The sequence below is a fragment of the Malaclemys terrapin genome, chromosome 4, assembly GCF_027887155.1.
Source record: "Malaclemys terrapin pileata isolate rMalTer1 chromosome 4, rMalTer1.hap1, whole genome shotgun sequence".
Classification (NCBI taxonomy): domain Eukaryota; kingdom Metazoa; phylum Chordata; order Testudines; family Emydidae; genus Malaclemys; species Malaclemys terrapin.
The window spans coordinates 30922755-31499470 of record NC_071508.1 but is presented as its reverse complement, the minus strand read 5'-3'; the positions used below and the strand labels follow the sequence as shown (position 1 = coordinate 31499470).

The window sequence follows — 576716 nt, the reverse complement described above, 5'->3', positions numbered from 1 at the left end:
AAGTATCAGGGCTCTGCTCCCCTTCTCTGATTGCTTCTAATCTGCTAAGCATAAAGGAAATCGTTTCTAAAGATTAAGTCTCATGGGGCAGTCATATTTGAGAAAGTCTGGTGTATTTAGGTTGTATTTATTGTCTTGAAAATTAGCACCTTCTTAATAGTTTAATTTTTCCAAACATATTTCTGGAACACTTGGTTATGGATTTTGTTTCTGCCATGAAAGCTCCCATTACCAGAATATCTGGCTCTTGATACATATTCCTTAGATCCCAAAAATATATATCCTGTCGTATTTTTAAAATTAAGGTGGCAATAGGTTGTTTGTGTTTCTTACTACAAACCCATCGACTAGAAAGAGAGATTGAAAAAAATGCATTTCGACAAGGTGGGTGTGAGAGGAAATAATATACATGCATTAACATTGAATGGTAACTTTATTGTACTCACCCAAAGCATAAAGTTCCAAGAGAAGGAAAGGTGTTCTAAACAGAATAATTTATATAAATATTTATATAGTTAAATATACATATTGCCCCAATGTGTGTTAAGTATGATAATTAAAAATGTACATAATCCCAGAAGGAAAGAAATAAAGGAGCAGTGAGCAAGGGAAATGCAAAGGATAGAGATCATCCAATGGCTATAAGAGAAGGAAACAAGTGTGCATATTGCCACAGTGCGATAGAGCCAGCACTGTGCCCACTGTTTCACTTTGAGGTGGGCAGAGGAGAGCTGTCCCCAGGCTTCTGGTTTTCCATGAGGACTGGGTAGGGTTACCATTCGTCCTGATTCCCCCGGACATGTCCGGATTTTTGAACTAAAAATAGCGTCCGGGGGGAATTTGTTAATGTCCGGACTTCCTCCCCCCCCCCCCCCCATGCAGAGCACATGCGGCTAACAGGGCAGCCCGATGGTGCCACTTACATGGGGCTCCGACAGCGAGAGAGAGCCCCTCCCCCTGCAGCATAGCTCACTCACTCCCTCCCTCCCTGCATTCGCCTCCCGCAGTCTGGAGCTCCTCCCCCGCTGCTGTCCAGCGTGCGGGGAGAACGGCTCAGACTCAGCAAGCTCCCAGAGAGACCTTAGGTGAACCGAAGGCCAACGACAAGGGAGCCAGGGGGTTGGAGAAGGGGCAGGGAGGTTCTGGAGGGGGCAGTCAAGAGATTGGGGGGGGGGCTTTCTGGGAGGTGTGTGGATAAGGTTTTGGTCAGTCAGGGTACAGGTAGGGTCCTGGGGGGCAGTTTGGGGGGGGTCTTAGGAAGGGGCAGTTAGGGGATAAGGAACAGGGAGGCTTAGGTAGGGGGTGGGGTTGTGGAGGGCAGTTAGGAGCAGGGGTCCCAGGAGGGGGCAGTCAGGGGACAAGGAGCAGAGAGGGGGGTTGGGAGTTCTGGGGGGGGCTGTCAGGGGGTGGGGAGTGGTTGGATGGGGCATGGGAGTCCCAGGAGTCTGTCTGGGGGTGGGGGTGTGGATAAGGGTTGGAGCAGTCAGGGCACAGGTAGGGTCCTAGGTGGCCAGTTAGGATGGGGGGGGAGGGTCTCAGGAGGGGACAGTCAGGGGACAAGGAGCAGGGGGGAGGGTTGGGGATTCTGAGGGGGGCGGGAAGTGGGTGGGGCAGGGGCGGGGCTAGGGCAGGACAGGGGCGGGGCTCCTCCCATCCTATTTTTTGCTTGCTGAAATATGGTAACCCTAGGACTGGGAGGAAATCCCACCTCAACTCCCTGTTGCCTACTCTCATTGGTGGAGGGAAATGCCACTCTAGAGCAGAATTTCAGCCCTACCTAAGTGAGGACAGGGCATTGGTTAAAGGCCAATCATCTGGCACAGAGGTGGGGACACAGAGAGGAGCCACATAGTTTAGGCCTGAATTCATGTTGCTAGATGATAGGGGCCAAAATTCTGCCTGAAACAGGGGCTAGGGGATCAACCCAGAGAGCAGGCTGAGGCACATGGGTAGCCAGGCTGGGAGAGCAGACCAGACATAAGTGATGGGGTCTGAACAGAATGGGGATGGACACCAGGTAAGGCAATAGATACTGGGACTTGCCCACCAAGCTCTTGTTGCACCAGGCAGGTCCCTGCTTGAGGCTAAGGCCCAGATCTACAAAAGCTATTTAGCAGTCAGGAGCTGTAACAAGGCTTCTTCTCTGCCTTGGTGGGTCCTGTGCTTCCTTCTAGCAGTGGGTCAGGCTAGTGTCTCATCTCAGAATTTCCCCCCTTTATAATTGGCAGGGAAATTCTGTCTCCAAGCAGCCTTCCCGTTTCTGGGCCTGCTAGGCCCTCACTGCTTTACTGGGGCTTCTGGCCTCCTCAGTGGACATCCAGTGAGAGGAAAAGGGGGTGGAGGGTGGGCCCAATCTCACCCTCTACTCCAGGTCCCAACAAGTAGCAGCCTCACACTGTCAGATCCCAGGAAAGCTGCTAGCTTCCCTGGGTTACTTCTCCACACCCCTTGGCTTATTGTCTCCACTTTGCTTGGGTAAGGTTCCTCCCAACCCTCCTGCCAGAGAAGGGAGAACCCCTAGTCTCTGGTAGCCCTTCTGGGCATGGCAGTACCACAGCAAACACATGGCTCAGTTTGTTCCCTCTGAGAGGGTCCTTTTCTTTAGGTCTTTGGACCTGGAAGGGCCCTTAGCTCCTGGTTAAGGTAGGATTTCTCCCCAATCTCTATACCTGTGGGGTTCTCCCCTGGTCCTTGTCAGCTTCTGCACCACTGAGCTCTCCAACAGCTCACCTCCACTCTCACAACACTTATCATTCATCCTGACTGGCTGGGGGAAGGCTTTTAACCCATTCTGGCAGGTTCTTAATTGGCTCCAGGTGTCCTAATTAACCTGGAGTAATCCCTGCTCAGTTACAGGGGAAGAGGGACCTGCTTATCCTGAGGCTAATTTACCTTCTTTCCTGCACTCTTTTGTAGCCGTCTGGCCTGACCCTGTCACAGAGCCTCCATACCTTTGTGGATCTGGGCCTAAGATACTTGGGCAGGGGTACAGTTTATAAATGGGTAGACGTGAGTGATCTTAACTAAGTCCTATGAAACTGAAGAAAGTCTATACCTGAGGTACTTAAATCAAGCCTTTTGAGATTTACAAAACTGAAATAACAATGTTTCATATAAACTCATTGTGAGGGGGTGCCCACCCCACAAAAGACTGGAAGGGGTTAAGGTGGCCAGGTAGGTCAATTAACCAGCCAAGCTGCACCTGGAGGAGGAGCCAGGGAGCAGGGAATTGATTAGACAGGAGGCTCAGCAGGACAGGAACAAGAGTGGGCCTGTATAAAGCCCAGGAGCTGAGAGGAGAGTAGTCTACAGTCACTTCCTGGGTGAAGGGATGTGTTTTGGGGGCTATAGAGGCAAATATGCTACAGTTACTCCCTAGGCAGAGGGAGTTTGGGCTGGCAAATCCAGAGAAGGAGAAAGTCAGAAAGATAGGAAGGACTCAAGGGAAAAGCAGCAAGGGTGAGGATAGTGTAGACCTAGGTTGCTGATGAGAAGGCCGCTAGGTTGGAACCTGCAGTAGAGGGTGGGACCGGGTTCCCCTACCAGCCACTGGAGAAGTTGTGCAAACCAGACAGCGGAGAGTGGACTGCCTGGGACAGTTTGCCTTGGAAGACTTTGATATCGTGGAAGGGGAGGATCACAGTGACCTGGCCGGAGGGCCAAGGCACGAAGAGGAATCTGCAGCTCTGGGAACAAGAGGGGCCTGTGGGGTGAGACATGATGGGTGAAGAGACCACAAGGGGATACTGCAGCACCTGGAAAGAGCTAATCCCCAGAGGAGGTGCCCCTAGCGGTGAAGGACCCGCCGCAGAAGTGCCGCCAAAGACCCGGTAGGGAACCACGTGGTGAGTACAAGCCTCATGTGCCTGTCTCCCCCCACCACTCACCCATGTGACCCCAACCCACATCCTGCCCCCAACCCATCAATCCCCCCTCCTTGTCCCCTGACCACCCTCTCCCAAGACCCCCCACCCTAACTGCCCCCCAGGACCCCACCCCCTACCCAACTCACCCCACTCCCTGTTCCCTGACTGCCCCAATCCCATCCACCACTACCCTGACAGACCCCAACAGACAGTCTGTTGTTGCTCAGGAAAGTGTTCCTTTAGAGCGAGCCCTAGGTGAAGAGGGTAAGGGCAGAATTTCTGTGAGAGGTGAATTATTGCTTGAAGATTTTCCTGAGGAAAATAATCCACATGGAAGTTTTTGCAACCAGTTTGCTGTAACTAAAAGGTATGAAAGTGATTTAATCAAGGAAGTTTCAGTTCCTAACAGTCAGAAATTTTCTGTTTCGAATGGATCCACTGACTTTCCTTTTGAAAGATCCAGTGTGGATAGCTTTGAGAGGTCTCAGATGGAGTAAACGCTGTTAAGAAAGTTGAACAGCCCTATAACCAAGTGGCTGTGCTTGACCAGTTTGTTGAGGAGACAAGGTTGTTGAGAGAGATGTCTCTATGCTGATTCTTTAAGTGAGTAGTCTGTGCTTCAGGGTCTAAGGACAGATTTGGCTCTTGGTGTTGCAGAGCAGAACAGCTGTGAAGTTAATCTCTCAAAAATGCAGGGGATAGCAGGTATCCTCCCATCTCTAGACACTTGGGATATAACTTGTAGTCTCTTAGTGGACTTAACATCTAATTCCATGTGGAAGCAGAGGTTTGTAATGAAAGGACAACAGAACTTTGAGTCTAGCTGGCTAGTGAAAATGAATACTCTTTAAGACGGAGTCCAGCCTTGGAATTGATAGCAGTTAAGGATCTGAAAACTGGTGAACAGGCTCCTGTCTGTGTTGATGCAAATTACCTGGCTGACAGGAACAACAAGGAGTCTGGTGGCACCTTAAAGACTAACAGATTTATTTGGGCATAAGCTTTCGTGAGTTAAAACCTCACTTCTTCGGATGCATAGAGTGAAAGTTACAGATGCAGGCATTATATACTGACTGTGATCGGCGTTGGCCCACCTACCCGCAAGGGGGCGGTGGGGAGCTACGAGGTCACTGGCCGGCCTGGGTCACGCCTCCGTCAGCGGGGAATTAGCGGCGGGGCGGCCGCCAGCCAGAGTCAGTAGCGCGCCCCTCAGGCAGGGGAGCGCCGGCAAAGGTCAGTAGCGCGCCCCTCAGGCAGGGGAGCACCGGCAAAGGTCAGTAGCGCGCCCCTCAGGCAGGGGAGCGCCGGCAAAGGTCCCGGCGTGGCTCTGCCGGGTAGGGGAGCGCAGGCCCACCCTACACCACTGCACTCCAGCCCAGGGCCCTGACAGTGGCAGAACGAGGGTCCCACCACTGGGTCAGCGGGGTCGTCCCGCTACATAGACTCACCACTGTGCAGCTCTGTCCCTGGGCTACTTCCTACCCGATTGCTCGCCCGAATCCCTCTGGTCCCGTGAGTGCGTCGGGGTAGTCCGCTGCTGGCAGCTCCGGCTCCCCCTCAGGCTCCTCCAGCTCCTCTGGGTACTCGGCTGCTGGCAGCTCCCGCTCCCCCTCCGACTCCTCCAGTTCCTCTGGGTACTCGGCAGCGGGCAGTCCTGGCAGCCCCAGTCCGTCCTCCAGGTGAGGTCTCCACGGGTCCAGGGCCTCCCCTGTTGTGGCAGCAGGCTCTGAAGGGAGCAGCCCACGGTCTGTGTCTGCCGTGCTCCCCTAACTGAGCTAAGGGCCCCGCCCTTTATACTTCCTGTTCCACCCCTCCCCTTCCGGGGGGTGGAGCAAGCTTGGGCTGGCCCCGCCCACTCAGGCTGAGGGAAAGGCACTTTACCCTCAGGTTCGGAGGGAAGCCACCCTGGCTCCCTACAGCGGTGTGCTCCCTTCTCCCTCCCTCTCCTGCTGCTGCTGTTGCTGCTTTTGTTGCCGCTCCGTAAGTGAGTGAGTGCGGGGGGGGGGCCTTGCCGGCCTGCCCCCCCCTCGCCCTCGCCTCCGGAGGGAGAAGCATCGGCCCCCCTACACCAACACCGATACCATCTGGGGGCCCACCTGCCTGCTTGCTTGCCTGCCTGGCCGGTTGCCCGGCCGGCTGACTGCCGCTCGCTGCTGCTGATGTTCCTGTGTGGGAGCTGCTGCCTCCGTCGCGGAGTGCGAAGAGACTGCGTCCCTGGTTCGGGAGATTGTGGAGGGGGTTGTTTGAGGACTGTGTTTTGAGTGACTTTGCCATCTTTGCTCCTGGGGTGGTGGTGCCCCCAGTCGCGTTAGGAGTGTGGACGGTACTGAGCCTCTCGTTTGTAATACCTCGGACTGGAAGCCGTCGCTTGCCAGAAAGCTCCGAGGTCGACTTGGGATCCTGCTGTCCCGTCCCCCGTAGCGGACTGTTGAAGAGGGTGCGGGGGGGATGCGGTGCCCCCCCCCTTCGTCCATCTGCTCCCCCTCTACCACCACCCCCACCGCTGACAGCTGCCGACAACCCCTCCACTGCCCCGCGTGCCACCTGGACCTGCTTTTCACCCCTCGGCAGGGCTGTTTGCTCCCCCCGCCATTTCCATCGTCCGGGACTGTTTACTTGCAGCAGTGAACGGCGGAGCCTGCGCTTCGCGAGCGCTGTGGGTGCACCTTTTCCCTCGCCCTGGACTTCTCCTGCCCCCCAACTACGTTTCGCTGGTGGGGTCCCCTCCCTGTAACCCCCCTTTGTATTAGTTGGCCCTACCCTACCTCCCTCCTTTGAGCCCCTTCGGTTTATTTTTTTGGTGCCCATTCCCCCCCCCTCGGTTCCTAGCCTGCTGGCTGTGTTCCCGGCCCTGTCCTTGGGCTGCAGCTGGCTGGAGCTTTTCTTCCTACCCCTCCTTGTCCTTGGGCTGCAGCTGGCTGGACATTCCATTCTGTTTCTGAGCCGCTGCTCCGGTGCACCCCCCCGTTCACCCCCCCGCGCGCGCTTGTGCCCCCGTTTTGTTGCCCCCCCCTTTTTGCACTGTTCACCCCCCCTTTTACTGTTGTTGTAGTTCCCCCCCCCCCGCCCCAGTGTAGCCGGGGGAGCCGGCTTTCTTTTTTGGCACCTGTGCCCCACCCCTCTCTTTTCGCTCCTGTGTGCCCTCTCCATTGGCACCCTCCTCCCCAGCCTGCAGCCTAGCGGGGGGGAGTGGTTGCCTTTCCCTCGTTTTGTCTTTTGCCTAGAGGGGAGGAGAGGCTGCAGGTTGTAATGGCGGGGGACTCTGCCCCTGCCCCTGCCCTGTTGTCCCCGCCCACCCCAGTGGCCGGCCCCTCGGCTGGCCCTGTCCCGGATACCGCCGCTGCCACGGCTGCCCCCTCCACTGGCAGGAAGGGCCAAGGGAGGAAGAGGGGCAAGGGCCCCGCCCGTAGAGCCAGACCTCCTGCGGGCGGGGCTGCGGTCCCCGCTGCGGCCCCGACACCGGCCGCGGCCCCTCCCTCTCCTGCCGTCCCTTCCACCAGCTCTGGTGGCGCTCCACCTCCGGCCCCCAGAGCATACGCCCAGGTGGCCGCCGCCTCTTTGCGTGCCGCCGCGTCGTCCGCCCCGACCGCCGCCTCTGGGCCTGTCCCTGGTGACCACGGCCCCTTCCCCTCGCTGACTAGGAGGCATGGCGTCCGTTGTCATTTGGTGCCTGCCTCGCCCCACATTGAGACCTATGTGCGGGCGTTGGCGAGGGTGGTGGGGCCTACGGCCATCGTGGCGGCCTCCAAGATGTACGGGAAGGCCGTGTTCTTCCTGGCGTCGGTGGCCGCTGCGCAGGAGGCGGTGGAACGAGGCCTGGCGGTGGGAGGCGTGTTTGTGCCCTTGGAACCCTTGGAGGACCTGGGCGTACGGGTGCTCTTGACCTCCGTCCCGTCCTACCTCCCCAATGCCGCCCTGTTGCCGGCCCTCTCCACCCTGGGGAAGCCCATTTCCATTCTGAGCTCTCTCTCATTGGGTTGTAAGGACCCTGCCCTCCGGCACATCCTGTCTTTCCGCCGGCAGGTCCAGCTTCAGCTGCCACCGGCGGCGGGTGCCGGAGTGGCGCTCGAGGGGTCCTTCCTGGTGCCCTACCGGGGGGTCCATTATCGGGTCCACTATTCGACGGGGGAGGCCCGGTGCTTCCTCTGCCGGGCGCCGGGGCATGTCCGGAGGGACTGTCCCCTGGCCCGGCCTGGAGGGGCGTCCGAGACCCCCGGGACCCGGGAGGGTGCCGGCCCTGTCATCGCCGGCAACCCTGGCGGTTCGGACACTGCTGCTGCCGCCGCCCCTCCTCCTTCTGCCGCGGTTCCCGCTCTGGCCGCGGAGACGGCCGGGCGGGCGGGCCTTGCCGTCGCCGACCCTGGATCGGCGGGGCATGTGGAGGAGAGGGCGGGGCGGCTTCCGCCGGCCGCGGGGAAGGGCCCGCCCCAGGGGGAGGTTTCCCTCACCCCTGCTGTCCCTCCGACCCTGCCACCCCGAGCCCCGAAGCCATCGCCCTTGCCCTCTGGCCCTGCCCCTGCTGACCGGCCCTCCACCTCCTCTTCCACCTCGGGGGGCTGGGTGACCGTCCGGGGGAAGCGCGGCGCCCGCAGGTCGCGGGCTCTCTCCCTCCCCTCTGATGAGGAGGGAGAGCAGGCCCCCCGAAAGATGCCGCGGGGGGCCGACGTTGTTAGTTCTGTTTCCGCGCCCCCGGACGGTGCCCAGCAGGAGGTGCCGGCCATGGAGACCGTGGATGCCGTGGCAGTGGCTGGGGAAACTTCTGTCCCCTTTGTTGAGCCCACACCTGAGGAGGCTTCCGTAGCGGTTCTCCCGGCCCTTGCTCCGTCTGTGCCCCCCGCCGCCGCCGCCGATGCCGGGGCGGCCTTTGTCTCCGTGACTGGCGGGGAGGTCGCCGGGGCCGAGGGGACCGCTTTCGCCTCCATCTTCGATGAGATCGAGGCCCTGGGTCTGACCCCGGTTACCCAGGGGGAAGACGACCCTCTGCCAGCGGGCCCCGATCCGGGTGCTGGCTTAGTCCCGCCCCCTTCTCCTGCTCCCGGTTCCTCGCCCCACTCTGCCGCTCCCGACTTAGTCCTGGGAGAACCCTTAGCCCTACCTGCCAGCCCGGCCGCGACTACCATCTCGTGCACGGCCGCCGAGCCCCTCGGGGCGACGGCCGTTGCTGAGCGGCCGGTTCCTGCCCCCGATCCTGCCCCTTCCATCGTTCCTGCCCCTGAGGCTTCCCCTGTCCCTGCTGCCTCCGTCCCCTCGGATGCTGACCTTGGCCGAGGGGAGCCGCAGTCTAGCGGCTTGGCAGCGGGAGATGGGGAGCCCGTTCCCGTTCCCGTCCCTGATTCTGTCCCCTCTCCTGCCCAAGACCCTGTTCCCGCCTCGAGTCCCGCCCTTGCCCCAGATCCTGTCCCCGAGGTGTCTCCTTCTGCCACCTCTGGTGTTACTGCCGCCCCCGGGGTTGTCGCATTTCCGTTGCCTGCAGACAACCCTCAGGGGGCGGTTTTCGTGTCTCCCCTTCCTGCCACTGTTGGGGCTGCGTTGTTCCCTCAGCCGCTCTCTCCTTTGCCGGGGATGGGGACGGGCTGCCCAGCGCAGCAGCGCCGGAGCTCGGCCCCTTGTTTGTCCATCACCGTGGGCCGCGAGGACCCTTCAGGGGCCCCGCCGGAGGATGGCGGCGGCTTGGCCGCTGCCTCCCCCTCCGTGCTGCGGGATGAGCTGCGCCTCTTTCTATCGGATTCCCGTGGTTCCCAGGGTAAGGTGCAGCTCGCCCTTCAGCGCTGGGGGGACTTCCATCTCGTCCTCCGGGCCGTGAAGGCGCTTTTGGGGGAGGGGCGGGGGTCCGGTCGGCGGGACATCGCGGCCTATCGGCGGGCCCGCAGATTCCACGACTCCCTTTTGACCTTCGGAGTCGAAACCGGGATCTTGCGGGGCCCGCTGGGGGCCGATGATCCCTCCGCCCGTGAGGATCTGCCCCAGCCCTCCGTATGACAGCTACCACCTTTGCGTCGTTGAACGCCCGGGGCTGTAGGGTGGGTTTCCGCAGGAGCCAGGTGCTCTCCTTCCTTCGGGAGGGGGGGTACTCTGTGATTTTCCTGCAGGAGACCCACACGGCTCCGGCCGTCGAGGCTAGCTGGCGGCTGGAGTGGGGAGACGGGGTTTATTTTAGCCACCTCAGCGCCCATTCGGCTGGAGTGGCCACCCTGTTCTCCCCGGGGCTGCGGCCTGAGGTGCTGGGGGTTGCCGAGGTCGTGCCAGGCCGCCTGCTGCACGTCCGGGCCCGTGTGGAGGGGCTGGTTCTGAACTTGGTCAACGTCTATGCCCCGACCACGGGCTCGGAACGCGTGCCTTTCTATCAGCGGGCGGCGACCTTCCTCGGCACTCTGGATTCTCGCGAGTGCCTGGTCCTGGGCGGGGACTTTAACACCACCCTCGAGGACCGGGACCGCTCCGGGCTTGAGTCTTCCCAGGCAGCCGCGGGCGTCCTCAGGGAGATCGTAGACCATCACTCCCTGGTGGACGTCTGGCGCGAACACCACCCAGACGACGACACCACCTTTACCTATGTCCGGGTGGAGGACGACCGGTCGCGCCACTCCCGGTTGGACCGCATTTATCTGTCCCGTTTTCATCTGGCGCGGGCCCATGCCTCCAGCGTCCGGCCGGCCCCGTTCTCAGATCACCACCTGGTGACCGTGACGGCCTCTCTCAGTTCTGAGCGGCCGGGGCCGGCCTATTGGCATTTTAATAATAGTTTGCCGGAGGACGTGGGCTTCGTGGCATCCTTCCGGGAGTTCTGGCTGGCCTGGCGGGGGCAGCGGCGCGCCTTTCCCTCGGCGCGGCGGTGGTGGGATGTGGGGAAGGTCCGCGCGCGGCTCTTCTGCCGGAACTACACCCGGGGCGCCAGCCGGCGGCGGGATGCGTTGTTAGGGCAGTTGGAGCGGGAGGTTTTGGAGCTGGAGAGGCGTCTGGCCTCCGGCCCCGAGGATCCACCCCTCCGCGCGGCGTACCGGGAGAAGCGGGAGGAGCTCCGGGCCCTGGAAGACCACCGGGCCCGGGGCGCGTTTGTTCGATCCCGCATCCGTCTCCTTCGGGAGATGGATCGCGGCTCCCGCTTCTTCTACGCTCTGGAGAAACGGAGGGGGGCCAAACAGCATGTCACCTGCCTCCTGGCGGAGGACGGCGCCCCCCTCACGGATCTGGAGGAGATGCGTGGCAGGGCCAGGGCCTTCTACGCCGCTCTTTTCTCCCCAGATCCGACCGACGCCGAGGCCTGCAGGGTGCTCTGGACCGAGCTCCCGACGGTCAGCGCGGGCGGCCGAGACCGGCTGGAGCTGCCTCTTTCTCTGGCTGAGTTCTCGGCGGCCCTCCGGCTCATGCCCACTAATAAATCTCCAGGCATGGACGGGCTGACCGTGGAGTTTTACCGCGTGTTCTGGGACGTCCTCGGCCCAGACCTCGTCACCGTCTGGGCCGAGTCCTTGCAGAGCGGGGTCCTCCCTCTCTCGTGCAGGCGAGCAGTGCTCGCCCTGTTGCCGAAGAAGGGGGACCTTCGCGATTTACGAAACTGGCGTCCCATCTCGCTCCTCAGCACGGACTATAAGGTCGTAGCGAAGGCCATCTCGCTGCGGCTGGGGTCCGTGCTGGCGGACGTGGTCCACCCCGACCAGACCTGCGCCGTCCCGGGCCGGAGCATCTTTAACAACCTGTACTTGGTCCGGGACCTATTAGAGCTGGGACGTAGGGATGGTCTGTCGTTCGCCCTCCTGTCTCTGGACCAGGAGAAGGCGTTCGACAGGATGGACCATGGGTACCTCCTGGGCACTCTGCGGGCATTCGGCTTCGGGCCCCAGTTTGTGGGCTTTCTCCAGGTGCTGTACGCTGAGGCGGAGTGTCTGGTCAGGTTCAACTGGACCCTGACCGAGCCGGTCAGCTTTGGGCGGGGAGTACGGCAGGGGTGCCCCCTCTCGGGCCAGCTGTACGCTCTAGCGATCGAGCCCTTCCTCTGCCTCCTCCGCCGGAGGTTAGCAGGGTTGGTGCTCCGGGAGCCGGAGCTGCGGCTGGTCCTGTCGGCGTACGCCGACGACGTGCTCCTCGTGGTCCAGGACCCTGAGGATCTGGTGCAGGTGGAGGCCTGCCAGGCTGTTTATTCGACCGCCTCCTCCGCCCGGGTCAACTGGGCCAAGAGCTCTGGCCTGGTGGTCGGGGACGGTTGGCAGGCGGGCTCCCTCCCACCCGCGCTTCAAGCCATTCGGTGGAGCGCGGGTCCACTGCTCTATCTAGGCGTTTATCTTTCCGCCACGCATCCTTCTCCGCCGGAGAACTGGCTGGATTTGGAGGCCAGAGTGCGTGCGCGGTTGCGGAGATGGACGGGACTGCTCCGGTGTCTCTCCCTGCGGGGGAGGGCGCTGGTGCTGAACCAGCTCGTCCTGTCCATGCTCTGGCACCGGCTCAACACCCTGAGCCCAACCCCGGGACTCCTGGCCAGGCTCCAGAGGATAGCCCTGGAGTTCTTCTGGCCTGGGCTGCACTGGGTCTCTGCAGGGGTTTTGAGTCTTCCCCTGGAGGAGGGGGGACAGGGCCTGGTCTGCCTTCGTAGCCAGGTCCATGTCTTCCGCCTCCAGGCCCTGCAGAGGCTCCTTTATGGTGAAGGTAGTCCGGCATGGAGCACGTTAGCGCACGCCTTCCTCCGCCGCCTCCGAGGGCTCCGATACGACCGGCAGCTCCTTTTTCTTCATCCGAGAGGTCTTCCGCGAGACCTCTCGGAGCTGCCGGTGTTCTACCAGGACCTTCTCCGGACCTGGAAGCTTTTCTCGGCGACCAGGTCCATTGTGGCCACCGAGGGCGCGGATCTCCTCGCGGAGCCCCTGCTGCACAATCCCGATCTCCGTGTGCAGGTGGCGGAGTCACCCTCGGTGAGCCGGAGGTTGGTCCTGGCGGAAACCACCAGGGTCGGAGACCTCCTGGACTACACCAGAGGGGACTGGGTGGATCCCCGTGCGCTTGGTCGGCGCATGGGGCTCTCCACCCTCGCGACCCCTCTGCGTGTACTCCAGGAGGTGGGCGCTGCATTGTCACCTCCTGCTCTCGGCTTCCTGTGGCGGGCCCTGCGGGAGGGTGCTCCCCGCCCACCCCTCACCCCGGGCCCTCCGGACCTTTTTCTCGGGCCCCTGTTCCGTGAGCCCCCCCGGCTCCCCCGCTCCCATAATCCGAGCCGGCTGCGCGCTTTGCAGCCGGTCCAGTTTCGAACCGCGCCTAGGGACTATCTGTACACGCTCGTGTTTCACACGTTGCATCACCTCACCCTCGTGTCCCGCCCCGACACCAAGTGGAGGGACTATCTGTTACCTGTGGAGGGTGAGGAGCCCCGGTGGGCCAGCCTTTATTCCACCTTAGTTCCAAGGCCCGCCGGGGACATTGGTTGGCGGCTCCTTCATGGGGCCGTGAGCACGGGCGTGTACTTGGCGCGGTTCACCCCTATTCCTGAGGCCTGCCCATTTTGTGGCATTAGGGAGACCCTGGCGCACGCTTACCTTGAATGCGCCAGGCTGCAGCCCCTTTTCCGGCTTCTCCAGAACCTCTTGTTGAGGTTCTGGCTACACTTTTCCCCGCACTTGTTTATTTATGCACACCCTGTCCGTGGCCCCACTAAGTCGCGAGACCTCCTCGTCAACCTCTTCCTGGCCTTGGCCAAACTCACCATCTATAATACCAGGGAGAAGATGTTGGACGAGGGGGTGCTTTGCGACTGTGGGGCCTACTTTCACACCTCTTTGGTTTCACGTCTCCGTGCGGAGTTTCACTGGGCAGCGTCCGCTGGCTCCCTTGCCACCTTCGAGGAGCAGTGGGCGCTGTCCGGGGTTCTCTGCTCGGTGTCCCCATCTGGTTCCCTGATTTTGAACCTTTGACCGTCACCTCGCTCCCTGTTTTTTTATTAGTTGTCCCACGTAATCATTTGGTACTGGGTCCAGTGGTCCCTCCCGCTAGGCTGGGGGAGGGGCCTTTAGTAGTGGGCGGCTAAGCCCGCCCACTTCCCGGTTTGCCAATACGGCTCCCTACACTGACACATGGAGAGCAGGGAGTTACTTCACAAGTGGAGAACCAGTGTTGACAGGGCCAATTCAATCAGGGTGGATGTAGTCCACTCCCAATAATAGATGAGGAGGTGTCAATTCCAGGAGAGGAAAAGCTGCTTCTGTAGTGAACCAGCCACTCCCAGTCCCTATTCAAGCCCAGATTAATGGTGTTGAATTTGCAAATGAATTTTAGTTCTGCTGTTTCTCTTTGAAGTCTGTTTCTGAAGTTTTTTTGTTCAATGATAGTGACTTTTAAATCTGTAATAGAATGACCAGGGAGATTGAAGTGTTCACTTACTGGCTTGTGTATGTTACCATTCCTGATGTCTGATTTGTGTCCATTTATTCTTTTGCGGAGGGACTGTCCGGTTTGGCCAATGTACATGGCAGAGGGGCATTGCTGGCACATGATGGCATATATGACATTAGTAGATATGTATCATTTTGTAGATACAGACTAACACAGCTACCCCCTGATACTTGACACCATGCAAGGCACTAAATTTAGCCGTATGGAGTGGAAATCCATCAACCTCAACAAAAAACTTGCACAGATACAGACAGACATCATCTTCCTCTCCAAATGCAAACAGATGGACATCATACCAAAAGGACTGAAGGTAAAAAATCCATTGCAATCAACATACTACACTGAGTATGGTGAGAGACTGTGCCACACACTCTCAAAGAAACTGAGGAACCACCTGATCAGCATCCTGTACAGCAGACAGGAGAAGATCAAGAATGAGCTCTCAGAACTGGAGACTCTCATACAATACCAGCCTTCTACACAAACTTCCACGTGGCTGGACTTTACAAAAATGAGACAAGCCATTTACAATGCACACTTCACTTCTCTACAGAGGAAAAAGGACTGTAAGCTATCTAAACTAATACCTGCCACTGGGGGCTATAACAATGGTACCCTCAACTCATCTAACAACATTGTCAATCTTTCCAACCACACACTTAGCCCAGCAGAAGAGTCTGTCCTATCTCGGGGACTCTCTTTCTGTCCCACCATCCCCACGAATATGATACAGTTCTGCGGTGATCTGGAAGCCTACTTTCGTCGTCTCCGACTCAAGGAATATTTTCAACGCACCACTGAACAGTGCACTGACCCACAGGAACCCTCCTACCAACACTACAAGAAGAAGAACTCTGCGTGGACTCCTCCTGACGGTCGAAATGACAGACTGGACCTCTACATAGAGTGTTTCCGCAGACGTGCACAGGCTGAAATTGTGGACAAACAACATCACTTGTCCCATAACCTCAGCCGTACAGAACGCAATGCCATCCACAGCCTCAGAAACAACTCTGACATTATCATCAAAGGGGCTGACAAAGGAGGTGCTGTAGTCATAATGAACAGGTCAGATTATGAACAGGAGGCTGCCAGGCAACTCTCCAAGACCACATTCTACAGGCCACTATCCTCTGATCCCACTGAGGAATACCAAAAGAAACTACACCATCTGCTCAAGAAACTCCCAGCTACAGTACGGGAACAAATCTACATGGACACACCCCCAGAACCCCGACCAGGGGTATTCTATCTGTTACCCAAGATCCATAAACCCGGAAACCCTAGACGCCCCATCATCTCAGGCATTGGCACTCTGACAGCAGGATTATCTGGCTATTTGGACTCTCTCCTCAGGCCCTATGCTACCAGCACTCCCAGCTATCTTCGAGACACCACCGACTTCCTGAGGAAACTACAGTGCATTGATGTTCTTCCTGAAAACACCATCCTGGCCACCATGGATGTAGAAGCACTTTATACCAATATTCCACATGAGGATGGACTACAAGCTGTCAGGAACAGTATCCCTGATGAGGCCACAGCAACCCTGGTGGCTGAGCTTTGTGACTTTGTCCTCACCCACAACCACTTCAGATTTGGGGACAACTTATACCTTCAAGTCAGTGGCACTGCTATGGGTACCCGCATGGCCCCACAGTATGCCAACATTTTTATGGCTGACTTAGAACAACGCTTCCTCAGCTCTCGTCCCCTAGTGCCCCTCCTCTACTTGCGCTACATTGATGACATCTTCATCATATGGACCCACGGAAAGGAGGCCCTTGAAGAATTCCACCTGGACTTCAACAATTTCCACCCCGCCATCAACCTCAGCCTGGACCAGTCCACACAAGAGATCCACTTCCTGGACACTACAGTACAAATAAGTGATGGTCACATAAACACCACCCTATACCGGAAACCTACTGACCGCTATACGTACCTACATGCCTCCAGCTTCCATCCAAGACACATCACACGATCCATTGTCTACAGCCAAGCCCTAAGATACAACCGAATTTGCTCCAACCCCTCAGACAGAGACAAACACCTACAAGATCTTTATCAAGCATTCGTAAAACTACAATACCCACCTGGGGAAGTGAGGAAACAGATTGACAGAGCAAGACGGGTACCCAGAAATCACTTACTACAGGACAGGCCCAACAAGGACAATAACAGAACACCACTGGCCATCACATACAGCCCCCAGCTAAAACCTCTCCAGCGCATTATCCACGATCTACAACCTATCCTGGAAAATGATCCCTCACTCTCACAGACCTTGGGAGGCAGGCCAGTCCTCGCTTACAGACAACCCCCCAACCTGAAGCAAATACTCACCAGCAACTACACACCACACCACAGAAACACCAACCCAGGAACCTATCCCTGTAGCAAACCTCGTTGCCTACTCTGTCCCCATATCTACTCTGGCAACAGCATCAGAGGACCCAACCACATCAGCCACACCATCAGGGGCTCATTCACCTGCACATCCACTAATGTCATATATGCCATCATGTGCCAGCAATGCCCCTCTGCCATGTACATTGGCCAAACCGGACAGTCCCTCCGCAAAAGAATAAATGGACACAAATCAGACATCAGGAATGGTAACATACACAAGCCAGTAAGTGAACACTTCAATCTCCCTGGTCATTCTATTACAGATTTAAAAGTCACTATCATTGAACAAAAAAACTTCAGAAACAGACTTCAAAGAGAAACAGCAGAACTAAAATTCATTTGCAAATTCAACACCATTAATCTGGGCTTGAATAGGGACTGGGAGTGGCTGGCTCACTACAGAAGCAGCTTTTCCTCTCCTGGAATTGACACCTCCTCATCTATTATTGGGAGTGGACTACATCCACCCTGATTGAATTGGCCCTGTCAACACTGGTTCTCCACTTGTGAAGTAACTCCCTGCTCTCCATGTGTCAGTATATAATGCCTGCATCTGTAACTTTCACTCTATGCATCCGAAGAAGTGAGGTTTTAACTCATGAAAGCTTATGCCCAAATAAATCTGTTAGTCTTTAAGGTGCCACCAGACTCCTTGTTGTTTTTGTAGATACAGACTAACACGGCTACCCCCTGATACCTGGCTGACAGGGAGAAGAAAGACTTGCAAATAGCTGTTACCAAAGAGAGCACACCCAATCAATCAGTGAATTCTGTTAAACAAGAGAAATCAGGGTTTGATCCTTCAGGACAAGGAGGAAAGAAAGAACTTAATTTTGCAAAGGAAAGCCACAGGTTAACCCTAAAAAGCCAAAACACCAATGGTATTGGGCCAAAGGTGTGGCATAAGAAAAATAATCGTAGATGGACACTTGCAATGAATTTGTTATTGGTGATGATTTTTGTAACTAATGTGTTGCTATTACCAAGAACTGTAAAAATGTACTATGTGCCTAATCTTTTGGAAAATCCCTTGAACGTGTTAAGAATAATACATAAAAACACACTTTATGTTAAAAAACCTTGGGATACAGATGTTTCACAGTTAGTGCCTGTAAACAGTCTTGGAACTTTTCACAGGAGAAAAGACATTCCAGACCTGATGTGCTGTATGGGAAGAGGGAAACTGAGGCACACTACCATATTGCTTTCACGGCTAAATGCCAAAAGTCCTATACTATGGACAACAGTAATATCTACATTGGAACCCAATTAATATCAAGTCAAACATTTGCCAGAGCTTATATGAATAAAGTAGCTATGTTCTTTAGCTCTTGGCAAGATCATATGAGACTAGGGTGACCAGATCACCAAAGACAAATATCGGGACGCGGGGGGGGGGTGACGCGGGGGAGGGGGCATGGGGGGGGTGGGGGGGGGGGCCAAAAAAAAAAAAAAAAAACCTTCCTCCGCAAGCGCTGGAGGGAGGCCCGGGAGACTCAGGGGAAGCGCGGGGCCGGGGTGAGTGAGAGCCCGGCCTGGCCCCGAGCAGGCAGGACTCAGTTGGGTGGTAGGGAGAGGAGGGGGGCGGCCCGTGGGGCCAGGCGGCGGCTGTTCTCCTCCCCGGGCAGCGGGACTCGGGAGCAGCCGCTGCTGTAGCTCCCACTGCCGCGGGGGAGGAAGCGGCCATGGCGCTTGGCGGCTGCGGCTCTGGCGCCCCCGAACCCCACGAGCCGGGGCCTGCTGCGGGGACCCAGCAGCGCGTACGCTGGGCCCAGCCCCTGGCCAGTCATGTCTGGGCTGCTGCCCAGCTGGTGCTATCCCGCGGCGGCCCAGACAGGCAGTGGGAGCTGCAGCAGCAGCTGCTCCCGAGTCCCGCTGCCCGGGGGTGAGAACAGCCGCCGCCTGACCCCGCGGGCCGCCCCCCTCCTCGCCCTACCACCCAACTGCGTCCTGCCTGCTGGGGACCAGGCCGGACTCTTACTCACCCCGGCCCTGCGCTTCCCCTGAGTCTCCCGGGCCTCCCTCCAGCGCTTGCGGAGGGGGGAGGAAGGGTGAGCCCGGGGAAGAGGCGGGGAGGGAGCCAATCGGGGGAGGAGGGGGCGGAGTCAGGGCGGGGGGGGGGGGGTGCGAGCACTTCCGGGCTCTAGGCTCCGGGGCATTTCCTTGTTTGTCCGGTTGTCCCGACCGCATGTCGGTCGGGACGCGGGACAAACAAGGAAATATTGGGACGGTCCCGATAAAATCGGGACGTCTGGTCACCCTATATGAGACATACAGGAACCATGCTGCAAGACAAATCCAATCCACTATTGTTCTAACCAAATTTTACCTAGAGTTTGTAAAGAGATTCAATCATGTTATTGAACATGACTTTGATAAACCATTTCTGTTATACACTGATGTGGTTTCTAACCCAATACTAGCTGTAGTAAGCCAGTACCAAGGATGGAGAGCTCTTGGGATGCAGTCAGTGATGTTTGTGTCATCCCTTCCTGCATCAATTTTGGATTGGGGGTGTGACGTTATGGACATGATCTGTGACCGATCATTGTTGCAACCAAGGTCCTATAGTTGCACCAGATCTTGTACAAAGGAGGTCCAGTAAGATGTCTATAAAAATGTTGTAATTTGCTGGTTATAATTATGCTGTCTGAATGTGTGTATCATGTTTGTATCTGAAGTTACGAATATTGCCTATGTGCTTGTCTCTCAATGTGTTTGATTCTAAGTAGCACCAGCGAAGCATTTGGTCAGCTTATTGAGAAGGAACAGGAGTACTTGTGGCACCTTAGAGACTAACAAATTTATTAGAGCATAAGCTTTCGTGGGCTACAGCCCACTTCTTCGGATGCATATGCATATCCGAAGAAGTGGGCTGTAGCCCACGAAAGCTTATGCTCTAATAAATTTGTTAGTCTCTAAGGTGCCACAAGTACTCCTGTTCTTTTTGCGGATACAGACTAACACGGCTGCTACTCTGAAACTTATTGAGAAGGGACTCTTCAGATTAAGTGCCCAATCAAGAAACACTTAACTGACAATGGACCTTGGGAGACTCCAATCCACATATGAGGGCCCTCCCTGGGGACGTTCAAGGTAGCATGTGAGCAATGGCTGCTCTACCTGTAAAGAACTGAGTCATGCATGGACATGTGACTTCCCCATGTTGTTCCCTGGGGTTCTTGCAACCCAAAGCTCTTGGTAACTTTTACTCTGTGCGAGGAGGTGTGAGGAAATAAATCAGGGGAGACCTGGCCGTCCGACTGATAGATGGCTGGCATGAACAGGACAACACAAGAGTGCTTTCACTTAAAGCTACACTTTACTTAATCTCAAGCACTTACACAGGTCCGCAACAGGTTAGTAAAACACCCCCAACTCTCTATAATTACCGAAGCTGAGTGTGGCTCTCGAGTGGCACAGTGGCAGCCCATCTGCCGGTGGGGAACACAAGATGCATCCAGAGAGAGGCCAGTCCCGAAGGGTTCCCCCCCACCCATCTCAAGCTTTTTCCCCTTATTTATACATTAGTAATACAATGACATGTTCCTTAAAGAAAAGTTACGAAGCAAGCAGTTCCACTGGGCAAGCAAGAGGCTCCTTCTGATTATTGATTAACTAGGGTTACCATATTTCTACAAGCAAAAAAGAGGACAGTGGGGGGGAGGAGCCCCGTTCTAGCCCTGCCCCTGCCCCACCCCCATCCATTCCCTCCCATTTCCCACCCCCTGATTGCCCCCATCAGAACCCCCAACCCCCCCGCTCCTTGTCCCCTGACTGCCCCCTCCTGAGAATGCCCTACGACCCTACCTGTCCCCTGACTGCCCCGACCCTTATCCACACTCCCACCCCATATTCACACCCCTGCCCCCAGACAGACCCCCCGGGGACTCCCATGCCCTATCCAACTGCTCCCTGCCCCCGACAGGACCCCCAGAACTCCTGACCCATCCAACCCCCTCTGCTACCTGCCTGCCTCGACCCCTCTCCACACCCTTGCCCCCCTGACAGCCCCCCCCCCCAAAACTCCCGACCCATCCAACCCCCCTCCCTGTCCCCTGACCAGGGCCAGCTTTAAAAAGCCCAGGAATCGGGCTGTGCTCCGGCCGGCGCTGCTGGGGCCCGGGCCGCGTGCCCCTCCCCTGGCTCCAGCTTACCTGCTGCTGCCTCCTGCTTGCCCCTGCTTCTTTTCACACTTCCCGCAAAGATCTGATTCACGGGAAGCAGGGGAGGGGGAGGATCAGGGTGCGGAGCGTTCACGGGAGGGGAGGAGGGGGAAGACCGCTGCGGGGCCGGATGGCATGGTAAGGCTGCAGGGGATGGGGGGAGCTGGGAAGGGGCTTTGGCTGCCCAGCGGCGCTTGGCCGCTGCTTTTCTATCTATAAATAGCCGACCGGGGGGAAATCCCGGACATTTTTAGATTTTTAAAAATCCCCCCCGGACAGCTATTTATAGACCGAAAAGCCAGACATGTCCGGGGAAATCCGGATATATGGTAGCCCTAGATTAACCAGGTGTGGGTCTTTCCAGAGCCTGCAGCCTTAAGACCCCAATAGACATTACATGCATTTTAAAAGAGCAGGATCAGCAACTTCAACACAATTCTTATCAGGAAGGATGCGGGGTCAAGCTGCCCTTTCTGAGGCACCCTAAACCCCCTCCCATCCTGCCTTGGTCAAGCTGAGATTGCTGAATGGCCAATTTACAGCTTGCTGACTAGGTTGCTTTTTAACAATAAGCCATAGTGGTTTTAGGCACTCTACTGGTTTGCAAAGTCTCCCCGTACAAAGTGACTCCAAACTCCACCTTGCTGCTGTGATTTTCCACAGTAAGAACAAAGGAGTCCTTCCACATGGCAGAGGATATAAAAGGCCCTGGAAACCTCTCCATTTTGTCTTCAATCCTGCTTCTTACTCCTGGAGGAACTTTGCTACACTGAAGCTCTGAACAAAGGACTGAATGACCCATCCAAGCTGTGGATGTACTCCAGAGACTTGATTTGAGCCTGCAGTTAATTCCATCACTGCTACAAGCCTGAACTAAGAACTTTGCCATTACTGTATCTAATTGATTCCTTTAACCAGTTTTAGCTCTCGTCTTTCTTTTTATGAATAAACCTTTAGATTTTAGATTCTAAAGGATAGGCAACAGCGTGATTTGTGGGTAAGATCTGACTGGTATATTGACCCAGGTCTGGGGCTTGGGCCTTTGGGATCAGAAGAACCTTTTTTCTTTTACTGGGGTATTGGTTTTCATAACCATTCATCCCCATAAGGAGCGGTGCTGGTGGTGATGCAAGGGAACTGGAGTATCTGAGGGAATTGCTTGGATGACTTCTGGTTAACCAGTGGGGTAAAACCCAAGTCCTCTCTGTTTGGCTGGTTTGGTTTGCCTTAATTGTAAAGGAACTCCAGCTTTGGGCTGTAATTGCCCTGCTTTAAGCAATTTGTCCTGAACTGATACTCTCAGTAGTGTCCTGTCAGAGGCCACATCACAGAAACTCCCTCAAGACTGTCACTAGATGTGCTGGGATACCACTGAGAACAACCCCCCCTGCCAGAAGAGGCTAACCTTCACTCCTGTCTTGCTGAGTTAGACACTTCAGTCAGTTTCAGCACAGACCCAGGGGTTGGGCCACACCTCTCTGCAGTTCACTGAAACTGAGATCCACTCAGCTCAGGGGCTTTTTAGTAAACCGGGACTTTCCCAGCACCCAGTCTTTCTGGGAGCCTAAATCCCGAATAAATCGGTTTTACTTTGTATACAGCTTATACAGGGTAAACTCATAAATTGTCCGCCCTCTATAACACTGATAGAGAGAGATGCACAACTGTTTGCTCCCCCAGGTATTAATTACTTACTCTGGGTTAATTAATAAGCAAAAAGTGATTTTATTAAGTATAAAAAGTATGATTTAAGTGGTTCCAAGTAATAACCGGCAGAACAAAGTAAGTTACCAAGCAAAATAAAACAAAGCACGCAAATCTAAGGGCATGTCTACATTACAAAATTAGGTCGATTTTATAGAAGTTGATCTTTAATAACCAATTTTATACAGTCAATTATGCATGTCCCCACTAAGCACATAAGGTTGGCGGAGTGCATCCTCAATATCGTGGCAACCATTTACTCATGGAGTGGTGCACTGTGGGTAGCTATCCCACAGTTCCCGTTGTCCATTGGAATTCTGGGTTAAGCTCCCAATGCCTGATGGGGCAAAAACATTGTCGTGGATGGTTTTGGGTACATGTCATCAGTCTCTCCTCCCTCCCTTCTTCCCTCCTTGAAAGCAACGTCAAACAATTATATTTGACTTTTTTCCTGGGTTATCCATGCAGACGCCATAGCACGGCAAGCATGGAGCCCACTCAGCTGCACGCTGCTTTTGTGAGCATTGTAAACACCTCGTGTATTATCCTACAGTATGTGCAGAGCCTAGCTAGGAGCTGCCAGCATGAGGAAGATTGTGAGGAGGACATGTACACAGAGGTTCCTGAAAGCACAGGATGTGGCAATTGGGATAGCGTGACGCATTGGGGCATGTGGATACAGTGGAACGCCAATTCTGGGCCCAGCAAACAAGCACAGACTGGTGGGACCACATAGTGTTGCAGGTATGGGATGATTCCCAGTGGCTGCGAAACTTTCGCATGTGTAAGGCCACTTTCATGGAACTTTGTGAGTTGCTTTCCCTCTCCCTGAAGTGCAGGAATACCAAGACGAGAACTGCCCTGACAGTTGAGAAGCAAGTGGCCAGGGCCTGCTCCAGGCACCAGCTGAGCAAGCTGGTGCTTGGGGCGGCAGATTGTTTGAGGCAGCATTCCGCCCTATCCTAGGGCAGCACGGCTGCTTTTTTTTGTGTTCCGCTCTGGCCGCCCTGTAGGGGGCGGTGGCGCAGAGAACCAGAGCGCCCTGCAGGGCAGTCCTCTTCCTTCCCTCCCCGCTGACCAGAGTGGAGCCCTTGTGGCAGGAGGGGCTGCATGGGAGTGCCCCCACTGTAGCCCTGGCCGCCCCCTTCTCTTTCCCACCCGCTCCCTCCCCCGCCCCCAGCAGTCCCCCTGCACCCGCGCTCCGGCCACGCCGCAGGTGTTTTTTTGTTTGTTTGGTTGGTTGGTTGGTTTTTTTGCTTGGGGCGGCCAAAAAGCCAGAGCTGGCCCTGCAAGTGGCGATAGCCCTGTGGAAGCTTGCAATGCTTGACTGCTAACAGTCAGTTGAGAATCAATTTGGAGTGGGCAAATCTACCGTTGGGGCTAATATGATCCAAGTAGCCAGGGCAATCAATACCCTTCTGCTAAGAATGGTAGTGATTCTGGGAAATGTGCAGGTCATCGTGGATGGCTTTGCTGCAATGGGGTTCCCTAACTGTGGTGGGGTGATAGGGATATGCATTTCGTCTATCTTGGCACTGGGCCACCTTGCCAAACAGTACATAAATCGCAAGGGGTACTTCTCAATGGTGTTGCAACCACTGGCGGATCACAAGGGCCGTTTCACTGACATCATCGTGGGATGGTTGGGAAAGGTGCATGACGCTCGCATCTTTCGGAACTCCAGGCTGTTCGGAAAGTTGCAAGAAGGGACTTTCTTCCCAGACCAGAAAATTACCATTGGAGATGTTGAATTGCCAATAGTTATCCTGGGGGACCTAGCCTATCCCTTGCTCTCATGAAGCCATACACAGGCAGCCTGGAGAGCAGTAAGGAGCAGTCCAACTATAGACTGAGCAAATGCAGAATGGTGGTAGAATGTGCCTTTGGACATTTAAAAGGGTGCTGGCGCAGTTTGCTGAGTAGGTTAGACCTCAGCAAAAGCAATATTCCCACTGTTATTGCTACTTGCTGTGTGCTTCCATAATATCTGTCAGAATAAGGGGGAGACGTTTATGGTGGGGTGGGAGGTTGAGGCAGATCACCTGGCAGCCAATTTTGAACAGCCAGACACCAGGGCACTTAGAAGAGCACACCGAGGTGTACTGTGCATCAGAGAGGCTTTGAAAAACAGTTTAATGACTGACCAGGCTATGGTGTGACAGTTGTGTGTGTTTGTCCTTGATGCAAAGCCGTGAATGTACTTCCCTGTAAGCCAATTCCACTCCCCGCTTCAACCACAGCTGGCACAGGAAATAAAGTCCCTATTGTTCTCAATCCATTCATTCTTTATTTAAAAAAAGACTTGAGATCAATGACAATGCTGACTTGTAAAAGGAAGCCCAGGTGTACAAAGCATTTGATAACTGGGTGGGGTAGGGAAGGACAAGGCCACATTGCTTATTGTAGCCACACTACAAATCAAAGCTGTTTGAATGACAACCTTCTGTTGCTTGGGCCATTCCCTGGAGTTGAGTGGCAGGGTGCCTGGAGCCTCCCCTCGTCTTCCCCCCACATTCTTGGATGTCTCGGTGAGGAGGATATGGAACTTGGCAAGGAGGGCAGGTGGTTATACAAAGGATGCAGCAGCGGTCTGTACTCTAATTGCCTTTCCTGCAGCTCCACCAGATGCCTCATGTCCGTTTGCTCCCTCATTAGCCTCAGCATCTCCTCCTGCATGTTCTGAAGACTCTCACGGAATGCTTTCCTGGCCTCTGCCACCGAATGCCTCCATGCATTCAGATGAGCGAACTCTGCTCAAGCTACCATGCTACAACTAGCAGTGTGGCCAGGGCATTATGGGCAGTAGCTTGGGCTAGCTGCCTGAGCACAAGCCCATCTGACCCCCTGGGTACGTACTCAGGGGGCTGGGCTGAGCTGCCTCCCATACTGCCTGGGCCACATTGCTATTTTCAGTGTGCTAGCTCAAATAGCATCTGCCTATCCATGATGGGACCCACCCTCACAGCTGCTGTGTGTAGACATACCCAGTGAGACTAACGAAAGAGAAGAGTATGAACCTCTTTGAACTGAGATACCAATACCCTCATTTCAGTACTTTCACCTCAACTCTGCCTATCGATCTCATCTTTCACACAAGCAAACAGCAACAAGAACACACAGATCAAAGAAACCACAACCGGACAGCATGAAGAAGAAGCACCTTTCCAGTCCAGCTCTGCTCTTGCACAAGATGACATCTCCCAGACTTCAACATAAGGGATAAGATAATGTTTGCAGAAGCATTGTCAAGGGATTAGACTTCACTTATTCTTGTGATCCTTGTAATGGGAAATTAAAATGTAACTGTAATTTCAGCTATCATCAACTTCTCCTCTTAAATTCAAAGTTGTTTAGATTCCTGAGGAGGTGATGTAAGTAAACTTTAATAAACAGAGAGAAATAGCAAGATTTAAGGTGAATTGGAGATACATGATTTTCCTTACTTTGCCTGTTTCAGGAGTCCTCTTCATGCAGAAGCTAAGAAAGCAGAGGACGATCCCATTCCCCTACAGAGTGAAGCTCTTGATGGCTGCTACTGAATTGTCATTTGGGAATCCAGTCTTCTATTTTATCCCATAAGGTAGGCTGGACCCAGTCAAGTGCAAAGATGTTGTGCTCAGCTCTGTCATGCTGAAACTCTGCTCCACCAGCCTCTGTCTCTCATACACATGTTAGCAAAAAGGAGACAGAACCAACAATATTCTGCTTTCTTGATCACTTTAAGGTGGCCACCAAAGGGACAGAGCTGTCATATTTGGTGGCTGAGCAAGGTAGCCTGGGGCAGACTGTAGCAGCCATCTGTACAAGGCTATACCGCTCCCCAACCCCAACTGATGGGAGAGGAGAGAGAGACACAACCCTCAGCTCCCCATTCATCTGTGAAATCATGGTAGAGATGAAGTGCAGAAAGCATCACATGGCTAATAGCAGGACTGGTGTCATCCTGGGTTCTCCCACCTTCCCATAAGTCCCCTAGGAGTGGAGTGGGCTCTTTGAGGCAGCCAGGCTGGGGCAGATCTACTAGAGAAAGTTGTCTCCGCAATTCTGTAACTGGTGCTTTGGCAGGGCCCTTGCATTGCCTGGGATTCAAACTCCCTGCTTCCTGCCCATCTCACACTGGGGAGGGGAACACCAATCCAGAATGGAAGCTCAGCCCTGCACAGGTTGAAGGCCAATCAGCTGGCACAGGGCGGAGACACAGAGAGAAGACACCCATCTTAGGAGAGAGCAGGTTCTGGCGCTGTTAGTGCAGCTGGGTGGAGAGGGCCCAAATAGGATGACCAGACAGCAAGTGTGAAAAATCGGGACAGAGGTTGGGGGGTAATAGGAGCCTATATAAGAAAAAGACCCCAAAATCGGGATTGTCCCTATAAAATCGGGACATCTGGTCACCCTAGGCCCAAAACGTAGCCTGAAATAGGAGCTAGGGGATCAGCCCAGACAGCAGGGTAGGGCATGTCAGTAGCCAGGCTGGGAGAGTGGTCTCAGCGATTGGATCTGAACAGGATGGGGACAGACACCAAGCAATGCATCAGAAACTGGGACTCACCCTCCATGCATTCACTCCATAGAGCAGACAGTCCCTGTTTGACGCTAAGAGCCTGGGGGACAGTTTATAAATTGGCACAGGTGAGTGATCTTAACTAAGTCCTATGAAAAAAAAATGTTTAACTCAGTTACCTAAATGCAGCCATTCAGGAGTTACTCAGTCAAAATAACCATGTTTCTTAGGCCTGGTCTGCCCTAGAAAAGTAGGTCGGTTTAATTACACCCCTGCTTTATTTGTGTCCTTTTGGGATTATTTAAATCCAACCCCCTGAGCGGCATAGTTATGCCAACCTAAGTCCCCGAGTAGACAGGGCTAGGTTGAAGAAGTCTTCCGTTGACCTAATTACTGCCTCTCGAGGAGATGGATTATGTATGCCAACAGTAGAACCCCTCCCATCAGCCTAGGGAGTCTCTACATGTAAGCACTACAGCTGTGCAGCAGCATCTGTGCCACTGTAGTGTCTCAAATGTAAACAAGCCCGTGGAAACCCACAGCTCACTTTAAAGAGTTGTCTTGAGACAGGCAAATTAATGAAAATGAAGGACTGGGCTGAGAGGAGCTGGTGACTGCGTCCATCACAAACGTCTTGGCGACTGGGTGTGAACACACCCATCACTTAATGTAACTCTCAGGTAGGGGGCTTTTGAGGAACTCAGCCTAACACAAAAGGGAGTTGTGAACTCACCCAGGAGCTTTGGACTGTGTAGGCAGGATACTTTTGCTGGCTATTGGAGAGAGAGAGTGTGTGTGTGTGTGTGTGTGTGTGTGTGTGTGTGTGTGTGTGTCAAATTTGGGGTCATTTCTCCAAGGGGTTCCCAAGATTTATGCTAGTGTAACTCCGTCACCACTAGGGGGTTATACAGCATGATCTATACCAGTACAGTCAGAGCGGCACAGCTACAACTTGTCTGTGCAGCCAGTGCCTTACAGCACAGCTCAGCATGTAGCTGGGAAGTCTGGAAATGCCCCGGTTCACTGATGGAGGTGACCCGGACAGGCTGCCGCCACCGCCAGCTGCCAGGACAATCCTACCTGGGTGAGCTCCTGCCAGCTCCTTGGGGAGGGTGTTTGCTGGCGGCCTTAGCAGATCAGGTTCCCTGGGCAGGGAGAATGTCACAAGGCCGGGACTCTCCCCAGAGCGATTGCTTCTCCCTTTGCCAGCCAGGCTCCCACCATTCGTTGATTGGGGGGGGGGGGGAGTTTCCCTCCACTCCCAGAGGTTCCTGCCTGGCTTTGCTTACTCAGAGGGCTTACTCAGAGCACCTGGCAGGGGGGAGTGGGGCAGGGAGCTTGTGTCAAGGAGGGGCTGCTCTATGGTCCAGGGGTTTGACCCAGTGAGGGCTGAGGTTACCTTGGAAACAGAACAGGTGGGCAAAGTGAGACTGGTTCAGGATCCCATGTGGAGAGCAGTGTGAGGGGAAGGGGGTCTCTGGGTCAGGGATAGGGTCCCACAGGGAGAGCAATGTAAGGGTGGGGTCTCTGCAGCTGGGGCAGGGTCCCATGTGGAGAGCAGTGTGAGGGGAAGGAGATCTCTCCAGGTCATGGTCAAGGTCCCATGGTGGGGAGGAGTGTGAGGAATGGGGAGGTTCTCTGGGGCAGGGTTGGGGTCCCAGGGGCAGGGACTTAGAACTAGGGGCGCTGGGGATGTGGCAGCACCCCCAGCCTTGAAGTGGTTTCCATCATATACAGGGTTTACAGTTTTGTTCAATGGCTTTCAGCACCCCCACTATAAAAATTGTTCCAACATCAGTCCCCCTTCCTGAGCTCTGCCGGTGCTCCTCAGTTCTGACCCACAGCCATTCCAGCCCTGGGCTCCCCACACACAGCTCTGCCAGTTCTCCTCAATCCCAACCCACAGTCCCCCCCACAAACACACTATTCCAATCCTTGCCTCTGTATTTTTTTCCTTTTCCTCCACAGTGAAATAAACTAATCTGAAAAAGGCCACTGTTATTCCGAATAGGAATATCGACATGGGGAGTTATACTGGTCTGATTATAGCACTATAATTAACCTGGTATAGTAATGCTGGTAAGTTTTCTGTGTAGACAAGCCCTCTGACGCCAGTTGCTGCTGGAGGAAAGAGATCAGTCTGGACAGACTGACAGGCTCACAGCATTGATCAATGCTGCATGCTCCTGTGAAGCAATGGTTCCTCAGTATGTACTACCACCGCTTGGCCATTTCTTTTCATTCAGTTAATTGCTCATCACTCTCATGTTATTTACCTAATGTCCAAGCATCATGATTTTATCTGGAAAGCCATCACAAAAATCCAATGAGCTAGGCAAGGGGGGTGCTGGTGCATCAAGCCCCCCTCTCCCTATTCATATATCCTCTGTGGTGTGGATTGTTAAATCCTCCTCAGTTCTGACCCACACCAAACTGGGATTAAAGTAACAGTGTCCTGAAATCTCAAGGGAATCTGGGGATCCTGAAAGTTCCTGGCACAGAACCTTGGGAATAAGAAGCCTCTGAACCCCCCCTATTTCTGTGTCCTGGGAGGGAAGGGTGACTCTAAAATATCTGCTCAGAGAATCCCATTTGCTAGAACTCAGAAGCAGGGAGCTGCTCAAACCAGCAAACAGTCGTGTCTGTCATTTGGAAACAGGACACAAAACCCAGGAGCTGGGTGAAAAAAACAAAGGAAAAATACAAAGTCTGACATTTTTTAAATAAATTTTATTCTGTTCCTTTGCTGGTTGCTTCAAAATTTCCCCCTGCATCTTGTATTGAAGGTTCATTGGTCTGTTGAAATCGGTAATTTTCAAAGACTTGAAATCAGTTTGATTTCAAATTCAAAAAGTTTTCTAAAATGAATGATTTGGGTAGGGGGGAACCCAAATGTTCTAAAACCTCCTGCCTTGTGATTAAGCCAATCAAAAGGGAATTGAGTGGTGGCAAGGAGTGTCTGGGAAAATCCATTTTGTTGTCCCCCTCACCTGTGAGATCATGCCCTTATCATTGGAACAACAGAGACTTGGTGGGATAACTCACATGACTGGGGTACTGTCGTGGCTGGATATAAACTATTCAGGAAGGACAGGCAGGGCAGAAAAGGTGGGGGAGTTGCATTGTATGTAAGAGAGGGGTATGACTGCTCAGAGCTCCGGTATGAAACTGCAGAAAAAGCTGAGAGTCTGTGGATTAAGTTTAGAAGTGTGAGCAACATGGGTGATGTCGTGGTGGGAGTCTGCTATAGATCCCCAGACCAAGGGGATGAGGTAAACGAGACTTTCTTCCAGCAACTAGCAGAAGTTACTAGATTGCAGGCCCTGGTTCTCATGGGAGACTTTAATCACCCTGATATCTGCTAGGAGAGCAATACAGCGGTGCACAGACAATCCAGGAAGTTTTTGGAAAGTGTAGGGGACAATTTCCTGGTGCAAGTGCTGGAGGAACCAACTAGGGGCAGAGCTCTTCTAGACCTGCACAACCTGGGAAGAATTAGTAGGGGAAGCAAAAGTAGATGGGAACCTGGGAGGCAGTGACCATGAGATGGTCGAGTTCAGGATCCTGACACAAGAAAGAAAGGAGAGCAGCAGAATACAGACCGTGGACTTCAGAAAAACAGACTTTGACTCCCTCAGGGAACTGATGGGTAGGATCCCCTGGGAGAATAACATGAGGGGGAAAGGAGTCCAGGAAAGCTGGCTGTATTTTAAAGAATCCTTATTTAGGTTGCAGGAAAAAAACATCCCGATGTGTAGAAAGAACAGTAAATATGGCAGGCGACCAGCTTGGCTTAACAGTGAAATCCTTCTGATTTTAAATGCAAAACAGAAGCTTACAAGAAGTGGAAGATTGGACAAATGACCAGGGAGGAGTATAAAAATATTGCTCAGGCATGCAGGAGTGAAATCAGGAAGGCCAAATCACATTTGGAGTTGCAGCTAGCAAGAGATGTTAAGAGTAACAAGAAGGGTTTCTTCAGGTATGTTAGCAACAAGAAGAAAGTGAAGGAAAGTGTGGGCCCCTTACTGAATGAGGGAGGCAACCTAGTGACAGAGGATGTGGAAACAGCTAATGTAATCAATGATTTTTTTGCCTCTGTCTTCACGAACAAGGTCAGCTCCCAGACTGCTGCACTGGGCAGCACAGTATGGGAAGAAGGTGACCAGCCCTCTCTGAAGAAAGAAGTGGGTTCGGGACTATTTAGAAAAACTGGATGAGCACAAGTCCATGGGGCCAGATGCGCTGCATCTGAGGGTGCTAAAGGAGTTGGCAGATGTGATTGCAGAGCCATTTTATTGGCCATTATATTTGAAAACTCATGGCTATCGGGAGAGGTCCCAGATTACTGGAAAAAGGCTAATGTAGTGCCCATCTTTAAAAAAAGGAAGGAGGAGGATCTGGGGAACTACAGGCCAGTCAGCCTCACCTCAGTCCCTGGAAAAATCATGGAGTAGGTCCTCAAGGAATCAATTTTGAAGCACTTAGAGGAGAGGAAAGTGATCAGCAACAGTCAGCATGGATTCACCAAGGGCAAGTCATGCCTGACTAACCTAATTGCCTTCTATGATGAGTTAACTGGCTCTGTGGATGAGGGGAAAGAGTGGATGTGTTATTCCCTGACTTTAGCAAAGCTTTTGATACGGTCTCCCACAGTATTCTTGCCAGCAAGTTAAAGAAGTATGGGCTGGATGAATGGACTATAAGGTGGATAGAAAGCTGGCTAGATCGTCGGGCTCAACGGGTAGTGATCAATGGCTCCATGTCTAGTTGGCAGCCGGTTTCAAGTGGAGTGCCCCAAGGGTCGGTCCTGGGACCGGTTTTGTTCAATATCTTCATTAATGATCTGGAGGATGGCGTGGACTGCACTCTCAGCAAGTTTGCAGATGACACTAAACTGGGAGGAGTGGTAGATACGCTGGAGGGTAGGGATAGGATACAGAGGGACCTAGACGAATTAGAGGATTGGGCCTGTCATAACTATAAAGGGAAGGGTAACAGCTCTCCTGTGTACAGTACTATAAAATCCCTCCTGGCCAGAGACTCCAAAATCCTTTTACCTGTAAAGGGTTAAGAAGCTCAGGTAACCTGGCTGACACCTGACCCAAAGGACCAATAAGGGGACAAGATATTTTCAAATCTTGGGGAGGGAGGGGGCTTTTGTTTGTGCTCTTTGTTTTGGGGGTTGTTCGCTCTTGGGACTGAGAGGGACCAGACATCAATCCAGGTTCTCCAAATCTTTCTGAACAAGTCTCTCATATTTCAAACTTGTAAGTAAACAGACAGGCAAAGTATGTTAGTTTATCTTTGTTTTCTCAACTTGTAAATGTACCTTTTACTAGGGTGTTTACCTCTGTTTGCTGTAACTTTGAACCTAAGGCTAGAGGTGGGTCCTCTGGGCTCTTTAAGTTTGATTACCCTGTAAAGTTATTTTCCATCCTGATTTTACAGAGATGATTTTTACCTTTTTCTTTAAATAAAAGCCTTCTTTTTAAGAACCTGATTGGTTTTCCTTGTTTTTAGATCTAAGGAGGTTGGATCTTGATCCACCAGGAGTTGGTGGAAGGGAGGAGGGGGGATAGTTAATTTCTCCTTGTTTTAAGATCCAAGGGGTTTGGATCTGAATTCACCAGGGAATTGGTGAAGAGTCTCTCAAGGCTACCCAGGGAAGGGAATTAGCATCGAGAGTGGTGGCAGCGGACCAGATCTAAGCTGGTAGTTAAGCTTAGAAGTTTTCATGCAGGCCCCCACATCTGTACCCTAAAGTTCAGAGTGGGGAAGCAGCCTTGACAGGGCCAAAAGAAACCTGATGAGGTTCAACAAGGACAAGTGCAGAGTCCTGCACTTAGGACGGAAGAATCCCATTCACTGTTACAGATTAGGGACCGAATGGCTAGGAAGCAGTTCTGCAGAAAAGGACCTAGGGGTTACAGTGGACGAGAAGCTGGATATGAGTCAACAGTGTGCCTTGTTGCCAAGAAGGCGAACAGCATTTTGGGCTGTATAAGTAGGGGCATTGCCAGCAGATCGAGGGACGTGATCATTCCCCTCTATTCGACATTGGTGAGGCCTCATCTGGAGTACTGTGTCCAGTTTTGGGCCTCACACTACAAGAAGGATGTGGAAAAATTGGAAAGAGTCCAAGGGAGGGCAACAAAAATGATTAAGAGTCTGGAGCACATGACTTATGAGGAGCGGCTGATGGAACTGGGATTGTTTAGTCTGCAGAAGAGAAGAATGAGGGGGGATTGGATAGCTGCTTTCAACTACCTGAAAGGGGTTTCCAAAGAGGATGGATCTAGACTGTTCTCAGTGGTACCTGATGACAGAACAAGGAGTAATGGTCTCAAGTTGCAGCGGGGGAGGTTTAGGTTGGATATTACGAAAAACTTTTTCACTAGGAGAGTGGTGAAGCACTGGAATGGGTTACCTAGGGAGGTGGTGGAATCTCCTTCCTTAGAGGTTTTTAAGGTCAGGCTTGACAAAGCCCTGGCTGGGATGATTTAGTTGGGGATTGGTCCTGCTTTGAGCAGGAGGGTGGACTATATGACCGTGTAGTGAGTCGGTGTGGCTCCCCTCCTGCCCAGAAGAGGGAGCCCACGTGGAGGCACCAGAGTGGGTGGGACCACCACCGCCTGTCCCCGCCCCCCGGAAGTCAAGGGGCGGGACAGGAAGTATAAAGGCCGGCCGCCAGAGCTCAGTCGGTGGCCAGCCACCGCAGGGAGCAGACGTGTGGCCGGGAGCTCCCGGCCAGGAGACCGCCGAAGACCGAGGCCTGGACCCTAGCTGGCCCGAGCTACCCCGGGCACGCTACGAGGAGGAGCCACCGGAGACCATCCGCTCCCGTCACTGGGAGAATCCCTGGGAGCCTCACCCCACCAACCCTGAGGGTGAGACTGTACCCGAACCCCTCCGCCCCTGCTGCTACCCAGAGGAGCCGCCTGAGGACCGTTGGCCTGACTTCCCGGCAGAGCTACCGGACCTGCCACCGAGCCCTGGCCGAGAGGAGCCCATGCAGATGGACTGGCCTGAGCCCGGCGCGACGAACGAGGTAGGCTCTGAGGGGGATCACGGAAGTGGCCCGGGGGTAGCCGACCCCGGTCCAGCTGCAACTGAATGTGAGCCAATGTCAGTGTGTTGCGGTCTGGATACCCCACTGACCAGCAGCGGCAGTAACCGCTGCTAGGGCCCCGGGTTGGAACGCAGTGGAGTGGGTGGGCCTGCGTTCCCCCCTGCCACCCCCGCTCACGGGTGGCAGGCATCCCCCTCACCCAACACTCGGCTACAGAAAGCCTAGGCGTGCCTTGCCTGGGCTCTGAACTATTTGCTCGCTCAGCCCCTGCAAACAAGGGCCTGAGCTTACCTGTGTTTGCCCCACCCTGATCCAGGGCCTGGGCTTCTGAACTGCTTGCTGGCTCAGCCCTGCAAACTAGGGCCTGAGCTAAACTGTGTTTGCCCCGCCCTGATCCAGGGCCTGGGCTTTGAACTATTTGCTCGCTCAGCCCCTGCAAACAAGGGCCTGAGCTAACTGTGTTTGCCCCGCCCTGATCCAGGGCCTGGGCTTTGAACTATTTGCTCGCTCAGCCCCTGCAAACAAGGGCCTGAGCTTACCTGTGTTTGCCCCGCCCTGATCCAGGGCCTGGGTTCTGAACTGTCTGCTCGCTCAGCCCCTGCAAACAAGGGCCTGAGCTAACTGTGTTAGCCCTGCCCTGATCCAGGGCCTGGGCCCTGAACTGTTTGCTCGCTCAACCCCTACAGTCAAGGGCCTGAGCTTTAACTGTGGTTGCTCCGACCCTGCACCAAAGAGCCGGAGCTTCGGGACTAACTGACTGCTTGTTCCCACAGTAGCGAGTCGGTGTGGCTCCCCTCCTGCCCGGAAGGGTCGAGCCCCGGCTAGGACCTATTACAGACCTCCTGAGGTCCCTTCCAACCCTGATATTCTATGATTCTATCACTGCCCCCACTTCCTCAAAACACAAGGTAATTCACTGTTCAAAAACTTTTAACTCAGAGTTGAGGTTGCCCAGTTCTGCCTTGTGGCTAAGCAGTTAAGATAATGCCTCACACGCTTTCCCAGCTATGCACCCTTGGAGCAATGCCCCAGTACAACACTTTCTGAGCCTGGGAAGGGAAAGCAAAGAAGACTAGTGTGTGGGAAGTCTTACACCTTGGTAGGGGTGGAGAGGCCATTAAGAGAGGGAAGGTGATAACTGAGAGGGGTCAGTCCTGGGGCCGGTTTTGTTCAACATCTTTATTAATGATCTGGATGATGGGATGAAATGCACCCTCAGCAACTTTGCAGATGAAACTAAGCTGGGGGGAGAGGTAGATACGCTGGAGGGTAGGGATAGGGTCCAGAGTGACCTAGACAAATTGGAGGATTGGGCCAAAAGAAATCTGATGACCAGTCCTGCACTTAGGAAGGAAGAATCCCATGCATCGCTACAGGCTGGGGACCAACTAGCTAAGTGGCAGTTCTGCAGAAAAAGACCTGGGGATTACAGTGGACAAGAAGCTAGATATGAGTCAGCAATGTGCCCGTGTTGCCAAGAAGGCCAATGACATATTGGGATGTATTCGTAGGAGCATTGCCAGCAGATCAAGGGAAGTGACTATTCCCCTCTATTTGGCACTGGTGAGGCCACACCTGGAGTATTGTGTCCAGTTTTGGTCCCCCCACTACAGAAGGGATGTGGACAAATTGGAGAGAGTACAGCGGAGGGGAATGAAAATAATTAGTGGGCTGAGGCACATGCCTTACGAGGGGAGGCTGGGGGAACTGGGTTTATTTAGTCTGCAGAAGAGAAGAGTGAGGGGGGGATTTGATAGCAGCCTTCATTTGATAGCAGCCCCCCCTGAAGGCAGGTTCCAAAGAGGATGGAGCTAGGCTATTCTCAGTGGTGGCAGATGACAGAACAAGAAGCAATGGTCTCAAGTTGCAGTGGGGGAGTTCTAGGTTGAATATTAGGAAACACTATTTCACTAGGAGGATGGTGAAGCTCTGGAATGGGTTACCTAGGGAGGTGGTGGAATCTCCATCCCTGGAGGTTTTTAAGGCCTGGCTTGACAAAGCCCTGGCTGGGATGATTTAGTTGGGGTTGGTCCTGCGTTGAGCAGGGGATTGGACTAGATGACCTCCTGAAGTCTCTTCCAAACCTAAAATTCTATGATGGGCTGTGAGGAGCACATCTACCAGCTGGAGGCAGGTGTGTGCGTGTGTGTGTGTGTGAGGAGAATACCAGACCTCCTATCCCAGGTCTGGGCCTAGTGTAGGGGGAAGGGGCACTGTACATCAGCAGCAGCATAGGAGGATTGGAGTGATGTGAAGTGGCCTATTCATCTCAAGGGGATGTGCTCATCTGAATGAGAGCACCTCATTGAGATGAATACAAACTGAAACAATAGCTCAGAGAGGTGTGAACTGTTCCATTCATCTTAGTGTTCTGATTCTCCCTCCCTAGATCGCGGTATTGTATGTTTGTGCCATGCACATATCTATCCAACAGGAGTTCCATCAATACAGAATGCGTATTAAGGTCTGATGTTTCCTAAATCTCCATCCCTACAAAGAGGGATGCACACATCAGTGGAGAGATGAGAGTCTGAGTTTTTCAGGGCTATGTGGCTTTAGTTTCTATCCTTGGGGCTCGCAAATTACATCTTGGAATGGTCTCTGGGGTTAGGACCCATTGGATGCCCAGGTACTTGACTGATTATGTGACCGTCGCACCAAGAAGCTGATTGTGCTATGCCCTGCACAAACGCAGAATAGGAGACAGCCTCTGCCACAATGGGCTGACACTGAGACAGACACAGAAAGATTGTTATCCCTGCTTTACAGGTGGGAAACTGAGGCAAAAAAGGGACTAAATGATTTGTCCAACGTCACACAGGAAGTCTTTGGTGGATGCAGGAATTGAACCCAGCTCCTAGGGTGAGCTCCTACCCACAAGCCCAGCCTGACACCCTCATACTGTACTTACAGCATGCCCATACTAGTCTGTCCTCTCTGAGTGCCATGGATCATTGAAAGTCACATTCTGCTCTTGCAAAGGGCCTTCCTCTCTGCTAACTACCAGAGCAGGTAAAAAATTATTTGTGGGAAATTATTGTAGATGGCAAGCAGCTATTCAACAGATGCAACCTTTCTTTCTGGAAAAATATCAGTTCTGTTGATGTAAGTAGTAACCAAGGCTGGAGGTGACGAAGGTTGAGTCTTTTGTGTTGTAGGCGGGCTGCTGGGGCCAGAGAGCTGACTCAGGATGACACAGCACACAGATACTCAGGGAGCTACATGCTTGTCTGCTGGCTGGGATGTCAAGCCACAGGAGCAGAGCATTTAAGGTACTCAGAGTTACTGGTTAAGCAGTGACAAGCCCCTGCTGGTCTGGATTGCACCCTAAGCTACCCTAGGAAGATGCATCATTGGTGAGATAATAATAAGGAAGAATTGGACACTGAGAGGAACAGCAAAGATGAGGAAGAAGAGGACAGTGAGCAGGATAACAGCGAAGATCTTTCCTTGCTGACATCACTGTGAGCTACATCAGACTTTGAAAAACAGGAGCAGATTGGCCAGAACCATGAGGGGAGAAAAAATGAGGAAATTCAGGGCGCATATGGGTAGGGGCATATTCCAACAATTTTCAGTTCCATCAGCAATGCCAAAAGAAGACACTATTCCAGACAGCAGGCAGGAGAGAATCCACAGCAGGATACAGACAATGGAAGACAAGTCATTTGGAGGGTAGCATCGATACCAGATGGGATAGAGGACTGACAGATACCTCTCAGTGAGGAACGCCATCAGCCGATCAAGGCTGGTGCTGTGTATGAGCAGATTAAGCAAAAATCTTCTAAAAGAAAACAAAATAAATGTTTGGCAGCAACAATTATGAGGAAACCAGAAAGGCAGAAGAGGAAACAAAAGTCAGTGGTGGCCATGTGCAGGATGTAGATAGTGAAGAGGTTCCTCTTAATGCAGAAGCCAAGGAACCAGAGGATGATTCCATTCCCCAGAAACCCTACAGAGAGAGAGAGACATAAAAAAAGGTGATGGGTGAGGACCAGCATGGACAGAGAGGTGGGAGAGACAGAGTTAGGGTCAGAGAGAGATGAAAAGAGGGAGAAAGAAAAATTGGAAGGGCTGGTCAGTTAGCTATGGGTACAGAATGAAAGGGGTAAGAAGTTGGGTAAGATTTGGAAAGTGGGGTAGAGAGAGAGAGACAGAGAATAGCCATGTATCATTAATGATGACAAAGAGCAGCAATCCCTCACCTTCCTTACCTCCATCGTTATGGGGCCTGAATCAAGTGTTTACAGGAACCAGGCTGGGGCAGATTCACTCTCTCTGTCTCACGGTTATTAAATGGGTTTCTCAGTGTAGGATCTTCATGGGAAAGTTTTATGAGTAATAATCTATTATCCAGACACTAAGAATTTCCTTGTAATCTGTGTAGCAACACCCAGTCACTGCCAGAAGCCATTAGAGAAATGTCTTCTCCACGCTGGACAGAGTGGGACACAGCATATACCATTATTGCCTTTCATGAGCTATATAGCATCAGGCTAGGGTGACCAGACGTCCCGATAAAATCCGGACTGTCCCAATATTTAGGTGAAAAGAACAGGAGTACTTGTGGCACCTTAGAGACTAACAAATTTATTAGAGCATAAGCTTTCGTGGACTACAGCCCACTTCTTGCATATGCATCCGAAGAAGTGGGCTGTAGTCCACGAAAGCTTATGCTCTAATAAATTTGTTAGTCTCTAAGGTGCCACAAGTACTCCTGTTCTTTTTCCGGATATAGACTAACACGGCTGCTACTCTGAAACCTGTCAATATTTAGGTGGTTGTCTCACATCCCGATATTTTGTGGCACTCTGCTTTTTTTTTTTTGCTCCACCGGCGACTCCCCCCTCCCCCCCCCCCATCCCATGTGTCCCAATATTTTCTTCCTCGCATCTGGTCACCCTACATCAGGGGCACTGTCAGAGGTCTGCTTCCCTTCCCTGATTGCTTCTGATCTCCTAACCGTAAAGGAAATGGCTTTGCAAAGATTAACTCTTAAGCAATAGATATCCAAGAAAGCCACTGTTATCTGAAAAGAGCTGCTAATGTAGTTAGGGCAGAAGCAACTGTATTATTAAGCATGACAACTGGCACCTTCTTAATGGTTCAATTTTGCTCTAATTTCTCCAAATAGCATATTTCTGTGCCACTTGGTTATAACTTTTGTATCTGCCTGGAAATCTTCCATCACCACAGTATCTAAGCCCATATTATATATTCTACAGATCCTTAAAGATATATTTCCTCTGATTATGTTTTTTTTTAATTAATATGGCAATAAATGTTTTCTGTTTCTTATTACAAACCCATCTACTAAAATGAGATTGGAAAAAAAATGCTTTTTGACAGGGTGGGCATTAAAGGAAGTAATGTACAGACATTAACATTGACATCACCATTCATTGTATTTGCCCAAAACATAAAGACCTAGGATAAAGTAAGGTGTTCTAATGAAAGAAATACATATAAATATCTCTATAGTAAAACAATATACAATTCCCCAGCTGAGTATGAGCTGTAATTTTCATGCTGTCTGGAGTGGCTCATGACCGTGCACCAACCCCAGGGCAGACTGTCAAAAAGCAGGGCAGACCCCGCCAAATTGGTGGTATGTTCTATAATTAGATTTCACCAACCCAGTAATAAATTTGAACTACAATAGTCTTATAAGAGTCACAGATCCTTGGACACTCCAGTCTATCTTGCCACCCAGGCAAACTGGATGATGTGATACATGGTCACTTAAACCAAAGATGACAAAATATTCAGGTTGCTCCCAGCCCCAAGAGACAAGTCACTTACCCCAGATCAATTTGTACCTTAGATCTAGGGTTGCCAAATTTGGTTGGACATATTCCTGGAGGTTTCATCACACGACATACTATTTAATTAAAGATTAATCTTTAATTCCTGGAGATTCCAGGACAATCCTAGTGGGTTAGCAACCCTAATTAGATCTCACACCAAAGACAACTCTTGTAGCCAATCCTGTAATAAACTAACTAAAGGTTTATTAACTAGGAAAAGATGAGTTATTTACAGGTTAAAGCAAGCAAGAATATATGCACAAATGAGTTTCAATCTGTGAATCAAAACGTGACAGAGTTGTAGTAATCTGTTCATTCAAAATGTCTTTCAGGGCTAATCCATGGCAATCAGCCTGAGGATCTCTTTTCTTATGTTTAGGAATCTTTGCCCCTCAGAGTCCAGACAGCATGAAAGAGATTCAGTTTCTCCTTGTCAGGGATTTTTATTCCCTCCACTCCAGAGTTCAAACTGATGGGATGAGTTCATGAGTAGGTCTCTCCGGGTACGTCCAGACTACCCATCGTATCGGCAGGTAGCGATCGATTTATCGGGGATCGATATATCGCGTCTCGTTAAGACACGATATATCGATCCCCGAACGTGCTTCCCGTCGACTCCGGAACTCCACTGGAGCGAGCGGTGGTAGCGGAGTCGACAGGGGAGCCGTGGCCGTCGATCCTGCGCCGTGAGGACCCAAGGTAAATCCATCTAAGATACTTCAATTTCAGCTACGCTATTCACGTATCTAAAGTTGCGTATCTTAGATCGATCCCCGCCCCCAGTATAGACCAGCCCTCCTTCCTAGAGGGAGCTAGGAATGCAATCAACAGAGCCTCTCTCCTTTGATGCCACGATTGTCTTCAATGGGCCATCTTGTACACAGGATGAGACCTTTACTTTAATTAATGCTTTCCTGTTTGGTGAGTTACACAATTAGAGGTTTACTATGCAAACACTTAATACAGCTTTACACCATGGGCTGTAGAGGTTATAAGTGAGATCAATGCATGAAGCATCCTACGAGCATTTTATAAAGACTAAACACAAAACACATTCTTATCAACTTAATATCTAATATCTATTTTGATCATACTAACACACAGGTAAGCAAGACTGATTTCCGGCTACGCATTTGTAAGTATTCAGTGAAGACTGGGGTCTTGGCTTGAGTTGCCACCTGGTCTACCAGTGTCACAACGATAATTAGTAAGGCTACGTTTTAGTCACGGGTATTTTTAGTAAAAGTCCCGTGACCTCTCCATGACTTTTACTAAAAATATCCGCCCTGACTAAAACTTGGGTGGGGGTGCTCCGGGGGCACTGCGGGTGCTGGGGGAGGTGACCCAGGCCCCCCGCTGGTACTGGGGGAGGAGGGGGCTGGGCCGCAGCATGCAGCCTGGGACCCCCACTCGTGCTGGGGGAGGGGGTTAGCGGGGCTTCCTACTGGCTCCATCCCTGCAGCTCCTAGGCAGCGGAGGCAAGGACTCCTCCACTGCTCCCACCACAAGCACCGGCTGCCGCAGCTCCCATTGGCTGGGAACCACAGCCAATGGGAGCTATGGGGGTGGGGCCTGTGGGTATGGGCAGCGCGGAGACCTCCCCCACCCCTTCGCCACCTAGGAGCTGCCTGGGGGCCCCCCACCACAGATAAGCCCCCCCCCACACACCCTCAAAAACCCTTCCCCTAGTCCTGAGCCCCCTCCGACACACCCAAACTACTGCTGCTGCAGAAGTCATGGAGGTCACGGAAAGTCACGGAATCTGTGACTTCCGCAACCTCCGTGACAGACTCACAGTCTTAATCATTAGATAATTTAAATAATCCCAGAAGGACACCAATCAAGGAGCAGTGAGTGAGAGAAATACAATGGACAGAGATCACCCAATAGCTATAAAACAAGGAAGCAAGTGTATAGCCTCCATCCCACCTGCACATGGTCACTGTGCGATAGTCCCCATGAGCCTGATTGATTAGGGGGTGGGCAAAGAGGGCAGTTAGCCACAGAGCCCTGGTTGACTAGAGGACTGGTTGAAAATCCCACCTCTGGCTCCCTGTCCACCTCTTCGTGAAAGAGGAGAATGCACTTTGGAACAGAAGCTTAGCCAAACCCAAATGGAGAAAGGAAATTGGAAATTTCAGCAGCCAGGGATATCCTGACTACAATCCCTGCACTAGCTCCAGGGAAGCTACTCTCCTCCACTGGTGTAGGAGATCCTAGACAGGCTGGATCACCTAGGGAAATCCTCTAGGCACCTTTTTATATTGCAGCTTTGTCCTGTGTGATCAGCACCAAAGTGGATCATCAGGGGGAAACAATATGAGTCTTTTTGTACACAAATGCAATCCAGTTTTCTCAAGTGTTGAAAAATTGTGTAGAAAACATTCTGGCATTCACAGGACTAACAAGCAGGAACACAACAGAACTAGCTTGGCTACATATCAAGTAAACTGACAGCAAGTTTCTTTTGAATGTGGATAAATAAAAGAAGAGAAGCTGGGTCAGCAATCTCATTCTAAAGGAACAGTGTAATCATTTGTTTTCATATTACTACATAACACATTTTGTGTTTACATAGTAATGATATCAGTAAGTTACCACATTACATCCTTGAAATTAGACATAACATTTGCAAATAAACATCACTAAAGAAGCTTATACCACAAATGCCAGGCCTTATTAATAGATGATTTAAACTCATTGGTAAGTTCATAGTAATTCTTAATTGTTTCCACTGCAATAGTGGTGAAGGTTTCAAATATCAACCTGCAGAAGCAAGAGTCCAGAGTTGCATAGAAGCACCTTCTGCATTTCATGGACAGGAGAGCTGGCTGTGGAATGATTTACATGGGAATATTTCTGTGTAATCATTGTAAGTCTACACCACATTTTTCCTGACCACTGTGTTTTCACTCAGCAGGAAAAGTCGTGATACTGTGAAAAAGCTCATTACAGAAAAGGCAACATCAGTCTTCAGGCAACACTGGGAGACACGTGCCACCACAAGTGAAATTACTGTTCAGTGGCATTTCAAAAACAAAGTGAATGAGCCCATTATGGATCTGTTCCTGCTTCCATTCAAGTCAATAGGACTTCCCCCACTGATTCCAAAGGGAGAAGGACTGGGTCCCATGTAACCCATTGGTGTTCTTTACAACTGCACAGAAACCTGACGATCAACTTTAGGAAGGATCCTGCTCTGGGTCAGGGAGGGGAGGAATTTAGCAAATGACCTACTGGGTCCTTTCCATCCCTAATTTCTTTGATGATGTGAACTAGGGAAATCTCCATCCCCAGAACAGGGTGTCCTAGGCTGAGTGCTGCCGAGATTTAAATTGACATCTTCACTGTGTTTTGTCTGGAGGTTTCTCCACCCACTCTGAAATCTGTCTTCTCTTCAAAGATGCTCCTGAGTGCGACCTGGAGGCAGCCTCTGAATTGGTGCTGCCTGTAGCTCCCGACTAGGAAGTAAATAACTGGGTTGATGCTGCTGTTTATAGAGGCCCACAGGTAAGATAGCTCATTAGCTTGACTATAATGAATAAGGTCAAGGAAGTATTGTACACTGAGGGGAACAGCAAAGATGAGAAAGAAAAGGATGGTGAGCAGGATAACAGTGTAGAGCTTTTCTTGCTGATGTTGCTGTGAGCTACGTCGGAGCTTGATTAGCAGGATCAGACTGGACACTATCATGATGGGAGCAAAAATGAGGAAATTCAGGCAATACATGGGTAGGAACGTACTCCAACAATTTTCAGTTCCATCAACAAAACATAAAGAATACACTATTCCTGACAGCAAGCTGGAATGAGACCAGAGCAGGGCCCAGACAATGGCAGACAAGTGCTTTGGGTGGCGGCATCAGTGCCAGATGGGAAAGAGGACAGACACACACAGTGCCGATGGCCGTCAGGAGATAAAGGCTGCTGCTGTATGCGAGCAAAGACAGCAGATGAAATGAGTTTATTAAGTTAAGTCCCTCTAAAGGAAAACAAAATAAATGTTTAGCATTAAAGGTTATAAGAAAACCAGGCAGGCAGAGGAGTAAGCCAAAGTCAGCAGCAGCCAGGTTGAGGATGTAAACGGTGAAGACGTTCCTCTTAATGTGGAAGTCACGGAACCAGAGCACAATCCCATTCCCCACCAGCCCGAACAGAAATATATTATTTGGAAAAGTGGAGAAAAATTAAACAATTAAGAAGTTGCAAATTTTCATGCTAACTAACACAGTTGATTACATCCTAAATACACTTTGAGTCTTAACAGATAAGAACAGCTTTCTATTATATGTATTCTGTGAGATTTAATCTTTGGCAAGTCATTTCCTTCTTGGTTAGGAGATCAGAAGCAATGAGAGTAGGGAGGCAGAGATGTGACACTACCTGATGTTATAAACTGCTCGTGAGATGCCCCAATGTTGTCAACTCTGTGTTCCACCCTGCCCACTGTGAAGACATTTCTCTGATGGGACTTGGTGGGGACTGGATGTCGGATGCTGCACACGAGCTGACAGGGAAATTCTTAGAGTCTGGATTACAGATTATTCCTCAGAAAGAGTTCCCAAGAAGATACAACTGGGGTCCCATGTGTTAGTATCTGTTAGTTAATATATAAATTAATCAAATATACAAAAAGAAAAGGACTAAAAGGGTTAATATTTACTATTATTTAGAATCTCTATGATATTAACAAAGAGTATGTTTGAATTCTAAAACCCAGCATACTGGCCCTTAACCTATAAATAACCCTATTCAGGAATTCTATGCTTTAGGCTGTATCTAATAATCCTTGGCACCTCCATGTCAATAGAACTCCAGATATTCATGAAAACCATCCTTTTATATACATATGAGGGAAAATTGTTATGGCAGATGTTTCCTGTTGGGGAATCAACAAGGAAGAATGATGTTGGGGGGAAGAAGGACTGACTGAAATATATTATCTTGAAGAACACTTGGTCCTTTCAGCTGTAAACAATTATGCCTTCACACATCAATCAGATAAACTAAGAATGTACGGCTATTAAAGGAAATTCCATCAGAATGTAAGAAATTACATCTGAACATATGGTTCTGGGAGAGTGATTCTGGCAAAGATGGGTCTCTTTGTCTAAAACCCTTATATAATGACAGAAATTTTGGAATTTAGCTAGGAAATGAAACTGTTGCGCCCCACCAGTTACAGTGAAGAAGAGACACAGAGCCAGCTTTTACCTCACATCAAGTCTGGTAATGTATCTGTTCTTTCTGTATTCTGCATAGTGCTGTACTAATCACTGATTGATAATCTTTAATTCCAGGTGAGGCTGTTATTTGACAAACTGGAATCATCATTAACTTCAGATATGCAACGCATGGGACTGGAGAAAAGTAAGGTAAGGGTTACTTGCTATGTGCTGAGCTTATGTTTGTCAGTCTGTTTGGTTGTTTGGTTGTTTGAAGGACCATGTGCTGTAGCTGGCAGTTGGAAGCTGTGAGCTTCAAAGGAAGGTCTGAAGGCTAGAAGCCTCTGGTAATTGGCTGAGCCTTAATCAGTGGGCGGGGCATTCACCCAGGCCAGGGCTTTATAAAGCAGCGCACAAGCGACCAGGGAGCTTTTGCGACCAGGGGCTGCTAACAGGGAGTTTCGCAAGGGAGTTGGGAAGGGGAGCAGGAAGGGAGCGCGGGTCCCCTGCCGGTTCTATCTTATACCCTTTATTCCCCTTAAAACCTATAAACCAAACTACATTCAAAACTTCTTGCTTTAAACAACCCCTTCATTAACTAGGAGACAATGCAGGCAGAAGCCCAGCTGCAGAGTGGGGGCTATCCAGTTTATTGCACTGAGTGTAGCATGTATGATTACCTGCCCCGTGGGCGGGTGGCGTATGTGTGCATTCAGTGCAAGGAGCTCCTGGCCCTCAGAGACCACATATGGACATTGGAGGCAAGGGTGGCGGAACTGGAGGAGCTAAGGGAGGCAGAGAGATATGTTGATGAGGCTTTCCGGGACACTGTAGAATTGTCCCACCTCCGGTCAGACAGCCCCTGCGCTGTTGAGGAGGATGAAAGGCCCAGGGAAGCAGAGCAGTCAACGGGAGCAGAGGGAAACCTTCCCATAGTTGGGATCCTCCTTCCAGAAGGTGCTGGGGTTGCCTCTCATACTGAGGTTACCTCTCCGGGGGAGGGAACTCCAGTTGCTAGAAAAAGGCAGGTATAGTATTGGGAGATTTGATCATTAGAAACATAGATAGCTGGGTTTGTGATGACTGGGAGAACCGTATGGTGACTTGCCTGCCTGGTGCAAAGGTTGCGGATCTCTCGAGGCATCTAGACAGACTTATGTGTAGTGCTGGGGAGGAGCCGGTGGTCATGGTACATGTAGATACCAATGACATAGGGAAGGGTAGGAGAGATGTCCTGGAGGCCAAATTTAGGCTGCTAGGAAAGAGACTGAAATCCGGGACCTCTATGGTGGCATTCTCAGAAATGCGCCCAGTTCCACATGCAGGGCCAGGTAGGCAGGCAGAGCTTCAGAGTCTCAATGCGTGGATGAGACGATGGTGTAGAGAGGAGGGGTTTACGTTCATTAGGAACTGGGGAAACTTCTGGAATAGGGGGAGCCTATACAGGAAGGATGGGCTCCACCTAAACCAAAGTGGAACCAGACTGCTGGCACTAAACATTAAAAAGGTTGTAGAGCAGTTTTTAAACTAGGAGATGGGGGAAAGCCAACTGCTGCAGAGGAGCATGTGGATCGGACAGAGACTTCTCTTAGGGGAGAGTCTAATGATAGAGAATCTCCAGGTATAGTCAGGAGCAGAGGATGGAAGAGGATAAAGTAGGGGCCAGATCAGATGATAAACATTCACATTAAAAAGAATCTGATACATCAGAAAAGGGCAGACAAATAAACAGTGACAAGTTTTTAAAGTGCTTGTACACAAATGCTAGAAGTCTAAATAATAAGATGAGTGAACTAGAGTGCCTTGTGATAAAGGAGGATATTGATATAATAGGCATCACAGAAACCTGGTGGACTGAGAGCAATCAATGGGACACAATCATTCCGAGGTACAAAATATATCAGAAGGACAGAACAGGTGAACAGGTTGTGCGGGGGGGGGGGGGGGGAAAGAGTGGCACTATATGTGAAAAAAAATGTATAATCAAATGAAGTAAAAATCTTAAGCAAATCCACATGTTCCATAGAATCTCTATGGATAGAAATTTCATGCTCTAATAAGAATATAACATTAGGGATCTATTACTGACCACCTGACCAGGACAGTGATAGTGATGATGAAATGCTAAGGGAAATTAGAGAGGCTATCAAAATTAAGAACTCAATAATAGTGGGGGATTTCAATTATCCCCATATTGACTGGGAACATTTCACTTCTGGACGAAATGCAGAGATAAAATTTCTTGATACTTTAAATGTCTGCTTCATGGAGCAGCTGGTACGGGAACCCACAAGGGGAGAGGCAACTCTAGATTTAGTCCTGACTGGAGCGCAGGATCTGGTCCAAGAGGTAACTATAGCAGGACCGCTTGGAAATAGTGACCATAATAAAATAGCATTCAACATCCCTGTGGTGGGAAGAACATCTCAACAGCCCAACACTGTGGCATTTAATTTCAAAAGGGGGAACGATGCAAAAATGAGGGGGTTAGTTAAATAGAAGTTAAAAGGTACAGTGACTAAAGTATCAGAGGGGTAGCCATGTTAGCCTGAATCTGTAAAAAGCAACAGAGGGTCCTGTGGCACCTTTAAGACTAACAGAAGTATTGGGAGCATAAGCTTTCGTGGGTAAGAACCTCACTTCTTGCACACTTGCATCTGAAGAAGTGAGGTTCTTACCCACGAAAGCTTATGCTCCCAATACTTCTGTTAGTCTTAAAGGTGCCACAGGACCCTCAGTGACTAAAGTGAAATCCCTGCAAGCTGCATGGGCGCTTTTTAAAGACACCATAATAGAGGCCCAACTTCAATGTATACCCCAAATTAAGAAACACAGTAAAATAACTAAAAAAGAACCACCATGGCTTAACAACCATGTAAAAGAAGCAGTGAGAGATAAAAAGATTTCCTTTAAAAAATGGAAGTCAAATCCTAGTGAGGCAAATAGAAAGGAGCATAAACACTGCCAAATTAAGTGCAAGAATGTAATAAGAAAAGCCAAAGAGGAGTTTGAAGAACGGCTAGCCAAAAACTCCAAAGGTAATAACAAAATGTTTTTTAAGTACATCAGAAGCAGGAAGCCTGCTAAACAACCAGTGGGACCCCTTGATGATCGAGATACAAAAGGAGCGCTTAAAGACGATAAAGTCATTGCAGAGAAACTAAATGGATTCTTTGCTTCAGTCTTCACGGCTGAGGATGTTAGGGAGATTCCCAAACCTGAGCTGGCTTTTGTAGGTGACAAATCTGAGGAACTGTCACGGATTGAAGTGTCACGAGAGGAGGTTTTGGAATTAATTGATAAATTTAGCATTAACAAGTCACCGGGACCAGATGGCATTCACCCAAGAGTTCTGAAAGAACTCAAATGTGAAGTTGCGGAACTGTTAACTAAGGTTTGTAACCTGTCCTTTAAATCAGCTTCTGTACCCAATGACTGGAAGTTAGCTAATGTGACGCCAATATTTAAAAAGGGCTCTAGAGGTGATCCCGGCAATTACAGACCGGTAAGTCTAACGTCTGTACCAGGCAAATTAGTCGAAACAATAGTTAAGAATAAAATTGTCCGACACATAGAAAAACATAAACGGTTGAGCAATAGTCAACATGGTTTCTGTAAAGGGAAATCGTGTCTTACTAATCTATTAGAATTCTTTGAAGGGGTCAACAAACATGTGGACAAGGGGATCCAGTGGACATAGTGTACTTAGATTTCCAGAAAGCCTTTGACAAGGTCCCTCACCAAAGGCTCTTATGTAAATTAAGCTGCCATGGGATAAAAGGAGAGGTCCTTTCATGGATTGAGAACTGGTTAAAAGACAGGGAACAAAGGGTCGGAATTAATGGTAAATTCTCAGACTGGAGAGGGGTAACTAGTGGTGTTCCCCCAGGGTCAGTCCTCAGACCAATCCTATTCAACTTATTCATAAATGATCTGGAGAAAGGGGTAAACAGTGAGGTGGCAAAGTTTGCAGATGATACTAAACTGCTAAAGATAGTTAAGACCAAAGCAGACTGTGAAGAACTTCAAAAAGATCTCACAAAACTAAGTGATTGGGCAACAAAATGGCAAATGAAATTTAATGTGGATAAATGTAAAGTAATGCACATTGGAAAAAATAACCCCAACTATACATACAATACGATGGGGGCTAATTTAGCTACAACAAGTCAGGAAAAAGATCTTGGAGTCATCGTGGATAGTTCTCTGAAAATTTCCACGCGGTGTGCAGAGGCAGTCAAAAAAGCAAATAGGATGTTAGGAATCATTAAAAAGGGGAAAGAGAATAAGACTGAGAATATATTATTGCCTTTATATAAATCAATGGTACGCCCTCATCTCGAATACTGCGTATAGATGTGGTCTCCTCATCTCAAAAAAGATATACTGGCACTAGAAAAGGTTCAGAAAAGGGCAACTAAAATTATTAGGGGTTTGGAACGGGTCCCATATGAGGAGAGATTAAAGAGGCTAGGACTCTTCAGCTTGGAAAAGAGGAGACTACGGGGGGATATGATAGAGGTATATAAAATCATGAGTGATGTGGAGAAAGTGGATAAGGAAAAGTTATTTACTTATTCCCATAATAGGCAGCAGGTTTAAAACAAATAAAAGGAAGTTCTTCTTCACGCAGTGCACAGTCAACTTGTGGAACTCCTTACCTGAGGAGGTTGTGAAGGCTAGGACTATAACAAAGTTGAAAAGAGAACTGGATAAATTCATGGTGGTTAAGTCCATTAATGGCTATTAGCCAGGACGGGTAAGGAATGGTGTCCCTAGCCTCTATCTGTCAGAGGGTGGAGATGGATGGCAGGAGAGAGATCACCTGATCATTGCCTGTTAGGTTCACTCCCTCTGGGGCACTTGGCATTGGTCACTGTCGGTAGACAGGATACTGGGCTAGATGGACCTTTGGTCTGACCCGGTACGGCCTTTCTTATGTTCTTATGGATGGATTCTTTGCTCTTTGCCATCATTAATGATTCTTGGCTGGTCTCTCTTTCTCTCCCTCTCTGCAGCTCTCACCCCCTGTCTTCTCCCTACAAGGCTGACAGCCCCTCTCAATCTCTGTTTCTGCCTCCCTAACCTTCTCGCTCGCTTTGTCCAGGCTGGTCTCCTCCCATACCCCTTTCTCCCTGTCTGTCTCTGTCTCCAGAATCCTCCATGGCCATTATCTCTCTCAATATTTCTCACTCCCACTCATTGATATCTGGCTGTTCCAGGCCAGGAGACTGGGGATGGGATGGAATTATCAGTGAAACACAGCGCTGGGGATATCCGAGTTACTGATTCCCTTCTGTCTGATCTCTGCTAACAGGTATATGTGTGAGAGGGGGAGAAGGAAAGACCGAGTATCACAGAGCAGAGGTTTCATAATGACTGAGCTCAGCCGGCTGTCCCTGTCTCCTGCGTAGCCCAGCTTGTATTCTAGGGATACAGAAAATAGTACTTAATGCTGAATATATGATTTACCTGCAGTGATCATTACTGATGTCACTCTTATAATCTGCCTCTTTGGGCTAGTGGGGAACATGCTAATGGACACAGTAGGGTAACACCCTAAAACATGAGGAACCTTTCTCAGAGAAGAGCAACTTTCTGTGATTCTATCCTGTGAGACTTAACCTTGTGCAAGCATTTCCTTTATGCGCAAGAGGCCAGAAGCAGCCAGAAAAGGGAAGCATAGCCCTGACATTGTCTGATGTTATCAAACTGCCCAGTGGTCATGAGATGCCCTGACACTGTGATCTCTGTGTGCCACCCAGCCCAATGTGGGGAAGACATTTCTCTGACAGGACCAGGGAAGGGACTGAGTGTTGGACGCTGCACAGGGACTGGCAGGGAAATTCTTCTTGTCTTTATATTAAAGTGTTACTCAGAGATCTTTCCCATGAAGATCCTACAGTGAGAACTGCAGTTAGTGACCGTGAGACAGAGAGATTCTGAAGCAGACCTGCCCCAGCCCAACTCCTGTAAATACTTGGTTCAGGCCCCTGGATGTTGGAAGGAGGGAAGGAAGGAAGGTAAGGGACTGTTCTTTGTCATTATTAATGATACATGGCTGTTCTCCCTGTCTCTCTCAACCCCACTCTTCAATTCTCACCCAACATTTCTTACTCCTGCCATTCTCTGCACATACATGGCTAACAGCCCCTCCCATGTTCTCTTTCTCCCTTTCTAGTCCTCTCTTCATCGCTCCCTGTCTCTAAAACTCTGTCAGTCTCTCTCTCTCCAGGCTGGTCTGTACGTATCAGTCATCTTCTGTGTCTCTCTCTGTCCCTAGAATCCCCCATGGCCATTATCTCTCTGGATATTTCTCACTCCCACTCACTGGGATCTGGCTGGAACAATCAGTGAAACAGCGCTGGTGATGTCCAAGTCACTGATCCCTTCTGTCTGCTCTCTGCTAATGGGTGTGTGAGAGAGAAGGAGAACAGGAAAGACCAGCAACCCACAGTGGAGGGTTCATGATGAGTGAGCCGAGTCCAAAGGTCTTGTCTGTGACTATGCCCAACTGCAGGAACAAGGATGTGTTTTTGCAATTTGGGCAGACACCGGGGCTGGAGTGCAGTGCTGGGAGTGTCCAATACCTCCTCCAGTTTATCAGTTCTTATCACCAGACTGACATATCTTGCATGCTGACCTCTGTAAACGGCAGCACCAACCCAGTTATTTACTTCATAGTAAGGAGCTACTGGAAGCAGTGATTCAGGGGCTTTGTTGGGGTCACACTCCACAGGGTCTTTCAAGTTAAGGTAGATCCCAGAGCGGATGGAGAGACCTCCCACGGGAGATCCAATGGAAACAGCCAATTAAGTCCCCCCACACATAGAATCATAGAATATCAGGGTTGGAAGGTGTGACGTTATTGATATAATCTGGGACCATATAGATCATTGTTGCAACCAAGGTCCTGTAGTGGCACCCAGATCTTGTATAAAGGGGGTCAAATGGGGTGTCTAAGACAAGGTTATGGTTTACTGGTTATGATTATGCTGTCTATCTGTGTGTATCAGTTTTGTAGTTGAAGTTATGAATATTGGCTCTATACTGTCTGTATGGCAAACTTATGCTATGCTTCTGGGTGACATCCCAGACAAGCTGAGATTAGCTCTGCCTAGCCTGCTTGATGGCCCATTAAGAACCATCAGCTATACAATGAATCCACGGAGAGAAGGCAAATATGCCTTGAGACTCAGCAAAGTATGCAGGGACTGGCCCATATGACTCCAGACTCCATTTTGCTGTAATTTTCCACAGTAAGAACAAAGAGGTGTTCTTACACCTGGAAAAGACTATATAAGGCTGATGCCTCATCTCCATCGGGTCTTCAATCCTGCTTCATACCTCTGGAGGAACTTTGCTACAAGCTAAAGCTTTGAACAAAGGACTGAGGACCCATCCCAGCGGGGGATGTATTCCAGAGACATGATTTGAACCTGCAGTTTATTCTATCGCTGGTGCAAGCCTGAACCAAAAACTTTGCCATTACTGTATGTAATTGATTCCATTTAACCAATTCTAACTCTCATCTCTATCTTTTTCCTTTTATGAATAAACCTTTAGATTCTAAAGGATTGGCAACAGCGTGATTTGTGGGTAAGATCTGATTTGTATATTGACCTGGGTCTGGAGCTTGGTCCTTTGGGATCAGGAGAACCTTTTTCTTTTAATTGGGTATTGGTTTTCATAACCATTTGTCCCCATAACGAGTGGCACTGGTGGTAATACTGGGAAACTGGAGTGTCTAAGGAGATTGCTTGTGAGACTGCGGTTAGTCAGTGGAGTGAGACCGAAGTCCTCTTAGTCTGGCTGGTTTGGTTTGCCTTAGAGGTGGAAAAAACCCCAGCCTTGGGCTGTAACTGCCCTGTTTCAGCAATTTGTCCTGAGTTGGCACTCTCAGTTGGGTTCCGCCAGAACTGCATTGTCACAGTGGCGTAGTTGTGCTAGGATCCACAAAACCAGGTCAATTAAGCTTTGGGTCAGAACCCCACACTATCCAAATTTGAATTTTGGGATTGAGAGTTTTGTTGGTTGAAGAGCTGCTGCAATGGCGGAGCAAACAGCATATGAGACAAAAAAGCCCTGGAAAATGTGTTCAGAAAAGAGGATAAGCTTTAGAAAGAAAGCTACAAATCAAGAACTGAGAAATCTGTTAATAGCCAGTGATCAGGGGGCAAGAGCACAGCCCTTACCTGAGGCTACAGAAGATGCAGAAAAAATTAGGATGCAAAAGGCGACAAGTAAATTGCAATTTGAGCATGAACAGAAGCTAGCAGATCTTCAATTACTGGAGAAGCAAAAAATAGCAGAATTAGAGAAGGAGGCTGATGAAAGACAGGAAAAAGCCAATCAAAGAAAGAAGGAGGCAGATGAGAGAGAAGAGAGAGCTCGTAAGGGGCGTCTAGAGCTGCTCGCTGCGGAACAGGAGACTCACAAAATGGAACAGGAGACGGCCAGACTTCAGCTCCAAGTAATGGAAGAGCGGAGAAAGTCATCCCCACCTGGTACTCCACTTCCCCACTGCCATGAGAAAAACTGGGAAAGGATGTGTCCCATTTACAACGATACTGAGGATATAGAGGAGTTTTTGTCTACCTTTGAACGCCTCTGCAATCTGTACCATATCCCCAAGGGTCAGCGAATGCCCGTCCTGCTGACCAGACTGACTGGAAAAGCCAGGGAGGTATTTAATGAATTGGAGGGACAAGAAGCCTTGGATTATGAGCGGTTTAAAGATTCTGTGTTAAGGCGGTTCAAGGTGACTCCTGATTCTTACAGAGTTAAGTTTAGAAAGTTTAAGATGTCTAATGATTGTACTTTTGTAGAATGTGCTCATAAGCTGAAGGGTTTTGTTAAAAAGTGGGTTATGGGAGAAAAGGCGCATGGGAGTTTTGAAAAACTGCTGGATTTAATCACTTTGGAACAATTCTTAGACATTGTGCCTGACCATGTGAGAGCAGCTGTGTGTGATAGGGACCCTGAGTCAGTCCTAAGGGCTGCAGAGATTGCGGATGCCCATACCCAAAACAGGTCTCGAGAATAGTATAAACCCCAGGGGAAAACTAATCACCATTCTCCCCAGTTCAAGAGGAGGGAAGGATTTAAAGGTAAACCTGGCCCTGACTCTTCTAAAGGAGCTCATTGGGGCCCAGAGGGTAGGAACTCTCGCCCCAAGAACGAGCAGGTTAAATGCTATCACTGTGGTGTGCTTGGCCACATAAGATCAGATTGCCCAACCCTGAATGCCACGGCAAATGCTAACCCTGTTATTATAAGCTACACAGAGCCCAGTGCTGGTGCCCTGTGTGCAAATGCTGTTTCTGTGGTCTCTGAAGAATTTGACCTTAAAACTCACATTAAAGCTAAGTATGGGAACAATAACGCAGAGTTTATTAGCAGTGCAGAAGTGAATGGAGTCAGGTGTATGGCATGGAGGGACACCGCAGCAGATATCACTTTGGTTAAAGCAAGTCTTGTCAGGAAGGAAGATTTGCCAGGTGAAGATGTAACTGTTGTAGCATTTTCTGAGTATTTTGTCAGGGCACCATGGTTGTGGGAGTAAAAGACACCATCCCTAAGGATCTTATGATTGGGAATGATATTAAAGCTATGATCAATCAAGTTAGCATAAACCAGGCACAGGAGAGGATTAAACCTAAGGTTGTGTCTATGAAAGGTTTTTCCAAAAGTTTGTCTTTGGAAAATAGCTGGTTGGCTGTGAATGAAGTTTCTGAATGTCTATCTAATGTCTCGGAAGTAAATCTGGAATTAGGTCAAGCCAAAGGAGAGGAGAACAAGTAAATTCTGAATGAGCCTAGGCAGCCTGGTGAGCTAATGGCTTTATCTAGTCGGCAGTTTGGGAAGGCAAGGATAGTGAAAGATGAATGTCCCTATATCTTACCTGTTTCCTGTGTGGAGAATAGTGACAGTGAAGGAAATGTGCCTGTGTCTGTCAGGGGTATTGACTTGCCTATGGAGGAAGCTACCCCAGTCTCCAAGCAGTTGTCTGTGAACAGCCCTGTGTGCTGGGACAAGGGAAATGAAATCCCAAACTGTGTGTCTGGTAAAAAATAAGGTGTCTCCGGCTCTTCTTTGGCTGTGGAGCAGACAGAAGGTGCCTTTCAGCCTGTGATGGTTGAGAATAGTGCAGTTGTCTCAGAGTTGGGTCTGAATTCAGCTAAAGCCCAGGAAGGAAATGGTCCTAAGTCTGTGTCTGCTGGGGAGAATGGCACTGTAACTAAATTGCATCCAGTTAGTGTCTTAGCAAAATCCCAGAGACCAGACAATTCTGGTGCTTATATTTTGCCTATGGCTAGTGTGTGGTTGGTAAAGGGTGTAGCAATTCTGTCTGATCAGGGTGATATCCTAATCAGGGCACAAGGAGAGCATGAAGGCGATTTGATTGTGTTACCTACTGATGGTGTGGAAACTTATAGCAAGAAGGAAAGGATTCCTGAACTTGTGTGTAGCAAAGGGAAGGGAAATGTTTCTAACCTTTTATCTAGTGAGTCTATGGGTTTGCCTGAAAGGGGATTGTGTAGAAATCTGCCTGATGGGCCAAAGGTGATCCTGGATGTAAGTAAGACCCAGAAAAAGTCTGTTGTTTCTCAGGAAAGTGTTCCTTTAGAGCAAGCCCTAGGTGAAGAGGGTAAGGGCAAAGTTTCTGTGAAGGGTGAATTGCTGCTTAGAAAAGCTCCTGGGGAAAGGAATCCTCATGGTAATCTGTGCAAGCAGTTCCCTACAACTGAAGGGTGTGAGAATGATTTAATCAAGGAAGTTTCAGTTCCTAACAGCCAGAAATTGTCTGTTGTAAATGGATCCACTGACTTTCCTTTTGAAAGATCCAGTGTGGGTAGCTTTGAGAAGGTCTCAGATGGAGTAAGAGCTGTTAAGAAAGTTGAGCAACCCTATAACCAAGTGTGTGGCCAGCTTGTTGGGAAGACAATGGTGTTGGGACAGGACTGTCTCCATGCTAATTCTTTAAGTAAGCAGTCTGTGCTTCAGGGTCTGGGGACAGAGTTGGTTACTGGTGTTTCAAATAACAGTTTTATGGCCGAATGCTTAAGGATGCAGGGGAGAGCAAGCAAACTCTCACCCTCAGACTCTTTGGATTTGTGTGGTATCTCTGTAAGACAGATTCCAGCCTTGGAAATGATAGCAGTTAGGGATATGAAAACTGGTGGACTGGCTCCTGTCTGTGGTAATGCAAATTACTTGCCTGGCTGGGAGAGGAAGGACTTGCTAAAAGCTGTTAGCACAGAGAGCCCACCCCATCAGCCAGTGAATTCTGTTAAGCAAGAGAAATCAGGGTTTGATCCTGCAGGACAAGGAGGAAAGAGAAAACTGAATTTTGCAAAGGGAAGCCACAGGTTAACCCTAAAATGCCCAAACTCCAATGGTATTGAGCCAAAGGTGTGCCATGACAAACATGATTGTAAATGCATATGCATTCGAAGAAGTGGGCTGTAGTCCACGAAAGCTTATGCTCTAATAAATTTGTTAGTCTCTAAGGTGCCACAAGTACTCCTGTTCTTTTTGCGGATACAGACTAACACGGCTGCTACTCTGAAACCTATGATTGTAAATGGACACTTGCAATTAATTTGTTGTTATTGCCAATGGTAATTTTTGTAACAAATGTGTTGCTATTACCACAAACTGTAAAAATGTACAATGTGCCTTATCTTTTGGAAAATCCCTTGAACATGTTCAAAGGAATACATGAAAACACACTGTATGTTAAAAGGCCTTGTTATACTGATGTTTCACAGTTAATGCCTGTAAACAGTATTGGAACTTTTCACAGGGGAAAAGACATTCCAGACCTAATGTGCTGTATAAAAAGGGAAACCGAAGCACACTACCATATTGCTTTCATGGCTAAATGCCAAGATTCCTGTACTATAAACAGCCTTAATATCTACATTAACGTGATGTTAATTGGGTTCCAGATATTTGCCAGAGCTTGTATGGATGAAGTAGCTGTTTTCTTTAGCTCTTGACAAGATCACATGAGACATACAGAAATCCTGCTGCAACAGCAGATCCAATACACTATTGTTCTAACTAAGTTTTACCTCAAGTTTGTAAAGAGGTTCAGTCATGTTATTGAACATGACCTTGATGACCATTTCTGTTATACACTGGTATGGCTTCTAACCCAATACTAGCTGTAATGAGACAGACCCAAGGATGGGGAGCTCTTGGGATGCAGTCAGTGATGTTTGTGTCATCCCTTCCTGCATCAATTTTGCGTTGGGGGTGTGATGTTATTGATATAATCTGGGACCATATAGATCATTGTTGCAACCAAGGTCCTGTAGTGGCACCCAGATCTTGTATAAAGGGGGTCAAATGGGGTGTCTAAGACAAGGTTATGGTTTACTGGTTATGATTATGCTGTCTGTGTGTATCAGTTTTGTAGTTGAAGTTATGAATATTGGCTCTATACTGTCTGTATGGCAAACTTATGCTATGCTTCTGGGTGACATCCCAGACAAGCTGAGATTAGCTCTGCCTAGTCTGCTTGATGGCCCATTAAGAACCATCAGCTATACAATGAATCCATTGAGAGAAGGCAAATATGCCTTGAGACTCAGCAAAGTATGCAGGAACTTGCCCATATGACTCCAGACTCCATTTTGCTGTAATTTTCCACAGTAAGAACAAAGAGGTGTTCTTACACCTGGAAAAGACTATATAAGGCTGATGCCTCATCTCCATCGGGTCTTCAATCCTGCTTCATACCTCTGGAGGAACTTTGCTACAAGCTGAAGCTTTGAACAAAGGACTGAGGACCCATCCCAGCGGGGGATGTATTCCAGAGACTTGATTTGAACCTGCAGTTTATTCTATCGCTGGTGCAAGCCTGAACCAAAAACTTTACCATTACTGTATGTAATTGATTCCATTTAACCAATTCTAACTTTCATCTCTATCTTTTTCCTTTTATGAATAAACCTTTAGATTCTAAAGGATTGGCAACAGCGTGATTTGTGGGTAAGATCTGATTTGTATATTGACCTGGGTCTGGAGCTTGGTCCTTTGGGATCAGGAGAACCTTTTTCTTTTAATTGGGTATTGGTTTTCATAACCATTTGTCCCCATAACGAGTGGCACTGGTGGTAATACTGGGAAACTGAAGTGTCTAAGGAGATTGCTTGTGAGACTGTGGTTAGCCAGTGGGGTGAGACCGAAGTCCTCTTAGTTAGGGTTACCATTCGTCTGGATTCCCCCGGACATGTCCGGCTTTTTAAGCTAAAAATAGCGTCTGGGGGGAATTTGTAAATGTCCGGACTTCCCCCCCATGCAGAGCACGCGCGGCTAACAGTGCTGCCGGCCAGCCGGTGTCACTTACTTGGGGCTCCGACACTCAGCCAGAGAGAGCACGTCCTCCTCCTCCCTGCATCGCAGATCGGCTCCTGCACTTTGGAGCTCCTCCCCCGCTGCTGCCCAGCAGCTCAGGCAATTTCTGAGCAAGTTCACCAGACATTAGGTGAAGAAAGGCCAACAACAAGGGGGGCAGGGGGTCGGAGAAGGGGCAGGGAGGTTCTGGAGGGGGCAGTCAAGAGACGGGGGGGGGTCGGGAGTTCGGGGGGGCTTTCTGGGGGTGGGGGTGTGGATAAGGTTTTGGGCAGTCAAGGTACAGGTAGGGGGTAGGGTCCTGGGAGGCGTTTGGGGGGGGTCTTAGGAGGGGGCAGTTAGGGGACAAGGAACAGGGAGGCTTAGGTAGGGGGTGGGGTTCTGGAGGGCAGTTAGGAGCAGGGGTCCCAGGAGGGGGCAGTCAGGGGACAAGGGGGGGGGGTTGGGAGTTCTGGGGGGGGCTGTCAGGGAGCAGGAGTGGGGAGAGGGATCGGAGCTGTCAGGGGATAGGGAGCAGAGGGGTTTAGATGGGTCAGGAGTTCTAGGGGGGGCTGTCAGGGGGTGGGGAGTGGTTGGATGGGGCATGGGAGTCCCAGGGGTCTGTCTGGGGGTGGGGGTGTGGATAAGGGTTGAGGCAATCAGGGTACAGGTAGGGGGTAGAGTCCTAGGGGGCCAGTTAGGATGGGGGCAGGGGTCCCAGGAGGGGGCAGTCAGGGGACAAGGAGTGGGAGGAGGGTTGGGGGTTCTGAGGGGGGGGAAGTGGGAGGGGAAGGGGCGGGGCTAGGGCAGGATGGGGTGGGGCTAGGGCAGGACAGGGGCGGGGCTCCTCCCGTCCTCTTTTTTGATTGCTGGATTATGGTAACCCTATCTTAGTCTGGCTGGTTTGGTTTGCCTTAGAGTTGGAAAAAAACCCAGCCTTGGGCTGTAACTGCCCTGTTTGAGCAATTTGTCCTGAGTTGGCACTCTCAGTTGGGTTCCGCCAGAACCGCATTGTCACAGAAGGGACCTCAGGAGGTCATCTAGTCCAATCCCCGGCTCAAAGCAGGATCAATTCCCAACTAAATCATCCCAGCCAGGGCTTTGTCAAGCCTGACCTTAAAAACCTCTAAGGAAGGAGATTCCACCACCTCCCTAGGTAACCCATTCCAGTGCTTCACCACCCTCCTAGTGAAAATATTTTTCCTAATATCCAACCTAAACCTCCCCAACTGCAACTTGAGACCATTACTCCTTGTTCTGTCATCAGGTACCACTGAGAACAGTCTAGATCCATCCTCTTTGGAAACCCCTTTCAGGTAGTTGAAAGCAGCTATCCAATCCCCCCTCATTCTTCTCTTCTGCAGACTAAACAATCCCAGTTCCCTCAGCCTCTCCTCATAAGTCATGTGCTCCAGCCCCCTAATCATTTTTGTTGCCCTCCGCTGGACTCTTTCCAATTTTTCCACATCCTTCTTCTAGTGTGGGGCCCAAAACTGAACAGAGTACTCCAGATGAGGCCTCACCAATGTCAAATAGAGGGGAATGATCATCTCCCTCGATCTGCTGGCAATGCCCCTACTTATACAGCCCAGAATGCCATTAGCCTTCTTGGCAACAAGGGCACACTGTTGACTCATATCCAGCTTCTCATCCACTGTAACCCCTAGGTCCTTTTCTGCAGAACTACTTCCTAGCCATTCGGTCCCTAGTCTATAACAGTTCATGGGATTCTTCTGTCCTAAGTGCAGGACTCTGCACTTGTCCTTGTTGAACCTCGGCAGGTTTCTTTTGGCCCAATCCTCTAATTTGTCTAGGTCCCTCTGTATCCTGTCCCTACCCTCCAGCGTATCTACCACTCCTCCCAGTTTAGTGTCATCTGCAAACTTGCTGAGAGTGCAGTCCATGCCATCCTCCAGATCATTAATGAAGATATTGAACAAAACTGGCCCCAGGACCGACCTCTGGGGTACTCCACTTGAAACCGGCTGCCAAATAAAGATGGAGCCGTTGATCACTACCCGTTGAGCCCGACAATCTAGCCAGCTTTCTATCCACCTTATAGTCCATTCATTGAGCCCATACTTCTTTAATTTGCTGGCAAGAATACTGTGGGAGACCTTATCATAAGCTTTGCTAAAGTCAAGGAATAACACGTCCACTGCTTTCCCCTCATCCACAGACCCAGTTATCTCCTCATAGAAGGCAATTAGGTTAGTCAGGCATGACTTGAGAAGATTGAGGGGAGATTCGATAGTTGCTTTCAACTACCTGAAAGGGGGTTCCAAAGAGGATGGATTTAGACTGTTCTTAGTGGTACCAGATGACAGAACAAGGAGTAATGGTCTCAAGTTGCAGTGGGAGAAGTTTAGGTTGGATACTAGGGGGGAAAAAGTCACTAGGAGGGTGGTGAAGCACTGGAATGGGTTACCTGGGGAGGTGGTGGAATCTCCTTCCTTAGACGTTTTTAAGGTCAGGCTTGAAAAAGCCCTGGCTGGGATGATTTAGTTGGGGATTGGTCCTGCTTTGAGAAGGGGGTTGGATTAGATGAGCTCCTGCGGTCCCTTCCAACCCTGGTATTTTATGATTCTATGATATATGGCTGTTCTCTCTGTCTCTCTCAACCCCACTCTTCAATTCTCACTCAACATTTCTTACACCTGCCGTTCTCTGCACATACATGGCTAACAGCCCCTCACATGTTCTTTCTCCTTTTCTATTCCTCTCTTCATTGCTCTCTGTCTCCCTAACTCTGTCAGTCCAGCTCTCCAGGCTGGTCTCTACACCTCAGTCATCTTCCGTGTCTCTCTCTGTCCCTAGTGTTCCCCATGGCCATTATTCCTGTTGGAGGGACTAATTGCAAATGCTCCCCTAAGCAGGAGAGCAAAGAGGAGATGGCTCTCAGGAGGCGATGGCTGTCTCTTCTTTCCCATAATTTGCAGAGGTGCAAATGTTTATTGGTTCATCCATTGGGACAGTGGACATGGGGTTGCAGGAGTGCAGCCACTTACAATGCCACACTAAAAGCTTTCTAGTCACAGTGGGAAAATTTAGAATTTAAAGATGAAACATTATAGGGATTGGAGGAAACCAGCAAGTGGTGAGTACAGGTATCAGCAAATTCTACCAGAGACATTGAAAAAGGAAGTCCCGAGGTTCTCATGATTTAAAAACTGCTGGATATTGTGGGGTTATAAAACTCTTAGCCAAGTTAACGGGGAGATCCTATTGGGTAAAATGCAGGCAGAATGTATAAAATTGATACAGGAAGTGTGATGTTTACATTGAAGAGAAGGATATCCTTAAGATTGGGAGAGCCCTTTATAGCTTTATCTCATGAGGGTACTGGTGAAGTGCATTGCTTTTGATGTGCTGGGTCCTTTGCCTGAGGCAGAGGCTGGCAATCAATATTTGTTGGTAGCTGTGGACTATTTACATTACAAAGTGGCCTGAGGCTTATTCAATAAGAAATCAAGGGGCTGTGACAGTAGCAGGGGTACTAGTGAATGAATTCTTCACCAGATTTGGGGTCCCATCTGAGGCACATCGAGGCAGAAGCTTTGAATCGAAAATATTTCAAGAAGTTTCTGAGGTTCTAGGAATCCACCAAACCAGCACTACCCCAGGATGCCTACTATCCGATGAGATGGTGGAAAGGTTCAGTAGGACTCTGGAGATTCAGCTGGCCACCTTTGTAATACAGCACCAAAGGGACTTTTGATGGCTCGTAGATAGGCTTGGCAAAATTCAATTTTTTTTTTTTTATAATTTTGACCGATAATATTGATGTTTATTTTGAAGCATGTTTTAATTGTTATTGATTTAAATTTTCACAGCTGTGCAAAATAATGGGAGGTGTCAGAGAATGGGGAGGTCAATCAATTATTAAATTACAGTAGATACTGAGATTCGAAAAGTTAAATCTTTATAACCATTAAAACACAAATTGTCAATATGTCCTCATAATATATATATGGGCCCAGAAATTGTGGTGAGGGGAATTTTTAAGACAGATATAAAATTGTAACAAGATGTAACATAAATATTGTATTTGGAAAAAAAGAGAGAAAAATTGAACAATAAGGAAAGTTCTAAATTTCATGCTAAGTAACTAAGTTGGTTACACCCTAAATACACCAGGTGCCTTTCTCAGATAACAGCAGTTTTCTGTGATATCTATCTCATGAGACTTAATCTTTAGCAAACCATTTCCGTTATGCTTTGGAGAAAAGTAGTAACAAACAGAGCCCTGACATTGCCTGATCTTATAAAACTGCCCTGTGCTCATGAGATGCCTTGATGTTGTGAACTCTGTGTTCCACCCTACCCAGTGTAGGCAAGTCACTTCTTTGATGGGACCTGGCAGGGACTGGTTGTTGGACACAGTACAGGGGAAGTCTACGTGTCCAGATAACAGATTATAACTCAGAAAAGATCCCAAGATGATAGGTTCATTCCCAGAGTGTTGGAGGGAAGTGAAGGTAAGGTTTTCCTAGATGGATTCTTTGCTGTTTGCTATCATTAATGATATGTGGTTATTCTCTCTCTCTCCAGTTCATCTCCTGCCATTCCCAAGGTTGTGAGTTCAATCCTTGAGGGGGCCACTTAGGGATCTGGGGCAAAATCAGTACTTGGTCCTGCTAGTGAAGGCAAGGGGCTGGACTCGATGACCTTTCGAGGTCCTTTCCAGTTCTAGGAGATAAATAAATGGAGATATCCTATTTATTTAATCCATAAATGGCTTACAGCTCCTCCCAATATCTTTTTCTTCTTCCCAAATAATCTCTTCAACTTTCTGTGTTTAACTCTCTCTCTCTGTCCAGGCTGCTCCCCACCCACCAGGCTTTCTCCCTGTCTCTTTCTGCCCCTAGGATCCCCCAGGGCTGTAATCTCTATGGATATTTCCCAGTCACACTCATCGGGATCTGGCTATTCCAGGCAGGGCCGGCTCCAGGCAGCAGGCTGGCAAGCAGGTGCTTGGGGCGGCTGCTCCGGAGAGGGGCGGCACGTCCAGGTATTCAGCGGCAATTCGGAGGACGGTCTCTCACTCCCGCTTGGAGCGAAGGATCTCCTGCCAAATTGCCGCCGCAGATCGCATTCGCGGCTTTTTTTTTTGGCTACTTGGGGCGGCCAAAACCCTGGAGCTGGCCCTGATTCCAGGCCAGGAGGCTGGAGAGGGGCTGGAATGGCCAGTGAAGCACAGCGCTGCAGATGTCCGAGTCACCGATTCCCTCTGCTAACAGGTGTGCACATGCAGGTTTCAGAGGGAGACACCACCTGTCGCAGAGTGGAGGTTTCATGATGACTGAGCCAAGCACAACATTCTGGCCTCCCACAGAGACCAGCTTGAATTATTCTGATACAAATAATGGGAACGAATGGTCCTGAGACAATTTTACTGAAATGTCCATTAATGGTGTCATTCTGCTCATCTGCCTGTTTGGGCTGGTGGGGAATGGGATAGTTCTCACCCATAGTTCCTCAGCTTCCACATTAAGAGGAACCTCTTCACTGTCTACATCCTGAATCTTGGGATGGCCAACTTTGGTTTCTTCCTCTTCCTGGCTGTTTCCCTCACAATTGATATGATGAATAATTTGTTTTGTTTTAGTTTAGAATGGAGGCCTTTTCTGCTGCTGTTTCTGTTCACATACAATACCAGCCTGTATCTCCATTAGCCATTAGCATTGAGAGGTCTCTCTCCATCCTCTTCCCGATCTGGTGCCGATGTCACAGACCAAAGCATTTGTCTGCCATTGTGTGTTCCTTGCTCTGGGTTCTCTCCTCCCTGCTAATTGAACTAGTGCATTATTTTTGTGTTCTTAATAGGACTAAAAAGTGTCCAATGACAGTCATATCCATGTATGTTCTGAATTTCCTGATATTCACTCCCATCACGATTCTGTCCAATGTGATCCTGTCCATCAAGGTCCAATGTAGCTCACAGCAATGCCATCCAGGAAAGCTCTATGCTGTTATGGTGATCAGTAGAACCCCGAGCATGCAGGCAAGATTCTCCAGCCAGACCCTCATTGACCATTGATACTATTTACCAGCAATGGCACGTTATTGACTAATTGACTAAAATCACGTTATCCCATCAAACCATTCCCTCCATAAACTTATCTAGCTTAATCTTAAAGCCAGAGAGGTCTTTCGCCCCCACTGTTTCCCTCGGAAGGCGGTTCCAAAATTTCACCCCTCTGATGGTTAGAAACCTTCGTCTAATTTCAAGCCTAAACTTCCCCACGGCCAGTTTATATCCATTCGTTCTCATGTCCACATTAGTACTGAGCTGAAATAATTCCTCTCCCTCCCTTGTATTTATCCCTCTGATATATTTAAAGAGAGCAATCATATCCCCCCTCAGCCTTCTTTTGGTTAAGGTAAACAAACCAAGCTCCTCAAGTCTCCTTTCATACGACAGGTTTTCCATTCCTCGGATCATCCTAGTGGCCCTTCTCTGTACCCGTTCCAGTTTGAGTTCATCCTTTTTAAACATGGGAGACCAGAACTGCACACAGTACTCCAAATGAGGTCTCACCAGTGCCTTGTATAACGGAAGCAGCACCTCCCTATCCCTACTAGATATACCTCGCCTAATGCTTCCCAAGACCGCATTAGCTTTTTTCACAGCCACGTCACATTGCCGACTCATAGTCATCCTGCAGTCAACCAGAACTCCGAGGTCCTTCTCCTCCTCTGTTACTTCCAACCGATGAGTCCCCAGCTTATAACTAAAATTCTTGTTAGTCATCCCTAAATGCATCACCTTACACTTTTCACTATTAAATTTCATCCTATTACTATTACTCCAATTTACAAGGTCATCCAAGTCTCCCTGCAGGATATCCCGATCCTTCTCCAAATTGGCAATACCTCCCAACTTTGTGTCATCCACAAACTTTATCAGCCCACTCCTACATTTGGTTCCGAGGTCAGTAATAAATAGATTAAATAAAATCGGACCCAAAACCGAACCTTGAGGAACTCCACTGGTGACCTCCCTCCAACCTGACAGTACACCTTTCAGTATGACCCGCTGCAGTCTCCTCTCTAACCAGTTCTTTATCCACCTCTGGATTTTCATATCGATCCCCATCTTTTCCAATTTAACCAATAATTCCTCGTGTGGTACCATATCAAATGCTTTACTGAAATCGAGGTATATTAGATCCACCGCATTTCCTTTATCTAAAAGGTCTGTTACTTTCTCAAAGAAGGAGATCAGGTTGGTTTGGCACGATCTGCCTTTCGTAAAACCGTGTTGTAATTTGTCCCAATTGCCATTGACCTCAAGGTCCTTAACTACTTTCTCCTTCAAAATTTTTTCCAAGACCTTGCATACTACAGATGTTAAACTAACAGGCCTGTAGTTACCCGAGTCACTTTTTTTCCCTTTCTTGAAAATAGGAACTACATTAGCTATTCTCCAGTCCAACGGTACCACCCCTGAGTTTACAGATTCATTAAAAATTATCGCTAACGGGTTTGCAATTTCTCGTGCCAGTTCCTTCAATATTCTTGGATGAAGACCATCCAGTCCACCCGATTTAGTCCCGTTAAGCTGTTCAAGTTTGGCTTCTACCTTGGATACGGTAATGTCAATTTACCCTCCTTTATTCCCCTCTGTCACGCTGCCTCTATTCCTAAACCCTTCATTAGCCTCATTAAAGACCGATGCAAAATATTCATTTAGATATTGTGCCATGCCTAGATTATCCTTAATCTCCACTCCATCTACAGTCTTCAGCGGTCCCACTTCTTCTTTCTTTGTTTTCTTCCTATTTATATGGCTATAAAACCTCTTACTATTGGTTTTAATTCCCCTTGCAAGGTCCAACTCTACACGGCTTTTAGCCTCTCTCACTCCATCTCTACATGCTTTGACCTCAATAAGGTAGGTTTCCTTGCTTATCCCTCCCCTCTTCCACTCTTTGTACGCTTTCTGTTTTTTCTTAATCACCCCTTTGAGACACTCGCTCATCCAGCTCGGTCTAAATCTCCTGCCTACTAACAGTTTTCCCTTTCTTGGGATACAGGCCTCCGACAGCTCCTGCAACTTTAACTTGAAATAATCCCAGGCGCCATCCGCCTTTAGATCCATAAATATGTTAGCCCAATCCACTTCCCTAACTAGGCGCCTTAATTTGTTAAAGTTAGCCTTTTTGAAATCGTAAACCCCTAGTCTCCGATTTAATTCTGTTAATCCTTCCAATTAGTTTAAACCGAATTAGCTCATGATCACTCGAGCCAAGGTTGTCCCCTACAACCATTTCCTCAACGAGGTCCTCACTACTCACCAAAACCAAATCTAAAATGGCATCCCCCCTCATCGGTTCAGCTACTACTTGATGAAGGAATTCATCAGCTAGCACGTCTAGGAACATCTGAGCCCTATTATTGTTACTAGCATTTGTTCCCCAATCTATATCCGAGAAGTTAAAGTCTCCCATGATTACACAGTTCCTATTAGTATTTACTTCCCTAAAAACATTAAATAGTTCTCTGTCCGTATCCAGGCTAGATCCCGGTGGTCTATAGCACACTCCAAGCACTATCCCAGGGGAGGCTCTAGTAGTTCTTTTACCCAGTGTGAGTATTGCCCAGACAGACTCCGTCTTATCCATTCCATCAGTTATTATTTCTTTACAGTTTACCTCATTATTGACATACAATGCTACTCTCCCACCTTTACCTTTGTTCCGGTCGTTCCTAAACAGCACGTACCCTTACATACCTGTACTCCAGTCATGACTACCGTTCCACCATGTTTCGGTTATTCCTACAATATCTGGTTTCATTTCTTGGACCAGGAACTCCAATTCCTCCATTTTGTTACCTAGGCTTCTCGCATTGGTGTATAAACATCTTAATGTATGCTGTTTAGCCTCTCTCCCATTAGTTATGCAATTTGGTACGGACCCCGTACTGTCCATCCCCCCCCTCCTTCTTATGTCCAATCCCTTCCCCCTAGCTATATCTATTCTTATCTAATCACCCTACTTTTCAATGTTGGAATCTGGCATGGAGATTAACTGGACATCTCCCAACCGTCTTCCCCAAATTCCTAGTTTAAAGCTCTTTTGATGAGATGAGCCAGCCTCCCTCCCAGAAGTCTATTTCCTTCCCTACTCAGGTGAAGTCCATCCCGTGAGAACAGTTGTCTGTCCCCGAAAGCCTCCTAGTGGCCATACATCCCAAAGCCCTCCTTATAGCACCACTCCCTTAGCCAACTATTTATCATCACAATTCTGTCAGCCCTTTGCTGCCCTTCTCTAGGAACAGGCAGAATCCCACTGAAGATAATCTGAGCCTCGATTTCCTTAAGCATCATCCCCAGCCTGGCATAATCTCTCTTGATTCTCTCTAGCAAGAACCTAGCCGTGTCATTCATTCCTACCTGAAGGATGATCAAGGGGTTCTTACCTGCTCCTTTTAGGATCCTTTTCAACCGCAGGTCCACATCCTGTATCTTAGTGCCCGGTAGACAGCACACCCTTCTGTTTTCTGGGTCTGCCCTGGTCACAGGCCTGTCTAACCTCCTCAGTAAGGAGTCCCCAATCACATAAACCTGCCTTTGCCTGGTGACAGTGCGATCTACTAATCTATCCCCTATTCCCTGTAGTCACAACCCCTGTCTGTTCCTATTTTCCCTTATAGTCCCCCTTGTGCTATCCTGAATCCTCCCGGGGCCCAGAATTGGTGCTGTCTCCATCAACTCCTCCCCTCTCTCTATTGGACTAGCTGCTCTTCTCTTCTTCCTCACCCTCTCATCTTCAGTTACCACCTGCTGCCCCCCCTCCTCGTTATCCAAACAGCCAAACCTGTTCCTGAGTTCTATTTCCCCTTCGCTGGCCCTCCTTTTCCTTGGCCTGCTTCTCACGGTCACATGCTTCCACTGCTCTTGTTCTCCCCCTGACATTCCCCCCTCACAGACCTTAGCCCCTGCTTCCACCTGTACCCCTGAGCATTCCCCTTCAGCCACTCCTTGCCTTTGCTCCATTAGCTGCTCAAACCCCCTTCTAAACTCTACCAGGGTATCTACCTGCATCTCCAACCCTCGGATCTTTTCTTCCAGCAGCTCTATTAGGCGGCACTTCATACAGACATACCTCTGTTCAGGCACCCCCGCTAGTACCATGTACATACCGCAGCTGCCACATGCAATCATCTGCATTGTGTCCCCCACTGCCTGGCTCATGGCTGCTATAGTCTCTGCCCACTGCACCTGGGGAAACACAGCACACAGGACACCGTGCCCTCCTGCCTCCCCTTCCGCCTCCCCCTGTAAACTCCCACTCAAACTCCCCTATTAGCAGCCCTGTTTGCCAGCTCCTGTGCTGCTGCGTGGCTGCTTTTATAGGACCCCTAATCAGCCAAGCTCCACCTCCTAATCAGGGCTCAGCTGCCCTCCCAGCACACTGCCCCTACAGGCCTCTACACACACAAGCACTACAAAGACAGACGCAAGTACAGATACCTTCTCCTGCAATGAGACTCCCACTCAAACTCCCCTGTTAGCAGCCCTGTTTGCCAGCTCCTGTGCCGCTGCCTGGCTGGGTGGCCGCTTTTATAGGCCCCCTAATCAGGGCTCGGCTGCCCTCCCAGCACACTGCCCCTACAGGCCTCTACACACACAAGCACTACAAAGACAGACGCAAGTACAGATACCTTCTCCTCCAATGAGACTCTTTCTCAGATAAGAGCAGCTTGCTACGATTATCTATCCCTGAGAATTAATCTTTGGCAAGCTGTTTCCTTTATGTTCAGCAGATCAGAGGAGGGGAACAGAGTTCTGACACTGCCTGATGTTTGATAACATCAGTGCTGGTGAGAAGCCCATATGCATATTTTTGCACATTTACATGTAATTGGGGTGACCAGACAGCAAGTGTGAAAAATCATGACAGAAGGTGAGGGGTAATAGGCACCTATATAATACAAAACCCAAATATCAGAACTGTCCCTATAAAATCTGGACATCTGGTCACCCTATGTGTAATCAGGGTTAAAAGAGACCTCAGGAGGTCATCTAGTCCAACCCCCTTCTCAAAGCAGGACCAATCCTCAACTAAATCATCCCAGCCAGGGCTTTGTCAAGCCTGACCTTAAAAACTTCTAAGGAAGGAGATTCCACCACCTCCCTAGCTAACCCATTCCAATGCTTCACCATCCTCCTAGTGAAAAAGTTTTTCCTAATATCCAACCTAAACCTCCCCCACTGCAACTTGAGACCATTACTCCTTGTTCTGTCATCTGGTACCACTGAGAACAGTCTAGATCCATCCTCTTTGGAACTCCCTTTCAGGTAGTTGAAAGCGGCTATCAAATCCCCCCTCACTCTTCTCTTCTGCAGACTAAATAATCCCAGTTCCCTCAGCCACGTAGTCTGCAGTGATCTGCTCAAGGTCATTCTTGGCAGTATCATTAACTGACATTCCAATGACACAAATAAAACACAAAAATAAGGCACACAGCCCTTCTTGTATTGATGTGAAGAATTTATGACTATTTTGTGTACCTCTGCATATCTGATTTTCATTATTCTGTTTGTTACATAGGTTCTAAGGATTATCTCCTGATGGAGCTCCCTCCCCGCCCCGGCCCCATGTCCATCCATGGAAAGGCAGATAAGGGCTTCAGATAACCCAGTCACTGATACTTAACAGACAATATAGGTGTCAATGTCTTTGAAATGTTGTCTCTGACCATGCTGGGACCATCATCCCTGGCTTGGGACAGGGGAGAGGGGAAGGCGATTAAAGACTTCAGGTGAGTAACATCAAACAAAGCACTCTTGGGTAGATAAAAGGCCTGAGGCCTTGAGTTCAAGGGGAAGGCAATGACTGCAAGGAAGCAGATGGCTACCCAGTCCCCAGCAGTGGGGTGTTCCTTGGGATGTATTTGGCTTGCCTAAGCCTTGAGGGCAATGCTAAGCTTTAGATGACACATAGGTGTGAAGGCCCTTTAACCCTCTTCTCCCTGGTTGTTGTGTACCTAAGGATAAATACTTTGTGTTGAAGAAGCTGTTCTGAATCTCTGATTTACAAATGGGTCACAGCTCCTGAAAGGAAGTCTCTTGCAGGTGCCAAACCTAGTTGGATGAGTTGAGGAAACATGGTTGGTAAAGAGAGGAGCTATAGATTATGGGCAGTGTCTGAGAGGGAAAATGGAGGGGTTGCAAGCTGTGAGGAGTGACAGGACAGAATGAGACTGAAAAGGGGTCAAGGTACAGCTAGCCCTCTAACCATGTCAACTGGCTGAATCTGACCTCCTTCCTTGGACTGTATTAAATGTGAAGGATGAGTAAACTCCACTGTTTTGTTAGGGGGTCTCCTTGGGCCCAACAAGGATATGTTATTGAAACTCTTGTTCGCTGTTCGTCAAACGGCTCAGTGTGGTCTGCTGTTTCTTATCAAGTTATCGCTGGCGATGCCCATAGTAACTACCACCATTAACAATTTTTTTAGCCTTTTATTAAAGGCACAGAACAAGAAGGGGGAAAACTGTTAAAGCATTTAAAATGGAAAGTATTTGCTCAGCCTTTCATTGTATCATGACCTCATATTCCCTTTACCTTTATCTACATAGTCTTTTATAGGGGAAACCCAGGTTTGACAGGTTTTTTTTTGGTGATAATGTTAAAGGTGGTATCCTTCCTCCTTTTCAGAGAAGAGAGAAAAAGTTAGTATAGCTGCTCCAGAACTTTGCTTGTTTTGTTGTTGAAGTTCAATCCTGTTTCCTTTCGTACAAAACAAGGCACAGCCACACAAAATGGGAGAGAACAGAAAAGATATAAATGAATCTATTGTCTCCGGTGCTTATGTTCATTTGCAGCCTCCCTACTGGAGAAACACAGCTCCCACCCCACAGTCTGATTGGTCACTAAGAGAAATGGCTTACTTATACCAGTGTAGCTGCCTTTCTGGTCACCAGCTCACAGCACTTTTGCAAAAGGTGGAGTTGTCTTGGCAATTCAGCCAGAATCTGGTTAAAAAGGCACAAGGAAAGGGATAGGACAGAGAAGGTATAAGGTGGGAAAGGAAAATAACACCAAAGGAAACAGGTGATAGCAGGAACCCCAGACTCAGGTCCCCGGTGTTGTCCAGGATTTAGCAGAAGCCAATGGTGGGGGCAATAGCATCTGGTTCCTGCTCTCTGGCTTGGTGTAGTCAGGATGCCTTTCGGGCTCAGGATGACAAAGGCCTTGTGGTGTCAAGGTGGGTCCTGGGGGTCTCAGGAGACAGTGGGGGTGGCAACCATGATGGCAAAGCTCACTCTTTTCTGCCCACCCCCACTGCAGCCATTTACATACCCTCCTCCCCGGTAAATGAAATCTATGAGGGGGTGGCAATTATATTCCATTAGCATTAACCAGTCAAAACACATTTTGGAGATATCGTGTATAAACATTCCCATTTCTAGAACCCATCACCTCATTTCCATGCCAACCTGTGATTTACCAGGTGCCCTTTAATTTAACAATCCAGTTTGTGCCAGGCTATTTGTCTCCAACATTTGCTGGTTTCACAGACAATTTTATATAACAGGCTGAGTTGGGTTACCTTGGATATCGTAGAATATCAACCTCTGCCCAAGATCACCAAACCGTAGATCTTATTGCCTACAACTCAGGCCAGGTTCTTTATTGATTCCTTTGTGGCAGGGACACCCTGAGTTTTGTTAGATTAGGGTGACCAGACGTCCCGATAAAAATTTGTCTCGATATATTTTTTTTTTTCTTTTGCTCCGCCAGCAGCACTCGGCTTTTTTTTTTTTTTTTGGCTCCGGCGGCGGACCCCCACCCTCCACCCCGTGTCCAGATATTTTCTTCCTCTCATCTGGTCACCGTATGTTAGATGCATCTCTAATCCCAAGTCATGTATCAGAGAGGCCTGTTGCCTCCCACTAGGTCCAATGTCCTGGTTCCCTTCCACAACCCTGGATCTAGGCAGGGACAAAACCTTATTTAGCATATGAGTCCATTCAGAGGCCCCAGGGAGTCACACAGGCCTGTATCCCCAGCAATAATACAATGTACTGAGTCACCAGTTCCTAGATATATGGCCTCTTATCAGATTAAGAGTCCGAATTGCCCTCAGCCCCCCACTGCAATCCTGTGCAGTGTCTGAGGGGCCTGGTGAGGTCTGTGCAGTGTTTTGAGTGGGGTCTCGTGGGGCCTGTTCAGTGGGGCCTGGTGGGGTCTGCACTGTGCACACAACAGGGCTCATACAATGGCAGACAATTGCTTTGGGTGGCGGCGTCTGCAGTAGATGAGGTAGAATCATGGAATCATAGAACCACGGGGCTAGAAGGAACTGCAAGGGTCATCTAATCTAACCCCCTGACAAAATGCAGGATTTGTTGTATCTAAAAAGGATAGAGGATGGACACACACCTCTTGGAGCTGATGGTCCTCAGGAGATACAGGTTTGTGTTGTATGGGAACAGAGCCTACATGTTAAATGATATCCATAAGTAAAAATGAGCTACATTAAAACATGTAAATATTGAACCACACTGATGATGTGAAAAGCAGCTGTGGAGAGGAGGAAGCCAAAATCAGCAATACCCAAGTTCAGGATATAGACAGTGAAGGGGTCCCTGCTGGAGGCCTCAGAGTCCTATAATATCTGTCACAGAAAAGGAGTAGGGGAGCTAAGTCCTCCAAGCAGCCTAGAGTGGCTGCAGAAAAGCACCCAATCATGGGGAGGCTTCAAGGGGCTAGCCAATCAGAGGGTTGCAGGGTAGCATAAAAGAAGCTGCCCTGCTGCCCAGTGTTAGTTCTGTGTTGGAGCCACAGGAATGCAGACGGTGCTCCTGGCTGGCCACAGGGGAAGTGTCCTACAACTGCACAGTCATAAACCCCCAGAAGGCGATCTGAACTGTTAGGAGGCCAAGCTGGAGTGAGAACAGACCAGAGTGGAAAAGAGTCTCCAGGGAGGAAGCACTATGGGTACAGCCCCTTACTAGGGCCAGGAGTGCTTAAAGACTTTGTTGGTTTAATACCCTGGAAGGGGTCTGTTTGAATTGTGTTCTGTACACACAGTGACTTGGATGGAGGGCTGAGTCATGAGAAACTGCCAGAAGGAGTCACTATAACTGAGAGAAGTGCAGACACACCTGACCAGAAGGGGGTGCTCACAAGAGGTGGGTTCCACACCATTACAGTGAGCAAGAGAAACTTGTGAGCCCCACAGAGCTTTTCTTCAAGCTCAAAAGCATCTCTCTCACCAACAGAAGTTGGTCCAATGAAAGATATTCCCTCTAATATCCTGAGAGTGACATGGTTACACTGCATATATCACTGATTCTCTGACAGTCTTTCTAACAGCATGAAAGAATATACAGTTGGTGGCTTTTAGGTCCTTGACTACTTTCTTTTCAAGTTCCCTCTTGGCCCTCCTAATTCCATTTTACACTTTATGCGTTGTTGTGAATGTGCTCTTGGATTCCTGGGGATTAGAATTCCATTTTCTGAAGGATACCTATTTGGCTCAGCTAATTTCTTGAGCTTTGCCATTCAGCCACATGGAGGTGTGTGGTTTCTTTTTTTCCCTTCCCACTTCTGGTTTTGTGATTTGGGGGATAAGTAACTTCTGGGAATCTATTATGGCTGCTTGAGTCATTGCCATGGGTGCTCTAAGGATTTTAATTTCCTTACTTTTGTTGTTAGGTCCTTTTTGACTAGTTTCCTCATTATTAAAATGAGCCTACCTAGACTTTCTCTCACAGTGGTAGGATGCTGATCTTAACTTTACTGAAGTTATTAATTGTTGTCTATAAACTTTATCAGTGATTTTTGTTTTCTTCCAAGTCATTGCCCAGTGGGGGGCAAGAGGCCTAGTTGGAGAGACTGGCTAGAATGAGGGTGAGGGGCCCAGCTAATGGGGTGCAGGATGGATGGGAGTTGGGGGGGAAAGGCTTCAGCAGCCTGATTTCCACTAAAACGAGGGCTACAGAATTCCCATTTCATGCTGGAGGCAGAGGAAACTTTCTGATGCTCTAGCCCTAACCTCCAACTTCAACCCTTAGCCCTCACCTAAACCTAACATTTTGTTGCTTGTGTAACAACATAGAATATCAGAGTTGGAAGGGACCTCAGGAGGTCATCTAGTCCAACCCCCTGCTCAAAGCAGGACCAATCCCCAACTAAATCATCCCAGCCAGGGCTTTGTCAAGCCTGACCTTAAAAACCTCTAAGGAGAGAGATACCACCACCTCCCTAGGTAACCCATTCCAGTGCTTCACCATCCTCCTAGTGAAAGTTTTTCCTCATATCCAACCTAAAGCTCCCCCACTGCAATTTGAGACCATTACTCCCTGGTCTGTCAAAGAGACCAAGATCTGCATATTAAGCTTAGAGACTAACACATTTATTTGAGCATAAGCTTTTGTGGGAAAGCTTATGCTCAAATAAAATTGTTAGTGTCTAAGGTGCCACAAGTACTCCTGTTCTTTTTGTGGATACAGACTAACACGGCTGCCACTCTAAAACGTATTAAGCTTGTATGCCAAGCTGTATGCCCAAGAGAGAGAGATGAACATTAATTGACTGCCTGTGATATGTGAAGTCAGCAGCAGGGGGCACCAGAGATTCCTCTGCCTGCAGAACTAACTGGCGGTAGCATGGGGCCAGAGGTACAGAGCAGCTGGCAGTAACATGCTATCCATTCAAGGAATAAGCACATGCTGGCTTCCTTTTCCTCTTTGGGAAAGGGATAGAAACCCTGTGGGCCTGATTTTCCTCTCCCCACAGTGGAGAAATCAGCCTGACCTTAAAAGAATCATGAAATCATAGTTTTTCATTAAGGATGTCTTCTGTTTGCTATGTTTTCTGAATTACTCTTTCTGGTTCTAGCAGTTGACATCATTCAAGCAATTGCAAGTCAGCTGTGCATAACATGAAGAACATGTCTGGTAGAGTCCCCCAAACTGGACCAGGTCCAAGATCTCCCTGCAAAATAGGCATTAGTATGTCTCTGAGAGGAATTGCAAAACATTAGCATGGGCTCAGCTTTCCTCTAGTTCTTTTACACAAACACTATTTGCATAGATTTCAAGGCCAGAAGGGACCATTATATCATCTAATTTAAGAACAGCCATACTGGGTCACACCCATGGTTCATCTAGCCCAGTATCCTGTCCTCTGACAGTGGCCAGTGCAAGAAGCTTCAGAGGGACTGAACAGAAAAGGGCAATTGAGTGATCGATCCCCTGTTCAGTCCCCGGTTTTGGAAGTCAGAGGCTTAGATGCCCAAAGCATGGGGTTGCTTCCTTGACCATCTTGGCTAATAGTCACTGATTGGACCAATCCTGCATGAACTTAACTAATTCTGTTTTGAACCCAGTTATACTTTTGACCTTCATAACATCCCCTGGCAACAGGTTTCACAGGTTGACTACATTGCGTCAAGAAGTACTTCCTTTTGTTTGTTTTTTAAATCTGCTGCCTATTAATTTGACCTCCTATATATCATAGGTCATTAAATTTCACTCATTACCCCCGAACTGAGCCCAATAACTTGTGTTTAACTAAATCATATCTTCCAGAGAGGCATCCACTCTTGATCTGAAGACATCAAGATATGGTAAATCCACCACTGTGCTTGCTAGCTTGTTCAATGGTACTGTCTCTGTTAAAAAATTGTACCTTCCAGTGTGAATTTGTCCAGCTTCAGCTTCCAGTTATTGGCTCTTATTTTGCCTTTCTCCTCTAGATTGAAGAGGGCTTTTTTAGCAAATCTACCATCTCTATAATTCATAGATTCCAAGGCTAGAAGGAACCACTGTGACCATCTAGTCTGACCTGGATCACACAGGCCAGAGAACTTCCCCAAAACCATTCCTAGAACATATCTTTCAGAAAAACATCCAATCTTGATTTTAAAATTGCCAGCAGTGGAGATTCCACCAGGACCCTTGGTAAATTGTTCCAGTGGTTTGTTACACTCATTGTAAAAAAACCACACCTTATTTCCAGTCTGAATTTGTCTAGTTTCAACTTTCCGCCTTTGGATCATTCTTTCTCTGCTAGATTGAAGAGACCATTATTGAATATTTGTTCCCCATGTAGGTACCTACAGACTGTGATCAAGTCACCCCTTAACCTTCTTTGTTAAGCCAAATAGACGGAGCTCCTTGAGTCTATCATTGTAAAGGACTTGAACAGCTGTGTTTGGATCAAATGCATATGTCAAAAAATATGTGGCAATATTTTTATTGGTAGGGGGTGTGGTTGAGAGACTAGTGCACTGGACTGGGACTTAGGAGCAGAGCCGGCTTTAGGAAGTGCGGGGCCCGATTCGAACAGTTTTGACGGGGCCCCGGCAAGGATGACTGAAAAAAGAAAAAACACGTAAAAAAACATCTGGGGCTTGTACTCACCGGGTGGCACTAGTAGTCTTCGGCAGTTTGTCCTTCACTCGCTCCGGGTCTTTGGTGGCACTGAAGGACCTGCTGCCGAAGACCCAGAGCGAGTGAAGGACCCGCCGCTGAAGTGTCGCCGAAGACCCGGAGCGCTGCCGGATGAGTAAAAATTAAAAAGGAGCCTCTAGCCAGGGAAGGGATTCTTGGCCACTTGCCCCCACCCCGGCAGCCCTGCCACTGGGCGCGGGGCCCTCTTAGGCGCGGGGCCCGATTCAGGGGAATTGGTGGAATTGGCCTAAAGCCGGCCCTGCTTAGGAGACCTGGGTTCTGTGCTGATTCTGCCACTGGCCTGCTGGGCAACCCTGAGCAACACTCTGCCTTAGTTTCCTCACCTGTAAAATGTAAAGTGCTTTGACCTACAGATGAGACACACTCTATAAGAGCTATGCATTATTATTACATTAGTTAAGGGACATGTGAGAATGCTTCTGTGATGGCCTGCCCCCTGTCTCATCCATTAGAGATGGGCTACTCTTGTTTTGGCTTTTCTTGTAATTTCTGTCACCTGTTTTCACTTGAATACCTGACGTTAAAAATAAGAGTATAAGTGAAGTAGATAATAAATGGACCTTATTAGCACTGGACTCCAAACCCTATAGTTCTAAGGAGGTCAGATTAGGTGATCTAATGGTTCCTGCTGGCCTTAACATCTATCAGTCCTACTTAATGAGAGACTCTGAAAAGAGCTAAAGGGACTAATTAAACATTTGCCAGAAACACTTGTCCAATATAAACTTCAGCTGCTCCTTCGGCTATTTCCGATGGGGAAATATTGAAATGCTTCTGGGAACTCATTATCAAAGTCAGTGATTTACTACCAGCACCTAACTTACTTTAAAGATTTCTGCTATAACTTTGTAATCAGGACACAGACACATTTTTTCCTCCCCAAGGATCCAGACAGATTTTTACAGGGTGCAAGATGGAGACAGGTACTTAGATCACTTTCTTCCCAGAAAGTCAGACCTGGCTTCTGCTGCTTTCTGAGATACCTGGATAAGAAAACCACTTTGCATTCATGGGTTGTCTTCTGTCTAGTCCAGTAAATCAGTTCATCATCTTCATCTTGGTACAAAGCACTTAGGTACCACATTGATAAAGGAGAGTGACAGATTACAGTTTGCATGGGATGACTGAGGACAGGTTTTGTGGGATTTACAAATCAGGGGACCTTTACTGAAATGATTTTCTGATGCCACAGTACAGGAAGCCCTGTGTAAAGCATCCCATGCTTTACGTGTTTTATTCTTTAAAGACTTTATCACAGGAGCAGGTAGAAGCTGGGGAGATAAAAACCAAATAACACTCAGGAGACTGCTGGAATCTGCAGACACAGGCAGGGTAAGTTTTATAGCTTGTTTGGCTTTTTCTTCTACAACTGTAGAAAGCACAACAAAGGAAATATTCTTTAAAATTTTAATCTAGTCTGTCTGCCTGCCCCAACCTATCTCTTGCTGAAATCATGTGGACAGGAAATTCTGCTATTTATTGTTAAATTGTGACTAGGACCATGCAAATATTTTTTTTTAGATTGCTGGCAATTCAAAAGAATTTTTTAAAAAAATATAGCTTTGGGTCAAACCAACTCCTGAATTTTTTGGCAAAGTGAAAGTTTGAAAAGAATTCATGTTGTGTCAAATGAAACATTCAAACTGAATGTTTTTTTTTTTTACTTTGAGCATTTTTGAATGCTTTTATGTTTAATGTAACTGAAGGAAATTTCAAAATGTCATCTTTAACTGAAAAAATCAAAACATTTCACTTTAGAAAATGTTGAAACATTCTCTTTTTTTCAGATTTTTAAAAACTTTTTTGGCTGAAACAATTCAGTAACACCAACACCAATTTGTGAAATGTTTTGGTGTCACTGAATCTGCTTTTTTTTTTTTTTTTTTTGGCCAAAAAGTTTTGGCTGAAAAAATTTGTCCAGCTCTAATTGTGTTAGACAGAGGACAGTCACGCTAGAGCCCCAAGTGCTGCAGAAATCTATAGTCCCTGCCCCAGAGGATTTATAGTCTAAGGGGGTGTGTACACTGAAATTAGATGTGATTGCAGCACATGTAGATGTGCCTGAGGTAGCTTTTACACTCTCTAATAACACAGCAGAGCAGCAGCAGCATGAGCTTTGCAGCCCTGCCCGAAACCCTTGGTGTGTATTGTTTTTTCAAGCTAGCTAGCTCAGATATGTCTACATGTGCAGCAGGCTTAACTTTGATTGCAGTGTACACATACCCTAAAAGGAAGACACAACAGGTGGATGAGACAGACAAGGAGATAAAACACTTTGTATTCTACTAACTGCTTTGGTATAATTAACTGAGTTTAGTTCTGAGGAAAAGGGACTAGATTTATAGGCCTGGACAATGAAGTCCTCAGTGTGCAGAATGGCTAGCTTCAAGGCAATCAACAAAAATAGGCCTTATTTTTTACCTGAAAACACCCCATCTGTAGATCAGACAGAAGTTCAGTATCTTTGGCCATTTTGTTTCTTAGCCTCTTTGCCCAAACAGCCAACGGGGACAGTATTTATTTGTGTGATTGGGATGCCAGTTCATTTCCTACTGGGTGCTGGCCAGCCATAAGGTTGTGGGCTCTGAGCCTGATTCTTCCTTGGCCAGCATCTTCCAGAGTCACTTACGTCAGTGCGAAGTGGGTGTGAAGGGCAACCATTGTGCAGGGCAAGAATGAACTGGGCCCAAAATCTTGGTGGTGGTGGTTTCCATAGTGCCTAGGAGCCCTGGTCCTGGATCAAGACCCTGTACAGCACCTAGCTCCATAAACACACCACAAAAAGTACTGATTCCTTTGCCTCAAATCTGAAGGACACCCTAAGGCTACATCTGTACTACGAGATAGGGGTATAATTTCCCCTGTTCAAGTGCATGTACGCAAGCAGCTCTCATTAAGCTAGCAAGTATAAAGAGCAGTCTAGTTGTGGTAGCCTGGGTAGCAGCTGTGAAGGCACAGCTGAGCCATGCCAAGTACCCACCGGTTTCAGGGGAGGTTGTATGTACTCTGAACAGCCCAGTTGTGTCTGTGCTGCTGTTGTCTGTCCAACCACAGCTGTACTATTTAGACTCATGCTAGAGCTAGTGTGAGAATGTATACATAAGCAGGAGAATCACACTTAGGCTACATCTACACTACAGGCTGTGTAAACTTCACACTTACATCTGAAAATGTTCTACCTACTGTTACAAGTGGCACCTAACATCACTGTAATTTAATATTTTTTTCAGGGGGGGGAGGGGGGAGGGAGAATTTCCCCAGTTTAGTTACTCTGCATCTGACTGCACTTTTGTATATTGTCAGTTTCAGTGTTTCCCAATTTACAGCATGGCCACATGGCCAGGTAGGCTTTGTCTAGATGAGAATTTTTGGCAATGCTGTAAATTTAACTGATTTCCAGTTAATTTGAGCTGTGTAACATGATTGTAAATGCTGACCTAGACACTCTTCAAATATTTATTCCTGGACTTGGTTCACCCTGGGCTGCAGCGCAACCAGAAACAAATGTTTATAGAACATCTAGATTCAGGATTCTAGTGTTCGTGAACATCAATAAATTTGAGTTATGACATGACCAAAATTTCTGCATTAAGACTTACCCAAAACTTTCCCATGTAGGTATATCCTTAAATGATTGAAATTGATATAGTTATACCAGTATTACCCCAAATGCAGAAATGTTCATTCTGGTGTAAGCATGCTTTTTTTGGTCTTTGCTTATATCACTTGGGAAGGGGATTCAGTTAAATCAAATAAGCCACACTTATGTCAGAAGAAGGCCTGGTCTAAACAGTTTTTCTAACTGTATAACTACTGCAAGGTCATACATCTAGGAACAAGGAATGTTGACCTACAGAATGAGGGACTGTCTCCTGGAAAGCAGTGACTATAAAAAAGATTTAGGGGTCACAGTGATCAAGAGGTGCAGTGATCAGTGTGTAAGTACTTTCACAGGTAGCAAATACTAAGTACTAAAAGATTCTTTACTCTACCAGAGACGGGCATGACAAGAACCAATGTCTGGAAATAAAAGCCAGACAAATGCAAATTAGAAATAAAATGCAATTTTTTTTTAAACAGAGGGTGATTAACCACTGAACCAAGGGAAGCAGTGAATTCTGCATGTCTTGATGTCTTCAGATCAAGACCAGATGCCTTTCTGGAAGATATGCTTTTAGTTAAACACAAGTTATTGGGCACAATAAAGGGGTAACTGGCTGAAATTTAAAGGTCTACGTTATACAGGCATTCAGACTTTGATTCAGTGGTCCCTTCTGGCCTGAAAATCTATTCATCTATGCATTTGGCTATGAAGTTTCTTTTTTTAAAGAAAACTGAAATAGTTATATTAGTATAACAGCTCGTGTGGAACCAGTTATACTAGTAGAAATGTGTGTATAAGGGTATAGCCTATTCTCCTACCTGCATAAGCTATAGTGATATAGCCACTCTTGTACTGGTATAACTGAATCCATGCTGGGGATTGTACTACTTTATACTGGGATAGTGAAAGCATCACAAGTTTTTGCATGTAGACAAGGACTAGGAGTGTCCACTCTGGGGGTGGGGTGGGTTATATCTATATCTTTAACTGTTAAATCTTTCCAATGAAAACAAGGTCTTAGTCAGTTTCTCTCAATGTTTCTGTGTGGGTCTCTTCACACAGCATGCGGGGTGAGAAAAACATTAAAAAAAAAAAAAGACAAATGATCATACCCCCTTCCCCATATGGCTGGGAACACAGGGGCAGGGTCTAGGTCTTTATTGAACTTGTTTGTTATTGGATTACATATCAATTTGATGCTGTCCCTTTAACTTGTTCATTGATGCATTAGCTTTATCAGGATGGAAGTGTCTCTGATGGGATCACTTTCTCAAAGAAAGGTCTGGATTTTGCTCTTTGATGTCTAGGACACCCTGGATGCTGGCCTGAACAAAAGGCATTAAGTAATAAGAAGCAGGCTGTTAGAGCATGGCAACAGAAATGAAACGAGCATATACATCACTGATCATAACAATTATTTTGAAAGAAGCACTGATCCCTCATGGCATTCTGAAAGAATCCCACTTTAAAAAAAACGCCTTCTCTCCTCTATTTCCTGTGTTTCAATCCCCTGCTGTTACTAATAAGAAGGTGTGTTCTTGAAAACAGAATCTTCGTTTCATCAGTTTTCCTGCTCCAACCACACGCTATTTCCAAAACTACAGTGATTTGAGTAAGATGGCTGACTTCACCCTCCCCAAATGTCTGTTCACTTGTCTGTATGAAAGGCATTGGTGGTCTCAGTTCACTTCCTGCTGGACATTAATTATTTTAAATTAGGAAATATTCATTTAACAATGACATTTTTCAAAGCCCCATGTAATGATGAGCTATCCAAGCCTATGTGCAGATGCAGTGATTGCATAGATCAGTACCAATGTGTACATGCAATTATCTGATTTTCTTTTGCATGCACAAATGGTCAGATTCAGTACATTGAACTGGTGCATGCAGTATGAATGGCTCAATGGTCATTTCTTTATACTAACTTGTTTGTTAGATGGAGGCAGGCCTACTGCTAGCTATAGAGTGGGGAAGGCAATAAATAAATAAATAAATCCATAACAACAGAGGGGTGCTCTTCCTCAAGGATATGTTGAATATTTTCTATGGCTTGGAAGATTTTAAAATATTTTGGAACACAAGGCCAAAAAAGTATGGGCCAGAACCAAAGCTGGTGTAAATCAAAGGAGCTAGTTTGATGTCAATGGAATGCCAATTTATACCAGCTGGAAGTCAGGCCCATTGTTTTCTATGGAACGCTATTGCTCTGCCCCATTGACTTCCATGTAGCAAAGCTGATTGACACCAGCTGGGGCTCTGGCCCTCTCTCTGGAATTCTGTACTAGGGTCAGTTGTCAAGGTGAGAAATTACATTATGTAAAAATGCTAATAAGTGCACCCCAAATCCAAGCACTCTTGTATTTCACATTAAGTGCACATGGAAACATGCACTCCCTGGCCAGGGCTGACCCTGGGCATCCCTCAATGGGGCCTCTTTATAATGCATGGGGGCAGCAGAACAGGTAGCATAGCCCCAGCCTGTATAAATCTTTCTACCTAATCTCTGCTGAGCCAAGAGGGGATGATCTGTATCCCTCACTCTATCTACGTAGGCCTACCCACTCCTTATCCCCTCCCCTTACGTGAATTCCAGCCCTTGAAGTATGCAGAGAAAGCGGAAACAATGCAGCAAAGACAGCTTAACACCTTCTTCTATAAGGGAAGGGTGGGATGCTTCACCCATCAATCTTGGGGTGTGTGTGGATGATTTGGCCTCTGTTATTTCTTGTTCATATAGTCTAAACTACCCTCCAAACATTGTCATAGAGAACTTGATTTCCTTCTCCAAAGCCCATTGAAATCAATGGGAGTCTTTCCACTGATTTTACTGAATACTGGACCCATGCATGAGATGTTTGAACTCATAGGTTACTTTTATTAACTCTCCTACAAAAATTAGAGGGGCAGATCTTGAAGCTATGTCAATGCGGAAGGATGGCCCAGTAGCTAGACCACTTGCTGGTGACCCAGAAAAGTTGGGTTTGGTTTTGTGCTCTATCACAGATACACTGTGTGATCTTAAACAAATCAATATGCGAAAGTACACTAGGGGTACATCTACACTACAGCGGGGAGTCGATTTAAGATACGCAAATTCAGCTACGTGAATAGCGTAGCTGAATTCGACGTATCGCAGCCGACTTACCCCGTTGTGAGGACGGCGGCAAAATAGACTTCTGCGGCTTTCTGTCGGCGGCGCTTACTACCACCTCCGCTGGTGGAGTAAGAGCGCCGATTTGGGGATCGATTATCGCGTCCTGACAGGACGCGATAAATCGATCCCCGAGAGGTCGATTTCTACCCGCCGATTCAGGCGGGTAGTATAGACCTAGCCTAGGGAACTGTTATTGCACACAATCAGCTGCTACATGGACCAACTAATGGGTAACACCTTAGTGCTCTTTAAAAATCACACTCCTGTATGTGCTTATTACCCCACTGTGGAGACAAGCCCTAAGTCTCTGTGCTTCAGGCCCTATCTTCTAAAAGGAAGTTGATATAACTTCCCTACCTCCTGGGGGTGTTGTGAGAATAAGCAACTTAAAAATTGTGAGGTGTTCAGATACTTGGCTCCCATAGTACCATAGTAAAATAATACATTGTTAAACAGTTGACTGAGCAAAGAGTGGCCCTAGACATGACTCAATAAACTTTGTTGTTCTGTAATGCAATAAGCTCTGAAAACCACATCCAATTAATTACAAAATTTCAGGGAATGGTCTAGGCATGAACGGATACTATTCACTTGATTTGGGTGAAAATCAGAAAAACCTGAGTTCTATTAAAATGACCATTCAGCCACTCAGGGGTGAAGCAGTGATTTTTAGGGTGAGTGGGCCTCATCGAACTCTAACGACTTCCCCCTGCCCCCACTCCATCCAAGCATCTTGACACATCAGTCTGGTCAGAATCCTACTGACATTGGTGAAAACTGAACAGCTTGATTTTAGTGGAAAGAAAAATTGATTGCTTGTTTAGATAATCTTGATCTTACCTTCACCTTGGTCAATATCTACCTCTGGGTAGATAAGCTTGACATTAATGTAATAATTGGTCAATATATGTACATTAATGATATAATTCCTTTATTTTGGCAGGTAAATTAGCTCCATATCACTCAGCCATCACTTAACCAGAGCACATGGCGAATATAAGCAGTGTGACTGAATTTGTCCTCTTGGGCCTCTCCCAGAATCAGAAGCTGCAGAAAATGTGTTTTGTGCTGTTTTTATGCTTCTATATAAGCATTGTTATTGGAAACCTCCTCATTGTTCTCACTATAGTTAGCAGTCAGCATCTGAACTCACCCATGTATTTCTTCCTGAGTTACCTATCCTTTGTAGACATCTGCTACTCTTCTGTCACAGCCCCTAAAATGATTGTAGACTTCCTCACTGAGAAAAAAATAATCTCCTTCATTGGCTGCATAGCACAGCTGTTCGGAGTCCATTTCTTTGGTTGCACTGAGATCTTCATCCTCACAGTGATGGCCTACGATTGCTACATTGCAATCTGCAAACCCCTCCACTACACAACCATCATGACCAGGCGTGTATGTGGCCAGATGGTGGTGGCCTCATGGGTAGGGGGCTTTGTGCATTCCATGGTACAGACTCTTATAACCACCCAGTTACCCTTCTGTGGGCCCAATGAGATTGACCATTATTTCTGTGATGTTCACCCTTTGCTACAACTGGCTTGTGCCGACACCTATGTTGTCGGCATCATAGTTGTTGCTAATAGTGGGATGATTGCTTTGGGTTGTTTCCTTCTCTTGGTTATATCCTACATTGTGATTTTAATCTCCTTAAGGACACATTCTTCTGAAGGGCGTCGTAAAGCTCTCTCCACCTGTGGCTCCCATATTGCTGTAGTGATTTTATTTTTTGGGCCTTGCACGTTCACCTACATCCGACCTTCTAGCCACTTATCAGAGGACAAGATGGTTGCTGTATTCTACACCGTTATCACCCCCATGCTGAATCCGCTGATCTACACACTAAGAAATGAGGAGGTGAAAAGTGCCATGAGAAAATTATGGAGCAGAAAAGTGATGTCAGATGGGAAATCAATAGGGTGACATGCAGAATTGTGTTATACAAACCAGGAGGAAAATGATAATATTCATGAGAGATTTTAAAAAAATATTTATGTCTTGCTTTCAGTTCATCAGTGAACATTCCTCTTGTTTTTTCATGAATGCAGAATACTGCCAAACCTCTTTCAGTGACTGCAATGGTTCTATTTTAAATGTTCATATTGGTAAGATTATTCAGACACTAAATTTCTAATTAATAAATAATGGATACCCTGGGAATCATTCTGTGATGGTGAACATTTAAAAGACTCAAACATTAACCACATTTTACTTAGATTGTAAGCTCTTTGGAGCAGTGGCTGTCTTTTTGTTCTGTGTCTGTACAGCACCTTTGAAATTGGGGCTCTGGCCCATGGTGGGACTTGTAGCTGTTACCACTATATGAATAAAGAATACAATGATAAAATAAAAATAGGAAAAGCACAGTTCAAGTACACCATCCAGTCAGCCACAATTCTGCCCTCTCCACCTCAACTTCTTTTTAATAGAATGTTTCTCTATATATACACACTAATTTATTCCACCCAGTGGAAAACCAACAGCTGACATAGAATCACAGATTATGGTTAGAAGAGACCTCAAGAGGTCATCTAGTCCAACCCCCTGCTCAAAGCAGGACCAACACCAACTAAATCATCCCAGCTTTGTCAAGCTGGGCCTTAAAAACCTCTAAGGATGGAGATTCCACCACTTCCCTGGGTAACCCATCCCATTACTTTACCACCCTTCTAGTGAAATAGTGTTTCCTAATATCCAGCCTAGACCTCCCACAATGCAACTTGAGACCATTGCTCCTTGTTGTGTCATCTGCCACCACTGAGAACAGCCTAGCTCTATCCTCTTTGGAACCCCCCTTCAGGTAGTTGAAGGCTGATATCAAATCCTCCCTCACTCTTCACTTCTTCAGACTAAATAAGCCCAGTTACCTTCGCCTCTCCTCATAAGTCAAGTGCCCCAGCCCCCTAATCATTTTCATTGCCCTCTGATGGACTCTTTCCAATTTGTCCACATCCTTTCTGTAGTGGGGGGCCCAGAACTGGACGCAATACTCCCCACGTGGTCTGACCAGTGCTGAATAGAGGGGAATAATCGCTTCCCTCGATCTGCTGGCAATGCTTCTGCTAATGCAGCCAGGTATGCTGTTAGCCTTCTTGGAATAAGGGCACTCTGTTGAGTCATATCTAGCTTCTTGTCCACTGTAATCCCCAGGTCCTTTTCTGCTTAGCCAGTCAGTCCCCAGCCTGTAGCAATGCATGGGATTCTTCTGTCCTTGCCTGATAATATACCATTTTATATTGCATCCTGTTGTTGTAAAGCCATGATAATTTTAAAAGAGAATGAAACTAACCAGATATTAATGGAGATTTTTAGCACAAAAGGGAAGCAGCCATCTTTCTTGAGAGTAGGCTGGCTTCTGTCCCCTTGGAATGAAAGGGAGGCAGAGGCCATTTTACTAGGGACAACCTCATGGCCATCTGCAAAGGCTGTGGAGCAGTCCTGGCCATCTTAACTGAGGGCAACTTGTGGTTTCAGTCCTATTGAGAAAAATGGAGCACGGGAGCAATTTTGGAAAAAAAGTTTGAAACTTTACCAGTAAGAACGGCCATAGTGGATCAGACCAATGGTCCATCTAGCCCAGTATTCTGTCTTCCAATAGTGGCCAATGCCAGGTACTTCAGAGGGAATGAACAGAACAGGTAATCAAGTGATCCATCCTCTGTGGCCCATTCCCAGCTTCTGGCAAACAGAGGGTAGGGAAACCATCCCTGCCTATCCTGGCTAATAGTTATTGATGTACCTATTCTCCATAAATGTATCTAGTTGTTTTTTTAACCCTGTTATAGTCTTGGCCTTCACAACATCCTTAGGCAAACAGTTCCAGAGGTTCACTATGTGTTGTATGAAGAAATCCTTCCTTTTCTTTATTTTAAACCTGCTGCCTATTAATTTCCTTTGACCCCTAGTTCTTGTGTTATGAGCAGTAAATAACACTTAATAAATTTACTTTCTCCACACCAGTCATGATTCATAGACCTATATCATATTCTCCCCCTCCCCCGCCAGTCGTCTCTTTTCCAAACTGAAAAGTTCCAGTCTTATTAATCTCTCCTCATATGGAAGCTGTTCCATACCTCTAATAATTTTTCTTGCCCCTTTCTGAACCTTTCCCAATTCCGATATTCTTTTTTGAGATGGGGTGACCACATCTGCACGCAGTTTTAGAGATGTGGGTGTACCATGGATTTATATAGAGGCAATATATTATTTTCTGTCTTTCCTAATGATTCCCAACATTATCTGTTTTTTGACTGCCACTGCACATTGAGTGGATGTTTTCAAACAACTATCCACAATGACTCCAAGATCTCTTTCTTGGGTGGCAACAGCTAATCTAGACCCCATTATTTTGTATGTATAGTTGGGGTTGTTTTCCAATGTGCATTGCTTTGCACTTATCAACATTGAATTTCATCTGCCATTTTGTTGCCCAGTTACCCAGTTTTGTGAGGTCTCTTTGTAACTCTTCAGAGTCAGCTGTGGACTTAATTATCTTGAGAATTTTTCTATCTGCAAATTTTGCCACCTCACTTGCCACCTACCCCTTTTTTCAGATCATTTATGAATCTGTTGAACAGCACTGATCCCAGTATAGATCCTTGGGGGACTCTGCTATTTACCTCTCTCCATTGTGAAAAGTAACCATTTATTCCTAAATGTAATTGTTTTTTTATCTTTTAACCAGTTCTGATCTAGGAGAAGACCATCCCTCTTATCCCGTGATTGCTTACTTTGCTTTCGAGCCTTTGGTGTGGGATCTTGTCAAAGGCTTTCTAAAAGTTCAAGTACACTATAACAACTGGATCATCCTTATCCACCTGCCTGTTGACTACTTCAAAGAATTCTAATAGATTGCTGAGGCATGATTTCCCTTAACAAAAGCTACGTTGACTCTTCCCCAATATATTGTGTTTATCTGTGTGTCTGACAATTCTGTTCTTTACTATAGTTTCAACCAATTTGTGCGGTAATGAAATTAGGCTTACTGGCCTGTGTCACAACTATAAAGGGAAGGGTAACAACCCTCCTGCATACAATACTATAAAATCACTCCTGGCCAGAGACACCAAAATCCTTTTACCTGTAAAGGTTTAAGAAGCTCAGGTAACCTGGCTGACACCTGACCCAAAGGACCTTTAAGGGGACAAGATACTTTCAAGTCTTGAGGAGGGAAGGCATTTGTTTGTGCTCTTTGTTTTGGGGGTTGTTCGCTCTTGGGACTAAGAGGGACCAGACATGAATCCAGGCTCTCCAAATCTTTCTGAACAAGTCTCTCATATTTCAAACTTGTAAGTAACAGCCAGGCAAGACGTGTTAGTTTATCTTTGTTTTCTCAAATTGTAAATGTTCCTTTTGCTAGAGGGTTTACCTCTGTTTGCTGTAACTTTGAACCTAAGGCTAGAGGGGGTTCCTCTGGGCTCTTTGAATCTGATTACCCTGTAAAGTTATTTTCCATCCTGATTTTTTACCTCTTTCTTTCTTTAATTAAAAGCCTTCTTTTTAAGAACCTGATTGATTTTTCCTTGTTTTAAGATCCAAGGGGTTGGATCTGGACTCACCAGGAATTGGTGGGGGAAAGGAGGGGGAATGGTTAATTTCTCCTTGTTTTAAGACCCAAGGGTTTGGATCAGTGTTCACCAGGAAATTCGTGAAAAAGTCTCTCAAGGCTACCCAGGAAAGGGTTATAGTACTTGGGAGGGAAATATTCTGGGGGAGGGGAGGTAGACAGAGTTTCTCAAATAATTTGGGTGGTGGCAGCAAAACCAGATCTAAGCTGATAGTTAAGCTTAGAGGTTCTCATGCAGGTCCCCACATCTGTACCCTAGAGTTCAGAGTGGGGAAGGAACCTTGACATGGTGGCAGAGCGGTGGGATCATTTTAAACCAAAAGCCAGTAAGATTTTTTTTCTCCTTTTTAGCTGCAAAGGTAGATGCAGATCTTATCTCTCTTTGCCTGAAGGCAGAGGTGTTAAGTTTTTTTAACAAGTGTCTTTGTTAAGAGAAGGTTTCAAGCTGTGAGCAAGCAGCTAGCAAAAGGAATTTACAAGCTGAATTGTTGTTGTTGTTGTTTTTTCCCCCTAACTGTCTGGTATAGCTAGCGTAGAAAGGCTAAACACTGAATGCCGTGAAAGTCTCTGTTAACTAAGCAGCCCTGAGCTGAGTACATCTGTGCAGCTGAGTTTCAGTGAACTGCAGAGGGGGTGTGGCCCATCAGAAGAAAGCAGGAAAATGACTACCAGTGAAGCAGCTAACAAACTAGAGCTGGCTAGACTGGAAGCAACAGAGAAAGAAGACGAACGTAAGAGACGGATAGAACTAAGACAATTAGAAATTAATGCAGAAAAAGACAAGGAGGAAACTGCCCACAAGAGAGTTATGGAGGCAGAAAAGGCCAGGGAAGAAACTGCCCACAAGAGAGCTATGGAGGCGAAAGAAAAAGTGATGGAGGAGAGGGAAAGAGAGAGGAAGCATGAACTGGACTTAGCAAGGGCTAAGCAGGATATACCAGCCAACCCTAGCAACCCCTCTCCAGGTACCGCTTCCCATTGCAGAAAATTCCCCGCCCACAAGGCAGGCGATGATTCCGAGGCCTTCTTAGAAAATTTCAAAAGGGTCTGCCTTGGGTACAGTATCTCTACAGACCAGTACATGGTAGAGCTGAGGCCACAGCTCAGTGGACTCTTAGCAGAGGTGGCGGCTGAAATGCCTAAGGAACACACGAACAGTTATGAACTTTTTAAAAACAAGGCCAGAATCAGAATGGGGCTAACACCTGAGCATGCCCGTCGGTGGTTCAGAGCCCTAAAGTGGAAACCAGATGTGGCATTTTCCTGACACGCCTACCACATTGAAAAAAATTGGGATGCCTGGATATCAGGAGCAAGTGTTAAATCTCTGGAAGATCTGCCTTTCCTAATGAAAATTGAGCAGTTCTTAGAGGGTGTTCCTGAGGCAATAGAAAGGTACATCCTAGATGGGAAGCCCAAAACTGTAACCAAGGCGGGGGAGATTGGAGCCAAATGGTGTGGAGGCGGCAGAAAAGAAAAAAACTAGTAGCAGTTGGAGCGAATATCAGAAGGGGCAACCCAAAACAAAACCCTATCACCAGGGGCAATCCAAGGCCCCACCTACATTCCAAGGAAAACCCCAGACACCTCATCGTCCCACCACACCCATCTCCAGCAACCCACCTCGCCCCAGTGACCAGTCAGCTGGGCGATGTTTAAATGTAATGAGCTGGGGCATGTGAAGGCCAACTGCCCCAAGAACCCCAACAGACTGCAGTTCATTACACTGGAGTCACACCCAAGGTCCCCAGGCCCAGATGCCTCCCAGGTATCTTCAGAGCGAAGGGAAACTGTGAGTGTGGGCGGGAAGAAGGTTATTGCGTGGAGGGACACTGGAGCACAAGTGTCGGCTATCCACCAATCCTTAGTGGACCCCAAATTCATCAACCCAGAAGCCCCGGTGACAATTCAACCCTTCATGTCAAACTCTTTAAACTTGCCTACAGCCAAGTTGCCTGTCTGGTACATGGGCTGGTCAGGAATGTGGACTTTTGCAGTCTATAATAATTATCCCATCCCCATGCTGCTGGGGGAAGACTTGGCCAACCATGTGAAGCTAGCCAAGAGGGTGGGAATGGTCACCTGCAGCCAGGCTAAGCAAGCTTTCACACCCATCCCTGTTCCAGAGCCATCCACCAGGGCCCCATCTGTGTTACTAGAGACCCAGACAGAGGTGGTGGAACCAGATCCCCTGCCAACAACTGCAACAGCCGTAGTGGAGCGGATCCCAGAGACCCAGCCAAAGCCAGTCCCAGAACCAGAACTGGCAAAGCAACCAGCACCAGAACCATTGCCAACACTAAGTCCAGCGCTTGCAAACCCATCTACAACTCCAACACCAGAGGGCGCCAGCGAGCCTGAACTGGCAGAAGCAGCAGATAACCCTACCCAAGAGGCTCAGCGAGAGCCTGAAATACCACATAGTGCACCAGCGGAGAGCGGTTCATGGTCAACGGAAAGAACCCCATCACCTGCATCGCTTCCAGAGGGACCAAGCCCAAGTCCACAATCCAAGGAAGAATGGATGTCTCCAGCATCAAGGGAGCAGTTCCAGGCTGAGCAGGAAGCAGATGACAGCCTTCAGAAAGCTTGGGCAGCGGCACAGAGCACCCCACCGCCTCTCAGCTCTTCTAACCGATCCCGGTTTGTTGTAGAACAAGGACTTTTATATAAGGAGACTCTTTCTGGTGGACACCAGGAATACTGGCCCCCTCAAAGACAGTTGGTAGTTCCAGCTAAGTACCAGGTAAAGCTCTTGAGCTTAGCCCATGATCATCCTAGTGGCCATTCTGGGGTGAACAGAACCAAAGACCATTTGGGGAAGTCCTTCCACTGGGAGAGAATGGGCAAGGACGTTGCTAATTATGTCCAGTTTTGTGAGGTGTGCCAAAGAGTGGGAAAACCCCAAGACCAGGTCAAAGCCCCTCTCCAGCCACTGCCCATAATTGAGGTCCCATTTCAGCAAGTAGCTGTGGATATTCTGGGTCCTTTCCCCAACGAAGGCTCCCAGAGGAAAGCAGTATATACTGTGACAAAGTTCCTCCCCTACCTTGGTGGGTCCTGCGCTTATTGGCAGATTTGCTTGCCTCAGAGATCTTCCCCTCTAGTAGAACCCACAGTCCGGGTCAACTCCACCTGTGTCTGATCAGGAGTTGGGAGGTTTTGGGGGAACCTGGGCCCGCCCTCTACTCCGGGTTCCAGCCCAGGGCCCTGGGGATTGCAGCTGTCTATAGTGCATCCTGAAACAGCTGCATGACAGCTACAACTCCCTGAGCTACTTCCCCAGGGCCTCCTCCAAACACCTTCCTTATTCTCACCACAGGACCTTCCTCCTGGTGTCTGATAATGCTTGTACTCCTCAGTCCTCCAGCAGCACTCACTCTCAGCTCCTTGCACCTCTTGCTGCCAGCTACTCACACACAAACTGAAGTGAGCTCCTTTTTTAAACCCAGGTGCCCCGATTAGCCTGCCTTAATTCTAGCAGCTTCTTCATTGGCTCCAGGTGTTCTAATCAGCCTGTCTGCCTTAATTGTTTCCAGAAAGTTCCTGATTGTTCTGGAACCTTCCCTGTTACCTTACCCAGGGAAAAGGTATCTCCTTAATCTGGGGCTAATAGATCTATCCCATTGATCACTCTCCCATAGCCCTCTGGCCTGGAGGGAGGGAGGGAGGTAGGGGGCTGCTCCTCTTACTACTAGACCCTGGAGTCTCCCTACAACCACTGCTGCTGCTCCAGCTACTCCCCTGGCTAGGCCAGACCCCCCCCCCCCTTCTCTGCTACCTGCTTGCTGGCTGGCTGCTAGACCCTCCCACCCTTAGTTGCTGCTGCTCCAGCTACAGCCCCTTGGGAGGGGGCCTGTTGGCCCACTCCCCAGAGGAGAGGAGGGAGGGACCCCAGCCGTTGCTACTGTTGCTGTGGACACCACCACCACCACCACCTGAGAGGGGTCCTTCCTGCTGGCCACCAGACTGCCTTCTGGAGCTGCTGTGTTTGCTGCTGGAGAGCTGCTGGAGCACCGAGGAAGAGGACCATCTACCAGTGGGGTAGAATTCTACAGACCACCGTGGAGGGGGCCCTCACGGACTGAGTAACTTTTGAACTGTGCTCTTGTGCTGGGGGTCTTGACTGTGTTTGTGGGGACACAGGGGTGTGGTGTGGAGCCTGCCCCCTGGTCCATCTGTGTCTCCCCCCCCACCACCATTATCGTTGCCCCCTCCACCGGCTACTCACCATCTGCCTCGAGCTCCTGCCTCTGGGATTCAGCTACTCACCTAGGCTTGTCACGCCCTGTTGCCACCATTGGGCCTGAAGCAGCAGCCAACCTAAACTGACTTTCTTTTTTGTTACAAATGCATGTGGGTTCACTTGCCCCCCCCCTTTTTGGACTGACCCCCTCCCCCCTGCAGCAAGCCCCCAGCTTTACCCCTGCTACCTATCCATTTGCCCCTTGCAGCCTTTTGCCCCTCTCCCTTGCCTCAGCCCCTCGCTAGCTCCAGTTTGTTTGCCTACCCTGCCCTTTTCCTATGCAGCTTTTGTCTGTTTGACCTGCCCCAGCCTCTGAAGCTAGCCCCGTGGTTCCTCTGCCCCACTCCCAACCTGGTTATTCCCCTCCCCCTGCGGTCCCCTTGCCCTGATTAGCCCCTCCCCTCGGGCGCCCATGTCCCTTGTGCTTGTGCCCCTCCCCATTTTAGTTTGAACCTGTCTCACTGCACCCCCCAATGCTGTTATATTCCCCCTTCTTTGGTGCAACTAGAGGAGCCGGAAACCCGCCCTGAGTCGGTGACTGACCCCTAGCCCTTGATAGAGCCCCATCCAGCCCACCCCCTTTTTTGGCACCCTCCTTCCCTGCCTGCAGCCTAGCAAGAAGGAGTGGTCGATCTGCTTCCCCTCTCCTGCCCCCCCTCTGGTATTTGTCCTCCCCCGTCCCCATTATGGCAGGGGACGAGGCAAGTGGGATCCCTCGGGCAGACCCTGCTGCCCCTCCTCCACCCGCCCCACCATCACCCCCCCTAGCCTCTACCTCAACCGCCGCTGCCAAGCCACCTGCTACCGCCCCTGCTGGAGCACCGCCAGCGGCCAGCCGCTGCCGGTGCTCCAGCAGGGGCGGTAGCAGGTGGCTTGGCAGCGGCGGTTGAGGTAGAGGCTAGGGGGGGTGATGGTGGGGCGGGTGGAGGAGGGGCAGCAGGGTCTGCCCGAGGGATCCCACTTGCCTCGTCCCCTGCCATAATGGGGACGGGGGAGGACAAATACCAGAGGGGGGGCAGGAGAGGGGAAGCAGATCGACCACTCCTGCTGCTGCCATGTCCCTCGCCCCCTCCGATTCTGGGGAAGCCCCCCCCCCCAGTCAGCAGGAAGGGCCAGGGCACAAAGAAAGGTAAAGGCCCCGCCAAAAAGGCCAGGCCCTCCAGGGCGGGGGCTGCCCCCACTGCCTCGGCCCCACCACCGGCTGCGGCATCCCTCCCCGCTGTTCCCTCCACCAGCTCTGTGGGTGTCCCTCCCCTGGCCCCCAGGGCATATGCCTAGGTGGCGGCAGCCCCCCCGCCTGCCACTGCAGCATCATCTCCCCCAACCACCGCCTCTGCTACCATCTATAGCGGCTGGGGCCCCTTCCCCACCTTGACCAGGAAGCACGGCGTCCGTTGTCTCCTGGTACCCGCCTCGCCCCACGTGGAGACCTACGTGCGGGTGTTGGCAAAGGTGGTGGGGCCCATGGCCATTGTGGCCGCCTCCAAAATGTACGGAAAGGTCGTCTTCTTCCTAGCATCGGAGGCCGCCGCCCAGGAGGCGGTGGAGAAGGGCCTGGCGGTGGGGGGGCTGTTTGTCCCCCTGGAGCCGCTAGAAGACCTGGGCGTCCGACTGGTCCTGACTTCTGTCCCTCCCTTCCTTCCTAATGCCGCCCTGTTACCTGCCCTCTCTACCCTGGGGAGGCCAATCTCCGTGGTCAGCCCTCTCCCATTGGGCTGCAAAGACCCCACCCTCTGTCATGTCCTCTCGTTCTGCTGGCAGGTACAGTTACAACTGCTGCCAGCGGCACGTGACGGTGAGGCGCTCAAGGGGTCCTTCTTGGTCCCCTACCAAGGAGCCTGCTACCGGGTGCATTATTTGACGGGGGAGGCCCTGTGCTACCTCTGCCAGGCGATGGGACATGTCCGGAGGGACTGCTCCTTGGCCCGGCACAGAGGAGCATCCAGGACCCTTGAGCCCCGGCAGGGCGCCGGCTCCGTCATTGCCAGCGCCCCTGGCTGCCCGGCGCCCGAAGCCGCCCCTCCTCCTTTCCAGCCCGCCAACGCTCCCGCTCGGGCCCAAGGGGTATCTCCCCCAGTGTGCCCAGACAAGCAGGAGGGCCCCGCCTCTGCCGCCTGCGATCTGGCGGGGCCTGTGGAGGAGGGTGAGGTAGGGATACCGCCAGGCATGTCCCAGGGAGAATCCTCCCTCCTACATGCTGCCTCACCATTGCCTCCCCGAGTCCCCGAGCCTTCGCCCTTGCTCCCTGACCCAACCCCTGTTAGCCAGCCCCCGGATGATGCCATGGAGGGCTGGTCCTTAGTACAGGGGAAGCGGGGCAAGCGGAAGGCTTGAGCTCCGCTCCTCCCATCTGATGCAGCAGCCCCCCGGAAGACCAGGAAGGGGGGCACCGATGCTGAGCCTTCTGCTTTGCCCCCTGCTGATTCCCATTCAATGATGCCGGCTGGGGATGCCGTGGCAGCACCAGAAGGTAACATCGCCCCTCCTCCGGAGTCCCTTCCTATGGCAGCCCCTGATGGGGCCCCTCTCGCCCCCTTACAATCTGAAACCCCTGCAAGCACCAAGGCGAGCATCGCTTCGGGTGCTGGCGGGGAGAGCCCTGGGGTGGTGGAAGGTGATCTCCCCTCCATTTATGAGGAGATCGAGGCCCTGGGTCTGACCCCGGTTACCCAGGGGGAGGACAACCCTCTGCCAGTGGGCCTCGAACTGAGCAACCTCACCTCGGCCCCTCTTTCCCCATGTTCTGTCCCCCTATCCACTGCTTCCGCTCCCGCCTCCGAGGAGCCCCTGGACTCTTCTAGCAACCCGGCTGCAGATGGCACCCCGCTAGCAGCCGCCAAGCTTCTTGAGGCGACGGCCAGTGCCACGCGGCTGGGACCCGAGTCACCAGGGAACTCCCTCGTGGCTGCAGGGCAGCCGACCTCCTTCCCGGGTGGGGGTCCCATCATTGATTTTCCACCTATGGATGCTGTGGCCTTACTATCTGCCCTGGAGCACGAACCCGGGATCGCCGAGGGCCCCCCTCCCTCCCCGCAAATCCCTGAGCCTATTTACGGGGTGCCACCCCCCCACCTAGTGGCCTGGCTGCTGGGGCCCCTGATCCCACTATCGCCCCTTCCCCTGTCCCTATTCCTGACTCCGGCCCTGCACCTGACATCGACCCTGTCCCTGTCCCTTCCACTTCCCATGATGCTTTTGCCGCCCCTGGGGCTGTCTCCTTCCATATCCCAGAGGATGACCCCAAAGGATCGGCCTTTGTTTTTCCCTGTCCCGACCCACCAGGGGCTGCTATTTTCCCTCCGCTGCCCCCCACTGAGCCAAGGTCTGAGGCGGGCCACGTGGCGCCAGCCCATCGGATGCCACGTCGAGGGTCTGCCCCCTGCTTGCCTGTCTCGGTGGGCCACGGGGCTGTGACCGGGGCCCCAATGGGGGAAAGGCATAGATCAGTAACCCCACCCCCCCATACGCTGAAAGACGAGCTACTGGAGTTCCTTGAGGACGTCCGTGGCTCCCGCAATAAGGTACAGCTTGCACTCCAGCGATGGGGGGATTTCCATCGGATCCTCCGAGCCACGAGGGCCCTCATGGGGGAGGGTAAGAGGACCGGGAGGCAGGCCACCATGGCCTACCAACAGGTCCGCCTCTTCCGAGACTCCTTAATCACCCACGGGGTAGGTCACGGATTGTTGCGCGGCCCGACGGAGGCTGTGGGCGTCTCTGCCGGCGAAGATCCCCTCAAGCTCTCCTTATGGCACCGATCATCTTCGCAACATTGAACACCCGGGGCTGTAGGATGGGTCTCCGCAGGAACCAGGTGCTGGGGGTCGCCGAGGCTGTGCCGGGCCGCCTGCTGCACCTCCAGGTCCGCATGAAGGGGATTATGGTTAATCTCGTCAATGTTTACACCCCGACATCGGGCCCAGAGAGGTTGCGTTTTTATCAGCAGGCGTCTGCCTTCCTCCGCATCTTGGATCCTCGCGAGTGCCTAGTCCTGGGTGGGGACTTTAACGCCACCCTTGAGGAATGGGACCGCTCGGGGACCGAGCAGCACCCGGCTGCCACGGACGTCCTCCGGGAGATCATCGAACATCACTCCCTGGTGAATGTCTGGCGTGACCACCACCCGGATGACGTTTCGACATTCACTTTTGTCTGGGTGGAGGTCCATCGGTCGCGCCACTCCTGGTTGGACCGCATTTATTTGTCACGCTTCCATCTTTCATGGGCCCACTCCTCCAGCATCTGGCTGGCCCCTTTTTCAGATCACCATTTGGCCACCGTGACAGCCTCTCTCTGCGCGGAGAGGCCGGGGCTGGCCTATTGGCACTTTAATAATAGCATGTTGGAGGATGTGGGCTTCGTGGCATCCTTCCGGGAATTCTGGCTGGCCTGGCGAGGGCAGCGGCATGCCTTTCCCTCGGTGCGGCAGTGGTGGGACCTGGGGAAGGTGCGCGCCCGGCTCTTCTGCCGTGACTACACCCGGGGCGCCAGCCGACGGAGGGATGCGGCAATAGGGCAGTTGGAACGGAAGGTCTTAGAGCTGGAGGGGCGTCTGGCCGCCAGCCCGGGTTATCCATCCCTCTGCAGAGTGTGCTGGGAGAAGTGGGAGGAGCTCCGGACCCTCAAGGACCATCGGGCCCGAGGTGCCTTTGTTCAATCCCGCATCCGCCTCCTTCGGGAGATGGATCGTGGCTCCTGCTTGTTCTACGCCCTGGAGAAAAAGAGGGGGGCCAAGAAGCATGTCACCTGCCTTCTAGCAGAGGACGGCACCCCCCTCACGGATCTGGTGGAGGTGTGCGGGAGGGCCACGGCCTTCTACGCAGGCCTTTTCTCCCCAGATCCGACCGATCCTAATGCTTGCAGAATGCTCTGGGATGAACTTCCGACGGTCAGCGCAGGCGATCGAGACTGGCTGGAGCTGCCTCTCACTCTGGCCGAGTTTTCGGAAGCCCTCCGCCACATTCCCACCAATAAATCTCTGGGCATGGACGGGCTGACCGTGGAGTTCTACCATGTGTTTTGGGACGTCCTCGGCCCGGACCTTGTCACCATCTGGGCCGAGTCCTTGCAGGGCGGGGTCCTTCCTCTTTCGTGCAGGCGAGCCATGCTCGCCTTATTGCCGAAGAAGGGGGACCTCCGCGATTTATGGAATTGGCGTCCCATCTCGCTCCTCAGCACAGACTATAAAGTCATAATGAAGGCCATCTCGCTGTGGCTAGGGTCTGTGCTGGCGGACGTGATCCACCCAGACCAGACCTACACCATCCCGGGCCGCACCATCTTCGACAACTTGTATCTGGTCCAGGACCTCTTGGAACTTGGGTGTAGGGATGGTCTGTCATTCGCCCTCCTGTCCCTGGATCAGGAGAAGGCATTCAACAGGGTGGACCACGGGTATCTCCTGGGCACTCTGCAAGCGTTTGGCTTTGGGCCCCAGTTTGTGGGTTTTCTCCAGGTGCTGTATGCCTCCGCAGAATATTTGGTCAGGCTCAACTGGACGATTGAGCCCTTCCTCTGTCTCCTCCGTAGAAGGTTGACAGGGTTGGTGCTGTGGGAGCCGGAGCTGCGGCTGGTCCTGTCGGCGTACGCCGACGACATGCTCCTTGTGGTCCAGGACCCGGGTGACTTGGTGCGGGTGGAGGCTTGCCAGACCATCTATTCGGCAGCCTCCTCCGCCCGGGTGAACTGGGTCAAGAGCTCTGGCCTGGTGGTAGGGGACGGGTGGCAGACGAGCTCCCTCCCTTCAGGCCGTCCGATGGAGCTCGGGTCCACTGCTCTATCTCACCGTTTACCTTTCTGCCACACATCCGTCTCCGCCGGAGAACTGCCTAGGTTTAGAGGGCAGGGTGTCGGAGCGGCTCCGGAAATGGACAGGACTGCTCCGGTGTCTCTCCCTTCAAGGGAGATCACTGGTGCTCAGTCAACTAGTCCTGTCCATGCTCTGGTACCGGCTCAATGCCCTGGTCCCTGCCCCGGGTTTCCTGGCCACCCTCCGGACGTCGATTCTGGAGTTCTTTTGGTCAGGACTGCACTGGGTCTCTGCGGGGGTTCTCCATCTACCCCTGGAGGAGGGAGGGCAGGGCCTGAAGTGTCTGCACGCTCAGGTCCATGTCTTCTTATGGTGCAGGTAGTCCAGCATGGAGCATATTGGCACACGCCTTCCTGCGCTGCTTCCGAGGGCTCCGATATGACCGACAGCTCCTTTGTCTCGATCCGAGAGGTCTTCCGCGAGACCTCTCCGGGCTGCCGGTCTTCTATCAGGACCTCCTCCGGACCTGGAAACTGTTCTGAGTGACCAGGTCCGTGGCGGCCACCATGGGGGCAGATCTCCTCGCGGAGCCCCTGCTACACAACCCCCAGCTCCATGTGCAGGTGGCGGAGTCCCCCATGTTGCGCCAGAGGTTGGTCCTGGCAGAAGTCACCAAAGTCGGAGACCTCCTGGACTACGACCGGGGAGACTGGCTGGATCCCCTGATGCTCGCTCAGTGCCTGGGGCTCTCCAGACCTCATACTGTAGAACTGATGAATGAAATTGTTTTTAATTGTTCACTTTATTAACGTAACTTCATAAGTAAAGTTTTATGAATGAAACAATATTCATTCATAAAACCGGTTACCCCAATAACTGGCTAATTAACAATTAAGATGCTTGTTAAGAGCCATAACTGTTCAGTCAGCTGCCTTTGTAAGTTTCACTATCAATCCAATTCCTGCTTAAATCGCTAAGACTTGCACTGTTTCAGTATTGTAACTTCTGTTCACCATTTATTACACTTGCCTACAGTGTAACTTCTGTTCACTGTTTGCCATATTGTAATTCAAACCCCATTTTAAAACGCTTACTCCATTTTGTAAGGGCTTGCTGCAACCTTCATTTTTGCAAACCCTGCTGTAATCTTATTAGTTTAGTTTAGATGTGTGAATGAGGTATGTATGGATGATGGAATGAACCTCCAGCCCTAGCCTGTCCTGATTAAATAGAGTTCAAACACCAACGGCTGAAGATGCAGACAAGAGCCCTAACAAAGTAAAAAGAATCCACCCTAAAAAGAAAAGGTACAATAAAAGGAAGATCAAAGCCCGGTCCGAGTCTGAAAGTCATGTCTGCAATCGACGGATGATCAATCACCAAACCAGGAGGCAGCGTGACACAACAAGACCTATAGACTCTGGATCCAAACTAAAGCCTACAAAAAGTTTGGGTGAGATGGAAAACTTTGGAGGAGGGTAACATTCTGCTGCCAACATGGAAGGGCATCGGTGCATGCTCAACAGAGACCCAGCTCGTCCTTGTGCCCGGCTTTCCTGGCCAGTTAGCCGCCACAAGCTATGAACCCAAGCTGCAAACTCAAGCCACAGACTCAAGCAGGACTGGTAACTATGCAGCAGCTGCAGAACATCTGATGGATGTGTGTGTGTGTGTGTGTGTGTGTGTGTGTGTGTATAAGGATTAAAATATTAGTTATTGGTCATCAATCAAATTATCATAATAAATGTGGCATCTTTATCTTGTCCCCTTTAATAAGATCCTGCTAGTTTTTATTGGTATAACAATACTCCCCGGCGCGTACTTCAGGAGGTGAGGGCCGCTTTGCCGCCCGTTGCTTGGGACTATTTCGACTGGGTCCTGCGAGAGGACACGTCCCGCCCACCCTTCACTCCGAGCCCTCCAGACTTTTTCATCGGGCCCCTGCCCCGTGGACCCAACTGCCCCCCCCATCCCTTTGTCATGAGCGGGCTGCACGATCTGCAGCCGGTTCTGTTCCGGACCGCGCCAAGGAAACATCTATACACGCTCGTACTCCATGTTCTTCATGTCCTCACCCTCGCGTCCCGCCCCGATACGAAGTGGCGGGATCTTCTGCCACCTCTGGAGGGTGAGGAGCCCTGGTGGGCCAGCCTTTATTCTACTCTGATCCCGAAATCCACCGGGGACATCAGTTGGCGGCTCCTTCACGGAGCCATGAGCACGGGCGTGGACTTGGCGCCATTTACCCGTATCCCAGACACCTGCCCCTTCTGCGGCGTGAGGGAGACCCTGGCGCATGTTTACCTGGAGTGCACCAGGCTGCAGCCCCTATTCCGGTTCCTCATGGATATTTTGTTAAGATTTTGGTTGCACTTTTCTCCTCACCTTTTTTATTTATGCACTCCCTATCCGTCGCCCCACAAAGTCACGGGACCTCCTCCTGGCCCTAGTGAAACTGGCCATCTATAAAACCAGAGTGAGGAGGTTGGCCGATGGCGTCTCCTGTGACTGTGGGGCCTATTTCAGGTCCTCCGTTCATTCACGTATCCGGACAGAGTTCCTCTGGGCGGCATCCACTGACTCCCTTGACGCCTTTGAGGAGCAGTGTGCGCTGTCCGAGGTTATCAGCTCAGTGTCCCCATCTGGTTCGCTTTGTCTGACCCTTTGACCTCACTCCTGTCCCTGTTCTTTTATTAGTTGTCCCCCATAATTTTTTGGTCTCCAGGTCCTGTGGACCCCCCCCCTTAGGCTGGGGGGGATCCTTTAGCAGTGGGCGGGCTTTGCCCACTTCCTGGATCCCAATAGGATCACTCACCTGTAGCTTGGCGGGATATTATAGGCGATTTGTACCACACTACAGCCAAATTGCTGCCCAATGACAGACCTAACCAAAAAGAAACAGCCAAATGCAGTTCAGTGGACTGATGAGTGTCAGAAGGCCTTTAACCAGCTTAAGGCAACATTCATGTCTGACCCTGTGCTAAGCCCCCAGACTTTGACAAACCATTCCTAGTAACCACAGATGCGTCAGAGCGTGGTGTGGGAGCAGTTTTAATGCAGGAAGGACCAGATCAAGAATTCCATCCTGTAGTCTTTCTCAGCAAGAAACTGTCTGAGAAGGAAAGCCACTGGTCAATCAGCGAAAGGGAATGCTACGCCATTGTGTACGTGCTGGAAAAGCTACGCCCATACATTTGGGGACAGCATTTCCAACTACAAACCGACCATGCTGCGCTAAAGTGGCTTCACACTGCCAAGGGAAATAACAAAAAACTACTTCGGTGGAGTTTAGCTCTCCAAGATTTTGATTTTGAAATACAACACATTTCAGGTGCTTCTAACAAAGTGGCTAATGCACTCTCCCGGGAAGTTTCCCAGAATCAACTGGTTAAAAATTGTTCTTGGAATGTGGGACATATTGTTAGTTGTTATATAATCAGTAGTATGTCTAAAGGTGCATGTGTTTTCTCCTAGGGCTCCAGGAAGAAATCACAGCCAGCGTGGAACCAGCTTTCCAACACTATCTGTGATTTGGGGGGCTTGTCATAACTATAAAGGGAAAGGTAACAACCCTCCTCTGTACAATACTATAAAATCCCTTCTGGCCAGAGATACCAACATCCTTTTACCTGTAAAGGGTTAAGAACCTCAGATAACCTGGCTGACACCTGACCCAAAGGACCAATAAGGGGACAAGTTACTTTCAAGTCTAGATGGGGGAAGACATTTGTTTGTGCTCTTTGTTTTGGGGGTTGTTCGCTCTTGGGACTAAGAGGGACCGGACATGAATCCATGCTCTCCAAATCTTTCTGAACAAGTCTCTCATATTTCAAACTTGTAAGTAACAGCCAGGCAAGGCATGTTAGTTTATCTTTGTTTTCTCAAATTGTAAATGTTCCTTTTGCTAGAGGGTTTAGCTCTGTTTGCTGTAACTTTGAACCTAAGGCTAGAGGGGGTTTCTCTGGGCTCTTTGAATCTGATTACCCTGTAAAGTTATTTTCCATCCTGATTTTACAGAGATGATTTTTTAGCTTTCTTTCTTTAATTAAAAGCCTTCTTTTTAAGAACCTGATTGATTTTTCCTTGTTTTAAGATCTAAGGGTTTGGATCAGTGTTCACCAGGAAATTAGTGAAAAAGTCTCTCAAGGCTACCCAGGGAAGGGTTATAGTACTTGGGAGGGAGATATTCTGCGGGGGGGAGATCTATCAGAGTTTCCCAGATGACTTTGCTGGTGGCAGCAAAACCAGATCTAAGCTGGTAGTTAAGCTTAGAGGTTCTCATGCAGGTGCTGATTGGCAAAGAGGCAGGAGCTCTTTGTATGTCTGCCTGAAGGCACAGACCAGCAACCTGCCTACCAACGCAGCCACTGGAGGCAAGTAAGCCTTCTCAGGAGAACCTGCAGACAAGCCCCAAATGTGGGGAAATTGGATTAGTGGGGCTACGCCCCAAACTAAAAGGACTTGCATAGGGAGCAGCCCAGGAAAACAGGTCCTGAAGCCCTCCTCATGGTTGGGAGAAAGGTTTCTCTCTCCTATTTAGGGGTGAGTGACATAGGACCCTGGGTCAGGACCTGAAGGAGAGGTCAGGTTCCCCCTTCAGCCCCCCCCCCCCCCCCCAACCAATGATCTAGCCACTAGGCTGCCTGACCACAGAAGGTCCTATCACAAATACACATTCCTAAAAAGTGCTAAGTACAGGGTACTCACGCAAACACATCCTGAAATCAAGTACAAAACATCCCAATATCAAAAATGGTACAAAAAATAACAAACTCACTGACCCCTCCTAAAAGGTCAGGATAACACTACGTAACTTGTTTATATCAGGGTATAAAAATGTATCTCAGAGGAGATATCTTTGGGCAGCCTAGGGGACAGTGGAAAGTCTTGCCACTGACTGAGCTGCATCCATTGTCATGGGCATATATCTTAATATCCTCAGAGTCTGCCAGGTGCTATTACTTTGCTTCATCAACAATAAATCTGTCTGGATGCCTTCATACCTTACCAGATCTTGTGATCATTGGGCAGTTCACTCGAGGTCTGCTGTGCCAGTTGTCTGTGCAGAATTGGAACAGCACACAGGGAGAACACACACATATGCAGACAAACATAGAATCATAGAAGATTAGGGTTGGAAGAGACCTCAGGAGGTCCTCTAGTCCAAACCTCTGCTCAAAGCAGGACCAACCCCAACTAAATCATCCCAGCCAAGGCTTTGTCAAGCTGGGCTTAAAAACCTCTAAGCATGGAGATTCCACCACCTCCCTAGGTAACCCATTTCAGTGTTTCACCACCCTCCTAGCGAAATAGTGTTTCCTAATATCCAACCTAGACCTCCCCCACTGCAACTTGAGACCATTGCTGGTGTTGGTGTGGGAGATAATCAGTGGGACACTGGGCCAACAGCTCTGCGGACAGTATGGGATACAGGACAAGCCCAAACACAAGGTGGCATGGGAAGGTTCATGTGTCTTTCCCTTTGGTGTTGCAAGAACCTTCTTCTGGTTCTGTGGTAACAGTACCAGTTGATGAGGCCTCTGGAAGGGCCAGATGTCCACTCACGTCCAGATCTTTTGAATCTGTGTTTTTTCAGCGCTGCAAAAAGCCGACATGGAAAGTGAGTATGTTGTTCTATCTGCCCTTTATACAAGGGATTCCCGACCCATGGAGCCTAAAGGGTGTTGTCCAACCAAGGTACAACTGCGTATAAAAGCATCATACTGTTTCATTACAACACAAACAGGAGACACTTTGACCTAGAAAATAAGATGTTTCAATCTGTATTAAGTAGAGGCTGCCCTTAATTATTTTAATACAAAAATAAATTAAATAAATTAATCCTACATGACATGTCTCATTATGACATAACTTCACAATATGGCATGTAATTATGCACCACTACTGAGAAAATAATAAAAGTATAATAAAAATGAAAATAAAGTAGAAAAAATTTATACACATAAAATTGATTTTTTTTTCTGAAATTAAATTTTCTGAACCAAAACCACTTTTTGTTTTGGGAAGATTTGTTTTCATGGGAATTTTCATTGAAATCAATATGAGTTCATGAAAAAAAATCATTTACATTGATATGATATTTTCTGACAGAAAACTTTTAACAAAAATTTTCTGACCAGTTTCACTGTCAATCTTTTGGATGCACATGAGCATTTTATGTACTCTGTGGCCTTGCTAAAATATACCAATATCATACTGAGCACTTATGGGCCAAATGTTTGATGCCCAGTCAAGCACAGCTGTGTTCCTGCAGTGTCAGAACAAATCATTGCAAAAGATGGACTCTCCATACTTCATTTGCACATTTTTGCAATCCAGCAGAGCTTCAAAATTCTGGAGGTTTCAGCTACAACTAACAATCTCTTTTGATTGTTGGTAAGTTAGTAACTTTTGAAGTAGGACTCGGATCTGATGATAACTTATTTTTTAATAATCTTGTTCTTATCCCAGATACACACCAACACAGGTTAACATTCAGAGATACTTAGAGTAGGTCCAGTGGGCATAATTAGAACTTCTTTGGAAAAAGAAGTTCTGCAAATGACGCAAGTCGTAAATTAAATTTTACTGTTGCACACACTTAATTACTTAACTACAAATTGAGACTATGCCATGCACAATAACAATTAGGGGAATCTCCAGATGCTGAAATAAACTTGGAAAAAAAGAATTACAAAATTACAGAAATTTGTTTGTTTCACCCACATGTGCCTGGTCTAATAGTTAAAGCAAAACAAAGAATTGATTGAATATATCTACAACCAAAGCAACAACTTTGAGTCACTATGATCCATTGAATTATTTTATTTGTTTTGTGTGATTTCAGCATTTGGAAGACCACTGGTCTGTTCATGAAACTGTTTGCAAACCCCAAACTTTTCACAGATTTTATTGCAAATTCTTCTGGAAATGGGTCCCAGAAAGAGCACTTCTCCATGTTTCATTATTCTCCAGATGAAAAAGTTTTGTATTCATCCTGTCAAGCAGGGAGTGGGAAGTATATCATATGGCTTAGGTGTCCTGTCTCACAAAAGAACAAATAACAAATACTGAATCGAGTGAGCAGTTGATGAACAATCCACAAATGAATATCATTTGGCCAAACTACTGTCCAAACATTTACAAATACCAAATTAATTCAGAGGAAATCAGGTTCATTTGACAAATGATTTGCTAAGCCAAAACTGAGTCCAATTCTCAGTGAATCGTATTTAAAGGAATAGTTTGGCTTTGCCATGTGCATCTTCTGCGAGAGATGTCACAATCTGTTTTGTTTCATTACAGCTAGGCTAACATGACATGACTCTCATTAATTCAAGACTGGTTATGTCGGTGGGTAAGTGAGGGTGTGGGTGAGGGTGTTTATCCCCACTCCTAATACATATCTTGGACAGGTAAACAAAGGGCAGCCACTTCCTAAATCTGTGTGGAGTTTGAGCCAGGTCCCAGTGAAATTAATGGGAACCATTCACTGGCTTTCACCCTAGGAACACAGCACCACTATCCCACAGGTGCTGGGTCCCCCTTCTACTCCAGCTAGGGTGACCAGTCGACGGCAGAGCGATTGGGGAATCGATTTTATCGTGTCTACAATCCGGCTGATAGTGTAGATGTACCCTTAGACTGCTAAGTACCTAAATCAATTTTGGAAAGGGAATGTAGCTGAGTCCCTTGTAATGCTGTGTTCACTTACTGGCTTGTGTATGTTACCAAACAGATTGACAGACCAAGACGGGTACCCAGAAATCACCTACTACAGGACAGGCCCAACAAGGACAATAACAGAACACCACTGGCCATCACATACAGCCCCCAGCTAAAACCTCTCCAGCGCATTATCCACGATCTACAACCTATCCTGGAAAATGATCCCTCACTCTCACAGACCTTGGGAGGCAGGCCAGTCCTCGCTTACAGACAACCCCCCAACCTGAAGCGAATACTCACCAGCAACTACACACCACACCACAGAAACACCAACCCAGGAACCTATCCCTGTAGCAAACCTCGTTGCCTACTCTGTCCCCATATCTACTCTGGCAACAGCATCAGAGGACCCAACCACATCAGCCACACCATCAGGGGCTCATTCACCTGCACATCCACTAATGTCATATATGCCATCATGTGCCAGCAATGCCCCTCTGCCATGTACATTGGCCAAACCGGACAGTCCCTCCGCAAAAGAATAAATGGACACAAATCAGACATCAGGAATGGTAACATACACAAGCCAGTAAGTGAACACTTCAATCTCCCTGGTCATTCTATTACAGATTTAAAAGTCACTATCATTGAACAAAAAAACTTCAGAAACAGACTTCAAAGAGAAACAGCAGAACTAAAATTCATTTGCAAATTCAACACCATTAATCTGGGCTTGAATAGGGACTGGGAGTGGCTGGCTCACTACAGAAGCAGCTTTTCCTCTCCTGGAATTGACACCTCCTCATCTATTATTGGGAGTGGACTACATCCACCCTGATTGAATTGGCCCTGTCAACACTGGTTCTCCACTTGTGAAGTAACTCCCTGCTCTCCATGTGTCAGTATATAATGCCTGCATCTGTAACTTTCACTCTATGCATCCGAAGAAGTGAGGTTTTAACTCACGAAAGCTTATGCCCAAATAAATCTGTTAGTCTTTAAGGTGCCACCAGACTCCTTGTTGTTTTTGTAGATACAGACTAACACGGCTACCCCCGATACAAAGGACAGGTACCTAAGAAAGAAATACATTGGGGAGTTCAGACGCTCGCTGCATTTTATAGTGATAATGATGAGCAGATTTCCCAGAACGATAACTACATAGAAGAGTAAAAACAGCACAATACACACTTGCTGTAACTCTTGATCCTGGGAGAGTCCCAACAGAATGAATTTGGACACATTGTTTGTTTGTATTCTCCATGTATTCAGAGTAGGAGAGGAGTTTAAAGTGCCAAATAAATCACCTGTAATGACACAGATTAAGGAATATCATGAATCAAAAAAATCAATGTTTATTGCGGTCACAGTGAATATCAAGATGTATTAGCCAAATAAGTAGATTTTGGCCAAAAAGAAACCAATGCCAATATCTCAATCAAAGGAACACTAGAAGTTGATATTCAACTCAACATGAATTGATGAGATATGTGAACATGTACTGCAACTTATTGTCATTGTATTGTTATATACGCTCACTGAGCCTCTTTTTCAACGGTGTCTTTTTAAACAGGAAGAATAGCTTTCTCACAATGTCCCTTGGGCTTCTAAATGCCCACTTTATGCACATAGTTGTTGATTTGAACATCCAAATATGGGTCTGAGATGTCCCATTAAGGAAGTAATGTATGAAAACTGATGCCTGAGTATTTTCATCAGAAATACCTTGAAATTTCTGTGCTATGGTCATGAATAGCATTATTGCACTAATGTGTCAAGGGGAATAAGATCTGCTCTTTAGTATTTTTGCCTCTGATAAATCAAACAGAACTTCAGTTTGCTATGATCAGAATTCAGAATTGACACTGATGAGCCAATTATTTAACATTGCTTCAGACATCAGTGTTGTTCATTTCTAAGGAGTCAAAAGATAAACAATCAGCACATCTGTTTTCTCATCAATCATCATGAGCAAGCATTATCTTTTTGAAAGTAACAACAAAAAATTGATTTCTCTTGACATGGACATCATGATTTATTTTCTGAGAGAAACATACAATGTTGACTGAGGACACTGCACCTCTGTCAATATTCACTTCAATGTACTATAAACCATAGTGTTTACTGAAGTATACAGTCAATATCTATTACAATACACATCTTGGTAACTCATCACTCACTGACTAATACCCACAATGTTCATGTTCCCATTGAGCTAGACTCTTGGAATTTGGCAAACTCACTCCTTGTATGACATTATATTGTATAATTTGACTGTCTCTCCCATATGGGAGGTAGTGCCCATTACTACCAACTACTATACATTTGGATCTACACTTTTAGAAAATAATTGTATACTGCTTGAGAAATATATGACTATGTAAATCTATGACCACTGATTATTAAATTTTTGGCAAATCAAAGAGTTGAAAAAGAAAATTGCTTCAGATTGACAAACATTTCATTGGCCCTCAAATAATGTTTTATTTCAATTTTGAGAATTTTTTTTAGCCTTTTTAAATTTAGTTTTTTTAGTTGAAGGGCGTTTCAAAACAAAGTTGTTTCAAACCAAATAATGGAATCATTTCATTCTGAAAATGTCAAAATGAAACATTTTAACTTTTATGTTTTGTTTTTTTTACAAAAATAATTTAGGAAAACCAACACAAATTCGTAAAACTTTTTGGTGTTGGCAAGTGTGCATTTTTTGCTGAAAATTTTTTTGACTGAAAAATGTCATCCAGGTTTTCTTAGAGTGTATGGACAGGCATCTACAGGCTGTGATAGACATTGCTTCTGAATTAGAAAAACTAACCTTTTAAAAAAAATCAACAATAAATACAAATTGAGAAAGCGGAATTAGTAGACAGGATTTCAGTCATGCTCCAATTTAATAATTTTCAGGCTAATGGAATAGATTGGACTAGATGGAAACCCTAATAAAAAGATTCCTTTCCTTTATGTTATGTGTATAAAAGTAAAAAATGAAAAGAATTAATGTAAAATATTCAACTATACTGGAAAACTTACACTGCTTGTAGGTGTGGATCTTAATAGTTTCTTGGAAGGTGTTATCTCCCCAGCTTTCACCAGCACCAATGAGGAAATCCTCCTTTTCTATTCTCTTCCATTCTATTAGACCTAATCTCATCAGTGACTTGCCTCCTCTAAAGATAAGCTAAGACTAATTTAGTGACCTGGGGTTGGTTGGTCCCTGTAAGCACAGAGCAATGTTTTCCCATCCACTTCTCTCACAGTTCGAAAGCCATAGAGGCCATTTCTGCCTTTAAGGGCAGAAACAAGTCTGAAACTCTGTCTCCATCCCTCACTCTGCAAAATCTAAGATCCAACAAGATCTTTTGGGAAAAGTTCTCTCTCGCTATCTCTCTCTCGCTGTGAAGATACAGCAGAAATATTTAGAGTGAACAATATAGTGGTAGCATGTCATCTCCTTGGGTAATGAGTTCCCAGAGGCATTTTTGTCTCCACTGGAAGCAAACAGTGAAGAGGCAGATAAAGCATATCCTTCAGGCAAACTTTTGGTGTGTGTTAACAGTTAGGCCCAGATTCCTTGTTGTTAATGAAAAGAAAGCATTTTATTATGCTTCATTCCAATCTAATTCCACCCATCCGACAATCAGTCTCTAACTAATTCATCTAGAGCAGGGCAAACTATGGCCCATGGGCCGGATCCGGCCTGCCAGCTGTTTTAAGCCAGCTTTCGAGCTCCTGCTGGGGAGTGGGGTCTGGGGCTTGCCCCACTCTGGCGCTCCAGACGTGGAGCAGGGTCGGGGGCCACTCCACCCGGCTTCTGGAAGTAGCCACATTGTCCTGCTCTGGTGCTCCAGCCAGGGAGCAGGGTTGGGGGTTGCTCCTCATGGCTCCCAGAAGCCGCAGTATGGCCCCCCCTCTGGCTCCTATGTGCTCCAATGGTCCCCTCAGGCGCTCCAATGGGAGCTGCAGGGGTGGTGACTGCGGATGGGGCAGCATGCAGAGCCACCTGGCTGCACCTCCGCGTAGGAGCTGGAGAAGGGACATACCACTGCTTCTGGGAGCCGCTTGAGGTAATTGCTGCCCAGAGCCTGCACCCCGATCCTCTCCCCATGCTCCAACTCCATGCCCCAGCCCTGATCCCCCTCCCACCCTCTGAACCCCTTGATGCCAGCCTAAAGCACCCTCCTGCACCCCAACCCCCTCATCCCCAACTCCATCCCAGAGCCCGCACCCCAACCGGAACCTGCACCCTTTACCACACCCCAAACCCCTACCCCAGCCTTGATCCCCCTCCTGCCCTCCAAACCCCTTGGTCCCAGTGTAGAGCACCCTCCTACACCTCAAACTCCTCATCCCTCGTCCCACACCCGAGCCCGTGCCCCTCCCAAACCCCACTGCCCCGCCCCAGCCTGGAGCCCCCTCCCGAACCCTGAACTCCTCATTTCTGGCCCCACCCTGGAGCCCACACCCCCAAACAGAGCCCTCACCCCCTCCCGTACCCCAACCCCAATTTTGTGAGCATTCATGGCCCGCCATACAATTTCTATTCCAAGATGTGGCCCTGGGGCCAAAAAATTTCCCCACCCCTGATCTAGAGTATGTTGAAGACTCTAATATCTTTATTACAAACATTTCTCTTCAAAAATCTTCATACTATTATTTATTTGTTATTTTAATTTTAGTTTTAAAATGTATAAAATAGGTTTATTAGATGCAGGTTCATAAGCAATAAAACCCCGCTCTTGCCTATATTTAATCCATTCCTGTTTATGACCACTCATAAATACTTTCTTTTGAACAACAGAAAATTTAATTCAGTCGCCTCAAGTCAAATGATAACACATACAGAGTCAAGTTCACCGGTAGGCTGCAGTTGTTCCACTGTTCTGGTGAAAGAGTTTAACTGTCTAATCAAACAGGGTTTATACCTACTTTGCATTTCTGGAGCAGCACAAAGTAGCCAAAGTGTATCAGTGAGTACAGCCAATACATTTTTGTTTCAATTAGGTTTTTTTTTTGTAAAGTTGGTCCAAATTCTCCATTGAAACCGTTTTTAAAAATCAAAATGGATTTTCAACTAAATGCACATTTTTGTGAAATAATTTTCAGTTTCATTGAGCTTTGTGATGAAAATAATCAGGGACCAGTTTTCATGCATTGGCTCCTTAGTGAGACAACTCAGTTTCATATTTGCATGTACAAATCAACAGTTTTGAGCATTTAGGTGCCCAAATGTAAAGATAAGAAATGTGGTCATCCTGGTTGAAAACTGGGATTCATGAAGGTATTTTACAATGTCTTAAGAATAAAATACAATGCATAACATAGAAGGTCTGGTTGCAAAACATAGTAATGGTTTAGGCTTTCATTTACACTCAAAGTAAATGAAAGGGCCAGATCCCCAGCTTTGATGATTCATTTGCTCTCTTTGTAATGTATGAAGACTAGAAACAATCGTCCCCAAATGTTCCACACTGATTATTTGAGAATATGCTGTTCATGCATTTCCTATTGTTCCTTGAGATACATATTAACCATTTTTCTTTTGATCAAAGTCTGCCGTTTCAGTCAATGCACCTTGAAATTCACTTCATCATTGGCCAATAGCTGAATATTATTCATATTCATATTTTGTATCATGGCAGGTGGATTACCCTTATATGGCATACCCATCCTTTACACTGAGTACATGGACACTGCATGGAATGTGACTGAATTCATCTTCTTGGGACTCACCCAGAAGCAGGAGTTACAGCAAGTTTATTTTGTGCTGTTTTTACTCTTCTATGTTGTTATTGTGCTGGGAAATCTCCTCATCATTGTCATGATTAATCACAGTAAGCATCTGAACTCCCTTGCGTATTTCTTCCTTAACTACCTGTCCTTTGTAGACATCTGCCACTCTTCTGTCACAGCCCCAAAACGGATAGCAGACTTCCTGGTTGAGAGGAAAACCATCTCCTTTGGTGACTGCACGGCACAGCTCTTCTGGTCCCATTTCTTGAGTGCACTGAAATCTTCCTCCTCACGGTGATGGCCTATGACCTGCAAACCCCTGCATTACACGACCATCATGATTGGGCACATGTGTGGCCAGATGGTGGTGGCCTCATGGGTGGGTGGCTTTCTGCATTCCATGGTTCAGATCCTCCTGACCATCCACTTAGTCAGCAGCGAATTAGCTGAGCGATGAACAGTGGAGGCTAACAGAGGCAGTTTGCCTGGGATCTGTCCAAGAGGAGGTACACTAAGTGCTGCATTGGGGGGCTGTGTTGGTGAGTATCTGAGTGTCTGTTGCGGGGACAGTTTGTCAGTTTGACCGTATGCTTGATTGTTTGTTTGAAAAGTGTGAACTGGGAGTGCTTTGTTCCAGGTGGGCCTTGAGTGGGTCTGACTGTTATAAAAAGGCAGTCAGCAGCGAACCAGCTGAGCGGCGAACAGTGGAGGCTAACAGAGGGAGTTCGCCTGGAGAGAGCCCACTGAGGCGTTCATCTTGCGGGCTTCTGTGGGTTGCTGCAACAGCTGAGAAAGTTCTTAAAAGGAAGAAAATATGGAAGGTGAGAATTCAGTTGTTGTAGCCTGCACAGGTTATGTCATGTTTGTCTTTCTTCCACAGGACAGAAGCGACTTTGTCTGTACAAAGTGCAAGCTGGTCTCCATATTGGAAGAGAAGGTTCGAGGGCTGGAGAAACGAGTATTGCCTCTGCGTTGCATAAGGTAAAATGAAGACGTCAGGAGATGCTTCTACGGCCACAATGTTCTGAAGATTCAGAGCAGGCACAGCAGGGACAGAAGGATGGTGAAGAAGTTTGGCAGCATGCGACCTCCAGAAGGAGAAAGAGGAGCGTCCATGTACCAGCAATGGAGATACAGGTGAGCAATCGTTTCCATGTTCTCTCTACAGGTACTAATGCGGAGAGTGGACTAGATGACCCATCTGAGGGAAGGGAGCAGAAGGAGACTCCACCAATTGGAAGGCAAAAGATGCACTGTCCTAGGGATGGGGGTTCCACGACCACCACTCCCAAGAGGAGGAGGAAGGTGGTGGTGGTCAGGGACTCCCTCCTCAGGGGGACTGAGTCATCTATCTGCTGCCCCAACCGGGAAAACCGAGAGGTCTCCTGCTTGTCAGGAGCTAGGATACACGATGTGACAGAGAGACTGCAGAGACTCATCAAGCCCGCGGATCACTACCCCTTCTTGCTTCTCCACGTGGGCACCAATGATACTGCCAAGAATGACCTTGAGCGGATCACTGCAGACTAGGTGGCTCTGGGAAGAAGGATAAAGGAGTTTGAGGCACAAGTGGTGTTCTCGTCCATCCTCCCTGTGCAAGGAAAAGGTAGAGACCGTTGAATCGTGGAAGTCAACGAATGGCTACGCAGGTGGTGTCGTAGAGAAGGCTTTGGATTCTTCGACCATGGGATGGTGTTCCAAGAAGGAGGAGTGCTAGGCAGAGACAGGCTCCACCTAACGAAGAGGGGGAGGAGCATCTTCGCAAGCAGGCTGGCTAACCTAGTGAGGAGGACTTTAAACTAGGTTCACCGGGGGAAGGAGACCAAAGCCCTGAGGTAAGTGGGGAAATGGGATCCTGGGAGTAAGCACAAGCAGGAGAGTGCAAGAGGGGAGGACTCCTGTCTCATACTGAGAAAGAGGGACGATCGATGAGTTATCTTAAATGCCTATACACAAATGCAAGAAGCCTGGGAAACAAGCAGGGAGAACTGGAAGTCCTGGCACAGTCAGGGAACTATGATGCGATTGGAATAACAGAGACTTGGTGGGATAACTCACATGACTGGAGTACTGTCATGGATGGATATAAACTGTTCAGGAAGGACAGGCAGGGTAGAAAAGGTGGGGGAGATACATTGTATGTAAGAGAGGAGTATGACTGCTCAGAGCTCCGGTATGAAACTGCAGAAAAACCTGAGAGTCTCTGGATAAAGTTGAGAAGTGTGAGCAACAAGGGTGATGTCGTTGTCGGAGTCTGCTATAGACCACCAGATCAGGGGGAAGAGGTGGATGAGGCTTTCTTCTGGCAACTAGCAGAAGTTGCTAGATCGGAGTCCCTGATGGGAGACTTTAATCACCCTGATATCTGCTAGGAGAGCAATACAGCGGTGCACAGACAATCCAGGAAGTTTTTGGAAAGTGTAGGGGAGAATTTCCTGGTGCAAGTGCTGGAGGAGCCAACTAGGGGCAGAGCTTTTCTTGACCTGCTGCTCACAAACAGGGAAGAATTAGTAGGGGAAGCAAAAGTGGATGGGAACCTGGGAGGCAGTGACCATGAGATGGTTGAGTTCAAGATCCTAATACAAGGAAGAAAGGAAAGCAGCAGAATACGGACTTCAGAAAAGCAGACTTTGACTCCCTCGGGGAACAGATGGGCAGGATCCCCTGGGAGAATAACATGAAGGGCAAAGGGGTCCAGGAGAGCTGAGCATTTTAAAGAATCCTTATTGCGGTTGCAGGAACAAACCATCCCAATGTATAGAAAGAATAGTAAATATGGCAGGCGACCAGCTTGGCTAAACAGTGAAATCCTTGTTGATCTTAAAAGCAAAAAAGAAGCTTACAAGAAGTGGAGGATTGGACAAATGACCAGGGAGGAGTATAAAAATATTGCTCAGGCATGCAGGAGTGAAATCAGGAAGGCCAAATCACACTTGGAGTTGCAGCTAGCAAGAGATGTTAAGAGTAACAAGAAGGGTTTCTTCAGGTATGTTAGCAACAAGAAGAAAGTCAAGGAAATTGTGGACCCCTTACTGAATGAGGGAGGCAACCTACTAACAGAGGATGTGGAAAAAGCTAATGTACTCAATGATTTTTTTGCCTCTGTCTTCACGAACAAAGTCAGCTCCCAGACTGCTGCACTGGGCAGCACAGTATGGGGAGAAAGTGACCAGCCCTCTGTGAAGAAAGAAGTGGTTCGGGACTATTTAGAAAAATTGGACGTGCACAAGTCCATGGGGCCGGATGCGCTGCATCCGAGGGTGCTAAAGGAGTTGGCGGATGAGATTGCAGAGCCATTAGCCATTATTTTTGGAAACTCATGGCGATCGGGGGAGGTCCCGGATGACTGGAAAAAGGCTAATGTAGTGCCCATCTTTAAAAAAGGGAAGAAGGAGGATCCGGGGAACTACAGGCCAGTCAGCCTCACCTCAGTCCCTGGAAAAATCATGGAGTTGGTCCTCAAGGAATCAATTCTGAAGTTACCACTGTCTCACTGATGTGGGTGTTGGAGCAGGAGAGAGCTAAGAGTGGAGAGATGTCACAGAAGAAATGATTGATGATGTTGAAACCATAGAAAGACAATCTAAAGGTGGAAATTATTTGTGTCATTGCATTCACAAAACCACTGAGATCTGAGCCAGCTGCTAGCTGGGCACAGGCTCTTAGGGACATGAGGCCCATATAGAGCAGCAGGTTACAGATGGCCACATAATGGTCATATGCCATCACAGCCAATAGGAGGCACTCTGGACTTGCAGAGTCCAGAAAAAGAAAAACATCTGTATTGCATAGCCAGTGTACGAAATGGTTTTCTTCTCTGCTAAGACATTCATCAGCATTTTAGGAATGACAGCTGAGGAATAAACAAGGTCTAGGAAAGACAAGTGTTTGAGGAAAAAGTACATGGTGGTGTGAAGTCAAAAGTCAATCCTAATTAACACCATCATCCCAAGATTCCGAACCAAGATGATGAGATACATTGCTAAAGTCACCCTGTAGCAGAGTGTGGCTTGGCCCCCTTGGCTTCTGTCTCTGCTAGGTTAACAAAGTCACTCTGAGACCTAAAGTTTAGTAACCACTGGTGCACTTTATTCTCAGGCTTTTTCCCACCACCATTTCACCATGTACAAGTTACCATTCACCGTCAGCTGTCCCCTCCCTGCCTGCAACCTCCCTGCTTCCATTCCCTGCCTTTTTCCTTTTCTCCTGCTCTTCCCTGGCTTCCTTCCCCTGAAGCTTTTATGCAGCCCCAGGGTAATTAGGTAGCAGCTGTCTCCACCACCCCAATTGGGGCCAGGTTACCTCCACCCTGCTCTAATTTGTTCCCCTAACGAGGAGAGGGCATGACAGAGGGCTGAATTTGCAACCCTTTGCCCGGCATCCTGACACACACCCCAAAGCACATTGCCTTCATGTGTGGACTGTTTGTTAACCCTGAAAGGATGAACTCAGTCACTGTGGTGTGACTTTCCTTGTCCATTTCTGCAGCACACATGCATGACCTGCTGATATAAGATGGAATCTGTTGAATAGAACTGAACTGAAAGTCAAATTTGTGAGAAACACCCAATTTATTTCCTTGGCTTATCATATTTTGTCAGAAGAATGCCCTTTGCAACCACTGCTTCCAGTCCTCCCCGCTCTTTGGATACCTCAATATTCTGTTCCCTATCAACGCTCCTCCCCTGCCTCCCGTTGGTCCCACCTTTTCCATATCCCAAGAGTCTTGCTCTATGACATCCCATTGCTATCCCTGCCATTGCCACTAGTCCTTGCTCACTTTCTTGGAGCACCTGCTCCCAAAACCACCTCTATCTTTTCAGTCACTGCCTCCAGTCCTGATTACCAAGGGGACAGCAGTGGCTTCAGTCACTTTGAGAATAATGATATAAAAAAGGTACTCTTCTCAAAATGGCTACCAGTTGATGGCAGCTGTGGCTTCCATTTCATTGATAATAATGTGAGATGGCAGCCATTTTGAAATTCCCTGTAGTAGAACATCATTTCATTGAGCCTCTGCTGAAGGAGAAACTTTCAGTTATGAAGAATAATACAAAAAATACTCTTAAATGTAGCTTGTGCAGAGGACTTCAGTGAGTTTTATCTATATGGGAATTTTGAAGTGTCTGTGTCATTCTGTTACTGAAATCTTTAGCAGCAAAAAAACAAACAAAATAAAGACATGATAAATTTCTTAAAGGATCTATTTCTAATTAATTTTAATTCCTAGACTAATTAACAGATTTACTTGTAAATTCTCAAAAAATTCATGTTTTGCCCAAAAAGAGAAAGTGCTGTAATTGTGGGGACATTCTGTACTTTTCATACAAACAAGAATTCCTGATTTTAAGAGGATAAACTCAACTCATCCTTAAATATGGAGTCGCTATCAATACCTCCATTATTAAGGATGAGCGAGCAGATCAATTAAAAAATCATGTAATGAGCCTGTTATGTCATTAGTAGATGCTCCCTCACTCTCCACTCCCTCCTTCTTAAGGACATAGAAGAAAAGGAATGGGTCACAAGTTATTCTGAGAGGAGCAGGGACCAGATCAACATCTAGCAGTGTGATTCATTGTCACCATGTAATGGTAGTACCCAATGAGAGCACAATGGATCAGGGGCAGGGAGAGAGACTGAGGTATGTGGGGATGAGGGGGCAGAATTAATGAATTAGGGCTTGGGGAGTCTTAGAGGGCTTTCCCTCAACCCTCTTGTCATGCAGACAGCAAGCAGAAAAAGACCAAAAGTCCGAAGCACAGACAATGCAATGTTTATTGGGTTAATTTCCAAGCAAGCATATTTTGAAGCCCTTCACACCAGTCAGGCTTATCTCTATACGCCAATAGAGTCTGTTCCCCAGGGTTCCGTTCCCAGCTCTAACACTGCAGAGCGTTTACCCTGCATCCCCCTTCCCAGCTCTGACACCGCAGAGTGTTTACCCCGTGTTCCCCTTCCCAGCTCTGATGCCACAAAGCCTTGCCTGTGTCCCTGTTCCTCATTCCCTATTCCCTGTTCCTGTCTCCCCCCCACCTTAGCAAATTATGATTCCAATTTCCCTTCCACTTTCTGTTTGACCCCAGTTTATATAGTAATATTCTCAGCTATACCTTAACCAATCATTTTACTGAAATTTAACTAACCAATCCTAACATATTGCAACAATTCTCTAACCAGTTATATCCCACTACCCTAATTAACTTACACCTAGCAAAATTAATTATAAAACAGACAGAAACAGTCAGGGGACAAGGAGCGGGGGCGGTGTTTGGGAGTTCTGGGGGGGGGGCTGTCAGGTGGCAGGGGTGGGGAGAGGGATCGGAGCAGTCAGGGGACAGGGAGCAGAGGGGTTTAGATGGGTCAGGAGTTCTGGGGGGGGCTGTCAGGGGGTGGGGGTGTGGATAAGGGTTGGGGCAGTCAGGGGACAGGTAGGGGAGTAGGGTCCTAGGGGGCCAGTTATAGGGTTACCATATTTCAACAATCAAAAAAGAGGACGGGAGGAGCCCCGCCCTAGCCCCGCCCCTGTCCTGCCCTAGCCCCGCCCCTGCCCCTTCCACTCCCTCCCACTTCCTGCCCCCACAGAACCCCCAACCCTCCCCCCCACACCTTATCCCCTGACTGCCCCCTCCTGGGACCCCTGCCCCTAACTGCCCCCCACGACTCCACCCCCTACCTAAGCCTCCCTGCTCCTTGTCCCCTGACTGCCCCCTCCTGAGACCCCCCCCACCTGTACTCTGCCCAAAACCTTACACCCCCCGAACTCCTGACCCATCCAACCCTCCCCCTGCTCCCTGTCTCTTGACTACCCCCCCCAGAACCTCCCTGCCGCTTCTCTGACCCCCCTGGCCCCTTTACTGTGCTGCAGAGCGGGGCACTCGACAGCGGGGGAGGGGAGCAGGGTCGGAGCTCCAGACTGCCGGAGGCCGTGATCTGCCAATGCAGGGAGGGAGGGGGAGAGAGAGGAGGGGAGTGGTGTCAAGTTCCAGGAGAGAGGAGGGGGTAGTGGAGGAGGGGCTCTGGCTGCTGGAGCCCCGTGCGAGTGGTACGATCCGGCTGGCTGCCCTGTAAGCCGTGCGTGCTCTGCATGGGGGGAAATCCGGACATTGACAAATTCCCCCCGGACGCTATTTTTAACTGAAAAAAGCTGGACATGTCCGGGGGAATCCGGACGAATGGTAACCCTAGCCAGTTAGGATGTGGGGAAGGTCTCAGGAGGGGGCAGTCAGGGGACAAGGTGTGGGGGGGAGGGTTGGGGGTTCTGAGGGGGCAGGAAGTGGGAGGGAGTGGAAGGGGCAGGGGCGGGGCTAGGGCAGGACGGGGGCGGGGCTAGGGCGGGGCTCCTCCCATCCTCTTTTTTGATTGTTGAAATATGGTAACCCTAAAACTAAGTTTTCTTTAACCATCTTAAGATCTGTTTCTTTATCTGCTGGTGATGGGCACTGTCAGGACAGAATCGTCTTCTTAACAGCTCAATATCACCCTATTTCAGTGTGACTGGTTTGGGATGTGAGGATGTGACTGTCCACTTCCCAGCTTATGGCTGCCCCTGTTGCTTAGCCAAAGGCCTTAGCCTAAGAGCAAGGCCTCAGGCTACCTAGCGAGAGAAGGCCCATACACAGGCAGACTGTGATTTTGATTCTTTATTTTTATACCCCTGTAACTAGCTAAGTGATAAAAATGCACCTAAGTTCTTAAAGTATAGGCTTTTAAAGGCAGGCCTGAATATCTATATCCTAACAGGGAGAAAGCTGGAAGCACCATACCATCCGGCACCTAGAGAGAGCCCTCGGAGGAAAGGCCATTATCACCTCTCTAGATTTGGGAGAGTTACTAACACTGTAATTGTTGCAGACACACACACTGAGGGTGAACTGTGAGTTCAAAAATACAGCCCTCCTTTTGTATCCCCATTACAGGAGGAATTGTATGGCTGTAAATCAAATACTCCAGAGAGCAGGAAGTTATTTACCTAGAACACTGAAATAGGAATAGATTGCTTTACTCATATATCAAGTCACAGAGCTTGGGCTCCAGCCCAAACCCAAATGTCTACACTGCAATTTTATAGCCCCACTGCCTGAGCCCCATGAGTCCAAGTCAGTTGACACAGGCCATACATGGGTGTTTAACTTCAGTGTAGACATCTTCAAAGCTCATTCTCTTTTGTGCCCTGAGGTCCCTTATAGAAATAAATGTCTGTTCACTCCCTGCACCAGCAACTCCCTAACTCTTGTCATCTATAAAGTTCCTCTGGAGGCTTGTCTACAGAAGGAAACTCAGGATAGTTAATCAGAATTACCTAAAAATGTGAATTTAAAGTGGATGAGTTAAACCAAATGATACCCCTAAGTAGATACTCTTATTCAGAATTAAAGTGTCCTTCATTCAATTTAACTTCTATCACTTTGGAAGTGAATTAAACTAAACCAAATAAGGTCACTTTGATTATGAATAACAGCCTCCACATAGGGGTTTAATGCAGATCAACCAATCCACTTTAAAATTTAATTAAGAGTAACTTTCCTGAGCACTGGTCTACACTTAAAATTTAGATCGACTTAGTTACGTTGGCTCAGGGGGTGAGAAAAATTCACACCCCTGAGCACCAAAGTTAAACTGACCTAACTTCCAGTGTAGATGCGGCTAGCTTGACAGAATTCTTCCACTGACCTTGCTATTGCCTCTCGGAGCGGTGGATTACATAGATTGATGGAAAAACCCCCCTACATCTACACCATGAGGCTACAGTGGCATAGCTTCAGTGCTTCAGCTGTGCCGCTGTATCACCCATATTGTCAACATGCCCTGCATGTATATTTTTCATTCAGGCTCATTGGGAACTCAATATCCCAGAGTGTGAGGCTGAAATCCACTGCCCAGTATGCAAGAGTGACTAATTCACCTCTGTCTCACCTGTACCAGCAGGTGTGTGCGTGTCAGAGAGAAAAACACTGACATCCGAGAGAGAGAGAGAGTTTCATTATGACCTAGCTGAGCCCAATGTCCCTGCTTCCTACTGAGATAAGCCTGCATTGCTGGGGTGTGTTAAATGATTCCAAAGGCTGCAATGATACAGACAGAGGGGTTCCAAGAATCCTGTGCTTCATTTCTAGTTTCATCTGCCTGTTCATGCTGATGGGGAACAGGATCATCCTCTGGTTCTTCGGCTGCTGCTTTAAGAGAAACCCCTTCACTATCTACACCCTCAGCACGGCTGTCATTGACTCCACCTACCTCATTTCCTGGTCTGCCCATGACTTATTTGTTGTTATTTTCTCCTTTCCCCTAGATCAGTGGTTTTCAGCTTGTGGTCTGTGAATCCCTGGGGGGTCCGCAGACTATGTCTAAGGGAGCCATGAAAAGTTGTCATTACCATAGAACAGTGGTTTTCAACCTGTGTTCTGTGGACCCAGACTATGTCTAAGATTTCCAATGGGGTCCGCAATGCCATCTGAAATTTTTTCAGAGTCCACAAATGAAAAAAATTTTGAGAACCACTGTCCTGGATTTTCATGTCACGTTCATTGCCATGGTTGTTGTTGACATGATGTTTAATTTTTTGGGACTCTATATGTAAAAAAATTACAAAGGATGAATTACAAATGATGAATATAAACAAATAACACAAGTCTGTAGGGACAAAATTAGAAAGGTCAAGGCACAAAACAAGATCAAACTAGCTAGGGACATAAAGGGTAACAAGAAAACAGTCTACAAATACATTAGAAACAAAAGGAAGATCAAGGACAGAGTAGGCCCGTAACTCAGTGAGGGGGGGAAAGACAATAACAGAAAATGTGGAAATGGGAGAGGTGCTTAATGACTTCTTTGTTTCAGTTTTCACCAAGAAGGTTGGTGGCAATTGGATAACATAGTGAATGCCAGCGTAAATGAGGTAGGATCAGAGTCTAAAATAGAGAAAGAACAGGTAAAAATTACTTAGACAAGTTAGATGTCTTCAAATCACCAGGGCCTGATAAAATGCATCCTAGAATACTCAAGGAGCTAACTGAGGAGATATCTGAGTCATTAGCGATCATCTTTGAAAAATCATGATCAAGACAGGAGACATTCCAGAAGACTGGAAAAGGGCAAATACAGTGCCCATCTATAAAAAGGGAAATAAGGACAACCCGGGGAATTACAGACCAGTCAGCTTAACTTCTGTACCCAGAAAGGTAATTGAGCAAATAATTAAGAAATCAATTTGCAAACACCTAGAAGATAATGAGGTGATAAGTTAGCATGGATTTGTCGAGAACAAATTGTGTCAAACCAACTTGATAGCTTTCTTTGACAGGATAACAAGCCTTGAGGATGGGGGAAAGCGGTAGATGTGGTATATCTTGACTTTAGTAAGGCTTTTGATACTGTCTCACATGATCTTATCATAAACAAACTAGGGAAATACAACCTAGATGGAGCTACTATAAGGTGGGTGCATAACTGTTGGAAAATCATTCCCAGAGAGTAGTTATCAGTGGTTCCCAGTCATGCTGGAAGGGCATAATGAGTGGGGTCCCACAGGGATCGGTTCTGGGTCCAGTTCTGTTCAATATCTTCGTCAATGATTTAGATAATAGCAGAGAGAGCACACTTACAAAGTTTGTGGATGATACCAAGCTGGGAAGGGTTGCCAGTGCTTTGGAGGATAGGTTTAAAATTCAAAATGATCTGGGCAAACTGGAAAAAAGGTCTGAAGTAAATAGGATGAAATTCAATAAAGACAAATGCAAAGTACTCCAGTTAGGAAGGAACACTCAGTTGCACACATACAAAATGGGAAATGACTGCCTAGGAAGGAGTACTGTGGAAAAGGATATGGGGGTCATAGTGGATCACAACTACATATGAGTCAACAGTGTAACGCTGTTGCAAAAAAAGCAAACATAATTCTGAGATGTATTAGCAGGAGTATTGTAAGCAAGACACAAGAAGTAATTCTTCCTCTCTACTCCGTGCTGATTAGGCCTCAACTGGAGTATTGTGTCCAGTTCTGGGTGCCACATTTCAGGAAAGATTTGGACAAATTGGAGAAAGCCCAGAGAAGAGCAACAAAAATAATTAAAGATCTAGAAAACATGATCTATGAGGGAAGATTGAAAAAATTGGGTTTGTTTAGTCTGGAGAAGAGAAGACTGAGAGGGGACACGATAACAGTTTTCAAGTACATAACAGATTGTTACAAGGAGAAGGGAGAAAAATTGTTCTTCTTAACCTCTGAGGATAGGACAAAAATCAATGGGCTTAAATTGCAGCAAGAGTGGTTTAGGTTGGACATTAGGAAAAGCTTCCTGTCAGAGTGGTTAAGCACTAGAATAAATTGCCTAGGGAGGTTGTGAAATCTCCATCATTGGGGATTTTTAAGAGCAGGTTGGACAAACACCTGTCAGGGATGGGCTAGATAATACTTAGTCCTGCCTTGAGTGACTGGACTATATGATCTCTCGAGGTCCCTTCCAGTCCTATGATTCTATTCTATGTACAACACCAGCTGGTATCTCCTGATGTCCACCTGCACTGAGAGGTCTCTGTCTGTCCTCTGGTGCCAATGTCACCACTCAAAGCACCTGTCTGCCATTGTCTGTGCCCTGCTGTGGGTACTTTCCTGCTTCTCAGACTGGAGCTGTGCTTCTGCCACTCTGAAACAATGTGTCATCCAATGACAATGCTCAGCTGCGTCTTGAATCTCTGGGTTCGCATCCCACTCATGTCTGGTCTGACCCTATTCACCAAGGTCTAGTGTAGCTCCCAATGACATCACCCTGCAAAGCTTTCTCTAGTTATCCTGCTCACTGTCCTCTTCTTCCTCATCTTCTACCTTCCCATGAAGATCACACCATTGCTCATGATGCCATGCCAAACAAATGGGTTCTGATTTTCACATGGCTAATTTGATGGCCTGCCTAAATATCAGCATCAACCCCATCATCTACTTCCTAGTGAGCAGCCACAGGAGGTGGTGATGCAGGGAGTCCATTAAAGTTGTGCTCCAGAGGGTCTTTGTAGATGAGGTAGAGCCAACAGAGAAGGGGGATTCTGTGGACAAGGTTGTCTGTAATCCCATGGTGCTCAGTCTAGGAAATCCACCCAGATAAAGGGAGGGGAGGGTCTTTGCAGTCACTCATGCAGGAAATGTGCTCATTGACAGCTACTGCAATTTAGCAGAAGATAAGCATGTTTTTCAGCTCAAACAGATTTTCACTGTTTAGTATTTACTGGAGTGGGAATCGGGAGACCACTTCCAACCCTGGTTCTGCAACTTACCTATTCTGTGGCCTTGGACAAGGCCCTGACCCTCTCTCTCTGCCTCTGTTTCCCCTCACACTCTTTTTCTATTTAGATTGTAAACTCTTCGGGAAAGAGACTTTTTCTTCTTTGTTTGTACAGTACCTAGCACATTGGGTCCTGGTCCATGACTGGGGCTCCTACATAAACTCTTTGGGGCAGAAGCCATCAGTTGCTATGTGTTTGTACAGCACCTAGTACAGTGAAGACCTGATTTTGGCTGAAGCCTCTAGATGCTACTTGTATAACATTATGAAACTTAATTTGTGATTGGGACTTGCGGCATGTCTCAGTGATTTCCAGGCACATGGTGGAGGATGTGACGGGTTGGATCACAGAAACCCCCTTGGGGCTGCCAACTGATGTGCCAAGACTACTTCTGCCCCTGCTTTCCTGCCCTGGCAGTTTAGGACTTCAGTGCCCTGCCTGGTTTGAGCCAGACCCCCCCTAGCCTGCTGCAAACCCAGACCCAGGGTATGAACCACTTCCCCTAACAGCTGTAGGCTTGACTAAAAGCAGCTTACAGAAGTGTTCTTATCTTTAACACTCAGATGTCCAACTCCCAATGGGGTCCAAACCCCAAATAAATCCGTTTTACCCTGTATAACGCTCATACAGGGTAAATTCATAAATTGTTCGCCCTCTATAACACTCATAGAGAGATATGCACAGCTGTTTGCACCCCCCCCCCCGGGTATTAATACATATTCTGCGTTAATCAATAAGTAAAAAGTGATTTTATTAAATACAGAAAGTAGGATTTAAGCGGTTCCAAGTAGTAACAGACAGAACAAAGTGAATTACCAAGTAAAATAAAATAGAACACGCAAGTCTATGTCTAAGAAAACTGAATACAGCTATAACCTCACCAGTTCCAATAAGCTTCCTTTTACAGACTAGTCTCCTGCTAGCCTGGGTCCAGCAATCACTCACATCCCCTGTAGTTACTGTCCTGTGTTCCAGTTTCTATCAGGTATCCTTGGGGGGTGGAGAGGCTATCTCTTTAGCCAGCTGAAGACAAAATGGAGGGGTCTCCCAGGGGTTTAAGTAGACTTTCTCTTGTGGGTGGAGACCCCCCCTCCTCTCTCCTATGCAAAGTCCAGCTCCAAAATGAGTTTTGGAGTCACATGGGCAAGTCACATATCCATGCATGACTCAGTTTTTACCAGCCAAGCCACATTCCTGGGAAGGTCTAGATGTGGATTGGCATCTTCAAGTTCATTGTTGGCTTAAGTGGTTTTTTGATTGGGCACTTAATTTGCACTTTTCTCAAGTAGCTGACCAAATGCTCTACTAGGGTAGTTAAAATCTACCCAGTACACAGCCAATATTCATAACTTCGAATACAAAAATGATACATGCATACAAATAGGATGAATACATGCAGTAGATCATAACCTTTACATAGATATGTTACATAGCATATGTAGCCTAAAACATATTCCAGTTATGTCACTGTTACAGGGTCAGCGGAGGCTCTCCCATTTTTGTGCCTGCACCCTGTGTTTAGGCCTGTATAATAAAGAGTGTTCACTCCTTCTTTTGTTGGATCACACCAGTGTCTTTATTTACAGTGCTTGTGCAGTTCCCAGATCCCCCAACAGTTCGTGCCCCAAAGACCCTCTCCAGGGTCTCCTGGCCCGTGAGGCTTCCTTGTTGGCAAGGAGACAGAGATACTGCCCTCCTGTCTCCTCCCAGGCTAGCCTCCTCACTGAGGTTTGCCCAGGGCTTTTATAGCCCTCTCCTGCCCCAGCCCAGCTGTCACTACTTAGCCCAGCATGTTCGTCTGAGCCAGCCCTCGTTAGGGCTTGCAGCTGGGCTCCCTGCTGAGTACCTGCATCTCTTCACCTGGCCTACTGGCCAGAGAGCAGGCTGTAGCCAGCATTTTGGCAGGGCTTTACAGGGGGTTTTACCCCTGCCCTGCCACAGTCACATATACAATCATAAGCATATTCCACAAAGCCTTATGGGGAGCACCGTCACAGAGGACATACTGTATTACCATATGTGTGGGCATACATCTTTTTAAGCATCTTCTTGCATAGCTCTAACTCATCTTTGATCGGCTTGTATTGACTGCACTGTGAAATCTGAAGATAGAGGACAGGGAGAAGGCCCTGTACCTACTAGGACTTTCCTTAGACATCTTCCATAAGAGTTAGATTGTGTCTTTAAGCCCAGCCTTTAGTGAGGATTGGCGTGTAATATACATCACCCCTGTAAGTTGTCCCAGGCAGTCATGTGCCTTAGAGATACTCCTGAGACACAATCCCTCCCTTGCTTACCCCTTCTTCTGTAGAGGTAGTAATTTGCCTATATCAGCCAGAAAATTCTGGCACACAGCCTGCCTCTCACATTGGCACAGCTGTCTCACCTCCTCCAGTGGACGGTAGTGGATGTACAGCACCTACTCACGCCTGTGCATCTGTAGCCAATGTCCATAAATTGGGGAATCCTCATTTCCCTGCATGGTATGTAGCCCATGTCACAATCTATCCCTAAATCAGCTGGAGAGGGAGTTTTGAGGATTGGGATAGGAAGGGAGAGATATTCTTAGTATGGATGGGTCCTGCGGGTGAGGAACTACTTATAGTGTCCTGATATATTGTCATCTGCATATCTACAATCAATGGACACTTGAATGTGATGTCCAGTCTTGGACCCAGGAACAATCATTGACCTCCTTAAAGCCAATAGATTTGCAAAGCACCTTCCCTCTTGCTCAACAGAAGGAGCAATCAAGCCCCTGTATGTAATAAAGACAGTAAAGATTAGCTCCTGAGGCACTAGGCTGCATGGTAGGTCAGAGCCAAGTTGTGTGGACTGAGGGTTTTCCCTGTGGGCAAATGCAGGAGAGGAAGTCTTTTGCTGTCAAACTTATGAGATACACAGGAGAAGAACTCTACTACTGCAGCCCAGAAGGTCTGTGGAATGTGAGGCAAGTAATCCTGCAGAATATCTTCAACCTATCTGTCAGTATCCAGGTAAATTAGCTGTGTTCTACACATTGGGTCTCCCTCTAGTGACAGGGCAACATAGAGGAAAGCAGCTTGCTACTTCCATCTGCATGAATTATTCCTCTAACTCAAGTGCTTTTGCTGATGGTCCTGGGTTCTATCTCTGCAGATGTCTTTAAGTGGAATCATTACATGTATAGTTCTGAAACTTGTAAACAACATGATGTGTGATATTACATTGCATTTGACATTGAGAGCATTTCCACTTAGAAATGTGTGAATAATGGATTCTTCAGTTCACTGGCAATTCCAAAAAAATTGAGGAAAAAATAATGTCAAACTAAAAATAAGAGCTTCTGAAATTTTGAATGAATCAAAAAGATGGTTGAAATAATTTGGTGAAACCAACACAAAATATTGAAAAGAAAAGTTTTGGCAGAAAAATTATGTCCAGTTCTATTCCCACTATCCCTTCCAACATGGGAGATCAGTGTTCCATGAATGAGGATATAAAAAAACTACTGATCCAGCAATGTAAGTATGGCTGAATGTCCCTTGTGTATGAGAAGAGGACATCTCTCATGACTGTGACCAATGCTTTCTCTGTGTAATGTCCCCAACCAGCAGGGTTCCCTGATGTCAACAGTGAATGGGTGGAGTTGGAGGTGGTTCTTTGCTAGGTTCTCAATTGATTGACTCAGCAATTGGCTGTGAGACACTGGCTGTTAGCTTGCAAGGTCAGAAACTCTCGGACCAGTTATGAAATTTCCTTGGAATATTTTGTGGCCTTTATTTTTCAAGTGGCTCTCCATTTCTTTAGGAAACCTGCTCAGTCAGTGTTTTTTGCCCATAAAAAGGAGATAGGAAGCAATTAAAGTAGCAGAGCCCTGCTACCAACTTTATGAGACCTTTCAGTAACAAAGAGAAGAAATCGTGGTGGAAAGATTGCTGTGTTTGGCTCTACATAGTGTGAACATGGTATTTGGTGGCCAGGATTTAGGGCTGGAGTGACTTATTGGACATGGAGCAGGAAATTACAGGGTACTTCTGAGTCTCTTAATAACAATTACACTGTTGCAAAACGTTCAAGTAATTGATTCCTCACGGAGCAACTGATAAGAAGCCAGAGGTAAGGAATTTCTCTAACAGATTTGCTTTACCACAGTTTCTGCAAAACTGTCATTCAAACCTCAGAGCATCAGAGGGAAGGTGAGCATTTTGTGGGTGAAAATTATCCTCTTTCCTGCCCTCTGATGTTTTCTATATTTTCTTCCATTCCCACAGCTCTGCCCATGCCCGTCAATCCTATCCCCCCAGCCCTCTGCTATTCCAGATCTGGGTTTTGCCCCTGCCCTGCCAATGTGCTTTAATCCTGACTCACAAAACCGCTCCTACTATTGCCACTTTGGGCTCTCTGCCCCTTTCTCTCCCAATGTCTCTCAATCCTGAACTGCAGCCCTACTTCTATTCCAATCCTGATCTCCCCACAATATACACACACAGCTCTGCCACCTCACTCCTGATCTACTTGGGACTGCAGTCTCTGACATTCATTTTATCTTGTGCCCTGACGTTTCCAAAGAAGAAAGACCAGCCTTGTCACTCTCTGCACCAAAAATTCTCTAAAGTCTCCCCTTTCTATTTATCTGTGTGTGTATTTCTAATAAATGCTCATTGGTATCTGGATATTTCAGTTCAGAGGCACAGGGAGGGGCACTAATTACTAGCAAATCCAAGTTCCCACCATGATCTGGAGTCGCTAATACACGTCCCTCTTATCTCTATTAGCAGGTGTGTTTACGAGAGAGAGATAAAGAGGGAGCTGGAAATTGTCATTCTGCAGCAGAGGTTTCAATATGACTGAGCTTATCAAGACATCCCCGCTTCCTGGAAAAATAAGCCTGCATTATTGCGTATTATTTAATGATTCCAGTAGCTTTAATGACACAGACCTAGATGCAGATCAGGATCAATGTTTCATTCCGATAGTTGTGATCAGCTCTATTTCTCTGTTCATTTGCCTGGTCGGGCTGGTGGGGAACGGGATGGTTCTTTGGTTCCTCGGCTTCCGCATTAAGAAGGACCCCTTCACCATCTACATCCTCAACTTGGCCATTGCTGACTTTGGTTTCCTCCTGTGCATGGTTGCCTTCTTGATTATTATCATCTTATATTTACATATGGACTTTCTTGGAGGGTTTGTCATCATAACGGCAATCCAATGGGTGGCGCTGTTTATATACAACACTGGCCTGTATCTCCTGACAGCCATCAGCGTTCAGAGATGTCTGTCCGTCCTTTACCCCATCTGGTACCGATGTCACCGTCCAAAAAACCTGTCTTCCATTGTGTGTGCTCTGCTCTGGGCTCTCTCCATCCTGGTGACTGGACTGGAGTGCTATTTCTGCATCAATGACTACGACTGTTCCAAAATGACCATATTCAGCTGTGTCTTGAGTTTCCTGATTTTCACTCCACTCATGGTTCTGTCCAGCCTGACCCTGTTCATCAAGGTCCGGTGTAGCTCACAGCAACACCAATCAACAAAGCTCTATATTGTCATTATGGTCACCATCCTTTTCTTCCTCATGTTCGCCCTTCCACTGAGGGTCATAGTGATGATGGCCTTCCTTAGTCACACCATGATACACCTCTTTGTTATGTCTTTAGTTATCCTGCTGCCCTGCATGAACAGCAGCATCAACCCCTTAATCTACTTCTTAGTTGGGAGACACGGGAAACGGCAATTGAGAGAGCCCCTCAAGGAGGTTTTCCAGGGAATCTTCAATGAGGAGGCTGGTCCACAAGAGAAAACGCCCACCAAACAAGTAAAATAGCCAGCCACTCAGAATCTTACAGAGCATGTGCAAGGCATGGTAGATCTTCAAAGTTAATGATGCTACCCTTGCAAGGACATTTCCGTTTAGCGCTACAGCACTTTAATAAATGAGAAATAGAGCGAGTCAAAAAAATTTCCAGCAAAATATTTTTTCATTGAAAAACAGGGTTTTGTTGGCAATCAAAATTTTTCATGCAAATATTTCAGCACCAACAAAATGTTTTGATTTGAAATTGTGGGTTCTTCCCCACTATCCAACAGTTTATGTAACTGTTTTCCAATGGGCAATGGAAGTGAGGAAACTTTTTCATTGTTTTACTGTTTGTTTACCTTTCCCTGGTTAAATTATAAAGATAATTAAAAGTAAATTCACCCTCTAACATTTTTTTCACACTTCTGCATTGTGCTCCCAGCTGGTTCAGAATTTATCAGTGATAAAAGAGAGCAGCTTCAGATGCCACTGAGTTTAATATTTCCAATGTAATATTTCCAATTCATTGGTCCAGGCTGCTGAGAAAAGATACTTGTATGTGCATTATTGTGATTAAAAAGCACAATGGACAAGGGAGATGGGAGGTACAACAAAGCATACTAGCCCTCACAGAAGCAGGTGGTTGTGCATCAGGCAGTAATTTCATGACATCTGGAGGTTGGATGAGAATCAACAAAAATGATTGAACCTGGTTTCACTGATAATTTTTAACAACAATACATCATTGGCTACAAACACATTCCTATGATTGGTTCTCTAAGACTACACACTCTGTGCACTTGCAATGTGCTATACACATTTTAACTTTCAGGACAGCTCTGTAGGAAATGATGATTTTCTCCACTTTCCAAACAGGGAACAGGAGGCCGGAAAAAAAGGGGTGACTAAGGGCTTGTCTATACAGGGAGTTAGTCTGGAATTGCTATTCCTGACTAAGGCTGGGTCTACACTACCCGCCTGAATCGGCGGGTAGAAATCGACCTCCCGGGGATCGAATTATCGCGTCCCGTTGGGACGCGACAATCGATCCCCGAATCGACGCTCTTACTCCACCAGCAGAGGTGGGAGTAAGTGCCGTCGACGGGAACCCGCAGAGGTCGATTTTGCCGCCGTCCTCACAGCGGGGTAAGTTGGCTGCAATACGTCGAATTCAGCTACGCTATTCACGTAGCTGAATTTGCGTATCTTAAATTGACTCCCCCCTGTAGTGTAGATGTAGCCTTAACTGTGTGTGGATTATCGTATTCTGGAATAAGTGCCTTACTTCAAACTAGTTTAATCCAGTTTGGAAGTGAATTAAACTAATTCAGTTGAAGGCATGCTTATTCCAGAATAAGAGTGTCCACACAAGGAGTTAACCAGGAATAGTTAATCCACTTTAAATTCACATCCTACCTTTTTCTGGATTAATTCTCAGGTGTAGACAAACCCTTATTCAAAAATGAGGCAGTGGCCAACTCTGGGAGCAGAACTCAAGAGTACCTGAAGCCCAGTTCTGGGTTCATAAATCACTCTCACAGCCACAAGAGATCCTATGTACCCATTGCCTGCCTGCTGACCCTTACAGTCCCCTAATGTGTGTAAGGACACTGGGGCCTGGTCTACACTACGGGTTAGGTCGAATTTAAAAATGAATGTGTCCACACAACCAACCCCGTTCCGTCGACCTAAAGGGCTCTTAAAATCGACTTCTGTATTCCTCCCAGGCGAGGGGAGTAGCGCTAAAATCAACTTTGCTGGGTCGAATTTGGGGTAGTGCGGACACAAATCGACACTATTGGCCTCCAGGAGTTTTGGTCCTGGTCCCCACTAAGCCCCCACTTCGGACTAAGGTACGCAAATTCAGCTACGTTAATAACGTAGCTGAATTCGAAGTACCTTAGTCCGAACTTACCGCGGTCCAGACGCGGCCGGAAGTCTCCCCCCGTCGACGTCGCGTACTCCTCTCGGCGAGCTGGAGTACCGGCGCCGACTGTGAGCACTTCCGGGATCGATCCGGGATCGATTTATCGCGTCTTAACCAGACGCGGTAAATCGATCCCAGAACATCGATGGCGTGCCGCCGGACCAGCCGGTAAGTGAAGACTAGGCCTTGGACAGCACTTTGAACTCCGATGCACTAGCCAGGTAAACAGGAAAAGTCCCGGGAACTTTTGAATTTAATTTCCTGTTTGGTCAGCATGGCGAACTCAGCAGCATAGGTGACCATGCAGTCCCCCCAAATCGTAGAGCATAGAATGTTTCTACGCTCCCTTTATCATCTCCGTCCGTGAGGTTATCGCAGATTAGAAGGTGAAATAAATGCACTTGCGATGACATGTTTTCCGAGCTCATGCAGTCCTCCTGCACAGATGGGGCATAGCTTAATGCACGGCGGCCTTCAGTGGCAGAGGCCAGGAAAGAATTAAGTGATCGCAAAGAGCAGAGGCAGGATGCGATGCTGAGGCTAATGTGGGAGCAAACGGACATGATGGGTTTGTTGGGGGAGCAAATGGACATGATGAAGCGTCTGTTGGAGCTGCAGGAAAGCCAACAAGAGCACAGACCCCCGCTGCATCCACTGCATAACTGCCTACCCTCCTCCCCATGTTCCATAGCCTCCTCACCCAGACCCACAAGAATGCATGGGGGGAGGCTCCGGGCACTCAGCCACTCCACTACAGAGGATGGCCCAAGCAACAGAAGGCTGTCATTCAAACAGTTTGATTTTTAGTGTGGCTACAATAAGCAGCGTGGCCTTGTCCTTCCCTCCTCCCCTACCCCACCCAGGGTACCTTGTCCATTATCTCATTTTTTTTTAATTAATAAAGAAACAATGCATGGTTTCAAAACCTTTTTCATTCCAACACAGATGCATAGATTATAAGGCCAGAAGGGACCATTCTGATAATCTAGTATGACCTCCTATATAACGCATTCAAAACAATAGTTACTTTATTTCTAAGGGGGGAAGGTGGTTGGCTTACAGGGAATTAAAATCAGCAAAGGGGAAAGGTTTGCGTCAAAGAAAAACACACACAACTGTCACACCGAAGCCTGGCCAGTCATGAAACTGGTTTTCAAAGCCTCTCTGATGTGCAGCACGCCTTGCTGTGCTCTTCTAATGCTCCTGGTGTCTGGTGCGAAACGATTGTCTGCCGTTGGTTTCACAGAGGGAGGGGCGACTGATGACATGTACCCAAAACCACCTGCAACAATGTTTTTGCCCCATCAGGCATTGGGAGCTTAACCCAGAATTCCAGTGGGCAGCGGACACTGCGGGTAAGCGGGTAATCACCGCTCTGTAAGTTGATGCTAGCCATGGTAACTGATTTAATGCGACTTAATGCGCTTAGTGTGGACATACACAATCGACTGTATAAAATCGATTTCTAAAAATTGACTTCTACAAAATTGACCTAATTTAGTAATAGTGTAGATCTACAAGTATCTACCAATGTGATATATGCCATCATGTCCCAGCAATGTCCCTCTGCCATGTACATTGGCCAAACCAGACAGTCTCTACACAAAAGAATAAATGGACACAAATCAGACATCAAGAATTGTAACATTCGAAAACCAGTAGGAGAGCACTTCAATCCCTGGACACTCAATAATAGACTTAAAAGTCACCAATCTTCAACAAAAAAACTTCAAAACCAGACTTCAATGAGAAACTGCAGAACTGGAATTAATTTGCAAACTTGACACCATCAAATTAGGCCTGAATGAAGACTAGGAGTGGCTGGGTCACTACAAAAAATAATTTTCCCTCTGTTGATACTCACACCTTCTTGTCAACTGCTGGGAATGAGCCACAGCCACCATAATTGAATTGGTCTCGTTAGCCCTGACCCCCCACTTGGTAAGGCAACTCCCATCTTTTCATGTACTGTATACTTATACCTGCTTACTGTATTTTCTACTCCGTGCATCTGATGAAGTGGGTTATAGCGCACGAAAGCTTATGCCCAAATAAATTTCTTGATCTCTAAGGTGCCACAAGGACTCCTCGTTGTTTTTACTGATACAGACTAACACAGCTACCCCTTTGAAACCTGCTAATTGAGTGTATGTATGTAATTGTTTTATGGTAAAGACTAGTATGGAATCCCTAGAAGAAAGAAAGAAAGAAAGAAAGAAAGAAAGAAAGAAAGAAAGAAAGAAAGAAAGAAAGAAAGAAAGAAAGAATCCTATTATAATTTCTACTTTTAGTATTTAGAGGGCTAAATCCAAAATACAAAATCCAGCTATAGTCTCTTACAAGGATATGAATTCATGGTCTGTTCAAATACTTTGTAAGATAGAGGAATTTTTTAGCACAGAATTGGTAAGTAAATTGACTAACTTCCCTCAATATAGATTGTAGGGTTTGCGAGGGGCCAATATGTACCTCATGTCACTTAGGGCCAACACATCTTTTTTCCATCTTAAAGGAATAAGCCTTAAAAATATTCTTGCTGGGACACATTATTCAGCACTGTCCAGCAGCAGAGAGTCCCACAGTTAATGGCCATATAATAATGTTTAGCACCCCTGTGCCATGTTACCTCTTCAAAGTTAAGTCATGAGTAGAGCTGGCTGGAAATGGATGTTGTAGACATTTTTTTACTATTATTTTGTTGATTTTCCATCAACCTGAATCAAAACACTTTGGTTGGCTAAACTCAACAACAAAAAATGTTTCAAGTCAATTTGACACTAAAATGCTGATTGACTCTTCCTGATTGACCAAAGAGAGAACTGATGAGCCCCAATTTATCTTCTAAATAACCAAGGTACTTATATGGTCCTCATTACCATAGCGTCTAACCACCTAAACATATTTAATGAATTTGTCCTCACAACAACCCTATGAGGTAGGGCAGATGGGAAACTGAGGCACGGAGTAGCTAAATGACGTGTCCAAGGTCACACATACAGACTGTGGCAGGGATGGGACTTGCTCCCTGGGCTCTTAAGGCTCAAGATAGTACCTGAACCACTGGACCATCCTCAATCTCACTGTGCCCAACTCAGCAATTCAGCCTTGCTGGGAAAGATGCACTAATCATCATCCCTACAGCTCACTGCACATCCCTGCCTTTCCACTCCAATGCAGCTGCAGTTGGATGTGTCCAGCTGTGAGCAATGTGATCCAAATGTTCATGAAGTGCAAGGGCCATCTTCCTGAAACAGATAATCTCAGCATTAACTCAAGGACCTTTGGGGGTTTTCACCTTCCTCTGCAGCATGAGGCATGGATCATGTGCTGGGATCACCTGGGCCTGGCTCATCCAATCAATTCCCTGCCATTTCAGGAGCCTTGGGCATTGATGGCATCTTGGTCTCTCCTGTTCTCTGTCTGTGGTACCACGTTAGTCCCCTGAGGACTGAAATGCTTTAGTCTAACTAAAGTCTTTGGGCTTTATATAGTAATATTTGGGTAAAATTTAAGGGCCTGTAATGTACTGAAAGCCACACTGTATATGGTCCCCGCAGGCATCCCTTTTAGCCATTCAGAACTCCAACAGGAAAAAGCGAGTGGCTTCTTTGCTATAATAACATGATGGCAGGAGGTTAATATTTTGGCCAAACCAGCAGTAGAACTCAACCCCCAGCAGAGAGTGAGGTATGAAAACTCCTTCTTATTGGCCTGATCCAAAGGCCGTTGAAGTCAAGGGGTGACTTTCTATTGATTTCACTGTACATTGGATGGCACAATGGTCATTTTCTGCTGAGAAATTAAATAGATCATGATTTACTACATGAAACACCCTTGGGTTGTAAGTAGCAAAAGCCTCTATGATTCTGATGGGGGGAGAATCACAAGTGAAGTGGGAATTATTGAAATTAATGACATCTCCCCTTTCTGGGATATTAGAAGCCAAAAAAGGCAAATAGCTGCTAGGACCTTGTGTCCACAATCCTTTCTGCTTCCTCCAGCGGGGCAAATTTGAAACACACAAAAGTATTCAATGAACATAGAATTAACCGTGGAACTCATTGCCACACAAGGGAAATAATGTAGTAATTTATGATTAGCAAATAGAGTTACATTAATTACAAGGTTTACCAATCCCAGTTTTTCAGGGCTTAATGTGAGCACCCTCTAGTGTCCAGATGAAATTCCCCACCACAGATTGTGCAGCCTGGATGCTGATGAGCCCTTGAACTCACGTAAGCAGCCCCACTAAGTCAATGAGGCAGGACTCATATGATCAAGTTTACAAACTAGACTATAATACATACCATTTAACATTTAAAACTATTATGGAGCCGTTACATGTTTTTCAGTTGCATTTTCTACTATTGGAGAAGAAAATCTATACCTTTGTCACAGCTCTCTTTCAAGATATTTGATATATATCAAGCTACTCTTTCTCTCTCCAGCTTTCCTGATGTAAGCAGAGTCAGGATGAGCTCTACCCTGACATCTGGTGGTGAATTATGGCGAGTGTGGAAAAGAACTCCAGGGGCTGATCTGGTTTGCATAGGCACACCCACTCACCTGGCATGAAACAACAGCAACTCAAAGTGGTTACTTTGGCTGGTGTGGGATCCCCAGTTTCTCTGTTATTGGGGCAGGAAGAATAAAGTTTTGTTACCCTGATTCTGTGAATCAAGGCCAGTGGAACTGTTGTATGACAGAAGGACTGAGTGCTACTTCACCATTACCTAAGTAGCACTTGCTTGACAAGGGGCATGGGTTACAAAACCCAGTGAATGGAGAGAGGATGGGAACAGGTATTTATATCTGATGGTATGGGCCCTCTTTGAGGGTTTGAAACACCAATTGCACTACCTCCTCTCTCCACTGTTGAATGTCAGAGCTCACTTTGATTCCATTAGGAGTCTATTTACAAGCTGCTGAGCTGAAATCACTTTGGGCCAATGGTGCACTAGCACTGGGGCTCTCCTACTATGAGCTGAAATTGCTAAGAGCTGAAATCACAAAAGAGCTAAAGTTAGTAAGAGCTGAGATCACTGAGACTGTGTTAACTAGTGGGGGAGCCTGAAGCTATATTGCTAAGCGGCTGGCGGAGCCGCTAGCAGAGTGGAGCCTCACGGGATGGTCGGTGAGCAGGGTGGAGTGGCTGGAGAAGCAGCGAGCGCCACCTTGTGGGAGCAGCTCAAGGAATTCCATGACTTCCATGACCTCCGTGACATAAACATAGCCTTATTGTTCAAAGAGAGGGCAGCATCCATTTCCTCTGAAAAACATAATCACCAAATTTACATTTCAGGAGGAAGATGGTTTCTGGTTCCCACAGGAAACAAAGAAGTTGCCATCCTGCTTCAACTCCAGAATTAGCAATGGTTTATCTTAAAGAGACAAGGTAGGTGAGGTACTATATTCTTCCATCCTAAGTGCAGGACGCTGCACTTGTCCTTGTTGAACCTCATCAGGTTTCTTTTGGCCCAATCCTCTAATTTGTCTAGGTCCCTCTGTATCCGATCCCTATCCTCCTGCGTATCTACCACTCCTCCCAGTTTAGTGTCATCTGCAAACTTGCTGAGAGTGCAGTCCACGCCATCTTCCAGATCATTAATGAAAATATAGAACAAAACCGGCCCCAGGACCGACCCCTGGAATACTCCACTTGAAACCAAATAAAGATGGAGCCGTTGATAACTACCCGTTGAGCCTGACAATATAGCCAGCTTTCTATCCACCTTATAGTCCATTCATCCAGCCCATACTTCTTTAACTTGCTGGCAAAAATACTGTGGGAGACCGTATCAAAAGCTTTGCTTAAAGTCAAGGAATAACACATCCACTGCTTTCCCCTCATCCACAGACCCAGTTATCTCCTCATAGAAGGCAATTAGGTTAGTCAGGCATGACTTGCCCTTGGTGAATCCATGCTGACTGTTTCTGATCACTTTCCTCTCCTCTAAGTGCTTCAGAATTGATTCCTTGAGGACCTGCTCCATGATTTTTCCAGGGACTGAGGTGAGGCTGACTGGCCTGTAGTTCCCCGGATCCTCCTTCTTCCTTTTTTTAAAGATGGGCACTACATTAGCCTTTTTCCAGTCATCCGGGACCTCCCCCGATTGCCATGAGAATTCAAAGATAATGACCAATGGCTCTGCAATCACATCCGCCAACTCCTTTAGCACCCGCGGATGCAGCACATCCGGCCCCATGGACTTGTGCTCCTCCAGTTTTTCTAAATAGTCCCGAACCACTTCTTTCTCCACAGAGGGCTGGTCACCTTCTCCCCATACTGTGCTGCCCAGTGCAGCAGTCTGGGAGCTGACCTTGTTCGTGAAGACAGAGGCAAAAAAATCATTGAGTACATTAGCTTTTTCCACATCCTCTGTTACTAGGTTGCCTCCCTCATTCAGTAAGGGGCCCACACTTTCCTTGACTTTCTTCTTGTTGCTAACATACCTGAAGAAACCCTTCTTGTTACTCTTAACATCTCTTGCTAGCTGCAACTCCAAGTGTGATTTGGCCGTAGCGAGGGTACACGTGAAATGGGGGGCCAAGGAGGGCCCCAAGGACGTGGGAGTGCACCACCATTTGCCCACTGAGGTGTTGATGGGTGGGACCTAGAGGACTGGCCCAGCAGCCCCCAGACCGCCTTAGTTGTGACCCGCGGTCAGATCCGGCGAGGGGCACTGCGCCCTGGCCTTGGGGGGGGGTGCCTTGCCTGAGGCGCGGGACCCTAACCTGGTGGGGAGGGAACGCCCAGGGACGCGGCTCAGGGAGGCTGCAGCTTCGGACCCAGCGAGCGAGAAAGAGCAGGTGGCCATCCCCGTCCCAGCTGCTGAGTTCCAGGCCGAGATACAGAGAGATCCCTCCTTGCGGAAGATAAGGGACCTGGCCGACCTCAATGCGGTACAGACCATGGGACGAGGTGGCCGGAAAAGATTCCTGTGGGAGAAGGGGTTCCTGTACCGAGAATGGGCTCCCCCAGGGAAAATGGAGTCAGGGGGGATCAGGAGGCAGCTGGTGGTACCCCAGAAGTATCGCCGCCAGCTGCTGTGCTGGGCCCATGACATTCCCCTCTCAGGGCACCAGGGAACCTGGCGTACCCAGCAGAGGCTGCTACGGAGCTTTTACTGGCCTGGGGTCTTTGTTACTGTCCGACAGTACTGCAGATCCTGTGACCCCTGTCAGAGGGGGAGGAAGGCCTGGGACAAGGGGAAAACAGCTTTAGGACCCTTGCCCACCATAGAGGAGCCTTTTCGGAGGGTGGCCAAGGTAAAAAGGGCGGCTCTAAACCAAGAGAGCCCAAAGCACAGACCTCCAGACTGGAGCGCTGGGAGAAGACCACAGCCCAGTTGGAGCCCCAGAGGTATGGGGGTGGGAAAAGGGCGCAGGCCGCATAAACCTTCCCACATGCGAACTGCGAGTGCCATCAAGCAACCCCAACCTAAGGGGGAGCGTGAAACTGGAGGGGCCTGGTGTAATTCTCACCAAGGAATGGGAGGGATGCGGGGGCATCCATGGGAACGGGGGTAGGTTCGAACTTCCCCGGGTCACTGGCTAAAGTGACCCTGCTCAGTTCGGTCTCGAAGAGGGGAGAGATGTGACGAACTGGGCCTGTTCTCACTGTGGTCTGTGAATGCTGACAGGGGAGTGTGCTGGGATAGTCTGCATTGCAGGATGGGATCTGCCCGAGGGCGCATACCTGAGTGTGTAACATGAGAACCCAGGAAGGGGTTGAAGGCGAGGCGACTCCTTAGCCGGGGAAACTGAACAAAGGCTGTGGGAGGGGTCGCTGAAGGTAGAGTGCGGGAAGCAGGCTGGAAGGAGGCTGGAGAGATGGCTGGGAGGCAGAGATGGCTCTGACCCCCCCCAAAGGGGGGTGGGCTGGCATGCCCTGGGACCCCAAGCTGGACCTAACTGAGGGGGGCCCTGTTGTCTGTGCCTGCAAGACCTGTCTTGGACTGTATCCCTGTCATCCAAATAAACCTTCTGCTTTACTGGCTGGCTGAGAGTCATGGTGAATCGCAGGAAGCCGGGGGTGCAGGGCCCTGAGTCCCCCAATACTCCGTGACACCTTGTTCAAAAATTTTAAGTAACACTTAACTTTCAAACGCCTAAACAGCAATGTAACTTTTCTTGTCTGCATAGTATACACTGGCATTTTTATCTGTTTGAATAATCAAAGTGGTACTTTCCGTGCCTTCTTGGTTGCAAAGATTTGAACTGCTTCCTGAAGGTCTACAGTCTGGGCCAGCTCATGCTCTATTGAGATGGTTTCAAGGCCAACCAGCCTCTCCTGTGGAGCGTAGATGTGTTTTTATTAACTTCAGCTTGGAGAAGCTGTGTTCTCCACTGGCAACTGTTACAGGAAGTATTAGAAGTATGCACAGAGCAACAAAAGCATTTGGAAAGAGGGTGCTCATCTTATTTGTGAACATATATTCCAGAACAGCCTTTGTAGTTGATACTGCCGAAATGTATCTTGATGCTGGTGTAGTTCTTCTTCAGGTATAGTGAGGAGTTTAGGAATATCAAACAACATCCCAAATATTCTGCTATGTTCCTTGAGCTGCATGAAATTTTCTTCAACTGACTGTATTGCACAATCTAGCACCTGGTTAAAGAATTCAACTTTGAATTGTTGTTTGGGGTCTCTTATGGGATTATCCCATGCATCATAATCAAAATGTCTTCTTCTTCAGTGACTTATATACTTGAATGGGTGGGAAAATAGCTTCAGTGTGAAGTGCCTCTGCCAATTTCTGTGCACTCTTCAGAATGTTTTGAAATCCCTCATCTGACCGGTAAGACTGTGGGTATGACTTTGCTTTGTCCAGTTGTTCCATTGCTCCAGATATATCAAGGTCAACACCTTGGAGTCTTGCTTACAATATTTATTTCAAACAGTATGTCATGCCACAACACTAAGCCACACAAATATTTGAAGTTATGTATGTTTCTGGTGATTCCATTTCCCTCTGCCACTGTTCTCCCACGAATAGTTCCTGTCATGGTATTATCCTCCATGATGGCAACTATGGCACCATCTATCTTCCCAATTTGGTGTTTGATAGGCTTTATCACCTTCCCTGCACTTTACCACCATGTGGCACTCAGTGGTTTCAGTATCAGAGAGGATGTTCCCAGATGTAGCTTCAAAATTTGCCATCGATGAGTTGATGCAGAGAAAACTACATAGATGCTTTGAATTACATTAAAAAATTCAGCAGCCTCACTAGAAGCTGATGCTGCATCACTGACCACCAAGTTCAATGAATGAGAACTGCATGGGACAAAAAAAGCTCAAGGGTTTAACTCTCGGATCCGTGTCTGCACTCCTGTGTTCATTCCTTTCATTTTGGCACCATTATCGTAGCCCTGACCTCTCATGTCAGCTATCACAATTCCCATATTTCCAGCTATTTAAGAAGCACATATGTCAGACAAGCTCCTGTAGTATCTTCAATGCCAATAAATTCTAGAAAATGCTCTCTGACAGTCACCATTGCATGGACATTTTCACTAGGTTCTGTTGTTGTTACAAAACGCACCATTAAAGTCATTTGTTCCGTATGGCTGATGTCAGGAGTGCAGTCCAGAATAACAGAGTAATATCTTGCTGACTTCAGATCTACCACAATCTTCTGTTTTACTTTTGTTGCCAATAACTGTATGATCTCATTTTGAATTGTTTTTCCAAGGTAGTGGTGTGTGTACATTTCTTGGGTGGTGACTCTTCTTAGATGCTCCTGGAGTACAGCATCAAACTCAGCCATCAGCTCCACAATTTTAAGGAAGTTTCCATTGTTTGGCACATACAGCTGATCTGAAGTGCCACGAAGTGCTAGGTTTTGGGTAGCAAGCATTCTCACAATGGCAATGAGCCTTTTCAGAACATTTTACCAGTAAAGACACTCTGATGCAATCTTCTCTTGATGCTGATCATCTATGGTGGCCTTTAACCTTAGTCTCATTTCAAGCTCTTTCCACCTATGGAATGCTCTCTGGTGATTTGCTGACTTCTCATGGCATGCCAGATTTCTTGCCAGATTTTTCCAGTCCTTTGTTCCTGTAGAACCCAATGTGGCTGGAACATTAGACTGGAAGAGTTTGCAACAAAAACAGTATGCAGGATTCTCGGGTTTTGAGTACATAGGCCATGGCCTCTCCACTTTGTCACCATTGGGGATTTCACGCCAGTAATGTGTTGGATGAAAACTTATATTTTCATTGTCTTTGGGGAACATGAAGTTTTTCACTTGCTGTGGCCCATACAGTACAAGGAAGTCCCTCAGGCTACTGCTCAAGTGTATCCACAGTCCTGGATCATCTAGACTTAAGGAACTAAACTCAGCAGCAGCTGTTTCTTGCACCTCCACCACACTCTTCTCTGATCTACACTTTTCTTCAAGAATGTGCATGGTTACATCCATTTGAGCTGGAGATATGTATGCTGCAGTAGCTGCCAGGTCACCTGCACTCTGACTAACTGGAAGATCAGGCATCTCCTCACCACTCACATCCTCACTGGGGCCAGAAGGCTCACCATGAACATTTGTGTCTATGTATCTCAGGAGAGCTCCTTCCTGCTTAGATAGAAAAGCTTCCTTTGCTTTCTTTCTTTTTCTGAATGCTGCCCCAGAGGGACGTTTTCTTCTTTCACTCTTGACTGCTGTTCTGTGCCAGCTATAGTGGCTCTCAACACTCAATTGAAGGGGACAAATAAGCAGGCTGGTAGCAGGGCCTGAGTGAGGGAAGATATCAGCGTCTTATGGGCCTAACTGGTTCCTACTACTTCAGTTGACTGCCTGTTCTCCTCAAGTGGGTTCAGGGAAGCAGCAGGAAACAGGAAGCTCCCTGAGAAGCTGGTGTTAATCAGTCCAGGCTCCTGGGGGTGTTAGAGAGGTATATAAAAGGCTCCTCCTCTCTCTCCCTCCAGCTCTGGCTGCTTTCTGTTATTCCCTCTCACCTTTTCTCCTGCCTGCCTCTAATGTCTCTTGTGCCCTCCTTCCTCCAGCACAGCACTCCACCATCTGTGTGCATCTAGAGCAGAGGGAATACATATGCACCAGCAGCAGACACAAATTTCTATACTCTGTGTCCTAGTGGCATCCCTGTACCGCCACCCCCCAGTCTGCCACCTGAGGCCGCCACCTGAGTTCGCCTCATGGTAAGGCCAGCCCTGACAGGTGCCAAAGAGGTGGGGTGTGGGACTCTTGCCTAAGGAGCTGAAACCTACAGAATTGTCTACAGAGACTTAGGAAAGTCGTCTTTGGGAACCCTGAATCAAGGGGAACAAGGGTTGGACTTGGAGTACACAGGACTAATTTGTCATACTGCCAGAAGAGGATTAAGTGATATTCCTCACAGAGGGAATCTCCGTTTAAAATATTCTGATTGGAAAGTGGCTTCTTATACGAAACAGACAAAGGGAGCAGCAGGCAGTGTGCCCGCGGGTCTATGCTGTGCCACAAAGGGGTGTTGTCCAGAACACTTTTATATGAGCTTTTAAAATTCTTGTTACTTCAACGGCTATTGCTCTCCATGTAGGTACTTAATCCTTTTTTAAAGAGGACACATACGACCACAGTAGTAGTGGTTTGCATGCCCTGGTAGCAGTGAGAACTCCACATTTGTCCCACGTTTCATAGAAAAACATCTTCCTATATCCATTTTAAACATGACACCATTTAATTTCATGGGCAGCTGTTTGTTGTGAAGTTAAAAAACATAGGCCCTGATCCAAAGCTCACTGAAATCAATGGTAAGATTCATGCTCACTTCTATGAACTCTGCATCAGGCCTTTAGTAACTGGGGTTTCTGGTGGATGTTTCTCTGTATCTATGACCCTATATATAGGGTCCCTGGAAATCAGGAAGAGGAGATACATATATATCTCCTAACTCTGATTTCCAGGAATAACTGGATTACATTCTCTTACAAACACAATGGAGGAAGTCAGGCCAGATGATCTAATGATCTCTTGGGGCCTTAAAGTCTATAACTCTATGAATATAGTCATTCTACTCTCTCCTTGCATAAAGCCCACAAAGCTTGGCATTGTTATTGCTCTTCTCTAGACCTGTTGCTGGTTCTTTTTTGTGATGAGATGAGCAAAATCAAACAGCACATGGCAGATGAAGACATATAGTACCACTCATTCCTAACACACTGTAATTTTTTTCCATAGAAATCACCTACTATCCATTAATTATTTGTATTACCCTCTTAATAAATACTCTATTCCCTTTTTATATGCATTTGCATTTTTTAACCACCTCTGTGCACTGAGCAGTCCTTTTGATTGAACTGACCGCAAAGGTGCTTAGCTATTCCTCCTCCAATGTTAGAACTAATTTGTAGATTTGTAATAGTCTGACCTCTTATATAAGACAGGCCATAAAACTTCCCCAAAATAATTCCGGAGCAGATCTTTTAGAATAAACATCCAATCTTGATTTAAACATTGTCAGTGATGGAGAATCCACCACAACCTTCAGTAAATCATTTCAATGTTCACTTACACTCACAGTTAAAAATTGATGCCTTATTTCGAGTTAGACTTTGTCTAGCTTCAGTATGCAGTCACTGGATCATGCTATACCTTCCTCTGCTCGGTTGAAGAGACAATTATTAAATATTTTTCCCCATGTAGATATTTAGAGACTGTGATCGTCACCCCTTAAGCTTCAGAACCCAGCCTGTGTGTAGTTTAAACTGTTCTTTTCTATATGCAGTAGCTTGATATCACGCTAACACTGATTTTTGTTGTTGTTGGTTGCAATCAGTGTGCTGCTGAGTCAGCTAGTTTCTGGAGATCTTCATAAACCTCCTTAGTCCTAATGAACAGCGCTCATTTGGAAAAAAAAAACAAATTTTCACCCCACAGGAAATTTGATGATTTTTGACATTTCATTTCTTCGCAGATTGAGACAAAAAGTTTAAATCTCTGATTTTTTTGCAAAATGAATGAAGGCTAAAATGCCCTCTTACCTCTGGAGATGATCCCTGCATTTCAAGGTAAAGATGCTTTTTAGGGAAGCAATATTTTTGAGGAGTTTTGCTCTGTCACTGCCTATTCAGTAGGTGCTGTATGGGTAACGGAACAGAAGACTTCAGTCTCCAGAGCTGTCAACAGAGCACCTTATACAAGCATTGAATAAATGAGTTTTGCAAATTTCTACCTTCCCATGTAGACAATTTAATTGAATTTAATATAATTTAGTGGCAAGTAAACTATCATCATTTTTTCATTATCTTTAATCATTGCTAAGGACAGGCATGTACATTTTGTGCCCAAGCTGATAAAGTTTTCAAGACAATTTCTTAAGAATGATAGAAAAAGACAGTCACAAATCCTCAGTTGACTCCAAAGGAACTATGATGAGTTATATCACCTGAGGATCTGGCACAAAGATTTATTACTGACTGTCAACCCTGAGTGTAATATTTAATTTCAGAAGACTTTTTATTAGTACAGACAATAAAGTCTGTGGGCTTGATCCAAAGCACAGTGGAGTCAGAGGGAGAATTTCCACTGACCTCAATAGATTTTGGATCAGATACTAATGGAAGCAATTATTTGATTAACCTTCTTCATCCCCACACAGATGCATAGATTATAAGGCCAAAAGGGACCAGTCTGATAATCTAGTGTGACCTCCTATATAACACACACACCATAATATTCCCTGAAGTAATTCCTGTTTGAACTACAGCAGAGCTTTTAGAAAACATCCAGTCTTGATTTAAATATTGCCAGTGATGGAGAATCTGTCACTTTCCTTGGTAAACTCTACCAATGGCTAAGAACCTTCTGAATTTGTCTAGCTTCAACTTCCAGCCAGTGGATCCTGTTATACCTTTGTTCACTAGATTGAAGAGCTCATTATCAAATGCTTGTTCCCCTTGTAGGTACTTATAGACTTTAATCAAGTCACCCCTTAACATTGGGGGTAGGGTACAGGAATATAGGAACTGCCAATCTGGGTCAGACCACTAGCCCATCCAATCCAACTTCTTGACTCCAACAGTGGTCAGCACTAGTTGCTTCAGAGGAAAGTGCAAAAAGGTCTGCAGTGGGCACATATGTGATAATCAGACCAGAGAGAGAGAGAGTTTCATCTAGTAGTTGAGGTTGAATATCAGAAAGAATTGAACCCCTGCTATTTTCTATCCCTGGCCTAGCTATCAAATGCTGTTACCAAACCAAAATATTCATCTATTTCCTCTATTTCTGTGTAATAGCAATAATTGGCTTTACATCCTTTTGGGGCTGCAGCCAATACTACCAGTAGTACTAGTACATAGTTGTATAGGGTTATATTGTGATTGTAAGGCCCAGCCCCATATTTGCAGCAGTGTGGATTATGCATCAACCCCTCTGATACTTCTCAGTGTCCTTCCAGACATGGTGTCTCTCAGAGTTCTAAAGAGGGCTGCCTATATGCCATCTAAAAAAGATCTATCCCTTCAAGAATAATTCCATTCTAAATTAAATTGCATTTGTTATCAGGGGCTACATGCGGTAGCAGGAGAAGGAGGTTGCACAGGTGAAATGGCTTCATTTGCTGTAGGCAGCAACCAATCAGAAAGGAAGGAGTTGCATAATTACTTCATGGCCCTTGAGAAATAACTTGAATGGTGGTTATGCTGTATCGAGAATAATGACCCTCAGCCAGTCAGAGCACAGGTATTTGCATGTTTGGAGCCTTCTAAGAAATAACAATTCAGTCATTATGCAAAACAGGACCCCCTAACCTATCAGAGTGCATTGCAGTGTTGATGTGAGAAATTAGTGTACAGTTCAAGTCAGTTATTGTACCAGCATCCCTGTTCTTTGTATAGCTAATGTTATTCCATTCTATATTGTGCAATATAATACAGACACCTGTAATGAATGAGGGTGTAAGTGGTTGATGTAATTAATTTCCATTGTCCCACTGAACTAGCCTCTTTGTATTTGGGTCAGTTACACAGATCTGTGGCACAGTTCCCAGATTTAAACTTTCATCCATGACCTTTCCATCAACAAGTGATTTATAATCAGGGGGCATGGCTCTCTCCTGAGGTTCAAAGGAGACACTTGTAGTATTTATAGCTTGGGGTTTAATGTAGCAATAACAATGTGACAGATGCTGCAAAGTGCCGAGTGCCTCCTGCATGGCTGTAAACCCCTGAGAGCATCAGACACAATAATAGCAATATATGTTTGGGGAAAGAGAGGTCAGGGACTGCTGATCTCAGAGTTTGCTGTCTGGTTATTACACCAATGGTATATGTAGCTACACACTACATTTTTTTTTACATACAATGTTTTTAAAAACACATTATGTTCCATTTACTCTCTGCCATCCTGCTGTATGACTTGACTGATACCGGAATTTAAAGTACAAATGTTTCTTCTCTCACACGTACAAAATTATCATTCTGTGATATGTACTTCTAATACTATTTGTCTGGCTCTTCGTCTATCTATCTATGTTCTTATACAGTGCTCATCACTGTAGCATTCGAGGGCCTTACAGACTGTTAAAGTGAGCACATGTGGGCCTCCAAAACTTATTTAAGGTCAGTGATTTCGTGCCTAGCTTTAAGTGAGCATTTCTATGAGATGTGGTTGAGAGAGAAGCTGTCTCAGCTACATTCCTCGAAAAATAAAGAAAGGAGATGAATGTGTTTGTTATTCTTTTCTAGTCATTTTAATAAATGCATTCATCTTCAAAACACTACCCCTCCCTAGTGATCTCCTCAGAGCATCCTTCACCTCCTTGTTCCTCAGGCTGTAGATAAGGGGGTTCAGCATGGGGATCACCACTGTGTAGAACACTGAGGCCACCTGGTCTTGGCCCAGTGAGTAGCTGGTGTTGGTGCGTAAGTATGTAAAGATCAGAGTCCCATAAAACATGGTGACGGCTGTCAGGTGGGAGGCACAAGTGTTAAAGGCTTTGTGCCTGTCCTTGGCAGAGTGGATCCTCAGGATGGCAGCCAGGATGTACAGGTAAGAGAAGAGGATTATCAGGAGGGAGCTGACACTGGTGAAACCAGCTAAAAAAGAAATGGTATTTTCAGCGATGGAGCTATCAGAGGATGACAGAGCTAGCAGTGGAGGGGTGTCACAGAAAAAATGGTTGATGATGTTGGAGCCACAGTATGTTAACCTGCTAATTAAACATGCAGTAATCATAGCACTCGTGAAACTAGTGAAATAGGAGCTAGCCACCAATGGGACACAGAGTTTATGGGACATAACTGCTGAGTAAAGAAGTGGTTTGCAGATAGCCACATAGCGGTCATACGCCATCACAGCCAGAAGCAGGCACTCAGTGCTGAGCCAGATAATAAAAAAATACAGTTGAACCAAACACCCAGAATAGGAAATGGCTTTGCTCTGTGCTAAGAAGTTCTCCAGCATCTTTGGGGTGACAACAGATGAATAGCAGATATCGACAACAGACAAATTGCACAGAAAGAAGTACATGGGAGTGTGTAGTCGGGAACTGATCCTAATCAAAATGATCATCCCAAGATTCCCCACCAGGGTGATAACATAGATCACTAAGAACAGCACAAAGTAGATGACCTGCAGCTTTGGCCCATCTGTGAATCCCATGAGAATGAACTGGGTTGCTACAGTACAATTTTTCTTTTCCAGTATTCCCATTTCTGATACCTGCTGAAAGATTAATAAAGAGAAAATGAACTATTTCATGCTCAGTCATCATTCGGTGTACAAAACATGCAAATGCATACATATTTTTGCATGCACACTGTTTTGAGATTTGGGCTTCAGAGATATATATTCACAAAAATTCAACTCTCTACCTAAAGGAGGTAACAAACTCTTCTTTTGGGTTTGTTTAAAATGGTTTCTGTAGTGACAGGCAGATGATAAAACAACTGAGTGCTCAGTTCAGTCTTATGCATCCGATAATTTGGAAGTTTTCCAAAATGTATCCCATTGTATTTGGTATATTCTCTAAATTGGCGATTGGGTGGATGTATTGAATGGTAGGTGAGTAAGTGCATGGCTGCATGAAAAAACGGATGTAAATGAATAGGTGATTGGAAGGGTGATTTTGTTTGTAACTGGATGGGAGCATCTATTGGTTGTACTGGACAATTGGATGTGTTAGTAAACTCTTGAACTGATAGATGGGTGAGCATATTGTTGGTGTAAGAAGGAGCTAGGGAATAGATGGTTGTGTAGGGAGTTGAAAAAGTGGATGAATCAGTGGGCAGTCAAATCATAGAATATCAGGGTTGGAAGGGACCTCAGGAGGTCATCTAGTCCAACCCCCTGCTCAAAGCAGGACCAATCCCCAGACAGATTTTTTACACCAGTTCCCTAAATGGCCCGCTCAAAGATTGAGCTCATAACCCTGGGTTTAGCAGGCCAATGCTCAAACCACTGAGCTATCCCTCCCCACAAATGGATGAATCACTGAATAAGGAGAAATGTGGGATTGGATTAGTGAGAAGGTGGCTGGGAGAGTGCACTGTAAGGCAGACAGTGTTGTAGTAACCATGTTGATCTCAGGATAGTCACTAATAGAATCAGACTTACCAGGGTCCAAACTGAGCTACGAACGCTGCTCACGTATTGTCCTATGTTGTAAAAAGAACGTCTAAACAGAACTTCAGTTCATGCTGGCATCTGAAAGAAAAGCCCTTTCTCAGCTTTCTATCAAAGCAAAAGGGGTTGCTAATGGTGACTGTTGTTGTTACAGCTGTGAAGAATATTGAGATCTACTCCAGAGGTTGGTAAAACCCACAACTTGAATGAATAATTGGATGTGTGGAAGGATTCATGTTTTGATCATGCAGTAATATTGATATTGCACTGGGTACTCTGGAACCACGAAGGAGACTTCCTCAAACCCCAAACCTCCTAATCTCCCTTATGGAATGCACTAAGCAATTAAATAGTGCAGCCGAGGAACAGACTGTTTTAAATACATATTCAAATTTCCAAAGGAAATGCAGAAACTCAGAGCTGCCCTGTATGGCAGGGCACTAACTGGGGAATACTAAAATTAAGCCCAGCTATTGTGCTTGGATGACCATTGTAGGAAGGAAAATAAATCAGCCAGGAGGATGGAGAGGGGAGGACAGAGTAATTGTTGGGAATGAGTTACACACCTTTTCCACTCAAGTCCAGGTTGAAAGCCCAGTTGATAGTGACCAGGAATTGTTATTTATCTTAAGTCTGATTGATGGCCTTTGCGATATGAATTGGGTCCCTCACTGCATCTTCTAGCATGACAGGTGATCACATCTAGAGTTGCTTGGGAATTTTTTTTCGACTGAAAATTTCAAATTTTAATTGAAAAATCATAATTTGATATATCTTGGCCGTACACTGAAATATTTTGTCTTGAAAATGCTGTTGCAGTGACGCATGGGAGTTGTGCTTCAAGAGCCTCTTGCTCCCATTTTTCTCTACAGGCTGCACTCCCTGGTTGGGCTATATGCACTATCGTGTCCCTGCTTGGTGAGGGAAGTACATGTATCATTATAGATACATGACCCCGGTGCTTCTTGGGAGATGTAGTCTAGCTGGAGAATGGGGCCCATCAAGGAGAATTGGAGCATGAGATACCAGAGCTACAGGTCCCAAGAGACACCATGGCAGCATTTCAGAATTGAAGTATTTTAGTTTTCAAATTAAATCCAAACATATTTGGGCCCTTAGGAATTCAGGTTTTGGATGACAAAACAAACAAACAAACATTTAGTTGAAAACCAAAATTTCATGAAAAACAATTTTTGATGGATGTATTGAATGGTAGGTGAGTAAGTGCATGGCTGCATGAATAAACGGATGTAAATGAATAGGTGACTGGAAGAGTGATTTGACCCACATCACAAATTCCGCCATTGCAATTAGTGCTTATTGGTACTTTTTGGCAACTTCAGCAGAAAAAGCAAAGAGTGACTAGGCCACAGAGACTGAATGCTCGTATCATCTCCCAGAGATGTTGCTTCTAGGTCAGCATAGAGGCACATTAGTTGGAAATGACTTGTGTGTAAGTCTTTGTTCTAGCTGCCCACAATGTATCTGATGTGGGTGATTGAGAGCAGTCTTCAGTCTCCAGAGATGTCAGTCAGACACCTATCGCTCACATCGTGTTCACTGTAAAGAGTCGTGAGCTCTTTGAAAAGTAACTTGGTAAAAATGGCATCATGGCTCTCAGGGTTTATTGTCTCTCACTAATATCTACAAGTATGCTCAGATTATATCTCACTGCTAAACTGGGTGTTTTTTTTAACCTCACTGCTACCGCTGCAAACTTCGCCTGGTCTCTGAGAGTCAAATGGGGCATTGTCTGCCTCATGCATCATCATCACTAGCCAAACTGGGCCCTCAGTGACACCTATCCAGTCACAGTACCTGCAGTAGGTTTGCACAGATGGAACCAATTGGAACTGAAGAAACAGTTTTGTTGATGATGTATAAAATGGGAAGGAGTCCAACTCCTTCGCTCTCAGCTATGTCAGTTGTACAGTGCTAACAGAAATAATCAGCAGTAAAAACTGACTTCTGTCACTGAAGGTAGAAGATGTGACTGTAATGCAAACAGGGAGCGAGTCTGTGGTGTAGGAAGGTGACATTTTTACACAGTTAGTTTTCAGAGATTGCCTGTGCTTGGCATGAATAGGGAAAGAGAGAGAGTTTTAGGGCCGTGCGGTTCTTGGCCTTTACATGGATAGACTGGGTAAGAAAGGCACAGCTGAGGAGGTTTCATATGAGGGGGCAGAACTGACAGGGAGGGGGCGGGGCATTCTCTTGACATGCCTTTTTTCTACCTAGGCTTTAAAAATTGAAATATTTAAAATAAAAATTAAATCTACTTTTCTAACCTTTTTCTGGGTTCCAGTAGCTCAAGAAAGAATAGACTGACACCTTCTAAACATGTAAATCTCTATTTTAATGCCCAGGATACTTTAAAAAAGAAAGAATAAAGCACAAATACATAAAGTTACTAACATCTGTGTAACCATGGATGTGTGACAACTGCAGTGTTGCCAACCCTCATGATGTTATTGCATGTCGACATTTGGTGCTTTTCTTAAAGCACCAGCACCTGGAGTCAAGTGAATCTCAGCTTTCATTTAAAGACAATTCATTGTCTAGCCCTCATTATTACAGAGAAAAACTTGTAAGTATGACCAACTATTTGTATCTCTCTTATGAGTGTGGGGAACCTGTGTCATGATTTTGAATATTTGCGGTTGGCAATACTGCAGTTGCCTGACATGGGACATTGGCAGAGATTGACTCAGGACCAGATCCAGTGCTCATTGAAGTCAATGGTAAAGCTCCAATTTCCTTTGGCTGTGTAGGAGTAGGTCCTAAAAACAGGAGCATCTACATTTTGAGCTTAAATACTAAGCCCTCTTTTTTGGCCTCTGCTATAGACTAACCTCAAGAGGGGGGCCAAAGACCTACTATGTGGCTTGAAGAAGGTTTGCTCATCACTCTGGTGTTTGCAGGAAGAATGTTTAGATGTGAGCAGGATTTGGCAGGACATTTTTCTTTCTATCTGACTCAATTTTGGTGGAGAAAAGTTTGCCATTAGAGATGGCAAAACATTTTTAAGATGAAAACCTTTTTAGTCACAAATAGCCTTTTTATTTTCCTAAATGGATAATTTTCACAAAAAATGTTTCATGGTATATTTTTTCAGTATTACTTGCCAATATTTCTTGTTTACATTTTTTCCAGTTTTCCCTCTCCCTTCCCCACCCTTTGTCTTTCCTTTTTAATTTCAGAAGAAAGAGGGCAAAAGAAAAGAGGGACGCGGAAAAACTAAAAAGGGTAAAATAAAAAATATTTTGCCAAACATTTAAAATTGGTTTGTTTTGAAACCTGCAAACCAAAAGTTTGAAATTTTGAATCAAATTGTTTTAAACTTCTGCTTTCACCAGCTCTAGTTACAATGTGCCCGATTCTGCGTCACTGAGCACCTTGTGCTGTCACTTACAACTGTGCAATATGAGGTCCTGATCCAAATTTCTCTGAAGTAAAGAGGAATCTTCCCACTGACTTCAGTGGGCTTTGGCTCAGGGCCTTACAATGCAAAGGTGTACAAGTCTTCAAGGCAATATAGTAACTCCTCACTTAAAGTCATCCCAGTTAATGTTGTTTCGTTGTTCCGTTGCTGATCAATTCGAGAACATGCTCGTTTAAAGTTGCTCAATGCTCCCTTATAACGTCATTTGGCAGCCGCCTACTTTGTCCCCTGCTTGCAGGAAGAGCAGCCTGTTGGAGCTAGCTGGTGGGGGCTTAGAACCAGGGTGGACTGGCAGCCGCCCTATCAGCTCCCCGTTCCCCTAAGTTCCCTGTGCGGCAGCTGCCCAGCAGGCTATCAATTGCCAGCAGTTCAGCTGTCCCTCCCCCCACTGCCATGTGCTACTCCTGCCCTCTGCCTTGGAGCTGCTCCCCAGAGCCTCCTGTTTACTGTGCGGGGGAGGGAGTGGGGGGGGGGGCTAATGTCAGGGTGTTCCCTCTCCCTCCTGCTCCTGCACCCCGCTTACCCCATTTCCATGGGGAGGGACACGACAGGGCTCACAATGGAGGGAGCTTCCCAGCAGCAGCTTCTATCTCAACTTGCTGATCTACTTAAAAAGGCAGTGTACTTAGAGTGCATCAGTGTACTTAAAGGGGCAATGCGCATCTCTGTCTTTCACACACGGTGTGTGTCTCTGTGTCTCTGTCTGCCATGCTGTCTCCCCTCCCTCCATTCGTGCAGCCTTGTAGAGTGTGAGGCTACATTAACAACAATGGGTTAACCCTTGAGGTCTCACCTGATTGCTAGTTCATCATTTAGCAGTAAGGGATTCCCTGGGAAATATCACACCCTCTGACATCACCATCTCAACCAAGCTTCACAATCTTCATTGCTGTGTACCACTATTAAATTGTTTGTTTAAAACTTATACTGTGTGTGTATATATACATATATATAATATAGTCTTCTATCTGGTGAAAAAAATTTCCTTGGAATCTAACCCCCCCATTTACATCAATTCTTATGGGGAAATTGGATTTGCTTAATATCATTTTGCTTAAAGTCACATTTTTCAGGAACATAACTACAACGTTAAGTGAGGAGTTACTGTATCAGTCAAATTGCGAGAGGGATGGGTGACAGGATGGATCACTCGATGTTTACCTGTTCTGTTCATTCCCGCTGAAGCACCAGCCCTGGCCACTGTCAGAAGACAGTGATCCATACTGGGCTAGATGGATCATTGGTCTGACCCACTATGGCTATTCTTATGTTTCTTATGGGATTTTGCAGGAAGAAGCTTCAGAGATGAGCCTTTTTTGCCTGGAAAACTTAAAAACATTTTCTCAAAACATTCTGTACAGAATGTTTAAAACAAAACAAAAAGTCATTCACTCATTTCCAAAAAGAGAAGATTTGAGGGAAAACATATTAGCATTCTTCAGACATTACTGGTTTTTCCCATTCATCCATGTGAAGGCTAGGTTCCGAAGTTGATCTGAAGCAGCATAACTCTATTGAAGTTAATGGGCAAGATCCCCAACTGGTATAAATCAGCCCTATCTCCATTGATGCCAATGGACTAGGTGTTCAGCTGGTGCAAATCAGCATAGCTACACAGCTCTCACTGGGTCAGATACTCATCTGGTGTAAATAAGAAAGGCTCTATGAAGTTAATTGCCCAGATCTCCAGCTAGTGTCAATTGGCCATAAACTCTATGTAAGTCAATAGGGCCTGATCCCCAGCTGGCATAAATCCACTTAGCTCCACTGAAGGCAATGGGACAGATCCTCCAGTGGTGTAAATCAAAGACGCTCCATTGAAGTCTCTATACCAGATTCTCTGCGCATGGCTCCAAATGATGTCACTCATTTTGAGCCACTGGGTGCTGTAAATTGGTGCAGTTCCATTGAAGTCAATGGGCCAGATCCACAGCTGGTGTGAATCATATGCCAATTTGCACTGGCAGTCGGTCTGACCTAAGTATCACTAGTGTACAGCCTCCTTTGGCTAACTTCTATATTATGTCCATATGAATAATTGCCAGCTGAAAATGGCACTTTTATTTATGAGAATACTCACAAGTTATGGTTTTGGTATTTGACCAGCTTTAGGCCAGGTGTACACTAGAAACTTTTGCCAGTATAGCAACGTGGATTAGACATGAGATTTTTTTAATGACATTTCTATACCAGCAAAACCTCTAGGGTTTATCTACACTTGAAATGCTACAGTGGCAAAGCATTTCAAATCTATTGATTTCATGTCTAGGCCCCATTGATTTCAATGTGAATTAGGCACCTAAATACCTTTAATGATCTAGTCTGGCTGTGCCTAACACTCACAATCAGGGCCCGCGTGATGCAATGAACAGTCCATCTCTTCCTTTGCTTGTATTGAATCTACTGTCACCACTTTTTTTTTTCTGCGAGTTTACCAGTCCTTTCTAGTGAGCTCTATGTACCGTGAACACAGAGGTCAGTGCGGTAAGCCCTCCAAGCACTAGGTTCTTGATGGGTTGTCCATCTCATGGCGGGTTCCCATTAAACACTTCGCTTTCTGAGAGCTTCAGGTGCTTTAATGCTCTGCTTACAACTTCTCATCTCCAGACTCTGACTCTGCTCTCAGGCTGCCTGCTACTTGTCCTTCCACAGGTGCCTCCCAGGCTGCTGCCTCTGGTCTGCCACTGCCCACTCTGATGCAGCTCACTGGCTGACCCTGATCTTCCTCTGCCCTCTCGGTATCACTGCCTTGCCTGTTCACATAGACCCCTCTACTGTCATGATGCTGAACTTGGGTAAGAGTCAACAGTGCCCTCTGATGGTCATACATGAACCAGATCCCTCCCAGAATGAACTGTCACCCAATGCTTTTCCTCCAGCTAATTCTGGAGTGGGGTGGAAGGAGGGAACCGACCACGAGCGAGCAGGTTCATTACACTATCACTATAGGGCCCAACATCATAACACACACTTCCACACCTGTCCACCGACACTCTCTTCTCCACACTCCCTCATAGCTAGCCCAGTCTGTGTGATGCTCTCAGATGCATCCAGTCCATGCGGCACTTCTTTGCTCAGTATTTGTCCACACTGAGCTTGGAACCATTGCGCAGACTAAGGTGTCTCCAGGAAGGAAAAGGCCTTAGGAGCTTGGACTTTCTTTAGGATAGAGATTGCAGGAAAAACCAGGCCCCCTTCAGTACACAAGCTTGCAGTGTATAAATAATTCTGCACATGTCATTCCATTACATGCTGCCTTGTGCACATCAGGCGTTATTAGCTGAAAACAATTCAGTGGACTTACGCATGGAATACTTTATAGAAAAGACTTTAGTAGAGCTGTATGAGTTGAGGGGCGCAAAGATTGAAATAGCAGTGGGGCTGTAGCATGACAGGATTGAAGGGCATCAGCAGAGCTGTGTGGGCAGCATAGGACTGGAATACCAGGCGATTCAGGCAAAGAATTAGAGGAGTTATTACAGGTCAGGACTATCTATCTAAGGTATTTATGTGGCCCCCATTATCACAGCATCACAGCACCTGGCAATCTGTATTTGGTGCATTTGGTGCTGCAGGCAGAGGTAGCTCTCGGGTGCCCTCTGCTGCTGCCTGCACAGGTCAGGTAACAGCTTACTAGAGCATCCCACCCTTTGTAGCTTATGTAGAGGGAGCTGTACACCCAGCGGGACTCTTCGCTGTCACTCCAGCTAGTCCCGAGCCTCCAACTGTGTCTTTGCCCGCACTCCAGCCAGCCCCTGCCAGCCTGGGGTCTCATTCCCTTCCTCTGGCGAGCCCCCCCTACCCCTGACATCCCAGCTGGACTTCTTCCCTTCTCTCCAGGCATCAGCCCCCTATCTGGGCCTTTCCTCCCCACTCCAGCTAGGACCTACACCCCTTGTGCCCTCTGTGGTCAGCACTCAGCAGACAGAGCCTCACTCTCATTATGGCCAGCCCCACCCTTCCAGTGGGGCCCCTCATCCCACCGCTCCAGCCAGCTCCCCAGCCAGGCCTCCATTTGCACTTGAAAAGTTGAATAACACAGAGAGCTCAGCCTACATTTAGAACAAAATAGGTGACCCTCCACTGTATTTAGCCTTACAACACCTCTCAGAGGTAGGGGAGAACTGTGATTCCCTGTTCACATGGACCCAGATAGGGAACTGATGCAGAGGCAGCTGAAGACCCAGATTTTTAAGGTATTTAGGTATTGCTACACTCTGTGTTGCAATGCCTAACTTATTTAGGAGCCTAAATCTCATTTTCAAAAGGGATTTAGGCACCTCAGAGCCAAATTCTAATAGACAGTCAATAGTATTTACATTTCTAAGTGCCCAAAAACCTTTCTGAAACTGAGATTTAGGCTTCTAAATCAGTTAGGCATTACAACACTGAGCACAACAACTCCTAACTACCTTTAAAAATCTGGGCCTAGGTCACATTCCCAAGGTAGTCTGTGGCAGGACAGGGACACGAACCCACCTTATGTAACAGGCTAGCACCCTAAAATGCTAGGCTATCTATCCTCTCAACTAAAGTGTGTTGGCAGAGATTTGTGTGTGTGTGTAAGTGTGGAGGTGTCCTACATCTTTAATTTAATGGAAAACAGGGTGATGCAAATTAGTATTCTGATACATTGACAGAGCTGGCGCACGTGGGGATGGGGGGGGGACAGGAGGAGTGCTGGAGATTAGAGGTGAGATGGACAGCACTGGAATGCCAGGGGATCCAGGAATAGAATTATAGAAATAGAAATACCAGGAGGTTTGCTGCAGATCAGAAATGAAGTGCACTGTCTATTTGGAGAGTGGGTGAATTTTCAAAATATTATTTTCTGTTTTTAGTAACCGGTTTTAATTTTTTTTATTCTGCTCTTGAATTCACTCAAACAATTATGAACACAGAGGCTTCTCTTTGCATTATTTTTAAACAGGAAATTGAGCCAGTACACAGGGTCAAAGATTTTAAGGTCAGAAGAGATCATGATTATCAGATAGTCTGATATCCTGCATGACATTGCAATCATTCCTGCAGTGAAGGGAATTATTCAGTCCTATGGGGGAACCTGTTTTATAACCTATGGCTGTGATAGCAGTTTCAGTTTAAAACATGATTATTCTGTCCATATTCTTTCACTGCATTGCACTCTGTTTTCCCATGGCATTAAGGTGCATCCAATCAAGATGTGTGTGTCCTGGTCTACAAGATCTGGGCAGAGGGTATGTGGGATACAGATAGAGAGTTGAATATTAATAGTAATATTTTACTGATACTAATATAGTCACTGGAACAAAAGTTTTGAATTTCAAATGTATCTTCTGTGCAGTTTTGCAGTTAGAGATCAAATAATTAGTTTCTTTCTCTGTTTGGTCCCTCTTAGGGAATTCTCTACTGGTAATTTCCTAACCACCCCTATGAGAAACAAGATAATGCAGTTTGCAGATTATGCGTGCTGGTTCTAAATAATCACCCTGACTCTAGCAACAAAACGAAAATGCAACTTCCAGGGAGGTTACATTGTCAGGTGCCTCTTCTTAGGACCTGAGGTGATCAATTTAGTGTAATTGACTCTCCAGAAACAGTATTAACTTCTGACAATTTTAATAAGCTCTCGGTGGGTGTGATTAGAAAGTTTGTGCCTGCCAAACTGCAATTGCGTAACTTTGCAAGCAAGTTTGGAAGTGTGGTTAAATTGGGTCCACTGCGCATCATTAAAATCTGAATGTGTTTCAAAGACATTGCAAACATTTACTGAAATTAGCAGCTCCCAGAGATAAATGAACAGGATTGATTTCTTTTCTAACTTAGGGGACTCTGAGAGGCTTCCCTAAAGGAAAAGAGTCCTGTCGAAAGAGCAACAGGATTTAGGCCTGGTCCCCACTAAGTCCCCAAATCGGACTAAGGTACGTTAATAACGTAGCTGAATTCGAAGTACCTTAGTCCGAACTTACAGCGGTCCAGACGCGGCAGGAAGTCTCCCCCCGTCGATGCCGCGTACTCCTCTCGGCGAGCTGGAGTACCGGCGCCGACTGTGAGCACTTCCGGGATCGATCCGGGATCGATTTATCGCGTCTTAACCAGACGCGATAAATCGATCCCAGAACATCGATGGCTTGCCGCCGGACCAGCCGGTAAGTGAAGACTAGGCCTCATACACTGATTTCTCATCTCAAGAAAAGCTAGAAGTCCCTGGCCTGTGCTAGCCACCGTGCTTAGCACTCTGTGGTCCCCACTGTGCTAACTACTACAGGAAACAGTTTAAGGACTCATCTGGCTGCTTTCTGCCATTCTAACAAGGCAAAGCAGCTGTAAATTTAGGCTTAAGTAAACTAGGTTTCATAGAATCATAGAATATCAGGGTTGGAAGGGACCTCAGGAGGTCATCTAGTCCAACCCCCCTCCCATGGAAAAGAAGCCCTTGAGGAATTTCACCATGATTTCAATAATTTCCATCCCACCATCAACCTCAGCCTAGATCAATCCACACAAGCAGTCCATTTCCTGGACACTACTGTGCTAATAAGCGATGGTCACATAAATACCACCCTATACCGGAAACCTACTGCCCGCTACACTTACCTTCATGCCTCCAGCTTCCATCCAGGACACACCACACGATCCATTGTCTACAGCCAAGCTCTAAGATATAACCGCATTTGCTCCAATCCCTCAGATAGAGAAAAGCACCTACGAGATCTCTATCAAGCATTCTTAAAACTACAATACCCACCTGCTGAAGTGAAAAAACAGATTGACAGAGCCAGACGAGTACCCAGAAGTCACCTCCTACAAGACAGGCCCAACAAAGAAAATAACAGAACACCACTAGCTGTCACCTTCAGCCCCCAACTAAAACCTCTCCAGCGCATCATCAGAGATCTACAACCTATCCTGAAAGATGATCCTTTACTCTCACAGATCTTGGGAGACAGACCTGTGCTCGCTTACAGACAACCCCCCAACCTAAAGCAAATACTCACCAGCAATCACACATCACTGAACAAAACCACTGACCCAGGAACCTATCCTTGTAACAAAGCCCGATGCCAACTCTGTCCACATATCTATTCAAGTGACATCATCATAAGACCTAATCACATCAGCCATACCATAAGGGGCTCGTTCACCTGCACATCTACCAATGTGATATATGCCATCATGTGCCAGCAATGCCCCTCTGCCATGTACATTGGCCAAACCGGACAGTCTCTCCGCAAAAGAATTAATGGACACAAATCTGACATCAGGAATCATAATACTCAAAAACCAGTGGGAGAACACTTTAACCTGTCTGGTCATTCAATGACAGACCTGCGGGTGGCTATATTACAACAGAAAAACTTCAAAAACAGACTCCAACGAGAGACTGCTGAGCTGGAATTGATATGCAAACTAGATACAATCAACTCAGGATTGAATAAAGACTGGGAATGGCTGAGCCATTACAAACATTGACTCTATCTCCCCTTGTAAGTATCCTCACACTTCTTATCAAACTATCTGTACTGGGCTATCTTATCACTTCAAAAGATTTATTTGGGTATTAGCTTTCGTGGTTAAAAGGCTTATGCCCAAATAAATCTGTTAGTCTTTAAAGTGCCACCAGACTCCTTGTTGTTTTTGTGGATACAGACTACCTCCTGATACTAGACTGTATTTAAGCTCCTGAAGGTATTCCTGGCTTTACTGATTTTGTTCCTGATGTCCTGGCTTGTTCCACCATCCTGGCTGATGGTTCTGCCCAAGTATGTGACTGTTTCTACATTGGTGAGAACATAATCTCCATCCATACTGCTGATGGTGAGGCAATATTAAAGGTCATGATATCTGTCTTATTGAGGTTGATTTTCAGTCCAATTTGCTGGCTGAATGCATTGAGTCGAGTTGTTTTTTCTTGTATATAGTTTTGGGTATATGATAGGAGAGCGAGATCATCTGTGAAGTCCAGGTCTTCAAGGGATGAGAAGAGTGTCCATTTAATGCCTCTTGGCATATCTTCTGTTGTACGCTGCATTACCCAGTCGATGGCAATGTTGAAGAGGATTGCAGGCATGACATACCCCTGACGTACTCCTGTTTTGATTTAAAAACTGAGCTCACTGTGATTAATGCTGCAAGTAAAGTTGAAATAGAAGCTTCATTGATTATATGAAAAGGAATTCCATATGCCCGCAGAATGTGTCATAAGCTGGTTCTGTGAATGCTATCAAAAGCCTTCTCAAAGTCTATGAAATTTATGTAGAGTTGTCATTGCCATTCTAAGCACTGTTCTATTATGTTTTGTAGAGTGAATATCTGGTCTGTGCATCCATGCCCTTTCTGAAAACCAGCTTGCTTTTTTCTGAGAACACTATCGACTGTCTCTGATATATGCTGAACTATGATGTTACACAATACTTGGCACAGATAAAAGTGTGATACCACAACAGTTATTACAATCACTGAGAGTTCCTTTCTTTGGTATCTTCACTATAACCCCACTGATCCACTCATCTGGCACTTTTTCCCTTTCCCAGAATGATGTAAATAGAGGGGCCAGCATAGATGCTGGTAACTCAGGATTTACCTTGAACAATTCTGCATTCAAGTTATCCTTGCCAGGAGCTTTCCTATTTTTTAAGGATTTGATGGCTTGAATGATCTCTTCCTCTGTTGTGGTATCTGTGTTGATCTCAAGATCTTTTTCTGCCTCCTGGATGTTTGCTTCCTCTTTACATGGATCCCTGATCAACAATTCGTAGGTGGTCACAAAATCCTTGTGCCTTTGGCTAAACTGCACATGGAAGCTGAGAATTTGCAAGCTGAACTGACAGTTGCCGTAGTCCCTCATAATCCAACACAAATCCTTTTGGTAATGACTTTTTTAATGTGGCTCAGGCTGTCCAAGGGTCTGTCAGCAGCAAGAAGAAATCTTGTGCTGAAGCCCCAGTGGGAAAAAGTAAAGTCACAGAAACTGCTGGGGAAATTCCTCTGAAGCCTCCCCACCCCCGAAGTCTGACCTGTACCTCATCATGGTGGAGGGGGACATCTGAAGTAGGGGATTGCTCACTGGAGCTATGCCATCAGCGATGAAGGCTTCTCCGAAATATTGCCTTGGGCATTATTGGAGGTGGACACATCCAACGTGAACCCTGAAAATGATGGCTAACACAGGCGGCAAAGATGCAGGGCATCAGCTGCACCTAGCTACCCGAGGTGAAGGAAGTCGCTGAGAAAGACTCAACGGCTCGTCACACAGCATGAAGCCAGTACTGCACCTCTGTCTCATCCCAGGATAATCGGTCGCTCTTGTTTTTTGGACTCGGGCCATCAAGCCTTTGCGGTTGCGCAGGAACGGACCAAATGGCGAGTAATTGCTATGGCCAACTCTCTAAGCTAAGCATTGAAGAAGAAGAAGTGGAGCACTGTCTGCTAACAAGGGTGGAAGTGCTTGAGGCCATCTCTTACCCGGAGGCTACAGACAAGCTTTTATCTGCAGGGGGAAGGGCATGTTTAGCCAACTAAAAGAAAACTGTCCAGGAAGTTGCAATTGAGCAAGGGACAAATCTTGCTTTAGGATACACATGGAAATATGTCCTGGAGGGAAGTCCAGAAAAGGGTGATGGAATCCTGGAAACCACTGCGGTCGGTGTAGATTTCATGGGCTCTGTAACTGGAGGCAAACCCAATTCAAAGAGGGAGAAGGTTACAGTGCTTGCCAGTGGAAGGTCTTGGAGCGGGGCCCAGAGACAGAAGTTAAGAGGGAATGTGCAGAAGTACAGGAATGTCTCCCCACTAATTACAGGGAAAGATTTGCCCAGGAGGAGTTTGCTGGAGTGGCATCTGTACTTTCAGGCACCCAACCTGAGACTCAGATTTTAAGAGGGGACTGTGTAACTGTCCTCCCAGAGGGGGGCAGCCATACAGCTGACCTCTTTGGAACAGAGAGAGGGGTGGCAGAGGGTACCCCAATCTGGGCCCCACTTTGGCAAAATGTTGTTCCCGCTGCACTTGTAAAAACTAACTCTGTCTCTTTAAGGCAGGAAAAGAGCCTTTCCAATAGCTCAGGTGTCAGTGAATATGCTAATGACCCACCTGACAAAGGGAAGGAGAAGGCCATTTCTAAGGCAGGTAAACCCCTCCCAGCAGCTAAGTAGGGAACACTGAGTAATGGGAGGTTTCAGAGTAGCAGCCATGTTAGTCTGTATCCGCAAAAAGAAGAACAGGAGTACTTGTGGTACCTTAGAGACTAACAAATTTATTATAGCATAAGCTTTCGTGTATATATATCTCCTCAATATATGTTCCATTCTATATGCATCCGAAGAAGTGGGCTGTAGTCCACGAAAGTTTATGCTCTAATAAATTTGTTAGTCTCTAAGGTGCCACAAGTACTCCTGTTCTTCTTTTTGAGTAATGGGAGTGAAGGACAGAGTGAAATGTAACCCTAACCCTAACAATGCGATAGTTGTAATGAGATGCTGCTTCATGCCTTGCTTTTCTGCTCACTTTAGTTCAGTCCTGCACAACATGCGGCCCAGGGGCCGCATGCAGCCCGCGTGGGCTCACTGTGCAGCCCGCGGGGGTTGAGTAGATGGGCTCACTGTGCAGGCCGCAGGGGGGGTGAGTAGGCAAGCGGCGGGTGAGTGAGGGGGGCTGAGTAGGCGAGCGGGCGGGCAGTGGCGGGGAATGAGTAGGCGAGCTGGGCGGGTTGAGGGCTGAGGAGGCGAGTGGGCAGGCAGTGGCGGGGGGTAAGTAGACGAGTCGGGGGGGGTGGAGGGCTAAGGAGTTGAGTGGGCGGGAAGTGGCGAGGGGGCAGGTGAGCCAGCTAGCTGGAGGGGTGAGGGGCTGAGGAGGCGAGCTAGCAGGCAGTGGCGGGGGTGAGTAGGCGAGTGGTGAGTCGGTGGCTGACCTGTTCTACTGATCTGGTCTGGCTCCCATCCCCTCTCCCAGGGCTGGCTCCAGGCACCAGCAAAACAAGGAGGTGCTTGGGGGGGCACATTTTTAGGGGCGGCATTCTGGCACTAGCCATCATAGGTGCCGACTCCGGGGCATGGGTAAAAAGTGCCCTTGCCGCCACTGCACCACTTCTCACCACTCCCTCCCAGGCTTGCCACACATGAAACAGCTGTTTCACACAGCAAGGCTGAGAGGGAGGAGAAGCCGAGCGGCGGGCGCTCGGGGATGCGTTGATGGTGGAGCGGAGGTGAGCTGGAGCGGGGAGCGGTTCCTCTACCCCCCCATTACTTCCTGTGCCCCCCACCCTAGCTCACATCTGCTCCACCTGCTCCCCTGAACGCGCCGCTGATCCGCTTCTCTGCCCTCCCTCGCCTGAGAGAGAGGTGGGAGAAGCGGAGCGGAGGTGAGCTAAGACAGGAGGTCACGGAGGCCCCGCAGGAAGTAATGGGGGGGGAGAAATGCGGCACGCCGGGTTAGGAGGTGGTGCTGGGGATTTGGGGAAGGCGTTTGGAAGGGGTGGAGTTGGGGTGGGGCCGGGAGCAGAGGGGCACAAAAAAGAAAGGGGAGGTGGCCAAAATTTTTTTTGCTTGTGTGGCAAAAATCCTAGAGACGGCCCTGCCCTCTCCAAGGGTTGCAGCTGTCTGGAGGTGCCTGCCTTCCATGCCTTCCTCATTCACACCTCATTCATTCAACAGGGCAATTGATTACAAAGTGGGGGAAAGATCTTATTCTACTTTTACCTTAATTATACTACCTTACGGGCCCGCTATAACATATTACCGAGGTTCAATACTGCTGTTTCGGTGGGGCGGTGCTGGGGAAGGAGGGTTTGTTTCCGCAAGGCAGGTGGCACAGGGGGTGTGTGTTTTGGCGGCACTGGGGGGGTTGTTTCCATGGGGCGGGCAGCACTGGGGCGGGTTGTGTTTCGGGGGGGTGTGGCGCTGGGGGGGGGAGGGGATTGACGGCGCTCAGTTAATTTCGGTCCTCAGCTGTTTTCTTTGGAGTAATATGGCCCTCGCCGCTTTACGAGTTGTGCAGGCCTGCTTTAGTTGATAAGAATGGAATGCTGATTTAAGCAGAAACCTTGAGATAAGGTAGTGTCTGGAGGGAGTTTGTATAAACAAAGGATAACCGTTAGCTATTGGTGCATGTAATGGGAAGGTATAAATACTTGTCTTATGCTGTTTGGAGGGGAAGGTCTGCCTAAGGTCAGGGCCCCCCGCGTCGAACCGCAGTCTTCCCATGCAATTGCTTGTAATAAACTGTCTCTGAACTTGTTGCTAATAAACGCAGAGTGAGAACTTGTTTTTTTTCATAACCTACATGAACTAAAAACTTTTACTAAGGGGGTGAGAAATTCAATAAATGCTGAACAAACTGGATTGTCTAAACAGAAGGCGTGGTATGAAAATCATACTTGGAAGCGCCTCTCTCTCATGAATTTACTGGTAATTTTATGTCTCGTCCTACATAATCTATGTGCTAAGACAAAGAATTTGGTATTGATGGTAAATACTTTAAAAATATGTAACTTGCATGATTTTTGGAAGAAACTTTAGTACAGGCTAGGAGTGGTAACAAGAAAGTCCTATAAAATACTACTTCTCAGCCAGTATCTGTGAACAGGCTTAGAGCTTTTCACAGCAGAAAAAGCATAACCAATCTAGACTGCTGTGTGAAAGGGGAAACTGAGGCACACCCCCTCATGGCATTGGTGGCTAAATGCTCAGACACCTACACTCTAGAAAATATTAATATCTATATTGTGTTAACAATGCTGTACTTCAAAAGGCTTTCAGGCAACTTGAGGAAAGGCACCCAGAACTTTGTAAAAACATTTGGGAGTGTCACTAAAATTTTTGGTAAACACTAATAAGTTAATTGATCAAAAACTAAAGAGAATTTTAGACATACTGCCTTCGCATCGGTCAGTGACCAACCCTCCAGCAGTAATCTAAGGGGAGAGGTATGATGTTACTCCCTATATTCTTCAAGAAATATTGTTATAATATGAATATTCATAACTAAGAGATGTTTTATGCAAGATGGGTCATGTGACATATCATTGGAAAGGTTATGATTTATTGAATGTGATTATCCAATATGTATGCATGTATCATTTCTGTGTCTAAAGTTAGGAAAATTGACTATGTAAAAATTACAGGCCATCAGCCTTGATGGGCCATTAGGAACAAACATTAAGAGTTAGAAGATACTAATCTCTCTCCTTCCTTAGAAGCATCCTGGGATGTTTCTTTGACACTACAAGGTCATATGGTCATGTCACCTGGTACTAAACACCATCTTGGACTTCTAGTGATTTTCCACTAAAAGGGTGGGGAGGTCAAGACTGGGAAACAGAAGGTTCTTGCCCTATGTAAATTCAATTTAAGGCTGGAGACTAAATTGATCTTGGTTCACTCTTCACTGAATCCCCACCAAGGATGACACTGGAAAGATATGAGGGGGAAAGAGTTGAGCCTAGGCTGGAAAAGGGATCTGGTCTATGAATATGGTGTCTGAAGATTTAACGTGCAAGCAGGGTAGCTAACCTTCAAGAATTTCTGCAACCTGTCCAAAAGCAACATTTAGGGTGAGAAATTACTTCTTGAAATCAGTCTCTTTAAGATATTATGCATGTTTTGTTTATATGCATAGTAATCTGCTTTGTTCTGTTTGCTATCCCTTATAATAGCTTAAAATCTGACTTTTGTAGTTAATAAACTTGTTTTTGTTTATTATAAAACCCAGTTTGTGCAATTTATAACTGGGTGTGGGGGCGATTTTTATGAGTTTACGCTGTACAGCTTTCTGTATACAGCACAACACAGAGGGGCTGTGCACATGAATGCTGGATAAAATCCCCGAGCTGAGTCTTCCCACACAGAGCTGGTTACAGTCTGTGTCTGCATCTGGGTGTAGCCTTACCTGTGTGCGTGCTAGAGAAGGCTTGAGAGCCTGGCACAGCAAGAACAGGGTGAGGAAACCCAAGTTGGCGGAAAGGGCGGGCTCAGTGGGTGGCATCCCGGGGGGGGGGGGGTCCAACCCATCACATTGCCTTTTTAGGAAATGGAAGGCCAGGGTTCTTCTCCTAGTTCTGTGTAAGATGCATGTTAATCGTACCAGTTGTACTTGTCACACTGGCTTGCTACAATAAAACCACTGTAACTTTTATCATGCAACAGCACACTGGCACCATCTGGGAGATTTAATATTCAGTAGTCTTTGGGCAAGTTATACCAAACTGTCATTCAATTATGCAATCAAGTTTGAGAATTAGGAATATCCCGTTATGTTTCCATCTGATACTAAGACCTGGTCTACACTATGAGTTTAGGTCGAATATAGCAGAGTTAAATCGAATTAAGCCTGGATACGTCCACACGACGAAGCCTTTTTTTTTAGGCCTGGTCCCCACTAAGCCGCCACTTCGGACTAGGGTACGCAAATTCAGCTACGTTAATAACGTAGCTGAATTCGAAGTACCTTAGTCCGAATTTACCGCGGGTCCAGACGCGGCAGGAAGGCTCCCCCATCGATGCCGCATACTCCTCTCGGCGAGCTGGAGTACCGGCGTCGACGGCGAGCACTTCAGGGATCGATCCGGGATCGATTTATAGCGTCTTAACCAGAGGCGATAGATCAATCCCAAAACATCGATTTCCTGCCGCCGGACCCTCCGGTAAGTGAAGACGTACCCTTACTTAAAGGGCCCTTTAAACTTGTTTCTTTACTCCACCTCCAACGAGGGGATCAGGGCTGAAATCCGCCTTTGTGGGTTGGATTTGGGATAGTGTGGACGGAATTTAACGTTATTGGCCTCCGGGAGCTATCCCACAGTGCTTCATTGTGACCGCTCTGGACAGCACTCTCAACTCAGATGCACTGACCAGGTTGACCGGAAAAGCCCCACAAACTTTTGAATTTCATTTCCTGTTTGCCCAGCATGGAGAGCACAGGTGACCACACAGAGCTCATCAGCACAGTTACCGCAAAAGAGCTCCAGCATGGACCGAACGGGAGGTACAGGATCTGCTCCTCATATGGGGAGATGAATCAGTGCTAGCTGAACTCCGTAGCAGTAAACAAAATGGCAAAATCTTAGAAAAAGTCTCAAAGGCCATTAAGGACAGAGGCCATAACAGGGATGCACTATGGCCCCACCACAGTTTGGGAATCCCATTGCAGCAAAGCCATCCACTATGACCTGCACATTTCCAAGAGTCACTACCCTTGATATCAGTAGGTCTTTGATTCAGCTGGCTACTTGGATCACAGCAGCCCCCACAGTAGATTTGCCCACTCCAAATTGATTTCCGACTGACTAGTAGCTGTCTGGCGTTGCAAACTTCCACAGAGCTATCGCCACTCGCTTCTCAACTTTGAGGGCTGCTCTCATCCTGGTATTCTGGCACTTCAGGGCAGGGGAAAGCAAGTCACAAAGTTTCATGAAAGTGCCCTTACGCATGCAAAAGTTTCTCCAGTATTAGTTCAGGCTCTATGCTAACTCAGGCAGATGTCTCTGCATCCATTACACTTGCTTCAGGTTTTGATGATTTACTTTATAACCAAAACAGCTAGAAACTTACTATTTTAAATAAAAACTGAGGCCTGGTCTACACTATGGGTTTAGGTCGACTTTAGCAGCGTTAAATCGAATTAAGCCTGGACATATCCACACGACGAAGCCCTTTCTTTCGACTTAAAGAGTCCTTTAAACCGGTTTCTTTACACCACCTCCGACGAGGGGATTAGCAATAAAACCGGCCTTTGCGGATCGGAATTGGGGTAGTGTGGATGGAATTCGACGTTATTGGCCTCCGGGAGCTATCCCACAGTGCTTCATTGTGACCGCTCTGGACAGCACTCTCAACTCAGATGCACTGACCAGGTAGACAGGAAAAGACCCGCGAATGTTTGAATTTCATTTCCTGTTTGCTCAGCGTGGAGAGCACAGGTGACCACGCAGAGCTCATCAGCACAGGTAACCGTGATGGAGTTCCAGGATCGCAAAAGAGCTCCAGCATGGACCGAACGGGAGGTACGGGATCTGCTCGCCATATGGGGAGATGAAGCAGTGCTAGCTGAACTCCGTAGCAGTAAAAGAATTGGAAAAGTATTAGAAAAGTCTCCAAGGCCATGAAGGACCGAGGCCATAACAGGGACACACAGCAGTGCCGCGTGAAAATTAAGGAGCTACGGCAAGCTTACCATAAAGCCAGAGAAGCAAACAGAAGGTCCGGGGCAGAGCCGCAAACTTGCCGCTACTACGCGGAGTTGCATGCGATCCTAGGGGGTGCAGCCACCACTACCCCAACCGTGTGCTATGACTCTCTCACTGGAGAAACACACAGGGAAGACGGTTCGGGGAACGAGGAAGATGAGGATGGAGGTACTGTAGGTTCGAAATTAGTTCGAATTTATAGAAGCTGGTTTTATAGAAATCGGTTGTATACAGCCGATTGCGCGTGTCCCCACATAAAATGCTCTAAGTGCTCTAGTCGGCGGACCACGTCCACAGTACGAGGCTAGCGTCGACTTCCGGAGCATTGCACTATGGGTAGCTATCTTACAGCTATCCCACAGTTCCCGCAGTCTCCGCCGCCCCTTGGAATTCTGGGTTGAGTTCCCAATGCCTGGATGATGCAAAACAGTGTTGCGGAGGTTCTGGGTACATGTCGTCAGGCCCTTCCCCTCCCCTACGTCACAGCAACGGCAGACAATAGATTCGACCCTTTTTACCCGGGTTACCTGTGCAGACAACATATCACGGCAAGCATGGAGCTCAGCTCAGCTCACCGTCACATGTCCTCTGGGTGCCGGCAGACGTGGGACTGCATTGCTACACAGTAGCAGCTGCTAACTGCCTTTTGGCGGTAGACGGTGTAGCATGAGTAATAGCCGTGGGGCTGGCAGCCGTAGGGCTGCATTGCACCAGCCCCTTGCCCTTTGTTAGGTAATGGTATATTATGACTGGTATCCGTCGTCGCCGTACTGTAGTTGCTGTCAATCATGGGCACCTGGGCACACATGCTACTGTCTCGATGATGATGGCTACCAGTCGTAGTATACTATTTTCTGCCAATTGCCCAGTATTGTCTGCTAAGCACCCAGAAGAGCCGAGGGTGATCTGGGTGCTGGCGGACGTGGGACTGGTAGACGTGGGGCTGCATAGCTACACAGCAGCAGCCCCTTGCCTTTTGGTAGACGATGGTATATTACGATTGGTAACCGTCGTCATCGTACTGCAGAAGCTATCACTCATGCTGCACCGTCGGCTGCCAGCTTAAGATGTAAAAAATAGATTTGTTCTGTTTTCATTTGCTTCCCCTTCCTACGTGAAATCAACGGCCTGCGAAGCCCAGGGTTTTGAGTTCAATCTTTGGGGGGACCATTCTGTGTGACAGTTGTTTGTGTTTCTCCCTGATGCACAGCCACCTTTCTTGATTTTAATTCCCTGTTCCTGTACCTGTACGCCATGTCGTCACTCGGCCCTCCCTCCCTCCCGCCATCTCCTGGTCCATCAGATACTACTTTCGCGCCTTTTTTCTGACAAGACGCCATAGCTAGCACTGGGATCATGGAGCCCGCTCAGATCACCGCGGCAATTATGAGCACCACGCGCATTGTCCTGGAGTATATGCAGAGCCAGGACATGCCAAGGCAAAATCCGGACCAGCCGAGGAGGCGATTGCAGCGCGGCGAAGAGAGTGATGAGGAAATTGACATGGACATAGACCTCTCACAAGGCACAGGCCCCAGCAATGTGGAAATCATGGTGTCACTGGGGCAGGTTTATGCCGTGGAACGCCGATTCTGGGCCCGGGAAACAAGGACAGACTGGTGGGACCGCATCCTGCTGCAGGTATGGGACGATTCCCAGTGTCTGCGAAACTTTCGCATGCGTAAGGGCACTTTCATGGAAATTTGTGACTTACTTTCCCCTGCCCTGAAACGCCAGGATACCAAGATGAGAGCAGCCCTCACAGTTGAGAAGCGAGTGGCGATAGCCCTGTGGAAGCTTGCAACGCCAGACAGCTACCGGTCAGTCGGGAATCAATTTGGAGTTGGCAAATCTACGGTGGGGGCTGCTGTGATCCAATTTACCAGGGCAATGAAAGACCTGGTGATATCAAGGGTAGTGACTCTGGGCAACGTGCAGTCAATAGTGGATGGTTTTGCTGAAATGGGATTCCCAAACTGTAGCGGGGCCATAGACGGAACCCATATCCCTATCTTGTCACCGGAGCACCAAGCCACCGATTACGTAAACCGCAAGGGGTACTTTTCAATGCTGCTGCAAGCCCTGGTAGATCACAAGGGACGTTTCACCAACATCAACGTGGGATGGCCGGGAAAGGTACATGATGCTCGCGTCTTCAGGAACTCTGCTCTGTTTCGAAAGCTGGAGGAAGGGACTTTCTTCCCGGACAAGAAAGTAACCGTTGGGGATGTTGAAATGCCTATCGTGATCCTTGGGGACCCAGCCTACCCCTTAATGTCATGGCTCATGAAGCCGTACACAGGCAGCCTGGACAGGAGTCCAGACCTCTTCAACTACAAGCTGAGCAAGTGCCGAATGGTGGTGGAATGTGCATTTGAACGTTTAAAAGCGCGCTGGCGCAGCTTACTGACTCGCTATGGGGATATTCTTTTCGCTGAGGTCAGACCTCAGCGAAAAGAATATCCCCATTGTTATTGCTGCTTGCTGTGCACTCCACAATATCTGTGAAAGTAAGGGGGAGACCTTTATGGCGGGGTGGGAGGTTGAGGCAACTCGCCTGGCCGCTGATTACGCGCAGCCAGACACCAGGGCGGTTAGAGGAGCACAGCAGGGCGCGGTGCGCATCAGAGAAGCTTTGAAAACGAGTTTTGTGACTGGCCAGGCTACTGTGTGAAACTTCTGTTTGTTTCTCCTTGATGAACCCTCCAACCCCCCCCACCCTACAGGTTCACTCTACTTCCCTGTAAACCAACCACCCCACCCTCCCCTCCCCTCCCGCTTGCAGAGGCAATAAAGTCATTGTTTTTTCACATTCATGCATTCTTTATTAGTTCCTCACAGAAGTAGGGGAATAATTGCCAAGGTAGCCTGGGATGGGTGGGGGAGGAGGGATGGAAAAGGACACACTGCATTTAAAAACTTTAACTCTTATTGAAGGCCAGCCTTCTGATGCTTGGGCGATCATCTGGGGTGGAGTGACTGGGTGGACGGAGGCCCCCCACTGTGTTCTTGGGCGTCTGGGTGAGGAGGCTATGGAACTTGGGGAGGAGGGCTGTTGGTTAAACAGGGACTGTAGCGGCGGTCTCTGCTCCTGCTGCCTTTCCTGCAGCTCAACCATACGCTCGAGCATATCAGTTTGATGCTCCAGCAGATGGAGCATTGCCTCTTGCCATCTGTCTGCAAGCTGACGCCACCTATCGTCTTCAGCCCGCCACTTGCTCTTTTCATCCCGCCATTCAGCCCGCCACCTCTCCTCTCGTTCATACTGTGCTTTTCTCATGTCCGACATTGACTGCCTCCACGCATTCTGCTGTGCGCTATCAGCGTGGGAGGACATCTGCAGCTCCGTGAACATATCGTCCCTCGTCCTACGTTTTCTCTTTCTAATGTTCACGAGCCTCTGCGAAGGAGAAACATTTGCAGCTGGTGGAGGAGAAGGGAGAGGTGGTTAAAAAAGACACATTTTAGAGAACAATGGGTACACTCTTTCATTACAAGGTCGCATATTTCGGCTTGCAGGCAGCCATGGTAGGCCACAGTGTTTTGGCTTTTTTAACCTTCTTAACATGCGGGAAAGGTTGCAAACAGCAGCGCATTTCCCATATCAAGGATGAATTGGGTCGTCCATTTAAAATGGGGTTTCAATGTAAAAGGAGGGGCTGCGGTTTCCCGGTTAACATGCGGCACAAACACAAGTAAACCACCCCCCCCCCCCCACACACACACGATTCTCTGGGATGATCACTTCACCCCTCCCCCCCACCGCGTGGTTAACAGCGGGGAACATTTCTTGTCAGAAGAGCAGGAACGGGCACCTCTGAACGTCCCCTCAATAAAATCACCCCATTTCAACCAGGTGACCGTGAATGATATCACTCTCCTGAGAATAACAAAGAGAGATAAGGAATGGATATTTTCTGCATGCCAGCAAACCCCGGGACCATACGCTGCCATACTTTGTTATGCAATGATTCCAGACTACGTGCTACTGGCCTGGCGTGGTAAAGTGTCCTACCATGGCGGACGGGATAAGGCAGCCCTCCCCAGAAACCTTTTGCAAAGGCTTTGGGAGTACATAAAGGAGAGATTTCTGGAGATGTCCCTGGAGGATTTCCGCTCCATCCCCATACACGTTAACAGACTTTTCCAGTAGATGTACTGGCCGCGATTTCCAGGGCAAATTAATCATTAAACACGCTTGCTTTTAAACCATGTGTAATGTTTACAAATATTTACAAAGGTACACGCACCAGAGGTCTCCTGTGTGCCCTGAGGGTCTTGGTTAATTTCGGGCTTACTAGTTCCAGGTTTAGGGTAACAAACATATCCTGGCTGTTGGGGAAACTGTTTTCTCCGCTTCCTTGCTGCTGTGAGCTACCTACAGTACCTCCATCCTCATCTTCCTCGTTCCCCCAGTAAAAAGTGGTGACACCTCTGATGTGCCAGTTAAATTCAAGACCTTTTACAGAGATAAGCAGGATTTATAGAAGCCGGTTTTATACAGTCGATTGTGTGTGTCGCCACATAAAATGCTCTAAGTGCATTAAGTCGGCGGACTGCGTCCACAGTACTGACGCTAGCGTTGACTTCCGGAGCATTGCACTGTGAGTAGCTATCCCACAGTTCCTGCAGTCTCTGCCGCCCATTGGAATTCTGGGTTGAGATCTCAATTCCTGATGATGCAAAAACAGTCTTGCAGGGGGTTCTGGGTATATGTCGTCAGAGCAACGGCAGACAATCGATTCGTGCCTTTTTACCTGAGTTACCTGTGCAAACAACATACCCCGGCAAGCATGGAGCCTGCTCAGCTCAGCTCACTGTCACCATATGTCATCTGGGTGCCGGCAGACATGGTACTGCATTGCTACACAGCAGCAGCTAATTGCCTTTTGGAAGTAGACGGTGCAGTATGACTGGTAGCCGTCATCGGCTATCTGGGTGCTGGCAGACGTGGGACTGCATTGCTATAGAGGAGAAGCTCCTTGCCTTTTGCAGTGGATGGTGTATTACGACTGGTATCCGTCGCCGTCGTACTCCTCAGTGAGTTCGGTGAGAGGCACCTGGGCAGACATGTTTTGTCTCTTGGAGACATAGTCCTGCCAGCAGTCCTATTGAACCATCTTGACAATGATGGCTAGCAGTCGTAATACAGCATCTTCTGCCAAGCACCCAGCAGATGCCGATGGCTATCAGTCATGCTGCACCATCTGCTGCCAGCCTAAGGTGTAAAAAAATAGATGGACCAGACTTCTTCTGTAATCAGTTTCTTTCCCTTCCCGCCGTGAAATCAATGGCCTGCTAAACCCAGGGTTTTGAGTTCAATCTTTGGGGAGGTCGTTCTGTGTTACAATTGTTTATGTTTCTCCCTGATGCACAGTCACCTTTCTTGATTTTAATTCCCTGTAAGCCATGTCGTCACTCGCCCCTCGTTCCCTCCATCAGACAATAGTTTTGCGCCTTTTTTCAGCCCAGATGCCATAGTACTGGGATCATGGAGCCCGCTCAGATCACCGCGGCAATTATGAGCACTATGAACACCACGCGCATTGTCCTGGAGTATATGCAGAGCCAGAACATGCCAAAGCAAAACTAGGCGAGGAGGCGATTTCAGCGATTGCAGCGCGGCGACGAGAGTGATGAGGAAATTGACATGGACATGGACCTCTCACAAAGTACAGGCCCCAGCAATATGTAAATCATGGTGTTACTGGGGCAGGTTCATGCCGTGGAATGCTGATACTGGGCCCGGGAAACAAGCACATACTGGTGGGACCGCATCGTGTTGCAGGTGTGGGACGATTCCCAGTGGCTGCGAAACTAAGGTGCCACAAGTACTCCTGTTCTTTTTGTGGATACAGACTAACACGGCTGCTACTCTGAAACCTATCTTTATAGAGGAAATCAAAAGATGACATTGTTACGCACCGAACTACAAGTTCTGTTTATTAGTGTGCAGGTTGTCTCAAGAAAAGCTGTATTGTTGCTAGCTCGTGACTGATTTTCTTTTGTGGGGAGTTTTGCAAGCAGTAGGAGAGATTGCTTTCTGCTTTAATCTCTCTAACTAGTTCAGTCCTGAGGGTAGGCTGCACTTGGGAATTGGATACAGGAGATAAGGGCTCTGATTTCTGAAAGAGGGGATTGCCTACATAATATTTGCGACCACCTTTCTTCAAGGACTGGTGTATAGATTGTAAAAAAATAAGTTACACTAAGAAAATACGCACACCCCCTCACCTCTGATTTCTCCTCCAATGGGAAGCTAATCTAAAAGGTTCTGAAATCTGCAACTGCTCAGGAAAGGAGCAATAATATTATGAAGATCTTCAACACATTTCCAAAATTCGGTGTGTGAGGAGAACAAGAGGGTTGTATATGTATACAAAGACTGGCCAGAGGTCAGGGCAATGTGGAAAATGTTTAAATTAATATGTGTAGGCCTTTCAAAAAACATGGTGGAGCTGCAGAAGGATAAGGGCATGATTGATTTGGTTTTCCTGAAGGGACGCTTAGATTTCAAAAGTTTGGGAAACATGATTTTATGGGAAATTCCTATGGAATAAAATAGGCATGAAACCACAGAGTTCTGGATGACGTAGTAGGTCTATTCCATTTTTAGCTTTGTGATTCTTTGATGAGACTAAGAAAAGTCTTATGTGTCTGCTGAGGGTAGTAAGTGTGAGAGCCCTTAGAGGTTGTGGTCCCCAGGTATAATTGCCATCAGATATTTATGAAAACCTCTAGCATCAAAGAAGACACTGCCCTTTGTTCTCAAGGTAGGCAAACAAAATTGTGATTTGACAACAGAATGAATTTTTATGCCAGTATTTCTGACTGTGGCTATTTCCATATTGCAAATAAATAAACTAATTTGCTCTATGTAATTTTCTAATTTTCTTTCCACTAGTCAATAAACTAAACTTTAATTTTTATGTAGATTTGAAAATGGAAACGCTAACAAAATATATAAATAAATTCCTAGCGTTTATGCACTTGTAGGTCAATATATATCATTATTATTACTAATGATAATTACACAAAACTTCTATGGTGTATTTCACCTGAGTTTAAACCAAAATACCTTCTCCTTTTTCAACCATAAAATGATCCTTTGGTCTAGACAGATGCCTCTTTTTACTGTAAACTGAAATATGTCAAATCTTATAGGGTCTAATGTGTGTTTCAAGAGGTAACAACCTAATTTTTGTAACAACCTAATTTTTGATATAACTTTCATGCAAGGAAACAGAATATAATGTTCAAGCTATCTTATCCTTGAAATTAAATTTATGTTGAGAGGCAATTATAAACAAAACATATGATCATAATTATTCATAGTTAATAGAGAACGGAATCATGAATTAATTCACCCTTCTTCTGTCCTTTTTATCTTGTTATAGCATGAGTACTTATGTTATCACTTCTGATTGTGCCTAATAATATTTTTGCATTGCAAGTAAATCTACAAATAATTATATGTTTAGAATACTGCTTTGATTTGTCAAATAGATATACAAAATTAAAGGTCATATCTAATTTTTATGCATGTGGAGAATGGAAAAAATGACCAACAAAATGTCTAAATAAATTCTTCCAATTTTTGTGGCAACACATTAATGTATTTATATTAGTATTTTGCTGTTCTGTGATATTAGATTGTTCTCCTAGGTAAAGGTTTCTGTTATTACCGTAAATCAAAATATTTCTGTTAAAGGGTTTGATCTTAATCCCATTTAAATCAGTAGCAAAGCTCCCACAGAATTTAAATAGGGGAGGATTGGGTACCTATCCTGGGTGGTGCTAAACTTTTTGTAATATCCTATTATCTATTTTTGTATGATTCTTATATAATGAAATGTAGTATTTGAACTGTCTTGTCCTAATAATTACAACTTGTGAAATTAAAATGGCAAAAAAGAATTTTTCCCCTCTTTGTTTTCTCTACATGATCTCAATAATTACTAACTAATAAATGAATAATTAATCACTTCACTCTTTCGACCCAAAGCTGCCTGCTACTTTTAAATCCCTTTGATCATTCCCTGAATAAGGTACAGTGATTGCACTTAATATATTCCTTTTGGCTCTATCAGTATTATAAGTTTAAGCAGTAATACCCAATTAAATTATAGGGAACATCGCTCTCTATAAATAGAAGGAACGTTTCAAAAGTGCTCCTACTATATTAGTTCATGTGAGACTCAGGTCTGATATATTTGCCTATGGAAGTCACGATCATAAGATATCATTGAGGCAGGATTAAAAAAGGAAGGGGGATTTTATGGATAAATATAATATCCAGATTTACAATAAAGGTTAAAAAAATTAAAAATTATTTTTGGAAAAGATATAAACCCTTTTCTTTTATTGCAGAAACCAACCTCTTACCAGTGGGTGTTAGGAACAAACTTTGTACAAACAAGTTATCTCATATCTGACAACTGCAGATTTTCTTGTATTTTCTTCTGGCCATTGTTGAAGATTAAATTATCTGGACTAAACTGTAGTAGATGACTGGTTTGATTCAATATGGCTATTCTTATCTTTCTATGCCTCAATAATACATTTGGATAGTGAGCTCGCCAGGCATTTACAAGCAGAGATTTCAGAAACTACTGTATATCAGATCATCTACCTCAGTGTTTCTCAGACGGTGAGTCATGAGCCCCTAGGGTTACGAAAATGAATTGGGGGGTGGGTTGTGATGTTCTGAACAATCTAAACCAAAGAAAAACTTGCCCACTTTTGACCTTCAAGGTCAACCACTTGAAACACACATGCAAATAAATGACCTAGATTTATCATTTTTATCACTGATACATATTTTACTCTTACAGTAAGTAGAATGGTGTCATGAAAATGTTTGACTTGGAATAAGGGGTTACCAACCTGAGAAGGCCGAGAAACATTGATCTAATTGAATATGATGCAGCTGACATTTTGACATATATGCATTTGCTTTTCTTCCATGTAAACGCCTGCAGTAAAATCCTACTGGCTAAGGATAGATGGAGGGAGACAATGTCACCACAGTGGCCAAATTCATTCTCACGGGACTTTCCGACCTCCCGGAGGTGCGTTTCCCTCTTTTTCTGTTGTTTTCTCTCATCTATTTAGCTACACTGGCAGGGAACATCACCATCATCATTGCCATAGGAACAGATGTTCGCCTGCACAACCCCATGTATTTCTTCCTCAGCAACTTGTCCTTGCTGGATATCCTGTGTCCAACCGTCACAGTACCAAAGATGCTGGACATGTTCCTGTCTGGGAACAAGGAGATTTCATTTGCCAGCTGCGTGTTGCAGCTGTATTTCCTCATTGATGTGGTGGGGACAGAGATCTTCCTTCTGGCGGTGATGGCCTATGACCGGTATGTCGCAATATGCCATCCCCTGCAATACACGGCCATAATGAATAAAAGACTCTGTGCTCAGATGGCAGCTGGTACCTGGATATCAGGGTTTCTTAATTCCCTGCTGCACACTTCATTAACCTTTACATTATCTTTCTGTGGGTCTAATGAAGTCAATCAATATTTCTGCGATATCCCGCCAGTGGTGGCCCTCTCCTGCTCCTCAACCTACACCAGTGAAATGGTACTTCTTAGTGTGGCTGGGGTCTTAGGAAGTAGTGCTTTTGTGATCACTCTGGTCTCCTACATTTATATTGTCTTTGCCATCTTACGCATGAGCTCTACGAAGGGCAGGCACAAAGCCTTCTCCACCTGTGCCTCCCACCTGACTGTGGTTGGCCTGTTTTATGGCACCACCATTTTCACCTACGTGCGCCCTTCCTCTCGCTACTCACCAAATCAGGACAGGGTCATTTCTATGCTCTATGGGATCATCACTCCCATGTTAAACCCCATGATCTATAGCCTGCGGAATAAGGAAGTGAAACGGGCCCTGAGGAGAGTGATCAGTCAGGAAAGATTTACAGCCAGGAGTGAAGGTTAACTCACTGGAGCCCTAGTCCCAGCATTTATATACGTGCCTAACTTTAAGAGTAGTTCTACTGACATCCCTGGGACCCCTCGTGCTTCAAGCTAAGCACAGGCTTAAATGCTTTGTTGGATCAGAGTGTAGTATTCTTAGCCACTTTTTGCAATGCCACAACCACTAAAGCCAATGGGTGTCTTTCCATTGTCGGAGCTGGACCAGGACCTAAGAAGGAAAAATCCTTTCCTCTCCTGGCCAGCCCACCAGGGAATGAATCCAGTGCTGAAAACATAATCTGCTACAGCTTGAGCTAAACATGCAAGTTTTTCTGGATGGGAGCTGTAACAGACTCATGGCCCCCAGTGATTGGCACAGAGGATAACGTGTAAAGCACAATCACCATTGGGTTCACTTGACATTGAATTGACCATGCTAATGGCATGTTGGTAGCACCTCCCAATGTTATCAATGGCAGTTACTAGGGCTGGGCAGGAAGTGGAATTGCTGTCCTTCAGAAATTTTTGTATTTCTTGCAGGGTCCCAGATTGCAGCAATTTTTCAGCTCCAGAGCCCAAGCCTCACAAGTCCATCAGGTGACCCAGGTCCCTGTGTAGACATACCTTTAGACTGCAAAGGCCAAACTTTCTTAACCACATTGTATAGAGAACCATCTATCTGCATAAATTCTTGCAATAGGAACCCCCACACACACAAAATAGATGGCAGGAATGACAAATATGGATAAGAGGCTTAATTAAATATGGTCTTGGAAATAGGTAGGTGTAAGGAATTAGGTGCATAAGAGGGAATCAAACCTGTCCCACAGTGGGACCTCAGGAAGGCAGGACAGTAGCAGACTTAAAGCTTATCTCACCTGAAGGGAAACCCACAGCCTCACAAATTTATGAGTGTATTGATGAGGATTCTGCTGTTATCCCTATCTTGTTTTAATAGTTCTGTGATTTTACTTATATTGATTGTGGTATTAATAAAACCCATAACGTTTCTATTTGAATCTAACCAACCGACTTCTTCATAATTAATCTCTAAGTAGCCACCAAAGAATTAACCTATTATAAGTGCCATTCTGCACCCCAAATTAACCATAAGTCTGCTGTATCCACTGGAAAACTGAGCCAGCTGCAGCTGTCCTCTTTAAACATGGTTGTTAGTACCTTTATCCTCGTGTGGATGGGATCTAAATGCAAATAGCCTTTGGGAAGGAAACCTAGGGAGAAAAGCAGAAAAACTCAGTGGTTTAGACAAGCACCAGGAGAGATGGGAGACTGGGACCAAAACTGGCTGAGCAACAGGACTGGGACTGGGATGAGAAGCCTAAGGAGTGGAGACTAGGACTGTGAAGGCAAGGAGAATGAAATAGGGACAAGGAATCGGAGGTGGGGAAAAGACAGGTCTGGGAAAAGGACATATTGGAGGGGAGAGGACGAAAGGGCTCACACTTCAGGGGGAACAGGCAGAAGTGTCTGTGGTTCTAGAACACACTCCTCTCCAAAGCGTGGAATGGAACCCAAGAATCCTGAGTCTCACCATTCCTCTGTGGTCGGCGAATAGCTGTGAAACACACTGGCAAAGTGTGTCTCATTCCCCTTTAGTGCTCGTCTACTTAGGAGTTGACCACCTACTGCTGTTATCAGTTTTTTCTATTATCTCCAGTGGCAGAGGTCTGTGAAGTGGTGGCAGATGACAGAACAAGGAGCAATGGTCTCAAGTTGCAGTGGGGGAGGTCCAGGTTGGATAGTAGGAAAAACTATTTCGCTAGGAGGGTGGTGAAACAATGGAATGTGTTACCTAGGGAGGTGGTGGAGTCTCCTTCCTTGGAGGTTTTTAAGGCCCGGCTTGACAAAGCCCTGGCTGGGATGATTTAGTTGGGAATTGGTCCTGCTTTGAGCAGGGGGTTGAGGTCCCTTCCAGCCCTGATATTCTATGATTCTATGAACCCTGCCGCTGAACCATATAGGTTTCAGTATGATTATTTCTGATGATTCCATTTGGTCTTTTTTTAAAGTAGGAAATTGCACACACAAATTAGCCTTTCATTAAAAGAATGTTATTAAGTTTGAAAATTCAAGCACTCAAAACTTAGGAAATACTAGAATTAAGCTTGCCCGTGCAACTTTAATTCAGCCCTCTTGCGTGTACATATTATAATAAAGTATTTATTTACATGGTCACATACTGTTTTTTTCTTTGACAAGGATTAATTTATTAGACTAAATTTAGCTAGTACCAAGTAATATAATGGTGATTAAGAAGGTGCTAAATAGCTGTCAAATGCTAAGCTAATAAAAAGACAGCCTGATAAGGATCAATGGGTATATTTTCAGTACATTACAGTACTTCAGAAGCTTCTGGCAAGAGTAGTTGGGTTCATTTAGGAAAATGACAGGAAGAAAAGTATCTTTTTATGTATTTGATCTATTAAATTGAGGTCTATATTGAACCTTTAGGCTCATTCCTGAGTAGAGCTAGTCAGAAAATAGGGGGAAAGGAGGAGCGAGTGGTGGGGGGGAGGAGAAGCCTTCAGGTCCAGGTCGTAAGGGAAGGGTTGGAAAGCAGAGCCAGCTCTGCGGCCGCTGGGCTGCGTCTGCAGGAGAAGTGGCGCGCCAGGCCCAAGGGGGGGGGCCTCTGATGTGCATGGGCCCAGTGCCATGGCTCCTTTGGCGCTGTTATAAACCCGCTACTGACATGAGGGTGTGAAGTTGGGGATCAGTCCTGATTAACAATATCATCCCAAGATTCCCCACCAGGGCGATAATATAGATCACCAGGAACACCATGAAGAGGGGCACTTGCAGTGCTGGATGGTCTGTGAATCCCACAAGAATAAACTCAGTCACTGGGGTACCATTCTCCCCAGCCATCTTTCTCCACATATTTTGTAGGCTGGGTCCCCAAGGATAACTATAGGCATCTCAAAATCCCCAATGGTTATTTTCTGGTATGGGAAGTAAATCCCTTGCTGCAGCCATTTAAACAGATTACTGTTCCTAAAGACGCGAGCGTCATGAACCCTTCCCGGCCATCCCACGTTGATGTTGGTGAAACGTCCCTTGTGATCCACCAGTGCTTGCAGCACCATTGAAAAGTACCCCTTAGGGTACTTAGCCAAGATAGGGATATGGGTTCCATCTATCACCCCACCACAGTTAGGGAAGCCCATTGCAGCAACGCCATCTCCTATGACCTGCACATTTCCCACAGTCACTACCTTTGGTAGCAGCAGCTCAGCGATTGTTTTGGCTACTTGAGCCCACAGTAGATATGCCCACTCCAAATTGACCGGTAGCTGTCTGGCGTTGCAAGCTTCCACAGGGCTATTGCCACTCGCTTCTCAACTGTGAGGGCTGCTCTCATCTTGGGATCCTGGCGTTTCAGGGTAGGGGAAAGCAAGTCACAAAGTTCCATGAGAGCGCCCTTACGCATGCGCAAGTTTCACAGCCACTGGGAATCATCCCACACCTGCAACACTATGCGGACCCACCAGTCTGTGCTTGTTTCCAGGGCCCAGAATCGGCATTCAATGGCTAGAAACTGCCCCATTAACAACATGATCTCCAAAGCCGGGGTCCACGGTTTGAGAGAATTCTGTGTCCGTGTCCTCATCACTCTCGTCGCCACGCTTCCGTAGCCGCCTCCTCCTCGCCTGGTTTTTCTGGTCCTGGTTCAGCATAGACTGCACGAGAATGCGCGACGTGTTTACAATGGTCATGACTGCTGTCTTGAGCGGAGCGCGCTCCATGATAGCCATGGTATGGCGTCTGCACAGTTCACCCAGGACAAAAGGCGCAAAACGGTTGTCTGCCGTTGCTTTCATGGAGGGAGGGCGAGGATGTACCCAGAATCACCCGCGACAATGGTTTTTACCCCATCGGGCTTAAAATATAAATTCTGGTTCTTTTATTGAGCGTCTGGTTCTTGAGCCATTAGGTTTCACGTTTTTTTACCTTTCCACTTCGCCAAAAGGAAAAGAATTTTTTTTTAAAAAACCAAAATGAAAGATGTTTTCTGTAAACTAATAATTCCTAGAGCTGGAGCTTGAAGAAATCAAAATCAAGACTCATGGATTCACCATAGTATTTTGAGGGTAGACAGTATTGTTAGTTAATAATTTGACCGATTTTAAGTACTTCGCGATGGAGTAATTTTTGCTGTCAGTGATGAGGCATGGAAGCGTGAGGAATACAAACACAATACTGTCAAGAGCCACCAACATGGGGTTCCCCACACCAGATTCCTCATCATCTACTGCCAGGGGTCCTGGAACAATTTCTATAGTGGGGGTGCTGAGAGCCTTTGAACCAAACTGTAACTGTAATTTCCCCCCTCTCGCTCACACACATACACCCAAGTAGGCTGTAAGCGCCAGATTGCTGAATAAATTTAGAATTTCAATAAGAGATAAGTGCCATAGCTCTTATAAAAACTCCACTTGGGGCTAAATCCTCAAAAATATTCGGTGTCTAACATCCATTGAAATCAGTGGGATTTAGCTGGCTAAACACATTAGGGGATCTTGACTTTTATGCTCATCTGCATCTTTAGGCATGAAATACATTTAAAAAAAGACTACCTCACCAGTTTGTCGAGATACAGTCTCAAGCTGCAATATCCTCATCTCTCACGATGGATGTGGAATCTCTATCTGTGTAATATCCTTGTGTGGTAGCATAAATGGAGGGCAGGACATTGGGGACAATTCCTTGCCAAATATCAATGTACTACAGCCTTTACCTCCCTCCCCCCCCACTTATTAGAGTGGATAACGAGAGACAGCATTGTGAATAGTGAGTAAAAGGGAGTCTGAAGCTGTTGAATTCAGAGGTCTTCAATCTCTCCCACATTTTCTGCCCTTGCATCCGCTGCTTTTACATACTCTAGCCACTATGGGATGCAATTTTTCCCAACACAGCTGCTGCCTTAACCTTGAATTTCATTTTTTGGACAGTACCTGGGAAGAGCTCATAACAGGTCATTTCCAAGAAGGACAGGCCTAATATTACAAACAGGTTCAAGTATGACTGAATGTAACATTTGCACAGTGGAGGAGGAGGCTGAATGATACGAAAGTTTTCTGTCCAAGGGGAAAGGATCTTATGCCCAACTTTGCCATTGACTAATATTAAATGAGAGGGAGATATTCATGTGCTTGTGCATAAGTTTCCATATTTGTAAAATTCGGGCTAGTGTTATTTAGTAGAGCTGGTTGAAATAGTCTTCAGAGAAAAATGGCCCTTTCTTTCTTTAAACAGTAATTTTTACATGCCGAATTAAGGGTTTTTTGGAACGATTTTAATGGAAACTTTAATTAACCCTATTGATTTTTCCATTTTGTAGTTTGTATTTCCTTTTGTCGTTTTTTAAATTTTATTTTTAATTTTTGGTCTTCCACTTCTTCAGGGTCAGTCTTTCCTTTACTGTTCATCCTACTTTCCTGGTAGGGCTTCTGCTTCTCTATGAAGCTATAATGAGGCCTCTATGAAGCCTCTGAACTTTTCTCCCTCTCTGCTGATGTTCTCCTATCTTTCTTTTATTATGATTATCGGTATTGTAGTAGTTCCTAGAACTATTCATGCACCCACTGGTGTTAGGTGATGTACCACACACACACAAATTATACTTTGTGTCGCTATTAATATTTATTTTATGCTTTAAGGGACAGTTGCAGTTACAATTTTGGGTAGGAACAAGTTGGAAGTTTTGCAAACCTAACAGACGTCAATAAGAAAAATGTTTCAATTTTGGAATATATTTTTTTTATTCAATTACTTATTTTGAAAATGATAATTAAAATATATTATATTAAAAAATCAATGACAAGGAAATAGTAATCATTTTGAAAATAATCAAACCCCAAATTACTTTTAAATGCATTGAAATGCGTGGACAAGCGCGATTATTTACCTCTTTATTGTAAAGTTCTTTGTAATTTATGGATAACAAGCATAAATATTGTAGCAATAATCACCCCCGAATCTCATACTTTATGATAATGAGCTTTATTTTATTTCTTTAGATACAAGTTGAACGTTCAGGTTCAACTAGATCTGCATCTCATCGGATTATCATACTGCGTTTGAGAAACCGACAAGTTCTAGGCCATTAAGACTGATCCAGATTTTGAATTATATTGTCACTGTGTTCTAAAGCTCCCGCATGTCCATGAGAATCAACATTCTGGATCTCACACAACACGAGCAGGATTTAGTGGCCTGTCCATGTCTAAGCGGGTGCAGAAACATTCTTGTCCAGAGCTATCTTTGTGGTGCTCATTGTGATCTATATTATCACTCTGGGTGGGGAATCTCAGAAACATTCTCGTCCAGAGCTATCTTTGTGGTGCTCATTGTGATCTATATTATCACTCCGGGTGGGGAATCTCGGGATGATCACGTTAATCAGCATCGACTCCCGCCTTCACACCCCCATGTATTTCTTCCTCCGTCATTTGTCACTGGTATATTTTTGCTATTCTTGTATCACTTTCCAAACCTTGGCGAACTTCCAGTTTGAGAGGAAAACTATTGCCCTGGGCTCCGTAATTATAATCCTTGAGTTCTTACATTTACATCCTCTCTTCCATCCTGTGAATTCACTCGGAAAGCCTTCTCCACCAGAACCTCTCATTTGAGGGTCATCACCCTCTTCTCCGACACTGGACTCTTAACCTACTTGCAGCCTACTTCAAATTATTTACAAGCTCAGAATAAACTGGTGTCTGTTTTATACCCTTATGAGCCTCATGCTCAAGTCCCTTATCTACAGCCTGAGTAAAAAGGAGGTGAATGTCCCTCTGAGCTACATTGACTAGAAATGTGCCTTTGCTAGACTACTAAACTATCAAAGGAATTTGAGGTGTCCTTATGCTGCTGTGCAGCAGCAAGGACAGGCCATGATGAAAGAGACTGAAACAGTGAGCTAACTAGACATTATTTTAAGAAGATTCATAATCAAAATGTTCAGTAGTTGGCCTCTTTCTTTTCGCAGTTTCCACAGTAGGGCTGACGACTGAATCGATCAAAGGGCTCAAATGCCCGCTGACAGTGCTTTCTATATTTCAGAGTAAAGCTGCTGAGTAAAATTTCAGATAAAAATTTTATTAGGGAAAAATTAAAGTCACACAAATAGATTCGCTAATTGGTGTCAAGGTCTCCAAAGAATTTAAAACAAAGTAAAATATCTTGAAATTTCTGTGTGCTAGCAGACATGAGGAATACTTATAATGCTTATGAGGGATAATGGCAACATTATGAATCAAAATAGTTCAATTTTTGTTTCAAATTTTTCATTATTAAACTGTTCATTGCAATATAAACATTTCTGTAGAAAAAGTTGAGTAAAACAAATGATGGTTTTGTTTTCCCCTTGATGTTAGTGCACCCGTAACGGGGGAGCTAGGACAATGGGAGCAGGCTCGAAAATAAACCTGGTCTTACCCCCAAACTGAGCCCGTGGTCTTTCTTTACGAGTATCATGGAGATCTGCCGAATCAAAAAGCTGCAAGCTACAGTGAGGTCTACAGTGGCAGACCTAGAGACACTAACAACGGCCTGCACAACTACTGGACAGTTGGCAGAGCGCATAGACTCATTTCACAGAGGCCACCAGAGAGCAAGAAGGCCATGATTGTTCGAAGGACCAATTACTCATATGCTAAGGAAAGACGTTGCCCAAAAATCAGTAATTCCTTCTGGCTACTGCTGCTTAAATTATGATGACAAACTTTGAATAACTGTCTCCCAAGGAAAACATTTAAAAAGTTTCCCAAGGAGCCACTGAAATCACAGCTGTTTTAAGTTGTACAGTGATTTTGGAGAAAAAATATCTTCATTGTGAACTCTGCATTAGCTTATCCTGTCCCCAAACCAAATTTATATTTCAGCAATAAATGGGGGGGGGGAAGGACGGCCCCCAACAGACATGAGTTTCTGGTGCGGGATAAATCGATTTAAAAGCCCTTTATTTCGAATTAAATGGCTTCGTTGTGTGGACGGGTGCAGGGTTAATTTAATTTAACGCTGTTAAATCCGAATTCAAGTCATAGTGTAGACCAGGCCTTCGGGTTCGGCGGTAAGCAATCGATGTTCTGGGAACGATCCTGGAAGTGCTCCCCGTCGACGCCGGTACTCCAGATCGTCGAGAGGAGTACGTGGCATCGCCGGGGGAGCCTCCCTGCCGCGTCTGGACCCGCGGTAAATTCGGACTAAGGTACTTCGAATTCAGCTACGTTATTAACGTAGCTGAATTTGCGTACCTTAGTCCGAAGTGGGGGCTTAGTGGGGACCAGGCCTAAGGTACTTCGACTTCAGCTACGTTAATCACGTAGCGGATGTGGCGTATCATAGTTCGAACTGGGGAGGTTAGTGTGGACTAACTAACTAACGCAGAGATTCAGTGGTGTTTTGGGTGCCTCTTTCACTCCCAATTTATCTGTGATGTCGTACGCTATATGATTTTAGGAAAATATGCTAATATGAGTGTGAATATAATGTAACTGGACTATGCGTCTTGTAAGGTATCATTACACTGCTTGTGTTCATCCTATTTGTATGAATGTATTATTCTTCTACATGAAACTAGAAATATGAACTATAACTGAGGCCAGTTATGTTTTTTAAAGTTAAGAGGAACCCCCTAGATAGTGAACCTGGGCAGAAGGGATATGCGAATACACAAACAGCAGTCATTAAATATTTTTTCTTAAAACAGTTCCTATTGCAGTACATCACAAGAACAACACTTAAACATTATCCATTTAAAATGTAAATTACAACATCAGAGCTACAATATTTTTCTGTTTCCCGACATATGCTTATCATGTTCATTTTCCTTGGCAAAGTTATTAAATTAGTAATTATACATTGGAATTAGTAGCAGGGGCATTGTAATGAAGGGGTAGGATATTATGAGGCGAGACGATCAGGTCACCCAGCAAGGCAGGGGAGGGGAGCTGAGAGCAGTGGGAAGGAGAAGGGTGGTTTCAGGGAACAGATGCTATGGAGACAGTGGCTGGAAGAGCAGAGGGGGTTTTAGCGAACATATTCTCCAAGGGAGGGAGGGAACCGGTAGGTCTAGAGGCAGGTGGGATAACGGTGGGGTATCATGGAGCAGGATTCCTGGGGATCTGGAAGACACAGGGTCAGAGTGAGGCAGTGGGGAGGGCACTAGGGAGCAAAATATTGAGGAAATCAGGGAGCAGGAGTACTGGAAGCAGTGGTTGCAAAAGGTATTCTGCTGCCAAAATGTGGTAATCCTAGGGTAGCCAATTGTGTGCTTCTCATAAATTTGCCTTTCAGTTTGGTTCTACTCAATCTGTTTCCTCCTTTATATCATCGGGTCATGCACGTGTGCTCTGGACATGGAGAAGGAAAATCACACCATGGTGACTGAGTTCATCCTCTCAGGGTTAACATGAGCAGTGGATCCCGAGCCATGTGGGTTGCTGCTGCTGATAGGTGCCGTTCAGTGAGAAACTGTCTCAGACAAGGATTAAGGCTATTGAGTTTTCATCATTAGAAAACGCGTCATACTTCTTGGTTCATTTGTAACCATTTTCTGTTTATAGTATCTTTGCTTAAATATCTGTTCTTTTTTTTTAGTAAAGGTAGTCCTGGTTTTACTGTAAATCCCTCTCAGTGTAATACTGTTGAGTGCGACGCCTCAACAGATCTAACAGGCTGGTGTGTGTGTATAGTGCCTCTCTGGAGACAGTGGACGCAGTAATTTCTGTGAGATCGCAGTGACAGCGGCTGGATACTGCAGGGGAACACATTTCAAGGAGCTTTCGGGATTGGATGAAACTGAGATTACCCTCAAAGCAACGTAAAAGCTAGCAGAGCTTTGGAGGCGATTGTCTGGGAGAGGGACAAATGAACTGGAGTGTCAAGGAGCTGACACGCAAGTCCTGCAAGTCCCTTGCTCGCTGACACATGGGGGAGACAGGGAGACTCACAGTCCTGAACTGCCGGAGAAAGCGTCACAATCTTTTTGATCATTGCTGGGGCGATCAGACATTGTTGGAACACAATAAAAGAAAAAAAAACAATAATGCAAACCATTCACAGTGATAATGAGGAATGAGACTGCAGTGGAGTGGGAACTGATTTCGCCTCCTTCTCCCTCCCCATCAGTAACTCAGTATTGAGTAACCAGGCTCAAGAGAAGGTCAATAACTTATTCATCACTTGCCACAGAGCATCCTTCATCTCCTTGTTCCTCAGGCTGTAGATCTGGGGGTTCAGCGTGGGGATCACCATGGGGTAGAACACAGATGCTATTTTGTCAGTGTCTAGGGAGTGCAGGGTCGGAAATACATGAACAGGAGGGAACCATGGAACATGTCGGCTGTCAGATGGGAGGTGCAGGTGGAGAAGTCTTTGTGCCGACCTCGGCAGAGTGGATCCGCAGGATGGTGACGATGATATAGGTGTAGGAGAGTAGCATGTTCATACTGCTGCTCACAACAACGCAGCCAATCAAGGCAAACACCATAATCTCTTTTACATGTGGTTCAATCCCTGTTGATTACCTGCTCCAGGGCTCTGGTCCCCCAGATCACTAAAAACTCCTGAATTCTCCAGAGTGGCAGCTAATCTTGGTGGGGGAAGCAAAGACACATATCTCTCTCTCTCTCTCTCTCTCTCTCTCTCTCTGTCTTCTGCAGGTACGTGCAGAAGGTACCGTAAGCAAAGGGAAGCATGAGAGAAACTGTTACTATCTGAGCCACAGTCTGTTTTCTGCTCAGCTCCTTTTGCGGTGCAGCTACCCACCGACCCATAGTCAGGGCCAAGTGGAAGGTTACAATCTAGAATTGCCTCTCCTTCCAGTCATCCCCTTTCCCATGCGCCTACCCCTCTCTCTCTTTCTCTAAGTTTTCCATTCTCAGTGTTATCCCCTCAGCTCCTTCACGCTGTCCCCATCTCCACCTGTATCTCGGTTCTCAGCTCACGTCCACCTCCTTCTGTAGTTCTCACTCATCAAGTCCTGTAGCCCTTGGGGATTGGGATTGGGACATCTCTTATACAATCACAAAGGTGTCCCTGCCGCCGAATAGCCGCCGAAGCTGCGGGACCGGCGGACCTCCCGGAGGCATGCCACCCAAAGCAGCCAGACTGCTACCCTGGTGCCTGGAGCCGCCCCTGCCCTGAACCCTTGACCCACAGCCTCTCTGCTAATCCAGCCCTGGACTCACCATTCACTGCTCTGACCCACAGTCTATCTGCCAGTCCAATACTGTGATCTACTACGTATCTCATTTTACCCGAGTCCATCGGTTTCCGTTTAAGCTGAACATTCACACATAGTTGAAAAAGTCTATGAGTTAAAAAAAATAGTTCTCATTCATATCAGTACGGACATGGTTAAAATAATGGAATTTCAATTAGTGTTTGGTTTTTAAATAGTCAAGACTTAAAATACTTTTAATAAACCCTTATGAGTGCATTCAGTCAAAAAGACACAGGTTTCATGGGTTGAATAGAGGTTAAAATAATTGATTTATTTGACACCGTCAGATATTCTGAAAAAAAAATTAGCAACCAATAGCACGTAATGCTATAGATATAGATAACATCATTTCTTGTGTAATTTCTGCAAATTGTGGCATATCTAGCTAAAAGATTAGCAATCCAGTTCATTCTCATTTATATGACGCCCAAATATGTCAAGGTCTCCAGTTCAGGAAAGCACTAAAGTACAATCCTAAGCACGTGTGTAGTCCTATTGATTTCACCAGGACTACTCAGTGGGATTACTACATTCATCGATTTTTAGAGACAAAAAAATTTTGGGATTAAAAAAACGTATTTCCGTGCCTCATTTTTTCAAAGTTCTACAAATCAAATCCCTAGCACACATCGGGAATGAAGTGATCATTTTTAGTAATTTTCACAAACCGATCTGTACGAAATGACGAGGAGTGTAGCCCAATGGCTTTTAGAGTAATATTCCATTAACTGTTTTCCATTAGCTGGTCAGGAATGACTGTCTCACGTTTAGTATTTTCTATGAACTGATCTCTACCAAAACACCAGGAGAGAATCCTAATGGCTTTTGAAGGAAGGTTTCATGATAAATTTGTCACTAACACTAGTCAGAAATAAATGTCTCACGTTTAATAATTTTAACCAACCATTCTCTACCAAGCCATCTGTGCAAGTTTCACACAAGCACTGGTCTCAAATGAATTTCTCATTTTTCGTATTTTTGACGAATTGATCTCTACCAAAACACCAGGAGAGAAACAGAAAGGCTTTCCTAGGATGAACCCATGAGAAGTTTATCACTATCATTGCGCAGCAATGGTCTTATTTAGTAATTTTCACTAGCCGATCTTTACCAAACCAGAAGTAGGGATTCCTAATGGCTTTCGAAGGAAGCTTCCATTAAAAATTTGTCAGAAGCACTGAACAGGAATTTTTTGTCTTTCTCACCAACCGATCGCTTCTAAACCCTTTAGCAGCACATCGTAATGGCTGTCAGAGGAAGAGTCCTTGAAGAATTTCTCACTAGTACAGATAAGTAATGAATTTCTCATTTTTTAGTAATTTTCAACAATCGATTTCTACTAAGTGACCAGTAGATACGGTTCTTCGGAGGCTTTTGGTGGACGCTGCAATGAGAAAATTATCATTAGCATTTATCAGGAATGAATTTCTCACTTACAATAACTTTCACGAGCCGATCCCGACCAAAAATGCAGGAAAGAATCAAAAAGTATTTCGAGGATGATTTCAGGAGACGTGTAATCTCTAGCAATGATCAGCAATGACTTTCTCAGTTTTAGTATTTTTCACGAGCTGATCTCTACCAAAATCCCAGAAGAGAAACTGAAAATCTTTCGGAGGATGTGTCCATGACAAATTTATCACTATCACTGCGCAGATCTCGATGTCACTGTTGCTCCATGAGAGAAATGCTATGTGCATTACCCTGACTGGCCACCCAGTGTCACTAAGTATTACCCTCATGGAGCAAGAGTGAAACCAGGTGACCAATCCAGATAATGCACAAAACGTTTCCCTCATCAAGGGACAGTGGAGTGGCCACTCTGAGTAAGACACAAAGTATTTCCCTCATGGACCAACAGTGACACCCGGTGGTCATTCAGGGTAATACACAGTTGCTCCATGAAGGAAGTGCTTTGTGCATTACCTGGGTTAGCCACCGAGTGTCAGTCTTGTTCCCTGAGGGAAATGATTTGTTCTTTACCCTGAGTGACCATCCAGTATCACTGTTGCTGCCAAGGTTAATGTTTTGTGTATTACTTGGGATGGCCACCCAGTGTCACTGTGACTCCGTGAGAGAGAGGCTTTGTGCATTACTCCAAATGGCCACATGGTCTCACTGTTGCTCATGGAGCGAAATGTTCTGTGTATTACACCAAATGGCTACACAATGTCACTGGTAATGCTTTGTGCATTACTCAAAGTGCAGCTTTTCACACTGAAATGACAGATGTAATCTTGGGGGAGACATAGGTGTTGGCTGGCCTCTTGTGCCCTTGCCTTTGTCATTTCTCTGCCTCATGAACACATCTGTTCGCCTCAAAGGGCTCTGTGGCTTGGTGTATGATTTGGCACCACTGTGTTCTGTTCCGTGCCGAGACCTCCCAGTTTATTGGGTTGATGCCTCTCTTTTTAAGGTGTACTTTCAGTACAGTAGGTCTTTGAAACCCTTCTGCTGTCCTCTGCGAGCCCTTCTTCCCTGACTTAACTAGAAGAGTATTTGCTTTGGGAGGAAAGTGTCAGGCATACATACAGAGCGGTCAGCCCAGTAGAGCTGGTGTTTCATGACCTGCTCTTCTATACTGCTAAGAGATAACGCTGATGTTAGTGTGTCGTTCTTCCCAGCTGATTCTGAGAATCCTCCTGAGGCAGCGCTGCTGGAACCACTCCAGCCCCTTGAAATGTCAGCTGTAGCTGACCCAGGTCTCGCACCCACAGAGAAGGATGGGGATGACCACTGCTTTTTAAACCAAGATCATGGTGCCAGTTTGCAGTTCTCTAGCACTGAAGACTCGTTTGAGTAGTATTCCAAAGGTTATGCTGGTACAATGGCTCCTGTATTCAATTTCTGTGTCAATGATGGATGTTTGGGAGAGGTGGCTGCCTAGGTATGAAAAATGGTCCTCTGATGGGGATTGGTGGGGTACGAAGAGTAGTTTGTGCAGGTGAGGACTGGTAGAGTACCTTGGATTTCCCGATGTTGAGAGAGAGCAAGAGGCCCAGGCTGCGATAGGGATCTGCAAAAATATTTAGGGTACTTTGCAGGTTTGCCTTTGTGTGTGTGAGAATGACACAGTTACCTGTATACTGATCAGTTATACCAAATCTCGTGATCTTAGGTTTTGTTTGGAGATTGAGGTGTCCATATAATACTCAATTCTGATTTCCTCAGGAAGCCGGTCACGGATGAGAAGCCAGGTAAATAGAGAAGAGTGTTGCAGGAATGACACAGCCCTGCTTGAAACCAATGCGAATGATGCATGGTTCAGTCTCTGAGCCATTGCACATAATGGTGGCAGTTATCCCGTCAAGGAGTAGACGGATGATGGAAATTAATTTTGTGGAAAGCCAAATCTACACAGCACCTTCCATAGGGCATCACGATTGATAGAGTCAAATCAATGAATGCCATAAACAGTTCCTGGTGCTGCTCTGTTCACTTGTCCTGAATCTGTCATGCCACAAAGAGGTTAGTTGTGCCTCGGGATGGCTTGAAGCCACGTTGTGATTTGGGTAGGAGTTCCTCGGCGCGGGGGAGAACGCGGTTTAGTAGAATATGGGCAAGAATCTTCCCTGCTATATAGTGGAGGGCAATACCTCTGTAGTTTCTGCGCAAAGATTTGTCCCCTTTCTTGAATATTGCTACAGTGGACGCATCGTCCAAAACAGTCAGGCTTTACAAGGAACAGATCCAGATCAGATGCCATTTTGGCCCGTCGCTTGTTATCAGACCTAAATTGCGAGTATTCCGTCAAGTCCATAGGCATGGAGATCGGTGATCTCTCTCTCAGAGACCTCGATTATGCTGATGACCTTGTGATTTTAGTTCAGAGCCCCGACAGGTTTCGGGGGGCACTCCAGCATATGGAGGAGGAATCAGCTAAGATTGTTTTCCATGTTTCATGGTCAAAGACAAAACTGCAAAATCTAGGACTAAGTCCACCTGTGACTCCAATCTGAACAACAAAACTGTAAAATCAGTTTCCAGCTTTTGCTATCTGGGTTCTTTACTTACCAGCTCCTCTAATTCTCACTCAGAGCTTCTCCATCAGGATTGGCATCTGCCATGGGCTGTTAACAACGGATATGGAATCGTCTTAGTATGATAACCAAATTCAGGATTTATTCGAGCTGTAGCCTTCCCATACTGTTGTACGGCTGTGAAACATGGACCCTACGCCGCTCAGACTGAATAACGCTGGACGCTTTCCACTCAAAATGTCAACTTCATATATTGGGCATAAAGGGGTATGACCTAATCTGTAATACAGCTGTTTATGGTCATTCAGGTCTACTACTCTAATGCAAGCCCGGTAACTAGAGGATCTTTTTGGAGCTCCGACCCACGGTGGGCTAACTCGGCCTGGCATAGTCCGGCGAGAAGGCTACCAGGGTCTAGGAGTGTGTGAACCCATCTTCCCTCCCCTTTTCCTCTCTGTGTGCGCCACTGACAGTCTGATCATCTCACTGGATGCAACAAGAGTAAGCGGCGCCGTCTCCTTGAGACTAGACGACGCTCTTTGCTGAAGGGAGGTGTAGGAGGGTCGTGGCCATCCTCGTTAACCTCTCCTGTGTGAGTATCCTGTAGTTAATGTGCCGCTAGAGTGGACAGGGCATCCTCCCTGTGTGTGTGATTGGAAAATGGGTGGGGGACAGTCTAAGGATTCCCTCTCACCCACTAAGGGTATCCCAGCTTATTTCATATACGTACATTATGGTCCTAAAATTTGCAGGTATTTAGAGAATTGGAATCATTACAGGCGTGAAAATTCATCTAAACAATGCCCACTAGAAGGTACCTTGAATCTAGATAAGATCATACATCTCAGGGGAGCTTTTAATCACCAAAAAGCCTCTGACACACAATGGGAGCAATTTGTCTGTTGAGGAAAGGAACGGGTTAATTTGAAATTCAGCTTGGTACAGAGATAAAGAGAAAGTTAATCTGCGTTCAAGGTCAAGAATCAATGCAGACCAGGCTAAGTACAAAGAAAAATTGCTTTCGGCTGTGAAAAAATATAGACATAGTCAAACCAAAGGCAATACAAGTTACAGTGCTGAGATTACATTTGCAAAGCTTAACTGTCCAGTGATATCCAACAGTCTGCCTTTGCGACCCTGGAGCTGGCGTGTTTTGGGGACACTGAAGAAGCCACAGGCAGCCGGCCTGGACTGGAATCACTGAAAAAACGCCCCAGGAGACCTCAGGGTATAAAAGAACTGCCCTCCCAAGAGAGGAAGCAAGTTGGAGATTGCACAGCACCTTCTCTGAACATTATATACAGACGTGGCCAGTCTGGACGAACGTGTGTGAGTATGAAAGTGTGCCTACTCTCAGCCGCAGTAAGTCTGATAACCGGAGAGGGATTTCGCATTCCTCTCTCCACCCTGGTTGACTGGGAAGGGTGTCAGGTGGATCTATCCCAGTCGTAACAAGACTGGGCAATAGAGAAGTTGGAGAAAAGGGAAGAGTTGTGTACTTGATAACTAGAATTGAGCAATTAAGAGCATAGATCATGAACCAGGCAGCAACTCAAACCTACGCCCAGGGAAAGTTGCAACCTTGAGACAGGACTTCCAGGCAGAAAAGGAAGTACTGGTTAAGCAAGTACCGGTCCTTCAGGGACTTGTCAGAATTTAACCATTTGTGTTTGCATATGCTGTAACAGCAGTATGTTTGCCACAAGAGAAAATTGAATAGTTAAACGCCAATGGGCCATGCGTTTTGCCCAAGTGGCAAGCCTCATGAAGGAGGACTTGGGTAGCCTTGTGAGTAAGAATGTTTAAGAGAAGAGACCAGGAAGGGTGGGGGCTAGTTTAGAAGCCCACCCTCCTAGTTAAATTGGTAGTGAAAAAGCCGGTGCCCATGGAAGGGATGGTTCAGCGAGAAAAGCAGGATCGGGCCCAAGTGGGCAGGCAACAGATAGAGAGACCGGAAAACAGGTTGGAAACTTTGAGGGCATAGTGGAAGGAAAGGAATAAGTAATTATAAGCATGGGGATTTCAAATCCCCAGGATAATAATTGGAATGGTAAAATGTGTGTAAGACAGAATCTTTGTACCAAGGTGCAAGGCTCTCCTTTCTTCTGCAGAATAAAGCAACTCTTCCTTATCCCTGTCTGGCTGTTATTGGCTCTCAGCTAGGTGGACCCGATATTTCGGTGACAGTTACTGGCGACGCCGGTTAATGAATTTCTGTCTTATATATTTGGGCGTTAGGTGTGTGGATGAAACTGAGCCTCTCATTCGTAATTCCTCAGAGTGGAAGCCATCACGTGGGATGAAGCTCTGAGGTCGAATTGGGATCCTTCTGTCCCGTCCCTTGTAGCGGTCAATATTAGTAGAAATTCCTGTAATAAGATCCTATTAGGCCATAATTCCCTCTGTTCTCTGTGTAATTCTCTGACCCCTGGTCCCCACTAAGTCCCCACTTCGGACTAAGGTACGCAAATTCAGCTACGTTAATAACGTAGCTGAATTCGAAGTACCTTAGTCCGAACTTACCGCGGTCCAGACGCGGCAGGAAGTCTCCCCCAGTCGATGCCGCGTACTCCTCTCGGCGAACTGGAGTACCGGCGCCGACTGTGAGCACTTCCGGGATCGATCCCAGAACATCGATTGCGTGCCGCCGGACCCTCCGGTAAGTGAAGACAAACCCTGAGTGTCAGCAGGCAGATGGGTGGGTCTCTGGTAAAACCCTCTAAGGATAGCCATCTGAATTATATGTTAAGTAAACGGCCTTTACCCGGTGTTCAGAAAAGAATGTCCAAGAGACGCTTGTTGCAGCTTTGCACCCAGGATTGGCCAGCCCTGGGCACTGATTTCCCAGAATCTGGATCTTTTGACATTCCGACTTACTTAACTCCCTTGCGCCTGGTACTGGAAAACCAGGCACCAGGACAAATAGATTATTGGTTTTTGTGGGATCTGTGTTTTATAAGTTTGAGATGAATTGGTGTTGTTTAAAGTTGCAAAAACCGAGAATACTTTTGCCAGACACAGGAAACTAGTGTTGTTTAATATGGTATTTAGCATTTAATCCTTAAGGTGACTTAATGCTTTACAAGATTTAAAATGTTTTAACTAAAGACCAAAGGTTGTGGCTGCAGCAGGGTAGTCAAAGCCAGGAGAATAAAAGATTTGAATTTGTTTTTGGGTAACAAAATAGTAGATAAAAGATCTGGTAAAAAGAGAGAGAAGGACAGTGCCCCTGGCTCTGTGTGGTCGAGCTGTCACTTTACTGGGGTGCATGGAGATTTTGTAAGCACAAAAGTAGAAATGTGCTTGTAGCTTGTGTAGAAATTGATGTAGCTAGTGTGGTGGAAATTGAATTGTGGATAGGATGTTGTGACGAATTGGGACTGTTCTTACTGTGGTTTTTGAATGCTGACAGGGGAGTGTGACTAGGATAGTCTGCATTGGGGGATGGGAGACTGACCGACAGAGAATACCTGAGCATGTAACATGAGAATCCAGGAAGGGGTTAGAGGCCAGGTGACACCTTTGACTGGGGAAACTGAACAAAGGCTGTGGGAGGGGTCGCTGAAGGCAGAGTCTCAGAAGCTGGCTGGTGAGGTGGCTGGGAGGCAGAGAGGGCTCTGACCTCCCAAGGGGGGCTGGGGTGCCCGAGGACCCCAAGATGGACCTAACTGAGGGGTATCCTGTTGTCTGTGCCTGCAAGACCTGTGTCCTTGTCTTCTAAATAAACCTTCTGCTTTACTGGCTGACTAAGAGTCATGGTGAATCGCAGGAAGCCGGGAGTGCAGGGCCCTGAGTTCCCCCACACTCCGTGACAGATGTGCATTTTCCCCAGAACATGTGCAGTGTATATTGTAGTAGAGGTAAAAGAAATGCAAACCTACCAATATAGGTTGTGTTGTTTCTTTCAGATCACTGGGTGTTTGAAAGCGGGAGTTAGAAGTAAAAGGCAATCAAAGGTCTGGGAAAGTTAATTATGTCCCTTTTTACGTAAGAATTTTTAAGCTGTGGATAGCTTTGGATCTGGAAGCAAGCCACAAAGCATCTGTATTAATGCAATTTTCTAACTAATAAGGTAGAAGCCACTGAAACCTGGGCTGCCTATGAAACAAATACAAGGAAATATGGGGTAATTCCTCTGTTTTGTCTAAAATCAACAAGAGTATGTGTATATAAAGGAAATATATTAAGCAATGACTACTCTGAAACTTACCCAGAAGGGGTAGACCTCTGTTCTTTTGTCTTTCAGATCATCAGAGAAAACGGATGCCAGCTGAACAGCATTCAATGTACCATTTACTGGTACAATAGGAATTATTTTTGTGTTCTATGTCCTGTCTTGTGGTGTTTGTCTTGTGGCCAGAATTGTTGGGTTTAATATTTTCATAAGACAGTCTAGTTCAAAATTAAATAGAAGGGTTAAATCAAAAAGCAGATACTTGTTTTATTCAACTTGGAATACAAAGAGTTTGGATAAATCAGGAAAATGTGATATACTAAAGTCTAATACATTTGCTTAAGTAAGAAAAAGACTTCATTGCCCAGATTTTTTTAATTGAAAAAAATTGTTGTTAAAATTTGCATACCAACAGTCTTTGTAAGCAAGGACATGGAAGGCTAACCCACTCCCCATATTGCCCATAGGATCCTTCTGGCTACCTCAGATTTCTAGCCAGAGGGTGGGGAGGGAGGAAAGCTTTGGACACCAGAGGTTGTACCGAGTGGACTCCTCAAAAGTGGGTGTGCTTGTCCTGGTTTGTTGCTCCAAAGCTGTGTAATAACGTTATTTTACTGGAAGGGTGTACATGGCATATATTGAATAATAAGACTAATGTACTGTATAATGGCAATGTGTATGTGTTCATTGTTGGGAAAAGGTGTATGAGTGAAGAGTGGACGTTTCCTTTGTAGGTTAAAAGAAGCCAAGAAGGGAAAAAGGAAAAAGAACAGAATGAGTTAACTGGAAAAAGTAGCTAGCAAGCTCAGTCCAAAGATAAGATGCTGGCCCCATCCAAGGACACTATCCACAGCTAAGACTTGGCTGACAGCCAAGAAAAGGGGGGCCTGAATGTGCCCAAGCAACTATGAGATCTGCAAAACACTGCCAGGCATTAATGAAATGTGTTAGGTCTCTTTTCTCACAGATAAAAGAAGTGCTACCCAAAGACCCTAGCAGCCCTGCCATTCATTGAAACAAGGAGACTGAGTCTACGTAAAGTCCATCAACGAAAGACTGCTTTGGCTCCACACTGGAAAGGCCCTTTCCAAGTCCTGTTAACCACCAACACCGCTGTGAAGTGCCAAGGACTACCTGCCTGGACCCATGCTTCTCACTGTAAAAAGACCCCTCCACCTCGGGAGGACTCTCTGACTGATGATAAGCCTATTTCTCCTTCTAGCTCTGCTGTGCCTTCTGGACAGCAGGAAAAAGAAAAAAAAGACAAGGCGAAGTGCTAGTAACCTCTCCCTTGTCCACTGACAGACCTACTGTGCCTTTGGATTTTTCTAGAAATAGCAAAACCATTACAGGGTGATGTGCTAGTAACCTCTCCCTTGTATGATACTAAACCACACTGTTTCAGGAAAAGAGAAGAAGGAACACTTGCTTCATTGAAACCACAAAGTCCAGGGATTCCTGACTACAAGAGACATTAAGAACTGACCCTGGTGAAGAAACAAAGAATTACACACTGGCAGGGACCCATGCTTGGGAACGTGGTATTGATTGGATTTTAAACTATTCTACAGGCTGCTCCCTGTGTTTTGGATAAATCTTTCAGCATGTATTGCCCTCCCTAATTGGATTTTAAATTATAAGTACCAAAGGCACCTTGTTGCCATTGCCCCTGCCATCTCCTCCATTACACTATTACCCCTGTAACACATCCAAATACAGACAATGCCATATATTTGATAAAACCAATGACTCAGGCTACATCTACACTACAGGGGGGGGGGGGGTCGATTTAAGATACGCAAATTCGACGTATCGCAGCCGACTTACCCCGCTGTAGGGACAGCGGCAAAATCGACCTCTGTGGCTTCCCGGCGACGGCACTTACTCCCACCTCCGCTGGTGGAGTAAGAGCGTCAATTCGGGGATCGATTGTCGCTTCCCGATGGGACAAGATAAATCGATCCCCGAGAAGTCGATTCCTACCCGCCGATTCAGGCGGGTAGTGTAGACCCAGCCTAAGGCCTTCACACTTTAGTGATTTATTTAAATATTGTTTGAAAAAAAATATCTTTAAGGTTCAGGATATCCCATATAAGCGAACAATTGAATGGATCAATGGACATATGATATCACTACCAGTGAACCCCAAGAATCTATAATTGCAATTTATTGGGTTCTATAGTGAATGTTCCTGGAATTTGCATTGTGTTAAATGAGAGAGGCCCTTATTGTTATTTGGTCACCCAATTAGTGAACAATTAAACGAATACCCAGAGTTTGTTTTGCCTGCATAGAAAATATTCCAGTGACTAATAATGTGACCTGTAATACACCCCTTCTTATGCCATTAATATCAATGCCTCCTGGAAGTACATAAAGGTGTTCAACCAACAGATGTGGTATAGTACTACATCAAAGAGAGATGTATTAGGATATCAATGGACTGTGATTAACACTACACTAGGGACTGTTAAATTTTCATTGCCCTTATCCAGTTTCCAGATTACCTCTACATACTCAAATTGCTCATAGGGGGCTGCCATTAGATTAGCACAACAGAGGGCTTGGGTTATTTCTTCTATGGGATGGGGCCAATATTGCAGCAGCAGTTTGGAATATTTTTAAGAACCAAGAACATGATGAGAAATTGGGGCAACTAGAGAAGGCCATTGGCCTTGTTTCTGGAGCACAACTAACCCAGGTACAGGCTGGAGTTGGTGATTTAAATGTTATTTCCGCCCTTAGTTCTATGACCCAGAAGTTGCTGACAGAGATGGTATTGAATATCACTGAGGCTGGGAAGGCATTGCAGTGGGATCTAGCATGTTCAGAAATTCAGGATTTCCTGAATGACCAGCTAATGGCCATTCGGAATGATCTAGAGCATCAGGCTTGGCCCACTGCCCTTACAGACACATCAGGAGTACTATCTGACCTGTGGCCATGGAGACATACTTGGAGACTTTCTGGGTGGAAGTGCAGACATTCTCAGTGCTCCTTCCAAGCATATGGACTGGTTGGGGGTGTGTGGGCTCCCACATACCGAATCCTGCCGGGGAGGATGCATGTGGGATTGGGTAATTCACTGAGACATCTGGGAAATTAGACCTCCTGGTATGCCCAATCGATTTTTAGTCAATGTTCCTGGGATTACATCTGACATTTGGATGGGGTTAGGGAGTCAATGGACATATTGGCCATTAGAACCCCCACAGCTTCAGTGTATCCGTAAACTGAAGCCAGGAGCAGTGGTTACTCTTTATGACTACGTTTGCTGGGAGGGTAGGGGACAAGGAACTACCCTGACAGGACACTTCATTTTTCAAGCTAATGCTAGCTGCGTGTATGTTAATGCCACCACATTGCAAGACATACATTTTAATCTCACTACCACTGCAGGCAATCATATTATCTACTGGCCTGCAGATAGAATTTTGCAAGTAGTCCTTAGGTTCCAGATACACTTTAATGGGACTAGTTTAGTACCTGATCGATTTCATAATTTGCTTTCACTGTTACCAGAGGTTCATAAAATCTCTGAAGTACAAGGGCAAATTCACATGCTTCAAAATATATATCAAGTTGAAAAGTATGCCTTTCAGACAGTTTAAAGAGTACCCACCTTATGTACTAAGTATGATGACTAAGATTGTACAACAACATTATCCCATTATCGCTATGGGAATGTTATTGCTTGTGTTGTTGTTAGCTAGTGTAGGAGTATGTTGTTGTTGTAAAGGACATAATAATAGTAATACCTTTCATGTCCATGCTCATCATGCATTGTCATTACATCCAATCAAAACCCCTAAGATTGAAGCATCTGATGTAGGATCTGAATTCCGAGATTTAATGCAAATAGAGATTTGAAAATGTTTGTTGTACTAGTAGTACAAAAGGGGGGGTTGTGGAAGCAGAGAAAGAACTGACAGGAAGGGGATGCAATGCATGACAGTTCGTTAGCAAGACTCAGGCTAACTGTAACCCTAATAACGTGAGATTTGTAGAAGCGAGGATTGTTTGAGGCGAGTGGGAAAGAACTGTTTGAGAAGTTGTTGTGATCTTTTGTAGATAATGTGTAGAAAATATTGTATGCAGACTAGAGTCAAAACAAGTGAGAAAAATAAGATATCAAGATGTCCTATGTATTAACAAAATGCAGCTGTTGCTTATTATTGTCTGTAATGAAAGGTATAAAGGTTTGCTGTAACTGTTTACCTGTAGAGAGACCTGTTTAGCTCTCTCCCTCTAAGCAATTGTTAGAGAAAATAAAGTATCTGATTTGCTGTACCCAAACAAAAAGTGAGAACTCTCTTATTTTCCGACAGGCAAGTCAGCTGTCCTGCTGAATACAACATTAAATATTATGGAATACATACATGATGCAGCTCTTCTCTGTTTTACATTTTCTTATTAAAATGTGTATTTTAGATAAGGGTGGTCTTTTGACGGATTTAAAAATAAAACTATGTCTGAAGATCCAAGAATTTAAGGCTAAAGATGAATACTCAGATCGTGCATCTAAAAATCTATGCAAGGATTTTTTAGAGATGTGATTTTATAATGTTCAGCAATCTTCCAACGAAATATTTTTAAAGCAAATTTTAAACTAAGATCCTGTAGACTAACATGTTCTGAATAAATATTACAGTGATGCACAACTGTTTTTGTCAGTAAATTCAGAAACCGACAGTATATATCTAGGGGTTGGCAAATGCCTGTTAAATGGCCTCATTACCACTTGAATAGCTCTTTAACAGTTTCAATTTTGTGCTAATAGGTCTGGCAGGCTGGAAGGCTTTTTCACTTTTAAGTTACTAGATCCCCTCTGGAGGAAGACTCACCAGGCTGCAGCAGCCAGCTGTGGGAGCCTGCAGGAAGGGTCAGAATAGGTATAGGAAAAGGTGGGAGGGTGGACCCAGGGGTGCCCCAAATTTTCTGGGGCCCTATGCAGCTGTCAAAGTTAGACTCAGGACTCATAGTTTGTCAGACCACTCTGTTTTATTAGCACAGCGCTCTGCTAATACATTCAGATAATGTGAGCCCTCATGCAAGATTCAAACAGTCTTATTTATACAGATAAAAGGGTGCGAACTAAACAAAGGGACAGAGAGAGCAAAATTGTAAAATTTGCATAGGGCACAATATGCATATCCTGCTTCCTTATTAACTCTAAGGCTAATGCTTCACCAATTGCCCTTAAGTGGCAAGCTAAGCAGTTAATGTCTGCTTTCCTGCCCCCCTGGCTTGCAGCATTTCTCATTTCTACTTAAAGGTACATACAGCATTCTTTAATTCATTCTATTTCTTTAATATAATTCATTTCACTTTCACAATCCCTCCTTTTGGTCAAGCTTACGCAAAGACCAACAATTACTGGGTTCCACATATTAATAATTCTTTATCTCTTCGTTCATCAGTGATATTTAACATCATCATATTAGCACTCTGTTTTGGGGCAGTCACCTGGGCGGCATACCTTACACAGTTCTGGAGACAACAGGAGATTAACTGAAAGCATACAAAAATCATTAGGATTCCGCACAGGATAGTCAGGGCTCCCTGAAACAACCAGTTTCCTATGCCAGAGAAATTGAATAGGTTACTTAGCCACTTCCATAAAGAACTCGGCTCTTCATAGGGAAGATATGCGATTTGTTCTAAGTGACTAGCGCGATCTATTACCTCATTGGTGTTGTCAGGTATGAACACACAACATTCTTTTCCAATGAGAGCACAGGTCCTTCCTTTGGCCGCCAGCACTATGTCCAATGCCTGACGGTTTTGGAGGGCCATCTGTCGGATCGCCCCTGTTTCTTTGGCCAGGATCTTTAAACTCTCTCCGGTTTCATTTGCCATTATTTCAACTACTGCTTGTAACCTTAGGAACCTTTTTGCATGGTGTATTACTCCCCCAGGTGGGATAAGGGAACCGCCAATAGCCTCTTCCCAGGTCAAGGGGCTTATGTTATTTACATACCATTGGGCATCTGATAAGTCCCTTCTTCTTCGCCTGAAATTACGAAGGCGTTCTCGTGGGAAGGACCCTAGCACTCGGAATTGTTGGAAGAGTCAGGCGGGATAACAGATACCTGACCAGTTAGCTGGTAACACAGTATAAACACAGTCCCACAAACCCAATGATGGCCTATTAAGGCTGGGAAGGGTCGGTTGCACCCATTTGTCACATAGGTGCCTACAAAGGAGGAGTAATATCCTCCGAAGGCACAGGGTAATTCTCCTTACGAGGAGTGGTGTTATTTGCATGGCATTGAAAGATTGTATTGTTTTCACTAAGATTACCGTAGGGGGGACATGAGATTGATTTTTCTGTTTGATCCCAGGTTGAGAAAAATTCATATCCCCGTACCCGGTCCGCCACTCTTTAGTTTTGTTCGAATAATCCCATACACCATTGGCCACAATATGCTGAAGGCAATGGCTTTTTCCCAGATCCAGCCCTGTCTATTACACACTCAACACCAATGACCTTTTCCCTCCATCACACTTATCCATGTAGATACATTTATTCCCACTGCTTCCCAAGTGTCATTATTGTTCCATGTTTTGTTAAACGGACAAGGTCCTCCAGTGAGGTCTGGGGAATTGAGTGGGATTGCCAGGACAGGAACACCAGCTTGAGAGTGAGCTGGGATGTGGCTGCAGACCCAGCAATTAAAGATATTAAGAGTCTGAGCGATCCACACTTGCTGCTGGATAAAAGAATTGTCATTGTGGACTCCCCAGACCTTAAGACACCAGCAGCCGAGGAACAGGCGCCACCAGAGGCTCATGTTGGAGGCAAGGCCCTTCCGGTTCTGACAACCTCAACTGAGGGAACCGCAGTCACGGTTTTACATCCACCAGGCAGCAGGCGCTAGGCTCACTACTGCTTCTTTTTGGGCCTTGCTTTAGGTCCTCGTCTGCTTCTGGCAACCCTTACGAGAGCGTAGATGGTAAGGTATTGCAGGCTGTTCCTCTACGTCTTCTTCTGGAGTCAAAATTGACTCTGCGTGGTCCTGAGGTGATTGGTTTCAGAGTAGCAGCCGTGTTAGTCTATATCCGCAAAAAGAACAGGAGTACTTGTGGCACCTTAGAGACTAACAGATTTATTAGAGCATAAGCTTTCGTGATTGGTTTGCTGGGGGTGGTGCCTTCTTACACTGCGGAAGCATGTATGCACGCTGTGATGCCAGACAGTTTAATGGCCATCTGGATAGTAAGCAGTACCTGATGATTCTCTGATGTCCTTTAAGTCTCTTTACTTCTTCTTCCTTGACTCTGGCTATAACAATGGCCTTCACACCTTATCTTTTCCTGATGCATACATTCCTTATTCACACAGATTGAGAATACAAACAGTAGTATTTTATATGGAGCAAAAAGGCATTGCAAATTAAACCTTGCTAAGTTTTACAATCAATAACCAAGACAATTTACATTGAGACCCAGGCCTTTAATGTTCCTCTAATCTACTTAACTTAGACACAATAGAGAACCCTGTTTCTTACTTACTAAACCTTAAAACAAATAAATGTATATTTAACTAGAGGCCCACTTTGTAATACATATAGGAAACCATAGTAGACATTATAACTTATTCTAAAACAAAAGGGTGACCATAATCAGTCATAAGGATTGTTCTGGTCTGTCATTCCTTTCTGCTATTCAAAAAGGGTGGCTGACAGGGATGAAATCAAATCATACATTAATTCTTATGGGACATTATAAAATCCTGCTCCTACATATCCCCCTTTTGACACTAAGATTATTAATCGCCAGTGTCACTTCTTATTTAGTCCACGTAATAGGAAATACTGGGAGGTGATTTGGGCCTGTGGCTCTAGCTTTGCATACATTTGTTTTATCCAACAGCACATTTCAAACGTTACAATTAAACACATACAATTTAAAACCAAAACCAATTAGGGTTAGTAACATTAGTACGCCAGTAGTTGTGGGAGACCATTCAGAAAATATGTTATACCAATGGTAAGCTGTTATGTCTTTCTGCAGTGGCACTTCTTAACATGTTGCCATTTGCATGTATAATATGAATGGTTCGGTTTCCCACATTGCCTTTTTGTCTGTTTTAGGAACTATGTTACCTTTTTACCTTTTGTAAACACATTACTTACATTACATTTACATTTGTCTATTGGAAGGTTGCTAACACTTCCATTCTTTTAAAACAATTCCCCCCCCCCCAAGAATTAACACATACACATAGCCTATTATATAGTACTTTGGTCTCCTTATTCATTTTATCCCACATACAGGATCCTAGTGAGATGTCTTTACTACAGGGCTTTGGAGCAACAGGCATGTATAACCATACCCACTTTTATTTGTTTCTTATTAGGTTGTCCTGTAGCTGATATTAGCTTTTTCTGAAAGACAAAAATAACATTTTTCTACCCCTTTTGGGGTGGCATTCATTATTGCTTAAAATATTCCTTTCTTTTACAAATACCCTTGCTGATTGCAGGCAAAACAAGAGGAATTACTTCCATATTTTCCTGTGTTTTTGTTCTATAGGCAGGCCAGGTTTTAATGGCTTCTATCTTTTAAGAGTTATGGGGAAATTATCCCACTGTTCAGTCATTAAATCCATGAGGTGGTGTACCTCAGTTTTCCCTTTACAGCAGACCAAGGTTACAATATCTTTCCTGCTGTGTTAAGCTTTAAGTTTGTTCACAGGTAACAGCTGAAAACTATCATTACCATAAAGGATTTTTTTTTTTTTTTCAAAAATCATACACACTATACATTGTTACAGGGGTACTTATTAACATTAAATTTATTTTAATTAAAGGTATCTTGTTATACCGTGCCTTTTATTTAGACAATTTGTTTGCTGACCAGGTATGTTCTTTGTCTGCAACTTCTTTGTGCTGGCAGTTCTCTCACTTCCTTTATCAGTTAGATAATTTGCATCCACACAGGCTTGGCTTTTGGATTCAAAACCATTAGCAGAGCTCAGAGACTCTGTCTTAAAAGGAACACAATTAACTTTTACCAGAGTTTTGATTACATTTAACTCTTGCTTCCAAAACACACAGAGATCTGAAAAATAAAACACAGTCTATTGTGGCTCCTTTGGAGCCCTAATAGGATTTTAATTAAGCAGCATGTTTTGTTTGCATTTCTTTTACCCCCTCTATAATATACACTGCACACGTCTGCACATTCCTTCAATACTTTAACTTTTAAAACATTAGCTATATTAATTTTTACATAAGTGTAACTGTTTCTTTTGTTCTTACAGAGTTTTATTTACCCTTATCAAAGTGACAGTCTGATTACACAGCCATTTTAAGGCTCAGTGTTTCTAACATTGCTTCTTTTTGTTTTGTGCACCTCACCCCTGCTGTTGCTTCAGAGGGCCACTGTCTTTATTCTTTTCCTACAGCTTTCATCTGCTATTTTGTTACAAAAACAAACAAACAAACAGAATCCAGAATCTCTCCCTATTTTTCTGATTTTGACTGTCCTGCTGCAGTCATGACTTGGTCTTTAATTGAAAACATTTACATTTTGTAAAGAATCAAGTTACCCAAATCTCAAAGTCAACCAACACTGATTACCTGTGTCTGGCAAAAAGGTCTGTCAGTTTTGCAACTTTGAATTAAAGAGTCAAGTGGATTTTTAGTGGCATTATAAACAAAACAAAACCAATTTATCTTAAACTTACAAAACAGGAGTTTTACAAACCTCATATTCCCACAGACAGACAGATACATACACATTTTCTCTCCCTTAACATCCCTCTTACACTGCTTTGTTTTTACATAGCTGTACATAGATTACATTACCTTTATACATTTGGGGCAGTTAAGTTCCAATAGAACCCCCCCTATGTTCTTTTAGCAAATTTGACTCAATTGTCCATAGTCAAATGATTTTAATTAGATAGTCTCTTTACCTGGGTTATTTACAGACATTCCTCTGGAAAAGGGCCCATTTTTCCTTCAGAATGGCTGCAAAGAAACCAAGAATTCTTTTAACATGATCCTTTTTAACATTTTCACAAAGTTTAATTGTTAAATTCTCTCCAGCCTCTGTAGAGTTAACTTTTCACTCTTTCCTTAAATCACTTGTTTATTTCCCAAAATGACACCTTTATCAACTCAGATTTCACCATTTTAAGTATTGTTCCAGGGGTTCATACTTGCACTTACTCCTGACACTATGCCCTTAGGGCTTCCAAACTGTTTTTTTTTTTTTTTTTTTTAGTATCTTTATCTGTTGCTTGCCTGCTTGTCTGGGCCCAATCCTGCTTTTTCCAATGAACCATTTTTGTGAGTGATATTATGGTCATTTCACAATTTTGAAAGAAATGCTTAAGGAAAGGGACCAGGAAGGGTGGGGGGCTAGCTGAGGAGCCCACCCTCCTTGCTGAATTGGTAATGGAACACTAAAGAATCAGTTTCTGAGGCAGACCATGAAGGGCAACAAAACAAGGGGCATTTTATCCTTTTTACAATGAGAGGGGAGTATGAAGGGAGTTGGGATCGATCCAGGGTTGTTGTTTTTTTTTTTTTTTTTTGTCAGAGAACAGGGTGAAGGGGAGCGCTCAGTCTGGTGGTGGGAGAGGAGGCTTTTAATAAAGATTTTAACTTATTATTTGAATATTTTAGAGAGGTGAGTTTTGATTTTGTCCACCTACGATTTGCCTCTTCCCACCACTGCAGAAACAATTAACCTCTCCTTTAGCCAATTTAGTTTTAGGCTGGCCGAGTTTGTTTTTTAAGATGTCCACTCGGTCCTTGTTCCAAGGTTTTAACAGTGGCCACTGAGTTTTGGGATCTCCCTGAGTTAGCCTAGAACATTTTTCCAGAAATTTACAGGAGTCCGGACCCTTCCTAAAATTGAGCCGGCGTTCCTTTAGGGAACTGTCCTGACCTAGACGTCTGGTTACCAATACAGGAGGACTTTACACACACCAATCACACAAGAAGGAAATTCGGGTTCGTCAGAGCGATGCCCGGTGCAACACACAAAAGGAGCCCACAAGCTACTGCCTCAGTCGTCCTTGCTTTCACACCAAGGGTTTTACCCAAGGTGCGGTGCGGCTGCAATTGTGCAGATTTCACTCACTCAGACCGCGGGGACAGGAACCCCTTGGTCGGCCGATCCCTGGACGGAGATGGCACCCAGACTCAAACACTCCACAGGAGGACGGATAGACACAGAGACAGGACAATCCTCTGTCCGGACAAAACACAGAAATAATTACCTGACCAGATTCCTGATGTCAGATCCCTGGATCCCTACCAGAACAGAGTGGGAACCAACAGGTTCGATGGCGTAGACCTCACTGTGGTCGTGCACCCTTCCGTTCAGGAGGAGGACAGCTCGGGCCAAATGCCCAGGTGCCAGCTACCACGGTCGTCCTACAAAAACGGTCAGGAATCACACAGCCCCAGTGAAGACGGTTGCCATCTCGGTAGAACCTCCAAATTGTCAAAGTTAGACTCAGGACTCATAGTTTGTCAGACCACTCTGTTTTATTAGCACAGCACTCTGCTAATACATTCAGATAATGTGAGCCCCCATGCAAGATTCAAACAGTCTTATTTATACAGATAAAAGGGTGCGAACTAAACAAAGGGACAGAGAGAGCAAAATTGTAAAATTTGCATAGGGCACAATATGCATATCCTGCTTCCTTATTAACTCTTATCGATCTAAGGCTAATGCTTCACCAATTGCCCTTAAGTGGCAAGTTAAGCAGTTAATGTCTGCTTTCCTGCCTCCCTGGCTTGCAGCATTTCTCATTTCTACTTAAAGGTACATACAGCATTCTTTAATTCATTCTATTTCTTTAATATAATTCATTTCACTTTCACACAGCTGTGTATGCTGCGTATGCCTAAGGACGGCCCTGCTGACAGATAACACACTCCCCTTCCACCCGGAGGAGATGCTGCCTTGAGATGCAGGGCAACAGGAGCTGGTCTCAACCACACCCACTCCTGGAAGCATACTGTTTTCCACTGCTGCAGAGGAATTGAAGAGAAAGTCTCCAATTCCTGGACCAGTTCCTGGGACTTAATCCTTTTCATCTGCCATCCCAGCATAATACTCAAGAAGGTTAAACATTTCTTTAAATCTTGCAAACCTTTTCCCCCATTAAATCTTTCATCTGGTTCTGATTCTCTAGCAAGTCCAGTTGGTGCTTTCTCTTTCTTTCCTTCCCCTCCATTTCCTTGGCTTGCAGTTCCATGGCTAGATTCTGGGTCTCAATTTCTTTGTTAGATTCTATCTGTTTTGGTTCCAAAATTATCTGGTGTGCATCTTGTTCAGCTTACTTCTGGACTTCAATTTCTCTTATCTGTACTTGTCTTAATTCCAAAAGTCTTTTCGTTTTCTTCTGCTTGAAGTCTAAAAAGCTCCAATTTCACAATTATTTCACTATTTTCACTCATCTTACTACTTTTCTGTCCCTACTTCCCTTTCCCAAAATAAGCAAACAGAAAATAACAAACTGGTAACCTCTTTGACTGATGAAGTGCAAATCTTACTCAGAACAACAAGCTATGCATATGACTCTGTCAAGGCTCCTTCCCCACTCTGAACTTTAGGGTAGCTTCTAAGCTTAACTACCAGCTTAGATCTGGTCCACTGCCACCACTCCCAATGTGCTAATTCCCTTCCCCGGGTAGCCTTGAGAGACTCTGCACCAATTCCCCGGTGAATACAGATCCAAACCCCTTGGATCATAAAACAAGGAGAAATTAACCATCCCCCCCTCCTTTCTCCCACCAACTCCTGGTGGATCAAGCTCCAACCCCCTTGGATCTAAAAAACAGGGAAAATCAATCAGATTCTTAAAAAGAAGGCTTTTAATTAAATAAAAAGGTAAAAATCATCTATGTAAAATCAGGATGGAAAACAACTTTGCAGGGTAATCAAACTTAAAGAGCCCAGAGGACCTGTCTAGCCTTAGGTTCAAAGTTTCAGCAAACAGAGGTAAACACTCTAGCAAAAAGTACATTTACAAGGTGAGAAAACAAAGATAAAACTAACACGCCTTGCCTGGCTGTTTACTTACAAGTTTGAAATATGAGAGACTTGTTCAGAAAGACTTGGAGAGCATGGATTGATGTCTGGTCCCTCTCAGTCCCAAGAGCGAACAACCACCAAAACAAAGAGCACAAACAAAAGCCTTCCCCACCCCCACCAAGATTTGAAAGTATCTTGTCCCCTTATTGGTCCTTTGGGTCAGGTGTCAGCCAGGTTACCTGAGCTTCTTAACCCTTTACAGGTAAAAGGATTTTGGAGTCTCTGGCCAGGAGGGATTTTATAGTATTGTACACAAGAGGGCTGTTACCCTGCCCTTTATAGTTATGACATGCTCCCCAAATCACAGATAGTGTTGGACAGCTGGTTCCACACTGGCTGTGATTTCTTCCTGCAGCTCTAGGAGAAAATAAGACAGAGTTAATAAGACACATGCACCTTTAGATATACTACTGATTATATAAAAACTAACAATATGTCCCACATTCCAAGAACAATTTTTAACCAGTTGATTCTGGGAAACTTTCCCAGGAGAGTGCATCAGCCACTGTTAGAAGCTCCTGAAATGTGTTGTATTTCAAAATCAAAATCTTGGAGAGCTAAACTCCACCGAAGAAGTTTTTTGTTATTCCCCTTGGCGGTATGAAGCCACGTTAGCACAGCATGGTCGGTTTGTAGTTGGAAACGTCGTCCCCAAATGTATGGGTGTAGCTTTTCCAGCGCGTACACAATGGCGTAGCATTCCTTTTCGCTGATTGACCAGTGGCTTTCCCTCTCAGACAGTTTCTTGCTGAGAAACATGACAGGATGGAATTCTTGATCTGGTCCTTCCTGCATTAAAACTGCTCCCACACCCTGCTCGGATGCATCTGTGGTTACAGGAACGATTTGTCAAAGTCTGGGGCCCTTAGCACAGGGTCAGATATGAGTGTCGCCTTAAGCTAGTTAAAGACCTTTTGACACTCATCAGTCCACTGAATTGCATTTGGCTGTTTCTTTCTGGTTAGGTCTGTCAGTGGGGCGGCGATTTGGCTGTAGTGTGGTACAAATCGCCTATAATATCCGGGCACGCCTAAGAAGGATTGAACCTGTTTCTTTGACTTTGGAACCGGCCACTTTTGGATAGCATCCACTTTGGCCTGTAGGGGATTTATAGTTCCTTGACCCACCTGGTAAGTCACTCTGTTTTGGCCTATTTGAGACTTTTTAGTCCTGCCTGCCTGATGCGCTCGAAGACTTTTTCCAGGTGCTCCAGGTGTTCTGCCCATGAATCAGAAAAAATGGCCACATCATCGAGGTAGGCAACTGAAGATTCTCCCAATCCCACTAGGAGACCATCTACAAGTCTTTGGAAGGTGGCGGGTGCATTTCGCAGCCCGAAAGGGAGAACATTAAATTCATACACCCCTGCCTGGGTGACGAAGGCTGACCTTTCCTTGGCGGGTTCATCTAGTGGTACTTGCCAGTACCCCTTGGTTAAGTCTAAGGTAGAAATGAATTGGGCATGTCCCAATTTCTCCAATAGATCATCTGTGTGTGGCATTGGATAGTTGTCAGGACGAGTTACAACATTTAGCTTACGGTAGTCCACGCAAAAGTGTATTTCCCCATCTGGTTTGGGAACTAGAACCACTGGAGATGTCCATGCACTGTTAGAGGGGCAGTTTATACCCATTTGTAGCATGTCCTGGTTCTCCCTTTTTATAGCAGTTTGGGCATGAGGTGACTCTCGGTAGGGTGGGGTTCTAATTGGGTGAGCATTACCTGTGTCAATGGAGTGGTATGTCCGTTCGGTCCATCCTGGGGTGGCTGAGAACATTGGCGCAAAGTTAGTGCACAGCTAAGGATCTGCTGCCGCTGCAGACGTCCAAGGGTCACGGAGAGGTTCACCTCTTCCACGCCACTATTGCTTTTTCCTTCATAGTAGACACCTTCAGGCCACTCCGCGTCATCTGTTTCCTGGGCTGTAAACTGGGAAACCTTTAATTCTCTGGAATAAAAGGGCTTAAGAGAATTAACATGGTATACCTTAGGCTTTATGTTGGAGGTGGGGGCTGCTATGAGATAGTTAACAGCTCCTAGACACTCCTGGACCGTGAATGGTCCCTCCCACGATGCTTCCATTTTATGGGCCTGGAGCGCCTTTAAGACCATGATTTGGTCTCCTACTTTGATGGACCGTTCTCTGGAATGTTTATCATACCAGGCCTTTTGCTCTTCCTGAGCATCCTTTAGGTTTTCTTTAGCAAGGGCTAAAGAGTGTCGGAGGGTGCTTTGTAGGTTGCTTACAAAGTCTAGAATGTTAGTTCCTGGAGAAGGCGTAAACCCCTCCCATTGCTGCTTCACTAACTATAATGGCCCCTTAACCTCGCGGCCATACACAAGTTCAAATGGTGAAAACCCTAAACTGTGATGTGGTACAGCCCTGTAGGCAAAAAGCAACTGCTGCAACACTAGGTCCCAATCATTGGAGTGTTCATTTATGAATTTACTTATCATGACCTCCAAAGTTCCATTAAACCTCTCCACCAGGCCATTGGTTTGATGGTGGTAAGGGGTGGCAACCAAGTGATTCACCCCATGAGCTTCCCACAGGTTTTTAATGGTCCCTGCCAGGAAATTAGTTCCCGAATCTGTAAGGATGTCAGAGGGCCAACCTACCCTGGCAAAAATATCTGTTAATGCTTGGCACACACTTTTAGCCCTAGTGTTGCTTAGAGCTACTGCTTCCGGCCATCGGGTAGCAAAATCCATGAAAGTCAATATGTACTGCTTTCCTCTGGGTGTCTTCTTTGGGAAAGGACCCAGAATATCCACAGCTACTCGCTGAAATGGGACCTCAATTATGGGTAGTGGCTGGAGAGGGGCTTTGACCTGGTCTTGGGGCTTTCCCACTCGTTGGCACACCTCACAAGAGCGGACATAATTAGCAATGGCCTTGCCCATTCCCTCCCAGTGGAAGGACTTCCCCAACTGGTCTTTGGTTCTGTTCCCCCTGGAATGGTCACTGGGATGATCATGAGCTAAGCTCAAGAGCTTTACCTGATACTTAGTGGGAACTACCAACTGTCTTTGAGGATGCCAGTCTTCCTGGTGCCCACCAGAAAGAGTCTCCTTATATAAAAGTCCTTGTTCTACAACAAACCGGGATCAGTTAGAAGAGCTGAGAGGCGGTGGGGTGCTCCATGCTGCCGCCCAAGCTTTCTGAAGGCTGTCATCTGCTTCCTGCTCGGCCTAGAACTGTTCCCTTGATGCTGGAGACATCAGTTCCTCCTTGGACTGTGGACTTGGGCTTAGTCCCTCAGGAAGTGAGGCAGGTGCTGGGGTTGTTTCCGTAGACTGTGAACCACTCTCTGATGGTGCACTATGTTGTATTTCAGGCTCTGGCTGAGAGGAAGCATGAACTGGAATTGGTTAGGGCTATGCAGGATAACCCTAACAACCCCTCTCCAGGTACCACTTCCCATCCCCAGATGGCAGACTCTACTTGCTGCGCCAATGTGACAGGTTTCCCGCAGGGTGCCACCTGGAACTGGGGTACCACTGAGCCCCCTGACCCACCAGCCTGGGATCCCTTTCACTATGTGCTGCTACAAAACCCTCCAGACTGCACTTTCACCAGAATACATACCCAGCTGCGGTTACAAGCAGGCTCTGTGACCATCCCCTACATAGAAAAGGTACTCCCAGCTCCTCAGGCACGCAACCCCTCTGGAATATAAACATAAAATTATACTGCCTTGCACTGCACAGGGAACTGTACAGCGTAAGCTCATAAAATTCACCTCCTCCCTCAATGTGGAGAGGAATATGCAACAGCCTTTTGCCCCTGAGTTGATTCCCACACACTGGTTTATATAAAGCAAAAACAAGAGATGGTGGAGTGCTGTGCTGGAGGAAGGAGGGCACAAGAGACATAACATGCAGGCAGGAGAAAAGGTGAGAGGGAATAACAGAAAGCAGCAGGAGCTGCAAGGAGAGAGCGGAGGAGGAGCCTCTTATGTACCTCTCTAGCACCCCCCTGGACTGATTAACACCGCTTCTCAGGGAGCTTCCTGTTTCCTGCTGCTTCCCTGAACCCACTTGAGGAGAATAGGCAGTCAACTGAAGTAGTAGGAGCCAGTTAGGCCCTTAAGACGCTGACATCTTCCCTCACTCAGGCCCTGCTACCAGCCTGCTTATTTGTCTCCTTCAATTGAGTGTTGAGAGTCACTATTGCTGGTACAGAACAGCAGTCATGAGTGAAAGACAAAAATGCCCCTTTAGAGCAGCATTCAGAAAAAGAAAGAAAGCAAAGGAAGCTTTTCTATCTAAGCAGGAAGGAGCTCTCCTGAGATACATAGATACAAATGTTCACGGTGAGCGTTCCGCCCCCAGTGAGGATGTGAGTGGTGAGGAGATGCCTGATCTTCCAGTTAGTCAGAGTGCAGGTGACCTGGCAGCTACTGCAGCATCCATATCTCCATCTCAAATGGATGTAACCATGCACATTCCTGAAGAAAAGTGTAGATCAGAGAAGAGTGTGGTGGAGCGCAAGGAGACTATGGACCCACTTGAGCAGTAGCCTGAGGGACTTCCTTGTACTGCATGGGCCACAACAAGTGAAAAACTTAATGTTCCCCAAAGACAATGAAAATAGAAGTTTCCATCCAACACATTACTGGCGTGAAATCCCCAATGGTGACAAAGTGGAGAGGCCATGGCTTAGGTACTCAAAAACCCAGAATGCTGCATACTGTTTTTGTTGCAAACTCTTCCAGTCTAATGTTCCAAGCCACATTGGGTTCTACAGGAACAAAGGACTGGCAAAATCTGGCTACAAATCTGGCATGCCATGAGAAGGCAGCAAATCACCAGAGAGCATTCCATAGGTGGAAAGGACTTGAGATGCAACTAAGTTAAAGACCACCATAGATGATCAGCAATCAAGAGAAGATTGCATCAGAGTGTCTTTACTGGCAAAATGTTCTGAAAAAGCTTATTGCCATTGTGAGAATGCTTGCTACCCAAAACCTAGCACTGTGTGGCACTTCAGATCAGCTGTATGTGCCAAACAATGGAAACGTCCTTAAAATTGTGGCACTGATGGCTGAGTTTGATGCTGTACTCCAGGAGCATCTACGAAGAGTCACCACACAAGCAATGTACACACACCACTACCTTGGAAAAACAATTCAAAATGAGATCATAATGGCAACAAAAGTCAAACAGAAGATTGTGGCAGATCTGAAGCCAGCAAGATATTACTCTTATTCTGGACTTCACACCTGACATCAGCCATATGGAACAAATGACTTTAATGATGTGTTTTGTAACAACAACAGAACCTAGTGAAAATGTCCCTGCAATGATGACTGTCAGAGAATTTATTGACATTGATGACACTACAGGAGCTGGTATGACAAATGTGCTTCTTAAAAAGCTGGAAGATACAGGAATTGCGATAGCTGACATGAGAGGTCAGGGCTACAGCAATGGTGCCAACATGAGAGGAAAGAACAGAGGAGTGCAGACACGGATCTGAGAGTTAAACCCTCAAGCTTTTTTTGTCCCATGCAGTTCTCATTCATTGAACTTGGTGGTCAGTGATGCGGCATCAGCTTCTAGTGAGGCTACTGAATTTTTTAATGTAATTCAAAGCAGCTATGTATTTTCTCTGGATCAACTCATTGATGGAAAATTTTGAAGCAACATCTGGGAACATCCTCTCTGACACTGAAACCACTGAGTGCCACACGAAGGGAAAGTCGAGTGGAGGCGATAAAGCCTATCAAACACCAAATTGGGAAGATAGATGATGCCATAGTTGCCATTATAGAGGATAATGCTATGACAGGAACTGTTTGAGGGAGAATAGTGGCAGAGGGAAATGGAATCACCAGAAACATACATAACTTCAAAATTCTGTGTGGCTTAGTGTTGTGGCATGATGTACTGTTTGAAATAAATATTGTAAGCAAGAGACTCCAAGGTGTTGACCTCAATATATCTGGAGCAATGGAACAACTGGACAAAGCAAAGTCATACCTACAGTCTTACCGGTCATATGAGGGATTTCAAAACATTCTGAAGAGTGCACAGAAGTTGGCAGAGGAATTTCACACTGAAGCTATTTTCCCACCCATTCAAGAATACAAGTGTTACCGAAGAAGACATTTTGATTACGAGGCATGGGATAATCCCATAAGAGACCCCAAACAACAATTCAACATTAAATTCTTTAACCAGGTGCTAGATTGTGCAATACAGTCAGTTGAAGAACGTTTCATGCAGCTCAAGAAACACAGCAGTATATCTGGGATGTTGTATGATATTCCCAAACTCCTCACTATACCTGAAGAAGACCTACACCAGCAATGCAGGGCACTAGAGACAGCGCTGACACATGATGACATGTGCGATATTGATGCGAGTGATTTAGGTGATGAACTGAAAGCCCTTTCAAGATACGTTTCAGCAGGATCAACTCCAAAGGCTGTTCTGGAATATATGTACACAAATAAGATGACCACCCTCTTTCCAAATGCTTTTGTTGCTCTGCTCATACTTCTAACACTTCCTGTTACAGTTGCCCGTGGAAAACGCAGCTTCTCCAAGCTGAAGTTAATAAAAACACATCTACACTCCACAATGACACAGGAGAGGCTAGTCGGCCTTGCAACTATCTCAATAGAGCGTGAGCTAGCCCAGACTCTGGACCGGGGTCAGCAACCTACGGCATGCCTGCCAAACACGGCACGCGAGCTGATTTTGAGTGGCACGCTGCTGCCTGCCCGGTGAGGGGAGGAGGAGGAGGAGGGGCGGAGGGGCCGGAAAGCACCACGCTGGGGGAAGAAGCGGGGGAGGATGGAAGCTTGGCTGCCGCAGGACCAAGCTTCTGCCTTCTGCCGCCGGAGGGGAGAGTGGTGTGGGGGGGTCCCGGCCCCCCGCCCCACACAGCCCCCCCGTCCATCACTCTCCCCTGCAGGGGCAGGAGGCAGAAGCTTGGTCCTGCGGCAGCCAAGCTTTCCCCCTCCCCCGCTTCTTCCCTCAGCGTGGTGCATTACGGCCCCCTCCTCCTCCCCCTTCCTCTTCCTGCCCTTGCGATGGGGAAGGGGAGCGGAGCAGAGCTGAGGGTGCTCCCTGCTCCGTAGAGCAGGCAGAGAGAGGTAGGGACGGGCCTTGGGGAAGGGGGTGCAACAGGACAGGGTGCTGGGAGCACCCCCACGAGCCGAGCACCCCAGCCTTCTGCCCTGCACCCCCACACACCCCCAGCCCTCTGCCCTGACATCCCCCCAACACCCAGCCTTCTGCCCTGCACCCCAACACCTCCCCCAGCCCTCTGCTCTGACCTCCCCCCAACACCCAGCCTTCTGCCCTGCAGCTTCATACACTCCCAGCCCTCTGCCTTGACCTCGAGTCCCCCCAACACCCAGCCTTCTGCCCTGCACCTCCACACACACCCCAGACTTATAGAGAGAGAGACCTTCTAAAAAACGTTAACATGTATTACCGGCATGCGAATCCTTAAATTAAAGTGAATAAATGAAGACTCGGCACACCACTTCTGAAAGGTTGCCTACCCCTGCTCTGGACCTTCAGGAAGCAGTTCAAATCTTTGCAATCAAGAAGGCACAGAAAGCACCACTTTGATTATTCAAAGAGATAAAAATGCCAGTGTTTACTATGCAGACAAGAAAAGTTACATTTGCTGTTCAGGCGTTTGAAAGTTAAGTGTTACTTAAAATTTTTGAACAAGGCATTTTAAGTTGTTAGTTCTCCTTTATTGGGGTAGGTAGCAGAGCAGGACCATGACAGGAGTAGAACAGGAAGAAGGCAGAATTGAGACCTTTCAAAGTTTTGGCCCAAGTGAGAGGGAATGGGAGTGTCATTTGAGCTCCCCGCCTCAGGTGCCAAAATGTAGTGGCCCAGCCCTGAGGGTGGGAGAAGGGGGGATTTTCAACAGGGGGTGGGGAGGACAGGGGCGAGGAGGGGATGGGGGAAGAATGGGACTGGAGACGTGACTGGGGCCAGAGGGTGGGGCAAGGGATAGGGGAGAGTCCGTGGCTGGGGGCCGGGCATAGGGGACATGCAGGGCCTGGAGGCTGGGAGGGCAGGGTGGGGGAGGGGAAGGAGGTGGGGCTAGGGGCAAGGGTAGGAGGTGGGGCTGGGGCTGAGCCAATTCTGTGAGCAGTGAGCTCTGTGAGGGTACATGGAGTGGGGGGAAAGGCAGGGGATGGGGGCACAATGGGGCTGAGGGGTGGGGCAGGGGAGAAGCTGGGTCTGGAGGTGAGGCTGGAGGTGGGGCAGGTGCCATGGGAGGAGTGGGGCTAGGGTACAGGCTGGGTGGGGCTACAGGTGGAGTAGAGGATAGGGAAGGGTTGGGGGCTGAGTGAACTCTGTGAGGGGACATGGAGTGGTGGGAAGGGTGGAGGGCTGAGTGAACTCTGTGAGGGGACATGGAGTGGTGGGAAGGGTGGAGGATGCAATGGGGTGGGGGCAGATGAGGGCGCAATGGGGCTGGAGGCAGGGGAGAGTCTAGAGTGGAAGTGGAGATGGTGTGGGATGGGGGCTGAGGATAGGGGAGAGGCTAGGGCTGAAGGCAGGACTTGGTGTGGGGCAGGGAATAGGGAAGGGGCTGGGGCTGAGCGAACTGTGAGAAGATGCAAAGCAGCTGATGGGGGCGCAGCAAGGTTGGGGACAGGGGGATGGGGGTGCAACAGGCAGGGGGTGGGGATGGGGTGCAATGGGGCTGGAGGCGGGGCTGGGGCAGGGGGCAGGATAGGGGATAGTCTGGGGTTGGGGTGGGCTGTAGGGGGGCAGAGGATAGGGGACTCTGAAAATCCCCAAAGCCCTGCAGCCTCTGAAAATCCCACAAATCCCCAAACCTCCAAAAATCCCAGGAGCCTCCAAAAAACCCAGAGTTGGAGCCTCTGAAAATCCCCTAAATCCCAAATATTCCAAAAGCCCGGGGGCCTCCAAAACTCCCATAAGACCCAGGGACTCTGAAAATCCCACAAAGCCCTAAATCCATGGCACCTCCAAAAATCCCAAAGCCAAGGGCCTTCAAAAAGCCCCAAAATTCCAAAACCCTGGGGCCTTCCAAAATCCCCAGTGTCACTGAAAATGTCAGAAGTTCTGGGGCATTCGAAAATCCCAAAAGCCCCAGGGCTTCTGTAAATTTGAAAATTCATTGGGGTTCTGAAAGTCCCCAAAATCCCCAAAGTTCCAGGGTCTCTGAAAATCCCCAAAGCCCCACCACCTCTGAACATCTTGAAAATCCCAAAGCCCTGGCATTTCTGAAAATCCCGGGAAGTGCAGGCAGAAGTGAATCAACAATATCCCCTTGCTGACAGAGCCCCCCCATAACCCCATCTCTGCTGGTCAGTGAGCTGGTCTCTGAAGTGCATGGTTCATAATAGGATTCCTCCCCAACTCTGCCAAGAGGCATGAGTCTTTTCTAATCCCCAGCTTGACAAAGCCAGAAGACCTCAAAGCCCTAGGAAACTATGACTCTTAGTGTCAAGGTCTTTTCCTGCCAGTGAGTGTGGATCTTTCTGCAGCCTGACCCCACCCCAGGCAGGGCATTATAATCACTCCCAGAGATTAAACATGCTAGAAAAACAGAGATCCTCTTGGGAACCATGTTCATTGACACTGAGAACATCTGGCTTGCAGCTACACCCTGGGTGTGTTTGTGAGACAAAGGCTGGGAGCAGCCTGGAGTCAGGGACTCCCACCCCACGCTAACAGCTCATGTTGAGCTTGGAGACAGCAAATTACTCAGAGAATGGTAAAATCAGGGTTCAAGCAGAGGAACCAATGTCTCCCCTATTCAGACTAGCTCTAGACCCACTGCTCTTGGCTCTACATTCTGCTGGAAGTGACTTCTCCATCCTCCATTTGGAAACCTCTCAGCACTGGCGCTTGCCAATGATTTGCTCCTGGTAGGTGATATGTGGCATGAACAAGGCTATGGGGACCCCTTGGCCTCTGGAGCCAAGCCTGGAAATTCCAGATTCCTCCTAACACCTGCCCAGGGTCTGGACACAGGGAGTACCTGCAGATCAAGGAACAATGGGTCATGGTGAACCTCGCCAGCCAGTCCTGGAAGGGATAGAGCAACATGAAAAGAGGCTCAAACACCAATTAGGCCAAAGCAGTGCAATTCCCAGCCTGAATTAGCTGGCAGGCCACCCAGACTGTGCCAGCATTGAGGCCACATCTGTGAACAGCCTGAGCCTCAAGGGAACAATTCAGGAATTGCTCTGCTTACCCATAAACCCCTGACATTACTTGCTTTCCTCCAGGGAGGTGAATCAGGTGATGGTGGTGAGGCTGACTCCATCCATCCCTGCTTGCTGCCTGCAATGACTTACCAGCTCCCCTGCCAGCCCCGGGAGACTCTGCACAGGGATACGCAGCCAAGAGCAGGGATGGGCTGCAGGGGGTCACTGCAGGAGGCCCCAGAAACAAAATCTCAAAGATTGTCAGTGATGATTGACATGAAAGAGACTGAGACCTGGTGATCCTGTCCCTGGGAATGGGGTGTTTGGGCTGTGAGGTGAGTGGGCAATCCCATCCCTGGGGGGGGGGGGGGGGTTAGGAGCTCATCTCCAGGAAGGAGGGTGGGGGATGCTGGGCCTGTCCCAGGAAGGTGAATGATAGATGGGTTGTGGAGGTGGGGAGGGTTGGGCTGAGGGGACAGCAATCCCATCCCCAGTATGGGGAAGGGTGATGGGCTGGGGGGAGGGGAATCCGATCCCATCCCCAGTAGGAGGGAACAGGGGGGGATGGTCCCTGATATGTGGGAGGGATGGTGTGGCTGGGTGGATGGAATCCCATCCCTGGCAGGGCCTGCACTGGGGGCGGGTAGAGCTGGGCATGGGGCTTCCAGGGAAGGGGGCAGGGGATGAGCTGGGGGTGATCCCATTCTAGGGAAGAGGGAGGGCTGTGGGGGAGTGATCCTGCAGAAAGCCATTCACAGGGTCACTAAGATCAGTCACTGGGGCTCCCATGTCCCCTTCCCCCACTCACTGCTCCTCCCAGCTCTGCCATGGCTCCTCTGGGCACCCCAGACCCCCGTCAGTGCTGCAGAGGCACTGCAGCAGGTGCCAGTCTATTTCAGGGAGCTCCTGGATTGGCCCAATCCGGCTTATGGCTCCAGGCGGGTGTCTGAGGAGTTAAGCTCCGGATCCCCGGGGTTTACTGACAAAGGCAATTAGTCTCTGCTCTTTGTATGCACTAACACAACATGCTACCTCCAAGGCTATTAGCACCAGCAGAAGGCTGCAAAGTCGAGGGTAATTCCAATTGATACATCGAGGACAGTGGCCCCCAGCCTGGCACCTGTGCTTACCCCATCAGAGACACTCCCAATGGCACATCTGGGCCTGACATGGCTGGGGCAGGGGGAACCTTGGCATTCCCCACATGGTGGATTGCAAAGCTGATGGGAAAGAGGCACTCTGCAGTTCATGCAGTGGGGACTGACAGCCAGGACTCCTGGGTCAATCCCCAGATCTGAGAGGGGAGTGGTGTCTAGTGGCTAGCACGGGGCTAAGAGTCATAGTTATAGGCCAGAAAGGACCAGGGTGATCATATAAGCTGACCTCTTGTATAACACAACCCTTAATTAATTCCCATTTAAACTAGAGCAGATCTTTTAGAAAAATATCCAATCTGAATTTTAAAAATTGCCAATGATGGAGAATCCTCCACGACCCTTGGTAAAATTTTCTAGCAGATCTGCTCTAGGAATTATTGTGGGGCAGTTCTCTGGTCTATGTTATACAGGAGGTCAGACTAGATAATCACCATGGTCCCTTCTGGCCTCGGAATCTATGAACCTATACATTGTGCTGTTAACAAATTTTGCCTTATTTTCACTCTCCATTTGTTTAGATTTAACTTCCAACCACTGGATCTTGTTATACCTCTGTCTGCTAAATTAAAGCGATCATTACCAAATTTATTTTCCCCATGTAGGTACTTATAGACCCTTAACCTTCTCTTTGTTAAACTATACTGATGTTGCTCCTTGAAACTATCACTATAAGGCATGTTTTCCAATCCTGTAATCATTCTCATGGCTCTTCTCTGAACTCTCTCCAACTTATCAATGTCCTTCTTGAATCACGGAGCCCAGAAATGAACACAGGATTCCAGTAGCAGTCATATGGCTCAGCCCAGCCAACAGCATGACCATTTTCTAGTGCAGGTGACTGCTGAGCCTTTCACTCATTTTGCTAATGTTGACCTGTTGAAATGGTGTGTCAGTAGGAAAAGCATGAGGCAGCACATGGTGAATCTCAGGCTGAACTCCCAGTAACCAACCAACCAACAACCCCCATCAATCAACTCACCCCTACAGTAACCAACAAACACCTCCAGTAATCAACCAACTCACCCGTGATGAGCAAACAACCATCTCAGCCACTAATAACCAACCAATCTATCCTCTAGTAACCAACCAACTCACTCAAGGTCCATTAACAAACTAACCAACTCAACCCCTGTTAACCAATCAACCAGTTCACCCTCCTGTGAACAAACAACCATCTCAAATGCTACTAATCAATCAACCAACCCATCCACTCACCGGTAACCAACCAACCAACTCAGCCCGCTCCGAACAACCTGCCAACTCAAATTCAATTAACTGAGTGTTTGAGCACGCAAGGCTGGCAATGCCATCAGCTGAATTTCTTTGTTTTGAAGACACTTAACCCGAAGACTCCCGCCCCTGTGAAATGACCAGAAGTAAATTAATTAAAAAATCATAGAAATTTCTGAAATGGAATTCAGAGATAGGGGGCCAAATGTCCTGACTCTTCCATTTGGATTCATTACCTGGACCCAAGCCACCCTCAATCCAATCTAAACCTGCCAGTCCCCATCATCCCTCAAGATACACACACCACTTCCCCATGAGCAGCTAGAATCAGCTGGAGCCCAATTAGCTCAACCTGCTTTCCTAGTTCCCCAGGTGCTCACAGGAGAAAACCCCACAAAATCCACTTACTGCCAAACTCTTAAGACTTTTTAACACAAAAGACCCTCCTAAGGTTCAGAGCAAGCACTAACTAGCCCAAAATTGCTTTACAAACCCCTATAGATTACTTCAAATGCCACAAAAATGCAACGGTCTCTGGGGTGGGTCACAGCAGCTGTTTAGTCAGGGATCTAACAGTCTAGTCAGCTGTTTAGATGGGATGCTAGGGCTGTTTGTATGAACTCTTACTTAGTCCTGGTCAGCAGCGCCCTCAGGCCATTCCCATACATGGGCCAAGTTCCTGACAAGGTCAGAGGCCACTGTACACTCTCACCAGCTCCTCCAGGCAACCTCAGTGCTGACTGTGACACAGAAGTCCATTGATGATTTACTACTCTATGTCAGCAACTCCTATCAGGCCTGGCACACTCACTACACCTGACACACTGCTTTCATAGTATTTATTTATAAAGAGCATCTTGTAAGGTATTGAATAAAAACCCAGGACATACTTGTCATTAATGTCATGGTGAAATGTCTGTATACACACTATATGATCAAACACAGGGAGAAACAGGTTTTGCCCTAGACAGGAGGGAAGGCAGTTATCGACCTGTTTCCAATGTAAATTAAGCATTGTGGAACCAACACAAGGAAGCCGTATTTGCATATTAAGCCAACAGGCAAACAGGTTGAATGGGGGCAGGGCCAGGATTTGAAGACACAGGAGACTAAAACTTGTCTTTGGGGTCAAAACAATGAATTGAGGGGAAATATAAGGGGAAGCAAAAAGACATGTTGCTATCCATTTCTGAGGGAACAAAAAGGACAGCGCTTTTTGTATCCATGAAAGTTGTATCCTAGCCCTTGGCGCTGGTGATCCTATTGGGATCCAGAAAGTGGGCGGGCGGAAGCTCGCCCACTCCTAAATAACCCTCCTGCAGCCTATTAGAAGTGAGTTATACTCTTGTTTAATCTCTAACCATATCTGTTTCTACCACCCTGACTCAATATGACTTGAATCTCTATCTTTATTAATAAACATCTCTTTGTTTTTTCATAAGTAGAGCTCAGTGCTGTAATATTAAGCGAAGTGTAAATTCTTAGTTGGATTAAAAGGATTAAAAAGTCTCTCTGCATATGTAAGGGAGTAGGCACCTGACCCAAAGGGCCAATGGGAAGGCTAGAACTTTTTAAAATTTGGAAAAAAACTTCTCCTTTGTCTGTCTGTGTTGTTCTCCCAGAGAGTAGAGTCAGGGTTGGAATTATGCTGTAAAAAGCCTTGGGCCAGGTATGTAAAATCACTACATCATACCTAGAAACTACTCATTTGAATATGAGATATGTAAGTAGATCAGGAAATGTCTAGGAAGATGCAATTAGGTTTATCTCTTTTATTTCTTTAAAAGAACTGGGCCATGTCTGCTCCAAGAATGTCACTTGCACACCACAGGAAGGTTGGTGTTTCACACTCATGTGGCACTATGTATTCACCTACATGGCATAGGGAAGCACAGAACCTGCCCTGGGGGCTGCAGATCTAAATATAGGAGGCCCTGCCTGAGTCTTCAACTGCCTGAAGCAACAACTGGGAGAAGTGCAAATTGGCTTGTTTCCTCAATGGAACATTAGTTCTGAACCCTAATGATAACAAACTGCTTTGTCATGAGGGTGTAAAATGTACTGATGCTAGAGCCCAATCAATGCTGCAGGCTGATGCCCAATTCAACAGAACCCCTGTTTTTTCAAAATGATCTTACATGTCTGTGAACTCCCACCATTTGTTATGGGTCACAGGCCTTCTCTGCAAATGGCTTACCCCATAGCTCCCACCATGGCCTTTCAGTCTCTGATGGTCCCGTTTTCACTAAGAACCCTGGCTGCACCTGGCTAGGAGAGTCACTCTGCTCTAAGAGCCAGCTCAGCTAAAGGAAACTAAGGGGGCAGCTGGAGCACATCATTCCTCACACCACAGGCACATTCTTCTGGTCAGGTTACTAGAAACCCAGCAACTGTAGACCAGGCCCCTTGGCCTAACATGAGAAGTTGTGCCAATGGCATATAACATGGACTGTTTTGTTAGAACAGAAGCCAGGGAATCAGAACTCCGGGGTTCTATCCCCAGCATTGAGAGGGGAGTGGATTCTAGTAGTTAGAAGTGGGTGGGGAGATGGCAGCCAGGGCTCCTGAGTTCCTTTTCTGTTTGGGGGAGAGGTGGACTGGAGCTGCTCTCAGACAGGCCTGGCAGCTCAGCTGGGTGAACAGGTGTTACTTATTTAACACAGTGCAGGAATCCTAAGTGGTTGATCAGCAAGGCTGTTGTCACCCTAATCCCTTAAGGCTCATCAATTCCTGCTTGGCTGCGAGCAGCTTGCAGCTCTGATCCTGAGAAAGGCTATTTAACACAGCTGCTGCTTTGGCTCTGACTCCTAACAGCACTGGCCAGCAAAGCCACACCACACACACAGCTCTGCCACTCCCCTCATTGCCACAGCTGCCCCCCAGCCAGGGGGCAGCATAGGTAGGGCCTGAAGTGTCCCTCCCAACAAACCCCTCTGGAACTGAGAGAACAAAAAGGGTGGATGTAACCATAGGGTTACCATATTTCAACAAGCAAAAAAGAGGACGGGAGGAGCCCCGCCCCCATCCTGCCCTAGCCCCGCCCCTGCCCCTCCCACTTCCCGCCCCCCTCAAAACCCCCAACCCTCCCCCTGTTCCTTGTCCCCTGACTGCCCCCTCCTGGGACCCCTGCCCCTAACTGCCCCCCAGGACTCCACCCCCTACCTAAGCTTCCCTGCCTCTTGTCCCCTGACTGCCCCCTCCTGAGACCCTCCCCCCATCCTAACTGGCCCCCTAGGACCCTACCTGTACCCTGATTGCCCCAACCCTTATCCACACCCCCACCCCCAGACAGACCCCTGGGACTCCCACGCCCCATCCAACCACTCCCCACCCCCTGACAGCCCCCCCCGAACTCCCGACCCATCTAAACCCCTCTGCTCCCTATCCCCTGACTGCTCCGATCCCTCTCCCCACCCCTGCCCCCTGACAGCCCCCCCCAGAACTCCCAAACACCCCCTCCGCTCATTGTCCCCTGACTGCTCCCTCCTGGGACCCCTGCTCCTAACTGCCCTCCTGAACACCACCCCCTATTTATGTACAGGCGTGACTACCTGCCCTTTCCTGGTTATTATACGCGGCCAGTCCGCATCCACATCCAGTAGTTAAAAAAAAACATAAACTAATAATTTAAATTGGAATTTCATCCATTAATAAGTATTTATTATATAGTTAAAACCATTCTATTGAAGGCCAGATATTAAATAACACTAAATATGTTAATGTTCAAAACAATATTAAAAATTTGAAAATTTAGAGCATGGAAACCAAAATAGCTAAAATTTAGTTTTGGCAAGATACACGGAATGGAAACTCCGGGATCTTTACCTGTCACTGAATATAGCCATCATACCAATAGTGGAATATAAAACAAGTCTCCTTAAAATTTTTACTCCTGTCCATTCCCAATATACTATATACTCTCCTTAAAATTTTTACTTCTGTCCATTCCCAATAATTGTAACAAATCATTATTACCTTCACTCCACTCTCTGGAGCCTCCCTGTTCCTTGTCCCCTAACTGCCCCCTCCTAAGACCCCCCCCCCCCCAAAACTGCCCCCCAGGACCCTACCCCCTACCTGTACCCTGACTGCCCAAAACCTTCTTCACCCCCCAAAAAAGCCCCCTGTCTCTTGACTGCCCCCTCCAAAATCTCCCTGCCCCTTCTCCTGCCCCCTGGCCCCCTTACCCCACCGCTCAGAACATGGTGTTGGGCTCTGTGCGGAGCCGGACACGTGGCTGCGCTCCCCAGTGCAACACACAACCCGGTCCCTGCCCCTGCACAGTGCTGCCGGAGCGGGGCGCTGGGCTGCAGGGGAGGAGGAGCTGCCGAGGCCCGATGCAAACGGCCCGGCAGGCCGGCCGGCTCAGAATGCAGGGAGGGAGGAGGAGCTCTACAGCTGCTCTGGAGTCCAGCCCGGCAAGCTGCAGAGGGAAGGACTCTGGCTGCCAGAGCCCCATGCGAGCGGCTGACTTTCCTGCAGCCCTCCCAGCCGCGCCTCGCTCTGCATGGGAGGGAAATCCCGGACATTTTTAGTGATTTACAAGTTCCCCCCCCGGACACTATTTTTAACACAAAAAGGAGGACATGTCCGGGTAAATCCGGACGAATGGTAACCCTCTGTAACCAGGACAGAGCAACATGCTTAAACTGCAGGGCACAGCCCTGGGGCAGACTGTAAGACCAGAGGGACTACTGTGATCATCTAGTCTGACCTCCTGCATAACACAGGCCATGGGACTTCCCTGAATTAATTCCTATTTGAACTACAGCAGATAATTTAAAAAACAGCCAATCTGGATTTAAAAATTGCCAGTGATGGAACTCTACCATGAGCCTAGTTAATTACCTTCACTGTTACAAATTTGTACTTTATTTCTAGTCTGAATTTGTCTAGTTTCAGTTTCATCCATTGGATCTGGTTATACCTTTTTCTGCTAGACTGAAGAGACCTAGATACATTTCTGTTCTCCATGTAGGTACTGTGATCAAGTCACCCCTAACCTTCTTTCTGTTATGCTCCTTGAATCCATCACTGTAAGGCTCCTTGAATCCATCACTGTAAGGCATGTTTTCTAATCATTCTCATGGCTCTTCTCTGAACCCTCTCCAGTTTACCAACATCCTTCTGGAATTGTGGGCACCAGAACTGGACACAGGTCAGACCAATGGTTAATCCCACCCAGTATCTTGCCTTCCAACAGTGGCTGGTGCCAGGTGCTTCAGAGAGAATGAACAGAACAGAACAGGGCAATTTATCGAGTGATCCATCCCTTGTCATCCAGTCTCAGATCCCTGCAGTCAGAGGCTTAGGGATACCCAGATCATGGGGTTGTGTCCCTGATTATCTTGGCTAATAGCCATTGATGGACCTAGCCTCCATGAACTTTCTAGTTTGTTTAACTCAGTTATACTTTTGGCTAGTGGTTGAATCAGTGCCAAATACAGAACAAATATAACCTCCATACTCCTGTTTTGGACTGGGAGTGCAGTGAAGGGAACGGGAGATGTGACTGATTTAGTTGGGGTTTGGTCCTGCTTTGAGCAGGGGGGTTGGACTAGATGACCTCCTGAGGTCCCTTCCAACCCTGATATTCTATGAATGGTGGGTTTGTGATTTGGGGTGGGGGCTGGTATTGCAAGGATGGACCAGGGACAGGAGTATGGTGAGGGGGTGGTGGGCAGAGTGTAGATGAATGTAGTGGGGCTATGGGTGCAGGAGTAGATAAGTGTGGCAGAGTGGGGGCTGGAAACAGGGGGTATACCAGTGTGGTGGGGTGGCGGATGGGGTAGATGAGCCATAGCAGAGTGGTGGTGGACATGGAGTAGACGAGTGTGACTGTGGAGTAGAGTGGGTGGCCGGGGTAGATAAACAGTGTGTGTGTGTGTGTGGGGGGGGGTGGAGTTGGAGGCAGGGAGTCCATAAGCAGTGGGGTGGAGGATGGGGGATAGATGATTATGGCAAGGGGGGTAGATGAGTGTGGTGGGGGCAGGGAGTAAAGGAGCGGGATGGATAAATGTGGTGGGGGTCACGGTGGCCAGGGTAAATAAGCAGGGTAGTAGATGAGCATGGCGGGGATGGGATGGGTGCAGAGGATAGATGAGCATGGTGGGGTGGAGGGCAGGGGGGAACATTTAGGTCACACATACTAATTAGAGAGAAGCAAAGAAGGTGGGGGCACCGTTCTTCGGATTATCCCTTCATCACAGGCCCCACACCCCACTGCCAGATGTGGGTTTCCGCCACATACACCCCCGTCATCAGCCTCACTCTGCACTCAATGTCCACCCGAAGTGCCCGGAATCTGGCCCTCCCCCCAGGCCGGGGTGATTCTGAATTGACCCCGGAGAAACTGAACTCCCGCCGTGTTCATTCAGCTGCCTCCTCCGCCAGCCCCGCATTCGCACTCGCCTTCCCGTCCTCTGCCAGCCAGCGAGACGCCAGGTCTGCGCGAAACTCGCAGGCAGAGCGATTAGCCGCCGCCGCAGGGCACAGAGCATAGAAACCTCCCGGCTTCCGCTCATCGCGGAGCATCGCCGGGGCTCGGTGGGGGAGCGCAGCGTCCTTCAGCTTTCACCCCTGAGCCTCCACCTGGAGAAACTCAACAGCTGCCGCAGGTAACTCCCGGACTTACTGACCTTCTCTTCCAGCTTTTAGTAGTGGGGGTGCTGAAGCCCCGAGCCCTGTCCGTGTCTTGCTCCCCTCAGCTGGGATTGGGCGCACAGGAGGGGAAGGGGGACCCGGACAGGGGTAAGGGCCGGGGGCCCAGGCGTGGGCTACAGCCGGGACTCCGGGCGCGGAGCCCCTTGTGAAACTTGGGGGGTGCTACAGCACCCCCAGTTCTTGCGTCTATCCTTCCAGCGGAAGGGGGCCATCGAGTGTGTGCATTCAGGGGCGCAGGTTCATCTCACCCCTTCACTGCTGCCGTCCCACCCCCGCCCCCCGCCTATGAGCTCCTTTCCCTGCCAGGTTTTGACCTTCGCGACTCTGAGTTTAGTCTATTTCGGGGACATTTTCCTTCAACCCCCATCACTTTTTCAGCTAAAAGATTCTTAAAGGGGGATTTTTGTTCTGAAAGGACCTGACAATTGAACAAATCAACAACTAACGAATTTCCTTCATGCTGAGTTATTTGTAAATCTCTGCAGTGGGTTGCCACTACACCTCTCCTGGTAGCATAACTCCAGTGCTCAGTAATAATCATTAACTCGAATAACGTCCTCGTTATTCCAGCGCTTTGGAAATGGAAGGGATTTTGTCATTCCATGGCTATTAACCCTTCCATCGGTTTGTGATACATAGCTGGAAAGCTGACATGCATGTATAATTTTATTAATAAAATGCATTCATGCTGTTATTTTTTTAAGTAAAGGCATTTATTATTTTTTAATTTGGATGAAAGTTTGCAACATGGTTGAGGTTTATGATTCCTTGCGCACTTTGGATCCTGTAAGGAAGTTCAGCTCTCTTTACTAGCAACTGGTGAGCCAGATGTCTTAAAAAATTTATTAGCAGAATGCAAATATTTTATCAGATACTGGAGGGACAGGAACAATCTTACACTGACAGGGACCTAGAAAGACAGAGGAAATAGACAGGGGAAGAGACGGAAAGCAGGCAGAGACACAAGACAGTGTCATCCACAATTGGATAAACAAATAGCGTTAGATTGGGGATATACTTTTAAAGTTGCTAACTATTTTATCTTGTGTGAATTTTTCCAGCAAATTTTCCTACAGCCTTTAAAAAGATGTTACCTCTGATCTGAATGTAGAGGGGCTATTGGTTTGATAAAGGCTCCAGCTGATCCCAGGGACCCAGCATGCTAGTCTGTCTGTCTATCTATCTATCTCTATCAGACACCAAACACACCCATCTTTTGCTTTCTTGCTCTCTCTCACCATTCTTTTTTCTAATTTTTGGAAACAAGTTTGACAACTGATAGAAAGCCCCCCGCATTATTATCAATAAATCCCATGTTTTTTCTGTAATATAATTAGAATTTTTTTAAGTTAAAGATTTGCCAAAGCAATCCATATTCCACTGGATCCACAATAAATAAAGCAATAATAAAGCAACAAATTGCAGCCCAGATTGTTACTTTGTTCTGATCTAAAAGTCTAGATAGACAGATAGATGCTGTCATGTTTACAGGTCAGCTACAGTCGGGTCACCCTGCTTGCATCCCATCATGTGTTTAGTCTCTTGCCCTTACTCGTCTTGGGGTGCGAATCTCACAATTCTCCCACACTTAACCTGAGATCTGGGTACAATCCCTGTCTGTGTCAAACCCTTCTTACTGAGCAGGTCCACCTGGCTGTCACCAGTGCATCCTCTTAAATCCAGCTACCATATTCAGCAGCAGAAACAAAACTTTGGAGAAAATTTATGTAACCCTTCTGCCCTGTTTATTAGGGTGGATAGATAGACATGTATTTGTAGTGAATTTTGGGCACCTCATCGCTGAGCAAAAAAAAAAAAAAAAAAGCCCAGCAGTTTGGCATTCCCTGGAAGTTTGCACCCCAGGCAAACTGCCCTCCTTGTCCACCCATAGAACTGGCCCTGTAGATGAGTATTGGATGGATAGCTGTATATTGGGGTGGGTGGATGAATGGCTGGATAGATAGATATGGATTGGATGGATAGATACATATTGGATCTATCCATCCAATATGTATATTGGGGGGGGATGGATGGATAGATACATGTTGGATGAATAACTGTATATTGGGGAGGGTGGATAGGTAGATCATATTTTAAATTCTCTTTATTAAAACTCCTAATTATTCACTATTATGGATTGGATTGTCAGATTGTCACCATCCTCCTTGAAGTGTGGACCCCAAAGCCGGATGCAGGACTCATTGTTAGTCTGACTAAGGTCATATCCCAAGGGAGCCCACCTCTCTGCTCCTTCTTAATCTCTCTCTCACCATATCGCACTAGGAGTCCCTGGTCTGCTGGTTCTCATTGGGGCTCCTGAGTCCTTAGGGCCCAGAAATGGTCCCCAGTCCATATGTCTTATTTATATTCTCAGTGCCTAGCTGGATGGCCTGGCATCTGGTCCCCTTTCTAACCATCTCAAACCAATCCACCTTTAGCACATGACCAGTGAGTTGCTTTCTCTGGGTGCCTGACTGGGCCAGCAGAGTCAGCCACTCAAAACCACATGAGATTGGCTTCAAACCAAGATTTTAAAAAGTAATTCACGTTGGCTTCTTTCTTTGCTTTCTGCTTTGTGACCCTTCAGGTGGGGCTGGGGGTTGTCTCCAGCCTTTGTGGGGAAGGAGCAGGGATCACATCTCCAGCCTTCTTGAGGGGGCAGGGATCTGGTTCCAGCCTCCTTGGGGAGTTAGGGTGGGCATAGATCACATCAACAACTTTCGGGGGGGCAAGAGTTTGAGTCTCCAGCCTTCAGGGGAGGTGGGGGTCATGTCCCCAGCCTTCTCTCCACAACCAGAAAGGTTAGAAAGTGCCTTTTCCCTCATGGAGGCTGTGGAACTGAGGTTTTAAGGGAATCAGCAAAGCTGGTGAGTCTGGAGGTCAAACCCCAGAACTGCCATCTCATCTGGCTGAGCCAGGTGGCCCTCCATGGCACTGCCCAGGGCAGAGGGAGAGGGGGTGGGACTGATGCAAAGCTCTGCCTGGTTACTGAGTAGTGGCACTAACGTAATTTCTGTTATTTCTCTCTCTCCTCCTCAGTTTGTCCAGTTCCCTCTGGCTGCCTCCTATAGGCCTCTCCCAACCCCCTGCCCTGTTCCACACTCCCCTCAATCCTCTGTCCTGTCCCTCTCTGTTCCTCACACCCCAATCCCAGACCCATAGCCCTCTGTCCCATACTCGGATTGCTTGTCCCATTCCTCTCATTCCAGCCCTATACAAACCTGCTTCATCCCCCCTCCATCTCATATTCCCATCCCGATCCCCTGCCCTGTTACTCCGTTCTTGCTCTATACACCTCCTGCCCTTTACCTCTCCATCCCATATTCAACCCTACACCATTCTCCGCCCTGGTCCCATCTCCCTACTGGCCCGATGCCACTACCACCACCTGGTCTGTCATTCTTCCCCCCAGGGCAGGTGGCCCGAGTCTGTGAGGTCCTGCAGGAGAGTGGGGAGTTCGAGCGTCTGGCATGGTTCCTTTGGGCCTTGCCACCTACCCTTGCCCACAGGTGCCACCAGGCCCCTCCATGGGTGCCGGCCTGCCCTGAGCTGGAGCTGCTAGACCCCCACACCTCAGCCCTGCTGGCACCCTATTTCAGCCAGGCCTCACCCTGTGGGGCCCCAGGGACCTTGGGGGGCCTGGACCAGTACCCATCATGCAGGAGACTATCATTCTCAGCCTTCCCCAACAGCAACATCCAGCACAGGGCCAGCAGCTTCAAGGTGAGCAGGGCATCGGGTGGTGGGGTAGGAGAGGAAAAGGGTCATGAGCAGTAGACTGACAGTCCCTTGGTGAGAGAATAGACTGTAGGGGACAGTCCCCCACCCCCAGGGAATAGACTGTGGGCCATGATTAAATAGACTGTTGGGGACAACTCTGCCCCCCACCCCCAAGAGGAATGCTCTGTAGGGCAATCCCACCTCCTCCTCAGGTGGGACAGACTGGAGAAGATGATCCTGTCTCCCACAACCACTGCCCAGTGAAAGATTGCAGTGGATGCTGCTGCCCACCAGGATGGTGAATGCTCTATGTATGGCTGGGGAGGCTCATCAGGGTGGGGCATAAGGGTCTCCCTGCTGACCCCCTTCCCATGTTGATATCTGTCCCACTGCCCTTCTTTCTTTCCCCAGGAGAAGACACGGAACCTGCTGCGGGAATGGTACTTGCAGGACCCCTACCCCAACCCCTCCCGCAAGCGCCACCTGGCCCATGCCACTGGCCTTACCCCCACCCAGGTGGGGAACTGGTTCAAGAACCGCCGACAGCGGGACCGTGCTGCCTCAGCCAAGAAAAGGTGAGAGGCCTGAACATCCCCAGGATCCAAGATGGTGCCTGCCTCAGCCTGCAGCACACAGGCCAAGTGGGACTGGATGGGATGCATGGAATATGCAAGGAGTGGGGCTGGGGGAGTAAGGGGTCCTGTGCTGCAGAGAGTGGAGTGGGGTGCTCAGTAGAAGGCACCGTGCTGCTGGGAGCGAGTGGGCCAGTAGAGTGTGCTGTGCTGCAAGGATCATGGTGGAGGCTCAGTATGGGTTGCTGCTCTTCAGAGATTGGAATGGGGTGTCAGTAGAGGGCGCCATTGTTCAGGAAGAGGGGCAGGGGCTGAATAGGGGGCATCATGCTGCATGGAGTCAAGTGGCAGGGGTGCAGAAGAACAGAGGTTATCAACCTTTTTCTTTCTGAGGTCCCCTCAACACACTATAAAAACTCCAGGGCCCAGTGGGAGAGAGGGGGAAATCGGGGCTCCAGGACAAGCCTGGGCCCTCAGGCATAGGCATAGGCATAGTTTGACTTCTGTTGTGGTGGGGGCAGGGGCTGGCGGGGCTTGGGCCATGTCCGTACAGTGGGGTCCAGGAAGGCAGTGCCACCTCCACCCTCTGACTCACCACAGCAGGCCACCCAGCCTGTCTGGTTGTGGGTGATGTGGGTTCAGCTCAAAAAGTTTGAAAACTGCTCAGAGTACAGGGAGGGGATAGCTCAGGGCTGTGTGTGTGTGGGTCCCCCTGCCTGGGCGGCTCTTACTGGCTGCGTGAGCTGAGTAGCCTCTGCAACCTCAGGCACCAGCAGCAGACAGGAGAATGCCGTGGCTGCCTGCTCCATGAAACCAGCCGGAGCAGCAGCTGCCCCTTGCTTATTGGAGAAAAGGTTGTCAACCTATTTCCCACGCTGTGAGGGCTGGTCCAGGAGTGCCTCATGTCTGGCACATGGGATCAGGACACTTGGGTTTTATTCCTTCCTCTGCCAGAGACCTTGTGCAACTCTCTACATCTCTTGGTGCCTGTTTGTTGTCTGTGCAGGGTCCAGAACAATGAGGGCCTGATCTCAGTCAGAGTCTGCAATCTAGGTTGGGGGTCTGTGCAGCATCCAGCACAATGGGTCCCTGATCTTGGATAGGGTCTGGACAATATCTGGCACAAAAGAGGCCCTGATCTTGGACAGGGTCTCTTTGCATGACCATAGCATGGTACTAATAACTTGCAGGGAGGGTATCTGCTGGGAGAGGGATTACTATAATTGATTGGGGCTTTTAATTCTCTAGTTGCGTTATTAATTGCCCCCCAACCCAGACTCCAGAAAGATTCATCATCCCAGCCTCCCAGGGCTGAGAGTCAAGACATCATAGGCCTGAGTGACACCCCATCTGTGCAGGAGCACAGCAGCGCCCTCAGCAGGCAGACGTATCCTACCTCAACCATCAGTGACAGCAAGAGCAGCCTATGAACAGCAGAGACCTGCACCTGGCCAGGGGTGGGCAGTAGTCATTGATTTCCCCACCCCCCACCATCCCCCTTGGATGACATGGAAGGATGTAACCTGCAGGGGGATCCAGCTAGAAGCCACAGGACAAGGATTACCTGTGTAAGCAAAGGCTGAATGAGCTCTCCTCTGACATCTAGCAATGAGCCAAGATGAAAAGATTTCAGGAACAGATTGTATTTGCATAAACATACCTACTCTTTCTAGGTGCACAGCATGATGGAGCTGCTTTGCCAAAGCAATCAGTTTTTGCTGGTGTTGGGTTACAAATCACTTTATTGAATGCAGGGATAATGATATGTTGTTATCCTAATTATATGAGTAAATGGCAGAAGAACTATACTTAGCCTGCTCTGATTGAGGGGCTCACCCTAAACTGAATCTCACTCGCTATGCAGGGATGCCAAAGCCTAGGGCAGAAAAGAGAGGGTAAGAGTGAGCGTTCATGTCTGGGGGTGTGGGTTCTCATTAGGGAGTCCTAGGTATTATTTGTAACTGTTCTCTCTAGTGTATAAAAATCACTGATAACTAGATGCTGAGCGTTAGAGCTGGGGTATGGTAGTGAGGCACTGACTACCAGTGAGGTTCCTCCCATCTCTTAAAATCACTGAGAGCTGTTTTAAGTGGTAGAACCTCAGAATGTGATATTATAGCAGAGAAATGGCAGTTGCAGTGGGTAGTCCTGGCCCAGTGAACACTAGCAACAATGAGCCACTTGCAATGGTGCACACAAACAGAGGCAGTGCTCAACACTTTTGGGGTGAACTCATGTGAACACACCTCTGAACTATGGGTCTTTGCTGATCGAGGACAGTAACTGTGAATAGGGTACACTGGGGAGAGTGGTGTGTTTTTACATTGCAAGATGAGAAACTGAAGCAAAGAGCAATGCCCAGTGTACTCTGAGATGGGTGTTTGCTCATGGTCATATGCTTTTGAATTGTGGTGTTTTCCCAAATTAATGCTGGGTTCCTTTTCCCATTTTTACTAAAAATTTTCTTTGTTGTACACAGACTCAATGCCTGCAAGTCTGCCTCTTAGAGATGCCCAGGGGTGATGTCTAATTTTCCCAGATTACTGGGTGGAGGTGTGACGGGTTGGATCATAGACACCAGAGAGGGGAGGGATAGCTCAGTGGTTTGAGCATTGGCCTGCTAAACCCAGGGTTGTGAGTTCAATCCTTGAGGGGGCCACTTAGGGATCCGGGGCAAAATCAGTACTTGGTCCTGCTAGTGAAGGCAGGGGGCTGGACTCAATGACCTTTCAAGGTCCCTTCCACTTCTAGGAGATGGGATATCTCCATTAATTATTATTAACCCTCTTGGGAACTTCCACCCAATGTGCCATGACTACTTTTACCCCTACCTTCCCTGCCAGCTTGGGGCCCCAGCACCCTGTCTTGCTGAGCCAGACAGTTCCATCTGCTTCAACACAGACCCAGGGTCTGAATTACTTGCCCCAAAGCTGCAGGTTTACCTTAAAGCAGCTAACAGAAGTGTTCCTGTTCTTAACACTCAGATGCCCAACTTCCAATGGGGTCTAAACCCAAATAAATCCATTTTACCCTGTATAAAGCTTATACAGGGTAAACTCATAAATTGTTTGCCCTCTATAACACTGATAGAGAGATATGCAGTTGTTTGCTCCCCCAGGTATTAATACACACTGAGTTAATTAATAAGTAGAAAGTGATTTTATTAAATACAGAAAGTAGGATTTAAGTGGTTTCCAAGTAGTAACAGACAGAACAAAGTAAGTTACCAAGCAAAATAAAATAAAATGCGCAAATCTATGTCTAATCAAACTGAATACAATCTGAACAGCTGGTGCTACAGGGAATTAAGTTAATGGGGAAGGAAAATAATTTGTTATGAGAGAACTGGACTTGACATGACCACAGCCATCTTGTGTATGACTTTAGCATAACCTTGTATGCCTCACCAGTTCCAGAATGCTCCCTTTTACAGACTATTCTTCTTTTAGCCTGGGTCCAGCAATTACTCACACCCCTTGCCCTTTGTTCCAGTTTTTTTCAAGTATTCTGGGGGGTGGAGATGCTCTCTCTTTAGCCAGCTGAAGACAAAATGAAGGGGTCTCTGAGGGGTTTAAATAGACTTTCTCTTATGGGTGACGACCCACTCCTCCTTCCTATGCAAAGTCCAGCTCCAAGATGGAGTTTAGGAGTCACCTGGGCAAGTCACATGTCCATGCATGACTCTCATTTTTTACAGGTAGCATCCATTGTTTACATGCTACCTTGAACATCCTCAAGTAGACTTTTTATGTGGATTGGAGCATTCCAAGATCCATTGTCCTTTGTGTTTCTTGATTAGGTACTTAATTTCAACATTCCTTTCCCCAAGAACTGACCAAATGCTCTACTAAGGTTATTTAGAAATTAAGCCAGTACACAGCCAACATTCATAACATGCATAACTTCGAATACAAAAATGATACATGCATATAAATAGGATTAATACATTCAGTAGATCATAACCTTTGAGATAAGTTATATGGCATATGTAGCATAAATCACATTCTAAGCATATTTCCATAAAGCCTTTTGGGAGATACCATCACAGGGGGTTCAAGCTATTTCTGTTTTGTATTATTAAGAGGCACCCCTAGATATTGAACCTGGACCTTGTTGCTGCTGACTCCACCTGACAGAAGGGTTAATCCTGAGTGGGAAAGCTATGATTTTTACCCCCATCTGAGGGGTGGGTGAGGGTAGGGCAGCAGTGCTGAGCAGGCCCCTCTCCATTGCCCTCTCCCAGCATGCACTGGGGCCCAGAGAAACCTATCCCTCAGGGAGTCTGCATTGGGGCTCAGCAGCGGGTACAGATGTAGAGGCACTGGGGCTCACCAGGGCCTGATTCAGGAATCTAACCTGCTATCCTCACAGTCTGAACAGCTGGTGCTACAGGGAACTAAGTTAATGGTGAAGGAAAATATTTGTTAAGAGAGAACTGGACTTGACATGACCACAGCCATCTTGTGTATGACTTTAGCATAACCTTGTATGCTCAGCCACCATAAGTTGGAAACAAAAACCATAGAGTCAGGAACGGTCAAACAGAAGGGATATACTGCTGCCGGCTAGATTCTATAATGGTGACTCTGACAACCAAGCGAGTTAGTAGGGTCTAGTAGTTGGAGTCCCTTGGACTGCCCTCACTCTCAGGGCAGTGTGGCCTGATGGCCTAAGTCAATAGGCAGCCCTTCCTTACAGGGCTCTGTGGGCCAGAGTTAATAAAGTGGCCCTTCCTTAATGGGCTGTGTGGCCCAAGGGCCAGAGTCAATAAAGCTGCCCACCTCCATGGGGCTGTGTGATTGGCCCATCAGGGAAGTGGGACACCACCTAGGGGTGTGTGGCATCTGGGATAATGGGACCTGCTCCTCAGAGTCCCAAACCAGGGCCCTGGCAGGTCTCAGACCTGGAACAAAAAGCAAGACTACAAAAGTTGGTCCAAGACTTCCCCTCCATTTTATCTTCCCATCCAGTGTGGATGAACATTGCCATATAGACACCATTCTCAGGCCGAAGGTCTGCAACCAACATTGCCCACTTCCCAGAAAAATGTGGGAAGTGGTCCAGAAAGAACTTGAGGCAATGCTGGCCCTGGAGGATAATGGAAGAGTCCCAGCGTGAATGACAAAGCCCGATACTCCTGGTCCCAAAGTCTGATGGGATGGTGAGGTTCTGTATGGACTTTATGGCACTGGCAGTGGCAGGGGTGCTTGCCACTGAGGCAGTGGGGATCGCCCCAAAACATGCTGACCGGTTTCCTGGTTCTACAAATGGAGCAATGTCTAAGTCCTCTGGGCTGCTTCCTACCCTGTCTTCTGCTGAAGTGGTCCACGATTCCCCTAGGTCTCTGGGGTCCTCAGTCAGTGCAGCACCTGATGGCTCATTCCCCTCTCTGGGTTCTGCTGTCAACCAGGGATCTGTCTGGGGCTCAGTGTGTGGCCCAGGCTGCTTACACCCAGTGCTGAGATGCAGCCTCCTCTGCAGTGGGGCGCAGTGGCTGTTTATACAAGGATTGCTCACCTGAAGCAGAGATGAGTCCATCTCTGGTTAAGGCACTGGGGCTGTTTGTATGCAGATCCCTTCACCCATGGCAGAGATACAACTTTAGGTCCTGGCCCCCTGCTGTGTTTGGGGATTGACCTATTCCCACCCAGCTGGGGGGTGGAACCCTGATCCCCAGTGCTGCCGGCCCCATTACCACCAAGGCAACAGCACAGTGGGAACTAACGGGGCAACTTTTGCTTCGGCTGAGTGACAGAGAACAGCCAGGTTGGGTGAGCCAGCTGGAGGGCCACACTTATGGACACCTGTACACAGATACGAACATGTGTATGTACACAAACACATACAGACGCAGCAGCCTTCTCTCCTGGAAAGGCAGTATGTGAATCATAGAAGATTAGGATTGGAAGAGATCTCAGGAGGTCATGTAGTCCAACCCCCTGCTCAAAGCAGGGCCAACCCCAACTAAATCATCCCAGCCAGGGCTTTGTCAAGCTGGGCCTTAAAAACCTTTAAGGATGTAGATTCCACCACCTCCTTAGGTAACCCATTCCAGTGCTTCACCATCCTCCTAGTGAAATAGTTTTTCCCTAATATCCAACCTACACCTCCCGCACTGCAACTTGAGACCATTGCTCCTTGTTCTGTCACCTGCCACCACTGAGAACAGCCGAGCCCCATCCTCTTTGGAACCCCCATTCAGGTAGTTGAAGGCTGCTATCAAATCCCCCCTCACTCTTCTCTTCTGCAGACTAAATAAGCCCAGTTCCCTCAGCCACTCCTCGTAAGTCATGTGCCCTAGCCCACTAATCATTTTCGTTGCCCTCCACTGGACTCCCTCCAATTTGTCCACATCCTTTCTGTGTGGGGTGGGGGAGGGGAGAGGGGAGCAAAACTGGACGCAATACTCCAGATGTGGCCTCACCAGTGCTGAATAGAGGGGAATAATCACTTCCCTCGATCTGCTGGCAATGCTTCTACTAATGCAGTCCAATATGCCGTTAGCCTTCTTGGCAACAAGGGCACACTGCTGACTCATATCCAGCTTTTCATCCACTGCATAGGGGTTTCCATGAATCCCTTCCCCCCTCCCAGGGCCGGCTTTAGGCCGATTCAGCCGATTCGGCTGAATTGGGCCCCGCGCCAAGAGGGCCCCGCGCTGCAGCTGTTCGCCCCGCCCCCAGCTCACTTCCCCCTCCTCCCCTGCCCTGCACGCCCTGCCCCCTCCCCTGCTTCTGAGACTAAGCAGCAGGGGCGGGCCGGCCGGCAGCACGAGGTAAGCTGGGGTGGGGGCGGGAGAAGGGCTCCGGGGAAGCGCGGCCCGTTCCCGCAGGCCCCAGCACGGCCCCCGTGGCCCGGCTCTGGCCCGGTCCCCGCGGCTCGGGTCCCCCCGTCCCCCCCCACGGCGCGGCTCGGGTCCCCTGCGGCGCGGCTCGGCTCGGGGCCCCCCCGGTCCCCCCCGGCGGCGCGGCTCGGCGCGACTCGGAGCCCCCCCGGCCCCCCCCGGCGGCGCGGCTCGGGCCCCCCGGCGGCGCGGCTCGGGTCCTGGGGGCGGGGCTTGCAGCAAGCCCCGCCCCCAGGAATCGGGCCCCGCTCTTGCTAAAGCCGGCCCTGCCCCCTCCCACCCCTCCAGTGGTTTTAAGTCAGGGCAGGATGTGTGTGAGGAGGGTGCAGGAGTCAGGGCAGAGGGCTGGGGGCATGTGAGGGGGGTGCAGGAGTCAGGGCATGGGGTGAGTGGGGGGTGGATATGTGTGGGGGGGTACCAGAGTCAGGGCTGGGGTCGTGGGAAGGTGCAGGGGGCTGGGGTGTGAGGGGGGTGCAGGGATCAGGGCAGAGGGCTGGGGGGTAGGTTGGGATCAGGGGGGTGCTCCCAGCCCCCTGCCCTGAGCGGCTCACAGCAGGGGGCTGGAGGGATACTCCCTGATTCCACACTCCTTCCTCAAAGCCCCGCTCCTTCCTCTTCTCCACCTTCTTCCTAGTCTGAGCAGCGAGGCTGCTGGGGTTCCTCTTCTCCCCTCCCTCGCAAGGGCCATCAGCGGCAGGGTTGGAGAGGAGGCGGGGCACGACGCAGCACGCTGGGGGAAGAGGCCGGGGAGGGGGAAGATTGGCTGCCGGCGGAGCCTGCCCTACAGCAGCAGCTGGCAGGACCAAGCTTGCTTCTGCCCCTTACCCCCACCAGACAGAGCAGTAGGCCAGGGGCGGAGAAGAGCGGGCTGGGCCAGGCAGGATTTTTAATGGCACGCTGCTGCCTGCTGGAGTCCCGGCCGTCAGCCCTGCTCAGCCCGCTGCCGGGGTTCGGCAGCGGGCTGAGCGGGGCTAGTTGTGGCCTCAGCATGCCATTAAAAATTGGCTTGCGTGCCATCTTTGGCACACGTGTCATAGGTTGCTGTTTTAGACCCTGCAGAGAGGATTTGCAGCAGAGCTCTCCCATGCCCCCCTTATATTTGTCACCCCAAAACCTTTGGATGTGAACCTGAGACCTATTCCTCCCACCCAGTGCCTAGGGAGTGGAGATGGTGACTCTTTGTTCCTCAAGGCATCAGCAGCCCTGGTATTCACTCTCTTGGGGCATTTTGGGAACTAACTCTTTCATCAGATGGGGGAGCAGGCTAGGCCTGGCTCTGAACCATGCACACTGCTTGTAACCACAGCAGAAGCCCAGCCTCTGGTAAGGGACCCTCCCCCACAGCCAAAGCCCCTACTCTCTCAGGTCAGGGCCTGGGGATCCTGTGGCATCCCCCCAGGTTCTCTGGGTACAGAGACTAGTGGATTGACCTCCCCACACTCCCACTGGGTTAACCTTTGTTCCCCACATGCTGAAGTGAAATGAACATTTCTCCCTCCTCCATCCTGTTCAAGGTCATTCAGATTGTCACAGACCATCTCTGCATGAAATGGGACAGGCTGCTTCCTTCCTAGAGGGCTTTTGGGGTGCGTCTGCCTCAATTATCAGAGGGGTAGCCATGTTAGTCTGTATCCACAAAAACAACGAGGAGTCTGGTGGCAACTTAAAGACTAACAGATTTATTTGGGCATAAGCTTTTGTGGGTAAAAAACCCACTTCTTCAGATGCAACTGCCTCAACTGTTGCTTGTGAAGGGTTTTGTCTGGAAAGAATCCCTCAGGGGTTGTCACTGCCTCCCACTCCCAACAGACATGCTGCTCTACTAGAGTAAATTCCATCACTAGCTGGTGGGGCAGCCAAGGCAGAGGGGACTGGCTCAATCTCTTCTCTCTGATAAAATGCTCCAATCTGAAAAGTCTGGGAACATAACAAAGGCAAGGCAAACTTGGCTTCATAACAGAAAGTGTTTAGCAGTCTTCGCTCTAGCGAGTGGAACACACCTCCTTCCCAAAGGTGTCAGTGGGGAGTGAACACCATAATGTCACTGCTAAAAGCAGAACTTTCTACTTAGCAAGCCAGTGCAGCACCTTGGGCTAGTGAAAGCTGTCTGTCTCATATGCAAGTAGTCACAGGTTCAAATCCCAGCCACATGCATAGATATCTACTCCTTGAGCTAGAGAAACAGCACTTTTATCTGATAGTGGTACATGGGTATTAGAGTCCTCAAACGGACCAGGCTTTCAGCGTTAGAATCCCATAGTAATATTTACTGCGTAACAGAAAGTGCTTTCTGCACTGCTGCAGCAAAAATGGAAGCTGGGATCCAGACTTCCAAAAAAGATAGGAAACAAAGAATAGGAATAAATGGTTAGTTTTCGGAATGGAGAGAGGTAAATAGCCAGGTTCCCCTATGGACCTGCACTGTTTGACATATTCAGAAATGCTCTAGAAAAGGGGATAAACAGTGAGGTAGTGAAATTTGTGGACAATACAACATTTACTCAAGATAGTTAAGTTCAAAGCTGACTGGGAAGAGTTACAAAGGGATCTCACTAAACTGGGCAACAAAATGGCAGATGAAATGCAATGTAAACAAATGCAAAATGATACACATTAGTTGGGATTGTGTTTTCCATACATACAAACTGATGGGTCTAAATTAGCTGTTACCACTTGGGAAAGAACTTGGAGTCATTGTGGATAGCTCTCTGAAAATATCCACTCAATATGCAGCAGCAGTCAAACTAGCTAACAGAATGTTAGGAACCATTAGGAAAGGGATAGAGAATAAGACAGAAAATATCATAATGCCACTATATAAATCCATGTTACACCCACATCTTGAATCCTGCATGCAGATCTGGTCAACTGTAACAGATCGCTGACTCACCAGCATGGTGCCTCCTGCTGGTCATCTGGGAATTAGCTCAATTCCAGCACTCAGCGTTCCCCCTGCTGGCCAGCATCTCTCCTGCCTCAGGCCCTGTGTCCATCCCTCCCTTACCCTGGGGTTCTGCCTCACAGCAGTCCCCACGCTCTGGGTCTCCCCAGGCAAGGGGGTTGGACCTGCTGCCTTTCTTGGCCCAGCTGTCTCCCTGCAGCCTCAGTACCTCCTTTGGCCTTCAGCAAGGCCTCAGCCTAGGGACTCGCCAGGCCAGAGCTCCCCAGCTCTGCCTGCCCTTCCCCAGCACTGCTCTGCTCTGCTCTGCTTCAGGTATTCTGTACTCCCAAGCAGCTAGGTCCTTTCCACTCCAAGGCTGGAGTGAGACTCCCTGTCTCCTGGCTCACAGCCCTTCTTATTAGGGCCATCTGTGGCCAGCTACTCAACCAGCCTCCCTCAGCTGCTCTTAATCTCTTTTTTTATTGGGTCCCAGTCACAGCCCTCTCTGAGGGCTGCTTTCAACCCCTGCTTTCCTGGAATGGGGCAGCCGCCCCACTACATCAACCCATCACAAAAAAGATATTAGAATTGGAAAAAGTGCAGAGAAGGCCAACAAATATAATTAGGGGTATAGAATAGCTTTCATATGAGGAGCGATTAAAAAGGATGGGACTGTTAAGCTTAGAAAAGAGATGACTAAGGGGTGGGGAAATGTGATGGAGGCCTATAAAATCAGGAATGACATGGAGAAAGTGAATAGATAAGTGTTATTTACCTCTTCATATAACACAAAAATCAGTTTAGCATTAACAAGTGTGAATGCTATTTTCTAACAGGAGGTGTTAAGAAAAGAAGGCCAACAGACATCAGACAAACCATTGTGGCACATCAGAGGACTTTGTTGATTTCTTCCTCCCCCCACAAAGAGGAGACATGCAACTGAATTCCTCCCAAAGCTGAATTTGTGACTTTGAAGTAGAAAAGGGAAGGGAATAAAAAGTTCTAACAAGGAAGAACTGTATCTTCCTTGCACCTCAGAGACCAAGCAGCATAGATTACTAAGCATAAGCAAAAGATCCCCAATGCTCGACCTGGGTTAGACCTAAAGGATATATGGAGTTTGCTTTTGAAATGTAAGACTGTAACTTGTGTGTGTGTGTGTGTATGTTTACCTCCTTTAATCTTGACAATTTTAACTTTTATTTCCTTTTCCCAATTAATAGATTTTTAGTTTACTATAGGATTGGCTACAAGCGTTGTCTTTGGTATGAGATCTAAGCTGCAATTGACTTGGGGTAAGTGACTGGTCCTTTGGGACTGTGAGTAACCTGAATATTGTTGTGATTTTTGGTATAAGGGACCATCAAAGGCAAGCTTACCTGAGTGGTCAGATCATAGAATCATAGAATCATAGAATATCAGGGTTGGAAGGGACCTCAGGAGGTCATCTAGTCCAACCCCCTGCTCAAAGCAGGACCTAATCCCAACTTTGTCAAGCCTTATCTTAAAAACCTCTAAGGAAGGAGATTCCACCACCTCCCTAGGTAACCCATTCCAGTGCTTCAGCACCCTCCTAGTGAAAAAGTTTTTCCTAATATCCAATCTAAACCTACCCCACTGCGACTTGAGACCATTATTCCTTGTTCTGTCATCTGGTACCACTGAGAACAGTCTAGATCCATCCTCTTTGGAACCCCCATTCAGGTAGTTGAAGGCTGCTATCAAATCCCCCCTCACTCTTCTCTTCTGCAGACTAAATAAGCCCAGTTCCCTCAGCCTCTCCTCGTAAGTTATGTGCCCTAGCCCACTAATCATTTTCGTTGCCCTCTGCTGGACTCTTTCCAATTTTTCCAAATCCTTCTTGTAGTGTGGGGCCCAAAACTGGACACAGTACTCCAGGTGAGGCCTCACCAATGTCGAATAGAAGGGAACGATCACGTCCCTCGCTCTGCTGGCAATGCCCCTACTTATACAGCCCAAAATGCCGTTAGCCTTCTTGGGAACAAGGGCACACTGTTGACTCATATCCAGCTTCTCATCCACGGTAACCCCTAGGTCCTTTTCTGCAGAACTGCTGCCTAGCCACTCGGTCCCTAGTCTGTGACAGTAAATGGGATTCTTCCGTCCTAAGTGCAGGACTCTGCACTTGTCCTTGTTGAACCTCATAAGATTTCTTTTGGCCCAATCCTCTAATTTGTCTAGGTCCCTCTGTATCCGATCCCTACCCTCCAGTGTATCTACCATGCCTCCCAGTTTAGTGTCATCTGCAAACTTGCTGAGAGTGCAGTCCACGCCATCCTCCAGATCATTAATGAAGATATTGAACAAAACCGGCCCCAGGACTGACCCTTGGGGCACTTCGCTTGAAACTGGCTGCCAACTAGACATGGAGCCGTTGATCACTACACATTGAGCCCGATGATCTAGCCAGCTTTCTATCCACCTTATCGTCCATTCATCCAGCCCATACTTCTTTAACTTGCTGGCAAGAATACTGTGGGAGACCATATCATAAAGTCAAGGAATAACACATCCACTTCTTTCCCCTCATCCACAGACCCAGTTATCTCCTCATAGAAGGCAATTAGGTAGTCAGGCAAGACTTGCCTTTGATGAATCCATGCTGACTGTTCCTGATCACTTTCCTCTCCTCTAAGTGCTTCAGAATTGATTCCTTGAGGACCTGCTCCATGATTTTTCCAGGGACTGAGGTGAGGCTGACTGGCCTGTAGTTCCCCGGATCCTCCTTCTTCCCTTTTGTAAAAATGGGCACTACATTAGCCTTTTTCCAGTCATCCGGGACCTCCCCCGATTGCCATGAGTTTTCAAAGATAATGGCCAATGGCTCTGCAATCACATCCGCCAACTCCTTTAGCACCCTTGGATGCAGCGCATCCGGCCCCATGGACTTGTGCTTGTCCAGTTTTTCTAAATAGTCCCGAACCACTTCTTTCTCCACAGAGGGCTGGTCACCTTCTCCCCATACTGTGCTGCCCAGTGCAGCAGTCTGGGAGCTGACCTTGTTTGTGAAGACAGAGGCAAAAAAATCATTGAGTACATTAGCTTTTTCCACATCCTCAGTCACTAGGTTGCCTCCCTCATTCAGTAAGGGGCCCACACTTTCCTTGGCTTTCTTCTTGTTGCTAACATACCTGAAGAAACCCTTCTTGTTACTCTTAACATCTCTTGCTAGCTGCAACTCCAAGTGTGATTTGGCCTTCCTGATTTCACTCCTGCATGCCTGAGCAATATTTTTATTTTGTCCAATCTTCCACTTCTTGTAAGCTTCTTTTTTGCGTTTAAGATCAGCAAGGATTTCACTATTTAGCCAAGCTGGTTGCCTGCCATATTTACTATTCTTTCTACACATCGGGATGTTTTTTTCCTGCAACCTCAATAAGGATTATTTAAAATACAGCCAGCTGTCCTGGACTCCTTTTCCCCTCATTTTATTCTCCCAGGGGATTCTGCCTGAAGGAGTCAAAGTCTGCTTTTCTGAAGCCCAGGGTCCATATTCTGCTGCTCTCCTTTCTTCCTTGTGTCAGGATCCTGAACTTGACCATCTCATGGTCACTGCCTCCTAGGTTCCCATCCACTTTTGCTTCCCCTACTAATTCTTCCCGGTTTGTGAGCAGCAGGTCTAGAAGAGCTCTGCCCCTAGTTGGTTCCTCCAGCACTTGCACCAGGAAATTGTCCCCTGCACTTTCCAAAAACGTCCTGGATTCTCTGTGCATCGCTGTATTGCTCTCCCAGCAGATATCAGGGTGATTAAAGTTTCCCATGATAACCAAGGCCTGCAATCTAGTAACTTCTGCTAGTTGCCAGAAGAAAGCCTCGTCCACCTTATCCCCCTGGTCTGGTGGTCTATAGCAGACTCCCACCACGACATCACCCTTGTTGCTCACACTTCTAAACTTAATCCAGAGACTCTCAGGTTTTTCTGCAGTTTCATACCGGAGCTCTGAGCAGTCATACTCCTCTCTTACATACAATGCAACTCCCCCACCTTTTCTGCCCTGCCTGTCCTTTCTGAACAGTTTATATCCATCCATGACAGTACTCCAGTCATGTGAGTTATCCCACCAACTCTCTGTTATTCCAATGACATCATAGTTCCTAGACTATGCCAGGACTTCCAGTTCTCCCTGCTTGTTTCCCAAGTTTCTTGCATTTGTATATAGGCACTTAAGATAACTCGCTGATCGTCCCGCTTTCTCAATCTGAGACAGGAGTCCTCCCCTCTTGCACTCTCCTGCTCGTGCTTCCTCCCGGTATCCCATTTCCCCACTTATCTCAGGGCTTTGGTCTCCTTCTCCCGGTGAACCTAGTTTAAAGCCCTCCTCACTAGGTTAGCCAGCCTGCTTACGAAGATGTTCTTCCCTCTCTTCGTTAGGTGGAGCCCGTCTCTGCCTAACACTCCTCCTTCTTGGAACACCATCCCATGGTTGAAGAATCCAAAGCCTTCTCTCTGACACCACCCGCGTAGCCATTCAGATATATTGGAGTACCCAAGGGGACGGTCTCTGACACTATGGTTAGACTGCTATAGTGCTCGAGGAGTTTTCACTTGATACTTGGTTAATGAAATCTAAGTATAGAACTCTCGACCAATTTAGGGTTTGTGCCCTGCTGCTTAACAGTCTGTCCAGAGGAGGGTACTCTTGACCCACGTCAGGACAGCTTGACAGCCACCAATGCCCGAGGACCCTGCAATGGTAGAGAATTGATTAGGTGGGATACGCCCAGACAATCCCAGCAAGGGATCCACACCCTAGACCGCAGAGAAAGGGGAAAATCCTCATGATCCTGTCAATCTGAGTGGGCAGAAATTCCTTTCTAATCCCAAATCTGGCAAGCAGTGTGATCCTAAGAATGTGGCTTTGCAAACAGGGGCTGCTAACAGGGATTTTCGAGAGGGAGTTCTCCAGGTGAAGGAGGAGCAAATATGGGACTCTTGGGGTAAGTGGCTGTCTTAGTGTGTTTTTGTGTTTGGGGGTTACTTGCTGTGTGCTGAGCTTGTGTTTGTCTGTCGGTCTGTTTGTTTGAAGGACCGTGTGCTGTGGCTGGCAGTTGGAAGCTGTGAGCTTCTAAACAAGGTTCGAAATCTAGAAGCCTCTGTTAATTGGCTGAGCCTTAGTCAGTGGGCAGGGCTATCAGGAAGGCCAGGGCTTTATAAAGCCGTGAGCAAGTGACCGGGGCTGCTAACAGGGAATTTTGAGTGGGAGTTGGGAAGGAGGCAAGGTACACTTGCCATTCTTTAAAACCTTTAAACTACACTATAATCAAAACTTCTTGATTTAAAGAAAAACCCTATCATTAACCTAGGTAGCTGTAGGAGAGAATGCAGGCAGAAGCCCAGCAGCAAAGTGGGGGCTATCCTGTTTATTGCATGCAGTGTAGCATGTATGATTACCTGCCCTGTGGGTGGGAGGCGTATGTGTGCATTCGGTGCAAGGAGCTCCTGGCCCTCAGAGAGGGAGGAGCTAAGGGAGGCAGAGAGGTGAGTTGATGAGGCTTTCTGGGACACTGTAGATTTGTCCCACCTCCGGTCAGACAGCCCCTGCACTGTTAAGGAGGATGAAAGGCTCAGGGAAGGAGAGCAGTCAACGGGAACAGAGGGAAACCTTCCCATAGTTGGGATCCTCCTTCCAGATGATGTTGGGGTATCCTCTCGCACTGAGGTTACCTCTCCGGGGGGAGGGAACTCCAGTCATTAGGAAAAGGCAGGTGTTAGTAATGGGTGATTTGATCATTAAAAACATAGATAGCTGGGTTTGTGATGACTGGGAGAACTGTGTGGTGACTTGCCTGCCTGGTGTGAATGTTGCAGAGCTTTCAAGGCATCTAGGTAGACTTATGTGTAGTGCTGGGGAGAAGCTGGTGGTAGTGGTACATGTAGGTACCAATGACATAGGGAAGGGTAGAAGAGACGTCCTGGGGGCTGTCATAAACAGACAGTTAAGGGTTAATGCCTCTTTTACCTGTAAGGGGGTAAGAAGTTCACCTAGCCTAGCTGACACCTGACCAGAGGAACCAATGGGGGGGACAACATTTTTTCAAAAGGAAGGAGGTAAGTTTTTCCTTTGTTCTATTCATTAAGTTCTGTGCCGGAGTGAAAAGATCCAGGAATCAACCAGGGTAGTGAGTATTCGAGAAGGAATAAATTAGCTTATGTTTATTTCCTTTTGTGACTTCTTTTTTGCAATAGAGGGGGAATCAAACTGGATTTTCTTTTGTGTACTTTAAGTTTTTATGCCCAGAGAGAAATCCTCTGTGTTTTTGAATCTGTTGTCTGTGAGAATAGCTTGCATGCTAATCTCCCAGAGGTTTTCCTTTCACCTTTCTTTCTTTAATTAAAAGCCTTCGTTTAAGAACCTGATTGATTTTTCCTTGTTTTAAGATCCAAGGGGATTGGATCTGGACTCACCAGGAATTGGTGGGGGAAAGGGAAATTAAACTCAAATCCTGCCAGAAGGGGGGGGGGGGGGGGGATGATTAATTTCTCCTTGTTTTAAGATCCAAGGGTTTGGATCGGTGTTTACCAGGAAATTGGTGGAGAAGTCTCTCAAGGTTACCCAGGGAAGGGTTATATTTTGGGGGGAAGACAGAGTTCCCAAATGACTCATAAATGGTTGTTTAAATGATTTGGTGATGGCAGCATACTAATCTAAGCTGGTAATTAATCTTAGGGGTTCTCATGCAGGTCCCCACATCTGTACCCTAAAGTTCAGAGTGGGGGTGAAACCTATGACAGGGGCCAAATTTAGGCTGCTAGGAAAGAGACTGAAATCCAGGACCTCTATGGTGGCATTCTCAGAAATGCTTCCAGTTCCACGCACAGGGCCAGGTAGGCAGGCAGAGCTTCAGAGTGTCAATGCATGGATAGGACGATGATGTAGAGAGGAGTTTAGATTTATTAGGAACTGGGGAAACTTTTGGGATAGGGGGAGCCTATACAGGAAGGATGGGCTCCACCTAAACCAAAGTGGATCCAGACTGCTGGCACTTCACATTAAAAAGGTCATAGAGCAGTTTTTAAACTAAGAGATTGGGGAAAGCTGATTGCTGCAGAGGAGCACGTGGATCGGACAGAGACTTCTCTCAGAGGAGAACCTATTGATAGAGATTCTCTAGGTTTTAGTCAGGAGGAGAGGATGGAAGAGGATAAAGTATGGGCCAGATCAGATGAGAAACAGTCACATAAAAAAAATCTGACACATCAGAAAAGGGCAGACAAATAAACAGTGACAAGTTTTTAAAGTGCTTGTACACAAATGCTAGAAGTCTAAATAATAAGATGGGTGAACTAGAGTGCCTTGTGTTAAAGGAGGATATTGTTATAATAGTCATCACAGAAACCTGGTGGACTGAGGACAATCAATGAGACACAATCATTCCGGGGTACGAAATATATCGGAAGGACAGAACAGGTCATGCCGGGGGGGAGGGGAGTGGCACTATATGTAAAAGAAAATGTAGAATCAAATGAAGTAAAAATCTTAAATGAATCCACATGTTCCCTAGAATCTCTATGGATAGTAATTCCATGCTCTAATAAGAATATAACAGTAGGGATCTATTATTGACGACCTGACCCTGACAGTGATAGTGATGATGAAATGCTAAGGGAGATTAGCGAGGCTATCAAAATAAAGAACTCAATAATAGTGGGGGATTTCAATTAGCCCCATATTGACATGTCACCTCAGGACAAAATGCAGAGATAAAATTTCTCGATACTTTAAATGACTGCTTCTTGGAGCAGCTGGTACAGGAACCCACAAGGGGAGAGGCAATTCTCGATTTAGTCCTGAGTGGAGCGCAGGATCTGGTCCAAGAGGTAACTATAAGAGGACCACTTGGAAATAGTGACCATAATATAATAACATTTAACATTCCTGTGGTGGGAAGAACACCGCAGCAGCCTAACACTGTGGCATTTAATTTCAGAAAGGGGAACTATGCAAAAATGAGGAGGTTAGTTAAACAGAAATTAAAAGGTACAGTGACTAGAGTGAAATCCCTGCAAGCTGCATGGACACTTTTCAAAGACACCATAATAGAGGCCCAACTTAAATGTATACCTCAAATTAAAAAAAAACAGTAAAAGAACTAAAAAAGAGCCACTGTGGCTTAACAACCATGCAAAAGAAGCAGTGAGAGATAAAAAGGCATCTTTTAAAAAGTGAAAGTCAAATCCTAGTGAGGTAAATAGAAAGGAGCATAAACACTGCCAAATTAAGTGTAAAAATGTAATAAGAAAAGCCAAAAAGGAGTTTGAAGAACAGGTAGCCAAAAACTCAAAAGGTAATAACAAAATGTTTTTTTAAGTACATCAGAAGCAGGAAGCCTGCTAAACAACCAGTGGGGCCCCTGGACAATTGAGATACAAAAGGAGCACTTAAAGACGATAAAGTCATTGTGGAGAAACTAAATGAATTCTTTGCTTCAGTCTTCATGGCTGAAGATGTTAGGGAGATTCCCAAACATGAGCCGTCCTTTGTAGGTGACAAATCTGAGGAATTGTCACAGATTGAAGTGTCACAAGAGGAGGTTTTGGAATTAATTGATAAACTTAACAGTAACAAGTCACCAGATTGCATTCACCCAAGAGATCTGAAAGAACTGAAATGTGAAATTATGGAACTATTAACTATGGTTTGTAACCTGTCCTTTAAATCAGCTTCTGTACCCAATGACTGGAAGATAGCTAATGTAACGCCAATATTTAAAAAGGGCTCTAGAGGTGATCCCGGCAATTACAGACTGGTAAGTCTAACTTCAGTACTGGGCAAATTAGTTGAAACAATAGTAAAGAATAAAATTGTCAGACACATAGAAGAACATAAATTGTTGGGCAAAAGTCAACAAGGTTTCTGTAAAGAAAACTTACTAATCTATTAGAGTTCTTTGAAGGGGTCAACAAACATGTGGCCAAGGGAGATCCAGTGGACATAGTGTACTTAGATTTCCAGAAAACCTTTGACAAGGTCCCTCACCAAAGGCTCTTACGTAAATTAAGTTGTCATGGGACAAGAGGGAAGATCCTTTCATAGACTGAGAACTGGTTAAAAGACAGGGAAGGAATAAATGGTAAATTTTCAGAATGGAGAGTGGTGTTCCCCAAGGGTTAGTCCTAGGACCAATCCTATTCAACTTATTCATAAATGATCTGGACAAAGGGATAAACAGTGAGGTGGCAAGGTTTGCAGATGATACTAAACTGCTCAAGATAGTTAAGACCAAAGCAGACTGTGAAGAATTTCAAAAAGATCTCACAAAACTAAGTGATTGGGCAACAAAATGGCAAATGAAATTTAATGTGGATAAATGTAAAGTAATGCACATTGGAAAAAATAACCCCAACTATACACACAATATGATGGGAGCTAATTTAGCTACAACTAATCAGGAAAGCGATCTTGGAGTCATCGTGGATAGTTCTCTGAAGACGCCCACGAAGTGTGCAGCGGCAGTCAAAAAAGCAAACAGGATGTTAGGAATAATTAAAAAAGGGATAGAGAATAAGATGGAGAATATCTTATTGCCCTTATATAAATCCATTGTACACCCACATCTTGAATACTGAGTACAGATGTGGTCTCCTCATCTCAAAAAAGATATAGTGGTTAGGAAATGTTCAGAGAAGGGCAACTAAAATGATTAGGGGTTTGGAATGGGTCCCATATGAGGAGAGATTAAAGAGCTAGGACTTTTCATCTTGGAAAAGAGGAGATAAGGGGGGATATGCTAGAGGTATATAAAATCATGAGTGGTGTGGAGAAAGTGAATAAAGAAAAGTTATTTACTTGTTCCCATAATATAAGAACTAGGGGCCACCAAATGAAATTAATGGGCAGCAGGTTTAAAAGGAATGTCTTCTTCACACAGTGCACAGTCAACCTGTAGAACTCTTTGCCTGAGGAGGTTGTGAAAAAAAAATATATATATAATGGAGATATCCCATCTCCTAGAACTGGAAGGGACCTTGACAGGTCATCGAGTCCAGCCCCCTGCCTTCACTAGCAGGACCAAGTACTGATTTTGCCCCAGATCCCTAAGTGGCCCCCTCAAGGATTGAACTCACAACCCTGGGTTTAGCAGGCCAATGCTCAAACCACTGAGCTATCCCTCCCCCCCAGACTAGGACTATAACAGGGTTTAAAAGAGAATTAGATAAATTCATGGAGGTTAAGTCCATGAATGGCTATTAGCCAGGATACGTAAGGAATGGTGTCCCTAGCCTCTGTTCGTCAGAGGGTGGAGATGGATGGCAGGAGAGAGATCACTTGATCATTATCTGTTAGATTCACTCCCTCTGGGACACCTGGCATTGGTCACTGTTGGTAGACAGTATACTGGGCTGGATGGACCTTTGGTCTGACCCAGTATCGCCGTTCTTATGTTCTTATGTTCTCACAAGCCAGGCATGTAAGAAAGATTTTATGGATCACCTCAGAACACTGGTCCATACCATCTGGTCTCCCATCTCCAGTTGTGGCCAATCACTGATACTTCTGAGAAAGGTGGGATCAAAAACAGAACACATCTGGCCAATTGTTCTTTGGGGGAAAATATTTCTTCCTGCAGGTGACTAGGTGAAGCCCTGAAGAATGAAATTTGATTATTGTCTTGGAGAGCTACAAGTGTTATCAGCATGTTGAGGGCAGTACAACTAATTGAGTTCTCCCTGTTGTCCACAAAAAAAGGGGATGAACCCCTGTTCATGTTAAAATCTCTGATTACAACCTGTTCAGAAGACTAGAGAGGATAACCAAATCAAGACTGGCTAAAGCATATCTTCCAGAGGAGCACCCAAACACAAGTTATTTAGCTCAGAACAGGGGAAAATGGGTGACATTCTCTAGCCTGTGCTATCCAGAAGGTCAGAGTAGTTGACAAAGAGAAGGGTAAGATGTGACTTGATTATAGTCTGAAAGCACCTGCATGGGGAAGAAATATTTAATAATGGGCTCTTCAATCTAACAAGAAAGGTCTAACAAAGGTCAATGGCTGAAAGTTGAAGCTAGAAAAATTCATGCTGGAAATAAGGCATACATTTTAACAGTGAGAGTAATTAACCATTGGAACAATTTGCCAAGGGTCATGGTGGATTCTCCATCATTGACAATTTTTAACTGGATATATTTTCTAAAAGATCTGTTCTAGGAATTGTTATAAGGAAGTTCTATGGCTTGTGTTATGCAGAAGGTTAAACTGGATGATCACAATAGGCCCTTCTAAGCCTTAGACTCTATGAATGGGCAGCACAATGACAAATGAAATACAAAGTTTAAAAATGCAAAGTAATGCACATTAGAAGGAAACATTTAAACTACTTGTATACAAGGTACTAAATGAACTGGATCAACTCAAGAAAGGGACCATTAATGTAGACAATTTGATGAAAACTTCTTTCCAAGGTCTAGTTGTAGTCAGAAAAGCAAACAAGATATTAGGCTGTATGAGGAATGGGATGATGAATAAGACAAAGAATATTATCAGTGGAATGGCCTCATCTGGACATTGTGTGGAGTACCGGTCACCCCCATCTCAAACAGGATATTACAGAACCAGAGGGGGGCTCAGAGAAGGGCAACAAGAATGATCTAGGGCCTGGGGAAAACTCTTCTGTGAAAAGAAGTTGAAAAAATTAGGATTGCTAATACTTTTTTATAGATGTGAAATTAAACTGTGGAATTCACTGCCACGTGAAGTCATTGAGGCTGAAAATGTAACAAGATTCAAAAATGGAGTCAACACTTATGTAAGAAGCCTTGAATATATTGTTAATGACCATACAGCAGTTTGGCCCTTAAATCATGCTATTCTCCTAGCAAGGACATAAAAAAAGGGTAATGTGCCTTTGTTTATGCCATCTCTGTTTGTTCACAGTAAAGACCCCAGTTAGAGACACCTTATCTAAGAAACCCCAGATAAATTGAAGTTGGATTTCTATTACCCCGGGAATAGGAAACTGGAAGTTTAAACAGAATCTTCAAGTCACTAGGCAAGAGTCTCTCATAATTACATACTGATGTATGTAACATCTCTCTCCTGCTATTGTGTGCCAGAGTTAATCACATTTTAGAAAAAGTTCTCTCTGAACCTTTTTGACCAGCTTGTCAGTTTTGGTCTACAAGTTACAGAGAAGGTGTGCTATAGCTTTCAGTTGACCATATTTTACCAAGTCAGCAACTCCAAGCATACAGAGGACTGCCCAGGTTTTGTGGCTAGAAAGAGAGAAGTCAAGACCCACCACTGGCTCATTCCATCTGTAACAGGATGTAGCAGGGCCCCCTTGGTCCTGCCTCTGCTCTGCTCTGCTCTGCTCCAAAAATCACTCAGAGACCTTCTGGCTCAGCAGTCACCAGTGCAGTTTATTTACACAGTGCAAACCCACCCCCTCTCATCACATATCACTGGGGGTTCCAGCCTCAGGGGCTTCTCTTTCTTGCAGCTAGGAGGGAAGTGCTGTCCCTCTCCTTCCACTCCCTGTCTTCTCTGCCCTTTCTTCCTTCCTCTGAGCCTGTGTACAGCCCCAGGCGGGTAGCTGTTCCGCCTCTGCCAATCAGGCTCAGGTTCCTCTAGTCAGCTCCAATTCACCTCCCTTAATTGGAGCTGGAGTGCAGAGGGCTGGCTCAGCAGTTCCTGGTCAGCACCCTGTCACAACATCCCTGCAGGCAGAATTCAATGACTCTATTAGTGTTTTGCTGTGTGTGTGCGGATCACCACTCTTTTCATACTCTCTGAAGAGTGCTTCTGTCTATGGCTGCCAGCAAGGAGTATAGACTTTGCAATAGTCCTGAGGAATAGGTTTCAGGGCAAATTTGATTAGAAAGTGAACAAAGTGGTCATAATTTTCTGGGATTGGTTTGATATGCTGTATCCCATCTTCAACTTGTGTGATATATGCAACCCAGCTTGCTTTGTGGAAATTCCCAACATCAAAGCACTGTGCAGAATAGTGGGACAGTGTTGGCTGCAAGGAAAGGTTCCAAATGCTGTTTGTAAAGCTGTGATGAAGTGGGAATGTTTAGTAATATTGTTATGATGCCTGTGTGTGTCTCAATTTCTTCTGTGTGTGGCATTGTTATTCAGGTGGGGGAAAAGTGATGTTTCCTCTCAGGGGTGGTGAAGAGACGTAGATATGGGTGTCACCTAGCTGTCTGCGCCTCAATCCCCATATCAGTGGAGCATCTGAGAAGACAATGGCAAATTCAATTGCCTGGACACTGATAGCTAACAATCAATGATCCAGAGACAGATAGACTTCCTCACCTCTCAACAGCAGGGCTGAGCTGCATTTCCCCATTTTGGGAACAAAGGACTGGAGAGGTGTGAGGTAGGCAATAAGAGCTGGCTGCTGGAGGGATTCCGACCAAGGAGGTGAGATGGACAGAGAGACTGAGCTTGAACGATGGGGTTCACTACAGCTTGGCTGGGCTTTGCACTAACCAGAGTAGACTATGCTTTAACCTTCATTAACTATGTGCTAACCTAAGGGTTGCCTGTGCTGTATTCCAGATGACTAATAAACCTGACTCTTTTGACAAGGCTGTACGAGTGTCACTGCAAATGCTTGGCAAGGTGCCTTATCCTTGAAATGTGTAAGTCTTCATCAGGGGTCTGTCGCAGTTGGACTTGCTGAACAGGGCTCACAGGGTGAAGCACAAGTGCTGCAGACCCAGAGGTCTGGTCTAAGAAGGCAGTGAAACTGCGTGGTTTCCCCTGGGGGAAGTGTGAGACCCTTTGGGGGTTTGGCACACTGAGTGGGTTCCTCCTAGAGACTGTTCCAAAGTTGGGTCACAGCACTGATCGTGTGGATCCATGACAAAAGTTTGCAGAGGAACACTGCTATTGTCGTTCATCAGAAAGGTCCGGATTTGTTCAGTGTTTCCTCTGAGTTATGGAAGTTGGTTCGGGTTGAAAAGATGATGGACATCTGCAAGCAAAGCCCAATCTATGAGTTGCTCATCAGCTGCATTATTTCTACTATAGCCCCATTGTCAGTGGTGGCTATTAAGGTCACCAGGGTATGCAGCAGGGTGGGAAAAAGACAGAAGTGAGAGCTTTGGCCATTCATTATTTGGAGGTTTGTTATGGTCAGTTGTCTGACTCTTATTGCAGCAATAGAGACACGATGGTCTTGGATTACTCCAGAACTGAAATATCTTTAAAATCATGACTGATGTACAAGGTGAAGCCAGTGAACCATTTTAGAACATTGCATGGCAGGTGCTGTCATCTCATGCACCTTTGGAAGATGAGCGTCAACACACAATGTGACTGTGGACACCAGTCAGAAAATTAGTGCGCCAGTGGGCAGCTTCGGAAGTGGCTTGATGCAAATCTGATATGCCAGTAGCAAACAATCAAAGTCACAATCACTGTCAGTGCTCACTTTGATTGTTTGCTACTGGCATATCAGATTTGCATCAAGTCACTTCCGAAGCTGCCCACTGGCTCACTAATCTGGAGTAGGGTATTTGAATATCTCTAATCACCTTTCTTGCCATACAAAAGATGAATACATTCTCAGAGAAGGGTATAAGCTTGCTGTGTGAACCACAAAGTTGAGCATTCCAAGTTTTTCCTAATATCCAACTTAGACCTCCCCGACTTCAGCTTGAGACCATTGCTTCTTGTTCTGTCATCTGCCACCACTGAGAACAGCCGAGCTCCATCCTCTATGTAACCCCCCCTCAGGTAGCTGAAGGCTGCTATCAAATCCCCTCTTCTGCAAGCTAAATAAGCCCAGTTCCCTCCGCCCCTCCTCATAAATCATGTGTCCCAACCCCCTAATCATTTCCGTTGTCCTAAGCTGGACTCTCTCCAATTTGTCCACCTCCCTTCTATAGTGAGGGGACCAAAACTGGACACAATACTCCACATGCGTTCAGGGCCATCCCTAGCTTTTCTGGGGCCCTCCGCAGCCCCCTCCCATGGTGGTGGGGCCCCAAGCCTCCGTGGGGGGGGGCTGGTTTGGGAGTTGGGGGTAACCGCCCCCCAGCACTCACCGATGGCATGGCTGGGTCTGGGTTGCTGCACTTCCTGCTGCTGGTGAGTACAGGCCTGGCCCTGCTGCAGTCCTCTGGGGAGTGGGGGCGGGGCTGGGGCAGAGCAGGGGCGGAGCAGGGGCGGGGGGAAGAGCAGGGCAGGGGCTTTGGGGAAGGGGTGGAGTGGGGGTGAGGCTGGGCCAGAGCAGGGGCGGGAAGAGGCGGGGTTGGGGCGGAGCAGGGGCGGGGGCCATGGGGAAGAGGCGGGGCTGGGGCTGGAGCAGCGTGCAGCTGTGCAGGGCACCAGGAAATTTGCCCTACACAGCTACATACTTTGCTTATGGGTAAGGACGGCCCTGGACGTGGCCTCATCAGTGCGAATAGAGGGGAACAATCACTTCCCTCAATCTGCTAGTAACACTTCTACTAATGCAGCCCAATATCCCGTTAGCCTTCTTGGCAACCAGGGCACACTGTTGACTCATATCCAGCTTCTCATCCACTGTAATTCCCAGGACCTTTTCTGTTGTTTTTGTTTCTGTTTGTTGTACCCTAGAAGTGATATGAATTGTCTGTCACCACAAGGAGAAAGATAGACTGTAACTTAGAACTTTTGGTGTATCTATACTTGATCGGCTTTAACACAGTAGACCAACACTCCTCCGCTCCACCCCCAAAGCTGGGGCTAGACCATACTTCGAGATCACAGTAAGGGTGACAACAGACCCATGCCTCAGACAGGGAAGGTTCTAGAAGCAGCAAAGCCATGACATCACAAGCTCCCATGGGGTTCTGGAACACCAGCCCTGACTTTGGCACTCAGGGACTTTCTGCTACTCTCCACTCCACAGGCCCGGTGAGCAGCTATCTGGAACGGGATCCAAGAATCCAGGCAGGGGCCAAATCCCACAGTTCCTATTCCAACTAAGCCCACAAAGGGGGCAGGACAGCCATCAGCACCCCTGCAGCCCTGACAACACTCCATGATCCCGGGGCCATCAGCTTCCGTGCTGTGCCAGTCTCCTGAGCCCTCTTGGCCGGCCTAGCCATGGCCCCTAGTCTGAGGGCTGCCCAGCAGAGCGGGGAGACAGACTCCATGCTCTTAATACTGTGGTTGCCTTGCTGAGAGTAAGGTCCCACGACAGGCACTAACCCAACTGCTCGCTGCCTCCTTCACAGTGCACCTTGTGTAAGCAGCTTGTGCCAGGCCTAGGGCCCCAGCTGTGGTCAGACATCCCCTAGAGTGCAGCCTCCAGTTCCGGCCACACTGCAGGAATGGCAGCTCTCATGCTGCTGTCCATCTTGGCCTGTGTCCTTGTGGGGAACATGGGGAAGATCTTCCGGCGCTGCGAGCTGGCCCAAGTGCTGCACCAGGCAGGGATGGATGGGTTCCGAGGCTACAGCCTGGCTGATTGTGAGTGATCCCCTGGCCTCCTCATGGGTCTGTACATATATTCCCTTCTGCCTCCCTTTGGGGCTCTGTGTGTATCCTCCCAGCCCCACCCATGAGGTTCTGTGCATCTCTCTCCCCCCGCTCTCCCCGTGGGACTCTGTGTGTATTCATCCCCCAGCCACACACCCATGGGGCTCTGTGCATATCCCTCAGCATGGGGATCTGTGCATATCCCACCCCCTAGGGTGACCAGACAGCAAGTGTGAAAAATCAGGATGGGGTGGGAGGTAATAGACGCCTACATAAGACAAAGCCCCAAATATTCGGACTGTCCCTATAAAATCGGGATATCTGGTCACCCTACTCCCCCCACCCCATCACCCATGGGGCTCTGCGTGTAGCACTCCCCATGGGGATCAGTGCGTATCCCTCCCCCATCCTACCCATGGGGTTCTGTGCGTATCCCTCCTCCAGCCCCACCCCTGCATGGGGCTCTGTATGTATCCCTTCTCCCGACCTCCCCGTGGGGCTCCGTGAGTATCCCTAGCCCCACCCCTCCGTGAGGCTCTGTGCAGATTCCTTCCCCACCCCCACCCCCCATGGAGCTGTGTGGGGCTCTGTGTATATCCCTCCTCCCGCCCTCCCTATTGTGCTCTGTGCATATCCCTCCCCGTGGGGCTCTGTGTATATCCCTCCTCCTGCCCCACCTCCCTGCGGGGCTCTGTGTGGATCCCTACCCCCACCCTCCCCGCGGGGCTCTGTGCGTTACTAAATCCTGCACCAGGGCTGTGCATGGCATTCCACGAAAGCCGGTTCAACACGGACATGGTGGACCATGAAGCTGATGGCAGCACTGACAACGGCATCTTCCAGATCAACAGCCGCCAGTGGTGTGATGACTACAGGAGCTCCACCCAGAACCTTTGTCACATGCACTGCAGTGGTGAGTAACCCTCTCCGGCCCCAGTGCTGACCCCTGGGCCATGGCACAGTGCTAGAGACCTGTGTGGCAGGGAGCAGGGTGGGGTCCTCCCTGTAGGGGGCGATCCCTCCTGGTAGTCACGGGGAACCAGCATCAGGCCCGAGACGTTTTGGAATGGAAGGCCACCCTTGCCTTCAGTGGACAGCAGAGGGCAGCACAATGGGGTCTGGGTTGGTTGGCTGAATGATGGCATCTCCTGCTAGGAGGACCAGGGCTTCCTGGCTACAGTGTTGCGCTACCAAGGGATATGCCCTATCCTTACTCTCTTCTCCTCCCTCGCCCCCCCCCCAGATTTGCTGACCAGTAACATCAACGATGACATCGTGTGTGCCATGCAGATTGTGCAACAGCCAAGGGGCATGGGGGCCTGGTAAGGGGGAGCTGGTGGAAGGGTGTGGGTGGAGTGCCACTGTAGCAGTGCATGGCAAAATATGCAACACAATGTACTGCTACAACTTGGCAATTGTACAATACAACCCATATTGCAACATAATAAATGCAATGAAACACAATGCTATACGGTAGTATTTAGTGCAACAAGGTGCTACACAATGCAGTACACCAGACAATCCCACAAAACAATGCAGTGTAAAGAAAACATACAATGTAGCTCAATACTCTTTATACAACCCAACAAAAGACAAAGCAACCAGGGCCGGCTCCAGCATTTCTGCCGCCCCAAGCAAAAAAAAAAAAAAAAAAAAAAGCCACGATTGGCAGCGGCAGGTCCTTCGCTCCTTGCTGCAGGTGATGCCCCTCTCCCTTGGCCGCCCCAAGCACCTGCTTGTTAAGCTGGTGTCTGGAGCGGGCCCTGAGAGCAACAAGGCTGTTACCATGCTGCCCTGCCCATAGGCAGCTGCATCTCAGCGCTGGACAAGTAATCCTTGTGCAGTGCTGCTGTTACCCAAATTCTCCACCCCGGAGGCAACTACTGCTCAGCACCATGTGAGCTATCCCCCTACATTTTCACTGTGTGGTTGTAACCTGGCTGCCCCACCCGAAAGGCAGCTGCATATCAGTGCTTGGTGAGTGAGCCCTGCATAGTGTCTCTGTAGCTGTTACCCAGCTGCCCCGCCTGGAGGCGGCTGCATCTCAGCACTGGGTGACCCATCCCCATGCAGCAGCACTGCTCTCAATGCCAGTTGATCTCGCTGACCTTGCTCTCTCTGTTTACCCTTCTCAGGCTGGCCTGGAGGAAACACTGTGAGGGCCATGAGCTCTCACAGTGGGTGGAAGGATGCAATGTGGGAAGTAGATGAAGGAGTGCCTTGGGATGCCCTGGACCTGCTAGATGGGGCATACTGCAGTCACATCAGTCTCCTGCAGATTTAGCACCTCATTGAAATCCTCCGTGAGCACCTACTTCTCCTTCTTAACTAGCTCCAAAGTGGGTCATTAACTGTGGGGGAGTGTTGTCCCCCTAGTGAGATTGCACCTTAAGGCACTGGGAGCAGATTTTCCTGAATAAAGCTGTCTGACGGTCTAATGACAAAAGGGTCACACATTTTATTTAGAGAAGACAATAGGATGGGGGGGGAGGGGCGCCTGAGAGAGTCAGGACTCCTGGGTTCTATCCCTCGCTCTGGGATGGGAGTGGGGATTCTAGTGACAAGAGTGTGGGTGGGGAAAGAGCTGAGTGTCAGGGTTCCTGGATTCCATTCCCAACTCTGGGAGGGGCTGGGAGTCAGGATGCCTGGGTTCTATTCCTGACTGTGGGAAGGGCTGGAAGTCAGGGATCCTTGATTCTCTTCCCATTTCTGTTCATCCATCTCCTTGGAGCCTATTTCTATCTATTCTGGCTCCCTTGTCACAATAACTCTGAAGCAGCTACTATCCACAATGAGACCCTGGGGGAAGATGGAGTCATCCTGGCCATCTCAGGGAGGGCAGGCTCATCCCCCTTTGCACACAAGGAACTGTAAAATACAATACACTTCTTGGTTTAGCATGGTGAAGAGCCCCTTTGCCTTTCCTGATCCTCCACTGTGCCCATGTGTCTGCTTCATTGTGTTTGCATAAATCCCCAGTGGCTTATGTGGGAAATGTTTTCAAATTCCCCAGCTAAGACCACACACATTCCAGTGTCAGTCACTAAACTGAGGTCAATTCATCTGTCGGACTCTATGGAGAGAGAGAGAGAGAAAGGTGTGTATGGGGATAGATAAATATATAGCCAAGTGTTTATGGGGATAGACAGACAGATGCATACGGCAATAGAAGAACAGACAGAGGTGAAACTGGGCGTGGGAGAAGAAGCCTAGTGGTACTTGAGGTGATCAGAGGGCAGGCCAGAGGAGCCTAGGTTTGTCCCGATTTTATAGAGACAGTCCCAATTTTTGGGTCTTTTTCTTATATAGGCTCCTATTACCCCCCACCCCCGTCCCGATTTTTCACATTTGCTGTGTGGGGGTGTGAGAACTGGCACAGTTTGGCGGCTCCCATATGCTGGTCAGATTTCCCTGTGCCCAGGATCCTAGCCCCACTGCCTGTGTGACCAGCATGGGAGTAGGGACCTATACACTCCTCTGGCTCCAGCTGGGAACAGGCTGAAGGGACAATCCTGAACATGTACAGTGCTCCCCATCTTCAGAGTGTGCTGCACAACCTGGATAGGTGGTTAAAATGCCAGAACAAACCACTCTTGGATACATTACTGCACACAGCCCTGTGGCTGGGGTTTGATTAAATAAAAATAAGCAGCGAAGCTGCAGCACTGCCAAATAGTGCAATCCCCTCCTGCTTTGGTATAAATAATTCAGACAGCACAGAACCCAGGAGTCCTGATTCCCGCACTAAGCACTGGTGAATGGGAAAACTCCACATCTCTTTGCTAGCAGGTTATTTTCCTGCATGTTACAAAGCAGCAACCAGGCAATATACTGGGCCTGAAGCCTTCAGCACCTAGGAAACTCCAACTAGTACAAAATGCTTCAGTGTGTCGCCTCAGAAACAGGCTACCATGAACACATTAAACCCTGTCCTGCACTCCCTACACTAGCTCCCTATAGAACAACTATAGGTTCTCAAACTATTGAGCAAGCCTCTGAGTGCAACCCCCCCTTATAAATTAAAAACACTTGTTTATATATTTAACACCATTATAAATGCTGGCGGCAAAGCAGGGTTTGGGGTGGAGGCTGACAGCTCGCGACGCCCCATGTAATAACCTCACGACCACCTGAGGGATCCCGATCCCAAGTTTGAGAACCCCTGCTATAGAATTTAAACAAGTTCAAAGTCTCAGTCCCTGTCTTCAATGTGCCCCATGGCCTTGGCTGAGGGTATTGAAAAGACTGTCTAGAGAGTGAAGAAGCTGATTATTTGAGTCATAATTTCCTTGGTGCAATCCCGTTCATTTACAAAGACTGGCCACACAGGCCTGTCTCCATGAACAGAGCAGAAACAAACAACAGCAGGCAGTTTAAGGAACAGTTTAAGGATTCAGAAATCAAACACCATGTCTACACTAGCACTTTTGTCAGTATAACTTATGTAGCTCAGGGGTGTGAAAAAAACACACCCCTGAGCAACGTGTTACACCGACAGAAACACTGGTATGGGCAGTGCTATGGTGGCGGGAGTGCTCCTTTCGCCACCCTAGCTACTGCTGTTTGAAGGAGGTGGTTTAATTATGTTGACAGGACAGATCTCTCCTGGTACAGCTGTGCTGCTGTAAACTCTTTAGTGTAGACATGGCTTGTCTCTCCAACAAGTACTGCATCCAAAAGAAAGCTCTGCCTCTTGCTTCCTGCCAGGGTCATGTTCACAACTAGAGCTGGCTGAAACTTTGGGGTTTCACAAGAAAGTTAGGTATTCTGCAATTTGCTTTTGTTCCAATTCTGATTGAAAGCAAATTTTACTGAAATTTCTCACGAACCAAAGGTGATGACAGCCCTTAACACCTTTCCATGTAACACCAGCAGTATTCTCAGCTCTGCCAAATGATCAACTTGATGGAGTTTTAAATGGTGATACCCTGAAAGATGACATCACACACACACAATTAAGAAATTACAACCTATACAATTGTAACTGTTTCAATATGCTGTGCTTCTGTCATGACTGGAGCTGGTCTGAAATTATCTGACTAAACAGTTTTGTCAGAAAATGCTGATTCAGTGGAATCAGAACATTCCACCAGAATGTGATGATTCCATTGAAATGTTTGCCTGTCTACTTGCCTGCTTTCCTGCCAGCTGAGTTCTCACTGTATGTTCCTCCTGCAGCTTTTGTGCTAAATTCAGTTGAGCTTTTGGTTGTCAGGATCCAGTAAATATCTGTAGTGGCAAACATGTTGGCAGTAGTTGGAGAAAACTCCAGTATTTTCAGTGTGTTACAGAGTGATTCTAAGTTTTCCATAATGAAATGACCTTGGTGAGCAGAATCTGGCGGTCATTTCAGTTATTTGCCAGTCTCTTCAGAGTTTCTGCTTTAGAACCAACTCAGCATGATCTAAGACAGTGGTTCTCAACTGGGGGGGTCTGTGGTGCCCCCCATGCCCCCTGCAGGGCTGAAGCTGGAAGCTGAGGGACTGAAACTTGAGCCCATGCGGGGCTAAAGCTGGGACTCTCAGTAGGACAGAAGCTCTGAGCCCATGGGTGGAGTAGTGGAGGTGTTGAGCCTCCAAACTGCAGTGCCTTACCCAGAGCTGAGCAGTCCTGGGGTCAGCTCCACACCCTTCTACCTCCTCCTCTCCCCCAGCCCTTGAGGCCCTACCCCCTGACTAGGTCGGAGGAGGGCAGGGGGGCTGGAACAATTTCTATAGTGGGGGTGCTGAAAGCCATTGAACCAAATTGTAAACAATGTATATAATGGAATCCACTTCAACACCTAGTTTCAGCACCTGTGGAGGTGGGAAGTCAAAGCTGGGCACTGTAGGGTAGCTGCTGCTCTGGCTGGTGCCATGTAGCAGGCAGGAGCAGCACTCCCATCTTCTGCTGCTGTCTGGGATTGCACCTGCTCCTCAGCTCCCAGCCCCCTTTGACTGGTCATGCAGCCAGTAAGAGCTGCCCAGGCAGGAGGACCCGGCTCAGGGGTTGCAGAGCTCTTGGGGAGCAGTGATCACGGGGGGGGGGGTCCCTCCCAAGCTACCCCTCTCCCTGTGCCCTGAGCTACCCCTCTGCCCGCAGCCAGCCCCTAGCTCCCCTTCCCCACAGCCTGAGCTACCCCTCTGCCCACACACAGTCCGTAGCTATCCCCTCCCTGCACCCTGAGCTACCCCCTGCCCACGCACAGCCCCTAGCTACCTCTCACTGCACCCTGAGCTACCCCGTACCCGCACACAGCCCCTAGCTCCTGCTCCCTGCACCCTGAGCTACCCCTCTGCCCACATACAGCCTGTAGATACCTCCTGCCTACACACAGCCCATGGCTATCCCCTCCCTGCACCCTGAGCTACCCCCTGCCTGCACACAGCCCCTAGCTATGCACTCCCTGCACCCTGAGCTACCCCTTGCCTGCATACAGCCCCTAGCTACCCCTCGCTGCACCCTGAGCTAAACCCCTGCCCGCACACAGCCCGTAGCTACCCCCTGCCCGCACACAGCCCCTAGCTACCCCTCCCCGCACCCTAAGCTACCCCGCCCCTAGCTACCCCCTCCCTGCACCCTGAACTACCCCTCTACTCACATACAACCTGTAGCTACCCCCTGCCTGCACACAGCCCCTAGCTATCCCCTCCCTGCACCCTGAGCTACCCCCTGCCCGCACACAGCCCCTAGCTACCCGTTGCTGCACCCTGAGCTACCCTCTGCCCGCACACAGCCCATAGCTACCCCCTCCCTGCACCAGGAGCTACCCCCCTGCCCGCACACAGCCTGTAGCTACCCCCTGCACCCTGAACTATCCCCTTGCCCACACACAGCCCCTAGCTAATCACTCCCTGCACATTGAGTTACCCCCTGCCTGCACCCTGAGCTACCCTTTGCCCGCATATAGCCCCTATCTACCCCTTTCCCTGCATCCTGAGCTACACGTCTCACTGCACACAGCCCCTAGCTCTTCCCGCATGCATCCTGAGCAATTTTCAAACTTTTTGAGCTGAGCCCGGCCCCTAGAGTTATAATTTTTCATTGCTCCACCATGACCCAGACAGGTGAGTTAGGGGGTGGAGGTTGCGCACCCTCCCTGGACCCTGCCATGCGGAGATGGCCTGAGCCCCACCAGCCTCTGCCTCCCAAATATAGAAGTTAAACTATGCCTATGCCTAAGGCCCCCTCCTGGCCCAGAGCCCCGAGTCCCCTCTGCCGAGACCCTGCAGTTTTTATAGCATGTTTAGGGGATCTTCAGAAAGAAAAAGGTGGAGAACCCCTTATCAAGGAGATGCATTAGCACAGGCTACACATTATTTACATGACAGGCAGCGAAGTACAAGCTCATACACCGATGTGGCACAAGGGGGGTAGGTAAGCAGCAGTTGTCTCTGCACTTTTCTTGCACTGTGTAAAACAAAGCCTTCAACTTGTTTGCATGCTTGAAAATGGCCCCGAATCCAGTGATGCAAGATTTCATGTCTTTCATTTCTTCTTGGTGGTGTTGATCCTGCTTTGAACAGGGGATTGGACTAGATGGTCTCCTGAGGTCTCTTCCAACACTAATATTCTATGATTCTGTAGCAGTAGCTGCTGACAGCGCAACATTAATCAGATAAGCAGGACAGGTATTATATAGCAGCTGCAGTTTCTGATTGAGTTTTATCTCCATGCCCACTTAGCAATGTAGGAAGCAGAATCTGTTAGTTGTGGCCACATTTTCCCAAGTTTGTTGGTACATCTTGTGACCCAGTGTGCCTAGGGTAGCCTTCACTGGAAATGCCAAGGTCAGGGCAACCTGCAAAAGGGAGTGGTTAAATGGTAAAGCAGTCACATACATACAAAGACTTCAAAGTCCATATGTCAGGTTCTTAGCAGTATTGGTGAATTTGCTGTCTTGAAAGTCCCTCTAGAATACATCCACAGCTCAGATGAGTCATTCAGTCCTTTGTTCAGAGCTTCAGTTTGTAGAAAAGTTACTCCAGAGGTAAGAAGCAGGACTGAAGACAAAATGGACGTGATGCAGCTGCCTTTTATAGTCCTTTTGCCATGTGTCTGGTACTTCCTTTGTTCCGAACACAAACTTCACAGCACTTGGAAAGGCCATAGAGTTCTCAGTCTATCCTTGCTGAGACATGTATCCCCTGGCTCATTTCATAGAATCATAGAAGATTAGGGTTGGAAGAGACCTCAGGAGGTCATCTAGTCCAACCCCCTGCTCAAAGCAGGACCAACCTCAACTAAATCATCCCAGCCAGGCCTTTGTCAAGCTGGGCCTTAAAAACCTCTAAGGATGGAGAGTCCACCACCTCCCTAGGTAACCCATTCCAGTGCTTCACCATCCCCCTAGTGAAATATTTTTCCTAATATCCAACCTCCCCCACTGTAACTTGAGACCATTGCTTCTTGTTCTGTCATCTGCCACCACTGAGAACAGCCTAGCTCCATCCTCTTTGGAACCCCACCTTCAGATAGTTGAAGGCTGCTATCAAATCCCCCCCCTCACTCTTCTCTTCTGCAGACTCAATAAGCCCAGTTCCCTCAGCCTCTCCTCATAAGTCATGTGCCCCAGCCCCCTAATCATTTTTGTTGTCCTCCACTGGACTCTCTCCAATTTGTCCACATCTTTTCTATAGTGGGGGGCCTAAAACTGGACACAATACTTCAGATGTGGCCTCACCAATGCCAAATAGAGGGGAATAATCACTTCCCTCGATCTGCTGGCAATGCCCCTACTTATACAGCCCAAAATGCCGTTAGCCTTCTTGGCAACAAGGGCACACTGTAAAAACAAGGAGTCTGGTGGCACACTGTTGACTCATATTGTGGCAGAGCTCCGACCTTGTCCCCATGAATCCCGCACTTCCAGGTGGTTTATGCTAGCCTCAGAGGCTCACTGCGACCCTCCACGTAGCCTCTCTCTCTCTAGGGCCAGGTACAGTCTACTGAGCCCTTTCCATCATAAGCCAGCAAGGGGATTAATGAGAGAACTTCCACAGTCTCTGTTGTCCCTACAGGCTTATTCATGAACAGTTGAGCCTCCTGTCCTGACAGGGGCCTATCTTCCCCTCCCAGGAGGTGTTTCTGTAGTGGCGGGTTGGGGGGAACCTGGGCCCACCCTCTACTCCGGGTTCCGGCTCAGGAACCCTAATGGCAGCAGCTGTTGGCAGCCAACCTTTCACTGCCAGAGTCGCTACATTTCCCCTGGTCACTTGCCCACAGCTCTCCCGCTTCTCTCTCTTAACACTTTCTTCACCCTTACCTTAGGGCTCCCTTTCCAGTGGTTTGAGGGTGTCTTTATTACCCAGCCCTTCAGCCGCACTTCCTCTCCTCTGGCTCCTCTCAGCCTGACTGGAGTGAGCCCTTTTATAGTATCAGAGGGGCCTTAATTCTGCAGAACTGCCACTTAACTAGTCGGTCCCCAGCCTGTAGCAGTGCATGGGATTTTTCCGTCCTTAAGTGCAGGACTTTGCACTTTTCCTTGTTGAACCTCATCAGATTTCTTTTGGCCCAATCCTCCAATGTGTCTAGATCACTCTGGACCCTATCCCTAACCTCCAGTGTATCTACCTCTCCCCCCAGCTTAGTTTCATCTGCAAACTTACTGAAGGTGCAATCCATCCCATCATCCAGATCATTAATGAAGATATTGAACAAAATTGGCCCCAGAACCAACTCCTGGGGCACTCTGCTTGATACTGGCTGCCAACTACACATCGAGCCGTTGATCACTACCCATTAAGTCTGATGATCTAGCCAACTTTCTATCTACCTTATAGTTCATTCATCCAATCCATACTACTTTAACTGGCTGGCAAGAATACTGTGGAAGACTGTATCAAAAGCTTTGCTAAAGTCAAGATATATCATGTCCACCACTTCCCCCATATCCACAGAGCCAGTTATCTCATCATAGGAGCAGGGCCGGCTCCAGGCACCAGCTTAGCAAGCAGGTGCTTGGGGCGGCCACTCCGGAGAGGGGCGGCAGGTCCAGCTATTTGGTGGACAGTCCCTCATTCCCGCTCGGAGCGAAGGACATTCCTCCGAATTGCCGCTGCAGATCGTGATCGCGGCTTTTTTTTGGCTGCTTGGGGCGGCCAAAACCCTGGAGCCAGCCCTGCATAGAAGGCAATCAGGTTGGTCAGGCATGACTTGCCCTTGGTGAATCCATGTTGACTGTTCCTGATCACCTTCCTCTCCTCCAAGTACTTCAAAATGGATTCCTTGAGGACCTGCTCCATAATTTTTCCAGGGACTGAGGTGAGGCTGTAGTTGCCCGGATTCTCCTTCTTCCCCTTTTTAAAAATGGGCACTATATTTGCCTTTTTCCAATCTTCCAGGACTTCCCCCGATCGCCACAAGTTTTCAAAGATAATGGCCAATGGCTCTGCATCAGCCAACTCCCTCAGCACCCTTGGATGCATTATTGCATCCAGCCCCATGGACTTGTGCATGTCCAGATTTTCTAAATAGTGCTTAACCTGTTCTTTCATCACTGGGGGCTGATCACCTCTTCCCCATACTGTGTTGCCCAGTGCAGCAGTCTGGGAGCTGACCTTGTCTGTGAAGACTGAGACGAAAAAAGCATTGAGTACTTCAGCTTTTTCCACATCATCTGTCATTAGGTTGCCTCCCTCATTCAGGTAGGGTCCTACACTTTCCCTGACCTTCTCCTTGTTGCTAACATACCTGTAGAAACCTGAAGGGCCAAAATCCATTTGCTGTATATGTAAAATCCTGACCACAGGCTCTGTTAAGAACCTTTCACATAGGCCTGAATTCCACAGCTTGGTCTGAGGCCCGGGGGGCCTAGTTAACAATGAACAATATTAGCTAAGAAAAGCTGAATAAACAAGAGACAACCTTACTTCTTACTAGATAAGCAGAGTCAGCAGAGCTCCAGATGGGGAGCAGTAATTGGTGTCCTTATCAGAAATTACAGACATACCAAGCATTGGAAGGGGCCTCAATGTCCACTCCTTGGTGCAGGAAGGAGATAGCAAGCACCCTCCCCACATACCAACCTAGAGTTCATGGAGAGGCCCAACATGTCAGTATGAGATACGACATCCTCCCTTTCACAGAAGTATCCACCCCACCCCAGATGCCAATGCTAGTTTTTAGAAGCACAAGGGTGAACCCTAAAAAAAAATTTCTATTGCCATGTACTTTTCAATGTCTTTTTGCTTTAATCCCCAGGCATGTACCTGTTGGACAACCGGAAGAGCTACCTGATTCCTATGGACCCCAAATCAGAATTCAACTTATACATTTTATAATTATACACTTTATACATTGTTTGAGGGAAAACACCTGTGTATTAGCAGTATGTTGTATGTTAACCTGAACCACGGGCGGCGTTATTATGTAATCTTTTAGACTATTGGTTTATTGTGCTAACCTTGTCTTGCTGCTAGAACCTATCCAGGGGCTCGGGACCTCCCACCCCACTGCTTCCCTCTGCCCATGAATATCCTATATAATCTATTGTAATAAATTGTTTAGCAGTGTAAGCAAAGTGACACTCCGCCAGCACTGTGCGTAATAAACCCACGTGCTTGACTCTACACGGTATCCATTTTTGTTCCTTCAAAACCTTTCTTGTTACCCTTCACATCCCTTGCTAGACGCAACTCCAATTGTACTTTGGCTTTCCTGATCACACCCCTGCATGCTCGAGCAATATTTTTATAGTCCTCTCTAGTCATCTGTCTAAGTTTCCACATCTTGTAAGCTTCCTTTTTGTGTTTAAGCTCACCGAAGATTTCTCTGTTAAACTAAGATGATCGCCTGCCATATTTGCTATTCTTTCTGACATCAGGATGGTTTGTTCTTGTGCCCTCAATAAGGCTTCTTTAAAAGTGTCTTCACTAGTTCTACTGCTGATGAATCGTATTATGGTAACCACAGATCCTTTGGGGCAATCAATTTCTGTCCCGTAGATTACAGCCTAGACCATAAATAACACTAATTATTCAATTTGTGTAGGATATTTGCCATACTATGAATATGACATTTTTTCTCCCTCCCCAATATTATTGTATTTTTCATATTCAGATTTTATACTAATTTGCATTTCATTGACCAAATCAATTGTAAATTTATATGTGATGACTTTGCATACATGTAGATACATAAGGCCCTACTTAACTTGTGATACTGAGGAAATTGCGGATTCCACAACATTAGGCTTCTCCCACAATTTTGACAATGGAAGCCCTGGCCACCCCAGGCTGAGAGTGGAAGCCCCCACTGTCAACCCCAGGCAGCTGACAATGGGAGCCCCTGCTCTGAGCCCAGGTGGCAGACATGGGAAAATTGCAGAAACGTAATAATGGATTTTATTACTGTAAATATTATTACTTTTACACAATTTTCCATGGCTTGTCCGCAACTCAGTCAAATTTTTTTGACAATCATCCAGCAATTCAAGTAGGGCCTTATATATGCATATATATGTGTATAGATGCATGTATAAAAACCTCTGTACATAGGAATTTATTATACATGTTCTAAGAATACCCAATGGTATTTACAGGGTAATATTTCATTTAAAATATATTTGCATTTACAGATGTTTAGAATATTATTAGATAATATGGGGAGGGGAATGAATGAAATGAAAGCCATCAGGGATCTGAATATGTCCATACTACCTTGCTTTATGGGTTTTTTTTTTTCTGTTACAAATATTCCTTGGGAGACATATATTTAATTATAGATCTTTTTGTATACCTGACACCCTCAGAGGTTGAAGGCATAAATTTATTCAAAACTAACCCATATCTAATATGTATAAATATGGACCATATTTTAGAGATGTGGTTTTACAATATTAACTGGGAATATATACCTTTAGAACAAGTTATATATCTTAATGTATCTTTTAAAACTTTGCCATTAATTTTCTTGAAAGTGTTTCTGGAATTTGAGAGGCCTTAATGAACCTTAAAAGAATTAAAATCTTGAGATCAAAAATATGCCACTTAGTTTTAGTGCAGGAAACTCACTTAGCAGAAAAAGAAGCTGATAAAATGAATATGATGTGGTTAAGTGTAGAGTATCATCCATCACTGAATTCTTTTAGAGGCACTTCCTTCTTAATTCATAAAAGTATAACTTTCCACTTTACGTAATCTTGGTCTGATCCTGAAGGAAGACATATATCCTTCCTGAAGGCTGTTTCAACTTAAAAAGGTTAATTCTAGGAAGCATTTAAAATCCAAGTGGAGATAATTCTGAATCCTTCAAAGACATTGCAAATATATTTTCTAATAAAAAAAGACATTCTTGTAAAACTGAGAGGTGATTGGAATACTACACTAGACAGACATCTGGACAAATCCAATTTCAGGAGAGACAGCTTTCAAAATGCAATAGGCCGACCCTCATCATTAATGAATGAATTTGATTTAAAAGATATGTGGACACTCAGACACCCCAAGGAGCATGATTATACATATTTCAATACATTACATTTATCTTCCTCTGGAGTTACCTTTTTTCTTGGGTCTTCAGAACTGACTCTAGCATGCCTAGAAGCAACTATTGATAACATACTCATTTTGGATCATGCTCCAATTATACTTCCCACAGATGGTAGTTCTACTTTATTAAAGTCTCAGTGGAAGCTGGACACTGTGCTGCTAATAGCTGAAAACTTTGTTGCACAGTTGATTCAGTCATCTCTAACTTCATATGAGGAAATAAATACACTGTAATCTCAGCTATGAACGTTACTGTAAGGAGTGAATGCATAAAGTGTGCCTCCCAAAAGATAGAAGACAAATTATTCAACTCTTTAGCCAAGGAAATAGATGATTTGGACAGAATGCACAAGACTGACCCAAATAATGAAAACCTTCTACATTCTCTAATCAACTCCAAATATAGCTATAATGAATGCTTATCCAGCCAAATCGAATTTACAGTCACCAGGGTCAAACACAGATATTCTGAATGGGGAGATAAAGCAGGTAAACTACTTGGCAGAAGACTAATGATGGAACTAGCCAGCAACAACATTTCCTCCTTCTTTCTTGAAACAATAGATGTAGATACAAATAATCAATTTAAGCAATTCTATTAAGCTTCATATAAATCAGACAACCAACCTGACCCTAACAAATTTAATAATTTCGTTGAAGTCCTGCCTTTTAATATCCTAACTTCAGAACAAGTGTTTTTTGGACAAACATTTGTCAACACAAGAGTTCTAACAGACTATAAAAATATGAATTCTGGTAATGCCCCTGTGATGGATAGCTTTCCAAAATATTTCTACAAAATATTTTGTAATCAGTTATCTTCTATTCTTTCAAGGGTCTTCAATTAAACATTCCCAAAACCATGGCTCGTAACATGAGAACTGTTTTAATTATTTTAATATTAAAGAAGAACGAAGATGGTTGCAACTATGGTGACTTTAAGCTCATATCTGTTGAGCACAGATTGCAAAATAATTGGAAAAATTTTAGTGACACAACTGAGTGCCATCATCCCATCAGTTATACATACAAGATCATGTTGGTTTCATTAAAAGAAAATTGGCTGCTGATAATACAAGAAAAATTGCTCATTTGATCCAGCAAGCTCAGATATCAAATATTTCCTCCATAGCCTTATCTCTAGATGCAAAGAAGGCCTTTGATAGGGTGGAATTGCCTTAAATGATGACTGTCCTAAAAAACATTGGATTTGGATCAATATTCCTGAATTGGATTAGTATATAATGCAACTTTCCCCTTGCTTCACTATCAACAAAAGGAATTTCGCTCCTGCATTTCAGCTAGAAACAGGGACATGACAGGGCTGTCCCCTCTCACCCTCCTTTTTAATCTATTTCTTGAACCACTGCCAATGTACTGCCAGCTCTCAACCACTGAAGGCGTGACCATAAACACAGAAGAATTTATATGCTGATGACATTTTTGTACTATTGAAGAATCCATTGTCATCAATTCCATCATAATTGAGTATACTTGACCTTTTTTGGAAAAGATCTCTGGTTTTCAGATTAACTTCTATAAATCATAAGCAATGGATGCGTCCAAAAGACCAGATCCTTCTTAGTTCCAGCACTTTCCTTTTCAAATATGCAATGAAATCACTTACTTAAGTGGATTGCACCCTCAGCAAGTTTGCAGATGACACTAAACTGGGAGGAGTGGTAGATATGCTGGAGGGTAGGGATAGGATACAGAGGGACCTAGACAAATTAGAGGATTGGGACAAAAGAAATCTGCTGAGGTTCAACAAGGACAAGTGCAGAGTTCTGCATTTAGCATGGAAGAATCCCATGCACTGCTACAGACTAGGGACCGAGTGGCTAGGCAGCAGTTCTGCAGAAAAGGACCTAGGGGTTACAGTGGATGAGAAGCTGGATATGAGTCAACAGTGTGCCCTTGTTGCCAAGAAGGCAAATGGCATTTTGGGCTGTATAAATAGGAGCATTGCCAGTAGATCGAGGGACGTGATCATTCCCCTCTATTCGGCATTGGTGCGGCCTCATCTGGAGTACTATGTCCAGTTTTGGGCCCCACACTACAAGAAGGATGTGGAAAAGTTGGAAAGAGTCCAGTGGAGAGCAACAAAAATGATTAGGGAGCTGGAGCACATGACTTATGAGAAGCTGAGGGAACTGGGATTGTTTAGTCTGCAGAAGAGAAGAATGAGGGGGGATTTGATAGCTGCTTTCAACTACCTGAAAGGGGGTTCCCAAGAGGATAGATCTAGACTGTTCTCAGTGGTAGCAGATGACAGAACAAGTTGCAGTGGGGGAGGTTTAGGTTGGATATTAGGAAAAACTTTTTCACTAGGAGGGTGGTGAAACACTGGAATGGGTTACCTAGGGAGGTGGTGGAATCTCCTTCCTTAGGAGTTTTTAAGGTCCGTCTTGACAAAGCCCTGGCTGGGAAGATTTAGTTGGGGACTGGTCCTGCTTTGAGCAGGGGGTTGGACTAGATGACCTCCTGAGGTCCCTTCCAACCCTGATATTCTATGATTCTAAGATTTGTCCTAAACATCCCAAAATTGTTTCTATAAAAATGGACAATTTATTTTAAAAAGTTTCTGAGGATGTACAGATGGCATCTCCTTCCTCTATTCTTACTTGGGAGAGCAGAAGTAGCGAAAATGAATATCTGCCCAAGATTAATTTATATCATTAGCCTATTGTCTTTCAAAGTCTCTTCCATGCTCCTTTCTTGAGTAAATAGGCGTATCATGGAATTTATATGGAATAATAATAATAATAATAATAAAAAAAAACAGCCTCGTTTGTCACACATGACCCTTAAAAAATCCTGGGCAACTGGAGGTATGGAATTGCCAGATTTGTATCTATATTACCTAGAATTTCAAATGCATCCTATTGTAAGTTGGTTCCCCTCCAGTGGCTCGGTATACATACTGGCTTGGTTTAAGATTGAAAAAAGCTTAGCTATGCCATTTGGTTCCCTCTCTTCTTTTTTATACCTCAAGAGGCTACCCACACCCTTAAAGAAAAATCCAATCTTGGCATCTATGTGGGGTATACTACAATGTGTTAAGATGATTATAGCATCTCATCTTACTAATTCTCCTCTAATACCACTATGGGCTAACCTGTGCCTCAGGATCAAGGCCAGTTCCAGGTTTAAGACAATTTGGATAGAAAAAGGATTAACAAACATTAAAGATATAACACAAGCTGCTAGACTGGCCTCCTTCAATTAAATGTGTAACAAATACCAGCTACTGCTGTCTCACAGTTCCTTCTTTCAGCAACTATGCTCAAGTATTCAGGCACAGATAGGAGACAACTGGTCTGTTTAACTTTCTCTTCCCTTGCAGAACATGTTGAGAAATATGGAAACAACAGTCATTTTGTAGGAATTACTTATAGGTGGCTTAATGCTTTTCAGCACCCTCTCAATTTCAGTTTAAAAGAAAATGGAAAAAAGAACTTAGCCTTATTGTCTCAACAGAAACCTGGGAGGATGTGTGGCTTAATCTGAAAGACACTTTTAGTTCTTTATCCTTGTGATTCTTCCAGAACAAGATATTAAACAGGTACTACTGGACTCCAGAGTGCTTGTTTAAGACTAGATTGGCGATGGACAATGAGTGTTGGAGATGCAAACAGCCACATGCCAACCTTTTTCACATCCTTTATATCTGTCAAAAATTCCAGATGTGTTCTGGAATATTATATCCAGTGCCTCTCAAAATCTTTGTGTCACTATTTTCTCTTCTCCAAGCATGTGTATTTTAGGGGTCTGGATGAGTTGGAATTACATTTACAATTAAGAAATGGATTGCAAACTATTCTAGTGTCCAAAAGAGTATTTTGAGAAAATGGAACTCTGCAATTCCTCCCTCATACACAGACTGTCTGAGTGAGCTCTCCACTACTGCATTAATGGAAAAATGACTCTGACTAACAGAAACACATGGAAAAAATACAAGGATGCCTGGTCACACATGAAACTCTTTCATACAATCACAATTTAGTCTGTATTAATCACTGATACTTGCAAACTATGTTCTCATTTATTTATCTTTTGAGCCACTTTTAATGCCCTGCATGACCTTGACGGGTTCTGTTTTTTGCATGTTTTTTCAGGTTTTGCAAATAATGAACATTTTACTTTGTTATTTATATGCTATTTCCGCTCTGTGTACGTATTTATATATGTTTTATTTCGTTATATACATATATTTTACATAAAAACAATAAAGTTAAAAAAAAAAAGAAAGGGACAAAGGACATCTGAGGACTTCCAGTAATAGTAAGACAGCTACATCACAGTTTTCTCAATAACCTTTCCTTAAAAAGGCCAGGGCATTAAGTGGTTAGGGAAGATTATTTGGACATGGACTTAACGAGCACTAGACAAATGGGCAGCACAATGGTAATTCCGTGCTCACAAATGCAAAGTAAGGCACATTGGAAGGAATTATTTAGACTACTCACATACTCACTACTCCCGGGATTTAAATTAATGTAACCAAAAATGTCCCAGGTATCACCACAAACAACTCAATGGCAGTCATGGCTCAATGGCAGCAGTGATCAAAAAAGCAAACAAGATGTCTGGATGGATCAGCAATGAGATAGAAAACAGTACTGAAAATATTATAATGCCATTCTATAGATCATTGGTACGCCCTCATCTGGAATGCTGTCTTCAGTACTGGTCATCCTATCTTAAAAAAGATACAACCTGCAGAAAACCCAGGGATTCTGCGACAGAAGATAAAAATTCTTAGAGGGATGGAAAGATCTTGAAAAGATCAGGACAAGTTACTTTAGAGAAGAGATGACTCAGAGGGTACATTACAAAGGTACACAGAATGATGACTGTTAGAGATTTATATTCCTATTTATCCTTTTTCAAATACAAGAACAGGAAGACATTTATGGAACTGAAAACTGATAAAAGGAAATACCCTTGAACACAACACATAATTGCTGCCAAGATATTATTGAGACCAAGAGCTCAACGGGATTTTTAAAAGGGTTGAGGATTTATATGGATAATTAGAACAACCATAGTGAGAGGAGAAAAAAAAGGAGGTAACCCTTCACCAATCTCTGACTGGTGGGAGTTAGGGAGAAACAACTCATAAGGGCTGCTTAACCCACAGCATCCACTACAGAATTCTTGCATCTTCCTCTGAGTCAGAGACAACATACTACTAGATGATATGCACAGCTGGTCTGATCTGGAATGGCAATTCTTAAGTTCCTAGCACTCAAATAGAGTGTTGCCAATCTTTATTAATAATGGTGCTTCATTTTACCCGTCAGGAGGTTCAAATAAGAGCTCCCAGGCCTAACTCACCTAGCAGGTCTAAAATCTCAGTGAGACTGGATGAAACCCAACCTGAAAATTTCACCTTTGTTGCTGTGCTGCCGGAATGTGGGCAGTCTTGTGCACACTGTAGATCAAAAGCTCCTCCATGTGAGAGATATTTGACTGTTTCCATGTAAAGGCAGCTGTAGTCAGTGTGAGACTCCCATCCAGAACAGTTCTGCTGACTGATGCTCCAGACTATATGGTTCCATTTTGCTATAAAGTAAGTTTTACTTTGCACTTGAGATAACTAGGGCATACGGTTTGTTGTAAAAAAACATGGGTTTGCATGTGCCTCTGAGTTCTAAGAATATAGACTCTATGCAATGCTGACAGCCATGAGTGTGAACCACAGGTTCCAGCTTTAAATTGCCCTGAAATTCTCAGAAAGTGGAGTCGATAGGGTTAGTGGTAGTGGCACATAAGTGCTATTTACTGGTACACTATTTACTGGTCAGTTTAATTTCCAAATGAAATACAGCGCATATACCAGAGGAATGGGTGTATATATTTGGAGAAGGGGTGCATCTACTAGAATTCAGTTCAACGGGCATGTCCTGCTGTCAGGTGTCACTCTGCCTTCTCCAGTCAGATCCACCTGCACATGCAGCTAGCACAAATCCTTAACTGGGAGGACAATGTATAAAATAAAATAAAGCACATCCCTTGAATTAACTGAAGGGACAACAGCATCTAACACCCTGCTGGTGAACAGCAACTGGACATCACAAAAACAACCACCTTTTCAGACACACACATGAAATAGTGAAGCTAATGGTACAGCACAGGCGTGTAGCTCTGGTATCTGCTGGAAACAGACCTTTACTGCCCTTAATTAGAAGAGATCCAAGAATCATAGAACTGTTAGGCTGGAAAGGACCTCAAGAGATCACCTAGTCCATCCCCCCATGCTGAGGTGTCTAGTGTATAAACATCAGCTACCTGGCCACTGTATTTCTACTGCAGGTCTGTCCACACTCTCCAGCATGAGAGCCAAATATATTATCCCCAAAAGCTGAGGGGCACCAAATCAATGCTTGGGGGCGGAGTCTCTGGCCTCTTCTGCTCCCATTGAACTGCTCAGACAGTGACCAATGGAGTAGAAATGATCCATGAGCCCCTGCTGGGTGCAGCTGCTTAGCCACTCCCCCCGCTGGCCATTTGCTACATCCCAGGGAAGGGAGATTAGTTTTAGTTGCTACATTATCTGCTTTGCTACTAGTAATCCCCAGCAGGCACAGAGCCAGCATATTCATCTCCTATGACTCCCTCCCCACAGTGCCCCTGGCACAGAGGTAATGTCAGGGTGTAGAGGGGCAGGTTGAGTGTAAGCAGGGGGTAGTGGCTGGTGTATGCAGTGCTGAAGCTGTTGTATGGTCTCTTGGGGACCCTAGTCAGTTGACGCAAGTTAGATCATGGAATTCCTGTTGTTGTGTCTCAGCTTTCCTTCCTGGCCTGCCCTGGGTGCTGTCTGGGGTAAATAAGCAGTCCTTTATGGATGCTCACCTAAGCAAAGCCTTCTGAGTGCCTGCCCTGTTCACCTAGGCTCCCCAAGACCAGTAGCAGTGTAGGCAATGAAGAAGCCAGAGCTACTCTCTCTTCCCCTTTGATGCAGCAGGTGGCCACAGAGGGCAGCCTACAGTAGGAGTGGGATAGCGGATGCTCACAATAAATCTGCTTTGAGGTTGCATGAGCAGCAGTGGGAGGTGCTTTTCATAGATTATAAAGCTAGAAGGACCCTCTGTGCTCACGTGTATAACACAAGCAAAAAAAAAAAAAAAAAGTCACAGGATCAATTCAGAATCAAATGGGGACTTTCCTAACATAGTCACCTTAAAAGGCCACAGGTTGGACAACCCTGTTCAAGTGCTTCCTTTTGCTTCATTTCCCTCAAGCTAAAACAAAGTGATTCCTGCCACGCAGGCAGAAGAGCGTAGCTATTTACTAATACATTATTTCAGAAAGGCTTGACTGGATAGGGTTAATAGATTTTAAAAGTCAGAAGGGGCCATTATGATTATCTTAGTCTGGCCTCCTGCAAAACACTGGCCCGAGAATTTCACGCTTCTGGTATCCAGCCCAATAAGGTGGTTGAATAAAAGCTTATCTTTTTAGAAAGACCCCCAATGTAGATTTAAAGATTCCAAGTGATGGAGAATCTATAGAAAGCCTTTGTATTCTGGGCCAATTATCAATTAACTGTTAAAATTGTGCATTTTATTTCCAATTTAATTATTGCTGACTTCAACTTCCAGCCACTGGATCTTGTTATGATAAAGACCTTTAAATAGGTTTCACTAAATGTTGTGTTTCATAATATTAATGATCCTTTTATCCATTACTGTTTATATTTTACAAAAGAAAAGCAATAGGCCAGATTCTGAACTCAGTTACACTAAGGTAAATCTGGAATAAACTCATTGCCCCCAGTTATTTCAATTTTACCTTGGTATGGCTGAGACCAGCTTCTGCCCCAAATACACAGATGTAAGCCACGCAAATCCACAAGAGTGCAATAGTTCAGATTTTCATGCTCTTCACAGATCTTCTGCTTTATTGTGTTGACATTCTGAGCAGCTCAGTATAGAGGGATTCAGCTGTAAAGTGCAGCCCTTTGAGGAACAAATGAAAGAGGCCTGGAAGTGTTTTATATGTCTGAACCCAGCTCTGCACATTGCTTGTCTGATATGTGATTGGCTAATGATTCTATGATGTCAAGAAGGAGCGGCTGACTGAGGGATCGCAGGTTTGGCAACTTGGAGACCTTCAGGGAAAACAAAAACAAACAGAAAAATACACAAAAAAGGAAAAAAATTAAAACCATAGTTTAAATATCACTGTTTAATCCCAACCGACCCATACTAGACATATACAGGTTAGTGAAATCCAGTGATATTCCATTGTGTCTATATTGTCATGTTACTAGTAAAATGACAAGCACACAGAACCAGGCTGCAAAGCTCCATGAAAATCACCACAACTGTAGTTTCTATGTAAAATAATAATTCTCCTTTCTTGTCTTCTGGTTTTAGACCGCCTTTGCAATGGGATGGAGTTGAAGGTATGTCAGGAAATCTGACACGAGAATGACAATAATTATTCATAATAATGATTCCATAATTAATATACAGGATGCAAACTAGTGCAGGCTAAAACATACCTTAGGCACCTAAACAGCTTTGAAATTCATGCCCTTTGTATTTCTGCTGACATTCAGATCCACTAGAACTGGCAGCTCAGGATTTGTGCAAATAATCTATCGACTCTGTTCTGCTGTGCCCTGAGAAGTAGCTCAAAGTACTGCTCTATTTAGTGCACATGATATTTTTGCCTGGGTCTTTCAAGCAGTTAAAGAATGCCATGAGAACCAATAATCAACATGTGCATTGAAGCTTAGCTTACCAATTGCTCTATAATAATGTTTATTTTCTGACAGCATCAGACTGAACGGAGATTTCACACAAACCCAAGTTTTCTCTGAAGAGCCATTTTCTGACCTTGAGAAACATCCCTATTTTACCTTATATTTTAGCCCAATAAATGGAGACTATTTGGATATCTTTTTTTACTTGCTTAATAATATTTCCTCCTATTTTTGTAGGTCCAGTGTCTGTAGTGAAGAAACAAAAGCATTTTGTGCATCTAGTATAACACTGAAATGAAGCAGATGAATCAGGCCACTTCTGGAAAGAAATCAGTACACAAAGTTATATGTCCAAAATAAGGGGCAGTAGACAATGTGCAGGGGATGGAAGGACAGATCCCATTAACATTAGTGGGAATTAGGCACCTGCACCCAAGAGCATATTGCATTGAGATAGGATTAAGACCAAGGGCAAAGACACAGAACTATGTCAGAGTATAAACAAAAAAGAGTTTTATTAGGCATTTGTATAAACCTGACACACACTGGGAGACTAATGTATAACCTTGCCCAAAGTATTACAACAATATAGTCAGCTCTCCAGTTAATATTCTTTTTCTCTGATATTCTGAATAGGGAACAGCAACCCTTAACCCGTCAACAGAGCTGAAGGAGTCTGTAAGGGCCACATGTTCATATCGTGCTGAGCAAAAAGTTACATACCAAAACCTCCGAAACACAACATAAACATTACAGCATTTGGATTTCTTGAAAGCTGCAGGTATTCTCCTTCCCTAGCACTCAGTCTTTCAATGATAATTTGATGAGCCTGTCCCTAGAATCAGACAGTTTTTAATTTACAAAACATAATTAAAAGAAAAAAATTAGCAACAATGACAGAAATTTAACAAAATGTTAGAGCTCAAACATTTTCTGAAATGATGCATTTTGTTCATTTTTCTGGCCACAGTGCAACATAGGTCACAACATTAGTTTCAAGTTACTTGTTACTGATCAGGTCTACCACAAGAAAGTCAAGACTACAGCCATGCAAATCTGCGGATATCTGCTTTATATCCACTCAAGACCATGACACTGCATTAAAATAAGACATTTTGCACAGCAGTAAACGCAGCCGGATAAACACTCTATGACTGCCAGAACCTATTGTATAATCTCATTTCCAAATGGAAATGTAGAACATGGAATGCTGAATCCATTAGGTTAATTCTAGCATAGATTATGTCTTTCCAGATTCTTCAATATTTCTGTATTTTTTTCAGAGATCATACATTTTAAATATTACTTGTATGCAGTGGTCAATTGTGTCATTTTGGTCTTTTGTTCTTCCCTGATGCAGTTCAGTTTTTTGAATGGAAAGAATGCAAAGATGATAGAAACAAACACCCTCTCCCTTATTTTGGGCCTGACAGTACCTAGGTAGGTGTGCAAGCGAGGTGCACTTAGTGGACAGAAGGGACAGCCCTGTTTGGTTACAGATCCATATGTGACTGTGGGTAAGTCCCTCAGGGCCAGATTTCCAAAGACATTTACGTACCTAAAGGTGCATGTAGGCATCTAGGGCTAGATCCACAAAGGGACTTCGGTGCCTAACTGCCATTCTAGGGGCTTAAATAAAAAATGCGAGTGTCCTTGAGATTCTTACCCTCTACTCAGCTGCTGCCCAAAGTCCATAGCTACCTACATTTTTGCTAAGGGTACATCTACACTACAGGGGGGAGTCGATTTAAGATACGCAAATTCAGCTACGTGAATAGTGTAGCTGAATTCGACGTATCGCAGCCGACTTACCCCGTTGTGAGGACGGCGGCAAAATCGACTTCTGCGGCTTTCTGTCGGCGGCGCTTACTACCACCTCCGCTGGTGGAGTAAGAGCGCCGATTCGGGGATCGATTGTCGCGTCCTGACGGGACGCGATAAATCGATCCCCGAGAGGTCGATTTCTACCCGCCGATTCAGGCGGGTAGTATAGACCTAGCCTAATAAAATTTCCTATATGCCTAAGTTTCTGCCAGTGGCATTTTCAAAAGCACCTAAATAGATTCGGTGCCATTCACTTCAATGAGAGCTAGACGCCTAACATGCTCAGGCACATCTGAAAATCCCATTCTGTATCTATCTGCACCTTAGGCACCTAAATACCTTTATATATCTGGTCCTTAGTCTCTCGGGGATAGATTGACAAAGGGACTTTTAGGTACACTGCCTCGCAGTAGAATCCTTAGTCTTGAGTCAGGTGCCCAGGCTCCCTATACAATGCCTGGAGAGCGAGACAGCTGAGCGAGGAGCCTTGCTAAGCCAGTAAGCAGAAAAAGCCAAGGCAGTTAAATGCCTAGCTCTGGGCCTGAGGGGGGCGCCTAGCTGCATTTGGGATTCTCAGCTGTGAACCCTCTCTTGCAGCTACGTGTCTTAGCTAGGCCAGCCCCTTCTCAGGAAAAAGGAGCAAGAGAAACTAACCATAGCTGCCCACTGGCTGTGGCACTCAGCCCTGATGCAGGAGACCAGTTTTCAAACTGCCCTTATGCCTGATTCAGAGCAGGTTTGTGATCTTGATTTTCCCACATGCCAGGTGAGTTTATTCTGGGATGAGCGTGCTACTGCCTCTCCTGTTGGACATGTCCACTTCATATAAATAATGAAATATTCATTGGAACAGGGACTTGTCCTAGGTCAGTGCCTTAGTCACTGAGCTATTGTCAAGCTCTTCCCTGTTCCAATGAATCGTTAATTATTTAATACAAAGTGGAACAGCTTTAACAGGAGACACTAAGCAAGCCCCATCCAAGAGCAGGCAATAGCTGAATGATTAAAACACACCCCTTGCATGTGTGGGGCCTGGGTACAAGTCCCTGATCCAAATCAGGCAGCGCAAGGATTTGAAAACAAATCTTCTCTATCCCAACTGAGCGCTCCCAACTCTGGGCATTGAGTACATGCCCACAGAGTTACAAATGTCCTTTGTGCAGCTTAGATATGCTCAGAGTCTGCTTACCAGATTGGGGAACGCCTCATTTGTGAATCCACCAGGGTTTAAGTGTAAGAGAGGGCTCTGAGCAGCTTGGTGATTTCAGTGGTTTTGTGCATGCCTTCTGGCAGAAACTCAAGTGCCTACAGTGTTAGGAAGTAGCTGAGTGGGGGTTGATGATCTCACTGGTACCTAAAAGTTGGACATTGCCATCTGCAGTGGGAGTTACACACTTAATTCCCTTTGTGGATCTAGCTCTCTGTGCCCTTGTTTCCCATCTATGAACTGGAGTTTACAGTGCTTCCTTACCTCAGGGGAATGTTGGGAGGATAAATATAGTAAAGACTATTAGGAGCTCAGATACTAACGTGACAGGAGCCATATAAATTTGCCAGATTAGACATGTTGGCAATTTTTCGTCTGCGAGAGACGGTGGGAATTGCAGCCTATGATGTAGATGATTTGCAATGTCTCATGTGACTGAATAATCCAATCTGAGATTTGCAAAATCTTTGGCAGTTATTGCAAATGTCTGTATCTTGGTTGGGAACTGCTTCCTTCCTACAGGCTCTTTTCTCTTCAAGCTGTAAGAACCAGCTTCTGTCATGGACTTTGATACTCTGATGGAGACGATGGCACCACTTGTTACCGTCACTTGCCAAGACTTCCCGTTGGTCAGGATCAATTCCAAATTCCTTCATATCTTGCTTGCATGTGTCTTTATAGCGAAGCTTGGGACGTCCTGTTGTTCTTGTTCCCTCCAACAGCTCCCCGTGTAGCATGTCCTTGGGTATGTGTCCATTTTCCAACCTACTCAGATGGCCCAACCAGCGCAGTCGTCTTTGCTTGAGCAGGGCTGTTACACTTGGTAACTTTGCCCTTTGAAGAACCTCTGCATTGGAGACTTTAATTGCCATTTGGTGTTGAGTATGTGGTGTAAACAGTGTAGGTGGAAACTGTTTAACCTTTTCTCCTGATGAGCATAAGTTGTCCATGTTTCCCCACCATACATGAGAGTGCTGAGGATGCAGGCTTGGTACACTAGCATTTTGGTCTTGATGGTAAGCTTTGAGTTGTTTCATGCTCTTTTAGTTAGTCTGCTAAAGGTGGTGGCTGCCTTTCCAATGCGAACATTTAGTTCTTCATCCTGTGAGAGGTTGGTGGTCACTGTAGAAGCTAAATAGCTGAACTTTTGGACTACTTCTAGCTGATTTGCATTTAAGGTAATTGAAGGATCTTGTGGAACCCCCTGTCCTAATACAACCATTTTCTTGATGCTGATAGTGAGAGCAAATGCGTGACAGACACTTGAAAGGAGGTCTATGAGTTCTTGTAGTAGATCTTCATTGTGGGCTAACAGGGCATCATCATCAGTGAATAGAAGTTCCTTGATTAGCACCTTTTTGACTTTGGTCTTCGATTTCAGTTGGGACAGCTTGAAGAGTTTGCCATCTGATCTTGTGTGGAGATACACTCTATCTTTCATGTCCTTAAACACACAGTTCAAGAGTACCGAGAAGAAGATTCCAAAGAATGTAGGGGCAAGAACACATCCTTGCTTCACTCCGCTTTTCATCTCAAAACTGTCGGAGGTGGACCCGTCAAACTGGACAGCTGCTCTCATTTTATTGTGGAATCAACATATAAGACTTAACAGGGTTGATGGGCATCCTATCTTTTCTAGTATTGCAAATAGACCTACTCTGCTGACTGTGTCGAATGCTTTGGTTAGGTCCACAAAGGTGATGTACAATGCTAGGTTTTGCTCTCTGTACTTTTCTTGGAGTTATCGCAGAGAAAATATCATGTCTATAGTTGATCTTCCAGCCCTGAATCCACACTGTGATTCAGGGTAGACACGATTTGCCAGCTGTTGTAGGCACACTAAGAAGACTTTTGTGAAGGCTTTTCCTGCTACACTTAGTAGCGAGATACCTCTGTAGTTGTTGCATCACCCTTTTCGCCTTTATTTTTATACAAAGTGACGATGTTTGTGTCGTGCATCTCTTGTGGTACCTCACCCTCTTTCCAGCATTTAAATAGCAGCTGATGAAGATATGGTAATAGGCTGTCTTTCCCATACTTGAGGATTTCCACTGGGATGCCATCTTTTCCAGGAGCCTTGCCACTTGATAGCAAATCAATGGCCCTGCTTAGTTCTTCTACAATGGGCTCCACATCTAGCTCTGGCATGACCTGTAGAGTTGGTATTTGGTCCAGTGATTTGCTGGTGATGTTTCTTTCTTGTGCATATAGCTCTGAATAGTGTACAACCCAACAAGACAAGTGCTTGCTTTTATCTGTAATGATTTCACTGCCGTGCAATTTGAGAGGAGCAACCTTGTTGACAGTAGGACCTAGAACTTTCTTCATACATGACTTTGAGGTTTCCTGTGTCTGAGGCTGTATGTATCTCTTCACAGAGCTTGATCCAGTAATGATTTGCACAGTGTCTGCTTGCTCGCTGCACCTCAGCTTTTGCATGCTGAAGTCTCACTTTGGTGCTCTCTATTGGCTTCTTGTTGTGTTCCAGATAGGCTGTGTTCTTAATGTTGATGAGAGGTAATAGTTCCACTTCATTTTTTTAAAACCAGTCCTTTTTTGATGGACTCTTCCCCCGAAATGTAGCTCAAGCTGTTTCATGGATTGTTGTTCTTAAATCTTCCCCAAATTCCTCTGCATTCTCTGGTAATGACTTCCCATGCATGCTAAGTTCAAAAGCATTCACAAACTCCTGGCATTTCCTCTGGTTTTTGGTGTCAATAGCATTAACTTTGGGCTTGCTCTTAGGTTTTGCTCTATGTAGTTTCTTGGCTGTAATCTTCACTTTGCGAATAATCAAGGAGTGGTCAGTGTCACAATCAGCACTGTGGAATGTGCGAGTGTTCTGCACTAAGGGTAGGTCTTTCCTCCTGACGATAACAAGGTCTAATTGGTGCCAGAGACCTGATTGCCGATGTCGCCATGATGCTTTGTGGCAATCTTTTCCTGTAAAATATGAATTGGAAATGCGGATTTGGTTTTGGGCGCAGAATTCAAGAAGTTGTTGGCCATTCTCATTCATCTTGCCAATGCCAAAATGTCCTAGGCAATCTGGCCATGAGTTGTTGTCTGCGCCGACTCTTGTATTAAAGTTACCAAGGTGGAAAAGTTGCTCAGTTGATGGTATTCTTTTGACGACTTGATCCAAAGAGTTGTAAAATGTATCCTTCTCCTCGGGGCTAGATTTGAGTACTGGTGCATAGGCACTAATGATGTTCACCGAGCCGATGGTCGTCTGAAGTTTAAGTTAAATGATATGCTCTGATTTCCCGATTGGTGTCTCTAGGAGCTTTACCCACTTGTTCTTACCCACGAAAGCTTATGCTCCCAATACTTCTGTTAGTCTTAAAGGTGCCACAGGACTCTCTTTTGTGTATTGTAGGTTATCATCATCTGTCAATCCCGGACACACGGTCCTGACATTCCAGCTTCCAATCCAGAAAGTTCTTGGTTTCTTATTTTTGCCAGGTGCCAGATTTCCGTCTGCCTTTCAACTTTTGGTCTAGCCCCATGCACCCCAGGAGGTGGACAGACTGTGGTGGTTCAGCACCTAACTTTCTGGGGGCTGCCTGGCTTTGTGGTGGGTGGTGGCTGACCAATGGAACGCAGTGATTCTTTCCACCATCAAAGATGACCTGTGGCGCCCTCCTCTATGCCAATCAAGTGAGAGCTTATAACCCGTAACTGCTACCTTCCGTGTTGTGTTCATGTTGCCAGGAAGGATGGAATGTCCTCTCCATGTGATGTGGCTGCAATAGCCTGGGTAGTTGATAAGAAGGCGCTGCTTTGCCCATGTGTCAGTGTCCTCCTCTTGACTTCACTGGTTTGAACCAAAGGAAGGATGGGAGTCGATACATTTGGAATCAGCTATGCTGCAGGAGTTGCCAGTGCAGAAGAGATCATCCATCTACCTACCTTTCAGGGCTCCACTCCTAGACTGGTTATCAGCCACAGCTGAATGGCCCAATCTGTCCTGTGTGGCTATCATTGGTAAAAACACTGAGTGAATTTGCTCATCTGCCTTTTGATGGCATTTCCTCCATCAAGGGTTCCACTACTCTCCTCAGGCGCTCATCAGCCCGAAGCGGTTGGCGCTTCCTGAGGTTTCTTGATTTATTAACCACTGCCCAGCACTCGGCGTTGACCAGTACAGGTTGTACCGCTTATGGTCATAGCGCTCAGGGCCGGCTCCAGGCACCAGCGCAGCAAACAGATGCTTGGGGCAGCCAACGGAAAGGGGCGGCACATCTGGGTCTTTGGCGGCAAGTCCCTTGGTCCCTCTTGGAGGGAAGGACCTGCCGCCGAATTGCCACTGAAGAATGAAGTGCCGCCGATCGCAGCTCCCCCCCGCCCCCCGCGCTGCTTGGGGCGGCAAAAACGCTGGAGCCGGCTCTGATAGCGGTAGCAGGTTTTCAATTCTGACCTGACCTCAGGTCATGAGCCCTGCAATTTGCATGTGGTATGTAGCTGAAGTATGCTTACCTAGTCACAGGCAAGTCAAACTTGGGGGGAGGGGTGTGTAAGCTTATGCTTGTTTGTATATGGATAAAATAGGTATATGTTTAATGCTCATCTAGGTACTAAAAATCAGGCCTTTCTATCTAGTGTTATCAACCACAGCACCCATACTATCCTAGCTGAAAAACCTGCATTCCCAGAACTCTTCCGTCAGACAAAGTTTGGCTAATGCATTGGCAAGATGCAGTATCTGAGTGGAACTGGGAGTTAGGCATTGTGATGCGGAGCATTGCCATGCCTAACTTTTGGGCATCTAGAATATCACAGGGATTCACAGAGCCTGAATCAGGTGCCAATATGAGACATGGGGAGATCTAGGTGCCTAAGAGCAGGATCCAAAAGCCAGCATGGTGAGCCAGAAGCTGCTTCAATTAGCCAATGGGAGATCATGAGGAGAAAGGTGTATTCTAATCCCCGCCCCTCTTACAAAGTTAGGCACTTAAGTCCATGCTGCAGGGAGGTGCCTATCTCTGCTAATGATTCACAGGCAGGAACCTTCTTCTGGACTCAGGCACCTAAGCTGCTTTTTTGCAAGAAACACAGGAGGAGGGGCCCACCATGTAACTTTTAGCCCAGTGACTAGCATGCTCACCTGGGATGTGGGAAACACAGGGTCAATTCCCCCTTCATGCAGAGGATGGTCTCCCACCTCTCAGGTGCAGGCTCTAACTCAGGGGTCGGCAACCTTTCAGAAGTGGTGTGCCGAGTCTTCATTTATCACTCTGATTTAAAATGTATTACGCATGCCTGTACACATTTGAATGTTTTTAGAAGGTCTCTTTCTATAAGTCTATAATATATAACTAAACTATTGTTGTATGTAAAATAAATAAGGTTTTTAAAATGTTTAAGAAGCTTCATTTAAAATTAAATTAAAATGCAGAGCCCCCCGGACCGGTGGCCAGGACCCGGGCAGTGTGAGTACCACTGAAAATCAGCTCGCGTGCCGCCTTCAGCACGTGTGCCATAGGTTGCCTACCCCTGCTCTAACTACTGGGCTATGGGACATTTTGATGTGGGCCTTCCTCAGTCTCTCCTGATAAAGCTATTCCACTCTGGATAAACAATTAAAGAATCACTAGAGCATGGGTCACCTTCTCAGTGAGTGCCCTCCCACTAAGCTATACTCCCTGATCAATAACTCTTACATTCAGGTAACTCACAATCCTTTCAGAACTCCTGTATTGCTGCACACTCCCCTCCAGGCTGTGCATCACCCATTAGCAGATGCAGCATACTCCTCCCATTGTGTCCAGCCATCTCTGCTGCCCCTGCTCTTTCCCCTGTGCCCAGACTCAAGATCTAGGGAGGTACTGCATGACTGTGCATGGGCTGGGGCCTTATGCTCCCTTACTCCGCCAGTAGTGCCAACTCTCAGGATGTTATTACAAAGTCTGTAAGGGGATGGAGGGGTGAGGCAACAAGCAGCAAGAATGTGCATTGAAGAATAGCATTCTTGTTAGCTCCATGAGTTCTTTACCCAGGAAATGTGACCACACCTCTGTAGGGAGGACTAGCGTTTGCAGGCTTGTTGGAAGTAGTCTGTTTTAATGGAGGGACTTGAAGGAGGAGAAGGTGGAGGTCCTGCAGAGCAGGTCAGGGAGGGACCTGTGTGTGTAGGGAGCCATCTGGGGAAAGCCAGGGAGGCGGGAGTGGGGAAAGGATGCCAAGGACTTAGTGAATCAGGCAGTTTGAGCACAGTAAAGATGGGGAGAAGAAAGATCTGTGGGCATATGTGGGAATCAGGCTGTGCAAGGCCTTAACGAGAAGACAAAGAGCTTGGTTTTGCTGTAGAAATGGAGAGGAAAGCCAGCCAAAGGCTTGATGCTATCAGAATGGCAGGCAAGGAAGGCATTTTGGATGGACGTGGGTGTCAGGCAGGCCAGACAGGATGCTGTTGCAGAAGTTAAGGGAGAGATGACAATAGCAAGAATGGAACCCTGTGGATTTCAAGGTGAGAATGGAGAGGGATGAGCAGGTTTTAGGCCTGTGAGGCAATCTAGCAGGATTTAGTGATAGCTTCAATTTGGGGTGGAGTGGAGGGACAGAGAAGAGGAATCCAAAGTAATACGAGGGATGAGATACTGCAGCACAAAGAGAAAAGAGAAAGCAACCTTGACAGCAAAGGGAGAGAGAGGAGAGGGCTTCAGGAGAAAGGGAAGGAGCTCAGTTTTAGTCATGCTGATTTTGCTGACACTTAGAAATTCAGGAAGGGATGTCAGAGAGGCAATCAGAAATAATCGACTGGGTAGAGCTTGGGAGTGGAGAAATGAATTTGTGAATCTTCACCAGAGATGCAACAGCTAAAGTTGTGTAACCAGATGAAGTTGTACAGAGACAGGGAGCGAGAAGAGAAGAGGAGCGGGCCAAGAATGTAGCTCTGACAGACCCTGAAAGAGAGACAGAGTCCACGAAGTAGCCACTGAAAGAGTGGTTGGGGGTGTAAGATGAGAACCAGAAGAACCCAAAGTCCAAGGCACTGTCTACATGGGTAAATTGCATTGGTTTAAGTTAAATTAGTGCAACCCCCTATGTGGACACTCTTGCTCCAGTTTAATAGTGTCTCATTTTGGTTGAACTAACGGCTTGGCTACACTTGCGAGTTACAGCGCAATAAAGGAGTCCCGGGCGCACTAGCTCACTACCCGTCCACACTGGCAAGGCATGTAGAGCGCTCTGACTCCGTGGCTACAGCGCTGCTGGTACTCCACCTCGGCGAGTGGAATAACGTTTGCTGCGCCCCCACTGAAGCACAGCGGCGCCAGTGTGAACGAGGTGTTGCATTACTGCGCTCTGATTGACCTCCGGAAACTTCTCATAATCCCCTTAAGTCAAGTGGCCACTCTTGTCATTGTTTTGAACTCGCTGTAGGAATGTGGATATGCCCTTTCAAAGCTCCGTTTCTGACAGCTGGCTGCTTATCTGTTCTGAGACAAAGGAACCATTACTGAGGAATGCTGCTTGGTTTGAGTTGGGGGGGGAGGAGGGGGAGGGAGGTCTGCTGCTGTCTGAACTTACAAGACACCATGCTGACATGCTCTCAGACCCCCAAAAACCCGCTTTCTCTCCCTCCACATATACACAACACACTCCCTGTCCATCCCACCCCCCACATTTGAAAAGCACGTTGCAGCCACTTGCATGCTGGGATAACTATCACAATGCACTGTTCTTTGTGGCGTTGCAAGAGTTGCTAATGTGGCCAAGCCAGTGCGCTTCCAGCTGAGAGTGTAAACACTCAACAGCATTTTCCCTGCTGCAGTCTCCGAAGGTTGGTTTAACTCCCAGTGCTCTACAGCTGCAAGTGTAGCCATGCCCTAAGCCTGTTCCTATTCAGATTATTAGCATAAAAAGCCACTCTTAAACTGAATAGTGTCCATATCAGGTTAACTGAATCTATTGAAATTCACACCATCAGTTAAACTGGGACAACTTTATCATGTAAACAAGCCCTAAAAAGCCAAGGAAGGAGAATCACTAGGAGGAGGGACTGGATCAGCTGAGTTAATGGTTGTAAGTGTAAGACTGAGGAGGATGAGAGAGGCAGAGTGGTCTTGGGATTTGGCCAGGAAGAGGTCATCAGTGACTTCGTTGAGGGCATCCAGTGGAGGTACAGATGCCAGACTGTAGGGGATTAAGAATGAAGATGGAGATGATGAGACAAAAGAAGTAAACTATGTGCTTCAGCAGCAAAAGGAAGGAGTGAGATGGGACAGCAGTTGGAGAAGAAGTGCAGGAGGGAATCAAGGGTGTTTTTTAACAATAAAGGAGATGGTATGTTGGAGACAGAGTGGTTGAGGGGGAGGTGGAAGGATGAGATCAGTGAGGGAGATCTACCTTTGAGAAAAGAGTAGGTCAAAGGTGCTGGGTGCGGGGTTAGAGAAAGAAAGCAGGAGACATATTGCTGAGTTGAAGACTGGGATGTAGGGAGAGATGGTACAGGATGGGAACAAATGAGGGGGAGGGGTAGAAGTGGAAGCTCATGCTGAATAGTCTCTCCTTAAAAAAAAAAAAAAGAGACAAGATCTTCAGTGGAGAAGGGAAGTCAGTGCAAGACTAGAATCAAAGGTAGAGAAAAATTAGTGCGGTTTTCCATTCTAACTCCTGTTTTCATTTGCTCATAACTTTCTAAAATGTTCACCTTTCAGGCCAAGGTCTGCTCTGCTTCTGGGTGGTTGGGGTTCTTTGTTTGGATAGACAATGTATTGGATAACAATATTCCCATCAATAAGGGACCACATATCATATGACACAAACTAACAGGGGATTTGAATTTCAGTCTTTTGACATTTTATCACTATTTAATACAATAATCCATATTTAAGTTTCACAAATATGGAGGCTGCAGAAGATCCAGCCCAGAACATAATGATATATTTTATGAAATCATGTAATATTACCATTACCACTACCACACAGGCAGTACTTCCTTCACCAGAAAACTGAGCATCACATTTATGATTGCCAGAGAGAGAGAGAGATGCTTGTACATTCAATACATATCAAACATATCTTGTCATACATGTCAGAACCCAGCACTGGTGTGGCACAGAATGGCTAATATCTCAGAAAGAAAAGGATAAGAAAATGGTAGGAGTTCTGAATATCTGCTCTGTTTTGGTACATTTTCATGTCTCCAAAAAACTGGTCTTTCAGATAAAAAAAGAAAAGAAAATCAGGTATTGTCCCCAGTATGCCTCTCAGTAACAATGTCCAGTTATAAGCATAGCAAACTGTCCTGTGGAGCAAGAAGAATTAAATGAAGGCCCAGATTAAGCTGCTCTCAGCCACGGTAGTGACAGAGGACAGCAGATTCCCAGAAACCCAGAGAAGATCCAACCAACCTTGGTGAATTGGTGAACAATGATATGTAGGCAGTGCTTCTTCATGTCCAGAGCCTGTGTCTTGTCAGCTGCCTCTAAAATCTAGAGCAGAACAAAGTTAAAACTCTCTTCTCTTTCTTCTTCTGATAAAAATCTAACTCACAGACAAGTGCTGACTTTATGCAGAGAAGGTCATTTCCCTATACTTGAGGTTGCCACCAGCTTTCCATTCTGAACTGGATTTTGGATGTTGTGTGAGGTTCTTGTCAGAAGATAATTTTCATGGAAATCTGGAGATGACTCAGGCTATGCATGGAGCCAGATTGTCTCAGGTGCCAGAATGAGACTGGTGCAGGCAAAGGGAAAGCTATATCCTAGGCTTTGGGTTGGGAGCAATCAACGTAGGAGGGGGCACTGCTAACTTTATACCAACTGAGGATTCCCTCTACCAGGGAAATTCTTGGTTGGCTGGATTTTGGCTCTTTTGCACCACCTGGGCAGCAAAAAATGAGCAGGACCAGGGCAGAGGATCTGGTCCAGGATCTTTAGGAAAAAATAGTTCATTTATGGTAACTGTTGTTCACTGAAAGTTGCCTCTATGCATTCACATTTGTGAATTTGACGCCCCCAATGATCTGCTGATGGAACCTCTACCAAATCAGTGTCCATTGGGTCTGCATGAGCACCAGCTACTGACACTGATGTTCAACGACTAAGCCTATACAAGGAAGTCCAGTACCCAACCACCTCGGCTTCTTCTTCTATACCAAAGTGCCAAAGTATGATGAGAACTCTGAATGGAATGGGGACAGGAAGTGTGAATGCAGAAAGATAACTCTCAAAGAACAACTGTTATCAGTTTCTTCTTCCAAGTCCTCTGTGCAGTCCCATTTACAGGAGATTAGCAAGCAGTACCCACAGAGATGCAAGGTGGGCTGAGGAGTTTGCATCTGAAGAGAAATTGTAGCACTACTTTCCCAGTCCCGGCCTCCAAACAGGAGGTCAAGATTAAGGAACAGTGCTTGCTAAGATGTGACCTGAACTCTAAATGAGTGCTCTACAGAACTCCCTACAGGGCACCAGTTTGAACATGCCACACAAATGGTTTTAATGCATAGTGGCAAGGGAACTTTAGTCCAAGAATAACAAAAACAAATGGACAAGGTGATCCACTTGGATAACCTGTGAGAAGAAATAACCTGTCCCTTGTACCTCTTCCCATATGCTAAATTAGCCTAGTGCTATTTCAGAAGGGCTTAGTTCTCTACGGACAGAAACAGAGTGCCCTTTTCACATCCCCTGGGAGTGGTGTGAGTTTTGAGGAAGAAAACCAGAAAGGATACAGACTGGTTAATATGAAAATCCATCACTATTTTAGCAATTAAGTTTGGGTGTGGATATAGAAATCCCTCGGCCTTATGTGTACAGCTAGGTCACCATTAAATCTGCAACTGACTGACCCTCCAAGCTGCAAGTCCAAAAAGCAGTTCCCCAGTGGTTCAGAGGTGGGGTTCCATGACCTTTGCTAGCACCCAGTCCAAGTCCCATGCAGAAAGAGGCTCCCTCACAAGAGAAAGATGTTGGCAAAGCCTTAGACGGAATGTGTGATTGCAGAGTGTGGGGGAAATGAACCCCCCAACCGCACTAGACCCTTGCAGATGGAGTTGGCATACAGAATTTGCATTCTGATGGACTTTTGGGGATGCATTGAACAGACTGGTCTCCTTTTGGTAATGGTCTAGAATGGAGGGAGCACTCTAGAACAGTCCTTCAGCCATTGCCCAAGGGGAGCATATCTTCCACTTTGAACACAGCACATGTGTGTCACACGTTTTCTAGACTGAAGAACCTTTCTCACACTTGCAGAACAAGACAGGTCAGAGTTGGTTAAGAATCTATCAACCCGGCAGTCAGAGGAGATAGTGGAACGTGACATGGTAGCTCAAGGGAGGATGCAACAGCTTGGCATACCAGCGCTCTGAGATACTCTGGAGCAATGACAAGAGTTTTTAGCCTCTCTCAGGGTACGAGGTACTGGCAGGAACGTATAAAGTTCTTGCTCCAGTCCAGGAGGAATGTGACCCTGAGAGACTCCTCCTTTCTGACCATTGTTGAACAGAAAATGTGACCCTTTCTGCCTTGATAGAAAAGCATTTTAGCACAGATGTTTACGTGCAGAAGAGATGGCAAGACAATAATGTTTCCAGAGACCACTCATGTTGGTCTAGTCGCCTTGGCCTGAATGCATGAAAGGAATTAGGTGCCTAAGTCCCTATTTTAGGCACCTAAGTCCCACTTTCAGCACCAAGGTGATGCACAACCCCCTGCCAAACCCTGCAAGCGCCTGAACTCACTCGGTGCTCAGGAATTTGCAGTAAAAGTTCCCTAGATGCCTATTTTACTGCCTGTGGGCAGGCACACTGCTGTGTCACCAGGGGTGTCCAGATGCCTGTCCAGATGCCTAACTCCTGCCTAAGTCCCATAAGACTCAGAAAGAACCAGATAATTTGGCAAAGCTGATATTGCAAGGTTTGCAAAGTTTGACCGGTACTGTGAAATCTGTCCTCTGGCAGCAACATCTTGTCCACAAGTTAGTCTCAGACTATGCCAGTAAAAGTGAGGCTCTTACAAGTGCACAATTCAACATGCTCCACTTGATTTTGAGCCCCAAAGTCTTGCAGGTCAGGACCAAAGAGCAGAAGAGCTCCTGCCATGGCTTTGAGAGGTCAGTTGTATAGATATGACAAAACATATATTCCTCTTTTCCTTAGGTGGGTTGCCACCACAGCAGGCGGTCAGTAAACACTCTTAGTGCTATATTGTAAAAACTTTTCTCCTATGCAAAACTTCATGCATTTCCTATGTGATTATTTTATGTCTGTGAAAGTAGGTGTCCTTCAAATCAAGAATCATGTATCAGGGCTTGTCTATATGAGCACTAATTTGCAGCAAGCTGGGGTGAAAACATAGTGTGCGGCATGCTAGTGTGGGGTAAGTATCTGTAGGGATCCTGCTGACACATACTAAAAGTTCCCTAATGCACTTTAATCTACTCCTGTTTCAAAGTGGGGTAGATCAAAGTGTGCCAGGGAACTTTCAGTGCACAACAGCAGGGTCCACATGAATACTTAGTGAGTGGCACACTAGTGCAGGGTAGATTTTCACTCCAGCTTGCTGAGAACTCAATGTTCATGTAGATACACCTTCAGTCTCTTTGGAATAGGGAGGGGGATGACGAACCAGCAGCGGTTCTCAACCTTTTTCTTTTTGAGGCCCCCCAACATGCTAAAAAATCTCCACGGTCCACCTGTGCCACAATTGTTTTTCTGCATATAAAAGCCAGGACCAGCATTATGGGGTAGCAAGCAGAGCAATTATCCGGGGTCCCCTATCATAAGGGGTCCCACAAAACTTAGTTGCTCAGGCTTCGGCGTCAGCCCCGGGCGGTGGGACTTGGGGCCATACAGTGGGGCTTTGTCTTTCTGCCGAGGGCCCCAGCAAGTCAAATGCTGGGCCTGCTTGATGGACCCCCTGAAACCAGCTCGTGGCCCCCCAGTGGGCCCCAGACCCTTGGTTGAGAACCACTGCCATAGTGATCATCCTCATTTTGAAGGTTCTGATCTGTCTCTTCAGTGTTCTGAGGTCTTGTATCAGGCAGAGGCCATCCATCTTCCTGGAGATCAAGGAATACCTCAAGTAGAAACCCAGAACTCCTGGGGAGCCTCTTCTGTGGCTCGTTTGGTCAGCGTAGGTTGACTTCCTCCCAGAATGAACTCTTGTGAGAAGGATCTGTGAAGGGGGGCCAGTGAAGAACTGTATGAAGTAACCTTGATGTGTAGTCTTCAGTACCCAGCAGTCTGATGTGATTTCAGACTTGGCTTTGTAAAGTCTCTAAAGGATGTGGAGGTGGTAGATGAAGAGAAGAGTGTGCAAGAAACTGGAATGTGGCTCCCAACTGGGGTGTCAAACTTGAGGTCTGGAGACCAACGATACAAGCACCACACCAATGTCGTCAGATGTCACTGGTGTGGTGCTCTGCTCTGTTCAATGTTGATAACAGTCGGCTGCATGTGTGTGTTCCCTCTGAGTGCTGCCCCGGCTCTGTGCAGATAGCTGACACAGCAAACCCCAAGAGAACCTCCAATGACCACAGAGGTTCAAAGGCATCCAGCCAGATTTATTGTCAAATGAAGCATAGTAATAGTTTCCCACAGACTCTATAGGACATAGTACGAATATGTGCCCCCGGACAATGGACCGGCTCAGTCAGTGGCGGGACTTACCACAGACCCGTAGGCCAGACAAGACAACCCTTCACTCCTGATGAACCCTTCACTCCTGCAACCCCTCTATGTGTTAGGGTGCCACCTCTCACTTTGTACATGTTGGTTCAAACAAAACAACTGTATCCTTCATGTTATCCTCCTGCCCTGTCTTTAGGATGGGTCAGCATGTTCCTTGTTATCTATGTGGCATGTGCTAGTACTGGAATGTTCTGGTACCGTCCAGGCACACGTTTATATTAGTAGTGCTTAGTACCTTTTAGGTATGTGTATATTTGCAACATCAGCCTTCTTCTTGCCAGCTCCTGTGAGCAGGGCCTGCCTCTGGCTCACAGCTTAACTTTGCTTTATGTTAGCAAAGTCTTGACTGTTACTTTAGTTCAAGCCTTAGGTCTCATACCAGGCCTCTGATACAAGGGTTTATATTTCAGGGCCTCATCTTACCACAAAAGCCTCTAAGGTTTTGTTGATTTTTTCAGTAAAATGGCCTTAACTTTCAAATTCTGTATTCACACTTGTGATTCTGGGGTAAGGTCTGAGGACTTAATTCATGAATATCTCTGTGGCTGTGGCTCTGTTGCAAGGGGCAGAGGTGTCATAGGCTGCATGGGGGGAATGACAGGCCATACTTCTGCTTCAGTGGCAAGATCCTTTGCTGCCTTACTCTGATCTTTAGGAATCAAATTCAGAACAATAGCATCCTAGAGGGTATACTGTTAGTGTCTTGTCGCTGCCTGGTAACTGGCAATACACATGGATCCCAACAAATATGATTTCCTACTGGGTGAGGAAATTCTGTGCCCAGGGAGCAGATTTAGTACCCTTTATCTTTCCTAATGCAGGAGAGACCACACAGTTCAAGTACCACCAAGTAGTGCCCTTAAAGCTTTGTGAAGGGAAGGCCACAGCAACATCTGTGAACTCCTGATATCATGGAAGACAGTGCTCTGTGGAACTGAAGAGGTGCATGAAGGCTGATGGTGATGGTTCACTCAAAGGGAGCCTGAGTGAAGCCAAAGGGAGATCCTGGGCATCACTGAACAGGAATTCCAGAGATGAATCAGGAGAAAGTTCCAAAGCCAAATTGTGCACCAGTGAAGCAAAAATCTTGTGTGGGGACTAGTTGACTAGTCTTGGGAAAAGTTGACAGATTACCAGGAACATGAACTGGGGAAGTCTGCAGCTGTTGCAGGGCCATTGACGACTAAGGAGCTGAGACCTTCTCCAAAATCAGCCCTGGGGAATTTCTATGAGATTGGTTATGATGCTTTCTTCTTTCCTTCTTCACTTCCCCAGAACCAGACCTATGCTTTCCTTCCCTTGTTTCTTCTGTGCAGATGGTGTATATCCCTAGGATGGTGCAGCAGGTGCCACAGAAGGATCTTCAATAGCTGAGGATGTTCTCTCAATAAAAGGGTCCAGAAATTAATACCATTTGGGGAGTCAAACTTATCTGCATTACCAGAGCCAATGCAGATGAGAACGCCTGAGAATGCTTCATAGGGGAGGTCAGTGCTGCCTGAGGCACAGACCTGGCACTGGAACCCTTGTTAGAAGCCCAAGTTGAGGCCGGTGAAGAGGCTGGAGCCAGGTTCCAAGTCTTCACTCATTTAATAGTAGTGGGTTTTTGTGCCAAGGAGGGTCATTGTGGGCTCAGATTTTATTGCCTTGACAGCCTGATAGCAGGGCCTGTGCTGTCAGAGTCTCACTAGTTTGAAAGACAGATAGGCCTTTAGTCTCAATTGCTGATCATGGCATACTCTGGAGATGAATGTGATGGAGTGTGAGCTTCACCTGAGCACACCAGACATGAAACATACATGTCTGATTTCAGATAGACTGTCAGATAGATTTACAGCCTTTCTAGGGCTCCACCTTTGCATGGACCAACACCAGATCAATCTCCTGCACTACTTCCTCTTTCTTTTAATTAAAGTGAATAAAAGAAAATTCAGATGGCAAAGATGGTCTACTAAATAATTAGGCAGAAAGTCACAGACAGCGAGGATCCTAATGCTTTGCACAGCAGAGGAGAAGGAAATGAAGACACTGGGGTCTGCACTGCCTTATATAGATTCAGACATTGAGCACTAACATCACTAGGAGGGCTTATGCAACCCCACTGGATACAACTGTAGTAGAGGTTCCATGAACTTGAAGCCAGAGGATGTCAGACCTGCAAGTAGGGATGCACAGAAGCCTCTGAAGAACAACACAGATATTACTTTGTAAACATTTTAATACACTTTCCCCAGTCACATCTGTATAACAGGTTGGCCTAGAAACATCAAATGTTTTATCCCACAACTCATCCCCATACTTTCAAATTTTGCATATTCTTGTTTACAAATTCTGTTAATGCATTCTAATGCTTTTCCACCCAAAAATTATAGTATCCCTACAATCTTAACTGCAGTTTAGCCAATTATTTTTCTCTGAGAATGTGAATAAATCACAGACCCTTCTGGCTGGTGTTGCTGGACCCTTTGAATTTCTTGAATATTTACTGTATTTAAGACTACCTTTGACAAATTAAAATGAATCAGTGATAATTACCTGGAGCACATTTTCCACTGTAACATTCATTTCCAGGTTCTGCTTGCAGTATGCTTGAAGTCTGTTGTTGTAGAAACCATAATAATAAGGGGCAGCAAAGAGGTAGCTATAAAGCTAGTCAAGGAGAACAAATTTGTGTTCCAAGTTGGTAATAATTAGGGCTCCGTGTCTGTCACGGAGGTTGCGGAAGTCATGGATTCTGTGACTTCTGGAGCAGCCAGTGTGGCTGACCTCAGGGGCCAGCTGCTCAGATAAAACAAGAAGTAATTGACTTAATCTGCAGCAAGGGAGATTTACATTAGATATTAGGAAACACTTTCTAACTATAAGGGTAGTTCACCTCTGCAATAGGCTTCCAAGAGAGGTTGTAGAATTCCCATCATTGGCGGTTTTTAGGAACATGTTGGACAAACATCTGTCAGTGATGGTCTAGGTTTCCTTGGTCCTGCCTCAGAGCAGGGAGCTGGATTTGAAGACTTCTCCAAGTCCCTTCCAGCCCTACATTTCTATGACTCTATGGTTGTCCGTGCAAGCTCCCTCCAAAGATGTGCATAAAGTATTTCCCCTAGAGTTGTACAGCAAGATGGTTAGTCAGTGGACCAGTCCAAGACACCGAGGCATGCATACTCTCTGTCAGCCATTGTGAATGACAGCAATGGACCAAAAATATAGTGAGCAGGGAGTAAGTCCTGCATAGTTGTGCTCCCAAAGGGGATCTTGGCATTGCAATACTTAACTCCTAGGCACCTTGCCACAAAGTGGAATTCATAGCCCAAGTTAGGTGGTCAGGCTCCCCATGCATTGTATGGGGAGCCTGACCACCTCTGAACTGGATTCTCAGAAGCCAGCAACTGAGCAGGGAACTGCCTGAGCTTGCCAGGAGTGAAATGCAGAGGGCTTAGGGCCCAGATTCACAAAGGGATTTACATATCTAATTGACAGACTGGAAGGATATGCCTATCTCTGCTCAGGATTCTTAGCCTTAAACCCAAACCAGGTGAGCTCTTTCTCACAAAGAATTGAAGAGACACTCCTCTACCCCATTTTAAAATTATAGGAATGAAGGGATCTCAAGAGGCCATCAAGTCCAGTCTCCAGTAGCCCACTGCACACACCTGGGGGTGTGGGAGACCTGTTTTCATAACCCTGCTCTGTTTGGAGCAGAAACTCGAACACACATTTCCTATACTCCTGGTGCTTGCTGTAAACACCAGGCTATCAGGTGTTGACTTGCTTACCCATTTGTGTGGGTTCAGCATGCTCTGAGTGCATCAACCAGATCAGGCCCTCCACAAATGAGATGGGCAGGGGAACGCCTAATTTGAGAATTCCACTGTGGCTTGGGAGTAAGAAAAGGTTACTTACTAACTGTGATTCTTCAAGATGTGATGCAGATGTGTGTATTCCACTTAGGCATGTGCATGCCCAGTGCACCAGAGGAAGAGAATTTTCCCTAGCAGTACCTGCAGAGGGGCAGCGCTCACGCCTCGTGGCCATAGCCCCATTCCAGGCTTTCGGAGGCAGTGCTGCCCGAACCCCACTCAATTCCTTTGCAACAAACATCCAGAGACTAGACTCTGATGCAGAGGAGGTGGAGGGTGGGTCGTGGAATTCATGTCTATATCACATCTAGAAGAACGAGTTACAATAAGTAACTGTTTCTTCTTCTTCAAATACATGCAACCGAGTATTCCACTTAGGTGATGCACAATATCTTCATTAATGACCTGGAGGATGGCATGGATTGCACCCTCAGCAAGTTTGCAGATGACACTAAATCATAAAATCAAAGAATCATAGAATATCAGGGTTGGAAGGGACCTCAGGAAGTCATCTAGTCCAACCCCCTGCTCAAAGCAGGACCAATCCTGAACTAAATCATCCCAGCCAGGGCTTCCTCAAGGCTGACCTTAAAAACGTCTACGGAAGGAGATTCCACCACCTCCCTAGGTAACCCATTCCAGTGCTTCACCATCCTCCTAGTGAAAATTTTTTTCCTAATATCCAACCTAAACCTCCCCCACTGCAATTTGAGACCATTACTCCTTGTTCTGTCATCTGCCACCACTGAGAACAGCCGAGCTCCATCCTCTTTGGAACCCCCTTTCAGGTAGTTGAAAGCAGCTATCAAATCCCTCCTCATTCTTCTCTTCTGCAGACTAAACAATCCCAGTTCCCTCAGCCTCTCCTCATAAGTCATGTGCTCTAGCCCCCTAATCATTTTTGTTGCCCTCCACTGGACTTTTTCCAATTTTTCCACATCCTTCTTGTAGTGTGGGGCCCAAAACTGGACACAGTACTCCAGATGAGGCCTCACCAATGTCGAATGGAGGGGAATGATCACGTCCCTTGATCTGCTGGCAATGCCCCTACTTATATAGCCCAAAATGCCATTAGCCTTCTTGGCAACAAGGGCACACTGTCAACTCATATCCAGCTTCTCGTCCACTGCAGTTTAGGAAAAAACATGGGTACACATACCACCTGGTTCAAATAAAACTGGGAGACCACTTTAGACAAAAATATTGGGTATGGCCATAAAGCACTTTGTCCTTGGAGAACCATGTATAAGGAGGCTCTGCCATCAGAGCCTGCAACTCAGAGACTCCCCTTGCAGATGTTATTGAAACCAGGAAAGCAGTTCTCTGACACAAAAGCAGAAAGGGTTAAGATGCCAGAGGCTCAAATGGAGGTCCCATCAAGTCCACGAGGATAGTATTAGGTCCCACAGAGGAACTGGCTCCCAGACACTGGAGGATGGAGATGAGGAAGGCCTTTAAAGAATCTTGCTGCCATGGCATTGGAAAAGACTGATCTTCCAAGGATGGGTGGATGAAACACTGGGTGCAACCTCAAGAGCTAAAGGCAAGGCCAGGCAGCCAAAGACACAGCAAGTACTCTAAGATGTCCTGGATAGAGACCAGCATCAGTTGAACTCTGTGGGCCGACGACCACACCAAAAAATGCTTCCATTTTGTCAAACAGGCGATTCTGGTACAGGGCTTTCTATTGAATAGAACCTGTAGAATGGCTGCCAAACAACATTTCATCCTCATTTAACCACAAAACAGCCACACAGCAGGGAGCTGAGCGTGAGATACAAGGCACGACCATGATTCTGAGTGAGTAGGTCAGGATGAAGATGAAGGGATAAAGGAGGCTGAATTGACAGCGCAAGGTTGGAGAATCGACACTGCTTTGGCCATGCTGGGACAAGGAGGATGAGCTTGGCCTGATCCGCTTTCAGTTTGAGGATGACCTGTGGTATGATCGGGATTGGGGAAACACATACAGAAGAGCTGATGCCAGCTGAGATGGAAAGTGTCAGTCAGGGAGCCCGGACAGAGTTTTCCTTGAGAGCAGAACAGATGGCATATCCTGTTGTCCCGTGTAGTAAACAGGTCAGTTGTTGGAATGCCCCAAGCTGCAAAGATGACCTGCAGGATGTTTGTCTTCAGGGACCACTCGTGACTCACGGAAAAATTCCTTTTGATATGGTCTGCGAGATGATTCTGGGCCTCAGGCACGCAATCGACTACACTGGTCTACAATTTTTGAGAAGTCGTCTGTTTCAGAGATAAAATGTGCTATTTATTATGTATTTTGATGTGCTGAATTCAAATATGACAATTAAAACAACTGATTGGCTACTGTTTCTAAGATATTTAAGTTTTTACATTTTATGTCTATGTATATTGTGTAGATAGTAGAGTTTGAATCATAAATTGTAAATCTAGGTCTTTTCATGTGTTTATGGTTGCTTTACATGATAATATTTCACCTGTCCTGTTTATGTAACACTTTAAAAATCAGCAAAAGGGTTATATAAATAAAATTTATAATGAAACAAAAGGCAAAAAACTATTATGTACATAGTTTAGTCTTATTCAGTGTCTACTCGGTGCTTCTTGGCTTGTCTCTTGTATTCATTAAATGGAGCATCTCTTGTCACTGTCCAGCAATAGTCTGCAAGCATTGATGGGCTCCATTTGCCCTGATAGCGTTTCTCCATTGTTGCAATGTCCTAGTGAAATCGCTCGCCGTGCTCGTCGCTCACTGCTCCGCAGTTCGATGGAAAGAAATCTAGATGAGAGTGCAAAAAATGTAGCTTTAGTGACATGTTGCAACCAAGGCTTTTGTATGCCTTGAGGAGGTTTTCCACCTACAACCTGTAGTTGTCTGCCTTGTTGTTTCCGAGAAAATTTATTGCCACTAACTAGAAGGCTTTCCATGCCGTCTTTTCCTTGCCATGCAGTGCATGGTCAAATGCATCATCTCCAAGAAGTTCACGAATCTGAGGCCCAACAAAGACACCTTCCTTTATCTTAGCTTCACTTAACCTTGGAAATTTTCCATGGAGGTACTTGAAAGCTGCTTGTGTTTTGTCAATGGCCTTGACAAAGTTCTTCATCAGACCCAGCTTGATGTGTAAGGGTGGTAACAAAATCTTCCTTGATTCAACAAGTGGTGGATGCTGAACACTTTTCCTCCCGGGCTCCAATGACTGTCGGAGTGGCCACTCTTTCTTGATGTAGTGGGAATCTCTTGCACGACTATCCCATTCGCAGAGAAAACAGCAGTACTTTGTGTATCCAGTCTGCAGACCAAGCAAGAGAGCAACAACCTTCAAATCGCCACAAAGCTGCCACTGATGTTGGTCATAGTTTATGCACCTCAAAAGTTGTTTCATGTTGTCATAGGTTTCCTTCATATGGACTGCATGACCAACTGGAATTGATGGCAAAACATTGCCATTATGCAGTAAAACAGCTTTAAGACTCGTCTTAGATGAATCAATGAACAGTCTCCACTCATCTGGATCGTGAACGATGTTGAGGGCTGCCATCACACCATCGATGTTGTTGCAGGCTACAAGATCACCTTCCATGAAGAAGAATGGGACAAGATCCTTTTGACGCTCACGGAACATGGAAACCCTAACATCGCCTGCCAGGAGATTCCATTGCTGTAGTCTGGAGCCCAACAGCTCTGCCTTACTCTTGGGTAGTTCCAAATCCCTGACAAGGTCATTCAGTTCACCTTGTGTTATGAGGTGTGGTTCAGAGGAGGAGGATGGGAGAAAATGTGGGTCCTGTGACATTGATGGTTCAGGACCAGAAGTTTCATGCTCTTCCTCTTCCTTGTCTGACTCAAGTGAGAATGATTCTGGTGCATCAGGAACCAGCAGTTCTTCTCCGTGGGGTACGGGGCATATAGCTGATGGAATGTTTGGATAATGCACAGTCCACTTTTTCTTCTTTGACACACCTTTCCCAACTGGAGGCACCATGCAGAAGTAACAATTGCTGGTATGATCTGTTAGCTCTCTCCAAATCATTGGCACTGCAAAAGGCATAGATTTCCTTTTCCTGTTCAACCACTGGCGAAGATTTGTTGCACAAGTGTTGCAGTATATGTGTGGGGCCCACCTCTTGTCCTGATCTCCAATTTTGCAGCCAAAATAAAGGTGATAGGCTTTCTTAACCATAGTGGTTATACTGCGCTTTTGTGATGCAAAAGTCACTTCACCACAAACATAGCAGAAGTTATCTGCACTGTTCACACAAGTATGAGGCATCTCTGCTCACTTTGGCTAAACAGAAATGTGTCCCTTTGCAAAATCAAACACTGACAAATAAGAGAGCACGACACTGTATGATTTCTAGAGCTGATATAGGGCAATTTGTTCACCAGAGTGATGTAAGCTTCATTATGACTGCATCATCCATGACTTCTAGGAATAACATGATGCAATTCATATCATGTATGACGCAATACCAGCTTCAGATTGCATCATTCATTGTTTTGCCTAAAAAGCAAGTACTGTCCAAACCCAGTCATAGATCCATAGATCCAGTCAAAGATGCATTTTAGTCATTTCTGGTTTAAATTGAGATCCCTTCCCTTTATAACTCATTTATCCTCCGCCATTCCCAAGTCAAGGGTCGTATATACTGACCCAATAGCATATCTTGAAAACTAGAGCCAATCAACAATTTTAAGCATCATTTTTGTTTTCAGTGACCCAGAATTAGTAAAGTTTGACTACATTTATTTCAGAAGCATTTTGGCTGTAGAGGAGTGCTATTAGAGTGATAGTCTTCTCGATGCAGAACTGCCATAACCTGACCACCCTGGATTGTGCTCCCCTTGTCTGTTCACATAATGCATGACAGCAGTATCGTTGGTAAATATGTAAATGATGGCTCCACTGATGTGGTTCAGAAAGGCGGGACAAGCATTATAGATAGCCTGAAGCTCCAGCATGTTGATATGCAGTGACACCTCCTGCTCTGACCACAGACCCTGAATTTTCAGTGACCTCAGCTGTGCTCCCCAGCCCACCAGGGAGATGTCAGTGAGAACAGACCTGGTTAGCAGGGGCTGGACAAAGGGAATGCCCTGACATATACTTTCTGGAAGCATCCACTACTGCAAGGGGTCCAGGACCAGTGGAGGGAGATGGACCAATCTGTCCAAGGAATGAAGAGTCAGATGGTAAACCGTCCTGAGCCACATTTGAAGGGGTAAAGGCGCAATCTTGCATCTGCGTGCAAACAGATATGTGGCCCAAGAGCCTCATCCAAACTGCCATGAAAAGCTGAGACTGCTCATAAGTGTGTTGTGGACAGTATTGCTGCTGTTGCTGCTGACCATAGTGGCACCTTTGCACTGCCAGTGCATACAAACCCAAGGAACGTAGGGTGGCCCTAGAATCCTTGAAGAAGTACTGAGTCTCGTCCATCTTGTCTGAAAAAAGCACCCAACCATCGAAGGGCAGATCATCTATAGCCTGCTGCATGTCAGGAGCAATGCCCAAATTTTCTGCAGCCAAGATGCCCTTGTCATGGTCTTGTGGAGGCCACAACTCTAACTGAAGTGTCCATGATGTTCAGCATGGACTGCAATGATGTCTTGGCCATCAAGCAGCCTTTGGTAACGAATGTCCAAAATTTCTCTCTGGAGGTTTCAGACAGCTGGTCTGCAAACTTAGACATGGACATCCAATTTACAAATTCATATTTGGACAACAATGCCTGCTGGTTTGCAATCCGCATTTGCAGAGAGGAGGAGATGTAAATCTTCCTACCCATAAAGTCCATCCTTTTAGAGTCCTCATTCTTAGCAGTGGACTTAAATCTGCCCTGCCAGCCTCTATCGTTCACCACAGTTATGACCAGGAATTTGGGTCCAGATGGAAATAAAAGCCCTCAAATCCCTGCACCGGGACAAAACAGCGTTTCTTCATGTGCTTTGTGGTACGTGATACTTAAGCTGGCATTCTCCAAAGAACCTTTGCAGGCTCTAGGAGTGCATCATTAGTAAGAGGAGCCACTCTCCCAGGAGCAGACAACTGCAGGATATCCAGCAACATAATGGCGTTCTCCTGCAGGAACTCTGCCTGAATGCCCAGGGAAGCAGCCATGCACTGCCAAATGTCCTGTTAGGCCTTGAAATCCTCATATATTGAAGGTGAGGAAGAGCCAAGCACTGCCAAATTGTTCCCGATGGGGGGAGCGGTGTTGACCCCAAAGTCAGTGGTGGCACTGAAGTAGCTGATGGTTCCAAAGTGGAGGGCAGTGAGAGCTGCCACAGTAACATCAGCGGTGTGAATGCAATGGTGCCAAGGAGTTTCCCAGTCCCAGTGTCTCTTGCACCGAGCCCATACCAGCCCTGCTTCCACAGACTGTGGAAGGGGAACATCGGAGTATGGTGTGAGTGGACCAAAAGGTTCAGCGGCCTGTCCATGCAATGGGGCTATAAATGACACAGCCTTGGCAAAATCCTGGATCAATGGAGGGGTCAGGATGGAAAGGCAAGGGAGGTCTGTTGCTGCCTGATATGCCGCCAACATGGAAACAACTGGTGTCAACATCACTCTCGTCGGTACTGGATTCAAGAATCAGAGTCGATGGTAGAGGGTCTCTGACCCCTCTGCGCAGTATCAGGAAGTGGTTAGAGGCACCCACACCCTCTCGTATGCTGGCATTAACACAATGCTGGTCCACACTCTTTCTGGAGGATGCAGAAGAGTTTTCATGAGACCTGGAGTGGTCTTGTTTGGTCTTATGTGACCTTTTCCTCGGTGCATTTGATGGGGAACAACTCCTCCATCCCTATGGAGAGGCGCTGGCTCCAGAGCATGAAATGGCAGCACTCTCAGAACCTGAGGGTGACCTCCAATCTGATGAGGTCCTCAGTGCTGAAGCAGGCCACATGGCCTGTTCAAGCAGGTGCTGCTTTAGGCGAAGATCCCTAGCCAGCTGAGTCCCTTTCATGAACGACCTAGAAATTGCACACTGCTCTGTGACATAGCCGTCATAGCAAGCAGTGTGTGGGGATTGTTGTTGGGGATCGCTCCCCCCCACATAACAATGTTTAACCCATGGTGAAGGCATCACCAGGGAAATACTTAACTAAATGTAATTAACACTACATTTAACTAACACTAAGTACTAACTATATGCGACTAGAACAAACACTAGAAAAAGATAGTGAGAGATAGTGAGAGATTGCATGGTTAAGAACCACACAGAGCTCTGACTCCAGCCACAGGCAGTAAGAAGGAAATGAAAGGGGTCAGGGTGGTGCCGCCTCATATAGCCAGAGGCTATGGCAAGGAGGTGTGAGCGCTGCCCCTTTACAGATATTGCTAAGCAAAGTTCTCCAACTCCAGGGCCCTAGGCACGCACACACCTAAGTGGAATACAGGGCTGCATCTACTCAAAGAAGCAGCTTAGGCTCTGAATGTCTTGTTAGCTAAGAGGGCAGTGTCAGGATTTAGTCAGCTTTGGGCATGCCCACCAGCAGAAATGCAGGTGCCTTTAGGGATTTAGGTGCCTACATGGTTCAGTGGCAGCTGAGCAGTGATTTTGTGAAAGTCAGTGATGTCTAGGAGACAGTTAAGTACCTCAGTGTTTTTGTGCATCTTACCCTAGCTGCCTAAGACATGCCAGTCCTTTCACACAAACAACCCAAGACAGAGCCTTTCCCCATTACAGCACATAGCCCAGTGGTTAGCACACTCACCTGGACTGGAAGAGACCCAGATTCAAACCCTCCTCTGGATTAGGGACTTGAACCCCAGTCTCCCACACCACAGATGAATACCTTAAGTGCCAGGCTATTGGATATTTTGGGGTAGGTATTTCTCAAGCTGTCCTGTTGGAGCTGTTCCACTTTGTATAATTAAATATTCATTAGGTCAGGAAAAAAGAGAAAATGACTGCATAGATCAGTGGTCTTGACACTCACATGGGAAAGCCAGGTTCAAGTCCCTGGCTAGTTATAATTAAGGCTATGATTTTGTCATGATGGTCACAGAAAGCATGAATTTGAATTAAGTCCATCAAATGCCATCCAAACCAAATGAAATGTGCTCAAACCAAGTGGTGTTGCAAACTTGTGCATGGGATCACAGCATCACTCCATCTGCCCCACCATCTCCATATATAGCAGCATGGACGCTTCAAACCTATGCAACATTGTGACCCCTACTTAGAGTGGGTAGCTGGGCCCAGTCCCACAGGACAGGAGTTGCCATTGTGGGGTGAGTGTGTGGTGGGCTCACTCTCCACCTCCCACTAACCTCTTTCTGTGACATATTGTTGTTTTCCAGCACCTCTGCCATGAAATGTATTTAAAAATTTCATGACAAAATCATAACACTAGTTATAGTTTAACTCAGCTGAACTGTTTCATGGTCCTGTAGAAGGGCCTGATTCTTCACACCCTCACAATGAAGGCATTTAAAGCAGTGCAGAGTAGGTGTAATATGCTACTCTTCTGGTCTGGCAGATTTTTTTCACTCACTTTGCACAGGTGTAAATGATGACACCAGGTGAATGACATGGCAGAATCAGGCCCAACATATCAAATTAAAGTATCCATAGCAAAGTGTCTGTTTCAATTGCATCTACAGACCTTAGACTTCAGTAGATTTAAGGATACAGGGAATCTTCAGGAGGCATGTTCACTTCACCATAGTAAATGTATCGCAGCATAGACTCAAATGCTTGTTTACTGGGAACCATTTCACCTATAGAAATATTTACTTGTCCATCTTCTGGCATGAAGGAACGGAACATGGCTTCAAAGTAACTGGAAAAGGAAAGGTGACCAATGTAACACAGGGGGATTTTACATAACCACAAGAAAGGTTCTGCAGATGGTTTCACTCAGTACTGTTCAAAGGGGGCTACAAAGCATTGAAGCTTTCACACAAGTTACTTCCTAGCTACTATGCGGAGGGAAAAACTGCCTCTAAATGCCTCCTCAAATATAGTATGCAGTAGTGTTGTAATCATGTTGGTCCCAGGATATTAGAGAGACAAGGTGGGTGAGGTAATATCTTTTATTGGACCAGTTTCTGCTGGTGAAAGAGACAAGCTTTCGAGCTACACAGAGCTCTTCTTTCAGGTCTCTTCCCAAAGGGGATTTGCTAGTGTTTTCCTCTATATAGTTCATGAGTGGCTTAGAGAACATTCAAACAATTTAGCTGAGTGTATCTCTGCATGCTGGTGGCTGAGCGATCACCGCACCTGGAGGGGTTTACTGCTTATCACTAGCAAAGCATTGTGAGAGACAGCCCAGTTTGGAAAGCTAAGGGGGAATCCACAGTTCCAGGTTGTACCCCAGAGATCCCGTCACATTCAACCACCTTGTCTCTCAAATGTTGTATTGTCATGTTTCAGATAAATCCGTGTGTGAGGCAACCAAGCATCACAATCCCAACAATGCTATAGGATGCTATATAGGAAACAATGCCATGTGGATTTTCTTTATGGCAATTAATTTTCAAAAATATAAAAATTAGGGTATAATACACTGTAATAATTCATTTACCTACTTTGCATATGAAGTGCTGGTAAATATCAAACATTATAGGTCTCCTGGTTTCTTAGGGGCTAGATACTAATATAAATGGTTACCTGCCTACTGTACAAGGATATTGTGATGGTTTGTTAGATACTGTTTGTAAAGTACTAAAGTATGTAAATGCTAAGGATTATTAGGGCTGGCTGAAAATTTTCCATCAAAACTTTTTTTAATGAAAAATTGGATTTTACCTAAATGAAAATTTTTGCAGAAAGTATTGCCAAAAAATTAAACAAAAAAAATCAAGGATTTTTCCTACAAAAAGTCAAAATTTTCTGTTGACCCCCTCCATTTTCCAATTAGTTCTAATTATTATTGGACACTGAATGGAAGGAACCCATTTTCATGGTTATAGGCAGTAGTAGGTTTGCCTGTGATGGTATTAGATTGCGCTCATCTACTAACCTCGTTGCATCATTAATAGATAGCTATAAGCTAGATCAGGGCGGGCAAACTTTTTGGCCTGAGGGCTGCACCGGGTTTGGGAAATTGTATGGAGGGCCGGTTAGGGGAAGGGGGCATGGCCCGGCCCCCACACCTTATCTACCCCCCCCCTGTTTCTCGCCCCCTGACGGCCCACCCCCGGGACTCCTGTCCCATCCAACCCCCCCCCCCGTTCCCTGATGGCCCCCCGGTACCCCTGCCACATCCATCCCCCCTGCTCCCTGTCCCCTGACTGCCCCCCAGAACCCCCGCCCTGACTGCCCCCCGCCGCCCCATCCAACCCCCCCTTCTTCCTGACTGCCCCCCCAGACCCCTGCCCCATCCAACCACCCCTTTTCCCTGTCCCCTGACTGCCCCCGGAACCCCTGCCCCTGACTGCCCCATCCAACCCCCCCTCCTTCCTGACTGCCCCCCCAGACCCCTGCCCCCATTCAACCTACCGTTCCCCGCCCTCTGACTGCCCCGACCCCTATCCACACCCCCACCCCCTGATCACCACCTCAAACTCCCCTGTCCTCTATCCAACCCCTCTTGCTCCCTGCCCCCTTACCGCGCTGCCTGGAGCACGGATGGATGGCGGCACTACAGCCACTCACTGTGCAGCACAGAGCACCGAGTCAGGGAGGGCTCTGCAGCAGCGCTGCCCCAGGAGCTTGCAGCCCCGCCGCCCAGAGCATTGCGCCAGCGGCGGGGCAAGCTGCAGGGGAACAGCAAGGGAGTGGCTGGGGCTAGTCTCCAGGGCCAGGAGCTCAGGGGCTGGGCAGGAGGGTCCCGCGGGCCGGATGTGGCCCATGGGCCATAGTTTGCCCACCTCTGAGCTAGATCCTACTCTGCTTTCCCACCTTTTCTACCCTTTCTCTCCATATAACATAACTTGCATCTACTAACGTGGCAAAGTGTTTTTCTTCACCCCACCAGCTGTACCCCTCACTCTGGACAATTGATCCAGCTCTCCCTTCCTTTTTTGAATATGTCAGTGTCAATTTTTTCAGGTGCCTGAATCTGAATGACACTGTCACAATTTCTGGATAACAGCTGCTGAGTGCAGGTTCTTGTCACAGGTTATTGTAGACTCCTAATGGCATTCAGTCTTATATTCTCTTCAACTTGTATACCTGATTAAAGCCCTTCACAATTTCTCCCTTGCAAATTCTTCATGTCACAACCAATCAGGCTTGGCATGAGATTTCTGCCACTGGCATTCTAGCTGTCTTCCTGTCTAGCTTCCTCTCCTGCTTCATCTGTCCCAGGCCGTCTGTAAACCATGCTGATCAGTGAGGATGAAGCTGTCACCCTATCAAACCCTGAACTGAGGAGAGTTAGATGCCTCAAAAAGAGATTCTCAAAAGCTAGCATGCTGAGTGGGGAGTTGCCTAAGCCAGTCAATAGGAAATGCTGAGGAGAGGGAGGTAGCCTCCTCTTAAAGGGTGCCTAACTTTGGTCTGAGGGAGGTGCTTCCCTCTAGCTGGGGGTCACAGCCATGAGCCTCTGGAGTCAGTCACCTACGCCGGGTCAGCCCTTTCTCAACAAAAACTGAGAAGCAGAAGGTGATGGCACCTTCCCTTTTACCAACAGTCCCATGGCTAAAGAACTCATCCACAATTTGGGAAACTCAGGTTCAAATCCCCACTGTGCTTGATGAGGAGCAGTGTTTTGAACCCAGGTCTCCCACATCCCACACAAGTGCCCTAACCACTGGGTTTGAAGATTGAAAGGTGATTTGATTACCATGTCCCTTGTATTTTCTTCGCAGGTACCAAAGGGCTCTTTAATGAGGAAGTCAGAATAAGAACCTGTGGCTGAAAGTTAAAGCCAAGTGCAAATTAGAAATAATACACACAGTGAAGGTGATTAGCCATTGGAACAAACTATCAAGGTAGGCGGTGGCTTCTCCATCTCTTTAAATCAAGATTGGACATATTTTCTGGAAGACATACTTTAGTCATCCACAAGTTACTGGCCATAGAATCTTGCCCTTTTACACTGTATTGAGCCCAGTAACTACATGCACTAGCCAAGGGAGCTGGTTGGCCGTGCCAGGGAGGAGACGTATGATACACCCTTAAAGGGTAAATTATTTACACCTGCAACCAAGTGGGAACTCAGCGAGACTAATCTACCCCCTAATGTATTGATGTTTTTTGTTCAATTGATTCTTAAATCTCTACCTCATAGCTTACATACCAAAGTTTATGCTTCATTCTATTAGCATCACTTGAGCTGCATTTCCATTTTTTAGAACATCCTTTTTGTTCTTCATGAACACTTGTTCCTTTCCAGTTAATGACCGTAGTTTTATGTGTGATTATTTGCTTCTTTTTGAAATTGTGGTAGGATATAGACCTTTTGTTATTCAACTAAGGTTTTGATTTCCTAACATTTCCCTGCTGGGATGGCAAATTCATTCACATTTTAGTCACTGTTGCTTAATGGCTCTATTATGTTTAATTTATAGGGGGAAAATCCTATGTGTTACTCAGATCTCAGTGAACAGAAGCCTATTCTCTTGTGTGCTTCAAAACAAGCTGATCCAAGAAGCAGTCTGTGGTACTAATAAATCATGTCTACACATGACATTTGTTACTGCTCTAGTAAATTACGACTCTTTAAAAAAGTTTCTAAGTTTCGGTAAATGGTTGATCAGAGTGCACACACCTGGAGCGGGCTGCCAGAATTGCCTTATGTGCTGGTCTTGGGTGGCCATCTAACAGGAGGATGATATCACAAAACTCGATCCCAGCTCCTTCTAGATAAGCCTTCATATCCTGAATCAAAGATGTTCCTGACAGAGGCAACACGGTGAAATGATTAAAAAGCAGACATTTCCAGGTGATCAGCTGTTATAAAGTTAATACACGGTTGCGCCACATCTACATACAGGTTTTCCCATGGGATCAAGGGAGTTGTTAGTAGGCAGGCACTTCATCACATTCTCAGAGCTATAGGAGGCCCCTTCTCATATGCCATGGATAAGGCCAGGCATGATCCCTGGAAATTTGTTCTGTATGTAAGGCTGATGCCCTTGGTGAGGTTCTACACCTGCATCCTTTTCCTCACCTCAGGTACATTTGCCTCAGTCCACCTCCTCACCCACTCGCAGCCCCTCTTGTGCCAACACTGCTAACCTCATACCCATTCCCCCTCCACTTCTCTTGCTGTCTCTGGAACGCCATGACATATCTTCAAAGATCTCAGCCACCCGTGACCTCTTCCTATCTTGCTCCCTCCAGCTCCTGGCTCTTCAAGAGATCTGGATCCCTCTGCAGCTGCCATCTCTTATAGAGGCCTCTCCTTCTCTCACACCCCCGCCCTGAATCAGACTGTGGTGGGGTACGGGCCTTCTCCTGTCCCCTTGCTGCTATTTCCAATACCTCCCTCCTCCCTTCCCCCTCCTCTCTTCTTTTGAACAGCACTGCATCTGACTTCTCTCCTCTCCCCCTCAATATTGCTGTCACCTACCATCCATCCAGCTCCTCCCCATCAGCCTTCCTCTCTGATCTCAACTCCTCACTCTCTCTTCCTCTCCTCACAATCTCCCACATTCAGCATCAGAGACTTCACCTTCCATGGTAACAACCCATCCAACCCCTTAGCTGCACACTTTCTTTTCCTCCCCTCTTCATTCATTCTGCAGCCCTCAGTCAACTCTCCCATTCACCAAAAGGAACACTCATAGAATTTGGTCTCACCAAGCATTGCTTTCTTTGATCTCTGTTGCTGAGTTCCCTCCCTTTCAGCATCACCCATTGCCCCCCAACTCCCTCATGCCCTGTCACTGGTCCTTCCGCAACTTCGTCCTACAACATCAGTGACTTCTTATCTGCTCTCAGCCTTCTCATCCTTTCTTCCATTGATATAGTTGTTGATTCACTCCCTCTCTCCACCTTTGTCTCTTTTGCCTCTCTCTCTCACTGCAAGATCTGCCCTGCCACCCTTAATTTCCTTGGGCCTCCAACCAAGGAGATAAAAGATGGAGTACACCAACCACCTCTCCTGTTCCTTCTCTACCATGAATCTAATCAAGGTCCGAAGCAGAGGGGAAGGAGAGTGGGTAGTATGTATGATAGGGACCACAAATCTCAAATAACCTGTAAGGTAAATAACTTCTTCTTCTTCTTCAAGTGCTGGTCCCTATGTGTATTCCATTGTGGGTGACTGACAACTAGTACTCAAGAAAGAAGAGAGTGCAAGGATGCAGGTGGCAGAGTTGCATGAAGGACCTTGCCCTATAGCATGCCCCATAGCAATCTTCTACTAAAGCATAATGACTCGCGACCATATGGCTGGAAGTCCACGTAGCTGTTTTACGAATGTTAACCAAAGACACTTCCTCAAGCAATGTTATAGACATTGCTTGTGCTCATCCTGTGTGGGGGAAGGAAAGTGAGATAATTGATAGCAAGTAAGATATAACCTGAGATCCACCCAGAGATCCTCAGAGGAGATAGCTTGACCTTGGACACTTTCCACCGTGGCTCAAACATTGGGGGGAAGAATTGCATCAGGAATGTTGGTTGGAAAGTGATCTAGATGTGTCCCTAAAAAGGATAATATTATTCGGTGGTTGGATCGTCAGTTTCCCTGGTATGAACCAGGTACTCATGGTGTGTGCAATGAGAACACTGATCCACTACCCTCTGCCACCCAGTGGCTGCTAACAGGCACCAGAACTAGAAGTTGAATTCCGACAGAGCAGAGGACTCCAATCCTGGAATCTGCTAGGTTGAATTCTGGGGTCCTGAATGTCCCTGATTGTATTTAAAACCAAGCACAGGAACAAGAAGTTGTCCATGTAACTGGGTCACCCCTGCTCAGGACTGTTTCCCTTGCACTACCTGCTCCTACTACCTGACTCTGATCTCCTGGTAACCTGACCCTGCCTGCCTCTTTACACCTGACTCTCGATCTGCCCTCTGGCATATCTCAGAATCTAATCTCCTGGTATCTGACCCAGCCTGGCTCCCAACTCCTGGTCTGACCGCTAGGTCAGACTCCCCATGTCAGTTTGCATGGACCACTTAAGCCACAGGAGTGGGCTTGGTACCAGTAAAATGGAGCTGGCTAAACCTCTGGAAGCACTGGGCACTCCCAAGTGGGTCTGCCTGACTTCAGGCTGACAATTAAGCCTTGCAGGCCTAGGTCATTCAGATGACCTCGGAGAAAAAACTGTCACCTCCTTTCGTAACTGTTGTTCTTCGAGATGTGTTGCTCATGTCAATTCCATTCAAGGTGTGCATGCACCCATGTGCACAGTTGTTGGAGATTTCTGCCTTAGCGGTATGTGTAGGGCCAGCTGTGGTGCCCCCTGGAGTGGCACCCCCATGCGGCGGTATATCAGGTGCCGCCGTCCCGGTGCCCTCTCAGTTCCTTCTTGCCAGCAACTCCAACAGAGGGACGAGAGGGCGGGAAATGGAATGGACATGCGCAACACATCTCGAAGAACAACAGTTATGAAAGGTAGGTAACCGGTTTTTCTTCTTCGAGTGCTTGCTCATGTCGATTCCATTTTAGGTGACTCACAAGCAGTATCAATGGAGGTGGGCTTGGAGTTCACAGCTTAGTGGCTTGCAGTACTGCCCTACCGAAGCCAGCATTGTCCCAGGCCTGCTGGGTCAGCACGTAGTGGGACATAAAAGTGTGGACAGATGACCATGTGGCCGCTCTACAGATGCCCTGGATAGGCACATGGGCCAGAAAGACTGCCGAAGAGTGGATGGTGACGATTGCCAGGGGTGGCACCTTCACTTGGTCATAGGAGAAGCGAATGCAGGCAGTGATCCAAGAAGAAATTCTTTGAGTGGATACCAGGCGACCTTTTATCCTGTCAGCCACTGCGACGAACAATTGCATCGACTTACGGAACAACTTGGTCCTATCCACACAGCTCTTCACCAGGATATACTCACACTGATATGCGCTACCTCTGCCTCAGGAATTCCACCTGACAAACAAGCTATCATCAATAAGCAACCACATGACTCCTGGGAAGGGATCACTTATGTAAGGGACCACATCTATGTTCACCCAGGACCCAAAAAAGTTGCAGTCCTGCAACTATGTCATGACTTTCCCCTAGCAGGAAACAGGGATGCTTTAAGGTTCCAAAACCACTGAGCCACAACTCACAGATGGGCTCCATCCAAAAACTGATGTCTATATGCTTGTGGGGTGAAACCCAGCCTGACCAGGATAGCTTCCTTGACCTCCACATACAAGCCAGCCTGTTCATCAATCAGGGCCTTATATGCAACTGCCTCTCCAGTCAAAAATGGGGCCATCCTATCCTCCTGGGATGACTCTTCCCAATCAGCTGAACTAGCCACCCATTCAAATGTGCAGAGGAAGGCTTCTAGTCATCCTGAAGCTCCAGTTTTTCCAATATATGGAACAGTCTGCCCATAGAACCCACCCCTATGCTAGATTGACTCCTGGTAGCCCATTTCTCTAGCTGTTGTAAGAACCATTCGTGCTGCTGTTACTGGACCTCTGGCTAGTGTTGTTGTACAGGGAAATGTGCGTCCTGCTCTTTTTGCTGGGTTTCCAGGCACTAGAACAGAAGATTCTGAATTTGTCTCTGTTGCTCCTGATATTGTTGTCGGCCAGCAAGACTTCAGGTGCACACCACCTTCCATTCTGGTTGTGAGACAGGGGTCCCCTCACGACAAGGCCTGGTGATACAGAAGCTCTGCCTTGCTGCTCAATCAACCCTCCTTAATGGGAGGGGAAGAGGATCTTGGGAATCCCACCATTGGTTCCAAATAGTTATGTGGTGCACTCACTGCCAGAGCATCCCCTCATGCCAGGATTCAGCACTGCAAGGATTTCACCTTGAACATCTCCCATTTTGTTGGCCAATTGGTTTCAAAACTGGTCTTCTGGGTCACTCAGTCCTCCAGCCAGGTCACACTTAAAGTTCAGTCCCCTTCCAGGGTAACAAAAGTCCAATTAAAATAAAATATCCTGCCAACTGAATTTCTGCCCCTCTTGGGCCTGACAGGTCTCCCACTGCTTTTCCTCCCCAAGGACTCCAGCAGCTTCACCTGGGACCTGCGACCGATAGGCCCTATCTCAGGTTGTAATGGGCCCTCGCTCTCCTGCACAGAGGGAGGCCACTCAGTCCGGTCCTGTCTGGCCAGGACCCAAATCCACAGGACAGCCAAGAGCCCACAGTAGGGCTGGGTGATCAATAGTCACAGTCAAGCTTTAGCTTGGGTTTGGGCGGCTCAAGATGTCAGCCCTTAAATAGAGTCTATAACTGAGCTGGGGGCTTGAGGAGGCTCAGGCAGCCAGCAATGAACAGTCTATCAGGGCTGGCTTTAGCCTGGGCGGAGCTCAGGTAGCCATCAAAGCAAACAGTCTATAAGCGAGCTGGTAAGGGAGGCTCCTTCTTCAGGGCTAGAGCTTCCCTGCACAGTGTAGGACATGGGCCCACCCTATTCCACTGCGTCCCAGCCCAGGGCCCTGGCAGGGGAAGGATTGGCTGCCCCTGTGTCAGCGGGGATCCAGCTGCAACACACTGACTGAGCCACACCTGGCTCTGCAGCTGGCTGCTCTGTGGCTGCCCCTGGGCCACTTTCTGCCTCCCCGAGGTTTGGTACCTGTGGCCTCCAGGCCTCTTCGGGCTCCTCAGGGTACATGGCCACAGGCACTCCGGGCCAATCCTCGTCGGCATCTGGGGACCAGGACCAACCAGCCAGTTCCCCTCTGGGACACTACAGAACAGGCGGAGCATCCTTTTCCTCTGCAGGCTCTGCCCCAGCTGTGCTGCCGGGCCTGCTTTTTATATTTCTAGCTACACCCTGGTACTTTCTGGGAGACCGGTCACTGTAGGAAGTGCTGCCCACAGTAGAAATTATTGGCAGCCCTGCCTGCAACCTCTGATTGACTCAGACCAACTGGTTAAACAAGACAGGAGTACCAGGAAGTTATCTGAGCAACAAGGTAGATCCCTGACATGCTGTTGAGACAGACCCTGCCTTGTTCCTGGTCCCTGGTTACTTGCTTGGCTCCTGGTTCCTGCTCCCTTGCCTCCTTCCCAGTTCCTGGCTATTGATTCTGGCTTAAACTTTGGCTACAGCCCTTGGCTATTGACTAAGGCCTGACCCTCAGCTCTGGTTTCTGGCTACTGACTCTGGCTTAACCCTTGGTTCCGGTTCCTGCCTATTGATGCCAGCTAAACCTTCAGCTTCAGCTCAGTAGGCTATTGACTCTAGCTTGACCCTATGTTCTGGTTCCCAGTTATGGAACTTGACATGATCCTTGGCTCTAGGCCCTGGGTACACACTCTGGCTTGACCACTCAGTCCAACTGCCTATGGCTCTAACTACTGGACCTGAATGCCCATGCCCTGGTTTCTGACAGCTTGCACAGACACTTCCGACACTCCATGGCCAACACTCCAGCAGGTGTTGGAGGGACTGGGCATTCCATTGTTCCATAGGGGCACCTGATCTGCAGGCACAGGTTGCCCACCTACAAGCAGAGATTTCAGCTCTGTGGTCCCAGGTGCTGCAACTTTTTGCAGAAAACCCTCCACAAGCAACCCATGCATAAGGAGATGCATCACACCTGGTGTGAGTGATAGCCCCACTATCCAAGCCAGGACCTGTGGTTTGATGGAGAATCCGGAAAATTCAGAGATTTCCTTAACCAGTGTCCTCATTGTTTCTGCTCCGCCCCCAGTCCTACCGCCTTGGTCAGGCCAAGGCGTGATTGGTAATTAGTTTCTGACCGGTGAGGCACTGGTTTGGGACTCCCCCCTGCTCCAGCAGAACAGTCTGGCACTGAGCCTTGTCGATGATTTTTTTATTAGCCTTGCTGCACGTGATCGCTGAAGCTGCCCTGAAGAACCTCTCGCAGGGACAAGGGCCAGCTGCCTCATAGGCTGCACATTTCTGATGGCTTGTGGATGTCATCAAGTGGAATGAAGCAGCCCAGATCTACCAGACTCAGTGAGGACTCAGTGAAGAGGTTCAGAATGTGTGGAAGCCACCATGGGCCTGGATACTTTCACTGATCTAGCCATCTACATTGACAATGGGCTACAGAAGCGGAGAGAGGAAAAGAGGGGTTCTATCCAGCCACCTTGCACACACCCTGCACTAACACCCTTGAGCTCATTCCCCGAACACATGCAGGTCAACGTGGACTGCCGACGTTTGACCACCAAGGAGAAGGAGCAACGTTGGCACAATTGAGCCTGCACTTCTACTGCAGCAAGTCAGGACATATACTCGCTTCATGCCCATCACAGACCCCAGCCAGGAAGGGATCAGGAGACGACCAAACTTGGACTTCACAGTGGGACTTGGCGTGGGCACAACCACAAAAATACATTCAGGGCTGACACCCCCCCTTCAAGTCTTGACAGGCCAACCCAGATATTTGCTGCATCTTCAGGTTCCAAGTTAGCTGTGCCTCCGTGGCAAAACTTGACAGCTGCCATTGCTGTGGACACTCACTGTTTCCAGGGCTGCTGACAATTTCACAAATTCCAAGACAGCCCAAGTTCTGCAAATCCCCATCTGGCAGAATTCCATACCAGACATTTTGGAAACCAGCAATGGGACATTCTTGTCATTGTGGCTGGTAACCCAGAAGACAGTGTCCATCGAAGCAGTAATTCAGGAACCTCACATAATCCTGCAGTTCAGTGTGATCCATTCCCTGCATTTCAGCATTGAGCATGTCAGCAGGCCTGCCTCCATAGTAACAGCTGCATGTCCAGGGGTCCATTCCAGGCAATGATGAGTGCACTTCCATGTGTGCTGGGGCTCACAGCAAATGGCCAAACCAAGCCACTCCTGGGTCCAACCCCCCCCATTCCTGATAAATACCAGGATTATGCAGACATCTTCAAAAAAAGAATGTGGACATTTTGCCTCTGCACTGAGACTATGACTTCCTACAATCTGGGGTGAAGGTTCCCTATGGCCATCTTTACACAATGTCTGAACCAGAACCAGTAGCTCTCCTTGCATATATTCAATAAAACCTGGCCCAAGGGTTTATTTGCTGCTCAACATTTCCCGCAGGGATGCCAGCCTTCTTCGCAAAGAAGAAAACAGGACTCTGCACCTCTTTATAGACTACCAGGCTTTGCCAAGTGACAATTTGGAACCGGTACCCCCCGTCCTTAATCCCTGAATTGCTGGACTGTGTAAGATACTCATGGATATTCACCAAACAAGACCTCTGGTGGGCTTACAATCTAATACACATCTAGGCTGGGGATAAATGGAAGGCTGCTTTGTGAACTTAATACAGATACTTTGAATAACTGGTAATGCTCTTCGGACTGAACATTTGGTAATGTCCCTGTGATCTCGCAACACTTCATCAATGATATATTTAGGGACATTCTGGATCAATAAGCTGTCTATTTAGATGATATTTGTCTTTTTGGAGAATCCAGGGCAGCACAAACACCACATCAGGACTGGCTAGGAGAGGTAGCAGCAACATAGTCTATATACAAAACTGGAAAAGTGAACCTTCAACCAATCCTCCGCAGAGCTTCTGGGGTACATGTGCTCTGCATGAATCCAAATAAGATGGAAGCTGTTTACAACTGGGAGACACGTTGGAGTACTTGGGAAGTGCAGTGTTTCCTCCATTTCACCAATTTCTATCACCACTTTATCCCAGGGTTCTCACAGTGAACAGCCCACTTGACATCCCTCCTTTGGAAAACTGCCAAATTTGTTTGGTCATCTGAGGCTCACAAGGCCTTCAAACAGCTCAAAATCAGCTTCACCACTGCTCCTATTTCAGTGAATCCTGATTCAGCTCAAAAGTTCTTAGTGGAAGCCGATGCATCTAATGTGGCCAGATAGGCCACGCTCTCTCAGACGCATGGGCCCCAGCACCTGCTGCACATAACACTCACAGAAGTTCCAACACACAGAAAAAGAAGTACAAAATCCTCTATAAGGAATTGCTTGTGATTAAAGCCACATTTGAAGAGTGGAGTCACTGCCTGAAGGGGATGGACTGCATCCTCAGCAAGTTCGTGGATGACACTAAGCTGGGGGGAGAGATAGATATGCTGGATGGTACGGATAGGGCCCAGAGGGACCTAGAAAAATTGGAGTATTGGGCCAAAAGAAATCTGATGAGGTTCAACAAGGACAAGTGCAGAGTCCTGCACTTAGGACAGAAGAATCCCATGCACTCCTACAGGCTGGGGACTGACTGGCTAAGCGGCCATTCTGCAGAAAAGGACCTGGGGATTACAGTGGATGAGAAGGATGAGAACAAGTGTGCCCTTGTTGCCAAGAAGGCTAATGGCATATTGGGCTGCATTAGTAGGAGCATTGCCAGCAGATTGAGGGAAGCTCTTTTTTTGTTAACTATGTTAACTACCAGCAGCCTCCCCAAACCTGTCAGCTACCAACTTAGTTTAAGGATCCACTACATTCCAGAACTAAGGAGGCATGTTGAGGACATTAAGAAGGCTACAAATGGTATGAAGACTGCCGGAGACAGTCTTTTATGTAGGCCAGAAGATCTGGTTATCTGCTAAGAATTTTAACATGGGTAGGCCATCTCTCAAGCTAGATCTCCAATTGCTTGGGCCCTATATATATCAGAAAATCAACCGTTGCTTTCAAACTCTGCTTACCCAAATCCCTCAAATTGTACCAAGTCTTCCATATTTCCCTCTTGAAAGCATCCACAGAAAATCTCTTCTCTGACTGAATACAGCCATCACCCTACTAGTTCCAGTTCAGGGCCACAAGGAGTCTGAGGACTGAGCTATACTGGGCTCCAGATTATTGTGGTACCTCATAGACTGGGAAGGCTATGGCCCCAAAGAGCAGTACTGGGAGCCTGCTGGTAACATTCATGCCCCTGAACTTGTAAAAGACTCACAAATGTCATCCACAAAAGCCTGGCATGACAATGCCACAGGGCACACCTAAAGAGAGGCAATGTGAGGATTCATGGGACTTGAAATTACATCTGCTGGAGGCCAAGCAGGTGGCCCTTCCACACTGCCAGAAGCCAGCCTTGACAGTGCCCGAGGCAATAAACATGCATCCCAGGAGACCAGTCACTGTGGGGAGTGCCACCCACAGTAGTGATGATTGGCAGCCCCACCTCATATCTCTGATTGTCCCAGGCCTACTATTTACGCCTGAAGGAAGTACCAGGAAGTTGTATGTGCACCAAGCCAGATCCCTGAACTGCTGCTGAGACAGACCCCTAATCATTCCTGCTTCCTTGCCTCATTCCTGGTTCCTAGCTATCGACTCCAGCTTAACTCTTGGGTACAGCTCCTGGCTATTGACTCCAGCCTGACTCCAGATTGACCCTAGGCTCCAGACCCCAGCTACCAACTCAGCTCCCTCAGGCTTGACCACCTAAAGCTCTAACCACTGGACTTTACTGCCCATGCCCTGATTATGGACACAGGCTATCCTGTTACATACAGGCTACTGACACACATGCCATTGGTATAAGGGCCTCAACAGTAGTCTTATTATGCCCCATCACTCTCTTCAATCTGGTAGCAGTGATTAGTGTGCACTGACACTCCTATCCTGAAGCCTGCAGCAGGTCAAACCCATGACTCTTCTTAGCCCCAAAGTGGGGTTCAACCTACCAGCATGCCTAATCAGACCTTCAGTAGGGATTACTCATCCTCCTCTCCCCTCTGACTTGCAGACTGACTTAGCTCATCCTCCTTTTCACAGTGCTAAGCCCTGGCTTTTCTCCCACCACCCTAATACTCATAGGTTTCAAGATGAGAAACATTCTCCAAGGGATAGTTCTTCAAATAAGCTGAATGGTCTGGTCCACATCATGGAGCACGTTCCTCTACACAGCCCTTCAGGGATACTTCAGCTAATGGAGTGCAGGGGAATAATGGATACACTGGGGCAAACAATGTTTTAGCAGAGGGCTCCCACCTGTGGAACACCATGTCACTAGGGTTCAGGAGGAGTCTATCTAGGGACCTGAATGGCTTTCCATTGTAAGTATTTAAAAATAGAAGAAACTATAGCAATCTCTCTCTTCTTCATTCCTTCCTTTCCAGCCCTTACGAGAAATAGCTGGAGTGTCTGTGTACATATGAGCATGGGTGAATTTAAACCTTACTGAGGGAAGGATAATGCAAAGAGATGAATTTGCATTTCTTTCTTAATTCGGGCCTGTGGTCATTCTTATCTATTGAGGGGATTAGTTCCACAGCCTAGGACTTGCTCCTGTGACAGTTCTGTTTTCTGTATTCAGGAGCCTCCCACTATTTCTTGGTTGATGTTCCCACTGTTCCCATGGAACACACCTTTTGCAGGAGGTTGTGGCTGTGGAAGGAGAGGTGATCTCTCAGGTACCTAGGGACAATCCTCCGACTTTCATTACCTTGAGCTGACGTTAAATGGGCAGCCAGGTTGTATTGCTAAATAGGTGAGACCAGCTGGAGCTTTTTCAGGGCTCATTACCAGATACAGTGAGTAGAAACAAATGAGCCCAAAGGTCACAAATGGGAATCACTGTGATTAGGTCTGTTTCTGATAGAGTGTCAGCAATCCTGAAGCTTAGTCAGTGCAAATATTGGCATGTCCTTGTATGAACCTAGGAGGCAGTATAGGTGCCGCTAGACTGACTGAGCAATCAATGTCCTGCAATCTGTTATTCCTGAGTGTAGAAAAGGCCCAAGTCTCAAGAAAACAAACAGTGTGATTATTAGTTCAGGAAGGAAAATACATTACCAATATCCAGAGGCTGATCAGAATGTGTTCGAACAGGAGGCTGCTGTTTTCTTCGTACTATCTCCACTATCAGGGATGAGGAAAGATGCTCAAATTCTTTCATCATTATAACCTGATTAAAATGTGACTCTTTAACCACAAAGTTCAGGCAGTGTTCCTTAAAAAGTGAAAAACAGTCTCATCTGAGGAAACTCTATAATGTTATACAGAATAGAAGAAAAACCATTACAAAGCATCCATTCCAAAATACCCACTGATGGTTTCCGATGGTATTAACCACGAGAAGAGAACTAGATAGTTTTGCACCAGAATCCTGAGAAATCAGTATCACGTGATAGCATAATCTTTGTTATTCTTTCTGATATTAAATACAAAAAGCTTCGTCAATGCAATATTATTTATGCATAAAATTAAGCATTCAAAATGGAATGCCCAAGTTAAGGTTAAGTATCAGAGGGGTAGCCGTGTTAGTCTGGATCTGTAAAAAGCAACAAAGAGCCCTGTGGCACTTTATAGACTAACAGATGTATTGGAGCATAAGCTTTCGTGGGTGAATACCCACTTCGTCAGATGAATGTGACAATCTTGAATGCACAACCTTGCCTCTATCCACGTAAGTGTATGTATTATGACACAATGTACTTATACAATTATGTAATCTCTCAAATAATAATAAATGACATCACACATTTTTATTCTAAACCTTTAGATCAGATGCGTAGCATCTTGTAACATATTCATTCATGTATAAAGAATCATATCTTACAGTAAATGTAGTTCTTAAAGATATGTTGTCTACCTAGATTTCACTTCTGGGGCACATGCACTCTGTATGTGTGAAATTTGATTCTTTTTGGCCAACAGTATCCATTGGGGCTGCGTCTGTGCCCTGGATACTCTCATGCCTCACACCTGAGGACATACAATGCAATGATAAACCCACAGAATTGAGTCTCAGAGCCTCAGAGCCTGTATCAACTGACTCAGGCTTATGGGATTTGGGCTTCGGGACTAAAAGTGGCAGTGCAGACATTTAGGCTCAGGCTAGAGCCCAGGCCTCCCCTCTTACAGAGTCTCAGAGCGTAGGCTCTAGCCCAGGCCCAAACTTCTAGGCTGCAATTTTATAGCCCCGCAGTCCGAGCCCCTGAGCCTAATTCAGGGGTCTTTTATTGCAGTGTAAATGTACCCATAAAGGCCAGAGAAGACCTAACAATCCCTCAGTTCCTTTGCCAATATACAATCCCAGAAGAGTAGGAAACAGTAGATACAGGAAAGGAAGTGGATTGTGTAAGCCATGTGAATAACACACCTTGAAGGTGTGTTACAAGGTAAATAATTGTCCCTTTTTCTTTAAGTGACTGTCCATACAGATTCCACTTCTGATGACTATCAAACAGTGACCTTACAGTGGGTTCTTGGAGTCCTATTTAAATAATGAATGCAAGGCAGTTCTACCAAAGTGGGTGTCTGATCTGAAGTTTCAACTAAGGAAGAGTGATGGTAAAAGTGTGGACTGATCCCCATGTCGCTGACCTGCAAATTTTGAAAAAGGGATGTTTCGTAGAGAAGCTGAAGAAACTACCTGAGCTCTGGTGGAATGGGCTCTCATGAGCACAGGTGAATGTGACCCAAGGCACATCTGTATTCACATCCTACGCAGTACTGCAATACTATTTGTACAAAATAGCCTTGAAAGCTAATAACACCTTGGTCAATAATATAAATGTAATATAAATCAGGAAGGCCAAATCACACTTGGAGTTGCAGCTAGAAAGAGATGTTAAGAGTAACAAGAAGGGTTTCTTCAGGTATGTTAGCAACAAGAAGAAAGTCAAGGAAAGTGTGGGCCCCTTACTGAATGAGGGAGGCAACCTAGTGACCGAGGATGTGGAAAAAACTAATGTACTCAATGATTTTTTTGCCTCTGTCTTCACGAACAAGGTCAGCTCCCAGACTGCTGCACTGGGCAGCACAGTATGGGGAGAAGGTGACCAGCCCTCTGTGGAGAAAGAAGTGGTTCGGGACTATTTAGAAAAACTGGATGAGCACAAGTCCATGGGGCCGGATGCACTGTACCTGAGGGTGCTAAAGGAGTTGGCGGATGTGATTGCAGAGACATTGGCCATTATCTTTGAAAACTCATGGCGATCGGGGAAGGTCCCGGATGACTGGAAAAAGGCTAATGTAGTGCCCATCTTTAAAAAAGGGAAGGAGGAGGATCCGGGGAACTACAGGCCAGTCAGCCTCACCTCAGTCCCTGGAAAAATCATGGAGCAGGTCCTCAAGGAATCAATTATGAAGCACTTAGAGGAGAGGAAAGTGATCAGGAACAGTCCGCATGGATTCACCCAGGGGAAGTTGTGCCTGACTAACCTAATTGCCTTCTATGATGAGATAACTGGCTCTGTGGATGAGGGGAAAGCAGTGGATGTGTTATTCCTTGACTTTAGCAAAGCTTTTAAGCTTCTCCCACAGTATTCTTGCCGCCAAGTTAAAGAAGTATGGGCTGGATGAATGGACTGTAAGGTGGATAGAAAGCTGGCTAGATCATCGGGCTCAACGGGTAGTGATCAATGGCTCCATGTCTAGTTGGCAGCTGGTTTCAAGCGGAGTGCCCCAAGGGTCAGTCCTGGGGCCGGTTTTGTTTAATATCTTTATTAATGATCTGGAGGATGGTGTGGACTGCACTCTCAGCAAGTTTGCAGATGACACTAAACTGGGAGGCGTGGTAGATACGCTGGAGGGTAGGGATCGGATACAGAGGGACCTAGACAAATTAGAGGATTGGGCCAAAAAAAACTTGATGAGGTTCAACAAGGACAAGTGCAGAGTCCTGCACTTAGGACGGAAGAATCCTATGCACTGCTACAGACTAGGGACCGAATGGCTAGGTAGCAGTTCTGCAGAAAAGGACATAGGGGTCACAGTGGACAAGAAGCTGGATTTGAGTCAACAGTGTGCTCTTGTTGCCAAGACGGCTAACGACATTTTGGGCTGTATAAGTAGGGGCATTGCCAGCAGATCGAGGAACGTGATCGTTCCCCTTTATTCGACATTGGTGAGGCCTCACCTGGAGTACTGTGTCCAGTTTTGGGCCCCACACTACAAGAAGGATGTGGAAAAATTGGAAAGAGTCCAGCGGAGGGCAACAAAAATGATTAGGGGTCTGGAGCACATGACTTACGAGGAGAGGCTGAGGGAACTGGGATTGTTTAGTCTCCAGAAGAGAAGAATGAGGGGGGATTTGATAGCTGCTTTCAACTACCTGATGGGGGGGTTCCAAAGAGGATGAAGCTCGGCTGTTCTCAGTGGTGGTAGATGACAGAACAAGGAGCAATGGTCTCAAGTTGCAGTGGGGGAGGTCTAGGTTGGATATTAGGAAACACTATTTCACTAGGAGAGTGGTGAAGCACTGGAATGCGTTACCTAGGGAGGTGGTGGAATCTCTTTCCTTGGAGGTTTTTAAGGCCCGGCTTGACAAAGCCCTGGCTGGGATGATTTAGTTGGGAATTGGTCCTGCTTTGAGCAGGGGGTTGGACTAGATGACCTCCTGAGGTCCCTTCCAGCCCGGATATTCTATAATTCTATGATAATTGTGAACATAGGCACCGACTCTGCGGAGCACCCATGGGGAAAAATTAGCGGGTGCTCTGCACCCACAGGCAGCCAAGCTCCCCCCTCCTCGTCTCCTTCTCCTCCCTCCTCGAGCACAACACGTCCCCGCTCCTCCCACTCCCTCCCAGGGCTTCCAGCCGCCCGCTGCCTAACAGCTGTTTGGCAGCACTTAGGACTTTCCGGGAGGGACGGGAAGGAGTGGGGATGCAGCGTCCTCCGGGGAGGAGGCCGAGAAGAGGCAGGGCAGGGGCAGGGGCAGGGACTTGGGGGGAAGGGGGTGGAATGGGGGTGGGAAGGGGGCAGGGCTGGGGTGGGAAAAGGCGGGGTGGGGCGGGGACTTTGGGGAAGGGGTGGAATGGGGGTAGGGCAAGGGCGGTGCAGGAGCGGGAAGAAGCGGGGCCAGAGGGGTCGAGCACCCACCGGACAGAGGGGAAGTCGGCGCCTATGATTGTGAAACATATGTAACATTATATATGAAATTATAAATGCTCTCTATGTTATTAGAGCATGTTTAAGACCAAGCAACAGAGGGTCCTGTGGCACCTTTAAGACTAACAGAAGTATTGGAGCATAAGCTTTCGTGGGTGAATGCCCACTTCATCAGACTAACACGGCTACCCCTCTGATACTGTTTAAGACCAGATTGCCTAGCCTAGGTAAAGCCGATAAACCAATTTGTCTTAGACAAAGGAATTTGTTTAGCCCTAATTTACATATTAGCACTAAACAAAGCCATCAAGCTAAATCAATTTGGGGTTATCCTGAGACTGAACTCAGGAGACAGAATAAGACGGTTACTCACCTTTGTAACTGTTGTTCTTCGAGATGTGTTGCTCATATCATTGCAATTAGGTGTGTGCGCGCCGCAAGCACGATCGTCGGAAGATTTTTACCCTAACAACACACGGTGGGTCGGCTGAGGCGCCCCATGGAGTGGCGCCCTCATGGCGCCAGATATATGCCCCTGCCGACCCAGTGCCCCTTCAGTTCCTTCTTGCCAGCTACTCTGACAGTGAGGAAGGAGGGCGGGTTTGGAATGGATATTAGCAACACATCTTGAAGAACAACAGTTACAAAGGTGAGTAACCGTCTTTTCTTCTTCGAGTGCTTGCTCATATCGATTCCAATTAGGTGACTCCCAAGCCTTACCTAGGCGGTGGGGTTGGAGTTAGATGTCACGGAGTGAAGGACCGCTGAACCAAATGCCACATCATCCCTGGACTGCTGCACTATGGCACAGTGGGAAGCGAAAGTATGCACAGATGACCAAGTCGCTGCCCTACAGATCTCCTGTATGGGCACATGAGCCAGAAAGACAGAGGACAAAGCTTGAGCCCGAGTAGAATGGGCAGTGAGGCTGGTAGTTGAGACGCCAGCTAAGTCATAGCACACACGAATGCATGATGTAATCCAAGACGAGATTCGCTGCGAGGAGACTGGGAGGCCTTTCATCCGGTCTGCCACTGCTATGAACAGCTGGGACGTCTTTCTAAAAGACGTTCGTTCGATGTAAAAGGCGAGAGCCCTGCGAACGTCTAGGGAATGTAGCTGTTGCTCCCGTTGCGAAGCGTGTGGCTTCGGAAAGAAGACCAGAAGGAAGATGTCTTGGTTGACCTGGAAGGCAGACACCACCTTAGGGAGGAAGGCGGGGTGTGGTCGCAGCTGTACCTTGTCCTTATGGAAAACTGTATATGGTGGGTCCGATGTGAGGGCCCGAAGTTCTGAAACTTGTCTCGCCGATGTGATAGTGATGAGGAAAGCTGTTTTCCAGGAAAGATACAGAAGAGAGCAGGTGGCCATCGGTTCGAAGGGGGCACCCATGAGTCTAGATAGGAACAGATTGAGGTCCCATGTAGGGGCCAGATGATGAATTTGCGGGTACAGACATTCCAAACCCTTGAGGAACCTTCTGACCATGGGATTGGAGAAAACCGAGCGCCCGTTTTCGCCCGGGTGGAAGGCTGAAATCGCTGTTAGGTGTACTTTGATAGATGAGACAGCTAGGGCTTGCTGTTTTAGGGACCAGAGATACTCTAGGATGGTAGGTACTGGTACCTCCAGAGGACAGTATTGCTCAGGGCACACCAGCAGGAGAAGCACTTCCATTTGGACAGGTATGTGGACCTAGTGGAAGGCTTTCTGCTACCCAAGAGTACTTGCTGCACCGAACTGGAGCAACGCAGCTCAGATTGAGTCAGCTATGCAGCATGCAAGCTGTCAGGTGGAGGGACTGCAGGTCTGGATGGCATAACCTGCCGTGTTCCTGAGTGATCAGGTCCCGTCACAATGGTAGAGGAATTGGTTTGGTCACCGACAGATTGAGGAGTGTGGTGTACCAGTGTTGTCTGGGCCACGCTGGAGCGATCAAGATTAAGCGGGCCTTATCTCTGCGTAACTTCAGAAGGACCTTGTGAACCAACAGAAATGGAGGGAAGGCATAGAGCAGGAGGTCTTTCCATGGTATTAGGAAGGCATCTGACAGGGAGCCCGGGGAGCGTCCCTGGAGAGAGCAGAGCACCTGGCACTTCTGATTCTTGCGAGAGGCGAAAAGGTCTATGTGGGGAAATCCCCACTCAGAGGCGGCAGGTTTGTATAATTTTTGGTGGTGCCCAAAATGGTGGTGCCTCCCCTCGTTCCCGCCCTGTAAGCCAATATAAAATGAAGCTACAACGCGTCGGCGCCACAAGATTACAAGGATCAATTAAAAGTGGAAAGTCAGAAGCAGCACTTGCCTGCTTCAATATACAGTATTATATTTTGTTGCACCGGTTGTGACGAAGTGGGAATGTTCTTAATGTTTTTTCTGAATACTGTGTAGGTGCCTAAGTTTCCCCTGCAAGGTGCCAACTGAAGGTGTTGGGGACAAAGAGATCAGGTGGCCTTCTTGTCCGGAAGAGACACAAAGGCCAGAGAAGGAAGTGTCAGTTTGGAGCTGGCTGGGGAAATGGGGAGAGGCCCCAAGATGGACCTGACTGAGAGGTCCTGTTTTCTGTAGCTACAAGCTCTCTTTTAGACTGTGTTCCTGTCGTCTAATAAACCTTCTGTTTTACCGGCTAGCTGAGAGTCACATCTGACTGCAGAGTTGGGGTACAGGGACCTCTGGCTTCCCCAGGACCCCACCTGGGCGGACTCACTGCAGAAAGCGCACGGTGTGGAAGGGTATGCTGAATACTCTGAGGTCAGACCCAGGAAGGTGTCTTGCCCTGGAGACAGTCTGCTCAGAGAAAGGAGGCTCCCCCAGAGTCCTGACTGGCTTTGTATGGAGTAGTTCCAGAGCATCCCAGCATCCCCTTCCACACCATGCGCTTCCTGGAAGTCCGCACAGGCACTGACACTCCCTCCTCTGGCCTTTGTCTCTTTTCCAGGCATTAGAAGACCACCTGATCTCTTTGTTCTCCAGCAGCTTCAGTTGGCACCTTGCAGGAGAGCGGCCCAGGCCATCAGTTGCCCGGACTCCGGAGACAGGGTTTCGGCCATTCTCTGTGCAGACAGCATCACACTGGCCCTCTAGGGCTCTACAACAATCACAACCCCTTATCCCACCATCTAGATCCTTAAGAAATGCATAGGGGAAACTGAGGCACCCACACAGTATTCAGAGAAAACATTAAGAACATTCCCACTACATAACACCTGTATACGACTAGTTATATACTTTAAAGGGTGTAAAATAATCAAGTATTGTACTAAACACAATGATACTCCAAACTGACCACCAAATTTAAGTTGCGTGTTTTTCCCCCCAGGTGAGGGCTCTGAGGTGGGGCTGTGGATGACAGTACAGGAGGGTGCTCAGGGCTGGGGCTCAGGGTTGGGGTGCTGGGGGCGCAGGCTCTGGGGTGGGACAGGGCTGGGTATAAGGAACTTGGGGTGCAGACAGGCTGCCCCAGGGCTAGGGCCAGAGAGGACTCCCACCCCACCCCACTAGCAGCAGCAAGCTCCGGAGGAAGGACCCCTCCTCTACCCCCCCAAGCACACTCACTCTGCACCACGGTCACTGCACGTGCTCCTAGCGCCTCTCTCAGGTCCAGAAAGCCCACTCGCCTTCCCTATGGTGGGTACGGGGGGGGGGGGGTTGCCATCATGTGTGGCCTCCCCTGCTGCTGCCCCTCACCCTAGCCTCACTGGGGGGAGGATGGGGGAGCTGCCCCTGGCCCTTGCCCAGCGTTGGGCAGGAGAGGGGGCTGCAGGGGGAGGGTGTGGATCACAGGATCAAACACTCACTGAAGCCCCAGCAGCTGCTCAGGTGAGTGAGGTTCCCTCCAGATGTTTGTCTCCGGGCCGGAAGCCCCCCTTGGCCTCTCCTGCTGGTGGCTACTGGGGGAGGGGAGGGAGGGCTGCAAAACATGTGTGAGTGTGCATCCTCCCTCCTCCCCTTTCCCGCTTCCCCTCCCCCTGTGCTGCTATAGCCCTAGGCAGCACAAGCAAGGGAGAGGCACCAGCTGTTTTCTTTCAGGGAGGCAGGGAAGCTCCGGGGCAGGGGGGGGACGCTCCGGGGGGGGGGGGGGTGGGGGGTGGTGGCGGGGGCCGGGGCCCACTCCAGGCAGGGCCAGGGGAGAAACCCAGCTCCAGATATTTTTGGTGGAGCACAGCCCCCAGCCCTGAATATTCCTGGTGCTCAGGCACCATGGGCCCATATAACTCGCCGCCCCTGTCTCCACTTCCAGAAAACAGAATGGATAACGTCCGGATGTATCGACCACTCGTGAGCCAGGAAGGACCTGCTGAGGCGATCTGCCAAGATGTTCTGGACTCCTGGGAGAAATGACGCTACCAGGTCGATGGAGTGGGCTATGCAAAATTCCCAGAGGTGTATGGCTTCCTGACAGAGGAGGGACGACCGTGCTCCGCCTTGCTTGTTGATGTAAAACATGGCCGTTGTGTTGTCTGTGAAGATTGTGACACAACGGCCCTGAAGGTGTTCGCGGAATACCTGACATGCCAGGCATACTGCTCTCAGTTCCCTGACGTTGATGTGCAGGGTTATTTCTTGTGCGGACCAAAGACCTTGTGTGCAAAGGTCCGCGAGGTGAGCGCCCCAGCCCAGAGATGACGCGTCCGTGGTGAGGACTAGAGAGGGCTGTGGGGCATAGAATGGCATCCCCCGGCAAAAAAGGCTGGGGTTTAGCCACCAACCCAGAGAGGATAAGACCTCCGTCGGCAGCGTGAGTACTTTGTCCAAACTGTCCTGGCCTGGATGGTACACTGACAAGAGCCAGGTCTGAAGTGGGCGGAGGCGTAGTCTGGCATGTCTGGTCACAAAGGTGCACAAGGCCATGTAGCCCAGAAGACCGAGGCACGTGCGTGCTGTCGTGGTTGGGAAGCTTTGTAGGCCGTGAACAATGGTCATCATGGACTGGAAGTGGGACCGTGGCAGGTATGCCTTGGAGAGATTCGAGTCCAGGACCGCCCCAATGAAGTCTATTCTTTGGGTTGGCTCCAAAGTGGACTTTTCGGTGTTAAGCAGTAGGCCCAGTTGCCTGAACAAGCTCATGACGAACGGAACATGAGACCGCACCTGTAGCTCGGAACGACCCCGAATGAGCCAGTCATCGAGGTACGGAAACACTTGGATCCGATGTCTGCGGTGCAAGGCTGCTACGACAGCCATACATTTTGTGAAGACCCTTGGTGCTGTGGACAGGCCGAAGGAAGGTAAATTGGAAATGCTGCTGGTTGACCACAAAGCGAAGGAACCACCTGTGTGGCGGGTAAATTGCTATGTGGAAGTATGTGTCCTTCATGTCGAGGGCGGCGTACCAGTCTCCAGGATCCAGGGAAGGGATAATGGTCCCCAGGGAAACCATGCGGAACTTCAACTTTACTATGAATTTGTTGAGTCCGCACAGGTCCAGGATGGGCCGAAGTCCCCCCTTTGCCTTGGGGATTAGGAAGTAACGGGAATAAAAACCCCTGCCCCTCAAGTCCTTTGGTACCTCTTCCACCGCTCCAATAGACAGGAGCGCTTGTACCTCCTGTAAGAGGAGTTGCTTGTGAGAAGGGTCCCTGAAGACAGACGGGGAGGGAGGGTGGGAAGGGGGGGGGCGAAACAAACTGAAGACGGTATCCAGTTTCCACGGTGTGTAGGAACCAGCGATCTGATGTTATGCGGGACCACGCAGGGAGGAAATAGGAGAGGCGGTTGGAGAAAGGTGGGAAAGGATCCTGCAAGGAGACCGGTGCTCCATCCTCGAGCGCACCTTCAAAAGTTTTGCTTGGGCCCCGCTGATGGTTTTGCAGGGCCCTGATTCTGGCCTGATTGAGGACCAGATTGTTGTCTCCTATTACCACGACCACGCCTTCTAGTGAAGTCTTGTCGCAGTCGAGGCTTAGGGTAGGTGCGCTGCGGTTGGGGCCGGAAGGGCCTACGTTGCGTCACCGGGGTATGCATGCCCAATGAGCGAGTGATGGCCCGGTTATCCTTCAGACTCTGCAGTCTGGGATCAGTTTTGTCTGAAAATAGACCTTGGCCATCAAAGGGAGGTCTTGTATAGTTTGCTGCAGCTCCGGTGGAAGACCGGACACTTGCAGCCATGAAATGCAGTGCATAGCCACGCCCGAGGCTAGAGTCCTAGCCGCTGAGTCCGCCGTGTAGGGATGTCCTCGCCACTTTTTTGCCCTCTTCTAGCAAGGCCCCAAACTCCTCCCTGGACTCCTGGGGAACCAACTCCTTGAACTTCCCCATCGAGTTCCAGGTGTTATAGTTGTAATGGCTCAGGAGGGCCCGCTGGTTAGCTATCCTGAGCTGCAGAACACCTGTAGAATAAAATTTGCCCCCGAACAAATCCAGGTGCCTAGCGTCCTTGGACTTAGGGGCGGGCGCTTGTTGGCCATGCCTCTCCCTCTCATTTACAGACTGTACAACGAGGGAGCAAGGTTGAGGGTGGACATTCAAATATTCATAATCCTTAGAGGGCACCATGTATTTCCTCTCCACCCCTCTGGCCGTGGGAGGGATAGATGCCGGGGACTGCCAGATCGTATTGGCATTAGCCTGAATGGTCCGAATGAACGGTAAGGCAACCCATGTGGGGGCATCGGCCGATAAAATGTCCACCACAGGATCCTCAACTTCCACCACTTCCACCACCTCTTCCACCTGTAGGTTCATGATTGTGCCACCCTGCGCAGCAGGTCCTGGTGTGCACAAAGATCTATAGGCGGTGGGCCAGAGGAGGATGTGCCTGCCATGGCCTCGTCAGGCGAGAATGAGGACAATCCCTGGACTAGCGGATCCTGGGGAAGGTCTGGTTGAGGAGGGTCTGGTTGCCCTAGGTCCACCCCACTAGGGGCATGAGCTTGTTCAGGTGGCAGGGCGGTCGCCTCCGAGGCTATCGGAGGAGGACGGCTCACAGTGGCTTCAGGCACCCTAGGCTCCGAATGAGCTGAGTGAGAAGCGCCTGAGGGAACACCTCAGGCTTGGTGGTATGCCCAAGGAGTCCAGAAGGACCATTGTTGGGGTCCTTGGTCAGGATCCTGTCCTTCATCTGGCCCCTGGCTAGCGCCATCTGCGTCTTGGCCCTGGACGTGGTAGCCACTCGCCGCTTGGGACGACATCGAATTTGGACGTGAAGGCCAAGGCGGTGCCGAACGCGTCTGCTGCGTTGAACTGTCACGGTCTGTCGGTCCGCTCCTGGGAGCTGGGGACCGGTGCCAGGGCCCCGAGCGGTACCGTGATCGGGATTGGGACCGATGGACATAATGGTGCTGGGAGGCCAATCTAGATCTTGACGAAGACCGACGGTGCGGGCAGTGCCGGAATCGGCTGCGAGATGATCGGTGCCAGGACCGGTGCCAAGAGCTGGATCGGTACCGATCATACCGGGAGGGAGACCTTCGGGAGGCGGAGCGGTGCCGCAAGTATGACCGGCGCTGAGATGGAGATTGGTACCGGGACTGTGAGCGATGCCGAGACTGGGACCATTGGTGGGACTGGGACTGTGACCTGGACTGGGATCGAGATCGGTGCTGAGCTGTCTTGCTCTGATGGAGGCCTCTGATGGAGGCCGCATGAAGGCTGGCTTCCCTTAGATGGAACAGTTCCCACCAGCGGTGCCAGAGGGTGAGACGGTCCAGGCTCAGTTAGTGCGATCAGGTCGCGAGTGGCGGAGAAGGTCTCCGGAGTGGATGGCAGGCCCAGCTCAACCACGGTGTGCACCAGGGAGCTTATATGCATCGGACTAAACGGTACTTGCGGCGCCGGAATCGATGGTGCCGGAGTTGGCGCCTTCGTGGTGCGGTCCGGCACGGCGTGCTGCTCCACTGGGGCCCCAGGCGCTGCTTGTAACTGCAGAGGAGCAGCAGGTGGTTTGTGCTGCTTCTTGGGCCGTGGAGATAGTGAATGGTGCCGCGTCTGTACCGGTGCCGGAGACGTCCGGTGCCGAGAGACTGCTGGTGCCGGGTTGTTCCAGTGCTGGAGGCGCGCTTCGGACCGACAGTGCCTGGTCCGTGCGTGGTGCCGAGGGCACCGGGCTAAGTGCCGCTTCCATTAGGAGTAGTTTTAAATGAAAGTCCCGCTCCTTTTTTGTCCGAGGCTTGAAAGCCTTACGAATGCGGCACTTATCGGGTTGATGAGCTTCCCCCAGGCACTTCAAGCAGGAGTCGTGGGGGTCTCCTGTGGGCATCGGCTTGAGACAGGCCAAGCAAGGCTTGAAACCCGGAGACCTGGGCATGAGCACTGGTACCGGGGAGGAGAGAAAGGGGATAAACCCTGTTTCCTCCACGTATATACGCTATGTACAAAAACTTACTAACAACTACACTATAACTGTTAAACTGTTAAAACTACACTAAAGAACTATCTACAGTACAACGAGTAAAGCTAGGGATGTGGAGGTCAGTTATGCCACTTTCCACAGTTCCAACGACTGTCACGGGCGATAAGAAGGAACTGAGGGGGTGCTGGGTTGGCAGGGGCATATATCTGGCGCCATAAGGGTGCCACTCCAGGGGGCGCCTCAGCCGACCCACCGAGTGTTGCTAGGTAAAAAATCTTCCGACGATCGTGCACACGGCGTGCGCACACCTAATTGTAATCGATATGAGCAAGCACTCGAAGAAGAATAACATAGTTCTTGCATCCCTGAGAGAGACAGGAGATTGAATCTCCAGGAGGCCATCCTAACTTTTAGAACAAAAACAATTTTGGGAATATACGGGACAGAGAGACTTCATCTTGATCAGGGGTGGGCAAACTACGGCCCGCAGGCTGGATCTGGCCCTCCCAGAAGCGGCTGGCACCACGTCCCTGAGGCCCCCGGGCAGGGGGGCAGAGGGCTTTGTGCGTTGCCTTTGCCTCCAGGCACCGCTCCACGCAGCTCTGATTGGCCAGGAATGGGGAACCAATGGGAGCTTTGGGAGAAGTACCTGGAGGCACGGCAAGGGCAGCGCACGCAGATCCCTCCGGACTCCCCCCCCCAGGGGCCGCAGCACTTCCTGGAGCAGCATGGGGCCGGGGACAGGGCAGGCGTGCAGGGAGCCTGCCCTGGCCCCGGTGCGCGCCACTGCCACCCCAGAGCTGCTTTAGGTAAGTGGCATCGGGCTGGAGCCTGAACCCCTCCTGCCCCCTGCCCCTCAACTCCCTGCGCTGAGCCCCCTTCATGCACCTTGCACCCTTCCTGCACCCCAACTCCCTGCCCTTAGCCCCCTCATATACCCCGCACCCTTCCTGCACCCCGACCCCCTGCCGTACCCCGCACCCCTCCTGCACCCCAGCCCCCTGCCCTGAGCCCCCTCATATACCCCATACTCCTCCTCTGCCCCAATCCCTTGCCCTGAGCCCCTTCCTGCACACCGCACCCCCTCCCGCACACCGCACTCCCACCCCCTGCTCTGCATACAATTTCCCCACCCAGATGTGGCCTTCGGCCCAAAAAGTTTGCCTGATCCTTCACTTTAAAGACCCAAAGAAACCAATCAGTTTGAGCTGTGAGATGGGTCCTGGCCAGGCCAGCCTGTGAAAAGCTTGAAAGAAGACTGGGGGTGAGAGAGATCATCTTGAATAAAGACTGTACTTTGGTAGATTCCGTTTTAGACTTTTAAATGCATGTTTTTACCTTTATTTGCTTATAACCATCTCTACCTTTATTTCTTTTACTTGGTATCACTTAATTCAGGCTCTTTGGTTAAACTCGTTTTGCTTTCATTATAACTCATCAGCCCTGGGTAAGTGCAGTGAGTGTGTGCCTCTTGGAAGCTGACAGGCTGGAGTGTTGCACTGTTTCTGGAGAGGCAGGGAACCTAATACTTTTTCTGAGGGCCCAATGAGAGGGAATGGACCCTGAAGGATGATGACTTTGAGGCGGATTCAGGATTGGAAGGGTCCTAAATTCAGCCTGCAAGAAGTAACCAAGTTGGGCAAAGCCAGAGTGAGCCTTGTGGGCTGCTGGCTGGCTGTTGGGGTCAGAGCTCTGGACCAAAGCTGCACAGTCACAAGACACCCAAGGTTAAAAGGCAGATATTGACTGAACCCCTGACTGGCCTGGGTGAACCCCAAAACATCCCAGTGAAATCTACCCTAGCTACTTCATAACAGGATCTAATATAGTTAGATATCAATTTGGACAACCTTTGGGTGGAAATGGCTTGACCCTTAACCCTATCTGCAAAGACTACACACAGTCTGTGGGATCTCATGAAGGATGTTGTCCTGTCCACGTAGTACGTTACAGCCCTACTATGTCAAAGGGTGTGCCATTTGGCTTCCCCCCTGGTTTGAGAATAGCGCTTGAGCAAGAAAACTGGGCAGGGAAGCAACTGATTTAAATGAAAATCAGAAACAATATTAGGCAGGAATTTGGGGTGAGGCCTATCTTTATGGAGGATCATGTCAGGTGGACCAGCCATAAGAGCTTGTATGTCCCCTACTCTATGAGTTGATGTAAGCAATCTTCATAGACAGTTGATAAAAAGAGCAGGTTGCTTGTGGCTAAAAAGGAGGTCCCTTTAAACAGTTAACACTGTGTTGAGGTCCCAGGAAGGAGGAGGCCCTTGGTCTGGGGGGAAAAACATGAATGAGACCCTTATGGAATCTTGCAACTGTAGGATGGGAAGATACAGTATAACCCTGAATTGAGGATGATGTGCAGCTATTACTGCTAACTGTACTCTTATGGATCTGATGGATGGTCCCAAATGTATTAGAGCTAGCAGACAGTACTGAGTAGCAGAAACAGGAACTGACAAGGGAAATGTTCTGGTGCCCATTTTGCCTCATAATTCAGTATAGTAGAGGTTTTTCTGCTATGTCAGAGGTGGGCAAACTATGGCCCACGGGACCATCCTGACGGGCCCCTGAGCTCCTGGCTGGGCAGCTAGCCCCCAGCTCCTCCCCCGCTGTCTCCCCTCCCCTGCAGCTATGCTGCCGCGTGGGCAGCACTCTGGCCGGCGGGGCTGCACGCTCATGCTGGGCAGCACGGCAGTGTGTCTGGCTCTGGGAAGGCATGGTAAGGGGGCCAGGGCCGGGGGGTTGGATATGGGGCAGAGGGTCCTGGGGGGCAGTCAGGGGACAGGGAGCAGGGGATGGCTGGATGGGGCAGAGGTTCGGGGGGGGGGCAGGGGATGGGGAACAGGGGGGATTGGATAGGGGGTGGGGTCCCAGGGGGTCTGTCAGGGGGCAGGGGTGTGGATAGGGGTCGGGGCAGTCAGGGGACAGGGAGCAGGGGAGGTTGGATAGGAGGTGGGGTCCGGGGGGCGGGGGTCCCAGCAGGGGGCGGTCAGGAGACAAGGAGCAGTGGGGGGTTGGATGGGTGGGAGCTTCTGAGGGGGGCAGTCAGGGGGTGGAAAGTGGGAGGGGTCAGATGGGGACAGGGGCCAGCCTGTTTGGGGGGCACAGCCTTCCCTACCCGGCCCGCCATATAGTTTCGCACCCCGATGTGGCCCTCGGACCAAAATGTTTGCCCACTCCTGTGCTATGTACCAAACTGTTCTGGACTTCATTTGAACAGCTCCTTTCAATGGCAGTTAATCAGCCAACAACCACACTGTCAGATGTAATGATGAAAGAGGTGAAAGATCTCACTTCTGTTTTGCAAAATCATGTCAGATAGAACAAGTGGTGTGATCAGGGGCTGTGTTGACAGGTTTATCAGCTCAGAGTATCAGAACTGTCTGGGCCAAGCTGGGTCTATCATAATAACAGAAGCTGAACCTTGTCTGAGTTTCCTCAGGATCCCTGGTCTTAAATGGATTGGCAGAAGGCATACATGAGCCCCTGTGCCTATGAGACTACAGAAAGCCTGGACTCAAAACCCCTCTGGAGTAAAAGACACGGCATTTTTTGTTCTGGTCTGTGGCATACAGGTTTATTTCTGGATACCATATTGCAAGGGACCATTAAAGGTTAATTGGCCTGTTAACACCCCTTCAGTTATGGGGGAAAGGCCGGGGGGAAGGCAACTTGTTGGAGGGGTTGTTAGTGGGATTGTTGTAATAAGCCATAAATCTAGAGTCCTATTTAGTCCATGATTTTTTGGGTCTAACAAAGTTATAAATTTAAGCTCCCAGGAGTCTCTTTTGAAGATGTGCAGATTTCCTGAGAAGTCAGATAGAGTGATCATTTTCTGAAAAGTGTTCACCCACGTGGTGTTTTTCTCTTTTATGATTTTTCTGTGTTAGCTCATTTGAGAGCATAGTTCCTGTCTGGTTTCACTCACATAGTTGTTATTGGGGCATTTAGTGAATTGGATGAGGTATGCCACATGTTGCAGAACTCTCATATCTTGAAAGTTGTGCTGGGGAGGGGGTGTCAATCATTGTAGCCATGGAGATATGTCTACAGGTTTTGCATCTGTTGTTCTGGCAGGGGTCTGGTAAAGATTTGAGTTGATGTGTCCTGGTCTGTGGGGAGCTTGCTTCTAATGATGAGTTTGGAGAAGCTGCGGGGTTGTTTGAAGGCCAGAAGAGGGGTTCAGAAAATATTTCTTTCAGGATGTGGTCCCCATGGAGTATGGGTTTAATGCTATCTCATATGAGTTCCAGTGTGGGATGGTAGGTGACAACTACGGGTGTGTAGTCAGAGGGGTTTTTATTTCTGTATTGAAGCAGGTTCTCTCGGGGTATTTGGGTGGCCCGTTCCATAATGCAATCTACTTCTCTGGTGAAGTGTTCTTGTTTGGTGAAGGCGGTTTTAAGCGTGTTAAGGTTTACATCCCACTGTAGCACTTAGTGAAGAGCTTCTCCCATCAGCGTATGTACTCCACCTCCCGAGAGGCGGTAGCTATGTCGACGGGAGAAGCCCTCCCATCAACATAGTACTGTTTACACTGGGGGTGAGGTTGGTATAACTACGTCAGGTATAAATTGATAGTGTAGTCCAAGCCTCAGTATCCAGGGTCTCCACAATTCAGGACAGGAGGTCCAGGAAGGCTTTAGAATCAACCTAGCCAGGGTGGGGGCTGGTGTCTCTGCCTTGTCTGGTGGTGAGGAGGATTCCTTGGGGGATGATGGGGCTCACTGTTGTCTCTCTATCATCTCCTGTTCCTGTGGGCCCACCTCTCATTCCACTGTGGATGGGCTAGTCAGCGAAGCCATCAAGAAGCATGATCCATTCCTTTTTCTACATGTAGGAGAGGCTAAACTACTCCTTCACATGTGGGAGGATGATCCCCAGTAAGGTCAATACAGCCAAACAAGGTGCCATGTTTATGGGTATTGACCAGGTTGGGGCTGGTTGGCCCATGCCACTCCAGAGCCAGTTGAGGCAGTGCTCTGAATGTGGGCTCCCCAATATCCTTCTTGAGGTCATTCTCCAATGGCAGGGAAGAGGGATCTCTGTTCAATGTCAGCAAGAAGGGCTACATCGGCAATAGTGAGGAGGAATATATCTCCTCACTGAAGGACAGTACTGAGGGACTGAATGGGGCCAACTGATGAACTTCCTTGGCTTCATCACAGGCATTGGTACTGGGATCGTGGTAGGTCCCTTGTTTTGCCCAACTGTTTAAGGGTTTTTTCCTTGGAGAAACATCCCATGTCTTCCCCCTGGGAGTTCCTCTCAGTCTTGGAGCTAGGTTTATGCTCGGACAGGCTACATCAGTGGGCGTCCAGTTTATAAGTGGATGCAGAGCCAGCTTTACTCGTTGAGTTGGGGCAGTCAGTAAGGAAGCCAAAGTTCTCAGCACCAGATTTACCAATGCCAAGTCTGTCAATGCCAAGGTGCATAGTGCCAAGCTCTTAAGAGGCAGTTGACATCCTCAGTGTCAACTCTGCCAGTGTCCTCTTTGCCTTATTTCCACTGCCTGATCCTGGAGTTCGAAGAGTACTCAAGGGATCACTGGTCGATGCTAATTTAACCAGCCTCACTCTGGTCATAATTGTCACATCTGGGGCCAAAGTGACCTGTATGGACTGCTCAAGTAGATGTAGCTTGAGCCATGCATTCCTAGACTTGCAGGTCCTAGTGGAGAAGTTCTTGCACACAAAGGAATTATTCAGGATGTGACTCTCTCCTAAGCAAGAGAGGCATTAGCTTGTCTGTCCATGATAGGGATTAGTTCATTGCAGGACCGGCAGGGTTTGAACTCTGTCACAAGGCATGGGAGCTGGCAAGAAGCACTTTACCCTGCTGCACATGGGGTGGGGAGGTGTCACCAATCAATACCCTTTAGAGAACAAATTTGATTATAAGAATTCTTCACTAAGCACCTTAAAAGATCTGGCTTAAAGGGTCTGAAGAGAGTTGCAGGTCAGAGATTTGCTAAGGCAGTAGGGGGAACTGGGTTGTGGCTGCTCTGCCCTTTATGCCATTGTGTGAGAGCTATTCAAAATATCTGATCTTCTGTACATGAGGCCTGTGCACACCTACAGTGCGACTACACTGACACATACTTGAAGAGCTAATAACAGGGAAAAAGAAATGAGCTTAAGAAACCAGACAAACTTTAGTAAAGAGAGAGAAATTCCTGTGACAAATGTGTGAATTTTCTGTAATATTTCTGTGAACTATATGCATCTCCTCACTGCACTGGAGGCAGAAGGGTTAACGTGCTTCTCCTGGAACAGAGCAGGAGGCATGAGAGGTTTGGGTCACGTAGCTGTCTGGGGTGGTAAGAATGCGCCATCAAGAGCTGGTTGGAATTAGCAAAAAGCAATGAAGGGTCCAGAAAAAAAATGGGAACCTCAATGACCAAATATGAATCCTTGGCAGGAGGCTAGAGCTCAGAGGAAGCAGAGCAGGATGAAGCCCTGGTTCCACCAATATGGACTCCATCATAAGTCTGCCACTCTCATACTAACCCAAAGACTTTCTGTGCTCCAGGCGACAAATAAAGGTTACCTTGCTGGGGAAAGGCAGCCTGGTGTTGCTGCAGTTACTTAAGAGCATTGCACCCTGAAAGGAGAAATATCTCTTGCAGGAGTCTGGCTCAGCTAGACTCCCTGAAGGGAACCACAGAGAAAGAGAGGTGAAATTGTAGAAGCCATGGTCCCGCACCTGGAAAACACTGGGGATCCAAGGGGTCCAGCACAGTAAAGGGGTACTCCGAGGAGACTGGTTAAAGGCTAAGACACAGATCAGACTCTGGGAATCCATGACAGCCACCTAAGAACTGTAGAGGGATTTCAAGTAAAGAGATGTCTTTAGGGCAGTAGCTGTTCCAGCTGCTGCATTAGGGCATGTCTACACTACAAAATTAAATTGATGTACAGCCACCACAGTAATTAAAGTGGTGGTTCACGTCCACCTTCTGTCAGCTGTACGCATTCTCACCAGGAGTGCTTCTACTGACTTAACTGTGGGGGCCTGAGGGGGCACTGACACCTGAAACTCCCCAGGGCTGACAGCCAACAGAAGATGTAAGTAACGCAGTGTCCACGTGGGCACTGCGACACCCTAACTACATCTACCTACACCTCTTGCAGAGGTGGAGTTATTAGGTCGCTGTAGTGGGTGACTTATATTGGTGGGAGCTACATTTTAGTGTAGACGCTTACAGCTAGGTCAATGTACGTTGCCCTAGGTCAACCAAACTCTGTAATGTAAACCAAGCCTTAAAGGCATAGGAACAGGGAGGAAGGGAATCTAATTTAATGCTGGTGCTGAGCCCCAGGTGGAAGTTTAAGTTGCTACCTCCAATTTCAATGTCAACTTCAAAGCCTTAAAACCCACAAAACAACATGAGTTTAGTCCATGAGTCAAAGTCTACATTGACTATACTGAGCTTTAATTCTCTAATTTTTATCAGTAACCTTGTTAGTGAAATTCAGTGTTTACCTTTAGTTGATCCAGTTGAAGCTTGTTAGCATTTTCACACACAATGAGCACATTCTGTAGATCTACAGATGCTTCAATATACTGGAGGCAGAGCTGTTCCAGTCGCGAGAGCTTGAAATTCAGGGCTAGTTTGTACACGTCCATGATAAGTAGTACATCCTGCACATGACCTGTACATCATAAAGGGAAACAGTATCATTCCACAGCTTTGGAGAGCTTTCTAATATAAGGGTCTTCAGAGATGTCCAGTGAGGTCATACATTTTCCCAAACCAATTTCTGATGCCATCTTGAGTAATTAGGATAGCACAACCAAGGGAGATTAGTATTATGATCATCTAGTCTGATCTCCTGTTTAACACAGGTCATAGAGCTTCCCCAGAATAGTTCCTAAGGGAGATTTTTAGGAAAACATCCAATCTTGATTTTAAAATGGTCAGTGATTAATGGTTAATTACTCTGTTAAAAATGTATGCCTTATTCCTGTCGGAATTTGTCTAGCTCAACTTGCAGTCATTGCACTGTTATACCTTTCTCTGGTAGACTGAAAAGCCCATTATTAAATATTTTTTTCCTATGTAAGTCTTATAGACTGTAATCAAGGCACTCCTTAACCTTCTCTTTGTTAAGATAAATAGAATGAGCTCCGTGACTCTGACTACAAATCATGTTTTCAAATCCTTTAATAATTCTTAAGTATCAGAGGGGTAGCCATGTTAGTCTGGATCTGTAAAAAGCAAGAGAGAGTCCTGTGGCACCTTTAAGACTAACAGATGTATTGGAGCATAAGCTTTCGTGGGTGAATGCCCACTTCGTCGGATCATGCATCCGACGAAGTGGGCATTCACCCACGAAAGCTTATGCTCCAATACATCTGTTAGTATTAAAGGTGCCACAGGACTCTCTCTTGCTTTTTAATAATTCTTGTGGCTCTTCTCTGAACCCTCTTCGATTTTTCAATATCCTTCTTGAGCTGTGGACAACAGAACTGGACACAGAATTCCAGCAGCGGTTGCCATCAGTGATAAATATAAAGATTTGCTCACAAATTGCTAATATTCAATTTTCATATGTTTTTTAAAAAAGCCCCTGTGGGCCAGGTTTGGTTTGCAGAGTCCTCCTCCTGCTATCCTACCTTTGCGTGGGTATTTTATTTTATCCGTGTACAGGAATTGCATGAGCACCTCAAAGGGCTGAGCTTCAGCTTCTCGGATTGTCACTTCCAGCAGGGGTTGCAGGCAGCACAGCTTGACATCGCCACAAATCCCCTCGTTCTGGGACAGTGCTTGTCCCTCTTCTTCAATCTCTTGCTTAGATTTCTAATGGGATAGAAAAACAGTAAACAAAGAAGCAAAGGTCTGGGTGTGTCCCTGGGACTGGGGTTGAGAAGGGCTGGTTTGCCAGGAACAAACTGTGTTTGTGGGTGTGCATTTGTGAGACTGTGATGTGATACATGGCTTTGCATTGTACTTACTGGGGATGTGCAGTGGAGTTGGGTCCCTTCGTGCCCTGAACTGACTTTGTAACATTTATCTTTGAATTTCCCTGCATTTCAAAATAAAGAGAGCCTCAGCCACGGAGCTCAGCAATGAAGTGTACCATTTTCCCTCCGAAGAGGTCCATGGGGTGCTGGAAAGTCTCCTCTGCGCTCTGTGCACAACTGCATGTACACTGGGCAAAGTGGCTGCAAGGCCCCCAAGTAAACTGCTCTGGTACAGCAGGCCCCCATGAGAGACACAGAGACAGCACCACAGCTTTGGATCCTCTGGCACAGGAGGCATCTCAGGCAGATCAGAGGCAGGGGAGGGCATGGTTGAGATAGTCCTGCACCCTGATGATTCCCAGCTACCACAATGTCCATTAGGGCTAAGGCAGCAGGGGGTGCAAGTTAGTGCAGCCCTGGGATTGCTTTAACCTGCTTGCCTGGCCGATCTGTCCCTTATCAATCTCAGCATAGCAGAGGTACAAAGCCTACCCTCTCATCCTGGTTCTAACCTGGGACTCCAAAGTGCTACAGACAATCCAGACATCCTCAGACTGATCATTTCTCTTCCCTGCAAAAGCATTGGTCACTGCTCCTTTCTAACCCTATTGTTTTATGATCTATGAAGCTCCCTGTGACAGGGCATACCTATCCCGCACCAGCCCTGTCATAAATATAAAGAAAAGGGTAGCATAAGATTCCTCCTTGGCAGCTATACTGAATCGCTTTACCTGTAAGGGGTTAAGTAGTTCAAATCACATAGTTGGCACATGAGCAGAAGGACCAATGAGGAAAGAAGATACTTTCAAATCTGGAGACGGGGAAGAGGGGGGAGAGAATTTGTTTGTGGCTCTCTTTGTTTGTTTGTTGGATGGAGAGACCAAACAGGTACAACATCTCCTGAAAACAAACCTGGAATTATCCATCTAAAACACTGGTCTACAATTTTTGAGAAGTCGTCTGCTTCAGAGATAAAATGTGCTATTTATTATGTATTTTGATGTGCTGAATTCAAATATGACAATTAAAACAACTGATTGGCTACTGTTTCTAAGATATTTAAGTTTTTACATTTTATGTTTATGTATATTGTGTAGATAGTAGAGTTTGAATCATAAATTGTAAACCTAGGTCTTTTCATGTTTATGGTTGCTTTACATGATAATATTTCACCTGTCCTGTTTATGTAACACTTTAAAAATCAGCAAAAGGGTTATATAAATAAAATTTGTTATGAAACAAAAGGCAAAAAACTATTATGTACATAGTTTAGTCCTATTCAGTGTCTACTCGGTGCTTCTTGGCTTGTCTCTTGTATTCATTAAATGGAGCATCTCTTGTCACTGTCCAGCAATAGTCTGCAAGCATTGATGGGCTCCATTTGCCCTGATAGCGTTTCTCCATTGTTGCAATGTCCTAGTGAAATCGCTCACCGTGCTCGTCGCTCACTGCTCCGCAGTTCGATGGAAAGAAATCTAGATGAGAGTGCAAAAAATGTATCTTTAGTGACATGTTGCAACCAAGGCTTTTGTATGCCTTGAGGAGGTTTTCCACCTACAACCTGTAGTTGTCTGCCTTGTTGTTTCCGAGAAAATTTATTGCCACTAACTGGAAGGCTTTCCATGCCGTCTTTTCCTTGCCACGCAGTGCATGGTCAAATGCATCATCTCCAAGAAGTTCATGAATCTGAGAACCAACAAAGACACCTTCCTTTATCTTAGCTTCACTTAACCTTGGAAATTTTCCACGGAGGTACTTGAAAGCTGCTTGTGTTTTGTCAATGGCCTTGACAAAGTTCTTCATCAGACCCAGCTTGATGTGTAAGGGTGGTAACAAAATCTTCCTTGATTCAGCAAGTGGTGGATGCTGAACACTTTTCCTCCCGGGCTCCAATGACTGTCAGAGTGGCCAATCTTTCTTGATGTAGTGGGAATCTCTTGCACGACTATCCCATTCGCAGAGAAAACAGCAGTACTTTGTGTATCCAGTCTGCAGACCAAGCAAGAGAGCAACAACCTTCAAATCGCCACAAAGCTGCCACTGATGTTGGTCATAGTTTATGCACCTCAAAAGTTGTTTCATGTTGTCATAGGTTTCCTTCATATGGACTGCATGACCAACTGGAATTGATGGCAAAACATTGCCATTATGCAGTAAAACAGCTTTAAGAATCGTCTTTGATGAATCAATGAACAGTCTCCACTCATCTGGATCGTGAACGATGTTGAGGGCTGCCATCACACCATCGATGTTGTTGCAGGCTACAAGATCACCTTCCATGAAGAAGAATGGGACAAGATCATTTTGACGCTCACGGAACATGGAAACCCTAACATTGCCTGCCAGGAGATTCCACTGCTGTAGGCTGGAGCCCAACAACTCTGCCTTACTCTTGGGTAGTTCCAAATCCCTGACAAGGTCATTCAGTTCACCTTGTGTTATGAGGTGTGGTTCAGAGGAGGAGGATGGGAGAAAATGTGGGTCCTGTGACATTGATGGTTCAGGACCAGAAGTTTCATCCTCTTCCTCTTCCTCGTCTGACTCAAGTGAGAATGATTCTGGTGCATCAGGAACCGGCAGGCCTTCTCCGTGGGGTACTGGGCGTATAGCTGATGGAATGTTTGGATGATGCACAGTCCACTTTTTCTTCTTTGACACACCTTTCCCAACTGGAGGCACCATGCAGAAGTAACAATTGCTGGTATGATCTGTTGGCTCTCTCCAAAGCATTGGCACTGCAAAAGGCATAGATTTCCTTTTCCTGTTCAACCACTGGCGAAGATTTGTTGCACAAGCGTTGCAGCATATGTGTGGGGCCCACCTCTTGTCTTGATCTCCAATTTTGCAGCCAAAATAAAGGTGATAGGCTTTCTTAACCATAGTGGTTATACTGCACTTTTGTGATGCAAAAGTCACTTCACCACAAACATAGCAGAAGTTATCTGCACTGTTCACACAAGTATGAGGCATCTCTGCTCACTTTGGCTAAACAGAAATGTGTCCCTTTGCAAAATCAAACACTGACAAATAAGAGAGCACGACACTGTATGATTTCTAGAGCGGATATAGGGCAATTTGTTCAGCAGAGTGATGTAAGCTTCATTATGACTGCATCATCCATGTCTTCGAGGAATAACATGATGCAATTCATATCATGTATGACGCAATACCAGCTTCAGATTGCATCATTCATTGTTTTGCCTAAAAAGCAAGTACTATCCAAACCCAGTCATAGATTTATTCATAGATCCACTCAAAGATGTCATTTTTTAGTCATTTCTGGTTTAAATTGAGATCCCTTCCCTTTATAACTCACTTATCCTCTGCCATTCCCAAGTCAAGGGTCGTATATACTGACCCAATAGCATATCTTGAAAACTAGAGCCAATCAACAATTTTAAGCATCATTTTCGTTCTCAGTGACCCAGAATTAGTAAAGTTTGACTACATTTATTTCAGAAGCATTTTGGCTTTAGAGCAGTGAAATTACAGAAATTGTAAGTAAGGCAAGGAAATGCATTAGGTTATCTTTTGTTTTGGCTTGTGAATTTTTCTATGCTACAAAGGTAGTTTTAGTCCTGTTTTTGTAACTGTGAAGCTGAGGCCAGAGGGGAGTCCTCTGTGTTTTAAATCTTTTTATTACCTGGTAAAGTTACCTTCCATCCTGATTTTGCAGGTGTGATTCTTTTACTTTTTTCTTTATAATAAAGTTCTTCTTTTAAGAACCTGATTGATTTTAGTGTCCTAAAAAACCCGTTACCTACCTTTCGTAACTGTTGTTCTTCAAGATGTGTTCACGTCCATTCCACATTAGGTGTGCGCGCACCGTGTACACGGACATTGGAAACTTCTTCCCTTAGCGGCTCCTGTCAGGTCGGCAGGGGAGCCCCCTAGAGTGGGGCCTCTATGCTGGTGCATATATACCCCTGCCGATCCGACCCTCCTTCAGTTCATTCTTGCCAGAGACTCTGACAGAGGGGAAGGAGGGTGGGAAGTGTAATGGATGTGAACAACATGTCTTGAAGAACAACAGTTACGAAAGGTAGGTAACCGTTTTTTCTTCTTCAAGTGCTTGTTCACGTCCATTCCACATTAGGTGATTCATAAGCTCACCATAGGAGGAGGGTATGAGTCATGGAGCAAATGACTGAAGAACAGCTCTGCCAACTGCCGCGTCATCTCTGGCCTACTGGTTGACTGCATAGTGGGCTGTGAATGTGTGCACCAATGACCAGGTGGCTGCTTTACAGATCTCCTTGATTGGGACGTGCGCCAGGAAAGCTGTTGAGGATGCTTGTGCCCTCGTCGAGTGAGCTATGATCGCCAGGGGTGGAACCTCGGCGAGCTCATAGCACGCGCGGACACAGTCCGCAATCCACAATGATATTGTGGTGCCAAGACCGGAATCCCTTTCATTCTATCAACTATGGCGACAAACAACTGTGTCGACTTGCGGAAAGGTTTAGTTCACTCCAAATAGAACGCCTGCGCCCTTTGGACATCCAGAGTGTGCAGGCTACGGTGACTGGGGTCCGTGTGTGGTTTAGGAAAGAGCACTGGCAAACAAATGTCCTGTCCCATAGAAATCGTGAGACTATTTTAGGAAGGAATTTAGGGTGTGGCCTGAGATGCACTTTGTCCTTATAAAAAACTGTATAAGGAGGCTCTGAGGTTAGGGCCCTCAACTCTGACAGCCTCTTTGCCGACGTAATGGCCACCAGAAACGCCACCTTCCAGGAGAGGTGAAGGAGAGAGCAAGAGGCCAGGGGCTTAAACGGGGGCCCCATAAACTTAGAAAGGACCAGATTAAGGTTCCAGGGAGGGACCGGCGGGCGTGAGTAGGGGAACACTCTCTCCAGTCCCTTGAGGAACCGCATCACCATGGGGTTAGAAAACACAGAGAATCCGGATTCCCCGGGGTGGAATGCTGAAATGGCAGCTAGATGCACTCTGACTGAGGAAGGAGCGAGACCCTGATGTTTGAGGTGCAGGAGGTATTCTAGGACGAGTGGAATAGTGTCCTGGAATGACTGTATCTGCTTAGGCTCACACCAGCAAGAGAATCTTTTCCACTTAGCAAGGTAGGCCGCCCTAGTGGAAGGATTCCTACTGCCAAGGAGAATCTGCCATACCAGAGGAGAGCACTGGCTCTCCATAGCGTTTAGCCAGAGAGCTTCCACGCAATGAGATGCAGGGGCAGGGCAATCGGGGTGGCCACTGACAGCTCTAGCAGGGTGGTAAACCAAGCAGGGGCGATCAAAATTATCATTGCCTTGTCCCTGCGAACTTTGAGGAGGACTCTGTGGATGAGTGGGAGCGGAGGAAAGGCATACTTCAGATTCCTGCTCCAAGGGATCGCGAATGCATCTGCGACCGAGCCCGGACTGTGGTTCTGGAACAAGCAAAACTGTGGACATTGGCTGTTGTCCTTGATGGCAAAGAGGTCCATTTGGGGAAACCCCCACTTCTGGAAGACTGATTGCAAGATGTCTGATCTCATCGACCACTTGTGCATGCAGTATGACCTGCTGAGGCTGTCCGCTAGCTTGTTTTGCTCCCCCGGGAGGTATGACACTACGAGATGGATGGAGTAGGCTATACAAAAGTCCCACAGGAGAAGGACCTCTCGGCAGAGGGGAGAGGAGCGGGCTCCGCCCTGCTTATTTATATAAAACATGGCGGTGGTGTTGTCTGTCAGAACTGTGACGCTGTGACCTTCCAGAGTAGCGTGAAAGGTTTGGCAGGCTAGACGAACCGCCCTGAGCTCCTTTACATTGATGTGGAGCGACACTTTGGCCTTGGACTACAAGCCCTGTGTCCTTAGGTCCCCTAAGTGAGCTCCCCAGCCGAGGTCTGACGTGCCTGTCACCAGCATCAGAGCAGGCTGCAGTGCGGTGAAGGGGATACCCTCACATACTACCAGCCGATTGAGCCACCAGCACAGAGTCCAACACCTGGGCCGGAACTGTCACGACAAGGTCTAGGGGTCTCTGCCTGGGCGATACGACCAGGCAAGCCACGCTTGTAAAGTCCTGAGCCGTAGTGGAGCTACGTGAGTGCACGCCGCCATGTGCCCTAGGAGCTGCAGGCAGCATCTGGCCGTGGTAGTGGAGAACCTTAGCATCGAGTCTATGACATGCTGGATGGCCAGGAATCTGGATTCCGGGAGGCTCGCTCGCACCTGCACCGAGTCCAGCACTGCCCCGATGAACTCCAGCCTTTGTGTTGGTATCAGGGAAGACTTGGGCACGTTGATGAGAAGACCCGGCCTGCGGAATGCATCCAGGGTCACCGTCACATGGGAGCAGACCTCCTCTTCGGACCGACCCGCAAGGAGCCAATTGTTGAGGTATGGGTACGCCTGTATTCTTCTCTTTCACAGAAAGGCTGCCACTACTGACATGCATTTTGTGAATATGTGGGGGGCTGAACAGGAGGACCGTAAACGGTGCTGGTTTATGGCGAACTGCAGGAACCGCCGGTGAATGGAGTGAATAGTGATGTGAAAGTACGTATCTTTCATGTCGAGGGCAGCATACCAATCCCCCGGATCCAGGGATGGCATAATAGTGCCTAGGGAGACCATGCGGAAGCGGACCTTGACTAAGAACTTGTTGAGCCCACGAAGGTCTAAAATGGGCCGAAGGCCCCCCTTTGCCTTTGAGATGAGAAAATAACGGGAGTAAAACCCCTTCCCCCTTAGTTCCCGAGGGACTTCCTCCACTGCCCCCGCCTCCAGGAGCGACTGTACCTCCTGCATAAGGAGTTGCTTGTGAGAAGGGTCCCTGAAGAAGGACAGGGAAGGGGGGTGGGTATGAGGGAAGGAGGAGAACAGCAGCTTGTAACCCACTTGTACCGTGCGTAAGACCCAACGGTCCGATGTTATACGGGACCACACCTGGTAGAAGTGGGACCAGCAATCCAAGAAACATGGGGAAGGATCCGGGAGCTGGGTTGGTACGCTGTCCTTGAGCGCACCTTCAAAACCCCTGCTTGTTGCCAGGCTGGGGCTTGCCCTGGCCCTGGCCTTGATTAGGCGTGTTATTCCGCCTCTGTCTGTTGTCTCTGCTCCTCCTGCGATAAGGCTCCTGCCTAGGGCGAGGCTGGTACTGCCATTGCTGCGATGGTTGGGGCTTGAATGGCTTCCTCTGAGTCGCCAGGGTGTGCATTCCTAACGACTTGAGGGTTGCCCGGGAGTCTTTAAGGCTATGTAGCCTGGCATCCGTCTGGTCGGAAAAGAGGCCAGACCCTTCAAAAGGGAGGTCCTGGATGGTATTTTGGACCTCTGGCGGAAGGCCTGAAGCCATGCTGAGCGCCTCATCACCACACCTGAGGTGATTGTTCTGGCTGCTGCATCTGCGGAGTCCAGACAGGCCTGTAAAGAGGTCTTGGCAACTGCCTTTCCCTCTTCCACGAGGGACGTGAATTCAGGTTGAGAACCCTGGGGCAAGGAGTCTTCAAATTTGGAAACTGCTGCCCAGGAATGAAAATTGTGCCTGTGTAGGATCGCCTGCTGGTTCGCAAGATGTCCGATCTCATCGACCACTCATGCATGCGGCACGACCTTAATTAGAGGCCCCCAGAGGAGTAGACCTACCTTCCAAAGAGGTCCAGACATTTAGCCTCCTTGGCCTTGGGGGCCGGGGCTTGCTGGTCACAACGCTCCCATTCATTCATGGCTGAGACGACCAGCGAACAGGGGGCTGGATGACAAAATAGGAAGTCGTATCCCTTGGAAGGGGTGAAGTACTTCCTCTTCACCCCCCTTGCCGTCGGTGTGCTGGAGGCTGCGGTTTGCCAGACCGTCTTGTAGTTAGATTGAATTGTCTTTATGAGCGGGAGCACAATTCTGGATGGGCCTTCAGGGCTTAGGATGTCCACCATAGGATCCTCCTGCTCCACCGCTTCCTCCGCCTGTAGGCCCAAGTTCTGGGCGACCCTGAGGAGCAGCTCCTGATGTGCCCTGTGGTCAATCGGAGGAGGCCCCGACACTGCCATGCCCACCACAGCTTCGTCTGGGGAGGATGAGGAGGTGAGGGCCTGCTGTGCCTCCTCCACCTGCTCTTCTTGCCCCTCATCATAGGCCGGGGGCACGTCCGAGCCCTGCCTGGTTGATTGTCCCCGGGACGGCCCCGGGCTCGGTGCCACTTCCACTCGCTGGTGTTCCGGAGAAGCGTCTGGCGGCCTGGATACCATAGCCTCCTTGGGTGTGGAGGGGTGCCTGTGTGGGGACCGAATAGCTGGACCTCGAAGCTCTGGAGGAGGTCCCTTGCTGCTAATGATAGGCCCATGGTGTCTAAAAGGGCCATTGTCCTGGCGGGCCCCATTGGGGATGGCATGCAGTTTGGGGCTCCCTGCTAACTGGCGCCCTGCGGGCATAGCTGGAGCAGCCTGAGTCGACCTCGGATTCTGAGGACACTGACCTCAAAGGCCAAGGCGGTGTCGTGGCACGGTGCCATCAGGAGGCTGGAGAGCGGCTCCTCACCGACCGGGACCGGGATCGGTACCGATGCCCTCAGGACCGGGATTGCTGCCTTCTGACCAGGACTGCGGCCTTATGTCCTCTCTGTGCTGGCTTAGTGACAGTGCTGGGGAGCAGTGTGCCGGCGGAGCAGGTGCTGTATGCTGGCTCAGTTCCGGTGCCATCGAGTCCTGCTGAGTCAAAGGTAACTGGGAGTCCATGGAGGCTGAGCTTGACCGAGATCGGCACCAGAAGCGGTGCCGGGGTGGTGACCTCGAGCGGCGCACCATTGCTGGCTTGCCTCTGGACGGCACCCTTGGTGATGATGCCGGAGGCTTCTCCTTGCCAGGGAGGGGGCTTGCCGCCAACAGCTCGATAAGGTCTTTTGCCGCCTCAAAGGTGTCTGGCATGGAGGGCTGTTCTAGGATGTCCTCCAGCCCTTCTTCTGCACTCAATCCACTTAGCCTGGGGCTCGATGGGAGAATATCAGTAAGTCTCTGGGTGGGGTCTTTAACCTCTTCTACAGGGATTTGTAAAGAGTCTGACACCATTTTAATAAGTCTTGAAATACGTTCAAATCATGTAGCTGTGGTGTACTAGGAGGAACTACACAGCCTTGTCTGGAGGTGATGAAATTATGGTATATCCCAACAAGTCTACAGAGTGGGATGGAATGTCCTTGCCTGAATCCTCAGGCTGAAGAAAAGGCTGTGTAGGAGCAGCCTGAGTGGTTGAGACAGTAGAAGATGGTTCTTGTGAGCATATCATCTTTCAGGAGAATGCTCCTGTCCCTATGGACCGCACAGAACCCAATATGACCATACATGCATGCTAGGATAAGAACCTGGTGGTCCACGCCTAGCACAGAGTCTATCATGAGATGAGTCTCTAGATTCCCTGCACGACTCATAATAACCAGGATATTCCCTTGAGGAATACATGTGAGAGTGTCCCACATAATCATAGAAGCTGTGAAGGAAGACAAGGAAAATGAACCTTCTCGTCTAAAGGTGAAGAAGTACATAAGAACGGCCAAAGGGGGTCAGACCAAAGGTCCATCTAGCCCAGTATCCTGTCTTCCAACAGTGGCCAGTGCCAGGTGCTTCAGAGGGAATGAACAGAACAGGCAATCACCAAGTGATCCATCCCCTGTCACCTATTCCCAGCTTCTGGCAGTCAGAGGCTAGGGACACCCAGAGCATGGGGTTGCATCCCTGACCATCCTGGCTAATAGCCCTTGATGGGCCTAGCCTCCATGAACTTATCTAATTCTTTTCTGAATCCAGTTATAATTTTGGACTTCACAACATCCCCTGGCAACAAGGTTCCACTGGTCACTGTGCATTGTGTGAAGAAATACTTCCTTTTCTTTGTTTTAAATCTGCTGCTTATTAATTGGACATTAGGAAAAAGTTCCTAACTGTCAGGGTGGTTAAACACTGGAATAAACTGCCTAGGGAGGTTGTGGAATCTCCATCTCTGGAGATATTTAAGAGTAGGTTAGATAAATGTCTATCAGGGATGGTCTAGACAGTATTTGGTCCTGCCATGCGGGCAGGGGACTGGACTCGATAACCTCTCGAGGTCCCTTCCAGTCCTAGAATCTATGAATCTATGAATAATTTCATTGGGTGATCCTCACATAACACGCTTCCTTATTCATAGACTTTAAGGTCAGAAGGGACCATTACGATCATCTAGTCTGACCTCCTGCGCAACGCAGACCAAAGAATCTCACCCACCCACTCCTGTAACAAACCCCTAACCTATGTCTGAGTTATTGAAGTCCTCAAATTGTGGTTTAAAGACCTCAAGGTGCAGAGAATCCCCCAGCAAGTGACCTGTGCCCCACGCTGCAGAGGAAGGCGAAAAACCTCCAGGGCCTCTGCCAATCTGCCCTGGAGGAAAATTCCTTTCCGACCCTGAATATGGTGATCAGTTAAACCCTGAGCATGTGGGCAAGACTCACCAGCCAGCACCCAGGAAAGAATTCTCTGTAGTAACTCAGATCCCACCCCATCTAACATCCCTTTCTCTGCACGATTCCTGATCGTATAGACCTTCATATTCCCCCTTAGTCATCTCTTTTCCAAGATGAAATGTCCCAGTCTTTTTTTTCTCCTCATACAGAAGCTGTTCCATGTCCTAATTCTCCCACCCCACCCCGTACCTTTTCCATTTCTAATATATCTTTTTTTGAGATGGGGCAATCAGAACTGCTCGCAGTATTCAAGGTGTGGGATTGCTTACTATGGCTTAATATAGTGGCATTATATTTACTGTCTTATTCTCTATCCCTTTCCTAATGGTTCCTAACGTTCTGTTTGCTTTTTTGACTACTGCTGCATATGGAGCAGATGTTTTCAGAAAACTATCCACAATGACTCCAAGATCTCTTTCTTGAATGATAAAAGATGGTTACCTTTTCCGTAACTGGTGTTCTTCAAGATGTGTTGCTCATGTCTATTCTACAGTAGGTGTGCATCCTTGCCACGTGCCCCGGAGCCGGAAGTTTTCCCCCTAGCAGTACCCGTAGGGGCAGAGCGCCCCCCGCAGCCCCTGGAGTGGCGCCTTCCTGACACGGTATAAGGGGAGCTGCGCACTCCCCCCACCCTCAGTTCCTTCTTGCCAGACAACTCCAGCAGTGGGGAAGAAGGGCAGGATGTGGAATAGACACGAGCAACACATATCGAAGAACACCAGTTACGAAAAAGGTAACTGTCTTTTCTTCTTCGAGTGATTGCTCATGTGTATTCCACAGTAGGTGATTCCAAGCTGTATCTGCTGGAGGTGGGTAGGAGTTCACAAGTTCTCGGGACGGAGTACCGCCCTGCCGAACCCAGCGTCATCCCTGGTTTGGGGAGACTATTGCATAGTGCGAGGTGAATGTGTGAACCGAAGACCACGTGGCAGCCCTACAAATGTCCTGACTAGGGACATGGGCCACAAAGGCAGCCGACGAGGCCTGCGCCCGTGTCGAGTGTGCCCTAACAATAGGTGGTGGGGGAACACCTGCCAGCTCATAACAGGAGTGCATACATGAAGTGATCCAGTTGGACAGTCGCTGAGTGGAAATTGGCTGGCCTCTCACGCGCTCAGCTGAGGCAACAAACAGCTGCGAGGACTTTCTGAATGACTTGGTTCGCTCAAGGTAGAATGCGAGAGCCCGCCTCACATCAAGTGTGTGGAGGCGGCGTTCCTCATTAGTCGCGTGAGGTTTGGGGCAAAGGACTTGCAGAAAAATGTCCTGACCCATGTGGTAGGCGGAGACCACCTTTGGGAGGAACGCGGGGTGTGGCAGAGCTGGACCTTATTCTTATGAAACACAGTATACGGTGGCTCGGAGGTCAGGGCCCTGAGCTCCGAGACCCACCCAGCTGACGTGATAGCAACCAGGAAGACCACCTTCCATGAGAGGTGAGACCAGGAACATGTGGCCAGCGGTTCAAATGGGGGCCCCGTAAGCCAAGCCAGCACCAGATTCAGGTCCCAGGGGCTTAGAATACGGGTAAAGCCAGTCCAACCCCTTAAGGAACCAGCCAGTCATAGCATGGGAGAACACCGTGTGTCCTTGCACCGGGGGATGGAAAGCCAATATGGCTGCCAGCTGCACCCTGACCAACGAGGGTGCCTAGCCCTGGGCCCTCAGGTGGAGGTGGATGTCATGGGCTATACAGAAGTCCCACAGGCTGAGGGCTTCGTGGCAGAGGGCGGAGGATCGGGCTCCGCCTTGCCTGTTGAAATAGAACATCGAGGCCGTGTTGTCCGTGAGAACCCTGACTGCCTTGCCCTTCAGGTGCGAGCAGAAGGCCGTACACGTCAGCTGCACTGCCCTGAGTTCCTTGATGTTTATGTGAAGGGTCAGGTCTTGCGGAGACCACAGGCCTTGGGTCTGAAAACTCCCCACATGGGCTCCCCAGCCCAGGTCCAATGCATCGGACACTAGCTCCATGGACAGGGCCCTGTCCCTGAACAGGACCCCTCGGTGTGTTGCTCGGTGTGGACCACCATCGTAGGGAGGTGGTCATCGAGTTTGGCACGGTGAGGACCTTGTCCAATCTGTCCGTGGCTTTGGTGAACTACGAGGCGTCAGAGTTGTAGGGGCCTCATCCTGAGCCTGGCATGGCGGACCACATACGTTCACGGTGACATGTGACCTAGCAGCTGTAGGCAGGACCTGGCTATCACCACTGGGAACCTTACGATCGAGTGGATGAGCCCTTTCACGGTCTCGAACATGTCTTGGGGGAGAGAGACTGACATTGCGTCTAGGAGCACCCTGATAAACTCTATGCATTGGACTGGGACTAACGTGGACTTGGTGTTGTTTACCAACAGGCCCAGGGCGGTGCATGTGGATAGGAGGAGTGCCACATGATCCCTCACCTGCAACCGGGAGGTGCCCTTGACCAGCCAGTCATCCAGATAGGGGAATATCTGGACCCTCCGGCGCCTGAGGTAGGCCGCTACTACCGACATGCACTTTGTAAAGACCCTGGGGGCACTGGACAGACCAACCAGGAGGACTGTGAATTGGTAGTGATTCTGTCCCACCACAAAACGGAGGAAGCACCTGTGCCCCTTGAATATGTGGATGTGGAAGTATGCGTCCTGTAGATCGAAGGCCGCGTTCCAATCCCCGGGATCCAGGGAGGGGATGATGGAGGCCAGGGAAACCATGCAAAACTTGAGTTTTACCAAGTACTGGTTCAGACCTTGCAGGTAGTATGGGTCTGAGCTCCCCTTTTGGCCTTCCGGATAAGGAAATACCGGGATGTAATACCCCTTGCCCAGGAACTCCTTGGGCACCGTCTTTATCGCTCCTAATTCCAGGAGCATCCCGACCTCCTGCTTGAGCAGAGCCTCGTGCAATGGGACCCCCAAGAGGGATAGAGGCGGGCGGTGGTTGGGCGGGTAGGAGATAAACTGGAGGGTGTAACATCAGGAGATGGTGTGGTGTTGAGGTCCGAGGTGAGCTACGACCATTCCGGGAGATATGCACACAATCGACTGGAAAAAGGGAGCTTCATTAGGGGTGGATCCGTGCTGAAAATTGGCGGGGTACCCCCGAGCGTCCCGTCAAAACCGCCTTTTACCCGCCTGCTTGCCCTTAGAGGACCCAGGCTGTGGGGCAGGCCGCTACTGTCTTTGCAGGTGTTTCCTATAGTCCCGTTGCTTCTTTTGGGTGGCTTCGTATTTCGGGAGAGCGGCCTGGGTGGGAGCCTGCTGTGGCTTGAACTTGGGTTTTGCCAGAGCCAGGACATAGAGGCCCAGGATCTGGAGGGTCATCCAGGAGTCTTTCATGCCATGCAGCCTTGTGTCCGTTTCCTCCGCAAACAGCGCCTTCCTGTCAAAAGGGCAATCCTGTATTGATGACTGCGCTTCTCTGGATAACCCAGAGAGCAGAAGCCAGAATGCCTGTCTCATGTATCCGAAGCGGCCTGCAGAGACGCCCTTGCAGTGGCTGCCCCTTCCTCCATGAGCGCCTTAAACTCCTTTCTATCGTGCTCCTGGAGGGAGTCCTCGAACTTGGGGAGGGATCCCCAGAGATTGAATTCGTAGCAACCCAGGAGAGCCTGATGGTTTGCTACCCTCAGCTGGAAGCTTGACGCCGAATACATTTTTCTCTCGAAAGCATCCAGCCTCCGAGAGTCTTTGTTCTTTGGGGTCGGGGCTGGCTGCCCCTGTCGCTCCCTGGGTTGACCGACTCGACCACCAAGGAGTTGGGTGCCGGGTGGGTATACAGATACTCGTGCCCCTTAGTGGGTACGAAGTACTTGTGCTCCACCTTCTTAGAGATAGGAGTCAACGAGGCTGGTGTTTGCCACAGGGCATTTGAAATTTTTGCCAGCCCTTCATGGAGCGGCAAGGCCACCCTGCCTGGTGCTGAGGGGGTCAGCACATTGAACAGGGAGTCTGAGGGCTCTTCCATTTCCTCAGCCTGGAGATGGAGGCTTGCTGCCACCCTTTTTAGTAAGTCTTGATGGGCCCGGTAGTCCTCCTGCGGGACAGAGGGGGGCGGGGCTGCAATCAGCTCCTCTGGATGGGGCGAGGAGGCCGGTGTGGTGCTTTGGGTGTTGGCTGGCACTGGAGGATCCACCTCCTGGTTGGACTCCGGGCATGGCACCGAGGAAGCCCATCGACTCTTTTCTTGGCAGTCTAGGGATGGAGGCCAATGGTGCTTCTGACGCCCCAGCCACCTAGCGAGCCCCCACCGGGGGCTGCGCCGGAGGCCATGGTGCCCACTGGTACCACTGGGCCCGCCATGATGCAGGGTGCCATTGCACTTGCTGAGACACTGGTGGAGCTGGCTGATCAGGCTGGCTAGCCTGGCCTGTAGACGGGCAACTGTGAGCAGAGGTTGGGCTGGCGTACGACACGCTGCGGCCTCCAGACTGGGAGTGGCGGTGGTGCCGGGATCTGTCGACCACAGGACTGGGACCTCGAGGCGGGACAATGGCACTGATGGTAGTAGTTGCTCCACAAGCGATCTCAATGGGTGGACCCGCGATGGCGAGGAGCCGGCGATCGATGCCCGGAGCTACGGTGCCTTGGCGGAGACTTTGAGCAGGATTCTGAGCAGGAACAGCGTCGACGGTGATGCTGCGACCGACTGCGGTACCGCCTTCGAGGCGAGGACCATTGGCGATGTCCGCCACGGTCCCGTCTGAGCTAGCTCAGTGAAGACGAGCGGTGCCGAGAGTCCCGATTGGATGGCACCCATCCAGACAGTCTGGCCGGTGTTGAGGGCAATCCACATGGACTGAGCCCTGAACAGTCACTGGGCGATGAGCGGTATCGGGAACGTTCCCTCGACCGAGACCAGTACCGGGCCGGCGGTGACTGTGGTGATCCCAGCAGCGGCTTGCCTCTGGAGTGTGGGGCCGACATCGGCGGCACTCCCGGCACCAGCATGGACCTGATGTCCTTAGCTGCCTGGAGGGCTTCGGGTGTAGATGGCATCCGGACATCCTGAGAGGCCTGCTTCGAAGGGGCCGGGCTACTCCACTCCGCGTGAGTCAGAGGCCTAGGGCCCAATGGGGACTGAGGACTACCCGACATGGGTCTAGTCTCTGCCCAGACTTCCCTCGGTGCCGTTGCGAAGAGGGAGTCTTTCCGGTCCTCTTGGCATGCCCCGTGGAAGGGGAGCAGTGCCGACTAATCGAGGGTACCGGAGGGTGTCCGCACACCGATGCCGCGGTGCCAGGTACCAGATCAGAGCGGCGTGCCAGGGTCGGGGCCAGCGCTAACTCCAGCAGGATGTCCCAGAGTCTAATGTCCCTTTCTTTTTTAGTCCGGGGCTTGAACGGCTTGCAGATCTTACACCTTTCGCTGATATGGGTTTCTCCCAAGCAGCGCAGACAGTCTGTGTGCGGGTCACTCCTTGGCATAGAACGCCTACAGGAGACGCACGACTTAAATCCCGGGGCACGGGGCATGCCCCGGCCTGGGCTCACTAACTAACTAAACTTTACTGAAAACTAAACTGACTAAACAGCTACTACTGAACGAACAGTTCTGGGGACAAGCTGCAGCAAGGCTGGAGCTGTGCAATTCCGACGCACCTTCATTGGCGGCAAGAAGGAACTGAGGGTGGGGGGAGCGCGCAACTCCCCTTATACCGCACCAGGCAGGCGCCACTCCAGGGGTCACGGGGGGCGCTCTCCCCCTACGGGTACTGCTAGGGGAAAAACCTCTGGCACCAGTGCACGTGGCTAGCACGCACACCTACTGTGGAATTGACATGAGCAATCACTCGAAGAAGAACTAATTTATACCTTAGCCTCTGAGGCCTGGTCTACACTACGGGTTTAGGTCGACTTTAGCAGCGTTAAATCGAATTAAGCCTGGACACGTTCACACGACGAAGCCCTTTCTTTCGACTTAAAGGGCCCTTTAAACCGGTTTCTTTACACCCCCTTCGATGAGGGGATTAGCGATAAAATCGGCCTTTGCGGGTCGGAATTGGGGTAGTGTGGACGGAATTCGACGTTATTGGCCTCCGGGAGCTATCCCACAGTGCTTCATTGTGACCGCTCTGGACAGCACTCTCAACTCAGATGCACTGACCAGGTAGACAGGAAAAGACCTGCGAACGTTTGAATTTCATTTCCTGTTTGCTCAGCGTGGAGAGCACAGGTGACCACGCAGAGCTCATCAGCACAGGTAACCGTGATGGAGTCCCAGGATCGCAAAAGAGCTCCAGCATGGACCGAACGGGAGGTACGGGATCTGCTCGCCATATGAGGAGATGAATCAGTGCTAGCTGAACTCCGTAGCAGTAAAAGAAATGGCAAAGTATTAGAAAAGGTCTCCAAGGCCATGAAGGACCGAGGCCATAACAGGGACACACAGCAGTGCCGCGTGAAAATTAAGGAGCTAAGGCAAGCCTACCACAAAGCCAGAGAAGCAAATGGAAGGTCCGGGGCAGAGCCGCAAACTTGCCGCTTCTACGCGGAGCTGCATGCCATTCTAGGGGGTGCAGCCACCACTACCCCAACCATGTGCTATGACTCCGTCAATGGAGAAACACACAGGGAAGAGGGTTCAGGGAATGAGGAAGATGAGGATGGAGGTAATGTAGGTAGCTCACAACAGCAAGGAAGCGGAGAAACCAGTTTCCCCAACAGCCAGGATATGTTTGTCACCCTGGACCTGGAACCAGTAACCCCCGAACTCACCCAAGACCCTGAGGGCACACAGGAGACCTCTGGTGAGTGTACCTTTGTAAATATTACACATGGTTTAAAAGCAAGTGTGTTTAATGATTAATGATTAATTTGCCCTGGCAATCGCGGCCAGTACAGCTACTGGAAAAGTCTGTTAACGTGTATGGGGATGGAGCAGAAATCCTCCAGGGACATCTCCAGAAAGCTCTCTTTCATGTACTCCCAAAGCCTTTGCAAAAGGTTTCTGGGGAGGGCTGCCTTATCCTGTCCGCCATGGTAGGACACTTTACCACGCCAGGCCAGTAGCACGTATTCTGGAATCATTGCATAACAAAGCATGGCAGCGTATGGTCCCGGTGTTTGCTGGCATGCAGACAACATCCATTCCTTATCTCTCTTTGTTATCCTCAGGAGAGTGATATCATTCACGGTCACCTGGTTGAAATGGGGTGATTTTATTAAGGGGACATTCAGAGGTGCCCGTTCCTGCTCTTCTGAACAGAAATGCGGGGGGAGGGATAGCTCAGTGGTTTGAGCATTGGCCTGCTAAACCCAGGGTTGTGAGTTCAATCCTTGAGGGGGCCACTTGGGGATCTGGGGCAAAATCAGTACTTGGTCCTGCTAGTGAAGGCAGGGGGCTGGACTCGATGACCTTTCAAGGTCCCTTCCAGTTCTAGGAGATGGGATATCTCCATTAATTTATGTTCCCCGCTATTAACCACGCAGTGGGGGGAGGGGTGAAGTGATCATCCCAGAGAATTGGGTGTGTGTGTGTGTGTGTGGTTTACTTGGGTTTGTGCTGCATGTTAACCCGGAAACCACAGCCCCTCCTTTTACATTGAAAACCCATTTTCAATGGCCAACCCAATTCATCCTTGATATGGGAAATGCGCTGCTGTTTGAAACCATTCCCACATGTTAAGAAGGTTAAAAAAGCCAAAAGACTGTGGCTTACCATGGCCGCCTGCAAGCCGAAATCTGTTGCCTGGCACTGCGTGAGTGATCTCTCATACCAAACCGGCAGGCAGAGGAAAAATGTGACCTTGTAATGAAAGAGTGTACCCATTGTTCTCTAAAATGTGTCTTTTTAACCACCTCTCCCTTCTCCTCCACCAGCTGCAAATGTTTCTCCTTCGCAGAGGCTAGTGAACATTAGAAAGAGAAAACGGAGGACACGGGACGATATGTTCACGGAGCTCCAGATGTTCTCCCACGCTGATAGAGCACAGCAGAATGCGTGGAGGCAGTCAATGTCAGACATGAGAAAAGCACAATATGAACGAGAGGAGAGGTGGCAGGCTGAATGGCGGGATGAAAAGAGCAAGTGGCGGGCTGAAGATGATAGGTGGCGTCAGCTTGCAGACAGAAGGCAAGAGTCAATGCTCCGTCTGCTGGAGCATCAAACTGATATGCTCCAGCGTATGGTTGAGCTGCAGGAAAGGCAGCAGGAGCAGAGACCGCCGCTACAGCCCCTGTGTAACCAACAGCCCTCCTCCCCAAGTTCCATAGCCTCCTCACCCAGACGCCCAAGAACACGGTGGGGGGGCCTCCGGCCACCCAGTCACTCCACCCCAGACAACTGCCCAAGCATCAGAAGGCTGGCCTTCAATAAGAGTTAAAGTTTTAAAATGCAGTGTGTCCTTTTCCTTCCCTCCTCCCCCACCCATCCCAGGCTACCTTGGGAATTATCCCCCTACTTGTGTGAGGAATTAATAAAGAATGCATGAATGTGAAATAACAATGACTTTATTGCCTCTGCAAGCGGTGCTCGAAGTGGGGAGGAAGGGTGGGGTGGTTGGTTTACAGGGAAGTAGAGTGAACCGGGTCGGGGGGGGGGGGGGTTGGAGGGTTCATCAAGGAGAAACAAACAGAAGTTTCACACCGTAGCCTGGCCAGTCACAAAACTCGTTTTCAAAGCTTCTCTGATGCGCACCATGCCCTGCTGTGCTCCTCTAACCGCCCTGGTGTCTGGCTGCGCGTAATCAGCGGCCAGGCGAGTTGCCTCAACCTCCCACCCCGCCATAAATGTCTCCCCCTTACTCTCACAGATATTGTGGAGCGCACAGCAAGCAGCAATAACAATGGGGATATTCTTTTCGCTGAGGTCTGAGCGAGTCAGTAAGCTGTGCCAGCGCGCTTTTAAACGTCCAAATGCACATTCCACCACCATTCGGCACTTGCTCAGCCTATAGTTGAACAGGTCCTGACTCCTGTCCAGGCTGCCTGTGTACGGCTTCATGAGCCATGGCATTAAGGGGTAGGCTGGGTCCCCAAGGATCACGATAGGCATTTCAACATCCCCAACGGTTACTTTCTGGTCCGGGAAGAAAGTCCCTTCCTCCAGCTTTCGAAACAGACCAGAGTGCCTGAAGACGCGAGCATCATGTACCTTTCCTGGCCACCCCATGTTGATGTTGGTGAAACGTCCCTTGTGATCCACCAGGGCTTGCAGCAGCATTGAAAAGTACCCCTTGCGGTTTATGTACTCGGTGGCTTGGTGCTCCGGTGCCAAGATAGGGATATGGGTTCCGTCTATGGCCCCACCAGAGTTTGGGAATCCCATTTCAGCAAAACCATCCACTATTGCCTGCACGTTGCCCAGAGTCACTACCCTTGATATCACCAGGTCTTTGATTGCCCTGGCAACTTGGATCACAGCAGCCCCCACAGTAGATTTGCCCACTCCAAATTGATTCCCGACTGACCGGTAGCTGTCTGGCGTTGCAAGCTTCCACAGGGCTATCGCCACTCACTTCTCAACTGTGAGGGCTGCTCTCATCCTGGTATTCTGGCGCTTCAGGGCAGGGGAAAGCAAGTCACAAAGTTCCATGAAAGTGCCCTTACGCATGCGAAAGTTTCACAGCCACTGGGAATCGTCCCACACCTGCAGCACGATGCGGTCCCACCAGTCTGGGCTTGTTTCCCGGGCCCAGAATCGGCGTTCCATGCCATGAACCTGCCCCAGTAACACCATGATTTCCACATTGCTGGGGCCTGTGCCTTGTGAGAGGTCTATGTCCATGTCAATTTCCTCATCACTCTCTTCGCCGCGCTGCAATCGCCTCCTCGGCTGGTCCGGGTTTCGCCTTGGCATGTCCTGGCTCTGCATATACTCGAGGACAATGCGCGTGGTGTTCATAGTGCTCATAATTGCCGCGGTGATCTGAGCGGGCTCCATGATCCCAGTGCTAGCTATGGCGCCTGGTCTGAAAAAAGGCGCGAAACTAGTATCTGACGGACCAGGAGAAGGAGGGAGGGCCGAGTGACGACATGGCGTACAGGTACAGGGAATTAAAATCAAGAAAGGTGGCTGTGCATCAGGGAGAAACACAAACAACTGTCACACAGAATGGTCCCCCCAAAGATTAAACTGAAAACCCTGAGTTTAGCAGGCTGTTGATTTCACGGAGGGAGGGGAAGCAAATGAATACAGAACAAATCTATTTTTTACATCTTAAGACGACGGTGCAGCATGACTGATAGCCCTCGGCATCTTCTGGGCGCTTGGCAGTTAGTGTACTACGATGGCCTTCAGGCCTATTTCACGATCTGCTGCTCAGGGAAAACTCTGCTAATGTGCGATGATCCAACTTGTAATAGGACGGTTACCAATCGTAATACACCATCTACTGCCAAAAGGCAAAAGGCAAGAGGCTGGTGTAATGCAGCCCTACGGCTGCCAGCCCCACAGCTGCCAGCCCCCAGATCGCCGATGAAGGCTACCAGTCATGCTGCACCGTCTACCGCCAAAAGGCAGTTAGCTGCTGCTGCTGTGTAGCAATGCAGTCCCACGTCTGCCGGCACCCAGATGACATATGGTGACGGTGAGCTGAGCGGGCTCCATGATTGCCATGGTATGTTGTCTGCACAGGTAACCCAGGTAAAAAGGTGCGAATCTATTGTCTGCCGTTGCTCTAACGGAGGGGGAGGGGCCTGACGACATGTACCCAGAACCTCCCGCGACACTGTTTTGCATCATCCGGGCATTGGGATCTCAACCCAGAATTCCAATAGGCGGCGGAGACTGCGGGAACTGTGGGATAGCTACCCATAGTGCAATGCTCCGGAAGTCGACGCTAGCCTCGGTACTGTGGACGCGGTCCGCCGACTAGAGCACTTAGAGCATTTTATGTGGGGACACACAAAATCGGCTGTATACAACCGATTTCTATAAAACCGGCTTTTATTAATTCGACCTAATTTCATAGTGTAGACATACCTTAAGGATAGAACAAGAAGCAATGGGTTTAAACTGCAGCAAGGGAGGTCTAGATTGGACATTAGGAAAAAGTTCCTAACTGTCAGGGTGGTTAAACACTGGAATAAATTGCCTAGGGAGGTTGTGGAATCTCCATCTCTGGAGATATTTAAGAGTAGGTTAGATAAATGTCTATCAGGGATGGTCTAGACAGTTTTTGGTCCTGCCATGCGGGCAGGGGACTGGACTCGATGACCTCTCGAGGTCCCTTCCAGTCCTAGAATCTATGAATCTATGAATCTATACCACATTATTTTGTATGCATAGTTGAGATTATGTTTTCCAATGTGCATTATTTAGCATTTATCAACAATGAATTTCATCTGCCATTTTGTTGCCCAGTCACCCAGTTTCGAGAAAGCCCTCTGCAACTCCTCGCAGTCTGCTTTGGACTTAACCATCCTGAGTAATTTTGTATCATCTGAACATTTTGCCACCTCATTGCTTACCCCTTTTTCCAGATCATTTATGCATCTATTGAACAGCACTGGTCCCAGTACAGATCACTGGGGGACACCATTATTTCTCTCCATTCTGAAAACTGTCCATTTATTCCTACTCTTTGTTTCCTGTCTTTTAACCCATTACTGATCCATGAAAAGACCTTCCCTCTTATTCTCTGACTGCTGACTTTGGTTAAGAGCCTTTGGTGAGGGACCTTGTCAAAGGATTTCTGGAAGTCAAAGTATACTATAACCACTTGCCCACATGTTTGTTGACACCTTCAAAGGATTCTAATAGATTGGTCGGGCATGTTTTCCCTTTACAAAACTGATGTTGGTTCTTCCCTAACAAATCATGTTTATCTATGTGTCTGATAATTCTGTTCTTTATTATAGTTTCAACTATGGTACTGAAGCTAGGCTTACCAGCCTGTAATCGCCGGGATTGCCTCTGGAGCCATTTTAAAAAATTGGTATCACATTAACTATCCTCCAGTCATCTGGTACAGAAGTTGATTTAAGTGATAGTTTACATACCACAGTTTTAGTAGTTCTGCAATTTCATACTTGAGTTCTTTCAGAACTCTTGGGTGAATACCTTCTGGTCCTGGTGATTTATTACTGTTAAATTTATCAATTTGTTCCAAACCTCCTCTATTGACACCTCAATCCTCAGATCGGGCACCTAAAAAGAATGGCTCAGGTATGGAAATCTCCCTCACATCCTCTGCAGTGAAGACCAATGCAAAGAATTTATTTAACTTTTCTGCAATGGCCTTATTTTCCTTGAGTGCTCCTTTAGCACCTGGTTTGTCCAGTGGCCCCACTGATTGTTTAGCAGGCTTTCTGCTTCTGGTGTACTTAAAACAATTTTTTGCTGTTAGTTTTTGAGTCTTTTGCTAGTTGCTCTTCAAATTATTTTTTGGCCTGCCTAATTATATTTTTACACTTAACTTGCCATAATTAATGCTCTTTTCTATTTTCTTCAGTAGGATTTGACTTCCAATTTTTAAAGGATGCCTTTTTGCCTCCAACCTTTTTATGCCCAAGATCACTTTTTGAATCTAAGAGCAACTCAGGATCTACCCTGCCCCTTCCCCCAGACCCTGCCCCTTCCCCAAAGCCCCGCCCCACTCACTCCATTCCCCCCATCGCTTGCTCTCCCCCACCCTCACTCACTTTCACCGGGCTGGGGCAAGGGGTTGGGGTTCGTGAGGGGTGGCAGGCTCTGGGCTGGGGCTAAGGGGTTCGCAGTGTGAGAGGGGGCTCTGGGCTGAGCCGGGGGCAGAGGGTTGGGGTGCAGGAGAGGGTGAGGGATGCAAGCTCTAGAAGGGAGTTGGGGTGCAGGAGGGGGCTCTGGGCTGGGGCAGAGTGTTGGGGTGCAGGAGGGGCTACAGGGTGCTGGCTCTGGGAAGGGGGTCAGGGTTGAGGCAGGGGCTTGGAGTGCAGGAGGTGGTTCAGGGTGCTGGCTCTGGGAGGGGGCTCAGGGTGGGGCTTGGGGTACAGCTTCCCGCAGGGCAGCACTAACCTCCGGTGGCTCCTGGTCAGAGGCAGGCGCAGCGAGGCTAAGGCAGGCTCCCTGCCTACCCCGCCTCCACACCACTCCCGGATGGGGCCAACATGCCCCTGCAGCTCCTGGGGTGGAGAGGGCGGGGGGGGCATGTGGCTCTGCGTGCTGCCCCCTTCTGCATGCACCACCCCTGCAGCTCTCCCGGCCAATGGGAGCTGCAGGGGCAGTGCTTGCAGGCAGGAGCAGCACACATGGAGGGAGACCCCTCCCCCCCTGCCCCCAGGGCTGCAGTAGCTGCTTCTGGGAGCGACGTGGGGGCAAGGTAGCCTTAGGCAGTCACACTGCACTGGCGCTGGAGATCGCAATCGACTGGGAGATCCTCTAGACCACTGCTCTAACTGTTTCTTTTACTTTGTTGTTTAGCCACGATAGCACTTTTTTGGTCCTTTAACGTTTTTTTAATTTGGGAATATACATTTAATTTAAGACTATGATGGTTTTCTAAAAACATTCCCATACAGCTTGTAGGCATTTCACTTTCATGACTGTACCTTTTAATTTCTGTTTAACTAGCTTCCTCATTTTTGAGCAGTTCCCCTTCCTGGAGTTACTGTGCTGGGCTTCTTTGCCATTTCTCCCACCCCCACGCCAAGGATGTTAAATTTAATTACATTATGGTTGCTATTGCTGAGTAGTTAAGCTATTTTCAACCTCTTGGACCAGATCCTGTGCTCCACTTAGGCCTAAATCAAGAATTGCCTCTCCTCTTGTGGGTTCCAGGACTAGCTGCTCCAAGAAGCATGTTGATGGTTGAGCAACTAGATGCTGATGGTTGAGCAGCTGCAGGTACAAACATAGATGTGTTTGGTATTATAAGTAAAGGTGGACCCAGTACCACAGATATTAACACAGAAGAAAATAAAGGTGATTCTGGCTTTTGTAAGACCTTATGTATATGCTGTTGGCATCTTACAGTACCATGGGGCAAAAAATGGAGCCAGGGTAGAGAGAGATGGAGTTGATAGTGCTGAAGTAATCAGTACTGATGTCTCCTGTACTGAAACAGTACATCCAGTACATAGGAAGGCACCCCACATGTTGACAATACAAAGACACATCTCGAAGAACACCCATTACGGAAAAGGTAACTGTCTTTTCTTCTTCAAGTGCGTGCTCATGTCCATTCCACATTAGGTGACTCCCAGCAGTTCCCGTGGAGGCAGGTAGGAGTTCACGGCTGTGCAGATTGTAATACAGCTCTGCCGAACCCAGCGTCATCTCTGGCCTTCTGAGTGATGGTATAATGAGCGGTAAACATGTGGACCGAGGACCACGTTGTGGCTCTACAGATGTCCTGTATCTGGATGTGCGCCAAGAAGGCTGCCGAAGACACCAGCGCTCTAGTCAAATGGGCCCTGACAATCGGTGGTGGCGGGAACTTTGCTAGCTCGTAACAGGTCTTTATGCAGGAGGCAATCCAGGTGGAAATCCTCTGCGAAGAAACCGGAAGGCCCTTCATCCTAGCCGCCGTAGTGATGAAGAGCTGGGTCAATTTACGGAAAGGCATGGTACGTTCCAGGTAAAAAGCCAAGGCCCTCCAGATGTCCAGCGCATGCAGACGCCTCTCCTCAGCAGTCTTGTGTGGCTTGAGATAGAACACAGGCAGGAATATGTCCTGGCTCATGTGAAAGGAAGATACTACCTTCAGCTGGGTGGGGCCACAGCTGGACCTTGTCCTTATAAAACACTGTGTAAGGCAGTTCTGAGGTCAAGGCCTTAATCTCTGAGACTCGTCTTGCTGACGTCACTGCCACCAGGAAAGCGACCTTCCAGGACAAGTAGGAAAAGGAACAGGAGCCCAGCAGCTCGAAAGGCAGGCCAGTGAGCCTGTAGAGGACCAGGTTAAGGTCCCACTGCAGGACAGGGGCCCATACCTGCAGGTAAAGCCCCTTGAGGCCCCCTAGGAACCTGACAGTCATGTCGTCAGAAAAGACTGTCTGATCTTGGATCAGCTGGTGGAACATGGAGATGCCCGCAAGGTGCACTCTAATGGAAGAATGCACCAGACCCTGAGGTGCAGTAAGTAGTCCAAGATGGACTGCATTGAGGAACGTGAGGGAGAAATGCCACGCTCCGACGCCCAGCAGGAGAACCTCGTCCACTTGGCCAGGTAAGTTAGCCTTGTGGATAGCTTCCTACTTCCAAGGAGGACCTGCTGGACCTCCTCTGAGCAAGTATATTCCTCCGCGTTCAACCACGGAGCATCCACGTTGAGAGGTGTGAAGACTTGAGATTGGGGTGTAGGAGCTGACCGTGATCCTGTAACAGCAGGTCCGGGCGGTAGGGAAGGGGTCAGGGAGGGGCCACCGCCACGTTCATGAGCGTGCCGAACCCATTGCTGGCGAGGCCACACAGGGGTGATCACGATAACCTGTGCCTTGTCCCTCTTGATCTTCAACCAGGACCCAGCTGACCAGAGGGATCGGAGGGAATGTGTACCTCACACCCGTGGGCCATGACAGGAGGAAAGCAACGAGAAGGGGTCCTTGCTCAGCCCCTGCTGGGAGCAAAACCGATGGCACTTTCTGTTTTGCCTGGTGGCAAACAGATCTACCTGGGGAGTTCCCCACCTCTGGAAGATTATGCAGGCCACCTCTGGGTGGAGCAATCACTTGTGGTCAGGGGAGAAGTCCCTGCTGAGGTGATTTGCTAGGCATTCCTGATGCCGGGGAGGTGACCAGCTTGCAGATGGATGCCGTGGTCGATGCAGAAGTCCCAAACACAGAGAGCTTCTTGGCAGAGAGCCGACGAGCGCGCTCCTCCTTGCCTGTTGATGTGGAACATTGAGGCCATATTGTCTGTCAGGATTCGCACCACAGGTGTGGCAGGAAAACCCCATAGGCCAGCTGGACCACTCTGAGCAACTTGACATTTATGTGTAATGTTGTCTCCTCCGGGGTCCACATCCCCTGGGTCCAGAGATGTCCAAGGTGCACCCCCCAACTGAGGTCCGAAGCATCCGACATTATCTCAACAGACTGTCAAACGGGACTCCTTCCAGGACCTTCTTGCGATTGGTCCACAACCACAGCAAGGTGAGAACCACCGGAGGAATGGTTATGATGTTTTCCAGGTAGCCCCTGGATTGGGAATAGGTCGATGCCAGCCATTGCTGCAGGGGCCGCATGCGGAGCCTGGCATGGCGGACCCTGTATGTGCAAGCTGCCATGTGGCCTCGTAGGCATAGGCACACTCTGGCCGTTGTCAGGGGAAATACAGACACTTCTGCGATGAGGTCCGTCAGGACCTGAAACCTGTCTAACAGCAGGAACACTCTTCCCCGGGTTGAGTCGAGCATGGCCCGGATGAATTCTATCCTTTGAACTGGAACTAACGTGGACTTTTCGTGGTTGACCAGTAGTCCCAAGGAGCAGCACGTGGCTTGTAGTGTAGTGACGTTGCGTTCGACCTGAGCCTTGGAGCTGCCTTTGACCAACCAGTCATTGAGGTACGTGTAAATCTGGATACCCCGATGCCTCAGGTAGGCCGCGACTACCACCATACACTTGGTGAACACCCTTGGTGCTGTAGCCAGGCCAAATGGAAGGACCTCAAACTGGTAGTGGGCTGAGACAACCGTAAAACAGAGAAAGCGTCTGTGTCCTGGGAAGATTGCTACGTGAACGTATGAGTCTTTCAGGTCGAGGGTGGCATACCAGTCTCCCGGATCCAGGGAGGGGATAATGGAGGCCAGGGAGAACATGCGAAACTTTAGCTTCCTTAGGTATCTGTTGAGGTCTTGAAGGTCCAGGATGGGACGGAGACCATCTGTGGCCTTTGCGATCAGAAAATATAGGGAATAGAAACCTGTGTTCCAGTAAGGAGGCGGGACCTCCTCCACCGCCCCCAGCTGTAAGAGTTTCTGAACCTCCTGCTTGAGAAGATTCTCGTGAGAAGGGTCCCTGAAGAGGAGTGGGGAGGTGTGGAAATAAATTGGAGGGTGTAGCTGTGCACAACTGTACCAAGGACCCAGCAGTCCGAAGTTATCGCTGACTATGCTGGGAGGAAAGGCGGTTGCAAAAAATTGGGAAAATAGGATCCAGGAAACAGACTGGTAGGTCGCCCCAGGGCAAACCCTCAAAACGACTTTTTAGCTCCTTGCTTGGAGCGGGTCGAGCCTGACTAGGCAGAGAGTGGGGGTGGGTGGCTCGTGCATCATCTGTAGCCCTTAGACTTTTTGTATGGTGGGTCCTGCCGGGGCTGGCTCTCTTGCCCCTGGGGAAGTTGCGGTTTGAACCACTTATGTGCCATGCCCGGAACGTAGAGCCCCAGGGTTTTTAGGGTGGTTCGGGAGTCCTTCAGCCCATGTAACTTGTTGTCCATCTGCTCCGCAAACAGAGCCTGACCATCGAAGGGGAGGTCCTGAATCAACTGCTGAGCCTCAGAGGACAACCCAGAGAGGAGCAGGTGACTGAGGCTATGTAAAAAGGGATGGAACCTGAATCTTTCCCTCCACCCAGACCCCCTCCCTTCTCTTTTCCCTCTACTAGCTCCAATACTCAGCCTCACTGTCTTCCTGCTCTGCAGTCCCTATCTCTCTATCCCTCTTTGGATGTACGAACTCTCCCCTCCCTTCTGTGTCTCCTAGGCTCTTTCCCTACTTCCTGCAGTCTCCACCTGCAGGCCAAGCTTGGGTGCGTCCATCTTCAACAACTCCTGGTGTGCCTTAGTGTCATTTGGAGGAACTAGGGGAGGGGGCTCCGTGATGGTCTTGTTTGGTGACAACAAGGAAGAGGCCGGTACCACAGGTTCCACAACCACTGGTGGTCCAGCAGGCCGTTCCCCTTGGTCCACATGGACTTGCGGGGTCTTATCCCTCGGGGCCTCAGACACCGGAGGGGGTTGGGTCATTGATGCCACAGGCCCGTCTGAAGCTCCCGATGCTGAGCGGGCAGGCTGGGAGGGCTAGGTGAACCCCAATGGGTGCTGGAGGTACCACAGGCCCGGCCACGAGGTCTGGGGCCACGGGGCAGGTTTCACTACCGATGATGCAGGCAGCACCGAGAGCCTGGGAGGCTGCCCCGCCAATTTGGAGCCTTGCTCCATACCAGAGCCATATGCGGAGCGATTGCTACCCAGTGACCCAGATCCACTGGAGAGGTGACCCTGTGCTTGGTGATAATCACGGTCACATCTAGAGCGCCTTCGTGGGGATCTCGGTGACTGGCGGCACTCGGCAGATCTGCGACGGGAAACTGGCAATCTATGCCTCGCGTTTCGAGACCAGTACCGGGACAAGGACCGGGACTGGGACCTGCAGGTATCGTAGGTCAGGCGCCTGGGGGATCTCCCCCCAATACGGTGACACCCATCTCGGGGAACATTGACAGTGCCCACGGCTGCGGTCTTCTGATCGTTCACGGGATCTGTTATGGCTTTCCAGTGATGCAAAGGGCCAGTCCCGACATTCCTGTCGAGGAGTGCGTATCTCCGTGGGTCTCCGCCAGGTAACCGGCGAAGTCCGCCTCGAATCCCTCTGCTGTTGCCCAAAGTCCGGTGACCGTAGTGGGCTCCAATGCATCTGCCTCCCTAAATCAGAGCCATGACGGCTTCAAGCAGGTGAACAGTGGTGGGACTTCCCCCGCGATGGGGAGTGGTACCGCTGAGGCGAGGGCGGACAGAAAGGTCCCAAGGCAGGCTTACCCAGAGGTCTGGGCACTGCCGGGGCCAGCGTGGCTGGCACTGGGAACATCAGGATTTCCTGCTCAGCTTGGAGTGCTTCAGGTGTCAACGGCACCTGAAGCTGATGAAGGCCCGCCTCTGTGTCCGGGCTTCCAGGCAAGGAATGGGTGGGCTGCATCGCTCAACGTGAGCTGAGGCCTCACTTCCTGATGGGGGAGATGAACCGCCCGGTGCGGGTCTTAGCTCACCCCCAGCCCTGTCCTTCCCCTTGCGGGGAGTAGAAGACAGTTCCCTACCGGCTTTCTTCGACTTCTTGGCTGGGGCCGTAGATGGGGATTGGTGCCGGCTCATCGATGGCACCAGTGGGGTACTACGCACCAATGCCAGGGTGCTGGGTGCCAAGTTGGACCTTCGCTCCAGAGCTGGAGTGAGCACCGACTCCATCAAGTGAGTCTGATCTCAAGCTCTTTCTTGGTCCTAGATTTAAAGGACTTGCAGATTCGGCACTTATCACTTATGTGTCCTTCACCAAGGCACCTGAGACAGCTACTATGTGGATCGCTCACGGGCATGGGCCATTTGCAGTGATTGCAGGGCTTGAAGCCTGGGGATCGAGGCATGCCCTGTCCCCTGGCTAAGTCCCCGACCGGACTAACAAAACTCTAACTACTGCTAAGGGCTAACTAACTCAATTACTAATTATGTACACTAACCTTACAAGAACTCTAATTCATACAAGTGAAGCCTAAGCAACACTAGTAAGAGCAGCGAACGTTCCGTGCACCATCACTGGCCGCAAGAAGGAACTGAGGGGTGGCGCCCCTTACACCGCGCCATGCAGGCGCCACTCCAGAGAGTGCCAGAGCCTCTCTCCTACAGATACTGCTGAGGGAAAAGCTTCCGGCACCAATGCATGTGGCGAGTGCACACACCTAATGTGGAATGATATGAGTAAGCACTCAAAGAACTAGCTCTTGTTTTCTCCATACCCTGTCCCTTCTTCACCAGGAGTGTGTCAGATTTATCAGACTTTAAAGCAGAAGCCTTAGCTAATGGGGCTGGATCCCAAGCTAGGAGTGCTTCTAGAGCCAGGCAGTTCATGTAGGGAGGTCTGAAGCCGGACTCATGGATCTGTCCATTAGAAACAGCTGAAGACAGGTGTCCCTAGATCTCAATGTCCTCTTGGAAGTGGACATACAAACATTCCCAATGACTGTGAAATTCTCTCAAGCAAAACAAACATCTTGTGTACCCATCATTAACAGGCAGAGCATCCTCAAACAAGGGGAAGTATTTCAATCTGGGGGGCTTACCATTAGCCGTCCCCATACCAGGGAAGGAAAATACATTTTCCTGGTGAAAGGAAACTTAACAGAATTTCACTAACAGTGCCAACAGGCAAACTACCTAATTAACTATATTAACTTAACTAACTGGGAAATAACTGGGAAGTGGGGACACATACACACACACTGTAAGAAAGACAGCACTGCCTAATAGAATGGACAATGCGCAGCTCTGCCTTGAAGATGGCAAAAGGAACCAAGTGGTGGTTGGCCTGCTCCACCTTTTTGTGCCCTTAGTGCGGGCTACAAAGTCACCCAGGGTATATGTATGGTCATAATGGATGCTGCTGGCCAAAAGACTCCAAACTCAGGTGCACATGCCCCATAAATAGGAACATGGACAAACATTCAAAAGAGAACCTGTGGTTGATCTAGGGCATCTCTCTTAAAAAAAAGACATCCAATCTAGATTTTAAAACTTCATGTGACAAAGACTCTACCACATCTCTAGGTAAGTTGTTCCAATGATTGTTTCCCCTTACTGATAAACAAGTGCTCCTTATTTCCAGTCTGAATTTGTCTAGCATCAGCTTCCAGCTATTGGATCTTGTTTTGTCTTTTTCTGCTAGATTACAGAGCCATCTTCCTGTACAGGGAGATTTCTGATGATACTGTGATCAAGTTGCCTCTTAAAATAATAGATAAAAGATAAATAGGTTGAGCTTCTTCAGCCTTTTATGTTGCACAGGTTTTCAAGACCACAAATCATAGCTGTAGTTCCATTCTGAATTCTTTTTCCCCTCCCAAGATCCTTTTTGAGTTTTGGACACCAGAACTGGACATTATATTTCAGTAATGATCTCACCAACACAGTACACAGAGATTATAACTCCTCCTTACTCAGTATTTCCTTTGTTTACACATCCAAAGATTGCATTAGCCCTCAGAGCCACAGCATTATGCTGGGAACTCATGTTCAATTCATTATCCACCATGACTCCTAAGTGATTTTCTGAGTTACTGCTTTCCAAAATACAGTCTCCATGAATGTGTGACCTATTAAAATGCACCTTGTTTGACTGTATCCAGTTTACTAAGCAATCCAGGTCTCTCTGTAGAACTGACCTGTCCCTATCATTGGCATTTCACCAGTCTCTGTCACTTTACTAGCAATTATTTTATATTTTCATACAGATCATTGATAAAGATATTGAATAGTATTTGCCCCAAAAATGATCCCTGAGGGACACACTAGAAACAACCCTAATGGTAATTCCTCATTAACTACTTTGAGATCTATCAGTTAGCCATTTTGTAATCTACTTAACATGTGATACATTGACTGTGTATCAAGCTAACTCCTACACCCCTTGTGCATATATCTCCCTTCTCCTGCCTCATATACCCTGGGGGACCTTGCCATGGGCAGAGAGGAAAGGACTGCTGCTCCTTGGCATCTCTTGTCCCGCCCTCACTTCACAGTGTAATGGGCAGCCAGCAGGAGTAGAACAGACTAGAATTTGCTGCTAGCTGCAGAGTTGGTGCAGCAGGTCAGCTTTCTGCCAGTACTGGGGTTCAGAGGAAAGAACCATACAGAGTGGTGGGAGCTGGTTTGTGGAAACTGTGTGAAAGGGAGTTGGGCCTCCCCAGCTATACCTAGTGATGACCTTGCAGACAGGATGATTTTAAATGCCTGGGAGGTGATTAGGTACAAGGTGACTGAGGCTATCTCTCCCTCCACCCAGACCTCCTCCCTTCTCTTTTCCCTCTACTAGCTCCAATACTCAGCCTCACTGTCTTCCTGTTCTGCAGTCCCTATCTCTCTATCCCTCTTTGGATGTACGAACTCTCCCCTCCCTTCTATGTCTCTTAGGCTCTTTCCCTACTTCCTGTAGTCTCTTACCCCAACTCTCCTGGGAACCCTCTTCTCTTCCCTCCAGTAATCCTCACTACCGTGTCCCCCTTTGTTAAAATCCCTCCATCACTCCCCTGCAGGTCCTCCTCTTCTCTCTGTCTTCCTTGGAGTCACTCCCAACAGGTCTGGGATCCTCAGGGTTTTTCCCACCTCTCACTGGAATCTCTCCCCAAATTACAAGGGGTTACCTCCTCTTCCCTATGGTATCCCCTCCCAACCCGGGGCCCCAGCCTTTGGTCTCTCTTCCTCTTTTCTCCTTCTCCCTTCAGATCCTCCATCTCCTTTGGGCTCTCTCTGACTTTAACCCTACCTGAAGTCAATTTATCAGCTCTCATCCCCTCATCCATGATCTCAGGCTTTCCCTTCCTTCCCCATTACTCTGCTTTCAGCCCACTGCACCCCTATCATCTTTCTTCCCCCACTGCTTGTAGGTCCTTATGTCCCTTGAGCATCAGCTTCTTCTGCTCCCTTACCTCTGCCCTATCACCCTTTGCCCCCCTCCATAAGCTTCTTTGGCTCCCTTCCCCATGCTCCCCAGACTCCTCCTGCAGTTTTGCCCCTGGTGGACCCCTGCTCTGCATCTGGTTCTCCCTGGTGATGTCTCCAGCAGACAGCAGTGGCACAGGTTGAGTGGAGACTGCTGCCTTGCAGGGGACACAGCCCCACAGCAGCCACTGCTGGCAGGATGGCAGAAGTGCCGAGATTTTCTCTCAACACCCTGTTCGGTGCTGGAAGCTCTGGCTGAGACAGCTATAAATAGCAAGTGAGAAAACAGCACCCCTTAGTGCCTCCTCTTTGCGACAGGCCTGCTCTAAGTCAGCTTTACACCTTCCTTAATCCTGGGTTGTCTGGGGGCCACTTCGGCTCCACCCAAGTTAAAGCAGCCCCAGGGATGTTCCAACTTGCACCAGCTAAAAAGCCTGATAGGAACCGCTCAGCCAGTACAGGATCAGTGGAGTGCAACACACATCAGCCTCTTTTCATCATGCCCATTGCCTGCCTCAACACTCACCCAATGCCCTTTGTTGAGGGAATCCTGCAGACTGGTTAAGCCCAGTCTAAAACTTCTTGCACTGCTCCATTGGCACTACAAGTCTATATCACATACAGGAAATCTCAGTCTATTTTCAATCTTTTTTATCATTCTTTGTCTGTTGACTAATTGTTTCCAAACTTGGCCAGTTTAAGTAAGATTATTTCTGTGAAATACTTGCCTGTTTCAATCTCTCCCTTGCCTGTATAATTTTCTTCCTTAGCCACTTACAGCGAGCTGTGACAATGGCTGCATGTCCCCGGACTCGGTCTTCCTTCTGTCAGTAATGAGTGTGAAAGCACAACATGTTATAAGTGGATTCACAGATAGCATAATCCTGGAAGACAGTGGGAGTGGAGGGTCCTTCACCCCTTCCAGGTTTGGGTCCAGGGTATGATGATTTTACTTTTAACTATTAGAACATACTGTGATAGCAAACAGAGGGCACATTAGTGTCCACTGTACACACCATGGGCAAAATTCCACCCTCTCTTCCTCCAAAACACTTAGTAAAATTGGTTGAGGAGATTCTTTCATCATAACCCCGAGGAGAAGGGTGATAACTATGTTCAGTGACCATGGGATCTGTCGCCTGTAGTTATATGTGATGCCCAGAGTCTTTTTCTTTTTAAATAAGAGTAACATTTGTTTGCTGCTGCTCTTAATGTTTGGACCAATTTAACGGCATTCTGTGAATCCTCTGCAAAGGCTTTTATAGGAATGCAGTTTCTGGTCTTTTCAAGTGCTTTTAGTTTTCTGAAAAAGTTATTCTTGAGCTCAGATTTCTCATGCTTGTTCTTAGCCAAAAAGTGAAGTTTTTTTCTTTCAGGTTTGGTCTTTGTTTTAATTATATTGGCAAAGGAACAAAGTTGTTTTTTTCCCCATAATTTAAAACATTTTTCAGATTTTTTATTTCAATAATTAAAAAATGGCTTTTAAGTAACTTGAGGCATGATACTGAAAACTGCTGAGCATTATCTTTCATAAGGTATTGACCTGCTTGGAAGTTGGAGTTCTTAAATATCACTTTTCACAATATAGCTACAGTTATTATATCTATCTTAGGTTTTTACATAGCACTTTCTCTCTCAAAATGGCTCAGTGGGATTCCATATTCGTGTCTCAATGACTTACAGATTCTAAGTTTACAGGTTCTCTTCCCGACAGGCTGCAAATTTACCTGGAATACTGTACACTTACTGAAGCAGAATCACATTATCTTCCCCATTGATGACCCCTTGTGCTCTAGTTTTGTGGATTAGCTGGCATAGCCACTGTACAAAGTTATTTCTTTTTCAACAAATATGCTGTGAATATGCAAATATCTCTTCTGTGCTGGTCACTGTGGCTATGTCTACATTGCACACCACTTTCGGCAGTGTGTAGTGTACACATAGCTACATGCCGCAGTGAAAAGCACACCGCACCCACTCTGTGGTGTGTAGCTAAACGTATCAGTGAAAGGCTCTGGCAGAGGCAAGGCAGCGGGGAAAGGCTCACCCTCTTCCCACTACCTATCCTCTGCCAGAGCCTTTCCCTGCTACTGGAGCCTTTGTCATGGCCAGGTTGTGGGCATTGTAGGTACTCTGACATCTCAGTAGTGGCAGTGGTTTCATCAGTGGAGAGATGATCTAAAGTTGGGGTCATCATATTGCTGACAGTCGAGCCCAGGATATCTCACTTTCTCCAAGTAGCTTTATATTGATTCTGAAGAGAGAGGGAGATGGGTATGGGTCCCTGCTGGGGAAGAGGAGCAGTTTTCATCTCAACACTCTGGGTTGTGCTAGAGAGGAATGATTGGAGCCAGTGTAGTGTTGTACCATGTATTCTAGTTACGTTATATTAGCAGTACCTTGTGGCCTACACCCAAGTATTAAAAAATAAATAATAATCAGTCCATCTTTTAGCTTCCTTTCCAGCCTTTAGAGAATTAACTTGCTGTGTGTGTGTGTGTGTGTGTGTGTGTGTGTGTGTGTGTGTGTGTGTAAAACAGGGAGAGAGAGAGCTTACTGCTCTCTTACTAGCAGTATATGGGAGGAAGGGACGTTCATGCCCTGTGGCTCTAACTCCTCCCCTGGCTATATAAGGGCAGCGCCGCCCTGACCACCCTCAGTTCCTTTGCACCAAACATCAAAAATACAGACCCCAATACAGAGGGGATGGAGAGTGGTCCAGGGAATACACGTCTGCAGCCACTGTGATGCTCTGTATTCAGGGGAACACCCAGCAACCCCATGTTCATCCTTGTAAAATGATTATGTGATATCCAATGCAGAGTTTGTCATGTTGGGTGTCTTCGGAAGGCTCATGATGCACTGAGCATTGTTGTTATAGTGATGTTATAGTAATTGTTGTTACAATAACGTTATAGTAATGTTATAGGTTAGAATTTCACGTATATAGTTATGAGGCTGAAAATGTGTCTTCATGGCTTAAAATAAGCCCAGGCAAAAACTCTCCAAGAGCAGAGAGGCAGTTAACCCCTCATCAGGGCATGTATGGGACAAACCCAGCTCAGCCTGACAGGAACAAAGGATGCAAGCTTAGGCAGCAACAAAAGGATCTGTTGGACTCTCGAGTGAGTCACCGCCCTTCCTTCGATCAGTTTGTGACTGCAATGAGGTAATGCTCACCTGACTCTGGGAGGACAGGGGGCCAAAGCTAAGGGGGAAGAAAGGACATGATAAAAGGGAGAGATGTTTGCCATGCTCCTGCTCTCTCTTCCGCCTCCATCTACAGATATCACCACCAAGTGACTGAAGCACTGATCAAAGGGGAGAGCCTGACTGAAGGGCAACCAGCCAGCCTGTGGTGAGAAACATCTACGTTTGTAAGGGCACTGAAAGTGTTAAGATCAGCTTAGAATGCGTTTTGCTTTTATTTCATTTGACTAAATTTGACTTGTTATGCTTTGACTTATAATCACTTAAAATCTATCTTTATAGTTAATAAATCTGTTTGTTTATTCTACCTGAAGCAGTGCGTTTGGTTTGAAGCATGTCAGAGATTCCGCTTGGGATAACAAGCCTGGTACACATCAATTTCTTTGTTAAATTGACGAACTCATATAAGCTTGCAGCGTCCAGCGGGCATAACTGGACACTGCAAGATGGAAGTTCCTAGGGTTGTGTCTGGGACCGGAGATATTGGCTACTGTCATTCAGTTGCACAATCCAAGGAGCAGCTTACATGCCAGAGGCTGTGTGTGAACAGCCCAGGAGTGGGGGTTCTCACAGCAGTGCAAGGTAAGGCTGGCTCCCAGAGTCAAGGATTGGAGTGACCTAGCAGATCACCGATCCAGATAACACAAGAGGGGAACGTAATACCCACATATTGAAGAACAGTTAAAATAAAGGTAAGTACCTATCTTTTCTTCTTCAAGTGGCTGCAGATGTGTATTCCACTTAGATGACTCACCAGCAGTATTCGTAGGAAGTGGGGCTTAGAGTCTACTTAAACAATGTCTGCAGGACTGCCTTCCCAGAGTTTGTCTCTGACCTAGACACAATAGTAATCACATAATGCCTGGTTAAAAGTATGTATAAAAGACCAGGTAACAGCCCTGCAAATGTCCAATGCTGAAAATTGAGGAATGCTAATGATGTTGCTTGGGCCCTCATTGAAAGAGCCAATCTCTGTGAAGGCATGGTCTGAGCTACTTCATATGCTGATGTAATGCAGGAAGTTATCCATCTGGAAATCATTTTCACCGAGACTGCCTGACCCTTCATTCGATCTGCTAGGAGACAAACAGGCGATGCTCAAAAAGGCTTAGTTCTGTCAAGGTCGAACACCCAGCACTGTCTCACATACAATATGGGAAGTCACCGTTCATTCGCATTCAACTGCAGTTCAGCAAAGAAGACTGGTAAATAAATTACCAAGGGGAGCGATAGCTCAGTGGTGTGAGCATTGGCCTGCTAAACCCAGGGATGTGAGTTCAATCCTTGAGGGGGCAACTTAGGACTCTGGGGCAAAAAATCAGTACTTGGTCCTGCTAGTGAAGGCAGCAGGCTGGAATCCATCACCTTTCAGGGTCCCTTCCAGTTCTATGAGATAGGTATATCTTATTATATTATTAATCAGCTGGTTCAGGTGAAACTGTGAAAACACTTCTGGCAAAAATTTTGGACATGGCTATAGAGCCACTTTGTCCTTGAAAATGTGCATGTGCAGAGACTCTGCCATTAAGCCTGTAGCTCGCATACTCTTCTTGCAGATGTTATTGTCACAAGGTAGACTGTCTTCTGGCACAGGAGGGACAGAGAACAGGTTCCCAGGGCCTTGAATGGAGGACCCATAAAAGCAGCCAGGACAGTATTAAGGCCACACAAGGGAACTGGCTCTTTCCCAGGTGGGTGGAGAAGAATGAATCCCCTTAGAAATCTCACCATCATGAGGTTTAAGAAAACTGTTTTCCCTTAGAAGGGTAAGGTAATACCTTTTATTGGACCAACTTCTTGGACCAACTTCTGTGGTCAGAGAGACAAGCTTCAAGCTCTGTGTAAGCTCAAAAGCTTGTCTCTCTTGCCAACAGAAGTTGGTCCAATAAGAGATATTACCTCACCCGCTTTGCCTCTCTAATATCCGGGGACCAGCATGGCTACAACAACACTGCCTACATTCCCTTGGATGGGCAGATGAAATGCCAAGATCACTCTAAACCATCAACCAATTGTGCAGTGGAGCAGAAGACTGAAGGTGTAATAAGTAGTTCAAAACATCCCGAATACAGCCCTACATCGTCTGAATTCCCTGAGCAAACGACCAAACTGAAAATTGCTTCCACTAGGCTAAATAAGCCACTGCAATAGAAGGCTTCCTGCTGTTAAGCAACAACCCTTGAACAGCTTCCGAATATAGTTTCTCCTCCCCATCTGGCAATGTAGCATCCACGCCATGAGATGTGAGTGCTACAGGCAAAACTTGACCATAGTGCTAAGTTAGTTGGTTGGGATGAAGAGGAAGAGAGATGGGAGGCTGAACCAATATACTGAGTAGGTTGGAGAACCAACACTGCCTTGGCCAAGCTGAGGCAATGACAATCATTTTGGCCTGATCCAACTTCAGCTTGTGGGATCACTGGGATAAGAGCCTGTGGGATCACTGGGATCACAGTCAAACCTCAATTGAGGTGGAAGGCTTCAGTTAAGGAGCTTGGACTTAAACCCATTCAAGAGCAAAACTGATGGTACTTCCTGTTGTGTCTCATTGAAAACAAGTTGATAGCCAGGATGCCCCATTCTGTGAAGATGGACCTCAGCACCTTGGATTTCAGAGACCACTTGTGATCCTGGGAGAAATTCCTGCTGAGGTGATCTGCCAAATGATTCTGGACCGCAGAATAAGTGAGCTGCTGAGGGAATGATGCTCTCCCTGATGCAGAAATGCCATAAATGTATTGCCTCCTGATGTAGCTGGTTGGAGCAGGCTCCTCCCTACTTGTTCACATAATACATTGCAGTCATATTGTTGGTGAGCATATGGATTACTGTGCCCTAATGTGATCCTATTCCAACCACAAGCCTTGAACTTTCAATGCTCCCAAATGCACTCCCCAACTTATTGTAGAGGAATCGATGACTACTCTTCTAGCCAGTGGAGAACAGGTAAAGCAAACACCCTGGCACACATTGTTCTGTTCACCACTGTAATGAGTCTACTATCTCCGGAGACACTTGAACAAGCCTGTCCAATGACTGGCAACTTGGGCAATAGACAAACCTCAACCATGACTGAAAAGGACAAATGCAATCTTGCTTCAAACATTCGCATGGGAGAAAGGCCCTCAAACTTGTAGGGTCCCAATGAACTTGATTTTTTGAGTTGGATTCAAGGTTAACATTGGTGTGTTCAGCATCAATCCCTATCAATTGAAGTGGTCCAGTGTGACGTGAACATGACTGAAGACTTGTTCCTTGGATCTGCCTCTCACCAGCCAATTGTCTAAGTACAATAAGACATGAACTCCAAAAGACTGCTGTCATCATCATGCATTTGGTAAAGATGTACGGGGCTGATGACAGGCCAAAGAAGAGAACCATGTACTGACAGTGTTGACCAGTAAAGAGAAATCTGCTGAACTTCTTGTAACCTGGGAAGATAGCCATTTGGAAATAATCATCCTAGAGATCGAAAGCAGCAAATCACTCATCGCAATTCAGTGCAGGAAGAATAGTAGCAAGGGTAACCACATTAAATTTGATGTATTTGATGTACGTGGTGAAATGGCGGAGATTGGACTTGGGGATCAGGAAGTACCAGTAGAAGAAACTCTTTCCAACAAACCTCCTGTAGAGTACCCAGAGCACACAGAGTTTGGACCTACTGCAAAAATAGCGACTCATGAGATGGGTCCCTGAAAAGGGGAGAGGTGGGAGGGTGGCGATGGACAGAAATTGCATGGCATCACCTGATCCTACAGTTCTTAGGACCCATCTTTCTAACATTATTGCTTCCCAAACACTGTAGAAGCAAGACAGCCTGTCTTTGAATCGATGGGAATAGGATGTTCACAAGTGATCTGCTGCTCTGTAGCCTATAGAGCTAATGTTATTTTTATTTTATTTAGCAGTAACACAAGGAACCTACAGGCCTGTCTCTTGTAAGATACTTGCTTCAGCAGTTAGCATAAGATTTGAGGCCTATGAAATTTGGCACAGATAAATGGTCACCCCTAAGTTTTGGAAAATGGGAATGGAGGATTTAAGGGGGAAGTTTGTACATAACGATGCCAGGCAATCACAGGAATATGAACTAACACCAGATTTTGGATATTTTAGGATAGGAACATCTGCAGATGTCTGATCACAGGAATGCCATGGCAATGAACTGACATCTATGATAATAAGTTGAGATCGTTAATATACTAACATATAGGAGCAGGACAACCCAACTTTAGTAGGGTGAGGAAATACAAATAATAAAGAGGGGAGAAACCCCTATTGAATATGCACTAGGCATACTGGCATCAGCATAACATATCATAAAAATTGTATTCCAGCCTGTGTGCTTGAGGAGGGAACAGGGCCAGCTCCAGGCACCAGCGGAGGAAGCACGTGCCTGGGGCGGCACATGCTAAGGGGTGGCATTCCATCCTTTCTTGGGGTGGCACAGTCCGGGCGGCTTTTTTTTTTTTTTTTTTGCTTTGGCAGTTCGGGTGCTTGGGGCAGCAAAAATGGTAGAGCCGGCCCTGGGAGGGAAAGATGTAACCCTTGGGAGGTGCCGGGATGATGGCCACTGGCGATGGTGATGAGGAAGATGATGGTGATGAAGAAGATAAGGGCTAACATTTCAGGTTGTTCTGCAAGGGATGGTGTAAGTGTGCGGATGTTTAGATGTACATTCTGTATCTCTACCTGAGAGTGTTTGCGACTTTGCTAAATGCATTAATAAAACTATTGCAAATACAGAAAGGTTCCTAAAGTGTGACCATGTACACTGGGGTTCCCACTGAACAGTGATTTTAATAATATTGGGCCTGATCTTGGGACAAGAACCTGTCAAACCTCGAAGTGATAACTGGGAATTCTTAAGTAATCAATATAATTAATACAAAATCATAGATTAGGCAACAGCCCTTGATAAGCAAGTCAAACAGATTGCCTGCCCAAAGATAGAGGAGGACAGGCTGGTTGTATAAAACTAGATCCAGATCTTCTCTTTCTGGAGTAATCTTGATGATGTGGCTGATAAGGTGTCTGTCTGAAGTGACCCTATGTGCCCTTTAATGTCTGCTGGCTGTCAGGGCCAAGTCATGGGTAGGCTGCGTTCACTGGTCAGCTGCTAAATTGTAGTTAGGAGATGAGTTGGGCATGAGCCAGGTCAGAATGCCAGGAAGTCAGGGTCAGAAACCAACTTGCAGGCAGATTGCAGGATCAGGGTCAAGCGGGGTCAGAATATCAGAAAGTCGGAGTCAGGCACAAGTTGCAGATGGCAGGTGAATAGCAGAGTTGGGGTTAGAAACACAGAATCATAGAACCACAGGGTTAGAAGGGACCACAAAGATCATCTGTAACCCCCTACCAAGATGCAGGATATACTGTGTCTAAACCATCCAAGACAGATGGCTATCCAGCCTCTTTTTGAAAACCTCCAGTGAAGAAGATTCCACAATCTCCCTAGGCAGTCTGTTCCATTGTCCTACTGTTCTTAGAGGTAGGAAGTTTTCCCTGAGATTCAATCTAAATCTGCTATGCTCTAGTTTGAACCCATTGCCTCTTGTCCTGCTTTCTATGGCAAGAGAGAATAATTTTTCTCCATCTTTTTTATGGCAGCCTTTCAAGTATTTGAAGACTGCTATGATGTCCCCCCTCAATCTGCTCTTTTCCAAACTAAACATGTTAGTTCCTTCAGCCTTTGCTCATATGGCTTGCATTTCATTCCTTTGATCATTCTTGTCGATTGCCTCTGGGTCCTTTCCAGTTTCTCTACATCCTTTCTGTACAGTGGTGAACTAAATTGGGCACAGTACTCCAGCTGAGGCCTAATCAGTGCCAAGTAGAGAGGTACTATCACCTCCCAGGACTTGCATGCTATGCCTCTGTTAATGCAATAGTGCATTTACTTTTTTTGCAACAGTGTTGTGATGTATATGTTTTAAAACACTATAGGCCATATGGGCCTAGTATAAATGCTGTATGTTTGATATGAGTACATGAGTTGCGTGCTGGCAGCTAAAGCAAGAATTCAAGGATATGAGTGGTCAAGAATTGTCTGTGCAAAAACAAATTTTAAGTCCATGGGGGATATGAAGAATTAGCAGAGAAGGGAATAACACCAGCTGTGCAGTTATGCAAGAACTGGGGGAAATGGAACGTCTTAGATTATAGTGGCCTGCCCAGAACTGTTTGCCTGGAGTGACGGGTGAAAGTCTTCATAAACAGAAACAAAGCTGATGATGCGAAGAACTGGTCTATAAATAATTGCCTGACATATCTGAAATTTGGAGTCAGACATCGATCCAGAGCTCTGAAAAAGAAAAGGTTTGTAACGCCGGCTCCCCACACCTTGTGATCGGACTGAATTTTGACTGGCCATTGGGATTTCATTCTGACCTTCGAACTCTGGTGTAGTATGAAACAGGTGTGAATGTGGAGTGAGTGGGGTTTATATTGTAATCAATAAAAAATGCATTTAGAGTATTATATACCAATACTGTGTCCGGTATCTGCCTGCTCCCCAATCCCGTAGGGAGACCTCTACCAGACTCTTACAGCAACATTGCATTGTTGACTCATGTTGAGCTTGTGATCCATGATAAATCCCAGATGCTTCCCAGCAGTACTGCTGCCAAGCTAGTTATTCCCCATTCTGTATTTGTGCATTTGATTTTTCTTCCCTAAGTGTAGCACCTTACATTTGTCTTTGTTGAATTTAATTTAGTTGTCTAGCCTAGTTCTCCCTTTGAATTTTATTCTATCTTCCAAAGTGTTTGCAATCCCCCCACTAGCATTGTGTCATCTGCAAATTTGATTAGTATGCTCTCTATTCCTACATCCAGGTCACTAATAAAGATGTTAAACACCGGAGCCAGAACAGATCCCGGTGGATCCTCACTTGAGACCGTCTTCTAATCTGTCATCATTCCATTAACAGTTTCTCTTTGTTTGTGGTTGTTTAACCAATTATGTATCCACTTAATGGTAGTTCTGTTGAGCCTGCATTTCTGCAGCTTACCTATCAGAATATTATGTGGGACTGTATCAAAAGCCTTGCTGAAGTCCTGGGTCTGGAATGGAAACAGACAGGCAGTCTGCATTGTTGCTCAGACAGCTACTCATGATGGGATCCTAGCTTAAATTCTAGCATCAGCCAATGGATGGGCTGTGAGGAGCCGCCACTCAGGCCCTGCTGGACAATACTTCCTGCCAAGCCTAACTTCACAGGGTCCTCCAGTGGAAACCCAACCTAAGCTTCAAGTGGTGATGTAGAACCCCCGTGGTCAGATGGTCTAGTCCTGCAGGGTCGTACACTGGCAAAAGATTTATTGTCTGTAACTATATAACTGTTACCATGCCTGACAAATCTATGACATAACACATGGTTGTCATAATATTTATCCAAAGAAGGCACCATATGAAAACTGATGAAATTCTAGTTATTAATATTCTTATGTGATGTATTGTGACAAAGTTCCTTGTCTACCTTGGTGGGTCCTGCGCTTATTGGCGGATTTGCTCGCTTCACAGATTCATCCTGTGGATCAGGAAACAGTCCAGAGACCTTCCCCTCTGGTAGAAGCTACAGTCCAGGTCAATTCCTCCTGTGTTTGATCAGGAGTTGGGAGGTATGGGGGGAACCCGGGCCCGCCCTCTACTCCGGGTTCCAGCCCAGGGCCCTGTGGACTGCAGCTGTTTAGAGTGCCTCCTGGTACAGTTGCATGACACCTACAACTCCCTGGGCTACTTCCCCATGGCCTCCTCCCAACACCTTCTTTGACCTCACCACTGGACCTTCCTCCTGATGTCTGATAACACTTGTACTCCTCAGTCCTCCAGCAGTACGCCTACTCACTCTCAGCTTCTTGCACACCTCTTGCTCCCAGTTCCTCTCACACACTTCCTCTCCTCTGGCTCCGTGGCTCCCCCTGGCTTGACTGGAGTGAGCCCTTTTATAGCATCAGAGGGTCCTTAATTAGAGTCAGGTGCTTAACTGCCTCACCTGACTCTTAGCAGGTTAATTGGAGTCAGGTGGTCTATTAGCCTGGAGCAGCCCCTGCTCTGGTCACTCAGGGAACAGAAAACTACTTATCAAGTGGCCAGTATATCTCCCTTCTGCTACTCTGCTGTTCCCGACTGGTCTGGGTCTATCACAGTATGTATGGTTAGCATGTAAAGGGTTATGTTGGTGTGCTGGAAATATGTTATTAAAATATGTATTGACCAAGCAATCTAAGTAGAGCTGATAAGCAGGTTAGTCCTACAAAAAGAAATGTATATTGGCCAGTCTGCTGGCTTTAGACAAAAAGTCCGGTTACCGTAGGATGGCAGGGGGGCCGCAGGGTCATCAACCTGCACCAGCCCCTGCTCAGCTGGGGCCACCCCCTAACTGCAGGCAGGCAGGTTCCAAGTCAGGCTGCAGTAGTTCCTGTCCCTGGGGCCATGGGGAAGAGGCGGAGCAGTGTTGGGGCTTTGGGGTCTGGTTTTCAGCCAATAAAACATTGGCAACCCTAAGCTGAAGACAGGCAGGTTTGGGGAAATTTGGCACTGGGAATGTGCTGGGGTCACTTGGCCAATAGTAATCACGGCTGGTGGAGACCAGATTGCTACTATGGTATAACAAGCAGGCTGCTGGAGTCAAAGTTGCTGAACCAGACACTCAGTGCATGCTTGTAAGCTGGCAGAGAGTGTCCAGAGAGGGAACTACAGCAAGAGAGCACTTTAAGGCATCCAGGGTTACGGGGTAGGCAGTGCCACAATCTGTTACCAGTCTGAATTGCATCTCAAAACATGATAGTTTTCATAAAGAGACTTTATCTGATTGTGGGTCAAATTTCATGTTTCAGTTATTCAGTGAATTGTGTAGGATAAAACAACTGAGGGGTGCCCCCATTACCCAGAAAAAAATGGTTTGGTTGAAAGGTTCATTGGGACACTAAAGCCTATGCTGGAAATATATGCAAACAAGAAGGCAAGTGACTGGGATGAAATGTTACACTACCTGTTTTTTGCCTATAGGCAAGTGTGACATGCTGTACCTCAAAGTAGCACCTTGTAATCCCCATATTCATCATTCATACATGGTTGTGATATTCCATAAAAAGCATGCCATATAAGATACCATATGAAACGTCATGATCTGCTGAAACTCATTGTTCTGTCAAAATATGTATATCGTTATTTTGTATGAAATGATGATATTTTGCTATATGGTTGTTATTGAAATATGTTGTGAGTCTGGGAGTCGCCCCCTGCTAGTTCTCCAGTAACAACAAAGGACACACTCAGCCAGGCATTAAACGACTATTGACCAGCAGCAGAATTGTAAACAAAAGATCTACAACTCAATAAGAGAGAGTTGCGCAAGCACCACACAATGGGGATTGCTCAACTCTGTGACTCAGCAAGGCCCACCAAGACATGCCTGGGCCAGTACCTTTCTAGGGACACGGATTAAGAGTATAAAATAAGGGACAGTGGCATCTTGAGACAATCTCTCTCTTCCCCCACCTACGGTGAAGGCAAGAACACTGGGAAGACAAAGACTTGAACTGAGGAGACCGGTCCCAGGCTGAGAAGGAAATTCAGCCTGTGTATTAAAAACAGTAACTTACCTGCAACATCCAGTGGGGTGAGAAAAGCTGTTTGATTCAACTCTTGCTTAGTCTAAAAGTTTAGGATTTAGAATGTGTGTTTACTTTTTACAGTCTTTCTATTTTCTTTCTCTAATCTTCATGCCTATCACTTATAATCACTTAAAATCTACCTTTCTGTAGTTAATAAACTTATTTTAATGTTTTATCCTTACCAGTGAGTTTGTCTAAAGTGCTTGGGAAATCTGCTCAGGTTACAAAGGCTGGTACATGTCTACTTTCCTTTGACGAAGTAGCAAACCAATTAATAAGCTTGCACTGCTCAAGAGAAGTATAAGACGGTATATGTCTGAGGTGCAAGTCTGGGGGCTTGGGAGATTTGCTGGTGTTTCCCTGTGTATAGTTCATGAGTGACATGGAGAGTATTCATGCAATTTAGCCGGGTGTGCCTCTGTATGCTGGTGGCTAAGTGATCAAAACACCTGGAGAGGTTTGCCCCTTGTCACTGGCAAAGCACTATGAGAGACAGCCCAGGCTAGAGAGTTAAGGGGGTACAGCATAGTTCCAGGTTGTTCCCCTGGGATCCCGTCACTGGTGGAATCCTCAAGATTCTCCCCATTTGATCTCCTGGATGGGAGAAAGATAAGGGGGACCCTGGTTCTCATCAGAGATTCCTGAGAGGGTGGCACTGAAGCAGAGCGGGAATCAGTGACTGAATGTGTACAAAGGTTCAGAAAGGAGAGAATGGATGTAATAGAAGTATTTCAAACTAACCTCACTGATAGCTAGGCCACACAGTATGACCAGAATGCTTGTTAGTGCTCTTTTGAGGTTGTGGACCTGGTACTGGCGCTACGCCCTATAAAGAAGCACAAAATGCAAAATTCATGGGAGGGACCTTTTGAGATTGTGGAAAAAGAAAATTTGGTTGTATATCAGATACAGAAACCCCACAGCAAAGGCTGACCTACAGACAGCGCATATAAATAGACTTAATGCCTATCACAATAGAGAAGCCACTGAGCACATGGTTTGTTCTGCTGAGACATGACACCTCATGGGTCTGATGGCAGAATGCTAGGATGACTCATCACAAAGAGTTGAGACAGCCTGAAAGGGCAGAAATTCTAGTTGTACGAAGGTATTTTTTCCAGCATATCAGGAATGACTTATAAGATGATTCATAAGATCAACACTGCGGGACCCCCTACCAGGACATACCGAACCCCTGGAAAAATGCAGAAGCAAATTCATAAATAAATACAGAATATACTAGATATGGGGATAAATAGAGTATGACAGTTCCTGGGCTTCACCTTTTGTGTTGGTTCCTAAGAAAGGGTTTTATATTGACTATAGAAAACTTCATGCTGTCACAGACCCTGATGCATATCCTATGTCCAGAACTCATGACTTTGTTATATACTTTGCGCTATGCAAAATATCTGAGCATGACAGACCTGGTTAACAGGTACTGACAGATTTCATAGGATAATGAAGCACAGAAAATACCTGCTTTTATTCTAATACTGGATTTTATGAGTTCAAAATGTTATCTTTTGGATTGATCAATGCAGGAGCCACTTTTCAGAGGTTCATCAAGCAACTGTTAAACAGATTACAAGAACTGCTCAAGTTTATATTGATGATAAAGCAGTATTTAGCAACAAGAGACATTTGGAGACTGTATAGTCAAAACTCAGAGATGCAGACCTTAAATATAAAATAGGAGCAGCCAAGGTTCCTTATTTGGGACATTGGGTAGAGAGTGGGGAAATCTCTTCTAATCCCTAGAAAGTGGAAGCTATTGTTAATTGGCCTACACCTCAGACCAAAATCAGGTTCAGTCTTTCATAGGCAGGAATCAGAAACAGAGAGGAAAACAAGTCCAATGCTGCCTGGTACGCCAGTGGTGTGGAAACATTTGTGCCAATGTGATTGGTACCAGACTCAATGGGCGTCCCATGGACAGTGCCAGAGCCAACAGTACAGTGCCAAACTGATGATGCCTTGGTACTGGAGAGCAGGTAGGTGGCCCTGTTCCATCTCGCATACCCGAAGGATCACGGTGCCAGTCTGCACTCGTCCTGGAAGAGGAGGATAACTCTACCCAAGGTCTGGAGGCGCTGCATTCCGTTTTGAAAGATCTTTTTCTCAGAAAACCCAAGGAAGGAAAGCAATTTCTTTCTCCTGGGCGAGCCATCAGAGTCTGGCCAAGCAACACTGGGTCTGTCATAACTATAAAGGGAAAGGTAACAGCCCTCCTGTGTACAATACTATAAAATCCCTCCTGGCCAGAGACTCCAAAATCCTTTTACCTGTAAAGGGTTAAGAAGCTCAGGTAACCAGCTGACATCTGACCCAAAGGACCAATAAGGGGACAAGATACTTTCAAATCTTGGTGGGGGGAAGGCTTTTGTTTGTGCTCTTTGTTTTGGGGGTTGTTCGCTCTTGGGACTGAGAGGGACCAAACATCAATCCAGGCTCTCCAAATCTTTCTGAACAAGTCTCTCATATTTCAAACTCGTAAGTAAACAGCCAGGCAAGGCGTGTTAGTTTTTATCTTTGTTTTCTCAACTTGTAAATGTACCTTTTTGCTAGAGTGTTTATCTCTGTTTGCTGTAACTTTGAACCTAAGGCTAGAGGGGATTCCTCTGGGCTCTTTAAGTTTGATTACCCTGTAAAGTTAGTTTCCATCCTGATTTTACAGAGATGATTTTTACCTTTTTCTTTAATTAAAAGCCTTCTTTTTAAGAACCTGATTGATTTTTCCTTGTTTTTAAGATCCAAGGGGGTTGGATCTTGATCCACCAGGAGTTGGTGGGAGAAAGGAGGGGGATGGTTAATTTCTCCTTGTTTTAAGATCCAAGGGGTTTGGATCTGTATTCACCAGGGAATTGGTGAAGAGTCTCTCAAGGCTACCCAGGGAAGGGAATTAGCATTTTGGGAGTGGTGGCAGCGGACCAGATCTAAGCTGGTAGTTAAGCTTAGAAGTTTTCATGCAGGCCCCCACATTTGTACCCTAAAGTTCAAAGTGGGGAAGCAGCCTTGACAGGGTCGCTCTGGCTCTGAGGTTCTCTGAGCCAGTCGGACATTCTGTGGAGGTCCCTGATGCCAATGCAGACCTCATGGCCTGTTCCATAAGGTGCTGCTTGAATCTCAAGTACCTTGATACCTGTGTTCTTTTCTTAAAAGACTTGCAGATTGAGCACTTTTCTTTAACATGCCCTTCTCCTAAGCACAATAGCCACCATGTACGGGGATCACTATTGGGAATAGCCACCCCACCCTAAGGATAGGGTTTAAACCCTGGGGAGGGTATCCCACCAGGATCACTAATTAACCTAACTAACCATTCCTAACTTATATGAACAGTGCTAACTATGAACAATTTGCAACAAAATCTCTAAAGAATGAGGTAAGAAACAGTGTGAGGAACTTATCTTCAGATAAGCTCCGACTCTAGCTGTGGGTGGTGAGAATGAAGGGGGCAGGGGGCAGCATGGTCCTTAAATAGCTCAGGGTAGAGGCTGGAGGCACAGGGAAAGAGGGCCACCATTAGGCAAAGCTCGCCAGCTTCAGTGCACAGGGCATGCACACACTTGAATCGAATACACTTCTGCAACCACTTGAAGAAGAGTAAGTCACCTAGTTTGTAAACTTTTAACAACATTACTTACAGCAGCTTCACAACTTAATTATTTTTACCATTTTCACTTTCTTTTACAGGTACGTTGGTGTTTTTTGTACTTCAGCTCAATGCCATGAGAAGATGAGATGTTATTGGTAAACAATTTGAATAAAAGAGTCAATCCGAGTAGAGAGATTTACATGTTCACCCTATGGCCATTGAGAAATAACCGTACAAGAAATATGAACATAAGAACATAAAAGTGGACATACTGGGTCAGACCAAAGGTCCATCTATTCTGTTTTCTGACAGTGGCCAATGCCAGGTGCCCCAGACGGAATGAACAGAACAGGTAATCATCAAGTGATCCATTCCCTGTCGCCCATTCCCAGCTTCTGGCAAACAGAGGCTAGGGACAACATCCCTGCCCATTCTGGCTAATAGCCATTGATGAACCTATCCTCCATGAACTTATCTAGTTATTTTTTAAACTCTGTTATAGTCTTGGCCTTCACAACATCCTCTGGCAAAGAGTTCCACAGACTGTTTAAAACTTGCTGCCTATTAATTTCATTTGGTGACCCCTAGTTCTTGTGTTATGAGAAGGAGTAAATAACACTTCTTTATTTGCTTCCTCCACACCAGTCATGATTTTATAGGCTTCTATCATATCCCCCCTTAGTCGTCTCTTTTCCAAGCTGAAAAGTCCCAGTCTTATTAATCTCCCCTCATGTGGAAGCTGTTCCATACCCCTAATCATTTTTGTTGCCCTTTTCTGCACTTTTTCCAATTCCAATATATCTTTTTTGAGATGGAGCAACCATGTCTGCACGCAGTATACAAGACATGGGTGTATCATGGATTTATATAGAAGCAATACGATATTTTCTATCTTACTATCTATCTCTTTCTTAATGATTCCCAACATTCTGTTTGCTTTATTGACTACTGCTGCACATTGAGTGGATGTTTTCAGAGAACTATCCACAATGACTCCAAGATCTCTTTCTTGAGTGGTAGCAGCTAATTTAGACCGCATCATTTTATATGTATACAGTAACTCCTTGCTTAACATTGTAGTTATGTTCCTGAAAAATGCTACTTTAAGTGAAACAATGTTAAGCGAATCCAATTTCCCCATAAGAATTAATGTAAATAGGGGGTGTTATGTTCTAGGACAAAACATTTCGCCAGACAAAAGACATTATCTTCATATATAGTATAAGTTTTATACAAACAGTGTAATATTGTACACAGCAATAATGATTGTGAAGCTTGGTCAGAGGGTGGAAGAGGGTGGGATATTTCCCAGGGAATGCCTTGCTGCTAAATGATGAACTAGCACTCAGCTGAGCCCTCAAGGGTTAACACGTCGTTGTTAATATAGACTCACACGCTACAAGGCAGCATGGACTGAGGCAGGAGGGAGGAAACACAATAGACACACTGCAGTGGCTGCAAACACTTCCCTGTGAAAACTGAATGTGATGATGAACCCACGCTATCCCATTGGAGTGTACCATTCCCTCCTCCGGACGGTGCATGCACGGCTGCACAGGCACCGATTTTCCAAAGACATAGAGAGAGAGAGATAGAGAGAGAGGGAGTGTGTGTGTGTGTGTGTGTCAGAGACGCGCATTGCCCCTTTAAGTACGCAGACCCCACTTTAAGTATGCTACCCTTTTAAGTAGATCAGCAAGTTCAGACACAGCAGCAGCTTCCAGCAGCTCCCTCTGTCCTGAGCCCTGTCATGTCCCCCCCACTCTGTAGATATGTGGTACAGGAGTGGAGGGCAGGGGGACACCCTGACATCAGCAACCCTCTTCTCCCCACCCCCCACACAGCAAGCAGGGGGCTCCTGGGAGCAGCTCCAAGGCAGAAGGCAGGAGCAGCACAGCAGTGGGCGGAGGGACACCTGAACTGCTCAGCAATTGATAGCCTGCTGGGTGCCTGCCCAGCCGCACACCTACTTACAGGGAACTTAGGGGAGCTGATAGGGTAGCTGCCAGCCCACCCTGGTTCCAAGCCCCCATGAGGATAGGCTGCTCTTCCAGAGAATCCTGCAAGCAGTGGACAAAGCAGGAGGCCAAGATGTTAAAAGGAAGCATTGCGCAACTTTAAACAAGCATGTTCTCTAATAGATCAGTGATGTAACAACAAAACAACATTAACTGGGATAACGTTAAGTGAGGAGTTACTGTAGTTGGGATTATGTTGTCCAATGTGCATTACTTTGCATTTATCAACACTGAATTTCATCTGCCATTTTGTTGTCCAGTCACCCAGTTTTGAGATATCCTTTTGTAGCTCTTCAAAGTCTGCCTGGGACTTACCTATCTTGAGTATCAGAGAATCATAGAAGATTAGGATTGGAAGAGAGCTCAGGAGATCATCTAGTCCAACCCCCTGCTCAAAGCAAGATCAACCCCAACTAAATCAAGCCGGGCCTTTGTCAAGCCGGGCCTTAAAAACCTCTAAGGATGCAGATTCCACCACCTCCCTAGATAACCCATTCCAGTTCTTCACCACCTTCCTAGTGAAATAATTTATCCTAATATCCAATCTAGACATCCCCCACTGCAACTTGAAACCATTGCTCCTTGTTTTGTCATCTGCCACCACTGAGAACAGCCTAGCTCCATAAGTTTTGTATTATTTGCAAATTTTGCCACCTCACTGTTTACTCCTTTTTCCAGATCATTTATGACTATGTTAAATAGGACTGGGCCCAGTACAGACCCCTTGGGAATACCACTATTTACCTCTCTCCATTCTGAAAACTGACCATTTATTCTTACCCTTTGTTTCCTATCTTTTAATCAGTTACCAATCCATGAAAGGACCTTCTCTCTTATCCCATGACAATTTACTTTGCTTAAGAGCCTTTGGTGAGGGACCTTGTCAAAGGCTTTCTGAAAATCTAAGTACACTATATTCATTGGATCCCCCTTGACCACATACTTGTTGACTCCCTCAAAGAATTCTAGTAGATTGATCAGGCATGATTTCCCTTTACAAAAACCATGTTGACTCTTCCCCAACAAATTATGTTAATCTATGTGTCTGACAATTTTGTTTTTTAGTAGTTTCAACCAGTTTGCCTAGTACCAAAGTTAGACTTACTGGCCTGTAATTGCGAGGATCACCTCTAGATCCCTGTTTAAAAATTGGCCTCACATTAGCTATTCTCCAGTCATTTGGTACAAAACCTGGTTTAAATGATAGGTTAGAGACTACATTTAGTAGTTCTGCAATTTCACATTTGAGTTCCTTCAAAACTCTTGGGTGAATACCATCTGGTCCTGGTTATTTATTACTGTTTAGTTTATCAATTTGTTCAAAAACCTCCTCTAATGACACCTCAATCTGGGACAGTTACTCAGATTTGTCACCTAAAAAGAATAGCTCAGGTTTGGGAATCTCCCTCACATCCTAAGCCGTGAAGACCTATGCAAAAAATTCATTTTGTTTCTCCGCAATGGCCTTATCGCCCTGGAGTGCTCCTTTAGCATCTCGATCTTCCAGTGGCCCCATTGGTTGTTTAGCAGGCTTCCTGTTTCTGATGTACTAACAAAAAATTTTGCTATTACTTTTTAAGTCTTTGGCTAGCTGTTCTTCAAATTCTTTTTTGGCCTTCCTAATTATATTTTCACACTTCACTTGACAGACTTTATACTCCTTTCTATTTTCCTCACTAGGATTTAACTTCCACTGTTTAAAGGATGCCTTTTTGCCTCTCACTGCTTCTTTTACTTTGTTGTTTAGCCATGGTGGCCCTTTTTTGGTTCTCTTACTATGTTTTTTAATTTGGGGTATGTATTTATGTTGAGCCTCTATTATGGTGTCTTTAAAAAGTTTCCATGCAGCTTGCAGAAATTTCACTTTTTGCGCTGTACCTTTTAATTTCTGTTTAACTAACTTCCTCATTTTTCTGAAATTAAATACACAGTGTTGGGCTGCTGTGGAGTTTTCCCCACCAAAGGGATGTTAAACTTACTTATATTATGGTCACCAAGCGGTCCACCTATATTCACCTCTTGGACCAGATTCTGTACTCCACTTAGGAATAAATCAAGAATTGCCTCTCCTCTGGTGGGTTCCAGGACTAGATGCTCCAAGAAGCAATAATTTAAGTTGTTAAGAAACTTTATCTCTGTAGCCTGTCCTGAGGTGACATGTATCCAGTCAATATTGCGATAAATGAAATTCTCCATTAGTACTGAGTTTTTTATTTTAAAAGCCTCTCTAATCTCCCTGAGCATTTCATAGTCACTATCACCATCCTGGTCAGGTGGTCGGTAATATATCCCTACTGCTATATTTGTATTATCAGAGCATGGAATTACTATCCATAGAGATTCTACAGTACAGTTTGGTTCATTAAAGATTTTTACTTCATTTGATTCTATGCTTTCTTTCACATATAGTGCCACTCCCCCACCAACACGACTGTTCTGTCCTTGCGATATATTTTGTACTCTGGTATTACTGTGTTCCATTGATTATCCTCATTCCACCAAGTTTCTGTGATGCCTATTATATCAATATCCTCATTTAATATGAAGCACTCTAGTTCACCCATCTTATTATTTAGACCTCTAGCATTTGTATATAAGCACTTTAAAAACTTGGTACTTTTTAGCTGTCTGCCATGTAATTAAATGGGACTCTTTTTCATTGGACTGTTTCTCATCAGATTTCTCATCAAATCCTACATGTATTTTATCATCTTCCATCCTCTCCTCCTTACTAGGACATAGAGAATCTCCATTAATCGATCCTCCCCTAAGGGATGTCTCTGTCCGAACCACGTGCTCCTCTGCATCTGTTGGCTTTCCCCCAGCCCTTAGTTTAAAAACTGCTCTATGACCTTTTTAATTTTAAGTGCCAGCAATCTGGTTCCAGTTTGGTTTAGGTGGAGCCCATCCTTCCTGCATAGGCTCCCCCTTTCCCTAAAGTTTCCCCAGTTCCTAATAAATCAAAACCCCTCCTTCCTACAACATGATCTCATCCATGCATTGAGACCCTGCAGTTCTGCCCGTCTACCTGGCCCTGCGCATGGAACTGGAAGCATTTCAGAGAATGCGACCATGGAGGTCTTGGACTTCAATCTCTTACCTAGCAGCCTAAATTTGGCCTCCAGGACCTCTTTCCTATCCTTCCCTATGTCATTGGTACCTACATGTACCACAACCACCGGCTCCTCCCCAGCACTACACATAAGTCTATCTAGATGTCTCGAGAGATCCACAACTTTCGCACCAGGCAGGCAAGTCACCATGCGGTTCTCCCGGTCATCGCATACCCAGCTATCTATGTTTCTAATGATCGAATCGCCTATTACTAATACCTGTCTCTTCCTAATAACTGCAGTTCCCGCCCCCGGAGAGATATCCTCAGTGTGAGAGGATACCACAACATCATCTGGAAGGAGAGTCCCAACAATGTGATCATTTCCCTCTGCTCCAGTTGGATGTTCACCTTCCCTGAGACTTTCATCCTCCTCAACAACACAGAGGCTGTCAGACCGGGAGTGGTACCTTCTACTGTGTCCTGGAAAGTCTCATCTATGTACCTCTCTGTCTCCCTTAGCCCTGCCCCCTGGTTAAGGGTTGATGGGTGCTAAAGGGCTTAGGGATCAAAGCCTCATTAAGAAGCTCTCAGCCTTGCCTAGCAGGCTGCAAGGCTCAGCACACGGTCCCCCAAACAAACAAACAGACCACACGGTATATTTCAGTCAAGTAGCAAGCACACCACAAACAAAAACACACACACTACAGACAACAAACTTACCCCAAGGGTCACATAATCACTCCTCCTTCACCTGGAGAACTCCCTCACAAAATTCCCCTTGTTAGCTGCTCCTGTTCACTAGCCAATTATGCAGATTCATTCATTCTGGCTAAAACTGAGCTGACAGCTGGAGTTACAGTGTTTCACATGCTTTATAGTTAAGAAATAACTGTGCAGTGATTAGGCAAATGAGACATAATCACTCAGGGAAATACATCATTTGGAAAAACCTGTACACTTACACATCAGTAACTATATAGCATCTTGGCATTTTGACTGGTTGAGAAAACTATGTCAGTGTAATGGCTGGTACACTTAACAGAAATGAAATATTTCCTCATAGACAATGTTCCCTCTAATTTTTTCCATCCATGTGCAGAATGAATTTTGTTATGTGTAGCACTAATATGGAGGTAATGTGCGGATGTGCGCCACCAATACAAACAAATAAACTCTGGAAATTTCCACCACATGCGTCTGACGAAGTGGTTATTCACCCATGAAAGCTTATGCTCCAATACATCTGTTAGTCTATAAGGTGCCACAGGACTCTTTGTCGCTTTTTAAATAAACTAGATACATCACACCAAAATGTGGCATACTGAAAACAACTATATAAATAAAACAAAGTCATGGCCATTAAGTGAAAGTATAAAAAATATGCACCAGAGGCCCAATATAACAACCTACTCCACTAAACCACTAAATCGTCAGGGAAAGCTGCTCTCAAAAAATAAGCATCTCCCAAAACACTAGCATGTTACGGACTTTTGCAGGTCACAAAACTATCCCTCTTGCATACATATTATCTGCACACATAGCTCACTCAGCTTTAAGATGCTAAACAAATCTATGAGTCAACTAGAAATAGTCATGCTCTCATCACAAACATTAATACAATATTTTCTGATACCGGAAAGGAGAGTAAAAGGCATTCACTCAGGCTTATACAATTTCTCTGGCATGTCAACTCTTTGATTTGATTAATACTTCACACACATAGAACAGTAAAAATAAGTAATAAAACAACACAGACAGCAAACAAAACCACAGACAAACAAGTGACAACACTGAAAAAGGAAGGGAAGTAAAACATCAGGTGGTTGGTTATGGGTATTTTAAATTAGTGTTTAGGACCAACGCTGTGCAAGTGCAAGAGTCCTGTAGAAATAGGCAAAGTTCTCCTGGTTTCACATTGTGTGTGTCACCAATGAGTAGGCTCATTAAGTTTTTACAAGCCCCGGAGCACATTAACACATGGCTTCGGAGTTTGCAGATACCTGCTTCAAAGAGCTTGCAAATAAAGTCTTGATCCTACAAAACACCTAGCACCACACCTAGTGCTTGCTACTTATGAGTCAATGAGAGTACTCTGAAGAGACAGAACTATACCAAATAGCAAAGATCTGGCCTCCAAAAATCTGGTTTCCAATACCTCTCCACAAACAAATTCTAAAACTTAATGGAAATCACTTGTCCAGACAAGTGATTTCCATTAAAGTTGTCTGGACAAGTGATTTCCATTAAAGTTTTAGAATTTGTTTGGGGAGAGTAGTCTCTGCCCTGCCACTGCAGCCACCGAGCTGTGGCTGGGAAGGAGGGGAGTCTCTCTCCTGCCACAGTAGCCCCTGAGCTGGGGCTGGGAAGGAGGGGAGTCTCTCCCCTGCCATGGCAGCCCCTGAGCTGGGGCTGGGAAAAAGGGCCATCTCTCTGTGGCCACCACAGCCCTGCACGCTCCAAACTCCCCCCACCTCACCCCACTGCCCCCCCATCTATCCCCCTATTCCCCGTAAGGCCATCACCTCACCTTACATGTGCGCCCTCTCCAGGATCCAGGCACCTAATTAGTGGAGCCACGCCTGAGCAGCTCCACTAATTAGGTGCGCATCCTTGATGCCCTCTTGTGTGGCCACCCAGTGTGTTCCCACCTTAGAGGGAACATAGCTCACAGGACCCTTGATCCTCTATATTGTAGCTGGATTTTAAAATAATTAGATAATTTTATAATCAATAACGTATAGTGATGTACCAAATAGAGCTAATCATCCTAACTCTTGCTTTCACAGATGTCAGGGAGGAATCTCCCACCAGTGTCCAGCCTGGTTCAAATATCCACATACTTTATGAAAATTCCTTAATTCTCCATGTCTCATTATCAAGCACTATAAGTGACAAATATAGCCAAATCTCCCTACAGATTCTTGAAAGTGTTTCAGAAATAATTGTCTTAGCATACAGCTGTGGGAACACCTAAAGTGGAAGATGGTTCACCTTCATCTTTATGGCCAGGAATGACAGACTGCTTCTTTCAAACTCAAGTATCATTTTCACTGGACTATATACCCACCTCTCCCAGAACAAACTCCAAGTCGCTGAACTGCCTGTTTTCCCACAGTCTTCCATAATCTTCATGTAAAGTGCATTTTGGGTAACAAGAAAACTGAAATAAAAAAGATTTTAAACCTGTTATAGTTTATTTCAGTTTATCATGGGGGCACGCCAACAGCACCATGGCTAAGGTTGCCATTGGATTTCCACGTTGACGACATCTTAACTACCGTTCCAAAAACAAACTACAGAATGCCCTGACCAATCATATACACCAATGTACCCTCCTGCACGGTACTGACTTTGTGAAGGAGGGAGTGGGTGGGGATCTGTTGTAGGAGGCAGGAAAGATATGCTCCCAAAACCCACAGGCTTCAAAATTTCAGTGCCAGGAGTATCACCTGTTTTCAGAACCTCTTTGCAGGGAACATAGATAGTGTTAGTGCCAGTAATCAGTGCCAGTAACCACTTTGGTGCAGAACACTTCTGGAAATGTCACGACTTTAAAAATCCCAAGAATGAAGGGTTTTTATAGTAACAAGATGCCGCTCTGCCAACTTGTGCATGCAGATTCCTAGATATACAACATACACATGCTTTTTCTGCCAGGAGGGACCACAATATATCACATACATACTCTCACAGAAGAGAGTAACAGTGAGGGAACTGGCTACCTTCTGGGGCTTGCTGGTATGACGGGTAATACCAGGGAACACCAGAAGACAACAGGGAAGCTGGGAGGGCCATGCTCCAGAATGGGGAGGCTTCTCTATAGCCCCCTGCAGCCGTGGCTTCCTCCATGCTCCCTGTTGTGGCTTTAGTTTTAACCCTACCATGTAGGTGGCTGTGGGGGGGTCTAGGAGCATGCTCTGTGCAGTTGGCATGTAGGAATTCCATGGGGATGGAGCACGCTCAGCAGCTGGGCCAAAGCATGCATAATGCACATGGATGATCAGTGGGGTCAGACTATGCTTAATATAGGTGGAATGGTTTGGAGATTTTAGCAACAAAACTCTAACAAAACTGAGCATGTGAAAATAGTAATCTTTAGAGGCTTATAACCCAGCCAAACCATCCCCCTGCCAAATTTCAAGTGCCTGCTCCAAAGCATGGAGGTGCTAGAGATCCTAGAAGAAATGGTTATAAAAAATGTTTAACATTGAAAAAGTGTTTGAACTGCTTTTGCTGAAACTTTTAAAAAAAATCAGCGTGAGGCAGAGACTAAGCATAGAAAATTTCAGCCTGAACAGTTAAAGTTTAGGAACAATTAAGCAACTGAAAACAAGGGCTTATAATGGAAAATAGTAGGCATCCTTAACTGTAGGCATTGCTGTCTGCTCCATAACCCCATGAATCAGGTTAACAAATTACCTGGAATCTGTACATTTCTCCACTTCTAATGTTATTGTCCACTGTCCCACCAAAGATGTACATGGCATCTGAGATGACAGCTGCAGCATGGAAGAGTCTCCCACTTGGCAGCTGGGAAAACAAGCACAAAAAAGCTGAGGACTATTTAAGAGGTACCTTTTCAAACAAGAATTTGTCTGGGAAAAAGCAAAAACGAGAAAGGAAAAACAATAGAATGTAAATGAATTAGCAACAAATAGCAGGCTCATCTGACAGATTCTAGGATTGCCTTGTTACTCTACAGCCTCCCTTCCTGCCACTTTTAATGACACCCCTTTTGTTAAACTTTTTAAATTATTAGTATTCTACATATGCAGGGATGTGTGTATTCTGTAGGTAAGAATGTTCTGCAGAATACTCCTGTTGCCAAAGAACTGAGCCTCAGAGCTAAGTTTCATTTTAAAAAACAAAGTACATTTCTATCTCTTATAGATACAGTTAACTCTTCCAAATGTGAACAAAATATGAACTGTTTATTCTGCAAACCGACAGCTTGAAATAAAGGTGTAAATCAGTGGCTCAAACTTTTTTACTGGTGACCCCTTTCACATAGCAAGTCTCTGAGTGCGACCCCCCCTTATAAATTAAAAACACTTTTTTATATATTTAACACCATTATAAATGCTGGAGGCAAAGCGAGGTTTGGGATGGAGGTTGACAGCTCATGACCCCCCATGTAATAACCTTGTGATCCCCTGAGGGGTCCCAACCCCCAGTTTGGTGTAAACTGACCCGTTTATGTCAGTGGGTGTTAACTCTGAACCCCAATTTTGACAATTTAAATGCAAACACTAACTCTCTCAAGTTGGTCATTGTAGCAGAATCATTCCACTAATGTGCCTGATCAAGCGATGCTGGATGCAAAGATGGATACTGTAAATAGGAGACAGTGGAGCAGCTGGTTGCTGTGAAGGAGAATGATGGGGGAAGAAGCTCACCTTCCCCCTTCTCCAAAATGTCCAAGAGAATGACTGTGTCCAAGAGAATGTATCTATCCCTCACTGACTGTTGGTTAAATCACATCCTATAGCTCCTGGGTTTCAACAACATCCGGCTGCCCCCCAAACTTCTATAATTCATAGGCTTTATGGACAGAAGGGATCACTATGGTCATCTAGTGAGTCTGATCTTCTGCAAAAGCTACAGAATTACATCCAGAGATTCCTGAATTAAGCCCAGAACTTCTGGTTGAGCTAAAATGTAGCACTGTGAAACAGACATCCAATTTAAAACTTTGAATGATGGAGAACTTGCCACATCCCTCGGTAATTTGGTCCAATGATTAATTCCCCTCACTTTTAAACATTTGCTTCTTGTTTCCAGTTTGAATTAATCTAACTTCAGCTTCTAGAGACCAGATCTTGTTATGTTTGTTAGATTAAAAAGCCCTCTGCCATCAGAAATCTTCTCATGTAGATACTGACAGACTGTGATCAAGTCACCTCTTAGCCTTCTCTTTGATAAACTTAATAGACTGAATTTCTTAAGTCTCTCACTGTAGGTAGGTTTTCCAAACCTCAAATTAAATTTGTAGCTCTTTTCTCATCGCTTTCCAATTTCTCAACTTCCTTTTTGAAGTGCAGACACCAGAACTGGACACGGTACGCCAGTAATGGCATCATTAATGCTGAGTAAATGAATACCAAAGATAGTTCTACCTCCTCACTCCCGCTCGATATTCCCCTACACATACATCAAAGAACTGAATGAGTCCTTTTGCCACAGCACTGTACTGAGAACTCATGTTCAGCTGGTTATTCACCATGATCCTTAAATCTTTTTAAGAGTAATTGCTTTTGAAGATACTGTCTCTCATCCTATAATTGTGACTTACATTCTTTCTTCCTGGACATACACTCTTGCATTGGGATGAATTAAAAAAGTATGTTGATTGTTTACTGCCTGCTTACCAAGTGTTCCAGATCACTCTGTTTATATGACCTATCCTCAACATTATTTATCACTCCACTAAACACTGTTTTCTGCAAACTTTGCAAGCAGTGATTTTAAATTTTCTTCCAGATCACTGATGAAGATCTATGAAACATACTGATAAAGCTAATTGAATAACACTGGTCCAAGACAAATTCTTGTTGGATCCTATTTGAAACACCCTCAATGAACTGATGAGGATTCTCCATTAACAATTTTGAGAACTATCTACAAACCAGTTTTTAATCCATTTAACATGTTATATTAATTTTACATGGTACTCTTATTTTTCAATCAGTATGCCATGTGGAATTAAGTCAAACATCGTACAGAAGTCCACACACTTACCTTTATCAATCAAACTGTATATGTTATCAAAAGATACCAAGCTTGTTTGACAAGACCCATTTTTCAGGAAACCCTGTTGATTGACACTATTTACGTTCCCATCCTTTACTGACTGACTCCTGTGTCAGCCGTTTCATTATGTTGTCTGGGAGCAAAGTCAGACTAACTAGCATATAGTTACCCAGGTCATCACATTCACTCTTTTCAAATATAGGCACATTAGCTTCCCCCACCCCTCAGTTCTAGAACTTCCCCAGTATTGCAAGATTTATTGCTCAAAGTAAAGACTGATGCAGTAGCAATCTCACTTATAAGTTGTTTTCTCTTAATTCTCTAGTTTAATTCCTTCCTGCATTGCGAGGTAACAAGGCTAATACCTTGAACAATCAATAGCTTTGTATCCATTAGGGGCCAATGCCCAGATCCTCAGCCAATTTACACCAGCTAAGAATGGGACCTCTTTCAATAACTGGGCCTACAAATTTACCTTAATTGTGTGCTCAATTGAGAGAATTGAATGAAAGTTCATAAAATGTTACAGTAGCCTATAACAACAAATGATAATGGGAAAAGGTGCAAAAGAGAGACAGTAAGACAGAATTAGTCCAAACAAAAAGACCTCCTGATATAATTCAAGGACTGAGTTAAGAACATACCTGGTAAACAAGAGATGTTTGGAACCAAAAATCAATGGACCAAAATTGGTGTGTTGGAAATTAGGCCTAAATGATAAACAAAATAATAAGGGGATGGGCTATTCCACTCATCACTCCCTTTCGAGGTCCTTAAAAGAGACTTTTGGGAGGAAAGGGGGGCTGTCTAACAACAACTGCTGACTGAGAGATGGGAGGATAGGAAAGGTGTGAGTGTCATCATCATGGCTGTCACCCCCACTATTGCCTGGGACCTCAGGTTCCACTGTGACACTGTTGGGCCTTCATCATTTTACTTCTGAGAGATGTCCTAACCAGGCCGGGCCAGAAATTGGGAACCAGATGATATCACCACCTCCACCAGCTCCAGTTAAATCCCGAACGCTATTTGGGATGTGCGACCTTCTCAACACCACCTCTTGTGTGTCCTTTTCCTTCCCCACCTTATTTCTTCTCTTCCCTATCCTTGTCCTTTTGCCTTCTGTCTAATGAGGCTGTATACTCTGCAGCACTGCTGTAAGCCTGTGACCAGAAAGAAGCAGATAAGCAATGCCCTAAGCAGCCTGATGCTGGTACAAGTTGCCAGGTCTTGGAGTGTCCAATCAGACTGTGTGCTGGACCTCTGTTTCTCCAGCACTGAGGTTGTAAATGTGAATCAACCCCAGAGATAGAAGCTGCATTTTCTATCTTTCTTGTTCTTTTCTCTCCCCTTTTGTGTGTTTGTCTTGTTTTGTCTTCAAGGAAAATGGGACCAGACTTTAAAAACAACAACCCCTCCAGCCCATCTCAATTAACTTTTCTCTCCCCCCCCCAAAAAAAAACATTTATTGTCATCTTGTCCTTCTAAAGACTCTGCAGCTAAAGCGAAAGGGAATAAGGGATATTGATAAAATAAACGGCTTGCTGACATAGCCCTGTTTGTTACAGAATTAAGATAAACTTCACTGAATTAGGTTTAATACCTTTGGGGTACATCGGATTAAAAATGCAATTGTGCTATGTGTTACTGTGAGATTGTATGTAATGCCTCTAGGGGGAGACAGATGCTAATGTAATTCTTCTGGTTATCAACTTTTTGAAGCTACCCTCAGGAGAGGTTTGCATATACTAGTTCAAACTGAATTCTCCTGGGACAAATGGACAAAGAAAGGAATGTGGATCAACAGCCTGATATTAAAGAGGCTCAGAGCATTCTTCCTGATCTAGGAAATGGGCAGGACCTCTGGTCCACACAAAGCCCCAATCCTTAGGGAACGGTTGGAAGGAGTGTTAGGAAAATGTAATGTAAATAGGGTAAAGAGTAAACAATAATAATCTTGCTTCTGGCCTTGCTTTTAATTTAAACAGGCTGAATAAGCAAGCAAAAAAATGTAAGTAAAAGCACAAGGCTGCACCACCACCACCACCACTACCACCATCCCCTCTCCCCCCCATGCACCCGCAAGCTAATAGCCTCACCTTTCAGTAACAAAAGAAGATAAGGGGACCAAATCAAGCAATGGGTTGCTATGGTAACCAAGCGGCTGGAAGGTGTAAGAAAAACACAAAGTTTGCAAAAAAGTAACCATGGCCACAAGTAACCCCGCTCCTTACCTCTCCCATTAGGTACAAAAGAGGTGGTCTTAACCCCAAACCCAAGAAGAAGTGGGACCGCTAAACACTGAGGATGGAGTGGAGGTTAAGGATAATCTAGGCATGGCCCAATAGCTAAACAAATACTTTGCCTCAGTATTTAATGAGGCTAATGAGGAGCTTAGGGATAATGGTAGGATGTCAAATGGCAATGAGGATATGGAGGTAGATATTACCACATCCCAGGCAGAAGCCAAACTTGAACAGCTTAATGGGACTAAATCGGGGGGCCCAGATAATCTTCATCCAAGAATATTAAAGGAACTGGCACATGAAATTGCAAGCCCATTAGCAAGAATTTTTAATGAATCAGTAAACTCAAGGGTTGTACCATACGACTGGAGAATTGCTAACATAGGTCCAATTTTTAAGAAAGGGGGAAAAAAGTGATCCGAGTAACTATAGGCCTGTTAGTTTGACATCTGTAGTATGCAAGGTCTTGGAAAAAAATTTGAAGGTGAAAATAGTTAAGGATATTGAGGTCAATGGTAATTGGGACAAAATACAACATGGTTTTACAAAAGGTAGATCATGCCAAACCAACTTGATCTCCTTCTTTGAGAAGGTAACAGATTTTTTAGACAAAGGAAATGCAGTGGATCTAATTTACCTCGATTTCAGTAAGGTATTTGATACGGTGCCACATGGGGAATTATTAGCTAAATTGGAAAAGATGGGGATCAATATGAAAATTGAAAGGTGCATAAGGAACTGGTTAAAGGGGAGACTACAACGGGTCGTACTGAAAGGTGAACTGTCAGGCTGGAAGGAGATTACTAGTGGAGTTCCTCAGGGATCGGTTTTGGGACCAATCTTATTTAATCTTTTTATTACTGACCTTGGCACAAAAAGTGGGACTGTGCTAATAAAGTTTGCGGATGACATAAAGCTGGGAGGTATTGCTAATACAGAGAAGGACCGGGATATCATACAGGAAGATCTGGATGACCTTGTAAACTGGAGTAATAGTAATAGGATGAAATTTAATAGTGAAAAGTGCAAGATCATGCATTTAGGGATTGATAACAAGAATTTTGGTTATAAATTGGGGACACATCAGTTGCAAGTAACAGAGGAGGAAAAGGACCTCAGAGTATTGGTTCATCACAGGATGACTATGAGCTGCCAATGTGATACGGCCATTAAAAAAGCTAATGCGGTCTTGGGATGCATCAGGCAAGGTATTTCTAGTAAAGATAAGGAGGTGTTAGTACTGTTATACAAGGCACTCATGAGACCTCATCTGGAATACTGTGTGCAGTTCTGGTCTCCCATGTTTAAGAAGGATGAATTCAAACTGGAACAGGTACAGAGAAGGACTACTAGGATGATCCGAGGAATGGAAAACCTGTCTTATGAAAGGAGACTCAAAGAGCTTGGCTTGTTTAGCCTAACCAAAAGAAGGCTGAGGGGAGATATGACTGCTCTTTATAAATATATCAGAGGAATAAATATCAGGGAGGGAGGGGAATTATTTAAGCTCAGTATCAATGTGGACACAAGAACAAATGGATATAAACTGGACATTAGGAAGTTTAGACTTGAAATTAGATGAAGGTTTCTAACCATTAGAGGAGTGAAGTTCTGAAACAGCCTTCCAAGGGGAGTAGTGGGGGCAAAAGACATATCTGGCTTCAAGACTAAGCTTGATAAGTTTATGGAGGAGATGGTATGATGGGATAGCCTAATTTTGGCAATTAATTGCTCTTTGATTATTAGCAGGTAAATATGCCCAATGGTCTGTGATGGGATGTTAGATGAGGTGGGATCTGAGTTACTACAGAGAATTCTTTCCTGGGTGCTGGCTGGTGAGTCTTGCCCACATGCTCAGGGTTTAACTGATCGTCATATTTGGGGTCGGGAAGGAATTTTCCTCCAGGGCAGATTGGCAGAGGCCCTGGAGGTTTTTCGCCTTCCTCTGCAGCGTGGGGCACAGGTCACTTGCTGGAGGATTCTCTGCATCTTGAGGTCTTTAAACCATGATTTGAGGACTTCAATAACTCAGACATAGATTAGGGGTGTGTTACAGGAGTGGGTGGGTGAGATTCTGTGGCCTGCGTTGCGCAGGTCAGACTAGATGATCATAATGGTCCCTTCTAACCTTAAAGTCTATGAGTCTATGACCCCCGAAAAAAAAACATGACCATATATTGGAAGGGGTGGTACCAGGGAAGGGGAACTACAAGTATAATTAAGTTTGCCAAAAAGGGGAAGGGAGTGCGTCGACGTGCAGAGCTAGAGATTAGGAGAAGATGCAGGTTCTATCAGCGTATAAAACAGTAGTTGGGGGAGGGGAAAAAACCCTCTATTGGTGCATAGAAATAGTCCAACTGGTGTAAAGTGCTTCAGAACACAGTTAAACTCTATCAGCATATAAAAATAAGCCCAACTGGGCTAAAGGGCTTCAAAATATGTTTGCTTGTTTAGCCCCAATAAATCCATCAAATTGCCTGCAAACTGGACTCTGAACTATTATTTTCCAGCAAACTCTGTCTGAAAATTAAAAAAAAAAGAAAGCTGAACCCCAGCCAATAAGGAATTGTCCTACTGAAGCCCCATGGACTGATGCTAGATCTGAGCTGAGGCTATTATGAACTTGTGACCACAAAAGGGATTTCTTTTCTTTGGCAATCACTCTGTTATTAGTCTCTGAAAAGAAGGCCAGAGAAGCTTGCTTAGGCAGCCTATCTTTTGCTGTGTATTCAGGGCAGACACAGTGAAGGCAGGGAACTGTTCAGCTTGGACAGAAACAGTGCACTCTCTCTTTAAGAAAGGCACTCAGCCACTCACCATTCAGACCTCAGACTGCAGCATCTCCGAGTCCTCCTGAGCCAGGCTGTCCCCTCTGCCCTGCTCTGCGGAGACAGGGTACAGGAGGAGGGGGACACCCTGACATCAGCACCCTCCTCCCCCCCCGCCCCACTCTGCACAGACATAAGGAGGGTCCCGGGAGTAGCTGCAGGACGAAGCAACGTTGTGGGAGGGGCACCTGAATATATGCTGCCGGGTGTGCATCCTCTGCTAATCAGCTGGGCGGCACTTGAACCTCTCCTGCACCGCCACCCAAGCACACAGCTTACAAGGAACACAGGTGCTGGGGCACCTAACTCCCAGAACATCCACAAACAGATCTTCATCCTCCTGCTGCTACCACCCACCCTTACAACAGGAAATGATGCACTACCCTGGGAACTGGAAACCATCTGTTCTATATTCACTTCTTCTATTAACTGATGTTAATAACTTTGTGCCTTTCACAACCCTTCTTATTGAAAAAGGCTTTATAGTTTACACAAGCTGGGAATAGAACTCTGCTCTCCATTCTGCACCAACCCCTCTTAGAAAGACTCTGCCAGGTCCTACCATGAGAATTGGGCTCAGACACTACAGTGATAAGCAGCAGTATAACCAGGTGCCAGCTCTTGCCAAAATTGCAGGCATTAGCTAAGAACTGACAAATTCATAACTGGAGACCAGACCCATTCACCTGTATGTTAATTTTGATCAAAACAGGTGTTAGTCTTATAAGAATGTATTTCGTGTTTAGACTCTAGGAAATGCTTCTAAGTTGCTGCATGCATTAATCTCATTTGCTATGTCTGTATTGCATGCTATAAGAAAATATGTAAGTTTTGCTTTATAACTTTGAAAATGTTTGCTCTGAACTTGTGAACCCAGGCATGGGAATCGTCCACCAATCCATCCAGAAGGACTATCAAAATTTAAGTGAGCCATTATAAGACAAAAGCTTTGTTAACTGCCCTATCTACCCATGGAGAAGTATGTGCAAAAGGCCTGGTCTCATCCATCTGAATGCTGGAAGAGGAAATAAAAATTGTTGATGTGAAGATTTTTCATCTATTTGCTGTTTGAACTCTTACAGGGCCAGAGAAACCAAAATGAAGATGGAGTTCTCCAAGGGTTACCTCATGAGTCTGCCCTGAAAGACACTTTGAATTGACAGATCAAAACAACTCTGTTGCCCTTCTTAGGATTTAGATGGTAACTCATTTGTGTGTATATGTTAGCTTGCTTTAACCTGTAAAAAAACAGATAGTTTATTACAGGATTGGCCACAGATGTGGTCTTTGGTGTAAGATCTAGGGTACCAATTGATCTACGGTACCAACTGATTTAGGGTAAGTGACTGGTCTGTTGGGACTGTAAGCAATGTGCATATGGCGTGATTTTGGTGTAAATGTTATCACTAAGTCCAGTTTGTCTGGGAGGCAAGATAGCTGGGAGAGTCTAAGGGGACTGCCTGTGACTCCATGGTAAGACTGTTATAATGATCACGGACAGCGGACTCCAGAGAGATTACTAATGAACCCAGGAAGCTGAGTAGCAAATACCGCCTCCACAGCCGCCCCGGAACCTGCATGGGGCATATGAAAAGCTTCTTCGGACGAGAGTGAGACGCTTTTCCCCACAGCAGCTTAGGGTCTGGGGAGAGGAGGCGTGGGTGCGGGTGGCCCAGGGCTCCTCCAGGCAGGTTTGGAGGAGGCTCAGGGCTTTGGGGGAGGCTCAGGGCTTTGGCTGGCCGGGGCTCTTCCAGACAGGGTGGGGGGAGGGGCGCTCATGCGGCCACGGAGGAAGGGCGGGAGGGGCGGAAGGGGCAGAGCCGGGGACTAGCCTGCCTGAAGGGGGGCTCCACCCACCATCCATGATAATAATCCAGAAGTTCACATTTGTTACTGGCTTGGTGAAATCTAATTATAGAACACACCACCAGTTTCGGGTATCTTCCCTGTTTTTGACAGTCTGCCCTGAGGTAGGCACTCACATAGAATCATAGAAGATTAGCGTTGGAAGAGACCTCAGGAGATCATCTAGACCAACCCCAACAAAATCATCCAAGCCAGGGCTTTGTCAAGCCGGGCCTTAAAAATCTCTAAGGATGGAGATATCACCACCTCCCTGGGGAACCCATTCCAGTGTTTCACCACCCTCCTAGTGAAATAGTTTTTCCTAATATCCAACCTAGACCTCCCCCACTGCAACTTGAGAGCATTGCTCCTTGTTCTGTCATCTGCCACCACTGAGAAGAACCTAGCTCCATCCTCTTTGGCACCCCCCTTCAGGTAGTTGAAGGCTGCTATCAAATCCCCCCTCACTCTTCTCATAAGCCACTCCAGACAGTGTGACAAGCATAAAACTTTAAATCCAGGTCTAACTAGGAGCACTTTGCTGGTGTAGCTATGCTGGTATATTATATTGGCAAAGTGCTGCTACATGAAAACAGCTTATACCAGCAAAACTGTGCTTATTGCAGTATAGCTTATTCCAGCCCACTCCCTGAAGAGGCAACAGTGCAGTTTCACTGGTATAACTGTGTCTACAATATGGGCTTTTAAAAGTGCAGCTCTGTTAGGCCAAGATCACAAATCTACACATCCTGACCAACATAGCTAAGCCAGCAAAAGTTTGTAGTGCAGACCTGGTCTAAAAGATACATTTGCTGCCTGTAAAATGGGGCTACTCCTGTATAGGGAACCCACTACTTAGTGTGATATATGTCCTCCTGTAGTGGTTGGTCTCAAAAGGTAACAGCTGTCTCCACTCTCCTTTGACCAGCTAATGTAATTATACCTTATGCTTAGTGGTTCCCAAACTTTTGAGGGTCGTGCTCCCCCTTATCACTGTCCATGCCCCCTGCCCCCTCCCCAGGGCCAGAAGCAAGGCAGGCTGCAGGGGAATGCGGACAGTGGCATGGGGGCCAAAGCTAGGAGTGGCTCTGGGGACGGGAGCAGGGCTAGGGCCAGAGTCATGGCCAGGGGCTGAGGCTGGGGGCTGGGACAGGACCAAGAGTGAAGCTGCAGCGCCAAGATAGGGGCCGAGGCCAGGTGTGGAGCTGAGAGCTGGGGGCAGGGTGGGGCTGGGTGCACCCCACAGTTTGGGGACCTCTGCTTTAGCTTAAGTGCTCTGAACTGCAGTGCAGTGGTTTAGCATTCAAACCCTTTAGTCTGTGTATAATTGAGGCTGGGGTGTCAGTTACACATAGTAGAATTCTTCTGAAAAAAACCCCCAAGCAATTAAATACAAAAACGATATTAAAATAAAGTTATTTTAGGTTGCAAAGTTAAGAAATGCCAGATTTAAGATTGCTGTCCTCTTGTGTGTATGTATTATGATAAAATATTTAATTATGCATGCTCTGTTTCATATATTGTGGAAAAAATATTATTTCATCACATAATTAAAGACTGTATCATAATGCATATGCACAAATATGGGCAACATTAATTCTGGCATCTCCAAACTTTTGAGTTTTGATTTTGCAGCTCAGTAAAATCCTATTAGCATAATATTTTGTGTGCAATGGCACAGAAAACACATTCGCCTTGTTAGCAGATGATCTCTTATCAGATCTGTCAGCAGCCTTTGGTACCATTAGCCATGGAATGTTTGGAATGTTGTTGACTTGATCTGACCATGATGGATGGAATCCCATTTGAATGACTCCATCTTTCCTCTAGGAATATCCCAGAGGGTAGTTTTCTTGACTGTTCATCCACCTCAATGGCCCTCCTGTGTGGGATATTGCAAGGCTCTATTGTCACTCCTCTCATTCAAAGTGCACAGAGGGCTGATATGTGAAGTTGCAGCACCATCAGCATGGTGGCACCTGTCAGCTCTAGGTCTCATTTTCACCCAGTCTAATCAGTGTGATCTTCCTCACTTAGTGCCTGAGCCTGACCGAGATAGGGATATGGATGAAACAGTGACTGAAGTTCCATCCAGGTACAGCACATTGATCTTGGTAGTTCAGGAGAACCCTCTAGAGGAGATAGCTGCTGTAATCCTTGCTCCATCTGTTGAAGTTATTTGCCTGCTTAATGTCAATCAGATTTACAATCTGGAGTTCCTTTAGCTCATGGTTGTGACTTTTGCTCTCAGATGCAGACTTCCACACTCATCTTTGCCTTTTTATCTCCAGGATGAATTATAGCTATACCCTGCTGTGGCTACCCTGAACATCTGCATAATTCAGCTATTGTAGAATGCAACAATGCTTTTACTTTTGGGTGCTTCTTGTGAACAGAACAAACTTCACATGTGCTGTCTAGACTATACTAGTTACCAATTCTCTCCATGGTGCTGATCAAGGTACTGATTTGATGTATAAAGCCCTGTACAGATTTGGGTTCTGCCTACATTCAATATAGCCTCTCTCTCCATGAGCCATCCACGCAGTTGAGATTACAGTCATGTTGTGACAACTATAAAAAGAATGTAAACATTCAAAAGATGTTATAATAAACTATAACAACAAATGTTGATGGAAAAAAGTACAAAAAAGAAACAAAATAACTAAATTGGTCTAAACAAAGAAGCCAAATTAATAAGATTCAAAGACTGTTTTAAAATTATGCTTATAAAAATAAAAGGACATAGAGCTAGAAGTTAATGAGCCAAAATTGGTATGTAAGATATATGAGGTAATTGGTGGACAAAATAATCGGGGGAGGGGGGTGTATTTCACTCCCTTCATGGGTCCTTAAAAAAAGGTGTTGTGAAGGAAGTATGAAAGAACAAAAAGGAAGGACAGACAGAGGCTACTGGAGCAAGGTTCACCATCATGGCTGCCACCCCCATTGTTTCCTGGGACCTTGGGCCTTCACCTTCCTGATCCTGAGAGGTGTCCTGACCAGAAGAGGCCAGAGAGAGGGGGACCTAGATGACATCACTACCCCTACTGGCTCCAGTTGAATCCCAAACACCTCCTGCGATGACAATTACCATCTTTGAGACTGTCAAATGGGGCAGCGGGTGGGGTGGGGGGAGGATTTCTTCTAAAACAGTCTCCAGCTAAAGGGAAAGGGAACAGCAGATGTTGTTAAAATAAAAGCCTTACTTAATACTTTACAGTTCAAAGACTTTAACTGTTTTTCCTTCTTTTCTGTAACTTTAATAAAAGGTTAAAAGGTTTAATAGTATGTTTGCCATGGGACTGAGCAGGCTGAAGTCTCTATATGCCAAACCCCAGACCTTGTTTAACACTATTTAATGTTACACAGTAACTGGATTATGTTAACACTTTTAGCCCATTTAGTCCATCTAAATTAATACAACAATCCCCACATTTGAATTAGATGGGTTGAAAGGCAGAGCATCCATGCGTGTTAAAATCAATGTAGTTAAACCTGTTCAAATCTCCAGGTGGAGGTACTTAATTTGATTTAAACCTAGTTTACATCATTTAGCTGAAGTTAATGCCTTAAGTATTTAAAGTGAACCAATATAAATCAGGGTTTATTTGATTTAAACCTAGTTTACATCATTTAGCTGAAGTTAATGCTTTAAGTATTTAAAGTGAACCAATATAAATCAGGGTTAAATTCAATTGAGAGCATCCATGTAGGAGTTTGCAATGGTTTCACTACAGTGATTTAAAACATGTGCAGAGAAAAGCCATTTAAGCTTCTAAATTCATTGTTTAGAACTGAGAAGCAAAATGGATCAAGTTAGTTTTCAAGGAAAGAAGGAAAAAGCTGAAAAGAGAAAATGGAAAGGCCTAGTTCTCTCTCTACTGGAGTAGAATTTAGTTTGCAGTATTTTGTTTTTCACGTGCACTGTAGTTACCTCAGAGTCTGCTGTGGGCTGTTGTTTAACTGTTGTTATGCCGAAATCTAAACCAAATACATCTCGAGATTTTTTTAAACCACGTTCTTCTGAGGAGAAGGAAGGAGCTTCTTCTGGGGCAGCTACCCTCTCAGCAACTTCTGGATGGGCCACCTGGTTACAAGATTTAAAAATAACAATGTGTAAAAGTATAGATGGGATGCATGAAAAGGTGGACGAAGACCAGGAGTCCTTCTATGGCTGAGGGTCTGAAACGTCAGGCTCATACATACAAAACTTTTAAAATCAGCCTATTGACAACAATATAGTCCTATTCCAGGCCTATTAGCTTTTTATCAACAAATAATATTTATTCTTCATTTTCTCTCTGCGATGATAGAGCTACCTCATGATTAGAATTTCAAACATTTAACGCCAGATCCACAAAGGTATTTATGCTCCTTTCTGCATCTTTACGCACAATTTAGGCATCACTGTGACATTCTCAAAACACCGTACAGTTGCCTCCAAACACCAAGGTGTCTATGTGACGTTATGAGTGTAATATAATAGCTCATTGAAAAATGACAGGGCCAGAGAGTTAATTAACTCACAGACTGACTTGACCTATGGCCCAACTTTAAAGACTGGTGAGGAAGATATGTAAATGAATAGAGCTTTGAAATGCAAGTCTGCATTGTTAGAGATAGAAGGGGAAATGTTTGCTCAGGTCTTGTGATGTAAGCAAACAAGTCTTGTCTATTACTATAGCTTTGATTCAAAGATCAAAAAAGGAGTACTACCATTTGGAAAGATATTTGAGTGAAATAGTATTATTGTCTATATGTCTCTTTGAAGGTTGTGGTAACCTATATCTGAACTGTTTAATGGATAAATTACCCTGAGCTATTAAGGCTATTGTTTTCTCAGACCAAAAGGCTGCTAGAAATGTATAAGAACCTTAGGACATGATCCTACTTCATCTCAGATCTGCTTTGGGTTTCAAGAGGGGGAGACCTTAAGCCACAAGGATTGAGATCCCCAGTCATTGACTGGAGCCACCCTGAATATGGACATTGGACTATAACCTATGGACTATATCTAAAAGGACTTTTGGCAACTACAAGCTCACCTCTGCTATGTATCTGAACCTCAAGAATTGAATTCAAGTCTGTATGTATACTGATTTTTTTAACCAACTCTCTCTCTTACCTTTTCTAATAAATTTTAGCTTAGTTAATAAGAATTGGCTATAAACATGTATTTTGGGTAAGATCTAAGTTATAATTGGACCTGGGTATGTGGCTGATCCTTTGGGATTTGACCAACCTTTTCTTTTATATGACGAGATAAGATTTTCAGTAATCATCATCATATCTGACATGTGTGTCTGGACGGAGGCCTGAGGCTGGGTACTTTAAGGGAACTGCGTTCTTTGGACTTCTAAGTAACCAGTGAGGTACTATAGAAGCTGTTTTGTGCTGGCTTCGTAAATCTAAGTATTGGAATATCCACCAGCTTCTGGGGTTTGGCTGCCCCATTTTGTTTGCAGTTCACCCTGAGTGACCTCAGCTGGCTCCCACGGGCAGCACCATCACAGTCTAACAGTTTGTCTACACTACCGCTAAAGTCGATGTAACTTCCTTGCTCAGGGGTGTGAAAAAGCCACCCTCCTGAGTGACGTAAGTTACATCAACTTAAAGTGGTGTCCACACCACGCTATGTCAGCAGGAGATGCTCTCTCACCAACATAGCTTCCGCCTCTCGTTGAGGTTGAGTAATTACGTTGCCGGGAGAGGGCTCTCCTGCCGACATAGCGCATCTTCATCAGGCAAACTATATCAGTGCAGCTGCATTGATGCAGCAGCGCTGATGTAGCGCTGCCAGTAGTGAAGATATGCCCTAAGTTTCTGCCAGGCAGCACTGACAAAGCTCCAGCTGGAGCCCTAGGGGCCCCAAAGTAGGATTCCCAAACTAGGCAGGGGAGTGTCTATCTCCCCAGTGGAGCCCATTCCCATTGGTGTGCTCTGAACACACTAACGACCTAAGAAAAAGACAACTAGGTGTGAACAAGTCAAGAATTTTTCTACAGATGTGTTTGTGTGTCTTCCTTGCTGGTTAGGGAGCTCATGCAGGATCTCGGAGACCCACGTTCAAATCTCTCTTTGCCTCATTTGGAGCAGCAATTTGGAGCAGGTCGCCCACATCAGTGCCTAACCACCATGCTGCTGGATATTCTGAGACAGGTGTCTCTCATTCTCTCCAGTTGCAGCTGCTACACTTTCTGTACATAATTAAATATGCATTGGGACACTGAAAGAAAGACTGTTCCTGGGGCAGGAGCTTTCTTTGTGTTGTTGATACAGTGCCTGGCCCAATGATGTCCTGGTCCATGACCAGGGCTCCTCAGGTGCTACAGTAATGCAATAACAACAACACAGCCTAATGAGTAGGGCACTCACAAAGCATGTCAGTGAGCCAGGTTCACCTCCCTACTCTATAAAAGTGGAACAGCATCAATAGGAATGATTGAGAGTAACCTCCCAAGCCTACCCAATAGCCTGGTGGTTATGGCACTCACCAGCTATGTGGGTTTAACCCCCTGATGCATACAAGACAGAGCAGGGATTTGAACTTTGGCCTCTCACATCCCATGTGCCCTACTAAGCAGGCTATTGGGTAGTCAGGGTACACCTGTGTATGCTCCTTCTCTCTTCTCCTGCCCCTGAAAGGGAGAGCTGGGTTTTGGACTTCAGGACATGGGCTACCATAGCAGCTGATTTGCTTAGGTGACTAACTTTAGGAGAGGGCTCACAGTGGAGGGATGGCCCAGATCCTCAAAGATATTTAGATGCCTAACTCCCATTGAAATCAATGAGAGGTAAGCACCTAAACACCTCTGAGGAGTTGGCCTAAAGTGCCTACCTCTGACCTATCAGTATGGGGCCTAAAAACCCTTGAGGCTCTGGGCCTAAGTCCTGCCCTTCTCCTCTGCATTTCACTCCTGGGTGGCTTAGGCTGCTCCCTGCCCGGTATGCTGGCTTCTGAGGCTCCCTACCTTAGGCGCATAACTCTCCCTGTCCGTTGTTTGGGGAACTTGGGAACCTAACTCGAGACTGAGGACTCCACTAGAGCAGCAATTCTCAAACTACGGGACAGGCCTCCAGGGAGGCACAGGCATGTGTCAAGGGAGGTGCGAGCTGTGTGCTTTTGTTGTTGTTGTTGAAGAGCTCTGGCTGTCAGCCCTGGGTGCCTGGGGCTTGTGTAGAAGGGCTGTGAACACCTGGGAGGTAGGGATAAAGGAGCAGCTGGAGCCCTGCCACCCGGGCTTGGGGTCCCCTTCCCTCATCCCCAATCTCTCAGCCGGAGGCAGTGGGACTCCAGCTATCAGCCCCTTGGTGGCAGCAGCAGTGCAGAAGTAAAGCTGGCAACAGGGTGCTATGTTTGCTATTGTCTGCTGATATTGACAAATATCACTTTTCACATTGCCACCCTTACTTCTGAGCTGCTGCTGGTGCAGTGCTGCCTTCAGAGCTGGGCACCCAGCCATCATCCACTGCTCTCTGCTCTGCCTTCAGAGCAGGGTGGCAGTATATGTACAGGGGGATTTGGGGGGGGGGGGGGAAGCATGTAAACAACTACAGACACAAAGAAGGGAGGCCCTATCAAATATATTTGAGAACCACTGCACTAGCCAGCCTAGGGGTTAGGTGTTGTAACTCCTAAGTACCTCTGTGGATCGGAGCCTTAGATTATGTTGCCTTACATCCTCTGCCCATTGTTCTGCATGACCAAACTGAGGGCTTCATTTAAAGTATGCAGCAGTAACCTGGAGAATAAACAGAGTGGGTAGGAAGGTGATATTTGTCAGACATTTTGATTGTTTGGGCCAAATTCTCCCCTGCACCATGATCTGCTTAGTGTTTTTGAGAGTGGGAGCAGGCCATCAAGGAGTTGGTAGTGGTAGTGTCCTGCTTTGAGCAGGGGATTGGACTAGATGACTTCCTGTGGTCTCTTCCAACCCTAATATTCTATGATTCCTGATATACACAGTGGGTTGGAGCAGGTGGAACTGTTCTAACTTTAGTCAAGCTGGCTATGTTTGCAGATGACACTAAACTGGGAGGAGTGGTAGATACACTGGAAGGTAGGGATAGGATACAGAGGGACCTAGACAAATTAGAGGATTGGGTCAAAAGAAATCTGATGAGGTTCAACAAAGACAAGTGCGGAGTCCTGCACTTAGGACGGAAGAATCCCATGCACTGGTATAGACTAGGGACCAAGTGGCTAGGCAGCAGTTCTGCAGAAAAGGACTTAGGGGTTACAGTGGACGAGAAGTTGGATATGAGTCAACAGTGTGCCCTTGTTGCCAAGAAGGCTAACGCCATTTTGGGCTGTATAAGTAGGGGCATTGCCAGCAGATTGAGGGACGTGATCATTCTCCTCTATTCGGCATTGGTGAGGCCTCATCTGGAGTACTGTGTCCAGTTTTGGGCCCCACACTACAAGAAGGATGTGGAAAAAATGGAAAGAGTCCAGCGGGGCTGGAGCACATGACTTATGAGGAGAGGCTGAGGGAACTGGGATTGTTTAGTCTGCAGAAGAGAAGAATGAGGGGGGGATTTGATAGCTGCTTTCACCTCCCTGAAAGGGGGTTCCAAAGAGGATGGATCTAGACTGTTCTCAGTGGTACCAGATGACAGAACAAGGAGTAATGGTCTCAAGTTGCAGTGGCGGAGATTTAGGTTGGATATTAGGAAAAACTTTTTCACTAGGAGGGTGGTGAAGCACTGGAATGGGTTACCTAGGGAGGTGGTGGAATCTCCTTCCTTAGAGGTTTTTAAGGTCAGGCTTGAGGAAGCCCTGGCTGGGATGATTTAGTTGGGGACTGGTCCTGTTTTGAGCAGGGGGTTGGACTAGATGACCTCCTGAGGCCCCTTCCAACCCTGATATTCTATGTTCCCCCAAGAGACCATTCTGTAGTTGAAAACTGGTGAAGAGCATCAGTCTTCCACCCGATGTGCCCCTAAACCACATCTTATGCCATGGTACATGGTGGGGTAGTTGATGTAGCAGCTGATTATGCCAGCTTTCTGCCAGATGCGCATCACCCTCCCTCACCCCAGGCCAACTATCAGCTGGCCCCAGCAATGGCCAGATTGCAACTCCTTTGCACTTCTTGCAAAAGCTCTGATTCCAGGAGTATAGGACTATTTGACTGTCTTCTCATTTCTCCTTTTCAGCAACCTTTTAGAGTGAGATTGTATTTTCTATGAAGAACTGGTATTAGTTAGACTATTATCTCATGCTTTGCCTGGCTGTTATGTTGGTTTCAATATTTTTATATTATACATATAAGAACATGAGGACGGACATACTTGGTCAGACCAAAGGTCCATCTAGCCCAGCATTCTGTCTTTGGACAATGGCCAATGCCAGGTGCCCCAGATGGAATGAACAGAACAGGTAATCAACAGGATCCATCCCTTGTTGTTCATTCCCAGCTTCTGGCAAACAGAGGCTAGGGACACCATCCCTGCCCATCCTGGCTAATAGCCATTGATGGACCTATCCTCCATGAACTTAACTAGCTCTTTTTTTAGCCCTGTTATAGTCTTGGCCTTCACAACACCCTCTGGCAAGGAGTACCACAGGTTGACTGTGCATTTGTGTGAAAAAATACTTCCTTTTGTTTGTTTTAAACCTGCTGCCTATTAATTTCATTTGGTGACCCCTAGTCCGTGTGTTATAAGGAGTAAATAACACTTCCTTATTTACTTTCTCCACTAGATACTGAAATTATTTCATTTAGCAATGAAACTGCCCTCGGGTGGACTGTAGCTACTACACACAGTATCCGACCATAAGAGTTAAGGACAGGAAGGGAAAAATCCTGCACCTCAAAGGAACCAGCCAATGGCAGAATAGAGTTAGTGTTCCTGCATTCTCTTGCCTCATTCAATATAGATCTTACATTAAGTAAGAATAAGAATGGCATACTGCATTATTTCCTATAAATTACTTCTACAGATGGTAGCCCTGAACCAGATCCTTTGAAGCTGTAATCTGGCCATCTGAGAATTCCCTTGCTGACAATGCCAACATACCCAACTCTCATGACAACTGCTCATCCTAGTGCAGGGGGCATGATGGGAGAAGAAGAAAGCATGTCAGAGGCAGTGGTGGAGTGCATATGTGCTCCATCAATTCTCAGCTGGCAGTTTCTTGGGGACAATAAAGTGTGGCAAAAGCAGCCACTAAATGTTCTGCATTATGCTGGCCATCAATGATTGGCCCACCCAATCTGAGAGATGTAACTGGCCCCTGGTGCCCCACTGACACTCTTCTACACTGACCTGAGTTCAACATAAGAGACTCTGATCAGCTTTGTCTGGCACACCAATGCTTAGTACTAACAGACAACAAACATGTATCTAACTTTCTTAAAAACTGTGCAATATATTGTATTTGAGAAATAGTATGCAATCCTGTAATCAGAGTGTATAACATTGCATCTGCACAAGAACACAGAGCTATGTCTGGCCCCCAGCAGAAATCAGAGTAGCCCTTACACTCAGGAACACTTCCCTTGCCCCAAGGGTATTCCTCAGGGGATGTTTCTGCATCCTTTATACCACTATCCCAGTGTAAAGTGCAAGAAGAGATCTGCAGAAGATCTCAAACTTACAAAGGCCACTAAAAACCCAGTCACTATGCTGTACTCATTGGGAAAAATGAAATTTAATTCCCAGAAGTTTCTGGAGAAAATGCAAAGATTTGAAAATGTTCCCAAGGAAAATATGAGACATCAATAACTCATCAAACAAGGGCCCTAATGACATCTCTGGAAGTTTTAATTTCTGTTTGACATAATTCAATGGAATATACTGTATGGAGGGGTGGAAACGCGTCAGGTGAATGCTTTAAAAAAAGGCCAAGTATTAACTGTTATCATTGCAAAGATCTTAATCAATTTTGATATTATCTACTGATGAGTAATTTTAAAAAGATGCATTAGGAACAGTCGCTCTCTTAACATTCTTCATTAAAGCAGTTGCAAGAACAAATTCAGGAAAAATATTAATAACACAACTTAAAAGTACAATATTTTTGCTACCCAAAAGTAGAATTTAAAACGAGGTGGCCAATTCCCCACCCATTGGAGTTGCGGCTTTATAATCTCTGAAAATGCACTGTAAGTGATCACTGCAGTGGAAAGAGAGAGCCTGAGACATGAGGCCGGCTATCAGGGGCCTGGTGTAAGGCCTAAGGCCTGAACTAAAATCAAGCCCTGCTGAGGCAAAGCAAAGTTAGCAAGAGTCAAGATATGATCAAAAGTCAGGACCTGCTACAGCATATGCCTACTTACAAGTTCACAGACCCTGGCAGAAACAGGACTGGTATTGCAAAAACACAAGCACTCCTAGGCACTAAAAGTAGTCATGTAAACACATTCCAGAAGGTTAGTGCCAGAATACCCCAACACCAAGATACGGTGTAAGCATACTCCTTGAAGATGGTACAGGGACACACTGGTCCCTCTTAAAGATAAGGTCAGGATGACAGCGTGATGGATAGAGATGTTTTGATCGCACCAGCATATACATTGTAAAGGGTGGTAACCACGTCAGAAGGGCAATACCTATCTTGTTTGTATCAATGCATAAAGAGGGGACTCAGAGGGGCTGTCTTTGTCTGGCCAAGGGGGGAATGGAAAGTCCCGCCGTTCACTGGGCTGGTATACGTGTTAGTGGTCCTGTAAAGTCTACGGGATACTAGGACCGTGCTTCGTCAACAATAAACCTGGCCAAGTACCTTCGGTACTGAAACGAGTCTGTGGTCTTCTTGGGCAATTCAATCAAGGTCTGCTGCGTCAGCTATCTGCGCAGAGCTGGCACAGCACACATCAAGAAGAAACACGCAGCCAACAACTGACAACAATCATTTTGATCACGTAGTCTGACCTCCTATTCAGCACAAGTCACAGGAATTCCTGTTTGAACTAGAGAATATCTTTAAGACAACCCTCCAACCTTGATTTTAAAATGGTCAGTGATGGACAACCAACCGTGAACCCTGATCCCGGGGGGAGGGATAGCTCAGTGGTTTGAGCATTGGCCTGCTAAACCCAGGGTTGTGAGTTCAATCCTTGAGGGGGCCACTTGGGGATCTGGGGCAAAAATCAGTACTTGGTCCTGCTAGTGAAGGCAGGGGGCTGGACTCAATGACCTTTCAAGGTCCCTTCCAGTTCTAGGAGATGGGATATCTCCATTAAACCAAGCCCTGGCCACGCCCATGCTCTGTCCTCTCCCCCATGCTGGTGCCCAAGCTGGTGAGAGCTCAGCTCTGCTGCCGGACGGAGGTCAGCAGGCTGGCACTGGGTGCTGGCATTGGGGGAGATCCAGCACTGAGTCTGGCTGGCAGCCCAGCGCTGGGGCAGACACTGAGGTCAGCTGGTGGCCTGGCACTGGGGGCGACCCGGCACTGGGGGTGGCTCGGCAGTCCGGCGCTGGGAACTGATGGGACTGAGGCCAGGCCAGTGCTGGGGGCTGATGCTGAGGCCAGCCAGCGGGTTGGCACTGGGGGCAGCCAGTGGCCTGGCACTGGTGCCGTCTGGGGGCCCAAGGTGGTTCAGCTGGGGGTTTTCTGGCTGTGGGGGTCGTAGAGGGAGACGGGCATTCAGGGCTCAAGCAGACAGGGGTTGGGGTGGGGTCTTGGCCGCAAGGGCGGGGCCGCGTAGCTACCCTCCCCAAAGGGGGCCTCACGTGCTGCCCATGGAAGGAAATATAATTGGGCAGAAAATAACATACAAAAAGTGAAAGGAGACAGAATAGGGTCTTATGTGCCTCTGATTGAAGCCCCTGACAATTAGGTAAGAAAGTCCTTCAGTCTTCTCTACTCTTTCTTTCTCAGGTTCAGGGAAGATGAGATGAGCTGGGCTGAGACAAGTTGAGCTGAGATGTCATGATGCTTTTTTTTAAAAGTCATTTTTTTTTTTTAAAGAAGGAGGGGAAGGTACACGGCATAGTCCACCCCCTCATTATTTTCTTTACTGATTAGGCCTATACCACTACACCAGTTTTGGTCTATTTAATCACATCTTTTAACATAGTCCTTGTGTTATTTAGTACGCCTTTTTGTTTAGACTAATTTAGTCTCTTGTTTGATTTTCCTGCATCTTTTTATAACATTTTTATTGAAAATACAGGGAAACCCTGGTATAATGTGCCCCGCGATAACGCGAATTCGGATGTAACGCGGTCATAAGGTGGCTCCAGCTGCCCCAAGCAAAAAAAAAAGGGGACAGAGAGCACCGGTGCCCGCAGCCCTGGAGCTCTCTGTCCCCGGCAGGCACAGGGCCACAGCTCCTCTTGAAGCCGGAGAGAAGCTGTGGCCCCATGCCTTCCGGGGACAGAGAACAACGGGGTTGCGGGCGCCGATGCTCGCTGTCCCCAGCAGGTGCGGGGCCGCAGCTTCTCTCCCCTGCTGGGCACTAGGCACTAGGGGCACTACACGGCACACATCAATGCACCGCCTTGGGGATCACTGACAGGCTTGAAACCCCGCTATACTACGACCCCGCATTTAGCGCAACGTAATTTTTTGGACCACAAACATCGTGGTATAGCAGGGTTTCACTGTAGCTTCACCTACTTCTCATGCTTAATTCCCAAGCAAGCAAAATGTTGTAGGCCAAATTGTCATGCCAGACCAATGTCAACTAGTCTCCAGAGTTTCAGTTTTCATTTTTAAAAAGTTAGTCTGTAACTGCTATTGTTGCAGAAGAAACCTTCAAAATGTAATCCAAGTGTAACCAATACATAGGCGTCTGCCTGAGTTTGCAGAGCCTGAAAAAATAGCTCTGAGGTATGCACCACCCATTCATTTAATTTCAAACATCAATATTATTAACTATTTCAGCGCTCATCAAATCTTGTAAAAAAGGAGAGAAGTATATTTTGAGATCTAAAATATAAGTAGGCCTTTAATATCACAGGATGCAGTTGGAGGGAAGCACAATGAGTTTTGTTTTCCTGAACAGGGTCTTAGCTTTAAGCAGCTTGGGAATACTGTTGTATTACATTTTAGGTGTCATGAATCAGGAATCAGTTCAAACAGGAATTATTTCAGGAAGTTCTATGATCTGTGTTATGCAGAAGTAGGGTGACCAGATTTCCCGTTTTTAGAGGGATAGTCCCGTTTTTTAAGACTTTTTCTTATATAGGTGCCTATTACCCCCACCCTATGTCCCGTTTTTTCAGTTGCTATCTGGTAACCCTATGCAGAAAGTCAGACTGGATAATCACTGTGGTCATTTCTGGCCTCAGAATCTATGAACACTGGCAATAACTTAAGTGAAATTTGAGAACTGGTGTCTTACGTGACAGATTTGTTCAAGGTGAGGACTGTATGAGTGTGTACATAAGATGCTAGACAATGTATAAGACGGTTACTCACCGTTGTAACTGTTGTTCTTCGAGATGTATTGCTCATATCCATTCCATTAGGGTGTGCGCGCGCCGCGTGCACGATCGTCGGAGAATTTTCTACCCTAGCAACACCGGCGGGTCGGCTGTGGAGCCCCCTAGAGTGGCGCCTTCATGGCGCTGAATATATACCCCAGCCGACCCGGCGCCCCCTCAGTTCCTTCTTGCCGGCTACTCCGACAGTGGGGAAGGGGGGCGGGTTTGGAATGGATATGAGCAACACATCTCGAAGAACAACAGTTACAACGGTGAGTAACCGTCTTTTCTTCTTCGAGTGCTTGCTCATATCCATTCCATTAGGTGACTCCCAAGCCCAACTTAGGTGGTGGGGTCGGAGTGAGACATTGCTGTGTGCAAAACCGCTGATCCGAATGCAGCATCGTCCCTGGACTGCTGCACTAGTGCATAGTGAGCTGTAAACGTGTGGACTGATGACCAAACCGCCGCTCTACAAATGTCCTGGATCAGAACTTGCGCCAGGAAAGCAGTCGAGGAAGCTTGGGCCCTCGTGGAGTGAGCGGTGAGGTGCGGTGCTGAGACACCTGCCAGGTCATAGCAAGTCCGGATGCAAGACGTAATCCAGGAGGATAGGCGTTGTGAGGAGACCGGTAAGTCTTTCATTCGGTCGGCCACTGCAACGAAGAGTTGCGTCGTCTTTCTAAAGTGCTTTGTGCGGTCAATATAGAAAGCCAGGGCCCTGCGTACGTCCAGAGAATGCAAACGTTGATCCTGGCGAGTAGCATGTGGTTTAGGATGAAAGACCGGGAGAAATATATCCTGGTTGATATGAAACGGAGAAACCACCTTAGGGAGAAAGGCAGGATGTGGACGAAGCTGCACTTTATCCTTATGGAAAACTGTGTAAGGGGGCTCGGATGTAAGCGCCCCGAGTTCAGAAACGCGCCTTGCTGAGGTGATGGCTACGAGGAAGTCTGTCTTCCAGGATAGGTACAAAAGTGAACAGGTGGCCAGTGGCTCGAATGGAGGACCTGTGAGCTTGGAGAGAACCAGGTTGAGGTCCCACGTCGGGACGGGCTGACGTTGTTGTGGGTACATCCGGTCTAAGCCCTTGAGGAATCTAACGACCATCGGGTTAGAGAATACCGAGGACGCGAGTTCCCCTGGGTGAAAGGCTGATATAGTGGCCAGGTGAACTCTAATTGAAGATATCGCCAACCCCTGCTGTTTTAGGGAGAGGAGATATTCCAATATGAGAGGAATAGGTGCCTGTAACGGGGACGTGGCTCGTTGTTCGCACCAACAGGAGAACCGCTTCCACTTGGCCAAGTACGTGGCTCGTGTTGAGGGCTTCCTACTGCTCAACAGAATCTGTTGGACCGAGAGTGAGCATTGTTGCTCTGCCTGGGTGAACCATGGAGCAGCCACGCCGTGAGGTGAAGAGATTGCAGGTCGGGGTGACGCAGCCGGCCGTGGTCCTGAGAGATGAGATCCGGACATAATGGAAGCGGGATCGGTGTCTGAAAAGACGGTTACTCACCGTTGTAACTGTTGTTCTTCGAGATGTGTTGCTCATATCCATTCCATTGGGTGTGTGCGCGCCGCGTGCACGATCGTCGGAAGATTTTCTACCCTAGCAACACCGGCGGGTCGGCTGTGGAGCCCCCTAGCGTGGCGCCTTCATGGCGCTGAATATATACCCCAGCCGACCCGGCGCCCCCTCAGTTCCTTCTTGCCGGCTACTCCGACAATGGGGACGGGGGGCGGGTTTGGAATGGATATGAGCAACACATCTCGAAGAACAACAGTTACAACGGTGAGTAACCGTCTTTTCTTCTTCGAGTGCTTGCTCATATCCATTCCATTAGGTGACTCCCAAGCCCAACTTAGGTGGTGGGGTCGGAGTGAGACATTGCTGTGTGCAAAACCGCTGACCCGAATGCAGCATCGTCTCTGGACTGCTGCACTAGTGCATAGTGAGCTGTAAACGTGTGGACTGATGACCAAACCGCTGCTCTACAAATGTCCTGTATCGGAACATGTGCCAGGAAAGCAGTCGAGGAGGCTTGGGCCCTCGTGGAGTGAGCGGTGAGGTGCGGTGCTGAGACGCCTGCCAGGTCATAGCAAGTCCGGATGCAAGACGTAATCCAGGAGGATAGGCGTTGTGAGGAGACCGGTGAGCCTTTTATTCGGTCGGCCACTGCAACGAAGAGTTGCGTCGTCTTTCTAAAGTGCTTTGTGCGGTCAATATAGAAGGCCAGGGCCCTTCGTACGTCCAGGGAATGCAAACGTTGATCCTGGCGAGTGGCATGTGGTTTGGGATAAAAGACCGGGAGAAATATGTCCTGGTTGATATGAAATGGAGAAACCACCTTAGGGAGAAAGGCAGGATGTGGACGAAGCTGCACTTTATCCTTATGGAAAACTGTATAAGGGGGCTCGGATGTAAGCGCCCTGAGTTCAGAAACGCGCCTTGCTGAGGTAATGGCTACGAGGAAGGCTGTCTTCCAGGATAGATACAAAAGTGAACAGGTGGCTAGTGGTTCAAATGGAGGACATGTCAGTCTGGAGAGAACCAGATTAAGGTCCCACGTCGGGACGGGCTGACGCTGTTGTGGGTACGTCCGGTCTAAGCCCTTGAGGAATCTAACGACCATCGGGTTAGAGAATACCGAGGACGTGAATTCCCCTGGGTGAAAGGCTGATATAGCAGCCAGGTGAACTCTAACTGAAGATATCGCCAACCCCTGCTGTTTTAGGGAGAGGAGATATTCCAATATGAGAGGAATAGGTGCCTGCAACGGGGGCGTGGCTCGTTGTTCGCACCAACATGAGAACCGTTTCCACTTGGCCAGGTACGTAGTCCGTGTTGAGGGCTTCCTACTGCTCAGCAGAATCTGTTGGACAGAGTGCGAGCATTGCCGCTCTGCCTGGGTGAACCATGGAGCAGCCACGCTGTGAGGTGGAGTGATTGCAGGTCGGGGTGACGCAGCCGACCGTGGTCCTGAGAAATGAGATCCGGACATAATGGAAGCGGGATCGGTGTTTGAACCGAGAGTTCCAACAGTGTGGTGTACCAATGTTGTCTCGGCCATGCTGGAGCGATCAGAATTACCTGTGCCTGGTCTCTGCGCAATTTGAGCAGTACCTTGTGGACCAGAGGAAACGGAGGGAAGGCATAAAACAGGTGGTCTTTCCAGGGAAGGAGAAACGCATCCGAGAGGGAGCCCGGAGCTCGACCTTGTAGGGAGCAGAACACATGGCACTTCCTGTTGTCTCGAGATGCAAACAGGTCTATCTGGGGAAACCCCCACCTCCGGAAGATGGAATGTATGATGTCCGGACGGATAGACCACTCGTGCGTCTGGAAGGACCTGCTGAGTCGGTCCGCTAGAGTGTTCTGGACTCCAGGGAGGAACGATGCCGTGAGATGGATTGAGTGGGCGATGCAGAAGTCCCACAGGCGAATGGCCTCTTGGCATAGAACTGACGAACGTGCTCCTCCTTGCTTGTTGATGTAAAACATGGCCGTGGTGTTGTCAATGAGAACTAACACACAACGGCCACGTAGTTGATTGAGAAATGCCTGGCACGCCAGGCGCACCGCCATCAGCTCCCGAACATTGATGTGCAGGGCTAACTGGGGTGCAGTCCACAGGCCCTGGGTATGATGTTCGTTGAGATGGGCGCCCCAACCCAGAGATGAAGCGTCTGTGACCAGATGCAGAGAGGGTTGTGGAGCGTGAAATGGCATCCCTTCGCAGACCACATTGTGATCTAGCCACCAGGTGAGGGAGGTCAGGACCGAGTTCGGGACCGTGACCACCATGTTCAGGCTGTCCCGATGTGGACGGTATATTGATGACACCCAGGTCTGGAGTGGGCGAAGCCGAAGTCTGGCATGCCTGGTTACGTACGTGCAGGAAGCCATGTGACCCAGCAGGGTAAGGCACGACCTCACCGTGGTAGTTGGGAAGGCCTGTAGCCCTTGAATGAGGCTCGTGATGGTGCCGAAGCGGTTGTCTGGCAGGATGGCTTGTGCACGTCTGGAGTCTAGAACTGCGCCGATGAAATCTATTCTCTGGGTAGGTTCTAGAGTGGATTTGTCCTTGTTGAGTAGGATGCCCAACTCGTTGAATGTGTGCACTATTCTGTGGACGTGAGCTTGAACTTGCTCTTTGGTGCGACCGCGTACCAGCCAGTCGTCTAGGTACGGGAACACCTGTATCTCCTGCCGACGAAGGTACGCTGCCACGACAGCCATACATTTCGTGAACACTCTTGGGGCCGAGGATAGGCCGAAAGGAAGGACTGCAAATTGGTAGTGCACCGTGTTTACCACGAATCGCAGGAAGCGTCTGTGAGGTGGGTAAATTGAGATGTGAAAGTATGCGTCTTTCATGTCGAGGGCGGCGAACCAGTCTCCAGGATCGAGGGAAGGGATAATGGCCCCCAAAGAGATCATGCGGAACTTCAACTTTACTACGAATTTGTTGAGTCCGCGCAAGTCCAAGATGGGCCGCAGACCTCCTTTGGACTTGGGGATCAGGAAGTAACGGGAATAAAATCCCCTGCCCCTTAACTCTATCGGAACCTCCTCTATGGCCCCCATGGCCAGGAGCGTAGAAACCTCCTGTATAAGAAGTTGCTCGTGAGAAGGGTCCCTGAAGAGGGACGGGGAAGGGGGGTGGGAGGGGGGGATAGAAGAAAACTGGATAGCGTATCCCTTCTCCACCGTGCGGAGGACCCAGCGGTCCGAAGTTATAAGGGACCAAGCACGGTGGAAGTGGGAGAGGCGATCCCGGAAGGAGGGGGCTGGATCCTGGGGGATGACTGGGGCGCCGTCCTCGACCGCACCTTCAAAAGTTCTGCCTGGGGCCTGAAGGTGGTCTAGGTGGCCCTTGGTTTTGGCCAGGTTGAGGGCCGGTCCACCTTCTTCTACCACCTCGCCCTCGCCTCCGGGTCGAGTCCTGTCTCTGACGAGGCGGGGGGGGGGGGTAGAAGCGCTGAGGCTGCGGCCTAAATGGTCTGCGCTGAGGGCCCACAACATGCATCCCCAGGGAGCGCATGATTGTTCTCGAGTCCTTGAGGCTCTGCAGGCGAGAGTCCGTCTTGTCCGAGAACAATCCATGTCCCTCAAAGGGCAGATCCTGTAGGGTTTGCTGCAGCTCCGGAGGCAAACCCGAAACCTGAAGCCAGGAGATCCTGCGCATAGCGATACCCGAAGCCAGGGTCCTCGCAGCTGAGTCTGCTATGTCCAAGGAGGCCTGCAAGGAGGTCCGAGCCACCTTCTTGCCCTCCTCTACCATGGCTCCAAACTCTTCCCTGGACTCCTGGGGAATCAACTCCTTAAACTTCCCCATAGAGTTCCAGGAGTTAAAATTGTAGCGGCTCAGTAGCGCCTGTTGGTTCGCCGCTCTAAGTTGCAGCCCTCCGGCTGAGTAAACCTTACGGCCAAACAAATCGAGCCGCTTAGCCTCTTTTGATTTAGGCGCTGCAGCCTGCTGGCCGTGGCGCTCTCGTGCGTTCACTGATTCCACCACCAGTGAACACGGTTGGGGGTGGGTATACAAGTACCCGTAGTCCTTAGACGGGACAAAGTATTTCCTTTCCACCCCTCTCGCTGTGGGTGGGATAGAGGCAGGAGTTTGCCATATCGTATCCGCATTCGTTTGAATCGTGCGGATCAGGGGTAACGCCACCCTCGATGGGGCATCCGCTCCAAGGATATTCACGATCGGGTCGTGCACCTCCACTATCTCCTCCGCCTGCAGGTCCATATTACGGGCCATCCTGCGCAGAAGATCCTGGTGAGCCCGAAGATCTATTGGAGGTGGGCCTGTGCACGATGTGCCCGCCACTGCCTCATCCGGAGAAGAAGAGGAAGATGCCTCCGGTGGAACAGGATCCAAGGGCTGGTCCTGGTCTCCCTGTTCCTGGGCTGGAGCATCACCTGTGCCTGGGTCCAGGGCGTCAGGTGGTGCGGACCCAGAAGCCTCCATGCCCCCTGGCGGAGGCCGAGAAATGGTGGACTCCGGGGCCCCTCTGATGGAGTGACCGGAGCGAGAGGTGGAAGCAATTGGAGCCCCTTGCGCCTGATGGTACGCCCACGGGGTCCAAAACGACCAGTGAGATGGGCCATGAGAATGGTCCCCTGTGTCCTGCCAATGTCCCAAGTCCTGTTCCTCGGCTTGCCCCTGAGGGGGGTATGCCGATCTCGAGAGGTCCTCCGAGGAGTGGGACACCGATCTCGATGGCCACGGCGGTGCCGAGAGCGTCGAGACGATTCCCATTGGCTGCGGTGCCGCACGGTGCCGGTCCGGAGATGATCTATCTCTACGCGGTGCCGGCGATCGGTGCCGGGACTGCGACCGGTGCCGATGACCTCGTCGGTGCCGGGAGTCGGATCTGGACCTCGACGAGGACCTGGAGTATGCCCGGTGCCGGGAGCGGCCTCTCGACGTCGAGCGTCGACCGTAGCGGTGCCGAGAACTACGTCTCGACGTTGATCGGTGCCGACGATCATAGCGGTGCCGAGACGTAGAGCAGTGCCGCGAAGAAGATCTTGGCCGCGAGTACGACCGGTGCCGAGGCGATATTCGGTGCCGGGACTGCGAGCGGCGTGGGGACCTGCTTCGGGACCTGGATCGGTGCCGAGGTTCCAGCCCTTGCGATGGAGGGCGCATCAAGGCAGGTTTCCCCCTCGACTGGACCGGGCGAGTCAACGGTGCAGTCGGTGCCGGTGGTTGAGGCGGTGCCGGCTCCGTGAGAGCTATTAAGTCTCTCGCCGCCGCGAAGGTCTCTGGAGTCGACGGGAGGCACTGTATCACCGCCGGTCTCGGTGGAGACGCTATCTGCACCGGACTCAACGGCCTCGGCGCCGGAGTCGACGGTGCTGGAGGCACCTGTTTCCGGTGCTCCACCGGCGGACGCGGCTCTACCCCCGGCACTGGGGGAGCCGGCGTCTTCGGCACGGATGTCCCCGTCTTATGGGCTTTTTTATGCCCCGGGGATAATGACCGGCGCCGAGGCACTGCTTGCGGTGCCGACGAGGTCCGGTGCTGGGGAGGCTTGTCTGACGCCACTCGCGTGGTCGTCATAGCCGGTGCCGCCGGGGCACTGCGCACCGAGGTGCTAGGTGCCGGGGCCTGACTTGTAGATGGAGCGTCCGGACTAAGTGCCGCCTCCATCAGGAGTTGCCGGAGCCGAAAGTCCCGCTCCTTCTTGGTCCTTGGTCTGAAGGCCTTACAGATCTTGCACTTATCTGTTTGATGGGACTCTCCCAGGCACTTCAGACAGGAGTCATGCGGGTCGCTCGTGGGCATAGGCTTAGCGCAGGAGGCGCACTGCTTGAAGCCGGGAGCGTTGGGCATGAGCCCGGCCCCGCGGCCGGGGGAGAAAGGGGGAGACGACCCCCTTAATCCCCTGAACTACTTAGAACAACTAGAACAACTTTTAAACTATTTAACTATTTAACTATAAACACTAGAACTATAACTATAACTATAACTGTGATACAACAAACTAAGCTAGGGAGAGTGGAGAACAGCTAAGCAGCGCTCCACAGTTCCAACGACCGTCAGGGGCGGTAAGAAGGAACTGAGGGGGCGCCGGGTCGGCTGGGGTATATATTCAGCGCCATGAAGGCGCCACTCTAGGGGGCTCCACAGCCGACCCGCCGGTGTTGCTAGGGTAGAAAATCTTCCGACGATCGTGCACGCGGCGCGCACACACCTAATGGAATGGATATGAGCAAGCACTCGAAGAAGAACCGAGAGCTCCAACAGTGTGGTGTACCAATGTTGTCTCGGCCACGCTGGAGCGACCAGAATTACCTGTGCCTGGTCTCTGCGCAATTTGAGCAGTACCTTGTTGACCAGAGGAAACGGAGGGAAGGCATAAAACAGGTGGTCTTTCCAGGGAAGGAGAAACGCATCCGAGAGGGAGCCCAGAGCTCGACCTTGCAGGGAGCAGAACACGTGGCACTTCCTGTTGTCTCGAGATGCAAACAGGTCTATCTGGGGAAACCCCCACTTCTGGAAGACGGAATGTATGATGTCCGGACGGATAGACCACTCGTGCGTCTGAAAGGACCTGCTGAGTCGGTCCGCTAAAGTGTTCTGGACTCCAGGGAAGAACGATGCCGTGAGATGGATTGAGTGGGCGATGCAGAAGTCCCACAGGCGAATGGCCTCTTGGCATAGAGTTGACGAACGTGCTCCTCCTTGCTTGTTGATGTAAAACATGGCCGTGGTGTTGTCGATGAGAACTAACACACAGCGGCCACGTAGGAGGTTGAGAAATGCCTGGCACGCCAGGCGCACCGCCATCAGTTCCCGAACATTGATGTGCAGAGCTATCTGGGGTGCAGTCCACAGGCCCTGGGTATGGTGTTCGTTGAGATGGGCGCCCCAACCCAGAGATGAAGCGTCTGTGACCAGGTGCAGAGAGGGTTGTGGGGCGTGAAATGGCATCCCCTCGCAAACCACATTGTGATCTAGCCACCAGGTGAGGGAGGTCAGGACCGAGTTCGGGACCGTGACCACCATGTTCAGGCTGTCCCGATGTGGGCAGTATATCGATGACACCCAGGTCTGGAGTGGGCAAAGCCGAAGTCTGGCATGCCTGGTTACGTACGTGCAGGAAGCCATGTGACCCAGCAGGGTGAGGCACGACCTCACCGTGGTAGTTGGGAAGGCCCTGAGCCCTTGAATAAGGCTCGTGATGGTACAAAAGCGGTTGTCTGGCAGGATGGCTTGTGCACGTCTGGAGTCTAGGACTGCGTCGATGAATTCTATTCTCTGGGTAGGTTCTAAAGTGGATTTGTCCTTGTTGAGTAGGATGCCCAACTCGTTGAATGTGTGCACTATTATGTGAACGTGATCTCGAACTTGCTCTTTGGTGCGACCGCGCACCAGCCAGTCGTCTAGGTACGGGAACACCTGTATCCCTTGCCGACGAAGGTATGCTGCCACGACAGCCATACATTTCGTGAACACTCTTGGGGCCGAGGATAGGCCGAAGGGAAGGACTGCAAATTGGTAGTGCACCTTGCTTACCACAAATCGCAGGAAGCGTCTGTGAGGCGGGTAAATTGCAATATGAAAGTATGCGTCTTTCATGTCGAGGGCGGCGAACCAGTCTCCCGGATCGAGGGAAGGGATAATGGCCCCTAAGGAGACCATGCGGAACTTCAACTTTACTACGAATTTGTTGAGTCCGCGCAAGTCCAAGATGGGTCACAGACCCCCTTTGGACTTGGGGATCAGGAAGTAACGGGAATAAAATCCCCTGCCCCTTAACTCTACTGGAACCTCCTCTATGGCCCCCATAGCAAGGAGCGTGGAAACCTCCTGTATAAGAAGTTGCTCGTGAGAAGGGTCCCTGAAGAGGGACGGGGAAGGGGGGTGGGAGGGAGGGATTGAGGAAAACTGGATAGCGTATCCCCTCTCCACCGTGCGAAGGACCCAACGGTCTGAAGTTATAAGGGACCAAACACGGTGGAAGTGGGAGAGGCGATCTCGAAAGGAGGGGGTTGGATCCTGGGGGATGACTGGGGCGCCGTCCTCGACCGCACCTTCAAAAGTTCTGCCTAGGGCCTGAAGGTGGCCTTGGTGGCCCCTGGTTCTGACCGGGTTGAGGGCCAGTCCATCTTCTCCTACCACCTCGCCCCCGCCTTCTGGCAGAGTCCTGTCTCTGACGAGGTGGAGGGGGGTAGAAACGTTGAGGCTGGGGCCTAAATGGTCTGCGCTGGGGACCCGCAACATACATCCCCAGGGAGCGCATGATTGTTCTCGAGTCCTTGAGGCTCTGCAGACGAGAGTCCGTCTTGTCCGAGAACAATCCATGTCCCTCAAAGGGCAGATCCTGTAGGGTTTGCTGCAGCTCCGGAGGCAAACCTGAAACCTGAAGCCAGGAGATCCTCCGCATAGCGATACCCGAAGCCAGGGTCCTCGCAGCCGAGTCCGCTATGTCCAAGGAGGCCTGCAAGGAGGTCCGAGCCACCTTCTTACCCTCCTCTATCAAGGCCCCAAACTCCTCCCTGGAGTCTTGGGGAACCAATTCCTTGAACTTCCCCATAGAGTTCCAGGAATTAAAGTTATAGCGGCTCAGGAGCGCCTGCTGGTTAGCCGCTCTAAGTTGCAGCCCTCCGGCTGAATAAACTTTACGGCCAAACAAATCGAGGCGCTTAGCCTCCTTCGATTTGAGCGCTGCGGCCTGTTGACCGTGGCGCTCCCTTGCATTCACTGATGACACCACCAGTGAACACGGTTGGGGATGGGTATACAAGTACTCATAGTCCTTTGAGGGGACAAAGTACTTTCTTTCCACCCCTCTCGCTGTGGGTGGGATAGAGGCAGGAATTTGCCATATCGCAGTGGCGTTAGCCTGGATTGTGCGGATCAGGGGTAACGCCACTCTGGATGGGGCATCCGCAGAGAGGATGTTCACAATGGGGTCCTGCACCTCCACAATCTCCTCTGCCTGAAGGTCCATATTACGTGCCACCCTACGTAATAGGTCCTGGTGTGCCCGGAGATCAATCGGGGGTGGACCCGTGCTCGTTGTGCCCGCCACTGCCTCATCTGGGGAAGATGAGGAAGATGCCTCAGGTGGCAAGGGATCCAAGGGCGGGGCCTGGTCCAATGAGCCTTGGAGCGGAGCATCACCTGCCTCTGGGTCCAGGACGTCAGGTGCGGGCACGGAGGCCTCCATGCCCCCTGGAGGAGGGCGAGAGATGGTGGACTCCGGGGCCCTTCGCTCAGAGTGCACCGAGCGAGAGGCTGATGGTGGTGGAGCCCCTTGAGCTTGGTGGTACGCCCACGGGGTCCAAAACGACCAGTGTGAAGGTCCCTGAGCGGGATCCTCCGCTACCTCCTGCCAGAGGCCCATGTCCGGATCATCGGCCTGTCCCTGAGGGGGGTATGCCGATCTCGATGCCCCATCGGAGGATCGGGACACTGATCTGGATGGCCATGGCGGTGCCGACCGCGCCGAGACGAGCTCCGGAAGGTACGGTGCCGTACGGTGCCGGCCCAGAGATGAACGGTCCCTGTGCGGTGCCGGCGAACGGTGCCGAGAACGGGATCGGTGCCGATGACTACGTGGGTGCCGAGAGTCAGACCTGGACCTGGAATGTGATCTTGAGTAGGCCCGGTGCCGGGAGCGGCCTCTCGACGTCGAGCGTCGATCGTAGCGGTGCCGAGAACTACGTCTCGATGTCGATCGGTACCGACGATCATAGCGGTGCCGAGACGTAGAGCGGTGCCGCGACGATGATCTTGGCCGCGAGTATGACCGGTGCCGAGGTGATATCCGGCGCCGGGACTGCGAGCGGCGTGGGGACCTGCTTCGGGACCTGGACCGGTGCCGTGGTTCCAGCCCCTGCGATGGAGGGCGCATCAAGGCAGGTTTCCCCCTAGATTGAACCGGACGAGTCAACGGTGCCGACGGTGCCGGTGGTTGGGGCGGTGCCGGCTCCGTGAGAGCGATCAAGTCTCTCGCCGTCGCGAAGGTCTCTGGGGTCGACGGGAGGCACTGTATCACCGCCGGTCGCGGTGGTGACCCTGTCTGCACCGGACTCAACGGCCTCGGAGCCGGAGTCGACGGCGCTGGAGGCACCTGTTTTCGGTGCTCCACAGGCGGACGCGGCTCTACCCCCGGCACCGGGGGAGCCGGCGTCTTCGGCACGGCAGTCCCCGTCTTATGGGATTTTTTATGTCCCGGGGATGACGAACGGCGCCGAGGCACTTGCTGTGAGTGCGGTGCCCACGAGGTTCGGTGCCGTGGAGGCTTGTCCGACGTGGTCGGAATGGTCGGTGCCGCCGGGGCACTGCGCACCGAGGTGCTAGGTGCCGGGGCCTGACGCGCCGATGGAGCGTCCGGGCTAAGTGCCACCTCCTTAAGGAGTTGCCGGAGCCGAAAGTCCCGCTCCTTCTTGGTCCTCGGTCTGAAGGCCTTACAGATCTTGCACTTATCTGTTTGATGGGACTCTCCCAGGCACTTCAGACACGAGTCGTGCGGGTCACTCGTTGGCATAGGCTTAGCGCAGGAGGCGCACTGTTTGAAGCCGGGAGCCTTGGGCATGAGCCCGGCCACGCACCGGGGGAAAAAGGGGGAGACAACCCCCTTAATCCCCTTTAACTATATAACAACTATTAACAAAGTGAATAAACAACTATCTAACTATATACAACTAGAACTAGAACTATAACTGTGAATAACGGAATAAGCTAGGGAGAGTGGAGAACAGCTACGCCGCGCTCCACAGTTCCAACGACCGTCAGGGGCGGTAAGAAGGAACTGAGGGGGCGCCGGGTCGGCTGGGGTATATATTCAGCGCCATGAAGGCGCCACTCTAGGGGGCTCCACAGCCGACCCGCCGGTGTTGCTAGGGTAGAAAATTCTCCGACGATCGTGCACGCGGCACGCGCACACCCTAATGGAATGGATATGAGCAAGCACTCGAAGAAGAACAATAGTGCTCTATGCTAATATTTTTACAACAAAGTTTAGTTATCAAATGCCTCGTTATATACCTACCACAATATGTTTTGGCTCATTGTCTACAAAGATATGACCATCTTGTTAGTAAAACCAGTAAGTATTAGTAACAGTAATACTGATTATACTACTCTAAATAAAAATTGATGTAGGAATCTCCACTTAAAAAAAATATTAAATCAAATTTTGCAGTTCTCTATATTGCACGCTAACACTAAACCCTTTCTACTTCACAGATCAGCTAATAAAAATGCTACAGAACTGCTATTGCACCAACTGAAACATTACACACAATTCAAGGCAAAACATATAAAGAAAGAGGAACTAATATGTATAATGACACCGTTCCAAACCCAGGGAATAAATGAAAAGTAACATGCTGGGAGATCACTGCTATTTTCAGTATTCTGAGCACAAAATGATCAAGGGTCACCGAAGCCTCAGTTAAAAAATGTCATGTCAGACCCAATTCCTTTAAATTGTGCAATACAAGGTTATCTTAGACATAGGAGTATCTAAGGGTATGTCTTCACTACTGGTCGGATCGGCGGGCAGCGATCGATCCAGCGGGAATCGATTTATCGCATCCAGTCTAGACACGATAAATCGATCCCCGAGCGCTCTCCCGTCGACTCCTGTATTCCAGTTCAGCGAGAGGCACAGGCAGAGTCGACGGGGGAGCGGCAGCAGTCGACTCACCGTAGTGAAGACACTGCGGTAAGTAGATCTAAGTATGTCAACTTCAGCTACATTATTCACGTACCTGAAGTTGCATAACTTAGCTCGATCCCCCTCCCGCAGTGTAGACCAGGCCTAAGGATGTATTATATAATGAGAAATAGCATGTAGTTGTATAATTACAATACCATAATGCTTACAAACAAGAGAAAAGTTAATGTGTTTTCAATCTTTACTTTTACGTTTTCTGACTTTGTGTTTAATTGGGCACATTTAATATTCTGACATTGCTTTTTGTATGAATATAGACAATTCAATAGTTTTACATTAAGCTGGGGGGAGAGGTAGATACGCTAGATGGTAGGGTTAGGGTCCAGAGTGACCTAGACAAATTGGAGGATTGGGCCAAAAGAAATCTGATGAGGTTCAACAAGGACAAGTGCAGAGTACTGCACTTAGGATAGAAGAATCCCATGCACCGCTACAGGCTGGGGACTTACTGGCTAAGTAGCAGTTCTGCAGAAAAGGACCTGGGGATTATGGTGGATGTGAAGCTGGATATGAGTCAGCAGTGTGCCCTTGTTGCCAAGAAGGCTAACGGCATAATGGGCTGCATTGGTAGGAGCATTGCCAGTAGATCGAGGGAAGTGATTATTCCCCTCTATTCAGCACTGGTGAGGCCACATCAGGAGTATTGCATCCAGTTTTGGGCCCCCCACCACAGAAAGGATGTGGACAAATTGGAGAGAGTCCAGCGGACGGCAATGAAAATGATCAGGGGGCTGGGGCACATGACTTAAGAGGAGAGGCTGAGGGAACTGAGATTGTTTAGTCTGCAGAAGAGAAAAGTAAGGGGGGATTTAATAACAGCCTACAACTACCAGAAGAGGGGGGTTCCAAAGAGGATGGAGCTCAGCTGTTCTCAATGGTGGCAGATGACAGAACAAGGAGCAATGGTCTCAAGTTGCAGTGGGGGAGGTCTAGGTTGGATATTAGGAAACACTATTTCACTAGGAGGGTGGGGAAGCACAGGAATGAGTTACCTAGGGAAGTGGTGGAATCTCCATCCTTAGAGGTTTTTAAGGCCCAGCTTGACAAAACTCGCTGGGATGATTTAGTTGGGATTGGTTCTGCTTAGAGCAGGGGGTTGGACTCCTGAGGTCTCTTCCAACACTAATCTTCTATGATTCTACTGCTTAATGAATTCAAATATCTTCAACAGTAGCTAATCTTTTCAAGCTCCCCTATTATTCTCAAATTCACGGCTAGTTCTTCTTTGCTAGTAAGTACTGCACATAGGAACATATAAAAAAAGGAATTGCCTTCTAATAAGAAGTTTATAGGACTTCTCACAGTGGATTAGACTAGTGGTCCGTCTAGTCCAGTATTTTCTCTCAGAGGGGCCTGCACCAGATACTTCAGGAGAATGTGCAAGAAACCCCATTTGCTAATCATGGAATAACATCCCCACAGGGGAAGTTTCTTCCTAACCCTTATCAGTTAGTGGTTGGCTCATGCCATGGAACATGAGGATTTATGATTTTCTATGTCAAGTGTTAGCTCCTATAAACATCTTTTTTGGATCTTTTAAAAAAAAGTGCCAGTGAAGAAAGTTTGAGTTTTACAAGTATCAATAATAACATTGCCTTCAAAGGAAATTTTGTTCACTCTGTACTGACAGTATAACACAGGGGTTGGCAACCTTTCAGAAGTGGTGTGCCGAGACGTCATTTATTCACTCTAATTTAAGGTTTTGTGTGCTGGTAATACATTTTAATGTTTTTTAGAAGGTCTCTCTGTATAAGTCTATATATTATATAACTAAACTATTGTATTGTAAAATAAACAAGGTTTTCAAAATGTTTAAGAAGCTTCATTTAAAATTAAATTAAAATGTCGATCTTACACTGCTGGCCTGCTCAGCTCGCTGCCGCTCAGGGGTTCCATCCGCCAGCTCCTGCCTGCCGGGATCCCGGTTGCCGGACCCGCTCAGCCCGCTGCCGGTCTGGGGTCCTGGTCCTGCCCACATACATACCTTCTCCCTGGTTCTGGCCCATTCTCTTCCTCTCTCTCTGAACTGAGCTGAGAGTGGAAGTGCACTGAGCACAGGGCTGGGGGTGAAGGAGCAGGCTGGGGGTTGGGGTGTAGGGTCTGACCAGGAACTAGAATGAGGGAGGGGGCTCAGGGTTGGGGCAGGAGGTTTGGGTGTGGAGCACTTACCTGGGCAGCTCCCATTTGGTGCGAGGGGTGCAGGTGGGAATGTGGGGGGGGACGTGCAGGAGCTCCCATTTGGTGCAAGGGGTGCAGGTGGGAATGTGGAGGGTGCAAGAGTCAGGATGTGGGGGGTGCATGGGGTGGGGGCTGGGTATGTGGGGGGGTGCAGGTGTCAGGGCATGGGGTGTGGGGGGCCTGGGTATGTGTGGGGGTGCCAGAGTCAGGCCTGGGGTCATGGTGGGGGGGGGGGTGAAGGAGTCAAGCAGAGGGCTGGGTGTGTGTGAGGGGGGTACAGGGCTCAGGGCAGGGGCCTGGGGTGTGTGCAGGGCGCAGAGCTCAGGGCAGGGGTCTGGGGGGTGTGCGGGGCGCAGGGTCAGGGCAGAGGACTGGGTGTGTGTGGGGGGGTCAGGGCTCAGGGCAGGGGCCTGGGGGGGGTGTGGGGCGCAGGGCTCAGGGCAGAGGGCTGGGTGTGTGTGGGGGGGGCTCAGGGCAGGGGCCTGGGGGGTGTGCGGGGCACAGGGCTCAGGGCAGAGGGCTGGGTGTGTGTGAGGGGGGGCTCAGGGCAGAGGGCTGGGTGTGTGTGAGGGGGTGTCAGGGCAGAGGGGGTATGAGGGGGGTGAGAGCAGGGGGCTGGAGGGGATATGCCCCTATTCCACTCCCCCCCTTCCCCAAGGCCCTGCCTCCACTTCTTTTCTGCCTCCGCCGGGAGCAGCGAGCAGGCTGACTCTGCTCCTTCCGGACCCCCTCCCTCGCATGGGCCATCACTGATCGGCCAGCAGGGAGGGAGAGGAGGAGGAGGGGGGCAGGAACTGAGCACACTGCCGGAAGAGGCAGGGGAGCTGGCAGAAGCCGGCAGGACCTAGTTTCTGCCCCTTGCCCCTTGCCCCCTGCCCCCGCAGGAGAGGGAGGGGGGGTGGAGGGCAGAGAAGAGCGAGCCGGGCTTGGCTGGGCAGGGCAGGATTTTTAATGGCACGATGCTGCCTACCGGGACTTGGCAGGCAGCAGCGTGCCATTAAAAATCGACTCGTGTGCCGTCTTTGGCACGCGTGCCATAGGTTGCCGACCCCTGGTATAACACATTGTTGGAAAAGGAGCTATAAAAGTATAATTCAATATTAACGTTATTAATTTAAATAAAGATTCTCTGTTCTATACCATGGAAGCAAAAGGTAGATTGAAAGGAGAAAGAGGAGTAATTAAACAGTGCACTCTTTACCTCACTATCTGGATTAGGCTGGATAACTTCCCAGGTCTGAGAGTCCACATCATAGCAGTGTAGTTCATTTGGCAATGTGTTATCTGCAGCACCACCAAACACATAGAGGTGGCGATCAAAGGCAACCATGGTGTGACCATATCTTCGCTGTGGAGGAGGAGGGGAGCCCCGAAGTAAGTGTTCAGTAGGAATTCGTGTCCAACTGAGACACAAGACATGAAACAAAGAGTAAATCTTTTATAACTCCTTTCTTCAAAATGAGTTTTGAAAATTAACTGTCTCAAAATCCCCAAAGGATTCTATCAATTAGAGATGGAAAACACCTATTACAATATACCCTAATCAAACCCTACCCCCACTGTTTAAATAAAATCAGTATTTTGGTAAGGGATCACAGTTTCTTAACATAATATGATTAATATTATTTGCAGCCACCAATTCAGCTTTTTATTACATTTGTAGCCAACCAGAGCCCAACTCTGGCAGACGTCAGGACAAGATACAAGACTTGCACACTTTGTTCAATGTTTGGGTAACTGGTTGGTTTATGTTGTATTGTGTTTCATTACTGTGGTGGTTTTCGCAGATTCCTAGATTTTATATCCCATTATGATCATGTAGTCTGACCTCCTGCATAATACAGGCCTGAGAACCTCACCCAATAATTTCTGCATCAAATCCATAATTTCTATTTGAGCAATAGCATATCTGGCTAGTGTGTCCTCCTTACATGCTCAGGGTCAAACTGGTCATCATGTTTGGGGCTGGGAAGGAATTGTCCTCCAGGTGAGATTGGCAGGAACCTTGGGGCTTTTTTGACCTCTGCAGCATGGAATGTGGATTCAGCTTGGGACATCTGAGCTTATCTCACCTAATCAATTCCCTGCCATTGCAGGGGCTCTGGGCACTGGAGACACCTTGGTATCTCAGGTTTCAGAGTGGCAGCCGTGTTAGTCTGTATCCGCAAAAAGAACAGGAGTACTTGTGGCACCTTAGAGACTAACAAATTTGTTAGTCTCTAAGGTGCCACAAGTACTCCTGTTCTTTTCTTGGTATCTCTTGCTCTCTGTCTGTGGCACACAGTAGTTTAGTCTCCGGAGGACTGAAATACTTAAGCCTAATTAAAGACTTTGGGCTTAATATAGGGGTATCTGGGTGAAACTGAACAGCATGCAATATTCAGGAGGTCACACTAGATGATTTAATTATTCTTTCTGGCCTTAAACTCTCCAAAACTATGAAATTAAAACAATATCCCGTCCTTTCTTCCACCAATAAAAAGGCCATCAGTAACTGTGGCAATAGTTGTAGTAGTAGTAGTTAATCTACAGTTGCTGCTTTTTTGTTCCCCACTTTTATCTCTTTCAGAATTGTAGACCAAAGTTTTCAAAACTGAGTAGTGGTTTAGGGTGCTTCAGTTTTTGGGGGCCAAACCTGACCTTTCTGAAGGGGCCAGGTTTTCAGAGGGCAAGTGCTCAGCATTGCCTGATAATCAGAACCCTCAAAGATGTCTCAAGTTGGGAATCCAAAAACTGGGGCACCCAATCGCTAGTCAGATTTCAAAATCATGGCTTGGCCTACTGCCTCTCTATTGTGGTTCCACACCAGTGCTTTTAAAACTTCTTTCATTATACCACACTCAGATTTTTAATATTTAATAATTATCCAACTCCCAACCTAACTAACTGGACTGGGAGATCAAAAGTTTGAAATAAAAACCTTCCCACAAAAGCTGGACTCCACTGTTTGAAAGTGTGTATGTGTGTACGTGAGCAGGGATTCAGAGTCAGACTGCTTCCCCCCAAGAGTGAACTAGACATTTGCTTTTCACAGTTATCTCATTTCCTTGAACTGTAGGTTCATGCTGTTCCCTCTATCAGACACATATGGTATGAGATTCCTATGAGGGCTCCACATGGTGACAATGTCTAAGAACACAGACATCTGACGAAGTGGGTATTCACCCACGTATGCTTCAATACGTCTGTTAGTCTATAAAGTGCCACAGGACTCTTTGTCGCTAAGAACACAGGAGCTTTCAAGTGCTGAATGAGGAAACCATGTGCACTCTTGATATTTCCTTTTCGTTTGGGGCCAAATGTAACAGAACATCTGAAAAGGCACTAGTCAAGATTTTCTAAATTGGTAGCTTGAAGTTACATTCCTAAATCCTTATATAGACACTTAAATTATCTGATTTTCAAAGATGCTGAGCATCTACAACTCCCACTGACTTCAGTGGGAATTGAGGCTGCTCAGCACCTCTGAAAATCAGACCCTTTCTAATTAGACACCTAGGTATGGATTGAGGAGCCTATTATTACACACCCAGATCTGAAAATTGTGCCCATTGGCTATTATTTCAAATGAATCAATATGAGTTGCTGTTCTCCTGTAGAAAAAAATTGTCTCTATCTAGCCAAAGCATATTGTCAAGCTATTGTACTATTGCTGACATATTATCCAAATATCAGCCTAATTAGTCCCCAACTAAAAATCAAAGAAATTAGAAATTAGAAAGAACTGCCTTTCTTAGTTATGAAATACAAACTGTTCCTTCTTCAATATCTTTCATTGTGTACTTTCTTCACCCTGAACAGCAGAATTATTACATGTATTTTACTTGAATCAAATGTTGGAACTTACATTTTTTCCTTGAATTCAAACTGAAAGAGATTATTGGTGATCTTTGCTCCACTCTGGCCAGAAAACACAAACATCTTGTCTTTGCAAACAGCCACAGGAAAATTACAGCAGGAAGGCGGGATCTCACCACTCTGTTCAATCTAAAAAGTAGCAAAATCCACACTAAATTATATATTTTTCAAACTCCATTGTAAGACTGTCTGAACATGCACACTGAAGGATTAACACAACCTCCTTTGGTGAAGGGGAACCATGTAGTGTGTGAACATAAATCATGTTTCCAGCTGACGATGACACACAGAGATTATAAATTTGGTTGAAGTGTGTAGATAGAGCCTTATTCACTTAATAGTGTAGTGTTGACTTAAACAAAGCACCTTGCCAAACAATAGTTAAAGTTAAAAACAATTCAAGAGAAGATTAAAGAATCATAGAATCTTAGGGTTAGAAGAGACCGCGAGGATCATCTAGTCTAACCCCCTGCCAAGATGCAGGATTTTTTGTGTCTAAAGATGTACCCTGAACATGCACTTATTAAAAAAACAAAACAAAACAAAACAAACTATTGACATCACAAGTTTAAGTTACATAAAGAATTCTGATACCAGCCTTAACCCCCAAACTACGCACAAATACTGTAGAACAGAAACTGTCAGAACAGAAACTGTCAGCCCCACAGAGATACCCTGAAGATGTAGTACAATTTTTAAGTGGAACCCTGAGGGTAGTGTGGCAAGGGGGAGGCCATGGTACCATGATTCCATCAGAACACAAGCATTCTCCATACTAAATTCAGAAACCTCCAGACTGTTGAAGTTGTGCACATATATCCTTGTGAAACCAAGTATTTGTTGTAAGGTTTTATGAGACGCTGTGGTCTCATTTCCTTAAGCAAATTCAAAGTCACCGACAAAAGTAGCCTCTTAGATACCCTACTACCTGGTCTAAAAGAAAGTGGATCTGAGGAGTAATTAGCTGAAGAGAGCAGAATTGTTCTCCCAAATTGAGTATTAGACCTCGCTACCAAAACATGACAGTAATGCTGGATAAAAATACAAATAAAATGCCAGAAAAACAACCACACAACTATAAAAGAAACATTTTTAAGATGTCCTACATGGGCTGCTTTACATTTTACTGAATATGTTCTAAGACCTTCAGAAACTCATCAAGTCATGACAGATTTGTATGCAAATCCACTTAAATTTCTGAGAAGAGTGACTCTGCTTTGGATTTATTTTTATATAATGGAGATATCCTATCTCCTAGAACTGGAAGGGACCTTGAAAGGTCATTGAGTCCAACCCCTTGCCTTCACTAGCAGGACCGAGTACTGATTTTGCCCCAGATCCCTAAGTGGCCCCCTGAAGGACTGAACTCACAACCCTTGGTTTAAAATGCTCAAACCACTATTTAGTTTGATACTGAAGTCAATTTACACCATACACTAAGCCACAGCTCACTTTGAGGAGAACAGACATGCTCATGAGACAGAGAAGCAACAAAGGAGGAAAGAAAGGGCACAACAGTCCAGCTAACAACTATGTCTCCTCCAAGATAACACCTGTCACTTCTGTAAGAAAATCTGCAGGGCACAAATTGGGCTCCTCAGCCACTTAAAAACCTTCCTTGGCATACATCATCCTTGCATCGAGAGATAGCCGAAGAATGTCAATTTATCTTATGCTGTCTCCACATTCCCCAGCTTTCAGTGTGCTGGGGATTTTGTACTTGGCAACACAATTAATAGAAGTTATCAGAGAAAATATGGATGTTTTGGCAAGTGGGTAGAGGGAATTGGGGCTTTTAGCGTCTGAAGAAATATGAGAGACTGTTTGGAATTATGAGATCAAATTCACACTGTGCCACAGTGACAGAAACATTTATGATTTCTAGATTGGTTATGATAACATACCATACCTTAGAATAAAACTATCAACTTTGAAAAACAACAACAGATTCAGAACACAGCTACCTGCAAACTCAGGCTATAGACAGCGTATGACCCAAGTTCTCTAATCTCTTCACAGACTTTCCATTAAATACCCCATGCAGAATGGGGGAAAGAGAAAGATGTTGAGATACTGTGTTATGTGTTATCATTTCTGAGTGCCCAAAACTGTGCTAGGCACCTCACAGAAACAAGTATAGACATTGGCCTGTTCTACACTATGAGTTTAGGTCGACTTTAGCAGCGTTAAATCGAATTAAGTCTGGACACGTCCACACGACGAAGCCCTTTCTTTCGACTTAAATGGCCCTTTAAACCTGTTTCTTTACTCCACCTCCGACGAGTGGATTAGCGCTAAAATCGGCCTTTGCGGGTCGGATTTGGGGTAGTGTGGACGGAATTTGACGTTATTGGCCTCCGGGAGCTATCCCACAGTGCTTCATTGTGACCGTTCTGGACAGCACTCTCAACTCAGATGCACTCACCAGGTAGACAGGAAAAGCCCTGCGAACTTCTGAATTTCATTTCCTGTTTGCCCAGCGTGGAGAGCACAGGTGACCACGCAGAGCTCATCAGCACAGGTAACCATGATGGAGTCCCAGGATCGCAAAAGAGCCCCAGCATGGACAGAACGGGAGGTACGGGATCTGCTCCCCGTATAGGGAGACGAATCAGTGCTAGCTGAACTCCGTAGCAGTAAATGAAATGGCAAAATATCAGAAAAGGTCTCAAAGGCCATGAAGGACAGAGGCCATAACAGGGACGCACAGCAGTGCTGCGTGAAAATTAAGGAGCTAAGGCAAGCCTACCACAAAGCCAGAGAGGCAAACGGAAGGTCTGGGGCAGAGCTGCAAACATGCCGCTTCTACGCGGAGCTGCATGCCATTCTAGGGGGTGCAGCCACCACTACCCCAACCGTGTGCTTTGACTATGTCCATAGAGAAACATGCAACAGGGAAGTGGGTTCGGGGTACGCGAAAGATGATGATGATGAAGACAATGAAGATAGCTCACAGCAAGGAAGTGGAGAAACCGGTTTCCCCAACAGCCAGGATATGTTTATCACCCTGGACCAGGAACCAGTAACCCCCGAACTCACCCAAGGTGTGCTCCCAGACCCTGAGGGCACACAAGGGACCTCTGGTGAGTGTACCTTTGTAAATATTACACACGGTTTAAAAGCAAGCGTGTTTAATGATTAATGATTAATTTGTCCTGGCAATCGCGGCTAGTACAGCTACTAGAAAAGTCTGTTAACGTGTATGAGGATGGAGCGGAAATCCTCCAGGGACATCTCCAGAAAGCTCTCCTTCATGTACTCCCAAAGCCTTTGCAAAAGGTTTCTGGGGAGGGCTGCCTTATTCCGTCCGCCATGGTAGGACACTTTACCACGCCAGGCCAGTAGCATGTAGTCTGGAATCATTGCATAACAAAGCATGGCAGCGTATGGTTCCGGTGTTTGCTGGCATGCAGACAACATCCATTCCTTATCTCTCTTTGTTATCCTCAGGAGAGTGATATCATTCACGGTCACCTGGTTGAAATGGGGTGATTTTATTAAGGAGACATTCAGAGGTGCCCGTTCCTGCTCTGCTGAACAGAAATGTTCCCCGCTGTTAGCCACACGGAGAGGGAGGGGGGCGGAGGGGGGGAGGGGGAGGGGTGAAGTGATCATCCCAGAGAATTGGGTGTGTGTGTGTGGGGGGGCGGTAGTTGGGTTTGTGCTGCATGTTAATCCGGAAACCCCAGCCCCTCCTTTTACATTGCAAACCCATTTTAAATGGCCAACCCAATGGGTGCTTGGTATGGGAAATGAGGGCGCTGCTGTTTGAGACCATTCCCACATGTTATGAAGGTTAAAAAAGCCAAAGGACTGTGGCTTACCATGGCTGCCTGCAAGCCGAATTCTGTTGCCTGGCACTGCATGAGTGATCTCTCACACCAAACCGGCAGGCCCTCAATGTAAGAGGAAAAATGCGACCTTGTAACGAAAGCACATGTGCTGTGTAATGTGAACAGCAAAATTTAACGTGAAAGAGTGTACCCATTGTTCTCTAAAATGTGTCTTTTTTAACCACCTCTCCCTTCTCCTCCAGCAGCTGCAAATGTTTTCTCCTTCGCAGAGGCTAGCGAAGATTAGAAGGAGAAAACGGCGGACGCGGGATGATATCTTCACGGAGCTGCAGATGTCCTCCCACGCTGAAAGAGCACAGCAGAATGCGTGGAGGCAGTCAATGTCAGAGTGCAAAAAAGCACAATTTGAATGAGAGGAGAGGTGGCGGGCTGAATCGCGGGCTGAACAGAGCAAGTGGCGGGCTGAAGATAATAGGTGGCGTCAGCTTGCAGACAGAAGGCAAGAGTCGATGCTCCAGCTGCTGAAGCATCAAACTGATATGCTCCAATGTATGGTTGAGCTGCCGCTACAGCCCCTGTGTAACCAACAGCCCTCCTCCCCAAGTCCCATTGCCTCCTCACCCAGACGCCCAAGAACACGGTGGGGGGGCCTCTGGTCACCCAGTCACTCCACCCCAGATGATTGCCCGAGCATCGGAAGGCTGGCCTTCAATAAGTGTTAAAGTTTTAAAGTTTTAAACTGAAGTGTGTCCTTTTCCTTCCCTCCTCCCCCACCCATCCCGGGCTACCTTGGCAATTATCCCCCTAGTTGTGTGATGAATTAATCAAGAATGCATGAATGAGAAGTAACGATGACTTTATTGCCTCTGCAAGCGGTGATCGAAGGGGGGAAGGGAGGGTGGGGTGGTTGGTTTACAGGGAAGTAGAGTGAACCGGGGGAGGAGGCGAGGGGGCGGAGGGTTCATCAAGGAGAAACAAACAGAAGTTTCACACCGTAGCCTGGCCAGTCACAAAACTCGTTTTCAAAGCTTCTCTGATGCGCACCATGCCCTGCTGTGCTCCTCTAACCGCCCTGGTGTCTGGCTGCGCGTAATCAGCGGCCAGGCGAGTTGCCTCAACCTCCCACCCCACCATAAATGTCTCCCCCTTACTCTCACAGATATTGTGGAGCGCACAGCAAGCACCAATAACAATGGGGATATTGGTTTCGCTGAGGTCTATCCGAGTCAGTAAGCTGTGCCAGCGCGCTTTTAAACGTCCAAATGCACATTCCACCACCATTCGGCACTTGCTCAGCCTGTAGTTGAACAGGTCCTGACTACTGTCCAGGCCGCCTGTGTACGGCTTCATGAGCCATGGCATTAAGGGGTAGGCTGGGTCCCCAAGGATAATGATAGGCATTTCAACTTCCCCAATGGTTATTTTCTGGGAAGAAAGTCCCTTCCTCCAGCTTTCGAAACAGACCAGAGTGCCTGAAGACGCGAGCATCATGTACCTTTCCCGGCCATCCCACGTTGATGTTGGTGAAACGTCCCTTGTGATCCACCAGGGCTTGCAGCACCATTGAAAAGTACCCCTTGCGGTTTATGTACTCGGTGGCTTGGTGCTCCGGTGCCAAGATAGGGATATGGGTTCCATCTATTGCCCCACCACAGTTTGGGAATCCCATTGCAGCAAAGCCATCCACTATGACCTGCATGTTTCCCAGAGTCACTACCCTTGATATCACCAAGTCTTTGATTGCCCTGGCAACTTGGATCACAGCAGCCCCCACAGTAGATTTGCCCACTCCAAATTGATTCCCAACTGACCGGTAACTGTCTGGCGTTGCAAGCTTCCACAGGGCTATCGCCACTCGCTTCTCAACTATGAGGCCTGCTCTCATCCTGGTATTCTGGCGCTTCAGGGCAGGGGAAAGCAACTCACAAAGTTCCATGAAAGTGCCCTTACGCATGCGAAAGTTTCGCAGCCACTGGGAATCGTCCCACACCTGCAACACGATGCGGTCCCACCAGTCTGTGCTTGTTTCCCGGGCCCAGAATCAGCGTTCCACGCCATGAACCTGCCCCAGTAAAACCATGATTTGCATATTGCTGGGGCCCATACCTTGCGTGAGGGCTATGTCCATGTCAATTTCCTCATCACTCTCGTCGTCGCCCTGCAATTGCCTCATCGGCTGGTCCTGGTTTTACTTTGGCATGTCCTGGCTCTGCATATACTCGAGGACAATGCGCATGGTGTTCATAGTGCTCATAATTGCCGCGGTGATCTGAACGGGCTCCATGATCCCAGTGCTATGGCGTCTGGTCTGAAAAAACGCGCGAAACTAACGGAGGGAGGGAGGGGCGACTGACGACATGGCGTACAGGTACAGGGTATTAAAATCAACAAAGGTGGCTGTGCATCAGGGAAAAACACAAAAAACTGTCACACAGAATGCTCCCCCCCCCAAAGATTGAACTCAAAACCCTGGGTTTAGCAGGCCATTGATTTGACGGAGGGAGGGGGAAGCAAATGAATACATCTATTTTTTACATCTTAAGCTGGCAGCAGACAGTGCAGCATGACTGATAGCCCTCGACATCTTCTGGGTGCTTGGCAGAAGATACTGTACTACGACTGCTAGCCATCATCGTCAAGATGGTTCAATAGGACTGCCGGCAGGACTGAGTCTCCAGGAGACAAAGCACGTCTGCCCAGGTGCCTCTGATTGGACTGGAATATGACGATGACGGATATCAATCTTAATACACCATCTACTGCCAAAAGGCAAGGGGCTGCTGCTGTGTAGCAATGCAGCTCCATGTCTGCCAGCTCCCAGACAGCCGATGAAGGCTACCAGTCATACTGCACCGTCTACTGCCAAAAGGCAATTAGTTGCTGCTGTGTAGCAATGCAGTACCACATCTGCCGGCACCCAGATGACATACGGTGACGGTGAGCTGAGCTGCATGGCTACATGCTTGCCATGGTATGTTGTCTGCACAGGTAACCCAGGTAAAAAGGCACGAATCGATTGTCTGCCGTTGCTCTGACGGAGGGGGAGGGGCCTGACGACATGTACCCAGAACCCCCCGCGACACTGTTTTGCATCTTCACGCATTGGAATCTCAACCCAGAATTCCAATGGGCGGCAGAGACTGCGGGAACTGTGGGATAGCTACCCACAGTGCAACGCTCCGGAAGTCGACGCTAGCCTCGGTACTGTGGATGCGGTCCGCCGACTTCATGCACTTAGAGCATTTTATGTGGGGAAACACACAATCGACTGTATAAAACCGATATCTATAAAACCGGCTTCTATAAATTCGACCTAATTTCGTAGTGTAGACATACCCATAGACTCTGCCCAGAAAAGCATTAAATATAAAGAACATAAGAACATAAAAACGGCCACACTGTGTCAGACCAATGGTCCATCTAACCTAGTATCCTGTCTTCTGACAGTGGTCAATACCAGGTGCTTCAGAGGGAATGAACAGAACAGACAATCATCAAGTGATCCATTCCCTGTTGTCTACTCACAGCTTCTGGCAAATAGAGGTTAGGGACACTCAGAGCATGGGGTTGCATCAAGCTTCACCTTGACACAAATGAGAGTCAAAAAATAGATAAAAAGGAAGAGGGGAGACAAGACAAAGGATGGGGAGTCAATGGCAAAATCATTCAGGTCACAGTCCTAGGCACGACAGTAATAGAAATAATAGATAATAATAATAGGGTTGTGTACACATATTCATAATTATAGAATTTGGGTTGTTTTCACTTTTCTCATAGGCTTCAGAACAGAAGCAACTTTTCAGCAGCAATTCAAATGAGGAGATGGAGGCTGCCTCACTTGGCATTCCAAAAGGAGTAAGGAGAGATTGGGGCATAGATATAGGCGTGATATAGGAAGCAAGGATAAGAAATTCAAACTTGATACACATTGCAATGGGGGGCCAGTGAAGTGACTTTAAGGGGAATTATATGATCAAAGCAATGGGTAAGAAGGGTGATTTTGGCAGCAGCATGTTGGATAGATAAGAGGTGATGTTAAGTTTAATGGCTGCTATGCCCCATTGTTCTGAGTGGAAATGAGGCCACACTACATACACTCTGTTAAAATGCTCACTTTCAAAATGGCCATTTCCTTCCATTGCTCCCAATGAAAGTGAAACCAAGCTACAATCAGGGAAGATGGTGGCCTCTTATGTTGCCAGGAGTCTGACATGAAAATATGACTGGGGATAAGAGCGTTATTCACCTTGTGCAGTAACTGGGGTTCTTCGAGATGTGTATGCCTGTGGGTGCTCCACTTTAGGTGACTGCGTGCCTGTAGTCAGAGAATTTCAACAGCAGTACCTGGCTGGGCTGCACAGGCGCTCTCCCCGTCTTGCGCCTGTAGCAGCAGTTGATTAGCACTGTGTGGCCGCCCACCCCCATCAGTTCCTTCTCTACTGCAGAGGACTAATTAAAACTCTAAAGTAGTGCAGAGGAGGGACGATAGTGGAGCACCTATAGGGACACACATCTCGAAGAAAAGACAGTTACCTTTTCCATAACTGGTGTTCTTCAAGATGTGTTGCTCATGTCTATTCCACAATAGGTGTGATTGCTCGCCACGTGCACGGTGTCAGAAGTTTTTCCCCTAGCAGTACCCATAGGGGAGCACCCCTAGAGACTCCTAGAGTGGCACCTCCATGGCGTGATATAAGGAGCGCTGTGCACTCCCCCCACCCTCAGTTCCTTCTTGCCAGACAACTCCGACAGAGGGGAAGGAGGATGGGATGTGGAATAGACATGAGCAACACATCTTGAAGAACACCAGTTACGGAAAAGGTAACTGTCTTTTCTTCTTTGAGTGATTGCTCATGTGTATTCCACAGTAGGTGATTCCAAGCTATATCTGTTGGAGGTGGGTAGGAGTTCATAAATTCTCAGGATGGAGCACAGCCCTGCCAAACCTGGCATCTTCCCTGGTCTGGGAGACGGTCGCATAATGCAAGGTGAACGTGTGAACTGAAGACCATGTGGCAGCCCTGCAGATGTCCTGAATGGGGACGTGGGCTAAAAAGGCAGCAGACAAGGCTTGCGCCCTAGTCAAGTGTGCCCTTACAATTGATGTCAGAGGGATTCCCATCAGGTCATAACAGGTACGGATGCACGAAGTGATCCAGTTGGATCATAGATCATATCACGCATAGAACTTGGGGCAGAGAACCAGCAGCAAAATGTCCTGACCCATGTGGTAGGCGGAGACCACTTCGGGAGGAACAAAGGATGTGAGCGGAGCTGGACCTTATCCTTATGGAACAGCGTGTACAGGGGCTTGGAGGTCAGGGCCCTGAGTTCCGAGACCTGCCTAGCCAACGTGATCGCCACCAGGAAGGCTACCTTCCACGAGAGGTGCGACCAGGAGCACGTAGCTAGCGGCTCAAACGGGGGACCCGTCAGCCAGGCCAGCACCAAGTACAGGTCCCACTGCGGGACTGGGGGCCTAACATACGGCCAGTCATGGCATGGGAGAATACCGTGTGCCCCTGCACCAGCAGGTGGAAGGCCGATATGGCCAAGTGCACCTTGATGGATGAGGGCCTGGGCTCTAAGGTGAAGGAGGGAGTCCAAAATGAGCTGGACCAGAGCAGCCACAGGGGAAACGCCCTGCTCAGCCGCCTCTGCAGGCGTTTCTTATAGTCCCACGACTTTTTATAAGGGGGCTCGTATTTAGAGTGGGTGGCCTGGGCAGGAGCCTGCTGCAGTTTAAACTTAGGTCTAGGCGGAGCCGGAACATAGAGGCCAAGAGTCTTAAGCGTAGTGTGGGAGTCTTTCAGGCCGTGCAGTTTTATGTCCGTCTGTTCCGCAAACAGAGCCTTGCCGTCAAACGGGAGGTCCTGCAAGGAGGTCTGTGCCTCACTGGACAGCCCAGACAGCAAGAGCCATGACACCCTTTTCATGGACACTGCGGAGGCCATGGACCATGCGGCCGTGTCCCCCCGCATCCGATGCTGCCTGCAGGGTTGCCCTGGCAGCTGCTATACCCTCCTCCACCAGAGCTTTGAACTCCTTCCTGGCACACTCCTGGAGAGAGTTCTCAAACTTAGGCAGAGAGCCCCACAGATTGAACTCATACCAGCCCGGGAGAGCCTGATGGTTCGCCACCTGTAACTGGAAGCTCAAGGACGAATAAATTTTTCTCCCAAATGAATCCAGCCTCCTTGAGTCTTTATTTTTTGGAGTAGGGGCAGGGGTTGGCCCTGCCACTCCCTGTGGTTGACCAACTCAACCACCAGGGAGTTAGTGTCAGGGTGGGTTTTAGGTATTCATGTCCCTTGGCGGGCACAAAATACTTACGTTCCACTCTATTAGGGATGAGGGGCAATGAGGCCGGGGTTTGCCACAAGGCATTTGAAATTTTCGCCACCCCTTTGTGGAGTGGCAAGTCCACCCTGCCGGGTACCGAGGCGGACAGGACGTTAAAGAGGGAGTCTGAGGGCTCCTCCACCTCCTCTGCCTGAAGGTTGAGGTTTGATGCCACCCTTTTCAATAGTCCCTGGTGGGCTTTTGAGTCCTCCTGAGGGACGGAGGGGCCGTAATCACCAGGGGAGGGTGAGGAAGCGGGCACGGTACTTTGCGTGTCCACCGGCACCAGAGGACCCATCACCTGGTCGCTCTCCGGGCATGGCACCAACAATGCACACCCCACCGACTCCTTCCTCGGAGGCCAGAAGAGGGAGGCCGACGGCCATTCCGAGGCTCCGGCCACTGAGCAAGCCCTGGACTAGGAGGAGTGGCGGCACCAGGAGCAGTGCCAACCACGAGACTGTGATCCCAATATGGAGGAACGGTACTGTGGGTAGCAGCTGCTCTGCGATCAGCTCCAGCGGGCGGATCCACGACAGCAAGGCAACGGCGATCGACACTCAGGACTACGGGAGCGGTGCCGTGGCGGGGTCCTGAAGTGAGACAATGAACGGGAACAGCATTGATGTTTGTGTCGCAACTGGCTACGATAGCCCCTCGGAGACAAGAACCTTCGGCGGTGTCTGCCTCGGTCCTGTTGGTGTCCGCTCCTTGAGGTGGAACGGTGCCTGGAGTCTGTCAGTCGGAACCCAGACAGACAACCTGGTGGGGGTCGACAGTGACCTGCGTGGACTACACACGGGACAGTAGCTGAGTGGCGAACACCATCGGGAACATTCCCTCAATCGTGACTGGTACTGAGTTGGGGGCGACTGTGGAGGTCCCAATGGCGGCTAGCTCCTGGACCGCGGAGCCAACATTGGCGGTGCCCCTGGTACTCGCATGGACATAACATCCCAGGCCGCTTGCAGGGCCTCGGGTGTGGAGGGCATCCGGACATCCGGGGAAGCCTGCTCTGAATGGACCAGGCTACTCCACTCCACCTGAGTAGGAGGCCTAGAGGCCAATGGGGACCGAGGACTGTCCAACATGGTTCTAGCCTCTCCCCAGTCTTGCTCCAATGCCATGGCGGAAAAGGCCTCTTCTTAGCCTTCTTGGCATGCCCCCTGGATGGGGGAGCGGTGCCAACTGGTAGATGGCGCCGGGGGGGGTCGCTGCGCACTGACACCGTGGTACCTGATGCCGACTCGGACTGGCGCACCAGAGTCGGAGTCAATGCCAACTCCATCAGGCAGGCCCGGAGCCGAATGTCTCTCTCTCGGTCCGAGGCTTGAACGACTTGCAAATCTTTCAGTGATCGCTGAGATGGGTTTCACCCAAACAGCATAAACAGTCCGTGTGCGGGTCACTCACTGGCAGCGGTTGCCTACCGGTGTCACACGACTTAAAAGCCGGGGCATGTCCCGGCCCGGGCGCACTAAACTAAACTAAACAAAACTAATCAAACTACTTAACTACAGGTACTACTACACTGAACGAACAACAGTTCTGGAGGAGAGCTGCAGCAAAGCTGGAGCAGAGCAGTTCCGAAGCACATTCACTGGCGGCAAGAAGAAAGTGAGGGTTGGGGGAGCACACAGCGCCTCTTATACCGTGCCATGGAGGTGCCACTCTAGGAGTCGTTAGGGGCACACCCCTACGGGCACTGCTAGGGGAAAAGCTTTCGGCACTGGTGCACGTGGCAAGCACGCACACCTATTGTGGAATACACATGAGCAATCACTCGAAGAAGAATTTTAGTCCCTATGGGTGCTCCACTTTAGGTGACTGACAGTGCACCTCAGGTGGAAGGAGGGATTCAGAGTGAATTCTGAATGGACGATAGTACTGTGTATCCCAGCCAAGTGTCAGATGCTAAGACCTGGTCGATGACATAGTGTTGTATGAATGTGTGGGGTGATGTCCAAGTAGCTATTTTGCATATGTCATTTAATAGGCACCTCATTCAAGGTGGCTATCAATGTGGCTACTTCTCCTGTGGAATGTGTTCTAAGCCATGAAAGGGGTTGTAGCGCCTGTTGATGGTAGCAGAGCTGGATGCAGCCTGAAATCTGTTTGGAAAATCTCTGCTTAGAAATGAGTTTGCCTTTGGAGTGTTCTCTGGTGTAGAGGAACAGTTTAGAGTTTTTATGAACGACTTGGTACATTCTAGATAAAAGGCTAGTGCCCTTCTGATGTCCAGGGTGTGGAATGTCATCTCTTGCCTGTTCTTATGAGGTTTAAGGAAGAATGTGGGAAGACGGATGGGTTAGTTGAGGTGGAATGAAGAAGGGACTTTAGGTAAGAATCTAGGGTGGGATCTCAGAGTGACCTTGTTCTTAAGAAAAATCATATATGGTGGGTCTGCCATTAGGGTTCCTGTTTCTCTGACATGCCTCTTGGGTATGATGGCTACTAGAAAGGCTACTTTCATGGAAAGGTGTACTGGTGAACATGTAGCCAAAGGTTCAAACAGGGCAGTCGTCAGAGATCAAAGCACTAGGGTGAGGTCCCACGGAGGAGCTGGGACTATGGGTTCTGGGTAGAGGTTACGAATGCCCTACAGGAATCTTTTAGTAGTTGGGTGTGCACAGACTGAAACGCTATCCATCTTGTGGAGGAAGGTTGTAATTGCTGCCAGGTGTACTTGTAATGAATTCATTGAGAGACCCAATTTCTTATGGTAAAGTATGTAGTCCAGGACTACAGGCAGGGTAGAATTGGTGGATTCGATTTGTTTGTTTAGACACCATGTGTGGAATCTCTTCTATTTGTGGAGGTATGACAAGCGTGTAGTTGGCAAGAAGTCTTTAACTTCCTCAGAGCAGATCATCTCCTCGACTTGGAACCATTGAGGAGCAAGGCTCTCCAGGTTCAAGTGCAGAGTGTGAACTTTGTCCTGAGAGAGGTGATTTGGAAAAAATGGAAGGATTTGTGGAGGGTATACTGACATCTGTTTTAAGTATGGATACCATGTTGCCTGGGCCACGCTGGGACTACCAGGATGATTTTGACTTGATAGGTCTTCATTTTGTTTATGACTCTGGGCAGTAGAGGGATGGGAGGGAAGGCGTACAGGAGAGGTGCGTCCCATCAGATAAGAAATGCATCTCCTCTGGATTCTGGTCCCAGACCTGCTCTGGAGCAAAACATTGGACATTTGCTGTTCCAGCTCGTGGCAAATAGGTCTATTGAGGGGAACCCCCATTGTTGGAGTATGCTCTGAATCACAGAGGTGTTTATTTCCCACTTGTGGTCATGCAAGAACTTTTGGCTTAGCATATCCACAGTTATGTTCTGAGATCCTGGTAGGTATGTGGCTGATATGTTGATGTTGTGTTGGATGTACCATGTCCACAACTTTATGGCCTCTGTGCATAGGGAGCGTGACCTCACTCCTCCTTGTCTGTTTATATGGAACATGCAGGCCACATTGTCCGTCATGATCTGCATGGTTTTGTTTTCAATTAGAGTCATGAAATGCTCGCAGTTCCAGAATGTAGATGTGAACTGTTGATTCTGAAGAAGATATACCCTACCCTATACTGTGAGACTGTCTAAGTGGGAACCCCATCCCAGTAGGGAGGTATCCATTGTAATTATCATTTCAGGGGGAGGCCATAGGAAGGGGACGCCTGCGCACACGTTTTGCAGGTGAGTCCACCATTGTAGTGAGTCCTTGACCTTCGCTGGCATGCTTAGGACTTTGTTCAGTCTGTATTTGTGTGGGATATACACTGTCCTGAGCCAAGCCTGCAGGCAGTGCATGCATAGTTTGGCATGATTTACGACATATGTGGTTGCTGCCATGTGTCCTAGTAGATGAAGGCAGATCCTGGCAGATACCCGTGGACTGTGTATTGTGGTATTGATCAGGTTTGTCAGGATGACGAATCTCTGAGGTGGTAGTGATGCTTTCACTCCTATAAAGTTTAGGTGGGCCCCAATAAGGTACAGTTGTTGGACTGGTGTTACTGTTGACTTTTGATGGTTTATTTGTAGACTGAGAGCTGTCAAAAGTGACATTGTTTTTTGTGTGGCTTTGAGTAGACAATTGTCTAAATATGTGTATATCATGACCCCTTGCTTGCGTAGGTGGGCAACCGCCACTGCTAGAACTTTGAAGACACTCAAAGGGCCGTGCAGAGGCCAAAGGGTAGTACTGTGTATTAGAAGTGGTCCTGTCCCCATATAAATCAGCTGAATCTCCTGTATGCTGGGTATATGACCACATGAAAATATGAGTCTTGTATGCAAACCCATCCCCACGCTCCAACGCAGGCATTATTGTTGCTAAAGCAACCATCCTGAATCATTCTGTTTTGATTAATTTGTTTAGTTTCCTGAGATCAAGAATGGGTTTCGATCCCCAGACTTCTGTGTTAAAAAACAATGGGAATAGAAGCCCTTCCCTCTGTGTTGTACCAGCACTAGTTCTACTGTGCCAAGTTGCAGGAGGTGTTCTATTTCCTGTCTCAAGAGTGACTTACGAGAGGGGTCCCTGAGACGGACTGGGGGGAGGGTGGGTGGGAGGTTGGAGAGGAACTGGATTGTCTTGATAAACCCTAGTACCTATCTGTCAGAAGTAATGATATGCCAGACTGGGCAGAATGGTACCAGACGGTCTGTAAACGGATGGTTAATGGAGTATGGTGTTAGCAACAATGGTTGGGGGAATTCTATTAAGCCCTCAACCAAACCTTAAAATTTGGGGTTTAGTGGTCAGTTGCTGTGACGCAGCGAATAATTTGATCTTCGTTTGAGTGGTCTTTGCCTATGATCTTTGAGGATCATGCTGTCTCTGGTTGTGTGTGTATGGAGCCTGTCTAGGACGTTGTGATGTGTAATACCTGCCCAGTTTGCGTTTAGTTGCAGGTGAATAGATGCCTAGAGATGTAAAAGTGGCTCTCGAGTCCTTTAAGGAGTGGAATGACTCATCAGTCTTTCCAGCAAACAGCTTCGGACCCTCGAAAGGAAGGTCCTCTACAGTAGAATCATAGAATCATAGAATATCAGGGTTGGAAGGGACCTCAGGAGGTCATCTAGTCCAACCCCCTGCTCAAAGCAGGATCAATTCCCAACTAAATTATCTCAGCCAGGGCTTTGTCAAGCCTGACTTTAAAAACCTCTAAGGAAGGAGATTCCACCACCTCCCTAGATAACCCATTCTAGTGCTTCACCACCCTCCTAGTGAAAAAGTTTTTCCTAATATCCAACCTAAACCTCCCCCACTGCAACTTGAGACCATTACTCCTTCTTCTGTCATCTGCTACCACTGAGAACAGTCTAGATCCATCCTCTTTGGAACCCCCTTTCAGGTAGTTGAAAGCAGCTATCAAATCCCCCCTCATTCTCTTCTGGAGACTAAACAATCCCAGTTCCCTCAGCCTCTCCTCATAAGTCATGTGCTCCAGACCCCTAATCTTTTTTGTTGTCCTCTTTCCAATTTTTCCACATCCTTCTTGTAGTGTGGGGCCCAAAACTGGACACAGTACTCTAGATGAGGCCTCACCAATGTCGAATAGTCCCTTGATCTGCTGGCAATACCCCTACTTATACAGCCCAAAATGCCGTTAGCCTTCTTGGCAACAAGGGCACACCGTTGACTCATATCCAGCTTCTCCTCCACTGTAACGCCTAGGTCCTTTTCTGCAGAACTGCTTCCTAGCCATTCGGTCCCTAGTCTGTAACAGTAAATGGCCAATGGCTCTGCAATCACATCCGCCAACTCCTTTAGCACCCTCGGCTGCAGTGCAACCGGCCCCACGGACTTGTGCTCGTCCAGTTTTTCTAAATAGTCCCGAACCACTTCTTTCTCCACAGAGGGCTGGTCATCTTCTCCCCATACTGTGCTGCCCAGTGCAGTAGTCTGGGAGCTGACCTTGTTCGTGAAGACAGGCAAAAAAAGCATTGAGTACATTAGCTTTTTCCACATTCTCGGTCACTAGGTTGCCTCCCTCATTCAGTAAGGGGCCCACACTTTCCTTGACTTTCTTCTTGTTGCTAACATACCTGAAGAAACCCTTCTTGTTACTCTTAACATCTCTTGCTAGCTGCAACTCCAAGTGTGATTTGGCCTCTGCATGCCTGAGCAATATTTTTATACTCCTCCCTGGTCATTTGTCCAATCTTCCACTTCTTGTAAGCTTCTTTTTTGTGTTTAAAATCAGCAAGGATTTCACTGTTAAGCTCTTCTCTCTCTTCGTTAGATGGAGCCCATCTCTGCCTAGCACTCCTCCTTCTTGGAACACCATCCTGTGGTCGAAGAATCCAAAGCCTTCTCTCCAACACCACCTGCATAGTCATTCGTTGACTTCCATGATTCGACGGTCTCTACCCAGGCCTTTTCCCTGCACAGGGAGGATGGACGAGAACACCACTTGTGCCTCAAACTCCTTTATCCTTCTTCCCAGAGCCACGTAGTCTGCAGTGATCCGCTCAAGGTCATTCTTGGTAGTATCATTGGTGTCCACGTGGAGAAGCAGGAAGGGGTAGCGATCCGAGGGCTTGATGAGACTCGGCATTAGATTGCATCTCCCCTGGAAACCCCGACAAGTGCAGTCAGGAGGCCCAGCACATTACTATGGTGGTTGCGATGGCCCTCGCAATGATGCCTGGAGGGCTGTCCCCTATGAGAGCCCAGAGGGCCCCCCGCTGCCCCTACGAGAGCCCAAAGGGCCCCCCCCGCATGGTCGCCACTGCCCCCCCCCGCCTCAGCCCCGAGCCGCCCCAATGCCCCCGGCCCCAGCACCCCAGAGTGCCGGGCGGGCAGTGTGGCCCCCAGTGCCCACAGCTCTGGCAGCATGGCCCCAGCATCCTCAGCCCCGGGCAGTGTGAGCACCAGCACCAGCCACTCCCTGGCCACAGGCCAGCCCTAGCCCCAGCCTGGGCCACGGGAATAGAGCAGGAAGCAGGAGGGACCCTGGCGGTGGAGCACAGGCGGGACCATGCCTGGCTGTTTGGGGAGGCTCAGCCTCCCCTGTCCTGTAATACCCACTGCCCATGTACCCAGGCTCCTAGTATTGGTGTACAGGCAATTGTACAATTTATTTTCTTCATGCCCTTTGGTTCCTTGATTAATTTGTTCTCAACATCTAGATTCTGTGTTAAATGAGTGCTCATATCTCCCCTCTTTTTACCCTCCCCTTTTGCTATAAATTTAACACTCTCCTGACTACTCTAGCCAGCCTGTCCCCCAAGGAGATTGGTTCCCCTTCTATTGAGGTGCAGGCCATCCAAACAATACATCCCCCTTTCCCCACAGAAGGTGCATCAATGTTTCACAAAACCAAAACCCTCCACCCTACAACACTCTCTTAGCCAGCACTCATTTTTATTGTACCATGAGTAGGGCTACGACTTTGTCATGGAGGTCATGGAAGTCATGGAATCCGTGACTTCCAGAGACCTCGTGACTTGAGCCCCCGGCACCTGGGAGCTGTATGGGCCCAGCTACCGCCACCCCGGCGTCTGGGAACTGCCAGGCCGAGCTCCCAGCTGCAGAGGGTGGCAGGGGTGCCATGCAGTTCTCAGCAGCCATGGGCAGCGGGGCCATTCTGCAGCTCCCAGCTGCTGTGGGTAGTGGAGCCCCTGGGAGCTCCAGGCTGCTGCAGGCAGCAGAGCCCCCGGAGCTCCCAGACGCCATGGGTGGCATGGGTGCTCCGCAGCTCCCAGTCCTCTGAGTGACCCGGAGCAGGGAGCCACTGTGGCCAGCAGGGGTGCCCCAGAGCTCCGAGCCAGAGCCACCAAAGGTGGCGGGGGTGCCCCAAGATTGGAGCCAGCGGTGGTGTGGGGAGCCTGCAGCTCCCTATTTAGTAAAAATCACGGACAGGTTATAGAATCATAGTATCATAGAATCTCAGGGTTGTAAGGGACTTCAGGAGGTCATCCAGTCCAACCCCCTGCTCAAATTAGACAAATTAGAGGATTGGGCCAAAAAAAACCTGACGAGGTTCAACAAGGACAAGTGCAGAGTCCTGCACTCAGGACGGAAGAATCCTATGCACTGCTACAGACTAGGGACCGAATGGCTAGGTAGCAGTTCTGCAGAAAAGGACCTAGGGGTCACAGTGGACGAGAAGCTGGATATGAGTCAACAGTGTGCTCTTGTTGCCAAAAAGGCTAATGGCATTTTGGGCTGTATAAGTAGGGGCATTGCCAGCAGATCGAGGGACGTGATCGTTCCCCTTTATTTGACATTGGTGAGGCCTCATCTGGAGTAATGTGTCCAGTTTTGGGCCCCACACTACAAGAAGGATGTGGAAAAATTGGAAAGAGTCCAGCGGAGGGCAACAAAAAAGATTAGGGGTCTGGAGCACATGACTTATGAGGAGAGACTGAGGGAACTGGGATTGTTTAGTCTCCAGAAGAGAAGAATGAGGGGGGATTTGATAGCTGTTTTCAACTACCTGAAGGGGGATTCCAAAGACGATGGAGCTCGGCTGTTCTCAGTGGTGGCAGATGACAGAACAAGGAGCAATGGTCTCAAGTTGCAGGGCAGGAGGTCTAGGTTGGATATTAGGAAACACAATTTCACTAGGAGGGTGGTGAAGCACTGGAATGGGTTACCTAGGGAGGCGGTGGAATCTCCTTCCTTGGAGGTTTTTAAGGCCCGGCTTGACAAAGCCCTGGCTGAGATGATTTAGTTGGGAATTGGTCCTGCTTTGAGCAGGGAGTTGGACTAGATGACCTCCTGAGGTCCCTTCCAACCCTGATATTCTATGATTCTATGATTCAAAGCAAGACCAATCCCCAACTAAATCATCCCAGTCAGGGCTTTGTCAAGCCTGACCTTAAAAACCTCTAAGGAAGGAGATTCCACCGCCTCCCTAGGTAACCCATTCCAGTGCTTCACCACCCTCCTAATGAAAAAGTTTTTCCTAATATCCAACCTAAACCTCCCCCACTGAAACGTGAGATCATTACTCCTTGTTCTGTCGTCTACGACCACTCAGAACAGTCTAGATCCATCCTCTTTGGAACCCCCTTTCAGGTAGTTGAAAGCAGCTATCAAATCCCCCCTCATTCTTCTCTTCTGCAAACTAAATAATCCCAGTTCCCTCAGCCTCTCCTCATAAATCAGGGGTCAGCAATCTACGGCACGCGTGCCAAAGGTGGCACGCGAGCCGATTTTTGATGGCACGCGGTGGCGGGCTGAGCCCGCCGCCACTCTGGCGTTTCCGCCGCCAGCTCCTGCCAGCAGGGGTCCTACCGCCGGTCCCACTCAGCGCCCACTGCTGGCCTGGGTGAAGGAACCCCAGGCTGGCAGCAGGCTGAGACCCCGGCTGGCAGGATCCAGCGGCCGGAACCCCAAAGCAGCGGCGGGCTGAGCCGCTCAGTCGTTGCTCTGGGGTTCTGGCTGCTGGCCCCTTGCCAGGCGGGGTCCCCGCCGCAGCCCCACTCACCTTGCTTCCGGTTGGAGTTCCAGCGCAGGCCCCCTGCCAGGCAGGCTCCAAGCCTCTGGCCCTGCTCAGCCCTACCAGCCACCAGCTCCACTCACCTCAGCTGCTGATCTGGGGTTCCAGCCACTGACTTCCTGCCAGCTGGGGTCTGGATCTCCAGCCTTGCTCAGCCTGCTTTCCGGCCTGGAGTCCCAGCAGGCTACCCTGGGCTCTGCTCCTGGCCTTGGATCAGTGCTCTGCAGCCTCCCCGCTGTGGCCCACTCTCCCCAGCCTGGGACAGTGAGGGTTGCACACGAGGCAAAAGGGGTTCAGCTCAGCACCCCCATCTTAAAAATTGCTTATATCAGACCACGCTACGTTTGACCTTGTGCCTGCCTTCTATCGCCATTTTTTTCCCACTGAGAGTTGAAGGGAGCATTTGACAAAATGGCAGCTCCTAAGAAAGCGAAGCTAAATGTCCGATCATTTCAGCCTGCTTGGACGGATGCATTTGGATTTATTGAAAAGAAGGGCTGTGCTATTTGTGCTTTCTGTTATGAAAGTGTTGTTTGTGGCACATCAAGTGTTTGACGACATTTTGAAATGAAGCACGAGAAAACCTTTCTTGATGAAGCAGACAAGAATGAATCGATCAAAAAGGCAGTAGCAGCCTATGAGAAGCAAAGCAGTGTTTTTAAAAGCTTAAGTGTAAGTAAAAATCAAGCTACAAAAGGAAGGTGCAAGATTGCACAGTGCATTGCAAAAAACGGAAAGCCGTTTACAGATGGGGAATATATAAAAAGTTTTTCTCAGCAGTTCAAAGATTTTGTTCAATGATTTGCAAAATAAAGATACAATCATATCTTGAATAAAAGAACTGCCCAACTCTGCCAGAACAGTTGAGAGACGCATAAGTGAAATGGCAGAAAACATTAAGGAAATGCAGTGACTGCATTGACAGACATAGTAGTGTTTAGTGTTGCAGTTGATGGGAGCGTGGATATAAACGACGTACCATGTTTTGCAGTTGTTGCAAGATATTGTGCTTCCGATGAAATCCAAGAGGAACTTTGTCGCCTAAAACCCCTGCATGGCACAACAAAGGGGGAAGATATACTGGAAAGTTCTGTAAACCATTTTGAAGAACAAGGAGTTGACATCAGAAAAATATTTTGTGTGACAACAGATGGTGCTCCTGCCATGGTCGGAAAACAGAAGGGATTTGTAAAGTTACTTGAAGATCAAATTGGCCGTCCAACAGTCAAATTTCACTGTAACATCCATCAAGAAAACCTGTGTGCTAAAATTTCTAATTCAGAGCTTAACTATGTTATGAATACAGTGGTGCGAATTGTGAATTTCCTTGTTGCTCAATCTGATTTGACACACAGACAATTTCAAACACTACTAGAAGAGATGGACAATGCTTATAACGACATCCCGCTTCACAGCAACATTCGGTGGCTAAGTCGTGGCAAAGTTTTGGTGCGCTTTGTAAACTGTTTTGATGCAATCAAGGCCTTTTTATTGGAAAAAGAACAAAACTACCCCAAACTGGATGATGACAAATGGCTGTGTAAGCTCATGTTTCTAACTGATATCACCGTTCACCTAAACGAACTCAACCTCTGTCTCCAGGGTGCAGGGCAAACAGTTCTGGATCTTTATGAATCCTGGAAAGCATTTGTTGTGAAACTAGCAGTTTTTCCCAGGGATATTCAAACTTCTACTTTCTGCTACTTCCAAATCATAAAAGAGCTATCGACTCATTGCAGTGTCAATGTCAATGAGATTAGAAAGTACATGCAAGAACTGGAATGAGAATTTTCTGACAGATTTCAAGATTTCCAGCGATTTGGCCTAATGCATTCTTTTCTAATTAAACCTGAAAAGTTCAACGAAAGTGACTTGGATTTGTCTGTATTTCAGTGGATGGGTGTTGAAGATTTCGAAATGCAACTCATTCAGTTAAAAAGCTCAGAATTGTGGACATCAAAGTTTGTGGATCTGCGGAGCACACTTGAAGCTACCGAGAGAGATCATGGGGCCTCTATTCTGACCTGCTGGACATCCCTGCCAGTGAAATTTAACTGTTTGAAGAAAATTGCATTTGCAATACTTTCAGCATTTGGATCCACATACCTGTGTGAACAGGTATTTTCACACATGAAATCTGTCCTCTGTCCCTCTCAGAGCTAGTTAACAAGTGATCACTCAGAAGCCTGTGTGCAGCTTAAAGTATCCAAATACGTACCAGACATTGGAAAACTCAGCAAGGAAAAGCAAGGGCAAGGATCACACTAAACTGATAAGATCTGCATTTTAATTTAATTTTAAATAAAGCTTCTGAAACATTTTGAAAACCTTGTTTACTTTACATATAACAGTAGTTTGGTTATATAATATATAGACTTATAGAGAGACCTTTTAAAAAACGTTAAAATGTATTACTGGCACGCAAAGCCTTAAATTAGAGTGTATAAATGAAGACTCAGCACACCACTTCTGAAAGGTTGCCGACTCGTCATAAGTCATGTGCTCCAGACCCCTAATCATTTCTGTTGCCCTCTGCTGGACTCTTTCCAATTTTTCCACATCCTTCTTGTAGTGTGGGGCCCAAAACTGGACCCAGTACTCCAGATTAGGCCTCACCAATGCCGAAAAGAGGGGAATGATCACGTCCCTCGATCTGCTGGCAATGCTCCCACTTATACAGCCCAAAATGCCGTTAGCCTTCTTGGCAACAAGGGCACACTATTGACTCATATCCAGCTAGATATGTAACCTCATCCACTGTAACCCCGAGGTCCTTTTCTGTAAGTCACGGGCAATAAAGAAAAATTAACGGAAGCCCATGACCTATCCGTGACTTTTACTAAAAATATGCGTGACAAAATCTTAGCCTTACCCATGAGTGAAGGAAACCAGAAGATTGCTGCTTCTTCAGCATGCTTCCAGTTACCTGAACTCATCTATTATCTGCCAGATATCCCACAATGCAGTTTCATTAGTGCCAATATGACCCAACACCAATGGATCTTTGCCCATCAACTTCAGAAGTCTATCCAATCTTAGAGTGATGTCTCATGTCTTTGCTCCAGGAAGGCAGCATACTGTCCTGTTCTCTGCCTGTTCCTTGTAGAGCGTTCTTTCTATTCATGTAAGCATTGAATCCCCAACAAGGATCATCAGTCTTCCGTGAACAGTTGGAGAACTATTTGTGGACAAGCTTGCTTTTCTTACAGGTCGGGCTGAACTGCCATCCACATGGATGTTCCATACATTTTTCCATTCCCTTGGACCATCTGTATTTTGAGAGGTATCTTTCACAATTTCCACATTGAGGACCTGGTATCAATTGCAAACTTCTAGCTGTATGGAATTCCTCCGGTGCTCTTTTCTCTGGTAGTTATAGCCTGCCCATCCTCGTCTGTCTCCACCCATGAAGAATGCTGACATGATCTCTTGCCTCTGGTGGTTATGAACTACCAGACCTTTTATCTAATTTTCTCTCTCTCAAACTTTTTGGTGGCCAGCTCCTTTCTTCTTTGATCCTGGGGTACTGATGTTTCTTGAACCTGGCTGCCTAGAAACTCCTCAGCTTCTCTAATTCTCAGTAGCATCTACTTCCCCCTCCAATCCAAGAATCATTTCCTCCAGCACAGCCACTAACTTACTCTCCATGCATAGGAAGTCCCTGTGACGTTGTGCAGTCTATATGGTTTTATAAAAACTTGATAAGTCAATATAATGTAACTGAGATAGTTTTAGAGAAAATACGGTAATAAGTGAATGTAAGTAACTGGGATATGCCTCATGCAAAAGGTCTCTTGTAAGGTATCATTACAAAGCTTATAATCTACTGAGTGTGATCATCTGATTTGTATAAATGTACCACTCTTGTATCTAAAACTAGAAATATAAAATGTAACTCTGAGGGCCTATTGTAATTGTGTAAAGTGTGGACCATTAATGATGGTTTGGAATCTTGATGACTCCCATTGTCTGCAGATGGCTGTATTTACCTGTGAGTCTTCCTGTATATGTGTGTGCTGGCAAGTGAGTAATGAAGTCTTGCAGTGACATGTGATCATGTCACCTGAACTGGAATCCATCTTTAACCTGGTGCTTTTCCAGTGAGGGGGGGTGGAAACCCAGAGAGACAAAGAGTTCCCGCCTTATGCAAAAGATATATAAAGGGGGGAAGAGAAGAGAGAGGGAGAGAAGCCATCATGAAGAATCCCCTAGCTACCACCTGAGCTGCAACAAGAGCTGTACCAGGGGAAAGAATTGTGCCCAGGCCTGGAAGGTGTCCAGTCTGAGAAAAACTTACTGAAGCATCTCTGAGGGTGAGATTATCTGTATTCAGTTTGATTAGGCATAGATTTGCGCATTTTATTTTATTTTGCTTGTGACTTACTTTGTTCTGACTGTTACTACTTTGAACCACTTAAATCCTACTGTCTGTATTTAATAAAATCACTTTCTATTTAGTAATTCACTCAGAGTATGTATTAATACCTGGGGGAGCAAACAACTGTGCATATCTCTCTATCAGTGTTATAGAGGGCGAACAATTTATGAGTTTGCCCTGCATAAGCTTTATGCAGGGTAAAACGGATTTATCTGGGTTTAGACCCCATTGGGAGTTGGGCATCTGAGTGCTAAAGACAAGCACGCTACTGCAAGCTGTTTTCAGGTAAACTTGCAGCTTTGGGACAAGTGATTCAGACCCTGGGTCTGTGTCTGGAGCCAGACGGGAGTGTCTGGCTCAGCAAGACAGGGTGCTGGAGTCCTGAGCTGGCAGGGAAAACCGGAGCAGGGGTAGTCTTTGCACATCGGGTGGCAGCTCCCAAGGGGGTTTCTGTGATCCAACCCGTCACAGTCCCTTCTGATGCCAGGAAGGAAAAAAAACATGGCACATCTGTTTCAAGTCACGATCACTGTTCCATCGCTCGCAGTCCTGAAATCACATGTACAGCTGGACCTTGAAGGAGAGCCTCTCTAAACTGACCTTAAAACTCTTCTGTTAGTTGCCTCTGTTTGTGTCTCTCAAGTTCACCTAGCAAATGACTTTTTATACCAAGTCTCTTTGTTTAGCTCAGCTCAGTTCTGCCCCTCACCACCAAGGAGAGATTAACCACTCAGAAAGGTCAAACAGTGGGGTTGAACAAAGCTCCAAGAGTCAGAGCCTCATGGCTTTACCAAGGCACCAACACACAGATCTGTCTCAGCTTTGCAGCCCATACTCAGAAAGCAGACAGACAACCCACAGACTGACCAAATGCGCCACTCACCAAGTCCCATTACCTCCAAGTATGGAGTCTGCAGCTACACCCTCCAAAATTCTCCTCTTAGCGTCATCTGTTAAACCTCATATTTCAGGGCTTAAGCCAATATCTACGTAAAGGGTTTGGAGGAGACATAAGAACTGCAAGCTGGATCAGACCTCAGGTCCAGCTATCTAGTCCAGTATCCAGTCTCCTATAGTGGCCAGTACCAGATGATCCAGATACTTAAGAGTAGGATATAAAAAAAACCCAGTAGGCGGATATGAGATAGTCTGCCCCCCACATTGATCTCTAATAGTTGGAGATTAGTTAAAGATCTGAATCAAGTTGTCTGGAGTGGCTCACAACCGTGAGTGCCAACCTCAAGGCAGACTGTTAAGAAGCAGGGCACAAGGCCCAAATTGTTTGTGTGTTCCATAATTATATTTCACCAACCAAGTATCAAGTGTGAACTCCTCAAGCACTATAACAACCTTGACATGGAGTTACAAACAGTTCCCTTGGTTTACTTCAGTCTATCTTGCCACTGAAGCAAACTTTCCTTTTTGACAGATAGTCCCTGATACCAAAAAGCACAATAATATTCAGGTTACTCCCAGTCTCAAAGGACCAGTCACTTACCCCAGTCAAGTGCATAATAGACCTCTCACCAAAGACAACACTTGTAGCCAGTGCTATAATAAACTAACTAAAGATTTATTAATTGGGGTGAAACCAAAAAAGAGTTATTTACAAGGTTAAAGCAAGTTAACTAACACACACACATGAGTTACAGTCTTAGGTTCCAAAAAGTAATAGAAGCTGCTGTAATGTGCAAGCTTTATATATTCTTTAGAGCTAACCCAAGCTAAGCAGCTTGGAGATCCTTTGTTTATGCTTAGAAATATCACCCTCTCCAAATTCCAGGCAGCATAGTGATACAGCTCCTTCTGGTCAAGGATTTTTATTCCCTTCCCCCAGAGTTCAAACTGTGATGGGATGAGGGTTTGTGCACATCCCCTCTTCATGGGTGTGCGGAGGGGAGCAACAAACAAAGTATTTTTCCACTGATATTTCACAACGGTTTGTCTGTTGTCTATAGGCCTTCTTTTGCTGGGCAGGAAGTGACACCTCTTATGGTAAACTAGAATTTCACACTTGGTAATGCTGCTCTGCTGACTGGGGGGCTTCCAGTTTCACAGCAAACACTTTTATAGTTACAAAGCACACACTTAAGTATTACCTTATAATGTGGGATACAGCTATTATAAATTAGATTAACGCAGGCAGCAACTCACTAGCATTTCATAAAGTCCAAACACTAAGCACAGTCTTATAAACTTAGTATCTATTTTAACAATGCTAACACACAGGGGAGCCAGACTGGTTTCCAGCTATGCATGTGTGAGTGTCAGAGAGACCTAGGCATGAGCTGGCACCTGGTCTGCCAGCGTCACAATCTGAAACACATGATTTAACATAGCTTCCAAGATATTTTATTAACAAGCTTGGAAGGACTAACTATCTTTTGACAGCGTGGATACCAGAACTGGACAGAGTATCCAGTAATGCCATCATAATAATAGTAATAACACCTCACTTACTTCTAGTCAATACACTCTTCTATTCAACATACCCTTGTTTATACATCAAAATATTGCATGTTGACACATAAGGCCTAAAGCTTAAGCATATATCACAACTACACTAAAGAACTCCCATAAAGCCTTGCAAGTAACGTTAAGAGAGAGAGAGACACACACAATGGAATTTTACTAGTCTGATTTGTTTTAAAGTAAAAGAACATAATATACTCTTATAACCTATTTTAAGTTGTTTTTCTACTATGCTAAAAACCACAAGAAAGATATAAGTGTTGTAGGTGAATAGAAGTTCCAACTGCAAAAGGGAAAAATGAAGTAGTTGGCAAAAAAAATGTTTTCAGCTTATATTCAGTTGTATTGGTCATTGTTTTCATGGAAATATAATGCACAACAGAATGTTTAAACCATGCAGTCAACAAGTTCCTCTTTGCTAGTGATTGGATAATAAGTTACACAGTTAGTTGTAAATTGTAATATAAGAAAAATAAGTAATGTATAAAAAAACCTACAGATTGCAAACCAAATCAGACCAGAGCAAATGGACAGGCTTGGTAACCACAGTTTGGTAAGTTTTGCCTTTCCGTGTGCCTACTGACACATTTTTAGTTAAGGTAAGTTGACTTCATAAACCGAGTTGAGCTGGCTATTCAATGACTTATCATTCAGTGCATAAACCAATGCTTATACAAATTGGCTCTCTTAGGTACCTCATCAAAATGGGAGGTCATGATAATTATCCACCTGACCACTAACTCATTTTCTGAGTCATTGCTTTCCAAAATATGGGCCCACCCCCCAATTCCTATAAGAGTAATCTTCATTATTGGTTCCTAGATATACGACCTTGCATTTAGCTGTATTAAAAACACATGTTGTTCAGGTGAATCCAGATTAACCAGGCAATCCAGATCACTCAGTAAAACTGACCTGTTAATCCTTCTTTACCAGCATTTTTTTATTTTCTTCTGAGACATTGTGATGGGATGTACAAACCCCACACTGGGCAACAAGGGGTTAAGGGATCATTTTGGGCTCACCCAGACTTGCCCCGACACACCTGCAACAAATGCTCCTTCTGCTGGAGGAATTAAAAGGCAGGGAATTAGCTAATTGGGTGGCAGAGCTGGAGGTGAGCAGACCTGCAGCCCACAGCTCCTGCAGAGCAGAGGGAAGCCTAAGTGTCTGACACAGCTACCTAAAAGGGCGCTCCCTGAAGGAAGAGTGGACCCACCCCAAAGACAAGCAGCAACGGAAGTATCCTCTGGATGTTGGACTTTGGTAACCCCCTTTATTTATTGTGGTTTGGTGGCACCTTAAAGACTAACAGATTTATTTGGGCATAAGCTTTAGTGAGTAAAAACCTCACTTCTTCAGATGTGGTTTGGGTTTCCCCACCATAGGAAAGCCTTGGACTAAGCTGACCCTGAGAGGGTGGACGAGAGGAAGAAGCCCATGGAGGACAGTCTTAAGCAGCATTAATTGCCAGACTACTGGTAGCCCAAAGGGCTCTGGGTCAGAGCCCAGTGGAGTAGGAGGGCTCAGGCTCCCCTCCCCACAACCGCCTTGGCAGTCAGGAGTGGCAGCCGTGACCATTAGGCCATGCTTCCCAAGAGAGGTCCGTTACAAATTGGTGGAGAATGTGGGAAACACCCCACCTCTGAGAGAAGGGGAGACTGACTGACCTAGGCAGCCAAATCACCTGATGTAGAATAAGATGGGCTGGTAGGCCATCAGAGATGGAGTCAGAACGGTTGCTGAAATGGATGACTGAGAACCAGCAGGCAGAGCAACAGCAACAGCTCCTGCAGCAAATGGCCGCCCAGCAACAGCAACTGGTTCAGGACTTAGCGGCCCAGAAACAGGAACAGCAGCAAAGGTTAGTTCAACAAGTTGTGGCATTAATGAAGCCCCAAGGGTCCCCCGGAACTTCTCCATTGGGGGGCCTGGGACCAAGCCCAGGAACCCCACCAGTACCCATGAAGCTCACAAAGATGGGCCCTGAGGATGACCCCGAGGCTTTTCTGATGACATTTGAGCAGGTGGCGATGGCTGCCCAACGGCCCTCTGACCAGCACAGGCCGTAAACCAAGGACTGGATGCAGAGACCACCCAAGACTACCCTCAGGTCAGAGCAGCCATCTTGGACTACCTCAACATTACTGAGGAGACCTTCTGTCAGAGGTTCCGCGGAGAGAGGTACCCTCCAGGGGCTCAACCCCGGGTTGTCACCCAGAAACTGCAAGATCTATGTTGGAGGTGACTAAAGCCAGAAGGGCGGCCTGGAGTAGAGGTGGCCAAACTCATCCTGGTGGAGAAGTTTGACCAAATCCTCCCAAACGGGGGCAGGGCCTGGGTGTTCAGACATCAACCAGAGTCACTTACCTATGCTGTGTGACTGATGGAAAACTATCTGGCAGCTGAGACAGCTCTAACTCCTGCATCTGAGCCGTTGCTTGACGCCAGAGATACCCCTCGACAGAAGGGGGAAGCCAACCAGGGAAGACAGAAGCTACACAGAGTGCCCCAGCCTATCAGGGCCCTCAAGCCCAGGGCTGGGAACCCGGGAGAAACCCCAGGCCCCCCAACCTCAGCCCGAACATAAAGCCTGGGGTCCCCAAGGGACTTCCCCACCCAAAAGCCAGGAAGGGTGGGGGGCCAAGAATCTGGGGGAAGACATCCCCAGAGGCCCAGTTCCCAACCAGCAGTCCTGGGGCTAAATATGGGGGCCTGTTTCTCCTGTGGGCATCAGGGATACCATTATCAGGAATGCCCCTATATGGACAGCAACTCTGGGCAAGTATGGATGGCAGAGAGCCGTGCCTGGAAGCGCACCCCAGCAAAGGTAACAGTTCCTGTACAAATAAATGGGACCAAGGTAGTAGGTCTAGGCCTAAACTCTGCGTGTGGGCAAACTTTGGTCCGGGATGACATGGTCCCCTACCCTGAAGCCCCCAGGGAGACCATCTCCCTGCAGTGCATTTATGGGGATTTATGGGTGCCCTGGGTAGAGGTCACCACAGGGGACACCACTAAGCCCCCCTCATAGTAGGGCTAGCCCTATCCCTAGCCTACCACATTATCTTAGGTCAGGATTGGGAACACTTCTCCGACATATTGAGGGAATGTAGAACTGCTCCCAGGAACCCGGAGGAAGCGCCTGAGGGAACCAGAGTAGGAAGGGAACCCCGGCCTGTGACACTGGCTGGAGTAGATTAGGAGCGGGACCTAGAGAAAGTGCTGCCGGAAGATCCTCCTAATGAGGAGACATTACAAACCCCACTCTAGGAAGGGGACTTACTGACCCAAGAGACTGATTTCGTGAAGGACCAGAGGGAAGATGAGACCTTGAGCCATGCATATGAACAACTTCCAGTGGTTAAAAGTGAGGTCGTAGATCCCCACCGGGTTGCGCAATACCCTCAAAGACCATTGGACGGGAAAAATTTGGTCACAACTCCTCATCCCTCGGTCGCATCGATGAGAAGTCATGCGACTGGCCCATACCATCTCCTCTGCAGGCCACCTTGGACAGGAGAAAACTTTGGCCCAGATCTTCTGACTTGGCGTACATCAAGAAGTTAAAAACTTCTGCAACTCCTGCCCTGAATGCCAGCTAGTTGGGCCAAAAGGTGGGGGGAAAGCCCCTCTTATCCCTCTCCCAGTCATCAATGTCCCCTTCAAATGCATTGGTATAGACCTTGTTGGTCCCCTGGAAAAAAGTGCCACCGGATACAAACATCTATTGTTGATAGTCGATTATGCTACTCGCTATCCTGATGCAATCCCACTACATAACACCAATGCAAAGACTATTGCCATGGAACTACTGAAAGTCTTTGCTCAAGTAGGCGTTCCCAAGGAGATTCTCACCGACCAAGACACAAACTTCATGTTCGGCTTGATGAAAAAAGTCTGTGTCAATTTATCACCTGCAACTGGATGGCCTGGTTGAACACTTCAACTGAACCCTGAAGCAGATGCTAAAAATCTTTATGTCAGAAAACCTGCGTCATTGGGATCAACTGATCCCCCCCTCCTGTTTGCCATTCAGGAAGTCCCACAAACCCCCTTGGCAGTCAGGAGTTACAGCCGTGACCACTAGGCCATGCTCCCCAAGAGGACCATTACAGTCATTGATAAAGATATTGAATAGCATTGGGCCAAGAAGAGATTCTTAGGGAACTCCACTAGAAATGCCAGCACAGAATGGTGATTCTCCATTTATAATTACTTTCTGAGGTCTACCAGTCAGCCAGTACTTAACCCATCTAGTGTGCTTTCTTCATTTTGTGTATTGCTATTTTTTTAAATCAGAATATGGAGTAGTACATAGTCATTTCCCTTACAGAAATCTAAATATGTCAATAGAACTGCCTTTGCCAATGAAACTTGTAATCTCATAAAAAAATCAAGTTTGTTTGACACAATTTAATTTCCATCAAACCATGTGGACTGGCATTAATTACACTGCCATCCTTTAAATCTTTAGTGACTGCATCTTCTATCAGCTTTTCCATTATTTGACCCAGCATCAATGTCTAGCTAAGAGGCCTATAGTTACCTAGGCCATCCTCTTTACACCTCTTGAATACTAATCCTCTTGAACTTTCCCAGCATTCCAAGGATTTGTTGTCCAGTTCTGGTGTCCTCACTTAAAAAAAAATAGAGGCTGACAAATTTAACTGGGGTCAGAAAATACTACAAGAATGAGTAGAGGTCTGGAAAACTGCCTTAGGCCTGGTCTACACTACAGGGTTAGAGCGAATTTAACCGCGTTAGGTCGACCTAAAGGGCTCTTAAAATCGACTGTTGTACTCCTCCCTGGCGAGGGGAGTAGCGCTAAAATTGACTTTGCTGGGTCGAATTTGGGGTAGTGCGGATGCAAATCGATGGTATTGGCCTCCGGGAGCTATCTCAGAGTGCTCCATTGCTGGAGAGCACTTTGAACTCTGATGCACTAGCCAGGTACACAGGAAAAGCCCCCAGAATCGTAGAGCATAGAATGTTTCTATGCTCCCCCTATCATCTCTGTCCCTGAGGTTATCGCAGATTAGAAGGCGAAAAAAACGCACTAGTGATGACATGTTTTCTGAGCTCATGCAGTCCTCCCACACTTATAGGGCACAGCTGAATGCATGGAGGCATTCAGTGGCAGAGGACAGCAAAGAATTAAGTGAGTGCGAAGAGCGGAGGCAGGATGCAATGCTGAGGCTAATGGGGGAGCAAACGGACATGATCAAGCATCTGTTGGAGCTGCAGGAAAGTCAACAAAAGCACAGACCCCCGCTGCATCCACTGTATAACCGCCTCCCCTCCTCCCCATGTTCTATAGCCTCCACACCCATATGCCCAAGAACGCAGTGGGGATGAGGCTCTGGGCACCCAGCCACTCCACTACAGAGGATGGCCCAAGCAACAGAAGGCTGTCATTCAAACAGTTTGATTTTTAGTGTGGCTACAATAAGCAATGTGGTCTTGTCCTTCCCTTCTCCCCCACCCCACCCGGGCTACCTTGTCCGTTATCTCATTTTTTTTTTTTTTAATTAATAAAGAAAGAATGCATGGTTTCAAAACAATGGTTACTTTATTTCGAAGGGGGGAGGGTGGTTGGCTTACAGGGAATTAAAATCAACAAAGGGGGCGGGTTTGCATCAAGGAGAAACACACACAACTGTCACACTGAAGCCTGGCCAGTCATGAAACTGGTTTTCAAAGCTTTTCTGATGCACAATGTGCCTTGCTGTGCTCTTCTAATAGCCCTGGTGTCTGGCGCGAAACGATTGTCTGCTCTTGCTTTCACGGAGGGAGGGACGACTAACGACATGTACCCAAAACCACCCAAGACAATGTTTTTGTCCCATCAGGCATTGGGAGCTTAACCCAGAATTCCAGTGGGCAGCGGAGACTGCGGGAACTGTGGGATAGCTACCCACAGTGCACCGTTCCATAAGTCAATGCTAGCCATGGTAGTGAGGACACACTCCGACGACTTAATGCGCTTAGTGTGGACATACGCAATCAACTACATAAAATTGATTTCTAAAAATTGACTTCTATAAAATCAACCTAATTTCGTAGTGTAGACATACCCTTACTGTTAGATATTACAGAAGCTCAGGGAATTTAGTTTATCCAAGAAAAGATTAAGAGGTGACTTGATCACAGCCTATAAATATCCTCATGGAAAGAAGGGCTGTAATCTAGCAGACAAAAGCATAACAAGATCCAACAGCTGGAAGCTCAATCTAGACAAATTCAGGCTAAAAAGAAGAAATACATTTTTACTAGTAATGATAATTAACCATTGGAACAATATATCTACAGATGACATGGATTCTTCATCACCTGAAGTTTTAAAACTAGGACAGGACTGGGTGTCTAATAGCACAGGCCAGAGAATTTCACCAAGAGATTCCTGCATATCTTTGAGAAAATCTGCTCTAGGCTCAACCAGAAGTTATGAGCTGGATGCAGGAATCACTTGGTGAAACTCTGGTCTGTGCCATGCAGATGATCAGCCTAGATGTACACAAAGGTTCAAACCATACTTGTTTTTTCCAACTGAAAGGAAAAACTGAAGCTGAAATCAAATATGCACACAGCGGAAACAAAGAAATATTCAGTTTCCTGCTAAGTATGTATGAAATTACACTCTGAGGAAACAACAATGCAATCTGAAATAGAAAACGTAAAATTATGTAAAAACACCAAGAGGAAGTGCTGTATTGTTGTGATTCAGAGCTTACCTCTTCCCAGCATGTTAGCTCTTTGTCCTGTAGGCCAATTGTCCACATATCATTTAACCTAGATTATATGAAAACAATATCAAATTTAAGTTTCTTTAGGTTGGTTATTTTTAGTTTGTGAAGTTGTAATGAACAAAGACATTAGTCAGCAGTGACAACAGTCTCAACCTCAGAAGCATTCCCCGTTCTCAAATGCAGCAGGAATTCCTTAGCCTAGAGACTGTTGCTTTAGCCAGTGCCACAAAAGCTACTAATAGACTCAAGATTTTAGCACCTTTCAGGATCATCACATGTAAACCCAGAACAGTATTACAGCACCAGTCTTGTTGCTTTTGTGCTACAATGAACAACTTCATAACAGCTTTGCTCAGAGCTTGAGGATTTGGGCTGCTAACCTGTGAGATTTTAACTGAAATCCTCCTTTTTACTGTTCTGTTCTCTCCTTCCTTTCCATCCCCCACTGGCAACTCCAGACCCTGACCACAGGGATTAGTGATGTGGCCAAACCCTACCTAAAGAACATTTTAGATGAAGAACCCACTACCCCATCACTCTATTGGCATGCCCAAATCTGACTATGCTGCTCTCAATACCAGTAAGCCCCAGCCTCTCAGGAATGTTCCCTTCCCTGATGTTTGTCAGCCTAAGGACTCATGTTCCTCAGTGAGATGCTAATAACATGGTCACATTAAGCTGTTAGAGAGCCCTCATTCCTGGTTCTGCCCAGCCAATCTTCTTGCAGCCATCCTGGAGACTCCTGGGAATAGGTCTCCTACCTAGGAACTGAGTAACTCCTCAAAATGATCTGTTCTTCTCATCACCTCACCCAGAAAAAAGGCTCCCATTAGAGTTAAGAAAATCCAGAGACACCTCCAGAGACACCTCCTCCTTTACCTGACTCATCTCCCAGTGACTCTGACTCAGTACCTCACTCCAGGTTTTCATATAAGTTTTATATATATATATATATATATAAAAATAAGTTCATCAGTAAGGTAAATAAAGGCTGGAGATACGGACGGGGAAAACCCGAGGGTTCTGACTCCTCCGCTAAAGCTCTCACTAAGAAAAATCAGAACAACAGGGTACTTACTTTGCCAATCCTCAATTCCTTAGAAGAGACAGTGGCTACTGAATGGCTTAGTGGCAATGAAAAAAAATCTGTGCTTATTCTGAGCTGTACCAAATCATTAAGGAAAAGCATAGTACCTTTAGTTGGGTCCCTAAGGGTATGTCTACACTGCAGTTAAACATTTGTGGCTGGCCTGTGCAGACATTCGGGCTCGGGCTGGAGCCGTTCCCTCCTTGGGGGGGACCCGGAGCTTGGGCAAGCCCAAGTGAGCTAACATGGGCAAGCCATAGGGGTTTAACTGCTATGTCTACACTGCAATGTAAGCCCAGGATTATGGGATTCAAGTCAGATGACGCTAGGTTGCAGAATCCAGGGCTTGAACATCTACACTGATTGTTAACTCTACGTTAAGAATTTTCAAACCTGAGCTCAAGCCTAGGGTTCTGGGGTCCACACTACAGCATGCAGACTCGAGTCAAACCAACCATATCCCAGACTTAAAATCACAGAATCATAGAAGATTCCTAGTGCTCTCCCAAAATCTGGCTGCTCTAGCCTTTGACCTTGGTGCACTGTGGGAAACTTGACTGCCCATCCTGCACATTACAGGAAGTTTGAACAGCTGGTCAACACATCCTGATGAGGTGTCAGTGTGCTCCCAACTGCCGGAGCCAGCAACATGGAGGATGCACCTTCAGAAGAAATTCTCTTGCTTGCACTTTCATGCCTATGTCGGGAAATGGGCAGCGCTTCCATGAGACACTGGAGGACATTTCGATGGTATTTAGTGACCCACCAGAGGCACCAGACAGAGCTTATGTTGGAGCAGCAGAAGGAGGATGCAGACATGGCATGATGTTGCTCATGACACTAATTACAGCCACTGATAACCCCTATGTAAATCAGCACTTCTGAAGCAGGGCTATATGCACCGACTACTGGGATTACATTGTCATGCAGACCTGGGATGAGCAGCAGCAAGTCTTTTTTTTTTTTTTTTGCACAAAGAAAGCTACATTTCTGGAGCTTTGTGAGCAGCTTGCCCCAACCCTCCAGCATAAAGATACACACATGACGGCAGTCATCTCAGTCCAGAAGCAGGTTGCTATAACTATCTGGAAGTTGGCTACCCCAGACTGCTACAGGTCCGTTGCCAACCAGTTTGGGTGTTGGAAAGTCAACTGTGGGTAAAGTGGTTGCAGAGGTTTCTGAGGCAATCAGATATGTGGTTTACCCCATGGTGGCAGGCATAAAAGATATTCCTGAAGTAACTGCTGGCTTTGAGAGAATGGGGTTTCCAAACTGCACCTGGGTCACTGATGGACTCATGTACTCACAGTTTGCTCTCCTCAAGGAGCACGTAAACCATAAACTGTAATACTCATAATAGTTATGCAAGCCCCCGTGGAACACAGATTTATGAATGTCAATGTAGGTTGCACTGGGAAAGTTCATGATGACAGGTTTTTTTGCCAATCGGAGGTATACATTCATGGACAGGCTGGGACACTATTCCCACCAAATGACATTGTCATAAATGGAGTTACTGTTCCCACAGTTATTCTGGGGGCCCCTGCATACCCTCCTTTGCTTTGGCTTATGAAACTGTATCCAGATTTAAGAGATTCTGGCAAAAGACAGTTTAATTACACTCTTAGCGGGTGTAGAATGGTTGTTATTGGCAGACTGAAATCCCGTCAGAGACGTTTACAGACCCATTTGGATGCCACATCACTGTGGCTTGTTGAAGGTATAGGTGAGTCATTTCCCCCTGAATGGACTTATGACAGCAAGTGATCACTGAATTGCTACACTCAGCCAGAAAGTGCACTCACCACAGCTAGAGCTGGATGCACCTGGGCAACAGAAGTCCAGGATGCTTTGTGCTCTCACTTTATGGAGGTGCATGGGCCAATGGCAGAGGGGAAATAGTACCTTTATGAATATTCCTGTGGGGGGTAGGGATGGGGCTCATTGATTTGGGGAGTGGGGTTCAGAGCTTGGGGAGGTGTAAGGGGTTGATTGCCATGCAATGTATTTATGCACGACATAACCACTTGTGAAATGGTGGAAGGGGGATTCACAGTATGGATTGGTGTAAGGAAGTGATCACAGAATCATAGAATATCAGCGTTGGAAGGGACCTCAGGAGGTCATCTAGTCCAATCCCCTGCTCAAAGCAGGACCAATCCCCAACTGAATCATCTCAGCCAGGGCTTTGTCAAGCCTGACCTTAAAATCCTCTAAGGATTGAGATTCCACCACCTCCCTAGGTAACCCATTCTAGTGCTTCACCACCCTCCTAGTGAAAAAGTTTTTCCTAATTATCCAACCTAAACCTCCCCCACTGCAACTTGAGACCATTACTCCTTCTTCTGTCATCTGCTACCACTGAGAACAGTCTAGATCCATCCTCTTTGGAACCCTTTTCAGGTAGCTGAAAGCAGCTATCAAATCCCTCCTCATTCTTCTCTTCTGCAGACTAAATAATCCCAGTTCCCTCAGCCTCTCCTCATAAGTCATGTGCTCCCCTAATCATTTTTGTTGCCCTCCAATGGACACTTTCCAATTTTTCCACATCCTTCTTGTAGTGTGGGGCCCAAAACTGGACAGTACTCCAGGTGAGACCTCACCAATGCCAAATAGAGGGGAATGATCACATCCCTCAATTGATTGAAGTATGGATTGATGTAGATAACTTTATGGAGGAATTGGGTTTGTATACTAATTCCTAATTATCCCTGATCATGTGTTTACCCCTACTATTTTAAATACACATTGTATGATGTGATGCAGTGACAGCAATAAACTTTCTTGATGACAGAAATTTTTTTATTTATAAACATATATTAGAAAAATACAACATTCACCCATTGCCAGGCAGGCCAGCTGCCATTACCACACCAAAGCACCAGTAAAACAGAACCTTAAAGGAAAAAACAAAAACAAAAAAATAAGTGCATGAACAAGTGGAAACAATGAAACCATGTACAAGACAGAAACTCCTTACCGTTGCATGTCCCTTGACTCCCCATTCTCCTTTCCCCCAATAACCACGCACTTGGCCCGGGGGGAAGAGGGTGGAGGCAACCACGTGAGAGGCAGTTCCAAGTTGTTTCTGGGCTGCATCACAGGATACCGTGCAGGGGACTCAGGCCATGGTATGGGTGATGCAGCAGGAGCCTCTACTCTTGTGGCTATTAGTGATTTTAGCCTCTCAAACAGCTCTTCCTGCTGAGCTCTGTCTGCCTCCCTTAGCTACTGTTCCTTTTCCAGGAACTGCAAAGCAAGTCCCTGCTTCCACGCTGAAAATCTATCCTCAAGCTGTGTAGCCAGCATGAGCCTTTCCCATTGCCTCTTGTCATGCCTTTCCTCTAGCCGTAAGTCCCTCTGTCTTTGGTACTGGACCTGCTTGTTGGCCTTGTCCAGAACTTCAACCATAAGTTCATCACAGAATCGCTTCCTCTTGGAACGGTCTGTGAAGGCACATTAGCCCAAGCTTCTGCTAGTGTGGGCAAACTGGGGAGGTACGGCAACCAGTAGAGGTTGGCAAACAGTCAACATACCAGAGCTCCACAGCCATCCTCCTTATTCTCCATTTCTGGACAAAATTTCAAACCCTACGCAAATCTGGCACAAATGATCTTGTCACCTATGGACTACATGCACCACTATTAACTGAAATGGACTAGATATGTAAATGGAACACATTTTGACCTTCCACCCCCCCACCCTCCCAGTTCACTGTTTCCAGGTGGCTCATTACACCATTGGATGGTTACAGAATGTTGTACTTACAGGCATGGCAATGTATTATTTTAAGCAAAAATCTGTGCCTTCTCAAATAAAAGTTCACTTTCAAGGTGTTTTTAATGTTTGCATTTCCTGGTCACCAATTTGAATTCCATGTGGTGCGGGGGGGGGGGGGGGAGGATAACCAAGCCACTGGTGGGATACAGTCTGCCATTAGCAGATAAAGGCCCAGCTAGCAGCATGTAACAACTTTTGCATTAGCTCATAAAACAAAAATCCTTCCCATTACTGTATTAAACATTAAAATGGAGTCAGAAACTTACTGGGCTCAGGTACAGCTTCTGTCCTTTCCGTGTCTGCTGCAGGCTGCTCCTCACGGGAGTGAGGGGGATATCAAGCAGCTCCTCTGACTACAGCCCCAGGATCTGCTGCTGCTGCTCCAAAGCCTCTTTTGGGACTAGTTTCAGCAATTAAGTCACTTCAACTGTGTTTATTTGGCACCTGCTACTGGCTCCCATCAGTCCCCACACTGGATTCTGGGGCCAGAAGAGCCCCATCCCAGATGCATCATGCAGCACCATTGCCAAACTCATCATAAAACAGGCATGTCAGCAAGTTGCCCAAGGTGCAGTTTTGGTCCCTGGTCTTCTTGTACTCAGTCCTGAGCCACTTAATCCACTCCTTGCACTGGTCACCAGTCCAGTAAATTTGCAACGCTGCCAGATTCTTTGCTATTTGCTGGTATGCAGGGTCATTCCTAGTAATTTTAGTAAAGTCAACTGTTTTCTGGCCTCACACCAGAGATTTCCCAAAATTTGTCTGTGCTCCCATGACCATGAAGCAGCACACTCTGCAAAAGACTTGTGTTCAGTCTTCACTGCAAACACAGAAGGCTCTCTGAAGGCGTGTTTGCAGCTTGGTGTTAAGAAGACAATGGAGGGGTTAAACACTGACTGACCGGGCTGCTGCACTACATCAAGGTGGGCTGCTTCCATCTTCCTGGAGTTGATGGCCCATGAGACTGTGGGATACTTTTGGCAGACACCCAGGACCTGAGTCAGGCGGGTTTCATCTAGCCCGCAAAGCAACAGGGCTTGAACCCTGGGTCTCAGCTAGATTCTGACCTAAACCCTCCAGCTCCACAGGGTCCTAGGACCAAGCCCAAGTCTGTGAGATGTGTGTATAGACGGAAGGGGGGTTTGGGCTCGGGCTCATGCCTAAATCTGAGCCCAGGCTTACATTGCAATGTAGACGTATCCTATGTGGCTCTGTTTGCTACAACATCCTGTGCTTCCCTGTTATGACTTCAGGCATAACCATCACATACATAAATGAAATCACAGTGTTTTAAAGCTATATTTGGATTTTTTTATTTGGTCATAGAAATGTCGTGTTTGATTTGTTTTTAATTAAATCACAAGGGAACTACCCCCACACTCATGAATCCTAGCTTCACTCTATAGCATCCAGGTAGAGACAGAAGTTCTCCAAGAGGTCTCGCATTGGACTGCTTCAGCTCACCACTGTCTGCTCTGCGCAGGTCTGCTGCAGCCTTAACAACTCCACTCAGTCTGCCACTGTCACGCCACTCTGATGCCTCCTTAGAACTGCTTCAGTCTTCTACTGTCTGCTCAGCAAAAGATGCTCAAAGCAGTTTAAGTTTCTGGGTTGAGATGTCTCCTCTACTTCCTACATTTGGTTACTGATGGCCGATTAAGACTCTGAATAACTGCTTCCCCTTAACCACCGTGGGCTCGACTGAGTTCACTATTTTTTTAAATAGGAACACCACAACATCCAGTGCAAATAGCTACAGTGTGACTGGGGTGCAACCTGGAAATAGGGTATTCCTGTGCCTCCTTCATTCTCCAACCTGGGCTGTCTCTCACAATGCTTTGCCAGTGACAAGCAGTAAACCTGTCCAGGAGCTGTTAACACTCAGCACAACAGCATGTGGAGCCTCACACCCAGATAGATTGCATGAATGCTCCCAGAGCCACTCACAAATCACACAAAGAAAGGCACCAGCCGATTCCCCCCAGCTCCCCAGCCTTACACCCCAGAGCTGTACTGTCTTGCCCTGGTCATAAGCCTGGCCAGTGTAAGTTTATTACCCAGTCTGCCCCTCTCTCAATGTGGAGAGGTCATGCACTAGCCTTTGTAACCTGAGCTGAGATTTCCCAAGCACTTTACCTAAAACAATATGTTTTGGTTGAAGTATAAAACAGATTTATTAACTACAGAAATATAGATTTAAGTGATTATAAGTGATAGGCATAAAAGATCAGAGATAGTTACCAAAGAATATAAGAGATAAGTGCACAATCTAAATCTTAAACCTTATTACAGTATTTAGATCAAGCAATTTTCTCACCCACTGGATGTTACAGTTCTTAATACACAGACCTCTCCCTTAACCCTGGACTAGTCTTCTCGGTTGAAGCTGTCATCTTCTCAGTGTTCTTGTTGCTTCCAGCATAGGTGGGGGAGGAGAAAGGCAAAAGCATGATGCCATTCTCTCTATTTTATATTTTTAGTCCATGTGCCTAGAAGACACTTGCCCAGAGTCACTGGGTTGAGCAATCCCCCGGCGTAGTCTTTTGCTACTGAGTACGGAGATGAGCAGTCCCCATTGTGTGGTGCTTGCACAACTGTCATTGAATTGTAAATCCCTTGATTACAACTCCCCTACTGATTAATGGTTGTTGAATGCCCTCCTGGGTGGGGATCACCTCCTTCATATGTCATTAGCAAACATACAGCATATTTCAGTAACAATCATACAGCAAAATCTCAAAAATTCATACACAGTAATGATATTCCATACAAACCATGCCATGTAAGATACCGTCTGAAAGGTCATAATCTGCTGAAACTTATTGTTCTCTCCAAATATGTATATCAAAGTGGGTTCTACTGCCTCACACCTTGAATACTGCATGCAGATCTGGTCACCCCATCTCAAAAAAAAAAAATTGGAATTGGAAAAGTTTCAGAAAAGGGCAACAAAAATGATTAGGGGTATGGAATAGCTTCCATATGAACAGATAATAAATTGACTGAGGCTGTTCATCTTAGTAAAGAGAAGACTAAGGAAGGATATGATAGAGGTCTATAAAATCATGACTGGTGTGGAAAAAGTAAATAAGGAAGTGTTATTTACCCCTTCTCATAACACAAGAACTAGAGGTCACCAAATGAAATTAATAGGCAGCAGGTTTAAAACAAACAAAAGAATGTTTTTCTTCATACAACGCACAGTCACTTTGTGGAACTCTTTGCCAGAGGATGTTGTGAAGGCCAAGACTATAACAGGGTTAACTTGATAAGTTCATGGAGGATAGGTCCATCAATAGCTATTAGCCAGGATGGGCAGGGATGGTGTCTCTAGCCTCTGTTTGCCAGAAGCTGGGAATGGGCAAAGGGATGGATCATTTGATGATTACCTATTCTGTTCATTCCCTCTGGGGCACCTGGCATTGGCCACTGTTGGAAGACAGGATACTGGGCTAGATGGACTTTTGGTCTGACCCAGTATGGATGTTCTTATGTTCAGTAATGGAGAATCCGCCACTACCCTTGGTAAATTGTTCCAATGATTAATTACTAGCACTTTTGAAAAACTGCACCTCTGATTTTTAATTTGAATTTGTCTAGATTCAACTTCCAGCCATTGGATCTTGTTATACCTTGTCGGCTAGAGTGAAAAGCCCTCTATTTTCAAACTTTGTTCCCCATATCTCTTCTTTTCTTTTGCTAAGGCCTGGTCTACACTAAGATTTTAGGTCAAATTTAGCAGCGTTACCTCAATTTAAGCCTGGACCCGTCCACACAACGAAGCCCTTTTTTTCGACATCAAGGGCTCTTTAAATCGATTTCTTTAATCCACCTCCAACGAGGGGATTAGCGCTGAAACCGGCATTTCCGGGTCGGATTTGGGGTAGTGGGGATGCAATTCGACGGTATTGGCCTCCGGGAGCTATCCCAGAGTGCTCCATTATGCCCACTCTGGACAACACTCTCAACTCAGATGCACTGGCCAGGTAGACAGGAAAAGGCCCGCGAAATTTTGAATTTCCTGTTTGCCCAGCATGGTGGAGAGTCCAGGTGAACACGCAAAGCTCATCAGTACAGGTAACCATGATGGAGTCTCAGGATCGCAAAAGAGCTCCAGCATGGACTGAACGGGAGGTACGGGATCTGCTCCCCATACGGGGAGACGAATCAGTGCTAGTTGAACTCCGGAGCAGTAAACGAAATGCCAAAACATTAGAAAAAGTCTCAAAGGGCATGAAGGACAGAGGCCATAACAGGGACGCACAGCATTGCCGCGTGAAAATTAAGGAGCTAAGGCAAGCCTACCACAAAACCAGAGAGGCAAACGGAAGGTTCGGGGCAGAGCCGCAGACATGCCGCTTCTACGTGGAGCTGCATGCCATGCTAGGGGGTGCAGCCACCACTACCCCAACCCTGTGCTTTGACTCCGTCAATGGAGAATCACGAAACACGGAAGCGGGTTTTGGGGACACAGAAGATGATGATGAAGACATTGAAGATAGCTCACAGCAAGGAAGTGGAGAAACCGGTTTCCCCAACAGCCAGGATATGTTTTTCACCCTGGACCAGGAACCAGTAACCCCCGAACTCACCCAAGGTGTGCTCCCAGACCCTGAGGGCACACAAGGCACCTCTGGTGAGTGTACCTTTGTAAATATTACACATGGTTTAAAAGCAAGCGTGTTTCATGATTAATTTACTTGCATTCGCGGTCAGTACAGCTACTGGAATAGTCTCTTAACGTGTATGGGGATGGAGCGGAAATCCTCCAGGGACATCTCCAGAAAGCTCTCCTTCATGTACTCCCAAAGCCTTTGCAAAAGGTTTCTGGGGAGGGCTGCCTTATTCCGTCCGCCATGGTAGGACACTTTACCACGCCAGGCCAGTAGCACGTAGTCTGGAATCATTGCATAACAAAGCATGGCAGCGTATGGTTCCGGTATTTGCTGGCATGCAGACAACATCCATTCCTTATCTCTCTTTGTTATCCTCAGGAGAGTGATATCATTCACGGTCACCTGGTTGAAATGGGGTGATTTTATTAGGGGGACATTCAGAGGTGCCCATTCCTGCTTGGCTGAACAGAAATGTTCCCCGCTGTTAGCCACACGGTGGGGGGGAGGGGTGAAGTGATCATCCCAGAGAATTGGGTGTGTGGGGGGAGTGCGGGGGGTAGCTGGGTTTGTGCTGCATGTTAATCCGGAAACCCCAGCCCCTCCTTTTACATTGCAAACCCATTTTAAATGGCCAACCCAATGGGTGCTTGATATGGGAAATGAGGGCGCTGCTGTTCGAAACCATTCCCACATGTTATGAAGGTTAAAAAAGCCAAAAGACTGTGGCTTACCATGGCTGCCTGCAAGCTGAATTCTGTTGCCTGGCACTGCGTGAGTGATCTCTCACGCCAAACCGGCAGGCCCTCAACGTAAGAGGAAAAATGCGACCTTGTAACGAAAGCACATGTGCTGTGTAATGTGAACAGCAAAATTTAACGTGAAAGATTGTACCCATTGTTCTCTAAAATCTGTCTTTTTTAACCACCTCTCCCTTTTCCTCCAGCAGCTGCAAATGTTTCTCCTTCGCAGAGGCTAGCGAAGATTAAAAGGAGAAAACGGCGGACTCGGGATGATATCTTCACGGAGCTCCAGATGTCCTCCCATGCTGAAAGAGCACAGCAGAATGCGTGGAGGCAGTCAATGTCAGAGTGCAAAAAAGCACAATTTGAATGAGAGGAGAGGTGGCGGGATGAATCGCGGGCTGAACAGAGCAAGTGGCGGGCTGAAGATGATCGGTGGCGTCAGCTTGCAGACAGAAGGCAAGAGTCGATGCTCCGGCTGCTGGAGCATCAAACTGATATGCTCCAGAGTATGGTTGAGCTGCCACTACAGCCCCTGTGTAACCAACAGCCCTCCTCCCCAAGTCCCATTGCCTCCTCACCCAGACGCCCAAGAACACGGTGGGGGGGCCTCCGGTCACCCAGTCACTCAACCCCAGATGATTGCCCGAGCATCGGAAGGCTGGCCTTCAATAAGTGTTAAGGTTTTAAATTTTTAAACTGAAGTGTGTCCTTTTCCTTCTCTCCTCCCCCACCCATCCCGGGCTACCTTGGCAATTATCCCCCTAGTTGTGTGATGAATTAATCAAGAATGCATGAATGAGAAGTAACGATGACTTTATTGCCTCTGCAAGTGGTGATCGAAGGGGGGAGGGGAGGGTGGTTAGCTTACAGGGAAGAAGAGTGAACCGGGGGAGGGGGATCATCAAGGAGAAACAAACATAACTTTCACACCGTAGCCTGGCCAGTCATGAAACTGGTTTTCATAGCCTCTCTGATGCGCACCGTGCCCTGCTGTGCTCTTCTAACCGCCCTGGTGTCCGGCTGTGCGTAATCAACGGCCAGGCGATTTGCCTCAACCTCCCACCCCGCCATAAATGTCTCCCCCTTACTCTCACAGATATTGTGGAGCGCACAGCAAGCAGTAAGTTTCGCTGAGGTCTATCTGAGTCAGTAAACTGCGCCAGCGCGCTTTTAAATGTCCAAATGCACATTCCACCACCATTCGGCACTTGCTCAGCCTATAGTTGAACAGGTCCTGACTACTAGCCAGGCTGCCTGTGTACGGCTTCATGAGCCCTGGCATTAAGGGGTAGGCTGGGTCCCCAAGGATAACGATAGGCATTTCAACATCCCCAACGGTTATTTTCTGGTCCAGGAAGAAAGTCCCTTCCTCCAGCTTTCAAAACAGACCAGAGTGCCTGAAGACACGAGCATCATGTACCTTTCCCGGCCATCCCACGCTGATGTTGGTGAAACGTCCCTTGTGATCCACCAGGGTTTGCAGCAGAATTGAAAAGTATCCCTTGCGGTTTATGTACTCGGTGGCTTGGTGCTCCGGTGCCAAGATAGGGATATGGGTTCCGTCTATCACCCCACCACAGTTTGGGAATCCCATTGCAGCAAAGCCATCCACTATGGCCTGCACGTTTCCCAGAGTCACTACCCTTGATATCACCAAGTCTTTGATTGCCCTGGCAACTTGGATCACAGCAGTCCCCACAGTAGATTTACCCACTCCAAATTGATTCCCGACTGACCGGTAGCTGTCTGGCGTTGCAAGCTTCCACAGGGCTATCGCCACTCGCTTCTCAACTGTGAGGGCTGCTCTCATCTTGGTATTCTGGCGCTTCAGGGCAGGGGAAAGCAACTCACAAAGTTCCATGAAAGTGCCCTTACGCATGCGAAAGTTTCGAAGCCACTGGGAATCATCCCACACCTGCAATACTATGCGGTCCCATCAGTCTGTGCTTGTTTCCCTGGCCCAGAAACGGCGTTCCACGGCATGAACCTGCCCCATGAACACCATGATTTGCACACTGCTGGGGCCCGTACTTTGTGAGAGGTCTATGTCCATGTCTATTTCTTCATCACTCTCATCGCCGCGCTGCCGTCGCCTCCTCGCCTGGTTTTGCCTTGGCAGGTTCTGGTCCTGCATATACTCCAGGATAATATGCGTGATGTTTAAAGTGCTCATAATTGCTGCGGTGATCTGAGCGGGCTCCATGATCCCAGTGCTATGGCGTCTGGGCTGAAAAAAGGTGGGAAATGATTGTCTGCCGTTGCTTTCATGGCAGGGAGGGAGGGAGTGTGGGGCCTGATGACATGTACCCAGAATCACCCGCGACACTGTTTTTGCCCCATCAGGCATTGGGATCTCAACCCAGAATTCCAATGGGCGGCAGAGACTGCGGGAACTGTGGGATAGCTACCACAGTGCAACGCTCCGGAAGTCAACGCTAGCTTCAGTACTGTGGACGCAGTCCGCCGACTTAATGCACTTAGAACATTTTGTGGGGGGGGACACACAATCGACCTTATAAAAACAATTTCTAAACAACTGACTTCTATAAATTTGACCTAATTTCGTAGTGTAGACATACCCTAAGATAAAGATATTGAGCTCCTTGAGTCTCTCATTGTAAGGCATGTTTTCTAATTCTTTAATCATTCTCATGGCTTTTCCCTGAACCATCTCCAATTTATCAGCCTCCTTCTTGAACTGTAGACACCAGAACTGGACACAATATTCCAGCAGCAGTCACACCAGTGCCAAATACAAAGTTATTAGAATCTCTCTACTTCTACTCAATATTCCAGTGTTTGTAAATCCAAGGACTACATTAGTTCTTCTGGGCACAAGTGTCACACCAGCCCATTTTCAGCTGATTATCCACCATGAACCCCAAGACTTTTTTAGTCACTGCCTCCAAGTAACTGTAAATATGGTCTAAATTCTCTATTCTTAAATTCATGACTTTACACTTGGCTATATTAAAGCAAATACTGTTTACTTGCATATAGTTCACCAAGCAATCCAGATTATCATCAGTTATCTGCCCTGTTTATTATTTAACACACAGATTGGAAAAGTGGTATCTGCAAACTTTATCAGCAATTATTTTATTTTTTCTTCCAGGTCATTGATAAAAATGTTAAATAGCGTAAGGCCAAGAACTGATCCCTATAAGTGTGATGCACTGGACCTCAAAGTAACCCCCTGTTGCTCCCATTCATCATTCGTATATGCTTGTGATATTCCATACAAAGCATGCCATGTAAGATACCATATGAAAGGTCATGATCTGCTGAAACTCATCATTTTGTCAAAATATGTATATTGCTATTGCATATGAAGTTATGAGATTTTGCTATATGGTTGTTATTGAAATATGTTGTGACTTTGGTAGACGCCCACAGCTAATTCTCCAATTACTAAAAGGGTGGTGACCCACACCCAGGCGGGCATTAAATGACCATTGACGAGCAGAGAAATTTTAAACAAGAGATTTACAATTCTGTAAGAGATAGTTGTGCAAGCACCACAGAATGAGGATTGCTCAATTCTGTGACTCAGCAAGGCACACCAGGACATGTTTGGGCTAGTGTCTTCTAGGCACATGGACTAAGGATATAAAATAGGGGTCAGTGGCATCATGCTTTTGCCTTTCTCCTCCCCCACCTACGCTGGAGCAACAAGAACGCTGAGAAGATGACAGCTTCAACAGAGGAGACTGGTCCAGGCCTGTAAATTAAGAATTGTAACCTACCTGCAACATCCAGTGAGGTGAGAAAAGCTGTTTGATTCAAATCTTGCTCAGTCTGAAAGTTTAGGATTTAGAATGCATGTTTACTTTTTCTTTCTTGGATAACTATCTCTGACCTTTACTCCTACCACTTATAATCACTTAAAATCTACCTTTCTGTAATTAATAAACTTATTTTAATGTTTTAGCCTTACCAGTGAGTTTGTCTAAAGTGCTTGGGGAATCTGCTCAGATTACAAAGGCTGGTGCAAATGTCCACTTTCCTTTGACGAAGCATCAAACTAATTCATTCTGAGGGAATTCTGTGCCAAAAAATTAAAAATTCTGCGCAAAATATTTTAAAATTCTGCAAATTTTACTTGTCAATAAAGAAATGTGGAGGCTCTAGCATGGCAGTGGGGAGCACAGGCCACTGGCAGCACAGATGTGGGAGATCACCCTGCACCCTTCCCCCCCGGGGGGCAGATTCGGCAGTGAAGCTGCACTCAACCCTGTCACAGAACAAAAGTGGGGCTTGCCCCAGAAACACCCCAGGGCCCCTCCTCTCCACACCAGATGCAGCAAGATAGCAAGTGAGAGGAACAAAATCTCACACGCACACTCAGCCCTGGACCCTGATCCAAGTTTGGGGCAAGCAGGCTCAGCCGACAGGATCCAAGTGTAGAGGGGTTAGTATGGGGGGATCCAGGTGTAAGATGAGACAGTTCTGAGTGGGGCAATCTGGGTGCAGGACAGCTGGGTGGGGGATCCCGGTGCAGGGAGATCTGAATGAACAGGAGCTCGTTGGGGGGGTTCTGCAGAGGGGTCCAGGTGAAGGTAGTTGAGGCTCAGCAGGGAGGGGTCTGGGTGTTGGGGGATGGGGCTTGGCCGGGCTGGGGGGCAGGGATATAGGTGTGTGGAGCTCTGCAGAGGAATCTTGGTGCTGGGGGAGTGGGGCTTGGTAGGGTGGAGGTTCGGGGGCAGCTGATTGGGGTTCACTGGGGTGAGTGTCTGCGTGCAGGGGGCTCTTTGCGGTGGTCCAAGTCCAGGGGGGACTCGTAAGAGTCAGGGATCAAGTACAGGGGGGCTCAGCAGGGAGTGGTCTGGGTGCAGGGCTGGTGGTCTGGGTCCAAGGGAGGGGCTCGAGGGGGGTCTGGATGCAGGAGAGTGGGCTCAGTGGGGGTTCGGGTGTGGGGGGCTCAGTGGGGGTTTGGGTGGGCGGGCTGAGGCTCGGCAGGGGAGCCCAGGTATGGGGGGGGCCCTCTGGATGCACAGAGGATTGACAGGGGAGCAGCTCCCCGTACAATGACCCCCTCCTTCGGCGTCTGAGGAGCGATGGGGGCAGGAAGCAGGGGAAAGATGGGTGCAGAGCTTCCTGCATTGGGGGAGGTTTCTGGAGGTGGGTTGACCTGGCCCCAGCTGCTCCTTGCAGGGTGTGACAGGGTGCTGACCAGGAAAGGCTAATCAAGCCCTCTGTCACTCCAGCTCTAATTAAAGGAGGTGAATTGGAGTTGACTAGAGGAACCTGAGCCTGATTGGCAGAGGTGGAACAGCTGCTAGCCTGGAGCTGTATACAGGCTCAGAGGAAGGAAGAAAGGGGGGGGAGAATCCAGAGAGTGGAAGGAGAGGGGTAGCTCTCTCCTCCTGGCTGCAAGAAAGAAAAGCCTCTAAGGCTGGAACCCCCAGCGATATGTGATAAGAAGTGGTGGGTTTGCACTGTGTAAACAAACTGCACCGGTGACTGCTCAGCCAGAAGGTCTCTGAGTGATTTTTGGAGCAGAGCAGAAGCAGGACCAAGGGGGGCCCTGCTATGCCCTGTTACACGGGAGAACAGAAAGTCCTCTCCTCCCCCACCATCAGCCCAGCAGGACCAGCAGCCGAGCCCAGCACAGGGTAGGAGCCACCAGCCAGGGCATCCCCAGCCCTGCCACCCCTTGGGTGATTTACCTCTCCAATGACTGCTCCGGGCACCAAAAATGACACACCTGCGCTGCTAAGGAGGGGTGTGTGACCGCTCTTGCGGCTTTCCTTTGCTTCCCCATCATTTTCTGCAGGAAAGCAAAGAAATCTGCATGGGACATGAATTGTGCACATGCACAGTGGTGCTGAATTCCCCCAGGTTAACTAATTAAGGAGCCTGCATTGTTCAAGTGAAAGTCTTGAGCAGTGTAAGACGGTACATTTCTGGGGTGCAAGGCTGGAGCGATTGGCTGGTGTTTCCCTCTGTATTAGTTCATTCGTGCCTTAGAGAGCATTCGTGCAACTTAGCTGGGTATCTCTGTATGCTGGTGGCTGAGTGATGATAGCACCTGGAGTGGTTTGCTGCTTGTCACTAGCAAAGCATTGTGAGAGACTGTCCAAGCTGAAGAGTTAAGGGGCATGGCTGTCCCACAATTCCAGGGATCCCATCACAATAGGACCCTACTAAAAAACATATCCGCTCAATGATGATTTCCCATTTGAGACCTGTCAGTTAACCAGTCTTTAATCCATTTAATGTCTGCTATGTTCAGTTTATATTGTTCTAGTTTCTTAATCAAAATGTCATGTGCTACAAGATTAAATGCTTTACAGAAGTCTAAGTTATCTGGACCCCTAATTTAAAAATGTTGAACTTTGAGAAATACTATCGAACATCCTCAGTTATTGTTCAGATGGAAAGTATTTTCTTCATCAGCAGCAGCCTTTTACCCAAATACAGAGCAGAAAAGTTCTGGACACTTCTGCCTTTTCTGCATTATTATTAGGATTGGAAGGATTAAATTTGTATTAGTAAATGTCAGCAAATGTCAATTTCACAGTACAAACACAATCTCACAAAGAAATATTTCCATCAATAATAATCAAAATTTACAGATGGGCAAAGTAAGAAAAACGCTGCTTGAGAATTTCATTAGAGTTTGATTTAAGGATATTTACTTTCTATATTTGGACATGCGATGTTGACAATTCGTGTTTTAGCTGTTATAAAGGCTTAATTTTTTGAATCTCAACATCTACTGTTATCAAATAATTACTGTCTGACATGGCCCCTAATTTCCCACAACTGAGAAAATGTAAATCAATACAAATAAATTTTAAAATGTTTAAAACTCATAATTTTGTGCAACTGTGAACATTAAAATAATTCTTTAAATTTTTTTAAATGCTTAAAAATAAACTAATTAGCTGTCAAAATTATTTAAAAAAATTAATTCTGTCCATGCTAATTATTATTGACAATTCCTAACCTAATTTCCATCTACTAAAGAACCAATACCATTATGAGGATTCCTTTTGTTCCTAATATACTTTACGAACTCTTTATTGTCCGCAAAAAGAAGAACAGGAGTACTTGTGGCACCTTAGAGACTAACAAATTTATTAGAGCATAAGCTTTCGTGGACTACAGCCCACTTCTTCGGATGCATGAGTCTGTAGTCCACGAAAGCTTATGCTCTAATAAATTTGTTAGTCTCTAAGGTGCCACAAGTACTCCTGTTCTTCTTTTTGCGGATACAGACTAACACGGCTGTTACTCTGAAACTTGTCTTTATTGTCCTTAACTCTGATGGCCTTGTGTCCTTTTGCTTTCCTTATCAATTTTCTACAATTCCCTAGTTTTTTATTTATATTTATTATCATCAATTTCCCCTGGTGTGTGCATCTTCTTTTATTTCCAATCTAAACCAGGCTGTTTTTTAACCAGTGTAGCTGGTGGCGTTGAGAGGATCTAGAAAAATATTCTGAAACAATTCCCAATTATCATTCACATTTTTCTGTTTAAATTCTCTCACCTAACTGATTTGGCTCATGATTGTTTTCACCTTTGTGAAACTGGCCCTTTTAAAACACCAACTGTATATATTACTGTTTACCAGAAGCTGGGAATGGGCAACAGGGGATGAATCACTTGATGGTTACCTGTTCTGTTCATTCCCTCTGAAGCACCTAGCATTGGCCACTGTCGGAAGACAGTATACTGTGCTAGATGGACCTTTGGTCTGACCCAGTATGGCCATTCTTATGTTCTGATGGTTTGCACTTTGCACTTAACAAATACAATCAATACTAACTTTCTCCCATACTTTGTATGTTTTATTTGTTTAGATTGCAACTTCTTTGTGGCAAGAAATAGTTGTTACTATGTGTATGTATAACACCTAGCACAATGGGGCCTCAATCTCCATTGAACCATGTAGGGTCTTCCTGCAGTAACAAAATGAGGGCTGCCAAAGCCAGGATTTAGAAGGCACTGTGGATTTCACTGAAGGCTGACCTGACTAAGTGAGCAGAAGGACAGTCCATGCACCCAGTGGATGATGGGTAAGAAGCAAGTTTTCTCTTTTCTGCAGTTCTAAGGGATGGCAGGGTTGAGAGTAGGCCTTGAAATTCTATAAAGAACCCCCATCTCAGTGATGGAGAGAACAGAAAGGTCCAAGGTGACACTGGACCACTGATTCAGGAACAGGGAAGTGGTCCATCCTAGCACTGTGGAGACTGAGAAGGGGGAGAGAGTCAGGCAGGACTCAGTCTGGCCGTGGTTTGGAGGCCAGATTCCTGAAAGGGCTACTGGTGGGACCTTCATGGATTGGCCCAGTAGCTGGCAGGGGATTTCTTGACAGAAAAATGGGATCTACTACTACAGAATCCAAGATGTCAAAAACAGCCTGGTTCCCCTGAGGGAAAGTACCAGGAACCTCAATTTAAAAGTACTGGTTTGCTCCCCAGGATTGAACTGATGAGAAACCATTGCTGAGTTGACTTTGGGCTGAAAATTCCAGAGATCCTGGAACTTGGGGTCTTAGCTTGTGTTTTAGTAAATTTTAAGGAGAGATGAGGCTGTACCCAGAGCACCATGTCCCAAGTCCACTGTTTTTTAAATGAAAAGGTGTACCAGGAGGAGGTCTGTCAGATGTATGAGAAGTCTCTCATTATGTAAATAGCTGCAAAAAGATCCTTGGAGATAATGAAAGGAGGGAAACCTCAGAGCACGAGCTCACATAGGGAGCTCTCTGAAGAAAGAACCTTCAGAGGGGAGAGCAGAAAGACTTCAGATTGAGGGAGTGACCCCAGAAACAAGGTGCTCTCTCTCAGGAAAGAGGGAGTGCCTTAAGGCAGTGTGTGTGTGTGGGGGGGGGGTACTTCCTTTTTCTTTCTGCTGTCCAGAACTCAATACAGCAGAAGAGCTCCAAAACATTTCAGGCACCCTGGTCACTAGCAGGGGTCCCACTAAGCCACCAAAGGACTAGTGGGAGCTCAGCACTCAAGGTACCTTGCAGTTTGTGCTTAGTTCTAAATCCTGTGACTGAGACCTAAAGATAGCTTGGACATTTCATCTTCACCAAGACACAGACAGAGGGTGAGGAGACAGAGTGCCTGAAAGGGGAGGGGCTGAACAACAAATTTTATACTCTTTTGCTGTGTGACTGACACCAGAAGGGAAGGACCACCCACCATAAAATACCTCTGAAAACCAATTAGTTCTGTTCCCTCACTCAGCATTAATCTGCTTTATAAACAAGCAGTTCCAGCATTTTCAGTTAGGCTGCTACCAATAGTAACAAGTGCCACCAAGGCATAAGACTGAACATACTGTTCCCCCTTTTATCTTGTCAGGGATGCCCCCCAGAAAATTCTTGTTCTGTTCAGTGAGTTTTCAACAGCATCAGACGCTCTTGTTGCCTCTTAGCATGGCAAGGAATGTTCCTTTCCCTCACTTCAGGGAATTTCACCTGTCCCCAAGCATTACACTGGGAATATACAGCCCATCACAGGCATATTGTCAGATATCAGCTTATTATTTTTAACATATTTATCTATCTGAACAAGGTATTGATGAATAAAAACATGCTTACTCCATTTGAAAGAAAAGACCAAACCTAGGGAAGCTCCCATTAGTGTTTATCATAGAAGATTAGGGTTGGAAGAGATCTCAGGAGGTCATCTAGTCCAACCCCCTGCTCAAAGCAAGACCAACCTCAACTAAATCATCCCAGCCAGGGCTTTGTCAAGCTGGGCCTTAAAAACATCTAAGGATGGAGATTCCACCACCTCCCTAGAGAACCCATTCCAGTGCTTCAAGACCCTCCTAGTGAAAAAGTTTTTCCTAATATCCAACCTAGACCTCCCACACTGCAACTTGAGACCATTGCTCCTTGTTCTGTCATCTGCCACCACTGAGAACAGCCTAGCTCCATCCTCTTTGGAACTGCCCTTCAGGTAGTTGAAGGCTGCTATCAAATCCCCCCCTCACTCTTCTTTTCTGCAGACTAAATAAGTCCAGTTCCCTCAGCCTCTCCTCATAAGTCAGCATTGTCTTCCAATGGACTCTCTCCAATTTGTCCACATCCTTTCTGTTGTGGGGGGCCAAAAACTGGATGCGATACACCAGATGTGACCTCACCAGTGCCGAATAGAGGGGAATAATCACTTCCTTCAATCTGCTGGCAATGCTCCCTCACAGTGAGAAAGGATTTCTACAGAGATGCAATTGAATGATTGGAAAGATATTACAAAACAAAAGAATTAGGAGAGCGATTTTGCTACATACCGTGCATTTCCATCATATCCTGCAAAGATCCACAGTTTGTCACTATACACTGTTGCACCATGAGCTGACCTTGCAACTGGTAATCTGCAATAAAAGATAATACTTAGCATCTAGCCTGCACAACATGTGGTATTACAGAGTCTGGTTAGTACATATCTGCGTTTCAGACCAACTATTACCCTCATAACATAGATGAATGGCCCCCAAGGACTTCCTGAAAGGTGATTTTCAGAATACAGTGAACAGTTACAGCAGAACCTCAGAATTATGAATGCCTTTGGAATGAAGGATGTTCGTAACTCTGAACAAAATGTTATGATTCATGTTTCAAAAGTTTACAACTGAACATTGACTTAATACAGCTGTGAAACTTTACTATGCAGAAGAAAAATGCTGCTTTTAACCATCTTAATTTAAGTGAATCATGGAATATCAGGGTTGGAAGGGACCTCAGGAGATCATCTAGTCCAACCCCCTGTTCAAAGAACCAATCCCCAGACAGATTTTTGTCCCAGATCCCTAAATGGCCTTTTCCAGGACTGAACTCACACTCCTGGGTTTAGCAGTCCAATGCTCAAACCACTGAGCTATCCCTCCCCCATGAAACAAACACAGAAACAGTTTCCTTACCTTGTCAAATCTTTTTTTTTTACTTTTTTTAAAGTGTTTATGTTTAAACAATACTGTACTGTATTTGCTTTTTTATTGTTAGTTAGTTGGCTTTTGTTTGCTTGTTTTGTCTTAACTCCTGCCTGATTGAGTACTTTCAGTTCCAAATGAGGTGTGTGGTTGACCAGTCAGTTTGTAACTCTGGTGTTTTTAACTCTGAGGTTGTACTGTATTTTTTTTTAATAGCATCAAATTTTCCCACAGCACATTTGGGTGACAGATGGTTATATAAACATCTGTACTGCAACAGGGCATGCAAAAGAAAAATTAATTTCCACATTCCAGATTCTGGAGTATTTTATACTGACTTATTTATGAAGGTGTGCTAGTAACTCTGTAGTTAAGATTGAGTAGCGCTTTCTGTTTCAAAACCAATTTTTCAAACTGCTGTAAAACCCATGTCCGTATTCAGATTGTCTAGAAAATTGCTATGTCTCATTGAGACCCAAGGTAGGGTTAGTGATGCAAATTTCGGGAAATTTTGTTAAGGAGTTCCTGAGATCAAGCTTGCCCACAAAGAGTTCTCCAACTGTTCATGAAAGACAGACAATAGTTGCCAGGGATTCAATGCTCAGAAGAATCAAAAGAACACACTACAAATCAAAGGCAGACAACAGAATGGCAGATTGATTTCCCGGAGCCAAGACACAAGGCGTCACTTGAGACTGGATAAACTTCTGAAGTTGATGGGCAAGGATCCATTGGTGATGGTTCATATTGGCATTAAAGACACTGTCGCAGGATATCTTGCAGATAATAGATGAGTTCACAGAACTCGGAAGTCTAAACAGTCTTCTCTGAGAGCCTTCCTGCCCCACCAGTGAAGGAAGACAGAAAGCAGAAGATTCTGGAAGTTAGCTTGCTAGTTGAGGGGTGAAGGATTATGGTTTGTGGAACACAAGTCACCTTATTTTGGGAGAGGGGGCTGTGATGTTGCACTCCATATAATTTTATGAAAATATGCTAATAAGTGTGACTATAATGTAACTGGAATATGCTTCATGCAAAAGGTCTCTTGTAAGGCATCATTACAAAGCTTATAATCTACTGAGTGGGATCATCCTATTTGTATAAATGTATCATTCTTGTATCTGAAACTAGAAATACGAAATATAACTGTGAGGTCCTATTGTAATTATGCAAAGTGTGGGCCATTAATGGTGGTTTGGAATCTTGATGGCTCCCATCAACTAGGACAATTGGTTGTAAATGGCTCTGTTTACTTGCAAGCCTTCCTGTGAGTCAGGCCAGGAAGAATGAAGGCTTGGGGTCTCACAGGACATGTGACCTGGTACTGGAATCCATCTTAAACCTGATGCTTTTCCATTTAGAAGGAGGGGTGGAGACCCAGAGAGACAACAGATTCCTACCTTGTGCCAAACCTATATAAAGGGATGGAACAGAACAAAGGAGGCTGCAGTCATGAGAAATCCCCTGAGCTGGAACAAGAACTGTACCAGGGGAAAGGATTGGGCCCAGACTAGAAAGGAGTCAAGTCTGTGAAAGAAGCTTATTGAAACATCTCTGAGTATGAGATTTATCTGTGATCAGTTTCTTAATGTACTAGGCTTAGACTTGTGTGTTTTTGTTTTATTTTGCTTGGTAACTTACTTTGTTCTGTTATTACTTGGAACCGCTTCAATCCTACTTGTTATACTTAATAAAATCACTTTTATTACAGTAACTCCTCACTTAAAGTCATCCTGGTTAACGTTGTTTCCTTGTTACATTGCTGATCAATTAGGGAACCTGCTCGTTTAAAGTTGTGCAATACTCCCTTATAACATTGTTTGGCAGCCGCCTGCTTTGTCCACTGCTTGCAGAAAGAGCAGCCCGTTGGAGCTAGCTGGTGGAGGCTTGGAACCAGGGTGGACTGACAGCCCGCCTATCAGCTCTCCGCTCCCCTAAGTTCTCTGTGAGGCAGCCGCCAGCAGGCTATCAATTGCTGGCAGTTCTGCTGTCCCTCCCCCCACTACCATGTACTGCTCCTGCCCTCTGTCTTGGAGCTGCTCCCGGGACTCTCCTGCTTGCTGTGTGTGTGTGGGGAGGGGGGCGGAAGTGGGGGACTGTCAGGGTGTACCCCTCCCCCCTGCTCACCCTATCTCCATAGAGCCGGGGGGACACAACAGGGCTCAGGACGGAGGGAGCTTGTTGGCAGCAGCTGCTGTATCAACTTGCTGATCTACTTAAAAAGGCAATGTACTTAGAATGGGGTCAGCGTACTTAAAGGGGCAATGTGCATCTCTTTCTCTCTCTCGCACACACACACACACACACAGAGTGTCTCTCTCTGTCTGCCATGCTGTCTCCCCTCCCTCCATTTGTGCTGCCTTGTAGAGTGTGAGGCTACATTAACAACGTGTTAATCCTTGAGGGCTCAGCTGAGTGCTAGTTCATCATTTAGCAGTAATGTATTCCCTGGGAAATATCCCACCCTCTGACTTCACCACCTCAACCAAGCTTCACAATCATCATTGCTGTGTATAGTATTAAATTGTTTGTTTAAAATTTATACTCTGTGTGTGTGTGTGTATTTATATGTCTTTTGCCTGGTGAAAAAAATTTCTCTGGAACCTAATGTCTGTTACAGCTGTCCCCCTGCTGTTCTGTTTGGGCTGTGTGCCCCCCTCTCCCCCCGCCATGGAACTAACCAAAGTCACAGCCTGGCCCTGTTCATGAAAATGGCTTGTGCAGACTGACTGGAGCCATTGCTCTGCTCAGAGAGGAGGGACTTTTCTCTCCTTTGTCTAACTTCTTTGTTCAGGACCCGGCTTGATGTAGGGTGCTCTGCCCAGGTATGCAAGACCTAAAGTGGCCACATAGCTAAGCATATGAGTCATACCTGTGGCTCAGAACATGCCCATGCATGCCTCTGCTTACCTGCAACCTTTCCCTGCCTTCTCTCCTCCCCTGTATCAAGAGGAGCCAATCAAAGTTACTGGCGGGAAACTGCCTGAGTTTGCTCTTAAAAACACATTTTCTGATCAGACCCACGGAGAAGGTCCTTGCTTTGCCACCTGGTCTGATCAGCTAGGGGTCTTGGGGGTGGGGCCCTCTCCCCGCTCTCGTTTATTTTTGAGCGTACCCCCGTTTTTAAACTCCCCTCCCACGAACAACAAATCTGTGCCTGGAGATCTCCTGATTATTGTAAGCGAATCGAGTCCTCTCTGTGTCCTCTGATGTTGAAACTGCTGTTCCTGCTGCTGCTTTGGGGATTGGTAAGGAAAAACCTCTTGCACACTCCCCTTGTTTTACTTGCTGGCTTTCTTTCCCCCAGCAGGCAGACTCAAGCTAACTCCTTGGTCTGTATCTGTAATCTGTTTCTTGCTCCGCAGTGCCTTTGCTGCTAGAAATAAGCCTGTGCCTTCCTGGACTATATCCTGGGCTGCCAGCTTGCAGCCACCCCACTGCTGCAGCCACCACTAGTTAATCCCCCCTCTTCCCCCCTTAGAGCTGTATCCTGGGCACACACCAGTCTGCCCTCTGGAACTACCCCTAGTATAAGGTGTACCTATTAGGTTAGATTTAGCTTTTAGTCTAGATAAGTTGTAATTTCATTTTGCATAGCTGTGGTTAAGTTAGGTTTAGGAAATTGCTTGCATTGTACTCTGTAAGTTAGGCTTAAAGAATTGTTGCATTGTGTTTTGTTACTTGCTAATTTGTGTAGTCTTGGTCAAGTTAAATCATAGATAAGATTTTAATGTGTTCTGTATAATTGTCTCTCTGCTGTTTAAACTTGCAGCCTGCCTGCTCTCTCTGTCTCCCTGAGTTTAAATCTCCCTCAACCACGTGCTCCTCTTTCCCCATCCCCCAATCTCACTTCTCTACCACTTTCTTTCTCTCTCTCTTTTAATCCCTTCCCCCACATGCTCACCCCGTTCCCACTGCTGCCAAACCTCAATTGTATTACTGAAGTCTAGCATAAAACCCCATTGGTTACCCCTTTTCTCTCTAACACACCTCACATTTTACATTTACACCACTGTGACACATTTTTTACCTAAAGTTGTTGGTTATTTAACACATTTTACCCATACTGTTAGTTGGTTATATGCTGCTGTGACACACTCTTTACATAGAAATTGTTAGCTACCTGTTACATTTATACTTCAGTGTTAATTGGTTACCAACTGTATTGTACCCCACTATTGAAACCCCCTATCCTATTTACTAAAAGAAACCCCTCCCCAATTGTCTACCTTAACAAACCCCATACCCCTCACTATTGAATTTTCCCTGTTTTTGCATTTTCTTAATAAAGTTTATTTTGCACCCCACCAGTGCAGTAGTTGTCCCCCAAGATCCCCTACCTGCTGGCAGGGTCACCTAACACCCCCCCCCCATTTACATTAATTCTAATGGGGAAACTGGATTCACTTAACATCCTTTCACTTAAAGCCGCATTTTTCAGGAACATAACTACAACGTTAAGCAAAGAATTACTGTAATTAACCCGGAGAAAGCAATTAATATCTAGGGGAGCAAACAGATGTGCATAGCTCCCTAAAAGTGTTATAGAGGGCAGACAATTTATGAGTTTACCCTGTATAAGCTTTATACAGCTTTATACAGAGTAAAATGGATTTATTTGGGGTTCGGATTCCATTGGGAACTGGGTGTCTGGGTGTTAGAGACAGGAGCACTTCTTAAGCTGTTTTCAGTTAAGTCTGCAGCTTTGGGGACGTGGTTCAGACCTGGGTCTGTGTTGGAGCAGACTGGCGTGTCTGGCTTAACAAGACAAGGTTCTGGAGTCCCAAGATTGCAGGGAAAACGGGCTCGGAGGTAGTCTCAGCACACCAGGTGACAGTCCCAAGGCGGTCTCTGTGATTGAACCCGTCACAGTGGTGTAGTCAAACAGGATCTGTGCACAGCTGATTGCTTTGAAATGCTGGTAGTGATTTTAAGTGAGTTTTAAGTGTGCTGGCTGGATAACAGACAAAGTGGTTGTTGGTTTGTTATTTTCTGTTTGCTTATTTTGGTTAAGGTTGTAAATTTTTTTTTTTTTTTTTTTTTTTGTGTCCAGCCAGTTTGCAAATTAATTCCAATTCAGCAGTCTCTCGTTGGAGTCTGTTTTTGAAGTTTTTTTGTTATAATATTGCAACTTTTAGGTCTGTAATCAAGTGGCCAGGGAGATTGAAGTGTTCTCCAACTGGTTTTTGAATGTTATAATTCTTGACGTCTGATTTGTGTCCATTTATTCTTTTACGTAGAGACTGTCCAGTTTAGCCAATGTACATGGCAGGGGGGCACTGCTGGCACATGATGGCATATATTACATTGGTAGATGTGCAGGTGAACGATCCTCTGATAGTGTGGCTGATGTTATCTGAAATTCTGAAAACTGATCTCCTACCTTTTGTTTCCTATCTTTTACCCAGTTATTGATCCATGAGGGGACCTTCCCTCTTATTCCAGGACTGCTTACTTTGCTTAAGAGCCTTTCAAAGACCTTATCAAAGGCTTTCTGAAAATCCAGGTACACTCAATCACCCTTGTTCACAGGTTTGTTAACTTCCTCAAAGAACTCTAATGGTTTAGTGAGATATGATTTCCCTTTACAAAAGCCATGTTGACGCTTCCCACAGCCCTCTGGTCACTCCTGACTCACCAGGGGCGCCATTTCCTATTGTGGTTTGGCGGGTGTGGGTGTGTTGAGGGAGCGCTGTCTCTTTAAGCAGAGCATTCAGGGCTGAATGTTTTTTTCAGCTAGCAGCTGCTGGCGGTAGCACTCACTCCTGAGCCAGCAGCAGACAGGCTCCTTCTTTCCAGACCCCAGCTCAGTAGCAAGTGGCTACATGGAAAGGTAGAGGGGGGCACCCTGATATCAGGTGCCCCCACCCACACTCTGCACAGCAGATTGGAGGCAGGCTCCCGGTCCAGAGCGGCTTGGCCAGGGTCAGCTTCATGGGGTGGGGGAGGCTGGAGCAGCAGTGGAGCAGGGCAGCAGGAGGAGGGTCCCCTGCCCCAGAAGTATACAGCGGTGTCCCCCTGAACATGGTGCCCTGGGTGGTCCTTAAGGCTGGCCCTGTCCAGCGTGGAAGGGATGGTGCAGCAGGGGGCCAGGCTCCTCTCTCCCCCTCGAAGGTGTTTAACCGGCTCTCCCAAATCACTCACAGGATACAGACCAGGGTCACAGTCGATTAGTGCGGGGGAGTGGGAAAGGAGACCGCTGGAGTCACCTGGGGCATAGGGTCTTGCAGCAGTGGCTCCAAAGCACCTTTTCCCTGCTTCGCATCCTCGCGGCGGCTGGTGATTCCCTTTACCCCTCCCCTCATATAAAACAAATCAATAGATTATGAAGGGGGAAGGAGGCACAAGACCAGCTCTGAGGAGTTGGGAGGCATTTCAGTAATCTGTGTTTCTGGTCTGCATGTTAGTCTCTTGTGCCTCCCTACCTGCCCGGCCACCACTGAGTCCCATCTCCAGAAGTGTGCGATTGAAGCACGTTAAAAAAAAAACGCATTAATTTGTTTTGAGTTCATTACATGCGTAAACTGCAATTAATTGACAGCCCTAGTTTTTGAGTCTTGGCTAGTTTCTCTTGTATATATCTGGCAACAAAGAACTTAGGCCACATTTACAGGATGGGGGACTCTGTCCTAGGAATCCATGACTCTGAAAAAGATTTGGGGGGGGGAATGCAGTGAATAATCAGCTGAACATGAGATTTCAGTCTGACATTACGACCAAAAGGGCTAATGCGATTCTGCGATGCATAAACAAGAGAACCTCAAGTGGGAGCAGAGAGGTTATTTTGCCTCTACGTTTGGCACTGGTGCGACCACTGCTGGAATCCTGTGTCCACAGCTCAAGAAGAATGTTGAAAAATTGGTGAGAGTTCAGAGAGGAGCCACAAGAATGATTAAAGGATTAGAAAACATGCTTTACAATGATATACTAAAGGAGCTCAATCTTAGCTTAACAAAGAGAAGGTTAGGGGGTGACTTGATTACAGTCTATAAGTACCTACATGGGGAACAAATATTTAATAATGGGCTCTTCAGTGTAGCAGAGAAAGTTATAATATGATCTAATGCCTGGAAGTTGGAACTAGATAAATTCAGACTGGAAATAAGGCGTGAAGAATGGACTATAAGGTGGATGGAAAGCTGTCTAGATCATCGGGCTCAACGAGTAGTGATCAATGACTCATTGTCTAGTTGGCAGACGGTATCAAGGGAAGTGCCCCAAGGGTCAGTCCTGGGTCCAATTTTGTTCAATATCTTCATTAATGATCTGGAGGATTCCATGGATTGGACCTTCAGCAAGTTTGCAGATGACACTAAACGGGGAGGCGTGGTAGATACGCTGGAGGGTAGGGATAGGATACAGAGGGACCTAGACAAATTAGAGGATTGGGCCAAAAGAAATCTGATGAGGTTCAATAAGGACATGTGCAGAGTCCTGCACTTAGGACAGAAGAATCCCATACACTGCTACAGACTAGGGACCGAGGGGCTAGGTAGCAGTTCTGCAGAAAAGAACCTAGGGGTTACAGTGGACCAGAACCTGGATATGAGTCAACAGTGTCCTCTTGTTGCCAAGATGGCCAACAGCATTTTGGGCTGTATAAGTAGGAGCATTGCCAGCAGATCGAGGGATGTGATCATTCCCCTCTATTCTGCATTGGTGAGGCCTCATCTGGAGTACTGTGTCCAGTTTTGGGCCCCACACTACAAGAAGGATGTGGAAAGATTGGAAAGAGTCCAGTGGAGGGCAACAAAAATGATTAGGGGGCTGGAACACATGACTTATGAGGAGAGGCTGAGGGAACTGGGATTATTTAGTCTGCAGAAGAGAAGAATGAGGGGGGATTTGATAGCTGCTTTCAACTACCTGAAAGGGGGTTCCAAAGAGGATGGATCTAGACTGTTCTCAGTGGTAGCAGATGACAGAACAAGGAGTAATGGTCTCAAATTGCAGTGGGGGAGGTTTAGGTTGGATATTAGGAAAATCTTTTTCACTAAGAGGGTGGTGAAGCACTGGAATGGGTTACCTAGGGAGGTGGTGGAATCTTCTTCCTTAGAAGTTTTTAAGGCCCATCTTGACAAAGCCCTAGCTAGGATGATTTAGCTGGGGATTGAGCAGGGGGGTTGGACAACATGACCTCCTGACGTCCCTTCCAACCCTGATATTCTATGATGATTCTATAATAATAAGAATAACTGACAACTGGAATAATTTACCAAAGATCAGAGTAGATTCTCCATCACTGGCAATTTTTAAATCAAGATTGGATGTTCTTCTAAAAAAAATGTGCTCCAGGAATTTTTTCCGGGAAGTTTTATGTCCTCTGTTATAAAGCAGGTCATATTAAATGATCACAGTCATCTCTTCTGGACTTGGAACCTATGAGATACACCAACCACAACAAATAGATTGTCAATTAAATTTTCCTGTTCTTACAAACTGTTTTGCATACACCAGCAGCTCAAAGAAAAAAAAAACGGTTACCTATCTTTCGTAACTGTTGTTCTTCGAGAGATGTTGTTCACGTCCATTACACATTAGGTGTGTGCACACCGCATGCACGGACGTCGGAAACTTTTCCCCTTAGCGGCTCCCATCGAGTCAGCAGGGGAGCCCCCTAGAGTGGCACCTTTATGCTGGTGCATATATATCCCTGCCGACCCGACTCCCCTTCAGTTCCTTCTTGACAAAGACTCCAACAGAGGGGAAGGAGAGTGGGAAGTGTAATGGACGTGAACACCACATCTCGAAGAACATCAGTTACGAAAGACAGGTAACCGTTTTTTCTTCTTCGGGTGCTTGTTCTTGTCCATTCCACATTAGGTGACTCACAAGCTTACCACAGGAGGAGGGTAGGAGTCATGGAGCAAATGACTGAAGAACAGCCCTGCCAACTGCCGCGTCATCTCTGGCCTGCTGGTTGACTGCATAGTGGGCTGTGAATGTGTGCACCAATGACCAGTAGCTGCTTTACAGATCTCCTGGATCAGGACATGCGCCAGGAAAGCTGTTGAGGATGCTTGTGCCCTCGTCGAGTGAGCCGTGTTCGCCGGGACTGGAATCTTGGCGAGCTCGTAGCAGGTGCAGATGATATATGTTGCGCCGAGACCGGAAGCCCTTTCATTCTATCGGCTATGGTGACAAACAAGTGTGTCGACTTGCGGAAAGGTTTAGTTCACTCCAAACAGAACGCCAGAGCCCTTCAGACATCCAGAGTGTGCAGGCTATGGTGACTCGGGTCCATGTGTGGTTTAGGAAAGAGTACTGGCAAAACAATATCCTGTCCCATATGAAATTGTGAGACTATTTTAGGGAGGAATTTAGGGTGTGGCCTGAGTTGCACTTTGTCCTTATAAAAAACTGTATAAGGAGGCTCCGAGGTTAGGGCCCTCAACTCAGACACCCTCTTCGCCGATGTAATAGCCACCAGGAACGCCACCTTCCAGGAGAGATGAAGGAGAGAGCAAGAGGCCAGGGGCTTGAATGGGGGCCCCGTAAGCTTGGAAAGGACCAGATTAAGGTTCCAGGGAGGGAGTAGGGGAACACTCTCTCCAGTCCCTTGAGGAACCGCACCACTATGGGGTTAGAAAACACAGAGCATCCGAATTCCCCCGGGTCGAACGCTGAAATGGCAGCTAGATGCATTCTGATTGAGGAAGGAGCAAGACCCTGATGTTTGAGGTGCAGGAGGTATTCTAGGACGACTGGAATAGTGGCCTGGCGTGGCTGTATCTGCTTAGGCTCACACCAGCAGGAGAATCTTTTCCACTTAGCAAGGTAGGCCGCCCTAGTGGAAGGATTCCTACTGCCAAGGAGAATCTGCCATACCAGAGGAGAGCACTGGCTTTTCATAGCGTTTAGCCAGAGAGCTTCCACGCAATGAGATGCAGGGGCAGGGCAATCGGGGCGGCCACTGACAGCTCTAGCAGGGTTGTAAACCAGCGCTGACAAGGCCAAGCTGAGGCGATCAAAATTATCATCGCCTTGTCCCTGCGAACTCTGAGGAGGACTCTGTGGATGAGTGGGAGTGGAGGAAAGGCATACTTCAGACTCCCACTCCAAGGGATCGCGAATGCATCTGCGACTGAGCCTGGACTGTGGTTCTGAAATGAGCAAAACTGTGGACATTGGCTGTTGTCCTTGATGGCAAAGAGGTCCATTTGGGGAAACCCCCACTTCTGGAAGACTAATTGCAAGATGTCCGATCTCATCGACCACTTATGCATGCGGTATGACCTGCTGGGGCTGTCCACTAGCTTGTTTCGCGCCCCCAGGAGGTATGACGCTACGAGATGGATGGAGCGGGCTATACAAAAGTCCCACAGGAGAAGGACCTCTCGGCAGAGGGGAGAGGAGCGGGTTCCGCCTTGCTTGTTTATATAAAACATGGCGGTGGTGTTGTCTGTCAGAACTGTCATGCTGTGACCTTCCAGAGTAGCGTGAAAGGTTTGGCAGGCTAGATGAACTGCCCTGAGCTCCTTTACATTGATGTGGAGTGACACCTCGGCCTTGGACCACAAGCCCTGTGTCCTTAGGTCCCCTAAGTGAGCTCCCCAGCCGAGGTCAGACACGTATGTCAAGAGCATCAGAGCAGATTGCGGTGCAGCGAAGGAGATACCCTTGCATACTATCGGCCGATTGAGCCACCAGCACAGGGAGTCCAACACCTGGGCCGGAAGCATCACGACAAGGTCTAGGGGTCTCTGCCTGGGCGATATGACCAGGCAAGCCACGCTTGTGAAGTCCTGAGCCATAGTGGAGCTACGTGAGTGTACGCCGCCATGTGCCCTAGGACCTGCAGGCAGCATCTGGCCGTGGTAGTGGGGAACCTTAGCATCGAGTCTATGACACGCTGGATGGCCAGGAATCTGGATTCCAGGAGGCTCGCTCGCACATTCACCGAGTCCAGCACTGCCCCGATGAACTCCAGCCTTTGCGTTGGTATCAGGGAAGACTTGGGCACGTTGACAAGAAGACACGGCCTGCGGAATGCATCCAGGGCCACCATCACATGGGAGCAGACCTCCTCTTCAGACCGACCCGCAAGGAGCCAATTGTTGAGTATGCCTGTATTCTCCTCTTTCACAGAAAGGCTGCCATTACTGACATGCATTTTGTGAATATGTGGGCGGCTGCCGCCAGGCCGAACAAAAGGACCGTAAACTGGTAATGGTGCTGGTTTATGGAGAACTGCAGGAACCGCCGGTGAGTGGGGTGAATAGCGATGTGAAAGTACGTATCTCATGTTGAGGGCAGCGTACCAATCCCCCGGATCCAGGGACGGGATAATAGTGCCTAGGGATACCATGCGGAAGCGGACTTTGACTTAACTTGTTGAGCCCGCAAAGGTCTAAAATGGGCCAAAGGCCCCCCTTTGCCTTTGAGATGAGAAAACAACGGGAGTAAAACTCCTTCCCCCTTAGTTCCCAAGGAACTTCCTCCACCACCCCAACCTCCAGGAGTGACTGTACCTCCTTCATAAGGAGTTGCTCGTGAGAAGGGTACCTGAAGAGGGACAGGGAAGGGAAGGAGGAGAACAGCAGCGTGTAACCCATTTGTACTGTGCGGAAGATCCAACGGTCTGATGTTATATGGGGCCACACCTGGTAGAAGAGGGACCAGTGGTCAAAAACATACGGAAGGATCCGGGAGCTGGGTTGGTACGCTGTTCTCGAGCGCACCTTCAAAACCTCTGCTTGTTTCCAGGCTGGGGCTTGCCCTGGCCCTGGCTTTGATTAGGTGTGTTATTCCGCCTGCGTCTGTTGTCTCTGCTCCTCCTGCGATAAGGCTCCTGCCTAGGGCGAGGCTGGTACTGCCGTTGCTGCAACGGTTGGGGCTTGAATGGCTGAGTCGCCGGGGTGTGCATTCCTAACGACTTGAGGGTTGCCCGGGAGTCTTTAAGGCTATGCAGCCTGGCATCCATCTGGTCAGAAAAGAGGCCAAACCCTTCGAAGGGGAGGTCCTGGATGGTATTCTGGACCTCTGGTGGAAGGCCTGAAGCCATGCCGAGCGCCTCATCACCACACCTGAGGCAATTGTTCTGGCTGCTGCGTCTACCGAGTCCAGAGAGGCATGTAAAGAGGTCTTGGCAACTGCCTTTCCCTCTTCCACAAGGGCCGTGAACTCAGGTTGAGAGCCCTGGGGCAAGGAATCTTTACATTTGGAAACTGCTGCTCAGGAATTAAAATTGTGCCTGTTTAGGATCGCCTGCTGGTTCACAATCCTTAATTGGAGGCCCCCAGAGGAGTAGACCTTCCTTCCGAAGAGGTCCAGACGTTTAGCCTCTTTGGCCTTGGGGGCCGGGGCTTGCTGGCCACAATGCTCCCGTTCATTCACGGCTGAGACGACCAGCGAACAGGGGACCGGATGACAAAATAGGAAGTCGTATCTCTTGGAAGGGACGAAGTACTTCCTCTCCACCCCCCTTGCCATTGAGAATTTGTTCAGGAAGCAGAGGTCCAAAATGGGGTAGAGACCACCCCCTTTCTTCGCCTCGGATGCGCCACATGACCGACGCATGCATGGGTCAACAGACATGACTATAAACGGTTCCAGCGCATATGTACACCCACATTTGGAATCCACATAGGGACCAGCACTTGAAGAAGAACACATAGTTGCTAAATAATTTTCATGTCCTGTAACTCTATATTATCTTTACATTATGTATGCAACTATACTCAATTGTCATTTGATCAAAAGGCACCTATTTAGCATTTCAGTGTGAATTTACTTAATGGAGAATTGTTTGGCTATCATACGGTGTTCACAAGACTGAAGATTTCGATCTTCAAAGCAAGTGCCACTGGGACTTTTCACAGACTCAAGTATCTATTCTTTGTCAAAGGAAAGTGATGGGGTTTCTGTGAAGACACCTGGCAGCTTGCTCTCTGTGTGGGATAGCTATAAATATGGATTCATCGGACTGATCCAACATCTCTGATCTGCTGAACTCTAACAGGGGAGTTTGAGCCATTGAACTGAGATCCCCAAAAACTCATTTTGGGACTCCCTGAAAGATTCATGGAAGGACTAAGAGACTTATGGAGAATTAGCAAACCTTATATCTCTGCTAATAACTAGACTCATATCCAGGGAACTACAGCCTCATCTCAGTCCCTGGAAAAGTCATGGAGCAGGTCCTGAAGAAATCAATTTTGAAGCACTTGGAGGAGAGGAAGGTGATCAGGAACAGTCAACATGGATTGACCAAGGGTAAATCATGCCTGACCAACCGGATGAGAACTGGCCTGCAGATATTGGGAAAGTGGTGGACATGATATACCTTGACTTTAGCAAAGCTTTTGATATGGTCTCCCACAATATTCTTGCCAGCAAGTTAAAAAAGTATGGATTAGATGATTGGACTATAAGGTGGATAGAAAGCTGGCTAGACTGTCGGGCTCAACGGGTAGTGATCAACAGCAAGATGTCTAGTTGGCAGCCGGAATCAAGCAGAGTGCCCCAGGAGTCGGTCTTGGAGCCGGTTTTGTTGAACATCTTCATTAAGCATCTGGACAATGGGATGGCTTGCACCCTCAGCAAGTTCGTGGATGACACTAAGCTGGGAGGAGAGGCAGATATGCTGGAGGGTAGGGATAGGGTCCAGAGTGACTTAGACAAATTGGAGGATTGGGCCAAAAGAAATCCGATGAGGTTCAACAAGGACAAAAGCAGAGTCCTGCACTTAGGACGGAAGAATCCCATGCACCGCTACAGGCTGGGGACCGAATGGCTAAGCAGCAGTTCTGCAGAAAAGGACCTGCGGATTATAGTAGACGAGAAGCTGGATATGAGTCAACAGTGTGCCCTTGTTGCCAAAAAGGCTAATGGCATATTGGGCTACATTAGAAGGAGCGTTGCCAGCAGATTGAGGAAAGTGATTATTCCCTTTTATTCGGCACTGGTGAGGCCACATTTGGAGTACTGCGTCCAGTTTTGGGGCCCCCACTAAAGAAAGGATGTGGGCAAATTGGAGAGAGTCCAGCAGAGGCCAACAGAAGTGATTAGGGGGCTGGGGCACATGACTTATGAGGAGAGATTGAGGGAACTGGGCTTATTTAATCTACAAAAAAGAAGAGCGAGGGGGGATTTGATAGCAGCCTTCAACTACCTGAAGGGGGGTTCCAAAGAGGATGGATCTAGACTGTTCTCAGTGGTGGCAAATGACAGAACAAGGAGCAATGGTCTCAAGTTGCAGTGTGGGAGGTCTAAGTTAGATATTAGGAAAAACTATTTCACTAGGAGGGTGGTGAAACACTGGAATGGGTTACCTAAGGAGGTGGTGGAATCTCCATCCTTGGAGGTTTTTAAGGCCGGGCTTGACAGTGCCCTGGCTGGGGTAATTTAGTTGGGGTTGGTCTTGCTTTGAGCAGGGGGTTGGATTAGATGACCGCCTGAGGTCTCTTCCAACCCTAATCTTCTATAATTCCAATTCAACTGCAATATATTTTCTCTGCTTTGACCTTTTAATAACTAATTTCTTTTTTTACCAAATAATTTATAGTTTAGTTACTAGAGAATTTGGCTACAGTGTTGGTTTTGGTGAGATCCTGAACATCCAGTGACCTTCAGTGAGTGACTAGTCTTTTTGGACTGGAAAAACCTAATGTGTGGTGTTTTTAGTTTTAATAACCTTACACCATAAAGTCCCGTTTGTCTGGGTAATAAACAGGGGCAGGAATGCCAAGGGAATTGTCTGTATTCCAGGGTGAAACTAATATAGTGATCCAGGAGTACTTTTTACTACTGGCTTGGTGAATCTAATGATAGAATATACCACCAGTTTGGGGATGTCTGCCCTATTTTCTGACAATCTGTCCTGAGTTTGGGCATTGTCGGCTGAGTCTCACTTCAGGCACCGCGACAACCCTATCTCAAAAAGATATAGTAGAACTGGACAAAGTACCGAGAAGGGCAACAACAACGATTAGGGTTACAAACTTCCATACAAGGGAAGATTAGAAGACTGGAACTGACGATTAAGGCTACAATTTGGTCACGGCAGTCATGGATTCCGTGACTTTACCAGACCCCCGTGACTTCTTCGGAGGCTGCAGCTAGGGCCATGCACCCCTGCTCTGCAGCTTGCATCAGGGGCTATTACGGGACCATGCCCCCCTGCCCCGCAGCTTCCCCCAAGGGCTGCAGCTGAGGTATTCCACCAGGGTCTGCAACCAGGGCGGTGTGCCCCTTCCCCGTGGCAGGGGCCACAGCCAGGCACTCCTGCCCCACTTCCGCTGGGAGCTGCAACCATGGCCTGCCCCCCAGCTTGTACAGTTATTTTTAGTAAAAGTCACAGATAGGTCCCGAGCTCCATTAATTTGTTTATTGCCCATGACCCGTCTGTGACTTTTACTAAAAATAACCGTGACAAAATCTTAGCCTTACTGATGAGCTTCAAAAAGAGAAGACTAAGGAGGGGATATGACAGATGTCTAGAAAATCATGAATGGTGTGGAGAAAGTGAATAAGTGTTCTTTACCTCTTTACATTACACAAGATCCAAGGGTCACCCCATGAATTTAACAGGTAGCAAACAAAAATAGAGCTTCTCGGCTCTCTATGAGCTGAGGGGTGAAAACATTATCTTCACACACTACACAGTCAGCCTGTGGAACTCATTGCCAGGGGATGTTGAAAAGGCCAAAAGTATAACTGGATTCAAAAAAGAATTAGGTAAGTTCATGGAGGATAGGTCCATAAATGGCTATTAGCCAAGAGAGTCCGGGAATGCAACACCCTATGCTCTGGGTGTCCCTGAACCCTCTGGCTGCCAGAAACCGGGACAGGATGGCGGGGGATGGATCAGTTGATAATTGTCTTGTTCTCTTCATTCCCTCTGAAACATCTTGCTTCAGCCACAGTCAGTGACAGGATACTGGACTAGGTGGATTGTTGGTTTGACCCAGTATGGCCATTCTTATGACCTCAACTATATCTGACACCCAATTCCAGGGGAAGCAATATATTAGAACTTCTCACAGGGTCCATTCAGCTCCATAAATTAGCATGTGGTTGGGATGCATGTCAGAAAATGATTTACACATGCACTATGATACTAGGGCACCTTGAGCCTGGTGTGCTGCACTGTGCCAACCAATTATGGGAGGTCAGCATGCATCACAGCCATCTGGTGACTTAGGCCTGGTCTACACGGGGGGGGGAAATTGATCTAAGTTACGCAACTTCAGCTTCGTGAATAACGTAGCTGAAGTCAACGTACTTAGATCTACTTACCATGGTGTCTTCACTGCAGTAGGTCGACTGCTGATGCTCCCCCATCGACTCAGTTTACGCTTCTCACTCCAGTGGAGTACCGGAGTCGACGGGTCAGCGCTCGGTGGTCAATGTATCGCATCTTCACTAGACGCGATAAATCGACCACCGCTGGATCGATCACTCTAGAGTTAAGTGTAGACATGCCCTTACATGAAACAAGTAGTGGCTCATGAACCAAACCCTACCTAAATATTGTGAGTGCCAATCCTGCCCTTAGGAGATATGAGAATATCTGTTGTCCAAACTACAGCTCTCACCTGAGGTTACAAATGCAATCAGTACTAGGGAGGAGTGATAGCAACTTCCATAGTTACTACTGAGCAGTGATTTCTGTTTATGAGCCAATTTTTCGAAGTGCAACAGAGATTGGGATAGACTTTATGGGGCAAATTTAGGATTATTTGGTCAAGATACAGTGCCCCACTCCACAAAAATTAGCTGGTTTGAAAGTTCAGATTCTTATAACATTTTTTGCACTGGGCAAGGGGGGAAAAAAAACAACTATGGCTCAGTGCCTGAAAATTTATATTGCTGGACTGATCCTGAACTCAGCTATTCCAGGGTACCAAAGACCTGTTTAGAAATATTTCAAAAGTTATTGCACTACAAAAGCTTTAGCTACTCTGCTCATGGACAGGTCTTACCTCTGAGCTATTGTTTCCTCAGAACTCCTGTGTAAGTGACACACAGACTATGTCTACACTGGCAAGTTTCTGTACCACAAGTTATACCACTTTTATTAAAACACCGGAATTAAAATGCCCTTGCTTGTCCACACTGTGACGCTGGAGCACATCCACATTAGCAGCTCTGGCAAAGGCAAAGACAGCAGAGCATTGTGGTATCTATCTCACTGTGCAACTAGCGCAGGGTGCTTTGGGAAGGGTTTGCAATGCCTCATGGGGCAAGCACAGCATCACATGATACAGGTTTCCCGATTCCATTCTTCCATGGGCATCCTACTACTTTGCCAGCTGCTATTCAACTGAAGGGGGGGGGTGGAGAGAAGAGGTGTGTGAGACAGGGAGTGTGTGTGTGTGTGTGTGTGTGTGTGTGTGTGTGTGTGTATGGAACGGGGGAGAGAGACTGTGGTTTGGGATCAGAGAGTGCATCAGCATGCTGTCTTGTAAGTTCAGACAGTGGCAGGAAGCAACCAGTCCTGAGGCAGGGGGAAACCGTGACATCATCCCCCGCCTCCCTCCCTGGGCTCTCTGCACAGCAATCTCTCGCTCTCACACACCTGCCTCTGTGTTCAGCAGCACAAGCAGTCCACATTAATGGTTTGCTGTGTGTCCTGGAGCAGATCAGCACAGCACGCAATGGCTGTCAGAAACAGTGCTTTGAAAGGGGAGGGGTGCATGTCTCCAGGGCAGCCGAGTTCAAAACAATGAGCGGAGCGATCATTTGAGGCATTATGGGACACCTCCAGAGGCCAATTACAGGGCAGAAAGCAATCAAGTGTCCACGCTGGCAATAGAGCGCTGGAGCCTCTGCACAAATAGCCTTACGACTCTCATTGAGGTGTTTGTTTGTTTGTTTTTTGCAACACTGCAACTGAGGAGTTTCTGCGCAAAAAGTGGCTTGGCAGTGTGTACACGTCTGCAGTTTGAACACAAAAAGCTGCTTTTGCACAGAAACTTGCCAATATAGACAAACCCTGAGTAAGGTGAGTTAGGAGAACAAACACTCCCCTTAAACAGTGCAGCTTGAGTTCCAATCCACTCCTTGGGAGATACGTGCTGTGCACCTTAGGGCTTTCAACCAGCCTTTCCCTCAGTATCTGGAGCACAATGGAGCTCCTTTTGGAAGTGTGAGTGGTGTGTGAAGTTTAGAGATGTTCAGCTCCTCACAAGCATACCCCTGATGCCATCTACCAGCCTCCCTGGATCTTGCTGTGAGACAGTTTTGGTAGTACTTACTCCATCTGGGATGTGAAATCTGGTATGATGGTATGGGCCAGGTGGAAGTGGGAGGAACTAGCTAGCTGCCACACTGAAAATAACACCAATTTGGCCAGTGCAAGAGTCCCAGTCCGGATGAAGTGGTTCTGAGCCAGGAAAGACTCACTGAACTCCTGGCAGGCAGCACTAAGCTTGATGGACTGGGTCTGGAACAATGTATGCCACAGAAACACAATGCTAAGACTGGAGAGCGTTAAAAATGGGCAAGCTCTGTCCAACAACAGCACTGAGACCAGGAAAGGAGACCCACTACTGATATGGACATGAGCCATTTCTAACATATGCAAGCCTCCTACGTACAGGTGGGTGTGCAGAGTTGTTTTCCCCACAGTAGTCACTGATGTGGGCTAGGGATTCTGCATCTCCTCTCCCCTTGCTGTCTCCAGCTGATAAATACACACTTCGCAACCCATTAGCTACAACCTTACAATCTTCCCTCCTGATCATGGCCTTTACAGCATTACTGGGGGCATGGTAGCTCATTAATGGTGAGATGTGCATAGCAAGACCTCATGAGGTTCCCCTCCCATGTGTTCCTATCAACTATACCCCCCTCACTTCCACAGATTTCTCAAAAAGAAGGGAAATTCACAGCCAAAAAACTTCTTTAATGTAGATGTAAGGCTACCTAGTGCTGCCTTGTGTCCTTCCAGAATCTGGAGATGGGCTAAACTGAACATTTCCAAACCAGGACATGCAGAATTAAGACAATGCCTCCCACAGCATTACTTCAATTCTGTATTTCCTGCTGTTCAGAGTTTTACATGTAGCCAACCTCCACATTACAATTTAAGTTTAGCCACAATCCCACATTACAATTACAATGTAATTGTAAACAGTGTTCATCATTAGGTAGGTGTTTCTAGTGGGGTCCCACCGGAATTGTTTCGTGGCCCTACTCTATTTAACATATTTATTAAGGACCTGGAAGAATAAATAAAATCATCACTGAAAGTTTGTAGATCACTAAGACGGGGGCAATGATAAATAATGAAGAAGGCAAGTCACTGATACAGAGCAATCTAGATCACTTGGTAAAGTGGGCACAACAAAATGCATTTCAATACAGCAAAACGTAAAGTTATACCTCTAGGAACAAAGAATGCAGGCCATACTTACAGGATGCAGGATTCTATCTTGGGAAAAAGTGACTCTGAAAAAGACTTGGGGGCTGTGGTGGATAATCAGCTAAAAATGAGCTCCCAATGTCACAATGTGGCCAAAAGGTCTTGGATGTATCAAACAGCAGATAATTGAGGAGTAGGAAGATTATTTTACCTCTCTTTGGCAATGACGCAACTGCTGCTAGAATACTGTGTCCCCAATTCATAAAGGATATTGATAAATAGCAGAGGGTTCAGAGAAGAGCCACAAGAATGATTAAAGGATTGGAAAACATCCCTTATAGTGGGGCTCAATCTGTTTAGTTTAACAAAGAGAAGATCAAGGGGAGACGTGATTCCAGTTTATAAGTACCTATGCAGAGAGGAACAGAAATTTGATAGTAGAGGGCTCTCCAATTAGCAGAAAAAAGCATAAGATCCAATTACTAGAAGTTGAAATGACAAATTCAGACTGGAAATAAGGTCAAATTTTTAACAGTCAGAGTATATTAGTCATGGAAACAGCTTACAAAGGGCTGTGGATTCTTCAACACTGTCAATTTTTAACTTAAGATTGGATGTTTTTCTCAAAAAGATCTACTCTAATTCAACCAGGAATTAATTCAAGGAAATTCTATGGCCTATGTTATATGGGAGGTCAAACTAGATGATCACAGTGGTCACTTCTGGCTTTATTATCTATGAAAATGACGACTATTGTTTCAGGCAGACTAAGGTGGTCGTCATTTCATTGCTTACATTCTGATCAATTGTTCAATGTTATCTGCACAACCAATAGGCCTAGAAACGTAATTTTTTAGAACAGTTGAGATTCTGGAGCACAACTCTGCAGCAAGGATAAAATCCACAGCAAATTCCATAGCTGCAGAATACACAAGGCTTTGATTATAAGGCAAATTTTACAGATGAGTGAGGTACAGATACTGAGGCCTAGTTTTCAAGTGCCCAATAATAAATGATCAGTCTTCACCATGACCTCAAGGTTCTGTACCAGGCCCAATGTTGTCAAATGTGTTAATTAAAGAATGGTGAGGTAGTGAAATTTGCTGACTCAAATTCAAGTTATTTAGGTTATTCAAGTCCTGAGAAGACAGAGGAATTCAGAGGGACTTAACTGAGCTAAGTGAATGGGCAACATGATGGAAAATGAAGTTCAGGGTCTATAAATGCAAAATAATGCACACTGGAAGGATAAAATGGAACTATTCATACACCTTACAAGTTCTGAATTAACTATAACAACTTATGCAGGCATCACTGTGGAGTTTCCACGAAGACATATGCTCGAAAAAAGCAAATATGATGCTAAGGATATGTCTACACTACAAAATTAGGCTGATTTTATTTAAGTCGACATTGAGCCTCCGATTTAAGCAAGTCAATTCTGCATGTTCCCAATATGCACATTGTGTCGGCGGAGCGCATCCTCACTAGCAGGGCCTGCATCGACTCATGGAGCGCTGCACTGTGGGTAGCTATCCCACAATGCCTGGAGCCAAGTGGAATGTTGGGGTAGGCTTGCAATTCCTCATGGGACCAAAACATTTGCGCGGGTGGTTATGGGAACATGGCATTAGCCTCCCATGATGCATTTACTGTGACATTCTATACTTTGGGGGAGGGCCCTGTAACCCCCATATTCCTCATCTGTATATAATTGTGATATTGCATATAAAGAGGTCATGTGAAGTATCGGGGGAAAGGTTATGATCTGCTGAAAGTCATTTCTCTATCCATATATGTATATCATTAATGCATATGAAGTTATGAGAATTGTGTTGCATGGTTGTCACTAAAACATGCTGTAAATTGAGAGATCAACCAGATATTAGCTTCCCAGATATTAGCAAGGAAAATAACCAACACCCGGGTAGGGTGTCAAACAACTCATCAACATCCATTGTCCAGCAAGGGAGCTACAATTCAATGACTCACCTGCATGAGGGCACACCAAGGGAATTTCTCAACCTTGCCTGCAGACTCAGCAATGCCCCCCAGACATGCCTGGACTTGTGTTCCCCAAGCACATGGGACTGAGGGTATAAAACAGAACATAGAGGCCCATGCTTCACCTTTTGCCTGCCCCCACCTATGCTGCAAGCAACAAAGACACTCACAGAAGACTCCAACAGAGGAGGCTGGCCCAGGTTTCAAGAGTGAAATCTGTATACTATGAAATGCAATATCCAGTGGGGTGAGAAAAACTGCTTAATCTAGATGTTGCTCAGTCTAATAGGGTTGAGAGTTTAGACTGCATGCTTATATTTAATTGAATTTTATTTTGGTAACCAACTCTAACTTTTTGCCCATCACTATAATCACTTAAAATCTATCTTTTGTAGTCAATAAATTTGTTTGACTGTTTATCTTTACCAGTGAGTTTGTATGAAGTGTGTGGCAAAACTGCTCAGGGTACAAAGGCTGATGTATATCCACTTTCCATTGATGAAATGGTGAACCAATTAATAAATTTGCACTGACTCCTGGAAAGAACACATCACACAACAATTCTTTTTTAAAATACAAAACATAAAACAACCAACCAAACACAAATGTATTTTCCCCCACTGTCATAGAACTGAAAATAGATTAAGGAATTTTTGGCGAAACCTTCCAAGAGCATCTACTTTGGGACAGAGTCCCTGCTTGAAAACTGCAGCCCAAAAGATGAAAGTTTTTGAGGCTATAACAGAACCTGATGTGCAAACTTAGAAATAGCATTGCCTACTGCTGCCACTACAACTATTTCCTAATTGATGCTCATCTTCCATGACACCCAGCCCCTTACCTTCCTTCAGTCTTCCACTCTGTCCACTGGCCAGTTGCAAACTTATACTCAAAGAGATCATTTTTATTCTTCAAATTGGAATTGGAATATATATCTCCAGTGTAGCCACCTGGATAACAACAATTTCATTAGTCAAAGTTTCACATTTGGCACAACGTATACTCAGTTATTATGAACATTAGCAAATAGCTGATTAAAAATGACATAACTCCACTCAACAGTTCATCATATAGAATAATAGAGCTGTAATAAGGTTATCTCCTGTATCTTTACATTACAAAAAAAAGTCTCAAGAATTTTTTTAAAAAGCTTTAGGGATGTTTGGATCTCAACTGCTGCATTTCCTAACAAGCCCTGTCTGGAAGTGTCAAAATCCCAGACTGTGATCTCCAAGCCCCCAGGCAGCCAAGTGCATGTCATACATTATAAGTCCAGAAGGGACTTAATTGTGATCATGTAGTCTGACCTCCTGTATACCACAGGCCACAGAACATTCTGTCTATCCTCTTCATCTTGGAGACTCTCTCCAGAAGAGTTAGCATTGTCAGCCACTATATCATGATGACTGGAAGGCCGTGGATGTGATGCTGCCCAATTCCTTCTAGAACAGTCTTTTGATAATTCAAGGAATTTTATTATGGTCCTTTATTTCTAGATACTGCCTCAGGTCTTTTGCCTTCTGCCAGCACAGGTACTTGTGTTTGATACCTAGTGTGGAGAGTTGCTCACACAGACACTAGTATACTATTTCTGGCTACTATTTCCTAGCTAGCTCTGCACATACTGCTCACCCCATAAAAATATGAAGGTACGGATGGTAGCACACTGTGATATCGCTTAACAAAAAAGTTTGTCTCTGAAAATATCTTACAAGTGAGCTCCACAGGGCTACATGAAGGGCTAGGAGGCTCCTGGACAACTTGACCCATGAACAGTGGAATGCAGAAAGGAGATCATACAGGCCACATCTGTAGTGACTGGTACTCTGCAAGACAGTGATGGGAGGACTATTTGCACCAACTGCATTACCATGGTGGTCAGACATGTCCACACTGGCAATCTACTAGCTGAACTAACACTGATTAGCACTTATCCCCCATGGGGAATCAGGATAACTTAAACCAATGGATAGCAAACAAATAGTTGCCTTTAGCAAGTTTGTATGTGGGCAAAAGAGCACTTTCCAATAATGGAAGGACACAGCCACAAGTTTCCCTACTGTAGAAAAGGCCTGTACCTCCAACACTACAGTCCCCTGGGCACAACACTAATGGCACAGGTTCAGTGGAGAAAACCTCACCTACTGAATCACCAGCAATACTACAAACCCTTTATCCCATGCAAATCAAAGTTTTTTGAGGTAAGCTCACAATACTTTGATCATTCGTCAAATCAAAAGAACTGGTGTTTCCTTTCATATTAGAAAAGTGAATTAGCATTGGAAGGAGCCCAAGCAGAGCCCTGCTAAGTGCAGCTAAAATCACACTGAAAATGGAGTTCATGATTTAGGTGGATAGTTAGGGCAACAGGATCTTCATAGTCAATTCTGAGAAGGGATCATTTTCACAGCTTTACCTGTACTAGAGGATAATTTTTAAGCCCTGGTTTAAAAACTATTTCTGCTAACACAAGTTAAACATTGTTTGCCTGGTCAGTGTGGATCAGGCCCAACTATTCTAAGGTACCATTAACAATTAGGCCTAATAGATTACTGATTAGGCACAACACATTTCATCGGAGTTAACCCAAACCATCTTTAAGAACAGGTTTAAAAACTATTCCCTACCATGGGTAAAACCTTAAACTAGATAAAGCAGGGTGGAGAAAAGGGACAACCCGAAGTCTCCGACAAGTAGGTGATTTCATTATTCAGCTGTCCAGCCTTCTCTTTAATGCATTGGAAGGAAGTCACCTGACACCTGGGCTATGAATGAGAAGCTCCTATTTGTTTAAAGGATAACAATTTAAGTAGCGGGCTTGAGTAGTTGTTATTTTACACAAGTAATAGGCATCCTTCAGCCTCAAGAGACCATGGATATGTACCCGAGGTAAAAGAATTTACTCAATTGATTTTATGGCAGCTGTGACTGAAGAGACCCACTTGAGAGAGACAATCTCTGCTGCATCTGACACATTTAAAGGTGGTGTTTTGACACTTTGGGCTCTGGCTTGTGCAAGCTCTTTTTTTCTCTTCTAAGCTGAACTGCTTCCTCTCATAACTCTGGAGACCTTTGTTAAGCTCTTGTTTCCAAAGGCTGCAGTCCAGAGTACGATCTTCCCAGTTATCCACATCCACTTTTTTTGCGGTCTCGCTTGCACACATCCTTGAAATGCAATTTTGGGCGCCCATTGGTCTTTTTCCAGATGCCAGTTCACAATAGAGGATATCCTTTGGGATGTACCCATCATTCATTCGGCACACATGCCCAAGCCTCTGTTTGAGGAAGGTTTGGTCCTGAGTATACTGGCTCTCTTGGGCACCTCAGCTCAGCAACAGCTACAGGAGATTCCAAAAATCCAACAAATCCACATAGGTAAGCTATTGAGCCTCTTTTCCTGATGACAGTATAAGGTCCATGTCTCGCTCCCATACAAAAGTATTCCGATAATACATGCACAATACACACAGATCTTTGTGTTTTCTGTCAGTTTGTTGTTTTGCCATACCCTCTGGCTCAGTCATAGACGTTGTTGTGGCAGCTTTTCCAATGCGGATATTGAGTTCTGTTTCAAGTGAAAGATTGACTGCGACAGTAGACCCCAGGTATGTGAACTTGTTCACCACTTCAAGTTCATAGTTGCTGATCTTGATGGAGGGTGTTTCTTCAACTCCTTGGCACATTATGTTCGTCTATTTTAGGCTTATGGTAAGCCCGAAGTCTTGGCAGGCACTGGAAAAACTGTCCATGAGGTTTTGGAGATGGGCTTCTGTGTGGGTTGTCACAGCTGCATCGTCAGCGAAAAGGAGTGTTAGATGAAGGCCTTCCGAGTCTTGGTTTTAGATCTGAGTCTTGCAAGATTGAACAAAAACAACAAGGAGTCCAGTGGCACCTTAAAGACTAAGATTTATTTGGGCATAAGCTTTCATGGGTAAAAAACCCACTTCTTCAGATGCATGGAGGCATCTGAAAAAGTGGGTTTTTACCCATGAAAGCTTATGCCCAAATAAATCTGTTAATCTTTAAGGTGCCACCAGACTCCTCGTTGTTTTTATGGATACAGACTAACACAGCTACCCCTCTGAAGATTGAACAGCTTTCCATCAGATCTTGTGTGCAAGCAGATTCCCTCAGTTGAGGAACCAAAAGCTTGTTTCAGTTGTAAAAAGAAGATCCAAAACAGAGTTGAGGCAAGTACATAGCCTTGCTTGACCCTGCTACAAGTCTGGAAACCCTCTGAGACTGAGCAGTCATATTAGACTGTACCATACATGTTTTCATGGAAGGACCAAATCATGCTCAAGAGCTTGGGGGGACATCCAATCTTTTCTAGAAGCAAAAATAGTCCACTTCTAAAGGCTATGTAAAGGGGCTTTGTTTTCTGCATTTCTCTTGTAGTTGTCTCAGTGAGAGGATTATGTCAAAAGTAGACCTTTCGGCAGTGAAGCCGCACTATGATTCAGGATAGATTCTGTCTGCAAGGGTCTGAAGTCTGTTCAGGACGACTCATGCAAAGGCTTTTCCCATGATGCTAAGTAAGGAAATGCCACGATAGTTGTTACAGTCACTCCTGTCACCCTTGTTTTTAAGAGAGTGATGATCATTTCTTGTGGTACTTCGTCTTCTTTCCAGCAGAGCAACTCTTGAAGGTGTTGCAATAAGATAGTTTTTCTGCATTTTATCACCTCTGATGGTATTCCATTTTTTCTGGGACAAAAGAAAGGAAATTCAAACCTGAAGTCCTGGCTATAAATCAGCCACAGGGAGGGACTGAACTGGAGATCTTTGACTCATGCCTACACACCTCCTAAATTTAACACTCCCTTTTAAAAAATAGCCTGATAAATTCTCAAAACATTCATCATTCATAGTACACAAAGCCTGAGTTTGTCACTGGCTTACCAAACACAAACATGCTGCTCCCATAGACTACTGCTGAATGGTGATACCGGGGCGCTGGAGGGGTCCCTGTGGTAAAAGCCCTGGGGGAATAACACAAAGATAGGGTTGACTGCTGCTTCCTTTGTATGTTTCAAGTACACAAAGAAATTATTTAAGTTGAATATGAAGATATTTGTTTTGGGAAGGCAATTAACTGAAGTAGTTATTTCAGTGTTAATAAATGAGCATTTTCATTTATTCTATATTTCTAATCATGCTGACCATGATTTTATGGTAAATTAAGTGTTTTATTAAGTTTAATTATTTTCTAAAATATATCATGCAAAGATTAAATATGAATGTTGAAATAAATTCTGCAACACTATTATACAGCTACATGGTAAGATAACACACCGCCCACAGCCCAGGCCGGAGTGGGGCAAAATTGGCTTTAACCCTTCTCAATCCTGGGCTGCTCTGGGAGCTGGATGAGTTCTCTCTGTAATGAAGACAGCCTTCAGAGGGTGTCTAAACTACAGCAGCCTCCCTGGGCTGCTCTATGGGCAGGAGTGCTGTCCCAAATCTCAGCAGCACCACTGGCACAGCCCCTGGCATGCCCCCTACATCAGAAATTGTGAGGGGATTCCAAGAAGTCAGCTTTACAACCATCTTCCACAGTGCTTGCTGTAACTGGAGCTCTTAAAGACTCTTTACACAACTCCCAACTGTTTAACTGGTGTAAAGGGGCTGAAACAGGGGTGAGGATCTCACCCACCGTCAACAAATACATGAATGAGGTGGAAATTAAAATAACCTTGACTCCACGCAAAAAAAAGTCAAAAAAAATCTCATGCTCTCAGAGAAGATTTTACTTAAGTTAACTCATTTTGGACAGCTGTCAAGACCAGTAGACTTCTATGGCAGGAATTAAATCAGTAATAAACATGAGAAATAGTCTCATACCTGCACCAAGAGCAATCCTTTACGTCAAATCTCAATAGGTCATTCAGCATTGTTTTTCTGCAATGGAAAGGGATGGAAAAAATGTAATGAATGTTTAGCTACATATGTAGAACAAAGACAAACTACAACAGCACTAAAACTTTGTAGGAATAGGAATTGCCAGAGCAGAGCACAACAAGAATCCAGCTAGTTCAATATGCTGTCTCTCACTTAGCCAGTACCAGATGCTCCAGAGGAAGGTGCAAGGAACCCCATTGTTGGCATTTACAGAACACCCTGCCCATAAGGAAGTTCTCTTATCCCTGTCAGCTAACTTGTGGTATCATGCAGGAGAGTTTATAGCCCTTGGAAAAAAAACATTTTTTCTGTCCAATATATCTGTGAATGTTCTTAATATCCATATAAATAGATAATTCTAACATCCTACTAAGTGTTTGGCATCTGGGATGCATTGTGGCAGGAATTTCCACAGCAAGTTATGTGCCAAAAGAAAAAGTTTTTATCAGTTTTAGTGTCAACATAAATTCTCAAGACTTTCATCATCTGGCCTTGGGAAGCTCTCACTCCTGCAGCGAAGACATGCAGCAGAGGGTAAGGAAGCGGCCCGTCTAAGGCCAACAGGTTGAACTCTTCTGCTATGGGGCAGCAGCCTCATCATGTTGCCACAGAGAACAATGAATGCCCAAAGCTGCACTGAACTGCCAACGAAACACCCATAAAAGATAGAAAAACTAAGGACCCTGCTCATCATTCTTACACAGAAAGGAATGAATCATGTATATGTGACAGTCTGTATCCTCATGTTCACCCTTTTTACAAAACTATAATGGATTTTGTACAAAGCTATCATTTGAAAATGTACTGATCATTGTTGTCCTGGTAAAATATGCATGGCAATATTGTATGTAAAGTTATAAGATTCTACTGTATAACATTGCTGTAACATGCTCCAAATTCAGAAAATCAGGCACAAACCAGATCCTCAGAGACAAAAGGCAAACTGATGCCTCAGCCAGGTGTCTACAAAATCCGATGGACTATCACCCGGTTAAGCAGCCATTCTTTGGCAAGAAAAAGAGTGTGAGCGAGAAATTTATATGATGGCAAAGAAACAGCTGGAAGTTCCCATCCCACAGACCGTCACCTGAACCCCAGTTGGAGAGGATTTCAAAGACGAGAATTGCTATAAGAGAGAGGTGCAAACTCCCCAGATTCTCTCTCCCTTCATCTCTACTCACAGCATCAAAACCACATGAAGGAAAAAGGAGGCATCATTGGACTGGGGAGGGATCCTAGCTGAAAGATTCAGCCATTAAGACTACTAGAACATATGGTGAGAGTTTTTTGCTTTAAGTTCACTTGACCCTTTCTACACTACGAGGTTAGGTCAAATTTAGTCGCGTTAGTTCGATTTTATAAGCAATGCGTCTACACACCCAACCCCGTTCCGTCAACCTAAAGGGCTCTTAAAATCAACTGCTGTACTCCTCCCCGGCAAGGGGAGTAGAGCGAAAATCGACCTAGCTGGGTCGAATTTGGGGTAGTGCAGACGCAATTCAACGGTATTGGCCTCTGGGAGCTATCCCAGAGTGCTCGAATGTGACCGCTTTAGACAGCACTTTCAACTCCGATGCACTAGCCAGGTATACAAGAAAAGCCCCGGGGAAATTTTGAATTTCATTTCCTGTTTGGTCAGCGTGGTGAGCTCAGCAGCACAGGTGACCATGCAGTCCCAGAATTGCAAACGAGCTCCAGCATGGACCGAACAGGAGACACTGGATCTGATTGCTGTATGGGGAGAAGAATCTGTGCAGGCCAAACTCTGATCAAAAAGAAGAAATGCTAATATATATGCCACAATCGCACAGGGCATAGTGGAGAGAGGTTAAAACAGGGACACACAGCAGTGCGGCGTGAATGTTAAGGAGCTCAGGCAAGCCTACCAAAAGACAGAGGGGACAAACAGTCATTCCAGGTCAGAGCCCCATACATGCCACTTCTATGATCAGTTGCATGGCATTCTGGGGGGGGTGAGGGGACCCTACCACTACCCCATCACTGTACATGGACACCTGCAAGGGGGGAGTCTCACGCAACAGGGAGGAGGATTTTGTGGAGGAGGAGGAGAATGCGCAGCAGGCAAGCGAAGAATCCGTTCTCCCCGGCAGCGAGGAGCTTTTCATCACCCTGGAGCCAATACCCACCCAAGGCAGGTTCCCAGACCCTGAAGGCACCTCTGGTGAGTGCCATTTGTAACTACACTGCAGGGGTTAAAAGCAATTGTGTTTAATGTTTGATTTGCCCTGAAGAACTGGAATGCATTCACAGCCAGTACAACTACTGGAAAAGTCTGTTAACGTGTCTGGGGATGGAGCGGGAATCCTCCAGGGACAACTCCATGAAGCTCTCCTGGAGGTACTCTGAAAGCCTTTGCAGAAGGTTTCTGGGGAGGGCTGCCTTATTTCATCCTCCACAGTAGGACACTTTACCACGCCAAGCCAGTAGCAAGTAGTCTGGAATCATTGCAGCACAAAGCATGGCAGCGAATGGTCCTGGGTTTTGGTTGCATTCAAGCAACATTCAGTCTATATCTTTCTGGGTTAACCTCAAGAGAGTAATATCATTCATGGTTACCTGGTTGAAATAGGAGAATTTCTGTAAGAGAACAGTAAAAGGACCCCGTTCATGCTGGGATATTTGAGCTTGGCTAAAAGGGATGATCCCTGAGAATAGCCACGCGGTGTGGGGAGGGGTGAAGGGATCATCCCAGAGACGAGCCACACGGCGGGGTGCGGGGAGTGGGGTTCTGCACATCCACCCGAAAACCGCAGCCCCTCCTTTTAAATGGCAAACCCAACTGGCTTTGCTTGCTATGGGAAAGGAGGGCGCTGCACTTTAAAACCATTCCCATGTTATGAAGGCAGGAGAAGCCAACCCTTCAGCTTACCATGGCTGCCTGGAAACCAAATTCTGTTGCCCAGCCGTGTGTGATGTGTTACCATACAGGCAGGCCCTCAATATAAAAGGCAAAATGCGACCTTGTACCTAAAGCACATGTGCTATCTGCTGTGAATTGCTTCATTCACTGTGAATCTCGGAAATGTATCTTCTTAAATTCTACTCTCCCTTTTTATCCTCCCCCTTCCCTGCAGGTGCATATGTTTCTATGCTCCTCCTAACATCTCCGTCCCAGAGGTTATTGCAGATTAGAAGGAGAAAAAAACCGCACTCGCGATGACATGTTTTCCAAGCTCATGCAGTCCTCCCACACTGATAGGGCACAGCTGAATGCATGGAGGCATTCAAGGACAAAGGCCAGGAAAGCATTAAGTGAGCACAATGAGAAGAGGCAGGAGGCGATGCGGAGCCTAATGGGCGAGCAAACGGACATGTTCAGGCGTCTGGTGGAGCTGCAGGAAAGGCAACAAGAACACAGACCGCTGCTGCATGCACTGTATAACTGCCTGGTCTCCTCCCCAAGTTCCATATCCTTCTCACCCAGATGCCCAAGAACGCGGGGGGGGGGTGGGGGGGAGGAGGGAAGACTCCGGGTACCCAGCCACTCCACTCCAGAGGATGGCCCAAGCAACAGAAGGCTGTCATTCAAACAGTTTTGATTTGTAGTGTGGCTACAATAAGCAATGTGGCTTTGTCCTTTCCTCCTCCCCGACTCCACCTGGGCTACCTTGTCAGTTATCTCACTTTTTTTAAAAATTAACAAAGAAAGAATGCATGGTTTTAAAACAATAGTGACTTTATTTCCTTTGACAGCTGTGATCGAAAGGGGGAGGGTGACTGGCTTACAGGGAATTAAAATCAACAAAGGGGGCGGGTTTGCATCAAGGAGAAACACACACAACTGTCACACCATAGCCTGGCCAGTCATGAAACTGGTTTTCAAAGCCTCTCTGATGCGCAGTGCACCTAGCTGTGCACTTCGAATCGCCCTGGTGTCTGCTGCTCAAAATCAGCCGCCAGGCGACTTGCCTCAACCTCCCACCCCACCATAAACATCTCCCCCTTACTCTCACAGATATTATGGAGCAAACAGCAAGCAGCAATAACAATGGGAATACTGGTTGCAATGAGGTCAGCAAACCTAGTCAGCAAACAGCACCAGCAAGCTTTTACACGTCCAAAGGCACATTCTACCACCATTCTGCACTTGCTCAGCCTATAATTGAACTGCTCCTTATTACTGTCCAGGCTGCCTGTGTACGCCTTCATGAGCCATGGGAACAAGGGATAGGCTGGGTCCCCAAGGATAACTATTGGCATTTCAACATCCCCAATGGTAATTTTCTGGTCTGGGAAGTAAGTCCCTTCTTGCAGCTGCTCGAACAGCCCGGAATTCCTAAAGATGCAAGTGTCATGCACCTTTCCCGGCCATCCCACACTGATGTTGGTGAAACGTCCCTTGTGATCCACCAGTGCTTGCAGCACCATTGAGAAGCACCTTGTGGTCTGCGTACTGGTTGGCAAGGTGGTCCGGTGCCAAAATAGGGATATGCGTTCTGTCTATCGCCCCACCACAGTTAGAGAACCCCACTGCATCAAAGCCATCCACTATGACCTGCACATTTCCCAGAGTCACTACCCTTGTTAGCAGAAGGTCAGTGATTGCATTGGCTACTTGGATCACAGCAGCCCCCACCTGCAACAGTGTTTTTGCCCCATCAGGCATTGGGAACTTAACCCAGAATTCCAAAGGGCAGCAGAGACTGCAGGGACTGTGGGATAGCTACCCACAGTGCACTGCTCCGTAAGTCAATACTGTGAGGATGCACTCCGCTGAATTAATGTGCTTAGTGGGGACATACACAATCAACTGTATAAAATCGCTTCCTAAAGATCGACTTCTATAAAATCGACCTAATTTCATAGTGTAGACATATCCTTAGCTTGTTAAGTTAGGTATTAGTTGCATTTTACCTTTTATTTCTTTGTAAACAATTCTGACTTATGTCTCATTACTTGCAATCGCTTAAAAATCTATCTGGAAGGAGGTCCAGTCTGTGTACCAAGGAACTGTATGCTGTCTGTACTGTCTGTTTAAGTTAGAAATAAATTCGCAGTCTAAACTCTTAAGTTGATCAGCTTTGATCTCTGTCTGTTACTTATAATCACTTAAAATCTATTTTTCTGTATTAAATAAATCTGTTTTATATTTTACTTAAAACGATGTATTTTTGGTTGAAATTCTTGGAGAGCTCAGATTACAAAGGCTGGTGCATTTCCACTTTCCTATGAAGAAGTAACAGATTTTCCAGGTGTTGAGATGGGGGAAGAGAGGCCAAGTGATGATGTCACTGCCACACTTTTATACTTTCTTCCAGCTGCTAGAAAGCTCCTTGCTGAGATATGGGTTAGACCGCCCCACTGTATAGGTGCCTTCTTTGAGAAGCCTCCTGGATAGTGGATTCCTCTTGATGACCCATTGACACCTATCTGGCCATTGATGGCTGCTCCTTTGTCCCTACTGAAAGGCTAGCTGTGGGCATTTCCAACCTCACAACATATTTCAGGAACGTAAGAATGGCCCTACTGGGTCAGACCAAAGGTCCATCTAGCCCAATATCCTGTCTTCCGACAGTGGCCCGTGCCAGGTGCCCTAGGGGGAATGAGCAGAACAGGGAATCATCAAATGATCCACCCTGTTGCTCATTCCCAGCTTCTGTCAAACAGAGACTAGGGACAACATTCCTGCCCATCCTGGCTAATAGCCATTGATGAACCTATCCTCCATGAATTTATCTAGTTCTTTTTTTGAACCCTGTTATGGTCTTGGCCTTCACAACATCCTCTGGCAAGGAGTTCCAAAGGTTGACTGTGCATTGTGTGAAGAAATACTTCCTTTTATTTGTTTTAAACCTGCTGCCTATTAATTTCATTTAGTGACCCCTAGTTCTTGTGTTATGAGAAGTAGTAAACAACACTTCCTTATCTACTTTCTCTACACCAGTCATGATTTTATAGACATCAATCATATCTCCCCTTAGCCGTCTTTTTTCCAAGATGAAAAGTCCCAGTCTTATTAATCTCTCCTCATACAGAAGCCATTCCATACCCCTAATCATTTTTGTTGCCCTTTTCTGAACCCTTTCCAATTCCAATATATCTTTTTTGAGAGGGGGCAACCACATCTGCATACAGTATTCAAGATGTGGGCGTATCATGGATTTATATAGAGGCAACATGATATTTTCTGCCCTATTATCTATCCCTTTCTTAATTATTCCGAGAATTCTGTTAGCTTTTTTGACTGGGTCTGCACATAGAGTGGAGGTTTTTAGAGAACTATCCAAGATGACTCCAAGATCTCTTTCTTGAGTGTTAACAGCTAATTTAGACCCCATCATTTTATATGTATAGTTTGAATTATACTTTCCAATGTGCATTACTTTGCATTTATCAACATTAAGTTTCATCTGCTATTTTGTTGCCTGGTCACACAGTTTTAGGAGATCCCTTTGTAGCTCTTTGCACTCTGCTTTAGACTTAACTGTCTTGAGTAGTTTTGTATCATCTGCAAATTTTGCCACCTCATTGTTTACCCTTTTTTCCAGATCATTTATGAATATGTTGAATAAGACTGGTCCCAGAACAGACCCTTGGGGGACACCACTATTTACCTCTCTCCATTCTGAAAACTGACCATTTATACCTACCCTTTGTTTCCTATCTTTTAACCAGTTACCAATCCATGAGAGCACCTTCCCTCTTATCCCATGGCAGCTTACTTTGCTTAAGAGCCTTTGGTGAGGGACCTTGACAAAGGCTTTCTGAAAATCTAAGTACACTATATCCATGGTTCACATGCTTGTTGACCCCCTCAAAGAATTCAAATAGATTGGTGAGGCATGATTTCCCTTTACTAAAACCATGTTGACTCTTCCTCAACAAATTATGTTCATCTATATGTCTGACAATATTGTTCTTTATTATAATTTCAGCCAGTTTGCCTGGTACTGAAGTCAGGCTTACAGGCCTGTAATTGCCGGGATCACCTCCGGAGCCCTTTTTAAAAATTGGCATCACATTAGCTACCCTCCAGTCATTTGGTAAAGAAGCTGATATTTAAATGATAGGTTACAGACTACAATTAGTAGTTCTGCAATTTTACATTTGAGTTCCTTCAGAACTCTAGGGTGAATACCATCTGGTCCTGGTGACTTATTGCTGTTTAATCAATCAATTTGTTCCAAACCTCCTCTAATGATACCTCAATCTGAGACAGTTCCTCAGATTTGTCACCTAAAAAGAATGGCTCAGGTTTGGGAATCCCCCTCACGTCCTCAGCCGTGAAGACCGATGCAAAGAATTCATTTAGTTTCTCCACAATGGCCTTATCATACTTGAGTGCTCCTTTAGCACCTCGATCGTCCAGTGGCCCCATTGGTTGTTCATCAGGCTTCCTGCTTCTGATGTACTTTAAAAAAAAAATTGCTATTACTTTTTGAGTCTTTGTCTAATTGTTCCTCAAATTGTTTTTTTGACCTTCCTAATTGTATTTTTACGCTTCTTTTGCCAGTGTTTATGTTCCTTTATATTTTCCTCACTAGGATTTAATTTCTTAAAGGATGCCTTTTTGCCTCTCACTGCTTCTTTTACTTTGTGGTTTAGCATATAAAGCAGGGGTCTCAAACACACAGCCCGCGTGGTTATTTTCTGCAGCCCACGAGCTCCTCGCGGCCCCCCCGCCCTCCTCCAGTATTTACCTAGAGCAGCTCCAGCCCAACCCGCACCGGCGGCAGGGCAGACTCCATGCCTGCCTGCCCTGCCCCCGCGCCGCTCCTGGAAGCGGCCGGAACCTGGGAAAGGAGGGAACACATGGGTCTGTGTGTTGCTCTTGCTTCAGGCACCGCCCTAGCAGCTCCCATTGGCCGCGGTTCCCCATTCCCGGCCAATGGGAGCTGCTGGGGGCAGTGCCTGAAGCAACACACAGACCCTTGCGCCCCTACTTCCCCAGGTTCCGGACGCTTCCCGGAGCAGGGGCAGGGCACTGCCCTGCCCCCCCTCTGTCCCCAGTACGCGCCAGGCCAGAGCCCACCCCCCAAACCCCTCCTGCAGCCGAACCCCCTGCCCTGAGCCCCCTGCTGCACCCCAGTAATGCGGCCCTTGAGCCAATGTACTAGTCCTCATGTGGCCCTCGTGATCATTTGAGTTTGAGACCCCTGATATAAAGCAATACTTCATAACTTTACATAACGATAGTACATAAAATCCAACAGGATATTAATGTTCAGTAGATCAAGACTTTTAAAATGATACATCACAAGGCATACTTTGTACAAAACATATCATAATCAGATGGCAATGGTGAATATGGGATTCCAGGGTGCTACTATGAGGCACAGAATGTCACACCCATGTTTTACAAAAGCTATTATTCAGTTTTTACTGCTATTAACCTGAATTTTGGCCCACCCAAATATATGAAAATACTGATTATGTTAAGAAAATTCAGTATATTATATTAGACCAATTTATTATTAACATAAACACCTAAGTGTATATACAAGCTTGTCTGTTCAAGTAAGTGGAAGACAAACACATGAGCATGCATATGCATATGTATATGTGTACATCAGTACTCAAGTCCTAAAAAATGAAGTGCTAGAATTCCCCGGACTAAGCTCCCTGTTCCGAAAGGAGAGATGGCAGCTCTGTAACCTGTGCAGCCTAGGTAACCGAGCAGCCATCACCTTCCAGAGCAGGTCCAGAAGCAGTATTGGTGGAGGATGCAATGCAAATGGATGGCATCCTCTATCTGTTAATTTTTTTCTGTCCTCCCATCGCCCAAAATTAACGCCCAGAAAACAGTGAAGTTAATTGTTGTTGCCAAATTTCACCCATTTTTTTTAATTTTTGTAATAAATACCAATAAATTCCCAGGAAATCTGAAACAAAAATAAAAACCAAAGACAAATGGCCTTGCTTATAAGTGAATTTCTCCAATCCCCAATCATCCTTGTAGTTATTTTCTGAATTTCCTCCCATTTGTCAACATTCTTTTGCTAATGGACACACAGAATTAAATGCAGTCATCCAGGTGTATGAAGAGGGACTAATGCCTCCAGGCTCTGTGGTGTGATGACTTTGCTTATGCAGATCAAAGTTACGTAAGTCTTCTAGCATCTCATTGCAAATACATGTCTAATTTCCTGTCCACTACTGCCCTTAGATCTTTCACCATCACTGCTTCCCAAGTTTCTCTCTTCTCTTGGACTCTTATGCTTTGAATTATTATTCCCCAGGCATATTGGATCGATTTTTCCAAGATGAATCTCATTCTTTGTTCATTTCCTTCCAGTCATTGTGTATTTCATTAACATGCTACTTACTCTCTATCAGATCATTAATAAAGATACCAAATAAGAGCTGTACTCACTAAGAAAAACCTTTGGGAAGAGGATCTGGGGGAAAAATAATTAGTTTTCCATTGTGGAATTGCATGGGAATTTTTTCATTCTAGGCAAGATTTGTCCTGACTGTTGCAAAAGTTAGAGGTTCAACCCCCAAATCCAGCAGCTCTGGAAGCCATCAATATGGGGCCCTGCTACCTTGCAGGAGGCCTCAGAGCCATTGCATCAGGTAGTATGGCTCTGTTACCCCCACATTTGACCAAAATTCAGAATGGTGTGGGTTGTTTCATTTAGGAGGAGAAAATAATGATGGAGCCAGGTATCTGAAGAAATCATGTTTGTACATTCTTTGTAAATAAATTCCTGTTCCCCTAAACACTGCAGAACTCAAACAGCAGAAGACAGTTTCTTTGCGCACAGTTCCAAGCGCCTTCCTAGCCAACAATCTGTCTGAAAGCACTCTCTCTCTCTCTCGGCTTTTTCTAAGGGCCCTGCTACTAGTATAGTGCTTCTGTGGCTGTGTCTTGTACTTCTTTGCTGCCTTTTTTCTCTGCTTCTCTTTCAGACACACAAACCTTAATAAAACAATACTCAGTGAAGCCCCTCCACTCAGGTACCTGTGTTTTTAGCAGAGGCTGCTATTGTTTCAGCTACCTGGTTCCATAAAGGAGTTTGACGGCTTCTTACATGAAGAACATCAGATCTCTGAGCAGTCCCTGCGAAGCAGCAAATGGATAATTCTCTTTTGCATTCTTTTTCAGAGAGATTATGGTCTTTTGTGCTGTAGTGTGCTCTTTAGGATTTCTTAACACTTCTGGATTTTAATATTTCTTCTCACTGCACCTTATACATTTGATATCTTAATTCCCCCAGATGGGCTTTTCATAAGTCTAATGCTGTTGAACAGCTGCATTCTGTGATTCCATCTTACTACGATGGTAACTTATGGTCCAATCATCCCTATCAGGGGCATCACTACATTTGGCTATGCTGTTCAGCCACTAGGCCATACTCTTCTCCCAAAACCAGGAATGGAACCCAAGAAACCTGATTAGAGGTTTGCTAGAACCTCATTTTGAAGCCCAAACCGAACACGACTAGCCCACAGCCGACCCAAATCTGACACTTCCCTCCAAACCTGGGTCAGCACTGCCGCCTCATCCTTAGGGCTCAAACTGATGAGGGCTTCCTGCTCCCTGTGCCCGAGATCTGTCTCTGACCACCTCCTGCTATGGGGTGAACATGGCAAGTGCGCCTGCTCCCAAAAACCACTGCCACCTTCCTGTGCTGTGTGTACTGCTGAATGAGATGCGCTGCAACTCATCAGCACACTCACTCCACAGCACAGAGCAGTGGCCAGCAGGAGTACAACATGCAGTCATCGCTGTACTGACTCCACAGGCAGGAGGAGATTTCAGAGTCTACCTGAGCAAGCCGGAGGGAGTTGGGTTATTTTCACACTTGACCACGACACTTGCAACCCGATGGAATCTGATTACAAGATTCTAATCCTGATACCAAGCATTCTAGTGCCAATTCACATAGCACTATAACCAGTGATAAAGTCTGTGTTAGGTCTCCATCTGTGGTCTACTGTCCATAGAAGAAAACAGCAAACCTTCCCCACTACTTTCTCCTACAGCTGAGTAAAAGAGGGTGTACTACAGATATAAAGATCATGGGTTCAAAGTCAGTTGATGAGCCAAGGGGGGTTGTAAACTATGTAAATCAGTGTGAGGGCCCTGCAATGATTGCTGAAATGATTGCATATTACAAAACACTGTATTTAGGGATCAAACTAAATATTGTGTTAATATTTCCTTTATTAAGGTATTTATAGTGTGTGTATTTTGATTACTGGGAGCTATCCCTTTAAGAACTGGGTGGGTTACCTATTAGAGGGTTTGTCTGAAGAAGACCGAGAGCAGTGTGTTGGAAATGCTGCTTCTGTGAGCTCCAAAAAGGTCAGAACTTGACAATCCTATCTTTCCAGAAAATAAGCCTCACTCTGGAAGATGAAATATTAGGATTGATAGGGGAACCTACTAACTCAGAACTTTGCTTGATCTTCAGAGCGTTTTGCCCATACATCACCAGTAGGAATCCAGTTCCACTCAGTAGGGATTAGATTTAAGAGATGGGGAAACTTTTGGGAAAGGGGGAGCCTATACAGGAAAGATGGGCTCCACCTAAAGCAAAATGGAATCAGATTGCTGGCTCTTAAAATTAAAAAGATCATAGAGCAGTTTTTAAACTAAGGGCTGGGGGAAAGCCGACAGGTGTGGAGGAGCATGTGGTTCAGACAGAGACATCCCCTAGGGGAGGATCTATTAATGGGGATTCTCTATGTTCTAGTAAGGAGGAGAGGATGGAAGATGATAAAATACGGGTAAGATTTGATGAGAAACAGTCAAATGAAAAAGAAGCCCATTCAATTACACATGTAATGGCAAACAGCTAAAAAGTGACAATTTTTTTTAAGTGCTTATATACAAATGCTAGAAGTCTAAATAATAAATTGGGTGAATTAGAGTGCCTTGTATTAAATTAGGATATTGATATAATAGGCATCACAGAAACTTGGTGGAATGAGAATAATCAATGGGACACAGTAATACCAGGGAACAAAATATATCGGAAGGACAGAACAGGTCATGCTGGTGGGGGAGTAGCACTATATGTGAAAGAAAGCGTGGAATCAAATGAAGTAAAAATCTTAAATGAACCAAACTGTTCCACAGAATCTCTATAGATAGTAATCACATCTCAAATAAGAACAATATAGCAGTAAGGATATACTACCGACCACCGGACTAGGATGATGACGGTGACTGTGAAATGCTCAGGGAGATTAGAGAGACTATAAAAATAAAAAACTCAATAATAATGGGGGATTTCAACTATCCCCATATTGACTGGATACATGTCACCTCAGGACAGGATGCAGAGATAAAGTTTCTTGACACCTTAAACGACTGCTTCTTGGAGCAGCTAATCCTGGAACATTTAATGGCATCCTTTAAAAAGTGGAAGTTAAATCTTAGTGAGGAAAATAGAAAGGAGCATAAACTCTGGCAAGGGAAATGTAAAAACATAATTTAGAAGGCTAAAAAAGAATTTGAAGACCAGCTACCCAAAGACTCAAAAATTAATAGCTAAAAGAATTTTAAGTACATCAGAAGCAGGAACACTGCTAAATAACCAGTGGCACCACTGGACGATCAAGATGCTAAAGGAGCACTCAAAGATGATAAGGCCATCACAGAGAAACTAAATGAATTCTTTACATTGGTCTTCACGGAGGAGGATGTGAGGAAGATTCCCAAACCTGAGCCATTCTTTTTAGGTGACAAATCTGAGGAACTGTCCCAGATTGAGGTGTCAGTAGAGGAAGTTTTGGAACAAATTGATAAACTAAACACTAGGACCAGATGGTATTCACCCCAGAATTCTGAACGAACTCAAATGTGAAATTGCAGAACTACTAATTGTAGTCTGTAACCTATCATTTAAATCAGCTTCTCTACCAAATGACTGGAGAGTAGCTAATGTGATGCCAATTTTTAAAGAGGGCTCCAGAGGTGATCCTGGCAATTACAGGCCTGTAAGCCTGACTTCAGTACCAGGCAAACTGGCTGAAATTATAATAAAGAACAATATTGTCAGACATATAGATGAACATAATTTGTTGAGGAAGAGTCAACATGGTTTTAGTAAAGGGAAATCATGCCTCACCAATCTACTAGAATTCTTTGAGGGGGTCAAAAATGTTGTGAAGGCAAAGACTATAACAGGGTTCAAAAATGAACTCGATAAGTTCAAAGGATAGGTCCATCAATGGCTACTAGCCAGGATGGGCAGGGATGGTGTCCCTAGCCTCTGTTTGCCAGAAGCTGGGAATGAGTGACAGGGAGTGGATCACTTGATGATTACCTGTTCTGTTCATTCCCTCTGAAGCATCTGGCATTGGCCATTGTCAGAAGACAGGATACTGGGCTAGATGGACCTTTGGCCATTCTTATTATAAATCGTTCACATCTAATAGCTCTTTCATGGCTCCTGTACAAGATGAGTTTGGTGGGTCTCAGTTCCAGCTCCCACATCGCCAAGCTTTGTACTAATTGCAGACTCAGTAGAGAGGACAAGAGGTGCCTGAAGCAGGGCAGCATGGGGGAAGCTTGTCCTGTTCCTGCCCGGAATGAACAGAGGGATTCATTTGCCAGCACTGCACAAGCACTAAATCCACAAAGTTTTTTAAAGCTACAGTTTACAGTTATAAGCAAGTTAGTTGCAAACATGCACATTAACTCATTCAATAATTCCTATTCTTATTAGGTGTTTCTATGCAAGCAACCTCTGTGCTTCATTTACCCAACCTGTAAAATGGGAAGAAGTGAAGAGAATTATGGCCAATAGGGGAAGAGGTGGGAACAGAACTCAGGATCTTCTGTCTCCCAGTTCCATCTATATTCAATACCATAGGCCAGTAAGGCCAGAAAAGGAGGTAGAGGATGATGGAAATCAAAACTAAGCAAAGATTCTATGAAATATTTATAGAGCGCCCAGTCTGGAGCAATTCAGGGGCCTAGGCAGCTCGCTAGAAACTAGCTTTATGCACATGTGCAACACATCCAAGTTTACCTCCGTAGTTTAAAATTTTGCAGTGTTCCAACTACACATGCACTCAGGAAAGCTTTCGATTACTTTCCATCCTTTTCAGAAACTTAGCAAAACACCTACTGTACACTAGATACTAGGCACATACAGATCTGTCTCATCTTACGCTGGGGTTACGTTCCACGGTCAGCGCGTAAAGCGAAAACTGCATATAGTCAAAATTACATTGAGTGTAATGGCAGGCAGAATCGCCCGCACTACAGGAACAGTATTTAAATTGTTATTTTTCTCTTTTTTTGGTTTTGCCGACCACGTAAAGCTGAATTCGCGCATGTTAAATGCACGTAAGATGCGACAGACCTGTGGTTAAGCCCCTTTGTTTTCAGTTTAAATCGATTTTTACCAAAAAAATTCCTGGGTTTTACAAGTAGTATTCATTTTTTTTCTGATTTTCATCCTACTTTTGTATCATTCAAATATATAAAACATAACTTATTTTATTAGGAAAAATACAATACATAGCATGAGACACATACATTACGATAATACATTAGTCTGTGTGCACATGCAAAGCTGCCTGTTGAAGTAAGGTTATGTATTAGTCTAGAACAGGGGTGGGGAACTTATGGCCCACGGGCCAGATCCGGCCCGCTACTTCATTTCATCTGGCCCATGGCAAGCCGGAAGCCCCAAGCCTAGCTGTGAGCACCAGCACACGCCATGCGGGGGGAAGCTAGGATCGCCAGGCCATTAAAAGTGCAGTCGGCTCTGCGCAGCTCCCGGAAACGACCAGCATGTCCCTGCGTCCCCTAGGAGCTGGGGCAATCAGGGAAGCTCCACGCGCTGCCCCTGCCCCCAGCACCACCTCTGCAGCTGCTTTGGGAGCTGCAGGGGTGACACCTGCAGGTGCAGGCAGCGTGCACTGCGCAGAACCCGCTGGCCCCTCCACCTAGGGGCCAGAGATGCCAGCCACTTCCAGAAGCAGCTCGGAGCCAGGGCAGGCAGGGAGCTTGCCTTAGCCCCGCTGCACCACCGACCAGGAGCCACCAGAGGTAAGCGATGCCCAGCTGGAGCTCACACCCTGAACCTCCTGCCCCAGCCCTTAGCCCCCTCCCACACACAAACTCCCTCCCAGAGCCTGCACCCCAAACATTCCTCCTGCACCCCAACCGCCTGCCCCAGTCCTGAGCCCCCTCCTGCACCTCAAGCCCCTCATCCCCAGCCCCACCCCAGAGCTTGCACCGCCAGCCAGAGCCCTCACCCCCTCCTGCACCCCAACCTCCTGCCCCAGCCCAGAGCCCCTTCCTGCACCGAACCCTTCATTTCTCACCCCACCCCAGAGTCTAGGGGAAGCCCCAAGCCTCTGCACCTCCCCATGGGGCTGTGTGTGGCCTGTGACTGATTTTTTCTGTGGGTCAATGGCTAGGGTTACCATACGTCCGGTTTTTCCCGGACATGTCCGGCTTTTCGGCAATCAAACCCCCGTCCGGGGGGAATTGCCAAAAAGCGGAACATGTCCGGGAAAAATACCGGCCGGGCACTTCCTCTCCCGCGGCTGCTCTGCTTCTCCCCTGACTCAGACTTCAGCTCTGTTTAAGAGCCGAGCTGCCCGAGCGTTACCGGCTTCAGGCAGCCCCCTTGCCTCCGGACCCCAGCCGCCGGCCGGGCACTTCTCCTCCCCGGCTCCAGCTGCTCTGCTCCTCCCCTGACTCAGACTTTGGCTCTGCTTAAGAGCCAAGCTGCCCAAGCCAGCGCTACGGGCTTCGGGCAGCCCCCGTGCCTCCGGACCCTGCGCCACCGGAGCAGAGCAGCTGGAGCCCGGGAAGGGAAGTGCCCAGCTGGCGGCTGGGGTCCGGAGGCAAGGGGGCTGCTCGAAGCCCGTAGCGCTGGCTCGGGCAGCTCGGCTCTTAAGCAGAGCCAAAGTCTGAGTCAGGGGAGGAGCAGAGCAGCTGGAGCCGGGGAGGAGAAGTGCCCGGCCGGCGGCTGGGGTCCGGAGGCATAGGGTCTGCCCGAAGCTGGTAGCGCTTGGGCAGCTTGGCTCTTAAACAGAGCCGAAGAGTCAGGGGAGGAGCAGAGCAGCCGGAGCCTGGGAGGGGAAGTGCCCGGCTGGGGGCGCAGGGTCCGGAGGCATGGGGGCTGCCCGAAGCCCTAGCGCTACTGGCTTCACATGTTTGCCGGGCAGCCTCCAGACCCTGCGCCCCCGGCTGGGCGTTTCCCCTCCCGGGCTCCAGCTGCGCTGGGGAAGCGCCGGCCGGGGGCGCAGGGTCTGGGGGCTGCCCGGCAAACCGTGAAGCCGGTAGCACTTGGGCAGCCCTTTTCGCGTGGTTGGGAGGGAGGAAGGGGAGTTAGGGCGGGGACTTTGGGGAATGGGCGGAGTTGGGCGGGGCCAGGGGTGGGAAAGGGGCGGGGCCAGGGCCCCGTGGAGTGTCTTTTTTTTTTTATTTTTTAAATATGGTAACCCTATCAATGGTCCCTGATAGAAAAAAAGATTCCCCACCCCTGGTCTGGAAGATACACACAATAAACAGGCATGCATGCAAGCTCTGGAGTTATGGATGAATCTCACGCTCACCAATACACATTTCAAGCTGTTAACAGAGAACGGTTTAAAGATCTGATACACTAAATCGGGAAGAAAACGAAAATCTGTATCAGAATACGTTTCAGAACACAAGGAAATATTCAAAAGTTTAAAAAAAAACAGGAGAGAAGGATGAAGTTGAGTGTGTGCGCTGCAAATGGTGTGGCCCAATTATTAAATGTAAATATTTATAGGTTAATAGTTCTAAGTTTACAATAGTAAACTGTTTATTCAAATGAAGAGTTTTATTTGCTGATTAGAGATACATTGTTTTCTTAAACTCAGAAGTGGCATTGTGTATAGAGTTCTGTTTTAGTTCTGCAGCAAACCACATTGATGAACGGAATTCAAAGTACTGATCTACTGAATACTTTTTTCCCCCGCCATCTTTCCGTCCACCAAAATAAACCCCGATATTTACTCAGAAAAATTATTAATATTTTTGCACTGATTTTTCATCTGTTTTTGTTGTTGTAGTAATAAACACTGATAAATTCCTGGGGAAAAAAATAAAATAAAATAAAAACTGAAAATGAAGGACCCTACACATAGTACACTTCAAAAGCAAGAGCTCACCATTTTTATGCCATTCCCAACCCCACCATCCCAACACACACTGGAACAATTTATAAAATGTGAAAACTGTTTCTCACTTAAAAACATCCGAGTGGCTTTTGCTTAAACTTTCACCTTTGGATGCACTCCAGGGAAGTTTTAATCCAAAGGTGAACATTTCAGAACACTATGAGGATCTGAAAATGGGATTACAATATAAACGGTTTTGTAACTTGCAACTCCTGTTATTGGAAAATTAGTATATAATCATCAGATAATCAAGAATTGTATTGTAATTCACATGCACAAGGAGGTAGTTAGGGTTGCATGCTCAAGCTTACCTTCTATATTTCCTGACTTCTTAGTGCTCAAGTATGCAACCTTAGCACTTGTCTACACGGGATGTTACTGCATGTCATGCCAGAGTGTCACTCCATAGCACCTTAGCTTGCTGCGCAGTAACATCTTGTGTGGACCCTGCCACAGCGTACTAAAAGTTCCATAGTGCTTTGACATACTCCCATTTCAAATAACAGAACGTCAAAGCACACAATGCAACTCTTAGCTCACTATAATACTGTCCACTGCACAATAAACTAGAGTGCTGTGGATTTACATCCTGGTTTGCCACACTGTAACATCCCATGTAGACAAGCCTGAATTTTGTAGGTTTTTGTGCTTTGTTTTTAAAAGATCAAAAGCATGGGGAAATAAATGGAACTTCAGTCTCCCAGCCTACTACCGGCTTGTAAAAAAAGCTGCCAATGGAATTTTCAAATTTTATAATATGAAAAGAGTTTGTTTGAAGCCTCCTGAGTGCTGCCATTCTTGACCAAGTCTCCCAGAGCCCCACCATTCTCACCACACCTCTCCAAAGCACTCAGGAAACTAGGTCACAAATAAAGGGGAACGGTTGTATGCATTCAAAATTCAGAATTTAAAAATTCATTCCTATTAAACAACTGGGTAAAGAACCATTAACAACTAGCTCAATACTTCCCTATGAAACAGAATTAGCACTAATGTTGCTCCAATTAAGCAACAGTTCACCATTCATTAAACTAAGTAAATTTTCTGGGAGATGTTGTAATAAAGCAGCCTTCCAGACTTAGGGTGTCCCAGGTTAGAAACAACATACTGTAATATTTTACATTTACACAGTACCTTCCAATCAAAAACACTTTGCATTGTACTGCATAGAACTGTCCAATACATAAGCACCAATGAACCGCAGTAGCTTCTGGGGTGGGAAAGGTAACAGCCAATTGGTATACAAAGATGCCATATAACAGTATGGAGAAGGAAAATTTTGTGCAATGGCACCAGGACAGACCATAACTCTTAATGTTAAGGACTATTCACCCACCAGACTTCAAGTGTAAGGGTTCAGCTATTATTTTAAATCCACGGATGTGATAAATGAAGGTGGGAGGTAGCTCCCTTTTGTGGACACACAGAAGCTATAAAATCCCTCTTAGTAGCTGTTCTCTAATTGCTCTACCTCTAAAGGGTTAAAAAGTCTCATTGCTATGCATAGGTAAAAGGAAGTGAGTGGCCACCTGGCCAAAAGAGCCAATGGAAAGGCTAGAACTTTTTAAAATGGAGAAAAAACTCTCCTTTTGTCTGTCTGTGGTTGTTCTCCTGGGGAGAGGCGGACAGGGCAAGAGGTATGCTGTAAGAAGCTTGGGCCAGGTATGAAAAATCATCAGTTTCATACCTAGAAACTACTAATTTAAAACCCCAGATATGTAAATAGATCAGGAAATGGCTAGAAAGACATGATTAGGTTTATCCCAATGATTTCATTATGGTTTGTGGATTCCTCTGTGCTAACCCCAGGTGATTTTGTTTTGCTTGTAACCTTTAAGCTGGACCCCAAGAAAGCTACTCTTGGTGCTTAATCCTTGTAGTTGCTCTTTTAAAATCTAGCAATAGTCTGAGTCCCCAGATGTATTTTCTATCTTTTATTTTAAAAAAAAAAAAATTTTACCTTTTTTAAGAACAGAATTGGATTTCTGGGTTTTAAGAGGTTTGTGCACATGTTGTTTAATTAGCAACAACTGATCTCCCCTTTTTTCCTCCCCTTCTTTCTCAGCTCTTTCCTGGGGGGTAGGGGAGGGTTGTTGAAAGGGCTTGAGGGTACCCCACAGGTAGGAATTCCCAAGTGCGCCTTCCTGGGCTCTCAAAGGGGTTCTGCACTTGGGTGGTGGCAGCATCTACCAATCCAAGGTCAGGAGGTAGTAGACCTTGGAGGAGGGAACCTCAGGACAGTGCAGGGTGGTGTCCCTAGCCCCAGAAGCTCCCAACACAGATAGATCATGGTGGGCTTGGGAGGGGAGAGAGTCAGAGAAAATGAGGGATTCCCAAAGCCAGCCCAGTAACACAGCAGTAAAAATTCAGCACCCAATATTTTTAAAATTTGCAAAATTCTGCATATTTCATTTGTCAATAAATAAACATGGAGGCTCCAGCATGGCAGTGGACAGTACAGGCCACTGGCCGCACAGAGGTGGGAGATCACCCTGCAGCCCACCCCGGGACATGGACTTCAGCAGTGAGGCTGCACCTGAACCTGATACAGCACTAGGGCCAGGCCAGCCCCACAAACACACCGGGTTCCCGCCCCTCCACACCAGATGCACCAAGATAGCGAGCAAGAGGGACAGACTCTCACACGCACGCCCAACCCTGGCCACCGATACAGGTGTGGGGCAGGCAGGCTCAGCCCAGCAGGATCAAAGTGTGGAGGGGCTTACTGTGGGGGGATACAGGTGTGGGATGAGAGAGTTCTATGTGGCACAATCTGGGTGCGGGTGGCTTGGTGTGAGGGAGTTCTGGATGCAGGGGGAATGGGACTCTGCAGGGAGGACCAGGTGAAGGTGGTTGGGGCTCAGCACAGAGGCAGGCTCGGCAGGGGGGACTCAGCGGGGGGGTCCAAATGCCAGGGGAGTGGGGCTTGGTGGAGTGGGGTTCTGGGTGCAGCTGGCTGGGCTCACTGGGGTGGAGGTCCAGGTGTGGGGGACTCGTCGGGTTGGTCCAGATGCATGGGGCTCATTGAGGTGTGGGTTTGAGTGGGGAGGGTCAGTGGTGGTGGTCTGGATGTAGGGGTGGAAGTCCAGATGTAAGGGCTTGGCACAGTTCCAGATGCAGGGGAGGACTCGGCGGGAGGGGGGCTCCGAATTCAGGGGGTGAGGCTCAGCAGGTGGGGGTTCAGGTGTGAGGGGCTCAACGGGGGGTTCTGAGTGTGGGGGGTGATGGTCAGCAGGGGGGAGTCTGGGTATGGGGAGATGCAGCACATGAATGGGGGTTAGACAGACAGGGGAGCAGCTCCCCATACAGTGGCTCCTACCCTTGCAGCATAGGAGCGATGGAAGCAGGGAAGGGGGTGGGCAGCCAGGGGAGGTTTCTGGGGGTGTGTCTGACCTGGCCCTGGCCACTCCTCGTGAAGGAAGAGGAAGTCCTGATACAGGGTAGGAGCCACCGGCTGGGGCATTCCCAGCCCCACACTCCTCCGGTCATTTACCTCTCTGCCGGCTGCTCTGCGCGCCCAAAACAATGCGCCTGCGCTGTTCAGGAGGGGTGCATGACCGCTCTTATGGCTTCCCTTTGCTTCCCCGTCAGAAGTAATTATTCTGCGGGGAAACAAAGAAATCTGCAGAGGACATGAATTCTGTGCACGCACAGTGGTGCAGAATTCCCCTAGGAGTAATAAAGAAGAAGCTCAAGCTAGGCTTACATAGGCAGGGTAAGATGAGCAGTTTCTATGTATTTCTCTAACACTTTCAATTCCATGTTAGATTATATTTGTTCTTAGTGGAAGAAATAAGATAATTTATTTTCACTAACTCTAAGATTAAGCCTGATATGTGCTACTAAGTTATTTAGAGACCTGATTGCTGCTTCTCATAGTGACATTACTTAATATATGCTAGAGCAGGGGTTCTCAGGACAAATTTTTTAGTGGCTTCAGAGTGCGGCCACCAACTCTTGCTGGTGGTCACTGTCACACTTTTTCCGAAAATACTTAATTAGCTTTAGGAAAAACAAATATACACATATACATGTCCAAATATTTATTGCGAGCTAATAAGTCTGCTGTGAAAAGGGATACTTGTATGTTTGTTAATATCACTTTTCATGGCAGACTTACTAGCTAGCAGTAAACAAACATACAAGTATCCCTTTTCACAGCAGACTGACTCAGACTGGAGCGGCGAACAGCAGAGGCTAACAGCGGGAGTTTGCCTGGGAGCTGTCCGAGAGGAGGTACGCTAAGTGCTGCATTAGGGGGGCTGTGTTGGTGAGTATCTGAGTGTCTGTCTGCTGCTGGGACAGTTGGTCAGTTTGACCGTGTGCTTGCTTGCTTGTTTGTTTGAAAAGTGTGAATTGGGAGTGCTTTGTTCCAGGTGGGCCTTGAGTGGGCCTGACTGGTATATAAGGGCAGTCAGCAGCGAACCAGCTGAGCGGCGAACAGCAGAGGCTAACAGCGGGAGTTTGCCTAGGGAGAGCGCACCGAGGCTTTCATCTGCGGGTTTCTCTGAGTAGCTCCTGCAACAGTTGAGGAAGTTCTTAAGAGGACGGTGATATGGAAGGTGAGCGATCAGCTGTTGTAACCTGCACAGGTTGTGCCATGTTGGTCTTTCTTCCACAGGACAGAAGCGACTTTTTCTGTACAAAGTGCAAGCTGGTCTCCATATTGGAAGAGAAGGTTCGAGGGCTGGAGAAACGAGCAGGATGGAGCCTCATCTGGAATCCTGTGTCCAGTTTTGGGCCCCACACTACAAGAAGGATGTGGAAAAATTGGAAAGAGTCCAACATTAGCTTTTTCCACATCCTCGGTCACTAGGTTGCCTCCCTCATTCAGTAAGGGGCCCACACTTTCCTTGGCTTTCTTCTTGTTGCTAACATACCTGAAGAAACCCTTCTTGTTACTCTTAACATCTCTTGCTAACTGCAAATCCAAGTGTGATTTGGCCTTCCTGATTTCACTCCTGCATGCCTGAGCAATATTTTTATACTCCTCCCTGGTCATTTGTCCAATCTTCCACTTCTTGTAAGCTTCTTTTTTGCGTTTAAGATCAGCAAGGATTTCACTGTTTAGCCAAGCTGGTCGCCTGCCATATTTACTATTCTTTCTACATATCGGGATGGTTTGTTCCTGCAACCGCAATAAGGATTCTTTAAAATACAGCCAGCTCTCCTGGACCCCTTTGCCCTTCATGTTATTCTCCCAGAGGATCCTGCCCATCTGTTCCCTGAGGGAGTCAAAGTCTGCTTTTCTGAAGTCCAGGGTCCGTATTCTGCTGCTCTCCTTTCTTCCTTGTGTAAGGATCCTGAATTCGACCATCTCATGGTCACTGCCTCCCAGGTTCCCATCCACTTTTGCTTCCCCTACTAATTCTTCCCGGTTTGTGAGCAGCAGGTCAAGAAACCTCTGCCCCTAGTTGGTTCCTCCAACACTTGCACCAGGAAATTGTCCCCTACACTTTCCAAAAACTTCCTGGATTGTCTGTGCACCGCTGTATTGCTCTCCCAGCAGATATGAGGGTGATTAAAGTTTCCCATGAGAACCAGGGCCTACGATCTAGCAACTTCTGCTAATTGCCAGAAGAAAGCCTTGTCCACCTCATCCCCCTGGTCTGGTGGTCTATAGCAGACTCCAACCACGACATCACCCTTGTTGCTCACACTTCTAAACTTTATTTAGAAAAACTGGACGTGCACAAGTCCATGGGGCTGGATGCGCTGCATCCGAGGGTGCTAAAGGAGTTGGCAGGTGAGATTGCAGAGCCATTAGCCATTATTTTTGAAAACTCATGGCGATCGGGGGAGGTCCCGGATGACTGGAAAAAGGCTAATGTAGTGCCCATCTTTAAAAAAGGGAAGAAGGAGGATCCAGGTAACTACAGGCCAGTCAGCCTCACCTCAGTCCCTGGAAAAATCATGGAGCAAGTCCTCAAGGAATCAATTATGAAACATTTAGAGGAGAGGAAAGTGATCAGGAACAGTCAGCATGGATTCACGAAGGGGAAGTCATGCCTGACTAACCTAATTGCTTTCTATGATGAGATAACTGGCTCTGTGGATGAGGGGAAAGCAGTGGATGTGTTATTCCTTGACTTTAGCAAAGCTTTTGATACAGTCTCCCACAGTATTCTTGCCGCCAAGTTAAAGAAGTATGGGCTGAATGAATGGACTGTAAGGTGGATAGAAAGCTGGCTAGATCGTCGGGCTCAACGGGTAGTGATCAATGGCTCCATGTCTAGTTGGCAGCCGGTTTCAAGCGGAGTGCCCCAAGGGTCGGTCCTGGGGCCGGTTTTGTTTAATATCTTTATTAATGATCTGGAGAATGGTGTGGACTGCACTCTCAGCAAATTTGCAGATGACACTAAACTAGGAGGCGTGGTAGATACACTAGAGGGTAGGGATCGGATACAGAGGGACCTAGACAAATTAGAGGATTGGGCCAAAAAAAACCTGATGAGGTTCAACAAGGACAAGTGCAGAGTCTTGCACTTAGGACAGAAGAATCCCATGCACTGCTACAGACTAGGGACCGAACGGCTAGGTAGCAGTTCTGCAGAAAAGGACCTAGGGGTCACTGTGGATGAGAAGCTGGATATGAGTCAACAGTGTGCTCTTGTTGCCTAGAAGGCTAACGGCATTTTGGGCTGTATAAGTAGGGGCATTGCCAGCAGATCGAGGAACGTGATCGTTCCCCTTTATTCGACATTGGTGAGGCCCCATCTGGAATCCTGTGTCCAGTTTTGGGCCCCACACTACAAGAAGGATGTGGAAAAATTGGAAAGAGTCCAACGGAGGGCAACAAAAATGATTAGGGGTCTGAAGCACATGACTTATGAGGAGAGGCTGAGGGAACTGGGATTTTTTAGTCTCCAGAAGAGAAGAATGAGGGGGGATTTGATAGCAGCCTTCAACTACCTGAAGGGGGGTTCCAAAGAGGATGGAGCTCGGCTGTTCTCAGTGGTGGCAGATGATAGAACAAGGAGCAATGGTCTCAAGTTGCAGTGGGGGAGGTCCAGGTTGGATATTAGGAAACACTAGTTCACTAGGAGGGTGGTGAAACACTGGAATGCGTTACCTAGGGAGGTGGTGGAGTCTCCTTCCTTGGAGGTTTTTAAGGCCTGGCTTGACAAAGCCCTGGCTGGGATGATTTAGTTGGGAATTGGTCCTGCTTTGAGCAGCGGGTTGGACTAGATGACCTCTTGAGGTCCCTTCCAACCCTGATATTCTATGATTCTATGACTCAGACCTGGCAAGCCTGTGGACAAATTAAGACCTGGATTGGGGGAAGAGGGGTCAGGGTAGGCAGCAAGAGCCAGGGATGATGCGGTTGGGGGGGGCTGGAGGAGACCGTGGGGGGCCAGAACCTGAAGCCCCGTGACTGGGGGATGGAGATAGAGCCCGAAGCTGCACAGCCAGAACCTGGGGCCAGCTCCTCTGTAGCCAGAGCCTGAAGCCGTGCAGCTGGAGTCTACCACCCCAGGGGCAAAGCCCAAAGCCTAAACCCCACCGCCCCTGGGAAGGTGGGGAACTCACCAGCTGCCTGCTCCTCCAGTGTTCTGTCTCCAAAGGAGGGGCAGGGCCCAACCCCTGCTTGCAGCCCCAGCAGCCAACACCAAGGCAGTGCATCCAGGAACAACAGGAAAGTAGAGGGGCCGCTGTTTTGACCAAGAGGCTGTGGCCGCGGCCGCAAGAAAAGTCCCTGGTGGCCGCATTTGAGAAACGCTGTGCTAGAGTGTCTCTCTGGATTTCCAGTTCCCAGGGAGAAAAGACAAACCTTTTAACTCTAAATCTAAAAGAACCAAGGAGTGGATGATGGCAGCAAAGATACAAGATAAAAAATCCTAAACCTCAAATGTTCCCTACCCAGCTTTCTCTTAACACCTGATATGATGAAGTTATTTCTATTTAAATTACTAAAAGTTGCCTATCGAAGGCTCTAGAAACCCTAGCACACTATTAATAATACAAAGTCATCTCAGCAGTATTTAAATAATCAATTAAACAGGAACTCATCAAGCCATTTACAGAAACTCCTTCCTGCCTTTTCATAGCTGTAGGGAAAACACCCTTCAGCTCTCTCCAAAAACCCTGCAGAGCAGATAGATTTTGCAGTGTGCTCAAAAGGTCACTAAATTCAGCCTATTTCAGACCAACATGGGGAAACAAGAGTCTAAGATTTTTCACTGAGAATTCCCTACTTGTCACTGCCCCTTCTTTTATAATGAGAGCACTCCAGCTCACACACCCCTGCTAAGGCAATATGATCTAGGGAGAGAGGCACTCTCTCAGGTAGGCTGACCTAGGCTTTATAAGTTATGATCACCTCTTGAGCTCCACCAGGAGACCAGCAGACAACCAGTGAAGAGCCCAGAGCACTGGCATCACATGCTCCTAGTGAGGTGGCCTGCTCAATAAGCACGTCCCTGCATTCTGCACAAGCATTAGGATCTGACTGGTTTAAGGTGCAGCATATATTGCAACAATCTAATCTTGAGGTGACAAAGGACTGATTAAGAGTGGCTTGTCTACAACTGAATGGAAAGGTTGCTCTTCCCTAGCTGGATAGTGATTATAAAGAACTGACTAGTACGCTGCCGTAATGCAAGTGTCAAACAGCAGCCACAGGTCTAGAATTACCTCATACGTGCCAATCCCTGATAACTAATAGAATCATAGAATATCAGGGTTGGAGGGGACCTCAGGAGGTCATCTAGTCCAACCCCCTGCTATAGAGTTATAAGTTGTCAATACAAATAGTGTCTCCACACTATAGCATGCTAAATCTAAAGCTGGGTGGCTATGTTACATACACCTAATATTAACAAATTTATTTGTTAGTCTCTAAGGTGCCACAAGTACTCCTGTTCTTCTTTTTGCGGATACAGACTAACACGGCTGCTACTCTGACACCTAATATTAACAGGCATAGCAAAAGACAGGGCTAGTAGGGAAGCTACCTAGCAACACCACGGGCCAGGCAAGGCAGAAGCACTTACCCATTGTCACCACCAAACACGTAGATGGCATCCCGATAGGCAACCACGGTGTGTTTGCTGCGCCTGAGAGAGAGTCTGTCAGACAGGGGCAAAGGGAGTCCTGGCCCCGCCCCCACACCCTGAACCGGTCACTCGGTACCACCCCCTCTCCAGCCCCACCCCACACACACCCTGACCCACCCTCTCTTCACCCCCTCCCCACACAACACCCTGACCCACCCCCTCTCAGCCCCTCCCCACTCCTTGAGCTGCCTACTCGGCATCGCCCCACCCCAGCGCTGCCCCGCCCACTCTCAGCCCCACCCCCACCTTGGCCACCCACTTAATTCCGTCCCCAAGTTGGCGCGATTTCTCATCGCCTCACCTGGCCCCTACGAACTCATCACAGGGCGGCAGGCGGCGCCACCGATGCACTGTCTCGAAAGGCCCGAAGTTGAGGGTCAGGTACTCCACACTGTCGGAGCAGCTATGGTCGAAATCCACGCTGGGCGCCACCTTGGAGCTCCCAGCCCCTCCGCCCGACGGGGCGCCGGCTGCTGTCATGGCCCAGCTCCTACGGACAGGATAGACCCCCGCCGCAGCCCAGGCACATGCGCAAGGGACTGGGCGCGACTGCGGAAGCACCGCTTCCCGAGGCCAAGGGCTCCCGGCATGCTCCGCGCCGTGAGGGGACTACAACTCCCGGCGTACCCCGCGCTGAGTAGGCCTGAGGTTCTCGCACTGTCTCTTGGGGGTGTCTCATTCATTTTCGGATCTTTTTCCCAGCCCGGTAGAAAGGTCTCTGGTTCCGCCCGACCTGGCGCCCTCCCGCCTGCCCTGGGCCCCAGCGGGCCCGCCCGTCGCGGTGCAAGGAGAGCGGGAGCCGGGGTCGGTCGCTGCTCGGCCCCTGAGGTAGTGCTGGGTGGGGAAAGCCACAAGCGGGTCACATGAGGGAGCCTCAGGCCCTGCTCTCACCTGGAGAGGCCCACTCTTGGCTGTTAAGCTCCTGGGGCAGGAGGACCCTTGCTCCGGTTGTGGCTGGCTCTGCCTGGAGCGCCTCCGGGCTATGGTAACAAAGAACAAGCATGAGGACCAGTCAAGGGCGCTAATTATAGGCGGGGGGAGGGGCAGAGTTTCATACTGGTGATGGGCTCCGAGGTGAAAACTGCACAGAACTAGTGTGGAATGTGAGCTCTGAAGAGGAGAGGTGCTGCTCCCAGCTTGTGCCCTTGGGGCAGGGAGTCAGTGTTTTGTTTACAAACAGAGGCAGGGTGATTAAGATAAGAAAGGGCTGATGGTTAAATTAAGGAGCTGGAAGTCATTAGATGAACCTGTAAAACAGGAACCCATCTGGGGGTTGAAGAAAGAGCAGAGGAGATGCAGAAGAAATACAGCCAAGCCCTATGAGCCAAGTTTACATTCAGAAATGAGGAAGAGGTGAGGGGGGTAGGTGAAAAGAAGGGGCCAAAATCCAGGGAAGGGGTAACAGGGAAACTACAATACCCACCTGGTGAAGTGAAGAAACAGATTGACAGAGCCAGAAGGGTACCCTGAAGTCACCTATTACAAGACAGGCTCAACAAAGAAAGTAACAGAATGCCACTAGATGTCACCTACAGCCCCCAACTAAAACCTCTCCAGCCAGAGGCAACTTTACCTTTTTGCTGCCTTTGGCGGCATGCCTGCGGGAGATCCGCTGGTCCCGCAGCTTCGGCCTACCCGCCACCGAATCCATGGGACTGGCGGATCGCCCTCCAGCGCATCATCAAGGATCTACAACCTATCCTGAAGGACAATCCCTCACTCTCACAGACCTTGGGAGACAGGCCAGTCCTCACTTACAGACAACCCCCAAACCTGAAGCAAATACTCACCAGCAACTACACACCACACAGCAAAAACACTAACCCAGGAACAAACCTTGTTGCCAATTCTGTCCGCATATCTATTCATGGGACACCATCATAGGACCTAACCACATCAGCCACACCATCGGGGGCTCATTCACATGCACATCTACCAATGTGATATATGCCATCATGTGCCAGCAATGCCCCTTTGCCATGTACATTGGCCAAACCGGACAGTCTCTACACAAAAGAATAAATGGACACAAATCGGACATCAAGAATTATAACGTTCAAAAACCACTAAGAGAACACTTCAGTCTCCCTGGACACTCAATAATAGACTTAAAAGTGGCAATTCTTCAACAAAAAAACTTCAGAAACAGACTCCAATGAGAAACTGCAGAATTGGAATTAATTTGCAAACTGGACACCATCAAATTAGGCCCAAATAAAGACTGGGAGTGGATGGGTCACTACAAAAAGTAATTTTCCTCTGCTGATATTCACACCTTCTTGTCAACTGTTGGAAATGGGCCACCTTGGTTGTATTGGCCTCGTTAGCACTACAAAAGAAATTTTCCCTCCCTTGGTATTCACCCCTTCTTGTCAACTGTTGAGAACAGGCCACTTCCACCTTAATTGAATTGTCTCATTAGCACTGACCCCCCCACACTTGATAAGGCAACTCCCATCTTTTCATGTGCTGTAATATATATTCTGCTTACTGTATTTTTCACTCCATGCATCTGATGAAGTGGGTTTTAGCCCACAAAAGCTTATGCCCAAATACATTTGTTAGTCTCTAATGTGCCACAAGGACTCCTCGTTGTTTTTGCTGATACAGACTAACACGGCTACCACTCTGAAACCAGTGATATAGAGAAGTTCCCACTCTACCTGTGGTACTTATGTGGCCCCATCACCATAGTATCTGAGTGCTTCACATCACAGTCCCTTGATGAGGTAGAGCAGTGCTGTTATCCCCATTGTAGTGATGGGGCACTGAGGGACACACTAGGGTGACCAAATGTCCTGATTTTATAGGGACTGTTCTGATATTTGGCGCCTATTATCCCCTGTCCCAATTTTTCACACTTTGGTCACCCTAGGACACACAGACTAAAGGCCAGATTTTCAAAGGCACCTAGTGGGAAAATGTAGTTCCTGAGCCAATGCATATATGACGTGTATCTCTGGATAAGATGGCTCAGCTATTTAAGTATGAAGTGCATAGCTATTAACCATACATGTTATCACACGTTCACCTTGATGTTAATATTTATGAGTGGAGGCACTGATGGCAATAGTTTTACTTCATTAACATCTAGAAGATTTGACCCTCCAACTTTCTTTCAAGAGGAAGAGCTTCCCAGAGCTCCTGTGCTGTTTATTTTCCTTTCCTGCCTGCAGTAGCCTTGAGATACCTCAGAAGTCCCACTTTTTTTTCACAACTTTAAAAAGTGAAATTTTCTTGGTATTTGGTTTGAAATAGTCTCCTGTGAAAACTGCAACTCAGAGACTGTAGTGTTGTGTTTAAGACCCTTCTGGAAAGTAACTAGTCTCTAAACAGAAGGCAGTGTTGCCAACTCTCATGATTTTGTCATGAGTCTCATGATAATTATTGTTTTCCTTAAAGCCCTAGCTCTTGGAGTCAAGTGTATATGTGATGATTTCATCCTTCATTCTTAAAGAGAAATGAAGTTTCTAGCACTTGTGGCTGTGGAGAAAGCTTCAAAATGTGACCCCAGTGCACCGTAAAGGTTCAAAAAGCAGAATGTAAATAAATAGAACACCAAATCTATTATTTTTACATAATCTCATTATTTTTGGTGAGCCTGATTCATGATTTTTGAACATTTGGGGTTGGCAATACTATGAAAGTGAATTGAAAGTGTCAGGTTTCAGTGATAGCCATGTTAGTCTGTATCAGCAAAAAAACCGAGGAGTCCTTGTGGCACCTTAAAGACTAACAAATTTATTTGGGCATAAGTTTTTGAAGTGGTAAGAGAGTAGCCCATTACAGACAGTTGACAGGAAGGTGTGAGTAACAGTAGGGGGAAATTAGTACTGGGGAAATTAAGTTTAGGTTTTGTTTAATTGAGTTTAATTTTCAAACTAGACACCATCAGATTAGGCCTGAATAAAGACTGGGAATGGTTGGGTCATTACAAAACCTACATTTAATTTCCCCAATACTAATTTCTCCCTACTGTTACTCACACCTTCTTGCCAATTGTCTGTAATGGGCTACTCTTTTACCACTTCAAAAGTTATTTTTCCTCCCTTGGTATCCTTCTGTTAATTGATTTATCTCGTTAGACTGACCTAACACTTGGTAAAGCACCCCTATCCTTTCATGTATTTATACCTGCTCCTGTATTTTTTATTTCATACATCTGATGAAGTGGGTTCTAGCCCACGAAAGCTTATGCCCAAATAAATTTGTTAGTCTCTAGGGTGCCACAAGGATTCCTAGTTTTTTTTTGACAGTGTCAGTTTCACTCCTGTTTAAAGTCAGTTTCTAGTCTATTATTTGTAGTGGGGTAACAACCCTAGAGCCCCACGCAGGTGCAGTATAAACTCATGGGGCCTTGCCTTACTAGGAGGTTTCCAAAAGTTAAATGATCTATTCCAAGCTTGATGAACTGCAAAAAAGTGATAGAAAGTAATCTGGATTTTTCTACAATTGTTTCAATTGTTGTATTCAAGAATTAGTAACAAAGTAAGAATACACATTAAAATTTTAAACCTAACCAGTGTCCCTTAAGTGAATTGACACGAGGTATTAGAGCTGAGTGGGTCTAATATTTATTTAATTTTCTTTCTTTCTATAGGAATTAGAAATTATTATCTGAAAGGAGCACTGTATCTAGGGCCTTGTCTACACTACAGGGGAAAATCGATCTAAGCTACGCAATTTGAGTTACATGAATAGTGTAACTCAAATCAGCATAGCTTAGATCTACTTATCGTGGGGTCCACACTACACGATGTCGACAGGAAACGCTCTCTCGTTGACTCCCCCTACTCTCCTCAATCCAGTGGAGTACAGGAGTTGATGGGAGAGCGATCTGCAGTCGATTTAGCAGATCTTCACTAGACCCGCTAAATCAACTGCCAATGCATCAATCGCCACTCATGGATTCCCCGGTAAGTATCAACAGATAAACAAAAAAAAGATTAAGATAAGAAAGAAGAAAAAAACACCCAGAGTTTTCAGGTGCCCAAGTAGCCTCTGGAATCACGGTTAAAGTCCCCCCCACCCCAATCTGAAATGACGCCCCTGGGACCAGTTACGCTTTTGAATTCTGGGATTGCAGTGATACCAAGAGGCCCCTGGGCCCCTCACTAGAGTCCAGCAGGGGCACCTGCGCTTAGGCTCCCAGGCAACACCTTGTGCAGAGCCCCACATCTCCCTCCCAGCCTGCACTAGGAGTCCCCCAGCTTAGCAAAGTGCCTCAGCAGCCTGCTTTGCCTTCTTTCCTCAGAAGTCATACACAGCATCATTGCCCACAGTTGAGTTGGTACACAGCCCTTTCTAAGCAAGCACGCTTATTCTTAAGGTGAAAACATAAGAGAGAAATCATAAAAACAATCAAAGAATCTGCATGCTAATAAGCCTATCAGAAGCTACCCCCAAATCCAACAAGGTCTCTGGTAGGTTAGCAATCCTTCCAACCCTGCCAAGGGGGTTTTCTGTGTTTATAAATTCATAACTGCCTTGGTCAGGGGCAGCGGAGCCTTCCCAAAAGTGGGGGGGGGGGCAGGGGCCTCCACCCCCTCTGTGACCCTGCCCTTCCCACTCCTCTTCCCCCCAAGGCCCTGCCCCTGGCTAAGCCAGAAGCTAGAATAGGGCCAGGAAGCGGTGGACCCTCCACTTGCCTGGGGTGAGGTGGGGGGCTGAGAGCAGCCCCTGGCCCATGTCCCCATGCAGGGCAGGCAGGTGGAGGGTCTGCGACTCCTCACAGCTGCCCACACAGCTCTTACCCTGACCTGGCTTCGGCGCGGGGGCGAGGCCTCAGAGCCACAGCCCGGCCAGGGTAAGAGCCTCACGGGCAGCTGTAGGGAGCCACAGACCCTCCACCTGCACTGGGCAGAGGGTCTGGGGGGTGGGGACAGGGGCTGCTCTTGGCCCCCTCACCTTATGCAGGTGGAGGGTTTGCGGCATCCTACAGCTGCCCAGGCTCCCTGGCTGGGCTCCAGCTGCCGGTCTGGCAGGAGGGGGGGTAGCTCGAGGGGGAAGAGGAGAAGAAGGGGCAGAGCCAGTGGCGAAAAGTGGACAGGACAGGCCTGTTCACTTTCAAAAAGTGGGAGGGCCATGGTCCCCCCTATTCCAGCACCCCGGCCTAGGCTCAGAACAAGCATGCTCTGACTCTGAGAGTCACTTCTTTATACAGGTAAGGTCTTTGATCTCTCCTCAAGTAACAGGTGACCAGCAGACAGAGGCCTCCTCTTCAGGGCGGAGTTTCAAAAGGCCAAGTTCTTGCATAAATGGAGGGATTACATTTACACACACCTCCCCCTAGAGAGTTAATGGGAAACCCATTTAACTTTAAAAGTTCACATCATTTCAAGTAGTCCTTTGAAGCTCATAATGCTTCTCAGGGTTTACAGTAGTCATATTTCCCCAACAAATCTCTCAAAATAACAAACATTGGTATTTTGAATACAGTGAACTCCCAAAATACATCAACTTAATTCAGTCAGATTTGCCCAGGAAATTGCCATAGCCACTGCACTGTACACATACCCAATGCAAAGGCAATTCCTGCCCTATATTGCTCAGCAGTCACCAACTCTCCTGATTTTTCCCATGAGTTTCATGATTTTTTTATTAAAGCCCCAGCTGCTGCAGTCAGGTGCTTATGGGAGAAGCTCAGCTTTAATTTTAAAAAGTCAGTTTTATATACCTATCTCACAGAACTGGAAGGGACCTTGAAAGGCCATTGAGGCCAGTCCCCTGCCTTCACAGCAGGACCAAGTACTGTCCCTGACAGATTTTTGCCCCAGATCCCTAAATGGCCCCCTCAAGGATTGAATTCACAATGCTGGGTTTAGCAGGCCAAACCTCAAACCACTGAGCTATCCCTCCCCCCTCTCAGTTAGTTGCAGAGAAAAGCCAGAAGACATGATCCAAGTGTGACCTGAAGACTCAAAAAGGCAATGTCATAAAATGTCATGATTTTAAAGCCAATCATTATTTTTGGGGTCTGACTCATGATTCTTGAATGCTTGGGACTGGCAGACCTGCCAAGTGTCACACATCTTGCATAAGTGTCAGGCACTTTCCAGGTTTGTCATGCATTCTTGCACAAGTGGTAAAATTTTACAGTTACAGAGAAACCTAAACAGTTTCCTCCTATAACATGCTATAGCCTAGAGGAAAGTACAAGTTAAGTTAACTGCAAGTTAAGAGCTCCTTCTGCTGATTGTTCTGCTTGATTTTACTGTGTTCTTCATCACCCTTATTAACCAAGGCCTCACACCCATTTTATAGATAAGATAACAGAGGTTTCATAGATTATGAAGTCAGAGGGACTATTGTGATCATCTAGTCTGACCTCCTGCGTAATACAGGTTATAAGATTTGCCTGAATTCATTCTTGTTTTATTCTGGGACAGGTTTCTCTCAGTCTGTCCTGTTGAAGCTGTTCCATTTTGGCTAAATAATTAGTCATTGCAGCAAGGGCACTGGTATTGGGTCTATATGCATCCGAAGAAGTGGGCTGTAGTCCACGAAAGCTTATGCTCTAATAAATTTGTTAGTCTCTAAGGTGCCACAAGTACTCCTATTCTTCTTTTTGCGGATACAGACTAACACGGCTGTTACTCTGAAACCTGGTATTGGGTCTGTCGCCACTCAGGCAATTACCCTTACCACTGGGGTAGAAAGTCCTTTTTTGTCACTGTATGAATTGTACTGTATGGGGAGACTCTCCTTAGCTCCTGGGGAGAGGGCCTGGGGTATGAGAGAGACCATCAGAGAAGCACCAACAGGTGATCCAGAGGGGAGTGGGGAAGAGGTCCTCCCCAACAGCCAGAGGGAAAGGCCTGGCTGGAGCTGCCTGCAGTGAGGGGCAGTGCAAGGCTCTTAAGGGGGTGTACTGGACTGCTGGGCCCATGAGAAAAGCAATGGATTGGTGAGGCTGGGAGTTTTAGATTTAAAGTGTTATATTTATATTAATAAAACAGCCACCAGAAGGGGAAAGTAAATACAAAGCATCCTTTGTGGTGGTATTGTTTGGCTGCAGAAGTAGGAAAAGAGAGACAGAAGAAGGGTACAACACTGGTTTGAGGTGAGACCTGTTACAATGTTAAATATTTTTAAGACTTCAGGATTGGATAACTTGTATCCAAGAGTTCTAAAAGAGCTAACCCAGGAGTTCTCAAAACCACTAATGTAGATTCTTATTTACAATGTCCCCTTTGCGTTTTGTCAAATCTGCAGTGAAAGTGTTCTTAAAACAAACAACATATGCTGGGTCATCATCCATAGACTGCTATAACATGAAATATATACCAGAATGCGAGTAAAACAGAGCAGGAGACATACAATTCTCCCCCAAGAAGTTGAGTCACAAATTTAATTAACGCATTGTTTTTTTAACAAGCATCATCAGCATTCAAGCGTGTCCTCTGGAATGGTGGCCGAAGCATGAAGGGTCATATGAATGTTTAGCACATAAATACATTGCAATGCCGGCTACAAAAGTGCCATGTGAACACCTGTTCTCATGTTCAGGTGACATTGTAAATAAGAAGCAGGCAGCATTATCTCCTGTAAATGTAAACAAACTTGTTTGTCTTAGCGATTGGCTGAACAAGAAGTAGGACTTTTAGGCTCTAAAGTTTGACATTGTTTTATTTTTGAATGCAGTTATTTTTTGTACATAATTCTACATTTGAAAGTTCAACTTTCATGATAAAGAGATTGCACTACAGTACTTCCAATAGCGGAATTGAAAAATACTGTTTCTTTTGTTTATCATTTTTACAGTGCAAATATTTGTAATCCAAAATAATATAAAGTGAGCACTGTACACTTTGTATTCTGTTTTGTAATTGAAATTAATATATTTGAAAATGTAGAAAAACATTCAAAAATATTTAATAAATTTCAATTGGTATTCTATTGTTTAACAGTGCAATTAAAACTGTGATTAATCATGATTAATGTTTTTAATTGCAATTAATTTTTGAGTTAATTGCGTGAGTTAACTGTGATTAATCAACAGCCCTACTTAGTACTGTATGATATTCTAACTAAAAGTCATCACTATTCCAAATACAAGGTAATCCATATTAAATGGATTTTAAAACTATTTGACTGATATCCCAAAGTCACTTTTAAAGAGAAATAATCACCCAATGAAGGTATTTCCTGTGGAATCCTGCAGGGATCTCTATAATGATCTGAAAGAAAATATAAAACTACAAATATAAAATTCATAGAAGACACTAGAGTTAGTGGAGAGAGAATAAGAACAGCTCATCTCTACAGAGCAATCTGGATTACTTGGTTAGGTGTGTGTTTTAAATACAGCTAAATGCAAGGTCACATATCTAAGAACAATGAATGCTCTTTACACTCCACTGAAACTGCTCTTGCCAAAGCTCTTTCTTTTTAGCCAAAGCTCAGAACCATCCTCATCCTCCTTGACCTGCAGGGCCGGCTTTAGGCCAATTCAACCAATTCCCCTGAATCGGGCCCCGCCCCTAAGAGGGCCCCTCGCCCACGCCCCGGTACGGTGTACCGGTGAGGCCTGGCTTCCCCAGGGGACAATTTAAAGGGCCTGGGGCTCCCAGGCCCTTTAAATTGCCACCAGAGCCCCACTGCTGGAGCCCTGGGGTAGGGCTGCAGGGCTCCAGGGGCTATTTAAGAAGTCCGGGGCTCCCGTTGCCTCTACCACCCCGGGCCTTTAAATAGCCACTGGAGCCCCGCCACTTCCCCAGGGCTCCCGCAGCTATTTAAAGGGCCGGGGCAGTAGAAGGAGGGGAGCCCCGGGCCCTTTAAATAGCCCCCAGAGCCCTGGGATAGTGGGGGCGCAGGGGCTATTTAAAGGGCCGGGGCTCCAGCTGCCCCTGCTGCACCACCTGCCCTGCCCGCAGCTAGCCCCGCACCCCCTAACCAGTCTCCAGCCAACCCCCCTGCCTGAAGCCAGCCAGTCCTGCACTCCTCTGTCTCCAGCCCTGCCAACCCCTGCCACACCCACCTGTGACCTTGCCTGAAGCCAGTCAGCCCGCTCCACACACCCCTATCTCTAGCCAGCCCCGCACCCCTTGCCCTGCCTGCAGCCAGACCCTACCTCCAGTCAGCCTCTGCCCTGCCTCCAGCCAGCCCCATGTCCACTGGTGCCCTGCAGTTCCCAGGGCAGTAACCCTGCACACCTGCTTCAATGAGAGGGTCAGGGAGCAGCTGGGACCCACACATGTGCACACCACATCTGCAAGGAGTGGCAGTGGCAGGGACCCACACTTGTGAAACGGAGCTCATTAATAACTGATCAACAGCATATATGATGCAATGTACATAATATATAATTTTATTATTTATATAGTTAGGGAAAGTAAATAATACATGGAAGAAATGAAAGGCTTTTTTTTTACAGGTTGTGGGTTTTGGGGTTTTTTTTGGTTAGTCATCCCTGCCGGGGCCCCGCCAAAAATGTTCAAATTGGGTCCCGCACTTCCTAAAGCCGGCCCTGTTGACCTGTCAGCACAATTGCCAACTTTCACTCTCTGTAGGGGTTCCACAAGGCTCTTTGGTCCTCTTCTCTTCTCCCTCTACACCTTATCTCTGGGTAATCTTATTGGAAAACACAAATTCTACTACCATCTCTATGCTGACAACTCACAGATCTTCCTCTCTACTCCAGACCTGTCTCCTGTCCAGACTAAAATCTCAGACTGTCCCTCTGATATCTTGTGGATTTCTAGCCATCAACTCAAGCTAAACAGAGAGTCTGTTCAGTTTTTTCATTTCTTCTCTTTGGGTTTTGAAGTAACCAATGAAATGTTTTCTGGCTGTATTTCCATTTGTGATTTGTTTAGCCTTTTAAACAGGCTACTTAATATGGAATTAAAATCTCACAAAAGAGCTGTTGCTTAAACAAACTGCCTTCCACTGGCTTCAAGTTTAAGGCCAGAAGGGACCATTAGATCATCAGTCTGACCTCCTGTATATCACAGACCATTACACTTCACCCAGTTACCCCTATATTAAGGCAATAAGTTGAGTTAGCCTAAAGCATTTCAGTCTCCAAGAGACCAAACTGTTGTGGCAACAGGCAGAGAACAGGAGAGACCAAGATGCCCCCAAGGCACCTGCAGGTGAGACCTGCCCAAATGATCCATACCCCAGGCGGCGAAGGAAAGTGAAAAATCCCCAGGCTCCCTCCTAATCTGACTGGGGGGGAAATCCCACCCCCAAATCTGGTGACCAGTTTGGCCGTGAGCAAGATGTACCAGCCAGGCATTTATGACAGGATTCTCCACCATCTCACCATACAAGTCCCCTTTTCTGTCAGCTCTTTTGCAGTTGGGATACATTAAGGGGTGTTAAGAAATAAATTGATTCCTACTAACTATCACATGCACCCTCTACTGAGTTCAAGTACTTTACAACTGTATGGTCGACAGGAATAGTTCTGCCTCTAGGTCCCACATGGTGCTCATCGATACATGGACAGGGCGGTATCTGAAGGCAGCTTTGGAACTAAGCTGCAAGCTGAGGCTGGTATTCTTTCTGTCAAAGATCCAATTGTGGGCCGGGTCTGTTCTAGTGCCATCCTGACTAACAACTCTACCTGGACCTCTGCTGTCCTGGACCACAGGAACATTGATTCTCCAAGAGAGCAGAGCGGAGCTGTCAGTTAAACTGCTGAGCCTGCTCCACCCTCTGGTGTGGGCTCTCCTTGCTTGTCTAGTCTCCTGCTGGCTCCCTTCCAAGTCCTTGGCTCTCTCCATGAGCCCTCATGGCTAGAGCCACTTAAGCTATTGGACTGGTGACACCCTGCATGATCCCCCACCTGTGCATTCAAAAACCATGAGATTGTTTAACATTAAAAAAAGTCTCATGTGTGTTGGTCTGTGTCCTGACTTCTGAGCCTGCTGAAATCCCTCTTTTCCACATGTCCTCTGGGAAAACACTTGTAATGCATACACCTCCCCACCCCTCTCACTTTTAACTTATGGAAAGGACACTTCCCAGCACACACCCAACTCACCAGTTTTCTCCCTGCTGCAGTTCAGGCACTGCCCTACCTCTATGTCCCCTCCCCCCACCACTTCCCATCCCTACCCTGTGCAAAATGTCTCCGGGACACTATTCCTGTCACTGGGACAGCTCCCTCCCACTACTGCCCCATCCTGCTGGATCCCAGCAGCAGCTGGGGGTGTATGGTTCTTGGAGCCCTTCTCCAGCAGCAGTGTATAGGGACTGAAGTGGGAGTGAAGTACAAGCTGCATCTGCCGTTGGCCTCAGACGGCTCCTGGCTGCTCCTCCTACCCCATGGGCTGGTGCTTCCTGCTCCCTGCCTGCAGGATGAAACAGCAACCTCTGCTGAGAGTGGCTTGAGCTGCAGTCCAATGCTGGCAGCTCAGGCTAGGTTGCCATTGCACTATGGAGGATGAACATTAGAAGGTGGAAGGACCAAGCAGGAGACTAGAGTTGGTGGCAGTGTTTGGTTACTAATGTCCACTCATCCTAAGTAAAGCCCTTGCCTCCTTTGTTTATATTTCCTGCAAATCTTCTTCCTCAGCTCTGAACGCTGTGAAAGGCAGGTGATTTAGGGCTATCTCCACAAAGGGGACTTAGGGTTGATCTACCCCTAAAACATAGGTCGACCTAGCTATGTCGCTCAGGGCTGAGAAAAATGTTTCTCCATGTGTGACACAGTTAGGTTGACTTTACCCACACTGTATATGCTGCTAGGTCGACGGAAGAATTCTTCTATTGACCTAGCTACCACTTCTCGAGGGACTGGATTTATTTCAGCAAGGAAAAACACCTTCTATTGCTGAAAAAGTGCCTATGGCCAGGAATACACTTGAAATGCTGCAGCTGCACCACTGCAGCATTCAGTGAAGACGCTACTATGCTGACTGGAGAGCTTCTCCCATTGATATACTTAATCCGCTGCTGTGTTGACAGGAGAAGCCTGCCTGCAAACATAGGGGGTTAGGGCAGTATAACTGTGTTGCTCAGGGGTGTGGATTTTTAACAATCCTGAGCAATGAAGTTATATCAGTGTAAGTTTATGGTGTAGACCTGACCTACACTACAGTGGTGTGGCTGCAACTCTGGCCCTGTAGTACTTGTAGCGTAGATATTCCCGTTGGCTCAGGGGTGCAATGCCTAATTTTTAGATGCCGTGCCACCTATTGGAATCACGGCCCTGAGTTAGGCACCCTGCTCCCTGTAGAATACATGGGGAAGGTTAGGTGCCTAAGAAAGATTCACAAAAGCCAGCACACTGAGCAGGGAGCTGCCTAAACTAAGCCAACAGGAAATGCCGAGGAAAGTGGAGCTTAGACCCTGCCCCTAACAAGGACTTAGGTGCCTGAGTTCAGGCTGAAGAGAAGCGCCTCCCTCTGCTTGGAATTTTCAGCAGTGATACTATAGTTACACACCTAAGCCCTTTATCACAAAAAAAAAAAAAAAAAAAAAAAGAGGAGGTAGTGCCCCTGCTCTAACATCTTATCCAGAGGTTAGAGCATTCCCACAGAATGTGGGAGACTAGGATTCAATTCCCCCCTTTGTCTGATGTGGAAGAGGGAACTTTGGGTCTCCCCCTTCTAGCTGATGGCCCCAACCACTGGTCTATGGAGTATGCTTTGTCAGGCTTTTCTCAATCTCTCCAGTTGAAGCTGGTCCACTACACATAAATAATTAAACAGTCACTGGGCCAGAAAGCTAAAGCAACACATAGAGACTCTGTAGCCCAGTGGTTAGGACACTCCATTAGGAGATGGGAGACCTTATATCAGGTCCTCTTCCTCCACTGATTATGTAATTATTTATGCAGAGTGGAACAGCTTCACCAGCAAAGACTGAGAGCGCCCCACATCAGAATGCCCAGTGGTTAGCTAGCCCTCCTGGGAGGGGGAAATCCAAGTTCAAGTCACTTCTCCCCAGGAGGCAGAGGGGAGAACCTGGGTCTCTCACATCCCAAATGAAGGCTCTAACCACTGGGCTAAAACATTTGTTCTAGGCTCCAAATCCTAGGATCAGCCTCAGATAAGCTACAAACATTTGTAGCCTGCAACAAATGTGGGGAATGTCCATTCTGGCCTTTACAAGAGACCACACCCATGCAAAGTCTGGTTACTTCTGACCTCCTTTAAAGTATGTGTGAACCATGGTAGACCTTTGGAAGGTGGATTATCTATTCAGCATGAACAACCTATCTTGTCTGTGCCTGCTGCTGGGTCCTGCTTTCATAGATTATAAAGCCAGATGGGATCACTGTAGTCTGATTTCCTGTATAACACAGGCCAGAGGATTTCCCTGAATTAATTCCTGCTTGAACTACACCAGAACTTTTAGGACAAAAAATCCAGTTCTGATGTAAAAATTGCCAATGATGGAGACTCTGTTACAAGCTTTGGTAAGGCGTTCCAATGGTTAAACATCCTCTCTGTTAAAAATGTATGTCTAATTGCAAGTCTGAATTTGTCCAGCTTTGAAGCAATTGGCTTTTGTTATCCATTTGCCTGCCCGTGTCAGAAGATACACACGTGGGCAGTGGGTGAAGCTTCTGCTTGGGAAGGCTAGTTCCCCAGACCACCTGTGGCCCCGCCCACACTCCACCCCTGCTCTCCTCAGACCCCAACCCTTGCTCTGCCCAGGCCCTACCCCACCCACACTCCACCCTCTTGCCTGCCACACATCTCCCTCCACTCTTCCCTCCCCCGCCCTGCTTGCCCCCCCCACACACTCACCGCGTGCGCACCCCCTTCCAGCCAAATCTCTGAAGCCAAGCAAATGATATTTGAAAAAAACTCCACTTTTCTGCAATTTCTTTCTAAAGAAAATGGAGCATGTTTTCCACTGCGTGCCAGATGGTGTTTGTGAAGACTGGACATGCAGAAGGTACTGAATTAAAAGCACTACATTTGGGAATAAAAAAGTCTGACATAGATTTTTTGATACCCTGATAGCTGACATGCAGGCAGCCTGCAAAAAGGCCTTTTCAAGTGCCCCGCCCCCTCTCATTGATCCTGGGGAACATATAATGGCGAGCAGCAGTTAAAGCTAATTAAGAAATCTGTCCTCCTTTCTTCACACAATAAAACAAGGTCTCAGGCCTCACCCTCAGCTGGCATTTGCACCCTGATAGGAAGAAAATGGCTGGAGTCAGACTGAAAAAACTGCCACCTCATTTTCACTTCTTCACACAAAGCTTGAGTTGAGCTTCCTATGTTTATTGTTTCAACAGCAGTATGTTTCAACAGCAGTAAACCCCTCAGGCAATAAATAAAAACTACCAAGAGGAGTGGCTGCTGCAGCTAGAGCTGAATCCTGGGAGTAAAATAAAGGCTGGCTGCTACTTTAGCAACAATAATACCCACTCACAGAACCAAGTTTTGGAGGTGCCAGCTTTATGTACCAGACCCTATATCCCCAGGGGTGAAGGAACCAAATCCCCAGGTAGCCCCATTCTCATGAGAAACTGGCCACCAGGCAGATGCAATCCCCCATCCACTGAAAACAATTGAGTCTCTGATCCTACCAATCTCTCCTCTCCTCTCCTCCCCAGCACCAAGTCCCTTCTCCCCCTTGCTTCGAAACCACACCACTTCCCCCTCCCCAGGCTCCCTCCACTCGTGTTCTCTGCCCTCCCTCCCCATGAGCAACAGCTGGGCTGGGGAGGCAAGTGATGGGGGGCACGAGGAGGAAACCCACAGAGCAAGCACGGGGAAGGCTAAGCAGAGAGAGGGGGGCTTAGACCGAAAGCAAGCCGGGAGAAGGGGGCGGAGGAGTAGAGACAAGGATGAGTGTGGGGGAGGAGGAGAGGAGGAGAAGCCCATGCAGGGAGGTGCCGAGCAGGGAGGGTGGACTGGATGGGATGAAGGGCCAAGCAGGGAAGGAGTCGAGCGGGGAGGAGAGGAGGAAGGAACTGGCTCCACGGCAAGCAGCAGCACAGTGGGGATCTCCATGGAGGGGCTTGGAGTCTTCGAGATGGCGTGCTGGAGAATACTGGAGAATGTATGTGACACTGAGCTTTAGTTTTTATATGCTCCATGCAGGCTGAGGAGGCTGTATCTGCTACTCAGCTTCCCGGGTTCATTAGTATCTCTACAGGGAGTCCAAGGGCACGGCTATACTTGTGAGTTAGAGCACATTAATGCAGCCCGTGCGCTCTAACTCATCACCGTTTACACTGGCAAGGCACGTAGAGTGCTCTGACACCACGGCTAGAGCGCTCCTGGTACTCCACCTCAGCGAGTGGAATAATGTTTGATGCGCCCGTGCTGGAGCACCGTGGCACCAGTGTGGATGCCCTGGTCTGTTAATGCGCTCTGATTGGCCTCCAGAAGTGTCCCACAATGCCTGCTCTAGCCACTCTTGTCATCAGTTTGAACTCTACTGCCCTGCCCTCAAGTGACCAACCATCAGACCCGCCCTTTAAATTCTCTGGGAATTTTGAAAATCCCCTTCCTGTTTGCTCAGCCAGGTGTGGAGTGCTCTGTGAATCTTTCCAGATGATCATGCCTCCACGTGCCAGGCGATCCCCAGTTTGGAGCAATGGCGAAGTACTGGACCTCATCAGTGTTTGGGGGAGGAAGCTGTCCAGTCCCAGCTGTGCTCCAGCTGTAGAAATTATGATACCTTCCGGCAGATATCAAGGGACATGATGGAAAGGGGTCATGACCGGGATGCTATGCAGTGCAGGGTTAAAGTGAAGGAGCTGCGGAATGCCTACCGCAAAGCCCACAAGGCAAACAGCCACTCCGGTGCTGCCCCCGCGACCTGCCATTTTTACAAAGAGCTGGACGCGATACTTGGGGGCGACCCCACCTCCACTCTGAGTACCACCATGGACACTTCAGAGCGCAGTCCAACAAGGCAGGAGGAGGAGGAGGAACAAAGCGGGAGCGAGGGTGCTCAGGAGGAGGAAGACACCCCGGCATCCCTAGATGCATGCAGCCAGGAGCTGTTCTCAAGCCAGGAGGAAGGTAGCTAGTCGCAGTGGCTGGTGCTTGGGGAAGGACAAACACCAGAGGAGGTTCCCCGTAAGCGGCTTTTATTTTGGGAAGGAAGTTATTCGGTGTGGGCTCTTGGGGCGAGGAGGGTTAGGGCTGCATACATGCCTAGATGCTGAATAGGGCATTGATGTGCTCTCTCACATCACGGTAATCGGCCTCAGTGATCTCTTCAAAGGTCTCATCCGGAACTTGGGCAATGAGCTTGCACAGGTTTCATGGGAGAGCCACTGTGGTTCTTGTCCCTTGTCCGTGCCACTGTGCTGTTAGGGGCGGAGGGACCATTGCTGCACACAGGCAAGCTGCATATGGGTCAGGGCGGAAGCCTCATTGTAGTAGAACACCCTCCCTTGCTTCCCAGGTCACTCTCAGCAGCGAGATATCTTCCAGGACGAACTCCTGTGGAAAATGTGGGGACAGTGTTGAGTATAGGGGCCCCCTGCAGCTGCAGGCTCTCCCCAAGGCACAGAAACCCAGAGGAGAGTACAGCCATGAAAGAATCAGTCCCTCTTAACCCTGTGCTTACTCACAAATTTGGGGCTCCTGGGAGTTGTGTGTGCTAGCTTTGGAACGGGCAAATTATGCTATTGTGTAGACTGTGCTTGCCCTCCTTAAGTACGGGGGAATCATTGCTCTGTCTGGTGTGAACAATGCTGCCTCTGTTAAGTGTTGCATTTTGCCTTTACAAATGCAACCTTGAGATCTCAGCCATCCATGTTATCACAGGCCGAGAGGCTGCAAAGACTCAGGAAGAGGCCACGTAGAAGCAAAGAGGACATGCTGCATGAAGTCATGCAGCACTCCCTTAATGAAAATCAAAAAGTGCAGGAGTGGCGGAAGAGTGAAAGGAGGGTCCACCAGCAGAATCCAGATCGCCGGCACCAAAGCATGGAGCAGCTGATAAGCAGCATGGAGCACCAAGTGGACTCTATCCAGGCGCTCATAGCCATGCAGGCGGAGCACTACCACGCCCGCCTCCCCCTGCAGCCCTTGTCCCAAAACTCTTTCCCTTGTGCCCCCATGTCACC

The 576716-nt window shown here is 47.3% G+C and overlaps 7 protein-coding genes and 3 pseudogenes across 10 annotated transcripts; 6 read left to right on the top strand and 4 right to left on the bottom strand.

Annotated features, from left to right (window-relative positions):
• Positions 1-37422: 37422 nt before the first annotated feature.
• LOC128836081 (mas-related G-protein coupled receptor member H-like) lies at positions 37423-40424 on the bottom strand (annotated as a pseudogene).
• Positions 40425-43232: 2808 nt separating this feature from the next.
• LOC128836080 (proto-oncogene Mas-like) lies at positions 43233-44061 on the bottom strand (annotated as a pseudogene).
• A 17992-nt stretch (positions 44062-62053) lies between these two features.
• Positions 62054-124672, top strand: LOC128836079 (proto-oncogene Mas-like; annotated as a pseudogene).
• Positions 70143-85535, top strand: LOC128837376 (olfactory receptor 4S2-like). The gene is made up of 2 exons (XM_054028523.1): positions 70143-70182; positions 84553-85535. Exon 2 carries the CDS (start codon positions 84597-84599, stop codon positions 85533-85535), a length of 939 nt encoding a protein of 312 aa, XP_053884498.1. The 5' UTR covers positions 70143-70182; positions 84553-84596.
• A 5003-nt stretch (positions 124673-129675) lies between the features above and the next one.
• LOC128836078 (mas-related G-protein coupled receptor member H-like) lies at positions 129676-130656 on the top strand. Its single transcript, XM_054026101.1, has one exon. The coding sequence runs from the start codon at positions 129676-129678 to the stop codon at positions 130654-130656; it is 981 nt and encodes a 326-aa protein (XP_053882076.1).
• Positions 130657-148236: 17580 nt separating this feature from the next.
• Positions 148237-159663, bottom strand: LOC128836077 (olfactory receptor 1019-like). Its single transcript, XM_054026100.1, has 3 exons — positions 159504-159663; positions 150121-150210; positions 148237-149229 (listed from the first exon to the last, which is right to left on the bottom strand). The coding sequence occupies exon 3, from the start codon at positions 149215-149217 to the stop codon at positions 148237-148239; it is 981 nt and encodes a 326-aa protein (XP_053882075.1). The 5' UTR covers positions 149218-149229; positions 150121-150210; positions 159504-159663.
• A 19072-nt stretch (positions 159664-178735) lies between these two features.
• LOC128836076 (olfactory receptor 5V1-like) lies at positions 178736-179686 on the top strand. The gene has a single exon (XM_054026099.1). The coding sequence runs from the start codon at positions 178736-178738 to the stop codon at positions 179684-179686; it is 951 nt and encodes a 316-aa protein (XP_053882074.1).
• Positions 179687-234722: 55036 nt separating this feature from the next.
• LOC128835346 (homeobox protein SIX6-like) lies at positions 234723-237432 on the top strand. Its single transcript, XM_054024752.1, has 3 exons — positions 234723-235073; positions 235482-235645; positions 236919-237432. The coding sequence occupies exons 1-3, from the start codon at positions 234723-234725 to the stop codon at positions 237070-237072; spliced, it is 669 nt and encodes a 222-aa protein (XP_053880727.1). The 3' UTR covers positions 237073-237432.
• Positions 237433-261641: 24209 nt separating this feature from the next.
• LOC128835276 (sperm acrosome membrane-associated protein 3-like) lies at positions 261642-268236 on the top strand. The gene is made up of 4 exons (XM_054024617.1): positions 261642-261780; positions 262544-262702; positions 263033-263111; positions 263925-268236. The coding sequence occupies exons 1-4, from the start codon at positions 261642-261644 to the stop codon at positions 263998-264000; spliced, it is 453 nt and encodes a 150-aa protein (XP_053880592.1). The 3' UTR covers positions 264001-268236.
• A 4701-nt stretch (positions 268237-272937) lies between these two features.
• Positions 272938-559264, bottom strand: LZTR1 (leucine zipper like transcription regulator 1). Of its 4 annotated transcripts, none has more exons than XM_054025512.1 (21): positions 559017-559263; positions 558653-558715; positions 532512-532568; positions 531570-531649; positions 527509-527617; positions 504716-504799; positions 484221-484278; positions 451035-451174; positions 448389-448590; positions 421350-421502; positions 408163-408273; positions 406811-406903; positions 382968-383063; positions 349182-349365; positions 348048-348217; positions 328223-328379; positions 317160-317286; positions 313134-313283; positions 303183-303288; positions 296365-296445; positions 272938-283374 (listed from the first exon to the last, which is right to left on the bottom strand). In XM_054025512.1, the coding sequence occupies exons 1-21, from the start codon at positions 559193-559195 to the stop codon at positions 283258-283260; spliced, it is 2517 nt and encodes an 838-aa protein (XP_053881487.1). In that variant the 5' UTR covers positions 559196-559263; the 3' UTR covers positions 272938-283257. The 4 variants fall into 4 exon arrangements, with proteins under 4 accessions (XP_053881487.1, XP_053881490.1, XP_053881488.1 ...); XM_054025515.1 differs by lacking the exon at positions 272938-283374 and adding an exon at positions 283411-283685 and having other exon boundaries at positions 559017-559264; XM_054025514.1 differs by lacking the exon at positions 272938-283374 and adding an exon at positions 284715-296258 and having other exon boundaries at positions 559017-559264.
• Positions 559265-576716: the final 17452 nt, after the last annotated feature.

Coding starts and splice junctions, on each gene's coding strand:
- LOC128837376 (XM_054028523.1), top strand. CDS start 84,597: ATGGCGAATATAAGCAGTGTGACTGAATTTGTCCTCTTGGGCCTCTCC.
- LOC128836078 (XM_054026101.1), top strand. CDS start 129,676: ATGACTGAGCTTATCAAGACATCCCCGCTTCCTGGAAAAATAAGCCTG.
- LOC128836077 (XM_054026100.1), bottom strand. CDS start 149,217: ATGGGAATACTGGAAAAGAAAAATTGTACTGTAGCAACCCAGTTCATT.
- LOC128836076 (XM_054026099.1), top strand. CDS start 178,736: ATGGAGGGAGACAATGTCACCACAGTGGCCAAATTCATTCTCACGGGA.
- LOC128835346 (XM_054024752.1), top strand. CDS start 234,723: ATGCCACTACCACCACCTGGTCTGTCATTCTTCCCCCCAGGGCAGGTG. Junction 235,074..235,481: donor ACAGGGCCAGCAGCTTCAAG/GTGAGCAGGGCA, acceptor TTCTTTCCCCAG/GAGAAGACACGGAACCTGCT. Junction 235,646..236,918: donor GCTGCCTCAGCCAAGAAAAG/GTGAGAGGCCTG, acceptor CCCCCAACCCAG/ACTCCAGAAAGATTCATCAT.
- LOC128835276 (XM_054024617.1), top strand. CDS start 261,642: ATGGCAGCTCTCATGCTGCTGTCCATCTTGGCCTGTGTCCTTGTGGGG. Junction 261,781..262,543: donor AGGCTACAGCCTGGCTGATT/GTGAGTGATCCC, acceptor ATCCTGCACCAG/GGCTGTGCATGGCATTCCAC. Junction 262,703..263,032: donor TTGTCACATGCACTGCAGTG/GTGAGTAACCCT, acceptor CCCCCCCCCCAG/ATTTGCTGACCAGTAACATC.
- LZTR1 (XM_054025512.1), bottom strand. CDS start 559,195: ATGACAGCAGCCGGCGCCCCGTCGGGCGGAGGGGCTGGGAGCTCCAAG. Junction 328,380..348,047: donor TTCAACTGGATCAACTAAAG/GTAAACACTGAA, acceptor TCACTTTTTAAG/GAACACTGCCTGAACTTTGT. Junction 283,375..296,364: donor TTGTTCACCAATTCACCAAG/GTTGGTTGGATC, acceptor TTTTCCCTGAAG/GTCTCCAAGTTGCCAAACCT.